Genomic DNA, 576,716 nt, shown 5'->3' with positions numbered 1-576,716 from the left:
CTAAAACTAAGTTCTAAAAGAAATCATAAAAAACCTTTGCAACCTTGGAATAGACAAAGATTTCTTAGAGACACCCCACAAAGCACTAATCATATAAAAATTCCTGAAAAATTACACTTCATCAAATTTAAAAACATGTCTTTGAAAGACACCATTAAGAACTTGAAAAGCAAAGCCACATACCAGGAGAAAATGCTTGCAGTGCAAAGGACTTAGGTCTAAAATACACAAAAAAATTCTCACAACTCAAAATAAGACAAACAATCTAATTTTTTAAATAGGGAAAAGATTTGGGAAAAAAATGCATTACATAAGAAGTTACATAAATGGCCAGTAAGTACATTAAAAGATACTCAATATCATTAGTTACTATGGAAATAAAGATGAAAACCATGAGATACTATTTTATATCTACTGAGACTAATATTAAAAAGACTGACAATACCAAATTTTGGCTAGGAAATGGAGCAACTGGAACTCTCATATTTTGCTGATGAAAGTCTAAACTTGTATAATCACTTTGAAAAGATGTTTGGCAGTTTCTTCTAAATTAAACATACACTTTTCATAGTACCCAGCCATTCCAACTAAGTGTTTACTTACAAAAAAAAAAAAAGTGTGCATGAATGTTCATAGAAACTCTATTCATAATATCAAAAAAACCTGAAACCCAAATGTTCATCAAATGCTGAATGAATAAACTAATTGTGGTACATCCGCATGATGGAATATTATGTAACAAACTTGTTACAAGCAACAACATGGAAGAATACAAAATCCTTATGGATGAATGAAAGAAGCCAGTTATAAAAGAGGGCATAGGGTTTGATTGCATATATGTGAAATTCTAAAACAGGGAAAACTAATTTATACTGACCAAAAGAAGATTACAGTTGCCTAGACCAAGGGGTGGGGAATTATCAACTGCAAAGGGACACAAGGGAACTTTTTAGGGTAATGGAAATGTTCTATATCTTGACTGTGATGTTGGTTACTCAAGTATATACATTCATCAAAACTTACTAAACTGTACACCAAAATGGGTATAATTTATTGTATTTAATTGTACTTCAATAAAGTTGCTTTAAAAAAAAAATCTGAGCCTTCCACCTCAGCAAAATTTTTAGAGTTCCAAGGTGAACAAGTTGCTCTCTTTGGCCCCTTTTATCACTAAGAAAGAAGTCTGCCCTGCTCAGTGCTTCAGGACTAGTTAGTGACTTAATTCTCTAATTCTCCAAGTCTCCCTTCTGGACCTTAATTTCCCCAGCTCCTCTCACAGGAAGTATGATTCCTATAATAAGTCCTTTATTTCGTAACACTCTTAGCTGCTCTGCTGCTCCAAATGGTTTCCTAGACCAAAACAATGCCCTTATTACACATGGGAAAATATACAAAAGAGTCAATGAGCTAGTCATTTGTGCTTCCAAGAATTAAACATCAAAACTCACAGACATGGGACTTTCCTGGCAGTCCAGTGGTTAAGACTCTGCACTTCTAATGCAGGGGGCGTGGGTTCCATCCCTGGTTGGGGAACTAAGATCCCACATGCCGTGCGGCGTGGCCAAAAAACTCACAAACATGGTCTAGGGAACCTTCAGTCACCCACTGTATTAGTTTTCTACTGCTGTGTACCAAATTGCCACAGACTTGGTGGCCTAAACCATTATAATTTACTAACTCACAGCTTATGTGGAGCAGGAGCCTGGCATGTTTTAGCTGGGTCTTCTGCTCAGAGTCTCATAAGGCTGAAATCAAGGTGTCTGCTGGGATCCTGATCTCTTCTGATAAATCAATAGGCCAGAATAAAAAGCCTGGAAATGGGTCTTCTGAGCTTACTGGTTGTTGGCAGAATTCAATTCCTTGTAGCTGCAGGACTGAGGTCCCCTCTTTCTTGCTGGCTGTCAGCTGGGCACTGCTCTCAGACCCTCAGTTTCTTGTCACTCAGCCCTCTCTACAACATGGCAGTTTGCTTCTTCAAGGCCAGCAGGTAGGCATTTCTCTTGCTTCAGATCTCTCAAGCCAGTTAAGGAGTCTTAATCCGTGTAACACTATCACAGGAATGACTATCCCATTACTTTTGAATATAATATAACTTAATCAAGGAAGTGACTTTCCCAAGATTTTCACAGATCCTGTCCACACTCACTCCATTATCTCAGCAGTTAGGGAATAACACAAAAGATATGGGCCTTGGAAGATGTATAGAATTCGGAGAGACAAAGAGGAAAGGGAAAAGAATTTCAAGCAAGGAAATGATGTAATGTCGTAGATGTATGCTGTGGGGCTGAGAGAAGGATGAAGTTGGCATATTAAAGCTACAAGCCAAGTGAAACAGGAGTTTTGTGCTAGAGATCTTGGGAATCAGAATAATTGGAGAATAGAGTCAGAATAATTGGAAAATACAGTCAATTTTTACCACTATACCGAGAAATGTGGGCTTCAACAGAAAGGCAGAAGGGAAATGATATGTGGAATTTTAGTAGGGAGAATGACACAACAAAGGGTACATTTTAGGATGATAAGAAAAGTGAATAAAACTGAGAAATTATCGGTATAGCTAGACATAATCTGATTCAGATATAAGGTGGTAAACCTTCAGCTAACTGTGGGAGTAGAAAGGAAAGAAGAAATCTGAGGCTGCTAAAGGAAATTCCATGACGCATTTGTCCCTTCTGTAGGTAGTCCTTCCCAAAACCCATTTCTTTGATTTTATAACCTTGCTTATATCCACTGTTAGCTTTATATCCTAAGAACCATTATCTGCTTATGCCATTGAGTTAGATAATTAGTGATAAAAATGCCTACCACTTATTGGGTGCCATTTAATTTTCACAACAACCGCATGAGATAGGTACTATGAGAAACAGAAGGGTAGAGAGGTTGAACAACTCACACAGCTAGTCAGTACCAAAGTTCTGAATAGAATTCAGGCCTTTCTCCCTGCTACGCACCATGATATACTGCCTCCATAAACTATTAAGTTTGCTAAGTTTGTGTGTGCAGAGTAGTTTAAAAACTGGTTTTACTTATGATAGCTACAATTTAATGTTTGTTTGTCTCAAGGAGTCTAATCCATAGAATGCCATGCAGAGGAGGATCAAAAGCATAAAGCTGTATCCACTTATTAAACTGAGACAGAAAATAGAGATAATTATCCTAATGATTTAAACGTACAATGTCTTAACTACATTATAGAAGTTTATGAGATGAGGTTCATAAAATACCTGACTCATGGCAATCACTCACGAAATGTCAGTTCCCCTTTCGCTTTTTTCCCTGTTTTTATTCTCTTCTACTAGTTACTCCTCTTCTACATTAATAAATTAAAATATAGGGGTCAGTTAGTTTAATGTTGTTTTACAGAAGACTACACATTTGCGGAGAAGGGTGAAGCAGTAAGTCCACCAAATTCACATGCCCCTAAGAGGCTGTGGGAAAGGAACCTCAAGCAGATTGTACATTTTTTTAGGAAAAGGGGGGGAACTTACAAAGATGAGGTTTGGGGCAACAGAAAGCTTATGGCAAGAAAAGGAAGTGCATGGGCTCACCATCAATAACCTTTCACGGTGACCTTGGAGGATGAAACACTCTGTGGTTTGATTTACGCAGATAATTACATTGGTTCTGCATTTGGGGTACCAGAGGACAGAAAGTTGCGGTTGTACTACAGATTGAACTGCCCTTTGGAAACTGATTTTTCTCCCTTCATGAACTTCACAGCAGCAGTTCAGCCCCAGCCTCAGCTGAAGGAGACCCCTCTGCTCTCCTGCTGGCTAACAAGTACAGACTTAGCCTCGGGGCCACATAAATCCAGGCGTGTATCAGTTCATCTCCAAACACCCAGCACGTCTGCTCCATCAATTAGAAAGCATCAGGCAAGCGAGCCATTAGAAAGTTTAGCATGATTAGTAGCTACTATGAATTTTCATATCCACTTTTAACATCTCCATTATTTCAACTAAGACCTCTGGTTATTAGTTTTATTAAAAGAGTGGGGGTGGGGCCGGGGGGAACGGAGAAGAAAAAGACCCAAACTTGCTTCCCAGGCCGGTTAATACAAGCTCTTCCTCAACTCTCTTATTCTTGATTTAAGGAACATTCTCAGAGAGAGAGCAAAGGAGTTTGGGGTTGTATGGAAAATTTGACTCAAACCAAAAACCCAGCTAACACCACAAAATGGATTGGAGTCAAATCAGATAAATAGAAAGAGAAAAGAATACAAAATATTTTTGAATGACAGTATCAAAAAGGTTAAAAAGCTTAACAAGGACCTGATTCAAAACGAACAGACCACGGGTTAGCTGTATCCTAACAAGGTGTTTTCAAGTATTGATTCAATGATGTTTCCTTCTCTATGCCCATAGAAATTTAATTAAATGTTCACAAACATATACACTCTTCTTGGGTTTGGTTTCTGTAACTACCAAAAATAATGTTTGAGAAATCACCAAAACCCCTCAGTGTATTATTCATGTAACCTAGATATCTCATGAAAACAAAATGTACAAGACTCTAGTGCCAGTTACCATGTGAAAATATCTGGCAACAGTCTGTTTTTACTTCTTTGATAAACTGTATTGTCTTTTTGTTATAATGGAAAAGGATTAGTAAGGCTTAACAAATAAACAGCAGCTTCCTTCGAGAAATTGACCCTTGTATTTTATAAAACCAAGAAATCAATGTTGAATAGAATATGGGGGGGTCTTTGACAGACTAATGGAGGGCAACCTTCAAGGTCTATAACCATGAAAAGATCTGGTTCAGATGAGGATTTGGGTTAGTGATACATTTTGATACTTTCTATTTTAAGCACCCCAAAATTTAGATGCTTATGCACAGATTATCCAATTTTTTCTGAAAATCTTTAGTCTGCAAAATTGTGTTCTACCAGGACTTTTTGCCTGTGTTTGGCCTGGAAATGATAATATTTATAATAATATATCTTGAAATGCAGAGGTGTGCCCAAAGGAAAAATAATAATTAAAAAAAAAGTGAACCAGACACTTTCAAACCTCAAAAAATGTTTGGTTTAGTGAGTGCTTTGAGTGAAGGCTCAGAGAGTAGGGGCAAGATACATTTTGAAAAGTCCAAACAAGTTTTTCTTATCCTTTGCCAAAACAAGGTTGGTATTTTTCAAACAAAATTTTTACTATATATTGAATAAGTAAAGAAAAGGGAACGAGATAAAAGCAAGCACAGTTTAGAATTTAACTTTTGGCGGGGGGAGCTTAAAGCACTTAAGTAGAATCTAGACGTTTTCAAATACATGTCAGCTCTTGTACTGTCTGAGGTTACATCACCTGTTTGATTTAAGATCAAGACCTGAATTACCAAATAGTATTGCCCTTTGCAGCCAAGTCCACATTTGAATCAGCTTTTCTGTATCACTCTGAGTAAATCTCTTTCTTGACCACTAAAGTCTGGTCTGAGCTCCTGAAATCAACATCCTGATACATTAATCCTGAAAACCTGTAATTGATGCCAACACAGGGTTATCATTAGGTGATAAGTCTTCAACTTTCTTTTCTTCCATCATTCATAATGAGGAAGCTCTTGCTTCCGAGGTAATTAAAGGTTGGCAGGTTTATAAGTAGGTTTGCTTTGCCACTTTTTTTCTTCATATGGTTTCTTTTCAGTTTCTCTTCCTTAATAACTAGCTTAACACCTTTATATAATAAAAAGGTCAGATGGGCTCCACACAAAGCACCCCTAATAGCTGGCAGACTATCCCCCTGCTATTAGCCATCATTTAGCTCAGCAGAAGTGTCAGAGCAAGTAGGAACAAAGAGAAAAAGGAGCATTTCTAGGGGCACATCAGTGAGAGAGCAGAGGAGGAAAGAGGGGCTGAAAGACAAGGCATGAGGGGAGACACACTGCCTGGAAACAGCGGCATGATTCCATTCCTTCTGAAGTAGGCAGCAGGCTTCCTTGCAATACCATAAGATTATCTTAAGAAATGAATGCTTTGGTAAGGGTACAGACATGCAATGACACAGGTGTAGACACATGTGAAGGACAGACCAGGACATGGCTTATCCATTTTCTCCCATTTTCAGGATCACAATCAATTCACTGCAGCCAAGTAAAGCCTGTAATAGTCCAATTAATTTCTAAGGAGACCAACATGAATGCAAAAAAACCTAGTTATTTGAAATGTATAGACATAGTCTAGTTACCTACAGATGTTTATTACATAATATTAGGTCAATCTGTAAGACATGGCTAATATTGACCATTTTTGACCTACCAAAAAGGCAATTTCATATGGTTCTAGCTATGTTTATAAATAGAATGGTGTAAAGATTTTCTTTGGACTTGAAAATCAGTCTAATCTTGTGGATTTCTCAGATTCAGTGCATTTAAAAGCCAAACACGAAGTCATTTGTGCTTCTTCTTTTCCTAGAGTATGTCTATCTCTTGCCCATTTTCATGGATATCAAGTGTTTAATAGATAGCTGGCCCTACAGGCCAAGTTGTGGGAAAACTTAACTGTCAACTGAGTATGAAATCAAGGACGCAGTTTCTGGTTAAGCCAGTAAACTCTGCACAGGAAATACTCCTTGTTCTACGGCCATATCCAGTATATCTTGTCCCAATTCGCCAGCAAATGTTAGTCCTCTTTCAAAGAAAGACTTGAGGGGGAAAAAAAAACTCTGTTCAGCTCTGAAAAAGCAATTACTAGTATCCTCCTGATGTCAGGAAAATTTTATTTATTCCCCAACATATTCTTACCAGGCAACAGAGAGAAGAGTGTGAGTCTCAGTCAGAAGACCTCACGCACGCTCTCTTGGCCTCAGCATCCTTAAGAGGGGTCAAGCCACATGAACATGAGCTCCCTTCTTGCTCTAAATTCTGCTTTTCACTCTCGTACTTATAATTGTTAATACTCATGAAATTCTTAGGGTGGCCTAATAAGTCAATCTAAGGCTTGCTATAATCTGCCTGAATTTGCCCCAAACCTTTAAAAACACACAAATATGAACCAATGAGCCTAAATTATAGCATCCTGTACATTTGCTGTAGGAAACTTCCTATTATCACTACCTTTATATACATGATTTCTCACCAAGTAAGTAGGAGACAAACCGCTTAATAATTTCCAGGCCGGTGAACTTTTGCCCAACTTCAAAATAAAGTTGTTATTCTCCTTCCAGCAAAAGTTGAAGAAGTATCAAGCCCAGCAAGAATGAGTTGCCCGAAATAAAAAAGTCCATGTCATCAATATGCTAACAGTGTCAGATCAAATTGTTCCAAGTGGTTTATTTCCTACTGTGTGCATTCATACAAATTAATCTCAGTGAATACTAGAGTTTGGGTGGCCAAAGAGCTACCATAAAGATGCTTCTCTTCTGAGATTGCATGGAGACTTTTTTAAGAATAAAGGATTTCATAGTAACTTTAAGGTAACATTCTCAGGGGAAAAGAAATTCCACATTTCTGTATTGTAAATTGCCAAGAACTGGGATCAAGTCCTGATGCCTCCACTGATATGCTCTGGAACTGAAAAACAAGTCAATTTCTCCCTTCCTCAAGGTCTTGAAATTAATGTTTTATCTGGATCTCCTGTGTCATAGTAATCAAGGTTTCCCAAGAATAAAGTAGAATTATATGGCATCTTAGATTCCTTCCAAAGGTGCTGTCACTGTTTCTTTCTCCTTAATTAGTTGATCATATTGCCAACTTTTCCCCAAGGCATTGTATTTATTCCAGCAAATTCTTATTCAGAAAGCTCACGTTACAATGATCCTGTACGCTTTATCTGGATTGGCAAATTTAAGCCCCCCTCCACTAATTTATGTTTTATTAAAACTGATTCAGTTGAGGGAGCATATCTGAAAGCACTGCAAGGAAATTGCTTGAAGGCAAACTGCAAATTAAAGTCTATATCAAATCCCATTTATAAAAGTAAACGTGTGTACGTGGATAAGTGAGTCTGGACACATTTGCGCAAAGGCAAGGAGGTAGCCATGGTGTGAATTAGGAATGCCCTCTATGGCCAGCGTGCTGATCAGGGCAACTTTATTCTAGAAGGATGTATTCAGTGATGGGCCCGGAGAGGCTGGTGAAGGTGAGGCTCATGCCAACACAGAACCGATTGTGCCGTTTCCTGTCTCAGTGACAGCCGGTTATAATGAGGCAGAGGAGAGCGTACCCCACCCTCTGTGGGTCTGGAAGATGCATTTAAATTCGCTAGAAGAGCCACCACCTGCAAGATAAAAGAATCAGGGAATCAGCTAAAAAGGTGGGCAAGCATTCTTAAAAAGGAAAAAGGATGATTGCGGAAAGGGAAGAAAGGAACATAAAGAGGGCGAAGGAGTGATATAAGGAAAATGCATGTGAGCGAAAACGAGAAGGGAAAGTGAAGTATTTATTAAGGAAAGAAGGCGATGATACAGGGAAATTTAATTGAATGAAGAAAATGATTCTACTTTCTAAGCCTGAAAATTGATGACAAATGGTCACTATATAGAGAAATTCTAAAAACCCTCAACAGCTCAAATTAGCTATTTCACCTCGTCATTTTTTTCATCATATCAAAAGAACAACTCATTCGGACCTAATTACTGACATTTTAGTGAGTGCCTGGATTAGTAGGTACTTTTACCCTTGTAAGACATGAACGTTACCCTTGATGAGCAATAGAGCATCTTCTAGAAACTTCTACACCTGGGAGCTCAGAAACAAAGTGCATCACTGTCACTCTCCAACATTTTGGCCTTGAATTCCAAGTTCTCCTTTGCCAAGAATGGTGGGACTCGCCCTATTTCAGGAATTGCCTTAAATCAGAATGTTTCCTTAATTAGCAACCAAGTGCAATGACTGAGAGCTAGCACCTTGTGGACCACCACCCCAAGCAGTGTGATTTAAAAACAAAAGGAAGTTCCACCTGCCAAAAGTATTCCTGAGTGGTTCTGCTATGATACTTAAAGGCACTGACAGCAAGAAAATCTTGTTGAAATAAGGCAAGAGAAGGGGAAACACATAAAGCCAATATTGTTCATAATTTCATTGGAACAGATTAGCTTAGAATCTTCTGGAAGAAGACTCTGCAGGGGTAAGACTGGAGCTGGCTATGTTTAATTGGAGAGAGAAGAGGGGAAGGCTCACACATGGTTGCTACTAGACAGCTTGTGGGCACAGAGAGAGGCAGAATGGGTGGTGGGTGGGCTGGGGCAGTGGGGAGGAGATGCAATGAGGGACTGAATGAAAGGCCATATTTGGTACGTGGTGAATGGAGTGAATGTGTGTGCGTGTGTGTGTGACATGCATGTGCATGTGTGCCCTCCCACCATGTGCGATGCAACCAAGAATCACATTTGCAGGCTGGGGAGAGGAGGAGACAGCATATGCCAGCCCAGACAAGCCTCCTCTCTGTGCTGAGTGCTTGTAAGTCTCATCTTTTTACCAAACAGCAAAGAGGCCAGTTTCATCACAATGCCAGTCTGTACTCTGAATACTGCTGCTTAATCCAGGATCTTTGACAGCAAAAACCTAGAGGCATTGTCCATTATCATCTCTTTCCGAGGTTGTTTTAAATAAACAGAGGTGAACAGTAAACCATTCTCTGTGAAACAGGGTCAGTGGTTCGCAGTAAAACTCATAAATGATCGACAGCCCTGATTGGATATTTATGATTGCTGTGCTTGGGTCTTTGCTGCCACTTTTCTAGCCGTTTCATAGATTATCTCTGTGATATAATTATTCCCATTTTACAGAGGAAGAAATTAAGGGGGAAAAGTAACTTGCCCAGACTACTCAGAAAGTTTCGGTCTTGAGTAGAAATCAGGGCTCCCCATGCAGAGCACTGAGTGCCACTTCTCACAGAGACTGTAGTGAATGCTGAAGAGCTTTTAATTTGACCCTGAACATCTTGATCTCACTCAAATTTCACAGAAACAAGGGTAATTATTAAGAGTTTATCTCTATGTATGAGTCTCCCATTTACCGACCCTGGAATGGTGAATTGAATCCAGCATATTGCCAAGAACCAACTGCCAGAGTTATCACTGTACTTGAGAAAATATGGAGTGAGGATGAGAAATGCCAAATGCTGATCGTTTGGACCCGGATGAGATAGAGCTGTCCCTTCTCTCAAGTGTTTTCAAGAAGAGAAATTGCTTCAGGAGAAAACTCATGGGAACTAAGTCAGGAGCCTTGCCTTATTTATTCAGTGTAAAGAAGTGAAGATCCAGAATGTCTGGGTGGTTGCATTTACCTGATATTTAGAAAGTTATCCCAATTGAATCCTAAATAATTTTTGGAATACACATCTCTAACGTGTCTAATTGTTGAAATCTTTACAAAGGGGTGTCATCTTAGAGAGAAAGCCAGGCTTCTGTACAACCTGTGCTAGATTTTCTTGATAGATAAACTTCTGTACTTTAAAGAACTACTGTACCTTAAGTCATTTGATCCATTAAAGGAAGAGAGTAAGACAATTGTTCCACGTAAGCTCATGGACTGTTTTGCAGCCTGCTATTGTATTTTAGTACCCGGATGGAACAAGTTCCTCTCTTTCTATTAGGAGTGCAGAAAATCTGATTACAGGATGGAGAGAAGGAAGAAATAGGAAATCAAAAAGATTAATAGAGATAAGGGAGCCAAAGGGTCAATGGTTGAAATATGCAGCAGGAACTTAGCAATGAGAATTGGAGACATGAAGAGAACAGAAGTAGGTGCACCTACTTTTAAGAGTAATGCAGATGTTCTTCAAATATATCCAGGTCGAGAAAGATAAAACCTGCAAAATGATTACAGATTAAAGGAGACTAAAGACACGGGACACTAAGTGCTGTATACATGATGCGGGACTGGATTCTGTATGGTAGGCAAAAATACTGTAAAGGATACTAACGGGACAATTAAAAATTGGAATATGGGTAGTAGATTAGATAAAAGTTTAATATTAATGTTAATTTTCCTGAACTTGATAACTGTATTATGATTATATAGGATATATTCTTCTTACACCCTGAAATAGTTAGGCTTAAAAAGGCATAATGCCTCCAACTTGCTTTCAAATAATTTAGGAAATAAATAAGGATAGGTGTAAATCAATAAATAAAATTATTCTCTCTCGCTCTCTCTCTGTGTATGTATGTGTATGTATTTTTTTCTCTGCATATAAACATATAAATACATACATACATGTAGAGAGAGGAAAGACACAGAGAGAATGATAAACCAAACAGGACAAAATATAAACAATCAGTGACTCTGGATAAGGGTCTATATGAGTTCCTTATACTATTTTTTGCAACTTTTATATAATTTTGAAATTATAACAAAGTAAAAGTTTAGAGAAACTTAACACAGAGTAGAGGAACTAACCAATTTCTTAAACACACAGCCTATTGTATGCTTAAACACTCCTGAATACCTTGACATCAAAGATTTCATCTACCCGTTAACAGGTTACATAGTGAAGAGAAACAGGAAAGCAAAGACTCTAGTGTATGCTCTCGAAGTTTCCTGTTGACTTTCAACAGCAATCGCGTGCCCTGTCATCACTTGAAGTTACCATTTCTATATCTTAAAAATCTTAAGATTCAAACAAAAATCCTTTGTTCCCAGTCCTAAGCAGCTTGACTCAAGGTATTGACAGCTGCTGAGGACCACAACACAAACGCCAAGGAGGAAGCAAGCCTAGTGCTCTCCAGATGGCTCTATGTACCCCCACTGCTAAAGAGCCAGGGGGGGTCCAGTGTTTTAGCCATCTATAGAAATTCTCATTCCTTAGTGGCACTGTAAGGCCTGATACTTGATGATTTCTCCTAGCAGTTTTGAGGGATTCTCCCAAGCCCTTAGGGACATGATGCTTAATTACCTTTCAGAAAGCGAGTAATAGTATTTTGTGATCATGGACAGATTACACACACAGGCACAGATACACATCGTCTCTGTGTTCTGAGGTTGCATGACTCACCGTATTCTATTCAGATAGGTAGCGTATTATGTTTGGCTGGGACACAAAACAGGTAGCTTAACTAGTTGCACGAGCATGTGGCCTTTGTCCATAGCCCAGAGGAGATCACCTGTTGGGCCCTCAGTGGAATTTTCACTCCCTGTCCAAGTCAAAAGCATAATTGAAAAAAGATGTTGTTGGTCTCCAGGTGTTTCTTTTGAGTTGGCCAACTTCCGCCTTCTATTGTGTTTCCCAGGGATGGGAGGTTTGAAATTGAGTGGTAGTTGGTGAGATTATTGCAAAGACAGCTGAGTAGGAAATGACACCCAACCAGTCAGACTGGAGATCTCTTTCTGAGGACATACAGATGTTCTCATTTCTCTTTTAAAAGAGTTGCTCCTTTTACAGAAGGCTCATGTCCTCATGAGTTAGAGTCAGGCTGGCTATAACTGATATGCCTACAACCTGCCCTGCCTTCCCACCCTCTCCAGGCTAATCCATACCTACTGGTGCCTTCCAAACTCTTTTACAATGTACATCTGGCAAGTCCTTACAGGTGAACTTCACTTCATTCTGTCTGCTCTCTTTATATCCCCTTAATACTTAAACATAAGTGGATTTTCCTCACAAAACATGTATTCTTAAAAAGTTGGGTGTAAATGTAATTTTCAAAACCTCAGTATGTATTAGTCAGGTCTTGGTTTCAAACAATAAAAATACATTCTGACTTAGTTAAGCAAGAAAGGAAATTACTGGAAGTATATATAATTTAGAGGCCACAATCAATAGAAAGGCTGGACAACAAAAGTTTGGGGGGGAAAGGCCAGAACCAAGGAAGTTAGAACCATGGAAACCCATGAAGCAATCCAGGTGAAGAATCTGTGTAAAACATCTCCACAGATACCTCCACCACGGCTACAGTTGGACACCACTACACTAGACAACAGCAACTACGGTCCCTGGGAATACTTTCTAAACTCTTTTTGGGTCTTTGCACCTCCCCTTCAAAATTCAGGGTCCCCATGGGGGATCCAGTGGCTGGGCCTCAGTCAGATGTTTCAACCCTCGAAATCTGCACCCTGACCAGAAGGGGTCTAGATTCTGAGGAACAAAAACAAATGCCAACACATTAAAAAACTTCAAGAGAACTAAAATTGAGAAATTCTATTTCTGATTCATTTGCAAGTTGAAAATAATCTTACTTTTAAACAATTGCCTCTTTGATTGAACTTTCTCATAAACTCATATTTTTGACACCCCAGATTTATTCACTCAGTTCCTCCCTCACCAATTTTTATAATATCTTTTATTCCCTTTTGAGTTCACTTGAAAATAGGAAGAGTTTTTTGGTCTTAGCTTACTAAAATATTTGTGAACTTTCTTCCATTTAGCATCATGTCAACGGGCTAAAGAGCAAGAATAAACATATCTAATTAGAAACTAAGTTAATTGATCTCTTCCTTTGCATTTTCCTGGCAGAGCGTACAGGATTATCAGGTTTTCTTATGCATCTCCTCCTCAGTCTAGTAGAGGTGGAAGCTGAAACTGTGGGCTGGTCCTTCTCCTGTAATTAAAGCTTAGGTCTTTATTAGTTAAAGGTTAATTAGAGTAGTCTTGAGGAGAAATGAAAAACTAATGTGTTCCATTTGAACCATTACTGAATATCTCTTTCACATACACAGAGATGAGGCTTCAAAATACCTTAGTCAGTTTTTAGTGTTAGTTTTCAAGTTACTAAATGAAGGCAAAGATTTTAGGATATTTCCTTTCCAATTATCTGCCCTCCTTAGGGAGGCATCATACAACCCAGGTATGTCTCCCCTGGGATCTGGAACACGCTTATAGCGTCAAAAAGAATGAACATATATTGAGTGCCTACAGCAGTCCAAGTTTTGTCATAGGTATTTCATGTGTATTATTGCATCTCATCCTTCTAATTATGCGAAGAAAGTAATAGTATGCTCTCTCTTCAGATGAGTACACTTAAGCTAAAATAACTGTTACCCAAAGTCACAGAGTGGTAAATAAGAAAGTCAGGGTTCAAACACATGCTCCCAGAAACCTTACTCTTTTCACTAACACCATAATGCCTTGGAAATGTACTTTATGTAGTCAGGTGTTATACTGTATCTGGTCTCAGGCATTTTTTCTACAACTTGGAGCTTCTATAAAATATAGCATTTTTTTCCTTTACTAAAATGGCTAGTGTGGCCATAGACCCTGACAGATTTGGAAGCCAGAACAATTGTCACAAATGCCAATTCAGGCCAATTGCTAAAGTGATCACATTTCTTGCTTTCATTCACAAGGCATGTTGTTTTACTTCCCTTCGATATAGCCGGATATGCTATTCAGGCCCTGAAAAAAGAGAATTAGGTCATGCCTTCCAAATGCCACATCCTATTTGAAATTCAAGGTGGAGTGGGTAATGTTTTCACTTTTTTTTCTGATTAGAAAAACACACCCATGATAAAACTAATTTAGAAAAGATAACGAAATATAAGAGTAAATTAAGTTATCCATAATTGACGGGATGGTTTTGATTTGGCAGATATATCTAAATACAAGAAAATCATGACTTTAGTTCTACACAAACGTTTCAGTACAGAATCAAACTCAGATTCTTCTGGGCTGTCTCTTCAAGCCAACCAAGGCAAGAGATTAGATGTGAGAGCTCATGAGAGCCCCATATCAGACACCTAATATTCACTTCACAACTGTTTGATTAATTACTCTCATGTAATTTGATCCCTGGCAAAAGAGGCAAGATGACAGTTTTCATGATGAAAGGCTGATATGAATCAAGCAGTGTTGGCAAGTAGTTATCTTTTCTGCAGCTGAAGAGGATGCCAGCGGAAGCCAGCCCATTCTCAAAATTGTCGCCAGGCCTCCCCCACATTTTTAAGAGATGTGTGACTGAGATGGGTTCATTCATCCACTCAACAAAGCATTTATTGAATGCCTAGTATATACCAGGGCCTGGCAAGTCTTCTGGGTGCTGGGGATTAAGCAGTGAGCAAGCCTGACAGTACCCTGCAGTCTTAAAAGAAAACAAATGAGAAATGTTCTTAAAAGACCAACATCCTTGTATCTGAAATTCCCATGAACTTCAAAGTCTTTTTGCCCCTTTATGCCAGGGATAGAGGAACAAACCACCCCACCATCATTTGCTGAAAGGTAGTGTCCAGTGAAATATTGTGTTGAGATAAGCAAGCAAGTTCAAATCAGAGTGGTATTTAGGTAAAAAGAGGCTCCAGGTTGGATGGTGGTTTAAACCCCCGATGCAAGGTAAAGGGTTGGTTGGTTGCTTTTTCCCTCTCACCCACTTATGGACTTGGATCTAAAAGATGCCATATCCAACTGAAGAGGAATATCAGAAAGTGTGGTTATTTCTTCCAACAGTCTTGGAGAACACTGTCGCTTTTCCTTGGAGATTCTCTTGATGTCTTTTATATGTGTGGGTGTCCTTAGGCATGTTTCAAGCTGATTTCTGGGTGTAGCAGGTTTCTCCCATCTTTGTCCAATGCAACACACCCAAATTACCACATAGAGTTCCTGGCTTCAAAATGTTGGATTTTTTTTTAAGATAGATTTTTTTGGCCTTCCAATACTTCAAAGTTAAGGAACTCAATGCCTTTTTTTATTTTTTCATGACTGCCCAACATGGACAAGTTAACAAAACTTTAATATGGGAAAATAACCTCACCAAGTCACTCCAGTGTATGTTCATAAATTATTTATCTCCCTACCTATTAAGTTGCTATTTATTTGTTTGTTTCAGAGATTGTTTGCATCTCTCTTGGGCCCTCCTTCTGTTTCCTGTTTGTGATCAGAGGCTGCAGGGTGGGACTTGATGCTCAGGTATGAAGACACTTGGTGACTGAGAATGTTGAAAGATACTGTGAGTTTTTGTCTGGTGTATACTTTCCCCAGCAGATCTTTCTGGTTGCTAACAAGGGACATGGAGAATTTTCTCTTTCATCGTCTCTTTCCTAGTTCCTCTCCCACACTTGTAGAATGACTGATTAGTCATTGTTCATTGGGGGGAATTTGTACGAAAGGAGGATGAAAGAAATGCAACCTCCTCCTTGCAATATATAATCCACTAATTTGAGCAACAAAGAGAAAGAAAAAGATGCAACAAAATAACCTAGTTTCCAATTCTAACACTGCTCTGCTAGATCAGTGATCCTCAATGTTTTTGCATATGAAGACCATTTTTTAATTTAAAAATCAGTCATGAACACACACTCCCTTCCCCGATGCACAGTTGTGGCTGTACTTTCAATGTGTGTTATTTAGGAAAATATACAATCAGACGCTACTACTAGGTATGAAGAAACATTTAAATGAATTTCTATTTTAACTAATCATAAAAACATCTATATACATTTGAAAAATAACAATGCGTATATGAGGAAGAGATTTTCAAGCCATAGGCATGTTTGGTACACCAATGGGTTCATAGATTCCTGATAATAGCACTAGGGTTTTCATAGATTTGGATCAACCCATAAGTTGAAAAGTTTAGAACAGGGGAAGAAACACTATACACCACTTGATTTGGACAGAACCAAGGTAGGCATCTGGGGACTTCAGGTTTGACTGTGTCTGTGCCAGGTAGCTACGTGAACTTGGGAATGTTGCTTAATCTCTTTGGAGTGCATCTTCTTTATCTATAAAGTGGTGATGATAAGGTAATGTTAATGTGTTTTTCAAATCAGATGAAAGCTATGAAGGGAAGGTGGCTCGATTACTAGAACCAAAGTTAGTTTTTCCCTTCCTGTTCCTTGCAACCCTGGCACTACAGCACATCGTAGCCAATGTGTACTTGCCTCTAAGGCTAGAAGTGAGAGACATGTCCAAAAGACTCAAGCCGTATGGGTAGTGACATTTACCCACCACTGGCTGTGCTGAATTTACACTGATGACCTATTCATGAAAGACTTGGTGACTGTTTTCCAAACTACAAAGTCATTTTCTAAACAGAAGTTCTGCTAATCCCTCAAGTCTCCTGATATGATGTGTAATGTTGCTCTCTTAAGAACTGGCCTTTCTATTTATTGTAATTCATACGAAGATTTGCAAAGAATACAAATTCACGACCGAAATGAACTAAGGAAGTACCACGCTTGTAGCTAAAATTTTAGTATTTCGAGTCCGTAAATAGCGCCCCTTGTGTAATCCATTATTCTCAGCAAGGATCCGTGGGCTCAAGTCTATTTATTTTAACTTAGTTTTTCTCCTGTCATCTGGTAAGGTTTAGCCATAACTGTAGCAGCTGCAGTCCAAATTACCATGCTGCTCGGAATAGGCTCAGCTTGTACTGCTCTATGATGACTATGTCTTTTTCCTCATAGTGAGCTTAAGAGTGTGGGTCCCATGCTAAGCGCACATTCATATCCCAGGAAGAGTGAGCAAGGCGGTGCGGGGACAGGTAGCATCCCACAGAGCACTGCTCTGTGTGCTGCGGCTACTCAGCCCTTACCCCAAGGGCAGCCAAAACATCCAGATCAAAGGAGCTCAGAAAGAACGAAAGCACAACTCTAATTCAATACAGGAAAATTGCCATGACTGTAGTGCTTAGTTCATTCTTCCAAGAAAACAACAACAAAAGAAGGAGAAAAAAGGTGGAAAAAAACCCCCCAAAAACCCTAAGATCAGGCTCTGGCACCAGGAATAAGTCTGCCAAGGCAGAAGGCGTACCAACTGGGGAAGGAGGCTCGTTTTCCTAGATTAATCAGAGTGCTTTGAGTCTGCTTTTATTTCCAAATGTACTACTGCCAACGTACAACATAAGCCACTTAATTCCTTCCCACAAACTGGAATTATTAGCTGCTATACAAGCTTAACAATTTTAATAAAACCCCAGGAAAACTGAAATCCATTTAGGTGGAAGAGTTACACCAGGAGATAGGTAATCAGAGGCTGGGATTTTTAACCTCATTAAAAGCCTAATATAAATCCATCCCATGGTGTTAATGAAAAGTAGTTACCTCAGTGGTTTTGTGTTGATACCTGTCCAATAATTTGGTTGACAAATCCATTTTGTGATGGACAGAAGGGCAAGGTATATCCACCAATGCTAGAGCTGAGAATGATGATGGCCAAAGGTCCCTCTACAGAATGACCACAGATACAAAAGGTCATTCCACTGTAGAAATTTCCTTTTCAGTCTGGTTTTGGGCAATAACAGGTCTAAAACCAAGCAAAAAAAGGTAGAAACATTTTATTTGAAGGCTTTTGATCCAAAATATCTCCCCACAGTGGCTGATACTCAGCACCCTTTCCCCACATCCATTAGTCACTTCCCAGAATTAAGTTTCTAGGAGGCTCATGTTACAATGCCAATATGGTTACCTGGGAGGATGACACATGAGCACCTGTGATCACATCAGTTTACCAGGTTGCTTGGTGAAAGCTCAAGGCTCTTGGCCTAAAGTAAGAGGAGTAGAGCCAGCAGCCTCCGCAAGAACAAGGCTGTTTCCAAGGTGGAAAGCACTGCTCCCTGGGACAGGGATTCCTGTGGGGAGTGCGCCAGGAGGAGCCCCTCCCACCCAAAGGAAGTGGGAGGGGTGGGGAACAGCATCTGGGCGGAGGCCACAGAGAGGGCACAGAGGACTCCAGGCAGGCTCAGGAATGGGCTTCCCTGGAATGAGCATGCAACAATTGAGGCCGCAGTTTTGTTCTAAGCCAGGACTCCTGTAAGTCTTGAATTGCCACCTGACATGGTTTTCATCGTGACATTAATAAGTTTGTTTGGAAGCACCACCAACACAGACCCAAATAGTTCATTTAAAAATAACAATCTTAACCAAAAAGATAATAGTGCACAGATTAAATCTTCCTTTAATATGATGTTTTAGACCAAGAGAAATGTATTTATAATCACATAGTAAAGCTCCTCTGAATTTACCTGGTTCTAGTCATTTCTAAAGCTGTGTTTTCTATATACCATGCATCTCTGTATACTATGCACACTGGTAAAATTGAAAGATATAACTTGGAGAAAAAAGTGAGGGTCTTTAGTTTTAAACTGGAGAGCTGCACAATTTGTTTCTAGTTTCACATTTGTCTACCTCTCGTTCAATGTTGAGTAAAATTAAATTAGGAAAATTTACTATGTTTGCTGGAGTTTTTTTCTATCTGTATTTAATCTGTTTTCATAGCTATTTACATTTCCTACCCCACTGGTGTAAATATGTTTCTTTTTATATAATTTCTAAATGGAGAAAAGTTGAAACAGGGAGTTGAAGTTCATTTTCACAATTTCTACGTGAACAAATCCATCAGTATTAGATGAGATGCCTTTCTTCACTAGCAAGGGTGCTCTGCATCAGAGCTGCATTGTCTTCTGTTCTGAAAGGACTGTGTGGTCTCCGTCAGCTCCTCTTCCTGTGAGAGATTACAGGCATTGTGTGTCTTGAGCCGAAAACAAATATCTACAATGACATCTCGTTGTGAATTCCTAGTCTTACTAGGGCAGAGAAAGGGTATGTGGAGAAGACAGATTCTTGAGGGTTTTCTCTATACATGTTAATTGGAAGAAAGGGAAGTTGGGATGAGAGAAAGAGGGAACTTGAAGGAGCTAAGGCCGCTGCTGACACCTCATGCTCAGAATTTCCAGGCTAGGCCCTGCACAGGTGAGACACAATAAGGCTTAAAAATAAGGTGCAATAAAGCTCATTGCTCAATCCTTCTACTTGACCAGCCCTTGCCCAAGGCTCCTGATACAAAAGTATCATCCTTAGAGCTAAAATCATCCCATTTTCTGGTAACCTGAAAAATGAACCAATTTCACTACCCAACAGAGCATTCAATTGTTATAAGCCTTTCTATTAATTTGCATAAAACAGTACAAACCTTTCCCTGAATTCATTAGTCATGTTACTTTTAAAGGACTCTATCTTTAAAAAGATCAGTGCCTTTTGATTGCATCAGAAAATAGGAAGGTGCAAAACGTTACAGAACAATGAGATTATTTCCAGTGGCTCTAAGAAAAGAGTTAGTTCTTCAGAAGCCAACTGAAGTCTTTAGTGTGGGGTGTAGAAGTGCCGTCTGATCCAAACTCCCACTCAATAGAGTGAAAGAATCTTCTACACGATGTCCACAACAGATGACTAGTTTCCACTTTAATATTTTCAGTGTACAACATATACAACCCTTATGTTTGAAGAATGGCTCCCTTCTGTTTTTCAACATACATTGTCTCCCTCTCTGTATTTTCATTCATCTGAGAGTTTCACGCTCCTACTCAAAACACTGATAACCCACTAGTGGCTTCAGGATAAATACAAATGGGTGAGCATGGCACGCTCAGAACCTTGCCATCTACATCTCATTTTTTCACTCAAATCTTATGTTTCCCTACTTCAACTATTTAGTCAACAAATATATTGAACCTCTATATATGTTGGGCACTGTAGTAAATGCTGCCACCACAAGGAGGAAAAAACACAGTCTCTCGAACTGTAAGAACCTCATAGGAGCTCTTTCCAAGTGTCCTGAGTGCTGGCAACACCAACCTGTTAACTGTTTCTCAAAGACGTCATCTATTCTCACAGTGCTGTAGACTGTTCTCCTTTCCTGCAATGCCCTTTCCTCTTTACCGCTGCCAAAAGAAATTCTACTTCTCAACATTACCTCCTATGGGAATCCTTCTCCAACCTCAAGGTCAGAATGGAGGACTCCCTTATCTGTACTCCCATAGCACTTAGCTTCTAGAAGGTAAGGACCAGGACCGTATCCCTCTGTTCACTAATATATCTCCTTTCCTAGCACAGGGCCTGGTGTCAAGTCAATGCTACACGATCATTTGCTGAATGATTGATTGTGATGAAGGAATGAGTAAACACATTTCCATGGTGGTACTTGCCAGAGTCTAATTTGTGTTACCATAGAATATGTGTGTATCTTCCCCATCAGAACGTAAGCTCCTTGTCCACAGGGACATGCTCTGCTCCTTTGTGTCCTTCATCCCTCGCGCAATGAGTACCCAAGTGATGGATTTGAGCTAATTCAATCAGTAAATGTTACCCAATGACTAATACACATGCAAGACACTGTTAGGCGCACATGTGTCTTCTACAACACTGAGGACTTACTCTAAAAGAGTTTATAATCTAATAGGAAGAATAAGACACTCACAAGTATAATAATTAATATGCCAAACTGGCTTTTATTATCTTGCACGTTAATTTTCTGATGAGTCATTAGAAGAGCATCGGTAACTTTCCCAAGGTCACACGCATATTAAGTTGCAGAAGCTGGGTTTGAACTCAGCCCATACACTTAACCATGTAGGCTGTCTTTTTGGCAAAAGAAACACACCTCGCCTTAGGTAACAGCCTCCTGATATTTAAAGAAGAAGTCACTGCTTTGGGGATTTGGAGCTATGTCTAGTTGCTAATTTTTCCAACTATATTAGGATACTTAACGTTAATATCTTCTGTATGAATAGCCTTGAGGATACTGGAACAGATTCTTAGAAAAGGGGACATCTAAATATACCAATGGAGGAAATCTAGCTAACATAAGCAAAGACAGAAATTTATTAGAAGGATAATGAATAACTCTGAGAATTAAAAGGGAAGCTGAAAAACCAGATCTCTGAATCAACAGGAACCAGGATAGTTCTTTGGCTCCGGGGAGCAGACACTAAAGGTGTTTTTCTGTTGGCCAGGAAGAATCAAAACTTTTTGTTTGATTATGTCAGCAAGGCTGAATCCAATGGGGGTGGGGCTGTTCTCTGAACCACAATGCATGTTCTATTACCAGGAAACAAAAAAGATGACATAGGACAGGGATGCAACAGATGCCCATTCCGGTAAATGTAGACACATGAGCCTAAAGCTGTAAGAGTTATCAAATTTGTAGAATAAAGTTGCTTAGAAATTCCTAGAATCCTGATTTTAATGTCCACAAATTAACACGTGGTAGATCCACAGTAGGATGCTGGCCCTATACTAGTTGAAGGAGGATCCGATAGTGTGTCTAGTTACTAGCAACCCTACCACGTGTCACTTCACTTAATCATCCCATCATGGCTGCCTGGCTGAGGGATCCTCTATAGACCGTCCATTCCATCCTCTGAAGGCAGGATGGCTGCCAAAAGAAGGGAAGAGAGCGAGGAAGGTTCTGTAAACTCACACAAAGTCACTGTGTTCTTGTCACCCTCCCACCCACCCTTCTTGTTAAAGTACTATCACCAACCCCTCCATTTTATACACCAAATTCCCGTCTTTCTCCCCCAGATTATTTTCCCTTCTGATCCAGAAATGGTCATGCATGTGACAGCTAAATGGCTTCATTCTTTTGCATATACAAAGTCCCAAATTTAGCCTCTCTTCAAAAACCCTTTCAAGCAAACCAGGTTGGGGGAGAGTAGATGAAAAAGGATGGGCTCTAAGACCGGAGGGATCAGGGCAGCAGGGTCTTCACTGGCAGTTCTGAAGCTGGAGCAGGGCAGCTGATGTGAGGACAAAACTCCCTCAAATGAGCAGCCCGATTCATAAAGTGGCTCACAGATGGGTTTTAATAACAAGGCTGAGCCATCTGGTAACTTCCTGTGTTAGCTAATTATTCATGTTTTAGCTAATTTAAAAGCTTGGTACTAAGTTTTTTAAATGGTTGCTTAAATTTTTTTGCCACCCTCCCTCTATATTTTGGTTTCTTGGGGTAAATCCCTGCCCCAGTTACTTTTCTGGGGGAAGCCTGGCTTGCCTACTATTCTTAGCAGAAAAGTCTCTAAGAAAACCTCAAAAATGCTTCCATTAGCACTCTGATTCTCTAAGTTTTTCTATCAAAATACACTACCATAAACGGCAGAGTTAATTACGTGTACACCCCAGGGGTCTAGTGTTGTAGTCCAAAGCAGCTCTCACTAGCAATCTTGTACTATACTTCAAAATTTCACACCAAACTTGCTTTCCCCCTCATTATTTTGGTGTCTTACTGGAATATTTTAAAAAGTGGTTCAATTATCATTGAGTAAACTTGAATCTCCAGGAAGAGATATCAAATGCCTTATGAATTTTACACCCTTCAGAACACTGCCACATGGCAAAAGCAGATTAAGGGAAATGAGTTTAGGAATTCAAGGAATAACAGAAGAAAGAGGCCCTAGTCAGGTGACGACGGTGGAAACAAAAATCAGATAAGTGAATCCCTGAAGAAATAAGGAAGGTAGTTTCTAGGAAGCAGCCTAGAATCCAAAACATCACTAGGAGATTATATCAATCCGAGGCCTTGGCCCCTAAGGTGTAGTCAGCCTTGCTCTTCACTCCATACACCTTGACTTTCATCTGTTCTCAGCCCCAGGCCCTGAGAGCCACCACCTCAGGCCACTCTTTTCCCAGCCCAGAAAAAAAGGAGATAAAGAGAATATGTGATCCAGATACTCCAAACTGTAACTGAATTCTTTGGAGAAGCATGACTTTCCAGAGCTTGACTCATCTTGATTCAAATCCCAGCTCTCCCCTGCAAAATCTGTGTCATCTGGGGCAAAATTACTTCAATTTCCTCCATGATAAAGGTATAATATTTATCTCATTAGGACTCTGCTAAAGATTAATTGAAGCTAATCACACATTTGCTTTTAAAATGATAAATGACTTAAAAATATATGAAAGGTATTGTACAAAGATATGCAAAGAAAACGAAGCTTCTTTATTTCCTCTGCCTAGTCTAATATCCCAGATGAGTTCCCACCCTGCTGGGGATGGGGTGGAACGAAGAAAAACGACTAGAACACATGTTCAAGGGACAGTAACTTTGTGCCTTCTAGGGGTCTTGCTTGGATCTGTGTCCAGCTCCGGCTTCCACGGCTCTCCATTGCAGAACTTCTGGGCGCGTCCCTGGAAGGGCCAGGTTGGATGGAGCCTGCCGAGCCTGAGGTCTGAACTCTCAGCTCAGCTGGCCCTGCGGGAGGACCAGTGGTGGCTGCCTTCCCTTGCGGCAGGCCACTCAGCATGGTTGTCTCCTTGCCGGCGCTCAAAATAAGTGGCATGAAAACAGCCTCCCTTCCTCTGGCTTCGCCTTCAATTCTTCTAAATGCCCCCGGGCTTTAACATCCTAGTCTAACAGCTTGCCTCCCTCCTGTCTGTCTCTCCTGCCCTGCATCCAGCCCTACCTGCAGCAGGATGGTGTCTCCTGCGGTACTCTGAGCTCACTCCAGCCCTGGCTTATCGTACCTTCAAGGTCTCACTCTTTGTAGAAGTGTGGCTATGTGATGAGTGGTTCAGAAATTTAAAAACGCTTCTTCTCAGGATAAATTCTAAATTTCAAGACCATAGTCTCAAAAATTCTATTCCAGTTGTCAGAAGCTGAATACAGACTCTTTGCATTGCTGCGGCAACAATCCTAACCCCCCTGATACAAATGGATACCTCTGGCAAATTGGAGAGAAATAGAAACGAGAAAAGCACGCTGATAGACTTAAAAATATATCTTATCCTCCTGACACTATTTCTTTTTCCATCAAGGCAGTGTTTTCGTTGGTTAGGAGTTTCATAGCGCTATACCATCAATACCATACTTTGTGCGATGGGAGTTAAACAGGGTTTTATGGGCTGGCCTCGGGATGTAACCATCATAAATAACATTATTTCTATGGGAAAATTTCTTGAAAGTCTCTAATAACTGACTTTCAAATGAATTTTTGGAATGTATCTGGTTTGTAAGTTGAGAATGGACAATATTCCATTTTAATACCAAAAACTTCCCCAAGTTACAAAAAGTGAAACCTAAGCAGGATGATGATCTTGGACTAGAAAAATTAATATTTCTAGTTTCTCTGTTTTTATAACTCACTTCCTTAGCTTTTTAGCACAAATATAATAGATCAGAGAGGCCAAATCTGAACTATAAACTCAAGGCTGTGGTGAATTAAATGTATTTGCTTTGTTCTGCAGATGTTAAACACAATTCCCACAAAATTTGAAAGGTGGAGTTAATTCTGACTTAGACGAATCTAATGAGCATCTGTTTTGATTTTTCCAACCATTGATCTGATTTTCTTTTAACTTGATACTGGTTGGTTTACACAAGTCCGTGTGATAATTGCAAATAGCCAAAGGTGAAATCATTCCAGAACCCCCAAAACAGCTTTTTTTTCTTAAAATGTCAAATGATTCTTTAAAGACATTTAACAATTTTGTGTGAGTGCAAAGTAAGTGATGCATAAATACATTTACATTTTATTTCTATAAATGTATCTACACACAAATACATGACTAAATAGAAATTGGGAAAGTTGTGTATTGCTTTCTGTGAAGGGAAGAAGTTTCTTTAACAAGAACGTAGAAGATCATGAAACTCCACGTTATGAACTAAATCGTGTCCCTCACAAAATTCACGTGATGTTGCCTCCGAATGTGATGGTAATTAGAGGCAGAGGCTTTGAAGAGGTGATCAAGTTAAAATGAAGTTTTTGGTATTAAAATGAAATCATTAGAGTGAGCCCTAATCCAGTATGACGGATGTCCCTACACGAAAAAGAAATTTGAACACAGATACTTGTACAGAAGGGAGAACGTGTGAACATGCAGGGAGAAGGCGGGTATCTACAAGCTGAGGACAAATGCCGCAAGAGAAAACAACCCCATCAATACCTTAATCTTGGACTTCTAGCTCCCGAATTGTGAGAAAATAAATTTCTGATGTTTAAGCCACCCAGTCTGTGGTACTTGGCTATGGCAGCCCTAACAAACGAATATACTCTATAACCTAAAATTATGTCTAGAGGTATAAAATATAATTTAGGTTATTTGATGGAATAGCCATTTTGTACTGTATTGACAGATCATGGGCTTTTTACTTAGGTTATATGGTGATATTTGGGGGTTCTGCAATTGCTTAATTTGAATTTTACTTTAAATTATATTTTAAATATTTTAACCTATAATAAAAATAATCAAATATATTAGGTATCAAAATTTGACCCTTGCAGACCTTCATTCCATAACTTGTGTTAATGTCATCACTGTGTAGTTCTCAGAACAAAGCTTCTCCTCATATCACTGTGCATGTATCTTAATTACCTGCAAATATTATCAGAAATGCTGCAGCTGCCGCATAGCACAGGGAGATCAGCTCGGTGCTTTGTGACCACCAAGGGGGTGGGATAGGGAGGATGGGAGGGAAGGAGATGCAAGAGGGAGGAGATACGGGGATGTATGTTTATGTATAGCTGATTCACTTTGTTATAAAGCAGAAACTAACACACCATTGTAAAGCAATTATACTCCAATAAAGATGTTAAAAGAAAATAAAGTGAATATCAATAAAATCAAGATTCCTTTAAAAGGAAAAAAAAGAAATGCTGCAGCTTTGTACTAGTCATTTTTTCTTAATGCAGTTCTGAATAAAATGTCTAAGTTTGGTAGTAATTTTTTAACTCTATCCCATTAAATACAGATTAGTAAACTCACCAAAAAAAAAAAAAAAAAAAGACATATTCTTATAAGAAAACTTGAAAAGCAGTAGGAAGAAAGAGTCTTTCTCACCCCATAATTACATTTGTGATTTCTCTATAGTTTCTTGTTCTATAATTATTTTTACATTATTAGAGTATTGAGACAGGCATATCTTGATAATTAAAAATGAATATGTAATTTCTGAGAGTAAAGTTGATATGTAATATGCTTATTGTGAAACATGTCAAAAATTCAGAAAATAATAGAGAATAAAAATCACCCAGAATCACCGACCACAAACACACACACAAAATGCAGTCCTGCATATGTCTGCTTACATACAATTGTGAGTGCAGTACTTTTGTACAGAGAGACCAGTACCCAGGTATGCCACGCTCAAATAAATGGCAAGTAAGGCTCCGGCACACCCATTCATTGTATGCCCTTGTCAGGGTGTATATAATAATGAATTGTATAAAAAGAAGTGACTACCATGATCCGTTGAGTCATGGTGACATCATGTGAGAGTTTTGACACATATTATAAGCTTTCTATATGACTTATGTATGCATCATAAGAAAAGCAAGCAGCTGATAGATATTATTAGCTGTTAAATTTTGAAATAAAAACGTCACATGAATCCTCTTCCAAACGTTTGCATCAGTTTAATTAAAGAGAATCCTCAGATTACAATCAGAATTGTTTTAAAAAACTAACACTACTTGCAACTCAGGATCTCCTCAACACAGAAGATAACTGGATACTGATGCAAGTTTGTGGCAATAATCTATAAGCCTCCATTTCAATTTTTTTTTGAGGGGGGGTTGTTTGTTGTTTATTTGTTTTAGGATCATCAAATATTTTTCTTTTTTTTTAAATTGAAGTATAGTTGATTTACAATGTTGTGTCAGTTTCAGGTGTACAGTGAAGTGATTCAGTTTTATATATATATAGTTTTTTATATATGTGGAGTATATGTTTTGGTTTTTAATGTGTAGTCCCTTTACTATCCCTAACTGACTCTATAGTAAGGAAACATTATAAATGTAAACGTATAAAATAATTATACACTGATTGAACTCATGAATGGTTTCACCCTTCATTTCAATGTAAGATTTCATTTGAAAAAATACGTGAAAACCACTGACATGGGGGAATAATTGAAGAAATGAGGATCTTTGGTCTGGAAAAGAAAAAGTTAAAGGGACACATTTATGCTGCCTTCATATATCTGAACCAGAAGTAGTTTATGTTGGTTGCTTCAGAAAGCAGGAGATAGAATTCATAACATTGCAGATGGACAAATCTCAACACAGTATTTGCCACAATATTGCCACAATTAGTTCTTTCTAAAAACAAAGTGTTACCTCTGGAACTCCCGATGACCGGGCGTGGAAGATATTCAGGCAAAGTGTGTGTCTTTAGGGATCTCTGTACAAGGGACTCCTCTTTTGGAAAAGGAAAGATTAACTCCAATTCAGAGTTCCGAATCCAAGGCGGAAGAGCACTCTGAGAAGTAAGCAAGCATCTTGGCCCTCTTCTTTCAGGGATTTGGGAGAAAACCCTGGAATTTTCTGCGCGCTTAATCACGTAAACCAGGAGATTAAAGTCACGTAGAGCCAGAATGCTCTGCTGTACCCAGCAGAGCTCTATAGCATTGGGCAACTTTAGAAAAGCTCCCTCCTTGTGTGGAGCTAAAGTGGTGCTTGGAAACGCTAAGCTTTAGGAATTGGGGTTTGTAAGGTAGGAAAAACAAGAGAAGGGATTCAAACAAAATTACACCCTGAAGAGAGAAAATAGTAATTTTGCGTTACTTACATAAGAGCATTTTACATGTTCAGGTTTATGCAACTAAAAAGAGAAGCAGGGAAGCCTGTCAATGAGCATGCTCCCAAGGTCACCCTAATATCAATGGCTTATTTCAGCTCTTGAATATTTACTTTGGGAAAAAGTCGAGGCACGCCCATTGCAAACTGACTTACTCTTGAACTCACCCAAGAGAGGTGAGAGTCAGCAGTGCACCCTCTGAAACCCAACTTCCTGGGTGCAGTTCTTGGCCATACCAAGAGTGAGACCAATCTGTCCTGATTTGCCAGAGACTTTTCTGATTTTAACACTGAAATTTCCATTTTTTGAGAGCACCCTCAGCCCCGGGAAAACCAGGACATTTGGTCACCCTAGATTGACAACTTGCCAGCTGGGAAGACGTGCAAAAGTTACCTAAATTCTGTGGGGCAATAAAGTGCCTACTTCAACAATGCTATGAAGATAATGTGAGTAGTAAATATAAAGCACAGTATGTTGATCAGTGTCTGCATGGTCACTCAGTAATCATGAGGGATTTTTATTATCTGTGATCAAGCTCTGCTCAGCCAGAAATGTGACCTTAGACATATTCGATCTATGTCCGTGCCTATTTGCAACCACTTAAAACAAGTTCCTCCCTGTTTACATCAGGGTCCTACCAATAGCTGAATTACTAGCCATACAAAAAATGGAGTTATCCATTTTGATATTAATCTATGGATCAATCATTTAAATCCAAAGATTTAATTCTGCATATAAACTGCACATACATTCTTCAAGCCCACAGCCCTTCAGGAAATTCACGCAAGTGCTTTCTCTGTAGAGGATACAATGGGTCTTAGAATTACCTAAAACAGTCCTGAGTGGGTTGTTGGAAAAATGGGGAAAAGAGACCAGAGACAGAACAGATTAATCAGCCAGTGGATCAGAGTAATGATGCAGATCTATGCAAATGCTGACAGCAATGAAGCACTAAGGAAAGGGTTTGAGTGCGATGCTTGTCATCATTTGTATAACTTTCTGATGTTCAACATGAAAAAAATGATTAAAAATGTAAAGTATATCCCCAAATGATCACATGAAGGTATAATTCACCAGAAAAGACTCTTTGTTCCTAAAAATATTTAAAGAAAATAGGCAGATACAGCTATAAACAAAAAAGAGTATAAATTGTTAAGTAGTACTGAGCAAGGACTTCCCTTTACTGAAAAGTGCCCTAATCATATTTAGGGTGAAAGATTGAAAGTGGGAGAGACCACATGTCCCAGAATCATCAAGAGCATCTCATCTACATCGAAGTGACATCACCAGACCCACTGCCATCATGCATTATTTCTACCTTAACAGAAGTGAACTGCATGATCTTTGAGCATCCTTCCAGAAAAAGGCGGAGGGGGGCAGGGAGGAGTTTGCTGATGCAGAGCTAAGTTAATAAGAATCACTAAAATGAAGCAGTTTAAGAAAGGTCAGTGAAGAGCCAAATGTGTGTGGACAGGATCGCACAAAGCACATTCGCTGGAGGACCGGATCCCGCCTTCTGCCTTGTAAGCAGCTGGTGTGGCCGTGAGGAGCAGGGCTGTCATGCCCCCAAGCCTCCCTCTCACTGTCAGTCCTTCTCGGGACAGGAAGTTTGCAAGTTGCTGGACTTTTAAAGTATTTTTTCTTGAGATTATCCAGAGGTAACAGACCACATGAATTCTGTTCATTCATGAAATGGTTAACGTTTATTCACCCTAGAGACTGATTTAGACAAAATAAAGCCTTAGTCAACTGGAGCCTAACTTGCTACAACCTTTAATTAACATTTTTCCTTTTCATTTGCTTTGATGAGAAATGAAGTGAATCACAAGAAAGTACTTTGATATGGGAGATTAATCTTTTTAGCCAACCAATCCCAAGGTGTAACCAGGTATTAGTAAAGATCTCATCTGGCTCATCTTGTCTATCTTTTATATGTATGGTCAGATAAAAAGTACGAATTTAGGCTCAGATCAATGATCCTTAAGCGAAGAGTGGTGTGGGATATTCAGGATGATTGCTACTAAAAGGTTTTTATTTAGTTTGCAATCAAAAAGAATACTAACCTTTCAGAATCTGAAGGTACTCCCAAGGCTGTCCACGCTTGGATAACAAACCATTTATTCACCATACTACATCATCTATCACAGTGACTTTCAAACAATTTTAGCAGCAGTATCTTTTTTTAAAACCAAACCTTACACAGAATTCTGATACATAGACAGGGTGACCAGCCATCCCACTTTGACCAGGACAATTGAGGAGTTTTAGGATGAAGGACATTCAGTGCTAAAACTGGGGCAGTCCCAGGCAAACCGAGACAGTGGTCACCTTACTGTAAAATAACAAAAGCTCTGTTTTGCCAGCATAAATGTTTTTTAATAAATACAAATTCATAACATTCATTTATCATTAAGCCAGTTGATTAAAAAATAAGGCCATTTCAATGACCCCAAAAAAGAAAAGATAATATTGAGAGTGAGAGTTGCATGCTTACACGAGCCTCAGAACCCAGTTTATTTCTGAGCTTGTTTTGGTTCCTCAGTACTGGGGAAATTCTGATTCGGATAAGTAAAGAGTTGTGAATGATAGTTTGTTGTTACTGGTATTGCAGTAGGCCTCCTGATAAGCTCAGGCTTCTTTCCAACTGATGCAGAAGCTTATAAGAAGAAAAGCAGAATGTGTTTGTTTTCATGTCAGATCACTAACTGTATCTAACACGTTGTTTTATGACAAACACAGAAGTCAGATCGGAAGCATCTAAAACACGTGAAGGGCATAAACTCTCCATCATACCATGTGGATTACCACGTGACCTGTCAGAGGTCCTCCTCCAGTTACTCATCTCCCGCGTCAGACACTGAAGCGCCTGGACCTTGCTGACCTTCTTGCCATTTAATTGAGGTTCTGGTATGTGTGCTACCACAGTGCAGTATGCTGGACAGTACCACACGGGGCCCATGTGCAGACCTGGATTTTAAGAAACACCAGCATTCCTCATCAATATTAATACAGTCACGAGATCTAGCAGGAGAAACGTTGTCCCAATGACTCCACAGAAAAAAGTTAAACAAGCAGCACAAATTGAAAGATTGTCATCGGAGCTACATGTGGACATGTCGCTTATTTTTGTTTGCATGTTATTTTTAATAATCAAACATATACTTTAGCATGATATTCAAATTATGTATTTGCAGAACTGGGTTCCAGAAAGCACAACAGTTACCATGATAGGGAACGTGTCTTTATAGAGAGTTTACTGTGTGCTAAACTCTCAATACTAACTCATTTACTCCTCCCAGCAGCCGGCTGAGATAGCCTGCATCCCTGCTTACTAAAACTGAGGCCCTGGGATAAGAGATTTGTGGAAGGTCGCAGAGCTGTGGGCGACAGCCAGACTTGAGCTCGGGAGGGCTGGTTCCGGAGTCTGTGTTCCTAGCCACCAAATTTTATACTACCAATCACCTCAGTTTTAAAAGACTGCTCCAATATATTATATAGACCCAGGAAACGTGCTCCTGAAAAAGTAAGGGATTAGGCCAAGCCGTGCAGTTTGTAAAGTGTAAAAGGTCTGGAACCTGCTTCCCTGAGGCCCCCTTCCGAATTTTCTCTGCCACACTTTGGCCTCCTGCAGAGACTCTAGGCCTGACCCAAGTCATACTCATAACAGATTACTGTGATACCTGATTCATGCCACTAGTTCAGGAAGACTTTCCTGGTTAGAGACGTATCACTTTATGACCATTTGCTCTGCAGGACACATCGCTGCACGCTACACAGCCTCGATGGGCAGTTAACAGAGGGAGCGAACAAGGTCCTGGTTCTATTATGAAGAATAAAGGCAGCCCCTTTCCTTGTACAGATTATCCCAGCTATAAAGGATCTAAGGATCTGTTTACAATTACACAAATATTGCCTGTTTTGTTCCTGGCAGGCTGCTTTAAAACATCATAAGCAAGCCTCAAAAGCCCAGAGGGTGGCCCCATTCCTCTTTGAGCATTAAACAACTCTGTTCACTTCTAGGGAGCTAGAGCGAGTCCTCTTTTCATCGATAGCTTCAGAGAAAGAATGACTATCAATTTGGTGCCATGTCACTGGGTTACCTGTCATACATACCAAACAAAGCAGACTAATGGAAAATCATAGCCATTTTAGCATATGCCTGCCATTCCCTACTTAATGTGTTACTAAAATCTGATTATAAAGTGGTTACTTTAATTTCTAATATCTTCCAAAGAAACAAACATTACAAATAGTGGTGAGATTCCCAGACTATCTCCTTTCTCAAACGTATTTGATCCCCACATGGCTGAAATACTCTATATCTGCAATCCAAAAGAGAAAATGATATGGTAGCATATATTGCCTTCAAAATGTTAGATGTGTATTTAAACCTCTACCTTATAGATATACTTTAAAAAGGTAAGTACACATAGGCATTTCGGGACATTTGTAACGAAACAATATTGAGAACGTAGTTAAGTAACTGGTCCTAGTTATCCTTAATTCTGGTGCCTGAGGAAAAACGGATCTTATAAGAGAAGACAAGATTGCAGGTGGCAATAATAATGCTGAAAGGAACTCCAGGGCACTTTCAAGGGCTTAAGACTAGAGGGTCTTTATCAAATTTTACTTCAGAACAGAGGCACTCCTTTTCCTTCCTGTCAGAGGTGCGACACTAATGACAGTCATTTACTGCCTTACTCTGCTTTCTTCTAGTGCATTTCCTCCCTCGCTGTGTCTCAAGTCCCCACAGACACCCAGTGAGGTCACCTGCTGACCCAGAGTCACTCAGGTTGGTGTGGCCTCACCCGACTCAGCTGGAGGCTGGCTGACCAGGATGGCTGGTCCTCCCACTCAGGGTCCTGTTCCAGCCACAGACACAGGGCGGCCTTGGCACCAGCTGGCCCCTCCTCCAGCTCACCCCTTAGGTTATATCCACAGCCAGTGAACGGAAACAGACCACCTTTAGATTCGCAGCATAAGGAGGGGGGTAATAAAGAACCCAGGCTCGATGAAAAGCAACTATCCTTGTTCCACGGAGGAAAAATATGAGAAAATGTGGGCTCTGGATGACAATTTCATAGATAGGAGAATGAGGGACAGATTCTAATGTCCATGGCTAGGACCCAGAGCAAATCCTCTGATTCAGGTGCTCAGTTTGACAATCGTTCTGTTAACGTGGCTTCCTCTGGGAACCCGCCCTGCCTTCTGCAACAGGGAAGGGGTCTTCTCAAGCTCTCACAGAGCACCTAATCAGAGCTCCCATCATGCCGTGTCATCTGTAGCCCCCAACCTGCTCACCTTCATTCCTCACTGGACGCTAGAATGTGCTGGTTAGAAGTGTGAACTTTGGACCCAGAATTATCTGAATTCTGGTCTTCCCTTTTCTAGCTATGTGCCCTTGGGCTAGTTCCTTAACCTGTCTAAATCTCAGCTGCTTTATTTATAGAATGAGGGTACTTCTACAACTTACTTTATAGATCGATTATTACTAACAAACACATATTACTGTAATTATTGAAGTTCCTTGAGGAAAGGTGTCCAGCCTTTTTACTGGTGTATCACCAGCCCCTCTCATGTTGTTCAGCCCAGAGGGTGTTCAATAAATGTTAATTAATGGAATCAATGAACAATGCTCAGCTACAGAATGAAAGAAAGGGCCAGATACGGAACAATGGTTTTCCACCAGGCAGCTGGTGCTAAGAATGAAGTTGCCCCAGAGGTTTTTTCAGAGCTTGATGCTTCTTCTGAGTTTAAGGATTATAATTGGTCTCAGCTATTTCAAGTGTTGAAGGGCATCCTTGCCCTATGAAGTGCTGCTTCACAAACGGGCCACCATCTGCCACAAAGATAAAAAAGTTTGGCACTGAATTTGCTGTGGTTGTCAGTATCGACATGCCTGATATTTAGAACACTTACTTTTTCATGGAGCTGATTTGGGAGCAAAGAAAGCTTCTGGGAATACTGCCCTACATAGCTGCCCTTTACAACCAGAACAGCTGTGCCACAGTTTTTACTGTTCTGGGGCTGAGAATAGGGAATTAAAGAATCCTAACAGCCAGGCTCCATTTCAGAGCCCTCCCAGGATGCTATTCCGGGGCTGTGCATACCCCAGTCTGCACCGAGCTTTCCAACTTTCTTTTCATTTTAGTTCTTAATGTGGCATGTCAGTTTAAGGGTTTTAAAGTTACTGTAATGGATATACTTCTCAATCCACAACCTCGATGAGCAAGGAAAATGTTTCATTTAGTTTTTTTCCTATAACAACTTCATTTCTATTTTGAGTTCCTATTTCCTAGGGGCTGCAGAAATTTAATTATTGGTTCAGCTAGAACTCGCTTTTCTCAATGGTTTTATGGGAGATCCAAGGGTTCACAGGCTATCAAGCTGGTGTGGGGTCTGGGGATGGACCCGGTTCTCTATGTGCTCTGTCTTTGCTGAGTAATCTATGGCCCTTCAAGCACTGATCCTCTGGCTCAGCCCTGAGACAGCCCTAGCTCCCGTCTCCAGGCCACTTCAGGTGCCACTCCTTGGAGCAGCACTCTTGTTCCGTGGCTTTCTTACCAGGGTAGAATGTGGGATTCTCTGTGGGGCTATGTCCCTGTTTGCCAAGACTCATTGCAAAGCCATTCCCTTCTAAGGCCACATGGCCTCAGGGGACTCTACCCAAATGTCCTCTTGGGCTTGACAGCTCACCAGTCAAGGAGGTTGTGAGGAGACGTGCTATCTGTGACCCAGTGCCTCACTATCCCCACCCCATCTCTCCCGGGGGGATTCAGGTGACAACATGAAGAATCCTAACATTCATCAGACTCTCAACAATCTGGATAATCCCATATTTTCGATCCCATTCCAGTCCTTTCCATTCCCCTCGGGGTGAAATAGGAAGATGCTCTTTTTTTTCTCTTCTTTGTGGTCTGCCACATTCTTGCCCCGAGGCAAAGAGCAGGGAGAGGGACAGAGAGGGGAAGATTATGATGGCAAGTGGGGGTGGACATCATCAATTAATGTTCTTTTAATTATCTTGCCACAGTGCATTCATTGTCTGCTTTGATTCTCACACTTCCGTGTGGTAAACAACCTCACTTTTCAGGTGAGGAAACAGATTTGGAAAGATGAAGTCATAGGTTCAGCATCCATCTCCCAGTTTGACACTGGTTTCGTCCTCATCCAGAAGGCCTGGGACCCAAACCCAGCCTGCACACCTCAGACCCACTGCTCTTTCCCCCACTCTCTGCTCCCAGGCAAACTGGACTCCTCGCCACCTTCCACTCATGGATTATTCCCATCATCTCCACACTTTTCTTCATGTTCTCCTCACCCTGTGGGATGTCTCCCCCACCATTTCAACCTGTCAGAATCCTCCCCATCACAAGGTCTCCACAAAGTCTTTTCTGATCAGTTTGGGTGGCAGTGACCTTCCCTCTCCAAATCCCAGGGATGGGGTCCTCCCTCACACTGCCTCTCCCATCCTGCTCTGCATCACTCTGCATGCCAGGTCTTAGCACCCACTACTAGACCACAAGCTCTTTGAGCCCAAGAACCCTGTCTTTGTTCCTTTAAAATAATGAATGAATGTACCAAGAAATGAAGGAATAGATAGGCGGGTGGAAGGCTATAGGTGCTCCAAGACTCCAAAAGGGGAGGAAGAGTCTTTGCAGCCCCACATCTAAAGTTGCAATGAGGAGGAGCAAAGAGGAGCACTCTGGAACTGTAACGGGAGATGGGTTGGCGAGTCTAGCAGAATGATGGGAGACTAGGTACGGAGAGGAAGAGAAGAAAGCAAAATCGTGCACGTTAAAAAAAGTCTGCACCCCAGACAGGGTAGTCATTCAGGGACGGGTTTCAATATGTCTCCTGCTTATTACTCTGAGATTCTCTGTCCACATAAATGCAGAAGTAACAGGCCATGATCATTAGCTGCTGTGAAACAATCCCAAGGGAGGATCTGAGAAAAGCATGGTAATAATATCATTAGAGTAGCTTTCATTTATTGGAGATCTATCGTGTACCATTCCTACGCCTAAGATTGTGAAAGAACTCTACCTATCAATGGCTAAAGATTTAAAAATAACGATCGGGGACTGCTTTAATAACTTTTAGCTGTCAACATGAAAGATGTTCCAAAGAACATGGGGGAAAATGAAAATTTCTGAGACTGGAGGAGTATTTTCTAAGTGGCCTGCACAAGGACTTTGGGGTTACCCAGTAGGAAGACTAAAATAAAAAATACGTGACCGCTAAGCACCATCTTTCCAACAGCATCATGCCACACTCAGTTACATCAGAGGAAACAAGATTCCTGCTTAGGAGCCATGGACCCATGGCTTCTCCAAGGGAGGTTCACCCCAGGAGCCTGGCATGTTAGGAATTTATTTAGCCAGCTTGTAGGAGGTTGATCAACACAAACTATGGTTACAATCAGGTGTATACAACCAGGTGCTACATCGTAAAAGATATTTGTCTTACCTTATTAATTATAATTCGATCTCTCTTTCCCTTAAATGCAGCGGCATCTAATAATTTTTAGAAAGAACACAAAACTCCTTCTCTTTTCCATAATCTAAAGATGGACTAGATTATGACAGTGAAAAAATTTTAGATAAACAACTGATGTGTGTAAATTTCCCCCATTTTTTTCATCCTTCTTCACACATGCTATCTGGCAGTCCCTCCCTCCTATAACAATGGTATGGAACAAGCTGCTGCCAATATTCTTCCACCTTTCATGAGTGTCATGCTTTGGTAATTGCTTTTCCCCTAGGGAAGAACAACAAAAACAACACTGTGTGAGCAGCTGATAAGTAAGAATCTCTCATACTTTCAGAACTAAGAAAAAGTTGTTAGCCACAGGGGTAAAGGTTTATGGAGAGAGATACCGTTGAAAACATGACAACACAAAAATCAGTAAGTAAGCTCCAGCCCTCCTGGTGCTAGGCAGCCTCTGAGATGGTCCCCATGATTTCCTCCTCCTGGTATTCAGGCCTTTGTGTGATTTTTTTCACCTTGAGTATGGGCTGAACCTAAAGACTCACTTCTAACAATAGAATAAATCAAAAATGGTGGGCTGTTACTTCCAAGATTAGATGACCAAAAGACTATAGCTTCTGTCTTGGGCATCCCCTCTCATTCTTTCACTGGCTCTGAGGGAAGCTAACTGCCACTTTGTGAGCTGCCCTATGGAGTGGTCCATATAACAAAGAACTGATGTCTCTGGCCATAAGCAGCAAGGATCTAACACCTGTGATCGTCACATGAGTGAATTTAGAAGTGTAACCTCCCCAGTCGAACCTTCAGATGACTGTAGCCCCAGCTGATATCTTAAGTGCAACCTGTGGGAAACCCTGAGCCATAATATCACCCAACTAAGCTGCACCCAGATTCCTGATCTATAAAAACTGAAATAATAGCTGTTTGTTGTTTTAAGCCACCACATTTTGGGATATCAATATGAAGCAATAGATAACAGGGGCAGGGAAATATTTATATTAACCAAAAGTAACGAGAACATGCATTGTCTCTATTATGTGTCAGAAACTAGACTAAATGTTTAACATGCATTATCTCATTTGTTTCTCACAATAACTCTGTGAGATAATATTATTATTCCCATTTTACAGATGAGAAAACTAAAACATAGAGAGGTCATCTGACTTGCTTAAGCCTACATTGCTAGGAGGAAGGACTCAAGCCCATGTCTGATTTAGAAGTCCTTCCTTTAAAGCCAATGAATACTGCCTCCCAGGCACAGGCCATGGGTTTCACACAACAGCAAAAGTATATAAAACCTCCAGAGGGGATCAAGGCAGAGAGTTAACAACGATGCTGAAGGTTTCAGAGAAGTTGTATTTATGTTGAGCCTACAAGGATAAGAACCTGATCAGGCCTCGAAAAATTGCAATTCCATTGCAGACAGAAAGACTAATGTGAAAAGGCATATAGGGTAGAAAAAGCTCTTCAAATTTGAGTGCTTCTGTTATAAATTTCTAAGCTGTGGGAGTTGAGGCTAGATAAATCAATAAGACCAGACTGCAAAAAGGTTTTCTTCTATTAACCAAAACACTTCCTTTATCTTTCATCTCTTAAATGTAAATAATAAGATGCCATTTCAAAGTCATGTCAAAAATAGAATTTAAATTTACAGACTATGGAAGTTAGACCTTGTAATTGCCCACAATTTTTGTTTCAGGTTTTAGACTCAGACTATAATAGTGAAAGTTCCAAGAAATATTTACCTTTTTCTGTAATGCTCTACGACAAGTGAATACACAATGAGCAGAGCTAAGTGTTTGTCGACATGAATAATTCCGTAAATATTATCTCAGCCCTTATGATTTCATTGATCTCACATCAAGGGTGAGGTTTCATCTTAAAAGGCAATTTCAACAAGCTGTATGTCTATTGTAGCCTACCTGGGGAATCTGTGATTTTAGGTAGTAAAAAGAAAATACCAGCGATGTTGAACTCTCATGCTTTGAGACAGATTTTATTGTACAAAAATTTGTATAAAAGTTCAATTGATATTTGCTGTGTCAAACATTAAAATTTTATATGCTCAAATAGATCCCAAATGGTTTAGAGATTTACATATAATCCTACAATAGAGTAACTATCAGAAACCCTAATATTTAACAAAACAGTAACTTACCCAACTTTAATTTTAAAATATAAAATTCTTAAACCGCGAATTGAAAATAGAAAAGCAACATGTAGGGGAGTTATTTCCACCAAATACGACATAGGGTTAACATGTGTAAAGAACTCCTGAATCTTACAAGGAGAACATCAATATTCCAATAAGCGATAATAGTTACTCCTAAAGCTCTTCCTATATTCCCGGCGCTTTATTCATTCTCTGATTTAATCTTTTCAACAATCATGCAAAGTTAAGAGCTGTTATTCTCATTTTGCTTTTGGGAAAACTGTAGTTTAGCAAGATTAAGTAATTTACCCCAGTTTATATCACTAATAAGTGGCAAAGCCATCTTACAAATGGGACTCCAATGTCTTATTTTTTTCCTGCCTTTCCCTGCCATGTAAGTGAAAGCTCGAAGACTATGAACAGAATCTACATATATACTATATTATCTTCAAATATAATCTAAGTAACCTAAAGCAAATTGAGACACAAATGTTTTTTAATTTAATGGTAACACAAATACCGGTAGAGGTTTGAAGATGTAGGAAAGAAGGAAACCTTTTACAATACCGATATTATGATTTGACAAAACCTATATGGAAAGAAATCTGGCAAGCACTTTTTTTTTTATTCTTAGGGACTGTCTAAATATTCACATTCTCTGTGAAACCTCCCCTGGCAGCTCCTTGCCCAGGCAGAGTAGCACACCTTTCCTCTGTGCTTGGAAAATACTGATCTCTGTGTCTCCAGTACACAGAGACTGACAGGCACACACAAAAACTTATCAATAAATATTTATTGACTGAATGAAGAAATAACTCATCAGAAGAGGAAAAAAATTATATACACGGAGGTATTCTTTACAATAGTAAAATATGAGAAACCAGGTCAATAAAACTGAAATGGTTAAGCAAGGGCATTATAAAAAACATGATTGACTATTTCACAGTCTAAAAAACAATAATATGCAGTCATCAGCGTAGCCTGAAAAACATTTAGCCATTATGGAAAAAAAAAGGAATACAAAATGCAGTATGATTGTCCTAATATTAAAATATGTTTGGGGAATTCCCTGGCGGTCCAGTGGTTAGGACCCAAGCTCTCACTGCCAAGGGCCCGGGTTCAATCCCTGGTTGGGGAACTAAGATCCTGCAAGCCGCATGGCATGGCCACAAAAAAAAAGTTTGCAAAAGACAAAACCTAGAAGTTAATGTGTTTTTTTCAAAAAGTAAAGTTAATGGTTCTGCGAGAGTGGCAGGATTAGATTTTCTTTAATCATATCTCACAATTTTCTTAAATGTACTTAATTATTGCTTATATTCATCTTAAAAAATGACCTACATTGCTCATAAGATTCTTTGGAGGACAAGAAAAATTTTTCCTAGTTACCAAAACTTCCTGTCTTGACCATTAAGAAGCTCAGAGCTGTGGTGACTTCCTTAGTCATTTGTTTCCAATATTATATAATTATTTCCCCCACCTCTACTACTATTAATACTTAGTTCTTACCTTTTACTCTTCTGTTACTGATTTGAGGGGCTCATTATATCTGTGCCTTTTGTTATAAGCTGTTTCAAATCCTTTTTGGAAGTAGAAGTCTTATAAATAAATAACAGTAGAGACTGCCATAGAATAAGGAAGCCATACATAATACTAAGGCGTTACTCAAAGAATTAGGCAGATTCCATCAGCCGCCTAGAAAAACCATCTGACGGCTAATTAAAGCTGACTCTTTACTCTTTCGATCTTCTACTTCCTTCCCTGCCCCCAAAAGAACTAACACCCTTCCACTGAACTCCACTGCATTACTTACCCATGATGTCTTTTTATTTTAAACTTGTAACAGCAGTAACTACCCTTAGCACAGGATGTACTGTAAGTATGAATGACCTGCTGAATCAAGTGGCATCATTTGCTTCCAGCTGGACATTACCCGCACCCATTCCCTTCCATGCCACCACCCCCTTCCTCCCTCACAACCATTTTTCTCTCAGGATATGACCTGTACTTTAATCCTTCTTGCTCCATTTTAATGCTTTGTATTTTTAGCTGTTTTGTCATTCACTAAAATCAAGACTCACATAACTCAGTTATTCATTTTATAAGCCATTCCACTCACAGGACCAAGTTGCTCATTTCAGCACAGCTCTTAAACTAATATAAAAATACATGTGAATTCATCACATCTGATTTTTTTCAAGGTTTATTAACACTGCTTTCCACGCAGTTTCCTTTAAAAGAAATGCCGTCTAAATAAAACCAGCCTGAAAATGTATAGGAGACTAGTTCAAGTTAGATATCAAAAGACTGATTATCTGAATGGACTGAGGCAGATACAATGACCTTGAACCCATAGGATTCTTATCAGCACTGCCTTCCGCCTTCCCCATTCATCCTACCACCGTTGGTATGAATTGATATTGAACAGAAAATTGAAAAAATCAATAGCATGTTATGCTCTTTCATATCAAAGGAGTTGAAAAAGTAAAACTCACACAATATTTATATAATTCAACTATGTCCCACTGTGTAATCTGAAGATCTTCCAGGGGCTTGAAAGATTAAATATTATTTTCAGTGTGCAAAGGAAATAACTTACTTGATACCTGGCAATTAAGCCTTTGCAAACTCACAGGTTGACATGTTATGTTTGATTTATACCAAACAGAGTCAAAGCTGAAAGAGTTGAAAGAATATATTTTGCAAAGTAAGTACAATTCTAAGCAAACCCAATCTTTTCTAAGTATCCAACAATATTTTCCCAACTGCCTCCATTAAGGGGGATGAATGAAGAGGAAGCCTGTACATTCTACATTGCATTTCAGGAGAGGGATTACATTTTTAATAGTGTTAAATAGAAAGTCTTGATAGTCATTTCAAAGGAACCACTAACACAAAAAAAATAAAACTGAGAGAATGCCTATTATGGGCATGTTCTTGCTTCTAGCGGGCTGACTAACAATAGAAACACCTTTGGGATGTTCCCATGAAATGAGCACCAACATGATTTTCCCTTAGCCATGTGCCTTTCCCATGGGTGAATCAAGTCATTTAGAGAAAGCAAGTGGCAAGTAATTATTGCTACCTGTGGCATAATAATATGATTAATAGCTACAGAATCAGAAATGTTAGTTCAACAAAGACCTTAGACTACTTCTAGTCTCCTACCTTTATTTTATAGGTGAGGAAACAAAGTGTCTTGCCCAGGGTCAAATAATTAGTAACAAGCAGCAGCGGGACTAAGATTCCTAATCCAGTGTTCTAGCTGCCATGCCATACTGTCTTTCATTCACCCTTCCATCTGTCCATCCACCCAGCCATCCATTCAGTTTATTCTACAGGCATTTGTGAAGCTTGACCACATGCCAGAAGCAATGTATGGCCCCAGTGAATCATTCCTGCCCATGTGTATGCTCCTGTGCAGTGTAAGTCTGCTGTTCCTCCCATCAGGAGATACAGCTTATTTCTCCACCCACTGAATCTGGCCTGACCTCGTCATTGCTTTGACTTTACAAAAATGTGGCAGAGGTGACATTATACGGTTTCAGAGACTAGACCTCAAGAGACTTTGCAGCTTCTTCTCCCCCTCTGGTTGCTCTGAGATTGCTGTACAAGGAAGCCTGGGTGAGCCATTAGAGGCGTGAAGTCACGTGGAGGAGAACCAAGGTACCTCAGCCAACAGCCCCGGTCAACTGCCAGACATGTACATGAAGCCAAAGAAGACCAGCCAGTCCCCAGCTGATATGCCAACTGACTGCAAATGCATGAATGAGCTCAGCCAATACCCCGTAGTGCAGAGACCAGACATCACAGATGAGCCCTGTACATGTTGCTGACCCACAGAATCACGAGCAAATAAAGAGCTGCTGTTTGTAGCCTCCACATTTCGGGGTGGTTTGTTAGGTAGCAATCGATAAGTGATCCACTGTGTTAAGAGCTAGAGTCTAGGGAAAGAGATAAACAAAGAAGGAGATGAGTAAGACAGTCTTTGTCATCAAGGAACTCACAGACTGGTGATGAATATAAACACAAAAGCCATCCTTTAAAAAATGGAATCATAAGTTTCATGTAAGTTTTCTAAGAGAGAAATTTAAAAAAGGCTCAATCGAGGTGTTGAAGGTAAATTCAACAGGGTTTGATGACTGAATAGGATGGTTGAAGAGGGAGTGTAGTGTGATGTCTAACTTGATTGATCCTGGTAACAGTAGGTTGCAGAAAGCCTGAGAAGGAGTAGGTAGAAGACAAAGGGGAAGAAGATGCGGAGTTCAGATGTGACGTGTTGACTTTGATGAAAAACTTGGAAGTTTGAAGATGAAGTTCAGGCCTATAGAACATCCAGGTTGAAAAGGATATTTAAGCCTGAAGTTCTGGGAGCAGATTAGGTTGGAGAACAACTTTGAGAATCAGATATTAATAGTAGCGTAGGCCACAGGCAGGGGTTACCCTGACCATGGAGAGTGCATCAAGTACACTAGAGTTGAGGAAGTGGAGATAGGCAGTGGACCATTCTTTCTAGAAATTTCTGAAGTCAAAAGGAGAGACATACTGGGACACTTTAGATCAAGGGCAACTTTATTTTGTGCCTCATGTCAGACTTGAAGTAAGATGCTGTACTTCTTCACCTTCTCCCCTTAAAGAAAAACCACTACATGGAGTACCAGCTCAACACACAAAATTTACTTAAGAATTTGGGATTGAGCATGGGTAGATACATCGCTCAGCACATAACATTTCTTTCCAAAGATCCTCATTAGGTGTCTTTTAAAGCCATTCATGAAGTCACAAGCTGCTGAGTCTCATTGTCTCTTCCTGGACACTTTCATATCCCTTACATCTTGCATGGCCCTTTCTTATCCAGTGCAACTGAGCTCTGAGCCTGTTTTCTCGGGGCATCAGTCTACCCACAGGCCCAGGAGGCCCAGCCTCTGAGTGGGCTCATCAAGGCATTCATCCCAAAAAACACTTCACGGGGGTACCACTAAAAGAAAAAAAATTAGATTTATTCTTCTTGGTACCTTCTGAAATGGGTTTCCAGAAGGCATAGTAGAAAAAAGAGAATAGATCAAGGAGAAGCAGCACGGTTCAGTATCAGGCTGTGCATTTAGAAGATAAATGATCAAAAGTTCTGTAGTTGGATCTTGGCCAAGGATGATAGGGATGAGAGGCACAATGGGATAAATTGGCCTCAAGCCTTTGAATTAGGCATTGTTGGTTCTTATTTAACTAACTCGACCTACTTTTTTTTTTCTAATTGAAATATGTTCCAGTTCCAAGAAGAGCTACAAATCAAAATGAGGAACTTCTTGTAATTTGAAATTTAACTTAGAAGCCATGAAAAATAACTGAAAATTAAAGTTTTTCTTCAAATTTTAATTGACATTGCACACCTACAAGGAAACCATATATATATTTATGTATAATACATAAATGAAATATATAATATATAATGAAATATATAATATATATTGTATATAATGAAATATATATTATATATACATGAAAAATAACTAAAAATTAAAGTTCTCCTTCAATTTTTAATTAACATTGCACACTTACAAGGAAACTATATATACACATATGAATGAGGCAATTTATTAACCCATTCTAGCTTTTTCATTAGCATTTCCTCTTACAGTGACAAATACAACTGCACAAATTTTTGAGAAAATTATTATCACTATTTTCTTTACTATACCATATTGGAATTTCCAAAGACCTCTGGTTCTATTTCCTATGCATTTTGTAAAGCAGAAATAACACTGGAATGAACTCTGAACTAGAAATTGCCCCTTACAGAATGAGAAAAGTCATTTCTGTTAAGGCAATTATCCTTGTTCAAAAAAATCTGCTGAGGTAAGAATTAATAGAACAGCCAAATTTTCCATCTTTTACTCAGAGGAATAAAAAATTATTCCAGTATGTATCCAGTGCATCTCAAGGGAAGTTTTGTGATGTTTTCATATTTTACCAAACCACTTAAGAGTTTTGTGATGCAAACGAAAATAATAATTTTAGCTGGCAATAAAAATAATTCTTCGACATTGGAAAAATTGTCTAATAATTATACTAATTAGGATTAAGAAGCTATGACACTTCAACAAGTATTTTAGAGTCTGGTATAATTATAAAAGTCACATTTTTCCAAAAAGTATTAATATAAGTTATTAAACAGTGGAGTGTGCACTGTTGTTAAATAGGCCTCATGCCTGTGCTCCTTTTCAGAGGCTCTGATGGATAGGGACACAAATATTCATAAACATTTGGATCCCAAGCAAGCTACTTATTTTTTGATGGTGGGATGAGATTTTTTTTAAAGATTTAGAAAGGAATTCAGATAACTTCAGAAGACCTGAAGACTCCTTTCCCCATATTTTTCACCCAATCTTTAAGCTTCATATTTTATTTCTTTAATTAATTAATTAATTAATATTTGGCTGCTTTGGGTCTTGGGTTGCTGCGTGCAGGCTTTCTTTAGCTGCGGTGAGCGGGGGCTCACTGCTTCATTGCGATGCATGGGCTTCTCATTGTGGTTGCTTCTCTCGTTGTGGAGCACAGACTCTAGGCACGCAGGCTTCAGTAGTTGTGGCATGCGGGCTCAGTAGTTGTGGCTCGCGGGCTTTAGAGTGTAGGCTAAGTAGCTGCGGTGCATGGGCTTAGTTGCTCCATGGCATGTGGGATCTTCCCGGACCAGGGATCGAACCCATGTCCCCTACATTGGCAGGTGGATTCTTAACCACTGTGCCACCAGGGTAGTCCCTAAGCTTCATATTTGCTGATACTGTTGCAATAAGGAGGCTTGGCCCATCACAGCCCCAGAAGACATCCTTATAGTTCTGAGAAGCTTCCGGTGCTCCACACCCTATAAGAACACCATATAGGTGACTGGAAGTATTAAAAAGTTTCTCTTTCTCCAAAATATCTTGCATCTTCATGTCACAGTAACTGAAATTTCACCATGAGAGAGTTTATTCTTTGATTTCAAAAAAGACTTTGTTCTCAGTGAACGAATATTTACTGAGCAATTGCTCAGTTACATGCTTAGGTGGGTGGCGTATGCCCTGCAAGTTATAGGAGAATATGAGAGAGGGTTGCTGCCATCCAGGAGAAACATGCAAGCTGGGGAAACATGGAGACTACAGAATCCAAAGCAAATGCCACTGTGTTGGTCTGTATGATCTCTTGGTATGTCTGTCAGAAGAGAAAAGACACCGCAGAATATAGGGAACTCTGTATAGCCAAGGGTGTGTAAAGCAATGTAGAGGATGCTCCAACAAATGTCTCTTGCACTACAATTCTGCCTAAGGCCAGAACTGCCACTGACCACAGCAGCCCAGCAGTCAGAATGAATCACCTGGGAGGATCACATCTCAACATACAGGTTTCTCTTTACTGAAAGATGTGCTGCCCGTGTCTCGCTGACCTCTGATCTTTCTCCATTACCTGCCACTACCCTCCACGCCCCGCACCTCCAAGTATACACACTTCTAGAAGTAGAGGGGAGAAGAGGATTCTGGTAAGGCAGGCCTTAGGAGAAAGAAGTGAATGTTTAGGTGGTCTCAAAGGACCCCGGGACAGAGCCAACGGTAGGAAAGTCTTGAATGGATCCAAATATTAGATTTCTTTTAGGATTTCCTGAACCACCCCAGGATCAAATGAGGTGCTCTTGATGGACTCTCTTCTTATATCTGTTGGAGTACAGAAGAAATATATTTCATTGCAACGAAGAAGGGAAAGGGGAAGAAAGGAAGTTGCTTGGGACAGGTGGGCATGCAGAGTAAGTTGGATGACAGTTGGGCAGACCGTCTCCATCCCTGGGCAGCCGTCAGTGACCCCCTTGTTTTCTGTGCCTGGGCAGGAAAGGCAGCGCTCTGGGATGGCTCACAAGTCTTTTTGGCTAAAGCTCAGTCCTGGGCTTGTAATGTAGTGTGAAAACAAATAAAACAACACCTTAGTCTGTAGAAATTTAATGTTGTGTGTATTTAAAGATAATATTAAAAATAAAAACAGTCCTCGTTGTGAGTACAGCTCTTCTCTTTTTAATGCTATAAACTTAAATAGAAAAGTGCTGCAAAATATGACATGGGGATAGTCAGAGAATCCTGTAAATATATTTTAAACTGTGTTTTGTTTCGTTTTATTTTTAAATAAAGTTTCTACTTTGAAGTTATTTATTCATTTATGTATTTGGCTATGCCACGCAGCTTGCGGGATCTTAGTTCTCTGACCAGAGATTGAACCCACTAAGTCCTAACCACTGGACCGCCAAGGAATTCCCTAAACAGTGTTTCTAAAATAGGATTATGGGTTTATTTTACCAAACTTCATTTTGCTGATTTACAGATCAGCTTTAAGCAAACCCCAGAACAGGCCTCAAACTTGGCTCTGCTTTCCCAAGGGTTGGGGCACCCGTAAGCAGGTGCTCACGGTTGGGGGGTGACAAGGGATGTGAGTAAAGACTCATTAGGGGAGTCGACATGGAGTGCAGATTGATAGTAAAAGTAGATCCCCAAATTAGACTTTTGAAAGCCCCAAATGATGGCTTCAAAGAAGGCTGATAAATGTATTCATTCATTTCCTTTGGCTGTGCAGACATAGGGGGCTTTCTGGTCAACATGCCAGGGATATTATGGAGCCTGGCCTCCATCTCTCCCATGGAATCAGTCAACATCTTCATTGTAATACCTTCCTTTGTAGATAGCATCTACATCCATCATTTCTTTCTCGAAATACTATCTATGTAGGACCAAAAGAGTGACTATTACAGAAGCTTATGAGAGAGTGACTGTTTTCCACTCTAAGTTAGGAACAGAAAATTGCCGAAAGGCTCAGCGATTCATATGCTCTTCACCTCCATCTCCTGCCCTGACCACAAAGGAAATACCTATCTCCCATCCCCTGAAGAGGACTAACAGTAGCTTTCCCCGTGGCCTTTGCTCTCTCCACATTTGAAATATCCTTCCTTTCCTCTGTTCAAATCTATTTTCCTCCCTCTGCTCAAAGCCTCACCCAACCCCCCCAGCCCAAAGTGAACACTTCCTCCTTCGAACCCTCATTCAGGATCACCTCTAGACCTACTTCTCATCTACCATATATTACTGAATATTGTCAGAGATGAGTCATTTTAAATGGATTTCTGGGCCTCTGAAACTTTAGTTTGGAAAAGATTCTCTCATGGAGTATGGTATAGATGTAGATGTCTGCAGATTTAGTATGGTGGAATCTAGGAATGCACATTTTTAATCAGTTTCTCTGGTGATTCTGGTGCATTTGGCCTAAGAATCAAGAATCATATTTTGAGAGGCACCGTCCTAGATACACACACACACACACAAGCACACAGAGAAACTGTCCTTGGAATTTTCTCACACCATTAGTAAACAAGTATACAAAAATGAAACACTTTCACAACATTCACTTAAAAAGAGGGGGAAAAGAAAGCCCACTACGGAGTCCAATATTTTAAAACATTTCCTTGTATCCTAATTTCCCAATTACCGGGGTAATAAACACCTCTAACAAAGAAGGCTTTAGTGTCTTCATCCACTTACCTCACTCAAATCAAGCTCTATTCACTCACCCTTGTTATTCTCTAACCTAACGCAGAGCATTCAAAATGGAACTTTTGCCTTCAGAAGGATAAAACAGAAGCTTCTCACTCTTTAGAGAGGAGAAAGATTTTCCCTACTCCCTGAGGACTGAAAAAAAAATTGGGAGATTAATATTCTGTTTACAGACTCTTTTCCATTCCTCAAAAATTATTATAGAAGTATAAGAAAGATCAATGGATTTAGTAAAAGACCACTACCATCCTGATGGGCCTGCAAAATGCAAGAATGTAAAGGGTTGGTACTCAGATTAAAAGGTGAGCCAATCTACCCTAAAACAAAAGTTATAAAACCCGCTGAGGGACAGGCTCATTTTGGCATCCTGTGATTGCAGATAGAGGGACCTTACTGGACACCATTCTTGACAGTTCTCGGCTACTCACTCACCCTCCTGCTCCTTTGGAGAAGACCTTGAGCATTTCTGTTGGGTTAGCCACTCACACACGCTGCGTGCCATGGGCTGAGTGGGGCAGGTCCCCCTACATGGGCAGCCTGCAGGGCTCCCAATTGTCCCACAGGGACCAGAGAGTTGGGTGCTTCAATCAGGAGAGTGTAGGAGCAAGGCCATTCAGCCACACATCTGAAGCCACTCCTCCCATCAGTATTAAGGCTTCATTTTATCTCTGTCTCTCAGTGTCATACGTCAGGTTTCTCAACCGGGGAAGGAAATAAAGAAGTGAGAAGGAAAAGACAATTAAGAGAGGTCATTTCCTTACTGCATTTACTACAAATAATAATGACTATTGTTTTCTGAAGCCCCAGGCTGGGTGGTGGTTGCTTTGTCTCTGACTTCTATGGCCTTATCTTACCTGATAAGTAATAGCAATTTCCTGGTTACATGTCTATTCTCCTGACTAAACTGTCAGTCCTTAAGGACGTGAACTGGATATTATTCATAATTGTATCCCCAAAAGTTAGATACAGTCAGGACCAGCTTCATGGGCCTGTGATCTGTGCTGTCACTCAGGGCCCTGAGTTTGGTTTAATGCTCTGTGGCACCATGTTGACTTTCCGATATTTTTTGACTAGGGGGTCCCACATTTTTATTTCGCAACAGGCCCTGAAAATTATGTATCCTGTCCTTGGGGTAGTAGGCACTCAGTGTTGCATGTTAAGATAAAAGACAAAAACAGGCTCAAGGACTGACTCCTGGCTCTGCTACTTGCTATTTATGTGACCTTGACAAAGTTATTTAACCTTCTTAAGCCTCAGTCTCTCACCCCTAAAGTGGGATTAATAATAATAACCATAGTTATAATGAAAATTGAATTCGTTACTCCAGGTTAAGCGCTTGCTACAGTGCCTAACACATAATAAAATCTCAGTAAGTGTTCAATACTCCACTTACTACTGCTACCAGCACTACTACTAGGACTGCTGCTACAACAATGTAAAAACCAACTGGATCCCAAGGAGAGGATATTGACATGGGCACAGAATGAACATCTTCAGGAATATTATCTGCTTGCGTGAGTTCTAGCTCACAAACTTCCCTCTGCTAGCTTTTAAGAAACCTCTGAGAGAATGGAAATTACTATTTCACGTTTTAGGAAACAAGAGACACCAAAGAGCATTTGCAATTCCCACCTCAAATAGTCATCACTAAACTAGATCTCTTAAAAGATTTCTGACGAGGAAGTAAGGAGATTGCCTGTCCATTATTCTGCATTCCTTGGGCCCATCCCACAGGTGAACAGTTGCGTTCTCCTCTCCTCTATCTCATCTAAGGAAAAAGGGGAAAAGAGAGTCTTTAGCGAGGCCCTCGTGTGGGAGATGGTGGCAATGAGAAAGCAAGCCTGGGAGGCAATATGCACCCCCATTATTTAGGGATGACTTTTTTTTTTGGTATTTTAGTCTTTTTCTTTAAATTTTTTCAATACATTTAACTCCCAGACAAATCATATGATTTGAAGTAGGTTTTCTTAGAATGTTCTCAACTGGTCACCTCACCGCTAATTCTTTTGTATTTTTCTGAACTTGTTGGAAAGTTCTGAATCTCTGTTTCTTCTTGACTAGTTGGGTCAGGTGGATTTCCAGGATGATTAGAATCAAGGTTTTTTCAGAAGTGGTGGGTCAAAAATCTTTGCTCTGCAACTCGTGAACTTTTCATTATTTCTCTCTCTTAGTTTTAGAAGAGGAAAGGATGTCAAAAGTATTTAAAAGTCTTTTGGGGGCTAACATTCAAGTAACTTTAGAGTTTATGTCTCACTCCTTCAAATCTTGGTTCGTAAATGTATTCTATCCTTAATATAGACTTAGTTTACCCACATGTCTCCCCAGCCCCATCGTAGCCGTCAATGACCTACGATGGTTACACAGAGCATAGATTTTTTTTTTTTTTGGTGGTTTTGTGTTCCAGTAATTTTTTTTTTAATTTTGAATTTTATTTTATTTATTTTTTTATACAGAAGATTCTTATTAGTCATCAATTTTATACACATCAGTGTATACATGTCAATCCCAATCACCCAGTTCATCACACCACCACCCCCAGCCCCCACTGGTTCCCCCCTTGGTGTCCATACGTTTGTTCTCTACATCTGTGTCTCAACTTCTGCCCTGTAAAACGGTTCATCTGTACCATTTTTCTAGGTTCCACATATATGCATTAATATACGATATTTGTTTTTCTCTTTCTGACTTACTTCATTCTGTATGACAGTCTCTAGATCCATCCACATCTCAACAAATGACCCAATTTCATTCCTTTTTATGACTGAGTAATATTCCATTGTATATATGTACCACATCTTCTTTATCCATTCATCTGTCGATGGGCATTTAGGTTGCTTACATGACCTGGCTATTGTAAATAGTGCTGCAGTGAACATTGGGGTGCATGTGTCTTTTTGAATTGTGGTTTTCTCTGGGTATATGCCCAGAAGTAGTATTGCTGGGTCGTATGGTAATTCTGTTCTTAGTTTTTTAAGGAACCTCCATACTGTTCTCCATAGTGGCTGTATCAATTTACATTCCCACCAACAGTGCAAGAGGGTTCCCTTTTCTCCACACCCTCTCCAGCATTTGTTGTTTGTACATTTTCTGATGATGCCCATTCTAACTGGTGTGAGGTGATACCTCATTGTAGCTTTGATTTGCATTTCTCTAATAATTAGTGATGTTGAGCAGCTTTTCATGTGCTTCTTGGCCATCTGCATGTCTTCTTTGGAAAAATGTCTATTTAGGTCTTCTGCCCATTTTTGGATTGAGTTGTTAGTTTTTTTACTATTGAGCTGCATGAGCTGTTTATATATTTTGGAGATGAATCCTTTGTCCGTTGATTCGTTTGCAAATATTTTCTCCCATTCTGAGGGTTGTCTTTTCGTCTTGTTTATGGTTTCCTTTGCTGTGCAAAAGCTTTGAAGTTTCATTAGGTCCCATTTGTTTATTTTTGCTTTTATTTGCATTACTCTAGGAGGTGGATCAAAAAAGATCTTGCTGTTATTTATGTCAAAGAGTGTTCTTCCTATGTTTTCCTCTAAGAGTTTTATAGTGTCTGGTCTTACATTTAGGTCTCTTATTCATTTTGAGTTTATCTTTGTGTATGGTGTTAGGGAGTATTCAATTTCATTTTTTACATGTAGCTGTCCACTTTTCCCAGCACCACTTATGGAAGAGACTGCCTTTTCTCCATTGTATATTCTTGCCTCCTTTGTCATAGATTAGTTGACCATAGGTGCGTGGGTTTATCTCTGGGCTTTCTATCTTGTTCCATTGATCTATGTTTCTGTTTTTGTGCCAGTACCATATTGTCTTGATTACTGTAGCTTTGTAGTATAGTCTGAAGACAGGGAGTCTGATTCCTCCAGCTCCGTTTTTTTCCCTCAAGACTGCTTTGGTTATTCGGGGTCTTTTGTGTCTCCATACAAATTTTAACATTTTTTTGTTCTAGTTCTGTAAAAAATGCCATTGGTAATTTAATAGGGATTGCATTGAATCAGTAGATTGCTTTGGGTAGTATAGTCATTTTCACAATATTGATTCTTCCAATCCAAGAACATGGTATGTCTCTGTATCTGTTAGTATCTTTAATTTCTTTCATCAGTGTCTTATAGTTTTATGCATTCAGGTCTTTTGTCTCCTTAGGTAGGTTTATTCCTAGGTATTCTATTCTTTTTGTTGCAATGGTAAATGGGAGAGTTTCCTTAAATTCTCTTTCAGATTTTTCATCATTAGTGTATAGGAATGCAAGAGATTTCTGTGCATTAATTTTGTATCCTGCAACTTTACCAGATTCATTGATTAGCTCTAGTAGTCTTCTGGTGGCAGTTTTAGGATTCTCTATGTATAGTATCATGTCATCTGCAAACAGTGAGAGTTTTACTTCTTCTTTTCCAATTTGTATTCCTTTTATTTCTTTTTCTTCTCTGATTGCCATGGCTAGGACTTCCAAAACTATGTTGAATAATAGTGGTGAGAGTGGACATCCTTGTCTCGCTCCTGATCTTAGAGGAAATGCTTTCAGTTTTTTACCATTAAGAATGATGTTTGCTGTGGATTTGTCATATATGGCCTTCATTATGTTGAGGTAGATTCCCTCTATGCCCACTTTCTGGAGAGTTTTTATCATAAATGGGTGTTGAATTTTGTCAAAAGGTTTTTCTGCATCTATTGAGATGATCATATGGTTTTTATTCTTCAGTTTGTTAATATGGTGTATCACATTGATTGATTTGCATATATTGAAGAATCCTTGCAGCCCTGGGATAAATCCCACTTGATCATGGTGTATGATCCTTTTAATGTGTTGTTGGATTCTGTTCGCTAGTATTTTGTTGAGGATTTTTGCATCTATATTCATCAGTGATATTGGTCTGTAATTTTCTTTTTTTGTAGTGTCTTTGTTTGGTTTTGGTATCAGGGTGATGGTGGCCTCATAGAATGAGTTTGGGGGTGTTCTTTCCTCTGTAGTTTTTTGGAAGAGTGTGAGAAGGATGGGTGTTAGCTCTTCTCTAAATGTTTGATAGAATTCACCTGTGAAGCCATCTGGTCCTGGACTTTTGTTTGTTGGATGATTTTTAATCACAGTTTTAATTTCATTACTTGTGATTGGTCTGTTCATATTTTCTATTTCTTCCTGGTTCAGTCTTGGAAGGTTATACCTTTCTAAGAATTTGTCCATTTCTTCCAGGTTGTCCATTATATTGGCATCAAGTTGCTTGTAGTAGTCTCTTAGGATGCTTTGTATTTCTGCTGTAACTTCTTTTTCATTTCTAATTTTATTGATTTGAGTCCTCTCCCTCTTTTCTGGATGAGTCTGGCTAATGGTTTATCAATTTCGTTTATCTTCTCAAAGAACCAGCTTTTAGTTTTATTGATCTTTGCTATTGTTTTCTTTGTTTCTATTTCATTTACTTCTGCTCTGATCTTTATGATTTCTTTCCTTCTGCTAACTTTGGGTTTTGTTTGTTCTTCTTTCTCTAGTTCCTTTAGGTGCAAGGTTGGATTGTTTATTTGAGATTTTTCTTGTTTCTTGAGGTAGGCTTGTATAGCTATAAACTTCCCTCTTAGAACTGCATTTGCTGCATCCCATAGGTTTTGGATCATCATGTTTCCATTGTCATTTGTCTCTAGGTATTTTTTGATTTCCTCTTTGATTTCTTCAGTGATCTCTTAGTTATTTAGTAACGTATGGTTTAGCCTCCATGTGTTTGTGTTTTTTACGTTTTTTTCCCTGTAATTCATTTCCAATCTCATAGCGTTGTGGTCAGAAAAGATGCTTGATATGATTTCAATTTTCTTAACTTTACTGAGGCTTGATGTGTGACCCAAGATGTGATCTATCCTGGAGAATGTTCCGTGCGCACTTGAGAAGAAAGTGTAATCTGCTGTTTTCAGATGGGATGTCCTATAAATATCAATTAAATCTATCTGGTCTATTGTGTCATTTAAAGCTTCTGTTTCCTTACTAATTTTCTGTTTGGATAATCTGTCCATTGGTGTAAGTGAGGTGTTAAAGTCCCCCACTATTATTGTGCTACTGTTGATTTCCTCTTTTATAGCTGTTAGTAGTTGCCTTATGTATTGAGGTGCTCCTATGTTGGGTGCATATATATTTATAATTGTTATGTCTTCTTCTTGGATTGATCCCTTGATCGTTATGTAGTGTCCTTCTTTGTCTCTTGTAGCATTCTTTATTTTAAAGTCTATTTTATCTGATATGAGTATTGCTACTCCAGATTTCTTTTGATTTCTATTTGCATGGAATATCTTTTTCCATCCCCTCACTTTCAGTCTGTATGTGTCCCTAGGTCTGAAGTGGGTCTCTTGTAGACAGCATATATATGGGTCTTGTTTTTGTATCCATTCAGCAAGCCTGTGTCTTTTGGTTGGAGCATTTAATCCATTCACGTTTAAGGTAATTATCGATATGTATGTTCCTATGACCATTTTCTTAAATGCTTTTGGTTTGTTTTTGTAGGTCCTTTTCCTCTCTTGTGTTTCCCACTTGGAGAAGTTCCTTTAGCATTTGTTGTAGAGCTGGTTTGGTGGTGCTGAATTCTCTTAGCTTTTGCTTGTCTGTAAAGCTTTTGATTTCTCCATCAAATCTGAATGAGATCCTTGCTGGGTGCAGTAATCTTGGTTGTAAGTTCTTCCCTTTCATTACTTTAAGTATATCATGCGACTCCCTCCTGGCTTGTAGAGTGTCTGCTGAGAAATCAGCTGTTAACCTTATGGGAGTTCCCTTGTATGTTATTTGTCATTTTTCCCTTGCTGCTTTCAATAATTTTTCTTTGTCTTTAATTTTTGCCAATTTTATTACTATGTATCTTGGCATGTTTCTCCTTGGGTTTATCCTGTATAGGACTCACTGCACTTCCTGGACTTGGGTGGCTATTACCTTTCCCATGTTAGGGAAGTTTTCAACTATAATCTCTTCAAATATTTTCTCTGGTCCTTTCTCTCTTTCTTCTCCTTCTGGGACCCTATAATGTGAATGTTGTTTCGTTTAATGTTGTCCCAGAGGTCTCTTAGGCTGTCATCATTTCTTTTCTTTCTTTTTTTTTTTATTCTGTTCCGCAGCAGTGAATTCCACCATTCTGTCTTCCAGGTCACTTATCCGTTCTTCTGCCTCAGTTATTCTGCTGTTGATTCCTTGTACTGTAGTTTTCATTTCAGTTATTGTATTGTTCATCTCTGTTTGTTTGTTCTTTAATTCTTCTAGGTCTTTGTTAAGCATTTCTTGCATCTTCTTGATCTTTGCCTGCATTCTTTTTCTGAGATCCTGGATCATCTTCACGATCATTATTCTGAATTCTTTTTCTGGAAGGTTGCCTATTTCCACTTCATTTAGTTGTTTTTTTGGGGTTTTATCTTGTTCCTTCATCTGGTACATAGTCCTCTGCCTTTTCATCTTGTCTATCTTTCCGTGAATGTGGTTTTTTTGTTCCACAGGCTGCAGGATTGTAGTTCTTCTTGCTTCTGCTGTCTGCCCTCTCAGAGCATAGATTTTATATACATATATGCAAAGGGCACTCACCTACACCCTGGGAATTCAGGCCCAATGATTCTTCCTTATGAGAAATCCATGAAAAAATTCTCATTTTCACACAGCTTCGATTTTCCTCCCTTCTCTCTCCAATAATTCTTAAAAATTAGGAAAGCAGCAGGGTACACTGCAGCCCTACAGAAAGATGATACTCTTCATGACTAGCACTTCTCTAGAGCACTAGTGACAATTATTAATTTCACCAAGCCTGCATTTCTCAGCATCATCTATATTTTAATTTCTCTCCTTCATTGACTACATGCAGAGACATCTGTCTTCCAATTTTTAGATGCTCTGAATCTCCTAGATGCTTAGTTACTTATAGTTAATTATAATGTGCAGTTGAAAACATTCAGAGGTTCTTTTTGTGACTTTAAGGCCTTCCTGAATAAAAATTTTTAAGGGTTAGAGGAGACTTTATTCTAAATACTGTTAAAAATATATGACCAAGTTACCAGGAGTCCAGAATATCTTTTGAATGGTGGTCATGAATCTCAGTTCACAATGTCAGCTGTGTAAGAGATGGAACTTCCTGTAGTTTTCATGACTGAACTTCATTTTAATTATAAGCCCTCATGCTTCAGGTAGGAGAAATTGAAGCCTGGTTAATTTAGGCCTGTCGTTCTCTCCTTGGAGGTGTGTCTAATTTCCAGGAAGTCATACGTGGTACCCAAGCCTGAGAGTGGTGTCATTTTATCAGAGTCTTCACCTGTGTGTGGTGACATCTGTCCAGGTGTCCTGTTTCTATCTGGTCTTTGACTCCATGTCCACATAGGTCACTGCTCAGTTGTTCTCTCTTCCTATCCACAGGGCTCCTCCATGTCTATGTGTTGAATCTTTCTGTTTGTCTGTATATATCTGTTTATATCTGTCTGTCTGTTTATGTCTCTCTCTGCTAATGTCCATGCTTCTCTCCTTCTGGTGCATGGGATCCTCCTGCTTCTCTTACAGAAGGGTGAGCTCCAGGAAACTCAATAGGACTATTGATAAGTGGTAATTGTGTCGGAGCTATTCTTGGGTGCATGAGGCTAACTATAAAGCTCTGGGGCATGTGGGAATTCTGTGAGGCCACCTCACGTCCATCAGCTTGGACACACTATAGAGCAGCTTTTCTACTTGCCACCTTCCTAAGCCCTTCTTGGAAAAAAGGGACCCAGGCCTCTACTGCTCTCAAAACCTCAGCCAACTTGAGTTTCAGTTGTCCTCTTACTCTGAACCTGAGAGAGAAAGAGAGGTAAGTGTCTTTTTTTCTCAAGAACGCACACTGTCTGTTCACTTTCTACTGCCCCTTAAATTTTCCCCCACTGCCTGGTCTAGGGATTCTTTGCTCATGTGCGTACTCTGGGGGAGAAGGCCACAGGATGCCTTCTTTTCACATCATAAGCTTTCTCTCCAGTCTATTTCACTTCCTCTGCATGAAGCTATCCTTTCCCCACAGCGACCTAGACTTTTGAAACTCAAAAGCCAGGATATGAAGTTCTTCTTCCTGGCTTTCTGGTTTTTCATGCCTTTCTTGTAGCAGTTTATATTATAGAGTCCCCAGCAACTTCCTGAATGGAAGTAGTAGAAACCTCTAGAGCTGTGCTGTCCAATATGGTAGCTACAAGCCACATGAGGCTATTGAGCACTTGGATGTGGCTAGTCCAAACTGAGATGTGAAAAATACATCCTGGATTTCCAAGACGTCTTAAAAAATGTAAACTATCTCATTAATTATCTTTTATGTTAATACCATGTTGAAATAATAATATTTTAGACACATTTGATTTAAAAAAAAAGACTATGAAAATTAATTTTACCTGTTTCTTTTTACTTTTTTAATGTGGCTACTAGAAAATTTTAAATTATATATGTGGCTTGCATCTGTGGCTTACATTATATTTATATTGGGCAGCACTGCTCTAGCAGAACAAGTAATGGGAACCAAAAATAAATAAGTCAATATTTTAAAACTATTATCACACATCTGCAGAATATCCTGCCCAAATTTGCTATTCAACAAACACTCTGAAATTCAACAACTATTGAAGATATGTTATGCACCACATTTACACAAGAAAATGGGGGAATAAAGATGAATAATACATTATCTTTTCCAGCAAGGAATTCACAACTTGGTAGGACAGACTCATGAGTATTTAACTAACAACCAAAAATGCCATGTGATAAGTTCAGAGCCCAGGCATTGTTTCTCCTTTGAGGGAAGAATAGGAAGAGCTAAGTTGCTATCTGGGACGCGTAGACCCTAGTGGGGAAAGGGCATTCCAGGTAGAGAGAACCACATAGGAGAGTCAGCATGGTCAGGAAACAGTGAAAAGCTTAGTGTGGCTGAGGACAAGCTGGCTCAAAAGAGAAGAGTCTAGAATCTTTGACTGGGACCAGATTATGAAAGACCTCTAGTGCCTAGATGAGGGGGTTGGACTTTATTTTCTAAGGGAATGGGGATCCATCGAAGAGTTTTAGGCTGAAAAATAGCATGGGTTAGATTGGAAGTTTAGAGAAGAGAACTGTGACAGAAGAGTGGAGGAGAGATTGAAATGGGGAGGGAAAAGAGGCTGGCGGGAGTTGGGGGGGTGTTGAAGTTCTTATCACTAGGTTTCCTCTGACTTTGGGAGAGGCTGATTCTATAGCAGATCTATATGGTTTAATCATTGTTCATACTTGAAAATAAACTTTAAAAGAGGTCTTCCCTGGTGGCTCAGTGGTTAAGAATCTGCCTGCCAATGCAGCAGACACGGGATCGAGCCCTGGTCCAGGAAGATCCCACGTGTCGCGGAGCAACAAAGCCCATGCGCCACAACTATTGAGCCTGTGCTCTAGAGCCTGTGAGCCACAACTCCTGAAGCCCGGGCGCCTAGAGCCCGTGCTCTGCAACAAGAGAAGCCACCGCAATGAGAAGCCCGCACACTGCAGCGAAGAGTAGCCCCGGCTCGCCACAGCTAGAGAAAGCCCTCACGGCCAACTTCTTGGGGAAGACCCAACGCAGCCAAAAATAAATAAATAAAATAAATAAATTTATTTAAAAAAAACAACTTTAAAAGACACTTTTTCCAAAATCCTAGTTAAAACACAACTTGTCTAGTCTTCTATTCAAGACTATTCTATTTCTGGTTGCTCAGCAATCAAATGTTCAGGAAAAAAGTGTCAGCGGACTGACCCTCAGTCCACTTATGGCTTCAATTGGTTATATGCAGTTAATTCTTGGCTTTTCTTAGTAACAGTTTCAGGGTTGATATGAAAAGCCATCGGTAAGGTGAGTCGTGTATGAAACTGACTCCCCTACCCACTCTGGGGAGGTGAGCAGGGTATGTGTTCTCTCGTAACTGGTCTAAAAGGGATCCAATCAGCTCATCTTCCCCCCGCCCCCGCAAAGACGGTTTCTTCTCAACACAAGGCACAATGAAGGGGCAAATGTCAGCGCCACTCCACCGCCTAGAGAAACAACAGCTGATCAATACAGCTAGAGGAGAAAAGAGAGCCTGGAACTGTTATTTAATAATCTCCACTTGCATCTTTGCATTTGTTGATTGACCATTTTATCAATTTCTAGATGAATCTGGGAGGATACACCAAGTTCTTGAAAAAAAAATAGCACCCTTTTTGAATATGTTGATGTATTTTGGGGGAGATATGTATTCTTTCTCTGGAGTTAACTGAAAGCACTATTGACAGTAGGATAAATCTGTCTGAAATAATGTTTAGAAATCACACACACACAAAAAATTTGACTCTTCCAATGTGAGATACTTCTTAGTATTCCTGAAGGTAAATAACATAAGTAATTATCCATCAGTCCTATACTGCATCACACTACTACTGTGAATAGTATGATGGCTTCAAAATGTACAATTTAAATGATGGGAAAGATTATGAGTTTGTACTTTTTTCCAGTAAATATTTCTGAAAAATTTATAGCATGAGTCAAGAGATTCTTGAGGTTAACCCTTGGATCCAGGTAAGACTGAGAATTACACCTGGTGTGCTCAAACCTGTGTTTAAAGGGGCATTTCCACCTAATTGCCTGCATTTAACCGGTAAGAGGAGTGGAAGGTTTTGGTCTCTTGGCTCTTAGGCTCAAAAAAGGCAGAAAATTGTTTAGAACAAAGTTGAGAAGAGGATATCAGTAAGGAGTAAATGATCACAAGAGTTAAATTTTTAAAATTGGTGCGACCAAAGTCCTAAAATTGGGTCCTATAGTTCCAGGTGAGGGTGCAATCACCAATAACAACTTATGTTTGCCTCACTGCTCCTCTGCGAAAGGAAATAAATACCTTGACATATTTTTTTTATTTTTATTTTTTTAACATCTTTATTGGAGTATAATTGCTTTACAATGGTGTGTTAGTTTCTGCTTTATAACAAAGTGAATCAGTTATACATATACATAGGTTCCCATATTTCTTCCTTCTTACGTCTCCCTCCCTCCCACCCTCCCTATCCCACCCCTCTAGGTGGTCACAAAGCACCGAGCTGATCTCCTTGTGCTATGCGGCTGCTTCCCACTAGCTATTTTACATTTGGTAGTGTATATATGTCCATGCCACTCTCTCACCCTGTCACATCTTACCCCTCCCCCTCCCCATATCCTCAAGTCCATTCTCTAGTAGGTCTGTGTCTTTATTCCCGTCTTGCCACTAGGTTCTTCATGACCATTTTTTTTTTCCTTAGATTCCATATATATGTGTTAGCATACTGTATCTGTTTTTCTCTTTCTGACTTACTTCACTCTGTATGACAGACTCTAACTCCATCCACCTCACTACAACTACCTCCATTTCATTTCTTTTTATGGCTGAGTAATAGTCCATTGTATATATGTGCCACATCTTCTTTATCCATTCATCCGATGATGGACACTTAGGTTGCTTCCATGTCCTGGCTATTGTAAATAGAGCTGCAATGAACATTTTGGTACATGACTCTTTTTGAATTATGGTTTTCTTAGGGTATATGCCCAGTAGTGGGATTGCTGGGTCGTATGGTAGTTCTATTTTTAGTTTTTTAAGGAACCTCCATACTGTTCTCCATAGTGGCTGTATCAATTTACATTCCCACCAACAGTGCAAGAGTGTTCCCTTTTCTCCACACCCTCTCCAGCATTTACTGTTTCTAGATTTTTTGATGATGGCCATTCTGACCGGTGTGAGATGATATCCCATTGTATATTTTGGAAGTAGCACATAAATCAAGAACAAGCTTGCTCAAGTTGACTTGGACTTAAGAACCTTTGCAATTACGTGGTATGACCAAGCCTGTAAAATGCTTAATTTTTACACAGTACCATAAGTGCCTTAAAAAATCTCACTTGGAGCAGTGTAACTGTAGTAACTATGCAAAATAGTCAGGTTTGTGAGCAATAGTACAGGCCTCTATGTGAATCAGAGAGAATAGCCAGGGATAGGCAAACCCAACAGCTTTTCAAACAAGCATCTTGACTGATTGAACTCTAAGCAGTTTTGCTTTCTTCTTTTGTTTTAAATGGAAGATAATTTATTAATCAAAGGAAATTTGCTTAATTGTTCTTTTTTAAAATGTTTTATTTATTTAATTTATTTATTTTTGGCTGGTGGGTCTTCCTTGCCTTGTGCGGGTGGTGGCTTCTTTTGTTACGGAGCCCGGGCTCTAAGCCTGCGGGCTTCAGTAGTTGTGGCTCACAGGGTCTGGAGCGCAGGCTCAGTAGTTGTGGCGCACGGGCTTAGTTGCCCCGCAGCATATGGGATCTTCCCGGACCAGGGCTCGAACCCATGTCCCCTGCATTGGCAGGCGATTTCTTAACCACTGTGCCACCAGGGAAGCCCTGCTTAATTATTCTTATTCCAAATATTGGTCTTTAATATATTTTAGGTGGCCAAAAAGATTTTAGAGTTTTTTTTAGAGTAAATATTGATATCTTTTTTATTTTAAAAACTAATACTTAGTTTAAATTCTGGGAAAAGTTCAGAGTCCCACGTTGGACCATTAACAAAAACAGACCCTGAATACAAGGCAATAAAGAACCTTCCTTTCTTTTCTACTTAAGCCATATTTGAGACAACCACTAACTATGTTCAAACAACATAGAATTAATCTGCATGAAATAAAACCCTTAATGTCAACAAAAATTCTAGTTCTTGATGGTACACATTTGGAAATCATTCCAGACTTTTGTTGCAGAATCTCCCACCCCTTTTGCAGGCATAGGATTTGCATATCTTCAGAATTAAAACTACTTCAAGCTTTGTAATCGGTAGATCATTGTTTTGCTAGGACATACCATGATGGTTTCATCAACCCGATCAAATCTTTGCCTTCAGGCGGACATCTGCAGTTGTTGGCCTCCAGGTGCTTGAGAGTCCCTGTACTTCAAGACACTCCTCATAAAGAAAAAAAAAGAGAACCTCCAGGAAGTCTGCAGGTGCAAGTGTGTTTTAGGGGAAATTAATGTTGGATTGCCCTTTTATGTTTTATATTCAAATATGTTTGCACTGATGTACTTCTGACCTTAAGTACACAGAACATGAACTCAGAGCCTTTTCTTGGTACTTGTGATGGAGTTCCCCTCTCTCTTGTCCAAAACATGTATCTTTAAGAGTACTGACTGAAATATTGAGGAAATGAGTTTTCTGGGGGAAAAAAAAAATCTAAAGAATCTCAGTAAAGGACCATTGATACCACAGAGAATAACTTTATGTATACAATTGCCCTCATCACTTTGGACATTCATCTGTGAGTGAGTCAACATTTACAGGGCTGTTTTGGTCCAGAAGCTGAAGACAACGTTAAGTAGATGGCTTATGCCCAAGACCCCAGATTCCCAAAGCCACTGATTACCACATGCTTCTTTGCAAGTTTTTGTTCTTTATCCTTTTGGTTAGTTTCTTCCTTCTGTGCTGGTTCAAGAATCTAAATTATTAGTAGACACTCTTATCCTTTAATCAGGGTACTCCTGATATTCTTGCTCCCAATAATTATTAGAAATAGGATTCATCCTCCAGACGTGGGGAAAGATGAAGTACCTACATTAAATCAAAGAAAAAGCCACTTGGTTATCACAGGATTTAAGTAGCATAAGGTACACATGGATTACGTTCCACTTAAGTAATTTTCTGTCTCAGTGTTTCTATGTTGCAGCCAAATAACGCCAGAGCCACTTTCACTCCAGAAGATTCCACAAATGATTATCCAACAGAAAAGAATCAGAAGGCCTGTCACTTGAGATAGCAAACACAATCACGACCAATTGAACAGTGGTACTAATCTGGATTCATCATATCCCTGAAAGACAATGGCCTATCCTTCCACTTAGACTGAAGAATGACCAGAAGGCGAGACTGATAGATGAAAAATGGACCTGCTGGCAGGCAGCTAGCTGGTGAGGAGGGCACTAAGAACGGAAACATAAATCACTACTTGCAAAACTGTGCAACTCACAAAACAGATGACATGACATGAAGATTAACTAACTAAGCTCAAACTCTCTTAACCCCAGCTCCTTCAGACCTAATTGCTCTAATAGTAATTCCACATCAACTCGTGTTCAAAGACCACTGAGTGTTCTAGTAACTCATCTAGTCTACAAATTCTTGAGCTATCCTTGCTAAGCCCTTCCTATGACTAACTCTTGCCCCCCAGACCCTTTAAGTACCCTTACTTGGTTTCCCCTTTTGAGGTTCCTCACTATTCCCCTGATGTGTGTTTCCCTTCCTGCCACAACTAAGGAAGACTAACTTTGACTAAGTTATGTTCCTTTAGTCAACGGACTTTAACCTAAGTACCCGTGGAAGGGAGTTCAGTATAGTATTATGGTTAAGAACATGGACTCTAGAAGCAAATTGCCTGGGTTTGAATCCCACTCTACCAATCACCAGCTGAGTGACCTTGGGCAAATTACTTAACTTCTCTATAACCCAGTTTCCTCATCTGTTAACTGGGGATAATAATCGGATCTACTACATAAGTTTTTCATGAAGATTAAATAGTTAATATATGTAAAGTACTTATAGATAATGCCTGGAACATATAAGTTGTCGTTGTTACCGCCAAAGGTAAATCAAGTATTTGGTAATTATCAGGGAAATGCAAATCAAAACCACAATGAAATATCACCTCATACCTGTTAGAATGGCTGGTACCAAAAAACTAGAAATATCAAGTGTTGCCAAGGATGTGGAGAAAAGGGAACCCTTGTGCACTGTTGGTAGGAATGTAAATTGGTGCAGCCACTGTGGAAAAGGGTATGGAGTTTCCTCAAAAAATTAAAATTAGAGCTACCATATGATACAGCAATTCCACTTCTGAGTATTTACCTGAAGGAAAAAAAAGCACTAACGTAAAAAGATATATGTACCCCCGTGTTCATTGAAGCATTATTTACTATAGCCAAGACATGGAAGCAACCTAAGTGTCCATAAATAGATGAATGGATACAGATAGATGAATGGATAGAGAAAATGTGATATATCTAGGTAGATATAGATATAAATAGATAGATAGATATGGATATAGGTAATAGAATATTATTCAGCCTTAAAAAGAAGAAAGAAATCTTGCCGTTTGCAACAATATAGATGAAACTAGAGGACATTATGCTAAGTGAAATAAGTCAGAGAAAGACAAATACTGTGTGATTTGCTTATATGCAGAATCTAAAAAAAAAGCAAACAAACAGAAAGTCCAAACTCATAGATACAGAGAAGAGATTGGTGGTTCACAGAGGCAGCGGATGGGGGGTGAGTGAAATGGGTGAAGGAAGTCAAAAGGTACAAACTTCCAGTTATAAAATAAATAAGTCCTGGCGACGTAACATACAGTCTGGGGACTATAGTTAATAATACTGTACTGTATATTAGAAAGTTGCTAAGAGAGTAGATCAAAAAGTTCTCATCACAAGAAAAGATTTGTAACTATGTGAAGTGATAAGGATGTTATCTAGGCTAATTGTGGTAGTCATTTCTCAATGTATACAAGTATTAAATCATGATGTTGTGCATCCGAAACTAGCAATATAATATATATGTCAATTATATCTCAATTTTTAAAAAAGACTTCAGAAGTGACAATCAGTCAATTGGTGAAAATTCTCTAGGCAAAGAAAAAAATAATCCTAGAAAAGCGTAGATTTAATGGAGCAGGAGAGGGTGAAAGTCTCCCTTTGGACATCATCTTGGGCTAAATCCTGTTTCCACAACAGGCATATGTGGCAGATGCTGTTCCTTGGCTACTTAAAGACCATTCTCAATCCCCTTCTCACTGGCCACCTCCCCCCCAGTATGGTCTGGAAAGCTCTCTACTCACATCCTCAGACTTTGTTGCAGCTAGGATAGAATGCCAAGTTCTGGCTGAGGAAAAACAAGATGTCTTCTGAGGGAACTCCTGGGAGAGATTTTTCTTTCTTTCTTGCCTTGAACATGAACGTGACACCTGAAGATGTGTGGGCTTTTATGCAAACAAAGTTACAAGCATGAGGAAGAAAGCAAGTGTATGAAGATGGTTGGAAGATAAATGTGGAAATAATCTGAATCCTTGAGCAGAGCTGCTGAACCAATGCCAGTAAACACCTAACTTCGGATTCCTCGTTATGAAAGAGGAAAAATCACCCGTTGTTTAATCTCCTGTTAATCAGATTTTTTTGTCTTTGCTTGCCCCAAAAGCATTTCTATCAGATACAGCATGTTATTCAGAGGTTTTATGTATATGCTTGTGGAGAATTAACATCAATGCTTGTTTTGTGTACCATCAGTTCTAATAATGAGTCCCTCACACTCCAGTGCTGCACAAAACTGAATACTTAGCAGAAACACCTGGAGATCTTTTAAGAAATAAAAATTACTAGAACTGTTACCCAGAAATATTGCTTCAGTAGATAAGAGGTGTGGTCTGATGTGGTACTCATAGTAAATCTACCCTAGCTTAAAAGGCAAGAGAAATATATCTTATTTTTGTGACATATTCCCTTTCTAAAAGAAGTTAGGAATTCTAATATCCATAGCTATCATCCAAGAATATTCAGTCAATCAAGAAAGGAACACACACTTTAGGACTTTGTTTCTCAACCTAGGGTCTTTGGAGCCCATCCCAGGACTACTGAAATGGATATTCTGAGGCTGGGAGCCAGGAATTGGTATTGTAAACAAACACCCAGCAGATGATGTTACAGACTACCATTCATTCCTTCAACAATATTTATTTTTTAATTTTTTAAATAAATTTATTTATTTTTATTTATTTATTTTTGGCTGCACTGGGTCTTCGTTGCTGCGCACAGGTTTTCTCTAGTTGCAGCGAGCAGGGCTACTCTTTGTTGTGGTGCACGTGCTTCTCACTGCGGTGGCTTCTCTTGTTGCGGAGCACGGGCTCTAGGTGCACAGGCTTCAGTAGTTGTGGCACGTGGGCTCAGTAGTTGTGGCTCAAGGGCTCTAAAGTGCAGGCTCAGTAGTTGTAGCTCATGGGTTTCGTTGCTCTGTGGCATGTGGGGTCTTCCCGTGTGCCCTGCATTGGCAGGCGGATTCTTAACCACTGTGCCACCAGGGAAGTCCCAACAACATCTATTGATCAATCACCATATATCAGGCATTGTCTCAGGCACTGGGCTAGCTGTGAACAAGGTAGACCAGGCCTTAACCCCTGTGTGGCCGCCATGGTGGTGGCGGTGGAGTGGGGAGATAGACAATTTAAAAGGAAAGGAATAAATCAATAGGAATTTCAGATTGTAAGTTCTATAAAGAAAACAAAACATGATGATGTAATAGAGAATATATATTTGGAATGGGATGGAGGAAGACAGGGAAATTCCCACAAAAGAGATGACATTGAAACGTAATCCTGAAAGGACAGAGAGAGCCAACCTTACAGTGAACTGGGAGAAGAGTCTGCATGGAAGCCACAAGGCAAAGGCCTTGAGCAGAAATGAGCTGTTATATGTGAGGAACATAAAGAAGGCATGTTTAGAGGGAGAGGTAAGAAAAGAGGTCGAAGTAGAAACGCAGGGTTTTTTGGCCAGTCTAAGAAGTCTGGAAGAAATATTATACTATTTTTATGGGAAGCTGGACAAAGGATTCTTTGGAACAGAGATAAGAGATACTATGCCATAAATTAGTTAGTGTGGAATTAGGTTTGATCGTACATAGATTATGCAGAAGATTGTGTCAATGAAGAATGGGGCAGTTAAACAATTAAATGTATTTTTTTCTAAGCCTGTGCTACTCAAATTGGGGTCCTTGGACCAGCAGCATCTACATCACCTGGGAACTTATTAGAAATGCAGAATTTAAGGCCTTACTTCAGACTTCCTAAATCAGAATCACATTTTAATAAAATCCCTAGGTGGCTCATGTACACATTAAAGCTTGAGAAGTACTGCTGTAAGCCAATGGTCATCAACTGTGGCTGCACATTGGAATTGCTTTGAAGTTTTAAAAACTCTGATGCCTGGGTCCCAACATTAGAGATCTGATTTGATTGGGGGTGCAGAGGTGGGAGGTGGAGGGGACATTGGGATGTTTATAAGTTCAGCAAGCATTAAGGCATGATTGTTAAACATTGCCGTGCAAAAGATCATCTGGGAAGCTCACACAAATGTGGATTCTTGGACTCTCCCCGAAGATTCTGATTCAGTAGGCCTGGGATGTGTTTCAGAAACCTGAATTTTTAATTACCACACCCAGTGGATTCTGGTGTAGGTTGCCCACTGACCACACTTTGAGAAACAATGCAATAAGGAACTGTTGAAAGAAACACTATGAAATGAGTATGCCAATTAATTTGCTTGCTGATTGATGTGTATCTCCTGATGAATCTACTTAGTAACTTCACATCCTCTGAAAGCATAATAAAACAATGTAAATTTCTGATGATTATCATCAACATCAGAGATATCCTCCTGTCAGAAATGATGCTGGCTGTGAAGATTCTACAAAAACTTTCTATAATCTAAAAAGAGCCAAGGTCATGCTCAAGCTTGTATCAAGGAAACCTGACATGTGGGGAGAAATTTCTTTCCAAGCTGGAGGAAGAATTCTGTTTTTAAACCACACACTGTCTAATAATTGACAACTGAATCAAGAAGGCCCTTACAGTTTTGGAGACCCTAAAAAGCAGGATGGTACCAATAGAGCAGCCATAGCAATTGCGATCGTTTCTCTCCTAACTCTCTGATGCCTCGCCTTTTCCAAGAAGATGTCATGGAGCGCTCACACCTCCAGGATCTTCCTCTTGTCTGAACTTCAGCTGGGTCTGAGACTACATATTACTTGGTTCTTGATTCATTACTGTTTCATTCCTTGCTAATTGTCTTGTTTGTGATAGCTTCATTTTCCTAACTAGATCGTTAAACTACTTAAAGAGAAGGATGATGTCCATCTAATACTTTTATTTCCCACAGTGCCTAGAATTTTGCTAAATACACAATAGAAGCTTAGCTAATAGTTGTTTGGCTAAATAATGGCAATAAACACTTCATACTGTCTTCCTAGATGGTTTCATTGATCATGATGAATGATCCTTAAAATGGCAAAGGCACAGTTATTACTAAGAGATTCTAAAATATAAGCCATCCATCAGTATTAAACAGTATTTAAAAATTGATAAGGATAGCAACCAAGTAGTTTTACTGCACTTTATAATTTTTAAAGATTCCATGGGAATTGTATCATTGAATCCCCAGAACAACCTTATGACAACGGTTGGAAAGATGGTTTTTGTTTTCGTTTATTATTATTATTATTAGTGTAGTAAGAACACAACATCAGATCCATACTCTTGACAAATTTTTAAGTGCACAATACAGTATTGTTAACTATAGGAACCAAGCTGTACAGCAGATCTCTGAAAATTATTCATCTTGCATAACTGAAACTATATACTTTTGAACAGCAACTCTCTACTACCCCCAACCCCTGACCCCTGGCAACTGCCTTTCTACTTTCTGTTTCTTTGACTATTTTAGATACCTTGTATGAATGGAATCATACAGTATTTGTTCTTCAATGACTGGCTTATTTCACTTAGCATAATGTCCTCTAGGTTCATCCGTATTGCTGCATATGGCAGGATTTCTTTCTTTTTTAAGGCTGAATAATATTCCATTTTATGTATATACCATGCTTTCTTTATCCATTCACCTGTAAATGAAAATTTAGGTTTTTTCCACATCTTGGCTATTGTGAATAATGCTGCAGTGAACGTGGGAATGCAGATATTTCTTCAAGATACTGATTTCAGTTATTTTGGATATATGCCCAGAAGTGGGATTGCTGGATTATATGGTAATTCTATTTTTATTTTTTTAAGGAAACTCTATACTGTTTTCCATACTGGTTGCAGTCTATTTTACATTCTCATCAACAGTGTACAAAAGTTTCAATTTCTCATATCCTTTGTCAACACTTGTTATCTTTTGTGGGTTTTTTTTGATAATAACCATACCAACAAGTGTGAGGTGATATCTCATTGTGGTTTTGATTTGCATTTCCCTGATGATTAGTTATGCTTAACATCTTGTCATATATCTGTTAGCCATTTGTATGTTTTCTTTGGAGAAATGTCTACTCAAGTACTTACCCATTTTTAATCAGGTTATTTATTTATTTATTTATTTAGGATATTGAGTTTAGGAGTTCCTTGTATATTCTGGATATTAATCCCGTATCAGATATTGGGTTTGCTAATATTTTCTTTCATTCTACAGTTTCCCTTTTTACTCCATTGATTGTTTCCTTGAGTTTGATGTAATATCACTTGTCTATTTTTGCTTTTGTTGCCTGTACTTTTGGTGTCATATCCAAAAATTCACTACCAAGAGCTATGTCATAAAGCTTTTCCCTTATGTTTTCATCTAGTAGCTTTATAGTTTCTGGTCTTATGTTTAAATCTTTAATTCATTTTGTGCTGATTTTTGTGTATGGTGTAAGACAAGGGTCCAGTTTCATTTTTTGCATGTGGATATCCAGTTTTCCCAACACCATTTGTTGAAGAGATTACCCTTTCCCCATTGTGTATTCTTGGGACCCTTGTCAAAGATCAGTTAGCTGTATTTGCATGGCCTTATTTCTGGTATCTCTGTTCTGTTCCATTGGTCTATATGTCTATCTTTAAGCCAGTACCACATCATTTTAATTACTGTAGCTTTGTAACATATTTTGAAATCAGGAGATGTGATGCCTCCAGGTTTGTTCTTCTTTTTCAAGATTACTTTGGCTATTCACAGTCTTTTGTGCTTCTATATGATTTTTTTTTTAATTTCTGTGAAAAATAACATTGGGGTTTTGATAAAGGATTGCATTGAATCTGTAGATCACTTTGAGTAGTATGGACAGTTTGACAATATGAAGTCTTCCAATCTATGAAGACATAATAACTTCCCACTTATTTGTGTCTTCTTTAATATATCAATGTTTTGTACTTTTTAGTATACAAGTCTTTCATCTCCTTGGTTTAAGTTTGTTTATTCCTAAGTATGTTATTCTTTTTAACATTATGGGATTATTTTCTTGGTTTCCCTTTCAGATAGTTTGTTGTTAGTATATGGAAATTATTTTTGTATGTTTATTTCATATCCAGCAATTTTACTGAATTCATTTATTAGTTCTAACAGTTTTATTTGCAAAGTTTTTAGGGTTTTCTACCTATAAGATCATCTCATCTTCAAGCAAAGATTATTTTACTTCTTCCTTTCCAAGTTAGATGAGTTTTATTTCTTTCCCTTCCTAATTGCTCTAGCTAGGACTTCTAGCACTATGTTGAAAAGAAGTGGTGACAGTGTGCACCCTTGCCTTGTTCCTGATCTTAGAGGAAAATCTTTCAGCTTTTCACCACTGAGTACGATGTTAGCTATGGGCTCTTCATATGTGGACTTATTATATTGAGATAAATTCCTTCTATGTCTAGCTTGTTTAAAGTTTTTGTCATAAAAGGGTATTGAATTGAGAGTTCCTTCTGCTCAGTTTTCAGTTGATGAAATTAGGACTCAGAGCTTTTAATCAGGATGCCACTGGCATATATGGTACCTTTGTATGAATTAGAGAAAAATGACCCTCCCTCTGGGGGGAAGCAGCTGGGATGCTGATCAGCTGAGTTGAGCGCACATTCTACCTAAACTAGGTAACCTTATGCAGAGCATACTTTCTAAAATTGTAGCAGAGGCTTTACTTGCAAGAACTCTCCCATTGCCTCTTGACACATCAAAATGAAAACAAAGGCTTAGTGCTCTTTTCACTACCTATGCTGGTTGGGTCAGGATATATTTATTTGAGTCTTTAAGGAGAAGGCAAGACAGCAAAATTTGCAATCTATAACCAGAGATAATTAATAAGCAAGGTGAACAGAGGGAAAACAACTTTGCATAGCATAGACCCTTGCAACTAGAAGATTATAAGGGAAGACATACCAGCCAGTCACTCTATCTTGAGAGAAAGTGATTGTAATAGGTTGCAAAAATGCTCACAGTACTTTGTAGCTCCTCCATCAAAAGGTGAAGTCTGTTTCCCTACCCCTTGAATGTGGGCTGCCCTTGTGACTTACCATGACTGATAAAATGTAGAGGAAATTAAAACATGAAAGTTTAGCACCTGAGCCTCCACAGGCCTGACAGCTTTCAGACTGTTGGATGGTGAGAGGTATGTGGCCTAGGCATCCCCATTTTTCTCACTAATAGGCATCCACCAGACACATGAGGGAGGCCATCTTCACTCACACACAGCCCCCAGCCAAGTCGCCAGGAGACCACAGACATTGGGGAGCCTAGCTACTCACATGTGTGCTTCAGATCTGCAGAAGCACCCAAATGACTTGTCACTCATGAGTAACAATAAATGGTTGTTGTTTTAAGCCACTAGATTTTAGGTGGTTTGTCTATCGCAAAAACTAACTGACACAATGAGTGAGCTTGGAAGCAAAAGAATCAGGCAGATCATGAAGCTAAGCTACCATTGCAAATAGCAGCAGCCATTGTGAGTAGCAGCAAAACTAAGGAATGAAAAGGTTCTCCATGGCATGTAGATTGCTAATCACACCAGCTTTCTGTGTTATAGTCTCAGAGCTGGTAGTTGCCATTAGTGGTATATTTAAAAAAGAAGAAAATGCACATAATAAATTTTATGTTTAGTGACTTGTTTTTGAAAGTACTAGCAGAAAAATCACAAATAGCTACAGAGGCATCAACTGCTTGATTTATTTATAACAAAAACCTTGTGATTCACTACCTCTCCCAGTGCATCCTTCATAGAGAGCTGAGCTGGTAATGAGAATATATGAGGCAGCTCTTCTTAAAATGACTGGACTCAGCTCTTTCAAGTTTGGCTACAACCCTTTACTTATATTCATTTCCCATTACAATGGAACTTCACTTACAGTTTTCATAGCATGAGATAAGAATTATGTTTTGAAGTCCAAGAGGAGAAAAAAACAAAGAAAAAAGGAATAGAATGTTATGTCAACACTCATTCAATATTGAAGACTGGCATGCTGGAGCACATGTCTTCCAACCTTTCTTCCAAACCTCAAACCACTTCAAATTCTCTTGCTAAAAGGAGGATAAAAAGATAGGGAAATGCATAAAGGATAGAACCCATATCCATACCAAATCCCACAATGATTATTTTAGAAAATAATCATATAATCTGAGCATTTTGTAAAGAAAGTTGTGCAGGAGCTGAGGTATCTAATTAAGTATGTACTTTTTGGCACCTTAGAAAATCTATTTGCATAGAAAAATTAAGTCTGAACACAGATCACTTCTAAATACCTAGAAGTATCCTTGAACAAATTCTGTCCTTCTGGGAGTATGCTGGAGACCATGGATTATTTAAGACTAAAGAAACCACAGCATCTTCCACTTCCCATGCTAATAATTCCATAAGGCCCCTGAAATACACACAAACTCCGAAGCCTGAAACCAAAGACCTTCCACTGTCAAGCTCCCATGTACCTTTCCTATAATCCCCGTAAATGTGCAATACTCTCCCATTTTCCCCAAACATAAGCAATGCTTTCCTGCCTCCATAGTAACTGTTCTGCTAAGAACATCTTCCCCACTCTTCTCTACTTGTTACAAGCAGCACATAACCTTTGACATCCATCTCAAATGTCATTTCTTTATTGAAGTATGACTATTTTCCTACAATCTGGGATATTCTCATGTCCTGAGTCTCATCTTCCCACAACAGAAATTAGAGATCACATCCTCAGATTTCTTTCTAGTTAGAAGAAGTCACGTGACTGAGTGTAGCCAATCAGGAGTACCCACTCGATGCATTGATTCAAAAAAGAACAACAAGAGAGGTGACTGTGCTCAGAGGAAGGAACCTTCTGACAAGTGCAGTAGAAGAAGTGTCTGGTTCTTCAGTGACAGTGCGATTTGACTGTCCAGGAACCATCTTTCATTGAATCTAAGATGTTATCAACATCATCATTTCATGCGCCTCTAAAATATTTTTAACTCTGCCAATAAACCTAGGATAGAATGTGTTCTTATAAGTTAGGATTTTTATTTTATACTTATTGAGAAATGTGTTAGACATACAGGCATATATGACGGGTTTTTTCATAAAATATATTGGTTAAGTTATTGACTGTCTAATAACTTTACCCATATATTTTATGAATGACTTTCTGAATAACTTTCAGACTCAGAATCAACCATGTCCATGTTTTGGCACACAATATCAACCCTTGCGTCATCTAGACTGTTCGTGATGCAGCATTTCTTAAGACAGTGCTCCACTATTGTCTCTAGGAATTTCTTCTAAGTCACTAGAGCCAATTCTACGAGTGTTGATGTGTGTGAACAAGCAATGACAGGCCACATCATGACTGCCACTTGGCTAAGAGCAATTGTGAAATGCAGTCCAATTTCAGAGATGTAAGTATGCTAGGGGAAACAATTGTGTTAGAAAAAATGAAGTATGTTCTCCCCACTGGTGATCCCAAGGTTGTTTGTCACTCTCCCTTGTTATGATATGTTATAGTCCGTCCAATGAAAAACTTGTTGGTAGTGCCAAAAACACCATAAAATAAAGCAGATACCTCTACCCCTGGCCACCTGTCCTACAGTTTCCACCAGCCTAACACATAAGACTATGACACGTATTCTAAGTAATTTACTGAGGGATTAAAATAAGCAGTCTCAGAAGGGAGGGGCAAAAGATGTAATTTTAGCTGATTTGGACTTTCATACAAAAAATATGAAAGCAGGGACTTTCTTCCCTAGTGAACATTAGGGAAGACACCTTAAAACTTAGATTCCCATGTCCGTCATGCCTCTCAAGTCTCCCAGACCAACTCCAACTTTTCCTTCAGGAAAACACTTCCAGAAGATAAAATCCGATATTTGGTTGCTTTCTGAGTTCTCTATCTCAAGGTGTACCCTGGGCTTCAATTAGATCAACACTGGCGTTCACCTCTGCTCAATCTCATGGTGTAAAAGATGGGCTTCGGGTATGGGCAAGGGTGAAAGTAGTTCTCCCAAACTAGAGAACACATAGTGTGAGCTATGGTTCCCTCAAACAGTGACTATATCTGTTAGAAATTTCTTAGCTGCAAATAACAGAAAACTCAACTCAGATTGGCTTGATATTTTAACATTTATTATCTCTCCTACACAAAGTTCTCTAGGTGTCACAAGAGTGACCTTGACTCTGCTCCTCTAAGACCCTCTTCGGTCTGCCTTCCTCTGTAGGTTAGCTTCATCCTGAGACTGAGAGCAAAATGGGTGACACAGATCAAGGTAACATATCCAGATGCAACCCGTGTCTACAGAAGGTAGAGATGACTCTCCCTGTTTCTCTTAGAAGCAAAGAAACTCTTTCCAGAATTTCCCAATGATCCTCACTCTATAGACTTTACTGAACAGAACTGGATCACATGCTTATACCTAACCAATCACTGGCAAAGGGATAGACCCACTACAATGGGTTTAGACCCACCAGGACGTATCCCTAGGCCCGGGTCAGGGCTGGGGCTTGCCCACCTTAAAGAATGTGGTCACACAGAGAGGGTTAAATGCCTGAATAAAATCAGGGACCTATAAGAAGAAGGAAGGATGTGTGAGAAAAGACATTAGGTAACCAATGGTATCTACTAAGTAAGTAATCTCTCTAAGATATTAATTTTTCATAGAAATGGTACACAGTAATCATGACTGATGAAAGAACACTCATAGCGACAGGACTCTGCCCTCCTCTTCAGGAATAAGCTTTATTGTGCTGCAGTACACTGGGCCTTTTTTTGGTCCATCAGAAGCCTGATGCCATCAAAAGGAAATGGAGGCTTTTGTATGTTCTTTCTTTCTTATTGGAGAAATGACACTGCATATGATTGAATTATTTTTATTCACGTTATTCCTCTGATAGAAAAGAAGTAAAAATGGAGGGCTTAAAGATTTTATACAGGCCTAATCCCTACACATACAAGTCTGTAAATCCCTCAGGGGAATAGATGGTGTCTTTTTTCATATTTATATCTCCTATAGAGCTAGCCTCATACGGTAGGAACTCAGTTCAATAAATAAATGATGAATTGAATTGTTAATCTCATTAATTCTTTCCAGGATTAACATAAGCCTTTATGACAACCAGAGTTAAGGCTCCAAGCTAGGTGGGGTCCATATCCATCTTGTGTGCATTAGCAGAGATCCTTTGGCTTTAGGATACTTTCTTCTCCATGACTCCAGCCACAAAGATCACCCAGAAGCAGGGACTTTCAAGCTGCAATTCTAACGCTCTTTATGGTTATGGTATGGGCTTCAGTGGGAAAAAAATTATACAGTTCCTAAATCAGGCAAGCACTCTCTGGAGAAATTCAGACTTTGATCAGACCTTACCAATCCATTTCGTTTCAGCTTTGCCCATCACCTAGATCTTCCTTACTAAGAATTAGTGAGTTGAAAATCCCCTGGGAGGGAATATCAGAACCTCAACAAGTTCAGACAGAGGTACACACAAATAGTAAGTTCAAATGAAATTCTCTAATGATTTGAGATTTTTCACTTTTTCTCCTTACCATCCTGCTACCTTATTTAATCTCCCCAGTTAAAAGATTTAGGTTTTTCCCCTTTTCTTGTAACACAGTGTATTTGCTGAATATACTGATTCCTGCCCTTTGGTTCTTATTCCTTGACTTCCAATTCTTATCTCTCTATTCTGACCCCAACCTGGAAGTTAGTTGTTATGTCTGAGAAGTCCTTAGATACCACGGTTACACAAGGGGTCAAACTGACTCTCCCCAAAACTGAACGTTGCTGATTCATGGGATGCCACAGGGATTGTAATAGCCACAGCTGAAATAGCTGTCCAAACAAAGATGATCAGATAACAGCAGCTATTGAAAAAGACCAACCCCTGTTACAAATCAATTAGCTACCCCTTATTTAAAAAAATATTCAGTATGGTATTCATGCTGGGAATTGAGGAGAGTGGTATTTCCTGAAATGATTTACACAACGCTAATATTTATCAGGTAAAGGACGGAAAATATTGAGAGAGTAAAAAGTCAAACAAAAACTCTCAATCTTAAAGCCATTTCCACTGTCTAATTGTCCTGATGTGTTATCAAATACTTATCTGAATGCCTGAGGAGGGAATAATTCAGATTAAGATCTATGTATTTCTGTATAGAATAATGGTCAAATGTAATATATGCATTTAATTAAATATCTCGATAAGGATTTAACTTTACCTGTATTATTTCATTTAATCATTATGACAGCCCTGTGAAGTATGTGCTAATGCTATCTACATTTCATAGGTGAATAAACTAACTCTGAGAGGTTCTGTGCCTTTTCTAAGTTTACAAGACTAGCTGGTGAAAGGAAGAGCCAGGACTAAATTCTAGGTCTTTGACTCACTTTTTCCACTGCCCATATTGCCAATATACATTCATGACAAATACAGATGAGTATAGCCCTCATTGCCTAAGCAAATGTAGCAAAAATTGGAAGCCAACAGATTGTAATTCAGAGCTCCTTCCTTTATATGGAGCCTGTGGCTTTGCCTTTGTCTGTTTCTCTTTGGTTTAATGTTAGATAACAATGAGGTTTCTTTGAGGAGCATTTAGGAGAATCTAATGAATGAGCAATATTCCCAAGGAGACTTGCACAGTACAATATGCTGAAGGCTGACTGAGTGACACCAAGGAACTTTCTCTTCTTGAAATTGCTATAGCACTCAACTTTTCCCCTGATTTTCAATATTTATACTTCAATGATGTTCTAATTATTTGAGCTTCATCCTTTAAATCAAGAATATGACACCTTATTAAACATAAGATCGTCTGATGTCTCTTTTAAAAGCAATACTTAAGGTCACGAGGTTCTATTATCTCCAGTTTATAATATGAAAGTAATTTCTACTATCCTTGGTTCTCTGCCAAAAATTTTGCCACCTTTTATTCTTTCAACAGCTTCTATTAGAGCTTGAGATAGGCCCCATTCAAACACTGTTCCTGCCAAGAACTCTAGGCCAAGATCTATGATGACTGAGCAAGACAGCAACTGTGATTTTCAAGTCCTATCCAATGATGTGTTTTTAACAGGCGATGTTGCTTGCATTTTAGGTTTTAACCTATTGGGCCATGCAGTAGCCTTTCTTGACGGGATTGAAAAATAACTCAATAATAAGGTTTCATGCATTCACAGATGTCTGAAACTCCAGTGAGAGGTAATATGTAGGATTATAAGAGATAGGATTTGTAGATCAGATTTATTTTAGGTTTTTAATATAATTCTTCATTCTACTGAATTAATGTAGCAAGTATATTAAGCTCAAAACTCCACGGTGAAGTGGAAGGCTATTGCTGAAAGCTATTGCAAGGAAAATGTAGCTCTTAAACCACAGCCATGACAGGTCATTTGAGGGGAAAATGTGGTTTTTAAAAATGACTGAAAAATGCATTCATAGGCATTATTATACAATTGGATGTGGCAGTCAGGGAAAGGAGTGGGGAACTGACTCAGGTATGATTCTAATCTGCCCAGCTCATCTGCCATGACAATAACATGTATTTACTTACTGTAGGAAAAAAAGACAAATTCAACATCCTTAAGGCTTTGGTTGATTAATGATTCAGCTATGATGGAACCACCTAAAGGACAATAGCCAGTCTTTCCCATTAGTAGGAATCCTTACTTGGGTGTGGTAAAACAACATTCTCCACTTTGGCTGCATGATCTGATGATAGAGACTATTCTAATTGTGTTATAGTTTGGGAGGTAAAATGAATGCACACAGAAATGAAAATAGGACCTGCCTTTGGTGGTAAAACTAATTCATTTCTGGGCAAGTCTAACTTATTATTACATAGGATATTTTAAAAGATTATTGTGTTTAAACTGACATTGTCTCCATTTATCAGTAATCCTTTAGTATATTGATATAAGATACTAATAAGTGTGTGGCAATGGAGAAGAAAATTGCCAACTCAGGGTAGAAATCTGTCTTATCAAAGAAATATGCATATATGTATATGTACCAGGATGTGTATTTAGGGGAAAAGTATTTGTACCTTTTAATCTTCATTTATTCTTTCACTCTTTGAAATATTTATTGACTTCTTACTACGTGCAAGCATTGCTCTAGATTCTGGAGGTACAACAAAAACAGACAAAGATCTTGGCCTTCACAGAGTTTGCATTTATTCCACTGGAAGAAGACAGACAATAAACAATGTGAGTAAAATATTTCCTATGTCAAAATTCAAAGATTTATAATAAAACTGTCAAATGTTTAGTAAACAAGAAGTAAGAGATTCACAGTTCTGAAGAGATTGCACATTCCATGTCATCAGTGTAACCCCAGCACCTAGCAAAGTGCCTGACCTAGTAGACATTTAAGAAATATTTATTGAATGACTGACTGAACAAATGAACAGACTTCATGTTCTCTGAAAATAGCCCTGACACTATATCTCAACTTTGTACTAGATTTTCTTTTTTACCTGCTTACTTCCAAAAAAGATTTGAAGTAACTTAGAACAAAAAGGGAAAGAAAGTAGCCCAAGCAATAGAGGAAGAAATGTAGTCATGGTGTATAGTTTTTTTAAAAAATACACGGCTTGGACATAGTAGGTGATAAATAGCTTAAATGAAAGTATATTTGATAGCAATTTCCCAAAAGATACATACATGTTTTTCACAGGACTTTCAAAAATATATATTATGCCCCTTAACAAAAGCTGAAATTGGCAGGTCCAAATATGATGTTGAAAGGAAAGGGAAAGAAATTATCTTGAATAAGGCAATTCTATGGGCACCAGAGCAATAATCCAATGCATGTGGCTTTCTTTAAAGTTCTAAGAATAGAACTTAGCATAAAGTAGAACCTCAGTAAATGTTTGCATAAGACCATCAGATAAGGTTGATTCTTGAACAATTTCTGTAGTGTGTAATAAGATCATGTAGTCAGCAGGGGTGGGGGGAAAGAATGCTCTTCTTTTCATTTTGGTCTGTAGAGTTAGAGCATCCTACAGTTTGCTTTCCAGTGAAGATGCTCAGTGTCTCAATAACCCTTGATGGAAAAATGGTCCTTCTCAACCTCTTCAAATAAGTGCATAGCTTTCAGGAACCTACATGGATGGGTGAGAGAAGATAACAGTTGCCTAGCCAGTCACATTAGCCAAATCAACCCTTATAGATCAGTGGATATGAGATGTGGCAGTCAGATCCTGTGTCATACTAGAGAGGCCCATAGTGTCAGTCAAAACCAAATTCAAATCTCAGTTCTAGTAATTATTTACCCTAGTTAAGAAAGGTAATTCTGCAATCTACTGTGAATGAAATAATGCTCTTTGAAGTCATCACAGTCCTAGGTATAGGAGCTCAATAATATTTGTAATTACTGTTATTGAATGTAGATAGCATCTAGGATTTTTTGGAGTCTTGATTTCTGGGATATCAGCAGGAAGGAAATTTAGGAAAATCATATGGTGAAGTGAAAAGAATAGGCTTCATGAGACTTTGGAATATGAACTAGATAGGATCTTTAGATAAAGTAGTCATCTCAAAAAGGGGATGGTGTTGCTTACACAGAGGAGAACCACTGGGAAGTTTTAGATGGTGAAAAAAAGATATTAGATAGGATAACTTATAAACTAGAGTCAAACTAGTCTACCCAAGTCCAGATCAGCAAGGACTAAGGCTCCTATGGCATCCTGCCCCTCCCTCACTAAGTGTGGGAAGGAGTCCAAGACATTGTTTTCAACCAGCATACAATACAGCTCCTTCCTTTCTTTGAAAAAGGTCTGAAAGTTAACATGGAAAGGAAGGAAAATACATTACCATGTCTATGGGCAATGGGAATATAATGGGGTGGGCATGGGTATTCTTATTGACCAAGAAGCCCTTCTTTAATTTCTTTCTTTCTTCCATTCTCCCCTTTCCTTCCTTTCCTTCCATCTTCCCTTCCTCTTCTTTCCATCTATTTTCTCTTTTCTTTCCTACCTGCTTCTACAAGGGTCTAAAACAGAGTGATTTCCTCATTGTTATTCACCACTGGATTCAGGATAAATCAGGTGCTAAAAGATGTTGTTCAGACTTCAGTTTGCTTGATTAGACCTGACATATTTTTCATTCTCCTTTTCCACATTCCCTAATGTAAAGAAGTGCAGCATTCAGATGAAAAATAGATGGGTCATCAAGACAAGTTCTCCCATTGGAGAACAGGAAACTAAACCTGTGATGACTGTGAATGAACTCTCTGAGAACCAGATGAAACTCACAAAAATAGAAACCAGATGTAAGCAATCATGAATCCAGGGCGCTACACTGCCTCCAGTTTATTTTTAGCAGAAATGTTATTAAAGTCTTTTTCAGTACCATAATTAATTTTCAAGGATCGCCACTAACCTCATAGTGTAAAATGGGACAAGAAAATTTTTGCATATAAGGTTTAGTGGAAAATGTTGATTTTTAAAGTAGTTTGCTGTGTGGTTGGTGGTGGTGGTGGGTTGCATATGGTTTTTAGTTTTCCCGGTTTGACCTAGGAATAAGGAATCTCTAACCAGAACGTAATTCATCTTTAGATAATAGTGTCTGTTTATATATTTAGCATGTGTCAACCTCCTCAAGGCTGGGAAGTATCATAGCCTAATATAATATTTGACTTTCAAGTTTTGGGTATGCAACAAGAGGACCAACAGTCTTGTTGGCTAAAATCAACCCAAAGTGTTAGAGTTTGGACATGAACTTGGCCTGCCCATGCCAGAAGGAATACAAGTACCTTCTTTCAGGCTCCGAATGAAATCATTAATTATGTCAACAGCTCCAGCGATAGACCTTGAGACACTTTGCCCCACTTAGCAAACAAGCTACCTTCTCAACTGTTTAGAAGTCTGGGGAAGGTCTTAAAGATTTGTACTCACTGTACTTACGCAGCCCTTTCTCCGCAAATCCTGACTCTCCTTGATCTGGAGTCTCTTTGGTTTCACCACACCGGGGTTGGAATGAGATGAGGGAAATATGTGGTTGTGATGCCCAGACTGTGTATTATAGACCTAAAAGTACATCCTGGTGCACCTCGACAATGAAACCCTTTTAAAACGTGGGGTTTTGGGAACCATATCAACCACACTTGAGTTGCTGCTGCATTTAAGGACATGTTAGGTCTTTTAAAGAGCAAGTTTAACTGCTAGAGGCATGTACACTTTTGCCTGCTAAAAACAGCTTTACAAAGAATGTGACCTGTGTTTATGGGACAAAAAAAAAAAAAAAAAAAATTATCCTTTCCACAAAAAGCAGCTTCCTTTTTTTTAACCGTGAAAAGTACCTTGGCAGTTCTATGTACAATTAACAGCTTAGCAGGATGAGAAGTAAAGGAGCAAAGTGCAACAAAATTCTGCTAAGGTCAGTTTAAATTTTCTTAACGTAAGTACTCCCACATAATAATTGATCTCAATATATTATGATGCATCATGAGTCCACATTTCCCTCCTCATTTACCAGTCTCTGGGAAGTGAAGCACAAATGAAATGAAGACAGAAGTATCTTCAGGAAAGCAATACCATGCACCAAACATTAAGGAAAGAGAGACTTTTGAGATAGAATAACACACGGGATGCCTCCCCCAAATCCACTGTGATTTTTAAAAGAAAATGCCTTACACAAAGTTTTCAGCTGCAGAGAAATGAGCTTTATGTATGAATTTTGGGAAGTAGATCTAAAATAATTTTTTAAATATGCTTTCATTTCTCAAAAGTGCAGGTAGAAAGAACTACAATTCAATTTGATTCCACAGATATCTTCAGAAGACCTCCTCTGGGCTCATAGCAGTGCTGAGCACATTGGGAGAGTAAGCAGAACACAAACAAGAGATCGATGGATTTTTTCTTTTTTCTTTTTTAGCTCATAAACAATTATACTGATTGAATACTTTCCTCTTGGAAGCAGAAAAAAATGTCTGGCAGTTTTAACAGAACTGCTGGTGGGAAGGATTGATATCCTCTCTAATAAATGGATAAAAGAATGAGATCTTTAAAATCTAACAAGCTGTTGGGGAAAGCTAATTTTTTAAAAAATAATGAAACTGAAAGAAATTGGACGAACTTTAAAGGGGAAACTCTCAATTGGTATCAATATGGGACAAAGGAAAATGCTAAGCTACCAATGGAGGTGGAGTTGGGGAGGATAGCTTCCTAAGTTATAGGAGCAGATAAAGAATAAAAGAATGAAGTCTATTTTTATCATTCTATTTTCTTCTCCTTTCATAGAACAGAGAGTAAAGGGATATATAGAGGAAGACTAGCTACCAAAGAATTCATAGAACAAAACTAAACTTCTAAACTGCAAAACAATAATAATAAAATATTATTAGTCGAGTGTATTTCATACTTTTCAAGGAACTAGGTACACATTCAAGCCTTATTTTATTAATTTTTATAAATAGAGAAAAGGAAAGTAAAATGTTAATATCAATTTTATTGATATAAAGAAATATCCCATTTTCCCTCACTAATTATCTTTATTTTATAAATGCAAAACTATGAAAATTATTGGATCATAATATTTTCTATTTTATATCAGGCATTCTCAGAGTTATTAATAAGCACACACACTCTTTTTTTTAAGTACCGCACTACGATAAGAAAGAAGGGTCAAAGCAGCAAGCAATGATGTGTTCCAATCTGATGTCTTGTTCAGAAACATAAAAGGTTCCATTATGTTCTAAATGTTAATTAAATATCCCCATAAGTAAAGGCACAAAACTCAAATAAGAGTTATAAATGTTTACAATCTTTTTCTTAACTTTTTGTAGTATTTAAAGAAGTTTGTCACTCAAATGGAGATGGGATCTCTAATAGAGATAAGTAGGGGGGAAATTGCCAAGAGAAATTAAAAGACAAAAAGGTAAACTGTGGTGATAATTAAAAAGGCAAAACATTCTCTGTCTTAAACATGTATAAGAGCTTAATTCAGTTCATAAAGATTTCTTCCTAAGACCAGGTCACAAGAACCAGGCAGAACTGTACTTCACAGAGAATGGACCTACAACATTGTAATATTACATGACAATTTCTTTGTTTCCTCCTTCCCTAAGAATGGCAATCAGACACTGCTCAGGGCTCTGGGGAATAATAAAGCAGTCGCTCCTCTGAACAATAATATTCTACAAAGGACCCCAACCACCCCTCGGAAAGGAACTGACCGAAATCCCTGAGACCCCTGACAGTCTCCCAGCGCCTTCGCCACTCAATAGAAGCGGCGAGCGTCACCCCAGCGATACCACACGGTCCCAAAGCGATGGTCAGCTCGTAGATGCTTTTAACCATTATGAGAAGCATAATAAGATCGGTGACTTGCTTCTCGCTCTTTTGAGACTAGAACCTTAGTGTAGGGAAGGGAGGTAGGCGCTGGCTGGACCGACGTTTCTTAAAGTGCGAGAAGTGCTGCCCGAGGGGGAAAGACACCTTCAGGAAGGAGCTAAAAGGAAACCCACAGTTTGGACTCAGGAGGTTTTTTCCGTCTATCTCTGGAATTATGCCCCTGCGAGAGCGCGTCCCAGAGTTGTGCACACGAACACGTCCCGCCGGTGCCCGGCGCACACCGGCTCGGTGGCCGGCAGGCTGCGGCTGGAGGTGTGGCGGCCCCCGGCGCGGGGGTCTGCGCCTCGCCCAGACGGCCCAGGACGCACGTCAAGGAGCCTTAAACACCATGGACAGCTCACTGGCTTCCCGGAGCCTGAGCCGCGCTGCTCCCGAACTCCGCGGGAGCCACCAGCTAGGTTGATTTCTAAGCGCTGGAAAGGTGCCACGTGTTCCACGGTCTGCACCCCCCGCGATCGCCAACAGCAACCACTGAGCAGCTATATATAGATAGAGCGGGCTTCAAGAATTAATAACCCGTCTCCTTGCCCTCACATCAGGCCTTTAAGGTGCCACCGGATTCTAAGAATCCGACGGAGAGACTTGGCAGAGAGAACTCCGTTCCACGTCCCTTCATTTCCTCCCTCGGGCCCGCGCCGCCCCTCACCCCGCCTTGGCTTTGCCGATCGTGTTAAATGAAATAAAGCAGACGGGCTCCGGGGCTCTGGCCGCGCCGAACTGGACAGACACGCGGGAGGCGGGCCCGAGGAGAGCGAGTCCCGGGGCCTCCAGGAGGAGAGGTTGAGCCTGCACAGCCCCCTGGAGACCGGACCTGGACCGGGACAGGCCGGGGGTGGGGTACAGCTGCGCCACCCCCACTGGGAACTTATTGTCACTGTCTGCCAGGGGCTGATGTCAAGTCTGAGTCATAGATTGCCCAGGAGGGAGAAGGGAGGAGAGAGCCCTGCTAGGAGGAATTTCGCTAGCGCCTCGGACCCTGTCCTCGGGTCACACTGTTCCCGAAGCTTCCTTTCCCCTGCAGCCAGAAGCAGGGCCCTTCTGGGAGGAGGGGGCGAGCTGCGCGGGCATCTCTGTACCGGGTGCGAAGCCAAGCAGTAAACCTAGCGGGAGGGGCGGAGCGCGAAGGCCTCAATTCTACCGCTGCGGACAGAAGGATTCTGTGCTGCAATCGGAGTCCAGATGCTGAGAAAGAGAAGCCCAAGAACCCAGGGAACGTAGCTAGACCCTCCGAGGGCCTCCCAGGCCTCTAAATTTTCCATCAAGTCTAAGGTCCCCGGGAACCAAGCCTCCTCGGGTACCGTATTCGCAAGGGCGACCTAAATCTGTAGTGGGAGAGGAGGGCTGATAAAGATGGTCCTGTCGTCTCACGCCTCTTCCAAGACCCGGGCCTCCTGCCAGTAGGAGACACACGCCTCCCCTTCCTGCGCCCAGAGCGCAACTACCAGGCCGGGAGACCCCAGAGAGGGAAGAGCGCGGCTTTCACGTTTGCTCTCCCCCGGCCTTATTTCTGACAGGAATCCCAGTAAGGGAAGGCAGGGCCCGAACACATCGTAATCACAAGCTCAACCTAAATACACACACCCCGGCGAAGTGTGGGTGTCTGGATGCCTTTCTGCCTGAGAGGATGGGTACCCTAGTCCGGTGCTGCCTTGTGCAGAGCTGAGAGCTGGCCCAGTTTGAAGGGGCGGGGGATGGTGTTAGGGATGTAAGCTGCTTCCGAGGTCCGCCTTCCAGACAACAGGGCTCAAATTTTAAGAAAGGACGACTCTGCTCACAGGAGAGCTGGGTCCCTGCCAGGAAGGCTGCGTGACATGCCCGAGATCAGTTTCAGATGGAGGGATTGTCGTCTGAGCCAGGTGGGACTTGGAACTCTCCCTGTGGTCTCGCACAAGTCCAGAGCTGCCTGCTTCAGGGAGCCAGGAACTGGGCCCGGCCAAGGGCATCCAGCGGGCATCAGTCCAGGAGATCAGGACTCTTGCACTACACAACCATTTTCTCTCTCTCTGTCACACACACACACACACACACACACACATACAGGGGCTCCATCCCTGGCCAGAAGACTCCTTCTCAGTCATGTTTTGATGTTCACAGGTTTGGGAGGTTACACCACTGCTTGACCTTGGACAACTTGTTGGAGACCCCCCTTTCTTAAAGACCTTCTCATCTCACATTGGCTTGGGCCCTCCAGGAAAACTGCCTTACCTGTGGGCTTTCTGGTCCTGTTTGGGGAAAGCTGAACATTGCCCAGAAAGTAGGGAAGGGTCAGGAGGGTATGAGACCCACTTTGCCAATAAAAGAATCCCCTCAGCTTGATGGTATCTAGGCGCTCCTCCCAGAGGCAGCCCCTCCACAGGTCAGCAGCCAGTCCTGTTCCTAGAGAAGACAGCCCCAGTTTGAGTCTTATCCTCATCTAACTATAAAGAGATTTAATAATGAAACACACCCTTTTCGTGCCCCTATGTGGGATTTAAAGGCATTACTTCCTTTTTTTTGCTACCTCGAGGTCAGCTCACAAGTCCCAATCCAGGCAATGGTTCAAAGTGATTTGAACAATGTTCTAATGTAATCAAACGATAACTTTACATGAGCTAATTATGCAAACAAAGAAAAAGATCGGAGAAGAGAAGAGATGAGTTTTGTTGCTTGGTCTCATGGGATTTTAGAGATAGAGCTTGGACCTACAGATTGGCAAATGTTAAATTTGGATGTTTATTTGTAATAAGATAAGGGAATTTCTGAGTCCAGGTGCACTGTTTAAAGAGTTGTAGGTGGTTTTTTTTCATTTGTATGCTTGCTTGCTTGTTGTTTGAGACAAGGAGGGGAAAAGGGAGAAAGATGAGGAAGTTAAACATAAATGCTAGGGTTTTTTGTTTTTTTTTTCCCTAAATTGCAAGAGGCGATATCCCTGGAGATAGACATCAACTGGTTATATAAACATGAATTTAAGAGTAAAAGTGTACTAAGAAATTTAGAACATCTCTTTTTAAAATTGGGATATAATTCTGTCATTGGGGATGGGAAGATGGAAGTCTGGGGCTTGCTCATGGGTTAGGCATTCGTGTAGGAGTAGATCTCACAATGCTAATCTGTCTTCACATGGCAAGACTTCAGATTAAAGGCAGGTCTTCAAATCCTCCTTTGCTAAGGTGCATTTATGTGATAGCAAGGCCTAAGCAAACATTCAGGCTCTGTTGGCACTTTTTCTATTCCTAAGCCTCAAAAAAAAAAGAAAAAAAAAAAGAAAAGAAAAGAAGAAAGCCTCCTAGTGTGGAGTCATCTCATTTGCAGTCCTGTGTCCTCAGCATTATCATAGAGGTTACTTAATTATATTGAGAACTAGATTATGATGTCAGAAAATATCCTTTTCAGAAAAGTATATATTGAGGGTATATTTGAGGAGAATTTCTACTGAAAGTAATAAACAGGGCGGCTTTAGAAGAGGGACCTGCTTTCTAATAATTGCCTTGGGTGGGAACAGAAGGCTCCTTACAGGAAATTTTTAATTCATTTAAGACTTAATTTTACTTTTTTGAAAAAAAAATTATTTCTGGAAGAGACTGCTGAGAAGATCTCCCTCCTTTGGCCAGAAGAGCAGAGAAGACTGTAAATCAAGGAAAAGGTGAAGTAATAAATTATGAGGAAAGCTTCAGTATTCCAAGTATATAAAGACTATTTATTTTTCCTGTGTCTATATTTTCTCTTTTTGTGGAGGAGAGGAAATTCTAAAAATATTTGATAGATGTTTTGCCATTAACATCAGAAAAGTGGGTGGGGGGAAGAAAGAAGGGAGGGAGAGGGGGTCAATTTTGTTTAATTAGTAGAAAAAGCAACATAAATCAAAGCAGTCTATTGAGGCCAGTCTTTAATTTATAATGTTCTGAGAATATAATGAACTTATTTACAGTGTAAGTGATTTAATATTTTCAATCTGCTTTTTGTTTTAACCTTTTATTGGGGGAGGGTTGACTTTCTAAAGCCTGGGTAGTTTGAAACTTGGCTAAGTACCTTTGGGTTTTTCATTGTGGAAGCAAATATTATCATTTTAATGTTAAACAACTTGCAAGTATTAAATGGCTCATTTGTGATTTACTTTTTTACAGATTCCCCCCTTCAGCTCTAACGATTACATTAAGGCTCCTGCGTCTTTTTGGAAAGAATTTATTATAAAGCAGAAAGTGTTAGAGGTTCAAAGATTGACATTTCTGAGTGCTGATACTTTGTCTTTTCATGCCATGCAAACAGGTCTAACATTTAGAGATTCTTAAACGTTCAAGAGAAGTTGTGGAAATTCCCAGATTTCTTTTTAAGTTGGAGGAAGCCAAGTTTTGGTTTTTGCTTACTTTTTTTTTTTTTTTAAGTGTGAAGTTTAAAGCAAGCAAATGAGGGAGATAGCAGCTTCTGAGAAGGGGTGACACCCACCCAAACTAAGCAGCAAACGTTAGCTAAAGCTAGTTAGCTAAGCAGCTAACAATGGGGAAAGGGAGCCGAGATGAGCGAGGGTCGGTGAGAGGGCGCTATTTCACCCAATCTTGGTAAAATCTGTGCAGCATCAGCCAGAAACCAGGCTGGATAAAGGTCAGGCTCCCTTAACCATCTCAGATCTCTAAATCACACTAGCCTTCTACAGAGTACTGAAACCTACCAGTGGGATTGTCTGTCTAGAAGACAAACATCTCTTGAATGGTTCCCAACCACCCGGGTTCATTTCCGAAAGATAGAGGAGTCCGTGGGGCGGGCGTTCACATCCGCTGCAAGCCCTCCCTAGACGATACTGCCCAGTAATTCAGAGCAGTCTTGCTTCCCCGCCCAACAGTTTTGGGAAAAACCCCCTGCTTTCCCTTCGCTTCTCCGAGGCAGAGCAGCTTAGAGCGATAGCTCCGCTGCTTCTGCAGGCTGAAGCGACAAGGATAGAGTCATCCTAGAATATGTAACAGGGGACGCGGGGTGGGGGTGGGGGGGCGGGGAACAGAGTAGGTTATCGGGGAAAAGAGTGGGTTAGACTCCTGTCTGTGGGCGGAAGGGCCGTGTGCGCTCCCCAGGAGTTTTCGGTCCCCCTCTGCAATTCAAAAGGGGGTCTCCATCCTGTGCGCGGGCTTTCTTGGACAGGCTCCAGATGTCCTCAGCTGTTCTGAGACAGCAAGAAATGCCATCTCGACCTGAAGTCTGAAACCGTTTTTACTCTTCTTTGCGAAGGATTCCCCCCTGCCTAGTCAACACTCCCCACTCAGCTTGTGCCAGGAAAGGGCCAGGGAGGCGGGTTCCCATCACGCTCCCGGAGCTCCCAAAGCGGGCTTAAGGCTCCTAAAAGGCACTAGCCAAAGGCCCGCGACCTCCCCGCCGAGGATGCCGGGCGCCCGGGCTCTCCGCCCCGGCTCCTCGGCCTCCTCCTTGCCGACCGCCCCCGGCGGCCTGGGCGCCCGCGCGTCCCGCGGGGCTCGGCTGCAGCTGCGCGACGGGGGTCGTGGCTGCTCCGGGCGGTCCGCACGCCCTCGGCACCTCGGCTCGCAGATCCGCGGAGCGGTCCGGGGCCGGAGGGACCCGGCGGGAACGTGCGGATCCGCCCACGCCCCCGGCCCCGGGCTGGCGCGGCGGGGCCAGCGCTCCGGGGTGGGGCTCGGGGGAGCTCCGGGCAGCGCCGGGGGCCGCGGGGAGGGAGGGGTGCTCCCCGTGGCCGGCGGGACGTTCCCGGCTCGGGGCTCCCCTCCGGTCGCTCCGGCCGCCCGTCGCCTCCCCCGCCCCCCGCGCGCCCGCGCCCTCGCTCGCCCCGCGCGCGTTCCTAGGGCGCCACCTCTTTGCGACTCGCTCACTTCTCCGGCAGGTTTGCCTGCGAGCGTGTGAACATTCCCCTGCTCGGCTTTCAACTCTCCTCCAACCTGCGCCGCCCGGCCAGCATGACTCCCCGGCCGTGAAGCGGGGCCGCTGCTGCCCTGCCGCTCGCTCAGGCCGCCGCCGCCCCTCCGCGCCGCTGTTAACCCGCCCTCGCCGCCACCTGGCCCTCCTGATCGACGACACACGCACTTGAAACTGGTTCCCAGGGTGTGTGGAATCAACTTTCCGGAAGCAACCAGCCCACCAGAGGAGGTAGACAGACAGCTAGGTATATATATGTGGGTCTCGCTGCAAGTGGCCCTGGAACAAGACGGCCTAGTTCGCAAAGAAGCAGACTTCGGAAGGGGAAACTTTCTCTTTTTTTTAACAAGGGGTTAGCCCTGCTCCCCGAACCCAAGATACTGCCGGCCAGATTAATTAGACATTGCTATGGGAGACGTGTAAACACGCTGCTCATCATAGATACGTATATAAACCCATTTCATTTTGGTTATTATTTCGGAGGAGGCGCCTCTGATTTTTCTCTTTTTTTCTTCCTCTTTTTGGTCCCTTTTTGCCTGTGTGGTTTGGAGAAAGCACAGTAGTTTGTTCCTAAATAAGTAAGTGCCGAGAGGCTCCAGAGAAAGTTTTTTTTCTTCCTCTTTGCAACTTGGGAGATGCCCTTGAAGAGGCCATTTGAGAGCAGGCTGACGGGGCGCAGCGGGGTAGTGCGGGGAGATGGAGATGCCGCACTGACACTTCGGGCCCCTTTGCTCTCCGTTGCAGGTCCCCAGAGAGAGAGGATACGATGCTGTGGAGGCTGGTTCAGCAGTGGAGCGTCGCGGTGTTCCTGCTGAGCTACTCGGTGCCCTCCTGCGGGCGCTCGGTGGAGGAGCTCGGCCGCCGACTGTAAGTGCCCGGTCGTCCCCAGGGCGCCGGGTGAGGGCTGGGGAGTCCAGGGGGAGAGGCCACCAGGCTGGGGCGCTGCCCAGGGCTCGCCGCGGTCACTGATGCTCCTCGCCCGGGTTAGAGAGCGGAGAGATCCGCTACCTGCCCGGGGCTGAGCCCGGCTCCTCAAACCCGGCGGGAGAACTGGTTGAACCTCAAGGGGAAACAGGCAAGAGACAAATTTTTTGTGTTTCCATGAGAGGGAGCGTTTTACAGAATCTCCTCCAGGCGAAATCTCCTTTAGTGAAAAAAAAAAAAAAAAGGGGGGGTTACTTTCAGGACCTGGGAAGATATTGAAACTGTGAGGATTGCAAGAGACTTAGATAACTCGGAGGAAGCTGAGGGATCCAGGCGACATATGTCTGTGTGCACTTGTATATATATACGTACATACTGCATGTGGGTGGCAGGTTTTGTGTGAAAAGCAAAAACTTTACATCTAATTTTATTATGAATGACTTAATTTTAAGCATATAAAATGGACCACATTACATAATGTAGGCATATTATATAATGAAGTAGTAACAACTTTGCAATGGCACAACTCCAACATTGGTATTGATACCGTTCAAGAACGCTAGAGTGCTTGATTCCAAAATGAATATTAGGTGTGGAAACTTTTTTTCCCCCTTGGAATTATTGCTAACAGCTCTTTAATCTGGAGTCAAATATTTGCACTGTAGACTGAAAACTTGTATCTTGGCATTTTCATTTGGTGATTCTTTGACTTTAAAATTCTTTGACTTTTCATTTGGTGATAATTTTGACTTTAAACTAATCATACCTCAAAGCACACCAGAGAAATAACACCATGTTGTGTGACTGAAAAGTTGGAAGAGTGGGCGAATACACTAGCTTAATAATCCGTTGGACCTAGCAGTTCATTAATGTGTGTAAGACCATCTTTGGGTGATCTTTAAGCTGCGCTCTCGGTGTTCAGGATGGGAAAACCATAAAGTTTGAGAACTGAGACAAGTTTGCCTCTGGTGAAGGAATTAAGGAGAACTTTTACACTAACAATAAAAATAGCAATATCTAATACTTACAATCAAGTTCCTGGTGCTTCCTTGGAAATTCCCAAGGGTGTACAAAAAGGCAACTTTTTATAATGTGTCCTTGGTCTATTATTATTAAAGCAGAAAATCCTTAAATGAAATTACTTTAGACATGTCTGAACCTTGGCACCAAAATGAAAATCTATTATGAATCTCCTAAGGCAAATTGTGTAGAACATTGTGCTGAAGATAAAGCTGCATTGTATTCTTCAAATCAACATTTTGCTGATGTATTTCTGGAAATTGTATTGACTTTTTGCTCATTTTGAAACTTGTATTTAATTCAGTTATGTAAAATCCATATATAAATATAGATGAAGACTAAATTTTTAAAAGCACACTTAAATACTGTATTTATTTGGTCAAAAAATACTGTCTTGGAACAGAGCCAATTTTTTTCTTTAAAGTTGCTTAAGAAATACCTGCTTTCTCTTTTGAGAAACAGTAAATGGGCCATGATTAAATCTACAGTTATGGCATAAAAATAGTGCTAAGTTAGTCCTAAAGGCTATTTTTAACTCCTTCCTTGTTGCACCTTGCAAAAGACACATCAGAAACCATTTAGCAGCCAGAGACTCTGTTATAGTTTTGTTTGTGGGTGAAATACAATATTGCAGTTAAACACTCACACTCAGCAGATGGTTATAAAACTACCACAGAACATTCTTATAGTTAATGGCTAATAGATCATCACATTACAGCCATGGTTTTTCATGGAGGCTGAAATCATCAGCAGATAAAAAGTTTCATCAAATTATTGCAGCCAAATGGAGTTTAAAAAAACAAGTCATTATTTTTGCATTATTGCCAAGTAACAGTAAATTTTGTATGCTAGACAAAACATTAGTCTACTATTGCGACAGATCAACCTAGCTTCTTGAAAGAAATTTTAACATGTAATCAAATCATATTACTCCCCGATTACTTTTCACACCAAGTATTAGGGAAACTGCTTTAGATGTTTTCTAGCTAAGGGCTAACTTTTAAGGGAGAGGAAATTACTACAACAATAACACTTCCCAGGCCATGGCAATGTAGGTTGTGAACCTTCTGGACCTGTGAGTCCAAAAAGACTTTACTTAATGAGTCTAGAGCGTGAGTAAGTTGGAGACCTGCGGACATTCTTGTCCAGATTTACGTGGCTTTCGGCAGGTGGCGGTCTTTGTGTTTAACTTAGAAAGAAAACCCCAGCAGATTCAGAAACCTAAAACATCATTGACTGATTTGCTTGGGAGCCAGACTGGGTCTATTCCACTTAGTGAAAAGCATAACTTTCGACTGAGTCATTTGGGTTGGAAGGGACTTCTGGTGAGTCACCTTAACTCGAACACCCTAACCCTGACTCTTCCATGTACCACAGAACTTTTCTTCTCAAACCCAGATGCCTTCCTTAGGAGCCTAGCATCAGCACGAGCACGCCATCTCTTCCTGTGCTGAAAACGGAATTCCCATCGCTCCAGCTATTCCCTATGCTCCATGAGAGCTCCTTAGAAATTTAATCTTCTTCCCTGAAAACTCCCTTGAGAGTGATTTTTTTTTTAAGGCAGAAGAGCTGTATTTTGACTGAATTCAGAGTTATCTGTGTTAAGCATTTCCTCCACATTTTTGCATTTTTTAATAATAATCGAAGGAGACCATGAACATAGCATACTTGTTTTTCCATGTTGGGTATGTAATAAATGTCATGTGAACCATTGTGCTATGCAATGTTTACAGACATATAAAGTAACAGACTGTTACTGAGGCCATATTTACAACTTAAGTAGTTCAGAATTATCTAAAGTGAAAGCCTCCCTAATTGGAACGTGTTGCCCACCACCCGTGTACATCTAGTTTGTACATGCTAGTCACTTCCCCTTGTCTCAGTTAATGTCTTATTTGGAAAATAAATAGAACACTCCATGGACCTTATTTCTTGTTGACAATAAAGATACTATTATATTCCTGATCCTCTAATGTAGTTGCTCAATCAGAAATTCATTCTTCACAATATTTTAAATGCAGACATCTTTGAGCTAGTAAGTAAATTATGTAACAGCATTTCCGATTTAACATTTAAGAAAATCTGTGTTTTCTAATATATTAATAATTACCCCTAAAAGGCAGAAAGAATCTTTGTACCCCATGAAAGATGTACTATTTTAATCTGGACAAAGTTGTGCCATATTGTAGGCTTTTTATAAAACAGAGGATAGAATGATCACTCCATTTCCCATGAGAACCATCCTGGGAAAGAGCAGTGCCTGAGTTAGGAAGGCACCATGACTCACAGTTGACAGGCTAGCCAGGATGACAGGCATATATGCCAGTCAGAGGAGGCATGAGCAACCGTGGCTTGATTAGAACAGACCAACTGTTAAAAGCTTTGACCCCGAGTTAAGCTAGAATAGGCTGTATTATACATTTGGAGAACAATACAGATGGGTGGCTATCTGCCAGGAATTGAGAAAGTAATAAAAGCTCCATATAGTATAATTGATCACGCCTAAGAACTTCGTTCTTTAACGTGACATTTTGCTAAAAGATACTTATTAAACTGCAATACTTATAATACTTGCAAGTATATCAGTCCTATTCTTTAAAAATGTTATTAGACAATATAAATCTGTTGCAGCAAAGACTCCAATTTGTAGGTTATTAAAAGTTTCCAGGATACTAACTACTGCCACAAAGTAAGTGAATTTTAATCTAGTCACATGTGGCACCTTCAAAAAGGAAGAGAGACTCCTTCATGCCTCATTTAAACCAGGTTCCTGTTAAATTCCTTTCCATTAAGTCATGTCTTTTTTGCACAAGCTTCATGGCTTAAAGTCAGTGCGCACGCTAAAATGCTGAAAGGAAGCTGGTATTCTGGCTATAAGGTCCGGAGAAATAATGACTGTGTTTTCATGCCTTACCCTTCTGGGACTCACAATATAACTAGACAATCTCTCATTCCCCCAGTGATAATCCAGACTCTAGGAATCCTGGTTCGTTATTCTGGTGATGAAAATGTACTTCTTGGGACAAGCTTGGTCTTCAAGGAAACTGATAAATTGCTGTCCATGTGCCCCTTGCCATGGGTCCTACCACAGGCTCTTTATGCCCTTCCTTTCTTGTTTCCTCAACATACACTTCAGCTCCAGCAAGAGAAAGGGTTGAGGAAGTCATAACACAATCTTGGTTTTAGAATCAAAAGACTTCGTCTTTGGAGACTGGTTCTGCCTGTTCTCATCATGTGAGCAAGTGTGAGGCCTTTAATCTCTCTGAACCTCACTTTCCACATCTGTAAAATGAGGAGAGTGCTATTTATTATAGTCATATTTCTCTGAGGAGTTAAAGTTGTATTAATGAAAATACTAAGAGACCAGATAAATCTATCGTAGTGTCAGGGGAATGACAATATGTGGGATGCAGCCCTGTGAAATACCTTCAGATACTTTTTTTTAATTTAATTTTTTTTAGTTTTTGGCTGCATTGGGTCTTCGTTGCTGCGCACGGGCTTTCTCTATTTGCGGCGAGCGGGGGCTACTCTTCATTGCAGTGCGCGGGCTTCTCATTGTGGTGGCTTCTCTTGTTGCGGAGCACGGGTTCTAGGCACACAGGCTCAGTAGTTGTGGCTCACGGGCTCTAGAGCGCAGGCTCAGTAGTTGTGGCGCACGGGCTTAGTTGCTACGCAGCATGTGGGATCTTCCCGGACCAGGGCTCGAACCCGTGTCCCCTGCATTGGCAGGCGAATTCTTAACCACTGCACCACCAGGGAAGGCCCCTTCAGATACTTTTGAAAATGAGCCACCTTGGAGAGTTGTTTCAGTGGTCGAAATTGGAGTTAGGTGCAGCATAGTTGTAGCAGACATAATATGACTGATTCATGTATGCAATACTTAGATTTGGTTAACAAATACACACAGAATAATACAAGAATACATGAATGGACATTTAAGCAAGAGTCGGGGTGTTATCTAAAAGAATTGATAGCGAATTAGTTTATTCTTTTTCACTATATTTTCATTAGAGTGTCGTTTAAATAGAAAAATCATATTTGTTTCTAGGGATATTTTTAAGACAAAGAACAAATAGAATAGTGAATTTCTCAGTTAAGTACTAAGGATATTACCCTCTGAAATTCTAAATTAAAAAAAAAAAAAGACGCACAGATGAAATAGAATGATCTCACTTAATTTAAACACTCAAAGTCATTTTAAAGAGACCACCCACTACTTTACAGAAAATTATGCATGCTCTCTCTGACAGCTGGCCTTCAAATATAGGTTCTTGGTAGCCCATAGTCTAATATCAATCATGTTCACATTCAGTCTGTTAGTCAGGTGGTTTCCTAGACAGGCTTCACAGCTCACTTCATCTTTCAGTCTTTGTTTGCTTTTACTAGTAGAGCTTGCTGTTCTTTGAGATTCAGTATTATTATTATTCTCTCAAGTGGGGAGCAGTGTGTGTGCATGCACGCCTGTTCATGCACAAGTATGCCTGGGGCGAGTACTCAGGTGAAATCAGCCACCTTTTTGTTTCCCAGACTAGGACACCTGGATTTATTTCCCCAACACAACTCTGAAAAATGTGGGGGAGAAAAGCCCAGAGGTTTCTGTCCATTTCTTTGAATAACTGAATCATAATATTTTAAATTGAGACGCCAGCATAGAAATCTCAGAATCTGATCCTTTCCTTTTAAACAGATGGGGCCCCTGAGGCCCAATAATGGTCATGTTCTCACCAAGGTCACAGACCTAGGGAGCCGCACAGCTGAGGCTGGAGCTGGAGCCTCCTAACGGCCGGCTCTTCCCTTCCGCTCTCGCCCCTTCCCTGCTCAGTCGGCTTGCAGCTCTTCCAGCTTAGTTTGTATCCTGTATCGGCTCAACTAGACAATTTAAAGGGCTTTCCTCGAGTCTTTGTGGTCTCCGCCATCTACTAAAATGTCATTGTTTCCTTCCCCTCCTGTTCTTTTTCCCTTAAAGCAAAAGGGCTGTGTCTGAACACCAGCTTCTCCATGACAAGGGGAAGTCCATCCAAGACTTACGGCGACGATTCTTCCTTCACCATCTGATCGCGGAAATCCACACAGCTGAAATCAGAGCTACCTCGGAGGTGTCCCCCAACTCCAAGCCCGCTCCCAATACCAAGAACCACCCCGTCCGATTTGGGACTGACGATGAGGGCAGATACTTGACTCAGGAAACCAACAAGGTGGAGACGTACAAAGAGCAGCCACTGAAGACACCCGGCAAGAAAAAGAAAAGCAAGCCTGGAAAACGCAAGGAGCAGGAAAAGAAGAAGCGGCGAACTCGATCGGCCTGGCTGAACTCGGGCGTGGCTGGGTGTTGGCTGGAAGGGGACCACCTGTCTGACATCTCCGCGACATCGCTGGAGCTCAATTCACGGTAACCGGCTCCCCCGGGGCCCCAGCCCCTCCTCCGTGCCCCCAGGTGGGGTGTGGAGCCTCTATTCTGCTTTGGCTTGCACAGACCTGGAATCTCCTCCCTATCTGTCCCTCCATCAATGGGTCCACAATTTAAAAGCTTACAAAACCAAGATGGCTCAGGATACGGCCTGCCTTAAAGCAGTGTGCTCCTGGCCCTTCAACACCCACGGGGGTTTAATCACCCTGCTTCTTTCTCCACCAACAAACCCCGACACCAATCCTTTAGTGCTCTACTAACCCCTTTCATTTTTTCACTCAAGCTTTAGAAGCTAGCGCACCTTCACCATTTGTTAGAGAAACGTATTTGTTTCCCCCACTCACACCAGGTCAAACTTTATGATTGTTTTTTCTTTCTTTCTCTCTTTTTTTCACTCCAAGGGAGAACGCAGAAGGCTTTGATATGACCTACAAACACTACAGAAAAATATCTTACCATAAACAGTTCTCAGCCGTCCACATTTTTAAATTTAAATTTAATTAAAATTTAAATATATTTTCATTTAATTAAATTTAAAATTTTAAACACAGACTTTAAATTTATTTAATTAAATTTAACTCTGGTTTCTACCAGTTCATGAAACAAAAATCATGATTTCTGAAAATTTTCAAGTATAGACTTGGTTATAAGATATAAGTTTTTCTCATGTATCTATCTGTCCACTGCAAGTTGAAATACTTCCTCTAGGGTATTATAGTAGGAATAATAAAACCACATCTATGTGGCTTGTTTATTCTTAGCTCACAGATGCTCATATGCACAGACTTTGGAGCCAAAACCCTTAGGTTCAAGTCTTGGGTCTAAACTTATTAAAGCTCATAACGTTGGGCAAGTTCCTTGGTCTTTCTAAGACTAACTCCCCTCTTCGGTGAAATAAAGATAGTACTTGTGCCAACCTCACTGGGTCAGGTGAAGATTAAGTGAGATTACATGGAATTATTATTTGGGTGCTTTTAGATTTCGTTCTGGTTGTACCAGCCATCTATCTATCTATCTATCTATCTATCTACCTATGTGTGTTTCTGTGAGGCAAAAACGGGGCAAGTATTAATCTCATTTTATAAAATAGAAAACGAAGGCTTTCCACAGTTAAGGCAACTGAGCAGACCTGGGAACTGGGATAGGTGGTCCTCAGAACTGCCTTTATTTCATTTCCTGACGCTTAGGCCAGCGCCGTGTTAGAGCTGCTCTTTACCCCTGCATTTCCGCTGATAGGCTCTTTTTTGGTTTTTACTTTTCAGTACAGCCCTTCTGTGGGGTTTGAAAGAAAGAGGAAAACAACACAAGAATGCATCATATGCAGTAATGATCTCATTATTTAAAGAGTCCCCCGTTACTTCTCCAATCCTTTCCCCTGACTGGTAGAGAAAGGATGACAGAGTGATGTTTCAAAGGGGATTTTGAACCTTTTTACCATCTCATCTCTCTTCGAGTTACGTTGACAAAACCCATCATTAAATAGCATATAAATAATAGTTATACTGGCTAAGTAGTACAGCTTCAGTAATCAATGGGCAGTGCCACTAGAGGAATCTTCAGTATAGTGAATGATCTATTCTGCAGATATCTAATGGATATATAAGGGGTAACAAACCCCATAAATCTTGGCTTAATGCACATATTCAGTGTATTTTAAGATATGATCCTAATTGTACGTATGTATAACTAATGCAAGGGTTTTACTTTATTGCCAGAACCTATTTTTGTCCATTATATATATATATATATATATATATATATATATATATATATATATATATATATATATATATATATAAATATATATATATAATATATATGTTATAAAAACAGAAGTAGAAATACTTTTTAATGAATTCTATTCATTTAAAATTTGCAATGCTCTTAAATATCTGGAGAATTGAAAACCAGCCCTCGTCAATTCTTATCCCAAAGGTGTCTCTAAGTTAAAGCAGATTTAGTAACCATATGCTAACGCACATATATGGAATTTAAAACAATGGTACTGAAGAACCTAGGGGCAGGACAGGAATAAAGACGCAGACGTAGAGAATGGACTTGAGGACACAAAGGGGAAGGGGAAGCTGGGGCGAAGTGAGAGAGTAGCACTGACATATATACACTACCAAATGTAAAATAGCTAGCTAGTGGGAAGCAGCTGCATAGCACAGTGAGATGCTTTGTGACCACCTAGAGGGGTGGGATAGGGAGGGTGGGAGGGAGGCTCAGGAGGGAGGGGATGTGGGGATACATGTATACATATAGCCGATTCCCTTTGTTGTACAGCAGAAACTAACACAACATTGTAAAGCAATTATACTCCAATAAAGATATTTTTAAAAATAGATTTAGTAAAAATTAGGCAGTGCCCTAATCAAATCCAGACCTAGGACTGAAACAAGTAGAATACTTCTGCTTTTGCTTTCTGTTCCCTGGTTCTGAGGGATGTTCATGGAAAGCACTGCTCATTTGGCAGCCAGATGTTGGCATTCTCCCAATACAACGCAATAGAGGTGTAGGGAAAAGTGGGGAAATTCAGGAGTGTACTGATGAGAACATATGGGGTCATGCAAATTTTGTAATCCAACTAGAATCTTTTCAGAATAACTATTTTAAAGATTTGTAAGCAACCAACCTTTTATTAATGTCCTCTCTTTAATCTCTTTGCATTATTATACGATGATCTAAGAGGCCTGATGATATGGCAAGCACGGACCTAATTCTAATATATAATAGTGGTGGTATTTCTTAAAAGAAACTGTTGTGCTAACACTGTCTGGATCCTCTCACGTGAACCATTCAGTGGAAAATACAGAGCTTTAAATTTTGGAAATTACATTTTGGAATTTTTGATGTTGCAAATGAGATGTCCAGTTACAGTAGAACTCATTTAATTGAGACCATATAATTTGCCTTGGTAAACACTGATTTAGAAATAATATAAAAGCTTTTCAGTACTCAGAAGAGCTAGAGGTCTAAAGTGTTGTCATACTCATATGTGTAATAAACATACATATACTTTTAGGTCATGGTATATATTTTACCTGACTGTTCCACTACATGCCTTTGTTAAAGGGAAATCAGAAGGAAAGATAGCAAGCAAACTGGCTGGGCAGGGTGAAACTTAATTAAAAGATCTTTTCCTTGGTCCTTTAATTTATTTCCTTTTTCTTTCCCTCTGAGGAAATAATTGTTCGAGACTATTCATTCCCTCCTTGCTTGTGTTACTCTGAAACTCAATTCACTAAATACCATTTAGTACCAAGACATTTAAAAATCAGTACAGTACACAAATTATTGACTTTGACAGTTTCCTTTTGGACTTTATTCATAGCATCCATCCATATCTGCCCACCATTTAAAATTTTAATCATAAACTATTTTTTTTCTGTGTAACTAGGAGCTATTTTATCATTCCAAACAAGACTCTTGGTGAAGAGGTCAATTCCTTAAGACATTAAAACGCCCTAAATGCTAAACTTGCTTTTCATTCTTCAAGCTGCACATAAAATTCCTAAATTGTCAAGAGTTTGCTTCTTGGTAGGTCTCACAACCATGCAGGTCTGCCATGTAAAACTCTGGCTGTTAATGCAGTGACACAGCCAATCAGATTCCATTCCGTAGTTGTTTCCTTGACACCAATATGTATTCCCTGAAATAGACCACACAGAGAGAAGAGAAAAGGAGAGAGAAAAGGAGAGGAAAAAGTCACTAGCCCATCTTAAAATACTGCCATTACAGTGTTTAGAAGGGTTCGAAAAGGTGTCAATCCCAAGTGGTAACTTATTCTGGGTAATAAAACAAACACAGTGATGTGAAATATTGTTATTTTATACTTTTAAATTAATTGATTCTTATTCTCTAATTTAAAATGGGCTTTCCCAATATCTAATGCAAGATTCAGTCAAAAAACTAGCAGCAATTCTATCCTAGTTTTGGCTTCAAAAACTAAAATCCAATGATAGTTTTATTCATTAGTGTTTAAGGACAGCTAAAGAAGGACAGATATCATCAAATCATCAACCAAACATACTTTGTTTAATTACACATCCTTCTAACCTTTACCCCAAATCACACACTCTACCCTCACAACAGCCCATTATCTTAGTGAGAGATTGGCCAAATGAGAACCTGAACAGAATAAGCAACCTTTGCATCACCTCTGTTGGGCATCACCGGGGAATAAACTTCTAAGCAAGGTGTATTTAATGATGTATTGCACAACCTGGCCTTATTTCTGAATTCTCAAGTTTGTCCCTTACCCATTTTCCTTTCTGCTCTACGCTGACCATTTGATCAGATTAAAGACCCGGCCTGTAGCAGAGTTCTAGAAAGTCAGGTGGATCCCACAATCACCTTCTGTAAAAGGTATTTACAAGCAGTCCCCTGAATCTCTTTCTATTGTGATTCTATGTTCCTTAACTTACATCCTTTATTTTATGTCTCTTCATTTGTAAAGAGAATTAACCTGTTTTCTCCTCTTCTTTCCCTTCTTTCTCTTTACAGGAGGCATTGAAATTTTCAGCAGAGACGTTCAGAAGACATATTGCAGGATTCTGTAATAATAAACATATGGAAAGTATTAGAAATATTTATTGTCTGTAAATACTGTAAATGCATTGGAATAAAACTGTCTCCCCCATTGCTCTATGAAACTGCACATTGGTCATTGTGAATTTTTTTTTTTTTGCCAAGGCTAATCCAATTATTATTATCACATTTACCATAATTTATTTTGTCAACTGATGTATTTATTTTGTAAATGTGTCTTGGTGCTGCTGAATTTCTATATTTTTTGTAACATAATGCACTTTAGATATACATATCAAGTATGTTGATAAATGACACAATTAAGTGTCTCTATATTGTGGTTGATTTTAATGAATGCCTAAATAATTATCCAAACTGATTTTCCTCTGCGCATGTAAAAATAGCAGTATTTTAAATTTGTAAAGAATGTCTAATAAAATATAATCTAAATTACACCATGACTCAGAAGGTGAATTTTATGTGTATATAAATATATCCTTTAAGATTTCTAGTAGAAGAAACATGATGTGACTTTTAACTGTATTTGAATATGGTCTTAAGTTTAATATGTTTATATTGGTACAAATTCCAACATTTTCACATTAGTTTAAAACCACTTAAAATGTATTTTGTCCGATATTTAAGTTCAATTCAGCAGAATGGCTGAATTATCTAGACATCATTTTATGAAGTACATCCAATTCAAAGTGAAGAGTGGAGAGTGCAGAAAAAAAGCAGAGAAAAGTCAGGAGAAAAAAAGTTAAAGAAACTTAGTCCAGAGAGTTAGCCAGAGTTGAAAAACAGGAAAAGAGGCAGATCAGGAACTTTAAGGCCAGGGGTAAGTTTAATCAATGTAAAGTTTAATTTGAGAGAGCTTGCCCCTATTGGTCACATAATAAGCGTAAAAGAGCTACTTGAGAATTTTACCTGTTAACATTTCCTACCAGAGAAAGGAGAGAGACTCAGGTTTGGGAGGTGTGTGGCAATTCAAAAAGCTGTCACCGGTGAAGATAGCTTTCGTGGGACATACCAGTTCCAGGGACCAAGTTTGCAAACAGCATGGATGTAATGCCACATGCAATCCCCTTTCCATTTTGCATATCATCCTGGTTGTTCCTACCTCTATGTTCAGATGAAAACACAAACATCTTCCTTCTACAGAATCTTTTTCTTTACAGCTGAGAACTCATCAGTAAAAATCCAACACAAGAAAACAAAGAGCCTATGAATCAAGCAAGCACATATTTCGGACGTATACTTTGTTTAGGCTCAGTGTCATGTTTGGAATCTGTTAGATGTTTGGAGGATGCACAGGAAGCAAACTTCTGTAAATGGGGACTTCCCTGGTGTTCCAGTGGTTAAGACACTATGCTTCCAATGCAGGAAACCCGGGTTCGATCCCTGGTCAGGGAACTAGATCCCACATGCATGCTGCAACTAAGAGTCCTCATGCCACAACGAAGATCCCATGTGCCGCAGCTAAGACCCGGCACAGGCAAATAAATAAATAAATTTTTTAAAAAAATTCTGTAAATGCCCTCAAGAGTATACATATATATACATGAAACAACTAAACGCTGTATTCAAGAAACTGAAATAATCCAAAATTCTATGAACATTTAAAAACGGGGGGGAAATCACATAGGGAGAGATTAGGCTGAGCTGGATGTGAGTAAGATAATGTTTCTGGGAGGAATATTCCAAGATTGAGCTTATTCATAGTTTCACTTAAGTCCCATAGCCTTCAAACAGCACCCATCTTACTATTTTGGGTAAGAATGTTGAATCTATTTTAGTAAGCAAACATGAGAATTTGTGCTTAGCTTCACTTGTGAATTTGTTGCATATGGTTTTTATATCTAAGGAATACGCAGAAGTTAAGACCAATACATTAAACCTGTATAAAACAACTAGCTTGGAGAGCCTTAAAACCAGATATAACCACATTTTGCAAAACTCCATCTGAAACTCTAAATCTTAAGACTGCACCAAATCCTTACGTGTTGTTCACATGAAAAGTGTTTTTTAAACACTAATGTGGTAAATACCTGGACATTACGGCAGGGAAGCATCAGATTCAAGTCATCTTTAGGCTTTTCTTCACAAATTGTCTACTCCTGAAATGAAAAGGGGGAATTTATAGTTATCAGTTCTGACCAAAACATTATTAATGCCATTATTACCTTCAGTCATATCCTTGGTCTTCAAGCAGCGATAGGAGTAAAATCATAGGATAAGGGATGGGATGGGAAGATGAAGGAAGCAAAAAACCGTTGGGGGAAAAAGTCATTTTTTCTGACATTGTTATTTTCTATGAAAGAAAAACTGAAATATATAATTTAAGATAATAAGTGTTTGAATGTAAATAAACTCTTAGCAAATTACAGTCTAAGTGAATACAGCTCATGCTTGACTTAAGTAATGTTTATAAAGCAGTAATGATTTAAATAGAGGCAAGTTGGACTAAGTATTCTGGAATTAAAAAATAAAACCTAATCTGCTAACTCACTATTGCCTTCCACAAATTTTATTCAGACAGAAATTTGGTATATAATTAGATACCTAAGACATATTTATGGACATTGGGAAGTCCAACTGCAAAAGACAAGGAGTGGTACTTATGTGTGAAGACCCTATTCCTTGCCTCTGTGTTTTCTTAGCCATCGTTGTAAAACAGGTGCAGGGCTACATTAGTGATGAACCCAGATCAGTGTTGACATTATTGGTCCTGAAAATACCTAAAATCAATATTGGCATCTCGCTTCCTTGTTACAAAAATTGGGAATGCAGGCAGCATCAATCTGAGAAATAAGGAGAAATTAAAGCTTTTCTTAGGAGATAGCATAATTATACACCTTGATGGTTAAGAATTTTGTTTTAATTTTCCATTACCTAACCTTAGTACCCGTTGAGCAAAGTAGTTATTTAACTTTCTATAACTACCATACAAGGACAAAGGGAGTCAATCTTTTTAAAATTCAAAAAGTTCTTTAATATACTATATATAATGGACCCAACAAGAAGAACAAAGTCAAGAATTACTTTGATTTTATCTTATAGTCAATTCATTAATAAATCCTGAAATATGGTTTAATAGATGCTCAAAGTACTTAAAGAACACAAGTTAATGCCTTTTGCAAGAAATTCTGATATACTTAAACCATCACAGAGCATTAACTTTAGGATAATCTAGGGTTTAATTCTAGAGTATCTTACAGTTTAACTGCTATTTTTCCCTTTGGCCACAAAGTTCATGGAAAAACAGAACAAGCTGGGGACAGAAACAATATGTTGAAGTTCAGAGGGTTCATCTTCTGTAACAGGGTGCACTTTTATTGAGAGTTCTAAGTGTTCCCAGGAGGTATTCCCAGTAGAGCCATCGTTCATTCCTTAAACAAAGGGTAAAAGACATCCCAAGCACAAATACTGGCCACTTCTTTTTATTTAATAACCCAGAAGGTGTTAACAGTAAGACTACTATCAAAGATTCTATCATACAGTTAGCAAAACATGGCCACATGCTAAGCTCCTCCTAAGGACTCAATCAAACAATTCAGAGGAGGTGTTAAATACTGGTAGCTACGAAGATTCCAAAGGCTGAAGGTATTACTTCACTGAAGTATATTATCATGTGTCCTGGGGCAACTCCTTAAGAGAAGTCCTGTTACTTCCAAGTTGCCAATGTTACTTCCCTAATTATTTTGTGAACTTATTGAGGGCAGGAACCTTGTCTTAGTCAATGTACATCATCCAACACTAGATAACAGCATTAGTACATAGCAGGTGCTCAAGAAATATTCATTGAACAGAACTTAAAAGTTCTTTCAGTTTCTGGATGAATGAACTGAAAAGCAGAGTTAAGCAAAAAGTCTGCTGGACGTAGGAGATGGATCAGAGTTTTGAGTATTTCAGCCTCCCGTGTCATGCCATTCTCTTATTCCAGTAACAAGAAGCTCAGAGAATGACTAACTGCTCCAAGTTATCAACCGTTCACCAGAGTGACCTTTGTTTTTCAGCTTCTGGTTTACTAGGAACTTTTCCAGCCCTGAAAGTACAAGAAGCAAGGGTTTGCGTTGAGTATACAGCAACCTCCCGGAGGAAGTGAGGAGAATTTAAAATATCAGGTTTCCATCCTATGAATATACTGCACAGACGTTACCCACAAGGTCCAGTTGTGCACAAAGGGGCACACTGCTATTTTGTCGGAAGATTAATAGACACAGTTCCCAACCAGAGCTACCCAACATCAGGATGAGAACATTCACATCTCTGTGCAAGTTCCTGATACGCTCATATTTACAAGTGCAAAGCACAAGGGATATGTTTTCAAGCTGCATTTTAATTAAACTTCAAAACATCTTCCAGAGAATTTCCTTACATTTTCCTCCAAACTGGAAGATGTTTACAAATGACAAAATGTGTCACCCCTGAAAACATGGATTGTTTTAATGGTGACCCCTACTCCTTGCCAAGTCTACTTTGCTTTGGGGCCTGGAAAGCAAAATCACCCATCCATCTTGCACTTGAGCTCACTGGCTTGTCACTGCAGAACTGCTGGGAGAGAGCTCTGCTGAGCTGCTCTATGTTCTACGAAATGAAAGCAAAACAATTCCAAACTGCGCCATGTTGGATTTAGTGATTCTGTATTCACATTACTCTTTCTTTCACTCATCGTGAGTTTTAGTAGAACACTTGAGTCAATGTAGAATACAAACAATACATTGAAGTGTTGTGTCATGGCTATCTATAGGTGAAAGAAACTAGAAAACAGGCATGTTGTCTTAAGGAGAATTTTTTTCTCTTCGGATGACAGAGTGAGAGGTTCTTAATTCCTCAAGAACTAGAAATTTTATTCCATAACAACATTTTATGACATTGTAACAACTAGTATGTCATAAAGAATAAGTTAGCCAAACACATTGCCTAATATAATAGAGCTAATACTTGTTTTCTACTAGCTTATTATGCCCAGGTTGCACTAACCTAATTTACACTCTAATCTTTCCAAGCATCTCATGAGGTAGAGGCTCGTTGTCTCCATTTCACAGGTGATGCAGTTTTGCCTGAGACGGATTAGACAACTTGCCCAAGAACAAGCAGAGGTCACAGGGCAGAGAAGGGACTCAAAGCCAGGGCCATCTGACTCCTGAGTCTGGACTCTGTGCGCCATTGCTACGGCGTTGCAGTAAAGCTTGGTCAGAACAAGCATCTTTGAGACAAAACTATTTTGGTCTTGCTTTCAGTGAGTTCAGTGAGATCATAGGTTTGAGATGATCCTATTTTCCTCCGCTCTCTACTGTCTGGGAGGGCACCCCTTACCAGCCTCTCTCCTCCTTTCCTCCTTGGCATCTTCTAAGGCTGACTGCAGCCTTCTATTTCACAAAGCTCATAAACTGCTCGCTCTCTCTCTCTCTCTCTGTCTCTCTCTCTCTCTCTCTCTCTCACACACACACACACACACACACACACACACAGGCAAGAAGCCCAGGTGTTTGCACAGTCCCATGAATGAGCAGCTGTTGCTTTAAAAGGAAGGTGGCGGAGGAGGCCAGGGAGCACTGGCTGGCAGGCGGTGTGTAAACTATACAGAGAGCCACTTTCTGTAAGGAGGCTAAAGCATATTTAAAATGGGACCACCTCAGAGATGAAATCTTCCCCCTCCTGTTACCTCTCAACCTGCTCCAACACTCCAATATTCAGTTTTTCCAAGTGTCCCTCCCCCTCCCCCTTCCCTGGAGTTTGCTGATTTTCTGTGTGAACGCTTGGCACATTGCAGAGCAGCTGCATTTAGGAGTCACAAACGATCGCCCAATCTCCGCAGTTAATTCTTTCCCCAGCTAAACAGATGCACGTGCCCAGCCTGCGTGCCCGGCAGTCCACTGCCCACACGGGGAGACAATAAGTGAGCCAGCATCCTTTCTTTCCATTCTTTTTTCATTACCTGGAAAAGAGGAAGGAAAAAGTTTCCATTGAGATCACCTTGGTTTAGGGAAGAAGAATGCCGTTGGTCGCGGGAGGGCGCTGTGAAGGAACAGAGCCCGGCGTGATTTGGGTTTCAGCTTCTTTCTATTGGAAATCAGCCTGGGGATGAAGGTGAAGATCACACACCAGCTCCTGGAGGTGCTGGCTTGACTTGGGTTCTAATACCCCAGCCTCTTGAAATCTCCCCACATTTCCTTCCGAGAGTCTGAAATTCCCTACCTTTTTTAGTCAAATTTATCCTTCTACTTTTATAGCTCTCGATCTAATTGTGAAGAATCCTGCCCTAATCAGAGCTGTCTTTCTATTTTACACTAAGTGAATCTTCTAAAGAGATACAACTAAATACATATTTTATTCCCAGAGGGACACACAAGTCTTAGGGTAATGGCTACACATACTTGATTAATTCACCGGTTAGGGGAAAAAAAACATATCTTTACCTTTTACTGTGTTGGACTATTAGACCGTGTCCCTCCAATTGGCTATAGCTCTCATGACAGACCTCCTCGTCCCACATTTTCCAAGAATCACATAGATTCATATGCCTGAGTGATGACAATGACAGCTATTCTGTGAACCTAAAGGCAGAGTCAATTCTGTCCTTTCCTAAGGAAAGGTTGAATTTCTGGTTGACTCTGTCCTGATATCACCTGCTCCTCTGGTGTCACGATCAAGAGGCAATTAGCTTGAAAAGTCAATGTCAAAACAGACTGTGTGAAACTGATTTGATTGTTGGGCCTGCAGCTCATAGACTACTTGGCCTTTCTGGATGCCATGCTGAATCTGCAATTGCTTATTTTATCTTTTCTTATACCAAATATGTTTTTAGCCATTATTTCCTATTGAGTTTATGCTTTTCTTTGAGGGTTGGCCTAGCAGCAGCCTATTGCCTAGTAAATACATATCTTGTTAGTTGGGAGTGACTGGGTCCCCTGGAAACATCTTTTTCATCAGGGTTGGAAGTTGCACTTCCTTGTATTCAACACAAACTGTAGCTTAATACAAATCCTGGACAGTTTCAATCATCTTTTACTGTAGTTACAATGGTGACAATAATAATAATCCCTTACAACTGTTTAGTGTTTCTGTAGTCAACCACCACAGAAATAACATCTACAGAGAACCAAGTCAACCTTGAGTAATCTATAATAAAAATTCAAACTTTGAGTGTTTTAAGTACATGCAATGTATTTTATAGTAATAAAATGATAGGGCTTTTCTGATAGGTGAGAAGAGCTCGAGAATGGTTCTAGGGTGCTTTTCTATTGTTCCAGAAGAAGTCCACTCAGCAGGTGCCCTCTTCAACATTCATTCCACACACTTAATAAACATTTCTCATGAGTTAGGCCCAGAGGACATAGAGACAACTGAGGCACAGTCCCTGTTTCAAGGACCCAATAGATTACCTACTGCAGTTGAACTCTGGTAAGCTTTCTGCTGGTACCACCTGGAATTAGGAGGAGAAATATTTCTGCTTCAAATACTGCATCCCTTGTTTAGTGAACACATGTTGTTTGTCTTCCCAGGGAAGGGAAAATATTTGTGCTTCCAGTTGAAAACTATGCAACTAGATTCTAGGCAAAACCTCTCTGGGTTATCTGATTCTGTGGGAGTTGTTTTATAATTCTCTGAATTGTAAGTGACCAGTAGCAAGACAAAATAATTCTTGTCTATAATTTTGTCCTGTAGAGGTTCAATTAACTTCTTCCCAACAGCCCCAGCCTTGGAAAAAATAGTTTTGCCTCCATTGGCACATTGATTTCAATCTTTTTTGAATGTGGTATAATCTGTCTTGCCCTCTCATTGATTAGTGTGTAGAATAAATCTGTAGCACATGTTCATTTACATATCTACACCAGACTTTTTTTTTTTTCTTTTTTTTAAATTATCTTGTAACAACAGTATCTTCCACTTGAGGGATCCACCCTTTCTCCATTCCATGTGTTTTGGAGGGCTGGAGGGTTAACACAACCTTCTAGTCGGCGGAGTGAGCAAATGACCCAAACTTTGTCAAATAGAGAACTCCATTATCCCTGATTGGCTTAGGGATGGGCACATGATCAAAAATAGCCAATCAGAGTTCCCTTGAACTTTTCTGCCGTGCATTATGGGAATTATGTTCTTGCTTCTTTTGCATTCTTGGGTTGTAAGAAAAATGTCTACATTTTTTTTGTGTTCGTCTTCCCCAGATGCATAAAAGAAGCTGTCCAGTACAGGAGGGAAAGAATCCAACTTACAAAGAAAATCAGAGACAAGAAATGAAAAAAGACAACGCTGACACCATGGTTTGTGCCTTGGATCCACCCATTCCTAAAGTTTTTAGTCATATGGTAAGGGGCTGTGGAGTGGGGGTGAGGAGGAGCAATCTCCTTTTTCTTAAACTAGTTTTGTTAGGTTCTGTCACTTGAATCTAAAGGGTTCTGAAAAACAAGCCTGACTTCTGACTTTCTTGATTTTTCCCTCTTTTCCAACAGCCTTATATCTACTGCAGAGAATGTCTTTGAGCAGCTAAGCTACAATAACAGATCATTTTAAGACCACAGAGGTAACTGAGATAAAGAAGGAGTAACACACTACTCATATTAAGACAGGCTTAAAGCAGTAGGCAGTCTTTTCTAGGGTTTCTTGTTGCCACACACCTTCCAAAGCTGCAATAACTTCCTCTGGTACCTGAGCCCTGAGTTCATAGTTCTTTTATTTTTTTCTAATCCCAGACCACCTACATGTTCAAGCACTGTCCACCTCTCTTCCCCAACCCAACAATATGGGGTACCTGTAGTAGTCTGGGCTCTCCAGAGAAACAGAACCAATAGGAGAGAGGGGGGAGAAAGAGAGAGAGGGAGAGAGAGATTGATTTACTACTATAAGAAACAGGCTTGTGTAATTATGGAGGCTAAGTTCAAGATCTGCAGTCAGCAGTCTAGGAACCCAAGAGTACTGATGGTATAGTTCCAGTTTAAGATCAAAGACCTAAGAACCAGGAGAGCCAATGGTGTAAGTTCCAGTCCAAGTCCAAAGGAAGGAGAAGACCAATATCCCAGGTTGAAAACAGGCAGAGAAAAAGGATTCTTATCAGCCTTTTATTCTATTCAGTCCTTCAACAGGTTGGATAAGGCCCACCCACACAGGAAGAGTAATCTGCTTTACCCAGTCTACTGACTCAAATGTTAGTCTCATCCAGAAACACTGTCACAGACACACTCAGAAATCATGTTGAACAGTATATGGACACCTCAGAGCCCAGTTGCATCGACACAGACAAGTAACCATCACAGTGGCCCACTTTCCTGCTAGAGCACACTGCAGAACAGAATCAAGACCAAGAAAATGAGCCAACAAGGAGTAACTCTTAAAATCAATAAATATTTAAAATATTTTTATAAAGGAGAAGCCATATGCTATGTGAGGGAAGAGTAGAGAGGGGAAAACTCTTGAGGTAGCCAGCAATTAGCCTCTCTTCTACTGCCCATCAACAGTTCCCCTGTAACATCAGATTTGCAATTCCCAGTTTAGCAAAAGGAAAGCTTTGAAGATAACCAGCCTCAGCCTCCTTAGAATGCAATTTAGTGATTCATTGTTGTTATTTAAGCATGCCCCTTGGGTGCCTCACTGACCCCACTCCAAGATGTTAATCAAAATAGTCCTTCAATCACAATCATAGTCCCCCAAGTTTTGGAAACACAACTTGCTCCATTCTGTACACATTCAGTGATGTTTTAACACACTGCACAGCTATCCACCCCTTCAGTCTAGCTCTGGCTCTCTGTATTTTTCCTACAGACATTCTTTTTACACTGTATTTTAATTGCCCAGCTACTTCTCTATATCCTGGTAGACTGTAAATTCCATGATGACTGTATCTTTTGTTCCATCACTAGTGTATGGCATAGCTTGGCCAATATTAGGTATTCAGTAAGAATTTGTTGAACAGGCATGAATACATTACCTCTACATGAGGATCTTATCTACCTTACCTCTTTTATTGTATATTTGCCAGAGCAGTGCCCGAAACACAGAAATATATGTGTGTGTATTATAGTTTATTATATTATTATTATTATTACTATTATTATTTCTCTTGACTTTCTCCCAGGAAGTCTGTGACAAACCACCCTCCTGATTATGGGCGCTTACCTTATGACTTGGGTTCTGTAAACTGAATTGCCCACCCACATCAGCATAACCATTTGTTTACTCACCATTCAACAAACATGGTTTACTTGCTTTCAAATAGAGTGTATAATAAATATTTACTGGTACATAAATTATGCTCATAGGGCTACAGTTTCTAAGGTCATTTCTTTTCTCTTTATGTTTTCCTTGTTCATCGTTTTGACCATATCCTCCAGTGAATTGCAGCCTTACCTTGATTTCCTATCACCCTTTAAGTCAAACACAAATTTCTGAGTGTTTCTTTCAAAGGCTTCTACTGGCTTGACCCACCCTCTGACTGTTTTCATCTCCTGCTCTAACCTTGTCTTCACCTTCCAGACTAACTAAATTTATTGTCATGTGGTTCCTTCCACTGGTTCTTCCTCTCCTGGCTGTGAGCCTTTGTTCAATTTTTTCCATATCTATGGAAAAACAACCAAACCACAAGTTTCTTCTCTTTAAATCACAGCTCAAGGACCAACTGCTCCAAGGAGTTTTTTCCCACCCATCTTCCAATCCATCAGCTCATCACTGACCCTGACTTCCACCACAGCATAACCTTGAAATGACTGAATTTATAAGTATGGTGTGGCTGTAGTCCAACTTTTGGCTTACGTCAATACTAATGGTTTAATCTCAGTATTAATCAATGTTAAATTTGGAAAGAACCAAAAGAAATGTTCAATAGTCATTAAATCAACACTGTAAAATTTAGCATTTTGTGGTGAAGACAGTTAGGTATATTTCATTTGAGTTTAATAAATCTATTCCCTGCCTTGTTCCATGGGATTTGAGATTACAACAACACATGGCAAACAATGACAATTAAAATTAAACATCAAGATCGAGGAAAATGTGGATAGAATAAAATAGCAAGATGACAGAGAAAACTGGAACATAAATAATCAGGCCATAGAGTCCTCCATGGTTAGTAAAGCTGAATTGCCCATTTAGCTCTGATTTTGGCACTCAGATTATTCATCAAGCCCTCTTTTTTTTTTTTACTTAATATTTAAAATTAATCCATCCTCTGAAAGACATGAAAATGATCAGGTTACTAGTACTTTTTGGAGTTGATGCTATAGTGTTTTCAAAAAAGTTTCATGTGAAACATAGTCCCAAAAGACCTGACATAAAAAGGGGGTGGGGGGCGTCTGTGTTCAATTTGGGAAGCTTTGAGTAATCCCACAGAAAATAACCTTATTTTATTTTGTAAAAACCCAGTACTTCCCAAACGAATTGGAACCCGATCTCCCAACTTTCTCCCCACATCACACTCCACAGAAGTAGCTTGCAAGTGACTCACTTGGGAAAAGGTGGTGTAACAATAACAAAGAAATCAGGACCAAAACACCTTAAGATGCTTCAATTGTATTTGTAATATTTTAATCATTAAGCTGGGTGGTGGGTATACAGGTATTCACAATACAATTCTATATACTTTTTGATGTGCTTGATATATTTCCTAATTACAAAAACAGAAACAAAAATAAAAAAATTATCCCCTTGATGGAAATCTAGCTTCCAGCAGCTTCTCCAAAACAAAGCAGTGAAAGGGTGTGACTTTAATGGTGGAATGGCCTCTACTTCACAGCTCGATTATTATTTGGAACAATGATAATTATAACAGTAACAATAACAGCAGCAGATCCTTACAGAGTACTTACTGTGTGTCGATCATTCTTTTCAGGGCTCTACTCCTATCAATTCGTTTAATCAACCCTCTGCATCAGCACTATTATTATTCACATCTTACACATGAGGAAATGGAAGCATAAAGAAATTAAGTAACTTGATGGAGGGAAGAGGCAGAGCTGGGATGCCGATCACAGCAGCCTGACTCCTGAATCTCTGTTTTACCAGTACCCTGTACTGCATAAGCCCCATTTTACGCAGTGTGGTCAAGGAAGACCTCCCCAGTATGGAGACATTTGAGCAAAGCCCTGAAGGAAGTAAGAGAGAGAGGCATGAGGGTTTCTGGAAGAATAGCACCCCAGGCAGAAGGAACATCAAACCATTGCCTATGAGGCAGGTGTGCTTGGCCAGTTTGAAGAACTCTACAACATATACGACCCCACACAATCAAAGCCCTGTGCATCTCCCCAGACTCCACTTTATGTTCATTTATCCATTATTATTTTTTTTAATTTATTTATTTGTTTATGGCTGTGTTGGGTCTTCGTTTCTGTGCGAGGGCTTTCTCTAGTTGCGGCGAGCGGGGGCCACCCTTCATCACGGTGCGCAGGCCTCTCACTATCGTGGCCTCTCTTGTTGCGGAGCACAGGCTCCAGACGCGCAGGTTCAGTAATTGTGGCTCACGGGCCTAGTTGCTCCGCGGCATGTGGGATCTTCCCAGACCAGGGCTCAAACCCGTGTCCCCTGAATTGGCAGGCAGATTCTCAACCACTGCGCCACCAGGGAAGCCCCATCCATTATTTTTAGTTCCTTCAGCATGGCTTTCATTCTCTCACCTCTAGAATTCTTCTTCTTTAGAACTACTCCTTCTCTCCCTCTCCCCAAGCCCCCTACCTTTATCAGACTAACTTTTTTGGGTCTTGCCTTATGTTGCCTCTTCTATTACTTCTTTGGCTCCCTCATAATTGGACTATTTCCCATATATCCCATTCCTCTGTCTTTCCTCCCAATAGCTAACATTTATTAGGTACTCCCCATGAGCCATGATTATGCTAAGATCTTGGCTGGAATCGTATCATGTAAATCTCATAACAACCCAAATGCAATGGGTTTTGTTCATGCCTCCATTTTATGGACAAGGAACTGAGGCTTAGAAAGATCAAGCAACTCACCCAAGGTTACACTGCAAGAACAGGATCCAGATGATGCCAAAACCCTTGCTCTAAGCCTTCGGCTATATTGCTGATCTAGCACTTATCACACTGTGCTGTAATTGCAAGGTCCCATAACTGTCACCCACCAAGCTCCTTGAGGCAAGAACAATGTCATGTTCCTTAATGTTTGGAGTGGTTTCTGCTACATAATAAGCTAAATAAGCATGTGTCAACTTGATGAGTGGAACATAGCCACTCTCTCCATAAGCAGGGCATCCCTGACTTCAGGAGCACCAAAGCTAGGTCAGAACACTTGGATGAGACAATTCTGATGTTTAGCAGAGTCACCATCCGGGTACTCTTTCTTCAGCCAAACCACACCATGTATATTTCAGATTCTGCATTTCTGCCCACTCCATCTCCCCTGCTTGGGTACTCTGACCTCCCTTCTCTATTTTTCAATGTCCAGCAGAGACATCTTCTTTTCTGTCCATCAAGCCTACTCTGACCAGCCTGACCCTTGGTCACAGTCTCACCCAGTTCCTGACAGTCCATAACAGTCTCTCCAACAATCCAGAACTTCACCAACATATTACCTTCCAGAACATTCCATAGATGACTTCCTCACTCTACTTCTGACTCTGAGCTGTTCTCTGCATGCCTCTGATTTTTGTGCTTAATTTGTACCATACATATTTTGACTTCTGGTACGTCACAGCATCAAAGATTCTTCAGTTGTTCTGTTTCCCCAGTTAAACAACAGGGTGAACAACAATCAATGCTTTAAGAAACCTTAAATGGCATTTAGAAGACTTATTAAAATAATTTTTAAATTTTAACCAAAAACCATGTTCTTGGATTGGAAGAATCAACATTGTGTAAATGACTATACTACCCAAAGCAATCTACAGATTCAATGCAATACCTATCAAACTACCAATGGCATTTTCCACAGAACTAGAACAAAAAATTTTACAATTTGTATGGAAACACAAAAGACCCTTAATAGCCAAAGCAATCTTGAGAAAGAAAAACAGAGTTGGAGGAACCAGTCTCCCTGACTTTAGACTACACTGCAAAGCTACAGTAATCAAGACAGTATGGTACTGGCACAAAAACAGAAATATAGATCAATGGAACAGGATAGAAAGCCCAGAGATAAACCCATGCACATATGGTCACCTCATCTTTGATAAAGGAGGCAAGAGTATACAATGGAGAAAAGACAGCCTCTTCAGTAAGTGGTGCTGGGAAAACTGGACAGCTACGTGTAAAAGAATGAAATTAGAACACAACCTAACACCATACACAAAAATAAACTCAAAATGGATTAAAGACCTAAATGTAAGGCCAGACACTATAAAACTCTTAGAGGAAAACATAGGCCGAACACTCCATGACATAAATCACAGCAAGATCCTTTTTGACCCACCTCCTAGAGAAATGGAAATAAAAACAAAAATAAAAAAATGGGACCTAATGAACCTTAAAAGCTTTTGCACAGCAAAGGAAACCATAAACAAGATGAAAAGACAACCCTCAGAATGGGAGAAAATATTTGCAAACGAAGCAACTGACAAAGGATTAATCTCCAAAATGTACAAGCAGATCACACAGCTCAATGTCAAAAAAAAACCAACCCAATCCAAAAGTGGGCAGAAGACCTAAATAGACATTTCTCCAAAGAAGATATACAGATTGCCAACAAACACATGAAAGGATGCTCAACATCACTAATCATTAGAGAAATGCAAATCAAAACTACAATGAGGTATCAGCTCACACCAGTCAGAATGGCCATCATCAAAAAATCTACAAACAATAAATGCTGGAGAGGATGTGGAGAAAAGGGAACCCTCTTGCACTGTTGGTGGGAATGTAAATTGATACAGCCACTATGGAGAACAGCATGGAGGTTCCTTAAAAAACTAAAAATAAAACTACCATACGACCCAGCAATCCCACTACTGGACATATACCCTAAGAAAACCATAATTCAAAAAGAGTCATGTACCACAATGTTCATTGCAGCACTATGTACAATAGCCAGGACATGGAAGCAACCTAAATGTCCATCGACAGATGAATGGATAAAGAAGATGTGGCACATATAAACAATGGAAATTACTCTGCCATAAAAAGAAACGAAATTGAGTTATTTGTAGTAAGGTGGATGCACCTAGAGTCTGTCATACAGAGTGAAGTAAGTCAGAAAGAGAAAAACAAATACTGTATGCTAACACATATATATGGAATCTAAAAGAAAACAAACAAACAAAAAATGGTTCTGAAGAACCTAGGGGCAAGACAGAGATAAAGACGCAGATGTAGAGAATGGATTTGAGGACACGGGGAGGGTGAAGGGTAAGCTGGGACGAAGTGAGAGAGTGGCATGGACATATATACACTACCAAATATAAAATAGATAGCTAGTGGGAAGCAGCCGCATAGCACAGGGAGATCAGCTCCGTGCTTTGTGACCACCTAGAGGGGTGTGATAGGGAGGGTGGGAGGGAGACACAAGAGGGAGGGGATATACGTATAGCTGATTCACTTTGTTATACAGCAGAAACTAACACAACAATGTAAAGCAATTATACTCCAATAAAGATGTTAGAAAAATTTTTTAACCAAAAATGCTTAATTCAAGTGTTATTAAAAAGGTATTTAACAAGCAGTGATATACAAGAGTAGTTTTAAATATTTTGGAGTAGGAATAAATTTATGTAGTATTTGAATTATTCTTACATCTTTTAAAGTAAAGCTTTACAACATGTCTTACTCTGGGTCAAGTTCATTTTCTCATTTCTATTCTGAACCCTCTGTACAGGATCGATGCCTAAGGAAGAACAGACCCTGATGTCCATATGTGATCATCATTTCTTCAAAATAAGAACTCCTAAAGAAAAGTTACTGGAGGCAGGTATCAATCATTCAACACACACACACACATACACACACACACACATAAACACACACAGAGTTTTTTATAAAATCACACCACTGATCTGGTGGGAAATATTTGAGAAATGAAGCTTTGATAATTATAGACTTATTTCACTAGCATAGATTATCTTCATTTGTAATAATGGTAGCTAAGATTATTTGAGCATTTCTTATGAACCTGGCACTATAAGTGCCTTGTATGCATTATTTCATTTACTCTTCAAAACCCTTATGAGTCGGTAGAGTTTTTAATCCCATTTTTCAGATGAGTACAGTTGGAGTCATTGGTCCAAGGAACGTGTACCTAGAAAGGTCATAGAATTGGAAGCAGGCAATCTGAGTCCAAAGCCCCTCTCTGTTTTTCATAAAAATATGGATTCAGTCATAAGCTGAGACATCATTTGGGAATTTACAAAGCAGAGAAGTTTGCTACATAGTCTTTACAATTGATAAACAGGAAAAAGGAGAAAAATGCAGATGCATAAGGTAAGATTTTGAAATATTTTACATTAATTTGATGTCTATTTTTTCTTCTGAAAAAAATTAACATTTCCCATTAATTACAAACTAGTTTTTAAATTATGGGATAATATCCTTATTTTATACTGTATTTACTTAAAAGTTATGAAGTAACAAGCACTGCAGATTTTCTTATATTAAAATATTACATTTTTTGAATCTCAAAATATAACATTTTTGGTCCCTGAGAATTATCTGATCATCTACTTTAAGAAGTTTCTTATTGCAAAGTAACAAATCTGCAAAAAAATATTAAATTTACCAACTTAAAAAATTTAGCCATGATATCTATGTCTAAAGACCATCACTCTTTTATAAAATCTCCAGTGTCTTTTCACCATTATTAAATTTGACATTTAAAAAAACCCAAACCAACATAATTATGCCATGTTAATATAAAATTTCCAGAGTTTCAGAAGTTTTTTTGTTTGTTTGTTTTTTCCCAATTAAAAACACATAAAGGAGACCTGGAAGAAATTTAAAGAGGTCACAAGGTTCATTCCCTAACCACTTGCGATCAAGACTAGTATCGAAGAGACATTTTAGGGTTATTTTCTAGAATAATTTCAACCCTATTCCTAGATTGTGCTATGATTATTTGACATGAAACAAAATGTTATTGGCATAATCTTGAATTCTGTTGACAGCCTGAGAGTTACCACTAGGTGGCAGCACAGGAGACACTCAGGCTTTGAACTGAACTTTATGCCAATTCATAACCAGAGGGGTAGGCCGGCCAGAGAAAGGTATAGAAGGAGATTAAACAAGCCTCTCCTTCTGTTATACATTTCAAATTTGTGGCTTTTCTGGTCACGCCCTTTATGAGTTAGAGAAGATAAGAATGAGAATTTTCTTACATTGGAAGAAAAAGTCACCTATTAGCTTATTTCCTTTAGTTTTTTTCCTTCATATGCATATTTTTGCATAGTTGTAGTGAACATACAATTTTATATTCATCTAGTCCATTTTCCACACTGTGGTGAGATCGATATTTTCAAAATGTGAACAGAATAAGTCTATATCCCTGCTTTAAAATTGTCAGTGGCTTCTTCTTTTTCCTTCCAAACGGCCCTGGATGGTCCATCTGGCCTTTACATCTCAGAGTCTCCCATCAGACTGCAGCACCAGCACAGTGAAAAGCACTCAGTTCATATTTATTATTCTCAAAAAAATTTTTTAAGTGTGGTAAAAAAAAAATAGCATAAACTTTACCATCTCAACAGTTTTAAGTGTACAGTTCAGTAAAGTATATTCACACTGTAGTGCCACAGAGCTCCAGAACTTTGTCACCCTGAAAAACTGAAACTCTGTACCCAATAAACAACTCCCTATTTCTCCCTTCCCTCAGCCCACAATTTTCCTTTCTGTTTCTATCAATTTGCCTACTTTAGATACTTCATATAAGTAGAATCATACAGTATTTGCCTTTTTGTGACTGGCTTTTTTCACTTACCATAATGTCCTCACATTTCATTCATGTTGTAGCATGTGACAGGATTTTCTTCCTTTTTAAAGCTGAATAATATTCTACTGTGTGTGTGTATATTATATATATATATATATAATATGTATATATGTTTATAACATTTTCTTTATCCATTCATCCACTGATGAACATTTAGGTTGTTTCCATGTCTTGGCAATCGTGAATAATGCTGCAACAAATATGGGGGTACCAACATCTCTTCAAGACCTTGCTTCCTGTTCTTTGGAATATATAACCAGAAATAGAATTGCTGGATCTTATGTGGGTTCTATTTTTAATTTTCTGAAGAACCTTCCTACTGTTTTCAATAACAGCTGTACAATTTTACATTCCCACCAACAGTGCACAAAGGTTCCAATTTCTCCACATCCTCGCCAGCACTTACCTCTTGTGTTTTTGATGATAGTCATTCTGGCAGATATAAACTCATATGTCATTGTGGTTTTTATTTGCATTTCCCCGATGATTAGCAATGTTGAGCATCTTTTCACAAGTTTGTTGGCCATCTGTATATCATCTTTGGAGAAATGTCTATTCCAATCCTTCGCCCATTTTTAAATCAGGTTATCTGTCTTTCTGTTGTTGTTGCGTTTTAGAGGTTCTTGATATATTCTGGAAATTAATCTTTTATCAGATACATGATTTTAAGTATTTTCTCCCATTCCATAGGTTACCTTTTCATTGTTGATTGTGTCCTTTGGTGAACAGAAGTATCAATTTTTTTTAAAAAGAAAGCTACGTAGTCTTCACAATTATCATTCTCTGTGGCAGCCATACCATCCTTTCACCCAGTGAATGGTAGCATCATAACTGACTTAACCATTCCTCTATTATGGGACATTATTTCCTGTTTTAGATAACGACATGAAAGTAGGTTTGTGCTTACAGTTTTTCCCCCTTTGTTCTTAGTGATTATTTCCCTAGAATTTATGTTGTCAGAAGTAAAATTAGTTGATAAATTAATATGAGCATAATATGATTCTTGATATTTGTTGCTAAATTTCTTTCTTATCAATTTACATGACCAACTGTAATGTTATAATAGTTATTGTTCTTATATGCCAAGCACTCAGCTGGATTCTTTGCACATATCATTAGTCCTCATATCAATGCTACAAGGTGGGAGTTATCACCGTTTTATGGTTAATAATATAGATTCAGAGATTGTATTAGTTACCGAAGATCACACAGCTTATAAGTGACAGAATTATCATTTGATGTTAATTCTGCCTTACTCCAAAACCAGGAGTGATATTTTCATGACACTACATTGTCTATGTTTGAGACTATATCACTTTCACTTTTCCTTCACACCATCTTCAAGAATTAAAATGTTTGCTAATTGGATAGAGGGAGAAAGGGTAATTGCTATTTTTTTTTGAATTTTATTTTATTTATTTTTTATACAGCAGGTTCTTATTAGTTATCTATTTTATACATATTAGTGTATATATGACAATCCCAATCTCCCAGTTCATCCCACCACCACCCCTCCCTCCACTTTCCCCCCTTGGTGTCCACACGTTTGTTCTCTACATCTGTGTCTCTATTTCTGCCTTGCAAACCAGTTCATCTGTACCATTTTTCTAGATTCCACATACATGCGTTAATATACGATATTTGTTTTTAAATTACACATCTTTGATTACACGCACGGATGAGTATTTTTCCACATTTTAATTACATTACCCCTTACTATTTCTTTCCTCCGAACTGAATGGATATTTCCTTTCTCTGCAGGCCATAGCATGTAACCTTTTTACAACAAACATTATTACACAACTTTTATCCTGCCTTGAATTGTGTGACTTTCTCTTTTGTGAGTTATTTGTTTGTATCCTCAGCTCTGTTTTTATTTTTATATCTTAACAAACTAATTTTTTCTGGAATAAAGGTACTAACCTTTGTTAGTCATATCTTTGCAATGTGTTCTTTGCTAATCTATTTCCCTTCCTATTAGTGTTTTTTAAATTTATATCATATAGTTCTTAATTTTTACATATTTATTTTTAATGTGGCCATTTTATGTTGAGCATTTAATTTGTGGTTTCTTCTGTTGTTTCTAAGTTTAGAAATTTATTTTATTTCCATGTATAAATACCTAATAAATATTTATTGCTACCTTCTTGTTTCACTTTTTCTATGATTTTATTTTAATATTTAAATCTTTAATCCCTCTGAAATTTACTTTGAAGAAGTGTAGATGTAAATTTGGTACTTTTTCAAAATTGTAGATAGTCTCAATACTATTTATTGAAACTCCTTTCCTTATTGTTCTGTAATGACTCAATTATATATTAAAGTCATTTATATAAACTAGTTAATTTTTAATAACAAGTTTATTGAGACATAATTCACACTAAAGTGCACAATTCAGTGGTTTTCGTGTATTCACAAAGTTGTGCAACTATCACCACCTAATTCCAGAACATTTTCATCAGCCCCAAAAGAAACCACCCACTTGTTAGCAGGACTGCTCATCCTCCCCTCCCCCAGCCTTGGGTAGCCACTAATCTACTTTCTGTCTCTATGAATTTTCTTATTCTGGACATTTCATGTAAATAGAATCATACAATATGTGGCCTTTTATGATTGATTTATTTCACTTGTTTTCAATGTTCATTCATGTTGTCACATGTACCAATATTACATTCTATTTTATGGCCAAATAATGTTCTAATGTATGGATATACCACATTTTGTTTAACCATTTATTGGTTGATGAACATTTGGGTTATTTCCACTTTTAGGCTATTATGAATAATGTAACTATGAACATTCATGTGCAAGTTTTTGTGTGGACATATATACATATTTTTTTCTCTTGGGTATATACCTAGGAGTGGAATGTCTGGGTCATGTGGTAACTCTGTTTAACTCTTCAACGAACTGCAAAACTGTGTACCAAAGCAACAGCACAATTTTGCATTCCCCCCAGCAATCTGTAAGAGTTCCAATTTCTCCACATCCTCATCAACACTTATTATGGTCTGTCATTTTTATTATACTCATGTAAGTGGGTGTGAAGTGGCATTTTATTGTGCTTTTGATTTGTACTTCTGTAATGACTAATGATGGTGAACATCTTTTAATGTGCTTATTGGCCATTTGTATATCTTCTTTGGAGAAATGTCTATGCAAATCCTTTACTTATTTTTCAGTTCGGTTATTTGTCTTTTTGTGTTTGAGTTAGAAGATTTACTTACATATTCTGTCTAAGTCCTTATTAGGTAAATGATTTGCCAGTATTTCCTCCCAGTTTATAGGTTGTTTTTTCACCTTCTTGATGGTGTTTTCTGAAGCACAAAAGGTTTTTTTGTTCTAATGAAAACAAATTTACCTATTTTTTTCTTTAATTGCTTGTGCTTTCGGTGTCATTTCTAAAAAACTATTGCCTAATCCAAGGTGACAAAGATTATGCCTATGTTTTCCTCTAAGAGTTCTATAGTTTTAGTCCTTTCATTTGGGTCTAAGTTTTTTGAGTTAATTTTTATATAGAGTGTGAGGTACCAGTCCTACTTCCTTCTTTTGCATGTTGATATCCAGTTGCCCCAGAACCATTGGCTAAAAAGACTATTTTTTCTCTATTGAACTGTGTTTGACTAATTTCTGGGCCATTTATTTGTTCCAGTGATTTGCATGTTCTTGAAGGTCCACAATGTCTTATGTTTGTTTTAAAATCTGTTTAACACTTGGAAGGGCTAGTCTTCCCTTATTAACCACCTCCATCACCTGTACTCCCCCTCCAACATACACACTCAGAATATTCCTTTTGATTCTCACCACCCACTTATCATCCTAGATCAGTAGTTTGCAAAGTTGCTTCTCCAGAGAACAAATTCAAAGTTTGTGGTTCATAGCTTGCATTTCTACCTCGTAACGGTTTCTTTCCTCCTTGAATTGCTGTTGTAAATGGTTTGTTTATTTTGCTCAATCCATTGTTCTCCTTGAATAAAATAGCTATTACCTCCATTTAAAGAAGTAAATAAAACTTAAAAACAGATAATATAGCATAAAGGAGTTAAATTTTGTGACGCAATAGTTCACCTGACTAGTAGTGGCAAAGACATTTGAATACCTCAATTTCTATGAAGTTTATTTCTGAGAAACTTTTCATTTAAATCTTAACGTTTTTGACCTAGCAATCTGGATTTTTAAGAAAAATTGAAACTTGTGTTAATCAATCTAACTGTACTTTTTTCTCCATACTAGCTTATTGTTGTATATCGCCCCATAGATTTGAACTTTGATACTCTTTGATCTGTCAAAGCAACTGTGACTTACAAAAAGCCATGAGCTGTTGACTGTGTCCAGTTGTTGTTTTACTTTTAACTTAGAAGAAGTATTACCAAAGAATGGATGACCCAAGGTGGTGAGAAGACATATGCTGTTTAGGATAAGTAATATTTTTATTGTTCTCCTAATGCATACTACAGTTAGCAAAGACCAGCAAAATCTTCAGGGTGGGGGAACACACCAAAGACAAAATGAAAAAAACATTGTAGTAGACATGTATTTACCCCTCTCTCAAAAAATAAATGTGACGACAACAACATTTTAGAGAATAATGTTGCATCTTTTTCTAACGCTAGGACTATATAAGCCAAAAAAAGTGTTATGTAAATGTATGTCATTTGCCAATGATTGGGCAACGCAACCTGTTGCCTTCCAAATATGTAGATCATTCTAGTGCCAAAAAGACTACCTACACACAGTCTAGATCATCACTGTATAGTAGAAATAAAATGTGAGACACATATAGAAATCTTTTAATTTAATTTCAACAGTAAGCAGAAACAGACAAAATTAATTTTAATATATATTATTTAACCCAATAGATCTCAAATATTATCATTTCAACACATAATCATTATAAAAATTATTAGCGAGATAGTTACCATTCTTTTTTCCTACTAAATCTTTGAAGTCTAGTGTACATTTCACACTGACAGCTTATCTCAAAGCAAACTAGCCATGTGTCCAGTGCTCTATAGCCACACGGTTGCTGTGGCTGCCATTCTGGACAGCACAGGTCTAGATAGAAGGAATCTCTCCAAACCAGAGAGCCACCGGTAGAAAGGGAAGCATGGGAAGGAAAGGAGAAAAGATGAAAACTGGTGAGAGGAAGAAAAATGGATATAAAGGAGGTGAAAGGAATGAGAAAATAAGAAAAAGATAAATGAAAGACAAGAAAGGGGGTCAACCTAGAGGGGTGGGAAAGGGAGGATGGGAGGGAGACACAAGAGGGAGGAGATACGGGGATATATGTATATGTATAGCTGATTCACTTTGTTATGCAGCAGAAACTAACACACCATTGTAAAGCAATTAAACTCCAATAGAGATGTTAAAAAAAAAGAAAGGGGGTCAACATTTTCTGAACACTTGCAGGGTGCCCACCGTTGAGTATTATGGGAAGTGCTCAAGTGCTCAGAAGCTACTTGGCAACAATCTTTAGCATCCTCTGTGTCCTTAAGTAAGAACATCACATATGAAGTGAAGTATTATTACTGGTGGTGACTCAGTAAATTAGAAAATTACTTTAACACGCAGTCGTGGGAAGATGTTATTCTGGTTCACACATTGATAGTATGGAGACGAATCTGCCTCTGGCGTGGAAAGTATACCACTGAGAGGGCTGCATCTGAGAGAAACTGTTTCTCACACTTCTTTTTCTCCTTCCCAAAACCAAGACACAATACCAGACATCTCCTCAGATTGAATCCAGGCTAATGAAATTGCTATGCAATGGGAATAAAAACGGAAGATGATGGAGAAGAAAGAAAAAAGAACTCTATCTATAATTTTAGGGAGTAAGGGGATTCTTGGGCCCACCCTGAATTTGTAGGTAAGAAACAGATGAAAATTGGGCATATATCAATACACAGAACTTTCATACAAACTACCTGTTTTAAGCATTGTGTAATGATGAAGCTTCTTCCCCTATTTGAGTTGGGGAGACAGGCCAGGCTTCTGCTTTAGATCTGGATCTGTGGGACTTTGGCTGATCTTGGGAGTAGGCAGAACTGACCCTCAGCTGCAAGGCACAAAGAATATGGTAACTGAAGAGTTTTCTCTAAGTGAAGATGGACCAGAAAGCAAAAGAAAATCCAAAGCATCAACACCAAGTTGGAGAGTAAGACAAGAATCTAAAACAGAGGTTGGCCAAAGTACTATGCAGGTGAGAAGGAGCAGACTCATACGGTGGAGTCTGGAGGCCGTTGTACACATGTGGAGAGACCTCTGGCTGAGCCTATAAGGGGAAAGACCTTGTAAAGGATATAATACCATGTCTCCATGGCAGTTTAGTGGATGATATGTGAATTACTGGCAAAAATATTATGTATTAGTATTTTATAAATAGATTTTATATATTCACCAAATAACTTAATAATAGTCCCAATACATCTGCCAGACACATACTTTAAATGCCCCACACAGATGAGTTGCAGTGAGTGGAACAGACCAAAATTTTCCATCCTAATTTAATTCAGGCCTGGCATCTGGGTAGCGTCTATATGTAGGATTAGCGCACTGTGAATCCATGTTGTTTTTGCCTGTTCCCTCAACTGGAGCTATGCTCCTTATACCCCCATCCAGCTTTGAAATGTGGAGGCCTTTTCCTTTCTCAGACCACCCCAATTCCAATGGAACAAGCTGAAGCACTCCAACCCAATGGAACCACTGCTTTTAAAAAATACTCGAGACACTATTCATAACAAGTATGAAGGGTTTTCTTTGGGGCACTCTATCCCTTTCTTTCAGAGTTATTTATATTTGCTCTTTTTACTTTTGTAAACCTTTCTAACTCACCTCTGTTTTCTACTTATTTAATCAAGTTTGAAATTTTTTCATGGAAGTCTTCAGATATTTGCTGCCTTTCTTCTTGGGGAGTAGCAAGGAACCCTTTCACTCTGGTTGCCACAGACCACCGATGGCCTGTAGTTGTCTTGCAATGCTGCTCTTGGGAAGGGCGAAGGCTTTAGAAACCAGCCCTCTAATAAAATGCAAGTTCTCCGCCATGCCTGAAATCTGCTTTGAGGATGCCCAAGAAATGCTGTCACTTAGACCTGCGCAAGACTTGGTGCAGACTACCTGAAGGAAAAGACTGGCTCTGCTCCCAAGCCATCATGAAACCAACACGTGTTTCCAAACACAGAAGAGTGAGAAAAAATAGTAATGTTCTGTGTGTTCTTAGAGTTTACTTTTTTTTGGTTGTTGTTTTTAAATGTTACCATTTTGTTTCTTTAATTACCTGATGGGAATGAAGGACTAGAGGTGGGGAGTGGGGTGGAGGGAAGAAAATGAAGAAGAGTCATGCAAAGCCAGGAAAGAAGCTAAAGAGAACATCTAAGGCAAGGCAGAATGGTGAGGGATTGAAAACATGGAATGAAGTCATGATTTCAAATCCTGGCTTTCACGTTCTCCAGCTGGGTGACTTGGACAAGCTACTCAATTCTTTAGGCTTGTTCCCTCAATTGTAAAGTGGGACTAATAATCAAATCTAGCTCATGAGATTGTTGGGTGAACTAATTTAAATAATGTGTGTTAAGCAATTAGCAAATGTCTGGTATATAGCAATCACTAAATGGTACCAATTATTGTCACAATTAGTAGTAGTGCTGCAGATGGAATTAAACAGAATGAAATAAAATCAATGCTTACTTCATTCTATTCATTCCATTTCTACAGTTTTACATGTTGATTTTCTCTCTTTGGTGTCCAGGGAGAGATGTGGCAGTGGAAATTGGATGGGTAGAAAATACTTTCAGAGAGCAAACTTACAAAGTCCTGCAACAAGTACCACGGAGCCACACCACAACTTCCAGGAATAGAACTTAGAAAAAAATAATTATTATTATTATAAGAACATATCTCTTGGCAATCACCCCTCTAAGATTTTGAACCAGGACTTTCATCTTCCTTTTTATAAAACAGAAGTAATAATAATTTACAGACCTGTTTTCCATTTGCCAAATCTCCATCCCTGACACTATCATCTCTCCCATCTTCAAGCTTATCGCTCTCAACAGCTGGGACTGGTTAGGGCCCAGGGTGACTATTCTGGAGGTAGATGAACTTCCATTAACCCTGACCTTGGCTGCCTCTACCTTGTGGTAAACTATCTGAACAAAACTGAACTAGGTAAGGATGGGAGGCAAGAAGGCTAAAAAAGAATCTTGATCCTTTTCCAGAAACTCTGCTTTTTCAAGCAAGAGCAAATCTGAATACAATTTATTCAGATATTAACAATTGAAGCAATGGTTTTCTGACCTTTGAGGAAGGGGTTGTATTGTTCCAGCTAAAGAAAAGTACTCTACCGCCTCCCACTCCGTGAGTCTGAGAGCAGTGAGCCTAGCTGGGTGTGAATGTCCTGTCCAAACTGACTGAAGCAGTTAATATCTTTTGCTTTGGTTACTTGGCCAAGTCCCAGCTCTTTTTTTAAGGTGTTCTTTTTCTGGCAGCACCAGTTATGTGTTGGAAAGCCTAAATGAATAGAGATAAAGCTAGATGAGACCAACTGCCAGGGAAGAGGCAGGCCAATCATCCACAAAAGTGCTCAATTAAATTTTTAATTCACACATCTACACACAAACATATGTAGTATGTGACCCACCAGAAGGTGCTCTTATGAACTTCTACCACATGTGAAAGTAACATAATAACTATCTTTACATAACAAAGTAAATATGTTTCTGTATATTATAATATGCACAGAATGATACGTATATGTGTGTATGTATATGTATATTTCATATATTACAGCAAATTCTGAAATATATTTAGAATATATCTAGAACGTAAGCTTCATGAAGCAAGCGTTTGTCCATTTCTTCATAGAAGATACTCAACAAATCTTGTAGAATGAGAGAATGCATATGTAATAAATTATTTCATTTGATCCTCTGGGCAACTCTATGAGTTAGGAATGAAAAGGAATATTACTGTCAGCATGTTGTAGTTGGAGGATTCCTAGTGGCTTGGCCAAGGTCACCAGCTAGAGAGCAGCAGAGTCAGATTGAAGCCAGGTTAAATGGCTTCTCCTCCCAAGCTTTACAGTGAATAGATCTAACTTCTGCTATGTGAGAAAACAAAAGTTGTTTGTTTTATCCTTTACCAAGTAATGGGCTAAATTCATTTCACCATCTATACCTTATTTTCTTGCATCAGGTTTATCTGGAGCCTGGGGTTGAGAGATTACTGTCCAGTTCCTGAAGCAGTTTTCATTCTTCTCCACTTCTGAGCCAATCCAGAACCCCCAGGACCCCCCACTGCTTTTCCTTTCCCCCTTCCACTGTCTTCCCCCCTTTCTTTGCTTTTGTTTCTCTGTCTTCCCTTCTCCTCCACTGACGCAAGCAGCTACTAAATAAGAGAAAGTAAACACATTCTCTTGGTGGGAAAGAACCACTTGGAATCCTTTCTGCTACTTCAAGCCCTGAGATATCTTCCTCATAAGCACAATGAAAAGAAATGAAAAGAAATGAAAAGTAGGGGCTTCCCTGGTGGCGCAGTGGTTAAGAATCCGCCTGCCAATGCAGGAGACACGGGTTCGAGCCCTGGTCCGTGAAGATCCCACATGCCGCGGAGCAACTAAGCCCGTGAGCCACAACTACTGAAGCCCGCGAGCCTAGAGCCCATGTTTCCAACAAGAGAAGCCACCGCATTGAGAAGCTTGCGCACCACAACGAAGAGTAGCCCCCGCTCGCCGCAACCAGAGAAAAGCCCGCGCGCAGCAACGAAGACCCATCGCAGTCAAAAATAAATAAATAAAATAAATTTATTTAAAAAAAAAAAAAAGAAATGAAAAGTAAAGCTCCATTTACAGGAAAGGAGGGAAAGCTTCGTTGACCAGTTGACCAGTCACTACAAACACACACACGTGCCCGCACGCGCACTCACACACACCCCTTAATCCTTAAAAAACCTTGATCTTGGAGAGAGATGTTTGGATTTTGAGTGAATCATTAGCCTCCTATTTTTTTCCTCTTTCCACCGAACATGAAGAACACTGGATAATGTGTCCAGTCAGTGGTTTTTTTTTATTAACCACTGGATATTGAAAAAAAATAAAATAAAGCCCATGAGGTGTATCAACATGCCCACTGGGGAGATAAAGAGATGATGGACAAGAATTGAGGATTTTCTTGAAAACATTTGTTATTTTAGGGGAATAAAATCACTGTCTCGGAAAATCACGGTGTTCGCGAGTATGAATGCCCACTTAGTATTTCGCGTGTTCAGTTTCTTGCTTCCAGGCCCTCCTGGCCAAATTTATTGCCCATGGCTGAAGAAAGGATTTTTTTTCCCCGTGAAACTTGTTTTGGCTTGAAGTAAAGTTCAAATAATATTTACCAAGATTATTAAAAAACTCTAAAACTTTTTTCTTCTTCAGCATTCGGGGATGGAATGTCAGAGAGTGTTGACATTAATTTTTAAATTAATATTTTTGGAAGACTGTTCTTTAATAAAAGATCAAATGATTACCACAATGCTGGAAATGGGCTGCTGATTGGTAACAATGCTTGTCAACAGCAAAGTGCAGAACCTAATGTAAGCTCTCCCATGGGTTTGCACACAATGGAAATACAAATTATTTTCTTAAATTAAATTTTTTGAATTTTTATTCTAGTTCATCTTCAGCTCTAAGGCTGAAATGCTGACCTCAAAAACATTTTTGCTCTTAGTAGGAGAAAGAGCATTTCTTAACTGAACCATATATTCTACATAAATTCTCCATCACCACATGCTAAAGAATTCTGTCACGGCCCACTAGACAATTAGAAAAGACTCCTAAATAACAGATTGTCTTATATTTTCCTGACTTCCTTTGTTTCAACATGAAGCTAAGGCAATAAAGTAGAGAATGAGCAATACAACATTAAAGATTTTTAATTATTAACTTTATAGAATGATGGTACAACAGACGGTAGTTTTGTTTTTAATGTCTTTTACTCTAAAATAAAAAGTTGGCACTTTAAAAAAAAAGAGAGAGAGAATGAGCTTTCTTCAAACAAACCTGGATTACAGTTGAAGGTCTACCACTCAGCAGTGTGACCTCAGGAAATTAACTCCTCTTGGCCTCAGTTTTCTCACTTGAAAAATTAATATAATAAGAATACCTTTCTCTCAGAGTGATTGTATCGGCACTTCCAATCCTCACATTTATTTTAACTTTTTATTTTATATTGGAGTATAGTTGATTAATAATGTTGTGTTAGTTGTACAGCAAAGTGATTCAATTATACATATACATGTATCTATTCTTTTTCAAATTCTTTTCCCATTTAGGTTGTTACATAATATTGAATTATAGCACAGAGTTCCGTGTGCTATACAGGAGGTCCTTGTTGGTTAGCCATTTTAAACATAGCAGTGTGTACATATCAATCCCAAACTCCCTAGCTATCCCAATCCTCACTTTTTAACTTTATTTTTCCCTATGAAAATTTGCATTGTATAAAATACTCTATATTAGTTACTTAGCTTGGTTAGTTGTCTATACATGCCCCCTCCCATTAGAATATAAGACCCAGGTGGGCAGTGACTTTGATTACTCACTGCTGTACCCTATCCAACCCACAGTAGAAACTCAGTAACTATTTATTGAATGTTGAATAAATGAAAGTCCCCAGCACAGTGGTGGTGTGTAAGACCCCTTTCCTCCAAGCATACCAATGAACCCACTCCTGTCATTGTGAGGATATGGGGAATTTAATCTGATGGAGACTTTCCAAGAGGACTGTGCTTGTTTTTCTTCCATCTTCCTCCCTCTCCTGCTTTTTGTCACAGCACACCTGGTGGAGAACACTCTCTTCTCTTCCTGCTTTCCTTAGCAGTCATGTCTCCCACACCTATAGACATGCCCTGGAAGATTCTCAATCAGGATTGAACCATCCTGGGAATAAAGGTGAGCTAATCTGGCAGCTTGGCAGATCAAGTGGCCTCATCTGACCTGAGCTTCCCTCTTTTTACTTTTAATTTACTTTGACTTTTTTTCTAAAAAACAATATTCTCAATTTCTCAAGATAAGATAAGGGTTTCCTTTGCCATTCTTAAAGCTGGGTCTTGTGTCCAGGTCTAGAGACCATCTGCCCTGATTTGATGCATTTGCCTGAACCCCACAAGCCAGGGACACCGATCCTCTAAGTGACCAGGCATCAGAAATATCCACAAAGTTTAACCTCCTAGGGAGGGGACCGGCTATCTCCTGTTTTTACTGGAGTAGAGCTGGGGTGACTGAGAACGGAAGTAAAGCAAAGAGAAACATCAGAGGAGGTACAGATCTCAAAATATTAATAAGTTTTAAAACCAAGGTCAAAATCTGTTCTCCATTCCTGAAATCAGTCATTTAAAAAAATTCTAAAGACCCAAGCTTTATCTCATGGTGGACAAAACCAGTACCCGAACTTCTCTCTCTCATTTCAAGATGAAAAGATAATACGCTTTGGGAATCTGGGTTGGAATCCTGACTTTCCACCTATGGGCATTTGTACAATCTTGAGAAAATTGCCATTTCCTCATGTAAAATGAGATAGTAACACCTATCTTTTAGGATTACTATAATAATTCAATGAGTTAAAGCTTGTGATGCATCAGTACCGTGCTTGGTACACAGTAAGCATTCTGTAAATGTTCATTTGTTTCCCCTTTTCTTACTTACCTGGGCCACCTCTCTTATTAATTATGTGAACCTAGTAATTTATTGAACTTCCCTAAGTCTCAGGTTCCTCAGTTCTAAGATGGGGGGTAATTCTTACTTCCCAGGTGACAGTAAATGAGAAAACATTACTGCTCCAGCTACAGAGTCTAGCATTTTTACAAGCACTAATACATGCAGCTACTCTTACTATGACCTGCCATTCATTAAGCACCTGTTTTGTGTCACAACCAAAGGACTTGTCCTCTAGGCACTTTAAATGCATGACCTTGTTTATCTAATCTTTAAAGCAAGTCTCACTGTGAGGCAGGCATTCTTATATTTATATCAGAGATGAAGAAACTAAGACCCAAAAAGTCAAGTAACTTGGTCAGGATTACACAGATAGTAAGTGTCAGAGCTGGTATTTGAACTCATGTCTTCTTGACTTCAAAGTCTGTGTTCTCCCCTATAACAATGTCGTAGTGACTACCATATTATTATTATTCATGTAATTATCAGTCTTTATTATCATCTATTCTTTCTCTCCATCTTTGCTAGATCTGACCTACTCTATCCAACACATCAGTCCCCAGGGTCCAAACACATCCCGTAAATAGTCGATGCCCTAATGGCTTGCAGGCCCTAGAATACCAAGTCCAAGTGCATCTGGGGCTGGAGAACAGGTTGCAGGCTACACTGTAACTGTTTGCTTCTTGGGTTTGCATCTTCCATGTAAATGCCCTTTCTTGATTTGGAAATACGTAACAGCAGAAGAACACGCAGAAGCCAAACAGTCATCTTCTAAATGCCTGCAGAAGCGTTAGAAATTCAGATAGCAGCAAAAATCTTTAGCAGGTAAGAGTAACATAAAGTTATGGCAAACTTCATTCAGGGAGCAAAGTATCAGCTAACTGGAGAAGGGGGTTGAGCGACAGAATACAGGCATCCCAGGTTGGCCAGGGGAGCCAGGTTAATGCTGGTAGGGAGCAGCATAGGCATGGCATGTAGTGGGTACTCAATAAATATTAGTTGGATAAATGGAGAAGAGAAACCATGTTTACTACATCAATTGATGAGCATTAATTCTTAAAATCACAAATATGGAACCTAAGCCCTTTGTGTGATGGTCAGATCCTGGATGTGTCCCATCCTGAACTCCCCTCATTCAGACATTATCAACCTTTCCCAGAGTCCTCAAAGTGGATAGTTGTGGCTCCTCTGTCCATGACCCCACTGTTAAAGGGACCTCAGCGAACATGCATCCTCATTTTTGGCTTCATGGTTAGTCTGTCCCAGAGTTTCTAGGTCATAAGTGGGGTTCAAATGACCAGGGTAACATGAGAGATGGCAGAGGAGGGACCAAGGCAGGGCCATGTCCATTAGGGATGGAATGCTTGACATTACTGACTGTCCTAAATAGTCCTAACAGGTTGTCACAGTACATCCAACTCTCATCCTTCAATGCTGCATAAGATCTAGAAAGAGGGGACGGGAAAGATTGCCTTCTCAGAGAGAGAGGCAGAATGCCAGAACCTTCCCTTGGCCGTAGCTATATCCTGGCCATCGAACCATGTCACCTCTTCACCCTGCTCCTACCTGCAGGCCCGGGCACACTGTTTCAGAGGCTGCATTTTGCCTTGGCAAGACGCATATAAAAGCCTGCCTGGCACAGGCAGTTGTCTTGGTTTCAAGGCATCCCTGATGCTGGTTCCTGCTGCCTTGTTCCTGACTCTCTCTCCCCACACCATTCAGCCTTCACCTCATGAACCCAGAGTTTCCTGGCTTCTGCCTAACTCCTGGCTCCAAGATCTCTCGTGCTTGCCAGAATCCGGGCACTCCCATATCCAGCCAACTGCCTTGTCTGGCCCTGAGCTTTCCTCCCAGGCTTCCCCTGGCTCTTCTGGTCTTGTTTCTCAATGTCTGGCTTACTACCTCTCAGTCCTTTATAGATCTGCTTTAATACCTGCTCACCCAGCAGCCGAGACTTTGCGTATGCCCCGCAGTGATGTTTTTTAAGAAAACTAGTGCAGATCTAGCACCATGACCTTCCTTACTATATATACCCAGGTGAGGATTAAACTAGAGGTGATGCTAAGAGCTTTCCTTGTGTTAAGGGGCCCAGGAGGAATATTTTGGGAAGCAGATCCCCAGACTTTGAGGTCTTTGTAGGGAAGGCCTCCCATCAACCCTCCCTCTTAAAGGAACTTCCATTTTAGAGCAACCAGGAAGAAAAATGTAGGACTAAATTCATTAGCACCATCTTTCAGACCTCCTGATTTTCTCACCACCACTCTCTGCAACAACCGTCAAAAATTTTAACATTTTAAATATTTCTCCCACTCTCTTGTTACATATTCATTAATTCTTTGATTCATTTAACATGCATTCTTTATGTTCTAAAACATGCAGTTTATGGCATAAAATCATTTGTTTAAAAGAACATTTCATGGAGGAACAACAGAAATTGTTACTGAATCAACATTTGATTGAGTTTGGGGAATTCTGATGTCAAGATACAGAGGCACATCCAGAGAGGGACACTTAGGGAGAAAAGTACACAATATATCCATTTTTACATGACAAGCCACAGCTTAGCCATCGCAGTGCTTCCTGAACTTTTAATGTCCTGGCACACCTAGAAAGTGGCAATACTATGAAGGACAGTGGGGTAAAGGGAAAAGGCTACTTACAGCATAATTGGACATAATTGCACAGGTCCTCTGCTGCCCCAGACCCTGGCCAGCTGCCTCAAGGGTGAGGGTGTCAATATCTCAGCACATCTGTAACCCACTGGTGGTACATCAGAGGGTTGTGTCACATTGATTGGTAAGCACTGACTTCCAATGAGGGTCATTCCTTTGCTCCTTCAAATTTTTTTTGAGTTCCTGTAACTATTTTGCGTGATTGTACCAGTCGATGTTCCAGGAACTTGGGATACACCAGTGAACCAAATAAAGAAAGATCCCTGTCCCCATGAGCTTTAATTCTAATGGAAGGAAACATAATAAGTATAATAAATAAATAGGTGCTATAGCTGTGAGAAGGGGTAAGTGCTGTAGAATAAAGGAGCAGGGCAAGGCGATTGGGAGTTGTGGGGACAGAGCAGTTGCTGAGTGAAATACAAGTTTCAGGGTGGGCCTTAATGAGAAAGTGGGCAAAGACTTGACAAGAGTGAGGTTATTAGCCGAGTGGATACCAAATGGGGCGGCAGCATTCCAGGCCGTGGAAACAGCCAGAGCAGAGGCCCTGAGGTGGGAGAGTGCCTATGGGTGTTCTAGAAACAGCAAGGAGGCTAGCCTGACTGGAGACAAGAAAGTGAGGGGAGAGACACTGGATCCAGGCCAGGGAGGAAATGAAAGGTCTCTGCTTTTATTTTTTATTTATTTGTGTGTGTGGGTGTGCACGTGTGTACATTGCAAATATCTTTCCCTAGTCTGTAGCTACCTATCTTTATTTGGTTTTTGTGTTTTTGTTTGACAGAAATTTTAAGTTTAATATAGTCAAATTTATCAGCTCTTCAGTTTTGGTGTGCAGTTTTTTGTGTCCCTTTTAAAGAAAGTCTTCTGAACAGAATGTTATATTTTATTTAAAAGCTTTAAAGTTTTGATTTTTCCCACTTAGATCTTAGTAAGCCTGAAACTGAGATTTTAATATGATAATAAGCAAAGGTTTTATGTTATTTTTTTTCCACAAGGATAAGCAATGGTTTCATTTTTCCTTATTGATTAGTCCATATCTCCCTCCATCGATTTTTAATGCTACCCTGTCATTTGTCTCTACTTTTTTTCTTTCCATTCTTTTTTATTTTATTGAAGTATAGTTGATTTACAATGTTGTGTTAATGTCTGCTGTACAGCAAAGTGATTCAGTTATACATATTTGTACATTTTTTAACTCTTTTCCATTATGGTTTCATAGGATACTGAATATAGTTCTCTGTGCTATACAGTTGGACCTTGTTGTTTATCCATTCTATATATAAAAGTTTACATCTGTTAACTCCAAATTCCCACTCCATCCCTCCCCTAACCCTCTCCCCCTTGGCAACCACCAGTCTGTTCTTTATGTCCGTAATTCTGTTTGCCTCGACTTTTAGATGAAAGATATTCTTGGTCTTACCCAGCAGGTCACCCAAAGGCAGAACATTGTCTGCCCTTGCCCTGCTGTCTTACCAATTAGGACACTGAAAGAAACTATGGTATTGGTGATTTTTTTATAGTAAAGGGGCAAGAAGAAAAGCAGTGAAGCATGAAGGGCTTGAAAACTGACCGAACCAAATTCATATAGTAAAGATGCTTTATGACGGGGCATTGCCTGTCTCAAGCATCAAGGGGAGGTGGCCAATCCCCTCGCCAACCCTGCAGATTGTTCTGTCTGCTGACATCCCACCCAGCCCTGTGACTGACCGCCTCTCACTGAGGGACCAAGTCCACTACAGAAGGAAGTCTTCTCGACATGACGGGGCAGGAGCAGGTGGACAGTTACATTACATATGGAAGTAAACAGAAAAGAAGGCTGCGGCATCCTGACCCACTGGGTGAAGATCCCACCCAGCAAACCATTATTTCCAAGTTTCTGCTCCCTTGCCTAAGCTCCTGATTCTTAAATAGAGTGACGTACCCCTCTAAGATGATGACTGAGAGTCAACAGTTTAATTTCTTGAAAGGTGGAAATGAACTTCCACTTTACACATTCTCCTATTGGTCCCTGCAGCGTCCTGTCCTGAGACTGAGGGCACATCCCCAGCTCAGTGGTCTCAGCCCCCAAAGCTCATGTTCCCCTCCACGAGAGCAAGGGAGCTCAAAAGGGCCCAGGAGATTTTTCTCCCCACGTGAAACCAACTGGTAGGGTCATGAAATCTGGTCAGGTTTCTGTCACTCAATTCAGAAAAGGCAAACAGCTCTGAGCAGAGGCGTGACGACAAGAATGCCACGTTCATTGGTGCCCCAGGCCCAGTGTTTGCCTGCCGGCAGTGTCTGGGAAGGAAGCACGATGCTTACGGCATTTATATTTTCCATGCTGTGGTGAGTTTGGAACCTTCACCCAGCTCAAGACAGAATAAATTTACTCCAGCACAAATCTCTTGATCATTTCTCCTTCAAATGTGGGAAAACAGCACTGAGAATGTGGAAAGTGTAGAGCACATCATAAATCCAGGGACACAGGAACTCAGAAGGCTGCAGGAGGCACATAAAGGAAGCACTGTGCTTTAATATGATTTTCTGTTTAAAATCGACATGTGTGGTTTCGGACAAAGGCCTTTTAGTGTGAAGGAGAGAAGGTTCAGTGTTTCTCTTTTTGAAAAGCAGAGGAGTGTCTGGGAGAGACAGTGAAGGGATGTGCTCTGGGGTGGAATCTGAAGGAAACTAAAAATAAAACGACCCATACTTTCGAATAACTGCCCTGAGGAAATAGGACCATGTAGCCGGCTTCCCAGGATGTGACCCTGTGTCTTCCTGTGCCAGCGACTTCTGTCCTGGTGCATTATATTTGAATGGAAACAGGTGTTTATTGATAAAATCCCCAAGTCGGGTCCACGCAGGCGGGATTATTGACTGTCATTTAAAATGTCCCTGTTCCCGTTGCTCCTTCCGTCCAACATAGGAAAGATGATCAGAGCTGCACATTTTCTGGAAGTATTTTGTTATTAAATTCTATTTTGTTATAGAAAGATTCTGAGGTAGACAGCATGGTGGATAAGAGCACAGACTGACCAACAATGCCTGGGCTTGAACCCTTATTCTGCTGCATATGGTACCAGCTGTGTAGTCTTGGGTAAGTTACTTAACTTCTCTGGGCCTCAGTTTCCTCCTTCATAAAACGGGATTGATAAGAATCCCACCTCTCTGGGTTGTTGTGGGAATTGATTTAGCAAATATATGGGAAGTACTTAGCATATACTGACTCATAGGGTTATATCATGTTTAATATTCTTAATCAATGAATCCTCTTTTTTTTGGAACATCTTTATTGGAGTATAATTGCTTTACAATGGTGTATTAGTTTCTGCTTTATAACAAAGTGAATCAGCTATACATATACATATGTCCCCCTATCCCCTCCCTCTTGCGTCTCCCTCCCACCCTCCCTATCCCACCCCTCTAGGTGGTCACAAAGCACCGAGCTGATCTCCCTGTGCTATGCAGCTGCTTCCCACTAGCTATTTTTTTTTTGAATTTTATTTTATTTATTTTTTTATACAGCAGGTTCTTATTAGTTATCCATTTTATACACATCAGTGTATACATGTCAATCCCAATCTCCCAATTCATCCCACCACCACCCCCCCACCGCCACTTTCCCCCCTTGGTGTCCATACGTTTGTTCTCTACATCTGTGCCTCAGTTTCTGCCCTGCAAACTGGTTCATCTGTACCATTTTTCTAGGTCCACATATATGCGTTAATATACGATATTTGTTTTTCTCTTTCTGACTTACTTCACTCTGTATGACAGTCTCTAGATCCATCCATGTCTCTACAAATGACCGAATGTCATTCCTTTTTATGGCTGAGTAATATTCCATTGAATATATGTGCCACATCTTCTTTATCCATTCATCTGTCGATGGACACTTAGGTTGCTTCCGTGTCCTGGCTATCGTAAATAGAGCTGCAGTGAACACTGTGGTACATGACTCTTTTTGAATTATGGTTTTTTCAGGGTATATGCCCAGTAGTAGGATTGCTGGGTCGTATGGTAGTTCTTTTTTTAGTCAGTGAATCCTCTTGATAGCCTAACCTTGAATACTGACTTTTTTGTATCTTGGCTTTCTGTGTTTTAAAAAAGGGGAGGGGAAGTGGCTACTCTCAACAGACAGAAAACGATAAATTTAAAAAAAGATTAAATCTACTTGTTCCCATTTGAATCAATTTATTTCTCAACTCTGCTGGCCCCTTGTGGGTTTTGCCCACTTTGCATCCTCTTCTTTTGAGCACAGCACCATGATCTTACTTCGAACTCTGGGCTCTTCTGGGTACCTACTGCTTGGGTTTTCTTTCAGAGGCCTAAATGCCCCGTTCCCGCCATTCCCACATCTCTCACCAGTGGAAGGGTGGGCCTGTGACCCAAGCTGGACCCATCATCCTCTCTTTCTCTGGCATTTGTGTCTTGAGCAGGGGGCGTCAAGGATTGGGGAATGGCTGACCATTGCATCAGGCTGCAGTGCCTCAAGGATCTTGGGCCTTAGTTCCTGCCACCTGGACCCCTAGAGCTGCCCCTATCCTTTCCCCTTTCATGACTCCTTTGTTTAGCTTTTCCTGGAGCTACTCCAGATCCTTCCAATAAACTCCTTTCCCCCATGTTAGCCAGAATGTCTCTTTTTTTCTCACAACCAAAGACCCTAACTGATGTCGCCTTCCTTCCTTTGCCGTGGTCTTTAAGTACCTGAGTGCATATATAATTTTACTGCAAGCTCACCACTTTGTTGTTGTTGTTGTTGCTGTTGATGATGGTTTTTCTGGCTCTAAGTAACAGAAAACAAGTTACAAGGAAATGAACGCTCCTGTTCCTTTTAGCCAGGCACACATTTTTAGAAGCTGACAGATATTAGGATTCATGAAGGTCAAAGAAAGACATGTTGAGAGGTGGGCTACCCTGTATTCTAGCAGTGGTGGCGGTATAAGCAAAGAACTAGCATGTTATGGGCAAAAATGAGAAGAAAGAACTAAGGAGGGTGAAGTGTGAAAATGGCAGCAATGGGGCAACTATTAAAATACCAGTCTCACTGGGGGAAGGAGGTGTTCTGCATCGTTATTTATGTCTCAGTATCTGCCTGAGTCCAGAAGCCCCTTCCCTTCCAGGAAGCTGTGATCAGAGGGAGGGCGAGGAAAGCATTTTTGACAATGAGGAGAGGTATGGACTAAAGGAGAAAAGGGCCCCAAGACGAATCCTTCAACTTCACACTCTGGTTTTGGGCAGCCTTTGTAGGTGAGTGAAGCACGGTGGGAAAAAGAACCATGTGACAAGAGAGAGTGGGTAAGAAACGATCATGAAAGAAGAAAATGGCAGAAAGAAGAGCCGAAGCAAAAAAAAAGATGGATGGGAATGGTGTGCGCACCAGCAAGAACCAGACAATGCCTGCTAACTCAGAACCTCCTGGCCCGTGTCTGGGTGAGGAGCCTGTCGGTAGTTTGGACCCTCTCCTCTCTGGGCCATGAAGAGAGAAAACATCCCCATTAATGAGTGACCCAGATATCTGTAATAATGGCAGTGAAATATTAGCAATGTTTGGTTTAGTGGAGATTTCTAGAGCATTAGCATTAATATTATGCTTTTACTCTACTTAGTACTGTCTAAAACCTTAAAGTTTCAGAAAACCCAGGAGACCTCTGGATTTTCTCCTGGCCTACCAATAGGTTCTCTCAACTTATCTTGGCATAACATCTGAGACAAGGACCCAAAGTGAAGGTTAGAAGAAAAGTAGCCATGCAAAGAGCAAGAAATATAGCAAGATTAATTAGAGGATGCAGGGCCCACATCCCATTTTGCTGGGAATCTGGTCCAAATAGAGTGGGCCAAATTAGGCCCCAGGGAGGCCAAAACTGCCAAGGAACAGATGTTCTTTTATCCTTTTAGTGTGAAGACAAGTCCTCCACATGGAATGGCATGAAGCATGGGCAATGTAGTATATTTTCTAATTATTAATGATGCACATGGCATACACAAACTCACCTTATCGTGCCATTGAAATAGTTACATGGGTTATAAGCTTAATTTAAGATTATTTTCCCCTAAATGCTTTTCAGTGTCTCTCTCTCTCTCTCTATCACACACACACACACACACACACACACACACACATACAGAGTCTTCCTGCTGAATCATAATTATAGAATAGAGCTCAAGGTAGCATTCTCTGCAGCTAGTCTGACCCACTTCTCTTGACAATGAGTGCAGGAACTAAAACAGAAATTAGAAACAGCACAGTCAGGAAATGTGCTATATGAAAGAATTTTCATTTTAAAAAAATGACATTCGCTGTTATTTTTAACCTAGCTTTATTTATCACGAGTTCTTAAACTAGATGTACAAATATTTCATTACCAAGAACAAAATTATCTTGTGTTCATTACACACATAAAAGTCATTTTTCCCTTTGAAGGGGAGAAATAATTACCATGTGTTGAAAGGGAAAAAAATACTCCACTACATTCTACAGCACAAAAGACAGTCAGAGGGCTGCAATGCCCCTGATTGCCTTCAGTCAGATTTCACGTAAGCCTTCTCAGAAGGATGTATATCTGTTCCACTCTTAAGATGCCCAAACTACTCTTTCCCAATAATATGATATTTAATAACTTTTTATTTCTTAGGGCATTTGTCCTTCATTCAAACCTAAATTCATCCTTCTCTCATTATTTTTTCTTACTATCTTCTCTGTGAAATTAAAACATAATAGAGATCTCTATCTACTTATGAACATTTTATATAAAGAATTATATTAAATGAACATTAATTATGTTCACAGAAATGTCATCTGTTATGCCATATGAACTGGCCTATTTGTTTTATAAATGATTTTTTAATTTAATTATCTTTTTACTTTTTTAATTATGGAAAAAGTCAAAATATACAAAAATGGAGAGAAGAGTATAATGATGCCCATATACCCATCACCAACTTCAACAAATTATCAACTCATGGATCATTTATATTCTCACAGCCCCTCACCCCCCAAATATTATTTTGGAGTGCATCCCATCTGTGATATCATTTCATTAGTAAATATTTTAGTCTCTATTTCTAAAAGATAAGGACTCATTTTAAAACATAATCATAATAAAAGCATTACACCTAAAAGAAGATTAAAAGTCATTTTCTAATTTCATCAAACCGCCAGCCAGCATCTGTAGTGGATGGTGCATGGTGCCACCCAGCTCTCCCTTCAGGGTCGAAGGCCTTATTCCTCCAGCTGCTGGGTGTGCTACCAGCTGACAACCCTCACTATTTTCACCCTTTTCCCTCAAAGTCATGCAGATTTCCCTGGGGCAGCCCACACCCCGTGACTGGTCAGTGCACGGTTAAAGGCCCACTTGCCTCGCCCCAACTTGGTCCTGCTCTGAGGAGCCATCCCAGCGGCAGTGTTCCCTGTGGGTATGGCAGAGGCCTTGCTGCAACTACATCTGAGCCCAGCTTCCTCTGTTCAGTCCTGCTGCTTTCCTTTCCCCTACAGGTGTTGGTCCCCGGAGTACTCCCCAGCCAATTCCCTGCTACTAATCTTTGTCTCAGAGTCTACCTTCCAGAGAACCACACCCGCAGGAGCATTCAAATTTCTGTTGTTTCATAATGTCATTAAAGATACAAATGAACAATCAGACAACGAGATGAATAGGGCAAGGGGGGAAGGGTGCAGAACTTCCATACCCTTCCTGGGCCTGCCATCCTCCCAATCTGGAAGCTCCCTTAGCCTCTTTCTTTCTCAGTTTTTATCTAAGTTTCATAACCTGGGCATGATTGATTGAATCATTAGCCTTTGGTGAATGAACTTGATCTCCAGCCACCTTCCTCCCCCTGGAGTTCAGAAGGAAGTGGGGCTGAAAGTTCAAACCCTCAAATCATGTGTTTGGTTCCTCTGTAACCAGCCCCCATCCTAATTCTACTTAGGGGCCACCAAGTACCACCTCTTTAGCATAAACTCAGATATCGTTGAAAGGTGTTTATTATGAATAACAAAACACACTGCTGTTACTCAGGAAATTGCAAAGGTTTTAATAGATCTGTGCCAGAAACTGGGGACAAATGTCATATAAATAAATATAAATATAAATATAAATATAAATATAAATATAAATATAAATATAAATATAAATATAAATTTTATACCACAGCTTCCTTCCTTTCTTTCTGATATGACAAGATGCTCTAGGCTCATTTTGTACATTGCCTACCCCAGACTTGGATTCAGACATTTCTACAAGGGGCTGAGGGTCCTTTTAGTGGGATATGGTATTTAGAAACCACAATCTGGACACAAAGAGGTTCATTGTTAATGGGTTAGCTACCGTTACTAGGCCTTTTAAGTGGACAAAACTGGGGAAGACTTTTAAGATAAAATTCCTCTTGGATTCAACTGATACTCCTAATTCAAATTTGGGAGGAGAGTATTTTTATTTGCCCTCTTGTATCTTTCAAGCTGAGAATCCTAGAATTTGATTTAGAATGTCATATAATTACTCATTTGCTTTGTCCCACAATACACATAGAACAGTCTCAGGTAAATATATGACTCCTGAAAACTGTTTATAAAAAGGTTTTCATTCTCCCTTCGGCTTAGGATATAAACTACTAGGGATATACTGTCCAATTACCAGGTTTTAAGTTACTCAGTACAGTTCTTTTCTGTCAACAACTGAATATACAGTAAGGTTGATTTTGTTTCATTTACTCTTCACTGTCTAGGGATTTTAAACTTAATTTTGTTTTATAATTATATAAAATATTTTCATAGTTTCAAAGTCAAATAAACAAAACAAGGATATTCTAAGAAACCTGGTTTGCATCCCTTTCTCCTCCACTATATTTTCTCCCATTCCTTATAGATAAAATTTTTTAAATTAGTTATACTCTCTGCTTTAAAATCTAAATATATATTAAATATATATATATATATCCCTTTCTATAAAAAATTTTACTCATCCTAATTATAAGAATTTCTAATTTACAGAATTTTGTGGTTTTGCCCTGCTGCAGTCCCCACTTTAGAAGGAAGAAGAGAGGAAGGGAGAACAGAAGGATGGTGGCGTTTATCAAACACTCATCACATACCAGACACATTCCCAGTATATTTAATCTTCACTATAACTCTTAGATGGAGGTATTATAATCCCTATTTTGTAAAGGAAGAAAGTGAGATATAGAGAGGGTTGTCCAAGGTTACTTGCTCAGCTAATTAGAGACAGAACTGATATTGGGATCCAAAATCTTTCTCACTCCAAAGACATGGTCGGTCAAATAAACTCTTTCTCTCAAATATCCCTGACCTTGATTTCTCCCCTTAAGGCTAAAGAATACCCTTTAACATTTATTTTCACTCCTCCTCCATTCTGAGTGTCCTATGAGATAGTGCATTTCATTTCTATTTCCATGCTCGTGGTTTATAGTTTCACATATTTCAGATTTTTTGTTGATAAATAAAAAACAGAGATGTAATACCAAAAAGATTTGAAAAGCCCTGCTGGCAAGTATCAGGAGTACCATACCCTTTAGCAGAAGCTTTCAGACTCAGGATAGAAAAGAAATTATGATGGAAGAACAATTCTATTTTTAATTTCAACATTTGAAATCAGTATTTCACAAGATTTTTCTATTTTTCAGGTTACTGATAATATCACGATAATATCATCAGTGTCATTTTAATGTAAAAGAAAAAAATAAACCCAGATTCTTCCCTGGAGGAATTCTTGGCAGTAACAAGAAGGAGAGGGGGGTGCAGTGGGTATGGGTAGCTCTACATATGAATTAGATTTGATCTACATTAGAGGAATACTGCCAAAAAAATTTCCAAATCTATCATTTCTATGTGTTTGTCTTTAGAGGAGCTTGCTAACAGGCCTTTAAAGATATACACACAGTTTGGCCCCAAACTGAGTTGTATGGTAGTAGGGACTTAAAGTTTTCAGATGGTACCTCAGAGAGAGTGGATGAGGACCTGGGACCTCAAAGCAGATAAAGGGATTGGGAAAATGATCTTGGTAGAGCAAGCACGCCTGACCAAAATGGAGGCAAAGAGGCCTAAGGAAAAGCCAACCCACAGGTGCTCTGCTGTGACCCCCGTCCTTGTCCCCCAGTTCTCAGCAGCTTTGCTGTATTGTGCTTTGGGGAAGGAGCGGGATGGAGCTGGAGGTAAAGCTGTATGAACAGAGAGAAGCCATCACAGAGGCAAAGCCATGGGCAGGGGTTGAATGTTCACACGGAGCAGGGATTGGGGGCCATTCATTCTCTCAGAGGGAGGGATCGGGTACCCCATTCCACAACTCCCCACCTCGGGCATCCTCAAGAACCCTAGGAAAGGTACTGATCATCTCACAGTACAGTTTACATGAATATTATAGGAAAGTCTCTCCAGCGAAGTCAGAGGGTGAGAACATTAAGACTATAATAAAAGTGGGAGACTGTGAAAAGTACTGTATCATGGGTTTTTTTTAATTGAAGATTAAAGCTATAATTATCTTTAAGATTATAATATCTATGATAAAAAAAAAACATTTGTTACTTTAAAAAAAGACCAATATTCATTTTCATAACTGGGAGCTACAACTGATTGCCTCTAAAATACTGTTGTGAAAAGCTACAAACTGATCAATCAAGAGAGACAGGGTCTGAGCACCATGCAAAGTTCTGGGATGAGGTGGTGGAAGAGGTGAAGACATATAAGAAGTAAATCAAGGCAGTAAATTACTGTATGTTAAGCTTAGTAATCATGCCTCTAAGTACTGAATACTTAAGTGAGACTGATCCCACCCTTTAAAAATAGAGTGGGCTACAAAGAGCTCAGAAGAAGACCTGCCATAGCTTTCATCCATATTGTCCTCCAAGGAGAGGGTTTGATTTTTTTCCTAGTGTATATTTCCTTATCAGAATCAAATGACTCTTAAGGACCCATGTATATATAGCACTGTACTAGATATTTTATTGATCTAGCAAAGAATAAAATAGATACTTCTTCACCAACTAATGGAGTTATTTCTAAGTATATCTTCAATTCTCAGAAATGTCTTATCAACTGCAACATGGATGGACATAGAGATTATCATACCAAGTGAAGTAAGTCAGACAGAGCAAGACAAATATCATATGATATCACTTATATGTGGAATCTTAAAAAATGATACAAATGAACTTATTTACAGAACAAAAACAGACTCGGAAACATAGAAAACAAACTTATGGTGGGGGGAGGGATAAATTAGGAGTTTGAGATTGTCATATACACACTACTATATATAAAATAGATAATCAACAAGGACCTACTGTATAGCACAGGGAACTCTACTCAGTATTCCGTAATAACCTATATGGGAAATGAATCTGAAAAAGAATAGATATATGTATATGCATAACTGAATCACTTTGGTGTACATCTCAAACTAATACAACATTGTAAATCAAGTATGCTCCAATATAAAATAAAAATTTTTTAAAAAGACATATTATTTTAAAAATATACCCTTGTGCCCTTAAAAACAAGTGTGGCTATTGGTTCATAGACAGGTCCTTTCATAATTCTAAGGTTTCCAACAGTGAAACAAATCGTTTGTTGTTGGTCATGAGGTAACTGCCATAATGTATTTTCTATTTTGCTTCATGACAGTTAAATTCGTATCATGACATATACATATATTATTATTTAGGCCATTCCAAGTCATCAGAGCCCTCTCTTCAAAGGGACTAATCATCTATTTTTATAACTACTCTTTAAAACATTTTTAATATATCTTGACAATATTTTTCTTCAGCTATCTAAGTCAAATTCCATCTTTGCCTCCTAGAATTGGACAACTAGGTTAATAGCATGAGTTAACATTCAAGGGATAAATAAATGGCATACTGTTTTGGCATAAGAATCTTTATTTGGCATGAAGAAGTGATAAATATAGTCTAAAACTGAAATTTTCCTCATGTAAAAATTAGCCTAAAAGTTTGAAGGGACATTATAAATCACTGAATATTATTCCTACTTAATGAAGGAACATTGTAAATAGTATGGATGGCAATTAATAAATGCTTTTATTCAACCATTCAACCATTTACTTGTTACACAAATATTTATTGATCACCTACTATGTGCTAAACATCATGCCATTTGCTGGGGTAAGATAATAATGAGCCAAAAAACACATGGTCCTTTCTTTTCTGGAGATTATAGTCTAGAGAGTAGAGAGACACAAAAATATAAGACTGTGACAAGTGCCGTAAAGGAAAGGTACCTGGTGCTGTGAAAACCTAGACTGAGGAGGTTTGATACAAAGAGGATGGAGAAGCTGACTCAGAAAATAGTGCTAGAGGGATGTCCCTGGTGGTGCAGTGGTTAAGAATCCGCCTGCCAATGCAGGGGACATGGGTTCAATCCCTGGTTCGGGAAGATCCCACATGCCGTGGAGCAACTAAGCCCATGCACCACAACTACTGAGCCTGCGCTCTAGAGCCCGCGAACCTCAACTACTGAGCCCACAAGCCACAACTACTGAAGCCCGTGAGCCTAGAGCCCATGCTCCACAACAAGAGAAGCCACCGCAATGAGAAGCTCACACACCGCAACGGGGAGTAGCCCCCGCTCAGCGCAACTAGAGAGAGCCTGAGCGCAGCAGTGAAGACCCAACACAGCCCAAATAAAAGAAAAGAAAAGAAAATGGTGCTAGAGGTGAAATCTGAAAAAAGAGTAGAAGCTGTCTATGGTAAAGATGGAAGGGGAAAGTATTCCAAGTAGAGGAAACTACACATGCAAAGACCCTATGGCAAATTTTTTTTTTGGGAGGGGGGTGGGAAATATCAGTGTGGTTGGTATGGAGAAAGCAAGTACATGAGCCGTGACTGAGAGGCTTTGCAGGACCTTCCATGCTGGGCGAGGGCCAAGAGGAGCCCCTGAGAAAGCTTAAGAAAGGATATGGTGGGACCAGATTAGCTTTTGAAAAACTCACTCTAGCTACTGTGTGGAGAATGAAAGGGAAGGAGACCACGGAGGGAGTATTAAACTAGTTAGGAGGCTAACACAGTGGTCCAGGGAAGAGGTGATTGTAACTTGGACTAAGGTGATGGTGGTAAAGATGGAGAAAAGTGAATAGATTTAAGAGGTATTTAGGAAGTAAAACTGACAGAGCTTACTGATGGAGTATCTATAACAAGGGGTCATCCGGGTATGCTGCACAAACCCCCAGGCCTGGATCAGTGGGGTAATCTGCTTTCTCCACTCTTTGACAACTGTGTGTACTGGAGAAATATGCAAAACTGGGTGACCACATACCTGTGCAAACAGATGGTCTCTCATCTCTGTAAAGCCTCCCCAGCACTTCTCGTTGAACTTTGCTCTGCCTTGATTTCTATTTCTTTCAGTGGCCAAACCCAATCTTTGCTGCTCTGCTCAACCCCCAAGACCAGCCTCCCTCTACCCAACCTTCTTCCTCTACCCAGGTAACTGCCTCCTGATTCGCCAAGAAAATAAGTCATCAGGATGAACTCCTTCATTTACCCCTACCACCATCCAACTCATCGACAGTGAGATCTACATCTTCCTTAACTCTCTCTTCCTTCTCAGGGAACAATGGGTCCCTCCTTCTTCATGTTCAAAAAAAACCTTCCACCTGGGAGACCAGTGACCAAGAGTTAAGAATATGAGCTCCAGAGTCAGAATGCCTGAGTGAATCCTGACTCTGACTCATTAGCTATGGACCCTTATACGTTTGGGTTACTTAATATCTCCAAACCTTAATTTTCTCGGTTGTTTGTGATGATTTAATAAATACTCCATCAGGACAACCTGCAGTCGAGTGAATGGGACGCACTGTGATCCCTGGGCAGTGGGGACACTTTGCGGGACCTCCAAGAGCATGGCCTGGTTCCGATCCTCCCGGTGTGCCTTTCTCTGCTCGGCACCGTGACCAGAGCCGGGGACTGCAAACCAGGGACCAGGGACCAGAGACCAGAGACCGGGGACACGGCAACATTTTTTTCTGGACGTCCCTGGGCGAGGTATGACTGCCAAGGAGGAGACAGTTTCCTCCCTCCACAGTGCACCCCCTGACCCATGCTGGGCTAGCTCCGGGCACCGGAATTCGCTTCGAAGTTTCACTGCAGGCCGGCCTCAGCGGGCGTGAGCACCTGGAGAAATGTTCGTCATCACCTTAGGGCAGTATCACACCCTTTGTGCAGCATGAAGAAAGTTTCCTTTTTTTTCCCTTGCTGCCGCCGCAATGAAGAAACATCCATAAATGAAACTAATAAAAACACAGTAATATTTAAAATTTTAAAAAGAAAATTAAATATTCCATCATTTGGCATATAGTAAATTCTCCGTAAGTATTGACTCTTGTTGTTATTAGCCTTATCTCCTCCAGGCCTCCATTCTGTTTCTGTTCTGTTAGTTATCCTTCGCTTCTCTCTATTGCCAATGTCTCCCATTCTAAATAAGACATACAATGGTGCTTTAGAAAGAAGATGGGCTTTGGAGTCATTGTTATGCCGATCTGGAAGACAGTTAGCCCAGGGTTCGGATCTTGGGTCCAGCGTCTCCGCATTGAGTGACCTCTGGACCTCATTTTCCTCCTACTGAGCAAAGGAAATAGATATTCCCAACTTGCATGGCTGTTGTGAAACTTAGGAAAAGGTTTCTAGCACCACACTTGTGATATAAAATGGTGACAAGGTACACTCACCTTCAGTAAATGGTGGTGTTAGCAGAGCTGGTGGTGATGGTGAAAGCAGTTTTGTTAGTTCCTTCCTCTTCATTCTCCCTTAGAAAAAGTCTTCCCTTTAGCCTTAGCCTCCCTAGAAGAACTACCCCACCTCTCCTCCTATTCTCCCCCAGGCCCCGACCTGTAAGTGTATTAATACCCTCTCTCTCCAACTCTCAGACGCTGTTCACTCGTCTACCACAAAACTGCAGTAAAGCTGTTCTTGCCAAGCGGGCAGGGCTCTCCTAATTTTCAATCCACTGGACACTGACAGTTCTTCCTCTGCTGCATTTGGCTCCATAAATGCCTCCTTAAAATGGGTCTCTCCCCTGGATTTGCTCCCTGTCTCCTTCTCTGACTCCTCTTGCTTCTCCTCCCTCTGTCTCTCAGAATTCCCAAACATTTATCCCTAGGCCACTCTCCTTCCACTCTACACACTCTCGCTGGGCAATCTTACCAGTCTCACCTTCCTCTATGCTGACGACACCCAAACAGAATACACATCTTTAGTTCTATTCTCACCCCAGATCGCTTCCTGTCTACCAGAAACATTTCAAAACATCACCTTTTCCTCCCCCAACTCCAACACACACACACACACACACACACACACACACACACACACACACACAAATCCTCCTTCATCCTTCTTTTATATTCTCCGTCTTGGTGAGTGAAATCATTTGCAGTAATTTTGTCAACAAATATGTATTGAGTGCTACCAAGTCGTTGTACTCATCTAGCCAATAATCAAAGCCAGAAACTTCAGGCATCCCAACTCCTCCCTCCTTTCATTCCCCAGATGCAGCTGTTCATCAGGTCCTTCCATTCTCTCCAGAAACACATTTCTGACAACTGACCCCTTTCTCTCTACGCGCTACTGCTACTGAATTAGTTCAAAGTCTCATTGTATTGCAACCACCTCCTAAATCGTATCCTGGTCATCAGTCTCCTCCACTGTGGTCCACGTTCCATACGGCCACCAGAGTTAGCCTGACCGTGTAACTTAATCTCATTACTTCCTTATAGAAAAACCTCCATAGACTCTCCATTGCTTAACAGAATCTACAGTATTGCTTCAAAAGGGTCTGGCAGTTGGAATCCAGCCTTATTTTGTTTCACTCTCCTACTTATAGAAACCTGAGTTGCTCCTCATCATTTTCTTTTTTTTTTTTTTTTTATCATTTCCTCTCCTCCTTCAGGTCTTTGCGTGAGTGTCACTTTTCCAAACCTCCTTCTCCAACACCCCCCCCGTTAAAAGCTGAAACTTCATATTTTTCTTTCCTGCTTTACCTTTCTCCCTAACCTAAAAATCATTTTAATTTTATTTTATTTTATTATTATTTTTTTAACATCTTTATTGGAGTATAATTGCTTTACAATGGTGTGTTAGTTTCTGCTTTATAACAAAGTGAATCAGTTATACATATACAGATGTTCCCATATCTCTTCCCTCTTGTGTCTCCCTCCCTCCCACTCTCCTTATCCCACCCCTCTAGGTAGTCACAAACCACCGAGCTGATCTCCCTGTGCTCTGTGGCTGCTTCCCACTAGCTATCTATTTTACGTTTGGTAGTGTATATATGTCAATTTTCCACACTACTCACATTATAACACTCACCTCCAGATCACCTTCTCTGGGAAATGTTCACCAAGACTTCAGGTAAACAAGTTCCTCTTTTCTTCCACTGTCCCAGAACTTTTTTTAAACTCATATTCTAGCACTTAAAAGGATTTGTCATAGTTAGTTATTTATACATTAATCTCTTCTACTGGACTAGGAGTTCCTACATACAGGGGCCTTGTTTACTTACCTTTGTACATCCAGTGCCTTAGCATAGGGTCTGGCATATTGTAGATGGTCAATAAACATTAGCTGAATAAATGAACCAATGAGTTAAAAAGTAATTGAAGGTAGAGAGAACAGCATGTCCAAGTCACAGAAAAGGCATATTGTGCTTTGGGAAAGTCTAGAGGCTCAGCATGGCTGGTGGTTATGACAGTTAAGAAAAGATGTAAGGAAAGAGTTTGGAAAAGTAGTTTGGGCCAAATTGTGAAGGAACTCATATATCAGGCTCAGTTTGGACTTTTCCCCATAGGTGATTGAAAGTCTTTGATGGATCAGCCTCCAATTTTTAGTTTGAAATTCTTACTGTATGATTTTTATGAGTTTGTAATTTGAGATTCCTATTGTATGATTTTTATTAGTTAGATTTTGGTAGCTGACACAGAAACCACTCTAACTCATGTAAGCAGAAAGGAATTTATACTTACAATATCAGGTAGTTCACAAAAATTTTGGAAGGGTTAGAGGAACAGCCTGGACAGGTAAAACTCCCAGGCCCAGAACCACAAGACTGCTGCCATAGTAAGCAATACTGCCTAGGCAAAAAGTCACCGAGTCAGGAAGTTTCTACTGTGACCTACCATGATCTGCACCAAAAAAAATGGATGCCTTGCTCAACTCAGATCTAAATTCAAGTTTCACACTTCATCTGATTGATGGAACCTAAATTGCATTTGAAATCTTAGCTGCAAGAGAATCTGGAAAATGTAATTGATAGCTTTCCCAGCCTCTACAATACTAGAATGAGGTTGAAATGGATGATGAATGAGGCAATCCACAGTTTTTACATTCCTAAGGATGTATTACTTTGGAGTCAAGGAGAACCCATTGCTCCCTATATTACAGATGTTATATTAGTCATCCATTGCTGCAGTAATGCCAGGTAACAAACAGCCCCAAATATCCCAGCGGCCTTAAAAACAGACATCTCTCTTCTTACTCTAAGGACTGAGACCAGCAGGGTGGCCCTGATTCAGGATGTGGTTGGAGTCTGGTCTGTTTCCTATGCCTTCATTTTGAGGCCCAGCTGAAAGGGCAACAGCACAAGGAGCATGCTCTTCCCGTGACAGCTCCCAGGAGTGTGAGAGGGAAAGCCAAACCTCACGAGAAAGATAGGAAGCTCCTGATCATAGATGAAGCAAAACAAGATTCGTTCCTGAATGCTAGAAAATCAACAGTGCCTCTCACATAGAAGTGAGAGAGGAACCAGAAAGCAAACACAAGCTGCCTCAGAGCCAGACCAGCCCTCGGAGGCTGGAGTGTGACAACTAAGATGAGATGCAGAGTCAAAGCCCAAGGCTCCTGCGAGAAAAGCAGCTGGGAGGAGATCTCTGGGGGAGTGTCATGCTGCCTATGTCATCCTTGTTTACTTCCCGTTGTTCTCCCTGTTCTTTCATGTAATAAGCAGGTACTGAGAACCGATGTGGACAAGGCCGTGGGCTGAATCCTGGGAGACCACAATAAGCAAGACAGATGTTCCCTGGAGCGACAGGTTGCGTGGCCATCACCACAGTGTGGTAGGTGCCAAAGGGTGGGGCACCCACTCAGACTGGAAGGGTGAGTGAGAATTAGCCAGAAAGAGGGAAGAGTATTCCAGGTGCCCAGGAAAGGTGGGGCAGTCAGGAGCACAGGAGAGAGGAGACTGAGGAGCTGAAGACACAGCTGAAAGTCCGCATCGCTGGACACAGGGAAGCTGGGCCCCATCAGGATTAAAGAGCTTTTGTTTGCCCCTCAGTACTTAGGAAGTTATCTTTTTTTTTTTTTTAATTTGGAAAAACAGTTTTAAACCAACTATAATCATATTTTTAAACCGATCTTATGATGTCACCTGTGGTATTCTACCAAAGATCTATGTTTTGACCATAAAATGATTAATATTTTTATGAATTTAAATTATCCATTATTAAATGAATATATGATTAACACTAATTAAATAATTCACATAAGTGAATAAAAGTTTTGTTAGTCTTACACGAGTTACCATCTATTTATGTAAATACTTTAACTTACACATAAAAAAATTCTTTTTTTATGGAAGTGTAGTTGATTTACAATGTTGTGTTGCTTTCTGGTGTACAGCAAAGTGATTCAGATATATATACACACACACACATATATATATTCATTTTCATATTCTTAGGAAGGTATCTTTGAATGAGGAGATTTGTCTGGTGTGAGTCAGAGTTTCAGTGAACCAAGTTGGGGGTCTCTCTCCTTCTAGAGCCTTAGAGCCATTGTTCTCAAAGGGAGCTGGGGGTAGAGTGTACCCGCTCCCTCCCTGCCTGTTAGGAGCTATGTCAAAATTGCACGCCGGTCATAGCAGTTTCACCACACACCTCCTCTCTCCCTTCTCCCCTCAGGCATCAGGCCTTGAGCAGGCCACTCCCCTCAGGCGCATCTAAGTAGAAAAACAGGTGGAGAAATGCTGCCAGAGAGGCTCTGTGCTTTATTAGATCAAGGGAAGCAGTAGAAGAACTTTAAGATGCATGTGTGTGCGTGCCAGCATGTGTGTGTTTGGGGGCAGAGTTGACTACACGGCTGGATATTTATTCTAGAAAACATCTCTGCTCCTTGGGACAAAAAACAGTAGGTTGATCGGCCAGCATGCCCGTGCAACTAACCCAAGTGAGACACGACGAGACCCATAATAAGGTAATGCCTGTAGGGATAGAAAAGGAGGCCATGTTGCACAGAGGTGACACGGAATCTGAGAGTAAGAGAAAGGGAGAAACTTAAGGAAGATCCCGAGGCATCTGGCTTGGGCTGGTGTAACCCAGATCCACACTTCCCTGCCATCTTCTCGGTGAAGGCTGTTGCCCTGCTTCTCTGAGCCCCAGGGTCCCCAGCTCCTCCTGTAACACTAGGGCCAAAACTGATCACCAACCTCTGAATTGCCCCTTCATCCCAATATTTAACAGGATAAATATTTTTAAATTATTTCAAAATAAGTTTTGAAACTCATCCACATAAATCTATATGGGCAACAGTCACTCATGTGCCCTGGGCTAAATCACCTTATCAGTGACTTTGAGGCAATGTAGATCTCTTAAACCACATATGTAGAGAGTCAAATAAGCATCTTACAACATGAAAGAGAGATCTACTTTACAATTTAGTGCCTAGAATAGGTCAGTCAAATTATTACTGGCTCCAATTATCACTCCCATAACTGTTCAATTCTTTACCTGCAGCAGAGTAGAACTCCAGAGGTGAGAAATTTTTTCCTGCCTTTGAAAACACCAAGGGGAAAAAACCAAAGGATTTACTTCCAGTATGAACCTTAGAAATCAAACCTACACTGTACATGAAGATGGGGCAGGCAAAGGGAAAAGCACCAGCAAATACGGAAAATAACTAATTGCAAAATCGTCTAATGTTGATTTTATTTAGAGATTACCTCCTACTGTGACTTGGGTTTATAAACTTGGAGGCTGTAGCACTCAAAAGTAACAAACAGTGAAAAGAAAAAAAAGAGTAAAAAGAAGTCAAGGATAGCCAGTCCCTGTAATATTTTTCCCTCATTCATGCTTAATTAAGATTTGAAGAGGGAAAGCTGAGTTGTCAATCAGACACATGAAGAAACATAATGAATAGAAGTGGGGAGATGGTATGGGAAGAAGGTAAGATCCTATAGAAGGGTCTCAATCAGAGAGAGAAGGCTGCTTCGATGAATATCTTTATCTTTCAAAGAAGAAAAATTAAGGTGGGCTCTGTAAAGGAAGAGAGAGCTTTCCCCACCTTTTCTGTGAATGACCCACCTTCCCACACACTTCTCCCTCTCCTAACAAACTCACTGTTTGAAATTTCCATTAGCAGTAATCTCATAGGAGGTATCAGCATTTTAACTAAGTCAAGAAAATATAAAGAGTTAACAGATTCCCTAGCTACCCAGAGAGCATTCATTTTCAGTCACCATCACGCATAGTCCTTCATAGGTTAAATCTGTTTTTAGTGTCAAGATTCTGACTTCTTTACCCTTTTGTTTTCCATGTCCCCTTATGCCTGCACTAGAGACTTAAAAGATGACTGGTGAATCATCAAACATGAAGAGAACTATTTGAAACATATTGAAAGCCAAGTCTCTGAGCTCACACCCCTATACTCCTGAAATGTGATGAAGACATTTCTCAGGAAATTTCAGCCTAGGCTGAAGCACAAAAAAGGAGAGGAGGCAAAGGAGAAAGGAGAAAATAAGAGAGAAAAAACCCTGAATGCACATTCATAATGGTAAAAATTAGAGGTGCATGTGGTTACATGATTCCAAGTCTCTATTAAATACTGAATGATTTTTAAACTCTGTGGATGTTCTAACAAGAGCCAAAGCCTCACCAACATGTGACAAACGACCTTTACTTTCTTTCCTGGTGTGTTTGTATTTCCACAAGGAGTTCAATTTTTTTCTATCCTGCAAGCATCTACAATATCTGTATAGAAACCAAATAGAGAATAATATTGGAAAAGATTAAATATGAAAATTGACACCCTGGGGGATTCTCTACTGAGGAAGGTGACAGTGTCATACACTGTGGTAGCAGATTGTCCTTGGAGGCCATGGCCACTAGCACAACAGACACAAAGGAATATCCCCATGCTGTTTGCCAAAGTCATCTGGGTCTGGGAAACACAAGTCAGTATGTGCCAGTTTAATATCTGGTTTTATATTTAGGGTTATAGTTAGGTCATTTCTTCTTCTAACTTTGCTGATTTTAGTGGGGGGGGGGAAGCCCTTATATCTATTGATTTGCCATGTAATTAAATTTACCATAATGATCTAAGATGTCTTCCATAATCGTGTTCCAGGACTTAAAATCCAGAAACTATGATAACTAACAAAAGTAATTGTATGTTCTTACTTCCATATCTCAAGACGGAATGAAATGTAACAGAATTCCTAATGCTAGATTTGAGATGTAACAGAGGGTGTCGGGCAGCCATGTTCTGGCTGTGTGTCCAGGACAGGGACGGAAAAGCTGCAGCATACAGACGGGGGCACAAAGAGAGCCAGTACAGTTCACAACAGGGGCTTGCGAGTCACAGGGCTTGATTCTGCCTTTTACTCACTGTATGGACTTGGGGAAACCGCCAAATCTTTCCAAAGGTCAGTTTCTTTATTTATCAAGGTTAAGGGAAGAGCATTGACCTTGTTTGGGCTTTGGAAATAATCAGATAATACATGTGGAAGTCATGTATTACCTGGGACGTGGTCTGTGCTCAGTATTAGTTATTATCTCTATGTCAGTATTCATCGTGATCACCATCATCATCAGACTTTTTGCAGGGTTCTGGCAGGAAACAGAGGGGCAATATGAAGAGAGTCCAATAAAAAGACTTCTTACAAAGGCAGTAGGGCAAGGTGTGGGGAGAGCATGGGGGGAGAGGGCAGTGTCTCAGAGCTCTCGTCATCCCTAAGCCCTAAACCTCAAGGGACCCACAGAGGGGCGGCTGTGTGCGCGAGGCTGCCTCGCAGGAGCTGTGATTCCCCCCCAGGAAGAAACAGGGGAATGAACGCCCAGCCTCACTCTCCTCCTGCCCCCCAGCCTCCTGCCAGTAGATTTCATTGGCCGGCACAATGGAAGGTCAGAGGATGAGAAAAACCCTTCCGCAGAGTCTATACAATTCGGCCTCCCAGGGCTCAGACCAGGATAAAGGAGGGTTGGGGGCAAATAGAAGGTTTCAGCAAAATTCATATCTGTGAGGATACAATGTTAAATGACCAAGCTCAGTCATTTACTGAGTGCTTAAGACAGTACCTAGCATTTGGTGGCTACTCAAGAAATATTTTTAAATGGTTGAATAAATTACCCTGTGAGGGCTTCCCTGGTGGCGCAGTGGTTGAGAATCTGCCTGCCAATGCAGGGGACACGGGTTCGAGCCCTGGTCTGGGAAGATCCCACATGCCGCGGAGCAGCTGGGCCCGTGAGCCACAATTACTGAGCCTGCGCGTCTGGAGCCTGTGCTCCACAACAAGAGAGGCCGCAATAGTGAGAGGCCCGCGCACCGCGATGAAGAGTGGCCCCCGCTTGCCACAACTAGAGAAAGCCCTCGCACAGAAACAAAGACTGAACACAGCCATAAATAAAAATAAAATAAATTTTTTTTAAAAAAGAAAATTACCCTGTGAATCAGATTCTGGTTCCTTTATATATGTACCGTACCTTTTCTAGAATAAGTTTGGCAGGTAAATCATTTATCATTTATTATTTAACTTAAGTTTAAACTTTAGTCTGAAAATAAGGTCCATTCCAAAGGGCACAGTAAGTCTGGAAGTCAGGCAACTGGGATTAGGAAGCAAAGTGTTTGGGTCCAGGGCTGTACAGAGAGGCAGATGATGAATCCTACACACACACACACACACACACACACACTTGGTTGACAATATGGACAATGCCTCGGTTGTGTTTTCAGTCTCTCAAGCCATAACATGTGTGGATGAAGAGTCATCATGGTTACGGCATCTGAGCAAGCGACTGAAAATCCAAGCCCACTCAGCTCACATTTTCCTTTGCTAGAACATGACGGGGGAATTTGCTGCTGACTTTGGAGTCAACGCTGACAGACGATTTCACATGAAAAAACAACACCCATGTAAAGCTATAGCTCGCTCTGCGGTGATGGAGTGAAAACGTCTTTCAAGAGGATACACAAGTGGGGTTCGTTTTACTAGGCACAGCCAGGGACCTGAACCAGTTAAAAGCAAAGCCCTACAGAAAGGAACCTACGCTTACTTTGAGATGTATTTGAATTCTACGTGTCCATGAATGCGAGATGTTTAAATGTTTTTAAAGTTTTTACATAGAGTAAAACTTTGGGAAGGGGGAGGGGTGGAGAGGAATGTGAAGAACACAACAACTGATCTTGTAAGTGGACCGTGCTTCCTGGTAACGTCCGTAGCCCAAACCCCAGCAACTCGGGGAGGGAGAACTGTCCCTGTAGCCCTAACCACTTCCTCACATCACCAGAGCCATCCAAAAGTCTCAAACTACAGGAAGGACTCTTTCTAAATTTTAGGGGGAGAAAAATGGAAAAAACACAATTTTAGATCTTATCAGTTATAAATCAGCTACAGGTATCTTCATCAATGTAATCTCTGCAAGCAAACAACTATTACAGAAGAAATCATATCTTTGAGTATCCCCAATCTCTATGCTTTAAAGACATAATACAAGACATGCAAAAGAATGAAACTGGACCACTATCTCATGCCAAACTCAAAAATTAACTCAAAATGGATTAAAAGCTTGAACATAAGACCTGAAACCATAAAACTCCTAGAAGGAAACATAGGCAGTACCCTCCTTGACAAAGGTCTTGATGATTTTTTTGGATCTGACACCAAAAGCCAAGGCAACAAAAGCAAAAATGAACAAGTGGGACTATGTCAAACTAAAAAGCTTCTGCACGGCAAAGGAAATAAACAAAATGAAAAGGCAATTTACCAAATGGGAGAAAATATTTTCAAATCACATATCTGATAAGACGTTAACATCCAAAATATATAAAGAACTCATACAACTTAATAACAAAAAAAAACAAACCAATTAAAAAATGGACAGAGGATATGAATAGGTGTTTTTCCAAAGAAGACCTACAGATGGCCAATAGGCACCTGAAAAGGTGGTCAGCATTACTAATCATCAGGCAAATGCAAATCAAAACCACAATGAGGGGCTTCCCTGGTGGCTCAGTGGTTAAGAATCTGCCTGCCAATGCAGGGGACACGGGTTCGAGCCCCGTTCCAGGAAGATCCCACATGCCGCGGAGCAACTAAGCCCACGAGCCACAAATACTGAGCCTGCGCTCCACAACTACTGAAGCCTGTGGGCCTAGAGCCAGTGATCCGCAACAGGAGAAGCCACCGCAATGAGAAGCCCACGCACCGCAATGAAGAGTAGTCCCTGCTCGCTGAAACTGGAGAAAGCCCCTCACGTGCAGCAATAAAGACCCAATGCAGCCAAAAATAAAAAGAAATTAATTAATTAGAAATAAAACCACAATGAGATATCACCTCACATCTGTTAGAATGGCTATCGTCAAAAAGTCTACAAATAACAAATGTTGGCGAGGATGTGGAGAAAAAGCAAACCCTGTGCACTGTTAGTGGGAATGTAAATTAGTGCAGCCATTGTAGAAAACAGTATGGATATTCCTCAAAAAACTAAAAATGGAACTACCATATGATCCAGCAATCCCACTTCTGGGTATTTATCCACAGGAAGTGAAAACACTAAATCAATAAGATAGATGCACCCCTATGTTCACTGTAGCATTATTTATAGTAGCCGAAACATGGAAGCTACCTAAGTGTTCATCAATAGATGAATAGATAAAGAAAATGTGATACACACACACACACACACACACACACACACACACAGGAATAGTATTCAGCCATAAAAAAGACAGAAATCTTGTCATTTGTGACAACATGGATGGACCTTGAGAGCATTATGCTCAGTGAAATAAGTCAGACAGAAAAACAAATACTGCATGATCTCCCTTACACATGGAATTGGAAAGAAGAAAACAAAACAAAAAACCAAACAAACAAACAAAAAACTGAACTCTTAGATTCAGAGAACAGATTGGTGGTTGCCAGAGGGGTGAGTGGGGCCTGGTGGGGGTGTGGGCTGGGAGGGGGAGTGGGCAAAATTCATGAAGGGGGTCAAAAGATACAAACATCTAGTTATAAAATAAATAAGCCCTGCGGATGGAATGCAGAGCATGGTGACTACAGTTAGTAATACTGTATTGTATATTTGAAAGTCACTAAGAGTATAAATCTTAAAAGTTCTCATCACAAGAAAAAACAAATTTGTAACTGGGTGTGGTGATATATGTTAACTAGACTTATCGTGGTGATCATTTCGCAATACATGGAAGTATGTTGCACATCTGAAACTAATATAATGTTATATGTCAATTTTATCTCAATTTAAAAAGATTAAAAATGGTCAACATTAAGAGGTACAAACTGCTATGAATAAAATAAATAAGCTACAAGGATATATCGTACAACACAGGCAATATAGCCAATGTTTTATAATAGCTTTAAATGGAGTATAATCTATAAAAATATTGAATCATTATGTTGTATACCTGAAAGTAATATAACATTGTAAATCAGCTATACTTCAATTTCAAAAAAAGAAAGCTTAAAAAAAAAGTTCAACATTGTGTTTACAGCACAAAACCTATTTGATGTAGGTTTTAAAGGCTCTCTCATCTCCAACACTACTGCCCAGACCGCATGCGACTGCACATGGGAGAGGAGAGGAGGAAAATAAACACTTTCAATATTTTCCTACTTAGTCCTACTTAGTCTCCCATTACTGGGCATCTTCACAGTCATCTAAAGTGCTTCCTCAGGAGGTTCCTAAAGCAAACCAAAAGTGAAGATTTTGCACTAATATTTCAATAAAGGACAAAAATTTATTGTTTAAATAAATTCTTAATTTTAGAATAGTTTTAGATTTACAGAAAAGTTGCAGATAGTACAGGCGGTTTCCTTAGATTCTTTTTTTTTTATATACAGCAGTTTCTTATTAGTTATCTATTTTATACATATTAGTGTATGTATGTCAATCCCATCTCCCAATTCATCCTACCATCCTACCATCCTACCATCACCACCACCCTCCATTCCCCCTCCCGGGTGTCCATTTCCTTAGATTCTGTGCCCAGTTTCCCTGTTGTTGAGATCTTACCTATGATACATTTGTCACAACTAATGAACAAATGTTGACATATTAACTAAAGTCCATGCTTTATTTGGATTTTAAGACTTATGTTTTAAAAGAAATTTTTCCACTGGAAATAGCATATTACAACTCTGGGGAAAAATATTTCACACTAATATGTATGGCTTTTGACTTCAACTGTTCATTTTATCTGATGCATTTTACTACTAATTCAGAATATCTCAAGGACGGTGGACCGGGGACAGAACACCCATCTGGGGAAGTGTGTTCACGGAGAAATGTGTTTTAGCCTTAACTTTGTTCTGCCTTAGAAAAATCACTCAAACTTTCTTTGAGCCTAAATTTTATTTCTTACAACATGAGACATTGAACTAAGTGATCTCTTAAACTCCTTCCGGCTTGAAATTCTACGATCCTGGAACAACTGAAAACATTTTAAAGTTTTCATAGCAAAGGTTCAGAACTTAGAGTATTGTAACTCTGGCTTTGTCACCAACTTTTAAACTAGTTTTTGTATTTCTCAATTTCTAAATTTGCCACGAGGATAATAGTACCAACAAGTGTGTTAATAAGCATCAGGTACATAAATATCTTCACTTACAAAATGTGGCTAAAATTTATAAAATTTACAATATCAGGAAATTAGCTGATAGTACAGAACACCAGGAAATCTCATTCAGTGTTGACTCAAACACTGTCTCCTTCTTGTAGGGTCCTCTACTGAAGATTTTTCATGTCACTTCACTCCTCATCATAATTAACCCAGAAGGAGATCTAATTTTCTTTTTCTTTAAATTGGAAAAGTAGACAGTAAATGCCAGTAAACAGGTTAGTTAAAATTGTTCAGCATTGATGAAATAATGCTAAAATATCACACCAGAATTTTACTTACAATATAAAAGCCAGCTTTTTTAATGCCTAACTGTGGACAAAATATTGTCTTACTGAGTTAAGAGTGAAGAACTGTTATAAAGAGAAGGCATGGGCTTCCCTGGTGGCGCAGTGGTTGAGAATCTGCCTGCCAATGCAGGGGACATAGGTTCAAGCCCTGGTTTGGGAAGATCCCACATGCCGCGGAGCAACTAGACCCGTGTGCCACAACTACTGAGCCTGCGCATCTGGAGCCTGTGCTCCGCAACAAGAGAGGCCGCGACAGTGAGAGGCCTGCGCACCGCTATGAAGAGTGGCCCCCGCTTGCCGCAACTAGAGAAAGCCCTTGCACAGAAACGAAGACCCAACACAGCCAAAAATAAATAAATAAATAAAATTGAAAATGTTTAAAAAAAAAAGAGAAGGCATACTTAGCATGCACAAGACTTAAAAAGAAAAAAAGCCGCCAGATTCTGTCATTCCAACACTAGAAAACTCAAGGGCAAAAAGAGGAGAAATAACATGTTCACTAATTTGAAGAAAAGATGTATACTGTTTTCATAAAAAATCAAATGAGCACATTTATGGAAATAAGGGTTACATAGGACGAACATAATTTCATAGTCCAAGGAAAAGGAGTTTGTGATAGCTGAAAGGAAAAAGCCCCAGCTCTTTCAAGGCCTCTCTTTTTCTTTTTTCTTTTTTTTTTTATTGTCAAGGCCTCTCTTTTGCCTTTAAGGGGAATTACACATTTGCAATACCCTAAGTAGCATTCACTGGCTGTGGAAATGAAAACGCTTTCTCTTTGAGTGAGCTCTTGAAGCATCCTCCTCTTCAAAAAAAAATTAAAATTAAATATATATATATATTTTAAAAGAAATTTACTCTAACTTGGAAAGATACATGCACCCCAATGTTCATAGCAGCAGTATTCACAATAGTCAAGACAAGAAAGCAACCTAAATGTCCATCAACAGATGAATGGATAAAGAAGATGTGGTACATATATACAATGGAATATTACTCCGCCACAAGAAAGAATGAAATAATGCCATTTGCAGCGACATGGATGGACCTAGACATTATCATACTAAGTGAAATAAGTCATAGAAAAACAAATATCATATGATATCACTAGTATGTGGAATCTAAAATACGACACAGATGAACTTCTTTACAAAACAGAAATAGACTCACAGACATAGAAAACAAACTTATGGTTACCAAAGAGGAAGGGGGCAGGGGAGGGATAAATTAGGAGTATGGGATTAATAGATATACACCACTATATATAAAATAGATAAACACAAGGATTTAGTGTATAGCACAGGGAACTATATTCAATATCTTGTAATAACCTATAATGGAAAAGAATCTGAAGCTGTACTCCTGAAACACAATATTATAAATCAACTACAGTTAAATCTAAAAAATTAAGTTATAACATGATGTGAAATATGAAAAAATAAAATAAAATGTTTCCTCTAGAAACAAGGTACAACCTTGAAACAAATGCTAAATATTTTATTTAGCTATAATTAGTATTTATTTAACTTGTACAATAGAAGCTGCAGATCAACAATTGCAAAGTAATAAGTTCTATGTTGAGTTAAATGTCTTCAGAGTTATAACTTTGAAACACTATACCTAAGGTCCTGAGGTTTTAAAAATAACTTTAAAAAGAATAAGAATTCAACCAACAATTAATTTTTCATGATGAAGGCATGAGATAGCATGAAAAATTGGAAACTACAGACATTCTGAAGGTTTTCCTTTTGTAAAATCTCCCCAAATAAACTTTTTAATAAAGTAACAAAAATAACTGATAAGAATACCACATTTTTAAGTGATAAGGAGTTTTGAAATGGTCAAAAGAAAAGGGGTAAAAAGTAAACAACCTAAACAATAACTAAGAAAATTAAATCATACAGAAGGATACAAAAAAGAATAAACAGATCTGAAATATTAACACCCAGAACTAACATTTTGGTGAATATCTTTCTATATGTCTCTCTAAATACATATATATGAGATCACACTCTTTATAACTTGTGATTTCCATGTAATATGTTTGGGACATTTTTGAGGTCAATAAATACAAATCTTTAACATTTTAACACTGCAGAGTACTTCACTATAGCTATTTTACATAATTTTATAACCAGTTCATTTTTGTTGCAGAGTTTTTAGTTTCTTTTCCTTTTTTTTTTTTTTTTTTTGCTATTAAAATAATGCTCCAGTTAACATATTTATGTGAACATCTTTTGGCATACAATTTCCTAGAAGATGGATTCCTAGGCCAAATGTTACACACATTTTAAATTTTAGTACATATTTCCAAAAGGGCTTGTAGAAAGCTTATATCAATTTAAACACTGGAGAAGAATTCAACCAACAGCCACATACAAGTATTTTTTAAAAAGTGCATTAGATTGTTGGTGTCTTAAGATGGAGAATGGAGTATAAGGTTTGACTTACCTACTTCTTAAGCACTCCTAAGATTAGGTCACATTAAATAACATTAAATAGATAAACAACAGCAAAAATGATTCAGTTGTATTTCTAGGACAAGTAACATAATGGGAGGTAATGATAAAAACAAAAAAAAACAACTTCCGGGACTTCCCTGGTAGTGCAGTGGTTAAGAATCTGCCTGCCAATGCAGGGGACACGGGTTCGGTCCCTGGTCCGGGAAGATCCCACATGCCGCGGAGCAACTAAGCCCGTGTGCCACAACTACTCAGCCTGTGCTCTAGAGCCCGCGAACCACAACTAATGAGCCCACGTGCCACAACTACTGAAGCCTGCGTGCCTAGAGCCCGTGCTCCGCAACACGAGAAGCCACCGCAATGAGAAGCCCACGCACTGCAACGAAGAGTAGTCCCCACTCGCCACAACTAGAGAAAGCCCGCACACAGCAATGAAGACCCAACACAACCCAAAATAAATAAATAAATAAATAAATTTATTTTTTAAAAAAACACTTCCATTTGGGTTGCACTTGACAGTTACAAAACACTGTCACCTTAATTATGTCATTTGATGTCTCAAAAATTCCGTAAGATGGGCCAGGCAAGAATAATTCACCTTCTTTTATAGGTAAAGAAACAGAAGCCAAGAGAGGTCACTTCCCAATATCACACAACCAGGAGGTTTTAGCTTTGGGCCCAGCCATGGTCTTCTGATTCTTTGGCCTCTCTTCTCCCCACTGGGCCATGTCTTTGGAGCCCTGCACTCTGGTTTTCACTTTTACATGGTAGGGGGGTTGGCAGGGTTCCCATGATGGAGGTGGTACCCAGGTATCAGTGTCAACTTGGACTCTATATCTACATCCCTTGAAAGACCTGGGTAGGTATTCCTCTTTCCCATTGTAGGAGCCAGTGTTGTGTATCACTGAAGTAACTGCATGTACCTTCCTCACAGTAATCCAGCCTCTCCTTCTGCCAGTGGGTTTTGGGTCTGCATACTGACTAGGTATAGAAATGGGACTAGGAATCATAGGTTTCCACTGGAGAGGAAGACTTCAGCTTTCTGTTCATCATTTCTTGAGTTCTTTTGATTACGTATGTATATTAAGCAATACCCTTCTTGGCTGCACAATAAGAAATACCACATTGCTGTCCTTATGAACACTCCATATTATTAGTCATCTCCATAGATCCCTGTGAATCAGTCCTCTTGGTTGCCATTCCATCCTTGCTGCCCATTATGGTCATCACTCCCATTTCTTTCTTTTTTCTAATTTTAATTTTTTTAATCTTTATTTTACATTGGAGTATAGTTGATTTACAACGTTGTTATGTTCAGGTGTACAGCAAAATGATTCAATTATACGTATACGTATATCTATTCTTTTTCAAATTCTTTTCCCATTTAGGTTATTACAGAATATTGAGCAGAGTTCCCTGTGGTATACAGTAGGTACTTGTTTATTTTTTTTTTTTTTCAGCTGCATTGGGTCTTCGTTGCTGCGTGCGGGCTTTGTTTGGTTGTGGCAAGCGGGGGCTACTCTTTATTGCGGTGTGCAGGCTTCTCATTGTGGTGGGTTCTCTTGTTGCAGAGCACAGGCTCTAGGTGCGCAAGCTTCAGTGGTTGCAGCAGGCGGGCTCAGTAGTTGTGGTTCACGGGCTCTAGAGCACAGGCTCAGTAGTTGTGGCACACGGGCTTAGTTACTCTACGGCATGTGGGATCTTCCTGAACCAGGGATCGAACCCGTGTTCCCTGCATTGGCAGGTGGATTCTTAGCCACTGCGCTACCAGGGAAGCCCCTGGTTATCTGTTTTAGATATAGTAGTGTGTATGTATCAATCCTAAACTCTCAATTTATCCCTCCCCCCAACTCCCATTTCTTTCTGAAAGTTAAGTGCAGCCACCTGCCTTCTGTTATTTTGAGACTCTATCACCCCCAGTGTTACTAGAGAGCAGCATCTCCTATCATCAGCCCAACCCTCAGAACACAGCGACCACTAAGCTTCTCAACAATGCTGGTGTCCCTCAGGTAGAAATTAGCTTCAGCCTTTCCCTTGGAAAGCCCTTGGACATGAATTCTACCATAGAGTGCCACCCTCCTCCCTGCAACCTTGAAGCAGGGATCAAAGCTTTATGATACACTACCAAATGTAAAATAGATAGCTGGTGGGAGGCAGCCGCATAGCACAGGGAGATCAGCTAGGTGCTTTGTGACCACCTAGAGGGGTGGGATAGGGAGGGTGGGAGGGAGGGAGATGCAAGAGGGAAGTGATATGGGGATATATGTATATGTATAGCTGATTCATTTTGTTATAAAGCAGAAACTAACACACCATTGTAAAGCAATTATACTCCAATAAAGATGTTTAAAAAAAAAAAAAGCTTTATGAAACCTCACTTATGTCAGTCTTACTCTATTCAAGCTGCTATAATGGAATACCACAAACTGGATGGCTTATAAACAACATAGACTTATTTCTCACAGGCTGGGAAGTCCAAGATCAAGACACCAGCATGGCTGGGTCCTGATGAGAGCCCACTTCCAGCCGTCTTTTTGCTGTGTCCTCACATGGCAGAAGGGAGTAAGGGAGCTCTCTGGGGTCTCCTTTACAAGGGCACTAATCCCATTTGTAAGGGCTCTGCCCTCATGATCTAATCATCTCCAAATACTATCACATAACTAATCCATTTATATAATTAAATAGAGAAAAAAATTACTCCTATAATATGCCACAAAAGTATTTGATAAAATTCAACATTCATCGCTGATAAAAAGTAACTTTTAAAAATATTTTTACAAAATAGCTTTCCCAACGAACCTGATTTATATATATATAATATATGTCTCAGAGGTTTAATTTTAAGGTTGCAGAATTAAGTTAGCATAATTTATTTTGCTCCTCCCCAAAAGGTTTTCTGTTCTTGCTTTGTTTTTTACATAAACCACCAATATGGTGTCTCAGCCAGTGATCCTTGGAAAACAGAGCCCAAGGCAAAGCTTACTAGCACATTATTGAGGGATATAATCCTTAAGTCACAAGAGTAAGCCAGGCAGGGAAGGGGGAAATAAATGCAAGATGATGCATTGCCAAACTGGTCACAGCTTCACAAGAAGGCACAACCAATTGCATCATCACATAGGACATATCGAGAGAGGACTGAGGGCACCACTGTTCCTAGGAACAGCTCTTCTTTCCCATCTTATGTCTCTCACTGGGTCCAAGTCAGCCACAAGAGCATTAATGTTCCTTCCCCCACCCACCCACATTTCTAGGCTCTGTTACCCAGCCCTGCCAGAACAGCAGCTGAGGAAGTGAGATCCTGTACTCTGAAGCCCTATATCTCCTCTGAATCAGGAGGAATAAGAACATCTCTGGATCAATGGCAGCAGGGACAAGGGTGATTGTGCCAAAGCCTGATCTTCATGCCAAAGCAGGCTTAGACAGTCGGCAGTGTTAGGAGACAAGGTGGCAGTGGGCAGGCACAAGGGCTCCCCATTGAGCAAATGGATGAAGCCCAGGTGGCAGGTGGAGATGAACAAATCTAGGGAGGTAAAAAAATTGGTACATAGGAAAAATAAAAAAGACCAAAAAATAAGTTAGAATCTGGAAACCAAATAGATTAATGGTATCTCACTTAGCAGACTAAAGATAGCCAAACCCTAAGTGGGAAATGTGGGAAGCTGAATAAACAAACCACTGGGTCAAATTGATACCCTGAGACACCTAGGAAAGATGTAGGCAATGCCCACCTCCTTTCCAGTGTGATTTTCCTGGCCACCCCATCACCTTCCTTGCTGTCATCAAGGGAGAAACCTCCTGAGAAACAATTTTATTCACAACACAGGGTTCTTTAAAAGCTCAAGAACTAATATCACTCATTCCTCCTGGAATTGGATTGAAAGTTAATGATGGGAAAGGAGGAGCAGCAAGGAGGATTGAGTGAAAATTCTTTGAAAAGCAATTAAATTCTTAAATCCCCTCTTCCACTCCAAGCTGTTGGATGAGTGTTCCATCCCCTTCTTAGAAGTCTTGAGATTTAGTCTCTGAAGAGGGTAAAATATAGCATTTCTCAGCTGGGGAGTACAGTTGAACAGTGAGCTATCGTACTAAAATTAGAGGGCTAAATTGACTTAAGCACATTGAATGCCAAATACTGACATTGCTGGTCCCTACCCCAGTCCCAACATGGTTTCCAGAAGGCTTGCAGCCTGTCCTCTACCTTCCAGGCAGGAGATTAAGATTCTTCCCTGGCAAACCTGGCAAAGTCCAAGATAACATCCAAGTTCCTCAACAATGGCCTGACTACCCTAATAGTGAAACTCAATGTCAATAAACCCCACCCATATGCTCAGAAGTTCTAAACAGTTTTTTAATCCCTCACTGTTAATCATGAATAGATAGGCTACTATTATGAAATATCTGACTTCTAACATTGAAAATAAAAACTAAGAGAAGAAAAAAATAAGTTGGGAAAAAGAGACTAAGAATTTTTTAATATTCAAAAATCTATCATTATTATCCCCAGAGAGATCAATGATCTTGCATCCATAATGAATGAAAAGGATAATCGTTAAAAAAAAAAAGAAAAAGAAAAAGAATATTCAGAAGGGAAAGAAATAGAGAAATTAAGGGAGAGGAAAATAACAATAAAATAATTAGAGAAAATTTCCCAGATGAGACAGACAAGAGTTTGCAGATTAAATGAATTCATTAAATGCCCAACAGAGTGGGCAAAATTGATCCACACCAAGGTACAGTGTGGTAAAATTTCTGAATATTGAGGACAAAAAGAAATTTCTAAACGATTCCAGAGATTTTTTTTAAAAGACAAACTACAAGGGATAAGAAATCAAAATGGCTTTGAATTCGTAGCAACAACACTGATACAATAAGACATGGAAGTAAGGCCTCCAAAATTCTGAAGGAAAATAATTTTAGCCCATACTTCTATACGCAGGTGAACTATCAATCAAATGGAAGCACGGAGTAAAGAATATTTTTTCAGATGTGAGAACTCAAAAATTTTACTTTTTCTCATAAGCTTTTTCAGGATGGTCTTCGAAATTGTGTTCTACCAAAATTAACAAAGAAAAGATATACATGGAGCACAGAAAACAGAAGAACCCATACTAGAAAGGCAAAGGAAACCTCTAGAATGGTGGTGAAGGTAAATCCCAGAATGAATGTTGTATGCTAGGGACAGCAGACAACCAGGACACATTAGGCTGGAAAACATGTGGCCAAGGAAAGGGCACACATGTATAGCTACTGTTTCTGCCAGACTGAAAAAAAAAAAAGTGACTTTCAATGGTACAATGACAACCACATGACTGAGACTAACTGATAAAACAATAAAGAATTATGTTCTAAAAAATGATTACACAGAAATCTCATATCTTTCTTTTAACTAACATTCTGGTAAATGCCTTATGGTCTCTATAGCCCACAATGTAGAAGAAAGAAAAGATCTGCTTGAATAAGAATTCTACTATCTGGGAAATTGTCTGGCAGTCCAGTGGTTAAGACTTGGTGCTTTCACTGCCATGGGCCCAGGTTCGATCCCTGGTCGGGGAACTAAGATCCCACAAGCCACAAAGTGTAGCCAAAAAAAAAAAAAAAGAATTCTATTATATTTACCTATGTATTTATATACGTATTTATAGATGCCTAGTATGACTCTGAGACAATATGAAAAAAGTTGTCTCTTTTTTCATAACAATGAAATGGCTGCCTCCAAAAGGAGAACTGCGTGGATGAGGGAAAGAGGTATTAAAAAGTGTTATTTTCACTATTTACTGTTTTGTTTTTCTGTACCATTGGCATGTGTTAACTTTTCAAAAAATGTTATAAGAAAAATTATTTACATATGTGTGTGGGTGCTTCAAATAAGGAGCCAGAATCATGCTTAAATAACCACTTAACTCTGGTGTTTCTCGAAAGTTCAGGAGAGAAAGGAGCAAACTGAAAAAGACGCTTGCCAGCCTACAGAGCTGGTGTCAAAAAAAGTCCTCCCCAAAAATCTGAAGATGCAGAACTTCTCAACTGTGTCATGGGACTGCCGTCTCCTCATCAGGAAACCTCAGCACCCTTTTCCCAGCTAAGAGCCAAACCTCGAATGCCAAACATGAGGCTGTCAGGCGGGTTGGTGGCAAAGTGTCCTCGCCTGTGGACACAGCAGGTGGCTTTCTATGCCGTGAACCCCGAGATGAAGTGCTGCCAGAAAGGAGCCTTGCCCAGTGGCCCCTCTGTTTTGTTTCCTTGTTTCTAACTACCATCTGGAGGGAGGCGTGTCTTCTACTGTGAGGCGGACCCTCTGTCTTTAGGGGTCCTCTAGGCTTGCTCCTGGACTTGAACTAAACTCCTTGGAAGGTGGGCACCTGAACTTGGACTAGACTCCTTGGAAGGTGGGCACCTGAACTTGGACTAAACTCCTTGGAAGGTGGGCACCTGAAGAGCTGTCAGGGATGCAGCATGCATTCCTTGGGGCCACAGATCCACAAGAAAGGTTTGGAATGAACCTGAGATGCGGATGGAGAAGGGAGGTCCTGTGAGAAATGGCCCAGAAGGGGACAGTACCTGGATGTTGCCATGATGATGGATGTGCTTGCAGAGGCGGGAAGAGGAGGCACCCAAAGCACGGCCGGCAGTCTCCTCCTGCCCACTGAGCCGGGCAAGTTCATAGCTCTGCCCTTGCCTTGGGCACGGCGGCAGCGCCTCTGTCCCTGGGACGTACCTGAGGGAGGGCTTCTAGAAAGGCTGCTGGTTTAGATGAAACCCAGAGGCTAAGTAAGGCTCAGGCTGTCCTCTGGAGACAGTGGGTGGGGGGCTCCTGTCTCGGCCCCGCCAGCCCCGCCTCAGCCCCCTGTATCCAGCCGGGCCAGTGGGATAACTGGGAAGGGGCCTGCCCCCTCTTCACTGTGGCTAATGTTTGCTAGGCCAGTTATGGTGAACCAATGATACAGTGTTTTCCCTCTTCGGTTTCCCACCCGGTTTCCCCTTTTCGGGGTTTTATGGAGGATTTTGTTGTTGTTGTTTTTCTTCCTCTCTCCTTCGCATTTGAGGATCGTGGTCAGCGGAACCCCGCCATTCCCCGGAGGGGCCCTGTAGTTTCTGTGCGAAGAGGCACCTGCTCCTGCTTTGATGAGGATGAAGGGCATCCGGTTGCTGTTAGTTATATTCATGCCCCTCCACCACCACGGGCGATGCTTTAAAGGTTCAACTGCTGTACAAAGAAGGATTTGCTGAGTTTGCAGCTGGGTGTCAGTATCCGGACCCATGGGGGGCCTCCCCACCCACGTGTCCCACCGGGACGGGCAGTGCGTCCAGGGCCATTCAGATGCCAAGCATCAGGAAATCATTTTGTACAACCACCCGAAGCAGAGATATTTTTTAAAAAGCATGAATTATTTTCAGTTGTTTTGTGACGATCCTACCTTTTTCTTTTCCCTGTAACTTCGTGTCGGTGATTCTTTCACATCAGGTAAATCTTGAGAAAGCCTTTGTGGCCCCTCCCTCCCAGGCCACGCTCAGTACCCATGCGTGTGCACCCCCAGCCTTTCTCAGTAGTTAAGACGTTCTAGGCAATACCATAGGCACAGCCGACTGTGTCTCTCTCTTTGAGTGCAAGAAACTCATCTTAAAAAAATACAAAAAAAAAAAAAATTTACACAAAAAACAAATACAAAAAAATATCTTTTTTAGTCCAGAGTTTTCTACAGGTATTAATGAATATTTTTCTTAATCCTTATAAGTTTTATGTGTTTAATATTTCTTAGAACCGGTAGCATTAATTTATACTTCTGTAGCAGCACCATATTTTTATAAATAGCCAGTGCTTTGGCTCAAGTCTCCACAAGGGGTTTATGCAGGGTTATCTTGGGACCCTGTGTACCATGTACTGTATTTTTTTAAAAAGTTACCTAATGTTACCCTTGCTGTGTTAATTAACAAAAGACATTGTTTGCGGTCTCCTGTGTCGTTGGTGTGGACCCAACAGTTCTCCAAGGAGTCACATTGCAGGGGGGTTGAGTTGACAGTTCTTGTGATATGTAAACGCCCGAGACCAAACTTGAGGGTTTATTTAGGCTTTTCCGTTTGTCCTTTGGATTTTTGGTTTCATTTCGTTTTGGTACCGTTTCTCCATTTACAGCCAAATCAGTTTTGTGGTGTTTAAAACTTTTACTAATGTCAAATGGAGGAAAGGAACAGAAAAAAGAAAAAAAAAAGATTTTTACAAAGTAATAAAATTTTAAACTGAGCTGTTTAAATGTTGCTGTTTTTACCTGTCTGTTCTTGTCCAAAAGTGGGGCAGTCCCAGGGAGAAGAGGAAGGTTCCACTTGGTTCCTTAAATTGCCAAAAGCCCCCGCCCAGAATTCAGCACCCCCTACCCCCCGAATTCTTGCAACATTATTTCCCAGTTGGTTGATGCCAAGGCAAAAAGACATCCTTTTAATGGTTAGAGAGGATCAGTTGCTTAAATGATTTCCTGTCAGTGTTGTATTTATGGTTTTCAATACAACGACCTTTAGGAAGATAAAAAAAAAAAAATAAGCATTTACTATCAAGTGAAAAATTGTCTATCATATTATTATTTAGCATTGTTTACTAAGTATTAACCATTCAATTTAAAAGATTTTCAACTTAAAAGATAAGAGGGATTATTTGCAGATGACATGACTCTAAATTTAGAAAGACCAAAAGAGGAACTCAAAATTTATTAGAAACTATGAGATAATTTAGTGAGAGTTATGTGTCAATTATGAATTTAATATATAGTAATCCATAACTTTATTAATAAGTGTATTTTATCATATCTACTTACTTTACAGAATTAATTAATATTCTCCTTTAAAAAGTTTTAAAACAAACAAGAATGTACCAGATAAAAATGTTCTTCTCCCTATGCCACCGACCTTCATACAATCTTATAACCTACATTCTAGTATAACTCCCATTTTATAGATAAGGATTTAAGTATAAATAATAAAACCATAAAGAATTAGATAAAAACATGATTAAATGGTCTTTAACTCTTGAGTAAAATAAGCACATCACAAATTTCAAAAGCCATAAAGAAAAAGAGTGATAAATTAGGAGTTTGGGATTAACATACACACACTACTATGTATAAAATAGATAAACAACAAGGACCTGCTATATAGCACAGGGAAGTATATTCAATGTCCTGTAAGAACCTATAATGGAAAAGAATCTAAAAAAGAATATATTCACATTCATTTGTTTATATATACATATATATGTGGAATCACTTTGCTGTACACCTGAAGATAACTCAACATTGTAAATTAACTATACTTCAATTTTTTAAAAAGTTTTTAAAAAGAAAAAAAGTGATAATTTTACTACCTAAAAAATAAATTTTTCATATAAAAATACTATAAATATAACCAAAAAATATTTGCAACATTTATAACAAAGTATTAATAATTGTATCCTTTATATATAAACAGCCCTTCTGAATCAAAAAACAGAAGGCAAAGAACCTAATAGAAAAATGGGCAAATAAATGGTCAGACAGATCTCTGAAGGAGATATAAAAGGACCAACAAACACAACAAAAATGCCCAATGCCCAACCATAATCACAATTCCAGGTTACAAATTAAATTAATAAAGTACTGTTTTTTTAATCCAATAGATTGGCAAAGATTAAGCATTTAATGATACCCAATGTTGGCAACAGTTGGGAAAAACTGACATTCTCTTTGCATTACTGGTTAGGTATAATTTGGTACAATGTTTTGGAGGGTAGTTTGGCAATATAAATAAAAATGTTATATACATATACTCTATAACACAGCAATCCTACTTCTAGGAATTTACCTTAAGGCAGCTATTACACTGCCTTAAAAGGTGTAAAGGTTCAAAAATATATGCACAAAGATGTTCATAGAGAAACTGTAAGAACAAAAACTCAAAATGAATGTTACTGGTTAAACATAGTATGCTATATCCATACAATAAAATATTTTATACTTTTTAAAATTTTAAGTATATCTCTATATATCACTATGCAAAGACGTCCAAGTTATATATTAAGGGAATAAAGCAAGTTATAGAACAATGCATGTAGTATTGTCCATAAGCAGTGAATATATATATACTTTTATGTTCACAAAATTTTCTAGAAGGACACAGCAAAAGTGTTAAGAATGACTACTACTGGGGGCGGAGTCAAGATGGCGGCAGGGGAGGATGCGGAGTTCACATCTCCCCACAACTAGGGCACCTGCCAGACGCTGGTGGGGGACCTTGACACCCAAGGAGACAGAAGGAACCCCCGAGCGACTGGGTAGGATGTGAGGAGAGTGAGGGGGGAGGAGCAGTGGAGGCCGGATGGGACCCACACCCGTGAAAAGTAGCTGGGAGGTGGGAGGGGTTCCCATGCCTGGAGGGACCCTGAGGGGCTTGGAGGATCGGGGGGAGTGCGTCTAGTCTTTCCCCTGCCCAATCGGCCCCGGGAAGCCTGCGGGGCTCCTGGCCAGGTCCTCCAACTTCCGAGGCCCCCTCTGGGCTGCGCTGTTCCTAGGGGCATAGGAGGGAGGTGGGGGGAAGAAGAGGAGAGGCAGGTGGGAGGGGCCCTTCAGGACGGAGGATCAGGGGAGGTGTGGAAGGCGTTTCCCCTGCCCACTCTGGCCCCAGGAAGCCGGCTGGGCTCCCAGGCCAGTTCTCCATTCTCCCGGGTCCTCTCCAGACTCCTGGGTCCTATGAGCATGGGAGGGAGGGAGACGGGGGGAAGAGGAGAGGTGGACGCGGCAGTGGGGGTGGGGGGACCCTCCAGGACAGGAGGATCAGGGAAGACATGGCTGGCATTCCCCCCATGCACCAGGTCCCAGGAACCCTGTTGGGCTTCGGGGTCCAGTCCCCTGCCTTCTGGGGCCCCTCGCCAGCCGCGTGGGTCCTAGGGGCATAGGAGGGAATGGGTGGTGGAGAAAAAGAGAGGCCAGTGGAGAGGGGCCCTGCAGGATAGGAGGATCGGGGGGGAGTGCCTAGTGTTTCCCCCACCCACTTGGGCCCAATGAGCCTGCTGGGGTCCTGGACTTGGTCCTCCTCCCTCCAAGGCCAGAGGCACTCCTGCTGCAACGAGCTTAAGCCCCACCCCCACCCATACCAGGGTCTTATCCATCCTTGTGGGTACTAATCACAGATACTGCCCACAACCTAAACCCCAACCCTGCCTAAGCCCCACCCCACACAGCCAAGGCTTTTTTTTTTTTCTCCTCTTTTTTACTATTGTGGTTCTGTTTTACCTTCCAGTTGTTGTTCCATCTATATTTTTAATTTTTTATTCTTCTAACATATCTGTTCGTTTTTTTATCTTATTTTATTTTTTTACTCTTTATTATTGTTCTGCTCCTTTTTTCCTTTTTTCATTTTTCTTTTTTGCTGCCCCATGTAGCTTGTGAGATCTTGGTTCATGAGCCAGGGATCAGGCCTGAGGTCCTGCAGTGGGAGCTCTGAGTCCGAACCACTGGACTAACAAAGAACCTCAGACCCCAGTGATTATTCATCAGAGTGAGGTATCCCGGAGGTCCTCATCTCAGCGCCAAGACCCAGCTCTACCAAACAGCCTACAAACTCCAGTGCAGGCCAAACAACCAGTAAGGCAGGAACACGATCCCACCCATCAAAAAAAAAAAAAAGAGATGACAAAAAAATATGTCACAGGTGAAGGAGCAAGGTAAAAACCTACAAGGCCAAATAAATGAAAAGGAAATAGGCAACCTACCTGAAAAAGAATTCAGATTAAAGATAGTAAAGATGATCCAGAATCTCAGAAATAGAATGGAGGCACGGACAGAGAAAATACAAGAAATGTCTACCAAAGCTCTAGAAGAACTAAAGAACAAACAAGCAGAGATGAACAACACAATAACTGAAATGAAAAATACACTAGAAGGAATCAATAACAGAATAACTGAGGCAGGAGAACGGACAAGTGAGCTGGAAGACAGAATGGTGGAAATAACTGCTGAGGAGCAGAATAAAGACAAAAGAATGAAAAGAATTGAAGACAATCTGAAAGACCTCTGGGACAACACTAAATGCACCAACATTCGAATTATAGGTGTCCCAGAAGAATAAGAGAGAAAGAAAGGGTCTGAGGAAATATTCAAAGAGATTATAGTGGAAAATTTCCCTAACATGGGAAAGGAAATAGTCACCCAAGTCCAGGAAGCACAGAGAGTCCCACTGAGGATAAACCCTAACAGAAACACACCAAGACACATATTAATGAAACTAACAAAAATTAAATTCAAAGAAACAATATTAAAAGCAGCAAGGAGAAAGCAAAAAATAACATACAAAGGAATCCCCATAAGGTTCTCAGCTGATTTTTCAGCAGAAACTTTGCAGGCCAGAAGGGAGTGGCAGGATATACTTAAAGATGAAAGAGAAAAACCTACAACCAAGACGTCATTCAGATTTGACAGAGAAATCAAAAGCTTTTCAGACAAGCAAAAGCTAAGAGAATTCAGCACCACCAAAGAAGCTTTACAACAAATGCTAAAGGAAATTCTCTAGGCGGGAAACACAAGAGAAGAAAAAGACCCACAAAAACAAACCCAAAACAATTAAGAAAATGGTAATAGGAACATACATGTCAATAATAACCTTGAATATAAATGGATTACATGCTCCAACCAAAAGACACAGACTGGCTGAATGGATACAAAAACAACACCCATATATATGATGTCTACAAGAGACTTACTTCAGACCTGGGACACCTGCAGACTGAAAGTGAAGGGATGGAAAAAGATATTCTATGCAAATGGAAATCAAAAGAAAGCTGGAGTAGCAACACTCATGTCAGATAAAATAGACTTTAAAATAAAGACTGTTACAAGAGATAAGGAAGAACACTACATAATGATCAAGGGATCAATCCAAGAAGAAGATATAACAATTATAAATATTTACGCACCCAACATAAGAGCATCTCAATACATAAGGCAAATGCTAACAACCATAAAAGGGGAAATTGACAGTAACACAATAGTAGGGGACTTTAACGTCACACATACACCAATGGACAGATCATCCAAACAGAAAAAAAATAAGGAAACACAAGCTTTAACTGACACAATAGACCACTTCTTAAGTGCACACAGAACATTCTCCAGGATGGATCACATCTTGGGTCGCAAATCAAGCCTCGGAAAATTTAAGAAAATTGAAATCGTATCAAGCATCTTTTGTGACCACAACGTTATGAGATTGGAAATCAATTACAGGAAAAAAAAAAAACTGTACAAAACACAAATACATGGAGGCTAAACAGTACACTACTAAATACCCAAGAGATCACTGAAGAAATCAAATAGGAAATTAAAAAATACATAGAAACAAATGACAATGAAAACACAATGACCCAAAACCTATGGGATGCAGCAAAAGCAGTTCTAAGAGGGAAGTTTATAGCAATTCAATCTTTTTTTTTAAAATTTATTTATTTTATTTATTTTTATTTTTGGCTGTGTTGGGTCTTCATTGTTGCATACGGGCTTTCTCTGGTTGTGGCAAGCAGGGGTTACTCTTCGTTGCAGTGTGAGGGCTTCTCATTGCGGTGGCGTCTCTTGCTGTGGAGCATGGGGTCTAGGCACGCGGGCTTCAGTAGTTGCAGCACACGGGCTCAGTAGTTGTGGCTCACGGGCTATAGAGCACAGGCTCAGTGGTTGTGGCGCGTGGGCTTGGTTGCCCTGTGGCATGTGGGATCTTCCCAGACCAGGGCTCAAACCTGAGTCCCCTGCATTGGCAGGCAGATTCTTAACCACTGTGCCACCAGGGAAGCCCCAATATAGCAATTCAATCTTATCTCAAGAAACAAGACAAATCTCAAATAAACAATCTAACCTTACACCTAAAGCAACTAGAAAAAGAAGAACAAAGAAAACCCAAAGTCAGTAGACGGAAAGAAATCAGAAAAATCAGAGCAGAAATAAGTGAAATAGAAATGAAGAAAATAGCAGAGATCAATAAAACTAAAAGTTGGTTCTTTGACAAGATAACAAAATTGATAAACCATTAGCCAGACTCATCAAGAAAAAAAGGGAGAGGACACAAATCATTAAAATTAGAAATGAAAAAGGAGAAATCACAACTGACACCACAGAAATACAAAGGACTATAAGAGACTACTACAAACAACTATATGCCAATAAAATAGACAACCACGAAGAAATGGACAAATGCTTATAAAGGTACAATTCTCCAAGACTAAACCAAGAAGAATTAGAAAATATAAAAAAACTTATCACAAATAATGAAATTGAAACTGTAGTTTAAAATCTTCCAACAAACAAAAGTCCAGGACCAGATGGCTTCACAGGTGAATTCTATCAAACTTTTAGACACTAGCTAATGCCAATCCTTCTCAAACTCTTCCAAAAAATTGCAGAGGGAGGAACACTCCACAATTTGTTCTATGAGGCCACCATCACCCTGATACCAAAACCAGACAAAGATATCACAAAAAAAGAAAATTACAAACCAATATCACTGATGAACATAGATGCAAAAAGCCTGAACAAAATACTAGCAAACAGAATCCAACAACACATTAAAAGGATCATACACTATGATCAAGGGGGATTTATCCCAGGAATGCAAGGATTCTTCATATATGATACACCATATTCACAAATTGAAGGATAAAAACCGATCATCTCAATAAATGCAGAAAAATCTTTTGACAAAATTCAACACCCATTTATGATAAAAACTCCCCAAAAAATGGGCATAGAAGGAACCTACCTCAACATAATAAAGGCCATATATGACAAACCCACAGCAAACATCATACTCAATGGTGAAAAACTGAAAACATTTCCACTAAGATCAGGAACAAGACAAGGATGCCCACTCTCGCCACTCTCATTCAACATAGTTTTGGAAGTCCTAGCCATGGCAATCAGAGAAGAAAAATATATAAAAGGAATACAAATTGGAAAAGAAGAAGTAAAACTCTCACTGTTTGCAGATGACATGATACTATACATAGAAAACTCTAAAGATGCCACCAGAAAACTACTAGAACTAATCAATGAATTTAGTAAGGATGCAGGATACAAAATTAATGCGCAGAAAGCTCTGGCATTCCTGTACACTAACAACGAAAAATCAGAAAGAGAAATTAAGGAAACAATCCCATTTTCCATCGCAACAAAAAGAATAAAATACCTAGGAATAAACCTACCTAACGAGACAAAAGACCTGTATTCAGAAAACCTTAAGACCCTGATGAAAGAAATCAAAGATGATACAAACAGATGGAAAGATGTGCCATGTCCTTGGATTGGAAAAATCAATATTGTGAAAATGACTATACTACCCAAGGCAATCTACAGATTCAATGCAATCCCTATCAAATTACCAATGGCATTTTTCACAGAACTAGAACAAAAAAATCTTAAAATTTGTAAGGAGTCACAAAAGACCCCAAATAGCCAAAGCAATCTTGAGAAAGAAAACAGAGCTGGAGGAATCAGGCTCCCTGACTTCAAATTACACTACAAAGCTACAGTAATCAAGACAGTATAGTACTGGCACAAAAACAGAAATATAGATCAATGGTACAGGATAGAAAGCCCAGAAATAAACCCACACACATATGCACCCCTAATTTATGACAAAGGAGGCAAGAACATATAATGGCAAATAGACAGGCTCTTAAATAAGCGGTGCTGGGAAAACTGGACAGCTACATGTAAAAGAATGAAATCAGAACACTCCTTAACACCATACACGAAAATAAACTCCAAATGGATAAAAGACCTAAATATAAGACTGTACGCTATAAAACTCTTAGAGAAAAACATAGGAAAAACACTCTTTGACATAAACCACAGCAAGATTTTTTTGACCCACCTCCTAGAGTAATGAAAATAAAAACAAAAATAAACAAATGGGCCCTAATTAAACTTAAAAGCTTTTGCACAGCTAAGGAAACGATAAACAAGATGAAAAGACAACCCTCAGAATGGGAGAAAATACTTGCAAACGAAACAATGGAAAAAGGATTAATCTCCAAGCCAGAGCAGTCTTGAGGGAAAAAAACGGAGCTGGAGGAATCAGACTCCCTTACTTCAGACTATAATACAAAGCTACAGGAAGCAAGACAGTATGGTACTGGCACAAAAACAGAAATATAGATCAATGGAACCAGATAGAAAGCCCAGAGATAAACCCACGTACCTATGGTCAACTAATCTATGACAAAGGAGGCAAGGATATACAATAGAGAAAAGACAGTCTCTTCAATAAGTGGTGCTGGGAAAACTGGACAACTACATGTAAAAGAATGAAATTAGAATACCCCTTAACACCATATGCAAAAATAAACTCAAAATGGATTAGAGACCTAAATGAAAGACCGGACACTATAATACTCTTAAAGGAAGACATAGGAAGAACAATCTTTAACATAAATCACAGCAAGAATTTTTGATCCACCTCCTAGAGTAATGGAAATAAAAACAAAAATAAATGGGACTTAATGAAACTTAAAAGCTTTTGCAAGACAAAGGAAACTACAAAACAAGACTAAAAGACAACCCTCAGAATGGGAGAAAATATTTGCAAATGAATCAATGGACAAAGGATTAATCTCCAAAATATATAAACAGCTCATGCAGCTCAATAGTAAAAAGAAAAAAAACCCAATCAAAAAATGGGCAGAAGACCTAAATAGACATTTCTCCAAAGAAGACATACAGATGGCCAAGAAGCACATGAAAAGCTGCTCAACATCACTAATTATGAGAGAAATGCAAATCAAAACTACAATGAGGTATCACCTCACACCAGTTAGAATGGGCATCATCAGAAAATCTACAAACAACAAATGCTGGAGAGGGTGTGAAGAAAAGGGAACCTTCTTGCACTGTTGGTGGGAATGTAAATTGATACAGCCACTATAGAGAACAGTATGGAGGTTCCTTAAAAAACTAAAAACAGAATTACCATATGACCCAGCAGTCCTACTACTGGGTGTATACCCTGAGAAAACCATAATTCAAAAGGACACATGTACCCCAATGTCCACTGCAGCACTATTTACAATAGCCAGGTCATGGAAGCAACCTACATGCCCATCGACAGAGGAATGGATAAAGAAGATGTGGTACATATATACAATGGAATATTACTCAGTCATAAAAAGGAACAAAATTGGGTCATTTGTAGAGATATGGATGGATCTAGAGACTGTCATACAGAGAGAAGTAAATCAGAAAGAGAAAAACAAATATCCTATATTAACGCATATATGTGGAACCTAGAAAAATGGTACAGATGAACCAGTTTGCAGGGTAGAAATAGAGACACAGATGTAGAGAACAAATGTATGGACACCAAGGGGGAAAGTGGTGGTTGGATGAATTGGGAGATTGAGATTGACATATATACACTAATATGTATGAAATAGATAACTAATAAGAACCTGTTGTATAAAAAATAAAATTAAATTTAAAAATTTTTTTAAAAAAAGGATTAATCTCCAAAATATACAAACAGCTCATGGAGCTCAGTATCAAAAAAACAAACAACCAAGTTAAAAAATGGGCAGAAGACTTAAACAGACATTTCACCATAGAAGACATACAGATGGCCAAGAAGCACATGAAAAGATGCTCATCATCACTAATTATTAGAGAAATACAAATCAAAACTACAGTGAGTTATCACCTCACACCGGTTAGAATGGCCAACATCAGAAAATCTACAAACAGTAATTGCTGGAGGGGATGTGGAGAAAAGAGAACCCTTTTGCACTGTTGGTAGGAATGTAAATTGATACAGCCACTATGGAGAACAGTATGGAGGTTCCTTAAAAAACTAAAAATAGAACTACCATATGATCCAGAAATCCCACTACTGGGCACATACCCTGAGAAAACCATAATTCAAAAGGACACATGTACCCCAATGTTCACTGCAGCACTATTTACAATAGCCAGGACATGGAAACAACCTAAATGCCCAATGATAGATGAATGGATAAAGAAGATGTGGTACATATATACAATGGAATATTACTCAGCCATAAAAAGGAACAAAATTGGGTCATTTGTAGAGACATGGATGGACCTAGAGACTGTCATACAGAGTGAAGTAAGCCAGAAAGAGAAAAACAAACATTGTATATTAATGCATACATGTGGAATCTAGAAAAATGGTACAGATGAATCTATTTGTAAGGCAGGAATAGAGATATAGACGTAGAGAACGGACATTTGGATACCAGGAGGGGAAGGGGAAGATGGAATGAATTGGGAGATTAGGTTTGACATAAATACATTACCATGTGTAAACTAGAAAGCTAGTGGGAACCTGCTGTATAGCACAGGGAGCTCAGCTCATTGCTCTGTGATGACCTAGATCCATGGGATTGAGGGGTGGTGGGAGGGAGGTCCGAGAGGGAGGGAATATGGGTAAACATATAGCTGATTCACTTCATTGTGCAGCGGAAGCTGGCACAACATTGTGAAGCAATTTTACTCCAATTGAAAAAAAAAAAAAGATGTAATACAAAGATCCCTTAGGCAAAAATCATCCATGGCCATACTGTCTAGAGATCAAGTTTCAAATTTTTTAATAAAATTTCCAAAGCAAGCCAAACATGCCTGATCAGAGGAGAACTTTTCAACCTCTTCCTTCCGTGGTCGTTTTGGGGTGGCCGAGTACACTGATAGGCTAGACAGCTAGGAAAGAGATGAAAAAACAGGCAGCAAGAACTAGCCCTGCCTTTTCGTACTCAGGAAACCAGACATTGCTTTAAGCAATTTGTGCTTGGAAACACTGTCTCTGCCTGACAGCTGGCTCAGGAGTAAAGGGACCATGAAAATGTGTGGCTTCACAATGTGTAATCAGTCAGAAAGAGGAAGTCCTGCTCCACTGGGACAATGGGGGAAACAGACAGGCATCTCCCAGGGCCGGCCGCAATCAGTGGGCCCAGCCACCCCCTTTTATGATGCTCAAAGCACTAGGAACCCAGTGTTTGCTTTGAAGAAGATGACTTGGTAACTGCTAACACTGGTTACCTTCAGGTCAGGGAACAGGGGACCAGAGGAGTAAAGAAGGGAATTCAAATTTCATTTTATCCCTTAAGGAACAGTGTGTATTTTTAACATGGCATATATTACTTACATTTAAAATAACTTTAAGAAAAAATATAAAAGAAATATGAAGCAAATCCTAGAAACAATGCTTTCTTTTTCAAAACTTAATATTCTAGGTAATAATTAGGAGCAAAATTTTATTTTTGTATCCTTGTATTAATTTGATTTTTCTGCCTATTTACCTGTATATATTTTTCTTAATTGGAGAATTTTTTATAAAGCCATGTTCCACCTGATTATTTTTTTAAATTTTGCTTTAAACATATTAAAATCCTTTAACTTGTTTTTAAAAAAAGTGACTTGCATTTGAGACTCTGCCTAGAAGCAAAGAATTAAAGTAGCAGAAGTAGCCTTCTGCAGGGCTCAGTTATCCCATCAACACATTGACAGCTTGGCCTCAGTGTCAGGCATTATCCCAGCATTCATGCCAGGATGTGAGGAAATCCCAGCATCACACTTTGCAACCAACTCTTGGGTCACCGATAACCCCAAATTACAATGAAATCCAAAACTCCCAATTGTCTGGGGTGAGTTGTCCCCAGTTGAACCACAATCTAGATAAACCACCCTCCTGAAAAGTAAGATTTTGACTTTGGCTGCTCCTTGTCCTGAATCTCTTCATTCATACTCAGAAACACACTGAGACACATAGTAATGAAATTGACAAAAATTAAAGACAAAGAAAAAAATATTAAAAGCAGCAAAGGAAAGGCAACAAATAACATACAAGGGAATTCCCATAAGGCTATCAGCTGGCTTCTCAGCAGAAACTATACAGGCCAGAAGGGAGTGGCATGATACATTTAAACTGATGAAAGGGAAGAACCTACAGCCAAGAATACTCTACCCAGAAGGCTCTCATTCAGATTCAATGGAGAAATCAAAAGCTTTAGAGACAAGCAAAATCTAGGAGAATTCAGCATGACCAGACCAGCTTTGCAACAAATGCTAAAGGAACTTCTCTAGGTGGAAAAGAAAAGGCCATAACTAAAAATAAGAAAATTACACATAGAAAAGCTCACCAGTAAAGGCAAACATACAGTAATGGTAGGAAATCATCTGCACACAAATATGATATCAAAATTAGCAATTGTGAGAAGAGGAGGGTACAAATGCAGGATATTGGAAATGCATTTGAAACTAAAAGACCAGCAACTTAAAACAATCTTGTTTATATATAGACTGCTATATCAATTTGCTCATGGTAACTGCAAACCAAAAATCTATAATAGACACACACACACAAAAAAGAAAAAACAACCCGAACACAACACTAAAGATGGTCATCAAACCACAAGAGAAGAGAACAAAAGAGGAAGGGAAGAAAAATGACCTACAAAAACAAATCCAAAACAACAAACAAAATGGCAATAAGAACATACATATCGATAATTACCTTAAATATAAATGGATTAAATGCTCCAACCAAAAGGCATAGACTGGCTGAATGGATACAAAAATGAGACCCATATATATGCTGTCTACAAGAGACCCACTTCGTGTCTAGGGACACATATAGATTGAAAGTAGGGGATGGAAAAAGGTATTCCATGCCAATGGAAATCAAAAGAAAGCTGGAGTAGCAATACTCAAATCAGAAAAAAATAGACTTTAAAATAAAGACTGTTATAAGACACAAAGAAGGACACTACATAATGATCAAGGGATCAATCCAAGAAAAAGATATAACAATTGTAAATATATATGTACCCAACAGAGAAGCACCTCAGTATATAAGATAAATACCAACAGCCACAAAAGGAGAAATCAATGGTAACACAATAATAGTGGGGAACTTACGCCACTTTCATCAATGGACAGATTATCCAGACAGAAAATCAATAAGGAAACACAGGCCTTAAGTGACACGTTAGACCAGATGGACTTAATTGATATTTATAGAGCATTCCATCCAAAAGCAGCAGAATACACATTCTTCTCAAGTGCACATGGAGCATTCACCAGGATTGATCATATGCTGACCACAAAGTGAGCTTCAGTAAATTTAAGAAAATTGAAATCATATCAAGAATCTTTTCTGACCATAATGCTATGAGATTAGAAATCAACTACAAGAAAAAAAACTGTAAAAAAACACAAACACATGGACGCTAAACAATATGCTACTAAACAACCAATGGATCACTGAAGAAATCAAAGAGGAAATTTTTAAAAACCTAGCGACAAATGAAAGCACAATGATCCAAAACCTATGGGATGCAGCAAAAGCAGTTATAAGAGGCAAGTTTATAGCAATACAATCTTACCTCAGGAAAAGAGAAAAATTTCAAATAAACACCCTAACCTTACACCTAAAGCAACTAGAGAAAGAAGAACAAACAAAACCCAAAGTTAGTAGAAGGAAAGAAATCATAAAGATCAGAGCAGAAATAAATAAAATACAGATGAAGAAAACAATATAAATGATCAATGAAACTAAAAGCTGTTTCTTTGAAAAGATAAACAAAATTGATAAAACTTTATCCAGACTCATCAAGATAAAAACAGAGAGGGCTCAAATCAATATAATTAGAAATGAAAAAGGAGAAGTTACACAGACACCACAGAAATACAAAGTATTATAAGAGACTACTACAAGCAACTCTGTGCCAATAAAGTGGACAACCTGGAAGAAAAGGAAAAATTCTTAGAAAAGAACAATCTCTGGGGCTTCCCTGGTGATGCAGTGGTTAAGAATCTGCCTGCCGATGCAGGGGACATGGATTCGAGCCCTGGTCCAGGAAGATCCCACGTGCCGTGGAGCAACTAAGCCCATGCGCCACAACTACTGAAGCCCGAGTGCCTAGAGCCCGTGCTCCGCAACAAGAGAAGCCACCACAATGAGAAGCCCACGCACTGCAACCAAGAGTAGCCTCCTGCTCGCCACAGCTAGAGAAAGCCTGCACACAGCAACGAGGACCCAACGCAGCCAGAAATAAATAAAGAAATTTATTTTAAAAAAAAAAGAAAAGAACAATCTCTGAAGAATGAACCAGGAAGAAATAGAAAATATGAACAGACTAATCACAAGTACTGAAATTGAAACTGTGATTTTAAAAATCCCAACAAACAGAAGTCCAGGACCAAATGGTTTCACATGAGAATTCTATCAAACATTTAGAGAAGAGTTTACACCTATTCCTTTTGAAATTATTCCAAGAAATTACAGAGGAAGGAACACTCCCAAGCTCATTCTATGAGGCCACCATCACCCTGGTACCAAAACCAGACAAAGATAGCACACAAAAAAAGAAAATTACAGACCAATATCACTGATGAACATAGATGCAAAAATCCTCAACAAAATACAAGCAAACTGAATCCAACAATACATTAGAAGTATCATACACCATCATCAAGTGAGATTTATCGCAGGGATGCAAGGACTTTTCAATATGTGCAAATCAATCAGTGTGATACATCACATCAACAAACTGAAGAATAAAAACCATATGATCGTCTCAATAGATGCAAAAAAAGTTTGGACAATATTCAACACCCGCTTATGGTTAAAAAAACAACAAAAAACCTCTCCAGAAAGTGAGCATAGAGTGAACCTACCTCAACATAATAAAGGCCATATATGACAAAGCTACAGCTAACATCATACTCAACGGTGAAAAGCTGAAAGCATTTCCTCTAAGATTAGGAACAAGACAAGGATGTCCACTCTCTCCACTTTTATTCAACATAGTTTTGGAAGACCTAGCTATGGCAATCAGAGAAGACAAAGAAATAAAAAGAACCCAAATTGGAAACGAAGAAGTAAAACTGTCACTGTTTGCAGATGACGTGATACCATACATAGAAAATCCTAAAGATGCTACCAGAAAACTACTAGAGCTCCTCAATGGATTTGGTAAAGTTGCAGGATACAAAATTAATACACAGAAATCTGTTGCATATCTATACACTAACAAAGAAAGATCAGAAAGAGAAATTAAAGAAACAATCCCATTTACCATCACATCAAAAAGAATAAAATACCTAGAAATAAACCTACCTAAGGAGGCAAAAGACCTGTACTCCAAAAACTATAAGACACTGATGAAAGAAATCGAAGATGACACAAAGAGATGGAAAGATGTACCATGTTCTTGGATTGGAAAAATCAATATTGTGAAAATGACTATACTACCCAAGGCAATCTAGAGATTCAATGCAATCCCTATCAAATTACCAATGGCATTTTTCACAGAACTAGAACAAAAAATCTTAAAATTTGTATGGAGACACAAAAGACCCTGAATAGCCAAAGCAATCTTGAGAAAGAAAAACGGAGCTGGAGGACTCAGGCTCCCTGACTTCAGGCTATACTATGAAGCTACCGTCAACAAAAGAGTATAGTACTGGCACTAAAACAGAAATATAGATCAATGGAACAACAGAAATCCCAGAAATAAACCCACACACCTATGGTCAATTAAGCTATGACAAAGGAGACAAGACTATACAATGGAGGAAAGATAGTCTCTTCAATAAATGATGTTGGGAAAACTGGACAGCCACAGGAAAAAAAATGAAATTAGAACATTCTTTAACACCATATACAAAAACAAACACAAAATGGATGAAAGACCTAAATGTGAGACCAGATGCTATAAAACTCTTAGAGGAAAACATAGGCAGAACACTCTCTGACATAAATCGCAGCAATATCTTTTTCTATCCACCTCCCAGAGTGATGGAAACAAAAACAAAAATAAACAAATGGGACTTAATTAAACTCAAAAGCTTCTGCACAGCAAAGGAAACCATAAACAAAACGAAAAGACAACCCACAGAATGGGAGAAAATATTTGTAAACGATGTGGCCAACAAGGGATTAATCTCCAAAATTTACAAACAGCTCATGTGACTCAATATCCAAAAAACAAACAGTCCAATCAAAAAATGGGCAGAATACCTAAATAGACATTTCTCCAAAGAAGCCACACAGATGGCCAAGAAGCACATGAAAAGATGCTCAACATCACTAATTATTAGAGAAATGCAAATCAAAACTACAATGAGGGACTTCCCTGGTGGTCCAGTGGTTGAGACCCTGCACTTCCACTGCAGGGGGCACGCATTCAGTCCCTGGTCAGAGAAGCTAACACAACATTGTAAAGCAATTATACTCCAATAAAGATGTTAAAAAAAAATCCCTCATCGGGGAACTAAGATCTCACATGCCACGCGGTATGGCCAAAAATTAAAAAAAAAAACAGCAATGAGCTATCACCTCACACCAATCAGAATGGCCATCATCAAAAAGTCTACAAACAGTAAATGCTGGAGAGGGTGTGGAGAAAAGGGATCCCTCTTGCACTGTTGGTGGGAATGTAAATTGGTACAGCCACTATGGAGAACAGTATGGAGGTTCCTTAAAAAACTAAAAATAGAACTACCATATGATCCAGCAATCCCACTCCTGGGCATATATCTGGAGAAAAACATGGTTCAAAAGGATACATGCACCCCAATGTTCATTGCAGTGCTGTTTACAATAGCCAAGATATGGAAGCAACCTAACTGTCCATCAACAGATGAATGGATAGAGAAGATGTGGTACGCATGTACAATGCAATATTATTCAGGCATTAAAAAGAATGAAATAATGTCACTTGCAGCAACATGGATGGACCTGGAGGTTATCATACTAAGTGAAGTCAGTCAGACAGAGAAAGGCAAATATCATATGATATCGCTTATATGCGGTATCTAATGATACAAATGAACATATTTACAAAACAGAAACAGACTCACAGACTTAGAGGAAGAACTTATGGTTACCGGGGGGAATGTTGTGGGTGGGGGGATAGATTGGGAGTTTGGAATTGACATGTACACACTGCTATATTTAAACTAGATAACAAACAAGGACCTCCTGTATAGCACAGGGAACTCTGTTCAATATTCTGTAATAACCTAAATGGGAAAAGAAGTTGAAAAAGTATAGATACATGTATATGCATAACTGAATCACTTTACTGTACACCTGAAACTAACACAACATTGTTAGTCAACTATACTCCAATATAGAATAAAAGTTAAAAAAACAAAACAACTTACTACAAAGCTATAGTAATCAAAACATTACGGTACTGGCATATAAATAAATATATAAACCAATGGAATAGAATAGAGATCCCCAAAATAAACCCTCACATATGTGATCAAATGATTTTTGACAAGGGTGCAAAGACTGTTCAATGGGGAAAGGCAGTCTTTTCAGTAAATTGTGCTGGGAAAACTGGACGCTCACATGCAAAAGAATGACATTGGACCATTACCTTACACCACATACCAAAAATTGAGCCAAAATACATGAAACAAAAAGTAAATCAAAATGGATCAAAGTAAATCAAAATGGATCAAAGACCTAAATGTAAGACATTTAGCTCACGCACCTCAACTAGAGAGCCTAAGTGCCAAAAACTACAGAGCCCACGCACTCTGGAGCCTGTGCGCCACAACTAGTGAAGAGAAAACCCTTACACCACAACTAGAGAGAAGACCGCACGCCCCCAACAAAAGATGCACGTGCCTCAACGAAGATCCTGCATGCCGCAACTAAGACCCGACGCAGCCAAAAATAAATTAAATAAATAAATAAATAAATAAGAAACTTCAGTCTTAAAAAAAACAATGAGCAAAGGATTTGAATAGACATGACTTCAAAAAGCTATATGAATGTCCAATAAGCACATGAAAAGATGCTCAACATCAACAGTCATTAGGGAAATGCAAATCAAAACCACAGTGAGATGCCGCCTCACACCCAATAGGATAGCTAATATCAAAACAGAAAATGACAGGTATTGGAAGGATGTAGAAAAATTAGAACGTCTGTACACAGCTGGTGGAAATGTAAAATGGTTAAGCTGCTATGGAAAACAGTGTGAAGATTCCTCAAAAAATTAAAATTCCCATATAATCCAGCAATTCAACTCTGGGTATATACCCAAAAGAATTGAAAGCAGAGACTCAAACACATACTTATACACTCACGTTCATAGTAGCACTGTTCACAATAGCCAAAGTGTGGAAGCAATCCAAGTGTCAATTGACAGATGAATAGATAAACAAAATGTGGTGTCTAAACACAACAAAATACTAGTCAGCCTTCAAAAGGGAGGAAATTCTGATACATGCTACAACGTGAATGAACCTTGAAGACACTGTGTTAAGGTAAATAAAGCCAACCCCAAAAGGAGAAATACTGTATGATTCCACTTATATGAGGTCAAATTGATAGGGACAGAATGTAGAATGGTAGTTGCCGGGGGCTGAGAGAAGGGAAAATGAGGATTTATTTAATAAATATGGAGTTTCATTTTTTCAAGATGAAAAGAGTTCTGTGACTGAATGGTGGTGATGGTTGTAGAACAATGTAAATGTAGTTAATGTCACTGTACACTTGAAAATGGTTAAAATGGTATATTTTATGTTACTGTTTTGTATATTTTACCACAATTTTTAAAAAACACGTTTTTGAGTACCCAAACGTTCCCAGCCCCATACAAGACTCTGGGAAACACAGATACCTTCAGATAACTCATGGTATAGTAAGAGAGGAAGAAAAATAAATTATCACAAAACAATAGGCACCCTAATGGAGGTATTCACAAATACTTTGGTAGCCCCAGGAAGAGAGCAGGCGTCAAGGACAGGACAAAATGTCTTTGTGCGCATTTTGTTTCACAAAACTAGCTATGACCTGAATATATTCAATGATTCATTCAAAAAATACTTATTGAGCAACTACTTTCAGTCAGATGCTCTTGCATGGAAATTACATTTCCTATGAGAAAAGTAACCAAGAGCCAGATCTACCCTGTGGACCAGAGAGTTCACTCCTTGTCCAGCTCTGGAAACAATAAAAGATATTCCAGAATCTAAGGCAAAGGCCATTTCTTACAGGACCCCCTGGAGGTAGGAGCAAGCTTCAAAAAATTCTTTTGGCAACGCTGGTTGCCTAGATTTCAAGATCCAACAAATAAAACTGACTGCTCTTTAACTTATAACCTTTTCTTCCCCTATAAACAGTCTATTTACTTTAAAGTTCACCTTTTTCACATCACACCAGTCAGCATTATAAACCAGGGTACCTTAAGCATGAACGTGCATTCAACGCATCTGGGGTTCTTAACGATTTGCTGATTCACTGGGTCCGTTCTGCTCTCCTGACAAGCTCCCAGGTGAGGCGGGTGCTGCTAGTTCCTAGACCACACTTGGAGCAGCAAGGTCACGGATAACAACTGCCCAAGATACGCAGCCCCTCCCATCTCTGCAATCACAGCTCAACACGTCTGCTCTTCAGGGCTGGTTAAAATTGGCGGTGCTCTACCTTACAGCAAGAACAAAATTTTACAGCTTTTGTCCAAGTAAAAATGTTTCCAGAAAAAGAAAAAAAAAAACCTTTTAAGTTTGGACAAACCTCTATTCCTTTTTTTTTTTTTAAGGCTCTTTTTTTTTTTTTTTAATTTACTTATTTTTTATTTTTGGCTGCACTGGGTCTCTGTTGCTGCACCTGGGCTTTTCTCTAGTTGAGGCGAACGGGGGCTACTCTTTGCTGCAGCGCACTGGCTTCTCACTGCAGTGGCCTCCCTTGTTGCGGAGCGCCGGCTCAATAGCTGTGGCGCACGGACTTAGTTGCTCCGTGGCATGTGGGATCTTCCCGGACCAGGGCTCGAAACCCACGTCCCCTGCATTGGCAGGCGGATTCTTAAGCACTGCGTCACCAGGGAAGCCCGAACCTCTTATTTCTAATTACAGGGCTTTCATAAAGGAAGACTTAAGGGGAAGATTAGCTTTTAAGTTCATCCACTGCTTTCACTCCAGGAAAATTAAGGGTTGCCTGAGTTTAACAGGTACTTAATTACACTGTAACAGAAAGAAGGCTGGATTTGCCCGAGTCCATTATAATTAAGTCCTTGCATATTCTTCAGCTTGTGAAAGGTCACGTGAGGAAGCTGAATTTTCAAGTGTTGGAGGCTTTTTTCCTTTTTTTTAAATTTAATTAAGAAAATGAATCAAATTGTTTTTTTTTGTTTGGAACCAAGCATATCAGCCCCACAAAGAGAAAAATCAATGGACAGGTACAAAAAAGGACTGGTTTTTATTTTTTTTCAAATTTTGTGATTCTTTTAATGACTTAGACATAGAAAGTGATACACAAACGTGAAAATAATTTACCAAATATTCTATCTAGAAATTTGATATTAGCAACTGACAAAATAATTTTCAAGAAAACATAGAAAATATCTGATGCCAACTGAGCTACTAATATTAACCATTCTCATTCTTTGATACAGAAAAAAAATTAGTCTCTGGAACTTAAATTTAGAGATAGTGGTGGGGAATCTGCAAAGAGTGAACACAATCACAAAGTGCAAAATAGTCCTTACACCCAATAAGAAATTTTTTTCATTAAACACAGATAATAGCTATAAAAAGGGGACTGCTTTTTAACTCTCATAATTTGTCACAGTGAAAACTGCATAATTTGCTATTTCTTGTTTGCCCCAACTTATTAAAGGAGCAGAAATTATTAAACCTTAACAGATTGACCTACCCTTGTCAAAACCCACATTGTGCAGCACAAGGCCATCCCAGAAAGAGATAACTCTTCCCTGGAAGGTTATTTAGCAGTTTCAAGAAAATGTTATACACTTCTAGGAATCAAAGACTGTCTGTAATCCATACAGTTTCGGTTGTTTTCTGATTGTAACTTTTAAATCTTTGCATCAAGGATTGCAATGAGTGAAAATGCATTCACAATTTTGCTCCCACAAGCTACAAAAAGGTCGTTAACCATTGTACTTAGTTTTTCCACTTTGAGGGGTGAACCAGAAATTCATAGGCTAATTCTCTATCATTAAGTTGTACCTTTTCTTCCCTTATTTCATAATATTTTGGTCAAGCTGTCATCAGAAGTGCCTTCCAATCTGACATAGGTTTAAATTCAGGCCTGCAGATGTAGCTGAGATCAAGGTATCAAGATTCCACAAGTGGCATTAATCCAGTCTCACATTTTCCGCTAAAACAAATCTAGTTCCAGAAAAGCCCACAAGATATGTAGCAAATTCCTGTGTGACCACAGATCTTCTCACTAACTCTTCTTGTTAATCCTTGAAAACTCTTTGGATGGCCGACCGGCAGAGATAGCACAATATACTCCCCCAGCTGGCAAATAGATGGCATAATTGTGATAATCTCTTATTTCTTTCTGTGATTTTAATTGAAATGGTACTTTTATTGAAGTCTGCCATTTCTTCCTGACCAGCCATGCAAATAATTATACTGTCCAGGATATTAAAGGAAACAGGCCAACCCAAAAGGAAATCAGGCAGAGGCTTGAAGGAATCGGACCAGGATTCTAAACATAATAACCACTGTCTCTCTTGCTGCCTTTCTCTCAGGTTTCTGTAAGAATCTGTCTTCCAGGTTTATTAGAACCCAAGAAAAAAGCAGAACAGGCAGCGAAAGGGACACAGGAAAATAGGACGGGGCAAATTATCTTTGGTGGCCCACAGAGCGAATGGACTATGGTATGTGACCCTGATTGCCCCTTGAGGAGACCACAGTTTTCCCATGCAAATCCCCTTAGTTCTACCTCTTCTTCCACTGGCTCTCCGAAGTGCCAGGAGCCGGGGCCATGGCATCAAGTTATAATGGAACAGGACCCTATGGGGCCTTCCCAGGACAGACCCCTCCCCCTTATCCTCTGCTTTAGCTCCTCTCTGAAGTACGTAGGTAATAGTATCTGGTGTACATTTCCTGAGTCGTTTTACAGATGCTAAAACCGCCACCAAGTGGAAGAAATTAACTACTTGATGACCCTGAGCACATAGCCCCCAGACCTACTGGAGCCTAAGGACTGGTGATGTGAACCCCTGTGACACCCCCCTGTTACCTCACCATCAACCAATCAGAGAATTGTGCACGAGCTGATCACATACCCTGGGACTCTCCTCCCTTACCTGGCCTTTAAAAATGCTTTCCTGCAACCCATCAGGGAGTTCGGGTGTTTTGAGCAATAGCTGCCTGGACTCCTTGCTTAGCGCCCTGCAATAAACACTGCTCTTTCCTTCACTACAACCCGGTGCTGGTAGATTGGCTTTACTGCATGCAGTGAGCAGACCCAAGTTTGGTTCGGTAACAGTGACATCACCAAAGGGCAGTCTTCTAACTTACTTAGGGCACCCTAAGAGCCACTTGCTTCCTAAAGGAAACTCAGCTGTTGACAGACTCTTCTCCAGTAGGCATGTAGCAGACCAGCAGCCTAGCCAGGAGCCTCTGGGTGGAACTCGACTGGAAGATCCCTCTTCTTACATACACAGACACTAACCATTTCTCAAAAGCAGTTGTTGTTTTCATAATTTATTAATGAAAACTGTAAAGTACAGCCCCAAGCTCCATCTCCCCAACTTTCCTAACACATTTTACTTCTTCATTTACCATCTAGGTATAGAACTTTTCAGAAATATTCTCCACCTCCCTCATAAAAGTCCAGGTTTTTCAAATAACAACCAGGATCTAGCTGTACACATCCTCTCTCTTCCAACAACCTAATAAATGTTATGATTCAACAAATGATCTCCTCCTAGTCTAGCATTTAAAATTCCTTAGTTTTACATTCATTATACTAATAAAGTCAATTAACAGTTTTCTTATTTGCAAGGTATAGCCTGAAAGATAGAGACCACCCTCCCTGGTAGAAAAGAGGGATTTTTCCATTTAAAAGTTATTTTCTTGAGCAGATTAACTAAGCATTAGACCCAGACTTTCCAGAGCCTTGGGTCTCTCAAGGCTCCCTCCTTCCCTCCTGCTGTCCAGAGCTGTACGTCAGTCACTGCCGTCCTCCTGCTGGCACAGGAGACTCCAACCTTGGCTTTCCCCCAAGCCTGTCAACACTGCTCCCAGTAACTGTCAGAGAAACCATATGGTCCCTCCACACCCTCCCCTTGGGGCCAAGCCTATTATCTCCCCAACCTACCCACAGCAGCAAGAGCAGGGAGGGAGAGGAAGAGCAAGCCTGGGGCCTGAGCTTGGGCTCTTCCTACTTTTCTACTATTGAATCACGGTCTAGAGAAGTAGGGGAGGGGGGGAGGAGAGAGAAGGAGGAAAGATGGAGAGAAAGACATAGAGAGGAGAGAGAGAAGTTGTATTTGAAGAACACTTGGCAAAAAGGCATACAGACTATGAATGAGGTTTAAAACTTATTTTTAATTCAGTTATTGGGTTAGATCAATTCAGTTCCAGAGTCTGATGTCAGATGTACCCAGGAAATGTCTTCTTATTCTAATAGTGTTGTCCTCAAAATAATTTATACACTTAGATGTTAAACAGCCTTTTAAGAGTCTTGTGCTCTCTTTATTAGCATCTTCACCTCAGAGGAAAAAGACTGCAGACAATTTGGAAGTATTTCTGGAAGCTGCTATTCAAAGGTGGTATGAAAAGGTAACTTTCTAAGTTAAAGAGAAAAATGTTACCTGGACAAAATGTTGCCAGAGTTTTAAAAATCTTTATGATTTTCATATTTCAAAAAAGAGTTCTGTATAATTTTTTAACCTTAAATATGACATTCAGCTCAGAGTCAGAAAGCAGGTTATTACAGGAACCAAACTCCATCTGAAAAACTACCATGGGATATCCACCCATCTAGTTACTTTTATTTTTATTAGAATGCATATTTAGTTGTGGTCCCTAGCTATCAAAATTTAATTTTGGAAAGAGATATTTATACCCTGTACTAAGAGACAAAATTGAAGGGTCAAAATTATTTTTATGAGAGAATAATCACATGAAAGTCTGGATGTCTGACCAGACTGCTGCTTTGGGATTTGACCTGGACTAATATTTCCACCCCCTACTCCTCATCACCCATCCCACTCAACACCTCATACACTGAGAAATCCCGTAAAAAACACCATGTTGAAGGGACTTTTCTAAAATGCCAAAAGACCACAAACTGTATCTGGTTGGCCTGTCTGTTCCCCATACTCGCCTGGCTTCATTATGAAAAGATGCCAGAAATAGCATTCCTACAGGATTTCCAGTACAGAAACCACAAGAATGCTCTTTCTCATGGTATGGCAACTGTGCAACAATATGGCGTCATCTGGAAAATTACAGTCTTGGAGACAAATATTTTTCCCCTCTCCACTGATTTAAAATAGACAGGGTGTCGCCCCAAAATTATGCTTTCCTTTCTCCAAGATGGAGGGCTCCTCTTGGAAAGCTCCCCCTGGGGGCAACAACCTTTGCTGTTGGAACCCCTGAAAGACAAACTCTCATACACAAAACTCCTTGGACAGCCCTCCAAGGATTTTGGAAACAAAGCATGCCTGCTGAAAAGGAAGGCATTTTCGGGTATACTACTAAATAAAAATTTCCTTTTTGACTTGACATGAAAGCAATTCACACTTATAATGAACATTCCATAGAGCTTAAATCTGCATATGATGAGAAGTATCAACATTATTGTGGCAGTTATTGTTTTTGGGTACACTGTGCACAAAAAGGAATAGTAGTCCTCAAAGAACTAGTAATCTAATTAGGAGACATTATACAGGGCATTTTTAAGGATTAAGAGCGGAAGAAAAATTTCCCGGGAGAATAGATAGTTCCATAAAGTTCTGTCTGACTGATTCATAGCTATATTCTCTGTACCTACTCAGGTTGGGCTCAGGATAGAAACTCAATAAACATTTGTGGAAAGAATAAAGAGAAGGGGGCAATGGAGCAGAGAAGGGCAAAGAAAGAATAAAGGGTGCCAGGGAACTGAGCTCAACGTGGCGGTAAATGAAGCTTCTTTATTAATTAGAAAAGTGTCTTAGTCATTTGCCTTCACTTGAAGGATCCACACCCTCCTCACCGAAATGGGGGTTGTTTTTCACTGTGATGGCAAATAAGCCTGCAGGCCCTCGGGAGAATCCAGCATCCATTCAGACGCTGACTCTCAGGATATTGTCTGGTTCTGTTTCTTCCTGGACGGCATCAAGTCACCTTACAATTACTTGCAATTGCCTAAAGACTACATATGGCACATGCTGGCTCTCAGCTTCCAGAGTCCTCTCTGATTTTGATTGTGTTTACCTGGGTTAAAGTTGTTAATGGTCATAAGTATAAATAATCCAAAGTGGGAGCTTTCTGTTTTGTTTTTCAGAAAGAGAGATTCTTATTCTAAATGAGTGAAAGTTCACGAGAAGGGACTTATCTCTCATTTTAGCCTCTTTGTTACCAATTGCTTCCTGTATTTCTTGGAACCCTCTAACTAATCTCAAGCCCCCATAGCTGAGGATTTACTGAGCTGCCACAAGCAAAAACACAGAAGCCAAACTGATTGGAACCACTGCAACACTAGCTTACCCACAAGGAGAGACAAGCGATCATACAGATAAGGCACTGGAGCCCAGTGCCTCTGCAGTGTGACACACACACACACACACACACACACACACACACAGTCCACAAAAGCCACTCGGGCTCCAGAAGGCTCTCCAGGTGGAAATTGCCTACTTGTCTTCAGAGTCAACACCCTGTTGGCAGTCTCCCCCCAAGGCCATCTGAACTCTCTGAGGGCATGACTAGACGGACAGCTCCGGAAGGGCATCATCTCAAACTTTTACCTTGACATCAACCGAGAGGGAAAAAAGGAAGTTGCTTTAATGACAGAGAACCAAAAAAAATCAAGTAACCTAAAACATATTTTCTGGCACCATTTGCCTTTTACAAAGCAGCAGGAGCATGATAACAGGGTGTGGAGAGATGGAATCAGCAGTTAAGTGGATATCCGTCTGTCACTTAACCTTCATTACAGAGCATTAGAGACCAGCGTCTGGCCAGCTTGGCACTCCGTTTTCCCACATCAGCCCACTGGCAAGACGGTTCCCCAGGTCCATGGCCTCCAGCCACACCACTTTGGCCTGCGGTTACATCACATCTTACAAACTGTAAAGGGGCCGGACAGTCCTTGGATGAGATCAGGGGTCCATTTGGACTGGATTCAGGCCCGGTTCAACAAGATTTTGCACGACTTGTCCCTCCATTTCCCTCTCCTTTTACTTCTTCACCTTTCTGGTCTTTGTATTTTGAGCAGCCCTCTCCCGTACTCCCCCCACCTCAGATCCAGATAAGCTTCTGTTTTCCTAAATTCTTCTCACCCTTACCATATCCCAATGTCTTCCTTCCTCTGTCTTTTCAATGTTTCCTCTCTTGCTGCATTTATATTTCTTTAAAACCAACATGAATTGGCTGCAAGCAAAATAAACAGATGCAACTAAGAGAATCATAAATCACCAAGTTGGAGAGGGGGATTCTTCCCAGTACAGGAAACCATCTCTCGGTTGGTTTCCGAGGAGATAGAGGAACAGAGCTTTGCTTTTATTTAAATGTCCTGTTCCCCTAACAAGTCCTCTGGGATTAAATAGGAAGTATGCTAGACAGATCGGATATTCAGACTGAGCTCACGTACAGTGAATCAAAGCCCTCTTCCCTGTGTGCACCTTACTTCATAGATATGGAAAACAAATGTAAGCGTTATACTTTCTGAAGCTGTGAAGAAATATTGAACGTGACCTCCATGTGTTTGGTTTCATTAGAGTCACACCCCAGGGCTCACTAAAGGCATTTTTCAGCAAAAGTGCATTGTGAACCTAACTTGCCTCATAAAGGTGGAGCTGCCCCGCCCACACACGCACACATACACACAAGCATGTGCACACACAGATGAATGCACGGACACACCATTCCAATCCCACAACACCCACACAGAAAGCAGCCCTCTCATCCACCCTGCTGTGCAAGCCACACCCATTGGCTCATCACCTTCCTAGCAGGTTGAGTGTACCTGCTAAAGAGTCCTCGTTTCTCTAGAACCTCTGCACTGCCACCACGCTTGGGTAGGCCAGGGGTGTTCAAACTCTTTCTGTAAAGGGCCAGATAGTAAACACTTGAGGCTTTGTGGGCCAAACTATCTCTGCTGCAACTACTCAACTCCACTGTCGTAGTGCAGACCAAGCCATAGAAATAAGCAAGCAAATGAGCGGGCAGGTGGGCCGGGTGTGGCCCACAGGCTGTAGCGTCTCTCATCTAAATGACCGCAACAACACCAGTCTAACTGGTCTCCTGTGTCCAGTTCGGCTCTCCTCTGACCCGTTTTCTACCCTGCAGTCAAAGATCCTTCAAAAACATAAATATCAGTGAGTCACTCTACTGTTAAAAAAACGCTCTTATAGCTTCCTGTTCCCTTTAAGGTAAAAGTAAAAATCTTTAACATGGCCCAGTGAGCCCTCCAGGACGAGGCCCCTCTTTACCTCTTCACACTCTGTGCTCCAGGCCCACTGAACCTCTGTACTTGTTTCTGTTCCTCAAACACACCTTAAACTGCTCTTGCCTCTGAGCCCTCATGCAGGCTGTTTCCTCTCTGAGTGGAACACCCTGTCTCCTGTATCCCACCCTCCGTGCCCTTTGTCCTTTTTTTTAATTGAAGTATAGTTGCTATACAATGTTATGTTAGTTTGAGGTATACAGCAAAGCGATTCAGATATACCAGATACTGAGTATAATTCCCTGTGCTATACAGTAGGTCCTTGTCATTTACTTATTTTATAATAAATATAGTAGTGTGTATATTTTAATCCTAAACTCCTGATTTATCCCTTTCCTACTTTCCCCTTTGGTAACCACAAGTTTGTTTCGTATGTCTGTGAGTCTGTTTCTGTTTTGTAAATAAGTTCCTTTGTATCATTATTTTAGATTCCACATATAAGTGATATCATATGATATTTGTCTTTCTCTGTCTGACTTACTTCACTCAGTATGACAATCTCTAGGTCCATCCATGTTGCTGTAAATGGCATTATTTTGTTCTTTTTTATGGCTGAGTAATATTCCATTGTATATATATACCACATCTTCTTTATCCATTCCTCTGTTGATGGACATTTAGGTTGCTTCCATGTCTTGGCTATTGTGAATAGTGCTGCTATAAACATTGGGGTGCATGTATGTTTTCGAATTAGAGTTTTTCTCTGGATATATGCCCAGGAGTGGAATCGCTGGATATTTGTCCTCTTGATAACCTCCTAAAAGTCATTCCCTCACAGATGTTCTCTGCCCACCGTCCTAGACCAGACAGGGACTCCTGCTAAATAGTCTCATAGCACCTTTTCCTTTCATCATAGTTTGCCATTAGACCTTGTTTCATTGTCTGTTTGCTGCTAGACTGTAAGCTCTGGGAGACAGGAAGCATGTCTGTCTTTTAAGCCACTGTTTCTTCAGCATCTAGAACAGTACCTGGGATATGACTCATGCAAAAGGATGTTTGTTGAATGAGTGAATAAATGAATGAATGAGAATCTAAAGTAGCAGAGTAAAATGTTCCAAACTGTTCTATAATACTGTGCATAGTTGATTTCCTGTAAGGACTATTCCTTACACTATTGAAAAGTACACTATTCAATAGGAATCAAAAAAAAAGTAAATACTTCCCAGTAAAGATGAATAAGTTAGTCTTTAAACATACTAGAGTTCGTTATATAACCCAGTGAATTGGTACAATATTCATAGTAGTTCATTAAAATTATTATTAAGCACTTCAATATGTGTACAGGTATAATCTGTACAAACTTTTCTTCCAATACATAACTCTCTGGCTGATCACTGCCCCCATATGTCAGCAATAAAACACGGAGACTTTACAACCTCATGAGAATCATGATGTTACTATTTTTGACTCCTTCCCACTTGCACAGGCAAAATAATGTCACTCCAAGCCTTTTTAACAGCCTCAGGTATAAGATTTGCAAACTTTCTAGGGTACTAGAAACCACTCATAAGTAAAATTTGATAAGAAAGGAAAAGTGTTCTCTAGAGCTGAGTAATTTTTAACTTGGTGCACTCATCAAGGACTCTTCTCAGTGCTTCTAGGGGGACAGAGCTATCTGCATTTTTAAACAGACTCTAAGTAACTCCCATATGAAACACCAGTTGAAAACTAGTTATGAATGGTGAGATCATGAGGGCAGCAGCTGTGTCCTGGTCCTTGTTTCATCCCACCTTAGCCCAGAGCCAGACAAGTAGTACATGCTCCATGGATATTTATTGATCTAAACTGCAACCATTGTTATCTTGGGTGGTGGTGATTAGCGAAAACTTTTAAATGTTTACACTTCTGTGTTATTTTTTTTAAATGAGCTTTTACATTTCTTTTCTAACCAGAAAAAAATAAATAGATTTTCATTCAAAGTTAAATAAATCTATATATGGAAACAGATTAAGGTAAAATATGTATTTTTTTAAGGCAGAGAATTAGATTCATATTAAAAGTATTGGTGAATAGGATAATTTGAAATCAATAAGCTAAGAACGAATAAAACACTATAAGTATAAAAACTTCTCATCATAGCAACCATGTAGCAACACATTTCTGGGCCGTGCTCTCAAGTCGTCATCAGTCACTGTAAATTAGATCAAGTGGTATTTAGGTCTATACCTGGTGTGGCCAGTATCTTGAGTAGAGTTCCTACTTAGTAATTTAGAGAAAAATAAAATAAAAATATAATAAAAATTGAAGTCTCTTACCTCTAGGGCAATGATTTACCTTCCTGCTGCTAATCCTGCTACGCCTTCCGAATAACCCAGGATTATGCCTTACACCTGTCCACAGTGGTAGGAGAATAGAAATTACTTATTCTGGACGCTTGATTGTACTCCAGCAAAATCACTCACATACTATGAGATGCCCTTATTCCAGTGGGATGAGCCACCTTCTTACTATAGTCTCTTTTATTTTCCCAGCTCTTTTGATCCTGCACATTGTTTCCATTTCCCCATAATTCTTAATTGATTTTCTAATCTGTTTTTCCCAGTAACAAGTTTAAGAAGTATTCACACCAAGTGAGGGCATTTAATGACTCTCTCCTGGGCCACACCCCACCCAAACCACAAAAAAAAAAAAAAAAAAAAAAAACATAAAAAACTGCTGCCATTACCTTCTCACCATTCAGGCTATTTCTCAACTTTGCCACTTATTCTCTCTTTTGGACTTTAGTTCTAGCCTACTCTCCCTGGTTTTCATCTCATTATTAGTGTGTACACAGATTTTCCCCCTGACTTCTCAGGCCCTTCAAATGGACAGCTCATTTGGAAAGTCAGCTTTGTCTTTGTCTTCTGTCTAAGATGTTTCATCTTGGATTAACCCCCTTGACTCCAGGTATACAAACTATGGTCAACAAATATTCTGGGCTCAGCCAGAATCCTCTGTAGGAACCCATCCTGGACCAAGGGAACCTTGATTCCCTCTTGTCTAGGAAGAATGATGAGATCATTTGGAAAAATTAATCTTCTAAAATGTTACTAAATTATTTCATCTGGGTTCAAATTTATCCTCATAAACCATGTTTTATCACTGAATCACCACTGTCACTACACTCAAGATTTTAATTTGACAAAAGAGTACTTACAATTAAAAAAATTTTAAGTGAACATAGAACAAGGCAGAGAATTCATACCCCCCAAACCCATCTTGTTCCAGGTCTACCTTGGAGATTAGATTTTGATCAGGGTTGGACCTGTGTGTCTAATCTTCTAAGAAATATTGAATGGCCTTGGGAAATAACATAAAGATTGAGTTGGGGTTTTTTCCCCTGGGAAGACCCATTCATCGTTCAAATCATTTTGGGATCCAGTATGTAAGTCAGTCAGTACTTGTTGGGTGTCTACTTCGTGTGAATTATAGTCCCAGATTGCTCTATGTTCACCTCTGATGGATATTAAGACAATGAGCCAGCCTGGACCAAAACTATATTCCTCAGGGATGTAGTCTATGAGCTAGGGAGAAGACAGGAGAGACACAAAGACAAAGCTTCAATGTGCCCTTGAATAATAAGGGCTTGTGAGAAGGGCCTGGAGGGTAGCAGCCTGACTCCCCATGAGATGTCCTGGTCTAAATCACCTTTGCGGGTTCCTCAGCCCCAACCCTTTCAATCTATCTGAGCTGCAGGTGGTCTTGGATTCTTTTCTACAAGGAGCTGGAAGGCAAATAAAGTAGAGACGGTTACCAGCACTTGAATGTTCAACACATAACTCCTTTTTAAGAAATAGAAGTTCAAAATCCGGGGCCTTCCAGCTGGGCTGAATACAGCTGTTGTACCCTGAGTCCGTGCCATCCCTTTGAAACAAAAAACAAAGCAGCAGCAATAAAAATAAAATTCATACTTTAAAAAAAAATGTTGGTCCCTTCCCACTCATGTTTATGTATAAACCAAACACCAGCAAAACAAACTGGTGGTTAAACTGGCATTTTAGTTATGACCCATTGCATTAACCAAACAAGCTATGGGACACCCACAGGCATCTCTTATTTTTATGGTGCTGGATGGCAGGAGGGTCCAGGTAGGTGTCCAGGTATTCTACTGCTCACGGAGAGGCCAGCATCCTTCACTGTTCCCACAGAAATCGATCTTAACAAAAATCATAAGAAGGTTTAGAATCTTCAGGAGGAGAAACTCCTTCTAGGCTCAGACATCAAAACTGTTGGGGAGAGAATGAAAAACTCCAAAGCATGACTTTTATGGTGGAGTTGATGCTATTTCAAATGACTGCTTCCCACTCTGGGCACTTAACCCAGTTAATTCTCTTCTTCCCAAACCAACCCTTCTTGCCTATGGGAGATACAGATGGGTCAAGGCCTATTAGAAAAACCGGTTCTTTCTGAATCAGAATTTGTTTTTGCAGGCCATTAGATGAGGGGATTTCCTAACTGACTTAGGAAAATGTAGCTCAAGCTGATGAAACCATGTTCTACTGATGATTATTAGGCCCAGAGTGTTGGAGAGAAAGTGGGACAACCTACACTGTCCACAGCTGGCCTTTGAAAAACAGTTTCTTGAAATTAAATACAGTGGCTGCAAGCGCCTGACCAGAGGCATTCTGGGAAGACACCTGTGCCGAGGCCTAGAGCAGGAAAGACGAAGGATGATGGCTTGGGGGAAGTGAATCTGTGGTTTTGACTGGCGTAACCAGTCCCATTTGGGTTAAGAAGTCAATGGAAAAATGATCATTCCTCAGTTACTTTTATTTTGTTTTTGTTAGAATTTCTTTTGGAAAAATTAAACATCTGGACTTCTTTATGGAAATAGTTGTTATGGTCACCGGGGAAAAAGATCATACATTTTTTTTCACAGAGTTTGAATCGATTCGGTCAGGGAAGACCTGGCGGTATAGAAAGCCCCAACGCAGGATGGCTGCTCCTCCAGCCTTAATTTAAACACTCTGAAAAGAAACTTTCAGCTGACTACATTAGGGGGCATTGGACTAACAAAGCATTTGTGCCACAGTCTTGAGAGGTAGCGTTGAACAGTTATCTCTAACAGGAAGGCCTGCCTATACCCAGCAAAGAGGGAGCTCTCCTCCCTAGGCAGGGAAATTCCTCTTGGGTTTGAGGTTGTTTGTGTTGTTAAGTTGCTGGCATAACATTTTCTTTTGCTGACGTCGACGTTTCATATTTGCGAGGGGGAGAGGAGAACAATGTATTTGTGCTATTTTTCAATCAATATCTTTCTTGGGTGGAGCACATTTTTTAAGGGAGGAATATTTGGGAAGGATGCTCTGTCCTCTCACCACCATTACTTTTGAAAAGAAGTTGTGGAAGGAAGTAGTTTTTTATGCTCTACTAGTATCACACTCGTTCTTCCTGAGTGTGGGGCTTAGGGAAAAGGAGATGCCTTTTAAAACCCTCCTAATTGGAAATAAGTATTTTCTAGAACTCAGGCAGATGTTCTGGATTCTGACCAGATCTGAGGTCCCTACCTCCTTTCTGCAGGCCAGTTTTGGAGCCCATTTTGAGAGCTCTTGTGCATTCTCCTCCCTCTGCTTCCATGAATGCCTGGTACACAGGAAATACTCAATAAAGCTTAATAAAATACATGTTTAACTCACTCTGGGTAATCAAATGTACAGAACTTTTTACATGGAATCTCGTCATTGTTTTGGGTTCCTTTTTTTTAAACTGTCTCTGAATCAGAAATGACTGGAGCTCCATGAACCTATGTTTTTTCCTCTTAAAAGTTACCCACCAGTCAGTTTGAGATCATATAGATTACCAAATGGATTAATACTATCCTTGAGCAAAAGTTCTTATTTGCCTATGATCCTGCTATTCAATTTTATTTCTTTGGATTTTTCCATTTGTAAATGTGTCCTATTAAAATGCAAATGTTTCTGGGGAAAATAACACCACAATAATAATATTAATAACCACCCCTTAAAGCTGAGATTGGTTGAACGATGGTTAAGAGCAAGTCACCATGGTGAGGAATGAGGTACAGGTGAAAACAGAAATGGGGAGGCAGGAAGGGGTCGGGTGCCAGCGTTGAAGGGAGCAGAGAAAAGGCCACTGGAAGGGAAAGTAGAATGGTTTCTCAAGCCCAATTTCATATAATTTACACTTCACATAATTCACAGCTGTGCTAGAAGCCAGTCCTGCTCTTACCCACAGGGGCTACACAAGGAACACTTTGAACTCCTTGGAAGGAAAGGTTCCAGTAAATACAAAATATGATTATCATTGCACCTGATTCCTAGAATAGATAAGGGACTTTCTATCCAGGTGTCTATTATCCCTTTGCGTCTTCTGGGTCAAGGAGGTTCATTTATAATCCATGTCTGTTTTCAGAGAGTAAAGACAGGCAGCACTGGGGGGAAGGTGGCAGAGGATGAGACAGAAAACACGGCAGCAGGTGAAGAAGGAAAGAAGCAGCTTATACATTTCAAATGTAATGGTTCATGCTCAGAAGACCAGGAAGAACAGAAAGCGGTCTTCGTTTGGATTCTCCCAGAAGCAGATCCTGAGACAGGGATTCGAGTTCAAGTAGTTTATTTGGGAGGTGATCCCAAGAAGTACCCGTGGGGAATGGGAAGATGCCAGGGAAGGGCCCAAAGTCAATAGTTACTGCATAATCGAGCTGTTTACCACCTGTGGGCAGCTGAGGGTCAGCCCTGCTGGGTAACTCCAGGACATGGGCTAGAATATGCCTCCCAGTCATTCCATACGGGTGTGAGGAATCTAGGATATTTATCTTCCAGTTCTCATCCTTCATGGCGAGGGCTGCTCTCAGAGACAGTAACGCCCTGCCACTTCTGGGCTCCCTTTTTATGGGAGGCAGGGTCACGGTGCTTGCGGGTGGTGTGTACTGGAATAGTGAGTGCCAGCGGAGGTGGGGGGATGGGCATCCAGAGGCAACTAGGGTTGCCACAAAAGTCGTGACAAGGCTCTGTGGGCACTTACATCATCACGTACAAAGTCATAACCAGTAAGTGGTTCTTATCAATTCAGGCTCTTCAAATTCATTTAAAAGTTCAGGGCTTCCCTGGTGGCGCAGTGGTTGAGAATCTGCCTGCCAATGCAGGGGACACGGGTTCGAGTCCTGGTCTGGGAAGATCCCACATGCCGCGGAGCAACTGGGCCCGTGAGCCACAACTACTGAGCCTGCGCGTCTGGAGCCCATGCTCTGCAACAAGAAAGGCCGCGATAGCGAGAGGCCCGCGCACCGCGATGAAGAGTGGCCCCCGCTCGCCGCAACTAGAGAAAGCCCTCGCACGGAAACGAAGACCCAACACACCCCCAAAATAAATTAATTAATTAATTAATTTTTTTTTAAAAAGTTCATATTTTTCTCTCTCCTTGAGAATCTCTTTTACTTACTTGGCTTCAACTAACACTACAACAGTGACTCCCAAATCTGCTTCTGCAGCCTGTTCTTCTCAGCTGAATCCTTGTTCCAGGTTTCTAGCTGCTTAATGGGCATCTCCACTTGGAAAAGAGCATCTCAAACTCAACATGCCTTAAATTCTCTTCTCCCCAAAACCCATTTCTCTTCCTGTCCTTCTAACTCAGTCCAAGGCACCACTGGCCATCTAGTTAGCCATCAGTTAGAAACTTTGAAGGCATCTTGAATCTTCACTCTCTTGTTCCCTACAAATCAAGCCATCAACCCCTGGACAGTCTTTCAAGTATATTTTAATCCATCCTACTCTCTTCATCTCCTCTACTACTGTGATTTTTCTGTGTCATCAGCATTTGTCACCTGAATTATTACAACATCCTCCTCACTGCTGCCCCACCTTCATTTTCTCCCTCTCTCCCGTCTATCAAAAAGATAATTTAAAAACCCTCATCTGATTACATTTATTTCTCTTTAAAATCTTTCAGTGAGTTTCCTTTGCCTTCAGGACAAAGCCCAAACTTCTTAATAATCATTCAAAGCTCCTGGCAATCTGATTCTAATCTACCTCTCCAGCTTCATCTGTTTTCTCTGCACTCCAGTCAAAATACACGTTCTTAAATACACGTAACATAAGCCAGCTCTAGATGATTTAAGAAGCAACATAATTTACTCAGAGAATATTGGGGAGCTCACTGTATCTCTGGGAAGGCTGGAGAACCCAGCTTAGAAGGCAAGCGGGATAAAAGGGGAGCCAGGCAGCCAGAAGCACAGCCAAAACCATGCTACCAAGCCAGTCCAGGGAGAACAGCTGCCTCTTCTGCAAATCCTAGACAGTGTAGCTGGCGCCCAAGACAACTGTGGGCAGGAGGCCCTGCTGCTGGTTCCTCTGCACTGTCACCTCCACCAACCGCTTGTTGCTGCATCACCGCTACCTCCAGAATAAACTCGCTGCCACCTTTTTCACTTGCATCACTTGGTCCAGATTCAATACCCTGTGAGTGAGTGTGACTGATTGGCTGCCATGTGAGGTCACATTACCGGGCCCTGACTTCTGGAGGAACAAGTAGGTGGCTTTCTCCACCTTTAAAGGGGAGGTAGACTCAGCTCCCCATCAAGCTTCATGAGAAAACAAAAAATAGATGTATATGGGGCTTCCCTGGTGGTGCAGTGGTTAACAGTCCGCCTGCCAATGCAGGGGACACGGGTTCGAGCCCTTGTCCGGGAAGATCCCACATGCCGCGGAGCAACTAAGCCCACGTGCCACAACTACTGAGCCTGCGCTCTAGAGCCTGCGAGCCACAACTACCGAGCCCGCGTGCTGCAACTACTGAAGGCCACGCGCCTAGAGCCCGTGCTCCGCAACAAGAGAAGCCACCACAATTAGAAGCCCGCGCACCGCAAGGAAGAGCAGCCCCCGCTTGCCGCAACTAGAGAAAGCCCGCGCTCAGCAACAAAGACCCAACACAGCCAAAAAATTGTTTAAAATTTTTTTAATTTAAAAAATAGATGTATATGCTGGGCAGCTGCTAAAAATGACAACTGTTGATGAAAATAGACCTTTCTTTCCATTTTTAAACAAAAAACAGAAACAAAAATAATGTTTCTACTTAACATAATTCAACTGTTCCTATGTATATATACACAAATATATTCAGACTCTCTGCAAAGAGAGACAGCCCCAAGTCATGTTGGTATTGTCTAATAGTGATGCGTCAGACTATGATGTGCATGGTCCACGGAGTATGCCGTGCTCAACCTGCCCAACCTGATGAAAGCATTCCTTCCTCGTGTGACAAAACTAAACCAGTAAAACTGACAGGTTCAAGGGGGAGATGAATAAATTTTTCAAGTTGGTCATTGGGTGTAAGAGTGAAAAACACCACACCAGTTCCATCTCTTAGTGTTCTGACCTGTGTGTCTTCAGGCTATGGGATAAGCAGCTCACGATGTAGATTACTGTGCGGTATGCCATGGTTAGGCCTGCAGAAGACCTGCTGAGGTTATAAGAAATAGAGTATGGACAGTGGCAACTATGGAGCATCAAGGAATTCTTTCATGGTAGCATGGCTGACCCTGGAGAGCTGGTGTGGCCCTTTCCTCGGGGATATGCTCCATTTACACGTGTACTTGATTTTATTCATACCCTTTGAGTCCATTGCTTGTTGGCTAGTATAGTGGTGAGCCAAAGTGAACGTTCCCTCACACTGAGTTTCAGTTGTCACTCTTTTCATATTCTGAACCCCAAGACTGGCCCAGTTGGCTCGGGACATATATTAAAGCCTGTGGAATATCACTCAACTCCACAAGGTGTTGTGTCCAAGCGCTGTGTAGGTGATGGGCTCCAGAATAAGACAAGTCATCCCGTTCTTCCTTCTCTCCCTGTTACTTTTGATTTACTATTTACTATCACGATTTTACTTTTGATTTACTATTTATCTAGTCTTTCCTATCAAAACAGCCACGGTGAGAACACTGCCTGATGTTAAGAATATCTACTTTAATGATTTACTCATGATCTGGGAAAATCAAAATCTGGGAGGTGATTCAGGGTCCAGCTAGACCTAACATTGGGCATATTCAGGCCCAGCTCCACTGTTCATCTGAGACCTATAAGATTGCACTCTGGCTCGTGCACCACGGTGAGGTTATAAGTCACATAAACTGGTGTTAGTTCAAAGCTAATGTCCAATCATCTCAAACAGCCTTGATATAACCACTTTCCCTGATTCACAATTACCTAGAAAATGGCAACAGTGTCCTTTAAAAAGAGATAGTTGGGAAAATTCACACTATGTCTTTTTCTTTCTTTTTAATATCTGCCTTCAAGAGCACCAGTCTCCTCTTTATTCAGGAGCTCTTGGTCTGTGGATTGACCCAGGACTGGGATTGGGAGAGACAGAATAGTCTCTACCAGGGTGGGCAGGTCAGATCTCTGTTGATCAGATGTGGAGTTCTTTTCTGCTGTATAAATCAAGCAGAATATTAGTGGGCAGCCCATCTATCTCAGGAATAGGGACCATCGGATCATTAGCCATCCTAAGGAACATTCTGGGGACCAGGTCCTCTGTAGTAAGTGCTTTGACTTAGCCTCTGCCATCTTGAGTTCCCCCCATTCTCAGTGAAACCCAGGAGTTCATTTTAAATGTAGAATCTCCCACCAGCGTTCCTGGCCTATGGAAAACATTCACTAAAGCACCTTTCAGAGTAAATACAATGTCGTATTAACTAAGGCCTTGGAGAAGAAGCATCTTCTGGGCTCTCTTGTAACAGATCAGTCACGTTTGATAAATCCATTCCAACTTTCCCTATCTTCCTAAACCTTAGGATTCCTTCCCCTATATTATACCAAGGAATTTATTTATGACATCTCCGTTTTATCCAAAATAGGACACTGAGTCCAAGATTTAGTCACCCAAGTAAATAATCAGTCAGAATTTACCCAGCTGTTCAAGCTGGCCAATTGAATTTTGACTCTCTGGGAACTGCATCCTCTTAAAAATTGTAGGCCGATTTAAAATTATACTCTTCTCTCCTTGGTTTAACCCCTTTAGAATCCACGCCCACGCATATTCTACAGATTTTTGCTGATATAATGTTTCAATCTTACTTTATGGGTGTGTAACACTCTCCTCCCAAGTGTGAGTTTATATTTTGCCTGGTTGGGATCTAACTTTGCTTACACATCTAAAGAAAACGAATGGTGGGTGAGGGGAACATAAGAATAAACTGTTTCTCTTTGCACATTAATCCCTTATGTGAAAGAGTTATGTGATCTAAAAAGCCAGCCTAGGCACTTCCCTGGTGACCCAGTGGTTAAGAATCCTCCTTCCAACGCAACGGACGTGGGCTTGATCCCCGGTCGGGGAACTAAGATCCCACGTGCCGTGGGGAAACTAAGCCCACGTGCCACAACTACTGAGACAACGTGCCTCAACTAGAGAGCCCGCGTGCCACAAACTACAGAGCCCGCGCACTCTGGAGCCTGCATGCCACAACTAAAGAGAAGCCCGTGCACCTCAACTAAGAACCCACGTGGCACAACAAAGAGCCCGTGTGCCACAACTAAAACCCGACGCAGCCAAAAATAAATTAATGAATTAATTAAATATATTTTTTAAAAATTTTTTAAATAAAAATAAATAAAAGGGCAGCCTTATCAGAAAATGGACAAGGAACTTGTTTGCGTGGTATATTTTCTATTGTCACTGTAACAAATTATCAAAAACTTAGCGGTTTAATCCAACACAAATTTATTATCTTACAGTTCTGTAGGAGGGAAGTTTGACATGGGTCTCACTGAGGTAAAATCAAGGTGTCAGCAGGGCTGCATTCTCTTCTAGTAGCCCTGGGGAAAAAATTGTTTTCTTGCTCTTTTCAGTTTCTAGAGGCCGCCTACATTCTTTAGTTTGTGGTCCTCTTCCTCCATCTTCAAAGTCCGCACTGTTCCATCTCTCTTTGACCTTTCTTCCATGGTCATGTATCCCTCTGACCACAAGCTGGGAAAGGTTCTTCACTTTTAAGGGTTCCTGTGATTTGATTGAACCCACCTGGATAATCCATAATCATCTCTTCATCTCAAGGCCCTTAACCTTAATCGCATCTGCAAAATCTTTTTTGCTCTGTAAAGTAACATATTCACATGTTCCAGAGATTAGGATATGGACAACTTTGGAATTATTCTATCTATCACAACAGGCAAATGGAATTTACTTGAGGTTAAATGTTCAACGTACCCTGAATTCTCCTTTCAGACCTCTGGATGCCATTCTTTCCCAAAGCACATCTTTATTATTAAATAAAAGACCTGGTAAAGTTGCTAATTCAACTGATGTTGTAATTTGGCAATGCCCAGGTTAAACTCTGTTTAGTCTGTAGCAATCTCAGCTCTGTAGCTGAAATAGATAATGAATTATTTTAGCACGATCTTAGAAATTCCCTGAATTTTAGGCCTGAATTATTTTAATATAATTATATAAATTCCCTGAAACTCCCTGAATTAAAGCCAATAATTTAGGGTCTTGAACTTCACATTGTCCTTTTTGTCGCTGTTCAGGGATACTACAAGGGGCCCTCTAACCCCATGGCTGTTGAAGTTCTCATGCCCTTCATCCTGGTCTGTGGCAGTGACCTTCAATGCACACTTTATCACAGACTACTATAAACCATAACTTAGTTATTTCTTTGCTGTATTTCATGAGCTAAAGTTTACCATCCCTTAAATATTGCTGGATTTTTCACTGCTTTTAGTCCAACAAGACCCAAATTCCCCTGCACTAATTTCCCTGACACTTTGTGGCCTGTCTTTTTGCAATGTTAGCCAGGGTGCTTCATTGTAAGCAACAGAAAGCAAGTGTGATTAAAGCCAAAAATAAAATATATTCAGAGATAAGAGGTTGCTCCCAGAATTGCTGGAGGGTCTTGAGAACAAATTCAGTAACTTAGCATGAACCAAGAAAGCCAGAATCAGCCAAAATTACCCAACAAGACCAGTCTGATAATGAAGATAGTGGTATAGCAGCCACCCCAGCACTGGCCACTGGATGCTGCCACTGACGTTCTTACCACTGCAATAATCCTGCCCAGAATGAATCCCTTGCTTCCTAGCTTCTTTGCTTCACTAGATCAAGATCCCAAGTCCTGAGAAGAGGCATCTGACTGGCTAAACCTACACAACATTCCTGTGTCCTGGTTCCTTGGAAGAACAGACAGCAAGGATCTGGCCTCTTTGGATCAACATGGTGAAGTATTCATACTTCTTCTTCACACTGCTAAATGGAGTTCTCATCATACTGTACTTTAATAACATAGATGTTCATCTTCTCCACTAGACTGACACTAAAGGATAGGAACCATATCTTTAACTTGGTGTTCCCGGAAGCTACCACAGTACCTGGTACACAGTAGGCGCTCAGTAAATGAAATATTAAGAAGGTAAATTTATTCCAGGGTTTTCTTATAATCTTTTAAAAAAAGAACTGACCAGGAAAATGAGGAATCAAGGATGGAGGGTATGAATGGTAACAGAAAGAAGCAAGTCTGTTCGATGGGGGCTGAGAAGATAAGGGCATGGGATACGTGTGTGTGTGTGTGTGTGTGTGTGTGTGTGTGTAGGTATTAGGTTGGTGTGCTATAGAGATGGACAGAGGAAGAGACAAATAAAACAAGAGAAAGTAAGAAACTGAAACGAGCAAATGAGCACTAGACTTAGCCAGCATGCAGTGTTTTAACACAGCTCCAAAAGCCCAAGTGACCTGGAAAAAAATTACCCCAAAACTAAAAGGAATTATTATGTAGGTAATTAATCACAGCCCATAGCACTGATATACTTAGGGGGACTATTAAATCCCAATATTCTCAGAATATTTTCCCTAGAACAATAGTTTCATCATGTAATTCCCCACTCAGAAACGTTCAATGGCTCCCCAATGTCAGAGATTAAAATCCACATTCCTTAATACAGTATTCAAGGCCCTACCTAACCAATCTTCCAAAATGAAGAGTCAACTCTCTTCTCCAGAAATGCCTTCCTTGTTCCTATCTCTATCCTTGTTCCTATTTCTTAAGCTGTTTCTGTCCCCCATTCTGAAAAGACCTTCCTTGCCTCTTCACCTATACAAATCTAATTATCCTTCAAGATTCCAATTAAGACTTTCCTTCTCCTTCCCCAAGTCTTCCAACCCTCTCTCATTTTAGAACTGAAGTAATAATCTCTAGCACCACCATTTTTCCCTGAATCGTATAGATCCTCAGCACTGTAGGGTTATTCAACTTTGGGGTTATGCATGTTACCATCGCACTAAGATGAGAAAATCGAATTGCCAGACCATGACTTCTTCTTGGTATTCTCATGTGTTGACAATGTTAAAAATTAGCTTAAATAAATGACAGTATTAATACAATTTTTCTCATATACATGAAAAAGAGAGAAAAAATTATTCACATGGGAAGATGATTTAAACCTACGTACAAAACTTCAGTAGGTATAGATCACACAGTTTAGGAGATGATGAATTCTTCCAACCTGGGCTGAAATTCCAATTCTCCCAGAAGAACTTTCCTAGAAGCCTCAGCAAACCTCTCCTCACATTACCTTTGCATCTGGACCTAAAGATGGGGTCAGTATACAGATGAGAGAATAAATGAGCAAAATTTAGTTCCTATTTGGAAAGAGAAAGAGGGGAATGTATGCTTGGTGAGTAACTAAGAATGTCTGCAAACCCTCCCCACCTCACCACTGTGACTGATTCTTTTGAACCTTTAAGTTTGAGTTCCAGACATTATTTCCATTCATAAGTAGTCTATGTCTTAAAACATTGTTCTTAATGTTTAATGAAATGCTTACTAATTTTAAAAAAATCAGAATTTCAAATAAAACAACTATTCTTTATTTTTATTGAATTATAATGGACGTATAGTATGCTAATTTCAGGTATATGACATAGTGATTCAATATTTCTGTACATTATGAAATGATCACCACGATAAGTCTAGTTACCATCTGTCACCAACAAAGTTATGACAATATTATTGACTATATTCCCTATGCTGTACATTATACCCCCATGACACCGCTTTTCATTTTTAACCAACAAGCCTTGCAGTAATAAATTGTGACTCTGAGAGGCCACTGCCCAGCCCTGGAGTGCTCCTTTCTTTAATGTTAGTAATACTCCTGGACTTGACATAATGCTTTACAAGTTTACATTATCACATCTGATTCTGTAAAAATAAAATTTACTGATAAAGAAATTGATACTACACTGTTGAGAGATTTGCCTAGCATCCGGTGACTAATAACTACCGGGTCCAAAGCTAGAATCCAGATCTTCTGATAGAAGGTGAGGTAGAGTGGAAGGAAATGGGGTTTGGAGGCCACCAGACCTGGGTTCAAATCCCAGTTTTGGACTTAAACTGTGTAACCTTCAGAAGTGACTTACCTCGAGAGCCTCGGTTTTCTCTGTAAAAGGACGTAACGCAGGGGTCCTCTACCCAGTGATGGAATGAAGATGGAGAGAGTGTGTGAAAATTGCCTGGTGTTCGGGGGTCTTGGATTAAAAGACAGATTTTTTTTTTTTCCCGACCTTGTTATCTCTTTCCAAAGTCCATTTCTTTCCAAAGTGCAGCCGATCACAGAAGGACCATGTAGGGTGATGACCCAGAGAGGTCTTCCGAACGGGGAGAGACATCGCTTAGCCTGGCAGCTGTAAATGGTCAAAAAGCAAGACCATACTGGCCTCCCCTCCAACGGTAACGACATCGGAGGGAACTCTAGGTTTTGGCTTCCTGGATGGTTTACTAGGGCCGTTGAAGGACTTCAAGATGATTCTCATAAAAGCTGTTTTCCTTGTGATTAAGTTGTGTTTGCCTGTTAACTATGTGGTAAACAAACCCTCAGCTCCCGCCTCCTGGTTCTAGTGCAGCCGCGTGTTAATTGGGACCCGGAGGGTAGCGGGTTGGCAAGGCTGCCGGGGACGGGACGCCAAGGAGCCCCATTTGGTTATCAGTTCTGTTGACATGAGCTGAGCTGTATGTGGTTGTGTGGCGTGTCCAGCAGGTCTAGCAGGGGTTTTCCCGGCTATGAAAGGCCTGCTGTTTGAAACGCTTGGCCTGCAGTCAAATGAGGGCTTGAGATCAGGATTCCCACTGCCGTCAGCCCATCAGCTCCACCAGCGCCTCTCCCGCTCGGCCAGGGGGAAGGGCCGACCAAACATGTCTGGTCTCATCCTTCGGTCAGGGCTGAGGAGAGAAGGAAAGGCAGGAGTGAAGCAGGCTGCACCTGGAGCTCATCTGCTCTTCTTAGCACCCACCACCGCCCCAAGCCAGACAGAAAAATATCCCTTTCCCAGCGCTGAAATCCTTTCCCTCTGTGTCGCTTATCGGGACTGAACTCAGACACACTCAATCCCTGAAAAAAGGCTGCCAGGGAATCAAATGGGTGGGAGAGGCTTGCTGGGAAATTCCTCCCAGCCAGTGGATACATGACTGCAGAAGAAATTGGGGCAGTTCCCAGTGTAACTTGCTACCCCTCCCCCAGGGGCAATCACTGTCAAAGATGATTTATTTTAAACATTTTGTAATTATTTTAGCCAATGGAGTGTGTGTGTGTGTGTATCTGTGTGTGTTACAGAGACAGAGTGTGTGTGTGTGTGTGTGTGTACGTTTGATCATTTGCGGTTAGGTCTGTGTTCACAAGCGCCTTTGAGTTCAGTAGAGTCCAACCGCCAAACCCACACCCAAATATTTTGTAGATAACAGAAGAGTCATTGCCGGTGATGCTTGTACGTACACAGACAAGCTTTGTGGTAGTGCGGTGAGGACCCTGAAGTGGGACGAGGGCCGTGAGGACTTTGCAATAAGAGCTACAGCAAGTCATTCCACTGCATCTAGAGAAACATGTTTAGAAACCTCCATGAAAACCATTCCTTCTGCTTCTTAGTAAATTAATATAATTAAGTACATAAAGGGTACTGTTATTGAGTGAAGCGCTGCAGAACAGGGTGAGCATTTACTATTAGGTTTAGGTTTGTTCTTATACTACATCTTAAATACTCACAACCCTGGAAGCAATTATGCCAAGATGTGAACTGTGGTTAATTCTGAGTGGTGGGAATGTGAGTGAGTGGTACTTTCTCCTTGTATTTTTCTACAGTTTAGACATTTCTACAAACACATAATTTTAAATGCTTACTGGATGAGTGAATGAATGAATGAGTGAGTGAATGAATGAACTCAGGTAGGTCTACTTGAAAATAGGCCCAGCTCCTGTTTTTAAACTGCTTCTGTTCCTAAAGAGATAGGATAGATAACAACATTACCAAACATCTGTTTTATGGGCTTTTTGTGTGTGTGTGTTTGTTTGTTCACCTTCTATTTTCTTTTCTTTTTTAGGGTATTTGAAGAATGGAAAACAAGAGGCAATGTACACATTGGGATAGCATAGAGTCAGTGGGGGGAGGTTGAAACGTTGTGGAAAGAGATGAAAGCCAGATGATAATCATTCAGTTTTAATGAAGGGCTTCCTCTGAGGAAGTTGGAAGGTTGCAGACAGACAACAGAGGCTGCCGGCTGGTTATATTCACGGGTAAAAAGGAAGACACCACATCAGACAACATTCACCAGAAGGTAAGCTCCACGAGGGCAGAGACTATTCGTCTGTGAATTCCCTGAGCCTAGAGCAGTGCCTGGTACATGGAGCGTGCGCAAAAAATAAAGTTTTAAATTATGAGTGAGGGGGAGGACCTTCAAGATGGCAGAGGAGTAAGATGCGGAGATCACCTTCCTCCCCACAAATACATCAAAAATACATCTACATGTGGAACAGCTCCTACAGAACATCTACTGAATGCTGGCAGAAGACCTCAGACTTCCCAAAAGGAAAGAAACTCCTCACGTAGCTGGGTAGGGCAAAAGGAAAAACAGAGACAAAAGAATAGGGACAGGACCTGAACCTCTGGGAGGGAGCTGTGAAGGAGGAAAAGTTTCCACACACTAGGAAGCCCCTTCACTGGCGGAGACGGGGGGTGTGGCTGGGGGAAAGCTTCGGAGCCACGGAGGAGAGCGCAGCAACAGGGGTGCGGAGGGCAAAGGGGAGAGATTCCTGCACAGAGGATCAGTGCCGACCAGCACTCACCAGCCTGAGAGGCTTGTCTGCTCACCTGCTGGAACGGGTGGGGGCTGGGAGCTGAGGCTCTGGCTTTGGAGGTCAGATCCCAGGGAGAGGACTGGGGTTGGTTGCATGAACACAGCATGAAGGGGGCTAGTGCACCACAGCTAGCTGGAAGGGAGTCCGGGAAAAAGTCTGGACCTGCCTAAGAGGCAAGAGACAATTGTTCCGGGGTGTGTGAGAAGAGGGGATTCAGAGCACCACCTAAACGAGCTCCATAGACGGACACGAGCCACAGCTATCAGGGAAATTTCTCTGTGGAGCCTCAGGAGCAGCAGATTAAATCTCCACAATCAACTTGATGTACCCTGCATCTGTGGAATACATGAATAGACAATGAATCTTCCCAATATTGAGGCCACGGACTTTGGGAGCAACTGTAGACTTGGGGTTTGCTGTATGCAACAGATTAGTTTCTGATTTTTATGTTTATCTTAGTATAGTTTTTAGAACTTGTTATCATTGGTGGATTTGTTATTGGTTTGGTTGCTCTCTTCTTTATTTTTTTCTTTTTATTACTTATTTAAATTATAATAATTTTTTTTATTTTTTGTTTTAATACCTTTATTTTATTTTTTTCTTGTTTCTTTTTTTTCTCCCTTTTCTTCTGAGCCGTGTGGCTGACAGGGTTTCAGTGCTCTGGCCGGGTGTCAGGCCTGAGCCTCTGAGGTGGGAGAGCCAAGTTCAGGACATTGGACCACCAGAGACCTCTTGGCCCCACGTAATATCAATCAGTGAGAGCTCTCCCAGAGATCTCCTTCTCAATGCTAAGACCCAGCCCCACTCAATGACCAGCAGGCTCCAGTGCTGGACACCCCATGCCAAACAACTAGCAAGACAGGAACACAACCCCACCCATTAGCAGAGACACTGCCTAAAATCATAAGTTCACAGACACCCCAAAACACACCACCGGATGCAGTCCTGCCCAGCAGAAAGACAAGATCCAGTCTCATCCACCAGAACACAGGAACCAGTCCCCTCCACCAGGAAGCCTACACAACCCACTGAACCAACCTTACCCACTGGGGGCAGACATCAAAAACAATGGGAAATATGAACATGAAGCCTGAGAAAGGGAGACCCCAAACACAGTAAGTTAAGCAAAATGAGACGACAGAGAAATACTCAGCAGATGAAGGAGCAAAGTAAAAACCCACCAGACCAAACAAATGATGAGGAAATAGGCAGTCTACCTGAAAAAGAATTCAGAGTAATGATAGTAAAGATAACCAAAATCTTGGAAATAGAATGGAGAAAATACAAGAAATGTTTAGCAAGGACCTAGAAAAACTAAAGAGCAAACAAACAATGATGAACAACACAATAAATGAAATGAAAAATTCTGTAGAAGGAATCAATAGCAGAATAACTGAAGTAGAAGAACAGATAAGTGACCTGGAACATAAAATAGTGGAAATAACGACTGCAGAGCAGAATAAAGAAAAAAGAATGAAAAGAATTGAAGACAATCTCAGAGACCTCTGGGACAACATTAAATGCACCAACATTTGAATTATAGCGGTCCCAGAGGAAGAAGAGAAAAAAGAAAGGTTCTGAGAAAATATTTGAAGAGATTATAGTTGAAAACTTCCCTAATATGGGAAAGGAAATAATCAGTCAAGTCCAGGAAGCACAGAGAGTCCCATACACGATAAATCCAAGAAGAAACATAACAAGACACATATTAATCAAACTATCAAAAATTAAATATAAAGAAAAATATATTAAAAGCAGCCAGGGAAAAGCAACAAATAACATACAAGGGAATCTCCATAAGGTTAACAGCTGACCTTTCAGCAGAAACTCTGCAAGTCAGAAGGGAGTGGCAGGACATATTTAAAGTGATGAAAGGGAAAAAGGTACAACCAAGATTACTCTACCCAGCAAGGATCTCAATCACATTTGACAGAGAAATTAAAATCCTTACAGACAAGCAAAAGCTAAGAGAATTCAGCACCACCAAACCAGCTTTACAACAAATGCTAAAGGATCTTCTCTAGGCAGGAAACACAAGAGAAGGAAAAGACATACAATAATAAACCCAAAACAATTAAGAAAATGGTAATAGGAACATACATATTGATAATTACCTTAAATGTAAATGGATTAAATGCTCCAACCAAAAGACACAGCCTGGCTGAATGGATACAAAAACAAGACCCATATATATGCTGTCTACAAGAGACCCACTTCAGACCTAGGGACACATACAGACTGAAAGTGAGGGGATGGAAAAAGATATTTCATTCAAATGGAAATCAAAAGAAAGCTGGATTAGCAATTCTCATATCAGACAAAATAGACTTTAAAATAAAGACTATTACAGGAGACAAAGAAGGACACTACATAATGATCAAGGGATCAACCCAAGAAGAAGATATTAACAATTGTAAATATTTATGCACCCAACAGAGGAGCACCTCAATACATAAGGCAAATGCTAACAGCCACAAAAGGAGAAATCGATGGTAACATAATAATAGTAGGGGAGACAGCCTCATCCACCAGAGGGCAGGCAGCAGAAGCAAGAAGGACTACAATCCTGCAGCCTGTGGAACAAAAACCACATTCACAGAAAGATAGACAAGATGAAAAGGCAGAGAGCTATGTACCAGATGAAGGAACAAGTTAAAATCCAAGAAAAACAACTAAATGAAGTGGAGATAGGCAACCTTCCAGAAAAAGAATTCAGAATAATGATAGTGAAGATGTTCCAGGACCTCAGAAAAAGAATGGAGGCAAAGATCAGGAAGATGCAAGAAATGTTTAACAAAGACCTGGAAGAATTAAAGAACAAACACCTAGAAGAATTAAAGAACAAACAAAAAGGGATGAACAATACAATAACTGAAATGTAAAATACACTAGAAGGAATCAATAGCAGAATAACTGAGGCAGAAGAACGGATACGTGACCTGGAAGACAGAATGGTGGAATTCTCTGCCACAGAACAGAATAAAGAAAAAAGAATAAAAAGAAATGAAGACAGCCTAAGAGACCTCTGGAACAACATTAAACACAACAACATTCGCATTATAGGGGTCACAGAAGGAGAAGAGATAGAGAAAGGACCTGAGAAAATATTTGAAGAGATTAGAGTCGAAAACTTCCCTAACATGGGAAAGGAAATAGCCACCCAATTCCAGGAAGTGCAGAGAATCCCAGGAAAGATAAATCCAAGGAGAAACACACAGAGACACACAGTAATCAAATTGGAAAAATTAAAGACAAAGAAAAATTATTGAAAGCAACAAGGGAAAACAACAAATAACATACAAGGGAACTCCCATAAGGTTAACAGCTGATTTCTCAGCAGAAACTCTACAGGCCAGAAGGGAGTGGCATGATATATTTAAAGTGATGAAAGGGAAGAACCTACAACCAAGATTACTCTACCTGGCAAGGATCTCATTCAGATTCAGTGGAGAAATCAAAAGCTTTACAGACAAGCAAAAGCTAAGAGAATTCAGCACCACCAAACCAGGTCTACAACAAATGCTAAAGGAACTTCTCTAAGTGGGAAACACAGAGAAGAAAAGGACCTACAAAAACAAACCCATAACAATTAAGAAAATGGGAACAGGAAGATACATATCGATAATTACCTTAAACGTGAATGGATTAAATGCTCCAACCAAAAGACACAGGCTTGCTGAATGGATGCAAAAACAAGACCCATATATATGCTGTCTACAAGAGACCCACTTCAGACCTAGGGACACATACAGACTGAAAGTGAGGGGATGGAAAAAGATATTCCATGCAAATGGAAATCAAAAGAAAGTTGGAGTAGCAACACTCATATCAGATAAAATAGACTTTAAATAAAGAATGTTACAAGAGACAAGGAAGGACACTACATAATGATCAAGGGATCAATCCAAGAAGAAGATATAACAATTACAAATATATATGCACCCAACATAGGAGCACCTCAATACATAAGGCAACTGCTAACACTATCAAAGAGGAAATCGACAGTAACACAATAATTACGGGGGACTTTAACAACTCACTTACACCAATGGACAGATCATCCAAACAGAAAATTAGTAAGCAAACAGAAGCTTTAAATGACATAATAGACCAGATAGAGTTCATTGATATTTATAGGACATTCCATCCAAAAACAGCAGATTACACTTTCTTCTCAAGCGCACAAGGAACATTCTACAGGGTAGATCACATCTTGGGTCACAAATCAAGCCTCAGTAAATTTAAGAAAATTGAAATCATATCAAGCATCTTTTCTGACCACAACGCTATGAGATTAGAAATGAATTACAGGGAAAAAAACGTAAAAAAACACAAACACATAGAGACTAAACAATACATTACTAAATAACCAGGAGATCACTGAAGAAATCAAAGAGGAAATCAAATAATACCTAGAGATAAATGACAATGAAAACATGATGATTCAAAACCTATGGGATGCAACAAAAGCAGTTCTAAGAGGGAAGTTTATAGCGATACAAGCCTACCTCAAGAAACAAGAAAAATCTCAAATAAACAATCTAACCTTACACCTAAAGGAACTAGAGAAAGAAGAACAAACAAAACCCAAAGTTAGTAGAAAGAAAGACATCATAAAGATCAGACGAGAAATAAATGAAATAGAAACAAAGAAAACAATATCAAAGATCAATAAAACTAAAAGCAGGTTCCTTGAGAAGATAAACAAAACTGATAAAACATTAGCCAGACTCATCAAGAAAAAGAGGGAGCGGACTCAAATCAATAAAATTAGAAATGAAAAAGGAGAAGTTACAACAGACACCACAGAAATACAAAGCATCCTAAGAGACGACTACAAGCAACTCTATGCCAATAAAATGGACAACCTGGAAGAAACTGATAATTTTTAGAAAAGCACAACTTTCCGAGACTGAACCAGGAAGAAATAGAAAATATAAACAGACCAATCACAAGCACTGAAACTGAAAGTGTGATTAAAAATCTTCCAACAAACAAAAGCCCAGGACCAGATGGCTTCACAGGTGAATTCTATCCAACAGTTAGAGAAGAGATAACACCTATCCTTCTCAAACTCTTCCAAAATATAGCAGAGGGAGGAACACTCCCAAACTCATTCTATGAGGCCACCATCACCCTGATACCAAAACCAGACAAAGATGTCACAAAAAAAGGAAAACTACAGGCGAATATCACTGATGAACGTAGATGCAAAAATCCTCAACAAAATACTAGCAAACAGAATCCAACAGCACATTAAAAGGATCATACGTCACGGTCAAGTGGGGTTTATCCCAGGAATGCAAGGATTCTTCAATGTATGCAAATCAATCAATGTGATAAACCATACTAACAAACTGAAGGAGAAAAACCATATGATCATCTGAATAGATGCAGAAAAAGCTTTCGACAAAATTCAACACATATTTATGATAAAAACCCTCCAGAAAGTAGGCATAGAGGGAACTTAACTCAACATAATAAAGGCCATATAAGGCAAACCCACAGCCAACACCGTTCTCAATGGTGAAAAAATGAAACCATTTCCTTTAAGATCAGGAATAAGACAAGGTTGCCCACTCTCACCACTATTATTCAACATAGTTTTGGAAGTTTTAGCCACAGCAATCAGAGAAGAAAAGGAAATAAAAGGAATCCAAATTGGAAAAGAAGTAAAACTGTCACTGTTTGCAGATGACATGATACTATACGTAGAGAATCCTAAAGATGCTACCAGAAAACTACTAGAGCTAATCAATGAATTTGGTAAAGTAGCAGGATACAAAATTAATGCACAGAAATCTCTTGAATTCCTATACAGTAATGATGAAAAATCTGAAAGAGAAATTAAGGAAACACTGCCATTTACCATTGCAACAAAAAGAATAAAATACCTAGGAATAAACCTACCTAGGGAGACAAAAGACCTGTATTCAGAAAACTATAAGACACTGATGAAAGAAATTAAAGATGATACAAACAGATGGAGAGATATACCATGTTCTTGGATTGGAAGAATCAATGCTGTGAAAATGACTATACTACCCACAGCAATCTACAGATTCAATGCAATCTCTATCAAACTACCACTGGCATTTTTCACAGAACTAGAACAAAAAATTTCACAATTTGTATGGAAACACAAAAGACCCCAAATAGCCAAAGCAATCTTGAGAAAGAAAAACAGAGTTGGAGGAATCAGGCTCCCTGACTTCAGACTATACTACAGAGCTACAGTAATCAAGAAAGTATGGTACTGGCACAAAAACAGAAATATAGATCAATGCAACAGGATAGAAAGCCCAGAGATAACCCACGCACATATGGTCACCTTATCTTTGATAAAGGAGGCAAGAATATACAATGGAGAAAAGACAGCCTCTTCAATAAGTGGTCCTGGGAAAACTGGACAGCTACATGTAAAAGAATGAAATTAGAACACTCCCTAACACCATACACAAAAATAAACTCAAAATGGATTAAAGACCTAAATGTAAGGCCAGACACTATCAAACTCTTAGAGGAAAACATAGGCAGAACACTCTATGACATAAATCACAGCAAGATCCTTTTTGACCCACCTCCTAGAGAAATGGAAATTAAAAAAAATAAATAAACAAATGGGACCTAATGACACTTAAAAGCTTTTGCACAGCAAAGGAAACCATAAACAAGATGAAAAGACAACCCTCAGAGTGGGAGAAAATATTTGCAAACGAAACAACTGACAAAGGATTAATCTCCAAAATATACAAGCAATTCATGCAGCTCAATATGAAAAAAACAAACAACCCAATCCAAAAATGGGCAGAAGACCTAAACTGACATTTCTCCAAAGAAGATATATAGATTGCCAACAAACACATAAAAGGATGCTCAACATCACTAATCATTAGAGAAATGCAAATCAAAGCTACAATGAGGTATCACCTCTCACTGATCAGAATGGCCATCATCAAAAAATCTACAAACAATAAATGCTGGAGAGGGTATGGAGAAAAGGGAACCCTCTTGCACTGTTGGTGGGAATGTAAATTGATACAGCCACTATGGAGAACAGTATGGAGGTTCCTTAAAAAACTAAAAATAGAACTACCATACGACCCAGCAATCCCACTACTGGGCATATACCCTGAGAAAACCATAATTCAAAAAGAGTCATGTACCACAATGTTCATTGCAGCACTATGTACAATAGCCAGGACATGGAAGCAACCTAAGTGTCCATCGACAGATGAATGGATAAAGAAGATGTGGCACATATATACAATGGAATATTACTCAGCCATAAAAAGAAAGGAAATTGAGTTATTTGTAGTGAGATGGATGGACCTAGAGTCTGTCATACAGAGTGAAGTAAGTCAGAAAGAGAAAAGCAAATACCGTATGCTAACACATATATATGGAATCTAAAGCAAAAAAAAAAAGGTTCTGAAGAAACTAGGGGCAGGACAGGAATAAAGACGCAGATGTAGAGAATGGATTTGAGGGTAAGGGGAGGGGGAGAAGGGTAAGCTGGGAAGAAGTGAGAGAGTGGCATCGACATATTAACACTACCAAATATAAAACAGATAGCTAGTGGGAAGCAGCCGCATAGCACAGGGAGATCAGCTCGGTGCTTTGTGACCACCTAGAGGGGTGGGATAGGGAGGGTGAGAGGGAGACGCAAGTGGGAGGGCATACGGGGATATATGTATACGTATAACTGATTCACTTTGTTTTACAGAAGAAACTAACACAACATTGTAAAGCAATTATACTCCAATAGAGATGTTAAAAGAAATAAAAATTTAAAAAAATAAATTATGAGTGAATCCATTTCCTTTGAAATCTAAAGAAAGGGGAAAATGGCTTTTGACTTGTAAGATTTAGAAAATGTGGATAGAAAATATTACTAACTGTGAATATTTTGAAACATTATCAAGGGTATCAGTGTAAGCTGTGGGATTTCTAACCCCTAGAGCTTTATAAGAAAAGAGAGTGTCTAAAAACTGTTAATGAGAGTGGCGGTAAGATTAGAAACGTCTACGTACAAGCCAAATAGACTTCTATATTCCATTCTTTGCTCTTATTTGGCTTAAAAGTGGTGCTAGGGCTTCCTGGCTGTTGCCCAAAGACTGGGGCAATAGCTGACAAGTTGCAAATTGCTCCTTCCCTCAGCCCATACTTTGCAAATGGCTCCAAATTAAATCTTTATCTTAATGAACTTGACAGAACTATTTCAACACTAAACAAGCTAGATACGACCATGTAAGGCTTTATGCTCTCTTTAGTCAGTCGAAATTGGTCAGTTATAAGTAAATGTAAAACTATTCAAGGCTAAGCTGTCAGGAATATAACTTAAAGATTTAAAAGAAAGGCACATGGGCCCATGGTTTCCCAGATCATGGGACACACAAAGACACTCTGCAGACTCCCTCTTACTTAAATGCTCTTGCCTGAGCAGTTCAATTTTGGGGGGCCTTATACAATGGACGTGAGGCCTGCTGTTATATCTTTAATAAGTCCCCAGGACCTCACTTTGAAGTGATGACTCACAGAGGATATTTTGTCAGGCCAACTAGCCATAAAAATATTAAGTGTGGTTTTAAGTAGTAAAGGTTTTTACTATCCTGCTCACTTCCTGTCATGAAGCATTGCATTAAGTACTTTAAAGGGATTAATGACCTGCTTGCTATGTTTCACAAGAAATTCATTCTTATAAAGATTCTAGGGCTTCCCTGGTGGCACAGTGGTTAAGAATCTGCCTGCCAATGCAAGGCACCCGGGTTCGAGCCCTGGTGCGGGAAGATCCCACATGCCGCGGAGCAACTAAGCCCGTGCACCACAACTAATGAGCCTAAGCTCTAGAGCCCACAAGCCACAACTACTGAGCCCGTGTGCCACAACTACGGAAGCCCGGGTGCCTAGAGCCCATGCTCCACAACAAGAGAAGCCACCGCAATGAGAAGCCCGCGCACTGCAACGAAGAGTAGCCCCTGCTCTCCACAACTAGAGAAAGCCTGCGTGCAGCAACGAAGACCCAACCCAGCCAAAAATAAATTAAATAAATAAATTTTTTTTAAAAAAAGTTTCTAGAAGCGTTGATATTAACACTAGGGTTAGTAAAAAAAAAAATTGGAGGTGCTCAAAAAATATTCATGGAACTGAATCAGGACATGGTAAACATAAAAGCACAATACTGTTGGGGTGAAATTTCATTTCAATTTGTTTTTATCCAGAAGTTGTTAGGCTTCATCCTGTCATCATGGAATTGTTCAAATACCTTGCTTAGCATTTCTTATACCTCGGAGGGCAAGGTACTTTGTTCCAGCTGGTTGTAACCTTCAGGCATTTTCACCCCTCCTTTGGGCCACTTAGCTGATGAGATTGACCAAACCCCCTTTCAATGTCATTGTCTTTTTAAGTCCAGCAAGGAAAAAAAAAATCACTTCTTATCTTTGTTATAATTGTGAGACTTACAATTTGCTGAGTCATCTCCCCAGTGATCACCCTACTTCTGTGCTTTGCTGAATTCAGTCTGCTGCTTTCAGGCCACGTTATCTTTAGCCATTTCTGTCTTCTAAGGCCCCACTTTTACCTTCAGTGGAAACAACAAATGGAAGTTATTTGAGTGTCTGCCTGGTCCCTTCCTTAGAGTCAATACTTGTCTCTCTCTCCCTTGCTTGTTCAGTTTCCTCTTCCAGAAAATGAGGATGAATCTATGGATGGCTTGCACTAAGATAAATGACGTTTTACAGCCATGTGCTAGCAGCCAAGTCTTTTGAAAACAGCTCAGCTAGCCAGTGTGTATCACAATTTTCAGGCCCTAACTTTGGCAGTATTTCAATATCACGTGATATTTCTATTCATATTGCAACTTCTAGTTGGCTGAAACATGTTCATTTGATTGGCGAAGTTTAGAAAAAGACCTGTTACCTATATATTCCTCATTAAATTCATATTGTATTATTACACCTCCCTGCAGAAAAGATATTTAATAGTACTTCCAGAAGAGGGCAATGTTCCTGAGGTTAACTTTGCTAACAAATTTTCCAAACGCCAAAAATTCACACTAACTGCAGATTATTTATTCAAAAGCACTCTCATACTGAAGTCTGAGAAATGATGACTTTAGGAAAACATTGGATTTGTACAGATTCCCCTTATAAATATTACTGTAATTTTCCTTTTCTCAAGAAATCTGAAACTATTCTATCTGTTTGACATAACTCTTCTCTGGGGCCTAAAGTTTCTGGGAAATGTCTTTGGGCTATGCCAGAGTCTTGGCTTAATTATGCTGACAATTCACAAACTTGTGAGACTGGTTTGCCCCTTGAGACTGAAATATTGATGTTATTTTAGATAGGTGCTTGGCTACGAAGATTACCATTTGATCTGCAAAGACAAGAACTTAGGAGAACATATTTGATTGTTCTTCCTTCTCTCAATTGCTTGAGTGAAGCTGACTTGTGAAGCGATGGGTCATAAATCACTCTGTTGACTGCCCTGCAAATTTGAGATGTATGGCCCTGCGTCCTCAGGGGAACCTGGAGTAAAGAACTAAACTTTCTCCCCACTGAAAACTGCATGATTATGTAAGGGACTCTTCCTAGAGAGGAACTGTTTGAATTTGAGTGAAAAAATAAATAAATAAATCACTTATTCCTAGAAAGATTCCTGAATTCCACTCCAAAGAATTCTAGCCCAAAACATCCTATAGAAAGCCTTTCAAGAGAGTCCTACTGAAGAGAATTCAGATGAATTTTTGGTGGCAAGTGTACTCTGCCTCTCCTAAGTGGACAGCCTGTACCAGCAAGCACATTGTAATAAAAAGTGACCTGCCAGTGACCTGGCACATCCCAAGGAGAATTTTTGCCTGAAAGATCTCAAAAAAAGCAAAACCAGCTTCCATTAACCTCTCCAACCCTATAAAATTATCACCTGGGTGGACCTCTATTTATTTATTTGCTTTGTTTTGCCTGCCAACATTCCTTCCCCTTTCTTTTGGCTAAGAATTCTTAAGAAATGGGCATCTGATCCCAGTTTGGACAATCATATTTTTTCTGCTTGGAATTTGACTCTTGAGTGAAGTGATGAAAGAACAGGAATGGAGATGTGCAATCCTCTCAAAACAGCCCAGTGAAGAGACTGCCCATTAGTTCCGGCTACTTAGATGCTTAGAGCTTCCCTAGGCTCTATCCCAGCTAAGACCTGGCCACTCAGCCTGTCCTTGGATTTTGTGAGCTTAAGGTAACCAGACGTGGTCTCTTTTGTTTGCTACCAAAGAGCCCTAACCAAAACATCTCCTGAATGTAAAGGAACTCTATGAATCCCTATGGGTGAAAGACCACTGGACCATTAGACCACAGACTGCTGGCCAGAAAATAAAAGCAGAGCCTTCTAAAAAATCCATAAAAGGCATCCAGTTTTAAGTTGGAAGAGCAAAGACAGGTCAAATCCCCTCTCAAAAGTTACCTCAAAACAAGGAAAATAGGAAACAAACCATGCCATATATTTTTGATGAAAATCAAATCATCTATAGCCCTGAATCAAAATGGTAAAGGTAAGCAGGAGAACTGTGAATCATTTAGTTGAGAGGAGAAAGGTCAAACTCAGTGCCTGAAAAGGTAAGGTGAGGGGACTTGAGGGGAGATACGGCTTTGAGGAGCAAACCCTGGAAAACTCCAGAATTCAAGGTGCCTGTTAGAGATGAGGCCAAGGCACTGAAAAGAGAAGACCTGTCTGAAAGTCTGTATGAGGAACACTTGGGCCCTGGGTCCTGCTCCCACCCTACACTGTCACTCCCTCTCCAACCCCCGTGATAGAAGACAAGGGTTTTCTCTCCGGCAATGTTTCCGTTGGAGAAACTGAATCAGGGAGATTCCAGACATGAAGCACAGAGAAAGGCAAGGGTGATGTTCCACATAGTAAACAGACGATGCCTTCACATCCTTCCCTTCCCCAAAGGTGGGTGTGAGAGGAAAGGAAGGAAGAAAGTACCCGACAGCTTCAACTGTGCAGCCAAACATAGTAATAAGCTTGTTATGAAGCTGTTGGAAGGGGTGGGGAGGCTTCATCCCATGTTCTTAGAAAACTAAACAGATGAAGAAATGAAGTCACTATAGTAATATTACCTCCAGGTAGAAGAAAAAGTTGTACAAAAAGAAAAATAACCAATAGCATACTACTTGGCTTAGTGGATAACTATTAACATAGTCATAACAATGAAAAGATAGAATATTGTATTTGAGCAGAAATTGAGGAAGACAATGAATATAATATATAAAATTTATAAATCAAAAGATTGAAAGGCTAATGCCAAAAAATACATATAAAAGAGTTCAAAATTATTACTTCTGGAGATCAGGATAGAGGTAGAGATGAAACACAAGCAACTACTGTTTTGTCACAAGCCATTTAACATTATTTGGTTTTTAAACTATTGTAGATAATACTTCGATAAAAATTTAAATTAACTTTTTCAATTCACTAGAATTAGATGGAAGATTAATAGTGTCATAAAAACTAGTGAATTTTCATGAAGCCTGCAACTGTAAATTGTTAAACTATACCAATAACTACATAAACGTGGCCATTAGTATCACAGACACAGCCCACATCGCTCAGTTTCCATGTCTGTAATATGGTGATAGTAAAAATTCTTTGAAAATATTGTACTAACAGGTATCTTTTTAAACATTTTTAAATTTTTTTTTAAGTTTTTATTGAATTTGTTACAATATTGCTTCTGTTTTATGTTTTGGTTTTTTGGCCACGAGGCACGTGGGATCTTTGCTCCTCAACCAGGGATAGAAACCTGCACCCTCTGCGTTGGAAGGCAAAGTCTTAACCACTGGACCACCAGGGAAGTCCCTAAACTTTGAATTTAAATTGTTTGAGTAGTGGATTAGGCATGAAATACTTTAGGAGTCCAAAGCCCTTTTAAAAACTAAAATTAGCAGATTTCTGAGTAGAAACTGATGTTGATTATAGCAGGACAAAATGACAATACTGTACTTGTACTTATTTCACTTAACACTTAAAGTGTTTTAAATTTTTTAATTTAATTTATTTCATATAAAATGTCAGTGAAACTAAATATATCATACATTCCAATACAACATTTACAAACTAAAATCATCTCCAGGAAAAATTTATTTATATAAATGTAAACATTAAATACACATTGTCAGCCTAAAATAAAGTACTCATAAATAAGATTAATAAAAATAAGTGTTCAAGAACAAAGTCACTGACATGAAAGAGAAAATATGTAAGGAATAGAAAAAGGTTAATAAGGAATATTACTTAACAGTTTTAAATGCTGTCTTTCAGAAGAAGCAGTGTGTCATTTTTAAATAACACACAAATTTTCACAAGAAATTTTCCAGCTGTTGACAAAAGCTTTTTCTGACTCTAACAGTCTGAAAACCAGTGAGGAGATAATTACGAGCCAACGTCAAATATTTCCCTCTGTTTCTTATAGCTTCAAATAATATCATCTCTTTGTGAATATTTTTAAGGAGATCTTTTTGAACTTTTTTTAATTGCAAACGCTGTCTTTTATTGATAGCAACCTATAGCTCTTGTTTCAAAGAATGCATTTATGGCTTGTTTCATCTTCTTTATCACATTTAGAGGTCAGTACTATTGTGTTCATATTCTGCTGGTTTGAAAAACCTTTGAACAAGAATAAGAAATATTCTTGCATTGGAAGCTTGCAATAGCACAATCCAGTTGCTTTTTGCATCTTGCACATTGCAGATCTGTCTAGACTTGTAGCCTGTGCATCAGATTGTCTTTTCATTTCAGTTGAAAATTTGAGTCATTGCTCTTGATCTTGAGACATAATTGACTCAAGTTTCAGATATTTTAAATAATAACAGTACTACACCAAGTAAAATGTGATGATTTGGTAGTTAAAAATAGTACAGTATGCCAGACCACTGGAATACTGAAAACCAATAATGCTATCCCTAGTAGAAAGAAAATTTAAAGTGTTCTGTACACTGATTTTCAGTTTATAGAAAAATGTTGAACTAGTTACCTTTATCTATAATGCAATACTTTTTCAACTGCTAAGTTATATCAGTTTGTATCAGATATAAATATCCAACATAATCAGATATTCTCCGAATAAATACAAATTTTGGAGAAAGGAATATTTGGTTATTACTTGATTGTAATTTCTTAGGGAAAACAGTAATTCAGTAATTCAAAATTCTTGTAACCATGGTGGGAGTGTAGAGATGTGGTTTTGCCAGCGATCACTCGGTATTAATTTGCCAGCATATCACTGAAAGGCTTCATCCAAGAGAGTCTGAGGTCTACTTCCTGGAAATCACCAAGTATATGTTAAGGTTAAAGAACAGAAAGAGATTAGCTTAAAAACTAGTGATGGTTTCTAGTCTTTCCTTTCAGTTTCCCTAAAATCTGTTCCTCAATTTCCTACATGCTAAACAGTCAGGAACTTCTCAACCTATTCTCTACCTTTATGTCACACTGAAGATTAAAATATATGAAGCTCTTTGAGTAGGCTGGTAGAAGAATGATCTGAATGAACAGTTCCCTAGTGGATTCTAGGGTTTGCTGTAAAGGCTGCTTTCAGACAACCTGTTAGTCAAATGCCACAAGAATCAAAGTCCGTCATTAGACATCACTTCTGGAGTTAAGCACCAACCTCTGCACTCAATACTCTTTCTGCCTCTGAAGCCCCTGAGGAAAAAGGTACTTCCAATCATTGTCATGTTAGTGTAGACTTGTGTTTCAGAAGATGGCAGGACAGAGGCAGAGCACAGAACTGCCCTCAGTGTGAGAAAAACAGGCAGAAAGCAGGGATCAAGAGACCAAATACCATCTCTCCTGGCTCTCAGGTTTTTCCCTGGGCCCAACTTTATCTCTAACGTCCTGAGTTCAGTGCTGCTCTCTGTGTTAATTCTCAGCTCTATTTATTCTAGGTTGATCTCCAGTCTATATTAGGAAGGATCAACTACCCACTCCTAACTTTTTTTTTTTATATATTTATTTGTTTATTTATTTTTGGCTGCGTTGGGTCTTCGTTGCTGTGCGCCGGCTTTCTCTAGTTCTGGTGAGTGGGGGCTACTCTTCGTTGCGGTGCGCAGGCTTCTCATCACGGTGGCTTCTCTTGTTGCGGAGCACGGGCTCTAGGTGAGCAGGCTTCAGTAGTTGTGGCACGTGGGCTCAGTAGTTGTGGCTCGCGGGCTCTAGAGCACAGGCCCAGTAGTTGTGGCGCACGGGCTTAGTTGCTCCACGGCATGTGGGATCTTCCGGAACCAGGGCTCGGACCCGTGTCCCCTGCATTGGCAGGTGGATTCTTAAGCACTGCGCCACCAGGGAAGTCCCCCACTCCTAACTTTGAACCAATGAAACCCTGAAGTTAATGAGGTTGCTTCGCAAATCACAACAGGAAAGAGAAACCACTTTGAATACAGAAACTGACAAGGCTGAGTAGGAAAGGAAAGGACTACAGAATGAATGAATGTGCAGAGCAATGAATTAATGGTTTGATGCTACATGCTTGAAGTTAAAAATACTTCTCCTGGATGTGCCCAAGCTTCCAGTCTGTCTCAGTGCTTTCTGTTTTAAATATTTAGCCTTTGGCGCACAATAGTTGGACTTCTTCTTAAAGAGCTCTGGAAACTGGGATGTATTTCATTTAACCCTCTCCAGTTTAAACACCCAATCCAGCCTAGTAAGTTACACCACTGCACAGAGTTCACAGCTGTGGACTGGCCTTAAAGACAAAAAGGAGTCTCATGAACTGGTCCTAATTTCCATTAAGGTCAAAAGGGTGGCAAAAAATCATCCGTATAATTACTTTTTGTAAAGGTAATTTTGCATAGCAGACAAATCCGTGAGGAACAACACCTCCATCTGTGATGTGCACACATCTCTCTGGGGATCATCCGGGTGGCTGTTCATTATACACACACAGTCATATAACTTGAACTTGAAATGCTCAAACACAACTCAGTGAGATAAATCTGGCCTCTGTTTATTTCATTCCATTTCATTATTTCCAGTTCTAGAGATAATCACCGGAACATTTTACTAAAACCTTCCTAAGGGAATATGTGAATAAGAGGGTTGGGAGGGAAACCACGGCAACATGAAGTGTCAGGAAAGGCATTTAACCCAGGGGGTTGGTCGGGAAATACTCAGAAGAACTGCAGACCCCTTGATGATGTGGAGTAATCTTATCTAAAGCTGGTCAAATTCAGAGTCAAAGAATTATTCTTATTTCAATTCTCTGGGGGAAAAAAAAAAAGAAATCCAAACATAAACTATTAGGCAAGTGTTCAGTTATCCTGTGGGTAGTTCAATGCTATCACCATCTGCCAAGGGAGTCTCTCTAGACCCTGAAGGGGACACTGAATCACCCAGAACCCCTTTCAAAATGAAGACATCAGAGTGACAAGAATAAGACCTAGAGTCCCATATACCAAATGTGGTGCAGGTATCCTAACCTAAATTACATAAGGGCTTCTCATCACCAGACCCAGCTACATGTATAAATCAGACAGCTGAGCCCCACTTAATGATGCAAAACCAGTTTCCAACAAATCTGATTTTCTCTTGTCCTTTTTTCCTTTTTCCTTTACTTTCTTTCTTCCTTCCTTTCTTCCTTTCTTTTTCTCTCTCTCTCCCTCCCTCCCTCCCTCCCTCTCTCTCTCTCTCTCTTTCTTTCTTTCTTTCTCTTGTTATTGTTAATCAGGCTTATTACTTTAAGAATAATCAAAACGAAATGAAAACTGGGTGGTCATGAGATATTTAAAATCCTTGCTCCAAGTTCCCAACCAGTGTCTTTTTGAGAGCTCTCAAGGCTGTGCCCTAAATGTTGCATTTCATCAACATCACTCCTTCCAGACCCAAGCTCTGAATTTACACACCAGGCAGAAGTGTTTCTTCGCCTGGGGATTCTCAGAATGCCAGGCTCAGCCAAATGGGAGCAGCTTTCCTTCTAGACCACAGTCTTGCGGCCCACCTTGGAGGCTGAAATAAAGCTACTGTACTCAGCCTCCCAACCTCACCCAATGCCCACTAATAACATCTGCTTTATAGCCGTCATTCCTGCAACCTGCTCTCTCCTGGCTCTCTCGCCCTCTCGGAGAGGATGTGCTCTACTATGCGGCAGGTCTGGTGGAAAGTTGACAGTCTCCAAGCCAAGAGCAAAACCAGCCAGCGGACTTGAAGTGCTTTCTCAAGGGACCCTTTCCAGGTACAGGAGCGCTTCTTAACCAGATTTGGCCTGTGCTGGCAGACAGCCTTGTTCAGGAGCACATTAAAAATCAAAATACAGACACCGTTTGGAAAGCATAGAAAGCTTGACTCTAACATCTTATGTATTAAAACACTGTTACATAAAAATGACCGCAAAGCTCCAAATTCATACTTTCCTACCTTGTGAGACCAGTTGCCACCAGGAATAAACCCGGGAAAAGTGTGAGGCCTACTGTGGAGCCTCAAGAGGCCTGGGGAGAAGGCTGGAGCCACATTCCAAGCCTTGGGGGCAAGATCAATGCCCTGGCCCTTGAGGGCTGCCTTCATCTCACCACACGAGTCTGGGGGCGAACACCCACCCGAGCCACGGTGGAACCGATAGTCTCTTCCGAGGCCCCCTTTCATTTACCGTATAAAGCCCCAGACAAACTGGCACAGCTCACAGTTTTTAATGAAGCTCCGGCTCCAGGCTGGAGCCAAAGGGGCATTGCAGACTCAGAATGAGGTTCTTTCATACCCTCTGAGATGGTGATACAGAAGGCCAGACTTCTGCAACAACTTTCTGCTGCAGAACTCAGTACTGGTCATGTAATCCATTTCATTTTTCCTCATCAAGTCTTGGTGGCATCCAGAATGGAACATTTCCATCTTTGTTGTGAAGCAGACCTGAAGCAGGTCCTTGAGTAGTTGAGGTGACCAGCCAGTACTAGGGCTAGGGCGCAAATCTCTTGAGTACTGACCTTGTGAGGACATTTATGGAAAGCTTACAGAAGGCCAGGCACTGCTAAGCTTTACATGCCTTGACTCATTCAATCACAGCAATATCCCTATGGGAAACCTACCATTTTTCTTTTTTATGGATGAGGAGCCCCAAGTACAGAGAATGTAAGGACATACAGTTAGTTCCATTTTGTCCCTCCTTCGTAAACATGGTGTCTTTCACATCGTTCAAATACGAATGAATAAGGCGTGATGTGCATGGTTGGACACTTGGAGGATAAAGTATTTTGAAGTCAGTTGACCCTTGTTTAAATCTTGACTCTAATGCTTCTCAGTTTCTTCATTTATAAAGTGAGGCCATCTATAGACTCAGGGTCTCTGCACTGGACAATACAAAACAATAGAATACAATCTAAATGGGGCCACTTAGAACCACGTAATTTGATGTTCCTGTCAAGACTTCAGCAACTCCAAATTATTTATAAATTGTTTGCCTTTTTGCCTCCAGAGAGAGCATGGTATTGGGGGGGTGGGGGAGGGAAGGGTGATGCACTTTGATTATTCTTAGGTTTGAGTCATGATTCATCCACATACTGGCTGTGTGACCTTGGGCAAGTCACAACCCCTTGAGTTTTCATATCCCAGTCTGGAATTGGGAATAAACGTTTTCATCTGGAATAATTGTTATAAAGATTTTGTTACCTGGCAGTGGAGTACCATAACAAAAACCTAAAACGTGAGAAGAGCTTTGGAACAAAGCAGTGGGTGGAAACTGGAAAAGCTGTAAGGATTCTGAGGAGTGTTTGTGAAACATTAAGGAGCCTTGAATACACTGTTTATATAATTCTGGACTTTGAGGAAACCGCTAGGGGAGGACTTAAAGGAGATTGAGGAAAATCTTACTGGAAACTAGATGAAAGGAGATCCTTGTTATGAAGTGGCAGAAAGTTTAGCAACACCATCACCTGCAGCTATAGGAGAAAGTAGAAAATAAATATATCCAATGAACTCGGTGATCCAGCTGATGATATTTCCAGCCAGAGTGTTAAAGTGGTACCTGGTTTCTTCTTGCTGCTTATAGGAAATAAGGCTATCACATGAAAAACTGTTAAATTGAACATGCCAGGAAACCATTAAAACCACTAAAAAACAATGGTTTTGAACATTTTCAGCCCTTCCAAGTGACAAACAACGATAAATTTTAGAAAGGGCTTTCAAGCAGAGATCAAATACAGGACACTTCCAGGAAAACATTGTCCCTCAGAGTACTATTCATTTAGATTAAGGCCCTGTAAAGATTTTAGGAGTTTTACTCATGTTCAAACAATGGGACTTTTAAGATGTTTAGGGACATTGTCCCTTAATAGAAGCTTAAGCCTTTAGGAGGGCCTCTCTCAAAGAGATTTATGGGTTTTTATCTAATGGAGTAAACCCCAAAAGGATTAACAGAAAGTCCATAAATTTTTTTAAAGAATTATTTCAGCTTTGACTGAAAGTTGCAGAGTAAAGGATAAAATGAAAAGACGCCATTGGGTCCCAAAAACTCTACTGACAAGAAGCAGGTTGAGAAAAATACTCAGCTGCAAACACATGCTAATTTTCATGAAAGAGTAAGGATGACCCAGGGGACAGAAGCAGGAGTCCAGAAGACAGAGCCAAGAGTGATGTAGAATAACTCCTAGTCAGGAGTATGACCGAGTCCTAATCAAGGAACTTCCATGTTTGCCCATTTGGAGTTCAGAACAGCTAAGGATTCCTGTGTGCCTCTTAATTTCCCCATTTTTGAGCAGAAATATCTATGATGGTTATCCCATGCCTACCTAAACATTGCTTGTTGAGTGTGAGTGTCTTTTTGTACACAGGTCTACAGAGGGAGAGGAGCCATACTCAAGGTAACTACACCTGACAAGCCTCATCTGCACCTAGACCTAATTTAGATGACAATATTCTAGACTTTGAGCTGATGGTCTAATGGGATGAGATTTGGGGGACTTTGAGAAAGGGATGAGTGTATTTTGCATGTGGAAGGGAGATGAATCATTAGGACCCAGAGAATGGACTGCTGTAGCCAGCTTCCAAGATGGCACCCTATCATTCACACCCATGTATTACCCTTCTACATTGCACCAGAATTCTTCTGTGTAATAGAATATGGTAGAAGTGGTGTTATATCACTTCTGAGATTAGTTTAGAAAGGACACTGTGGCCTCTGTCTTGTTCTCTTTCTCTTGGATCCCTCACTCTGGGGAAAGCCAACTGCCCTGTTGTGGGTAGCTCTATGGAGACACCCACGTGGTAAAAAACTGAAACCTCCAGCCAAGAGCCATGTGAACGAGCTTGGGATTGGATTCTCCAGCCCAGTCAAGTTCTCAAAGACAACTAAAGCCCCAGCCAACATCATGATGGAAACCTCATGAGAAATTCTGAGCCAAAATTGCCCAGCTAAGTTGCTCCTGGATTCCTGAACCTCAGAAAATGTGTGAATAATAATGTTATTTTAAGCTGTTTTAGAGTAATTTGTCATGCAGCAATAGATAGCTAACACAGGAAAACTTCTTTAAAGTGTTGCATTAATGTGGTTAAAAACAACAAAGGTCGGAAACAACCTAAATATCCATCAACAGATGAATGGATACAGAAGATGTGGAATGGAATGGATGTACAATGGAATACTACTCAGCCATAAAAAAGAACAATATAATGCCATCTGCAGCAACATGGATGGACCTAGAGATTATCATACTAAGTGAAGTAAGTCAGACAAAGAAAGACAAATATTATATAATATCGCTTACGTGTGGAATCTAAAGTATGACACAAATGAACTTATCTACAAAACATAAACAGACGCACAGACATAGAGAACAGACTTGTGGTTGCCAAGGGGAAGGGGGTGGGGGAGGAATGGATTGGGAGTTTGGGATCAGCAGATGCAAACTATCATATATAAAATGGATAAACAACAAGGTCCTACTGTATAGCACAGGGAACTATATTCAGTATCCTGTGATAAACCATAATGCAAAAGAATACGAAAAAGAATATATATATATGTATAACTGAATCACTTTGCTGTACAGCAGAAATTAATGCAACATTGTAGATTAACTATACCTCAATAAAATAAATTTTGAAAAAACAAATGTCTGTGTGGTTAAAAAGATTTATTACCTAAAGATGCATTTTACTAAAAGACATGGAATATAATCATTAAGACCCATTTGCTACATGTCACTCTGTGTATGTAAAGAACATGAACATAAAGAAATGCTTTCTGGAGTCAAGGTGTCATCTCTGGAGAAAGGAGCGCAGACCTATAACCTATGAGTCTTCAGGTTGGTAAAAATCCTTTGCTTTTACCAATGTGCCAAGAATGTCTTCTGCATAAACTCCTATTGATATACTTTTGGCGCCAGAATGGCTCGATAATTGAAAAAAAATGCTAGTGTTTACTAATCTGCATGCTCCCCACCTGGGGATTTGAGGGGGACTGGATTTTAATCCACTCAAAAGGGCTCAAGAAGACATAGGCTTGGGTGGGAGCAGGGGCTGGGCATTCCAATTACCACAGCACAAACTCTGGATCCCTACCCAATCTCAGGAAAGGGTTTGCAAATCCAGTGTGACAGACAGTCAGGGTGGAGCCTGCAAGGAGAGACAGGGGGCTGGAAAGGCCTAAAGAGAGTAAATTCTGTGAACCAGAAGTTTCCATCCTATTGAGGATAACGGAGGCATCTCCCTAGCGCCTGACTGTGACAAAACAAGCTGGAACTGGTTGTCACTAAATAAAGCAACAGGAAAGGGAGGACATTCTTGTCAGCGGTCCCCAGTTTCAGCGGGATGTTTTGACTACAGAACAGCACTCGTCACTGCGAACTGACAGCAGCTAATCTTCTACATGTCAAAATACATCTCCTTGGGTTCTTTTCTTTCAGAAACCTCCATCTCCTGCCTTCTTCCGACCACATGAAAACCTGGGATCATAGGACCAAATTTGTTTTTGAACCTATCCATGGAGCCCTTTAGATGCCTTTCTCTTTCATTACTCTCTTTCTCTCTTTCTTTTCCATGTGAGTTGAGTGCCAGTGAGAGAAACCAGATGGAAACTAAAGCTCTCTGTTGATGACTGAACAGGTACACCACAAACAGCAGTGTAAATGTTCCAGCCCGCCGTCTCCCACACACCCAGACTGCCCCAAACCCCACCTGGAAGGACCAGTTTCTAGCAGAGGGATGATGGTTCCATTTCTATGCTTATTGAGCCTGGTAATATTTGCTTAAGAACAACATTTGAATAGAGGCCCCTCAGAAAACTCACATTTCCACATTTACTGGGGGATTTTTGTTTATTACAAATGAGGTTCAGAAACCATTCTGTATACTTGCTAAGTGAAAATAAGCAGCCTACAAAGGAGCAGGCCAGGAATCATAATATTAATAACCCTTCGTGAGCATTTACTATACATCAGGACCTGTGGTGGGCACATCAGGTCCGTATAGATGAATGTATGTGAGATGAGTTCAACATGCCCATTTCACAGATGAGAGACTAAGGTGCAAAAAAGGCGAAGGAACCGATCCGACTGAAGATGACTACCCCTGGGGAGGAGGGTAGAGGTGCGGTGGGAGAAATCTTGTACTCCTGTCTACTCTTAGAAATTATTTACCATTTTTATCATTTGATGCCTTTTAAGTGACAAGAAAATAATTTCATTTTTTTAAAAAAAGCATTTGCTGAAACTCACAGAGCTGGTAAGCGACCCAGGAACTCCAGAGCCAGTTTATCGGCCCCCCAGCACATAGGCTCTTTATCGCTCTGCCATGTGACCCTACGGTTGCAAAAAGGAATCTGTAGACACTGACCACCGTATGCACGGTATTGCCCTCTGGGAGGGAGCAGTAGGATAGAGTGATCACAGAAGCTATTTTTCCAAAGGAATACTTGAGAGTGAAAAGAGGTACTAGCTGGACTGGGTCTGTCCTGGGGGCACTAGTATGTGTGGTCTAACTGGGGGCGATCACAGTTTTCATTATGCTCCACACATACCAAACGTTCTGTCTTGAGCCTGGATCATTTTAATAAGTAGAGGGAAAGTGTTGTGCACCCGTTTTTGAAACAAAGACACTTCTAGTTCTGACTCTTGTGGATATACAATTTTTTCTTTCGAATCACAAAACTCACATAATTCAGATTATTCACCACCACAATCCCAGAGCAACGGGATCAGCCACCACAGCCATACACAGCCATCAGTGTGGCAGTCGTTATGATTGAAAGGCTAATATTTAATCAAAGGGCTTGGGAACGTCTTCCGGAAGGCAACCCTCACCAGCAACAGGGCAGCAACCCTGGTATAATGGCTTCCGCAGTACAGGTGGCCAACCCAGAGGTTCTGGAGCACCTCCCAGAGGTCGCCGTGCAAGTTAGTCAGCCCTGCTCCACCTAGCACCAACTTCCGCTGTGCCTCTGAGCTGGAAGACAGTTTCCAGTTCTCTGCGGCTATTCATAACTTTCTCCAAAGAAATAAAAGCCAGCTTTGGAAGAACATATGTGTTACCTTGGCCACATCATGCACCAATACACAAACACCCTTTCCATCTAGCCAAGACTATCAGTAAATAATGTCATTTGACTCAAAACAGGGCATGAACGTTTCTCAGTAGGGGCAGCCTCGTCTGGACCAGTGCAGATGACTAAGGAACCTCAGGAAGTGGAACCATGAATCAGAAAGCGACCTCCTTTCCTCTGACTCAATGCTGAGCTCATGAGCCCAGGTGGTGCTGGCGGTACTGTGCTCCTGGAGGTGCTAACTCCTTGCAAACATCCAAAAACCAAGGAAAAACTTATGACCTTCACAGCTGCTCCCTAAACTAGGCTCTAAGATCACACTGCACTAAGTGCGGAACATGTATTATTTAATCTCATAACAGTATATGGTCCCTATTATTTTCCCATTTTAAAGACGGAGAAACAGTTGCCGAGAGCTTGCCAAAGTCTTCCAACCAAGTTTGTGCCTTACCAGTGGTCTTTCTGTTCTATTACACTGCCTCACAATAAGAAGCAATAAGCAAGAATTAAAATGGTGTAAAACATTCTGCGAGCCTCTTACTCGTAATTTTGACTGTGATCTTTGTCACTTCAATTTTGATAAGCTCTATCAGTAGTAACATAGTTTAAATACTTATGTCATTTCTTCCATTCTATTCACAAACTTGGGAAAGTCCTACTTAACTTTGCGTGCGGTTATGAGAATTAGAGCATTGCCTATTTTTCTCTCATATACCAAGAGGTCTAACATGTATTAATAAATTCTTAAGAAGGAAATAAGCAGTGAACTTTTCCAGGAGGTATGAGCACCAGCCTCAAAGGCAGTGCATGAGTTGCCCACACTTTTGGGGGGTCCACTGAACCCCCCTAGGAATGACAGAGCCACAACTGACCTCACGTGGGCCCTGTGGTTACAGAGCCTGGGTTTTGTGGGGCTAACCCCTCAAAAGCAGTTTGAAGCCTCTCAACGAATGCACAATGCTTGCAATTCAGATTTTTCCCACTAGGTGGACGGTAGTGCTTTGTATACTTATTAATGGTTTTGCTGAATAACTAGTAAGCTTTCCCCAGGACCTGATAAACATTAAGTTTATAAAATCAGTTATACCAACTTTAGTTAAAGACAGTGAGCTCCACTGAAAAACAAGATTTTATCGTTTAAAAGGGGCGAGAGAACAATAAAACCATGTGGTATAAAAAAATCTCATCTATAATACCAAATCCCACTTAATTATGCTATTTTGTAAAAATAACCTTTCTTAAATAAGCATGAGAACTAATTAACCTGATTTGGGACAAAGAGAAGTCTTCAAATTGCTATAATTTGGTGCTTATCTCACTAAAATTCAGTTACTGCTAATTATTGCTGAATCTAATTTTGGTTTTACTTTTTCTATTTTTTTAATAAATTTATTTATTTTTATTTTTGGCTGCATTGGCGCTTTGTTGCTGCACGCGGGCTTTCTCTAGCTGCAGTGAGCAGGGGCTACTCTTCGTTGCGGTGCGCGGGCTTCTCACTGCGGTGGCTTCTCTCGTTGCGGAGCATGGGCTCTAGGCGCTCAGGCTTCAGTAGTTGTGGCACACGGGCTCAGTAGTTGTGGCTCGTGAGTTCTAGAGCACAGTAGTTATGGTGCACGGGCTTAGTTGCTCCGTGGCATGTGGGATCTTCCCGAACCAGGGCTCGAACCCGTGTCCCCTGCATTGGCAGGCGGATTCTTAACCACTGTGCCACCAGAGAAGTCCTCTCTATTTTTTTTTTTAAAGGAATGCCTCACCACCACACCTTATTTTTTTTTAGCATTTATTTATTTATTTATTTATTTATTTATATTTATTTGGCTGCTCCCAGTCTTAGTTGCAGCACGTGGGGTCTTCATTGCCTAGTTCATGTGGGATCTAGTTCCCTGACCAGTGATCAAACCCAGGCCTCCTGCATTGGGAGCACAGAGTCTTAAATACTGGACCATCAGGGAAGTCCCTACTTTTTCTATTTTTAAGAAGACAACTTTAACTTTTTTTTCCCATATGTGGAGCCTCAGTTGTCAGAGAGTCTCAGGCTGCAAATACAACTGAGGTTAGAAGCTACTACAGCTTCTCGTGTTGCAGCTAATCCACATCGTAAAAACTCCTCGAAAGATATTACTTCCCAGGCCCTCCTCAGTCTAGTTTTCACACAAGACTTAAGGAAGACATAGGTGGCTCTTTGATTTGTTCCATTTCCTGGTGACTATCCCCATGACTGTCCTTTATAGGAAAGACTTAACTTCTCCAAGAAACTCCTTTCCATTTTAATTCCTAGATCTTTGAATCCTAGAGTCAGCATTAAACTATGATAGTGATACTAATAATAAATATAATAGTTAATGCTTAGGTTGTGCTTAAAATAGACCAGTCACTATAAAAGCATTTTATACATTTTAACTCATTTTAAGCTATGACACATCAAATATTAAAGATTATCTATAAAACACTCCTAAAGAGCTCCATACCTCCTTTTTAAATGTTTATGCCAAATGTCTATTGAATGATGCCATTTTTAAACAGAGATAAACAGAGTTTATATGTTCATATAAATCTTATACATTCATATACCTAGGTACGTAATCACATATATGCACCTCTTCTCACCGCTTCCTGTAGCTTACTTTCCCAGGTGGTTTGTGGATCTCTAAAAGGTACTCTTCCCTTCTGACCCCACCTGTCATTCCTCCACTCTACCTTTCTACTCAAGAGCATGGTTCTCTGATCAGCAACATCTGCATTTACTAGGAGCTTGTGAGAAAAACAGAACCTCAGGCTCAATCTCAAATTACTGAATCAGAATCTGCATTTTTAAAAGCTTCCCCAGGTGGATTGTAAAGCAGAATCTGCATTCTTTTTTTTAGTTTTTATTTTATATTGGAGTATAGTTGATTTACAATGTTGTGTTAGTTTCAGGTGCACAGCAAAGTGACTCTGCTATACATATACATATACCTATTCTTTTTCAGGTTCTTTTCCCATATAGGTTATTACAGAATATTGAGTAGAGTTCCCTGTGCTGTACAGTAGGTCCTTACTGAGAATCTGCGTTTTCAGAAGATGCCCAGGTGAACTGAAAACACATGCCCGTTCAGAAGCACTGCCCTTCACAATACATCTGAATAGGAAGATGATCGCACGATGAAGAAGTTAGGCATTAGGAGGGACTTCAGGGACAAGGCCAGAAGTTAATAAGTGATGCAGGAGTGCCAACTTAGCAGTCTAAAATGTTCCTAGTGCACTAAAAAGGAATCATACTTCACAGAGAATAGTAAGTGGTGCACTTACTATTTTTTTTTTTTTTTGGTCTGGGGGGTAAAGCAAATCTCCTTGCCCCAGTGCAAATGAAAGCATAAAATTAATAGCCGAAAACAAGTATTTTCCTCAAATATTTGATCCTGTGGACAAAATATTACATGTTAGCAATTTACCTCTTTTCAAAGATGTCTAATCAAAGTTATTCAATTGTCTCCCCTTTTCAGATCCATTCATAACTACATGAAGCAGGAACCATCCATAAGTAATCACGTATCATGAGTGGCGTTTGCTTCTGTGAAGGCCCCCATGGGCACCCTATGCTTAAATCTGAAAATGTGGAACATGGGGCTGGGCACTGGAGAGGGTCACTCAGGTTCTGGGCTCTGTCTCATCGGCAACCTCAGCAAACTGCTTCAATATTTGAGAGTTAATTAAAATTGAGGAACACGCAAAAGCATTCTTTAGATGCCAAGGAGTGATGAGTGTTTCTAGCAGCTGTGGAACTATGGGTTTGTGAAATTAAGACTTGGAGGAGGGGGTGATTTGCAAGAGGTTACAGCTGCTGCACCCCAGCTCCTGCAACCCTCTCCCCAGAGCTGCTGCAAAGTTAGGGCTGACGGCTTTAAACTTCAGGAGATAGGAAGGAATCATGGGGAATTAGAGGGTGAGAGAGAAGGGGTGAAGCGAAAGGGAATGTGCAGCTAGTTCCAGCCCCACCTTAGGTTAAGAATAGCAGCCTGTGGGTCTCCAATACTTTGCTGAGGGAATATCTCTCTGGAATTCCTGTTTGATGTTCTGTCTTTTATTACTTTTTTTTTTTAACTTTTTTTTAAAATTTATTTATTTATTTATTTATTTATTTTTGGCTGTGTTGGGTCTTCGTTTCTGTGCGAGGGCTTTCTCTAGTTGTGGCAAGTGGGGGCCAGTCCTCATCGCGGTGCGCAGGCCTCCCACCATCGCGGCCTCTCTTGTTGCGGAGCACAGGCTGCAGACGCGCAGGCTCAGTAATTGTGGCTCACGGGCCTAGTCGCTCCGCGGCATGTGGGATCTTCCCAGACCAGGGCTCGAACCCGTGTCCCCTGCATTGGCAGGCGGACTCTCAACCACTGCGCCACCAGGGAAGCCCCTGATGTTCTGTCTTAAAATAATTAAACATATATAAGAAAGTTAATGACAGGAATTAAATATATGTTTTTGATATTCTCAATTCTTGTTCAAGGAAGGAGAAGAAATTAAGTGGGTGAGAGACATCTGCAACAAATACCTTTGCCTTCTTGACTTTGTGTATGTGTGCGATTGGATTTTAAACAATAAGCTTGCATTGTTATTATTATTTTGAATTTTTTTAAGAATTTTTTTTGGCGGCGGCGTGAGACAGGCTTTCACTTGGCAGTGAAAGCGCCGAGTCCTAACCGCTGAACCGCCAGGGAATTCCCTAAAGAATGTTTTTTAAATCAAGTCCTTGAGGTTGCTACCAAGGACTCAACTTTTGAAGGAGCAAACTATCTTCCAAGCTATGATCCTTTGTCTCTTCTTCTTGGCCAGCTGACCTGCACATCCACTGCCCCCAGTTTTCCAGAAATTGAGAGGTGTCCATACAACATGGTTAGTGCCGTCTGAGATCCTAGTTCCACTGCTTTTTTTTACCACAAAACCACTGAGCACTGAGTAAACCGGAGTTCTCCCTGGGGTTAGAACTGCCCCCTGCGGGGCATTTTGGAAACTGGCATGGCATTTTGGTGGTTATATTTCCTACATTTAGTGCACAGTATTTCCAGTGTTATATATTCTGCAATAAATGGAACAGTCCTATGCAATGAATTATCCAGCATTCCATGCAACGTTTGTGTGGCCCAAAGACATTCAGAAAATTCTGTTTATAATTTTCTTACCTAGAACCCAAGTCCATTTTATATACAGGCATCAACTACTTCTTGCATAGTATGACTATATGCTGAATTTTCCAGAAATACAACTGCTGTGTAAATCAAGAGCTGCTTGTCTTGATTTTTGAATTTTGCCAAGAGAGGTTTACTATTGTGGAAATCCACATCACCCATGGCAAGGCCACAGCAGGTACTTGAATCACTGGTACAACACAGCTTTATCAGTCTACATTTGTAGCTGTCACCTGCACAATGATTCCTTGAAGGTACAAGTATCTGACTACTTCATTGTCTCTTTTAGTATAATTGTGCCCAAACATGTACATATTGGTAAACATATTATTCATTTATACATTATTTTCCTTTTATTTCTCCTTTCACCATCAGAGCATCATGTTGATTTGTAATGAAGTGTGTAGGGAGGCTACATTATTTATAAACTACATCTCAAAGTAGAAGAGGGAACATTATAAAATACAATAAAAAGGAAGGGTTGAGTCTAATAGGGTTGAGGCATTGGATAAGCAATTTTCTTGGAACCTAAGATCCAAAAGGAGAGCAAAAGACCAAAGAGCTGTCCAGCAGAAATGCAAGAAGGAGGACTTGAAAATTAGGAGGTGTTTCTGTTCTATGGACTGATGGCTCTTGACTTCTCAGATTCTCCTTCAGTGCCCTCTTCTCCTGCCTGCTTCTTGAACCTAGGTGCTCCCAATGTTCCCTCTGTTGCCCTGTTTTCTCACTCTGATGCTCATCCTTGGAACATGTGTCCACTCACAAAGCTTCAGTCACCACTCTACACAGCTGATTCCAAACGTACACACCAGGTCGGCCAGATCTGAGCATCTAACACAGGCAACAATTTTGTTTTTGGATGAGACACATCATGTTGTGTTATACCCCAAATTCATGTAGCAAATCACATTCATCATCTTTTCCCCAAAACTTAGTCTCCCACTGATGTTTCCACTATTGGCTATAACAACATCCTTATCCTCCAAGTCACCCAGAGTTACAACTTTTGATAAGAAACTTCAGGAACATCTTTAACAATTTTTCAACCCCACACCCGCCGCAACCAATCATCAAGGCCTGTCATTTCTACCCAGATGTCTCTCTAAAATCTTTCTCAGTGGTGTGCTAGTAAAATGACATCAAAAAAAGTGAGGGAATTCTCTGGCCTTCCAGTGGTTAAGACCCAGCCCTTTCACTGCCATGGGCCCGGGTTCAATCCCTGGTTGGGGAACTAAGAGCCTGCAAGCCTCATGGCGTGGCCAAAAAATAATAATAATAATAATAATAAAGTGAGATTTTTTTAAAGCCCTAATTTGTAGTGTTTGCCAATTTCTGTGGTGTAAATATTCCCACTATGACCAATTTAAAATTACCAAAAGTTTAACATCTGGCTCGTAAAATTCCTGAAATGTACAGTTAACTCTTGAGAGCTGGTGCTCTTTTCTATTTCTATTGCTGCCACCCTGGTTCAGTTATTTGTTATTTATTTTCTGAACTGTTTAGAAGCTTATAAGTTAGTCTGCCTACCTCTCACTACAATTACATGTGTGCATAAAGTACCTTCATATTTTTTCGTTTTATTTCAAAGCTCTGAAATTGATGTGACTCAGCTTCCAACACCCTTTTCTTGTGTCTCTCAGTTTAAATGCTAAAGAGAATCTGACTGGCCCAGTTTTGGTCAAGAGTTCACTCCATGTCCAACCAACTATGACCAGAGCCAAAGTCACAGACCAAAATTCTCAGTCAGAGAACAGAGATCTCAGCCTTCGTGGATATCTTCAAAATTGTCTACTTTAGTCAAAAACATAATTACTCAGGGCTGAGGGCAGAAAAATCATGGCCAGTTGTATTAGTTAGGAATGCTGTGGGCTGCAAGTAACAAAAAACAGGGTACAGTGGCTTAAACAAATGAAAATGAATTATTCTGACATCCCAAGAAGTTCAGCTATAGGCATCACTAGCCTTAAGGCTGGTGCTCTATGATTCTTTTGGCCTCCCCTTCGTGGCCCTGTGCTGTTGTAGTTCCAGTTATCATAGACTCATTTGAAACTTAAAAGGAGAAAGAGTGGTACCATCTGTAACCATTCCTGTTTATCAGGGGAGCCCAAAAGATTTCCCTGGACCTCCCAGGAGACTGTTGCTTAGTTGCCACTGCCACACCTGATTCATATGACCACTCTTCACAGGAAGAGAGGTCAGAAAATCAGGAAACAGTATCACAGTTAGCTTAGATCAACTATGATCTAGAACTAGCCACACAGAGGCCCCCAAACAAAATTGAGGTCAAGTATGAGAAACAGACTCCAGAGTGACCCCCACTTTCTGGTTTTCACACTCTTGTTCAATTCATTTTCCTTCAGTGTGGGAGGAGGGACCTGTGACTTGCTTCTAGCCAACAGCATATGGCAAAAATGATGGAATGCCACTTCCATGATTATGTAATATTATATACAATTCTGTTTTGCTAAGACTCATTCTAGAGACTCTCTCTCCCTAGCTGGCTTTGAAGAAAGACATGGCCACATTGGGAGGCCCACATGACAAGGAGCTGTGGATGGCCTCTAAGAGCTGAGCTAGCAAGAAGCCAGGAGTCTCAGTCCTATAACCATAGGGACATGAATTCTGCTAGCAACTTGAGTGACCTTAGAAGTGGGTTCTTCCCCAGTCAAGTCTTCAGATAAGAATGCAGCTCAGATAATACTTTGACTGCAGCTTTGTGAGACCCTAAATGAAAGATCCAGCTAAGTCATACCCAGACTCCTGATCTACAAAAATTGTTGGATAATAAATGTGTATTGCTTTAAGCTACAACGTTTATGGAAATTTGTTATACAGCAATAGATAACTAATATATCAAGGGAGAATTGGGAAAGGTATATGGTAAGGTAACCAAGAGTTTCTCCCATATCAGTCAAGTTATGTTTGATTTCATTGTTTTTGTATATAAACCTTTTTTTTTTTTTTGCCTTCTTCCATGTTTTATTATCATTCTTAGGTCTAATCTGTAGGCCTGAAACTTAAATCAACAGAGATCACAAATTCCATCTTCTTCCACATCACTCCCCTCAGAAATTCCTTTCTTGACCTTGTTGATATTTCACTGTCCTTGTTTCTTTCAACTTCTCCTCTAACTGTGGGTGTCCCTGAGGTTCACTCCTTGACCTGAGGCTCTTCTCTCTAGCTACATTTACCCAGTTCTTCTTGATCTTCTGTAGTCACTCTAAACTCAAAATGGCTGAAACCCACTATTCCTTCTCTCCCTGCCCCACAAACCAGCTTCCCTCCCAAGCCCTCCTTCTCTGTTAGTCACACTAGAGTACTTTTAATCTTTCAGAATCAAAATCTTGAAATAATTCCCCCTACTTTCACCCCTCACCAAATCCTGGAGATCTTCTCCCATATTGTCTCTAAAAAGCTTCCATTTCCACTGCTACCATCCTGTTTCAGGACTTCAGAACCTCCTGTGTATTTTACCACAATTGCCTGCTAATTGTTCTTCCTGTGTCCACTTCCTTATACCTTAATCAATTACACATACCAGTACCTTGGGAAAATCAAAAATAATTGTATCATCTCCAAATAACATCTCCCTTCCTTAACTACGTCACACTTACTGCCGGTGTAGGGTAGTGGACATTTGTAGTTATCACTCACATTCTAGTTCCTTTTCCTTCTCCCAACAGCTCCTTCCTGCCCCAGTCCCCTAGCTACACACACACACACACACACACACACACACACACACACACACACACACAGATACATCTGTATATCCTTTCTCTCATGTGGGGATCCAAGAAAGCTGATTTCAGCTCTGGCCCCAGGGGGAGAGCAGTGACCTTTGCTATAGCAATCAGCTCATTCCATACTCCTCAATTCCCCCAAACACAATGTCAGTTCACTGTTACCTAAGCCAGTTCAATCAGAATGAATCTCAGAACTAACACAGGAAATGCTGTAACAAAGATGATCTTTTCCCCACTGGATGTGCCATCTTGAAACTGCAAAAGCAGACAGCCTCATGAGGACACTGAGGAAACCTCATACATGGTGATATAGTTAAACTGCTGGATCAAAACTTGACTAAAGTCTGTGCTATCCTTAGATTTCTCATTTATCTTCTATCTAATGATTTCCTTAATTGTTTAGGCCAATTCATTTTGAGTTTTCTCTTACTCGCAGTCCAAAACATCCTGGTAAATTCAGCCAGCACCCAAGTAACATACTGTTCTAGGCTCTACTGCACTCATTTCTGGGTCAATGTATAATGTGACTATATGAACACCCTCTTTTCTCTAATTGCATTAATGTCCACATCTATCCCTGAACTAGACTTCTTCAAGTTCCTGTTAGGACAAAGTTTTTATTTATTTTGTATTCCAATGGCAGCCATGCTAGTATTTGCTTAATAAATATCTGTTGATTAAGAATTTACCAAGTTCGGGCTTCCCTGGTGGCCCAGTGGTTAAGAATCTGCCTGCCAATGCAAGGGACACGGGTTCGAGCCCTGGTCCGGGAAGATCCCACATGCCGCAGAGCAACTAAGCCCGTGTGCCACAACTACAGAGCCTGTGCTCTAGAGCCCACAAGCCATAGCTACTGAGCCCGCAGGCCTAGAGCCCATGCTCCACAACAATAGAAGCCACTGCAATGAGAAGCCCGTGCACTGCAATGAAGAGTAGTCCCCGCTTGCCACAACTAGAGAAAGACTGCACGCAGCAACGAAGACCCAACACAGCGAAAAATAAATAAATTAAATAAAATTTTAAAAATGAATTTACCAAGTTCAACTTAGCACAAAATATGCTAGAATTTAGGACACTGACAGCTTTAAAACAATTAAGTGTCTAAGGGAAAAAGAGCCAATTTCTTCACCACACTGGCAGAATTCAGTTCCTTGTGGTTGTAGGACTGAGATTCTCATTTCCTTGTTGGGTGTTAGCAGGGGTTCACTTTCAGCTCCTAGAGGCTTCCTGCCTTCCTTGCCACAGGGCTACCTCTATCTTCAAGCCAACAATGGCACACTGAATCTTTCTCATGCTTCTAATCTCTAGCTTTCTCCATTTCTGACCTCTAGACTTGGATTTAAAGGGCTTTTGTGATTAGGTCAGGCATATACAGAAAATCTCCCTATCTTAAAGTTAATTAATTTGGGACTTCCCTGGTGGCACAGTGGTTAAGAATCCGCCTCCCAACACAGGGGACACAGGTTTGATCCCTGGTCAGGGAACTAGATCCCACATGCACGCTGCAACTAAGAGTTTGCATGCCACAACAAAGGAGCCCACAAGCTGCAACTAAAGAGCACACGTGCTGCGACTAAAGGAGCCCGCCTGCAGCAACTAAGACCTGGCGCAACCAAAATGCATAAATTAAATAAAATAAATTAAAAAGAAAGTCACCCATGCCATTAAAAAAAAAATTAATTTGAGATATAGCATAATCACAGGAGTGCTATCTCTTCATATTTGCAAGTCCATATTCAAGGGGAGGAGATTATACAAGGGTAAAGAGCACAGGGATATCTTAGAGCTCTGTTTACCACAGACCCCTACCTTTTAGCTTGACAGATGGATCCCCAAATACAGACTACATCTCCCAGGCTCCCTTACAGTTAGGTACAGCCATGTCCCTAGTGCAGGCCAAAGAAATGTTGTTTAGCAGCTTTCCAGAAACGTCCTCAAGATACTGCTGGTGCCCAATATTTGTCCCCTTGTTTTTGGATTCCTTCTTGCCATCTGGAATATGTAATTCAATGTCTGGAACTTTTTCAGCAATTGTGGACATGAATGACCATAAGAATGGGAACCACGTACAAGGATGATGGAGCGGTAGGATAGAAAAAGCCTGGGTCCCTAATTCTGTAGAGAGCTATACCCAGAGGTGTGCTGTTAAATGTTAAACAACAGGCTCTTTGGAAAGCAAAACCCTGACTTGTAGCGTTTGCCAATTTCTGTGACGTGACTACTCCACCATGGCCAATTTTGAGTTACCAATGTGACATCAGTGAACATAGAGTTGGGAAGAGATGTTAACAACTGGTTCTCACGAGCTGGAACAAGCCAGCCCAGCACACCATGGGCTGTACCAGCTCCACGCTGCCTGCCTCCAGGCTTCTGTTTCATCAGAGAAAATTAACTTCTCTTGTATTTAAGGTATGTTACTTTAGGGTTTCTGTCCCATGCAAATACACCTAGTCCTACGGTAATTTTCTCTAGTTCTCTCTCAACATTGAAATGTTCTTCACTTGGAATTTTGTCTATATTGACGTGTCCATCTCCAAGCAGGAGAGTGTATGGGCCCAGGGTTTACTCTACACAGCATTCACAGGAGCTGCCGTTTCATCCAGCCTCCTCTTAGTAAGATTGACCCCACTACTTACACAGTAGAGCTTGAATAACTACAAAGCTCAGAAGGAAACAGGAGGGTGATTGTGTCAGAGAAGCAATCACTGTGCTTGACAGAGACCCCTGGGCAGGCACCATGATGGGAAACATTCTGAAGCCATGCAACAAGCCACGAGTATGTGACATCGAAATGCCACTTTACAAAGCTGCTTTTGAAGATTGGTGATTTTCAAGACCCACAACAGAGCAGAAAAGACTTCAGAACAAATAAACATCAGCACTACTAGAAAACACCTATTCACCTCTTGGAAAACAGAGCTGGGAAAAGACACAAACATGCCTTTTCTTTAGGTTTTAGCGGCACAGAATCACCGTGCGTGAATCTGCCCCGGCGCAGAGGCTGGCCATTTACCTCCAGCCCAGAGGTGATAGCTAGCATCTCCTCTCCACAACAGGAATTTGTACCAGGGGCACTGGCTACTCTGTTGCAGGACACCTTGGTGTCCCTACCTGAACCCTCACTCAGCAATGGCACCAACAATCCCGGGAAACACAGGGTGGTCTCTTTTACTCCAGTTCCCTTCATTCCAGCACATCTTCCAAATAAGTGTGGATGTGGATTTCCTCCCCTACTTCTTTGGTATAAGCTGTTTTTGAGTAATGGATTTCCTTATTCAATTTCCACAATAAACCCATCGAGTGGATACTGCTGTTACCCTTCTTTACAGATAAAGCAACTGAGGTCCAGGGAGATGCAGTAACCTGACCAAGGCTATACAGCTAGAAAGTGGCAGGACTGGGAAGCAAACTCAGCCAGTCTTGCTCTGTAGCCCATGCTCTTAGCCCTCCTGCCTGCAGCCAGGCAGCCACAGAGGGTCACACAATATGTGCCTTGCAGAACTGCAAGAGCCAGAGTCTGTTTCAACCAAAGGTGCATGAACAAAACAGTCAGACTGGGTTCTTGGAGGAGGCAAAGAAATAAGGTGGGAATTGTATCCCCAAACCCCTCCTGCCACATAGAGGCAACCATTTCTACTAAAGCAGCATTCCCTGGGATGTAGTGTGCAAGGGCAGAACCCTACTGCCTCAGGTTGTCCCAAAGCTGAGGAAGAGATTGGAGCCATCAAGCTGAGGGTGAAGGGTGGAGACAGAAATCACAAAGGTGGGCTCCAAGTTCAAGGAGCTGGGCTCCATTAGCTCTGGGCCACTGGCCCACAGAGTTGCCAGAGATCAGATGTACCAGCATCCAATTGGGTTTTTAAAGGGTTTTGTTGCCAAGGAAATGTTATGGCCTGCAGACAGGGGCCTGGGATTCCACAGTGCCTATAGCGGGTCTCAGGCTTCCTCCCCACAGCTCCCATAACCCTGCCAACAGGAACGTGGCCGCCACCTGGGCACACCCATTCACGCATGGCCATTGAACACCCTGCTGCAGAGCAGAATCATGGGCTCCCAGATTGCCCAGAAACCCACTCCACCACCAGGGCCCTTGCCAGCCGCTACCTGCAGGAAAATGTATGCCATTCGGACAAGTGACTGTTGCATGCCATTTTGCCTTCTGCCTTTTCCCAAATGGCAATTTGTGACCTGCAGTGCCTCAGTTTCCTCAACTGTAAAGGGCGGTAATATTCATATTTACCACATGGGATTGCTGTGAGGATTAAATAAGTTAAATAGAAAAATGCCTAGATTTCCTGGCACAGAGTAAGTGCTCTGTTAGTGTGGGGTGTGTACGAAATAGTTAAGTTCTTCATTAGTTTACAGACTGCCAGAAATGGGTGGTCACCCATGGGCTTCGGAGGGATGGATAATCCCTGACAACCCTGGACTTGGGACTCAGTGAGCTGTGATGTCACCTTTGGATACAGTAGCTGGATCTGATTTTTGATTGTTTCCCTTGGGGAAAAGACGAGTGTGTCTTTGATTTTTAATGGGGTAGTAGTAGTAGTTTAAGTTGGGTCATTCTTAAAATTGTATGTATAAGAAGGGCATGTGCGTGCACACGTGTTCCCACAGGCAGGGCAATCAAAGGATAGAAGATGGACATGGGCGACTTCCCTGGTGGTCCAGTGGTTAGCACTCTGCGTTTCCACTACAGGGGTCCTGGGTTCAATCCCTGGTCAGGGAACTAAGATCCCGCTAGCCGTGGGGTGCAGCCACAAAAAAAAAATGAAGAAGAAGATGGACATCCGTGGGCCATCATCTAGTAACTGAACCCCATTTTGTTTTCTGTTTTGTTTTGTTTTTATAAATTTATTTATTTATGTATTATTTATTGGCTGCGTTGGGTCTTCGTTGCTGCACACGGGCTTTCTCTAGTTGCGGCACGCGGGCTTTCTCTAGTTGCGGCGAGCGGGGGCTACTCTTCGTTGTGGTGCACGGGCTTCTCATTGCAGTGGCTTCTCTTGTTGCAGAGCAGGGGCTCTAGGTGCGTGGGCTTCAGTAGTTGCGGCACGCGGGCTCAGTAGTTGTGGCTCACGGACTCTCGAGCGCAGGCTCAGTAGTTGTGGCGCACGGGCTTCGTTGCGCCGCGGCATGTGGGATCTTCCCGGACCGAGGCTCGAACCCGTGTCCCCTGCGTTGGCAGGTGGATTCTTAACCGCTGCGCCACCAGGGAAGTCCCTGAACCCCATTTTGTGACACTGACCCCCAACCTCTCTCAGCCTCGCAGACAGTGAGTGTCATAACTAACAGAATAGAACAGGAGTTGTGTGTTTCAGTTTTCCTGGAGTGAGGGGCGCTTACAACAGTGGGAAATGGTAGAAAACATAGATTGTGGAGGGCCACAGCTGCTAAACTGTGAGATTTAGACTTTGTTCTTTAATTCAAAATTATAAGGACTCAGAGACCCTCCTCCCCGATCCCTCTTCTCCCAACACTAGCAGCTCTCGTGAGACGCCCCACGTGACTCCTCCTCCAGCCCAAATGCCACCTCTCTAACTGGCTCACGTGTCCATCTGGCCTTCCAGGCAATCAGGCGCTCCCACGGCAGGGACCTGTCTCACGCATGGTCTGCCTCCTCCCAGCCCTGAGTCCACAGCGCATACTTAAAGGACAACATACACTGATTCAGAACTATTTTATTTGAAGAGATTTTCTTCTGTAGTTCTAAACACAAAGGAGTGCTGTTTGAATAAGTGCTTCATAGGCATCATTGTACTGAAATGAATCATGTGATGTGTTCACATTTTAAGCCACACTTGAAATTGAAGACTCAGTACAACCTTTTTAACAAACAATCAGTCATAACAAAACATAACTATTCATTCTACGGATTATCATTTTGCCTAAAATGACCACTAGATATGAAAACATTGCAGAGACATCTAAAGAGCCCCCATTAAGTATTTTTTTAGAAAAATGACACAAGAATGCAAATGACATTTTCTTTCTCTTTACTAGTAAGAGACTACGACACCCATTTGACAAAGCACCAGCCAACTCTATCAAGGTCATTTCAGCACCCTTTGCAACTCAAAATTGACCGTCTTTTACATTTAATCTGTCTCCTACAGGAATGGATAAAAATGGTTACGTCAAGTGCAGAAGTCAGCCTGTGTCAATTGGTGTGTATTTTGTATCGTGTTCCTAAGTTAACACCAGAAAATGAAAAATAAATACTCTCATGTGAATGAAACATACCCTTTGACAGTTATCACAAAGGCAAAAAATCAACTGACTTTCAGTCAGGACTAGTGTCTCAATGTCCATTTCTTTATTAATACTTTTTATGGAAGTGTGTTAAAGGCATAGGTACAAACGCACACGTGAACAGCTTGCTTCTCTCCCAATACCTGCTTCCCTGGCTTCGCTCCTCCTTTTCCTGGGATCAAGCTGCTGAGCTCTCAGCTCCATAAGCTGTGGAGCCTTGTAAGTATTTTTCATAAAGCAGATCTCATATCATTCTTTTCTGAAAAATGAAGTACAGAGAAGACTACGGAAAGTAGTGAGAAAAGAGCATACTGTGAAAAACAGAAACCATAGGACGTGATGTTCAAATCTAGAGAAAAGCTGGTTCATGATGATTGCTAGTCAACCATAAAGTAGGGGACAGATTGGAACCAGGACTGAAGAGGCAGGAAGGCCAAGGAGCCCCAGTGCGCTTGACAAAAGTGGGCATCTTCCAGACGAACAAGTCTAGTTACGACCGTCACGGCAAACATTTTCACAAGGCTGTAAGCTCTTCAAGGCCAGGGATAGTGGCTTACTTACGTCTGTATCCCCACTTCTTAGCACTTTCTTGCACATGATAGATATTTAATACATATTTCTGGGAACCAGGGAACTGAGCTGAATCAGCTCACTGCTTTCAAAGCCATTTTGGGTGGTGTCTACTCACGTAATTCATTCACTCCTCTGCCTAAGGCAGGGATGACAAATAGACTTCATCTCACTCTGATAGACTGGCAGTGGATGCCTGGAAGCATTAATGACACAGATTTTAAGACCAATTCCTGTCCGGGAGGAGAGGAGTGCCGCTCATTCACAATGCCTCCAGGAAAGAATGGTGGCACAGACGTTCTGTATTCCCACCCCTGGTACAGGAGAAAGGCATCCAACAACTCACCCATATTCCCTTTCTGTTGCTATGCTGTCTCTCGAGTGCTCTGCATTAAGCCACTGCTTATCAAATGTTGGTCGACCAGGAAGGCCAAAGCCTTTCCACCTGACTTACCTGTGCAGCCAAACAGGGAGAGTCATGAATTTACCTGGAAATCTGAAAACACGGCATCCACACTGCTCAGTAATGGTTTATTGAAAGAGAACAGGCATTTACTTGCTTACTCTCTCTGTAGAGAAAGAGCTTTGCCCATCTCAGTACAACTTTAATTGATATCTAAGGCATTTGGAATTACTTGGGATTTGGGTTCAAAAAAAATGGCAGAGTGAAATTCTCTTTGGTATTCATGCTTAATCTACATCTACTTGCTTCTTACTAGTATCCATAACCTTCTCAGTACTTCATTGTTAAGATTTAACAAATACGGTTGAAATAGTCAACTCCTACACATTCATCAGAAAAACAAAGGGAGAGGCCTCTGAAACTAAGGGTGCAGAAGAGAAAGCCAGAAAGAATGACAGGAAGAACCAACAACCTTCCTCTAACAATTCACACTCAGGACTCATTCTGCCATTCAGACCATTCTCAGTGAAATAGGCCGCTTCTGGCAGGGTGGCCACCACAGGGGTCGTCCCAGTAACTCCCCTCCCCACAGAGAGGTCAGCACCCCTCAGAAGCATCTCTGAAAAGAAGGAGAACACGTATAGAGAAAGAGAGGAAACAAAGGGAGACTTTCAAAGCAACATTGCCTTCATCACAGGTACAGCCTTTAGTATAACATTGGCACCAGTGAGAGAACAGGGCTAAATTAAAATTACCCTCAAAATGCCAACATAGCTGATGTGTACAGCAGGAAGGATAATGTCCCAAATCCACAGATCTGTCCTACTGCACTTTCCACTTTGCCTAAGTACCACTGGCAGCCCCAAGGAACAGTCTTGTTAGGAGTCTGCGTATCTTAGAGAGAGCTTAATATGCCAGATGCGTGCAAATGCAAACACACACACACACACACACACACACACAGATGCACATACACACACACATCAAACCTGGTTTATAAAAAGAGCTTTGTGGATCAGAGTATGCCTTCACTTGGTCCAAGCATCTAATTGTCAGCATTTGGAAAATGGACCCAAAGAATGTAATGAGGAAGAGAACTGGTTGGCAGGAATAATACTGTATTTTTTACAATGTGGGTATTTACGAGCTAATCTCCAATTGTTTGTCCAGAATTAATTCAACTGGCTAGAATCTTATGAATATATACGTTTAAGCCTTAAAGACGTTAAGATCTATAGTAACAAAAGTTAATGCTAGCTAAAATAAATTAGATTTTTAAATATATGTAATGAAATTCTTGGTCACTGGAAATTCAATTCTATAATGAATATAAATTAATATAAATCTAATATTAAAGTACCATTTCCAGGAAGATTTCAGTTCAGAGTTGTTGGTTTTTTTAAAAAGAAAAAAAAGGCTAAGTATTTGAGAACAAATGGATATGGCTTAGGAACCCTTAAATAGTGTTGTAAGGAGAGTGCTGATAAGATCTGGTGACAAGATGCAAACATCTGTCTCCAGGTCCGCAATAAAGACACCTCATTTTACCTAACAGAAGTATTCCTGAAAAGTTATGCAACTAGAATTTTTACAAGTAGACCCTAATTTTAAATATACCATAATATATGTAAAGGTGGCCACAGCTGCCCGGAAACCCTGTGGCGACTCCTTGGGTAAACTGAAGCCTGTCAAGGTTACTGCCTCCTCTGTGACAGCTGCATGGTGAATGCATACTAGAGGCGCTCAGCACGTGTGCTGAGTGCATGAATTTGCTGCAACAGTTTTTCTTTTTCTACGGGAGTTTCTTAAAGCGAGGCATGCTGAAACTGGAATGTTAGGACAGAAAGATAGGGTCCAGCTCACAGTTTAAACTTATTCCATCACAGAAAATAGGAGAATCTCAGAAAGTGTTTTTCAATGAAAATAAAATTTCTTTACATGCGTGTATACAGGCATATCTTGTTTCATTGTGCTTCACTTGATTGCACTTCGAAGATAATGCGTTTTTTACAAATTGAAGATTTGTGGCAACCCCACCTTGTCAGGTATAAGGGTTGGCATTTTTTAGCAATAGAGCATTTTTAAAGTAAGGTATGTACATTGTTTTCCTAGATATAGTACTATTGCACACTTAACAGACTACAGTATAGTGTAAATATAACCGTTATACATGCTGGGAAACCCAAAAATTCTTGCAACTTGCTTTATTTGCTTTATTGCAGTGGTCTGGAACTGAACTATCTCCGAGATATGCCTGTATATTTTTAAAGAAATGCTGATCTGTGACTGGCAGAAGATTGTATTCATTTGTTAACTGACTTCCTGCAAACAACTCCTTGAGCTGGGTTCCACTTGATTTAACAACCAAGGCAAGCAGAGCACCTTACCGGATTCCAGAAATCCTACCAGATGCCATTCCATCTCTGTAGGGGCTTCTTCCCCTCTCTCCAGCACAAACGTTTCAAAGCCACCCTCACCTTACCCCACAAAAGCAAAGCATGAATTAAAAAGCCGAGATTAAATTAGAAAGGTGCCTGACCGAAATATAAAGTTACTGTTTCAAACTTTAAAAAAAGAACTAAGTCAAATACAGTCAATAAAAGTAACTCTCAAAGGCATTTTTTTCCCCTTATTCGGTGCTTCCTTCCCTTCCCACTTAAATTTAAGACTCGATTTTAAAAACATAGAGATCTGTCCTTTTAAAAGAACAGAATGAAACAATATATCCTCTCTTTTAAGAAATACAGAACGCCTAGCAATACTACCTATCTGACCACATAAATCTGCAATCTGCTACATAAATGAAATAAGAGGTTATACCTTCCTATTTACTCAGCATTCATAACTGTAAAAAAAGACTGGAAAAACAGCTGAGAATGTTTTTATGCAGGTTTTGGCGAGGACTGGGTGCTGGGTTCCACTGGTGTAAGTTTCCTGGAAAGTCGTGTGCAAATAAAATATACGAACATAGAACCTATTTTAAACACACTGTAATACATGCGGGTGTGACCGGGGGAGAAAGACAGTGTTAATATGTTTGTCAAGTAAATTAATAACCAAAAAAATAATCTCTCACTTAAGGTATCAGTGATATTTCAAGTGACCTAAATAAAACTGATTTTAAAATCATCTTTACCATTCATGCCAATGATTGACTTTGGCCCTTTGACCAAAGCAGGCACAATGAATCTTCTTTTTGAGGATCAGTTTCAGTCATTGGCCCAAGGGTATCACACCTGTATGAAAACATCATCATGGATTTGCTCCCATAACTTAAAAATCAATAATTAAAAAAATAATAAAGTTGGTCTCTTTTTTCCACAAGTTTTCAAGTAATTAGTTCAAGTAAGCGTATTTACAGCTTTTGTATAAACGACCTAAAACCCACATTTTCCCTTTAAAAATCAGTCTCTCTCGAAATTGGACATTGTTTTTTTGTTTTTTGGTCTTGAACCAGGTTTCTTTTAAATATGAAGTCAATTCAGTCATGTCTCTGCTTTATTGGGCAGATAAAGTGAGGAGACCAGCAAGTTGTGTCCGAAGGCTGGGAAACGCCTAAAGGCTTCCCAGCTATCCGAAAAGATGTTGTACTTGAGGAAGACTCGGTGTTCCAAGCTGGTGGACAGGGTCACGTCTCTGCTCATGATGTAGATGCCGTCATTGTGAAGCGCGCACGTCAAGTTGAGGCCCGACTTGGACGTGTTCTCCTTGAGGTAGAGCCACTGGCGGGTGACAGTGTTGTAGGACTGCACGGTGAGCATATCCTCGCTCTGGCTGCCCCTCCGGGTGGGCCCCAGCTCGTGGAGACAGCCCCCCACGATGTAGATGGTCTCCTCCACGGACACCATCTGCTGCTTGCGGATGTGGACGTCGCACGTTTCAAAGAGCGTCCAGGTGTCAGCGGAGGGGCAGTACTGCAAGATGTTCAGGTTCCGGTCTGAAAGGCAGGAAGAAGCCGCATGATGACACAGCGACCGGGAGCAAGGCCGGCTGCCTGGACTGGACACACACGCCTACCTCCACCTGGGTGATTGGCTAACACAGAGGCAAAACTATTTCAGGAAAGTCGAGGTCGGGGAAATAGTTTTCGAAATGGCTGGGAGGAGATCCGTGCAGAATCATCCCCACTGGCCTGTCGTTCAGGTACGTCCCCTGCCTGGGAGGCGGTCAGAGTCGGTCAGGCCAGGCCAGGGAGATGAGCCGCTGTGACGGAGGACCCCCTCCTCCCTGGGACCCTTGCGCCTTTGAGAACCACCAGGCCAGCGTACAAAGAATCCGAGCCTCGGAACCCTCATCAGTATCTACAGAATGACTGCCTGCTTAACGCAGACGAAGGGCAGAGCCCCAAGAGGATCTATCCTTGACAACAGGTTCTACAAAACAAGCCAAGCGAGCCGAGCAGGATCTCTGGAGCTGTCTAAAGGAAAGGACGCAGAGCTGCAAGTCAGGAGAGATGCAAGAAAATCTCACCTCTGGCCTTCAAGCCACAGAATCATTGGCAATTCTGTTTCCCAACTGTAACACCAGAGACACACTGGCAAAGGCCGTTCCCCCTTCCCCACCCCCGTTTCACAAGAGATGGTTAATTATTGTGTGGATAAAATTGGAGGGTAGATGAAAGACTACCCTGACATCATTTTGAATAGCTTTTTCAAGGAAATATTGCCTACTCTCCTTCTGAAAAATGCTTGTGAAATTTAAAATATCTAGTTTCATTTTTCTTTTTTTTTTAATTGTTCTTTATTTTCCCCCCTTTTCTCCTCAAGGAAAGAATAAATGGAATATTTTAGACTCAGAAAAAAATATTAAAAATGCTCTGAATTAGCCAAAATAATGAACTTTCTGTTTGCTGTTGTTTTTTAAACAACAAAATCAGTGTAAGAGACAGCCCAGCCTGGGAACTGATGTCCAACTAAAGCTCACAGCCTTTTGATGGATGCAGAAGCTAGAAGGAGTACTTCCTCCTGAGACAGAAGGACCCACCCACAGTGGGCAGTAATTAGAGCTCCACTGTGCTCTCTGCTACCAAGTCAAGTGTCTCCTAAGAGGGCACAGAGGGAAGGGAAAGGAGTCCAGATCCTGTGTGTGCACCGTCCGGAGCCTGCAGAAATGTCAGAATTGTTACAGCTTCTGTTTTCCACCAACACTATGACCTCCCGCTCTTTCTTTTCTTTGTAGCGATTGTGATAGGGCTCATCCTAGGAGTCAGCCCTAGGGAGTTTGGTTACTGATCTATCCAACTAGTGCTCCTTAGTAACCTGGCTCCCCACCCCACGAATAAAGGACTTATTCTAGCAAAGCTTCAATGTATTTATTTCTCAGGTCCAGGTCTGAAGGTCCTTCCAGGTCTTCTGTAAATGTTTTCTCTCCTCACCCAACAAGGGCTCAGACCATGATGAGGTCATTTGAGTTGGCGGAATGATCTTTCTGCTTTTACATTTAGAGTTGATTCTGACATTTAACAAATCACCTTTCTTCCCTTTAGTGGTTACTACTACTTTCTATCGAATTTCATTTCTTCAGTGCCGGCCAAAGAATTAAAATAATCAAACAGCTATCATAAAAATCACAAACTATTCCTTACTAAATTTTAAAAGCCTCACCTAACGTAAGAAGTCGGCAGGCTACGAAGCCAACTTTAAGTCCTGAATTTTTTTTTTTTTCATGACAATTATGACTCTTCTTGTTTTAAAGACAAGGAACTATTAGGAAGTGCTGGGAAGAGCCCAAGCAGAGGAGGAGGGGGGCTTCAGAGGACGAGGAACTGTCCTGCCCTCCCATTGTAGAAAACTCGTTTTCAGTCCTTACACAAACAGTCATCCATCCGCATCACCTAACCATCCCATCGTGGGGATTTGGCTCGGGGAAGCCGGGACAGGAATCACAGTGTGTGGCCCAAGTGAAGGAGGCACATTAGTAGTGGCTTGTGAAACTAGAAAACACACAAGCAAGGGTTTTCCAGGTCAAATCTAAGGAACGTTTGCTCAGCCAGGGTCATGGAAACACAAGGAAATCTACCAGCTGCACCGTCTTCAGGTCACAGTGCTGCCTGTCTGTGCTTGCCAGCTCCAGGTTAGAAGAGAAGCCAAGGGATATGTGTGCACTGGGTCAGCCCACAGGGCGCATCCTGTGTCACAAAATCTAGGGAGGAATCAGAATTCTTAGAAATGTGCAAAAGCAAATAACTGTATTTACTTTCCTAGGAGAGAAGGCACACAGATACACATAGAGGTACATATGCATGCACAGGAATTCTCCCGGGTCTATGGTTTAGTTAAGTCTATAAAGTTGGCCACTGTAACCTGAACACCAATGTTGAAGGTGAAAGAAATGACTGCTAGGTCTCATTTTCTTTCAATTATCCGTAAAGGAAAAGCTGGCAATTATCTTATCATCAGTGGAGAGTCACTAGGACAAGTAATGAAAACTTAGAGTGAAAAAGAAAAACCCTCACTGTTCTCTTCCCATTTCACCGCCTCTTCTTAAATGCATAAATAAACATACCACCTGTAGAAAGCTGAACGGTGACCCCTTGAAACATATGTTCATCTTCTAACCCCCAGAACCTTTGAATGTGACTTTTTTTGGAAAAAGGGTCTTTGCGGATGTAATTTAGTTAAGAGTCTCAAGACGAGGTCATCCTGGATTACCCAGCTGGGCTCTAAATCCAATGAGGTGTGTGTCTTTATAAGAGACAGAAGAGGAAGACATGGATACACACAGAGGAGACAGAGGCAGGGATTGGAATCATGCAGCCTCTAGCCAAGGAACACCTGGCACCATCAGAGCTGGGAAGAGGCAAGGAAGGTTTCTGCCCTAGAGCCTTCAGGGGGAGCGTGGTCCTCCTGACACCTTGACTTCAGACTCCTGGTCTCCAGAACTGTGAGAGAATACATTTCTGTTGCTTTAGGCCACCAAGTTTGTGGTCATTTGTTAAGTCAGCCACAGGAAACTAAAACACCGCCTACCACCCTCCCCACCAATCAACTGTTTAGAGGTACTCTAAGAAGTGTTCATCAAAATCTTTTGCTGTCACCAAAAAAAAAAAAAAGTAAATCAGATGCTCATAAAATACCTTACATTTAACTTCTTCCTCAAACATATATCCCCAAAACAAGACACATCTGGTTATGTTGAAAATAATTTTTGGCACCTACTTCATATTATTATTACGTGGATTTCTGTTCTTTGCAAAGTTATAAATGGTCACATGCAGCTTCCTGGGGCCATCAGCAGCACGCCTGTTATCAGCCAGGGCTGGAGAGCTCTGTCCTGCCCATATCACACCATACAGGGGTGACAGGTTATTTCACTATGTCAAATATAATGGTAACTCTACTACTTCAATGTGGCTAAGAGTCCAGTTATGCCTTTTCTAAAAGTTCTGGGCATTATACAGTCAGACAGACCAAAAGAAGAAATAACCTGCCTTGGCCATGAGATAACTTGGAAACAACTGCTTTAAGGGAAGGAAGGAGATAACAGGAAAGACACACCTCTTCTTGGTGGTCCACCATTGCCTTTCTTACTGTTAATAACAGAAAACCAAGTAACAGAAAGCCAAGCTGTGAGATGCTTCCTACCAAGACCAGCAGTATAAAACCTCTGGAGAAACTTTTTATTTCCACATCATTAACTATAAAATGCCCACCCAAAAAAGTGAAAAACACATATGTACGGTTTAATACACAGCACAACCCCCTCCCATCACTGGTCAGGAAAGAATTCTCTTTATGTACTTGCTCCTTCTATGATATGGGAACAACCGCCTGGAGCTGAATTTCTGGAATCTGTATCTGATATGCTTGTGCCCAAACACAAGGGAGAAAGTGAAAACAAAGATCTGCAAGAATGCTGTGGCACTAAATTCCATAGTGTTGGACGGGGCAGATTCAGTGTGCATTTGGGAGAAGGATGGGAGTTACCCGGCCAAGTCACAGGATGGCTGACCACAAGGTAGGGTTTCCAAAGCAGGAAGAAAATACATTTTGTTCACAGCTCCCCCTCCCCCTTTCAATTTTCATGCTCACACAAAGGCATCAAAGGCCCCTCCTGTCCAAACTGCCCCTGTCATACAGGATGCTCTTTTTTCCAGATATGTAAATATATACTATGTAATACATAAAATCACACTAGAGGGTTTCCTCCAGCCCCTCCTGCCCTTTCCCAGGCTGCCAAAGCTCACGTGTAGGAGGACCACTTACTAGGCCCCTTTACTTACCTCTCGTAGTATATCCTCCAATGACATAAATTCTCCCCTTGCACTCACACGCAGAAAACTCAGCCAGAGGGTTTGGTAAGGGTGCCACAAAATTCCAGGCATCCTGCTCAGGGCTGTAACATTCAACGTTAGAAACGGCCTGCCCACCAATGGCATAGAGTTTTGAATTAACAGCCACGAGTTTGAAGTTAGACCTGAAAGAGAGACACAAAGGCCCACAAAGTCAGTTCTTCTGATCATTCAGAAGACAGGGACTTCCCTGGTGGTCCAGTGGTAAAGAATCCACCTTACAATGCAGGGGACGCAGGTTCGATCCCTGGTCAGGGAACTAAGATCCCACGTGCCTCGGGGCAACTAAACCCACGCGCCACAACTACTGAGTTCACACATCTCAACGAGAGAGCCCGCATGCCACGAACTACAGAGCCCACGCGCCCTGGAACCCGCGCACCACAACTAGAGAGAAAACCCACACGCCACAACTAGAGAGAAGCCCACGCGTCACAACGAAGAGTCCGTGTGCCGCAACTAAGACCCGCAGACAAAAAAGTAAAATAAATAAATAAATAAATGATAATTTAAAAAAAGAAGTAAGACAAAAGGGACTTTCCCAGTCCAGTGGTTAAGACTCCGCACTTCCAATGGAGTGGGCACGGGTTTGATACCTGATTGGGGAACTAAGATCCCGCAAGCTGCACGGCGCAGCCAAAAATAAAATGTACAGCTTTTGAAAGCAAAAAATTAAGACAATATAAACAAGAAAAAAGAAGTAAGACAATGGCATGATCTGCTAAAGCAGCGTGAGGAATCTGCTGGATATCCGAAGGAAATGAGCTCTCCAATTTGGGTGCTATTCTGCCTGGGGACAAAGGAATGACTGAACGGCATCTCAAATTTCACTCTTATCCCCAAGAATCCACAAGTTCGGTGCATTCTCCAAACTTTAGCTATTGAAGATAAGCAATTCAATATAACAAGGACTAATCTTGCTTTGCTTAGACCAAGAACCACTTTGTATACGCTAAACGCAATACCTCTATACTTCAATAAAAATAAATTTAAAAATATACTTCAATAGAAAATAGAAAAAAACCCCACAACATTGTAAATCAACTATACTTCAATAGTAAATAAATAATAAATAAAATAAACTCAATACCTCTTTCAGGAATGGGAGCAAGTACCCACCCCATTCCCTCGCCTCTCTCTATTCCCAGTGGGTGGGCTTCCTCCTAGGTACACACCAGTGCTGCTTACACAGACAGGCACATGCAAAGGCTGTTTGCTACAGGGTGGTCCAGACACCCCTCTACCATGAGTTCACCTAAGCACATCACTCACCCATCCTCCTCGATATAAGGGCATCTTCTATATTGCTTCACAACGTATAGGTAGGGGGAGGTAAGCACTGAACTAGTTAAAAATATTTTGATCAGACGTTCTTAGGGTATTCACACATGTTAACTCAACAAATACCTCTATCAACAAATGATCACCTACAACAAGAGTAAATAATTTTAAAAAGAGAAATGCATTGGTTTTAAGGCCCATATTCAGTAATACAATTAAACTCTGCTTATCGGCTTCAGATACTAAATAAAAGCCTCATGACTTCTGAATTGAAAAGAAAAAAATTAATTTCTTTCAATGTAGTACATAAAGATTAATGGACTCCTTGAAGGCCAGGAAGGATAAGCATTTGGAAGTGCTGGGTCAGCCGACTGTGACACGTGCAACCATCTCAAGTTTACAATAATACGAGCAGCAGCACAAAGCAGGAGACCTGCTTCTAGACCCGCTCTGCTGATAACCAGCTATCTGACCTTTGTCTCTAGCGTGGGGACCATACCCATCACAGGGTGGTCGAGACAACTACACCACACAGCTTATCAGAAAGTACTACACAGAGAAAAGATACCGTCTCTCAGTTTTCTAGTGTTTGAAATAAAGAAGCTAGACCCGGTGAATTGAGAGGCCTCATCTAATGCCAACACAATGAGTTCTTCAAAAGTAACAACATCCTAAGAAAGAATGGGGGATAGAGGCTCCAAATGGAAAAAGCATGTAAGAGGGTAGATTAAAAAGCAGCAGTGAACAAGTAGCCATGCCTGATCCCCTGACAGATGTTTAATAAACAATGGTGCATTATGATCTAGAACATATGTTAGTCACCTACTAAAAAATTAAGCTTTTTTTTCAAAGGTCCCTGTAATGTTTACATTAAAAATGAGTTTTAGCTTATTTTTGTTTTTCAAATCAGACAGTAAATAGAGTACTCTTCATCAAGAACCTCATATTGTCCACTAAACTCAGCCAGCCACTCAGTTTTTCAAGCCAATAGACTTCACCGGGGTGGCAGTTACTGGGGGGTCCTTGGTTCATGTTGCTTACCTTTCCTGCTGCCAATGGTCCTTAAAATCTGACCATGATGCCCTCTCCGTGTGTGCAAATTTGGGATCCGAAGGAAATAAAGCTTAAAATTTTACCAGCCCACAATCTGTGGTTGCTTCCCAAAGGTACACAGATAGTAAATTGTGTAAGATCAAAACAGTTTTTGATATTCCTCCAGCATAATCATTTGTTCTAAGCAATATGTAAGGGGCTTCTTTCTGAGGCTGAACGAACAGGCAGTTAAAAGTAAACAACTCTGTCTCTCCAGACCCCAACATGCTCAAATTCACTTGAAAAGAGAAACACTTTTCCAATATTGAATTTGTTTTATGATGCAATTGCCTCCCCAAAACAGGCCACTTGATGAAGAGGCAGACTGCCAAGGATTATGAACCCAGGCTTGTACAGGGAAGTCTCAGCTCCCCTACTCAACAGCTCTGTGAGCTTGAACAAGTCATTAAATCTCAGTTGATCTGAGTCTCAGTAGGGAAAAGAAAAGCACGTTGTAAAAGTTGAAAAGGGTAACTTGCAGAAAGAGGTCACTAGAGGGAATGCTTGCCTGCATGTCACCGTCTACGTTTCTTAACCTCAGGAGGATGGGTTTCTCATTTGTCAACTGCAATAGTCACTGGCTGTAATGGACAAAGTGCTGGACTTCTGTACAAAGTGCTCTCGTTTCCATAAATTCTTGCCTTTTCCCATTTTCTGAAAATAACTTTTCCACTCTTCACAGTCTGAAGGGTAAAGGTATGAATCCAAGCTATCACTTATTTTTAAAAAGTATCACCTCTACAGTGTTTTCTTTTTTTTTTTTTTTCTATAAATTTATGTATTTATTTTTGGCTGCGTTGGGTCTTCGTTACTACACGCGGGCTTTCTCTAGTTGCGGTGAGCGGGGGCTACTCTTCTCATTGCGGTGGCTTCTCTTCCTGCGGAGCACAGGCTTTAGGCGTGCGGGCTTCAGTAGTTGTGGCACACAGGCTCAGTAGTTGTGGCTCATGAACTCTAGAGCGCAGCCTCAGTGGTTGTGGCACACGGGCTTAGTTGCTCCGCGGCATGTGGGATCTTCCTGGACCAGGGCTCGAACCCATGTCCCCTGCACTGGCAGGCAGATTCCTAACCACTGCGCCACCAGGGAATTCCCTACAGTGTTTTCTTAATATTGATCCCTGACACACTCCATTCAGGAGGCAAGAAGAATTTTAAATCAAATAACAATTTGTTGTAGCTACATACTTGACTTACAGTAAATAGAAATGAAAGTGAGAAAACTGAGATGACGTTCTAATTTCTACTTCACTTAGAAGAAGTAAAAAGCTTTTGAAATCCTTAAAAGCTGAGTAACACGAACCAAGCCAACCACCAGCACAAAGGTATCAAAGACTAACAAGAGCTATTATAACCATCGGAAGGGCAGGATGATTCGGGGTCTGAGCGGCTTAGAGTGCAGGCCCTGTGATATGTGCAAGTTAATGAAACTCACTGAGCCTCAGTTTCCCCTTTGGGAAAATGGGGCCAATGATAATGCCCACCTCAGAGAGAGGCTGTGAGCAGGACACAGGGAGGACATCTAAAGTAGTGACCACAACATGCAGCCCTGAGTGAGAGCTCAAGAAATGTAAACCACTGTTAGGACTTGCTGCTTAGAAAAGTTGTTACCATTAGGGTAAAACTTAGAATAAAAGGCAAGCTCCTTTCCCTAGCCCTTTCTCCAGCTCTCCGGGGAGGACTGTGCAGCCTGTGGACCATCACGGCCTTTTGTCTCCTCTTTCCCCTCTGCCACTTCCCCCAAGCATTACCCTCCCCTAGGGACCAGGGAGGGGAGAAGGGAAGGTTAGGAGACAGAAAGAGTCATGGTTGCTCCCTACTACCTACCACCTCTGAGAAAACCTAATGCACAAAGCAGTTTAAACTGCTGGCCAAAATTATACTGGGGGGGAGGTGAATAGACATATAGTTTTCTTTACTTCATGCTATCCTTGGGCTCCACTGCAATTAACCACAGAGGACAAAATCTCTCGCAGATTTCATGACTCTAGAAATGCTCTAAAATACTAAACTTTGGCTCAGAGGAAAGGGGACAGCCAAACCTGACAACTGTAGTTCCTTCTCTGCCGGGAGACTTGTTTGTTAGGTTTCTCTCCCAACGTTGCTGTGTTCACACACAGAACAGGATGGCACAACCCGACTCCGATTTCAGAGCAAGGGTGCAAGGCAACAGAAGATACTAGAGATAACTCTAGAAATAGAGAAATTAATGAACTGATGGCTGCAACAGTACCAGTTCCTGCAAGTTATTGCTAATTAAAGTGAGGGAGGGAAGCAAGCAATTCTGTGGGCACACAAGCCTTTACACATAAAAAGTTATGTCCTGACAACTCCTGAGATCAAATTCACGTTCAGACCGCCGGGCAGTGTTGTGTACTTGGACTTCAAAGCAGCCTCTCCAACAGTGCTGTGTACTCACACTGCCGTTTTCAAGTAGTGAGCACAGCATTAAACGTTTCTTTGTGTTTTTTGTTTGTTTTTGTTTTTGCACCATTTTCTCCAGGGTGCAAAGGGCTTTATAAAATCTCCCAGTCCCAGGGTTCCTGCCTATCTCTTGTTATTTAAGATTCTCGGTCACTGCACTGTTCAGTCCCTGGGGAAAGCGGGCTGCTCTGCCTTTGACCCCTTTGTCAACCATCCAGATATACCGCAAAGGCAGTGAAATGCGGTAGATGTGAAACGCTGTGTAACCAGAGGCCTAAAGGTGCCCTTTGTACTCAAGGTTCTAAGTTTTCTCCAGTGTTTTCGGAACCTGTGTTGGACGCATTATCCAGGGATAATCCCACTCTAGGTTTCATTTTTATTTGTCTCATCATCCAAACTCAACTATAAACTCCTTCTGGGCAGGAGCCATATCATCTTTGTTGTTTACTCAATAGTGACTAGAATAATGCTGGCACAGAGGCTGAGGTGAGGCTGAGTCACACACAATGAAATTCTGAAAAGCAATGCAGTAGCATGAAATATCTGTGCTCCACTTCTTGGAAGAAAATCATTTTTAAAAGGAAAAGTTAAAGGTCTGCATGAAGATGGTCACTGTCAGTCATTAAGCCAAAACTTATAAACTCTCTAAACGATTATATCTAGTCAACGGATATTTACATTTCGGTTACTCTACTTTTTACACACCTTGAGCAATTTACTTTCTGTGCCTCAGTCTCTGCCTCTGTAAAATGGGAACCTGACTAATATAATCCTTGTGAAGAATAAGTGAGAGGATACATGCAAAGCAGTAGGAACAGCACCTAGTACAGAGTAAATGTTTAATTAAATGTTACTATTATTTTTCAGCTATTCTAAATAACTATAATGACTGTTACAAGATAAAAATATTCACTGTAATGTTACATTTTAAAAGAACAAAACATATATATATATATATATATATACATGTTCACTTTTATTACAATAATGTAAAATATAGTCCACGATTCAAAAGAGCCAAGCATTTTTAAGCATCCATTATTTATTGGACACCATGTTAGCAGTGTGAATATACACAAGCACTGAATAAGCAATAGGTCCCAACTGGAAGGGAGAGAAACAAACACAAACAGAAGATTTCAATTCAAGGTGAAGAGTGTGCTAGAAAAGCATGAAGTTTGATCATTTGGCCCAACTGAGGGTTCAGGAAGGGACTCCTGGTTGAGACCATGTCAGATCTGAGTCAAAGTATGAAGGAGATAAAGAAGGGTACAAATTCCGATATGGAACCCAATTTAAAAAAATATAATGAAAAAAAACGTAGGGGAAAAAAAAGAACAATAATAACTAGAAAATACCTAAGAATAATTCTAACAAAAATTACACAGACCATGCAAAGTTAATGAAAGAAACCTTTTCTGAAGGACCAAAAGACCCAAATAAATACATGGAAAAACAAGCCATTTTTCCAGCTGCAAAGTATCAGAAATCTGTGAATCCTCCTCCAGATTAACCTATGATACAATGTAATTCCAATCAAAATTCCAACAGGACTTGACAAGGTGATTTTAAAGTACATCTGAAGGAGAAAATGTATGAAGAATAACCAAGAGAATTAAAATAAAACAAAACAGAACAAATGGCTGTCTGTTCTACCAGACAATAGATTCCCAAGCTACAAAAATTTAAAAATGTGTCATTGGTAGAGGAATGGCCAATCTACCAATTTGAAAACAGGAAAATTAGCATAGGATAATTGATTTAGCAAATCACAGTGAAAAATTAAGGCTATTGGAACATTCAGAGAACATGTTATAACCTTATAGTGTACCTTAAATGAAAATAAATCCCAAGCGGATTCAGATGTCAAGGTAAAGTGACAAAACTATAAAAGTAATAGAGCACGAGATAGATGAGTATTTAGTCTTGGCTTGTAGAAGCCTTTCCTATGCAAAATAAAAAGCTCATAGGACCCACGTGACCAATCTGACTACAAAATATTTAAAATCTCTTCCTATTAGAATACCCTATAAACCTGAAGTCCGAAACTGGAGGCTCACAAGGCCAGTTGTGGCCTACACTTTGTTTTGTCTACAAGGTTTGTGTTGTTGTTGACTTGTTTGCTTTTTAAATGGAGTAAGTTGCCAACATTTAAAAATCAGGATATCTGGATGTCTGGCAACACCATTCCTCACGCCTTTGCGGAAGTAACCAGCTGTGGCCAAGAGGTGGAGCCCTCTTGCGGTGGGTCAGTAGCTCTCTGGTTCATCATAACTCTCACCCAACCCTCTACTCACTGACTTTACCGCCTGGTCACTTAAGGCATTTCACTTTTGAGCCTTCTGATAAAGTAAAGGCAGGGGAAAAACATGTGCAATATTACCTACGAGACAAGAGACTAACATCTATATACATGAAGAGAACTTCTAAAATGAATACAAAAAAGATAAGCCAATTTTTAAAAAACCGGCAAAGGCCATTTATAAAAGATATACAAATGGCCAATAAACATATGAAACAAACAATCTCTCTTCCAAGCAGAGACATTCGCACCAGTGTTTTTGCCCATTAGATTGGTAAAAATTTAAAAATGATGATAATGTCTTATCTTGGCAAGAGTATAGGGAACTGGCAAGCTCAAACACTGTTGACAGGAGAGGAAACTAGAACAATTCTTTGATGGGCAATTTGGCAGGAGCTACCAAAATTTTAAATGCACGTATGCTTTGCCCCACCTATCCAGGGATTCTGGGCATTTGCCATATAGAACTAACTCACATATGCCTACTAAGCTAGGCACACGTATACCAAGATGTTCAACACGGCATTGTTTATTAATGGCAAATGGAAACAACCTAAATGCTCATGAATAAGGGAAGAACTCATTACAGTACTGTGCATCCACAGGCTGGAACACTGCACGGCCATTAACAAGAGTGAGGTGGATCTACATTTGCTGATACAGAAAAAACTCTCAGAGTGGAAATATCAAGGGCCATAATAATCAGCATAAGCTAATCAATTTTAGAGTAAAAATATGTATAAGATGCATAGACACCCCAACATGTACATACATATACATGTATACATTTTTCCCTGTTAACCACTATCACCATATTTATAAATATACCTTTATAATGTATAAATATAAATGTTTATATACTTATATAACATGTCTACAGATACACATTTTTTTACTCCATGGTTTTTCATGTCATTTACAATTTTTCTAAGCATGTATTCATGCATTACTCAAATAATTTTTTTTTTTCCCTAAAGAGGACAGTAAGGGCATTCCTGAGGGCGGGGGGAAAGGACTACCAAGGATTTGTGGAGAAAAGAGAATCCCATGAGGTGCCGTGTTAGAGTTGTGGAGCTAGGGGTGGCGTGTTGAGCACCAAATGTACAGCAGGAGACACATGTGTAGAGGTGACAACCTGCTGGGTCTTGTACCCCTAATCTGAGCACCGCCCATCACCACTGCATGTTCCTTTGTTGCTTCAACTAAAGCTCTTGGAATCTGTTTAAAAATAACACTCTGATATCAAATTTTGAATACATCATCCTAATGGTGTAAATAATGCACTAAAGAAGGGCTGGAAGAAAATAAGCCAACCTGTAGACGGTTATCACCTCCAGAACAGAGGGAGTGGGAGTGACAGTCTTTCTGCTTCTTCATTCTTTGACATTTTCCCAGTTTTCTAGGATAACTATGTATTTTTTATCATCAGAAAAAAACACTTTCCAAATTGAATTTTATATTATAGTAGAAATAACGCCAGTGGACCCTCCCCCCCTTAGGCTGGGGGGGGAACCTTGAGTCAAGTAAATATGTGTAATGACCTTCCTATTCCTGTTAAGAGTTTTGTGGGGTTTTTTTTTTTGCCTGGCTGTGAGTCCCCCAGCTCCTCGTTCCACACTTCAGAGCAGGAACCATGGTGGGGCTTGAGATGGGTACAGGCGGACAAGAAGAAAAGGTATTCCTGTCCTTTCTTGGGTTACATTGATTCTTCTTCCCACTTCTGAATGGCTCTGGGCCATCTTGGGCCCTACCATCTTTTCTTCCCCTACCACTTCTTCCTATTATGCTCTTTGCTCTTCTTTTCCAATACTTTTCCTGGCTCTGTTCCCTCCTCCTCCCCCCAATCTCCTCCTTTTCTCTTCCTTTCTTCAAGTCACCCAAGTGCATGTTGGGAGGGATTTGCAGGATGGGAAGGGAGAAGGCTGGGGTGGATGGTAATGTTCTAATTCTGCAGGTGACCAATGCCAGGCTCAAGTCTTGGGTCCATAATGAAGACTGTCTGGGAAGAAAAGTGATATGCAAAAGAGAGGATAAAAAGTAAGAAAGGTAATCCTGTATAGCTAATATTAACACAAGTCCAATGATTATTTTCCGATCATAGACTGGTGCCTCAGTACGGAAAGCTTCAAAGTCATTAACAACAAGATCCTCCAAAGTCAGTGTTACAGGTTACTGCCCGTGTGTCATTATAATCAGGATTAGTTCCTAAAAAACAAAAAAAAGGTAAAAATACAAGCAAAATTAAAGAAAGCTTTCTTTGAAAGTATCCTTCTAGGAAACCACAGACATCTTTTTTTTCCACTGAGACGCCAAAAAAAGGCAATTTGTCTAACGGCGCAATACCTGCAAAGAAACTACTCAGCTAGCGGACCTCACTAGGGGCTCTGCTTCCTAGCAACCTCTTAGTTCGTCGCGAACTTTGCCAGAGTCAAGGCCAGCAACACTCCCAAGGATGTCATTCCCACCTCAGCATAACCTCCTGTGACTGCCCGGTAAACACGCGGGAACGGAGTCCCGAACAGGTGGATGCGTGGGAAAGCAGCAGAGCGGCTGGGTGCTTACCTCTTCTGGTTCATGGAGGCCACCTGGAGCCACTCGTTGGTGCTGGGGTTATAGGAATGCGCCGCGGAGATCTCCTGGCTGGTGATCCTGTAGCCGCCCACGATGAAGAGGTAGTTGTCCAGGATGGCGGACCCGTACCCCCTGACATTCACCAGGTCGGGAGGAAGGTTGTTGGCCAGCGGGAACCAGCGCTCAGTCATCTCCTCGTACCTGAGCATGGACGGGGGCTCCCCTTGGTAGGGGTGAGGGGCCAGGGGTCCCCCCAGGAAATCCCCCAGTGCCACGAGGACAGGAGTCCCGGTCATCCGGGCCTCTCTCAGCCTCTGCTTCAGGCTGACATCCCCGGGGGCTTGAGGAGAAGAGCCCAGGAGGTGGAACTGGGGCTTGCACAGCACCTCGTGGAAGTGGACGGCCATGAAGCGCAGGCAGGCCTCCTGCAGGTCGGGCAGCCCGTACACCTGCGCCAGGCGGTACAGCTCCAGGCAGTTGGTGAGCCGCACCTGGGACAGCAGCAGCTGCAGCAGGGACGTGACCTGCAGGAACGAGGCCGCCTCCACCAGCTCGGACAGCAGGCTCACCTCGTCCATGTCCTCCTCCCCCTCCCCGACACCGCCCGGCTCCCCGCGCCGGCCCAGGAGCCAGCCTTCGCGGGCGCCGCCGGCGTTGATAAAGTCCAGCACCAGGCGCAGGCCCGGAGCGCTGAGGCCGCGCAGCTGCTGCACCTCGGGGCCGCCGGCCTCCGGGCTCCGGGCCTCGCGCATGCCGGAGCGGTAGAGGGCGCGGAAGTAGTCGCTCTGCTCGATGAGCTTCCTCTTGCTCACCGGGTAGCAGCGGTCCTCCAGGCGGATCTGCACCATCTCCTCGGCCGACATGGCCGGGGGCCCGGGGGCGGCCGGGGCTCCCGCCAGCTCTGAGCGCCCGCCTCCCGCCCCCGAGCGCTCGCCAGGTTCCGGGGCGGCCGCCGAGCGCCGGCGCCGGGAGGAGGCGGCGGAGGCGGAGGCGGCGGCGGCGCAGGGCGGCCCGCGCCCGCCCGCACCCGCCCAGCCTCTCCGGGCCGAGGCGGCCACTCCTCCCGGTCCCGGGGGCGGCGGCTCGGCCTCGCCCCCCGGGACCGGCGGCCCAGCCCCTCCGGCCTCCGTCCGCGCCAAAAAAGGCCCGGACGGCGATCGCTCCCCGCTCGGGTCGTCCCGGGCCGTCGGCCGGGAGGGGATCCCAGCCCCCAGCCCCCAGCCGGCAGCCTCCTCCCACGCCTGGCTTCTCACTTCCGCCCGCAGGACCCCCGCCGCCCGGCTCCGGCTTTCGGGGAGGGTAGGAGGTGGCGGGCCTCGGCTGCGGGCCTCGGGCAGGCGCGTCCCCGCCGCCGCCCCCGCGCGCCGGGCGCCGCGACCCTGCAGCCCGCCGGATCTGCGGCGATGCTCCGGGCGCGCGGAAGGCGGGATGAAGCCGGTTGCCTCTTCTTCCAAGGCGCCTTACCAGCGGGAAGGGAAAAGGAAAAGAAACGGGCGTGGGAGGAAGGGGATGAAACAAGTCGGGGTCCGGGAGTCAAAAAGACATCACATCTGGGATCGCCAGTCCTGTCGAGTCCTGCATCGTGTCCCGGGGTGCCGAGGCACACGGGCCGTCTCTGAGCGTGTAGGTGGCACCTCGAGCTGATTCTTCGGGATGGTCATCGCGTAGGAGCCATCTTGCAGGAAGAAGGGCCAGCCAGATGGCAGCAGGTTCTGCAGGTCTCGGCGCACCGGGTGCTCCCGATAGAAAGGGCTGGGAAGCAGAGGAGCTTGTATTTGCTGCTGCGGCCTGTTCTCTTTATGCTATTAAAGGAAAGAAGTACAACTCAACTAAATAAATTTAGATCACGTGCCTTCTTTTAAATATTTTCTAACAGCCATTGCATTCCCAATTTCAGTTTGTTTGGACTAGCCATCACGGAATGTTACCTCTGGGCAAAAAGGTCTGGCCGCTTTTGCTCGTATTTGCCTGCAGAGGTGGCTCTTCTCGCCACCCTCTTACCCCTCCCTTACCCCTGCCCTTACAGTCTGAGGACTTCATAAGGAAGGATACTTCTTCCCCATCTTCTTACACCGAACATTGCAAGTAGAAAGCTCACCCCAAGTAATAAGGATCTTGTGCTGCTCCTGAGCTATAAATTAATCCTCAGAAGGGGGAGTAGGCGGTAATTGTTAGGTTACCTTTGAGTAGAAGGGATAGTATTGGGAGGGAGGTGTGTGTGTGTGTGTGTGTGTGTGTGTGTGTGTGTTTTCACCCTTATCTTAACCAAAAACCGCTTGGAAACTTTCTCAGACCAGAGACTGAGAACCAAATAGTAGTCCTCTACTTGGGGAGAGAATATGTATTTGGACTTTTTTTTTTTTTTTTTTTTTAACAAGTTTTAGCTTTCTTCATGAATGACAAGTTGTTAAATAGTAACTTCTTCATAAGTACATTGCCCCCTCTTTCAAACAAAAGATACCTCCTACAAAGCTAATTAACATTTTATGTTAGGAAGGGGAAGGGTTAAAAAACAGAGAAGAAAGTCGCATCGTAAAACATGAAATTCTTTCAACACATTGTTCGGTTACATTTGCACTTCTTCCTGTGTAATTAACAGCTTCATAGTGAGGTGTTGTCATCCCTTATTTTCTTTATAATACACCATGAACAAGAAACTAAAATTTTGAAGACATAGAAAAAAATTCTAGTAGATTCTGGCCTCCCTGGGAAAAGTGAAGGAAACAAAGATGGACCTATGACTTGCCTCTTTCAAGATATTTTCTTGGATCCTGGGAAAAACGTCTAGCTTTCACCTTGTTTCACCTGGCCTTTAAATCCTTACTGATAAAACTCAGTTCTCACCTGGCCCTTTCGCACTTCTGTTCTCAATGAGCGTGTAGTGGAGACATCTAAGGTTTTTTGGGGGTAGGTTGTCATGAATTTAGCATCCTCTAATGTTCCACGTCCAGTATTAGGCATTTAACTGGGGAAATTTTGCCGGAAGTTGCCCCCTGTGTCAGAGTCTTGGACCTGGGATTTATTTGTCCCTCCATCAGCAACAGTGCCAGATTCAGTGAGGCAGCAAAGAACAGGCTCTTGGTCTCTCCTCGGTCCCTTTAGAATCTTTCACCAGTGGATGCTTTTGTTTCCCAGCCATCACAGATATGCCTCAGACTGGTATTTTCTTGCTTTTTAAAAACAGACCAAAAAAAAAAAAAAAATCACGTGCATTAGAAAGGCAATTCACGGACAGTAATATTATCGGAGCAGATCTTGGGCAGGTAATCTGGGGTGTCAGCTTGACAGTACTGGGCACTGATCCTGTAAGCTTTCTGGCCCCTGACATAAGGTCATTTAGAATTGAAAGCCTCTTAAAGATCAAGTCATTTGAATAACTCACAAAGTAAGTTTTCTGTTAAGCTAGAAATGCAAAGTCAAAGCAAGAGAAACTTTATTTACAAAAGACCTAAAATTATTTTTAAGCTTCATGAAAATATTGCTTGTCTGTAACTGGAGGTATACTTTTATAGTTATCCACTGATTAATGAATAATAAAGAGTGGCCTTTGTGGCACCATGATTCACTTCAAACACATCATGATCTGTTTTACAAAAGCCTAAAGTAATGGTCAAACACAGAGTTAGGCTATTGCTTCAAGAATTTTTATGGAAGGTATACCTTTTGACCTAGAATGGAAAAAAATCAAAGTACAAGATGTTTGTCACAGTGTTGCTTTGAATAATAAATTGAAAAACAATGTATAATGTTAGGAGTAGCTAACATTTATTGAAAGTTTATTACATGTTGTAAGTGCTCTTTGTGGATTATAATCTATTTTAATACTCTTTTACAGCTAAGGCTCAGAGTAAATTTTGGTACATGGGTAGAATGAAATACCATAGAGCTATTACAATTTTAGATGTAGAGCTTTCTTTAGAGACACTGAACATGTAATTTTACACTGGATTTTTAAAAAACAGTTTCTGAAACAGTGTGAATCCATTTTTGTAAAATTGTATATAAGTATCTATTTTTTGAATGGAGATGTTTAGAAGGATGTTTACCAAAATGTTAACATTGTAAGATCTTGAATGGTTATTATTTGTTATTGTACTGTTCGGTATGGTTTGGGTTTTTTTAAGTGAATGCATGTCAATTTAATAATTAATGATATATTCTAATTTCTCAGGCCCCATTTTACAAAATGATTTCCACCAATTTTATGAACTGATGAAATGAAAATGTTAAGTAAATACTACAATTAGCATCTTTAAAATAAGGATGACATATTGACTTTTTGTTTTTTAATCTTTTGAATTTAGGAAACCTATGCTATTACTTCACTGCCACTTAAAAATTGTTTACCTCTATTTTTTAGTCCCTCCAATACTTCTAAATCAACTTTGTTTCTTTTTTGTTCTTTTAATAAGCAAAACTGAAATATATTGCTTTCATTAAAGCATAGGGGGCAATTTAAATGAGTTTAAAGTAGCACAGTTCTTAAAATGATTCTATTTAATCCAGGCTGAGCACTTCATGTAGGCAAAACTTTCACTTATTTCAGTCACCTATTTCAGTGTTTTCCAAACATCTTAGGAAATCACCTGAGATACTTTTTATAAAAATAAGAATTCTGGTTCCCACACCAGAGCTACTGAATCAGGCTCATGGGGGGATGTTTCTGCTCCACATCTCAGTTGGTTGAAGTTTCCTCCCTCTGTCCCTGCTGTTCAGTTTTTAATCTCTCCTTTTCAAAATACCCAGCTCCAAGAAGTTATCTGTTTCCAGACTCAATGTTCATCAATCACCCCAAAATTTATTTTTAAAATTTTAGAGCCTGCTTTTACATTGGAACTTGTAGCTTCTTTAAAATGCAACTTTGGTCTCCCCTTGAACATCATCTGACAGCAAAAGGATTAAACAACTGTGGATTGTTCCATTATCCCTGCAGGGAACATGAGAACTTCAAGGAATTATATATCACAGGAAAGAAACCACATTTAATGGGACTGAAAGATGTGGAGGTTAGAAGGTTAGAAAGTTGACTTTACGGTTTATGTCCCCAGGGCATGAACTAATCAAAATAGCTATGGAACCTCATGGTAAAACAGGGAGTACTCTTTTGTTCCTCATCTGTCTCCTGTTTTGCCTTTAGGAAACCTCTCTTCCCTCTTTCCTGTGAACAGATGAAACAGTCAGATTGCTTGCAGGTAAGCAACTGAAACTTGCTTTCTAAGAGAAGTTCATTAGAATAAAATATTTTTTATTTTTAGTGCATTTTATGTGGCTTATGGAAGGTTAGGTGTTAGTCCATGATATAATTTTTGCTCAGCAGAAAGTGAAATTTTTTTTAAGCTATTCAGTCTTTTGACTGTCATCCTCTTTATTATCAATCGTTAATACTGTGCTTCTAAAAATCAAAAGATGATTATTAAACTTATTAGTAGACAGGTGAAGAGATGAAAGTTCAAAGAATGTTAACATTTTTGTGTCAAGTAAGTGAGTGAGTGTGCAAAAAAGTATAAGAGAAACAGATCACAAGAGAGAAAAAGTTTCATTTTTTTTTTTTTTAAAAGAGCAGTATGGTACTTTATGCCCCGAACTAATTACCACTAATGCTTTGTATAAAAATGGATACAAAAAAGCAACAGTTCCATGCTTTGAACTAATTTCATCTTGGAATGTATGGGATATGGAACACACAGTCTTCACAAAGGAAGCCATTTTCACTGTCTTTAATATTTTTTTCAAATATTTTGGCATTGCAGTGGAAGTAACTTTATTAATATGTAGAAATTTAAAACTATTATTTCCCTAATGCATATTTCTTGTAACCACATCTGCTTCAGAGATGCCTTTATGTATGTGCTTCCCAAAGACTTCTTTGTAACTTGAAAACATAAATATCAGAAAACAGATTAGGCAACTTCATCACAATTTTCAATTATGCTTTTGAACTTCATCACAATTTTCAATTACGCTTTTTAGTCTTGACTGAACAAAATACACTTTAATGGGTATTGTGCTCCATCTACATTATAAGGATATTCTTTTGGCTGGATCTTTAATCTTCTTTTTAAAACGCTTGTGGCCGGCCTTTGCAAAAAATGCCTGGCACCAAGAAGTGACCAGGATTCATATTCAGTGTTTTCAAAATCACTGCAAAATTTAAATTTTTGATTTCATTTTCAGTCTTCATTTACTTTCGATTTTTTTTTTTTTGCAAAAACAAAGAATTTAAACCCATGCTCAAACTAGTTTTCTAGTGAACCTGAATGTTAGTACGTCAAATCAAAGAAAAGAAGATAATTGAAAAAAACAAAACCCTGCAGTCACAAGTTTCTTAAAAAACCTTATAGAAGTGTCCTGACAAAATGATGTCTTGTTTCTGGTGAAATGGATCCTTCCTTTATCTGACATCAAGTGACTAAACTATTGTTTTCCTCAGAAAGACTCTTGGCTAGGATTTCAACTTGCCTTTATATTTACTTAGTAAAAGGTGTCTGTGACTTCACTTTCACAGAAAGAATAAAAGCAGAGGAAAGAATCTACGTCTTCCAAAGGCTAAAGGACAGAGTATTGAAATGGCCTGGAAAGTGTTCAGCATTAACAGCATCAAGTCAAATGTTCACCTGGGGTGCAACTGGGAAGAAACAAAAGAAAAATCAACGTGCAGTCAAAGAGCCGCTTCATTTTTCTAGAAAGTGACCCTTCACAGAGTTCCAAGGGAGCCTTCTCCCTTAGCAACAGCGCTGAAGTTCCAGAAACCATTCTAAACCCTGATGGTCAGCTTCAGCGTCTGTCTGGTCATCAGACTTATTGCCGAGTCTTCATCCCAGGGAGATGCATGTGGCGGTCGTGGCAGCAGACGTGATTTTGCTCTTAAGCATGGGGTGGACCTCAGACTCTCTCTGCTCACCCACTGTGTTTTACAGAGACTGCTGGATCCGACGCTTCCCAGGTCTCCTAGTTGACCTGGAGGAGTCTCAGAAGCTGGGGGCCCAGTTCTTGAAGTATTATTCCGAAAGCACTGGTCAGAAGTGCAGTCAGAGCTGCTGTCTTAGGAAGGATGGTAAGTGTCAATGATAGACCTGAGCAAAGATCAGGGGAAACTTCCAAAATGAGGACCTAAGAAGGGACCCTTAGGCAGAGGGTGCAGTGAACAGCTGACGAGAACTAGAGAAGATGCCCTGGGATGAGGGAGTGGGCAGAGACGGAGAGACACTGAGACTGATTTTGCAGCTGGGGCCAGTGCAGGCTCCATTTACAAATCTAGTAATGACCCGGGAGGCTATGAACCTACGGGTAACAGGGAACCTCTTCTCTTCACTAAAGTGCTAAATGAAAATATTGCCTTGAGGGCTGGCTAACAATAGTTCTATAGCCCAGAATATAGCATATATGATTTCAAAAATATTTCCTTTTCAAGGTTCTTTTGGTGATATTGGTATCGTATCACACTTTTGAAATGTGCTTGCTTGGGTTGACCAAGTGTGGGGATGTATTGAACAGGAATTTAGATTGTGGTTCATGTTTTGAAAGAAATAGGGAAATATATGTCAACTAGAAAAAGAGGAAAAGAAAGGAAAGGAGGGGGAGAGAGAGAGAGAAAGAAAGAGAGAGAGAGAAAGTTAGTTTTCAAAATATCCTAACAGAATTTTTTTTTTTTTTTGGTCTGAAATCTGGATTCAGGGTTAAATATCATTCATATAATATAATCAAGGCCTGTAATTAGGAAAACATTTCATTGTTGCAGAATTTCAAGTTACATTTGATTAAAGACTTCATTTATTTTTCATTTTTCCAAGATTTGAAAGCTACTTGGAAAGAAGCAACAAAAGCAACACAGTACTTTAAAATAATTCTCTTGTTGTTCCACACTTTCTTCCCGTGTTTTCTTACCGACATTAATTGTCAATGCCTCCTATCCAATTATCCATGTAAGATTTCTGGGATGCAAATTAGAGCTCCTTGGAAAATCTAAACCGACGGTCAAGAGACCACAGTGTGAGACGTTGTCACAGGCTTAGCCCTCAAAAGTTAATCAGGCACAGAAGAGAGCAATTAATTTATTAAAGGGAAATTTTGGAAAAGGTAGCAAATCTAGATATTCTGCTTTCAGATGCTTATAACCCCAGAAGCCTTCACCGAGAGGAGATGAGGGAGGGTTGATACCTTTTCAGCATTTTCCCATGGCATGAATTTACCTGACTCTCCACACCAGGGAAGCTGTGGCCTCTGGACTTCCGGGGATACTAAAAGCATCCAGTAGAATTCCAGGATTTCAGAGCCTCTGTGGCTTCCAAGTTGTGGCTTTCTTTCTCCAGAAGAAGAAGAGGCATGAACACACATCCCAGTTTTTACCTAGAAGCCAGAACTTTAAAATGCACAATCCTACAATAGCTAACCTACTCAGAGCTGGGACTCTGAAATATGCATGAAGAATGTAAAAGATCTTGAAAAATTGCTCCCTACAGCATCCACTACTTTCTTATCAGAAATTTAGATGTCTAAATTTGAATATTCTTTGTTCCTTTTCCTTAAACTTTACAGCACAGTCCTCAGGGAATGTATTTGTAATCTATAATGTATTAGCAATGTATTACTAATTGACTTTTGTCCTATTCTTTCTCCTTCTGGAAAAATACAGTGTGTAGAAACACGGGGTGTCCCAGAAGTAATAGGGGAGACGTAACCCCCGCAGTTAACCTTACACAGAAGCAGAGCAGGTTCTGCCAGCAATTCCACAGCAGCTGTAGGCACACTCGGAGGTCTGGTAATCGTACACTCTCCCTCCGTAATCTCATTTTATTAAAGAAGCTGATACCTTTGGGCCAATGAGTATTTCCCATCACATGGTTCCTACTACACTACAGCAGGAGGAAAATCTGTGCTGCACTTAAAGGAGGACAGACTGAAGATTTGCATTCAACAAATCTGACCTTCCAGAAATAACACGGTATCGTTTATGGAGCAAATCTACTTAGAAAAGGGGAGCCAGCAAGAGCAAGTGATGAGCCCCTCCCCACTAGAATCCCAAATGCTAACCACCTGGTCTGTCTACTCCCTTCCTCTCTGAATGACACCGATTAGCTTCTCACTGGACGTGGCTTTGCAGCATGGGGCTAGCACACACCTGCAGTCGGGGTCAAGGTAATGTTCACCCAGCCTGCTGCCTTTACGCCACCTGGGCCTCTCCCAACAACACGGGTCATTACTGTGTTTGCCCTTCCTATGACTCCCCCTTCTGTTACAGGCTTTGTCTTATTTTTTTCCTCTTTTCTCTCTCTGGTGAACTTCAGTGCCTTAGTATTCTGAGAGGGTATTGCATCTAGAAATCTGATCTATATAAATCCCCAGAGGTTTTTGTAGCCAGTTGGATTTTCCTGAACATAAAATACTGGGACCGGGAAATGATTCCAGGTAATCTGTGTAGCATGGGATGTGTGAAAGATGACTGAGAATATTGGTAGCTATTTTCTTCTGAAGAGGCCTTTTCCCATATTCACAGAAGCATTTGCGATAGTTCATAATGTTCTGTAAGATGTCTGAACATAGCCCTGCAACGTACTGTTAATCCAGTGTTCTTGAAAGAAATGTAAGCTACTCAGAGCTCATCAAGCTGCAGAAATCAAGACCATCTGCAGATGTACTTTGCCTGCTTCCTTTTCAGTTTCCTGTAACTTGGCTGTCTTCTTCCACGATCCTATTCATGACGATGTCAACTGCCTCCATATTCACTGCCCAACCCTGGAGAGCTGCATATTGGAGCCCGGAACCAGCGCCATTTTATACAACATAACAGACGGTAATGATTTATGTCCTTTGTATGTATTTTGAAGAATGTCAGTAATATTTTAGTAGAGGCATATAACCTAGAAATTGGTTGGCAGTAGCCATGTATGAATCTAAATCATTATTTCCCAGTGAACTCTGTCTGGAAAAGTTTGGGGCTTCCAAGGCAGAAAACTAAAAGGAAATTCCCATTAATTTGGCATGTTCGGCAAGGATGAGTTCATCCCAGATAACAAATCATATGTGACTGAACAAGAGCATTGTATTTCATTTATTCCAAGAGCCTTCAGCAAGAACCAAAACAGGTATTTCTACTATAGTGGTTAAGGATACCACTAGGAAATAAAGAAAATGCTAAATGCCAGTTTTGAGGTTTGCTGATGCTGTATACAAGGATTCTACAAAGATGGGTGTCAGGGATGGGGAAATGCACTTACTGCCACACATTAGCATAGCATTGGTCCCAAGAAAACGACTACATTTTCCTTTAGAAAAATACATATTTAAGTGTCCTTTCCCGTGTATATAATCTCAGGGTACAAATCAGTAAACATCAAAGAATAGATTTTTGCCAACACGATACAAAGGAGGTAAATTTCTTGATCAATCTGTACTTATTGAACACATAATGCCCCATGCTGTGCTCCACATTGCAGGAGATCACAGCCATGTCTCTGCCCTCGAGCTCCTTCTAATCTCGTTGATGCAACAAGTCTTACAATTAGTGTAAGACATACAACTAAATACAAAAATGTGTGATACCGCCTCAAGTACAAAGGCTCAAAAGAAGGGGAGACTAAAGAAAGCTCAATTATTCAGAGGAGGCTTCATGGAAGAGGCCAGGTAGAGGCAAGATAAGGAGCTCCGTATCACACCCCAGGAAAGCACAAACACTGGTGTGGCTCCAATAGGGGCACGTTTGGGGCTGCAATGGAAATATGGGTAGGATAGGGCAGGCCAGGTAACAAAAGGACAGAGGAGAGTTTTGGTTTGACTTTGTCAGAAATATGGAACGAACAAAGGTATTTCATGAGAAAACACTATCATTAAAGTGATGTCTGGTTATCTTAGTCCAGGAAAATTACATGTAGGATGCAGATTAGAAAATGCAGTCAGGATAATGTTATATCTGGACAAGGTGACTGTAGTTGCAACGAAGAGGAGGGATGGTTGCTAGCATATTGGGAAGGGCTTGGATAGCACTTCGTTACTTTTTGGATAAAGAAGAAGAGAACTGAGGAGTCAAAAATCCCGTCGCAGTGCAGAGTCCAGCATGGGCGATAGAAGAATGATGATGCCGCTGAAAAAGACAAAGAGGCAGACCAGATGACGGTTTTGAGAATGCCAGCGGTGATGTGAGATGTTTAGGTGGGAACCTCCAGTAGAGCACAGGAGAAATGAGATCAGAGCTCAAGAAAGAGGAAAAAATTGGGGATGTGGATTTCAGGGCCATCAATGTAGTGGTGACAGTTGATGAGGATAATCTCTTGGTGGCCGGGGGTGGGAGGGTGGTTGGTATGGGATGACGAGAAATACAGCAGAAAACCAAGGACTAAAGACTAAAGATTATAGGACAATCAGTGAGGACCAAGGAGGGAACCAGCAAAGGAAGGGAAAAATGAGAGGCAGGCAGCCTGAGATAAAGTGCCAAAGGAATTTGGGGTCCAGGGAGTCACGGGAGAAGAATGCAAGGAGAGGTGGCCATCAGTATCAAGAACAAGAGAGAAGCCAAAGCAATGAGATACAGTGACCAGGAAACAGGGAAAGTACTGATCACCCCAGAAGCAGAATTGGCAGAATAGTGAGGATGGAAACAAAATGACAGAAGGCACAAAACGAAGTCAGAAAGGAAAGGAAGGGAGTAGGTGGTGGTGTGTTGAGAGAGCGAGCACGCTCGAGAGACTGAAAGGGAAACAGTGTGACAACTGTAAAGCTGTTGAGAGTTTTTGAAGCCAAAGGGAAAGGAGTTTTACAAGAAGAGAGAGAACACTGAAGGCCCTTAGGCAGTGGACCCTCAGGCACTGGGAAGGGATGAGATTTAGGGCTCTGCTAATAATTTTGAATAGTTACACTTCTCAGGCCCCATTTTGTTTGACTTTAATATGTCACACATATCAAATGGTTACTGTTTCTGCAGCTCTTGCCCAATACTGCTATTATTGCGCAAAAGCCCTGGCAGTTTTCTCCAGGATGTGATGTAGCCAAGTTCATTTGCAACAGAAAGTGTCTTAGAAAGTTAAGAAAAATTCAAACGTGGCTAGTATGTTTCTAAGCCTTTCAGAAGTATGCAGTGGTGGAACTTGAAATTAGCTTAGTTCAATAACTTACAGTGGCAAAATCCAAGACTTCTCCAAACTGTACTTTATAAGGTCCTGTCTTCTAAATTAAAAATAAAATTTAAGTGATGCCTCATTTATATTTCAGGTGTAGATCCAGATTTGCTGGTTTTTGAACAATCACTGCCCACATATCTAAATACCCGTTCTTCATCTAACATACGGGAGAGACTAAGGATTCTAAAAGCTATGTATTTAGATAAACAACAAACGACCATGATAAACCAAATGCTACCATCAGTAGAGGCTCCATCATCAATCACATATCAAGATTTGTTTGCAACCACAAATAATACTAGGTATTCCAAGGAATTAACCACAGACTCTTGGGCAAGATTCATTTCTCTGAATGACTCCATTACCACAAACGTAAATATGGTGTCAGCCAGTACTGAGTTCATCAACAATCCAGACAACAAGACTATTTCTCCTTTCTTTGTGCCTATAGGCACAAAACTTTCTCATATGCCTATTCCATCCCAACTCAACAGTAGCAAACAATTACTGAACAAAACCAAAGGGTACAACAGCAGAAACCGTACATCTGAGAATGAAGACACAACACCTGATGGGGCACCTGTGACTTCCAAGACGTGGTTGGTTCCTGTGGCCCTCTGCACCTCTGTCATCTTTCTCTGCTGTTGTGTAGTCATCCTGGCATCTGGATGCTGTCGAAAGCACCAGGGCCAGTATAAACTAGGACAGAGAAAGTCAGGATCCAAGCAAATTAAAAAATGTACCATTCTGAAGGAGCGCTCTTAATGGTAAAAGATGTGAGCATTGTAAGCTTTTAAGAGAATCATTTTTAGTTTTCTGTAAGACGAGGGCAGTTTGATTAAAAACAAATAAATAAAAAGCACAGATACCCATTCTTACCAATCTCTAAAGAATGCCAATGTTTGATAAACATAATTGCTTTTTTGATTATTTCCATTTTTGAACAGTGTACCTTTTGCTGAAGTTCCAAAATTCTGATCTCTGCAGTTATTCAGAACCATGTAAGAGATAGCTTTAAGTGCTGTACATGTATTAGCTTGTTGATTCCTTGAACTCTGTGAGATAAGTATGCTACTGTTAACTATTATACTGTTCTTATCACATTTTACAGATGAGGAAACTGAGGAAAGAGAGGCTAAGTATCTTGCCTAAAGTCACACAGCTAGTATGTAGCAAAGCCTGACTTAATAGGCAACATGGTTCAAAAGTCCATGCTCAAAATCACTGTTGGACTACAAGCCTCCATTTTCTCAATGAGTGTGGAAAAAAGATACAGGGAGGAAAACACCATAACATCATATTTGGTTCCTGTCAAGGTCATATTATTGTCACATATTTTAATGAAATCTTTTAGTGGCTTGAGCAAAAAAGCACTATAAACGATTACAGTTACTAACCCATGAGCAAAAGCTTCCTGATTTTTATATAATATTTTATGTTCAATTGATTAATCTTTCTCAAGCTTAACCCATCATCTTCTTTTTCTAAAACTGACATGACTCTCAATAATTATGGCACTAAGATCTTTGAGTTTTCTGTTGACTTCTGTTGAATAAATCTTGGGAGTTTTAGTTTATGTCCCTCAGTTGTATAAATTGTTTTCCCAGGTGCAAATATTAGCTCTAGGTATTTCAAGCTCTGTCCACTTACACCAGATTCACCCCCTAAATCTTATACTCTGACTCTTAAGTGTAGAAAACTGTAATTCAAGTCTCTAATGATCTTAAACTTTAGGCCCTTAATCTCATCTCTGAAAATATTTTTTAATGTGAGAACAGACATTAAAAGACAGCCATTAAGCATAATGAATAAAGAGGAAATCCTATTATAAGATTAATAAAATAGTATTCTTCCCTCAGAATATTAACCACAAATGAAAGTCTGAATTTTTAAAATGTAATCGATTTACATTCATTTGCTATTCATAATAAGTATCATAAATGTTATCAATTTCTTTCTTAATACATTAGGGGAAAAAACTCAGGCAATTTAGGGGGGGATATCAAGATTTAAATTACCTTAAAATATTTAAGTTATTCAGGAAGCTGTCTTTAAAAATTATTTGTATATACATTCTTTTAAAAGGTTATTTAATTTTCTTTCAAATATATACAAACTGTTTGAAGGTTTTCCAACTAGGGCTGCCAAAAAAAAAGTTTTTTCTTCCTTGGGATTTCTCAGAATTTTATTTGTTCCCTAAAATTGCTAATTGTTTTATAGAAATTACCATAATTTGGGAAAAGCATATTTACCTTTGTAAGAAAACAAACACACTCCTACTCTTCTTCAGCCCCTACCTTTGACCATCAGATAAACTGAGTAAACTTAGACTATAGAGGCGACCTGAACAGTCAGCCAAGACAAAAACGACTGGGCCTACAAACCATGTCCTTATTGGAAGCCAAAGGGACCAAAGAGAACTTCTGAATAGAATTTAAAACTTTAAGAAACAAAGATCACAGGGCCTAGTCAACAACTAAGGCTAAGGTTGTTACCACCATTTACGAAATAACCATGATATCGAAATTTTTCCAGCACTGAAACTAGCCAGACCTTTGGGGAAAAAAATCTGTAATAGTCAAGTATTATGACATATTTACCAATTTTGGAAAGAAAATATGCAAAGAAAAAAACTAAAGCTCCCTACAATTAAGAAAACAGGTTTGTTCTATTTCTTAGTTGCCTATGTGTTTAAGCACCTTCTGAGCTATGAAATTTAAGAGTTTGAAGTCAGAAGTGATTGCATATCATCAGTACAGCAAAAAGTGTCCCCTAGAATCCTCATTGTAAGGATGAATATGATGTTCATTGTATACATTAGATCAATTAGAGCTTAAGGACAAGAGTCTAAATAATGACAAAAAATGCTGTTTAATTATTGCTAACATTACAATGACAGCAACGGCTACCCTTTTGAGGCAGTTTTGTATTAATCTTACAGCTCTAAGATTTTGCCATTAGGTGTCAATGCCACAGCCTTAGAGTCTTCAGGTCTTTGCTCGGAGTTAGCCAAACTGCAAAGGTCAAAAGGGCACAGTTGGGCTTCCCTGGTGGCGCAGTGGTTGAGAATCTGCCTGCTAATGCAGGGGACACGGGTTCGAGCCCTGGTCTGGGAAGATCCCACATGCCGCGGAGCAACTGGGCCCGTGAGCCACAACTACTGAGCCTGCGCGTCTGGAGCCTGTGGTCCGCAACAAGAGAGGCCACGATAGTGAGAGGCCAGCGCACCACGATGAAGAGTGGCCCCCGCTTGCCGCAACTAGAGAAAGCCCTCGCACAGAAACGAAGACCCAACACAGCCAAAAATTAATTAAAAAAAAAAAAATCTTTGCCGAATAAAACATAACTCAATTAAACAAAAAAAAAAAAGGCACAGTCTTCTACAAGACCACCCTTACTTGTGACACCAACTATAAGTTCGGGGGATGGGGAGTCCCCAAACCACTCTCAGGTTCGATAATTCACTAGAGGAATTCACAGAACCCAATGAAAGCTATTATACTCACAGTTACGGTTTATTGCAGGGAAAGGATACAGATTAAAATCAGCCAAGGGAAGAAGCACCTAGGATGAAGTTCAGGAGTGTTCCAAACTCACAGGTTTTGGTGTCCTCTCCCCGTGGAAGCAGGATGCATTACTCTCCCAGTAAAAGTGTGTGACCATATGTCCAGAGTATCGCCAACCAGGGAAACTTACCGGAGCCTCAGTGTTCTAAATTTTTATTGAGGCTCCATCATATAGGTATGACTGACTGATCAATTACCTGGGCAGTTGATCTCAGCTGCTGGGTGGACTGATGTACCAAGAGACTCAAAGCCCACCAACCCTAAACACATGGTTGGTTTTCCTGGCATGCCTAGGACTATCAGGTGTAGCGAGCCCCACCTAAAATCCATTGTGACTGACTCCTGCCCTAACCAAAGACACTTCTATGAGGTATGACAGATTACCTCCCAGAAGCTGAGGGGAGAGGCCAGATTCTCTGTGAGCAAGGTCAAATTCTTTACTACGTATCATTACTCCATCTGCTTCCATCTTCACTGTATTATTACTACAGGATTGAGGACCCTAATCTACCACCTCTTTACATGTTCCCAAATGACAACCTCTCCTCAGCTTCCACTGTTTTCAAATGTGTCCTTCTTCAATCCTGTTTCCACATCTGAGATTTCCTCAACTCTGACTCTCTAAGAAATGTAACACTTCAATACACTTATGTATGCTTTAAACCTGATCTAGAAATTCAGTTGTATCTACTTTGTTTTTTATTCGCTATTTCCATCCAGTGGAATGGATGGAACTCAAGGCCCTATTGTTGTCCTTTATAACCTACGGACTCTTGGCCTTGCTAATACTAAATCATATCTTCAATTTATATAAATCTTTTGAGCAATTGTTCTGAAATTCCTTTCGGCATTTTATGTTCTCAAATTCTGTCAAGCAAAATAAGTTTTAGGCAAATAACAGCCTCCATAATTCCTTTATTTCAATTTTAAATTAGTCACTTGTCGACAACTTTAAGTGGTAAGAAATGACTTACAGATATACTTAAAAGTACTGAATTGACAGCTAAATTGAATGAAATGTTTCTTAGGGCAGTTATTTTGTCATTTACTCCAATTAAATTCAGGGTCTTTATACCTCATCTCTTTCCTGAGATGTGGAAGTTCTAGCAGGGGCATCCAGAGAGATGAATACCAGCTAATCTCCATTTCCACTTTTCTGCAAGCTTGGGGTTGGAGAAATGAGCCAAAGAAAATGGAAAGCAGGATGCTAAACAGAACTGAATCAACATAAAGTGACCCCAAAATAGAGGAATGGAACAAACTTTTTAGGTTAGAAAATACTGCCAAGGACCTGTTTCTAATCAGAATCATCATGTGCAAAAAACTCACTAGGCAGACAGCAGTTATGTAGACAAAACACTGAACTTCAGTCAGGGGACTGGGTTCTGGGCCTAGCTTCCCAAATAACCAAAATCATTATTCAAAAGCAACCAATAAGTACTAATTTGTAGGGAAAGAAATGGAGCAGGTGACAAAACAACAACATTGTATATATATGAACACTAAAGTTGTTATGGTAGAAATAAAATCCAAACACTTTAGAACCAGAAGAAATCACAGAGAGCGAATTAGTCTGATTGCCCCAGTGCATAAGTAAGAAAACTTTTGAATAATCACTGCCTTTGTACATTAGGATGAAAGGAATAATTTTAACTCTGATGTAATAAAACAATGGTTTTTTAACATGTTCAACTGTATATCAAATTAGATAATGATTACATATATATCATAAAATTAATAAATCAAGGCAATTTTTCTATATAATTCACGTCAAATTTAATAGTCTCTTCACTGATTCTTTGTACTGAGAAAGGGTATTTTCATTGTCCCCCTCATTCTTAAGACTAACAACAGACTTTCTGTACTCTTCAACTTCTTTAGTACCAAGGAGCTCTTCTTTACTTAATTCCAGATTTTTCTCAGCAGCTTTAATTTGGAGAAGGGTTTCCAGGATGTTTTTTTCTGAGGAGCTGTCTTTCCATACATACTCTTCCATGTCTGCTTCAGTCTTCTTTTTCTCCCATTCTTCAGTTTTCTGAAAGGAAAAAACAAGTTCTGATTTCTGAAAATTATGACTCGAAGTCTGGTCCACACTCGGTGCGTGCGCCTTGACTGCCCTCCCGGACCTAGCACTGCTGTCCGCCGGCACCAGCAGCTTCGGGCTGCACACTCCGTCACAGGAGCACCTCGTTACCACTCACTAATTCTACCCACAAAATTTACACTTTATCTGCCCTGCGAATTGCACTTACACAGCAATACTGCTTCCCGAAAGATGCAGAAAACTCACTCCCTGCAACTTTCCAGTCCCGAAACTCTAACACATCAAACATTTCAAATTTCTGAGGTTCCAAATATGAGAGTTGAAAGGAGACTGTATTTATCTCTGTAACATGCCTCTGGGAATGACAGGGAAGACCAATCATTAAAATAAATTTAAAATATAAAGTTCGTGTGATTTTGTCATAATGACTTGATATATTCTGGAATTTTGTCTTATTATCTTTATTTTCTGTTCCTATAATGGAAACAATGTTCATTACTACTTACTTTTTCTTACAAAAATTATTACCATGTTATTTTAGGGAACACCGGTAGGTTTTAGATTAATACAATTCAGATTCATGATTTAAATGAAGATGTAACACTGTGAAGAAAATCAAGCAACGCAGCTGACATGTAACATGCCCCGGTTCAGAGAAGTGCTGAAGAGCAGACACACTCTTTCCAAATTAACACGTAACAATATTCTGAGCCACAGGCTGTTATGGAATGACCCACTAGTCTTACAGCTTTTGAAGGTGGTAAACCCTTCCAAATTATAAAGTTTTTAAAGTACTAAAAGTGAGGCAGATTTGTAAGGCTGTCAGAAATAATATTCTAACTCTGAAAACTCCTCTTGAAACAGACCACAGCTTGAGCAGACAGAGCTCCCAGGCTCCTCAGAGCCAAGTGAGCACCAAGAAGGAGGCAAACAGTTTCCAGCCATGCCACCCTCCCATCCCCACTCCCGCTCCAAAAGCTCACGAAAAGAGAAAAGCACTAGAAATCTGCCCCTCAAAGGATAAAGAGGAGCCCCACCAAAGGCAAACAAGCCACTGGGGATGCCACCGACTCGGCAAACCCCATTCGGATCACTGCAGCCCAGGAAAGAAGCTCCTCCACCACAGAGACCCACAAGAAGAAGAAACCCTCCTTTAATCCTTTAAACTGTGTACTCTTTCCTCTAAGAGAAACAAGCAGATGTAGGGTGTTTCCTCGGATCCCAGACTCCTGAACCCAAGTGGGTCTCTGTACTCGCAGCTCCTCTACGTCTGCCCCGCCTCCCTATGCCGAATTTGTGGCGGAGGACAATGTTCCAACCTACGTTCTAGAAACATCTTATCTGGTTGAGAATCTGCTCTGCACCCTCTTTTTAGCTGGTAGGGAGGCTTTCGCTTGGCAGAGGGGCAGGGATAATATGAAATAACTTCCTGTTGTGCCCCGCCCCCAGAGCCCTGTTGCAAATAACTCCTAACAGCCAAACTCTGAATTTGTACATTTAAAAAAAATAACTGACAAAATTACCCCACCATACCCAATTTTTACTGTAATATATGAGGAAGGAATAAATGTCAGCCCCTTAAAAAAAAAATGTCCGAAATTAAATATATCACCGGCCTATCCACTCTTGCCAATGCTTTAAATGTTCAAGACAATGTCATAGTTTCTTCATAATTCTAACTTACAAGTGAAATAAACTTAATTTAAGAGGTCAACAAACACATTTTGTAAAGCATTAAGTAAAACAGTCACTCCATCTCATTCTGAACTGTTAGAAGACAAGAATCAAGAGACTTAACTGTTCAAAAAATTACGTTTCACCTAGGTGTTTCTGGATTTTAACTGACTAGAAATAGATGCTTAATCAGAGGAGATAACCAAAGTAAATCCACTAACAATTTTCAGCATTTTTTATCTTCCCCTTATATGCGGCATGTACAATTCCACACTGGTTTGCCAAGGCGTGTTCACAGGTATGCCATGACGCTGACTCCCCGAGCACTCAGGCGCCACGCGAGCCTGCTGCAGCAGGGGCAGCCACAAGCATCCCCCTCCCTTATTCATCTCAGTAGAGAACTTTTCTGTGTGCGCAGTGACATGAAAAAGGTTAGGAAATCCTAAACTACAGGATAGTGTACATTTATACTTACTGCTGTTCTAAATAGTCCTTGGTAAGGGAAAGTCACTTATATTCTGTGAAGGGCATGGCTTCCTACTAATCCTGTACAGATACAATGCAGTGCTGGGCTTCAGCTACAAGCTAAACAAAACTCTAGTTTTCCACATATTCTAGCTTTAGGATCCAAACTCTGCACAACTAAATATAAATTCCAAGATAATAATACTAACAATCCCCCAAACTGAATACTTACTATGTACCAGGTACTTTAATACTTACATGTATGTATTAATTAATATAATTCATATTAAGACATACTGGGTTAGATCTTGACATCTCTACAGATAAGAAAACTAAGTATTACAGAAGTTAAATAGAGGGGCACAGTCACCTGGGAATGTTTCAGATTTCAGAATTTTTGTATTTTAACTTGTAAAGTTAATGCAGCACGCACACAGTAAATTTTGTAACATCTCCAGAGGAGGTCTACGGCAGCACCCCCTAATCAAACATATTACTACTTTTCTAGCGACATGTATGAATATTCGCACTAAATGGGATTAACAAAGGCTATAAATAGCTTCTCATCCATTCAGAGTTCATTTTGCCACCAAATAAGTTATGAAAAGACTAGCAATTTCCAAAGCTTTTTTCATTTCAGAATTACAGGTAGAGGGCTTTATATCTGTGATTCCCTCAAGGTCACACAGGGAGGGGTATGGCACAGTATTTACCATGGGCTTTGGTGTTTTATAGAACTGAGTTTAAATCCTACCTTCATCACTTACCACTGTGATAGGCTTGCATTTCTATAAGAACTGACTCCCCAGAACTGTCCTGAGGATTAAAAGAAGTAAGGAATAGCTACATACTTAGAGTACCTGGCTCACAGTAAACACTAAATAACCATCTACTACTAATATCACAACTTATTAAGAAGAAGAATAAAGAAGAGTAGGATTCAAACCCTTGCTGGCACACCTCCAAAATCTATGTTCCCATGGCAAGGGCACCACTACCACCATCAAGCAGTGAAGCGAAACTTTAAAGGTAAATATAAACACAAGAAGTGTCCAAATGTTTTGCCATCATTATTCCCACTCACAAAATCACATGACTGATATTTATCAAATGTAGATTAAAAAAATACAGAAACAAAAGGTCTTTATTTATCACTGATAGAAAGGTAGTATTTTTCATGATGCTTATTACTTCTTGTCTTCTTGATAAATGTTATCACTGATTAGATTTAATTTTCTCAGTTAATAGCCTGTTCTTAAAAATAACTGAATTATCTCCAGTTTTCCAGCAGTCTCCTTTGGGTGAAGGCTTTTTATGTCTAACCAAATGTAGAAAACACAGAAACACACACAGAGAGAATTTACCTCTTATAAAGACCTGTCTCAAGAAAAAGAAAGCTAATTTTCTGAAGTCCTATGTTACATGTATCAATAAAAAAGATCTTCAGAATTTCTGTTTTTCAAGCAGGAAAAATAAAGAGTAATTGTTATCACTATATTTACCTTTTGAGGGAAATCTTTTCTAGTCATTAATACATAAGTTTTCACAGATGGCTGCCATCCAAATGGGGCTTATCAGTGAAGAAAGAACAGAGCTAAATGGAAGAGCTGTTGGTTTAAATGATATATTAAGAAGCAATCCCAATGGACGTCTCATAGGGACCCCTTGAATTCTGGCTCCTGGTTCGGTTTGGCTAATGGGAGGCACCAGCAAGAGACCTAGAGAATGATGGAGAGTGAGGTCAGGGTTCTCCTTCCCAACTCTCTCCCTGATGGAGGGCATGTCCCACAGTTCCTGTCAGGTGGCCCATCCATACAGCTCTCTCTCTGGTTCTGCAGCACCTCCCTCCCCTGCCTTCAGATATGCGGTGTGATGGCACCCCACTCTCAGCACCCCAGAGAACTGCACCCTCACTTGTTTCTGTTACTGAACCTTTGTAAAATGTCTCCTTAATAAAATATCCTGAAAATGAAGAAAAACAAAAAAGCAATTCCAAAATCATCTTCTAGTAATGATAAAAAGGTAATAACATTTTATATAATGCTTGTCACTTCAGAATATTTTTCATATAAGAGGTATAAATATAAAATCCTTGAGGGAAAAAAACCTCCAAATTTCTTTCTTTTAATTTTACATTATGATTTCCACTTTCAAATAGGATGTAACAGGTCACAGGATGCCGCTGCTTTGGCTACAACTGGAAAAAAGCCAGGTAATCAATACACCAGAGAGTTTTATAGATAGATAGATAGATAGATAGATAGATAGATAGATAGATAGATAGTTGTGTTGGGTCTTCGTTGCTGTGCACGGGCTTTCTCTAGTTGTGGCAAGTGGGAGCTACTCTTCGTTGCAGTGCGCAGGCTTCTCATTGCGGTGGCTTCTCTTGTTGTGGAGCATGGGCTCTAGGTACCCAGGCTTCAGTAGTTGTGGCACGCAGGCTCAGCAGATGTGACACACGGGCTTAGCTGCTCCACGGCACGTGGGAGCTTCCCGGACCAGGGCTCGAACCCGTGTCCCCTGCATTGGCAGGTAGATTCTTAACCACTGCACCACCAGGGAAGTCCCACCAGAGAGTTTTAGAATCAATTAGGACTAGATGAATGTGAACTCCAGGCTGCAAGCATATGGGGAGCATCCTTCTGAAAATCCCTAGCCATTTTCTTCCCTGAGGCCATTTTCCAATTCTGTATCATCAGACTGGCCCTCGGCCCACGCAGAAGGACTCTACTCGGGAAAAGAGAAATGAGCAAGGTTTGAGCTGTTACCCAGGGCTTGTATGACAGATTGGAATTGAAGAGCCCCAAACATGACTGGTTTTAGTTCTAGGGCTACTTATGGGAAGCTGAGGAGGCTGAATCAAGCTTCTGAAGAGCAAATCTCCTATAATCTCATAGTGTTTAGGAGACAAAGTCCTACTAGAGGGAGGAAGTCCTGTTTCACACAACCAATCTCCCTCTCAAGACATCTTCCAGATTCTGCTGCAAGGGCTAGAAGTTAAGCTCAAAACTTCTGAAGAGCACAAGTGACTCTTAAGCAGACTTTGAGATGTGGAAGCGGACTCACCAAGTTCCCAATCAAAATGCCTGAGAAGAGAAAAAGGTGAACTAAATCTTAAAGAACTGTAACCCAGCCCTGCTCCAACTCAATTCTGATTGGATTAAAAAGATAAGCCCCTGACCCTCTGTGCCCAAGAGAAAAAAGAGGAAATTCTTTCTGATGGATGACATCAATTGGAGCTTCTATGGGTCTTTTACATACAATGTCTGGCATGCAATAAACAATTACCAGACACTTGAGACATTTGAAGAAAAGAAAATCAATCAATACTTGTGATATTTGCTGTGTGCCCTTCTAAATTCGTTTTTTTTTTAAAGCACAGCTATGATTACATTTCATTTATAATTTCGTACCCTGACTTGTAATTCACTGCCAAATTTTTATAGCTTCTGAAATTATACCCAGGACTGAAGTGGGCAGTTGTTTAAGAGTTTCTTTTTTTGAAGTGTAGTTGACATGTATTAATTTTAAAGCATAAACAATAACATATTCAAATTACTGGGGGGGGGCAATTAAAAATACCAATGTAAGCTCAAATTGATCACCATTCAGGCAGTTTGATTAGTTTGTAGACTTCAATTTTAATAACTTAATTATTAAACATTTACAATTTCACTATTTAACTTATGTATGTATACAACAAATATACATATATACAGTCTCCTTTCTTCCCTGCCTACCATGAGAGAACCTGCTCTGACTACAGCCCTAGAGGAAGGAACCTTCCATTCCACATGATCCTGTTCTCTTTTCTACACAGCTGGCTCAATTATTTACTCACTCATTCGTTCACTCAGTACATATTTATTACACAACTACTGTCCCAGGCACTGTCTTGCCCTGGAACTGCCAATCCAGTAGGAAACCTAGAGTTGAGGAGGAACCGGGCAGATGAAGACTGTGATCTCAGTAGAGGAAAGAGCATCCATAAAGGCTGGAGGCAGGAACGAGCTTAGGACATTCAGGCCTGAATGAAGGCCAAGGTGAGGAAAGTGGCACGGGATGAGTAAGCACCTTACGTATATTAATTCATTTAACTTTCATAACAACCCTATGAGGCAGTACTATCACTATCTGTTTTACAAATCAGGAAATTGAAGCCCAGAGCAATTAAATAATCTGCCCCAAATCATACTGCTTCTTAGTGGTAGAACGTGTTCCAAGGAACATAGAAACACGGAAAAAAGAACAAAAGAATAACTTAATTTGACCCTATCTCTTTTTTCTCCTTGTAAAGCATGAATTCAATACAAAGAAAAGCACAATAGCTACTTCATGAAACGGTCAGTGAACTCCAATCTAATAGAAAGCAAAGAAGTATCTGTTCCACTAAATACACAAATGTGTCACCTTCTACCATCTTATTTATAACTCCCTTTGCCTAGACCATGAATCACAGTAATATTCCACTTCTCATGATTACAAGTACGGCATTGTGCTAGATGAGGAAAAACAGTTTTACCAATTAAAAAAATTCAAGTTACTTGAAAATCATAAAAAATAGAAGAAGTAAATATCCACAATGGATTAAAAAGCTACTGCCAATACTTTTAGTTATCAAAGCTAAATTTTTAACTGAGTATGTCAAGGAATTCAATTCAAATCAGATCAGTTTTTTAAAAATTTACTGAATGCTGATATGCCAGACATTGTACTAGATGCTGGGAATATAAAGATGAATGAAATACACAGTCCTGTCCTCAGTGACCTCACAGTCTAATGGAGCTGGGCAGACATGTATACAGGCAATTACCATAAAAGCAATAAAAGGAATGCTAACTGACAGAGGGAGAAGGGAAAAAGGATGGGAAGAAACATCTGAGACAGGTTACATCTGAGGTGTATTAAAGGATTCCTATGAATTTGCAAGTCTGATCAATTTGAAAAGGGATTATAAGCAAAGAAAACAGCATATGCAAAGTTATGAAAGAACACATTATGTTCATTATGGTACAGGATACATAACCTACAATTCCTGAGTAGCTGGTAATGAAGTGGTAAATTTCTGTGAATAGACATACTAAGTAGTTTAGATTTTATGCTAGGTAATGGGGAACCACTGAAGGATTTTATAAAGGGATATGATACAGCAGACTTGCTTTTTAGAATAATTACTTTAACAGCAATCTGGAAGATGGATGAGACAGGAAAATCAAGGCTATTATAGTTATTCAGGTAAAAAATGATAAAGACCCATATCAGGATAGTAGCACTAGGGATAAAGAGGAGAAAATAGTTTTAACAGGTATTTAAAAGCTAAAACTGAAAAGACCTGGTGACTTATTAGATATCAGGGGAGAGGGGGAGGGAAGAAAACAGTATAACTTTCAAGGTTCATGACTTCAGCCACTGGGTGGAAATTTTTCTTAATGGCCTTTAAGTATATGATAGGCTCCTGAGCATCAGATATAAAATGAAGTCTTACCTGAAGGCAAATATATATAAGAAGTGTTACTTTACTGTATCATCAACCCGCTCAAGAACAGCTGCCTACTGCCTACCACGTCAAGTCAAAAAAAATCTGTTAGTGTATAGGAATGCAAGAGATTTCTGTGCGTTAATTTTGTACCCTGCTACTTTACCAAATTCATTGATTAGCTCTAGTAGTTTTCTGGTGGCATTCCTATACACTAACAATGAAAAATCAGAAGGAGAAATCAAGGAAACACTCCCATTTACCACTGCAACAAAAAGAATAAAATACCTAGGAATAAACCTACCTAAGGAGGCAAAAGACCTGTATGCAGAAAACTGTAAGACACTGATAAAAGAAATCAAAGATGATACAAACAGATGGAAAGATATACCGTGTTCTTGGAATGGAAGAATCAACATTGTGAAAATGACTATACTATCCAAAGCAATCTACAGATTCAATGCAATCCCCATCAAATTACCAATGGCATTTTTCACAGAACTAGAACAAAAAATTTTACAGGTTGTATGGAGACACCAAAGACCCCGAATAGCCAAAACAATTTTGAGACAGAAAAAAGGAGCTGGAGGAATCAGGCTCCCTGACTTCAGGCTATATTACAAAGCTACAGTAATCAAGACAGTATGGTACTGGCACAAAAACAGAAATATAGATCAATGGAACAGGATAGAGAGCCCAGAGGTAAACCCAAACACATATGGTCACCTCATCTTTTACAAAAGAGGCAAGAATATACAATGGAGAGAAGACAGCCTCTTCAATAAGTGGAGCTTGGAAAACTGGACAGCTACGTGTAAAATGATGAAATTAGCACACTCCCTAACACCATACACAAAAATAAACTCAAAATGGATTAAAGACCTAAATGTAAGGCCAGACACTACAAAACTCTTAGAGGAAACAGACAGAACACTCTTTGACATAAATCACAGCAAGATCCTTTTTGATCCACCTCCTAGAGCAATGGAAATAAAATCAAAAATAAACAAATGGGGCCTAATGAAACTTAAAAGCTTTTGCACAGCAAAGGAAACCATAAACAAGACGAAAAGACAACCCTCAGAATGGGAGAAAATATTTGCAAATGAAGCAACTGACAAAGGATTAATCTCCAAAATGTACAAGCAGCTCATGCAGCTCAATATGAAAAAAACAAACAACCCAATCCAAAAATGGGTGGAAGACCTAAATAGACATTTCTCCAAAGAAGACATACAGATTGCCAACAAACACATGAAAAGATGCTCAACATCACTAATCATTAGAGAAATGCAAATCAAAACCACAATGAGGTATCACCTCACACTGGTCAGAATGGCCATCATCAAAAAATCTACAAACATGGACTTCCCTGGTGGCGCAGTGGTTAAGAATCTGCCTGCCGAGGCAGGGGACATGGGTTCAAGCCCTGGTCTGGGAAGATCCCACATGCCACAGAGCAACGAAGCCCGTGTGCCACAACTCCAGAGCCTGCGAGCCACAACTGCTGAGCCCACGTGCCACAACTATTGAAGCCCACATGCCTAGATCCTGTGCTCCATGACAAGAGAAGCCACTGCAATGAAGAGTAGCCCCCGCTCGCTGCAACTAGAGACAGCCTGCACGCAGCAATGAAGACCCAACACAGCCAAAAAAAAGAAAAAAGAAAAAAATCTACAAACAATAAATGCTGGAGAGGGTGTGGAGAAAAGGGAACCCTTTTGCACTGTTGGTGGGAATGTAAATTGATACAGCCACTATGGAGAACAGTATGGAGGTTCCTTAAAAAACTAAAAATAGAACTACCATGTGACCCAGCAATCCCACTGCTGGGCATATACCCTGAGAAAACCATAATTCAAAAAGATACATGTACCACAATGTTCACTGCAGCACTATTTACATTTGCCAGGACATGGAAGCAATCTAAATGTCCGTCAACAGATGAATGGATAAAGAAGATGTGGCACATATATACAATGAAATATTACTCAGCCATAAAAAGGAATGAAATTGAGTTATTTGTAATGAGGTGGATGGACCCAGAGCCTGTCATACAGAGTGAAGTAAGTCAGAAAGAGAAAAACAAATACTGTATGCTAATGCACATGTATGGAATCTAAAAAAAATGGTACTGATGAACCTAGTGGCAGGGCAGAGATAAAGACACAGATGTAGAGAATGGACTTGAGGACACAGTGGGGGAAGGGGAAGCTGGGACAAAGTAAGAGAGTAGCACTGACATATATACACTACCAAATGTAAAATGGATGGCTAGTGGGAAGCAGCCGCATAGCACAGGGAGATTAGCGCGGTGCTTTGTGACCACCTAGAGGGGCGGGATAGGGAGGATGGGAGGGAGGCTCAAGAGGGAGGAGATATGGGGATATATGTATACTTATAGCTGATTCACTTTGTTGTACAACAGAAACTAACACAACATTGTAAAGCAATTGTACTCCAACAGAGATACTAAAAATAAAAAAGAATAAGTTAAAAAAAAAACCTATGCATGTATGATACACAAATCCTTCCTTTTTCTTGCCCTTTTCATTCTAATTCCCATACCACACCCTCAGTGCTGACGCTAGGTACATGTACAAAAACTGTCTTAAAAGAGATATACCAACCTTCTAATCAGTTTCTTTATTAACAATACTCAAAGACTAGGGAAATTATTCACAATCAAGAGCTCAGCAACAGAGCCTTTAGACTAAAATATGTCTGGGTCTCACCTCTAGAGATTTTGATTCTGCAGGGAATCAAATTTCTAAGCATCTGTAGCTAAGAAAAGCTTCACAGGTGAGTCTCATGCAAGCCCCAGCTGAAAACCGGTTATGGAGACAGATAAATTTTCAGTTAATAGTTAAGTCTGAGAACTAGCAGCTAAAGTTCGGGTTTGATTTCATCTCTTTTATTTCCTAATATTTTATCATGGAAGTCAAAGTTGAATAAAACTAAGTAATATGATACCATGGAAAGCATATGAAACTGTGAAGCTGCAGTTCAGGTCTGAGTTCCTTAGGTTCACAGACTCTGTGGCCTTGTGCAAAATGCTTGATCTCTCCTCTAAGTCTTAATTTCTCAGTGAAAATAATGAAGAGGTTGTAACAGGTAAATTTTTTGATTCCTGATCTTTAAAGTTAGCACTAATTTAAAATGGGTGGCCATGCTAAATGCTTCTGTTGTTAAAAAAAAGACACAGTATTTTAAAGCACTTTAAAAAAATGGAACAACTCCTCCTTCACCCCCACCCCCTTTTTGGTTTCCTTTTTGTATTCATCCAAGGTGATCATTTGAAACAGCACAGAGGTGAAAAAAGAGTCAGAGACAGAGACACAGTTGACTCTCCAAGCAACACCACAGATCCACTTTTAAAACAAAGACCGGATGTTCTATTTGTCTGGAATCAAGTGAAAGGTAACATGCAAACACTCTTTACTGGTACTGGTCTATCATGAATGCTCAGACTCTTCATGGTAGCTCAATTAATATGTTTAACTAGTTGTTTTTCTTTAATGAAGACTGTAATATTAGTTTATGCATAATTAGTTAATATGTAAGTTTATGCATAAGTACCTTTCACCTTAAAGAGATGTATCTTGCTAGGAGTAGCCAATATTATCCTACAGATTCCATTAACATATTAACATTGTCAAATATAAATTAGCATCATGAATTAAACTCATAGAAGCAAATGTCTGTAGAGAACTTCCAAAATGATATAGCATTAGAACACTTTTCCTTTAAATATTTGAAAAAACACATAATCAAATGAAAAACAAACCTGATCTACATATAGCCCAAATCATACATCCATGAAAATTAAGTATCTCAAACTGTTGCAAAGATATTTCTTAAAATTTGGGCATAATTATTGATTACTGATTATTAATAATTTTATTAATAGATCATTAAAAAGCTATACCAGTAAGCTAATTATTGCTAACATCTAACAAGTATGCTACATTTTATATTACTGGAAAGGGAGTTTATTTGTTACTCTGTCACTTTACTTTTTAAGTTGAAAACCTACTTCAAAAGTCTATTTTTGGATCTCCAAAAGAATAGACAATGTTTCAACAGCTGTTATTAAACACTTAGTTTAATATTATTAAATGTTATTAAACATGTAGTTACCTAGCACTGACCCAGATATTCTGAAGAACAAAATACAGTAAGATCAGATGCATGTTAATGAGAGTCTTACCAGATTAGTTAAAAGGACAAAACATACAGGGAAAACAACCCATGGAACATGGACTAAGGCAACTTTTGTAGTCAAGAAAATAAGATAGTATAATTTGCTATCTAGGCAAAGTAGGAGTCAAAGAATAAGAGGCTCAAATATATCTGATAAAGGACTAATATCCAAAATATATAAAGAACTCATACAACCCAATAGCAAAAAAAAAAAAAAAAGAAAGAAAGAAAAGAAACAACCTGATTAAAAAATGGGCAGAGGATCTGAATAGACATTTTTCCAAGAAAGACATACAGATGGCCAAAAGGCACCTGAAAAGGTGCTTAACATCACTAATCATCAGGCAAATGCAAATCAAAACCACAATGATACCACCTCTCACCTATTAGAATGGCTATTACCAAAAAGACAAGAAATAACAAGTGTTGGTGAGGATGTGGAAAGAGAACCTTTGTGCACCGTTGGTGGGAATGTAAAGTGGTGCAGCCACTATGGAAAACAGTACGGAGGTTCCTCAAAAAACTAAAAATAGAGTTATCATATGATCTAGCAATTCCACTTCTGGGTATTTATCTGAAGGAAATGAAAAGTCCAACTCAAAAAGATATCTACACCCCCATGTTCACATAAGCATTATTTATAATAGCCAAGACATGGAAACAACCTAAGTGTCCATGAATGGATGAATGGATAAAGAGTAAGTGGTGCATATATATGCAATGGAATATCATCCAGCCATAAAAAAAGAAGGAAATTCTGCCATTTGCGACAACAGGGATGAACCCTGAGGGCATTATGCTAAGTGAAATAAGTCAGACAGAGAAAGACAAACACTGTTATGATCTCACTTATGTGTGGAATCTAAAAGAACAAAAAAGAAACAAAAAATCCCTGAACTCACAGAAGCAGAGAACAACTGGTGGCTGCCAGAGGCTGGGGGTGGGAGGTGGGCAAAATGGGTGAAGGTGATCAAAAGGTACAAACTTCCAGTTATAAAATAAGTAAGTCACGGGGATATAATGTACAGCCTGGTGACTACAGTCAAGAATGCTGTATTGTATACCTGGAAGTTGCTAAGAGAGTAAATCTTAAAAGTTGTCATCACAGGAAAAAAATTTTTATTAACTTTGTGTGGTAATGGATGTTAAGCTGACATATTGTGGTGATCATTTTGTGTTTTATATATACACACACACACACACATACACACAAAATCATTATGTTGTATACCTGAAAATAAGATATTACATGTCAATAATATCTCAGTTAAAAAAAAGAGGTTCAAGTGGGTATCAAAGCCTTGAAGGATATATAAGAAATAAATAAGTAGAGAAAAATAAAAAATTAAATAGTAAATTATATAACCTTTATAACATTTTTAATAATATTTATTAGTAAACCAACTTGCTTCTACTAGTGTTCCTCAATAGAAGAGACAGTGTTTTCTCCTTAGGTATTAATCTCCATATCCAACACCACCAAGCAAATAAGAGGCAACCAGTAAACATTTGCTCATCAATCAATAAACAGTTCATTTTAATGAAAGCACACGTAATATTTGCCATGAGAATGGTTTACTCTTTCATAAACACTGGAACACTGAAAGAGATGCCTTTTCACACATCTAGTAAAATGCTACTACATCATTTCAATATTGCCCTCTGGATACAAATCTACATTCTGTATGTAAATAAGCTCTACAACCTGTTCACAGCCTGGCTCTGAATTATTTTTCAGTCTCATCTCCTACCTCTGCCCTGTTGGTCGTGTACCCTGGCCACACCAAACTTCTGCCTGCTCTCTAAACCCACCAGGCCTAGAGTCCTTCACCTACTGCACACTCCTACTCATCTTCCAAAACCAGTCACCACTTCCATGATGCTGCAAGGGAGAATTAATCCTTGTATGCGCCTCTCACAGCACTATGTTCCAACCTCCCTTACCTAGTGAAACAGACTATATTATAACCGGCAAATCCCTCTAGGAATAAAGGTGCCTAAAACAGAGGCTCATTCATTTTGATAATCCCACCGATACCTATCACTGTACCTTGTAAATAACAAAATCATTGATGAATGCTAAGAAGAGAAAATAAATGTCATTCAAGCATTCTCTGATATAACCTGGAAATCTATGTGTATGTGAGCATACACAAAAGATCACTATGAACTCATAAACCACTAGACTAAATGGCAATTATGGCTCTGCAAAAGGATTCATCATTTTTATCAGAAATACTTGCAATAAGGTCCCCTTTAAAAATAAACTCTGAGTATAAAATTATCCCTTTTATCCATTTTGTTACATGACTTTTCAGAACCACTTTAATACAAACCTAGATATATTTCTGACTGGCAACAAGACTATCATGAAGTCCAAATAAGACAGCCAAAAATTCAAATTTTAAAAAGCAACCATTAGTAATTAAATATCAAAATCACCCAAGAACCCTTTGAATCTGATTTCAGATCTCTACATTTTCTAAAGCAAGTGTTTATTTTCTTTCCCCCACCACTGTCTGTGTTTTTGGTTTTTTTTAGTTATTTCTGAGATACATATTTTAAAGTAATAACTAGGATTATGACTTACAACATTATACCAGAACATATAAGATTTTTAGAAATTTCATGTAATGTCTGAAACATTTATATTAACATATTTCCATACAAATAACCCAATGAAAGTTTAGTATTAGTTGTTTTGTTTGTTTTTTTATACTGCAGGTTCTTATTAGGCATCAATTTTATACACATTAGTGTATACATGTCAATCCCAATCGCCCAATTCAGCACACCACCATCCGCACCCCACCGCAGTTTTCCCCCCTTGGTGTCCATATGTCTGTTCTCTACATCTGTGTCTCAACTTCTGCCCTGCAAACCGGCTCATCTGTACCATTTTTCTAGGTTCCACATACATGCGTTAATATACGATATTTGTTTTTCTCTTTCTGACTTACTTCACTCTGTATGACAGTCTCTAGATCCATCCACGTCTCAACAAATGACTCAATTTCGTTCCTTTTTATGGCTGAGTAATATTCCATTGTATATATGTACCACAACTTCTTTATCCATTCGTCTGTTGATGGGCATTTAGGTTGCTTCCATGACCTGGCTATTGTAAATAGTGCCACAATGAACATAAGGGTGCATGTGTCTTTTTGAATTACGGTTTTCTCTGGGTATATGCCCAGTAGTGGGATTGCTGGGTCATATGGTAATTCTAGTTTTTTAAGGAACCTCCATATTGTTCTCCATAGTGGCTGTATCAATTTACATTCCCACCAACAGTGCAAGAGGGTTCCCTTTTCTCCACACCCTCTCCAGCATTTGTTTGTAGATTTTCTGATGATGCCCATTCTAACTGGTGTGAGGTGATATCTCATTGTAGTTTTGATTTGCATTTCTCTAATAATGAGTGATGTTGAGCATCTTTTCATGTGCTTCGTGGCCGTCTGTATGTCTTCTGTGGAGAAATGTCTATTTAGGTCTTCTGCCCATTTTTGGATTGGGGTGTTTGTTTCTTTAATATTGAGCTGAATGAGCTGTTTATATATTTTGGAGATTAATCCTTTGTTCATTGATTCGTTTGCAAATATTTTCTCCCATTCTGAGGGTTGCCTTTTCGTCTTGTTTATGGTTTCCTTTGCTGTGCAAAAGCTTTGAAGTTTCATTAGGTCCCATTTGTTTAGTTTTGTTTGTATTTCCATTACTCTAGGAGGTGGATCAAAAAAGATCTTGCTGTGATTTATGTCAAAGCGTGTTCTTCCTATGTTTTCCTCTAAGAGTTTTATAGTGTCCGGTCTTACATTTAGGTCTCTAATCCATCTTGAGTTTATTTTTGTGTATGGTGTTAGGGAGTATTCTAGTTTCATTCTTTTACATGTAGCTGTCCAGTTTTCCCAGCACCACTTACTGAAGAGACTGTCTTTTCTCCATTGTATATCTTTGCCTCCTTTGTCATAGATTAGTTGACCATAGGTGCGTGGGTTTATCTCTGGGCTTTCTATCCTGTTCCATTGATCTATGTTTCTGTTTTTGTGCCAGTACCATATTGTCTTGATTACTGTAGCTTTGTAGTATAGTCTGAAGTCAGGGAGTCTGATTCCTCCAGTTCCGTTTTTTTCCCTCAAGACTGCTTTGGCTATGCGGGGTCTTTTGTGTCTCCATACAAATTTTAAGATGATTTGTTCTAGCTCCATAAAAAATGCCATTGGTAATTTGATAGGGATTGCATTGAATCTGTAGATTGCTTTGGGTAGTATAGTCATTTTCACAATGTTGATTCTTCCAATCCAAGAACATGGTATATCTCTCCATCTGTTGGTATCATCTTTAATTTCTTTCATCAGTGTCTTATAGTTTTCTGCATATAGGTCTTTTGTCTCCCTAGGTAGGTTTATTCCTAGGTATTTTATTCTTTTTGTTGCAATGGTAAATGGGAGTGTTTCCATAATTTCTCTTTCAGATTTTTCATCATTAGTGTATAGGAATGCAAGAGATTTCTGTGCATTAATTTTGTATCCTGCTACTTTACCATATTCATTAATTAGCTCTAGCAGTTTTCTGGTGGCAGTTTTAGGATTCTCTATGTATAGTATCATGTCATCTGCAAATAGTGACAGTTTTACTTCTTCTTTTCCAATTTGTATTCCTTTTATTTCTTTTTCTTCTCTGATTGCCGTGGCTAGGACTTCCAAAACTATGTTGAATAATAGTGGTGAGAGTGGACATCCTTGTCTCGTTCCTGATCTTAGAGGAAATGCTTTCAGTTTTTCACCATTGAGAATGATGTTTGCTGTGGGTTTGTCATGTATGGCCTTTATTATGTTGAGGTAGGTTCCCTCTATGCCCACTTTCAGGAGGGTTTTTATCATAAACGGGTGTTGAATTTTGTCAAAAGCTTTTTCTGCATCTATTGAGATGATCATATGGTTTTTATTCTTCAATTTGTTAATATGGTGTATCACATTGATCGATTTGCGTATATTGAAGAATCCTTGCATCCCTGGGATAAATCCCACTTGATTGTGGGGTATGATCCTTTTAATGTGTTGTTGGATTCTGTTTGCTAGTATTTTGTTGAGGATTTTTGCATCTATATTCATCAGTGATATTGGTCTGTAATTTTCTTTTTTTGTAGTGTCTTTGTCTGGTTTTGGTATCAGGGTGATGGTGGCCTCATAGAATGAGTTTGGGAGTGTTCCTTCCTCTGTAGTTTTTTGGAAGAGTTTGAGAAGGATAGCTGTTAGCTCTTCTCTAAATGTTTGATAGAATTCACCTGTGAAGCCATCTGGTCCTGTACTTTTGTTTGTTGGAAGATTTTTCATCACAGTTTCAATTTCATTACTTGTGATTGGTCTGTTCATATTTTCTGTTTCTTCCTGGTTCAGTCTTGGAAGGTTATACCTTTCTAAGAATTTGTCCATTTCTTCCAGGTTGTCCATTTTATTGGCATAAAGTTGCTTGTAGTAGTCTCTTAGGATGCTTTGTATTTCTGCGGTGTCTGTTGTAACTTCTCCTTTTTCATTTCTGATTTACTGATTTGAGTCCTCTCCCTCTTTTTCTTGATGAGTCTGGCTAATGGCTTATCAATTTTGTTTATCTTCTCAAAGAACCAGCTTTTAGTTTTATTGATCTTTGCTATTGTTTTCTTTGTTTCTGTTTCATTTATTTCTGCTCTCATCTTTATGATTTCTTTCCTTCTGCTAACTTTGGGTTTTGTTTGTTCTTCTTTCTCTAGTTTCTTTAGGTGTAAGGTTATATTGTTTACTTGAGATTTTTCTTGTTTCTTTAGGTAGGCTTGTATACCTATAAACTTCCCTCTTAGAACTGCTTTTGCTGCATCCCATAGGTTTTGGGTCATCGTGTTTTCATTGTCATTTGTCTCTAGGTATTTTTTGATTTCCTCTTTGATTTCTTCAGTGATCTCTTGGTTATTTAGTAACGTATCGTTTAGCCTCCATGTGTTTGTGTTTTTTACGTTTTTTTCCCTGTAATTCATTTCTAATCTCATAGCGTTGTGGTCAGAAAAGATGCTTGATATGATTTCAATTTTCTTAAATTTACTGAGGCTTGATTTGTGACCCAAGATGTGATCTATCCTGGAGAATGTTCCGTGCGCACTTGAGAAGAACGTGTAATCTGCTGTTTTTGGATGGAATGTCCTATAAATATCAATTAAATCTATCTGGTCTGTTGTGTCATTTAAAGCTTCTGTTTCCTTATTTATTTTCATTTTGGATGATCTGTCCCTGTCTGTGATTCAGTCTATCTTTTGTGCAAGTCACTTTGTAAAATGCTTCATTCAATCATCTCTTAACCAAATCACTTGTGGAAGGTTTAAAGAACAACATGCAACAAAGTTAACATTTATTTTCAGTTGTGTCAGAATGTGAGTCAGATACACGTTGTAAAAATTCAAATACAACAGGGCACAGAGCTGACTTGATCTGTATAAAGTCTTTGTCAAGTTAAATGTGAGCTATACACAGAAATTGGAAATAAATGAATTTGAAATTCTAAGATAAATCTTTGTTTTAGTAGTTAACAACGTTAATAGCCACCATTTAATGAGCACCCACTATTCACCAGACATTTCACATAAGTTCTCCCTGATCTATCCAAAAGCCCTTAGAAGAAATCTGAGCCTGACATTAAATGGATGGCCAAGGTTACACAGGTAACAAGTAGTGGGATTCAAATCCAAATCTGAATGGTTCCAAAGATTAAAACCTAATTCACTTCTATGCTAACATTGTGTAATACTGAAATATTAAACCAAATTTCTACACGTCTCTTTGCTTCTTTGAACAGCTGAAGAATAAATGGTTTAATGTATATCTGTTTCTCATTACCTTCTTAGCACTGCAATAATCATTCTTTGAAGCATTACTAAGACTCTATGCCTGAAGTCTGTGCTTTGTGAAGTCTATGCCTTTTGAATACGAAAAACAATAAAGGACACCTCAATTAAAGTTAGAGTTGGGAATGGCCTGTAGAGGGAGCTCTCATGCATTCTCACACTCCATTATTTGCATGCACTGACCTTCACTTACATGCCCCACTGGAAGAAGCACACCCTGCACTCTCAAACAGAAAGTGCAACTACTTTACAATCCCAAAGGAAGAATTTCTCCTTGCTCAGCAACAGCCCAGGCAATGAGAAACATCTCTGCTCCGGAAATGAAGTCATCACCACCCTAAACTCCTACTTTCCTCCCTTGAACTTTCGTTTAGAACAGCCCCTCCCAACTCCCTCCTCTTCCCTATAAACGCAGGCTCCCTATTCTTTGTTCTCTGGACTTACCTACAGTGCACCATAAATTGCATGTCCCAAATAGCAATTCTTTGCTGTTCCCGAATAAACCCATTTTATTGTTTTAGAAGTCAACAACTTCTACTTTGATAATTCTATATAGTTAAACTGTTTTGAATAGCACACAACAGTAACTTTCTTATACTTAAGTCTAAACGCATACCTTTTCAGAGAAGTTTCAGTATTATGTTACATAAAACTACCAACTACTTTCTCTCAATGCTACTTACAGGTAACCTCCACAGAGCTTAGCTTTTAGGTATTAAATGCTCTGAAACTAGCCTTAAAAATAAAGGAATGAATTAAAAGGGGCTCTTTAAATATTTGATTAAATACCAGGTGGTAACATCAATTTCAAGTATGAATTCCATGCTGGTGAAGGAAAAAAGAGTTTCAATTCAATAAAAATTCTGTTCCACCAGCTCTGCAAAATTTCACAACTCATCTGCATTCTCTTAAAGCTTCTTCACTGATGGTACTTGTTTAGAAAGGATCAAGAGCCAAGTTTAATATAGGAATTATTTAATTATGTTTAGGACAGTTGTATGTGGCTACTTACTCTGGCATCAAAGTAATTAGCATTAAGATCAAAAGCTTCTTGCATGAATCCAGAATACAAACTTGTTTGGATTTTATGTCAGGGAACCACAGAAAGAATCCAGTAAGTCAACTTTCACTGAATTTATTTATGCCTGTCATTTCCTTTGGGGCAAATTCATTTTACAGGCTGCTGGCAAAATAAGAGACTCAAAACTGGTTGGCTTTTATTGTTTGGTATTAACTCTTTAAGCAGCAGCCAGAGAGCTGAAGCTAATTCAGCCATGTTGCTGGTTCAAAAGGGAACTTAATGACCTCAAGCCAAAGGCATTTATAAAATCAGTTGACAGGAAAGAGATTAACTGCTATTATGATGTTGCTCCTAAAGCTAGGAACTAGAAAATCGGGATGAATTATGATAATTAGAATACCTCAAAAGCAGAGAAGAGCTACCAGCTACTTTCTGTTCTTTACTAACCTCGCAACAAAGTTTTATTTTTTAAAAAATTTTCCACTCATCCCCTTGTGCTACAACTGTTTTATTATTAACATCAATGAAATCTGTAAGACCAGCTGTACGTGTTCACAGAATGTCTTAGGGATGAAAGGAGATTCCAAAGATCATCTAATGCAACTAACTAACATCCAAAGAGTACGTTCCTTTTGTCATATCCCCACTAAGTAGCCAATGGATGGACCATCTTCTACCTATTAAAGCAGCCCACTCCATCTTTAGGTGAATCTTGTAGAGAGATTTTATTCAGTAAATAAATCTGTCTCACTATTGCTTCTATTTTGTTGTACCCTTAAAAGTCATGAAAAACAAATCTAACTCTTCTTTCATATGAAGTCCTTTGAGCATCTAAAGAGAGTGACTCTTTCTCCAGCTACCCCCATTCCTTCCAATGTTCCCAACATGAAATGCTATTAAATCCCATGTCTATGTTGAGCAAGCTTCAAAAATTTTAATTTGTGTGCATATCTAAAATTATTTTAATTTTTAAAAATATTATATAAAACTGTGAGTTACCAAAACATATTAGTTTTCAACTTTCAATGAGTTGATGCTCATTCACAGCAAAATCTTCCTCATAAATGTGTATACTTATACTAAAACTCAATAAATTCAGTCAGACACAAGACTATTTTTATACTATTTAAATAATTAATTGCCCTTAATTGTCTCTAATGTATACCAGTGAAATGTTCACATGAAAGGCTATTTGTTAACTAAGATTTTAATAAACATTTAAAATAACTTTCTACAAAGTTTGGGAGCTTTGTTCTATAGTTTATTTGAATAACAGGATGAATTATATAGTTCAAGTAATATAGATGATCTCCCTTCCATAACATTGACAACTTTCACCTAAAGTCATACAAACAAACAAAAAGTTAAAAATTCTGAATTTTTTAGCCTAAGTCAGAAACTCTGAATTTTAAAGGCATTTTAGTCATCTGATTTCTGAAGGTCCTCAGATGGACTGAATTATCTATTTCAAGATCCTCACTTTCAATGTCGGTAGGAGTTATCTATAACATTTCACATGTCCTTAGCTTAAATAGTGGTTCATTAAACACTCATCTGAGTGCTGGCTACACAGACTGTTTTGAAAGGTTAACATCATCCAAATTACAATGACAAAGTTATTAAACATTCATACACAATCACTTACCCAAGACTCATGGTATAAAACTGTTAGTAGATACATTGCATAATCATAATTCTGTCTCTTTAAGGGGCACCTTTAAAAGACAGAGAGGGAGGAAGTCAAAATTCTAAAAATTCAGTACATGGAAAAATTTGCAAAGTATACAAATACTAAATACAAAGGATAACTTATATTCAGGAATTCCCTATGTGACTTAGGAAAATTCTGTTCTTGGAATAAAAATGATCTATGTAGTTTATGACTTAAGGATATTGAACACTGATGTTATTTTTACTTTTATTTAGAGGATATCTTTGCTTTCATCACTAACAAAGTTATTTATATCTGATAATAGCTTTACACTATTTTTAATATGAATGTGTCCAATCCAAGTGTCCTTCACGATCTCAGGGCTAAGAGTCTGCGATGGTGTGAACATACCTGCTGAGTTCATTTAAAGAATACAGAGAGACTGATGCTAATCTAAATGTTCACCCTGATTTCCCCAGAGCTGATTCTTTTAAAAATGAGCTACACTACACAATGCTATATTTTTTTTGCGATTATATTTAAAATGAAACTAATGACCTAATATTAGATTAAATTTCTACATAAATAAGAGCTGGCATTAACTTTTAGGCTAATAAAATAATACAGAAAAGGAAATAATTACTTCTAATTTCTTTAAATATAAAATTATCATATGACAATTGACTTTAACTGGACTCTGTTTATTCTGTACTTAGGTTTAATAGTCCTCTATTCTACAAAGTTTTTACCATAAAATATACGCACACACACACACACAGACACTTACAAACTTAGCAAAAAAAAAATGATCAGAAACTTACAGAATTTCTAACAATAACATTTTAAAAGTACTTTTAAAAATTGCACAAACTAAAAACACAGCATTATTTTACATTCTCTAAAGCTAAAGCTAGCAAAAAGATATTATTCATAAATTTCAAATTTATTTCTCCTATATGGTAATAATCTAAAATCACGGTTCCCAAGCTTTTCCCACCTCCACACTGTTGCCATCTCTGTATGTATGTCATGCTACTTCTTTATACCACTAAGAAGCAAAACATAAAACTTAATTGATATTGACACCTCCAAATGCTTTGAAATTAGGATAAGGAGGGAGAGAGGATATCTGCCCACTTGTTTTTCTTTATATTTTGACATAATTTAGAAACAACCAAAGAATAATTCTAGAAATAAAATAACCATTTAGCAAAAACATACCAATAGCCTTTCTTTACCTCAAATGACCTAATTTATAAATTCATATACAATAAATTTAATACTGCTTTTACAAACTTCTATGCTAGCACTGAAATTCTGCTTATTTACAAAAATGCCTTGATAAATTAATTTCCATATTTAATTTAATAACTTTGATTTTGAAATATAAGATTTCTATACTTTGACTTTGCAGAAACCTGTTTAAGTATTACTCACTGGCAAGTCATCCTTTCGTTTCCGTCTAACATCTTCCCTGAGTTTTACATACACAAATATATTAAAAATAACACTTTAACTCAGCTAGGCAAGCCTCTCCATGCACATAAAGATCACAGCAACAGGAGGCTAGTGTGAGGATATTAAAAATATGAATGAGACAACTTCTCTGACCTAACAGGTTAATACAAGGACTGCCAGGGGACTGGGGGACAATAAAGCAACACATGTGACAGATCTGCTGCACTTTTCTTCCTTTACCTATCTGTCTTGATGGTAAGCACATCTGTGCTCTTGCAGTATCGATCTCCTACAAGTTTAATAAGTTTCTTCTTTGCATGATCATCTAAATTCAAACTGGAAAGTTTAACCTTAAAAATAGAAGAAAAAAAAAATTTTTAATTACTTTATATACTTTGCATAATGAGAAAACAGTGGCAAAATTATTTACGCTAACATTAAAAAAGAAACCAAAAGAAACTTTTTCAAACTCCTTCCTTTACAGAATTAGTAATTCACAAGTATCATGAAGCCTGATCTTACTCATGGAAAAAAAAAAATAGCGGGAGCAAAGTGTTTGGAGTTCTTTGAAAGTTCTGGGCATTAGTACCTTTCCTAAAAGAATCAATGACACGTCTCTTAAATAAATGAAATTACAGTGCTTACGAGTATTACTAACTAGTAGAATTCAACTCAATTAGTGTCAGTGAAGCTGTTTATAAAAATAAATGGATGAAACATAGGGGCTTTAAGAATTTCTACCATGCAATTATGAGACCCATTTCACTGCAACAGTTTAGGGGCTTTCATTTTATTTTATTTTATTTTATTTATTTTCTTTATTCTTGGCTGCACTGGGTCTTCGTTGCTGCGTGCGGGCCTTCTCTAGTGGCAGCAAGTGGGAGCTACTCTTCGCTGCAGTGCGCAGGCTTCGCACTGTGGTGGCTTCTCTTGTTGTGGAGCACAGGCTCTAGGCACGCGCGCTTCAGAAGTTGTGGCATGCAGGCTCAGTAGTTGTGGCATGCGGGCTCAGTAGTTGTGGCTCATGGGCTCTAGAGCACAGGCTCAGTAGTTGTGGCGCATGGGCTTAGTTGCTCCGCATATGGGATCTTCCCCATCCAGGGATCAAACCCATGTCCCCTGCACTGGTAGGCAGATTCTTAGCCACTGTGCCACCAGGAAAGTCCCAGGAGCAATTATTTTAAAAGCTACAGATGTCTCGTGGAAGCCAGAATACAGCATCCATGAAGGGTCAAAACATTTGAAATAATTCAGCTCAACGTTTCTCAAAATGTTAATACTAGTCCCACAGGCTGCTAAAAAGAATGATTTCTTTAAAAAGGCTGTTTCTATTGAGTCCATTTAGGAAATGTCGAGTTAAACTGGGTTCTTCACAGCAGGATTTCTTAGAGGAGGCAACATGTTAAAGAGCATGCTGAATTTCAAGATGAGCACTGTTATGTAATAATTCCAAAACTTATTTAACCTCAGATTCCACTTTTCAAGGGACAATTCATGAAATTAGTCTTCCTTAAAACATATTTTGGAAAATGCTGGAATAAATGAACATACTTTTTAATTTGCAGAGAATTATGGCTTGGGCTGAAAGTATTATCTAGAGATGAATAGGCTTGATCCAGGAAAACAGGTTAGAGACTACAGTGCAGGTAAATAAGGTAAACAACAGACTAGTTTTCCATGGAGAGCATTAAGAATAAGCAAAAATCAGAACTGTATGAAAAGGCTAAATAAGATTTTGAAATCCCACCTATTTCTTCCCTCTAGCTTCAATAACCCTGCATTTCACTCAAGACAACCATAGCATAAGAGCTTATTTATTTTTCCACTAGACTGCAAACCCTCGAGAGTAAGAACAATAACTGTCTTGTTCCTGGCAATGACCTAGCACCTAAAAAGCATGCAACATATATTGGCTGAATGCATACATAAATTTAAAAAAGGGAGGATATGTTGTTTCTTTTTTAAGCACAGTGAATTTTTTTTATTTGGATAGAAAAAATAGGAAATAAAAAAATAAATATAAATGCACTCCAAGAATATTAGTAAGAACACTGACTATTAAATATCAATCCCAAAGAATGGTCATATGTTGTAGGCAATGTGAAATTACCACAGTCCCCTGAAAAGAATTTATGTCAACAACCAGGTTATTAGCTTGATGGATAAAATAAGCAGTTTTATGGTGACTCTGATTGTTAGCAATATGGAGAATTACCTATAAGAAAATCATAAAACGTACCTACATTATGATTATAATTATGAAAATGTATGTATATCTGCATGCATACAGATACAGTACAGAAAAAGAAATCGATTTTACATTCAGATACTGAGCAGGTAGTGATTTTCCCTTTTAAAACTCCTTCAATAAAATCATGATGTTTAACAATACATTTAAAAATTTACCATTTAAAAAATTTGTGTTCTAGTTTTTTATGTAAGAAGCAGTCAAAAACATGTGGCAGCAATGCTGATCATTACTGTGACGACTGTTTTAAAACTCATTGTTCACATTAATATTTTAATGGTCAAAAATTATATAGTCTTATGCCAGAAGCTCATAAATATTGCAGAAACAGCTGTGCAGTGCACTCACGCCACCTGCTAGCACTCAAAGGCACTGCAAAATTGTAGTCTTTAACCTGGACTAGTATTCTTAGGTTGAAGTTGAGTGACATTTATTTGTCCTTAGACTTTTCTTTTTCCAAGTTACTGTATTTTAAAGAGTCAACATTGTACTATTAACATTATCCCCCAAACAATGTTCACATTTCAAATCATAGTTATAGGTTTATCTTCAAATGTCTCATTTAAAAGAACTACATAAATTGAAAAATGTCTAAATGTGTAAAATATTTTCTTCATTTACAAGAATATGCAGTTAATTAAAGAACTATGGTATTACACATAAGACAAGAATTGGGCTTGATGTCTAGATTTGCTACCTATCAGATAAGTGACCTTAAACAAATCATGTGATCTTCCTGTCTGTTTCCTCATTTATAAAATAGAAAGGATTCACAGAATTTTTGTCAGGAATAAAAGAGATTAAATAGAAGAAAGCACTTTTTTTTTCATATTTTCTCATCTTTTATTTTCTTATTTTATTTTATTTTTAACATCTTTACTGGAGTATAATTGCTTTACAATGGCATGTTAGTTTCTGCTTGATAACAAAGTGAATCAGCTATACATATACATATATCCCCATATCTCCTCCCTCTTGCGTCTCCCTCCCACCCTCCCTATCCCACCCCTCTTAAAATCCTATACAAATATGTTATTTTTAATTCTGAACTACTTTTATGACTATCAAAAAAATATGATACCAACTTTCCTTCTCTAAATTTAAAAATTTGAGTATCTCTGAATATTATTTTATAATATTTGATTACCTTCACAGTACTGCATAAACTCATGCTGGACTACACATGGTTTATTTAGTCTTACTGTTTTACCTACTTTTACCCTTGAACCACATGACACCAGTCTGGACACCACCCCTGAGCCTCAACCATCAGCAGGTAGAGTGAAGAGTCCAGAAGGGGCAACAGGAGTCAGGCAGAAGGGATAAAAGGGATCGAGGAAGGTATGGCATGGTGGCATTAGACAAAAAGGAGACAAGCGGGGATGGCAGCATGATATAGTAAGTGGTAACTGGTGGCATACTTCAAATAAAAAGTGAGATTATTTTTATATGAAACAAAATAAGCAAATTTAGAACAGGTAAGGACTTTATATGTCTATTCTGGTACTGAAGACAAAGGCCCACAAAAATTAAGACCAAAAACATGAATTAGAATCTAGGATTCCTGGGAATTCCCTGGTCGTCCAGTGGTTAGGACTCGGTGCTTTCACTGCCTTGGGCCTGGGTTCAATCCCTGGTCGGGAACTAAGATCCCGCAAGCCGCACAGCACAGCCAAAAAAAAAAAAAAAAATCTAGGTTTTCTAACTCTGAGTTCAGAGAGTTTTTTTTGGTCATAAAACAGAGCTCAACTGTCGTTTGTTGTTGTTACCATTATTATTAAAAAGAGGTAACATTTATTAGGTTCTTAACAATGTATCAGGTATTATTATTTTATAATAGGGACACTCTATTAACCTGTGGAATGATATCAGCAAAGTAGAATTTTAAGTTCTTTTTCTGTTTTCCTTTTGTTGATCTATATTTTATGAAATGTATACAGTAAATCTGTATTATCTTTTGTGATTTTAAAATATTTTCAATGTCTCTAAATACATAAATATATTGCTATGGTATTTAAACTGTCCTATGGAATTGAAAAAAACACTGGAAAGCTTCATAAATTCATTTCATAAAGATGGTACAACCCTGATACCAAAACCCAAAGAAAGAAAATTACAAATCAATTATGGCTATATCACTGAAAATATTTCTAAAGGTTCAAGTTTGTCTATTTGTTAGCATATAATGCAAAGATGGTTGCAGAGATTTTCCACGTATTTTTGCAGCACACTTGGAATGTTCCAATTTAAAATACAGATTACATGGAGTACGAAAATGAACTTTTTGTACTGGAAGGCCCCTCAGAAAGGTGGGCAGTCATCCTCCAGGATAGGTGAATCAGAAGTACATTAGTCAGGGCTCCCTGGAGAAATGTCTGATTCTGGGAATGGTACAAGGAATATATAAAATGAGCTAGGAGCATTCTCTGGTGCCAAAAAATAAGGAAGTGTTTAAAAAACAAATGATGGGGCATGACAAAGGAGCAGAGGGGCCAGCTGAAAGAGTGCCCAACTGCCAAAGACGAAACAATTTGAGCAACAAAATAAAGTATTATTGGACCATAATCCAAAGGATAAAGTAAAAATCCATGAATCCACACGGATACAAGTAAGTGACTGAGTAAATAAATGAATGGAGGAGAATAGACAAATACCCCACATAGAAGAATTCCAAATAATCTATATTTCTCCCTTGAGGCGATGGAGCATAACTTCCGTAAGTGTGGGCTGTGCACAGTGACTTCCTTCTAAAGAGTACACTATGGAAAGGAAGAAAAAAAAGAGTAATTTTATAGTGGAGAAAACTGGCCAACACTACCTCAGCCAGGTGATCTAAGCTGCATTATCAGCGATAAGTCACGTGAGGAGCCTATACCCTTGCTATGGCACTTAACTTCTGAGGTTTTCCTCCCCAAAACACCTAACAATCTAACCATGAGAAAAACATCAAACAAATCGAAACTGAAGGACATTCCGCAAAATACATAACTGGTACTTCTCGAAACTGTCGAAGTCATCGAAAACAAGGAAATTCTGAGAAACAATCACAGCCAAGAAAAGCCTAAAGAGACACGATGACTAAATGTAATGTGGTACCCTGGATGGGATTCTGAACAAAAAAAGGACATTAGGTAAAAACTAAGGATCTGAATAAAGTATGAACTTTAATTAATAATGTATCAATATTGATTCATTCATTAGTTATAATGTACCACAGTACCATAAGATGTTAACAACAGGAGAAATTTGGTGTGAATATGGCAAACTCTGTACTATCCTTGAAGCTTCTCTGTAAATCTAAAACTACATTAAAAGTGAAAGTTTAATTTAAAAAAATGTTCATCGGGTAAAGCTGCCCATAACTGCTGTGTGAAAAAAGACACGTGATGTGCATCAAGACTCCTTTAACAAAGGTTTCCAATACTAACTTAGGAGTTAGTTACTAGGGCACATGTGCAATGGCATGTGGCATGTTCCTGGTAAGTGAGAGGAGGGATTTGAAATTTCTCCAAAGCAACATGAGATTAGGACAAATAATCCTAAATAGAACACTATCACAGCAAATCAGTCAGTGGTAAAGTAAAAGAATAATGTACCATAAACTGATCAGGGCTCAGAAATGGTTCAGTAATTGAAAATCAATTAATATAATTCATTACTTTAAAAATTCAAAGGAGATCCTTTCAAAAATGCTAGTAAACTAGGAACAGGATACATCGTTAACACAGTTGGGATTATTATCTCTAAACTGAAATCCAATCTCAGAGGCTAAATACTAGAGGCATACCCATTAAAGTAGAGAACAGCACAAGGGACTATATAAACATTTTAGAAACTCTAACGCAAAAGACAAAAAGAAAAAACAAGCTATAGATATTTAAAAAGGAGAACTAAAACTACCATTAATTATCATTTATTTCTTGAGAAATCACCCAAAGAATCAACCGAAAAGTCCTAGCATCCCAATTTTGGTCTCCAAACACCAATGTTCACTAAAAGGTATCAGAGCTCCTGGAGAAATAGCTAATTCCAGGTCTGGGATAAGGAATATTCTATATAGTAAGCCTGGTCCATCTTGTGCCAGAAGGCAAGGAAATTTTCCAATGCTAATGGGCTTGTAATAAAAGGACATAGGAATCAGTTTAGAAGAGATCCTACTGGCCAAAGTTAGGACGTAACTTTGAACATCAAAAAGAATATGATTTTACTTGATCAAAATTTGCTGAATATACCCATCTACACATTACCTGTTCAAGGGAAAAGCAAAAAATGACAACCCATAACCTCACAATGGAAAGATCGGGTTGTCAGCCTCTTAACCAAGTGATCAATCTCAGCATACTAAGAATGAGGCAACCAGACTTTACGTGCCCTCTCATATAATGCAATATAAAATACATAGCAACATCTATCAAGTATTCTTGTCAAAATAGTTTACTGTAATCTAATCAGTCCTTTAAATCTAACTTCCACTTTACAGGAAATACAGGAGATAGAGACATAAGGTAAATGACACCAGGATGCATGGAGACAAATTCAGAAGGTAGGAAGTGCTGCAGGATAAAATTTCTGTCTCTTTACCATGTCTGTGTCATGATGGGGGTTGCAGCTTGGGGGAGCGGGAAGAGGAGTGGTGAGGTCCTTTGCTGTTCTAGATTTTAAAAGACCTAAGTGACATTATAAGCAAATGTAACAGTGCTTGACTGGATCCTGGTTTAAACAAAAAAGCTATTTAAACATTTTGGTGAGACAACTGGGGAAATCTGAGCATGGAGTACACATTTTAGATGATATTAAAAAATTACTGAAAATTTTATTAGCTGTATTAACTATATTGGAATTACATAGGAAAATTTCATTAATTTTTAGAGATAACACACTAACGTATTTTAGTATGAAAAGTCAGATATTAGTAATTTTAAAGTAAACACTTAAACCAAAAACACACAAATAAACACACAAGAGTGTGCATGTGTATAAGTGTATCAAGCACTCAATATTTTGAATTTGTCAAAATATTAATTACTATTGATATAACAATGTGCCATGTGTATGGGTATTTATTATACTACTCTCTTTACTCTATAAATTTGGAATTTTTGATAAGAAAGGTTAAAAAACACAATTTGGTAAAGTAGCCAAGTAAAAAATTTAAAAATAACTATACCATTTTTGACAAGGGTGTCAAAACAATTCAATGGGGGGAAAATAGTCTTTTCAACAAATAGTGCTGAGACAGATGAATATCCACGTGCAAAATAAAGTTGGTTCCCTACCTTACACCATATATAAAAATTAACTGAAAATGAATCACAGACCTAAATGTAAGAGACAAAACTCTCAGAAGAAAACATACGAATAAATCTTCATGACCTAGAATTAGACAACGGTTTCTTACATATGGCACCAAAAGCACAAGAAACAAAGAAAAAAACTGCATAAATCTGACTTCATCAAAATTAAAATTTTTGTGCTTAAAAGAACACCATCAAGAAAGTGAGATGAGGGCTTCCCTGGTGGTGCAGTGGTTGAGAGTCCGCCTGCCAGTGCAGAGGACGCGGGTTCGAGCCCTGGTCTGGGAGGATCCCACATGCCGCGGAGCAACTAGGCCCATGAGCCACAACTACTGAGCCTGCGCGCCTGGAGCCTGTGCTCCACAACAAGAGAGGCCGCGATAGTGAGAGGCCCGCGCACCGTGATGAAGAGTGGCCCTTGCTTGCCACAACTAGAGAAAGCCCTCGCACAGAAACGAAGACCCAACACAGCCAAAAATATAAATAAATAAATAAATAAAATGGTGAAGTGAAGCTAGATTTAAAAAAAAAAAAAAGTGAGATGACAATGCATGGAATGGGAGAAAATATTTGCAAGTCATATATCTGATAAGCAACTGGTATGAAGAATAAATAAAAAACACAACTGAAAAACAAAAAGTCAAATTACTCAAAAGATGGGCGAAGAATTTAAAGACATTTCCCCAAAGAAGGTATACAAATGGTCAATAAGCACACGAAAAATTGCTCAACATCATTAGTCATTAGAGAAATGTAAACCAAAACCACAATGAGATACTTCACACCCATCAGAATGGTGAAAACTATAAAGACTGACAACAATCATTAGGAAGGATGTGGAGAAATTGAAACCCTCAGACACTGCTTATGAAATAGTGCAGTCACTTTGTAAAACAGCTTGGTAGTTCCTCAAAATGTTACACATGGAGTTACCATACGACCCAACAATTCCACTTCTAGGTATATAGCCAACAGAACTAAAAACCTATGTCCACACAAAAACCTGTGCACAAAGGTTCACAGCAGCATTATTCATAACAGCCAAAAAGTGGAAACAACTCAGATGTCTACTGACTGAAAAGTGGATAAATAAAACACGGTATATCCATAAAAAGAAACATTATTTGGCAATAAAAAAAATGAAGAACTGATACATGCTATAACAGATGAAACTCTGAAAGCATTATACTAAGCAAAAGTATACATATTGTATGATTCATTTATAGGAAATATCAATAGGCAAATCCACAGAGAAAGATAGAAAGAAAGTAGATTAGTTGTTGACAGGAGCTACAGGGGTAGTGAAGAGCAGGGTAGAATGGGGATTGACTGATAATGGGTATGGGATTTCTTTTTATGGTGATGAAAATTTCTGGAGTCAGGTAGTGGTGATGGTTGCACAACTCTGTAATATACTAAAAACCACTGAGTTGTAAACCTTAAAAGGATGAATTCTACAGTATGTGAATTATATCTCAATAAAGCTGTTATTAAAAAGAAAAAAAGAAGTATATAAGAAATCAATATACCATCAAAATGCACAAAGGAGCAAAAAAAAAAAAGCACTTTACAAAGGAATACATTCTCACCTTCATTTGAATTCAAAGGCATACATATTTTAAATACAAGATATATTTTACCTATCAAGCTGATAGGTAATAATAACATCTAGGCTGGTGAGAGTATAGGAAAACACGCTTTCTCACAATCTGCTGGTGTTGTATTTGTTACATTGCCTGCAGGAATTTTATAATATATAATCAAAAACCTTTCACAATATATATCAAAAATCTTCAAAAGATCTATATCCTTTGACCTAACTTCTCATTTTAGTAAGTCATCCTAGGAACATATACAAATACTAATCTCAAGAATATTCATTATATTTTTCTAATAAAGAAAACTGTTAGAAAGCCTAAATGTCCCATGATATGGGTAATTTAAATAAATTATGGTAGATCTATGCAACAGAATTATTTGTTTGTCTCTCCCACTTCAGTCTCAGAAAAGGACTATGTCTGAATTGATCAGTGTTGCATCCCTAGCCTCAAACATTGTCCTGGCACATTAACAGACCCTCATTTACACACTATTCATTAAATAGTGTTTAATAACACTATTAACATTAAACAGTGTTTAATAATATTGAAAATTTTAAATTCACATTGTTAAACAAAATTTGAGCAGACAACTAATCAAATATAGTATCATCCCATTAATATACACAAAGGCTGACTATATATATACTAAAATGAGCTCCTGTAGTCAACAGTGGTTATTTGAGTGGTGGAATTACAGGCAATTTTATTTTATACTTTAAAAAACTTTTATATTCTCCAAATTTCTATGATAAATATGTATCAGTTTTATAATCACACATACAAAATACTATTATAAAATCATATGTTCCAATAATTCTTATTTTTTAAAAATTAACTCTTACCCTTAATGTCACTACTCGTGCTTTGGGGTTTCGAATAGATGGTCCCGCTGATACATAAGCAGCTGTGTCAATTTCAATTGGAAAATGCTTCCTGCATTTCTCATCACTGTCTAATGCAGCTGGCCACTCGGTGCAAAAATCTGAGAATTAAAAAAAATTATCTCATTTACAGTTTTGTAAGTAAATTCTCCTGATAATGTATGCTACCCGACAAAATCAAATTATTGAGGGAGATCACCTTTCAAGATACATGAAATGAAACATGAAATGAAAGAACAGATTCTCTTCTGCACTTACATATACATCATCATCCTGCATGCGTCCCTTTTCTTCCTAAGTGAATCCTAATTAGGGAATTTAATTAAGGGAATGATTTGGATAGTTCAGGTTTGGTGGGGAGCAGTTAAAAGGGAGCTATGACTTGATGGAAGTTTATTATAGCTTTGCACATATCTGTTATGAGACAGTTTATTTCCTCGCCAACTAAAACCAAGCAGTTCATAGTGCCCTGAGAATTATTGTTTTTGAAAAGGCAACAAATAATATTAATTCACACCCAAATGAAGGTTACTAAAAATCAGCTGAAGGGAAGTGAAAGAAGCTCTGAAAAAACTCTAAGAGGGAATTCCCTGGAGGTCCAGTGGTTAGGACCCGGCATTTTCCCTGCTGTGGCCTGGGTTCAATCCCTGGTCAGGGAACTAAGATCCAGCAAGCCTCGCGGCACAGCCACAAAAAATAAAAAAGCTCTACTGAGATGTGGTCAACCTTCTTTCAGAAACTGAGTTCAATAGGGCCTCTAACTATAACAGGTACAAAAGCCTCGGTCACCTTTAAAGGATCCTTCCAGTAATTCATGTTTCTTCGATGTGACTTCTGAGCCACTGGGGCTCAAGGGAAAAAGGAACAGACTTGTCCTCACCTTCAGGCAAGACAGCGAGCCTAGAGAGGAGTGGGTCTGGCTCTGAGACCTGGGCTACAACCGCAAGTTCCAAGCACTGAGAACACTGCTCACAGCACAGACGTGTAAACTCAGGCCTCAAATGAAAAACAAATCTTTAAAGGACAAGAGAGAACTCCCAGCCTCCCGCAGCTATCAGTACTACTAGTATTGAGGAACTTCATAGGTGGGCAGCTGATTTTATTTTGCCCTATTCCTATCAAGTTAGCGTGGTACAGGGCTCTCAGCTGGGGATGAAAACTTCTGGCGTTATCAGGTTCCCCTCAATAGAAACCTCATTTCCTAAATAGCCTCATTCTAAGAAAAAGTAATCGGTTTCTTAGGTCAAACACATTAGACCCCATGGATCCGTGCTTTCTCCAATAACATTTTCCCTCAGCTAACAACTTTCTTATAATAAGCACTATATTTAGCTCCCATTTAGGCTTTAATATCAGTCAGCAAAATGTCACTCTGGATTACAGAGACTTCCCAATATCTGGGACTAAATATACGTTAGCAAATTAAGTATAGCTCACAGCGTTCCCTAAAAACTGTGTTTAAGAGATCAATACTCACACACTTTGAGGGGAAAGAAATATCTTTGCCATTAAGAACATTTTGACATTTAAATAAAATGAACAGAGCAAAATTACTGAGGTTAAATTTCATTCCCATTATGAACTAATTCCAGTTTCCTGTACTGTAAGATGCAACACTGCCAGGCACTTTATAAGACAGACTAGTTTGGGGAATTTTATGAGTTACTGGATTTGTACCGACTTTTTTTTTTTTTTTTTAAACTTTGGGTAAGTCATTTCAATCACCAGATGATAATTACAGCTTTTAAATTAAATTACCTGATTATATGTTCAAGAAAACACAGCCAACTGAAAAGTACATAATAGACCCCTATTAGCCTTTTATTCATCTGATAGGTAGAGCAACAGACTAGACTTCAGAAGACCTTTGTTTTTACTTAACTTCTGCCACGATTATTAAAGTTTTGGTAAATTACCTAACTCTCCTGTGCTTCAAATTTTCCATTTGCAAGTTAGATACAAAATTTGAACTGACCTACTTGAAAGAAAACTGAGAAGAAATATTTGAAAAGCCTCTGAGTTATTTGGAAGATACAAACTAAATCTAGAAGCTGGCAAAAGTGTAATTAAGGAAAGATTAAAACATTCACTTAAATACTGTAAAATATAATGCTACTCTTCTAAATATGTTGTATGAAAGCGTTTCATTTGAAAATTATTAAGTATTTTAGAACTACCTCATTACAATGACCAGTTTCTAAATTATAAATGCACATTTTAAAATACTGTTTAAAAAGGAAAAAAACTGAATTTATCACAGGGTAATGCATTTGTTAACTGGCTTTACAAAGGATCAAAAAATGATACATGATTTGTGTCATATGGGGCACAAATGTGCAACGGTGATCTGTGTCAGTCTAATATCAGGCTAATATCAACAAATATAGAAACATACAAAGGGACAGAAATGCATCCTAATGTCCCAAAACAAAAGACCACATAAATGAATGAAAATAGCAAGAGATTTTTCTTCCCTCATTTCAAGAGTAAGGTTATTATTCCTACTTTTTAGCCCTCCTTTTAAAACCTCTTTATTTTCTCTTCTTCCTCATAATTTTCAATGGAAGGCCCTCCCAGAAGCTCAAATTTCATCATAATCATGTTCACTAACTTATTTCTCCTTTTAGCATAATCAGGCTATCTGTGAAGTTTCTAGGTTTCATTTTCTTTCCTGAAAAGCCTTAACAAGTATACTGAGCATGTATACATCACCTTTAAATCAGCATAAATTTAAGACTTCAAAGGTACTAACTCTTGCATTGAACTACATAATCAATAAGTAATAGCTACAAACCTAAAACAACTCAAATTTGCTTACCTATATATAGTCCAATACAACTAGAACAGAAATTGAATTGGAATATTGTATATATTATATTATGAACCATGAACAAAAAGTGCTCTTTGCCTTTACCTCCATACATGTGGAAAGAAGAAAGATGGTAGTACAGGTGAGTAAAATCTCTATACAACTAGCAATCAACAGATATTGTTGAAATTTAATAAGTCTAGAAATGGAGGTATAATCATATTCAGGTGATTAGTTCCATTTTATATATATCAAACTATACATATAATTTACATGTATATATACTATGTATAGAGTATATATAACATATATTCTTTATGTATGTGTTTAAAGAATATATAAAATTATACACACACACACACACACACACACACACACAAATAATAAGACCTAACTAATGATGAAAAGAGAACACGTCTGGAATGAGGGGCCAGGGATGGAAAGGAGAAGCAAGAGACTATTACTTTTCACCATCAGCTCTTGTACTATTTAATTTTACCATAGGTATATATCACTTCTAATTTCTTTAAAATTTTGAACAATTTCTTCAAGATAACCCTTTTCTGCAAAGTATCCCATTACTGGCCCCACTGACTATTCAGCTACTCAGCATCCTTCTACACTACCTTCAGTTTGGACCATACTGATTTGCATCTGTTAACACTCTACAATATTTTCTTCAGCCTTTTTATGTATATGCTTTCTATAATTCAACAATAAGTCCCTATCCTACCTGAGCCAGGATTATGGTTTCTGATCCCCAGAACTTATTCAGCAGATAACTGCAAGTTTGTACTCTTTGAAGATCTCCAGTTTCCCTCCACTCCTCAGTCCCTGGTAACCACCACCCTACCCTATTTCTATGACCTCAGATTTTTCAGATTTCAAATATAAGTGATAATTATACAGTATTTGTCATGCTGTCTGACATATTCCACTTAGCATAATGCCCTCAAGGTCCATCCACATCGTCACAAATGGCAGGATGTCCTTCTTTCTTGTGACTGAATAATATTCCATTGTTCGTGCATGCATGTGTGTGCGTGTGCGTGTGCGTGTATACACCACATCATCTTTATCCATTCCTCCATCCACCGATGAACACTTAGGTTGTTTCCATATCTTGACTGTTGTGAATAATGTTGCAGTGAACATGGGAGTTGAGATATCTCTTCAATATTCTGTCTTCATTTCCTTTGGATACATACCAAGAAGTGGGATTGCTGGATCATACAGCAGTTCTATTTTTAATTTTTTGAGGACCCTTCATACTGTTCTCCACAGTGGCTGCAACAATTTGCATTCCTACCAACAGTGCACGAGGGTCCCCTTTTCTCCACGTCCCCATCAACACTTGTTATCTCATCTTCCTGATGACAGTCATTTTAACAGGTACTGTGGTTTTGATTTTTTTTTTTTTTTTTTTTGATTTTGGTTTCCCTGATGATTAGTGAAGTTGAGAATCTCTTCATGTACTCACTGGCCATTTGTATGTCTTCTTTGGAAAAATGTCTATTTGATTCTTCTGCCCATTTTAAAATCAGATTGTTTTTTTACTATTCAGTTATATGAGTTCTTTATGTATTTTAGATATTAACCCTTATCAGATATATGATTTGCAAATATTTTCTGCCATTCCACAGATTGTCTTTTCATTTCACTGATGGTTTCCTTTGCTGTGCAGAAGCTTTTTAGTTTGGGGTAGTCCCACTTGCTACCTATTTTTGCTTCTGCTGCCTTTGCTTTAGGTGTCAAATTCCAAAAAATCATTGCCAAGATGAATGTCAAGAAGCTTACACCCAATGTTTTCCTCTAGGAGTTTTATGATCTCAGGTCTTATGTCCAAGTTTTTAATTCACGTCAAGTTGATTTTTGTGTATAGTGTTAAAGATGTGGTCCAGTTTCATTCTTCTACATGTGTCTGTCCAGTTTTCCCAACATTTATTGAAGAAACTATCCTTTCCTGCTTAAATATTTTTGGCTCTTTTGTCATAAATTAATTAACCAAATATACATGAGTTTATTTTGGAGCTCTCTGTTCTGTTCCACTGATCTATGTGTCTGTTTCATGACAATAACATACTGTTTTGATTACTACTATCACTTTGTAATATAGTTTGAAATCAGGATGTGTGATGCCTCCAGCTTTGTTCTTCTTTCTCAATATTGCTTTGGCTATTTGAGGTCTTTTGTGGTTCTGTACAAATCTTAGGAGTTTGTTCCATTTCTGTGAAAAACACCATTGGAATTTTGACAGGGATTACACTGAATCTGTAGATTGCTTTGGGTTTTATGGACATTTTAACAATATTAATTCTTCCAATCCATATCTTACACTTATTTGTGTCTTCTTCAATTTCTTTCATCAATATTTTACAGTTTTCAGTGTACAGATCTTTCACCCCCTTGGTTAAAAGTATACTCTTATTTTGCGTTCATGTATTTTGTTTTTATTTTATTTCTTCCAGTTTTACTGAGATATAATTGGCACACAGCACTATATAAGTTTAAGGTGTACAGCATCATGATCTGACTTGCATAAACCATGAAATGATGATCACAAGGAAGTCAGTGAACATCCATCAACTCATAGATACAAAATTAAACAAATAGAAAAAAAATTTGTTTTCCTTGTTATAAGTACTCTTAGGATTTATTCTCTTAACGACTTTCATACAGAACATATAGCAGTATTAATTATAATTATTATGTTGTACCTTATATCCCTAGTATTTAGTTACCTTATAACTGGAAGTCTGTACCTTTTGACTGCTTTCATTCAATTCCCCCTCCCCTGACCCAGTATTTTATTCTCTTTGATGCTACTGTAAATAAAAGTATTTTCTTGCGCATGGGCTTTCTTTTTGTTGTGGTGCGCGGGCTTCTCATTGCGGTGGCTTCTCTTGTTGTGGCGCACGGGCTCTAGGCACACGGGCTTCAGTAGTTGTGGCGCACGGGCTTAGTTGCTCTATAGCATGTGGGATCTTCCCGGACCAGGGCTCGAACCCGTGTCCCCTGCATTGGCAGGCGGATTCTTAACCACTGTGCCACCAGGGAAGCCCAAAAGTATTTTCTTAATTTCTCTTTTAAGAAAAAGAGAAATTTAATTTACAAATTTAAAATTAAATTACATTAAAATTCAAAATTAAATTACATTTAAATTTTAAATTAAATTAAATTACAAATTTAAAAAATCTCTCTTTCTGAACTCCCATGTTCACCGCAGAAAATGCAACTGATTTTTGATACCGACTTTGTATCCTGCAACCTTACTGAATTCGTTTATTAATTTTAATAGTTTTTTGGGAGCCTTTCAGATTTTCTATGTATAAGATAATGTCCTCAGCAAGTAAAGACAATTTTACTTCTTCCTTTCCAATGTGAATGCCTTTTATTTCTTTTTCTTGCCTAACTGCTCTGGCTAGAACTTCCAGTACTATGTTGAATAAAAGTGGTGACAGTGGGAATCCCTGTCTTGTCCTGATCTTAGAGGAAAAGCCTTTAGCTTTTCATTGTTGTAATATGATATGAGTAGTGGACTTGTTACATGTGGCCTTTATTATGTTGAAGTTTGTTCCCCCTATACCCACTGTGTTGAGAGTTTTCTCATGAAAGGATGCTAAATTCTATCAAATGCTTTTTCTGCATCTACTGAGATGATCATATGATTTTCATCCTTCATTTTGTTAATGTGGTGTATCACGTTGATTTACTTGCAGGTGTAGGACCACCTTGCATCTCTGGAATAAATCCTTCTTGATCATGGTGTATGATCCTTTTAATGTACTGTTGAATTTGGTTTGCTAGTATTTTGTTGAGGATTTCTGATCTATGCTCATCAGGGATATTGGCCTGTAATTTGTCCTTGTCTGGTTTTGGTATCAGGGTAATGCTAGATTTATAAAATGAGTGTGGGTGTTCCCTCCTCTTCTACTGTTTAGAAGAGTTTGAGAACGATTGGTAATTCTTTAAATGTTTAGTAGAATTCACCAGTGAATTAGGAGTTTGGGATTAATATATACACACGAATATATATAAAATAGATAACCAACAAGGACCTACTGTATAGCACAGGGTCCTATACTCAATATTTTGTAATAACCTATAAGGGAAAAGAATCTGAAAAAGAATATGTATATATTTATATATAAATGTATAACTGAATCACTTTGCTATACACCTGAAACTAACAAAACACTGTAAATCAACAATTCAATTAAAAAAAAAAAAAAAGAATCCACCAGTGAAGCCATCTGGTCCTGGACTTTTCTTGGTGGGAGGTTTTTGATTCAATCTCCTGACTAGTAACTGGTCTGTTCAGATTTTCTATTTCTTCATGATTCAGTCTTGGTACATTTTATGTTTCTAGAAATGTATCCATTTCTTCTAGGTTGCCCAATTTGTTGGCATAAAAATGTTCACAGTAGTCTCTTAGATCCTTTGTACCAATATTTCTGTGATAACAGTTGTAATGTCTCCTATTTCATTTCTAATTTTGAGGCCTCTCTTTTTCTTGGTGAGTCTAGTTAAAGGTTTGTCTACGTTGTTTACCTTTTCAAAAAACAAGCCCTCAGTTTCACTGATCTTTACTACTGTCCTTTTAGTCTCAATTTATTTCCACTCCAACCATTATTTCCTTCCTTCTACTAACTTTGGGCTAAGTTTGTTCTTCTTTTTCTAGTTTCTTGGGATCTAAAGTTAGGTGGTTTATTTAACATTTTTCTTGATTCTTAATGTAGGCATATATTGCTATAAACTTTCCTCTTGGAACTGCTTTGGGGATATCCCATATCTTAAGATATCTTTTTGATTTCTCTTTGACTGCTTCATTGAATCAATATGCGTTTAGGGGCATGCTATTTAATCTCCACGTATTTGTTAATCTTCTAGTTTTCTTCTTGTAATAGATTTCTAGTTTCATATCATTGTGGTTGGAAAAAATGCTTGATATGATTTCAATCTCTTTAAGTTTATTATGACTTATTTTGTGGCCTAACATATGATCTATCCTGAAAAATGTTTCATGTGTACTTGAGAAGAATGTGTATACTACTGCTGTTGGATGGAATGTTCTGTAAATGTCTGTTAAATTCACTTGATCTAACATGTAAGTCTAAATCCAATGTTTCCTTACTGACTTTCTGTCTGGATGATCTACCCATTGTTGAAAGTGGAGTACTGAAGCTCCCTACTATTACTGTATTGCTCTCTATTTCTTCCTTGAATTCTGTAAATATTTTCTGTATATTAAGTGCTCCTACTTTGGGCACACAAATATTTACAAATATTATATCCTCTTGATAAACTGACCCCTTTATCATTAGAAATGAGATTCCTGTGAAACTAATAAAACATTAAGGTCATATTACAAAACAACCACATACCTTTAAGAGCTTCACAGTGCTTTTTAATTGCTACAGGAGTCAAATGCAGAAAATTGGGAATCTAAAATAGAGAATTTTAAAGGATAAATTAGCTAAGTGTCTTTGTGTGTGTGTGTGTGTGTGTTTGGGGGGCCATGCCGCGCGCGCGGCTTGCAGAATCTTAGTTCCCCAACCAGGGATTGAACCTGGGCCCCAGCAGTGAAAGCGCCGAGTCCTAACCACTGGACAGCCAGGGAATTCCTGCCTAAGTGTCTTAAAAACATGAAACAGACAATTTTCTCATAAAACTAAATCATAACGCCCACAAACCTTGTAATAAATAAAATCTGGGGTTTTTTTTAAGCAATACTGATTCCATGTCACAGGTGTTGTAAATTCAAGAAATGAATTTCCTAAAATAAAGATTCAGTACCAAGTATCTTATGAGAATGATGGTGGAGAAGAAACATTATTTTTATAGTATTATTCTTGCGACGAACCTACAGGAGTATATATTTCCCTTATAAAACTGAAAGCACTTTAGGACACAGACCATTGTTTAATAATCCTAATTCCCCTGGAATACATATCACTGAGATACATTTTCTACTTTATACTTAACAGACATTTTATGAATTGAATGGATGAATAAATGAAGCGAGCAGATCTTAAATGAAGTTGGGAATATCTTTATGATACACTGAGAGGTTCTCTAAACATTTATAGGGCCAATGGAAATTTAGGTAAGGTCAGAGATTTGATTCCGTCAAATAAATAATGAACATTTCCTAGTATATTTCTTACATAATGTTAAGCATCTAAAGAGAAAATTTAAAGAAACTCACTTGGAAAGAAACTTTGAACAAACAGAAAGTTACTCTAAACATTATGTCTGGAATCTTACGTGCTAATCAGAAAACGATTATTTTAATCAAGAGAAAACAGGCAACAAATATTGGGATTATGAGGTGGGTGACTTCATTTTCTATACTTTTATTTTACTTGTTTATTTATTCTATACTTTTATTTTTGAAACATGATTCAAAATCATAAAAGGAAAAAAATAATAGCTAATGCTTACACAGCATTTATATTGGCACTGCTCTATGAACACTGTACGTATTACCTCAGTTTACAAGCTTATTCAAATATGGCACTTACTAGGAACAGATCGTATCATCGGACTAAGCATTAAGGTGATTCTTAAAAGGGATGGCATGCATTAAATGTTTGGATTTGTATGTTTATTAAAATTCCATTCACAACCATCATTACAAATATATTGCTATTCTCGCTCACCAAGTGATATTTTCCAAAGACCTTTTCTTTAAACTAAGTTCAATTCCTCTCTTCATTTGAAGAAAAGATTAGTTTTATAGGTGTTTGTTTTCTTGTATCTTGAAATGTTCCCATTTCCAAATTTCATCTGCCTATCTCCAGCAGCAAACAAACCTCTTTTCATATTACGATCTCATTTTTTACCAGCAACTTTTAGCCAATTTTTGTTTTACACAAAGACTCTCATTTAGCAGAAAATACAATTCCTTGATAATTTCATTGTATGTAAAAGGAAACCATCTAAGATATGCATTCCCAGGCTACGCATATTTGTATTTTCTTTAAGAAGTCTGTTTTTCAGAAATCATTATAGATGCTACCAACTCATTACAGATGCTATCAACTGAAGCATTTAACATGACCAATTTTTCTTCAAGAAATAAAGAAGTTTAAGGACTATAACAATAATACTAAATAATTTTCTGTAGAAGTTTTAAATCTCTTTTTCAAAAGTAAAAACTTCACCTCCCAGTTCTCAAACTCAAATTAGGTCATTTCACTTTTCTTAGTTCTGCTTGAAAGACACAATATAGAAAAGATAAAATAGAAATGAAAAAGCCAAAAGGAAGCCATAGGACCAATCAATTACATTCTTAAATGCCTAGGGTTCTTTGAGCCTTCTTTGCCGAGGATAACCAAAACATAATATCCATTATTACCCGGAAAAAGATTGAATTAAAATACAGTAAGCTGCTATGCACTGGACCTTGAAGTGCTGGGGGAGAGGGTAGGTGTCAGAGGGAGATCAGCATTTATTTAGATATAAGTTTTAGTCAATGAACCAGCAACTTATCTTACCTTTAAAAGTTCCAGATTTCCCTCCTTAGCCATGGGCACCCCTCTTTTTACTGGATAACCCATTCGAACAGGAAGAGGTACTGCTGAGGGTTTAAATGGTGCTGCAACAGGGTAAACACTAGGCCAGTCCTGGTCAACAGCCATTTTCTCTGTCCTAGGAGGTAGTGCCTGAGGAATGTAAAATAGTTTAATATTTTAAATATAAACATATTCTTTAATTTTAAAGCAAAAAAGCTGCAATTAAGAGAAACATAAGAGGACTTACAATCTACATAAAATCTGACCTCCCACAGCTAATGCCGCTGAAATGAAAAAACACTAAACGTACCTAAGTATCTCTGGCACAGTTTCCTTAAACCCAGTAGCAAGGATCCCCTTTAACAGCAGATTTCCTTCGCAAAAAAATTTCTCTATCTTATTTATTTACTTAAGACTTTTAGCAAACTTTCTACATATTGTTTATGAAGGGGTAAGTAATGATATATTTTGAATAATTTTTAAAACTTTGATGAAAGTCAGTACATGAGGTGACAATGAGACAAACTTGGAAATAAAGGAAATAAGAAAAAGGAACATAAAGAATAAGAACTCAGAAATAAATAAATTAGGATTAAACTAAATGAATAGATACATAATGAGAAATAATACGTTTCCTAGGCCCAGAGAATAACTACATGATATTTTAGTCAATCACATTAACATATTTATTTTTTAAACTGTATTTGATAGACAGAGATGGCCAGCATTCCCTTTAAACCCAAAACGAAGGTTTGAAGAGGCAAAACTAGGCAACACCCATCTAAGTAATATACATGCAGTATATGTCCTGGAAGCAGTTAATATTCCTGTGAAAATGACTACTCTATACGATTATAATTGGTGCCATTTAACTTCCAGCTAATGCGCCTTTGTTCTGACTCCATGCTTCCTAGGTGACCGTATAATTTGGATTCCTCCATAGAGACGCCTACAGGGTGAGACCAAACTGGTTAGATTAACACATACATCCCAGGCTGCATGACTGTTCAAGGCATCATCAAAAATAATTCTTTATTCTGGTTTATATACCTATTTCCTGGGAGTATGTGAGTGAGTCCACCTCTCAAAGATGATCCATTCTCAGGGAACTGACAAAAAGCAGTGGAAGACTAGAGCCAGGGCTGTGGTAGTCACCCAGCCAACAGCCCCTTGGGAAGAAGCCTTCTCGTGCAGCGCCCTTCTGCCTCATAATGAGTATCTGCCTCACTTTAGAATTCCAGAAACCAGTAAGACAGCCTATACTAGAGTACATTAGCTGCTTACCTTTCTTCTCAGTGGTCTTTCATATCTGGATGTTCTTTCTGTTGTAGCTAAAAGACAACACAACAGTTACAGAGAATTTTATAACACAGAGCTGTTCAACACTGTTCATGATCCCACAATTCTCACATAATTAAAGTATTCAGTAATATAAAAATGAAACAATAATCCATTTTCTGTAAGTTCAGGGACTAAATCATTTTAATGAAAATGAAAATTCAGAAATAGGTAAGAAAATCCAAGAGTTACTTGAATATAAAATATATTGTGACTGACGATATGGTGAACTCATCAACTAGAGCAATATTTTCAGTAACTTTTAAGGTTCATCATCAGATAAGCTTACTTTCCCAAGATAAAATATCTAATTAGAAATAAGTATTTTGCATCTTTAAAAGTAACTGGCTTGAAATATTCTAGTATATACTTGCTCATATTTGGAATTATTCTGTTCTTTACGAACACACAGACACAAAACAACTTTCAGTTTTCCTTCTCTACTGTTTATTAGCACTGCCAATGCTACAATAATACCAATAATAACAAAAATCATAGCTATTCCTAATAAATCACATAACTGTACAAGGGGGTAAATTACTTACATACAGTATCTACCTTTTAAAATATTAACTTATGTCTCCCTAAATTAATGTTTTGCTATACTAAAATAATATATAATAACTGTATTTATTCAGCACTTTCACATGTCCAGACGCTGTGCTAAATGCTTTTCATTATCTCATTTAATCTTATTCTTCACAATAACTGTAAGTACTATTATTATCCTTATTTAGAGGTCTTTTAGCCAAGAAAACTAAAGACCAAGCAGTTAGGGTGATGACAGCATAGCACAAAAGACCTCACATTCTGAACCACTATCTCTAGCTTCACAAGGCCCCATAACTACACTGAACTTCCAGTACCAGGTCCCTGAGTTTTTCTCTGAACTTTCTGTTCTGTCTGTCTACAATGTGCCTCCCTTTCATCTGCCTGCCTTCTGTCCCCTACTCCCTCTCCACTTCACCTCTTCATCTGACAAATTCTTATTCATCCCTCAACAGTAATTCATTGATTCATTAAAAAATTGTTTGAGTGATACTGTGTACCAGCAACTCAAAAGGCAGCAAAGAACAACAGAAACACAGTCCTTGCTCTCACTGAATGCAGAGTCTGTCAAATAAGATAACTATTTAGCAAGTAATTTCAATAAACAGCTATAAATATTAATGAAGCATACAGCAGGGGACCCAACCTAGTCAATTAGTTGGGGAAAATATCCCTGAAGAAGTGGACTTCAAGCAAAAACCTTAAAGATGAGCAGGAAGTAGCCATGGGAACAGGCAAGTAGAAAAAGTGTTCTAGAGTGAGAGAGAAGACGGAAAATCAAAGTAAACAAGTTCAATATGGCTGAAATTTAAGAGTAGGGCATAAGGAGCACTAAGAAAAGTGGTATTTAATAGGTCAGAGATATATTTAATAGGCGTCTCAACTAAAACACATCATAGTCAGAGCTCTTGATTTCCTTCTTCCAGTCTTGCCAGGCCCTCTAAATGGTATCACCATTCATCCAAGTTCTCAGGATAAAAATCTAACATGCTTCCTTGAGACTTTTCCTCAAGCTCCATATCAAATCCATCAGTAAGTCCTGTTAGCAGTACTTTCAGACTATATACCAAATCCAACCACACCAGCTCCACTATTATTTCAATCCAAGTCACTATCATCTCCTTTGGAGTACTACATCAGCTCCCAACTGGTCTCCTGGCTTCCACTCTTAGCCCTGGCTCTCCACACAGCAGCCAGTGATCTTTAAAAAGTATAAATCATATTATATCACTCCCTGTTCCAAACCTACCAATGTGATCCCAAACTTATAACAAAATCCAAGCCAAATGCCCATAAGCCTTTACCAGATGAGGTCATTACGTATTTTTCTGATATCTTATACTTCCACTCTTCTCTTTACTCACTTAGCTCCAGCCACGCTGGCCTTCTTTCTGTTCCTTGGTCACACCCCTAAGCTTGTTCTCACTTTTGAGCTTTTGCACTTGCAATTCCCTATGCCAACAATGCTCTTCCCTCAGATCTGCTCAAATGTCACTCCCCCGGGAGTTCTTTCCTGACTACCCTATCTTATCTTATCCTACAGCCACTATTCATCCAATCCATCATTCTCAAGACCCTGCTTTATTTTTCTTCATAGCACCTAACATTGTACTGACACTGTTTCCCTGTTTATGATCTGATTTCCCCCCAAGAATGTAAACTTCATGAGATGAAGGGCCCTGCTGTATCCCAGTATCTAGAACACCACCTAGCACACAGTAGGAGTTAAGTATTTGTAGAATGAATAGATGAATGAAAGATTAAAAAGAAAGAGTGTTAAGACTAAAAAGAGCTACTATGCATTAAGGAATTTACCATTTATCTCAAAGCAATGAAAAACCATTTGTAGATTTTGAACACGGGAGTGGCAAGTTAAGATTTACTTTTTGCACACCTCACTCTGGCTGTTGTGAGAATTCAAGGTAGGAGAACAAGAGCAGAGAGACCAGTGAAGAAACTATCGTAGAAGTGAGAGATAGTGGCCTAAACTGGACAGTTAGTAGTATGAACATTAGACATATTACAGAAAATATCACCAGGATAGGACCTGGTGAATGACTGGACGCGACCCCTCGACTGAGCTTTTCCTAACTCTTGCGGGCTGCTCCTCGGGGCCCCCCGCCCCCTTACTGTATTCACGCTTCTATTACAGCACCTCACACTGCACAGCACTTCTACGAGTCTGTGCACAACTAGACTTTTCCACTAGATTCCTCCAGGGCAAGAACGGTATCGGGCATCCCTAAAATCTCTCTTGAATGAAGGTCACCTCAATAATGCCTACTGAATGAAGGTCAACCCCATGCTGTAGTTTATTCTAGGACACTTGTACGCTTCTCTTAAATTTCGGAAAAATCCGTGGTTCAACACTGCCCAACAAACACTACGAGCACCAGCAACCAGAGAGAGACCTGTGCCGGTGGCCCTAGGAGGGAGCACCTGAAAGCGCAGGTCACGCAGAAGGGAGGGAGAAAGCTCGCGGCGCCCAAGGACCCGGAAACAGAAATTGGCTGCCAAGAACCAGGCGACACTCCGCACAGAGGGCAGACCCACATCCGCGGCTTTCCTACTAGGCGAGCCAGCGACAGACAGGCAGAGGACGTACCGGCCTCCCTGGGGTGGCTCTGGCTCCGCCACCGCGGCGGCCATCATGGGCCTGTATTCCACCCTCTCACCTCCCCCAAAGCCCGGAAGCGACGGGACAGACACTCACACGGACTTGGTCTCGGAGAGCGAGTGACCGGAGACACAGAGGTGGAAAAGGCTCGAAGGGTTCTGGCCCGCGGCTGCAGGACCAGGCGTGCAGGGAGCCGGGCGGCCGCCATGGCTGCGAAGACGGCAAGCGGCAGGGGACAAGCGCGCTACCGGGTCAAGGGGCGGGTCTGAGGCCCTATTGCGCAGGCTCGCCGCGTCTTGCCCCGCCCCTAGGGGGAGAAACAGGAAACACGTGGGCCTGCGAATTCAGAGCCCTAGTGAAATGTGCAAGAAAGTACCCCCAGCGTAGAAAAAGTAATGAAAAGAAAGTAAAAAGATTAAAAAAAAAAAAAAAAAAAGAAAATCGAAGCAGGGCTTCCCTGGTGGCGCAGTGGTTGAGAGTCTGCCTGCCGATGCAGGGGACACGAGTTCGAGCCCTGGTCCGGGAAGATCCCAAGTGCCGCGGAGCAACTGGGCCCGTGAGCCACAACTACTGAGCCTGCGCGTCTGGAACCGTGCTGCGCAACGAGAGGCCGCGACAGTGAGAGGCCCGCGCACCGCGATGAAGAGTGGCCCCCGCTCGCCGCAACTAGAGTAAGCCCTCGCACAGAAACGAAGACCCAACACAGCAAAAATAAATAAATTAATTAATTTTTAAAAAATCGAAGCAGTCAGTCCAAAGACAATTGTAAATAAGGACCATAGGGATGGGGGAGATGTGGCTTACAGAGGGCAGGTGAGGGCAGAACCTCAGATGGCCCAAGAGTCAGGTAGTCTACCCTAAGCCCCTTCTTCGCAATTGCTGCTTTTCTGCACTTTCTTGAATTAAAGGAAGTCTTCAGCTAGTTTAAGTGATATGCTTTGAGGAGAGAGGCAGTATCCGATAGTAATAAAAGGATGGCCTCTTGAACCAGACTAGTACTTGAGTTTAAAACTTGACTTCACCATCTTTTTTTTTTTTTTAACATCTTTATTGGAGTATAATTGCTTTACAATGGTGTGTTAGTTTCTGCTTTATAACAAAGTGAATCAGTTATACATATACATATGTTCCCATACCTCTTCCCTCTTGCGTCTCCCTCCCTCCCACCCTCCCTATCCCACCCCTCTAGGTGGTCACAAACCACCTAGCTGATCTCCCTGGACTTCACCATCTTTAGGATGTGTGGTCCTAATCAATCAAACGTCTGGGTACAATACTAGCATACGCTGAGCACCCCGTGCGCATAGGCTGTAACTGCTATCAATGATTTGGTTAGCTTGTTTGTAGATCAGGTTAGAATTACAAAAAGGCAGAACTCATCAGGACCTAGAAAATAATGGTTATCCTTTAATGAGCGCTCTTATTTTCTAGCATAGGATGGATTAACATACAACTCTTAATAAAATTATCCTCTCTTCTTTTCAATCGGTATGTATAATACTCAAAGTACAAAAGTATGATAACAAGAACAACTGGGAACAAACACAACTGTCTCTTGGTAAGCATACCAAGTAGAGCAGAGGTGTGCAGGTGTCCCAGGGTATTCTACCTGTGAACATCCAGTGTGCCATGGGCATCAATCAGTATGCAGCATGATAAGGACAAATATATGTAATAATCACCATCCTCATCTTTTCTGACCTCTTATTATCCCATTATTGCTTCAAAGCAGAAGTATGGTGTATTAGGTATGTATTTGTTTGCTAGGGCTGCTGTAATAAAGTACCAGAAACCGGGTAACGTAAAACAACAGAAGTTTATTCTCTCACAGTTCTAGAAGCTAGAAGTCCAAAATCCAGGTGTTGGCAAGGGATGGTTCATTCTGGATGTTTTGAGGGAGAATCTGTTTATGCCTCTCTCCTGGTTTCTGATGGTTGCTGGTAGTTTTTGGCTTTCTTTGGCTTGTAGACACATCACTCCAATCTCTACCTCCATCTTCACATGGTATTATCCCCTGTCCTCCATTTTTAAGATTAAAAACATGGCCTTTAAATCAGATGGATGTGGGATTTGAATCCAGGCTCTGTTTCTTTGTGATCTTGGGCAAGTCCACCTAACCTCTCTGAACTTCAGTGTCAGAGAAAATGGGAACAATATTATCCTCTTGAGGACCACAGTGATTAGGTGAGTAATGTTTCAGAAGGCATAATATAAAGGTGGCCATTAGAATTAAGCTCAGGGTCAATGCAGCAGCCTCTTTTTCTCTCAATTTTGTATAATTTTAGTAGGATAAAGTACAAGGCCTATCCCATAGAAATTTAGGGACAAATGAGTATGAATCCTTATAGAATTAGTTCATATCCAGAGACTTCTCAATTTCTGAGCAAGATGTTAAGAGACTTAGTTCCTCGTTCAAACTGCTTATGCTTTCTTTTGTTTTACTCTCTCCCTAAGACTGAAGTAGATCGATATGATTGGAATTAGAAGAGCCAGGAAAATACTTATTGTTTTCCCTGATATCAAGTACTATGAAGTTCGTTCTATATTGAAAGTTAAAAACTCACCTGTAACGCTATCAACGGGCAATAATGCTATCTGTTTCATGCAGTGTATAGAGTGAAGCATGTACTGTCATGTACATAGGAGTTAGTAAGAGTAACATAATTGTTCAGTTAGAAAAGATCTTAGAGGTGCAATCACTCAATCGTGATAGAAATCTTTTCTTTAGCCTTAGTGACCAAATAACCCAACATACTGTAGAAGCTAGGCTGGTTTCATGGGCTTGTGACTTACACTTAGAGGAGCCCTGTGCTTGGCTTAATGCTCTGCTGTCCCTGTCTTGAAATTTTTAATAGTTTTTAAACAAAGGGCTCCATATTTTCAGTTTGCACTGGGCCCCACAAATTATGTAGTCAGTTCCGTGTAGATCAATTTTAAATATTAAGATTTTTAATAATTGGTTTTTACTGTATTTGAAAACTGCATTAATCCAATGACTTTGTCAGAGAGCTATTTTTAATCAAAACTAACTTTATAAAAAGTGAGTGAACCAAACTGCCAGTTATAAGATAAATAAGTACTAATGATGTAATGTACAGCATGATGACTATAGTTAACACTGCTGGATGGTATATTTGAAAGTTGCTAAAAGAGTAGCTCCTAAAGGTTCTCATCACATGGAAAACTTTTTTTCTTTTTTTTTTTGCATCTATATGAGATGATGGATGTTAACTAAACTTATTGTGGTTATCATTTCATAATATATATAAGATATATATAAGTCAAATCATTATGCTGTATAAACTAATACAGTGCTGCATGTCAATTATATCTCAATAAAACTGGAAAACACTAACTCGAAAATAAATAAATATGCACTTACAAAAAAAAGTGAGTGAACAAAGTATGTCTATAACAAGCATGGTAAATTGACAATATGCAAATATCCAGGTATGCAACTCAAATATCCATCAAAACAGTATAGATTAAATACATTATGGTGTATACATACAACATAGCATACTACTTAGACACTTACATCTTAATCCCTCATAGCATACTACTTAGACACTTACATCTTAATCCCAGTTGAACATTAGAATTATCAATACATTAGGAGGTTAAAAAAAACTGTCTAGGCCTCTCTCTGAGATGCTAGTCAGTTGGTCTAGGTGTGTTTGCAAACTTGGTGGGTTTTTTTGCTTTTGTTTTAAGTTTCCCAAGTCAATCTAATATGCAGGCAGGACTGAGAACCACTGATGTCAGCCTTAAAAAGGATGAAGTGGATATAAATGTATTAGCATGGAAATTTATCCACAATATATAGTTTTTTAAAATGCAGGTTACAAGACACTTGATATAGATATAATTCCATTTGTGTAAAATACTTTCAGTATGCACTACACATTCCTGAAGGGTAAACAGTAAACTGGTATGGGGTGTTGGTGAGACTCCTGAAGACTTATCTTTCTATACTTCTGTACTTAAATTTTTACATCAAAATGCAGATTTAAAAAAATGAGAATACAGTATTTTTAAAATCAGCCAATGCTTCACAACTTTATTTTCATTTAAAAAAACATGGTCCCTGGTGGCGCAGTGGTTAAGAATCCACCTACGAATTGAGGGGACACAGGTTCGATCCCTGGTCCGGGAAGATCCCACATGCCGCAGAGCAACTAAGCCCGTGCGCCACAACACTAAGCCTGCGCTCTAGAGCCCGTGAGCCACAACTACTGAGCCTGTGTGCCACAACTACTGAAGCCCGCGTGCCTAGAGCTGGTGCTCTGCAAGAGAAGCCACGGCAATGAGAAGCCCGCACAATGAAGAGTAGTCCCGCAACTAGAGAAAGCCCGTGCACGGCAATGAAGACCCAACACAGCCAAAAAAACAAAAACAAAAAAAAAACCATGGTGAGTCTTTGACTTATATCTTCCAGCTATTTATTTTTTTTAATTTATTTTTTAAAATTTATTTATTTTTGGCTGTGTTGGGTCTTCGTTGCTGCGTGCGGGCTTTCTCTAGTTGCGGCGAGCGGGGGCTACTCTTCGTTGCGGTGCGCGGGCTTCTCATTGCAGTGGCTTCTCCTGTTGCGGAGCGTGGGCTCTAGGCGCATGGGCTTCAGTAGTTGTGGCTCACGGGCTCTAGAGCGCAGGCTCAGTAGTTATGGCGCATGGGCTTAGTTGCTCCACGGCATGTGGGATCTTCCTGGACCAGGGCTCGAACCCGTGTCCCCTGCATTGGCAGGCAGATTCTTAACTACTGCGCCACCAGGGAAGTCCCTCTTTCACCTATTTATAACACGAATGTCTACAATTTGTATTAGACTTTTCAAAATTTTGGTAGGCTTACACTTCAGTATAGAAAATGTTGTCACAGGCATTGTCTCCTTTGAATTAGTTGAAGTCAGTCACGTTTTACATATAAGAGAACGAAGAATTAAACCACTAGACTCTGCTCTTAAGAGAACTGGGACTCAAACCCACATCTGATTCCAGGTTGAAAACTCTTCTTACTCTATTACACCACCTTCTCGATGGCTTACGCTACACAGCTTTGCTGCAGACAGGGGTCACTATACACAAGGAAACATAAGTTGACTGAGCACTATAACCTGCCAGGTGCATTCCAAGTAAGAATAGTTCTTGCTTAACAACTTGAAGAGATGTCTCTCGCACCTATTTGTCCCTGCTTATCGAAGACAGAGGGCTAAAATGCTTTCCTTGAACTTTTGGTTTCCTGGAATGAAGGAGTGTCATATTTAAGAAGTTTGGAAATCAGCGTTCTACTGGTGATTATATTTCATCCAATCATTAGCAAATGACGTAAGCTTTACCGTCAACTCCTCCTAATCTGACCTCTTCACCCCTTCTCCTCTGCCACTTTGGTCCAGGCTACTCTTTTCTCTCCTCTGAATTATTGTAAGTTTCTTAGCTGCCCCCACCCCAGGCTCTGCCACTCTTTCCTCCCTGCAATCTAGCTTCCACCCAGCAATCAAGTGAGGTTTTTAGTGTGTAGGTCAGATCAAGGCATGTCTGTCCCCATACCACTCAGAGTAAAATCCAGAGTCCTTACAAATATGATCTGCTTCTCCTGTTTGCTGGCTCCTTCTCCGACCTCATCTCCTAACAATCTCCTTCCGGGTCACTCTGGTCCATCCACACATCCTCTGTTGCTATGCCTCAAACACATCAACTCCACTCCCGTGTCAGGCCCTTGGTACCTGCAGTTCCCTATGCCTAGAACACTCTTTCCCAGTTACCTGCACGGATGCTCTCTCTCTCTATTCAGATCGCTGGTAAACTGCCCCCTTCTCTCTGAGGCTTCCCTTAACCACCTCATATAAAATAGCATCTCCTTCACTCTCTCTCCCCTTACCCATACTTAATTTTCCTTTATACCACCCCTGACATTTATTTAAATATGCATTTAAAAATATATGTGCATGTATTTGTTTATTGTCTATCTTCCACCATTAAGAGGAAAACTCCCTGAGAGTGTAAATATGCATTTAAAATATATGTGCATGTATTTGTTTACTGTCTATCTTCCACCATTAAGAGGAAAACTCCCTGAGAGTGGGGACTTTGTTCTTTTTAGTGCTGGACTGGCAGGGAACGGAACAGGGCCTACCAAGTACTAGGCATTTAATAATCATGTGGAATGAATTGATCTTCCATGTACACTTTTAAGCATTTTTTGTTTTTGTTTTTTTGCTTCCGTCCTCTAGAAGCATAGAGGGGAAACTATGTTTCCTTCCCTATAGTGCTGTTATAATCCCACCCAGGCTTTTAAGTAAAGATGTTTTTTATACGTGAATACACTTTCCTTACTGCAAATGCTAAACAGACATTCATCATTATCACAAGGGATAGTTAAATGGGTCACTGTGTTTAAATCATAGGTAAAGCTAACACTTGAGTCCCAGAGGGATCCCACCAAGGTCCTCTCTGTGCAGAGGAAGCAGCTTGGGATGAGGTGGGATCAGGGTAGAGAGGAAGAGAGCCAGGGTAGGTTTTGCTTAGGAGTCCTGAAACGAAACCAGTTTTGGAAATGTAATTAAACCTGTTCTGTAGTCTGATGTGCCACCTCGCCCTACCCACGTCCCACCCACAGAAGTCAAAACACACTTTACACTTTCAAATGCTAGACTTACCCTATCAAACACACAATTTATTTTTCAAATCGAACTTTAAAGGTGACTTTATTATCCTCTCTTCCCACTTTAATTGTTGAATAATAAATAAAAGATTAAGCTAAATTGTTACATTTTCCCTGAAATACAGGCAGGTTTTTTTCTGTCCATAATCATGATACTAAGATGTTTTGACCCAGGTGATGGTTTTCATTCAATGTGGGGTCGGGGGAGGGGAGAAAAAAGAAATCCCATGAGGGGATGATGCAAGAGGATGAACTTGCTTATTAAAATATTTTTTTCCTTTTTATCTTACAGGCCAGTCTCATCTCACATAGGCAGTTCAGAGGATGCTAATATAAACCTTGCCCACCTCTCTCAGCCCGTCTTTCTTACTCAGACAGTTTCCAAGCAGTTCCCTGATGGAGACACAATCTTCAGTTTCCAGGATGAATCGTGCCACGGCCGTCCCTCCCGGCAGATGGCCCCTCACTGTCTCACGTTTGATACTGTCCAGGACAACTCCTCTGATGTCTTTAGGCTTTCCTGGCACACCAAAGATGATAAACAGGCCCAGACAATCCTCTCCTATCAAGTTACAGAATTCTTCCAGCTTATCAAACCTACTTCTCTTGCTGAAAGACCCCTCTGCCCTGGGTTCTGGATTGGAGGGGTCACAAGGCTCAGATTCCACGGGAGGAAGAGAAGACATCTGTAGAGCCTGTACTGCCAGCTGGAGCCTTATTTGCTTATCGGATCCCCAAAAGGTCCAAATCCAGTCCGCCCCGAACAGTAAGGCTTGGTGCTTGGTCATCTTGGTGGTAGTAAGCCAGTTGTCAACGCCTTTTTCTTGGCAGAAAGTGACGAAGTGGATTAAGAAGATCTCATTGAGAGTGTTTGGAGCTGGGCATAGATTGCTCAGCGTGTCTTCAAATCCAAGATACTCCTTCAGTTTCTGGGCTGCACGGACTATGGCTCCACTGACCACCTCACAGATGCCGAGAACCTCTTTGCCGTCCTTTAGAGCCAACGGCTGTGATGGTTTTTGCCCCATTTTCCCTGCACCCACTCAGCACTACTTCCGCATATCAAACAGGCGAACTGTCCTTTCTCAGAGTAAGAGTTTTGCAGTGAAGTCACATCTGCTAACATGGTCCCAGTTTTCTAACTCTTCAGGGAAGCATGTATACACACAGCTAAACAAACATGTAGGTCTTCCTGTTTGCCAGCTGGGTGTGTTGTACTCATACAGATTCCTGCTGGTTTACGAAGTTAGAGATATTAACTTTCACAAAAAAACCATCTGTCTTTTACTTGTATTCACTCTACTTTTAATATTTGGTAACCTCTTCCAAGACATGTTTCCTTTTTTCCAAATTTTAGTTTACTTAAAAATAGCACTTAGTTCTTTAAAGAACCATACATATAGAACTCACTTCTTTCTACAACTAACTTCTCCAAACCTGTAGGCAAGTCATTTCCCTTTGCTTTTCTGATATCCCTCTGCCATGACTCCTCATCCCCCAGCTCAGCTGCCTGTGTTTCCTTTCATGCAGAAGTTTCTCAGGCAAAGGCCTCAAAGTTCTATGTGTTGATACATGCTATAAATCCTACTCAAACAAATTTATGGGAGTTTGTGAACTGTTAAGAGTTGGTGTTACTATTCTCTATAGCAGAAATAAAGGCTACTGGTTATTCCAAGCAAAGGAAAAGAAAGTAACAGACGATAAAAATATGAGGCAATTATCAATTGACTTTATTTCTTTTCATATGGTAATACCAGCAGTGCATAATATTTTGTAAATAAAATATATATCATCAAAAAAATTTAACCATATCACATATCATCAGTGATGTTACATTGTCCTGAATAAAGAATACTTGGCATCTATAACAGTCTCCTGGTATTTTTAACCAGGTTTGAATAACAAATTGTTTTTCAAATGGTGACACATATTCACATTAAAGCGAAACACAAATACGGTAAGAGTCCAATTCAGTTACCAAATAATGAATGATAGGGAGCAAAAGATTATTGTTAGCATTGAACTATTTTAGTTATGAATAAATAGTAATTTAGTATCACAGGTTCCTTGATGAAAAGCTTGGTAACTTGTTAGCTTGAAAGATCATACCACTGACATTCAAATACAGTTTATTAAGCAAGTCCACTGACATATACTGAACTACCCACCCTATGCCAATTTGTGAAAACCTGTCTTTACCACCATTGGCTATCATGAGTAATGATGAAGTACTGAATAAAAAATAGAATATTTTTTCTAATGCCTCTAGAAAATAATAAACACAATAGCAGTTTTTGTTGCAGCTTTTTATTTTCTTTATAAAGAATATCTGGGACCTGTGCTACAGAAAAACATGAACTGCATTTTATCATCACGATATAGCCATTATGAAACTAATTTTGCAGCCTTTGTGTTACTGAACTCTGACTGAGACAAAATATTCAGACAAGTATTCAGCTTTTAAAAAAATATCCCATTCACTGACAGCCTGAGAAATGTACAATGAATAACATTAGGAAGACTGTTAGTATTTTGATGTAATGATATATTTAGCAAAGAGGAAGATAAGAAGCTTAATACTGTAAAGGGCTTTGTTTTGTTTTGTTTGTTTCTTCAGAAATTATCTCTATAAAATTTGGGAGAGTTTCTGAATGCATTCAAGTTAATAGTATTTAAATGTCCCTCAAGTTCTCCCTTATGAGGTAAGAGGACCCAAGATTAAGGTTGAAATTCTTAAAAAGCTATTCAACAATTTTGTGATGTATCATCAAAGAAGGGGTATTTCATATATGCTAATTTAGTCTGCATGATCAACATCATTAAATTCAGTTTTGGAGAAAGAAAGATCATTTATCACCTCTCCAAGAACCAGCTGGTACACGAAAATTTTGATCACTGTATTTTTTTTTAATGTGATCTTTTTACCATCTTCCTTATGTCACAAAATAAAAGTTCTATTTTCTATGTACTAAGTATATACACATATTTAGAAAAATATATAAAAATGGGACAATATGTGGAGGCAAGTGGAGGTGTGGCTGGCATTTAGTGGGCACACTGAATGCTTAAAGAAATTCCACATGTTGATTTTGAAAGCATATAACGTCCTGCTTCAAGGGCTGCAGTGCTGTCAAAAATCATTCCCTCACTGGTTACTGCTTCCCAAATCCTCCACGCTGTGAATGTAGATGGAAACACTATGGCAAAATACTCATATTAAATGCGACACTTTAAATATAATATATCACAGATTTTTTTTCTTTACATTAAATAGAGGAAAAACAATTATACTCTCATTCACCAGTGTCTTATTTGTCATGGCAACTTTAGAATCGGCACCTATTCCCTGCTTTCCATTTCCACTTCTAAATGAGAAGTGGGGACGATGAACAATATACAATCTGTTGCCTATTGTAGATACTGTGACTGTTTGAGAAATAAAGTGGAGCAAAGATGAAGGGCTCCCCGTGCTCATGCAGGTGCTGCGGTCAGACATTTGAGTCTTCATCGGTGATGCTGGCGCTGGGGGAACGGGCAGCAAAATCTCTAAACATGTCGTCTTCCTTTAACATGTGCTGGAAGACAAGGAGGTGGGAGTCACACACACCGAGTGCCACCAGCTCTGCACCACCCGCTCTCCACTACACGTGCAGTCCTTTGGGGTCATTGTCAAACTTATTTTTAGAAGAATGTTTGAAATTCGTTTTACAACTTACGGTTAGATTGTTGATGCCCTCAGAGAATGCACCTATCTGTCTCACTGTCCCTTCTGAGTCTTCCATCTGCAATGAACATACCGTGACATGACTACTCGTTTGCAATAATTTCAAGGAAAGTACAGCAAAATGAACACAAATCTAAGAAGAAATAGTGCAAGTGGTACTGAACGGGATAGGAGCAACAGAACACCTCTGTCGCATCTCCTCCCACTAATGCAACTGGATGTTAAAAATGAGAAGAAACACTTTACTGGCACATGTAGCCTAATGCTCTGATGTTGACAATGGCACCAGCAGACTGTTAATTAGAAGGCAATATTCAGATGCATGCCCTCATACTGAAAAGGCTAAGGAGTATGAGCTGTCCATTCCTGACTTGTTTTAATACATAGATTTCCTTAATACCGAGACGGTATAACACAGGCAAATAGCACAGGCTTTGAAACCAGCCGGGCAGGTTGGAATCCCAGCGATTCTACCAGCTCTTCTATCTTGTGTAAGTCACCTGACCGTTCTGTGCCTCAGTTTCCTTGTCTCTAAAATGAGGATAACAATACTCCCCATGTATTAGGATTACCCTGGACATTAACACGTTACATGCTTAGGGTGGTGCCTGGGCTGTAGTAAGCAATCTGTAAGTGCTCGCTTTTACCTTATTATTATCTTTATTTGTAGGCATTTAAGGAAAATGTCTTTGGTTAGTAGACACAGTGCACAAAGTTTTCATGTAGTGTTTCAATACTGGAAGAACTTTAAAACAGGTATATAGGGTCACGTTTACCTGCTCTAACCGGTCCAAGTCGTCCTCATCATACAGGTGCATGTCCAAACCAGGCTTAAATCCTTTCTTAGATGTACCTCCTGAGGCCTGTCCCAATTCCATTGGACAAATATATTCCTCCCCATCTTCCTGTTTCTTCTTTCTCAGATTACCAAAATTGCTGAAGGTAAGTTTCTTTGGCTTTAAAAGAAAAGCAAACAAAAACATCCAGGGACTTGACAAAATTCATATGACAAAGGACCAATAACATGTATATTTAATTATTCACACTACAGAGAAAAGCAATTGGATGATTAAGTGGGTATAAGAAAAAGGCATCCTAGGCATATGATTGACATCCAAATGTGATAAAGGATCCTTATTATGACTCTCAGAAGATTAAGCTTGTCCTCCTTATTCATACCAACTAGCTGGGTAGTCACTGTGAAAAGCAAAATATGCCAAGAGCCTTAGTTTTGATAGACAGACCTTAATGCAATGAGATTCCTCAGGGCTGAATTCAATTTTGCAAGGTTTTCTAATCTAAGATCAGCAAAAGAAAATGGCCATTACTGTATTTTCTTTTTGGGTAAGGCTATGATTATCCTGTATGCCTGTTATGCTTCCACAACAGGACTGGTAACTGCTGAAAAGAAACCCGCTCTGCTGGAGAGAGAATTTCCAGTGAGAGAAGAGAAACTCCATCTTTTCACTGTATAGTCCCTGAGACTATATGTTAAGGAGATGGTGATCAGGCTGATGCTGAGAATTTAAGTAGAACAGAATCTCTCAGAGGTTTCAAATCTGGTACATCTTTTAAGGGAGAAAGGGAGCTAAAGAGGAAGTGTCGGGTAGGTAAAAGTGGTTTAAAAAAAAAAAAAAAGTTTGTGGAGGAGCCACATTTGTGGAGGAACCAAACCCTATCTCTACATTCCGTTAGTTGAGATAACGGACTCAGAAGAGCTCACGGAAGAGTGATTTAAAGAAGAAAAAGTGATCTGAATTTGGTATGATCCATGAATCCAAGTAAATCTGGAGATACCGATTCTCTGCTGGTCTACTGTGGATCATTTCTTAATTATCTTTTCCTAGCTTGCAAGGCTGGTTAATGATAAGTATGAGAAGAAATCCTCCTCTTAGGCTTGATTTATCCATGGGATAACTGTAATCAATACTGGGCCCAAGTCATGGGCTTCCTGCATTGGCAAAACATTAATTATAGAAGCCAACATCAGGTTCCTTATATTGTTAACTCTAATAAAATAAATGATTTGAGCAAAGAGTCCCCCCAGAAGGAAACCTTCAAAAATGCATTTTCCTAATTACTCTTAAAGATGCATTTACCTTCAACCCATCCACAAAACTTAGTAAACCTCAGAAAATGGGATAGCCAGGTAACAGTCAAAACTGAGCCTTTGCTAAAGGCAACTATTAAACGGTAGGAGCTTGAACCAACCTTCACTTTGGCAGTAGCTGTTAGAAGTACGTAATCTGGTAACTCCATGGCACCCCGTTTCTGGTGTTGGGCCTCAGCACCGATCAGAAGGTTGAAATGAGTGGCCAAATGTCTTCGCAGCAGGGTCTTGCTTGGTGGGATGTTCAATAACTGAGCCATTGTTTCCACATTAAAACGAGGTTCTAGAACCTACAGGAAAAATTAAGATTCTTTAAGACACCAGGTATCATACATGTCTGCATTGTGCTTTATAATCTGCAAAGCTCTTTCATTTAGTTATCTCCAATGGCCCTCTCAACAGCCCAGTGAGATAGACTATGGACTTTTGATCTTCAACTTAAATATCTTTTCTTTGTTTTGCCTAAGCTAGTGAGAAGTAGAGCTGGTCCTGACACCCAGGCATTACAAAGTCGGGGCTTCTGCCTCTCTGAAGTGGTACCTTTGGGAGGCAACTCCTTACGCAACATCAACGTGCAGAAATATAGTCTGTATCTTTGCAGGGATTTTAAAACATGATCATATGAGAGCCAGTGGCCAGATGTTATCCAACATGAAAGAGGATAATAAAAGAGAAATGGGTTTAAATCCAATCTAGAGTTATATGATATAAATAAAAAATATGGGACAGAATACTCTGAAAGTAAAGATTCACTAGAAATGTTGCAGGAGAGTTCAGTTAGATGACTTTAGGATCATGACCAGCAAAAGTAATAGCCTACTCATTAGACTAATGGAAACACAATGATAAGAAGTCGGTTTTAAACGAAAACAGTTTTACCATGAGCCCACCATGGACACCACTGCCTCTGAGATTGGGGGCATATTCCGCCAAGTCCACGGAGCGCAGCCACTCCATCACGCGATGATTGGTCCACTGCTGAACCTCTGATGGGGTGACGCTATTCTGTGGGAACAAACCACCACCCAGAGCTTCAGTCACTGACTATGGGGTTCCAAATATCAAACCTGCATGCTCATTCTGAAGAGCCTGCCTCCTGGAGCGGAGTTGTTCGACATCCCAGTAAATGTTGATAGAGAAAAAGGTAAAAAGGTGTTTGCTAGTTTGAATTCTCTTTTAAGGAATCTGTGTCCCAGAGTTTTAAGTTTCTTGCACACTAATAAAGCAGGGCTTTAGGAAAGGTAGTCTTCACAGTGATACTTAACTTTGGGGCTTAAGGAGGCAGGAAAATAAAATACACCCAAGAAAGGAGGAAGGAAAACTAAAACACAATCCTTGGCTTCAGTTATACAGGTAGAACCATCACGGGGGGAAAGGAAGGAATATAGGAAGACAAAGCCTGAGAAGTAAATGAGGCTGGATTTGAGGCTCTGAGGGAACCAGACGCTTTCCTTCCCTGAAGGCTCCAAGAGGAAATGGGTCTTAGTGTCTCCACACGGGCAGTCACAGGCACGGAATGTGTATGCTGTGTAAACCTCAACCTCAGATGCTACCTCGTCAGAGGGTCGCCTCCGCAGACAGTTTGGTTCAAAGTTATTGGTCCTCAGGACCTGGATGGCCCTCTTGATACTGAGATGATGGAGCACGCTTATGACCTTCAAAGACAGTAAGTCATCCTGCAAAACAAAACAAAAAGAGGCGCGCACCGAGCAGACCTAGAGCAGGAGAACCTTCTCAGGGAAACCTCAGAAAACTCAAGTAAAAGTAGAAGTGCACCTCTAACAACAGGCCTCAAGGGCCTGTCAGGATCTTCGAAGCGTTTATGTAGTAACAGAGCTCTTTTTCCTGTGCTGAACAAAATTTTCTCTAGGACCCCAGTAGACGATAGAAGAGAACCAAAATTCACGTTGTCCCAACTGAAGCTGACTGCTACCTGTTTCTCTCTCTTCCACTGAGATAAGATTGCACAGTTCTGGGACTGCACAGTTCTGAAAAACACAGTTTGAAAAGCACTCGCTAGGCCACTACAAAAGGTGACCTGCTTTGATTTGATTTGATAAAGCAGATAACTGAGAGCAAGGAATGTTCACCGATGACCAAGAGCTGGTTTTCTGAGCTAAGGCACACATCACAGTTTGGGGGAAAACCAGAAGAGTGCTCCTATTACACTATCCCCCCAGCCTCAAGAAATCTCTGGTTCTAGAATATTGTGCTTTATCTAGCAGACGCTGTGGACAGTTTCGGAAAAATTATATGTTAATCAATGCAAAGCTTCTGGTGAGAAGCAAGAGAGAAGAGAAATGAAGAAGTTATATGTAGCAACATATATCACCAAGTGATTCCTTTAAGGAATAACTTGCACCAGTCTGTGGCTACTGGGAACTTTTCAAACACACCAAAACAAATTATCTTAGAAGAAGGTGATTTGCGGGGTGGGGGTGGGGGGGGGCAGTGTCAAGGTAAGCACCAATCTACTTCCAAACACACCCAGAAAATAAACAAGGAAAACATCCATTTTAGGCACACCTTACGGAGAACACATTTCTTATACAGGAAAAAAATTAACCTATTACAGAGATATTTTAAAAATAAAATTATAAAACAGTTTAAATCCTTAAGGCTACTTACTGAGCAACAATTATTTCCTGATTTTTTTTCTAGATTAATGGCTTAAAAACAGTGCCTGATGATAAGTTAGAAAGGGCATTTAACATATTTTAATCTAAAATTGAGACACCCATTCAAAACATTTTCACGTGGGTTATGCATAATGTTTACAATGTAAATAAAATGTTCATTATTTTAGTTTAAGGGATTTTAAAAGTAGGGATTTCTTTTAAATCAAGACATGCCTTTTTGAGGGGGGGATTTAAAAAAATCTTTTAAGTAATTTTAGATTTACAGAAGAGTTGCCAAAGATAGTACAGAGTCCCACAGACCCTTCACCCAGCTTCTTCTAATGTTAACACCTTATATAACCACGATATTCAGCAAAACTAAGAAATTAACATGGACAATAATAAAATTCAATTAAACCCAGGTTTTATTCAGATTTCACCAGTTTTTCTACTAGGTCCTTTTCCTGACCCAGGATCCAATCCAGGATACCAATTTCAAACAGACTTTTTGTGACTTAGGATTTCTGGGGTCAAATTTTCTACGGTAATTTATTCTTTTATAGCCACAAAAGTTATACATTTGCCTTTTGTGATTTTCAGCCTCAATTTTCTCACATTCCCACAGGAACATACCCATACCTAGATAGGCAGGCAAACAGGCACAAATGCTCTATGACTTTCTACTACTTTCTAACAGTGGAAACTTGGTTAAGTTACCCAATTTCTCAATTCTTTTGTTTCCTCATCTGAAAGCTGGGGATAACAGAGTGCTAAGTCAAGGACTGCTGAGAACTGAGTATTAATTATGAGTAAAGTGTCTGAAAGAGTGTCTGGCACACAGTAAGTATGCAACATGTCACACGTTGGTGTTATTTTACCTTCAGTTTACAGGATGTGCCCACCACGGTTCAGACTTTGGTTCAGGGTTGGAGAAGAAAATGAGCTGAACCCCACATTTCTTTGATATTGAAAAATTCCTAAATAAGTTAAGTTAGCTGTTTGAAACTTTCAACTTATTTTAAAAAGATACTTGTGGTAGTTGAATCCACAAAAGCCCGTTTAAATAAAAGCATCTTAAGCAGAACACTCCTAGTACCACGGAGTCTAGAAGAAGTTCTCCTGGAACCCATCTCTCCCCACTGTTGTAAAGTAGAGAAAAGTCTACTTTCTACCCATTGGACAGAAGGCTAAAAATATGAAACAGTAATGAAGGAATGAGAGTGAAGGCCTATCTCTTCTTTACTCTGGTAACTCCAGCAGAACTGGGTTGAAGTGAGACGGGCTAGGGAGTTTCAGGAAACAGTGCTCAAAAGTGGAAGGGAAGGGAAAAGAAAGTCCCAGTGGATGACAAGTCTCAGCCTTTTGAGTGGTCACTGCTTATAGGAATATATCCCTTAGGAAACTGCCAGGGCTGCAAAACTCTACATTCTCTCATTTTCAACATTCTTATGACATATAATTCACATACCATAAACTTCACCCATTCAAAGTGTACACTTCAATGTCTACGTTATTGAATATATACAAAATCAACTTTTCGGATAGCTTAGTTTCAATTAGGTTTCATGTAGCTCAAATTTCCCAAGGATTTCAAAATTTCCCAAGGCTACTGCAATCACCAAATCCTACAACTTCAACTTAGAAAAATATGCCTGCCCCTCTCCTCAAGTTAAAACAATCCCTTCAAACTCCAGCGGAATCATTGTGAAAACACTGTATTTTGCTCATTCTATTTCTGTGTTTTTCAGAGAAAAACAGTTTTAGCCCCCCAAACCCCAGGAGTGAGTTACTTACAACAGTCATGTAATGAAGCATTCGACCATCTACCCGTCCTTCATCAAACTGGGTCTTGTATTGGGGGAGACCAATATCATCCAACCATCCTAAGGATAGAAATGAGTGTCATTAATGAGCCACAGAACACCCATTCTTGTGATGAAAAAGAGAAAACCATAATTCAAAAAGAGTCATGTACCACAATGTTCACTGCAGCACTATTTACAATAGCCAGGACATGGAACCAACCTAAATGTCCATCCACAGATGAATGGATAAAGAAGATTTGGCACATACATACAATGGAATATTACTCAGCCATAAAAGGAAATGAAATTGAGTTATCTGTAGTGAGGTGGATGGACCTAGAGTCTGTCATACAGAGTAAGTAAGTCAGAAAGAGAAAAACAAATACCGTCTGCTAACGCAGATATATGGAATCTAAAAAAAAAAAAAAAAATGGTACTGATGAACCTAGTTGCAGGGCAGGAATAAAGAGGCAGACATAGAGAATGGACTTGAGGACATGGGGTGGGAGGGGGAAGCTGGGGCGAAGTGAGAGTAGCATCGACATATATACACTACCGAATGCAAAAGAGTTGGCTGGTGGGAAGCAGCAGCATAGCACAGGGAGATTGGCTCGGTACTTTGCGATGACCTAGAGGGGTGGGATAAGGAGGATGGGAGGGAGACTCAAGAGGGAGGGATATGGGGACATGTGTAAGCATATGGCTGATTCGCTTTGTTGTGCAACAGAAACTAACACAGTATTGTGAAGCAATTATATTCCAATAAAGATCTATTCAAAAAACAAAAAAAACAAAACAAAAAAAAGAAAAAGCAGCTATGTGTGTGTGTGTGTGTGTGTGTGTGTGTATAAAATTCATTCATTCACTCATTCATGAATTTAAAACCTCTTACTAGTGACCCAGTTGAAATCCAGCTTCCCATGATTGGTTTCTTCTTCGGATCCCAGGGCTTGCAGTGCCAGCTGGAGTTTCTTTCGATGAAGTGAATGCTTGATTCCAAGTTCCTGAATTAATAAAAAGAAACACTGGCATTACAACTCTGTCAACGTGGGCTGGATGCCACTGGCAAAGGATGCAAATTGCTCGAAAATCAAGCCAGCATCGAAGACCCAATAATTACATTAAATCAGAATATTAACCCAGGCTGTAAAGTGTTGCTGAACAAAAGACCCCTGGAAAGTCAAGACCACTGCAGTTGTTTTAGTGGTGTGTTAGGTATTCGCCACTAGGTTCCTTCCTTTGCAAGACAGGAACTGTAGCATGCATAACAGGAATTCTACCCCTATTTTGTACTAAATGTTAAATAATTGGGAAGAAATGTTAAATAGCTGGACATTAAGTGTAGGGCTCTTTTTTTCCCTTTTGCAAAGTGAAATTGAATTGCATATATTACACTGAGAAGACGGACCAATGATAAAGCCATAGAATGGTTTTGAGAAATATGAACTGAAACTTTATTATTATGTCTATATAATTATTTTTTCATTAAAATGCCCAGTGGCTTAAGTGTTTCATAAGGAATCATTAAGACCAGGTCCTCCCTTTAAGTCCATGAGATAAAATAAGCATGAAGCAGGAAACTCAAACTTTTTCCAGAATACTTACTAGCTCTACCCACTCCCCTTTGTGGAATATAAAACAAATCTACATTCATATTCCTCTCTCTCTCTCTTTCCATTGTGCAAACAAAATAGAGAAGCATTCACCTTCTCTAGATCTTGTTGAGAAGCCTGCAAAAGTGTTTGGCCAGATGCAATCCAGCGCTTGCCAGAGTTCAGGTAGGACCCCAAGCCCTGTTCCACAAGCCAATTGCAAACCTGTTCCTTGGTCCACTTGGCAAATGGCATATCCAAGTCACTACAGGAAAATGAACAATCGCATGAAAAACAATTAAAAGTCAGTCCACTAAGTTACCATCAGGGCTGAACAACTGGCATATCCAGGTCACTACAGGAAAATGAACAATCGCATGAAAAACAATTAAAAGCCAATCCGCTAAGTTACCATCAGGGCTGAACAACTGCATATTCAGTAGACATGGAGATTCCCTGGTGATACACTTTTGACTATGGGAAGCCTAATTTTTAGTACATATTTGGTGGAGTAAGTGATACTGGAGATGAAAGCTCCCTTGTAAGACCATAGTCTTCATGTCAAACAAAACCACAAAAGATTCATCATGATTTAACATGTTTTATAGAAGACGACTGAGTTAAACCAACAGCTCAAGTTATTATACTACTTTCAACTAATGTTGTTTAAAGATTGAATTTACAAACAGAAAATACTAGGCCAGACTGAAAGAAACTCAAGTCTAACTTGAATTAACTTTGGTAGAATTATGGTTTCTCTCCAGATGGTATTCAATGAGAAGAGGGCAATATGCCATCACTGAGTATGAGAAAGTACAATCAAAGCAAATTTCTGCTTTCTTTTACTATTTTTTTCATTAATTTTTTTTTTTCTATCGAAGTATAGTTGACTTACAATGTTGTGTTAGTTTCTTTTACTGTTTTTACAAGTAGTATTCCTGTTTGGAAAAAAAATGTGGCAATGAACAAAATTTTTTTTTTTAAACAGCACAAGCAAGTCCTCTACTGTGTACAAAGAGAACATATGGCAAATGAGACTGTTTGGTATTTGAAGAAGGCCAAAGAGAGTTTCCTCCTTGATGAAACTTGTGCCCAGCATTCTGCTTGCGTGGGAAGGACCATGTGTAAAAGGTTTCTAGCCCATTATCATCTTAAAAGATTTAGTATCAATGATTTGTGCTATATATTTGCCAACTCCACCCTTTTTTATGTTGAGCAAATCAGCATAGCAGTTCCAAACCAGCCCTAAACTGTGATAAGGGTGTAGGAAAAGTTCTTAGAGTCTTAATAGATAAAAACATTACACAGTCCTGATAAATTGAAGAATTTGGATAGAATGTATGTCTTTTAAGTGTTTTTACAGACTCTATCAATTACTAATGTTTACTGAACAGTTATTATTTGCCAGATACTTAACACACGTTAACTCATTTAATCGTCACAATCATCTTTTGGGGTAAGTACTAATTCATACTATGGGAAACAGAGGCTCAGAGCATGGAAGTAATTGCTCAAGGTCACTCAGCTTGTAGGAAGCGGTGAAGCCAGAAATCAGGTCCAAGCAGTCTGTCTCTAGAATCTATTCTTTTTTTTTTTTAAAGTACAGCTGAGTCACAGTGTTGTGTTAATTTCCAGTGTACAGCAAAGTAATTCAGGTATACATATATATCTATATATATATTTCTTTTTCATATTCGTTTCCATTCTGGTTTATTACAGCCTGTTGAATATAGTTCCCTGTGCTACACTGTAGGACCTTGTTGTTTATCCATTCTATATATAATGGTTTGCATCTGCTAATCCCAAACCCCCAATCCATCCCTCCCCCGCCTCCCCTCCCCCTTGGCAACCACAAGTCTGTAGAACCTATTCTTAACCACTATGCTATCCCATCTTTCCAGAGCTATGCTTTAGAGTACTAATAATTGTTTTCTATGTAAAATTTAAGTCCAAGAGCCATTCTAGTACAGATGCTGCTGATACTTTAGCTCTGGGTCCTCACCTAGCTCACAGAGCCCTCATCTTCTGTACAGTTTTTCACCAACCACAGCCGAATTGCACTGCTCTAAAGATGATGGACCCTTCCACAAGGCACAGCAGTAAGCAATGGATTTGACTGTCTAACCCAGGGTCAATACTAACACCACAGTTGCTCACGAGACCTTGATGCTCGGGCAGAGATGCAAAAGACCATTCGTTTGACTGTTCTTACCTGTTAGATTGTCCCAAATCTCGAGACCAACCCAATCGGGGTCCTGCAGTTGCCCTTGTCCCTCCTCTTTTGAATTCAGGCTCAGACATGTCATCTGGGTTAAATGTAGTTGATTGACTTCTCCTAAGTCTGAAAAGAAGACACAACACATTAGACCTGAGGAAGCCTTCGACTTTAATCAGAACATTTTAAACTGATGCTTATGTATGGTTAGAATAGACATTTGGATTTAAACTTTAGCTGAGATTCAATGAGTTAATGAATCCCAAATCCCAATCTCCATCCATAAAAGGATCACAAAAGCCTTACAATTTCGTAACTATTTTCAGCCAATTTTCCATTATTCCTACATTTGAGCCACATATAAGACAAAGCTCCGTTACTTACTTTCCAAAGAGTCTCATGATACCCCTAGATTTCTTTTTGGAATCCGGCGATGGTGGCGATATCTGGAAGGGACTGCTCCCCTGTGAATCTTTTGGCTGAGACGATACACCAGCCAGATCTAAGTGCTCGGGTGTCTCCTTCTCTGTTTCAGCTATTCCAAGAACAGAATACAAACTTGGTGAATTTTAAAATATGGAATGAACATGACTAGATGTTAACCTCCTTGGTTTAAGCAAATGTTAAGAATTCTTCTTCTGTTGGTCTATAAACCAGTGACTTACAAAGAACACCCTGCAAATATTAAAAAATGGAACACAAATCTATGTTCTACTCTACAGCCTACTCTATTGTGTACCAAGTTCGTTAACTTACAAATTATAACTTCTTCGAGATTCAAAGGTGGGATAGGATTACCATATTCTTTCCTTGACTGATTTGAATTCATAATGAAATTATACTCAATCTTGCTATAGCACTTGGTACTGTTGACTACCTCCTCCAAAACTGTCATCTCCTTTAGCTTCCTGACATGACATGCTCCTAGATCTGTCATCTGAAAGTTTCTTTGCTGTAGCACTGTTTTCTCTTCTTCTTCCACTCCAAGATTCTGTCCTGGGTTCCCTCTGCAGGATCTTTTGACAAGCTCATGTACTCTATGCTCAGCACGAAATGATGGCTTTGCTCATTTATAAGCAGCTGTTATCAGAATCTCTGAGCCTAATAATCTCTCTCCCCAGCTTCAGTATCTGAATGTCTGTGGATATTCCCAATTTGATGTGCCAGGGGTATCTTGGACTCAACAAATCCATCCAATATTCCTGAGAGTCTTCTCCTACATTTTTGTATTTCATATTTCATTAATACTAGTTAATTTTCTCCCTGTTACTCCAGTCCAAACTCTTTGTCATTTTCTTTTCATTCCCTCCTTTCCTTTGGCATTTACATCAAATTGTTTACCAAGTTCTGGCAATTCTTTGTACAAGAAATGTATTCCTACTTATCATGTAATGTCTCAGACACTGAGAGAAGAATGAACTGGGTCTTCATAAATTTTTCATTTGATATAAATCCATGCCAGTTGATTCTACCATAAAACAATAACATCCAAATCTGCTACTCTCAGACCTCCTAGCACCAACTATCCTAGTTCTTTTAGCCGTCTTTTAACAGACGATCCCACACTAGCAAACACAAGGAATGCTGTTTCCTCAATGTGAGAATGTGCACTTTCATACAGCTAAGTAAAAGTTGTACAAAAACCACAGGGACAGTGTTTCAGCAAGATCTAAAAGTTGCAGCGGCTGACTTTTCTATGAAGCAGAGCTGTGATTATAGGTTATGGTAAGCAGCATTTGCCTCTTAGCATTGACAATGTATTTCTTCTAAGAAAGATGCAAAAACATTTGAAAATAGTTGTCTGAATAGATCATTTTTATTCACCCTGTGTTCATTCTGGACATTTAAGGCTGCAAAGAGAGAGGTCACCTTTGCTGATCTACATGAATACCTCTGTGGATATCTATACAAGGTAATAGGACCTACTGGGAAAACCCAAAAGAACATTTCCATTCAAATCCTACAGCCATGACGGTTACGGGTGTCCCTGAAAATGTTGCCCAGCCCACCTTTATTTTAAAAGCATCCTGTTTTTATTTTTATTTTGAGGATTTTTCCCCTACTGTATTCTGCCCTTTAAAGAGGAAAACTGAGCTTCCCCTCTCCTAAAATCGCTTTGGGGGTAACTCCTCAGATATCGCATAAAGTTACCTCTGCTGTCACTAAATGTCACCCGCATCTTCAAAGCAATAATGTGTCAGAAGAATGTTCCCCTAAGAGAAGTCAGTCTAAAATGAACGTTTTCAATGTCTTCCACAGACCTGTTTGGCTAAAAACATTTCTTTCTGGAGGCTGGGGAAATGTAACCATGGAGAAGGAGTTGCAAGGCCCTGCGAGTTAGTGTGATGTGATATGTGCTTCAGGGTGAAGGAGCTGGATTTATGACACCAGGGCACTCCTGCCCTGCACTCGGATGGCCACTGGGCGCATCTAGGTCCTCGCAGAGCTGCTCGCAAGGTGTCATTAGCATGGGTTACAGCAGCATTTAGGCTTGGAAGCAAAGGCTCTACAGAGAGTCCTTTTGAGCGGAAGGAGGAAGGAACACTCTGGAGTAGAGGACTCCGTTTTCTGATGCTGCCAGCTCACTTTCTAGAGATTACAGACGCCAAAGAGCAGGGATTAGCTCGGCTGGGAGCGAGGCGCTGGCGAAGGAGGCATGCAGGGGTACGGTACCTAAGGTGGGTGCACTGGCACTTCGTTTACGATCTTCAGAAATCCCAACAATGCACACAATCACACGCGGACCAATGGAGAGAACACAGGGGAATGACAAAATGAAACACAGATCAAACTCCGACTCACAAAATACACACAGTGGGAGGGAAGGCGGGCACCGCCCTGTGCTTCCGACGCTACACACAGACTCCATCAGCAGTGTCAATATGGGGTTAATTTTATCCTCTTTCGGAATAGATGGGAAACTGCTTATAATGACGCCAGAGAGAATCACGGTTTTGGGTCTTTCCTCTAAGTTTACACCCAGAACAGAGAGCAGGGTGAGAGAGTCCACACCGAGCTATCTTCACCTCTGAATTAAGCCCACGGAAGCATTTTTTGCTAACTTTTCCCCCAAGTCATTCACCGTCATTTCTGAGAAAGAGAAATGTACAAATAGATGAATAAGGGAAAAGATTGATCTTTTCCTCATTCTGGAAGAATTAAGGCAAAGGCATTTTGGCCACACATACCCAAGTTTGGCGCACTTGCTGTCCTCTTGTTACTTTTGATTTTAAAAAAGCCACGACCAAAGGAAGATCTGGTTTTTCGAGTGCCAAAGGGATTGTCATCCACAGAGGCATCATGTCGCGGAGCTTTGTGCGGGAGGCTCCCAAATGCGCTGCTTTCTACCAGAGCTTTAGCCTGAGAGAGAAGTGATAATGAATGTGACACAGCACGAACGTGCATCATTATTAGTACATGCCCGGCACAGTACTAAATACGTTACACACATGATTTTATTTAAAAGAATAACTGAACTAACAAATTGATTACGAATGTCAAATGCCTTGTTAGAAGCTTAAAAAGGTCAGTTCTGAAAGCTACTTAAGGAACAACAATAAAGACATGTTCATCACTAATCTTAATCCATGTGTTTAGGGCTTTAAGTATTTAGGATAGATTTAGACATTCTCAAATTTTATTTTAATTTTATTTGTCTCATTCCCTCAAAGACATGGAGATAAAATATTATGTAACTAGAAGAGCAGTAGATTTCCTACTTTTCTATCACTTATGACAAAGATTTCGCTATGATATAGTTCTCAGTCTTTATAACTACATCGGTAGAAGCCCAATATAATGTAATTATTCTATAAAGTACGCATTAGTCCCAAGCTTCTATACAAGCAGTATAAAGAGTTTCTACTCCAGTTATTTTAAATATTCCTCTCAAAGAATTAATAATAAAATGAAAGCAAAACCAGCAACTGTTTAAAATATATATTTTTTGAAACAGGATTCTGGGTTATATTCACATCTTGCCTGTGAGTTACCAAACACGGATCACCAGCTTTCAAAGACTGTGATACGTTCAGATACGCTTAACTAAACCCACAAAAATTAAATTTTTCTTGATTGATTCAGAAGCCACTTCAGATCTTTACAATATCTCAGGATCTTTTTCAAGAACTTCAATTGTGATTTTTAAATACAGGTATACCTCATTTTATTGCATCTCGCTTTATTGTGCCTCGCAGATAATGTGTTTTTACAAACTGAAAGTTTGTGGCAACCCTGCATTGGTGCCATTTTTCCAAGAGCATTTGCTCATTTTGTGTCCCTATGTCACATTTTGGTAATTCTCACAATATTTCAAACTTTTTCATTACTATTATATGGAGATCTGTGACGTGACTTTTGATGTTACTATTGCAAAAAGATTACAACTTGCTGAAGGCTCAGATGAGAGTTAGCATTTTTCAGCAATAAAGCACTTTTTAATGAAGGTATGTACATTGTTTTTTTTTACACATACTGCTACCGCAGATGTAATAGACTACAGTATAGTGTAAACATAACTTTTATATGCACTGGGAAACAAAAAATTTGTGTGACTCACTTTATTGCAACATTTATTTTATTGCAATATTTGCAGTATTATGGTGGCCTGGACCTGCACCTGCAATATCTCCGAGGTATGCCTGTAGCTAATTTTTGAGCTTTTTGGTTATTTGAATTGGCAGTTATAGTAACATGGTCTCTTATATTGTTTTAGTATTATCCAAGGATTCTTTTGTTTGCATGTTCTCATTTCTTGAACATCTCTTGTCCTCTCTTTCTTTTTTGCAGAAGTGGAGAGAAGGGTGAGGGGATACAGGCTTTTAAGGTGGTTATTTTCCTCTATATATCTACCATTCATAGTAACTAAAAATGTACAAATGCCACAATGTAGTGGTACTGTTATTTATGTCTTAATGCTGATGCCAAAATCATTTCACACCACTTATTGAATTAGCAAGACAAAAAGAACAATGGCTTGAATTACAGCTGTGTTCACTGTCTGTGTTTTGTCAGTTATACCTGTATCACAACTCAAGGCACTAAGAGCCAACAGTCAAGGGACTGCCTCTGGAGATAGTATGTCTACCGGACTATGACCTGTGCAAGGTTAATGACCGAAAATCAGACGAAAGAAGAACCAGAGCCCATGCTGATGATGCCTTTAAAAATACCAGAATGTTAGCTGCAGATGGACAGTGGTTATATAAAATAAACAGCTGGTGATCTTTCTAAGAAGGGCTTTTTGTGAAGCCTAAGGAAGGCCGGGTATGGTTATTATGATCACCAAATAGCGTGAATGAGAGTTTGGGGCTTTGTTTTTGTTTTTTTCAATAACTTATTGAGGTGAAAGTCATATAACATAAAAGTAACTATTTTAAAGTGAGCAATTCTGTGGCATTTATCACATTCACAGTGTTGTGCAACCAACACCTCTCTCTAGTTCCAAAACATTTCCATCATTCTAAAGTAAAACTCCTTACTCACTAAGCAGTCTCTCCCCATTCCTCTCGCCAACCTCTGGCAACCATCAGTCTGTGTTCTATCTCTATGGATTTACTTATTCTGGTATTTCACATAGATGGATTCATGTCATATGTGATCTTTTGTGTTGGGCTTCATTCATTTGGCATGTTTTGCAGATTCTGAGAGTTTTGGTTTATTGGAGACATTTAAGCAGTCTTACGTATTACGTATTAAGCAGTCTTATGTATTATGTATTAAGAAGTCTACTATGTATATTAGAACTCCCAAACATTTTTACATTGTAATCTGGACATAAAAATTACCTCTGAAGGCTTCGGAATAGACTCCTTTTCCTGTTCAAAACAACAATAGTATTTAAGATTGTTATAGGAATCCTTTATCTAGTCAGAATTTCTCACATATATATATAATTCAACAAATTAAAATAAATTTACATCTATTCCTAAGCTACAAAATCTCACCTTCATTTATTTCCTACAATGTTTTATTAAAGTCTCCACTTTGGGCTTTACTTTCAATCTTTTATACTCATATTTCTTAATATTTATCATTAACTATGGTATCTAATAATTTTCCATTATTGAAACCACAAACGGGAAAAGATGAAGATCCCTAAATGTTTTCTTCTCAGGGTAACAGACAGAAGAAACACAGGACCAACCCCGTCTGATGACTCTTTCTTCAGATTGCCCAGGCTGCTAGACTTTTGCAGACTTGAAGTTCTAAAAATAACAATAACAACAATTATGATTAATAATAAGTGGCTCTGGTGTCACTGTTTCTAAGTAGAATGCCTTGGAAAGAAACTAAGATTGTATGTGAGTGGAAACCTGGAAATAAAAGAAAATCTGGATTTAGGCAGTCACTTATGTGCTTAACTAAATTATAATGTTCAGTTCTTTTAAAAGCAGGGGTGGTTAACGGCCCTGCCAATAACTCTAAATGTTCTGCACATGTCAGAATAGCTGGAAAAACACTTAGGACTATCCTGTGATGTCAATATTTGAAAATAAACCAGTGTTTTCCATGGATTAGTGGCGTATCCTTTGCAAATACACATACACACCGGGGACTTTTAAAATACTCATGTACTTTTTATGTATAATCATCCTAATGAAAATACAGGACAAAAGTTTTACTTTCCAATTTACAAAGGAATCAATTTTCTGAGTCTGGCACAGCACTTCATTTTACAGTTCTAATCAAGCATAATAGAGGAATCCCTATTGTTGCCTATAATAACTCATGTACAATCCTAGTAAAGGCAGAGTGACAGTGTGAACATCTGGAGAGCCTTTCTCTTTCACATAAGTAGCATTCAATTATACGGAGCTGGTGTTACTCAAAAACTGAAGGCAGGAGTATGTGACCAGTTTAAAAACAGAGCGAAAAAAAGTAACATCTTTGCTCTAAGACACAGAATAATATACTACACCAACAAAACCTTTAAAAGGCATTTCTCATGTATTTATGTGTAAATAAGTTGCTAGAAATGTTGACTACCAAATACAGTAAAAGATAACAGAGAGCAAAGAAAAGATCTCATCTTTGAGTACTGCTCTGAAAATAGATTTTCCTAATGTAATCCAGACATTAACTTGGATAAACTTAGCTATTAGGTCAGCTTATTAAGTTGAAAGTGCAAAAAACCACGGCAGCCTTGCCAGCCATCACATCATTCTCTGCGATGCTTTTCTGATACACTTATATCCAGAATATAAGTCAGTACAAAAATGAAATTAAAAGCACTGAGCTTCAAATGAAAACTGATGAAGAAAGGCTAGGATGGCAGAAACCTGGCATGAGATAATGGTAAAAGAGCGAGTGTTGATGTGTTACTTTACAAACCCCACTCCACCCCCCCCCCAACCCAATCATTATGGCTGCATTAGTTCATTCATGCCTCAGAGTCATTTGTTTTTAATACTAAGTCATTGTTAGTGTAACAGAAGCTTCCTCTTTCCCAAGCATCAATCATATTTTTTTACATTTGATAAAATAGAACTTACGAAAGACTATCACACAGTTGAGTTTCAACAGCAGAACCAAGGATTAGTTTTCCATCACTAAAATATTAAAGAAAAAAGGTATTTATGAGCTTCATGAAAAAAAAAAGACCATATATATTCCAGCTGAACAGAATTGTCAAAAACAAAAAACTGTGCAAGGACAGTTATTTCTCTCTCTCTTTTTTGATATTCTATTTAATTTTACTTGATCTAATTGTAAGATTAGGCAATTAATTTGGGAAGATGGTCCCCCCAAATTCTATTTGCCTACAGAGGAACTACTATATCCCTCTCCTGTCTCCTTCACAGCGTCTTCCAAACAGCCTCAGGCACATACATGACTGCCACTAGTCTGCTTGCAATCCTTTGATGGCCACCTATGACCTAGGATATAAAATCCAAGTTCCCTAAAATCCCTCTCTAACCTAATCAGCACACCTCCCCAGCCTCATCTCCAGTTACTTCCTACTTCACACCTTTTATTTTAATAGTACAGAACTGCATGGGGTTCCCTGGCACAGGTCTTGCTATTTCTTGCTTCTCTGGGTAAAAGATTATGTCTGAAAATAGCACCCCTGCTTTTGGTGGATCTACTTTTCTGGTTATTTATATTGCAGTTAGATCATAAATGACATATACTTCTCCTCAAGTGACATCTCTGGCTTAGGAGGCAATTTCACTTTTTCAGACGTTTCCAAGCCTTTAGATGCTGGCAATAATGAAGGGATTGAAACTTGCAAGACGCTGGTGTGGAACTGTAATATAATAATAAAAGGCCAAATATCAATCCAACAAACAAACAAAACACAAGCCACAGAGTAACAAAAAATAAATAAGACAATTAAGTGGTCTATTTATGGCTAAAATTTCATACACCTGTGTTTAGAACTCTATTCTTATATTTATAAAATGGTTTCAGGATATAAACATCTGTAAGTGTTAATCAGAGAAAACATTCTGGAAGAAAGTAATTTTTGAACTTGCTTCTGAAGAAGACACCGAATATTGAGAATAAGACATAAAACATATCATTAAGTAAGTTAATAGTAAAATCTAACAACTTTAAGCCCCGGTTGAAATCTTGGCCCTGACACACTTGCCTAAGTGACCTTGACCATAGGCAATCACTTAACTGCCTTAAACTTAGGCAAGTCAGTTTTCTCCTCTGTAAAATGACAATGGCAATGCCTACCTTACAGGGTTGCAATGATTTTAGATGAGATTTGGTTAAAGAGCTTCGTAAACAAAGCACGATTTCCATTTTAATTTCTACCGTTAGTCTAATATAGAACATTGGTCAAGCCAGTTAATTATTATTCTATATGTGAACAAGCTGACTAACTTCGATGAACAGAATTGACAAAAAGTGTAATTAAAACAAATTATAATAGACTTTGTGGCTACACTACTTAAACCATGTTGATTAATAGTAACAATATTATAGCAAAAACAACAAAAAAACATAATACATTTCCCCCCAAAAATGCTTTGTATATCCTAAGGATGGATTTGGTCAAAGGATTTCTAAACACTGGTTTTCAGTAATTTCTGACAACCAGAGAGGGGTTAGAATTTGAGCCACTCCATGAAGCAATAAATGAAACACTTCAAAAAATATTCCAGTAAAAAAATGAGTGAACTCACTTCTGCAAGTCAACCAATCTGAGACAGCTCTTGGCTTCTGCGAGTCAGCTAGTCAGGCAGGGACTCACACCAGGAACACACTTCTGAATGCCAGCCAGTCAACAACAGTCTCGCCTTCACAACCACACACAGCTGACGTCAACTCACTCCTGCCGCTGAGAGCCCAACCCCTAAGCTCCTGGCATCCTAAAAACCCTCCATATGATCCACTCAAAGAGAATGTCCTTGACCAGCAAAGTTCACTTACTTAAATAAGCAATAAATTCAGCTTGGTGATTTTTGTTTCAGTTACTGAGTGGTATTCTCACTCTGTGATACTATAAAAGGTTATAAAATGTGGAGTCTGTTAAAGTAACCAGACTGGGCACAAGACGGAGTCACTCATGCTAAGCCCCATGTTAGCAAGCCTGAAAATAACTAAATTTTCTCTGCTTGGCTCTCCCAGAAAAGGAAGGCCTAGGTCAACCAGTCAGCACTTCCTGCTCAGCACAAGTTACCTGGCTGGGCCCCAAGACCACTCTTTGCTCCATGTAAGGAAATAACCCTGCTTTAAGCAATCAGCAAATGCCAAGTAAGACTTCTCTGTTCCTGCTCCCTTCCACCTGTAAAAGTCAAGGGGATGTTGCTGGATTCATGAATCACTGAATAAAGCCAACAAGATCTTTAAAATTTACTCAGTTGAATTTTGTTCCTTAACAAGTCGTATTACTATAAAATAGGAGATTACTTCACTATCATTTTTTTCAGTTTGAATCTTTACGATTCATCCTGGGCAATTTATTTAGCCACCATCCCCGTTTCCTGAAGTGCATGTACTTCCTTGGGTTCCTAATCACAGGGAAAAATAGCTACACTAGCAGACTGACCCATTCTCTTGATTTCCTTTCAAACTTTAGAGCTTTCACTCCATGCTCAAATCACCCTCCTGGCTTTTCTTTTAAAATGAGGCTGAACACCCTCAATCCTCCTCAAATCATTCTTATTCCAAACTAAAAATCTGTGATTAAACTACAATTCACATAGCAAAGACTTCTTTTGGTAAGGATATGAGATTCTCTAGGTGTATCCTCTGTAAAAGCAGCCTCTTTCTATAAATGTAGCACATGCCTTGGCTACCATACGTTCTTTTTTTCTTTCAGTATAAATATTTAACAATTAGGGGATTTTTGACGGTGAGCCACAGCCACCCCCTGCCTCTGCAGGAGACCCTCCAGCGCTAGCAGATAAAGAAACAGAAGCCAAAGACCTGTTAGCAGGAAAGTCAGCACTGGAACTCAGGACTTTTGATTGCAGAGACCACCCACACACTTCCACGTCTTCTGTCTCTCTCAAGGCCCAGCCCTGTCTTCTGAAGAGAGACCATGTGGCTGATAGGCTCTTGGTGCTCTGGCCTGGTGTCAGGCCTGAGCCTCTGAGGTGGGAGAGCCGAGTTCAGGACATTGGTCCACCAGAGACCTCCCAGCCCCATGTAATATCAAGCAGCAAAAGCTCTCCCAGAGATCTCCATCTCAACACGAAGACCCAGCTCCACGCAACGAACAGCAAGCTCCAGTACTGGACACCCAATGCCAAACAACTAGAAAGACAGAACACAACCCCACCCATTAGCAGAGCAGCTGCCTAAAATCATACTAAGTTCAAAGACACCCCAAAACACACCACCAGATGTGGTCCTGCCCACCAGAAAGACAAGATCCAGCCTCATCCACCAGAACACAGGCACCAGTCCCCTCCACCAGGAAGCCTACACAACCCACTGAACCAACCTTACCCACTGGGAGCAGACATCAAAAACAACGGGAACTACAAACATGCAGCCTGTGAAACGGAGACCCCAAACACAGTAAGTTAAGCAAGATGAGAAGACAGAGAAATACACAGCAGATGAAGGAGCAAAGTAAAAACTCACCAGACCAAACAAATGAAGAGGAAATAGGCAGTCTACCTGAAAAAGAATTCAGAGTAATGGTAGTAAAGATGATCCAAAATCTTGGAAACAGAATGGAGAAAATACAAGAAACGTTTAACAAGGACCTAGAAGAACTAAAGAGCAAACAAACAATGATGAACAACACAATAAATGAAATTAAAAATTCTTTAAAAGGAATCAATAGCAGAATAACTGAGGCAGAAGAATGAATGGATAAGTGACCTGGAAGATAAAATAATGGAAATAACTACCGCAGAGCAGAAAAAAGACAAAAGATTGAAAAGAATTGAGGACAATCTCAGAGACCTCTGGGACAACATTAAATGCACCAACATTCGAAATACAGGAGTCCCAGAAAAAGAAGAGAAAAAAAAAGGGACTGAGAAAATATTTGAAGAGATTATAGTTGAAAACTTCCCTAATATGGGTAAAGAAATAGTCAATCAAGTCCAGGAAGCGCAGAGAGTACCATACAGGATAAATCCAAGGAGAAACATGCCAAGACACATATTAATCAAACTATCAAAAATTAAATATAAGGAAAAAATATTAACAGCAGCAAGGGAAAAGCAACAATTAACACACAAGGGAATCCCCATAAGGTTAACAGCTGACCTTTCAGCAGAAACTCTTCAAGACAGAGGAAGTGGCAGGACATATTTAAAGTGATGAAAAGGAAAAACCTACAACCAAGATTACTCTACCCAGCAAGGACCTCATTCAGATTAGATGAAGAAATCAAAACCTTTACAGATAAGCAAAAGCTAACAGGATTCAGCACCACCAAACCAGCTCTACAACAAATGTTAAAGGAACTTCTCTAGACAGGAAACACAAGAGAAAGAAAAGACTTACGATAACAAACCCCAAACAATTAAGAAAATGGTAATAGGAACATACATATTGATAACTACCTTAAATGTAAATGGATTAAATGCTCCCACCAAAAGACATAGACTGGCTGTATGGATACAAAAACAAGACCTGTACATATGCTATCTACAAGAGATCCACTTCAGACCTAGGGACACATACAGACTGAAAGTGAGGGGATAGAAAAAGATATTCCATGCAAATGGAAATCAAAAGAAAGCTGGAGTAGTAATTCTCATATCAGGCAAAACAGACTTTAAAATAAAGACTATTACAAGAGACAAAGGACACTACATAATGATCAAGGGATCAATCCAAGAAAAAGAGATAACAATTGTAAATATTTAAGCACCCAACATAGGAGCACCTCAATACATAAGGCAAATGCTAACAGCCATAAAAGGGGAAATCGACAGTAACAAAACAATAGTAGGGGACTTTAACACCCCACTTTCACCAATGGACAGATCATCCAGGCAGAAAATAAATAAGCAAATACAAGCTTCCAATGATACATTAAACAAGATGGACTTAATTGATATTTATAGGATATTCCATCCAAAAACAGCAGATTACACTTTCTTCTCAAGTGCTCATCGAACATTCTCGAGGACAGATCATATCTTGGATCACAAATCAAGGCTTGGTAAATTTAAGAAAATTGAAATCGTATCAAGTATCTTTTCTGACCACAGTGCTATGAGACTAGATATCAATTACAGGAAAAAATCTGTAAGTACAAACACATGGAGGCTAAACAATACACTACTAAATAACCAAGAGATCACTGAAGAAATCAAAGAGGAAATCAAAAAATACCGAGAAACAAATGACAATGAAAACACGATGACCCAAAACCTGTGGGATGCAGCAAAAGCAGTTCTAAGAGGGAAGTTTATAGCAATACAATCCTACCTCAAGAAACAAGAAACAACTCAAATAAACAACCTAACCTTACACCTAAAGCAATTCAAGAAAGAAGAACCAAAAAAATCCCAAAGTTAGCAGAAGGAAAGAAGTCATAAAGATCAGATCAGAAATAAATGAAAAAGAAATGAAGGAAACGATAGCAAAGATCAATAAAGCTAAAAGCTGGTTCTTTGAGAAGATAAACAAAATTGATAAATCATTAGCCAGACTCATCAAGAAAAAAAGGGAGAAGACTCAAATCAATAGAATTCAAAATGAAAAGGAGAAGTAACAACTGACACTGCAGAAATACAAAGGATCATGAGAGATTACTGCAAGCAACTATATGCCAATAAAAGGGACAACCTGGAAGAAATGGACAAATCCTTAGAAAAGCACAACCTTCCGAGATTGAACCAGGAAGAAATAGAAAATTTAAACAAACCAATCACAAGCGCTGAAATTGAAACTGTGATTAAAAATCTTCCAACAAACAAAAGCCCAGGACCAGATGGCTTCATAGGCGAATTCTATCAAACACTTAGAGAAGAGCTAACACCTATCCTTCTCAAACTCTTCCAAAATATAGCAGAGGGAGGAACACTCCCAAACTCATTCCACGAGACCACCATCACCCTGATACCAAAACCAGACAAAGATGTCACAAAGAAAGAAAACTACAGGCCAATATCACTGATGAACATAGATGCAAAAATCCTCAACAAAATACTAGCAACCAGAATCCAACAGCACATTAAAAGAATCATACAACATGATCAAGTGGGGTTTATCCCAGGAATGCAAGGATTCTTCAATATACACAAATCAATCAATGTGATAAACCATATTAACACACTGAAGGAAAAAAACCATATGATCATCTCAATAGATGCAGAAAAAGCTTTCGACAAAATTCAACACACATTTATGATAAAAACTCTCCAGAAAGCAGGCATAGAGGGAACTTACCTCAACATAATAAAGGCCATATATGACAAACCCACAGCTAACATCGTACTCAATGGTGAAAAACTGAAACCATTTCCACTAAGATCAGGAACAAGACAAGGTTGCCCACTCTCACCAATATTATTCAACATAGCTTTGGAAGTTTTAGTCACAGCAATCAGAGAAGAAAAAGAAATAAAAGGAATACAAACTGGAAAAGAAGAAGTAAAACTGTCACTGTTTGCAGATGACACGATACTATACATAGAGAATCCTAAAGATACCACCAGAAACTACTAGAGCTAATCAATGAATTTGGTAAAGTAGCAGGATACAAAATTAATGCACAGAAATCTCTTGCATTCCCATACACTAATGATGAAAAAGCTGAAAGAAAAGTTAAGGAAACACTCCCATTTACCACTGCAACAAAAAGAATAAAATACCTAGGAATAAACCTACCAAAGGAGACAAAAGACCTGTATGCAAAAAACTATAAGACACTGATGAAAGATATTAAAGATGATACAAATAGATGGAGAGATATACCATGTTCTTGGATTGGAAGAATCAACATTGTGAAAATGACTCTACTACCCAAAGCAATCTACAGATTCAATGCAATCCCTATCAAATTACCAATGGCATTTTTCACAGAACTAGAACAAAAAATTTCACAATTTGTAGGGAAACACAAAAGACCCCGACTAGCCAAAGCAATCTTGAGAAAGAAAAACGGAGCTGGAGGAATCAGGCTCCATGACTTCAGACTATACTACAAAGCTACAGTAATCAAGACAGTATGGTACTGGCACAAAAACAGAAATATAGATCAATGGAACAGGATAGTAAGCCCAGAGACAAACCCATGCACATATGGTCACCTTATTTTTGATAAAGGAGGCAAGAATATACAATGGAGAAAAGACAGCCTCTTCAATAAGTGGTGCTGGGAAAACTGGGCAACTACATGTAAAAGAATGAAATTAGAACACTCCCTAACACCATACACAAAAATAAACTCAAAATGGATTAAAGACCTAAATGTAAGGCCAGAGAGTATAAAACTCTTAGAGGAAAACATAGGCAGAACACTCCATGACATAAATCACAGCAAGATCCTTTCTGACCCACCTCCTAGAAAAATGGAAATAAAAACAAAAATAAACAAATGGGACCTAATGAAACTTAAAAGCTTTTGCACAGCAAAGGAAAACATAAACGAGACGAAAAGACAACCCTCAGAATGGGAGAAAATAGTTGCAAATGAAGCAACCGACAAAGGATTAATCTCTAAAACATATAAGCAGCTCATGCAGCTCAATATCAAAAAACAAACAACCCAATCCAAAAATGGGCAGAAGACCTAAACAGACATTTCTCCAAAGAAGATATACAGATTGCCAACAAACACATGAAAGGATGCTCAACATCACTAATCATTAGAGAAATGCAAATCAAAAGTACAATGAGGTATCACCTTACACCGGTCAGAATGGCCATCATCAAAAAATCTACAAACAATAAATGCTGGAGAGGGTGTGGAGAAAAGGGAACCCTCTTGCACTGTTGGTGGGAATGTAAATTGATACAGCCACTATGGAGAGCAGTATGGAGGGTCCTCAAAAAACTAAAAATAGAACTACCATATGACCCAGCAATCCCACTACTGGGCATATACCCTGAGAAAACCATAAGTCAAAAAGAGTCGTGTACCACAGTGTTCAGTGCAGCTCTATTTACGATAGCCAGGACATGGAAGCAACCTAAGTGTCCACTGACAGATGAATGGATAAAGAAGATGTGGCACATATATGCAGTGGAATATTACTCAGCCATAAAAAGAAATGAAATTGAGTTATTTGTAGTGAGGTGGATGGACCTAGAGTCTGTCATACAGAGTGAAGTAAGTCAGAGAGAGAAAAACAAATACCGTATGCTAACACATATATATGGAATCTTAAAAAGAAAAAAGTTTCTGAAGAACTTAGCTGTAGGACAGGAATAAAGACACAGACGTAGAGAATGGACTTGAGGACACGGGGAGTGAAGAGGGTAAGCTGGGACAAAGTGAGAGAGCAGCATTGACATATATACACTACCAAATGTAAAACAGATAGCTAGTGAGAAGCAGCCGCATAGCACAGGGAGATCAGCTTGGTGCTTTGTGTCCACCTAGAGGGGTGGGATAGGGAAGGTGGGAGGCAGACGCAAGAGGGAGGAGATATGGGGATGTATGTATATGTATAGCTGATTCACTTTGTTATACAGCAGAAACTAACACACCATTGTAAAGCAATTATACTCCAATAAAGATGTTAAAAAAAAAAAATTAGGGGACTTTTCCCTCTAAAATAGCTCTTATTCCTTAACTGATTCCTTGGGTTTTTTTCCTTTCCGTTTTATTGAGATGTAATTGACATATAGCCACCGTATAAGTTTTAGGTGTACAGGATAACGACTTGACATACCTACACTGTGATATGATTATCACAGCTGAGTTTAGTTAAACTAACATCTATCACCTCATATAGATACCAGAAAAAAAAAACATTTTTCCTCGTCATGAGAACTTTTAGGATCTACTCTCTTAGCAGCAGCTTTCAAATATACAATATAGCAATGTTAACTGTAGTCACCATGCTGTACTTTACATCCTCAGTACTTAGTTATAGCCAGAAGTTCATACTTTTTGACTATCTTCATCCAATTCCCCTTCCCGCTAATTCCTTGTAACGGCATATTTTAGCTCTCTCTTACATTTAAAAAAGAAATGCTGTTTTCTCCCTGAATTCAGTTTCATTCAATTCAAATTTCATATTCTCATTACATAATTATGAGCAGCAGATATAAAAAGTAAAGATGCCATTTGATTTCTTCTCGCTACTTACAATAAAATGTTAGAAGAGAGGTGACCAAAGAAGCAACTGTTAAATATAAAGGAGCCAAGATTATTTACTTGAAAAATTAAACTGTTTCTCATTCCTAGTCTCCCTAGACGGAACATTACTTATTAAAATTAAGAAATGGTTTCAGGGCAAAGATCAAGCACAGGTGCTGTCAGGAAAACAGTCTTAAGATGAAGCCACAGGTGTGGCTTTGTGAAGACAGGAAAATTCAAGGTGGTGCTGTCTCATTGAACCTTTCACAAAGATCAAAAACTCTAAAAACAAAGGAATATCCCATAGTGGCCTTACAGGGAACCTAAGGCAGTAAAGGGCTTTTTGTGAAGATATTTGCGGATATGCTTTTAACAAATGGAGTGGATTAGGCTCAGTAGTTGTGGCGCACGGGCTTAGCTGCTCCGCGGCATGTGGGATCTTCCCGGACCAGGGCTCGAACCCGTGTCCCCTGTGCTGGCAGGCGGATTCTTAACCACTGCGCCACCAGGGAAGTCCCTCTAGTTGCTTTTTTCAAGTTTAACAAAGTCAGGGGGAAATTTTCTTCCATGATCTTTTTTTAAAAAAAACTGAAAGCAGTCACTGTTTATTAACTGACCAGATTACAAAAATAAACATGGTAGACATCTTAGTTCATCCTTCTAATAGACGTGTTGATCTGGTCTACCCTATTGCCAACATCTCTACCTTCTAAAAAGTGGGTGGTCTTTTTCTTCACTCCACCTCATGAAGATAATTTGACGGGCCATAGGAAGGCGTTTGCTTCTTTGAAGCATTTTTCAACACTACAGATCCCGTAAATCAGATCCTCCATGCAGATGACTCCATATTTACCAAGAAATCAATCAATCAATGTGTTATCTGTCAGGGCAATTTGCTTCTTATTGTTTTGCCATAACTACGCTTGTAGATCAGTTCACCTGCTGACTTCAGGTTTGGGTACCCCCAGGCAATACATGGCTCCACAATCCCCAGCATGTTAACTGAAGTCCATCATCTTTCACAGTTACCACCACAAGTGACTAAAATAAATTTACATAATCTCACTTTACTTATTCCCTACTTATTCTTTAGGAAGTAGATTATAATCTAGTACTGAAGATGACATCCATCTCCAAGGGATTCATATGTCTTTCCTGAATTACATAAGCGGTTTTGACACTGCCCAAGTGTTTATTTATTAATAAAGAGAGGGAAAAAACACACATTTCAAATAAAGACCAGGAGGTCACAATAATTGCCAGGACAAAGCAAGTCAGTAACCCAACTGAGAAAAGAACCCATGTCTTTGATGTTATCAATGGCACTTTAACTTTCAATGACAGAGTCTCTTTAACATGAAGAAACTATTGAGTCTATAAATACCTCTTCTGGAGCACTTGTGTTAAATGGGTCATGACTGGGAGATCCCATTACCGGCGTAGATGACAGGTTTTTCTCCAGATCACTAAAGCCCTGTGCGTCCAGCAAAGTGGAGAAGGAACTGGAAGGGAGCAGGTCTTCAAAGTCGCCATCTTGGCCTAAGCAACGACAAAGCGGAAAGTGGACACCAGCAACTCTTCATTTTTTACTTTCGGAGGAAGATAAGAATCCCAATTATCTTGAATATAAAAAATTTTCTGATCCTTAAAAATCAGAGAGTCAACTCCTGGCATCACTTGAAGAACAAAAACGTGGGACCTAGGAAACAACATCTTAAACTGTGGGCACCTAAGGCCCAGGGACTCTTGGGCCACATGAGTATCCAGTAGTGGTATTAGTAGAGGTATTAATTACTAGTGGTTTAATAGGCACAATCATAGACCCACAGCATTGATGTTAAAAGTTAACTTAGTCCAACAACCCTCCTGTAATTCTGTGTCAACATTTGGGGCTTTATAAATTTTAGTTCAGAAATAACCCAGTTGAGGAATACCAGTGGTACAACAAAACTGATTCTGAACAGCAACAAAGTCACCATTTAGACAACTCCATTTTCATTGCTACTGTGCTCTTGAAAAAACGTAGACAGGAAAAAAGGAAAAGAAGAAAAAATAGATGACCCTTTGATCCCTCTTAAGAGGATCCTTTTTTGCCATTCATTTCATTTTAAAGTAGAAAGAATGGCCTAATGGAGAGAAGGAACCACGTAACCAGCAAACCAGCAACTCTGAGAATTTTTTTACATCTCTAGAAATGAAAAGGATTAAGTGCTGAACAAAAGTGCCAGATATTCTTTTTTTACAAACAGAATGGTCCTTCCAACTATTCTCTGAATAATACAAAATGGCAAATCATATACTTGTTTAAAGATACTAACTAGACATAGCTTCTTAATTTAGGTTTTTATTAGATTTTTACTCTAATTTTATTAGAATTTAGGTGTTCTTAAAATTGCCTGAGGATTACCTAAATAAATATAAATCCTAGTGAGAAATCACTGTTTACATAACTCTTCAATAGAACAGGACATAATTTTCAATGGTTTATAAAAATCTATCCTGCTGTACATGGTTAAAAGCTATCTCTTTTAATTATGTATTTATATGCGTAGAAAAAAAAGGCCAGAAAGAATTACATGAAAATGCCAGCAATGATCATGCCAGTGCAATTTTGAGTGATTTTTTTACCCTTTTTATCTGTTTTCCAAGTGTCTTACAATGTAGTCTAATTACAGAAATCAATCTGCTCTTCCTTGATTTTTAAATATTAGAATTATAGTGTTGAGATTCTATAAAATCAAACAATGTTTTAAATGCTATGACTATGTAAAAATTAATTACTTGAGAATTTGCAATATTCCTTAGGAGACTCCTGTGAAGGTTTAGAAAATGGTGAGTGGTAAGAATTGTCATAAGTCTACACTGATAATTAGAGGTTCATTTGCTCATTCAGATATTTATAAAGTCTTAATAATAGGCCTTCTGGACAAAAAGATGAAGATCCATTTTTTTCAAAGATCCTGGTCTAAAGCAGAATTTTCTTGCTTTGTGAACCAACACATCAAGATTAAAATTTCAAAATCCAAGTGTCCCATGAGTACCTTCCAAAAGACTTATTTATTTCCAGCACTTACTTTTTTTTTTTTTTAATAGCTACTGATATGTGTAATTCTAGGTAATTTCTTTTTTTTTTTTTAACATCTTTATTGGAGTATAATTGCTTTACAATGGTGTGTTAGTTTCTGCTTTATAACAAAGTGAATCAGTTATACACATACATATATCCCCATATCTCTTCCCTCTTGCATCTCCCTCCCTCCCACCCTCCCTATCCCACCCCTCTAGGTAGTCACAAAGAATCGAGTTGAACTCCCAGTGCTATGCGGCTGCTTCCCACTAGCTATCTATTTTATATTTGGTAGCCAGCACTTAACTTTCAAAGCAAATAACCCCAACTAGGCAGTGCTAATGAACAAGAGAACTTTCAAAGTTCTTCACATTTTTGCATGTTTTGAATGACCCCCAAAGCTTTGCCACATTTGTGGATGGCCAACTGGCCCATCAGCAGATAAAATAATAATAAATACAACAAAATGCATACTATCTTTACCTAGATGTTTTACAGATTTTTTAAAAACACATTAAAAGCTGAACACAATCCCCCTCAACCACTTCCATGTTCCTTCTCTAGGCTTCCCCCTCTTGGTAAATGGAACCATCAACTGCTAGTTGCTTTAGTCAGAAATGTTGATCTTTCTTGATGCCTTCTTCTTCTTCACTCTCCTAATCTAATTCATCACACTATCGAGTTGATTCTAACACCAAAATACATTTCCAATCAGCACCATCAGATCTTCCCACTGCAATACTGCAAGGGTCTCTTGATTGACTTCCCTTCCTTCCAACACTGCTGGAATAGTCCGAGAGGTCCATAGTCCATGATGGTCCATTTGTCACAAAGATCATGCGGTTGACTTGTTCAGACCATTCAGTGGATCCCTCTGGGCTCGAATAAGAGCTGAACCTCTCACCTTGCATGACCTGGCCGTGCTCACCTCTATTATCTCATCTTGTCTCACTCTCCCCCCTGCTCACTACCTTCCAGGTACACTGGTCTCCTTTTGTTTTTTAATAAACACACCAAGGTCTTCTTTCCCCGAGGATCTTGCAAGTGCTGTCCTTCTTTCTCTCTGCAGTGTTACCTAATCAACTCCGTGGAGAGGCTCTCTCTGGGCAACCAACCAACAGTGTACTCATCAGCCGACACACTTTCTGGCAGAGAACAGATGCCTAATAACATCACTGAATGAATGAAATGAGCCACCTAACTTGAAATAATGGATATACTTCATGAAAGAAATTGAGGCCAAATGTAAAAAAGTTCATAGCCACTTAAAAATCAAGTAAAGCAGAAAAGTCTTTAGAGCTACACTACCTTTTTTACCTTGGGCCAGTACCACTGTATCTTGCATTTTCTTGTACCTGTTCAGGCACTGTCGAAGATCTTCTATTTTCCGATCCTATTAATAAATAAATTATCATCTTTAATACTATGATTTTAAAACAACAAAAGTAATTGTGACACAAAGAATAAGTAGACATGAATTATTTACATTATTCAAAGAATACTTCTAAACTTTAGTAAAACTGGTAATGTCCAGAATATTTTGCCTATGTACATCAGAGACATAGAAAAAGTACCTCTAAATTTAGAGATCCTATCCTTCAGCTGCCATCTTTAAAAAACAAAAACAAAACAAGGTAATAAGATACAAAAGGAAACAAAAAAAACAAGAAAAAAATCAACTTCATTTACTCTCCTCTCTAACATAAGTCAGAGCTTGGAAGAAAGATCTACACCTGCTATCTTTACCAGCTGCCATTAATCACCATCTGGCTTTTCCCTCCTCAAAACACTCCACCAAAGCTGCTTCAATTAGTGATCAGTGACCTTCTTTACTAAAAACAACAGACACTTTTCATCCTTTTTCTAATTTGACTTCTAGATGGCACTTGATTGACCCCCACTCTTTCCTTCTTTCACTTTTCTCTCCACTCTTTCTTTTCTTCTGTTTTGATTTGTTAATTCCTTGACCAGATAAACATTCTACTTCCATAACCCCCACTATCTTCTCAACCCAGAATATAAAATGTTAGAGCTTCAACGTGTTGTCCTTTACCCTCTTCTCTCTTCCCAGGCCCTCAGTGTGGTAAATTATAAAAATGGGCTCCCTAGCTCCCCCCACATGGATTTGGGGCATGGCCATGTGACTTACTTTGGCCAATGAAATATAACAAATGTGGTTCAAAGCAAAGGCTTGAAAACTATTTGCACATTGGGGCTTGCCCTCTCTTGCTGCCCTAGGGAACCCTGAGGCCACTACATGAAGAAGCATAGGCTAGGGCTTCCCTGGTGGCGCAGTGGTTGAGAATCTGCCTGCCAATGCAGGGGACACGGGTTCGAGCCCTGGTCTGGGAAGATCCCAAATGCCGCGGAGCAACTAGGCCCGTGAGCCACAACTACTGAGTCTGCGCGTCTGGAGCCTGTGCTCCCAACAAGAGAGGCCGCGACAGTGAGAGGCCCGCGCACCGCGATGAAGAGTGGCCCCCGCTTGCTGCAACTAGAGAAAGCCCTCGCACAGAAACAAAGACCCAACACAGCTAAAAATAAAAATAAATAAATTAATTAATTAATTAATTAAAGGGCTTTCCATAAAAAAAAAAAAAAAAGAAGCATAGGCTAGTCTACTGGAGGATGAGAGACCATTTGGAGAAGAGACAACCCAGCTGGGGTCAACCTAGACCAGTCAATCACCAGACATGTGAGTTACACCATCTTAAACCATCCAGCCCCATTCCAGCCACTGGCTAATGGTAGAGATCAGCAAAGCCAGACCAGACTAGAAGAGCAATCTAGCCCACCTACAAAAGTATGAGAAATAATAAATGTGATTTATCATGGAGCAAAAGCAAACTGACACATGAACTATAGTTTTGTCCCCACCAATCTATATATTTCAACTCTACATTTCTCCTAAAATTGATGGGGTTCACTCCCCACCAATCTATAATCCTACATTAATCCTAAAATTTAGATTGATTTTCCAATTTTCTATGAGAAATCTCCTTGTAATGTCCCATGAACATATCAAATTGAGTACATCTAAAATGAAGCTCATTATTTGCCTCCAGTATCTTGGTCTCTGCTTGGATTCCCTTAACTCTTTTATGGGCACCATCATTCACCCCACTGCTCAACCCAGAAACTTACTCCCAAATCCAAAGATTTAAAAATCTTGTCGACCTGTAAATTTCTCTGAAATCCCTTCCCTCCTTACCACTTCACTGCCATTGCCTTACTTCAGCCCGTCTTCATTTCTCACTTATTTTAACAGCTTCTTAATTCTTTTGTCTTCATTCTCCCTCCCTTATCCTTGCTTCCATTCTGCCACTGGAGTTAGCTTTCTAACATGGCAATTTAATTATCTCACTGTCCAAGGTCTAAAGCTGAGAACCCAAATCATGAAATCATTAGCCTCACCATAGCACTCTCTCATACACCCAACTCCTCCACCTGTATCTCCTGCTCCAGAACATTCCCAGCACGCACTGGCTGTTTCAAGCCTTGGTTCTGAGACATATTTTCACTCATGGATCCTTTGCCCAGAATCCTTCATTTTCCTGATGAATGACTCTTTGCTCTCCCTCAGAATTTGCCCAAATATGTCCTCTTTGAAGACTTCTTGGAACCACCAAGAAGTTATGTCACTCTTGCTGCTCCTAGAGAAGTCTGAGCATCTAGTAAGCCCTCATTCAACACTAGGATTTTCGTTTGTTATTGTTGCTTTTTGAGGGAGAGAAATTAAAACAAAATGAATTTTAGTGATTTTTTTTTTCAAATTAAATCTATGTGGGCAGCTTGCTAATGACTTTTCTTTTTATTTGATGTGGGGAAGACTAGCAAAAAGAAACCTATATATGGGTAGGTGGGTAGGAGAAAGAGCTTATTTCCATTGAATAAAGAACGAAAAGAATGAAAGGCAATAAATAAATAAATAAATAAATATGCAAACAGAGTAGGCAAGAAAGAATTAGAGAAAGAAGCTTATGATGAGACAAAAAGATCAAGACAAAGTTCTTTGGCATTTGCTTGGTTTTTATTTCCTTGAAATTACTCTTTTCGTGGGAAAATGTCTCCTTGTTCTATTCATTAAACGACACGAGGGGAGAGCAGTTCTGATGACAGGAGCTGAACCTGCCTGCTGGGTATATGGCTGGTCAGGGAAGCCAAGAAGAAGCATGTTTCCTTAGTAGGGTCCCTGCATCTTAGCAGGATGAAGTAAGGAGAAGCAACAGCTGGAGGAAAGACCCTCTTGGAGACCTTGGCATTAGGCCAGCATAGCTAAAACAAAGCCGACTGCCATCCTTGATTACATGGTGCCTGTGCTTGTTTCCTGGTATCTCACCATCAGGAGAGCAGAGACAATCCCAGATGTGAAAGAGGCCAGGAGTGTGAAGGAAATAACATGTTCCTAGAGAAGAAAATCAACATGATCATGAAGCTAAAGTTGCCATGGCTACCTCCTTCAGAGTTCATAGGGCAGTCCAGAATTTCCAGGGACCACAGAAAGGATGTACTATGGCCTGTATCCTTTGTCTCATTTGTCACCTGAATATAAAGAGCTGATCTGTTAACTTGAATATTTTCTAAATTCAAGGGGGTGGGCGGGAGGGGTGGATTCTCAGTGGAGCCAGGGCTGCTGGTCTCCATTCCTGTCTGTGCAGCACAAGTACGTCTATGACCCGCCCCCCGAGAGCAGGCCCACTTGGGCAGGAAGGGAGAATGCTTGCCCCTTAATGTGAGCTGTGTTTAGGCGATGTTCTTTCAAACTGGGATATCTGATGAGAATGCATGGAATGATCAAAATGATGTTATTACACATCCAAATAAACACTTAAATTTCATCTAGTTACCTTTTCTTCATTTGCTGCCATCAAAGACTCCACAGCCTTTTTCATTTTTTGTACTTCAATATCTGAAATATCACAACATCAAATCAGAAGTCTGTTTAGTTAACTTGTGTGACAATAACAAGAAGCTACTGACTCTTCAGATTGAAATGTTGCAAGGTAAAGATGTTAATAATTTGTTCCACTTTCTTTTTTTTTTTTAAAGGCACATTTACCATTCATATTCTCTTTTAGGGAAAACCTGAAAAATGAACACTTTCTAACTCACCTTAATAGTCATCATTCCAGAGAGAAAACAACTACCCTCTCTCAAAGCAAGAACAAAATCCTCATAAGAACACTGAAGATGAAATTTCAGTGCTATAACAATAAAAATACAGAGTTTTCGAAGAAGAAACTTATAAAGCAGGTGAAAGCAATGAATGGTGTATATATGACAAAAGCAGAGAAAATGATGTTCGGTTATAACCAAGATGGAGACACAAATGGTAAGAGCCTGAAGGAACGTGATATTTACATGAGTATCATGCTAAGAAGCTGGCTGTAGGTTCCATACAGAAGGATAACAAGTACTTTGCTTCATCTATAAACTTCATTTCCAGTACTATTTTAAAACGTTTTTAAACAATACTATTTTAAAAGGCCAAAGTAAGTGATTCTCCTTAAAATGTGATATTCAAATACAAAAGCATGTTACTTTAGTAATAAAAAACCAAACATTTTAAATATGGAAAGTCAACCCCAAATGAATTCACAAATTAAAACAATTGAAACAGAGGAAAAAGTTCAGCTAAAGTTGTCTGCTTTTGAGGACAAAAAAATACTACTGAAGGTAAATTTTAAAACAGTGGTGCATCATTCAGCTCTGATATAATACTTTCAATTAAGGTATACTGTTTAGGAACTGCTTTTTTTTTTTTTTTTTTTTTTTAATGGCAAATTCCCTTAAGAACTTAATGTCTGGAGGAAAGTCCACTAAGGCTTTATCTTTACACTGCATTAAATCTAGTCTCTGTTAGTCAGCCTGGGTACAATTTCTTTTGTAACACAAGAGAATATGTTTATAGAAGCCCTCAATATAGATCTCAGTGAAAAAGTGGGCTACAAAACATTGGAAAACAAAAGCAAAGTTCAAAACAATCTTCAACTGTGGTAAACCGTAAAAACAGTAGGTTTTCATAGGAGTATAAACATTATTTTCTCCTCTGACCCTGTATCTCCTGGGCCACAGAGAAAACGCTTCCTCACCTCCACCACTCTGGGTGCTCTGCTATATCGTGCAGAGCAAAAGGGCTGAATCAGGAACAATAAGCAAAATGGTCTTTTACTCCTTGTTTTATTGTTTGTTTATTTGCCCTCTATTTCGTGTACTCCGAAGAAATGGGGAGCTTATTGATGAAGCAATTTTACATCTTTGGGGAGAGAAATGTTTTAAAAACACATGCAAAGAACAGTCCAAGTAGTACTTTTGGTGAATGTAAAGGCTGATGGAAATACACCAAAAACCTTACTTTTGTCTTTGAGCTTCTTTTTAAAATTTTCATCTGTGCAGGAAAACCCATCGAATTGGAAGTTAGCATACATTACAACAATAAGTAATATTTTAAAAGCACTATTATTTGGTCTCCTTTTACCTAAAATAAAGAGACTCTAACCTCATAAAGACTGAATATTAACCATTATTTTATGACTTTAGGACTGATACTACAATATAATATGCCCTCTGTGAGGTTAGAAAGAGAACCTAATGAAGTTAATCAGAAGATGCAAATCTGAGTTACTACCTCTGTTACTTCATCTTTCTGAACCTTGATTTTCTTGTATTAAAATTGGGCCTTCGGAGTACAAGTGCTTCTTACACTAACTGTGATGAAAAACCAGCTAATGTTGCATTGGTTGTTTTTTACACTTGCATTACAGTCTGATATGTGACCCTCCTGAATGTGATTAGGACACAGCTTATGTCATATTCATCTCACTGCTCAAGTTCAACAACACTGAAGTGGTCCATCTCCTGTTCACCAAGATGAGTCCACTGATCACGCAGGTAGATGTTATATCAACATCAGATTCCATGAAGTTTCTAAACACTTGCTCTTAATGCCTGGCTGTGTACTGCTAACAGGTGGTTCACAGACCAGTGCTACTCCTCAGATCCGACTTTGGGTAGCATTACTCTAACATAGCCAACACAGCCTCTAGCCCACATAGCCTCTATGATTCCATTTTTTTCCTTAGAATCTTGAAAGCATGACCTGTCTGTGAGTGTCCTTGAAGAACATACATTCTACACATGCCAAAATAGAGGGGAAAAATCCGTTTCCCTCAATGTTGGATGAATTGAGTTTTCTGATGGACAGGGGATTGTGATACCTACAGGTAAATAAAACCAGGGTATTCTAGAGCCAAGAAGACTTTGGAGGTAACCTAATTCAAGCCCCTCATTGTACAGACAATAGTAGATAAAATAGACAAAATAGATAAAGCAATAGATAAAAATGTACCAAATCTACGCTAACTGGAATTTGTTCTGTTTTGAATGAGTCAGAAGTTGCTTTTGCCATATCATTTGTTATAACAAAGAAAGGTTAAATTTGACCGAGTGTTGTCAGATGTTACAGGCATATATATTTCCAAATATAATTTTTAAAAAGCCCACATTTCATTCAAGTTATTTTCTAGCAGGTATAACCTACATTATGAAAAATTACAGTCCATATAATATCCAGGACAAACCTCCTCAATTTATGAGAACAATTTTTTGGATAAATTCATACAGTTTTCCCAAAACAGAATTAACCTATTTTGCTTTCTAGAAGGTTGAGGGCTCAACGTATGATAAGAAATGTTCATTAACTTTCCAAAGATACAGAGCCTTCCCTCTCTCCTCTCAAAAAGGCAGGCAAGTTTCCTAAATGCTTTACTTTATGTTGTCTCAAGTTCAGTTCAGAGGGGAATAATCTTGGGACATAGTTTTGGTTCCTTTTAATTCTTTTTGACACATAGTTTTGGTTCCTTTTAATTCTTTTTGACACTTCCTTGTATTGCAATTTGGACATGATGGGAATTTACCATGTAGTAATCTAAAATTAAGTCCCACTAAAGTACAGAGGTGCCCTTCTCAGCTGCCCAAGAGGAAGTTAATAGATGCCCAAGCACAGTAAAGAGGCTTGGAGGAGTTCCTGCAGTCCTGGGCCCAGATGGCTTCTGCTACTCCTCTCTCTCTTAGATGCTAATGGTACACATCATCTAACATCAGTTTCTATTATAGATCTTGGACGACTTTAACAAAATAAGAGAACAAATGTTACATACATATTCTTACCTCGATCAAGAATTTCAATCCCTTCTCCTTTCATCTTGCAAACCAATTTTTCTTGTAGTCTTCTTACTTCAGATTCCTTCTCTTCCAGCTGTTCTTTTAGAGACGCCAGTTCCTCCTACAATGATAAATTCATTTAAAAAGAGTAGATTATGACTAAAAGGGAATACTCAGAGAGTCTGTTAACTCTTAAGTCAATAATTAGTTTTTGTGAATGAAACAAAAAACTACAAGAATTTAGACGCAAACTTCAGAAATCAGACAGTGGCAATGATAAGCAGGAAGCAAGACAATTAATAAAAGTACAACTTATAATAATTATGGTATAATTGTTTCAAGTTTCCTTGTGACCAAATTAAAAATAAATCTTTTAAAGTGTGATTAGGACTAGGGCAGCCCTAAGGTTTAAATCTTATGTTAAGTAAAAAATCTCACCAAGTTAATCAAGGAAGATAATCAAATTAGATGCTTAGTGTCATACAAGCAAAACAAAATGCAAATTGGAAAATAATATATTAGACTTGCTTGACATTTATTCAGCATTTCAAGATGGCACTCATGTTCCCTGGACAAGATAGAGCTTAATTAGTGGGTAAGGTAGCACGCGATGAACAACTTTAGCCAAATCATGGAACTAAATTATTCATCCTCATCACTAAGGTAAAAGAATAGAATCTCCTACAACAATGGAAAAAAAAGAGATTTAGAAAACAGATTTTAAGTCTTTTTTTTTTTTTAAACTACACAACTATTTAAGACCCCAAATCCAATGTTCTATCTATTTACTAATGTTTGTTTCCGTTTCATTTTGGTAAAGAATTAGCTTTGACAAATTTAAGTTTTGCTGGCTGTATTTAACACAGGAAATAAAGCTATGCAATGCTAATAAGTGCACCTTTCTTTTTCTTAACATAGTTTCAGTCTCTAAAGATACGTAGTATGTTTAGTATTATGAGAAGATGTAGCTCTCCAATGGAGCTAAGAAGTTGGCCCTACAGTTTTTATTTATGGTAGGAATGGACACCAAATACAAGGAATTTTCAGTAGCACCGGCAAGAAGTGCTGCCCACTCTCACTGTGCTTCTAAGCAGTAACTTCTACTCACTGCCATGACAGAGTTAACCGATGTACACATTTATCGTCAAGAAGGAAGAAAACAGTGTCTACTATCGATACCAGAGTTCTTTCACAGGTGAATTGCTGCAATTATTTTACCATGCTTGAATCTCAGATAGTCCAAGAGAGTGAGATTTAATTTATAAACGAATACTTTTATTTTACCTTATTGTTTTTCACTATTTCATATGTTTCTGAAAACAATATTAGGGATCGCATTGTCCCTCTAATCAGTTTTAAATATATTTTTAAAGAACAGGTGACACACACACAAAATGAATGCACACACCACTAAAAACACCATCACAGCAAAACAACACAAGCCAGAAAGCAACAGGCCATGGACCCCATTACCCAAGGTCTACTACACCTTCAGGGACTCCCACTTTTGTTCCATCCGCTGCTTTTCATACTGCATCTGACCCACCTTGATTTTCATGCTAGAAAGTTTGGCCATTAAAGACTGGTAGAGAGACAGGAGTGAAAGAAAACTACAGATAGAAAAAGACAAGCTAAGTAACCAAGAAAACAGTATCAGTTTATAAAGGAGGTTAGATAATTAAGAGAAATGACAGGTTATGTTCTATCAGATTAGTTAAACCCTGATTCTTATTCAGAACAGTAGTGTTTAAATTCAAGATGGTCTCCAGCTTGGGGAAAAACTTCATTCCCTTGTAAAATGCCTTCTTAATCATATACTAAGTAGAAAATGTATTTTATTTATATTATTGATTGTAGATAGTGAGCCATTTATATAAAAATTTTTGCCACTGTGAGAACTTACTTTGGTAGCTTTCAGCTTTTCTTCATTCTGAAGTCTTTCATTGTCCATTTCACTGACTCTTAACCTCAAATCATTGATCTCTTGCATTAGCCCCTGTCCAAAAAGCGACAAGGAAATATATTAGGAAAGCAGTAACACACTTATCTACCAAAATAGCAGCTTGGAAATCTTCAGTCAATAGCTCCTGAGTTAAAGCTGGATGAATGAGATCAGACAAATGAAAATGAATGTGTCCCCTTGAGAATTAAAGCATCTTTCCACTGAAAACATTGCCTCTGCCCTAAAATGATGCGATTGATTATGAAAATGAAAGGTGACTAAAATTTTAAGAAGTGTAGCTGATCACTTACTATCATTGAGCAAATATTTCTAGACTAAAAATCACTATATGAACTCTTATCTTTTAAAATAAACCAGAGAAATTTTCTTTAGTAAAGTCATTTACTTTTAGAGACTTTTCAGTGATATATGGATATTTATAAAAATACTTTTATAATTTCTTAATTTTTCTACAAAAAAATAGATTGTTCATCAGCCCAATCTTGGAGAATCAAATGAAATTTAAACACTTTAGACCAAGGATTCACAACTTGAGGGTAGATGAGGGCCCTATCATTTACAAATATATTCAGTATCATAATAATTTTATATTTGGAAAATGAAGAAGAAAGCAATCCTAATGTTTTCATAATACAAATACATTCATACAACTTTTCTACTTTTATTTAAAAAAAACTAATTTGCTTATAAAATTTGTCTAAATATTCTGAGCAATAGTGACATATCTTTGTCCAGAGCCCAGAGAATTGGAAAAGGAAATTAGAATGTGAAACAATACCAACTTATCCAAAGAAGGGCTCAAATACCCTGTGAAAACTTTTTTTTTTTTTTAACCACAAGGCACGAAGACCCCACCAATGGTTAACGTGTTTTTGTTCCTTTCTTTTCAAGACATTTATTCCTGAGCCACAGATTCATAGACGGAAAAGAATTACACAAGAATGCTGTAAAAAACAAATAGAACAATGCAATAAGAAGTAAAACTTTTTTACTGAGGGATTATTCTGAACTTCTAAGTGTAAGAATTCAATCTCACAGGGGCTAGAAAAAAGAATGCTGTCGTGAAATACACTTCTCAGAAAACCTACAAGCTTTTAAATTGTAGTTTCTTGTAAAAGGTGGAAAAGTACTACCTAGTATTATATAATAATTACTTATTAATATTAATTATAATTACTATTAATACAATGTTTCAATAAGAGGAAGTCTATTTTCTCCTTTTATGAATGAGGTAAATAACTGTTTGACATCATTTAATAACATTTTAGTTGTGAGTCCTTATCTACAAGTCCAGAATTCAAGTTCAAGGAAAAAGTCAGTTTCTCCCATTTATTTATCTCCCATTTATTAACCATCTTTGCATAATATGAATTCTTAGTAGCCTTCCTTAATCAATCTGGTCTTTCTTATATATATTTTCCCACTTTCTTATTGGTAAAAAACAGCTTTGAATTCTATTGGATTGTTGTATTTTACCACTTCCTTTAGAAACAGTGGCAATTTGTAAAGAAGAAGAAACAAATGAAGAAAATAGAATTATAAATTGAGGTCATTTTTCTACTAAAAAAAAACCCTACCCAATTATCCTTTGTGGCAACACTATAAATATGAACATAAATTTCTAATCTGAAAGAAGCCCTACCTTCCCATGAAAAGTCAAGCTGGAAAATCTGGAAGTACGTCCTTAACATGAAACTTTTAAAAATGTAATACAAATTATTTCCAACTAACTTCTTATCAGAAGTTCAGCACTGTTTTAAAAAGAAAATCCCTGTTATCTTTTCCTTTTCAGAAAACTCTTCAGGGCTCCACAGAAACTCATTTCTGATATCTGTATTCTTACCACAAGGGGGCAGCATTGAACGATGCCAAACATCTATCAGCAATTCCTGGGACAGGCAAGCCCTCAATCTTCCAAAGTTTCAAGACTTTTACCCCCAGTCTTTTGGAAGTATCTATACTTCTTCCCCTACTCCAATGTTTTCTTAGAAATTAATCTCCAAATAATCTAAAATTCTAAGACAATGAGCATTCTATGCTCATTCTAAGAAAATGAGCATATTCAATTTTAATTTTTTTAGATTTAATTTTGAAGACTACTTTATTTTCGTGTTTAACAAAGTTAATAATATATCCCATAATCTCTGAGTATGTGCATGCTACACTTTAACAATAGTGTTGAATGTTTATTAGAAAATTATCAGGGATTACTACAAGTTTGATAACAAGATCACCTTGCATATGATTGAGAGAATGCACGAGTGAAGCAAGGAAACACCAAAAAAAGGATTTATAAAAAATGCAGACAAACTCAAGAGATGTAAATATTGCTCTGGGGTCTTACCAAAAAAAAAAAAAAAAAATCCTAAAAATCCTAAAACAGTTACTTCAATTTAGTCCCAATATTTGGTTAACATCTCGTACCCAAATTAACCACAGTTGTGCCGGTTAAGACTTTCCCTAAACTTTGTGTGTATAATAAGGCCACCTCTTAGTGCCCCCAAACTATAAACTTCTTTCCTGACACCAGAGTTAGCTCCAGTGCCATGTTATCCATCTGTTGACTGAATTCTACCAATGTGTTCTGTAGCAGCTGTGGAGTCAGGGAAAGACAGAAGGGAAAAGAGGAAATATCCAAACAGATTTTTAAAGAAAGCACCAAAGCTAGAATTTTAATGAAAGTAGGTAACTTCCTAAGTTTTGTTTTAAGAGCCCCAGTCTCAATTAAATGAAAAACATACTTATATAGGTGATTGACAAAGAGCTTTAAGATTAAAACATGAGCTAAGTTGGGGATTTCCTTTTGCTACTGAGCAAGTAATACATATACCAAGACTTTCCATTATAGTTACATCTTTGACAGACAATTTAATTTTAAAAATAGCAATGGAGTAAACCTTATTATTCAGCTCTACGAAGGACTTTCACACAGTGGATAACATATGTGGATAATATATATCATATCGTGATGGCATGTAGTCAGCACAAAACAAATATTTGAAATGAAGATAGAGGGGGAAAGTAAGTAAATGATTTCTCCTCTCTCCTTCTTGGTACCCATTTTCTAATTCAGTATGACATCTCTCCATACCCCAACTGAGGAAACAAAATAAAGAGAAAGGAAGAGATGGTCCTAGGAGAGAAAAAATTTCTACAGTGCTTTATATTTATTTTCAAATGAATAGGTTTCATATGGATATGCTCTGAACTCCCCCCTTGACAAAAAAGCAATTAACAAATTAGAAAACCTGGATTAACAATAAACTAGGTCAAACAAATAAGAAAGCATGTTTAGCCAGGTAAATGGGTATTTCAAGTTGTAGAATCTACCCTGAATTTCACAAAAGTATACTGAGCTGTATTTATTTGGAATGATTTACATGTGGATTAGACCAAAAGTAGAAGGCCAAATTAAATGACCTCTAAAAATCTGTGATTTTTATGATTACACAATGAAAGCATGTTTGCTATGCACATTTAAAAACCTACTTATTATAGAGTAAGTAATCAGTGTGCTTAAATAAGAACTACTAGTAAAATCATGCACTTGAACCCATTATTTCCACAATGAAGAGAATCAGTATGGATGAACAGATGGACAGATGGATGCATGGATGGCTAGATAGACAGAAGCTCCAAATGTCCGAAAGTCAAAAGTATCTCTAAAGGCAAGTGGAAGGATTAATATTTCATATCAAAAGTCTCAAAATAAAAATTACCACTATCATTTAGTGATAAAAAGTCAGTGTAAGTTTATTCTTAAAAAGAAGCATGGATAATGAGGGAACATAGTAATTAACTGCCTCTCTTTCACAACTCCAAGGAATTTCAACTTGTTCTAGGAATACGTGTGTGCGAGATATATAAGTATGCATATATATGTGCATACATATGTATATGTATATAAAGAGAGAGGAAGGGTATCACTTACCTCTGTGTCTCTGAATCTATCTTCGTAATCCAATCTGTCCTTCTCTACAGCTGTCAGTTTTAACTTCAAGTTAGATATTTCGGCCATCAGGTCCAACTTCTGAGTTTCTAAGGATGTCCTGCTCAGAAGCTCCTATTAGAATTTAAGAGATACATCCAAAAGTTGTTTTATTATAAACAGCCACATGTGGATGTGTCTCACTTATGACTGCAAAGCAGCAACTCTTAAGCAGAGGATGTGAAGATTAATTACTAAATAGATACATCTGGAAAAAATTATTTGCTTTAGTTACCCTTCAAAGAGCCGAACTAATGCTCAATAAGCATTATATTGATACACACATATATAAACGTATATATTCTTAAGCCTGATGATAACACTGATGATGCTATCATGTTTGCTATGTGCCAGGCACTGTTCTTACAGGTATTCAGTGGTTCAGTCCTCGAAACAACCTTATGAGATAGAAACTCATAAGGATAACTCATGAATTATTCTTATCCAACAGACGAGGAAGCTAAGGAACAGAGAGGTTAAGAACTTGCAGAAAGTCATACAGCAAGGAAAAGGCAAAGCAGGGACTCACCCTTAACAGTCTCGCTCCAGTGTGTGTTCTACCTGCTGTGTATTCTACCTCTCACAGACGAGCACCATATGTGTGTGTACCCACATACATTATACAATTTTTCCAATAAGTCATATAAGGTACTTATCTTTTTTCTTAATCATAAAATACACATTCATGGTTGGAAATTAGGAAACCATATGAAAGCATAAAGGAGAAATTTTAAATTATCTACAATCCTATTAATATTTTATTCCAGACTCTAATTGCAGTGAACACTTTCTACTGTGTGTATGTGTTTAGAGACCTGTTACTCTAGGTTTTTTTGCTTAAAATAAGCCAGGGGACTTCCCTGGTGGTCCAGTGGTTAAGACTCCACGCTTCCACTGTAGGGGGCGTGGGTTTGATCCCTGGTCGGGGAACTAAGATCCCACATGCCGAGCGGCGCAGCCAAAAAGAAAAAGAGTAAAATAAACCAGGCTGAGTGAATCACGAAATTCACCCCTGCATCAGAGCAAACACAACATATAAATGTAGCATCTCAAATGGTCCAGCAGGAAAACCCCACCTCGGTACCGGCTTCTGAACATACCTGTTGTAGCATTTCTTCTGTGGCATTCAACTTCTCTCTGTGCTCTTCAAGGCAAAACTCCAAATCGCGAATCTTTTCTCCCTGAGCCTCTACCTGGTCTGTTAACACACTTACCTGTATTTAGAGCAAAATATTGTAATGGATTAGGAAGAATTTGGGTCCCACTGCCAACTTTATTTCTCTACATAGAACAAAAACTGGGATGATGTTACCACTCATTTGGCTGTAAAAAAAAGAAATCTGAGAATTAATAAGAAACCAGACCTTCACACTCTTATTTATGTGCTGCTTATTGGTCTGAGGACTCCTATGCAATTTTCAAGGAAGTTAGGGCTGATTGGGGATGTGCAACACTTTACAGAGAAAGAGCACATACAGAAATTATCTTTTTTGAGGGATGGTGGGGGTAGGAGGTGGTATTAGAGATTAAGAGAGGAAATGAAGTTAACGTTTGAAAGAGAAGTCATCAAGGACTATTTAAATCTGACGCTTGACAAATAAAGAGTCCAGGGAATCCAAATTCCATGAGATCTTTCATGATCACACGGTCCACGAATGTGTTCAAAAGCCAGGGTGTAGCTCAGAGGTCCAAGAGGAGCCACTGGCTTAGTCCTTCATCCTCAGTGCTTATTGCAAACCTGAGTTTTCCTCCCAACGATCACCAGCCTGGTAAATATGCTTCAGTTCTTTTAGCTCAACATACCAAAGTAAAACTACGCGCCAAGGATTTAAAAGATTATGAAGGAGAGGAAAACTCTAATTTAGCCTACAAACAGGACTCCACCACCCACTTTGTGTTTTGTTTGGTCCATGGTATCATTTTTAAAATTGAAAAATTAAATATACATTCAGATTCAGAAATACTTATTCATACTTATGGAATAGATGTATGAATATATAGACACACATATATAGTATAAAAGTCAGAATTTCTGCTATATATTAAAAAAAAAAACAGATCACATCAGAAAATCAGATGCCACTGTGCCTGTCATCAGACTGGCCCTTGAAGAGCAGAGGCCGAGAAGTGCTGTTCACACGTATGCTTGTTCTGCCACAGTCCTCACGGCTCCTGAACGTGCACAGATGGCCTACTGCACTTATTTCTATTAGCAGTCTGGCTCCTGAGAGCATCTGAACTTGCCATCCCAAGTTAAAATGGTCTTTGTAAGTTAAGTCATGAGGGAAAAACAGCATTTAGAAATCACTTGCCTGAAGAACGAGAGATTCTTTATCATTTTCTAAACGTGCCAGCCTTTCTTGATACACATCTCCATTCCCGGGGAGGTGTCCATTTGCCTGAAAAAGGAAGTGATATGGGTAAGCCTGACCCTCTTTAAAACTGAACTACTGTGAGGGACTTCCCTGGTGGCGCAGTGGTTAAGACTCACGCTCCCAATGCAAGGGGCCCGGGTTCAATCCCTGGCCAGGGAACTAGATCCCACATGCATGCTGCAACTAAGAGTTCACATGCCACAACTAAGGAGCCGGCTAGCCGCAACTAAGGAGCCTGCCTGCCTCAACTAAAGACCTGGCGCTACCAAAAAAAAAAAAAGAAGAGTAAAAATTGAACTACTGTGGGTAAATAACAATTGCATATGTTTTTAATCCAAGGAACCTGAATTGAATTCAGCACAGCTGTTACTGCCCTTAGTAGAAAATATGAGAAGGAAACACGGTTCATATACAAAACAACAACAAGAACAAAAAACCCATCAAGAAGAAAATAATGACCCAAAAGGAACAGTGGCTACTGATAGTCACTGACAGTGGATGCCCACCTGGGCACACAAAGCTCTGTGAGCATGTGGGTGGGCACAAAATCGCTCTTTCCCCCTGAATGCCTCTATCAGCGGGAATAACCTGGGAGGTCCTTCCATTCCTGCCCTCTCCTCCCAAAGTCCCAAATCCAGGACTACCAATGCCGGCCTTTACACGGGAGACAGCAGGGGCAACTTACACCACCGGCCTCTTCCTGCTGCTCAAGTCTTCAAATCACAGGACAAATCTTCCCTTCCCCTTTGAAGCCTTTCTCTTTTCCCCCACGAGCTTAAGCACTGAGTCCACAATGACCTCCCCTTGCAGCACTGACTAGCCATGCTCATCGGTGATTTACCACGTTCCGTTCTGAATTCATTAACTTCTCGTGGGTTTGCTTGTTCACCTACTATTACTCTAAGCTTCCAGGCAGAGCCTGCAAACTGGTATCATCTTGTAACTTCCACAGCATCCAGGCCAGTGCTCTACTTAGACTAGTGCTTACTCTTTTTTCTCCTCCCTTCTGCCCCCTTTTTTATCAGATTTGGGCGTATTTATGGATGGCACAAATGCCAATGGAAGTACAGATTGGGAAAGGAAGTGCAGATTTTTTTCCTCAGCTGTCTTGTACTGCAATATATACAAGTGATTAAGGAGACAGATTGAAAAGGCTCACAGAGCGCAGACAACATAAAAATGTCATTTTGAAATAGAGTAGTACATGTGCTGTGTCTCTTGGTATCTCATTTAAATAGTTCCTAATCACATAATGTGTAATCCCAATAGAATTTCCTGATTCCTCATTCAAATACAACAGAAATAAAAGCCAGTGGAGTCCAAAATGGTTAGATGGGGCCGCCCAGAATGGTTAGCTGGGGCCGCCAAGAGTTCAACTGAAAAAGCAAATAAACAACCTCAGACTTCAAGAAAATACACACTGTACATGCTTACTGCCCAGAACACGGCTGATGTGACAGCAATTATTTTTCCAGAATTAAGTGCTTTTACCATTCTGCCTTTCCAATTAATGCACTTTTTAAGTATAAATTCTGAGAATAACAAAAGTTATGTGTTGGGAGGGAAACAAAAAGAAACAGATCAAAAAAGAAACAAAAAAGAAAATTGCAGGATGTTTCTTCCCAAAACATCGGTGCACTGGATGTATTTCCCATGAGGCCACAAGAGAATCTGAAACTAATTTAGTAAGCACGCGCTGTGTGGATACAATTTTTAACATCACCTGCTTGACCACATACCTGCACAATTATCACAGCATAATTCTATTTATGTTGTAAACTGAAGTGCCCGGAATTAAATTACAAGTATTAGGAGGAGTCTGACGGAGTGGCCGGGATGACTTCCACCCCTGGGGACTACCAGGAAAATGAAATTTATGTTAACTTCTTGAGGACAGGTTTTTGGAAAAGAGCCAGGATGTGTAATGTATGTTCTCCATCTAAGAAAGTGCTGAGACCGGCCCTATACAGCTTTAAATTCCTCATGTTGATTATGAACATTAGCAGGCATCTGCTTTTAAAACTACATAAGCAATGTTTTATAAACAGATCCATTTCATTGGGTAGAAAAAAAAAGCTTTCTGCTCAGTGAAGACAAAAAACAAAAATCCTCTTTCTCCTGACTGAAGGAAATTAGAGCAAGATTAGAAGTGTTTCTAGGGCAAGTTCTAGAAGTGTTTCATGAAACCACTGCCTATGATATGGAAATAAGTTGTTTCAAAACCAGTTCTACAAAATTATCCATTTAAAAATACTAAAAATTGACCACAATGAGCATACTCACGTTTCTTAACACTGTATTGATATTTACAAGCACTCATAACACTCAAGAGTAGTTTATTTTTTTATTTTTTTTTAGATTTTTAAAAATTTTATTTATTTATTTTTGGCTGTATTGGGTCTTGGTTGCTGCTCGCGGGCTTCCTCTAGTTGCGGCGAACGGGGGCTACTCTTCGTTTTGGTGCGTGGGCGTCTCATTGCGGTGGCTTCTCTTTGCTGCGGAGCACGGGTTCTAGGCGCGCAGGCTTGGTAGTTGTGGCTCTCGGGTTCAGTAGTTGTGGCTCACGGAATCTAGCGCGCAGGATCAGTAGTTGTGGCGCACGGGCTTAGCTGCTCTGCGACATGTGGGATCTTCCCAGACCAGGGCTCGAACCCGTGTCCCCTGCATTGGCAGGCGGATTCTCAACCACTGCGCCACCAGGGAAGTCCAAGAGTAGTTTATTTTTAAACACTAAAATCACTATAGGAACATAAAGCAAAAGAGCCACCACTGGAATGGTTACATGCTTTCAAAGCACTGTGTTGACTTACTCAAGCAGGTAAAGGTCTATTCTATTCACGTTTATTTCTGTTTCTGCTAATTTTGTTACCTTTGCCTCAAAAATGTTAGCAAGCGGTAAATTCCATTAGGCAAATACCCTACCGCCCCTATTCTTCCTCCATCTCCTGTGCTCTACCCCCCACACCACCCCAAGCCTCCCCAAACCCGGCATGCTCTCTCACACACCAATTCTATTCCCTCTGCATAGACTGCATTTCCTACCCTTTCCTCCTTGTTCCTCATTCCTTAAGGTCCACCTCAAATGGGGCTTGGTCTGGAAAGTCTTCCTTGAATTGCCTGTTCACTTACATGCCAGTTACAGCATCCGGATGAACCTTCACTACAGCAGGCATCACACTGAAAGGACTAGGTTAGACCTGGCTACCTATGCGTCTCTCTCTTCCAACAGACTCTGCGTTCTCTGTCGGTTCCTCTTTCCATCTGACGCGCAGTGAAGGACTGTTGCTAACTGACTGCTGAATGAAGGAACAATGATAGGTGTTCAATAAACATCAGACAAATAAAAGATGAATGAATGTTTGGTTTTATCCTGGCCTTCTTCCTTCTCAGTAAGACTTTTATTCACATTTCCTCTACCACCTGGTACACACACTCCATGATCACTAGCTCCTTTCCCCTCAAGCCTGTACCCCCCTCTTCCTACCACATTTAAGAGGTGACCTCAGAGCCTTTTTAACGGACAGTAATTGAGGTCCTCTTGCATGAACTCCCTCATATACTTCCTTCTTCAACGCACATTACGTACTGCCTCTTACGTCTTCCCTGTCTTCCTTCCTGCCAGTCTCAGGGGAACTGAGCCTTAACTCCTTCCTAAAAGCTTATCATTCCTCTACTTTGGAACCTTGATTTCCTGTTTCCCTGTGAATTGACCTACAATTATTGCCTCTTTCCTCCTCCTCATAAATTTCTTCCTCTCAATGAACTTTCGTCCATTCTCCTTTCCAACATCTACTCCAAGGTTTTGTGCCCACCCTTGAACCCCCTCCCACTCCTCTCTGCCTGTATCTTTCATAGAAATCCATCTTTCATAGCCAGTTCCCACCTCCTTATACTGTGCCATTCTCTTCTCCTCTACTGACTTCTCTTCTGTGTCTTGTCTTGAACTTCACAATTAACTTTTCATCATATTCCACCAGGGAGGGCTTACTAGTGATTTTACGCGAGTTGGTCACTTATTCCTCCCAACAGTACCTCAGTACGAAACTCTCTTACATTTCTTTTGATTCTCCCATGATGCTTACAAAACCCTAAGCTCATAATTAGAAACATATTTGGTATAGACTCTTGTTGAGTCAATTTAACATCCAAAACATTGAACACCAGCCCATATTACTTTACTCAAAATTCCAGAGATGCCTTCAGAATAACTCTTTCTAGTTCAACTCATGACGCAACCCTACGTTGACCATGTTCAGTCCAGCTGAAAGTTTAAGTCAAAATTGGAATCAACTGGAGGATTTCAACAACGTAATCGTCAACTAACGGTGTGTGGAAGGGCGGGACTGTAGCACATCAGGGAGGGCAGGGCAGGAGATGCAGCTGGGCTATAACAGTGATACTTTCATTTAATTAAGGAACCCATGGTGTTTGCCAGATTTTCCTGGCATAATGGAGGAAAAATGTCTACAAAGCTTGATTCCTCATAGAATTATAGAATCCTAGGGCTAGTCAGAAACCACACCCAAGAATGTGAACTGCCTGACCTCACGTGGCAGGTGCTACACGTAATATCAAGCACCACCTACTTTAGCCTTTGCCATCTAAGTAGAAGCTCTTCTTTTCATATTAACTTCCCCTTAATCATCAAATATAAATACACAATCAAGTAAAAAGATGTAATAAATGTTAACATCTTGCCTTATGTGGGTCTCTTTTTTAAAATGTTTTTTTACAGAAAATTTCAAATATATATAAAAGTAAAGACTATAATGATGAAACCCTTTGTACTCATCACCCAGTTTCAATAGTTATTAATTCATGGTAGGTGGGAGTCTTTTGTCTGTTATTTTTGCTGAAAGTATCATGCTGTGTTTTCCTCTGATTTTCTTAGTTCTGTTGGTTTGCATTAGCCTACACTTGGCCCTCTTTTGTCCCCAACCTTCATTTTTGGTTTGTTGTTCTTTCCTGAGTTCTGTTGTCCTGTTAAAATCCAAGATCAACATACAAGCAGTGATTTGCCACAATTAAACTTATTTATAACACAGAACTCATTTTGAATATAACATTCCCAAATCAGAATGGTGAGTAACTAAATTAAAATAGGGAAAAGAAAATCAGTCCAATTTTATAAGGACAACAAATGTTAAGAAATAGTTGGACTAGTGCTATCTCACACACACACACACACACACACACACACACACACACACACACACACACCCCTCCTCATTCTCTCTCTCTCTCTCCACCCAGTAAATATATATAGTTTTAAAAACTGCCATGCCCTTTTGATTTCATGATTCTATTTCTTAAAATTCAGTATCAACAAAGGAAAGGGAGGGGGGGAGTTCCCTGGTGGCCTAGTGGTTAGGATTCCGGGCTTTCACTGCCGTGGCCCGGGTTCAATCCCTGGTTGAGGAACTGAGATCCCGCAAGCCACACTGTGCGGCCAATAAAAGAGAAAGAAAGAAAGAAAAGGGAAGGTGCAGTTCACTCAAGCTCCGTTAATTAAATGTTATCTTTAGCTACCAAAAGACATATCTAATACAGGGTCTTTCATGTCCTAATCACAGTATTGTATCTCTACCACCTCATGCAAACATTTATTGCCTGCTCTCCTAGGAGAGACTAAGGAGGAGGAGAGAGTGAGGTAAGACTTGAATCTTTCAGCCACAAATTTCACAGTCATATTTCATTTGGGTCCAACACCGCAATAAGGCATCTCATACTCTTCTGCCCTAAGAGTTAGAGAACACTACACCAATAACGTTGGAAATCAAGCCACCAGGCGGAGGCGGTGCTCTGCTGCCCTGTCCTCGCACTTGCTGTGGTGTAATTAGGGTGGGGAGGCCTACCTTTGTGCTGTAAACAATCATCTCAGGGCAACACCGCTACCATTTGGGGCCAGTGGAGCATCCCCTCCAACCGGCCAGTGCCCCTGTGTACTACAGTACCTCTGACTCTGGGTCAGTCTTGCAAACAGCCCACTTATTTTTCCTTCCAAAATTTCTATTGCAGTTCAGAAGAACAACGTCTTCAGGAAGCCCTCCGTTTATTCCAAAATCTCAGCATCTCTGCTCAGAAAGAAAACCAAAAGGGGAAATAAACCTCACACACATTTCATCCCATCCCAAAAGCCCAATCATGACCGTCTCTTAGAAAGACATCAGTTTATTCAGTGTTGTCAGAAAGTACATCAAAGACTGAAACTCAGAATGAGCCTGAATATATTCTGTACTTTCCAAGTCAAGATTACGATGTGGTCAAAATTAGACTACAGCCTTGAGGTTTTGTTTTTCTGGGTTTTAATTTTCACGGTGCTTGTTTCCCAGAGACAGAAAGAATCTTCTTAACTAAACAGTGCTCTGGAGCGAGAGAAACCACAGCAGTAGGCCAGCCTCTAAGGTTCACTACTCCAAAAATGTAACTACATCTGAAATGCTGGGGAGAGCAGCAGATGCCAAGTGCTTTCATCTGCCAGTCTTATTAGAAATACAGTGAGAGAGCTTCCCTTGGGGTATTTGTGCCAAATTAAAATATTAATTGCCAAGATACAATGGCTATCCTGTTACACAGCTAGGGCAGGCCAGCACCTCTCATTCGTGCATCCACAGCCAATCAGGGTGAGGAGATAGACTGCTTTAGTGTCTCCTAAAGGGTTCTTTTAGACACTTTTCTTGAGGAGAGAAGATGGGCTGTACCCCTCCTCGCCTTATTTTCATGCATATCACCATGCTCCCGAAGCTTCTGTAGCAGGGAGGGGGTACACGTTGAGCCTGCAACATTATCCCGGTCACAGGTATACTCCAAAGTCCCCTGAGTTCCAGAAGGATGGAGAACATAAGGTCCCCTAGAAACTAAGGCTCAGCTCCTATTCTAGGAGTGCACCATATTCATTCATTCACCCATTATTCATTCCTTTATTCATATTTATTAAAATCTAGCTATGTGACAGGATGCAGAGCTAGCAAAAGAACCTCTTCTACTTTGGGAAGGGGAACTTGAGATCAAGAAAAAATGCTGTCCCTATTTTTCTTGCCACTTATTCTTTCTTAACTCACTTTCATAAAAGAATAGAGGAATCTTTCTATTCAATCCCAACAACTACTGGTAGCCTGGGATTCCACTGAAAGCGCCTCTCTCACTGTTCACACAGCACTGGCCTCTCTTGATGGAGAATTCTGCTGACTTGGTCCATTTGCTTTCCTGTTTCTGTGGACCCTTTCCATGTGAGTTTTCCAGAAGCCTAAGGGAAAAACAGGTTTAACTTCAACCAGGATGTCTCAGTGAGACGTGGCATAACTCAGATAATTGTGACCACATATGGGATACAATCTTAGGATGTACCTTGTTTGCCAAGGCTTGAAAAAACATTCCCTGGAGGCACACAGGAAAAGAGAAGCTGGCCAGAGGGCAGCAGGGATCAGAGGACGGTGGGATGCGGATGGATTGTGTGGCTGAGGGTCAGGGACTCAGGAAGAACAGCCAGCAGCCCTGGAGAGAACATACCCCGTGTCTGAACTCTTTAAATAAATTATGAGTATTGTTATTTTTACAGAAACATTTGAACGAGGTACATTTAGGATTAATATTATCTTTTTTTTAACATAGAGAAAAGGTAGAAACGCATTATAATGATTCAACAGGTCAGAAGCCAGTCAAGAACACTTCATTTCCCCCATTTTATATGCTACTTATCTCATGGTTTATGGTGCCTGACTTGCAGTTTTTACCATCAGTATTTTCACTCACTTTGTTGAAAACTGCCTTTTTGTAATTTCTGGTGATTTTGAGACTGCTTCACAATTAAAAATGCCAAATGATCAGACACTTTGGCGTTTCAGGATCTGGTCAAGGTCATGAACCTCAGCTCCATCTACTGGAAAAAGCATTGTAAGAATGTTCTAGGGCAATTCATCGAGTTAGCTCTAAAGTAAGCAAAAACTTGCTTGGCTCAAACAATTAGACATATTTTTCTGTTTGCTCTCTTAGACTTTGAGCTTGATAAAGCACATAATTCTCCATTATTAATATTTGTGTTAACACACCACATTTCACAATCAAAACAGAGAATTATACCTCAGTTATTGAACAAATATGTTGCATTCAATTGACTTTTTTTTTAACCACAGGAGACAAACTTCCAAGTCCTAAAAGAAACTTATTCATTCCTAGAAGGCTATAGGTATAGCTACCTGATTAAAACAAATTCATTCTTGTAGATTTAATACCCTTCACTCTAACAGGCTACTAGTGTTACTATTTTCTTTTTTCTTATCCAGTTTTTGATCATATGAAACAATTGAACAGGCAGCAGAAATCAGTAGTGAAGGAATAACCTGCACCCTACAGGAAACCAGGGGATCTTCATGGCTTGGGTAAAATAATAGTTAGAAATTCAAATGCCCAGTTGCACTAATGAGTAGATTAGCATCAGTCAGTCAAGTACATGGACTCTCAAGTTGGCCATCATTAAACATGAATGAAATCTTAATTACGTAACTAGTATCACTAATAAGTTTTTCTAAAATATTGTGGAAGCTTCCCCGTTGTCTGGGAAATGTCTGTACTCTTTTATCAAAGAAGTAAACTGTAGAAATAATTTGTAACCTAACCCCCCTTGTAACTGGACTCAACCCTTTCTTTCCCTCATTGCAAAGGGTCCTGTTAAACATTTCCCTCTGCTCTCTACAATCCACACTTCAGTATTACCTGTTTGACTAACCCTCCACCAGGCTCACTGACAAACACGCAACATACATTAGCTTGTGGGATCCTCATAACCCTGTGTGGCAGAAACTATCACTCCCATTTTACAGATGAGGAAACTGAGACAAAGAGCTTAGGAAAATTTCCCCAAATCCTACAAGCTTCTAAGAGTCAAAGCCAACATTTAAAGCCAACCTGTCTCCGTAGCCAGCGTTTGTAACTGCCAATTTACAGCCCTGCCTTCTTTATTATCATTCACAGCTTTCTTACGGCAGGATCTCCTTTATTCGTTATTTTGATGATTATCCCATGTACAATACAATTTGTAGGATTCTGTGTTCCTCCAATTCTAAGCTGCCATTAAATTTTATCAAATTATTAATTTTAAAATTTTTGATGAGAGTAAAGCACACATAAAAATTTACCATTTTAACCATGTTTACGTAGACAGTTCAGTGGCATTAAGTGCATTCACATTGTTGTGCAATCATCACCACCATCCATCTATAGAACTCTTTTCATCTTGCAAAACTGAAGCTGTGTACCCATTAAATATTAACTTCTCATTCCTCCCTACCCCAGCCCATGGCAACCACTATTCTATTTTCTGTCTCCATGAATTTATTTGACTACTCTAGGTTCCTTATTATTTAAAAAAAGAAAAAAGAAACAATCCCAGCTAAAACGTGTATAATGGATACCTCTTTTAAGATCGTAAGACACATCACAACTTCTGACATATTAAAATGGGAGAAAGCTATACTATCAGCAAATCATTAAATTGCAAGCCTTAAGACCCTCTACCTATTGGATCTAAAATTAAAGTCTGCTACACAGGGTAAGCTCTGACTATTCATGTCACACCTATGCCTTTATTATTCCAAACACTCATTCCCACTCTTCCCTTCTTGCTTTGGGCTTTGCCCTTTGCCATCTTTCTTCTTTTATTTTTTCATTTTCTACGTGCTTGAGAAAACACAAGTAATTTGGAAGGATTGGGGTCCACGTGAGGGGACAGATATAAATCAGTTGGACAAATATAAATAAGTTTAACCCTCCAAAAACTTACCTCCCTGGACTCGCATCTAGTTTTTTTATTATCATTTTTTGGGTGAAAACTGAATCTTTGTAAGGTATGTAAAGTATGTGTCATTTTGTGGCTACTTAACTTTAAAATGTCAAATATTAAGATAAGAGAGCAACCAAAAACACAAATTAACAAGCCATGATGCATCCAAAGAATAAATTTGACACAATAAATAACCTCAGTTCATCCAAAGGTATATGCCATTTTATCATTCATCACAAATATAATTACTGACCACCTACTAAATGCCAAGCATTGTTCTAGGCAACATCGATACACTTTTGGCTTGTTTTAAACATAGGCAAAAATCTTTGATTCATGATGCTTCCATTCCAGTTGGAGAGATAGAAAATACATATAAAAATGGCAAATACATATTACGTAAGAAAGTGGTGAGTTTTAGAAAAAAATGAAGCAGGGAGATGTACTATGAAGAATAAATATGTGAAATTTTAGATAGGGCGGCCAGGAAAGGCCTCACTGAGAGCGCAACTTTTAAAGGAGAATGCAAGAAAGCTAGCCATATAGATATCCGAGGAAAGCACTTTCCAGGCAGAGTGAACAGCCAGTGCAAAGGCCCTGAGGCCAGTTTCCCCAGCATGTTGGAGAATCAGTGAGGAATCCCATGTGCCTGAAGTGGAGTGAAAGAGGGGAAGTGCAATGAGACACTAGGTCAGAAAGCAGTGAGGAGCAAGTCCTAAAGGCCTTGCAATCCAGCAAGTACTTTGGCTTCTCTCAGTGAGCTGTGACTGTCACTGGAAGTTTCTGAAAAAGGTATGAATGACATGATTTAGGTTCAGATACCACCATCACCACTTTCAATCTTTTCCGGAAATACTGTAACAGAACAGACTGAGCACATATTAATGGAAATGTTTTGGACACAAGTGAACAATTCAACCGCAGTACTCTCAAGCTATGGCTGCCATTGGCTGCCTCTGGATGCTGGCTGGGAATGGGTTCCTCTACCAGCATAAGTTCCTTTCCTATTACGTGCTGAATGGTCAGGAAAACATGGAGCAAAGAAGGGGTGAGAGAGGAAGTAGAAATAGCCTAAGGAATATGCTAGGAAATGTCTGGTCTCAGAGCCATGAAGCAATTCCCCAAAGAAATCAGCAAACCTGGATACTTAAATCTCTAGAGGAGAAACTTACAGAGCAATTATAAAGTACAATAATGAGGCACTGTGTATTATAGTAAAGTAAAATATCTCTAACTATCAAGGTGGCATAGCTGCACCACCACTAAAAGATGGATCGTACTGTTTGTGCTTGAAATGGGAAGGTACAATATACTGGCCGGAAAGGTAAGAAGGTCCAGCATGGGACATGGTGGGAGCACCGGTATTTGTGTCACATCACATGAAAATGCTTTAGTCGTAGGATGTACTACTATTAAGGTTCCCAAAGCAAACAGCTTACATTTCCACCGCAGACCAAAAACAGATCTTGATTCTTTCATACAATTTTCATTAGCTTTTATATAAATATTGATACAATTAACTTCTAGGCTTATTCATGCATCTTCCTAAAAATTGAATATCCTCTAAATACTTACAAAATAAACACCTTTTCTACTTTCTCCTCTGAATATTTTTGTGATATTCTTTACATTTTACGTGTTTAACGCATACTAAAACCACGGTATTTACCACTGTGTCCCGGGAAAGGGCAGATCTGCCGGATGCCTAGAAAGAGGCTCATTGTTCAGTGAATAAGAACACCATTTAAAGCCCAATCCACAGCCTAACTCACGCACTGGAACTGAAATGACTGTCACAACCACTAGATGGCACTTGACATCAACTACTGCTACCGACCTCCCTTGTTATTAGAAGTATCTATTCACTGCACTCCCTATTTTAAATTGCTACTGGGTCCTTTTACAGTAAACTTCCCAGTATTACCAGGAAAGCATCTATTAAGTGCCAGGTTCTTTCCCTCACAGGACTATTTATTTTTAAGCCACAGCAGGTCATTCAAGCACAATTGAAAAGCTAGTCCACTTTTATGGGTAAAATCAGGTGACCAGCTGGCACTCATGAAATGTATACTAAGAGCACTTTAAAAAAAACTATCCTGGGACTTCCCTGGTGGCACAGTGGTTAAGAATCCGCCTGCCAATGCAGGGGACACGGGTTTGAGCCCTGGTCCGGAAAGATCCCACATGCCGCAGAGCAACTGAGCCCGTGCGCCACAACTACTGAGCCTGCGCTCTAGAGCCCACGAGCCACAACTACTGAGCCTGCGCACCTAGAGCCCATGATCTGCAACACGAGAAGCCACCGCAAGTAGAAGCCCGCACACCCCAACAAAGAGTAGCCCCCGCTTGCCGCAACTAGAGAAAGTCCGCACACAGCAACGAAGGCCCAATGCAGCCAAAAATAAAATTTAAAAAAAAAAACAAAAAAAACTATCCTTAGAGTCAAAAGGGAATCGGAATCTCTTAAGGGATAAAATCAGGGCAAACCTATTGCCCTATAACTGTTTTTTCCTGTTCTGATCAGCTATTCTATGTTCTAAATTTTGGAATAAGCAACAGAAGATTCACGGTGCGGGACCTGTAACAAGCAGACATCTACCATTTGACTCTGCAGCCACTCGATGAGCGTTTCCGCCGTGGAGTCTGGGATCTGGCACCTCAAGCCTTCCTTCTCATCCGCTTCCATCATCTCTAACAACCCGCGCAGGTCCTCCACAAGGTGCAGAGCTCGCAAGCTTCCCATGAACGGGGAGGTGGGAGACTGGCAATCAAAAATCCCATTGGAATATTCCAGGGCCTTAGAACCTAGGTTTAAAAAAAAAAAAAAAAATCACGGAGAGAGCAATTTATGTTGGATGATATACCAAAGCTGAAGGTGGCAAGCAAGTTTAGTCACAGTGAGGAATGACCAAACAAGGGACAGGGAAAAGAGAATTCAATCACGTAAACCTCTCCAAGGCATAGTCATTTGGTGAAATAATAAAAACCATGCAATTGATGATACATACCAATGACCAAATATCTAACAGGGGGGCCAGCTGTGTGGAGTAGTAAGAGTATGGTAGGCTTTGGGGTAAGATGTGCTGACCTCAAGGAAACAAGGGCTAAGAAGGTAGTAGATCAGGTTGGGTGGAGCCATGTATTCCCCAAAATACAAATTTTAGAAACCATAAACTCTAAATGCCCTGTAAATAAGTTGCACATTGAGGTGGAAATTGCATAGCATAATTTCAAAGGTAAGAGGGCCAGCTCCCAGTTAACTGACCAGAATTTAACCTCTGAAGAACTTCAGTAACTTGCATGTGTACATTTGTATATGTATGTGCATGTGTGTATAAACGTTCCCCCCCCCCCCCACGATTTTGTTTGCAGCCTAGTATCAAATGCTCTTGATAACATCAGCTTGAAAACATAGTTTTACAGCCCTTTTTGTCCTCTTTTACTTATTAGAGAAAACATTCTACTACTTAAATCCATACAACTGACTCACAGCCCCTTCTGAAAGCACCCATATACACCTCTTCATCTCTTTGATTTTTATTTTCTGGTCTATCAAATATACATACCATCAAATATACATACTAACTTTCTACTTAAATTTCAACAGCTATGATATTTAGGCCATCACCTCACACATCTGAAGGTCTTACAATTGATGAGACTGGTGAGCCAATGTGTAAGTTCTCTCTCCAGTTGGCCAGTTCTCACAATGGGGAAAGGAATTCTCTTTCAGCTGGTTCATTCCATTGATATTCCTAATACTGGACCACAAGATTTGAACCAAACATCTACCAAATTGTGTTGATGGTGACCACTGATATGCACAGTGGAGAACGCTAGTGGAGCCACATAACTGTCTCAATCAACCCCCGCAGGAAACCCTGTAAAGTTGAGGTGAGAACTCAGAAAAAAGAGGAGAGTATGTCAGGAGGAAGGAAGAACAGAAAAGCATCAAAACCCAGACAGACTATAATGTCCTATTCCAGCAGTTTTAAGTATTAGGATCATCTGATGATATCATTAAAAAACACACGAGCCCACGGTCACCCTCTATTCTGTTCGGTCTCCATCACAAAACAAGGTGGGGAGAGGGGAGAGATATGTATTCAGAAAAATTCCCCAAATGTTTGTAGTCAGTTCTCCTCCTCTCCCTCTTACCTCAGTTGGAGAAATACTGATGGGAATTTGAAAATATAAATCCAGGTCCTACCCACAAAGCTTTGACTGACTCAGTTTGAGGTGGGGGCTGGGGAATCTTGACTTTCTTAATAACTCTAATGTTGGTCCTGAAGGCCTGCCAGGGCTGAGGAACAAATACACCAATCTAGTGGAATATGTAAAATGTAATCCCTCAACTACTGTTCCGGAAATACCACTTTCCTTGACTAGAGGTTCACTAAAAGTGTACGGTTACATGCAACCTCTGGTAAGAGCCTAGAATTGGTTCTAGTTGTTATATTTTCTGAAATTGTGACAGAGTAAATGGTTGAATAGTCCTTCAACTATTTAAAAGCATATATCATATAAAACAGATAAACAACAAGGACCTACTGTATAGCACGGGGAACTATATTCCATATCCTGTAATAATTGTAATGAAAATGAATCTGAAAAAAGAATATATATATATATGTATAACTGAATCACTTTGCTGCACACCTGAAACTAACACTGTAAATCAACTGTATTTCAATGTTTAAAAAGGAAGTTAAGACATAAAAAAATTTTTTAAATTAAAAAAAAAAAAAAAAAAATAGCATCTATTGGGTTGGCCAAAAAGTTCGTTCGGGTTTTCCGTACGATGGCTCTAATAGCGCTTAGTTGTCTTTAACTTCATTCGAAACAATTTCGTTAGATTGCATGTGACAGCTGTCATATCAGCATGCATTGAATAAAAACATCAAAATCAGTGAATTTTTGTGTAGCCATTGAAGATGGAAGGAAGAAAGTAACATTTTCGGCATATTATGCTTTATTATTTCAAGAAAGGTAAAAACACAACTGAAAGGCAAAAAAAAAAGATTTGTGCAGTGTATGGAGAAGGTGCCGTGACTGTTCGAAGGTGTCAAAAGTGGTTTCCGAAGTTTCGTGCTGGAGATTTCTTGCTGGACGATGCTCCACGGTCGGGCAGACCAGTTGAAGTTGACAGCGATCAAATCGAGACGTCAGTTGAGAACAACCAACGTTATACCACGTGGGAGATAGCCGACATACGCAAAATATCCAAATCAAGCACTGAAAATCATTTGCACCAGCTCGGTTATGTGAACCGCTTTGATGTTTGGGTTCCACATAAGTTAAGCAAAAAAAACCTTCTTGACCATATTTCCACATGCGATTCTCTACTTAAACATAACGGAAACGTTCTGCTTTTGAAACAAATTGTGATGGGCGATGAAAAGTGGATACTGTAAAACAATGTGGAACGGAAGAGATCGCGGGGCAAGGGAAATGAACCACCACCAACCACACCAAAGGCCAGTCTTCATCCAAAGAAGGTGATGTTGTGTATATGGTGGGATTGGAAGGGACTCCTCTATTATGAGCTCCCTCCGGAAAACCAAACGATTAATTCCAACAAGTACGGCTCCAATTAGACCAAGTGAAAGCAGCACTCGACGAAAAGCATCCGGAATTAGTCAACAGAAAACGCATCATCTTCCATCAGGATAATGCAAGACCGCATATTTCTTTGATGACCAGGCAAAAACTGTTACAGCTTGGCTGGGAAGTTCTGATTCATCTGCCATATTCACCAGACATTGCACCTTCAGATTTCCATTTATTTTGGTCTTTACAAAATTCTCTTAATGGAAAAAATTTCAATTCCCTGGCAGACTGTAAAAGGCACCTGGAACAGTTCTTTGCTCAAAATGATAAAAAGTTTTGGGAAGACAGAATTATGGAGTTGCCTGAAAAATGGCAGAAGGTAGTGCAACAAAAGGGTGAATATGTTGTTCAATAAAATTCTTGGTGAAAATGAAAAATGTGTCTTTTATTTTTACTTAAAAACTGAAGGAACATTTTGGCCAACCCAATGTCACGCCCTGAGCAAGAATACACTTTTCTAGGTTAAACATAACCAGTTCCTTAGTTTGTTAAACTCTTCAGCTTCATGCTTACCTTCTCTAGGTAAGTTTTAGTTTGCCAATGACACTTTGAAAATAATATTCTAAGAATCGAATACAGTACTCAAGGTGTGGTCTAATCTACAAAAGAGGTCCAATTGAAGTTGGGTCTCCAGGACATAGAAGTATAACAAAGGAGGTCAAACCACGCATGACACTTCCCTGAAGAGAAGAACCTTCTGAAGAGGAAAATACCTTTGGTTTCTTCAAACCACCAAAGCAGAGTAGAGTCCAATTTGTGACCAGAAAAGCGAAGGAGCTGGGGCCAGGACAACTATATCCTGACCCTGGTAGCTGGTAGAGACCAACTGTACCCTGACCCTGACCACCAGGTGTGTGCATGACAAGCCCACCCGAAGCCCATTCAGACAGCTCCTCGTTGTAATTGGTTCCTAAATACATGGAAGTCCTCCTCTTGCGACAAAACACAAAATATGACATGAGACCTTAGGTAGCCAACACTCCTGGGGAATGCGAGGGAGTGAAAAGGGCTCATCCACTAGTCAGTCCCCTCAGTTATGATGAGAAAACAAGGAGATGATAGTCGACTGCTTTTGCTCAGCTTCTATAATAGAGAATTGCTGAAGATTTTTTAAAAAGAAGATGATCAGATTGGCATTTTGGAAAAAAAGATTCTGGTGGTCTGGAAAAGGATGGACTAGAGCAGGAAAGCCAGAGTGTCAGGGACATCAAGTGAGAGGGTTATTTAGATAAAGCAAGACGATGGTAGCACAGACAGGACAGATTTTAGAGAGGAGGGAACGGCAGAATTTGGTAGGAGGTAGAATTGATAGAATTTGATTAACTAAGTGGGGGAACATGTAGGAAGTGTCTAGCATGACTTAAACTTCTGCTTTAGGAAACTGTACGGATGGAGGACTATGAAATTAGCCAAGACAAAGACAACTAGAGGGGCTTCTGAGGAAAGATAATGAGCTCAATGGGTTTTTTAGTTGTTGTTTGTTTTAATTTTTTATTGGAGTATAGTTGATTTACAATGTTGTGTTAGTTTCAGGTGTACGGCAAAGCGAATCAGTTATACATATACACATAATGAGCTTAATGTTTTAAATGATGCCACTGATGTGTCTACAGGACATTTCAGGGGAGTATCTGGTTGGCTGGTAGAGATAGGGACCTGAAGAATAGCAAAGAATTGGAAGAATAAATAGATGTGAGAGTCATTGGTGGAAAAGTGAATGTGGAATTCAAGGGAAAAGATCAAAACACTCCTGGATACTGGGTAGAGCAGTATCCCTCCAAGTGCAGTCCACAGACTATCTGGACCAGAATCACCTTTATCCTGGATCAGAAGCCCAGGATGGTACTAGAATTTTTGACATTTAAGAATAATTCTGGCAAAAACTGGAGAACAGGGACAAAGATGAAACCATGGGGAACCTAAAGGCATTGGAGAGAGACAATAAATGAAAATATGAAAGTGGAGAGGTAATAAAAGAGTTGTAATAAAAAAGCCAAGAGAGCAAAGTAAATGTCATGATTGCATCTTTTAGAGGATGCAGATTACCTGCTATAATACCGTCCATCTGCTCCAACGCCGCAGCCAACATGTCACTTGCATCACTCATCATTTTGCTATTTGTCAAGGGCAAATTCCAACCTAGATCTGAAAAAATAATGATGTTATCATTACATCCTTAAATGACACATGCTTCCTGGCAGGTTTAATAATTCAACATCAAATTATAACTCCACCTAGCAGTCAAATACAGAGAATTTGTGACATATTAGAGCTGAATTAAATGAATCATTTAACAAACTATGACCAATCATCTGCCTACTGTACTGCAGGACCACATGCTATAACTGATCAATTAATAAAATAAGTACAATGCAGTTCTTGCACCCAGGGTGTTTAAACTCCAGTAGGATGGTTTCCATGCTGTACTCTGTAGAGCTCTAGGTCTCTGTGAGAGCATCAGAGGTGGCTGTGGAACTTTGCTCAGGGCCATGAGGGATGCTGTGTAGATAAGACTTGTTCTTTCTGCACCAGCCCCACCTAATCTCTGCTCTCTCAATTTTGCCTTTAATTTTTTTTTTTTTTTTTTTTTTTTTGCAATAGGGAATTACCGTAAGATTTGTCTAAGAAAACGGTTCAGGAACATATATAATAAGCACATACACATCTACTGGTATTTTGCAACATAACAATCGCTATCATGTATTGAGTGAGTGCCTACAGTGGTTCTGACACATTAATATAAACTATCCATAATCCTTAATCATGAGAGGAACCCTAAAAAATGCATAAATTCCTCATTTTATAAACGAGATCAAAGATGTTTGTTGATCTTTGCCAGTAAAGACAGCAAGTAAGTATAACAAAAACCAGTTTACAAAGACCAGTTTTTAAACTAGGTCTGTCTGATTTCCACTATAATATTAAATTTTTGTTTCTCTGATCCTATCTCACAGATAGGTTTAGGCTGAAATTGTGTCACAATCTACTCACTCTTTTACCAGTTAAAAAATAAATTGAAATTATCCTTGCAAAAAATTTGGTCATTAACAGGAAAAAGGCAAATTATGTGATTTTCAATATTAATTAATACATTTCAGGTACCAGCTAAGCACACATATAAATTCTCCCAACAGGCCTAAGTAAGGCTCTTGCTACTTTGCAGATACTATGGTGTAGCAAACACCTGGGAAATAAAGGATATGTTGCTTAAAAGAAACCTTTGCCCTCTGTTTCCAAGTAACCAGGTCTTACCACTTTATTTTTACGAACATATTTACAGTTCTGATAAACAGCTGCTTAGATCAGTTCTCTATTGTGCATTCACTCTAATAAAATGCCATTTAATCATTGTGAAATCTTACTTTGATTTTATAGTATTCATAGATTTCATCTAAGAATTTCCCAGAACTTTACTCCCTTCAGAAGGTATAAAATATCACTACAATTTTATGTAGAAATACTACAGCACAAAAATACCCAAGGCATGCGTTTACAGTCACCCAGAAATCAGGGGGTTAATAAGCTAGGTTATGAACCTAGGAGTTCTCAAAAATCTACTTGCACATTTAGCTAGTGCACAGTCCAGAGAGATGGGGCACAAATTTAATGATCACACTTCAGGCTGGAAACCTCAAAACATGAAAATTGAGAACACAAAGGATTAAGCCAAAGAGTGTATGGTCCTTGAATTTTATATCATTAAGTGGCTTACATTCCCTTTCATTTTAAAAGATGAACTTCAAAGAGCTCTAGATAGTATCTAGATAGATACTATCTATATATATATATAAAAGAGAGACAGACAGACACATGCCAGGCTCAGCTATAAACATGGGGAATGCTGATAAAATAAAATAATGCTCACGTTAGAAAAGCTCTCATCACCTCACTAACTTAGAAAAACAAATATTCATCTTTTTTGGCAACTATAATATGTGTAGAGCATGAACACTTTTCCAAGAAAGACAGATAGTTATCTATTTCTTCTCTATTCTGTTAAATGTACCTTTCAAATTCTATGATGTGGAGGTATGAGAACTTAGGCCATGCTTTTCAAAATGGTGGTGAAGAACTAATTTTTTAAAAAATGTCCAGTTTGTTAGAGACTAAGTCTTTGTTTAATATAATAAAATATGACAATATTAAAGTGTTATAAAAGTTTATAAATGCTTACTCTCAATCTCTATGCTTATCACATAGCAGCCTACATGTAACAGTAAGGACAAGACAGACAGTAAACACAATTAATAAATATGTATATAATATGGCAAAGATGGTAGGTGCTAAAGAAGAAAAATCGAGCAGTTATCCTCAGGAGATCAGAGGGTCAGGAATTTGGAGAGGTTTGCAAATTAAACAGGGTGGTCAGGAAGAATGACAGATTCAAAGGTCAAAGACTTCTTTAATAAATTAAAATTAGTTAAATATAGGTGGTAGTTCAGTGGTATTCCAAGTGTAGAATTCTTACAAATTGATTAAAAAAATGGGAGAGGTGAAGTCACGAACAGACATATAACAGAAGAGGAAACACTTTCAACCAATAAAAATCTGAAGAGATGCTTAATGTTATTAATAGTCAAGAAACTTAAGATAACAATGTGATACCATTTTACACCCAGTCAGCTGGCAAAAAAATTGGAGAGTACCAAGTACTATAAAAGGATGTGAATGCACAGAATCTCTTATAGAATGGTAATGGGAATGTAAAATGGGCTAAAATTAAACATTTACATTCATTTTCAATCTAGCAATATTTACCCCAAGGTATATAACCATGAGCAATACACAAATGTTCATAGTAGGACTTGTCACAAGGACAAAAACGTGAAAACAACCCAAATGTCCATCAATGTGAGAGGAGATGAATAAACTGGTATATTTACACAATGTAATTGCATACAGTTTTCAAAATAAACTAAAACAATGCATGTGTAGTTTGGACAAATCTATGCAATATAAAAGCAAATAAAAAAGTAAGTCTCTGGTAAATTCAGCAAGACTTTTTACAAAGTTAAAAACAATTAAATACAAATATATAAATACACACACATATATTAGAAATACATATAGATTCAATATTACTATACAAAAAGAAAAGAGGGAACGATAATACACAATTCAGGATGATGGCTGCCTTAAGCCAGGGACGTAGAGGGACAGAATGGGAAAAAGGGTTATAAAGTTAAATGAAGGTTACTGTCAAGTTTTTGAATTAGGGATGGACTCAAAAGTTATTATTACACTATTAAAAATGACAAAATGGAAAACAACTAATACTAAACTTTCATTGGGTTATTTGTATGGAAATATGTTAATATAAATGTTTCAGACATTACATGAAATTTCTAAAAATCTTATATTTGTATTTGTATGGAAATATGTATGGAAATATGTTAATATAAATGTTTCAGACATTACATGAAATTTCTAAAAATCTTATATTTGTATGGAAATATGTATGGAAATATGTTAATATAAATGTTTCAGACATTACATGAAATTTCTAAAAATCTTATATGTTCTGGTATAATGTTATAAGTAATAATCCTAGTTATTACTTTAAAATGTATATCTCAGAAATAATTAATTTTCTTGTCAACTGCATTATTATGAACTTTCATCAAATCTTTAACCGTGGTCATTTTTAAGTCTTTTGTCATTTACAGACAGTTCTGGGTGTACTCTGATGATTTTGCAAATATGTTCCTATAAAAGGGTTCCATCTTCAAGAAATTCATGGAAAAGACTCTGACAAGTACAGGTTTCTGGTAACTGACTGTATTGCTGAACTGAATGAATAAGCATTTTCAGAACTCTAATGAAAAACTGATGAACTCATAAAAGTGCTAACAAAAGATCAAGATGAAAAAAAAAATTAATTACATGGGACTGAGTGAACTGATGAGGATGAGTATAATTTTTGTGACTTTCTGTCTGAATTTAAAAAAAAAAAAATCCCACAAGGACTCAGAGGCAAAGAATATACAAATCAATTTTCACTGCAAAGTAAAGGAGCTGTTACAGTGGAGGATTACTGGACTGAATGTCAATATTATGACATAGTATGAGTGTGTTTCATGTTTGGTAAGTGCAATCATCGTTGCTTTTGTTGTGGTCATCCATGTACAATGCTTGGTGTCAGTCTATTTATCTCTTGTAAAAATAAAATACAGTGTGTGTGTGTGGAAAAAAAAAAAAAGGAAAAAAATAAAAAATAAAAAATAAAAATGACAAAATGGGAATTCCAGTTCTAATAACAGTGGAATAGATTGTATTGGACTTACTGTCCCACAAATAGCAATACAAAACACTGGATGACATATAAAACAATTTTAAAGAAATTGGAGAGTGACCAAAAGCAGGTAGAAACTATGGGAAATTCAGCTCTTGAGTAAAGGGAACCATAATGAGTGAGATTCACATTTATACATCTTTTCACTTGTGGGCACTTCCCCAGCCACATGATGCAGAGTGGTTAGGGCCTATGAAAAAAATCACAGTCTTAATGGCTCAGTGGATAGAAGGGGGTAAAGTTCTTACATTATGCACAAAGATGTTTAACACTAATTCATAGCAGGCTGTAATAAGAATATATAATATAATCCATTAAAACTATAAAATAAAAAGACGAAGTAAAAAGCCAATTGAGTTGATGAAATAGACTACTAATAAAATCCTCAGTTAATCCAAAAGAAGGCAGTAAAGGTGGAACAATGAACAGACGGGAGAAAAAGAAATCAAATGGCGAATGGTAGACAAACTCAATCATATAATTTATCATTACATTAAATATAAATTGAATAAACATTAATAAAAGCCAGAGATTGTCAGACTGGTTAAATCCAAAGACACAGTAAGCCTGGGAAAGGAGGAGTGGCTATATTAATATAAGAAAAATGACTTCCAATCAAGAAGTATTACTAGAAAGAAAGAGGGGTATTTTATAATGATAAGAGTCAATTCATCAGGAAGCCCTAACAATCACAAATGTTTTTGCAACAATAACAGAGCTTCAAATGACATGAGGCAAAATCTGACACAATTAAGGGAGAATTACACAAATTCTGTCCATTTATATTTAACATAATTGTTGATATGGTTGGATTTAAGTCTACTGCCCTGCCATTTTTTTTTCTGTTTGTCCCATCTTTCATTTGTTCCTCCTTTTCAACCTTCTTTTAGAATGACACACAAGGTAGGAAAAAATTCAGGTAATAATATAGATGTTAGCAACACTATCAACCGTCTTGACCTAATTGAATTTATAGAACAAAACATCCAAATGCACGGACTTCCCCAGTGGTCCAGTGGTTAAGAATCCGCCTTCCAATGCAGGGGATACGGTGCCACAGGGCAACTAAGCCCGCGCTCTAGAGCCTGCAAGCCACAACTAGAGAGAAGCCCGCGTGCTGCAACTAAGACACAACGCAGCTAAATAAATAAACAAATATTAAAAAAAAAAAATCCAAATGCAGAACATACATTCTTTTCAATCCACTTGTTATATTCACCAGGACAGGCCATGCATGTATGTAAGGCCACAAAATAAGTCTCAATAAATTCGAAATGGGCATTAAAGGACTATATAGAAGAATAAGAACAGCAACCTGAAATGGTAAAGCACTAAAGCTAAGAATAGAGCTTCCATATTTATTAAAAGTCTGACTTGCCCATGGCTTAAGCGACTTTAGAGGCAGCCTCACTTCACGGGCATCTGTGTTAATAAGGCAACATCAATTTTCATGCCTGGGTCAAAAGGGTTCAGAAAATCCCATGCTCTATAAAGATGCTCCTATATCCTCAGAAACATTTCTGAGAGGAAGATTCCCCTGGGCATTCTCACATACTTAATATTGATACAATGGAATAGTACTCCACAATGAAAAAGACTGATACATATAACATTACGTTGAGCCAAAGAAGTCAGACCTAAATGACTACGTACTATATGATTCCTTTCATGTGAAATCCAAAAATAGGTAAACTATGGTGACAGAAAGTAGGAATTACTTGCAGGAAGTGGTGAATGATTGAAGGAGATACTGGGGGCTTTCTGTGCAATATCTTGATGGAGGTGTTGGTTATACAAGTTATTACATTTGTCAAAACTCATCAAATACACTTAAGATGTGTTCATTTCACTGTATGTAAGTTTCACCTCAAATTTTAAAAATTAGGATTCAAAATGGTTGTTAGAAATTAGAAATAAAACAATATTTTTAAAGGAACCAAATAAAAAAATGGATGAATATAAGTAGGCTATGCATGGCCTTATAATGATAATATATCATGAATAAAGGATAATGAATAATCCAATTATATGCACCTAAGATCCAAAATAAAACTCAGAATATCCAGTTTCTTCTGTTCTAATTCTTTGCTTACCCAGAAAGCTGCTGATTACAACTTCATCTTTTAGGTGGTCAAAACCATTTAGAAAGTAAAAACTTTATCATCCGATAATTCTCACACGATACCAGATTCATTTCTGGATTGTAAATAGCTAATACATACTTCTTTGAACGACTTGCTGAAGGAAAAGGCACCAGAAAATACAACTACCAACAACAACAAAGGAGTGGGGTTTGCAAGGTTGTAGTTCAAACTGGAGAAACCCCTGATTTGTTTCAGACATCAGCTCTGCTTGCAAGAGTCCTCAGTTTAGTGGTTTCCTATTCCGATGGTTTAAGAAAAAGAAGTTGAGAAAAGTCTTGGAAAAGCAGTCTCCTGGAGGTAACATCCATATTTTATAGTATGGGTTTAAAAAAAAATGTAAAAGCATATTTTGGGTATACTTCAAGCTTGGCCAGGATCCATTTAGAGCAGATTTGAATAAGGTAAAATATCAGGGAATGTTTCAGCAATGGGTGTGGTGGCTAAAGCATTGACAGAAAACCATACTTTTTTACAGGGTTGCTGACTAACTGATGTTTTAGGCCAGGCCAGCTGCCCAGTCTCTCTGGAAGGAAGGGAAGGGAAGGGAAGGGAAGGGAAGGGAAGGGAAGGGAAGGGAAGGGAAGGGAAGGGAAGGGAAGGGAAGGGAAGGGAAGGGAAGGAAGGGAGGGAGGGAGGGAGGGAGGGAGGGAGGGAGGAAGGAAGGAAAGGAAGGAAGGGAAGGAAGGAAGGAAGGAAGGAAGGAAGGAAGGAAGGAAGGAAGGAAGGAAGGAAGGAAGGAAGGGAGGGAGGGAGGGAGGGAGGAAGGAAGGAAATGTAAATCCTTGGGCCAAGATCTACTGAGTCAGAAAGTCTAGAGGCAGGGTTTGCGTGAGCTGCCACGTGATTCTGACATGCGCTCGGTCACTGTGCTAGAGCACAAGAGGCCCTCTTTCCCCTCGGGACAGCGAGCCCCACCCAGAGGAGTTGAGAACTGGCTACCAAGGTAAACAAGGACACAGCTCTTCTCCCCAGCTCCTGCTTCTACTTTTGATCTAAAAATAACAGCTCTGAAGAAGCAGTTCAGGTTTTAACCTGAAAAAATCTCTCCCTTTAAACTTCAACTACTCAGTCATTATGTCTGGAACTTCTTAAGATTCTTATGCAATCCTCCTTGTTTTCTGGTTCTCTGCTATGTATCTGTCATCACGTATTTCCTCCTCCACACTGTATTAGCCCAAATCCTTTCACCTGCAGTCTTCTCTAACATCCCTAGAAAATTAATTCAGAATCACTTGAAAAGGGCAACATGGTAAGACATGGGGGTCGAGGGGGCAGGGGAAGTGTTGAAAAGAGTGGGGATGTTGGCAGCAGGGGTGACATCTAATGTTACAACACACATGTAAAAAGTTTGTCAAGCTGTAAAAATAAGTATAATATTGATGATATAACTGGAAATTTGAACACCATGTATTTGACAATATTAAGGAATTATTTTAATGTTTATGTAATAATAGAGAGGAGCAAATATTAATGGATGAAACGGTATGACATCTGGAATTTGCTTTAAAATAATAAAGGAGAAGGGAATAAGAGTAAAGATATAGATGAAACAAGATTAGCCATGATTTGATAATTGTTGAGATGAGTGATAAGTACATAGGGTAACACTATACTAGTCTGTCTACATTTTTATACATTTGAGATTTTCCATAATAAAATATTTAAACTTCTTCATCCATATCTTCAGACAATAGGATTTTCAAACACCCTTGACCCTGATATAATTGGCTTAAATATTTTATTTTTCTATCATAACCTCAAGCATACCAAGGGCTCACCAAATATTTACAAACCAAATAAGAAAGTACTTGTTATTTTAACCACCTGCATAAACAAAAACATACGCTCAGAAAATGGAAGAGCCTCTCACAGAGAGATGTAAGGCAGAGCATAAAAGAGGGCATATTAATGACTGTGTATTAGAAAGAGTTACTTCTCCTGCTCCCAAAAATGAAGAACCACAAAACATGATTAAATATTCAAATAAATGAAGCAGCAAGGAAAATAGGGCAAAATAAAAGGAAAGGAACCTTTTGGCTCTATGCTACTGTTATGTAGGAATGATAACAAGAAGGGAGTTGATTTTAAAAGTTCATTACAATAAGCCAAGATCTTTCACTTCTTGAATAAAAGGATGTTGCTGCTATTTGAAAAACTGATGTGTATTAAATGTCAGTAAGTCTGAAGATCTAGCGATAAACGGAAAGGATGGCCCATATCCCTCTACCTATTATTAGCTATTATGATGACTGCACAAAATTATGGATTTGCCCAAGGTCACTCAAGAAGTAAGATTTCAGTCCAAAACCCAAGTATGCCTCTCACTCATTCAACAGGTATTTATCAAAACAGCTATTATGCCCTGGCTAGGACCACCAACTTTGACCAGGACCACCTATCTCATATGCTTCTAGTCCAAAACTATACACCACCTCCAGGACACCCACCCCCGCCTGCCTCTCACACTGCACAGCATACCCTTCTCTGAACACACCCTGCTCTCTTACCTCTGTGTTGTCACTTCTCTCCTTGCACCACCCATTCTAAGCCCGGGGACACATACTTTCAAGACAGCTCAGGCATCCTTTCCATCCATCCACACACTTTCAAGACAGTTCAGGCATCCTTGGGCCCTCCCGGAGCATCCTGGGTATGACTTCATGAGACCCCTAATTTTACAGTATCTGTCTCCTTGACTGCGCTGTGAGCTCCTTGATAATAGAGACTGTATTTCTGATCTCTGCATCCCCAGTGTCTCATGTGGTGGACATCAAATGCTTGCAGCACAAATGCATATGCCCCGGGAGCTCCTCAAACATGCACACTGGCATGTCATAACTATTCTTGCTCCTATACTCCCTGTTTTGGCAAATAGTGTGAGCTTCCTCTTAGCTGCACAGGCCAGAAACCTATCTTCTCACCTTAACTTTTAAGATAAATTTGATCACTGCTATCACCCTTGCTAGCTACAATCTCATAAAATGAATTTTCATGCTCTTCAAGAGGCAGGTAAACCAAATTCATTGTGCTACTCTGGAATGATGTTATTACTCCTGTGAGTTTGCAAACTTAGTTCCTGATATGATGGAGAAGTATGAGGGGGCCTGAGCAGGTTTCAACTTCTGATTTTTCTAACCTACTCTAACCTCTTCTTTTTAGGTCTTATAACCTGAGGACTCATCTCTCTCCTGTTTTCCCACCCAGGTCTACCAACCTAGTCTTCGTTGGCTAAGAGATAAGCAGTTCTGGGATATGTGAGACCCAGAATTGCACCGCTAAGGAGGGCAGGGCTGGGTAACAGCTCCACGAAGCTCTGGAAGGGAGGGAATGGGCAAGGTGCCTACATATAAGCACCCTCTAAAGGAGTATGTTATAAACCCCTAAGATTAAAAGGTAGTGAAAAAGTTTAGTAGACTATAATCAACATTTATTTTAATAAAATAGAAGACATCAGAACGTCTCACAAGAAATAAAAGTATTATTTTGTGAAACTTTTGATTTGGTTTTACGTATATATCTGCCTGCAACAAATACTGACTGAAGGCCTACCATGTGCCAGGTCCTGGAGGCAGAACAGTGGAAAAGACAAGCAAAAAAGACAAATCACTCTGCCTTTAGGGAGCTGACATTCCAGTGGTTTCAGCGCACACGTGTGCACACGCGTGTGTGTGTGTGTGTGTGTGTGTGTCTGTAGGGACATGCATGCATATGTACTGCATCATGATGTAAGAAAGTGTATCTTACACTGGATCAGAAACATCTGAAAATTACTTCTTTCTCTAAAGTGGTGCTATTTAAAACATGGTCTATGAACTGGTGCTAGTTCACCAACTGTTACTGGTCTACTATGAGATAAGTATAGAAACTGAGCATAAGTATTCAGGAAATTTTATAGCAACTTGACCTTGCTGTGATAGCCAATTACGTGATAATTTTGCTGCCAAACCCAATTATTTTAAAATTGAATTTTACAAGAAAGAATCCATGATGGATTGGAATAAGAAAAAAAAACAAAAAAAACCAAAAACCCTAGTCCTTCACCAGAGATGGTTGGAGAAGCACTGCTCTGGAGGACACACTGGGTGGGGTTCTGGGGAATAGGTGTGTACCTGGTACTTTAATTGGGAACTGCAGCCACGGAGCACAGACAGAAGGGGTGACACATGCGCAAGAGAACCCCAACAAGTGGGGAGTACAGTTCAGGTTTATTCTCTTTCCATACATGTCAAATAATGAAAATAATTAAATGGAAAGTAGAAAAGTGTTAGCACTGACAGTGATGATATATGGCTAAATTCAGAAGAAGTGAAACAAAAAGCATTTGTATTAAATTAACATCAGTGGCAGTCACACATAGGCATACCTCGTTTTAATTTGCTTCACTTTACTGTGCTTCACAGATAGCAGTAGCTTTGTATTTTTTTTTTTTTTACAAATTGAAGGTTTGTGGCACCCCAGTGTCGAGCAAGTCTATCAACACCATCTTTCCAACGGCATTTGCTCACTTCATGTTTCTGTGTAACATTTTGGTAATTCTAGCAATATTTCAAAACTTTTCTAATTATTGTTCTATTTGTTATGGTGATCTGTGATCAGTGATCTCTGATGTTACTACTGCAATTGCTGTGCGGCACCACGAACAGCATCCGTATAAGATGGAGAACTTAACTGATAAATGTTGTGCGTGTTCTGATTGCTCCACTGACTGGCCTTTCCCTCGTCTCTCTCTCCTCCTTGGGCCTCCCTATTTCCTGAGACACAACAATATTGGAATCAGGCCAGTTAATAACCCTACAGAGACCTCTAAGTGTTCATGAAAAGAAGAGTTGCACATCTCTCACTTTAAATCAAAAGCTAGAAATGAGCTCAGTGAGGAAGGCATGTTGAAAGCGGAGGTAGACTGAAAGCTAGGCCTCTTGTGCCAAACAGTTAGCCAAGTTGCGAATGCAAAGGAAAACTTCCTAAAGGAAATTAAAAGTGCTACTCCAGTGAACACATGATGATAAGAAAGTGAAACAGCCTTATTGCTGATATGGAGAAAGTTGCAGTGGTCTGGATAGAAGATCAAACCAGCCACAACATTCCCTTAAGCCAAAGCCTAATCCAGAGCATGGCCCTAACTCTATTCAGTTCTATGAAGGCTGAGAGAGGTGAGGAAGCTGCAGAATTTCAGTTTGAAGTTAGCGGAGGTTGAAGGAAAGAAGCCCTCTCTATAACATAACAGCGCAAGGTGAAGCAGCAAGTGCTGATGTAGAAGCTGCAGCAAGTTATCCAGAAGATCTAGCTCAGATAATTCATGAAGGTGGCTACACAAAACAACAGATTTTCAATGTAGATGAAACAGCTTTCTATTAGAAAAAGATGCCATATACAACTTCCATAGCTAGAGAGAAGAAGTCAATGCCTGGCTTCAAAGCTTCAAATAACAGACTGACTCTCTTTTTAGGTGCTAAAGCAGTTGGTGACTTTAAGTGGAAGCTAATGTCCATCTACCATTCTGAAAATCCTAGGGTCCCTCAGAATTACGCTAATACCAACTCTGCCTGGGCTCTATCAATGAAACAACAAAGTCTGTGACAGCACATCTACATATGGCATAGTTTACTGAATATTCTAAGCTCACTCTTGAGATCTACTGCTCAGAAAAAAAGATTCCTTTCGAAATATTACTGTTCATTGACAGTGCACCTGGTCACCCAAGAACTCCGATGGAGATGTACAATGATGTACAACATTAATGAGATTAATGTTGCTTTCATGTCTGCTAACACAGCATCCATTCTGCAGCCCATGGATCAAGGAGTCATTTTGACTTTCAAGTCTTATTATTTAAGAAATACATTTCATAAGGCTATAGCTGCCATAGATAGTGATTCCTCTGGTGGATCTGGGCAAATTAAATTGAAAACCTTCTGGAAATTATTCACCATTCAAGATGCCATTAAGAACATTTGTGATTCGTGGAAAGAGATCAAAATGTCAACATTCAGAGGAGTTTGGAAGAATTTGATTTCAACCCTCCTGGATGACTTTGAGGGATTCAGGACTTCAGTGGAGGAAGTCACTGCAGATGTGGTGGAAACAGCAAGAGAACCAGAATTAGGAGTGGAGCCTGAAGATGTGACCGAATTGCTGCAATCTCATGAGAAAATTTGAAGGGATGAGGAGTTGCTTCTTATGAATGAGCAAATAAGTGGCTTCTTGAGATGGAATCTGCTCCTGGTGAAGATGTTGTGAATATTGTTGAAATGACAACAAAGAATTCAGAATATTACATAACCTGAGTTGACAAAGCGGTGGCAGCGTTTGGGAGAATTAACTCCAGTTTCAAAAAAAAGTTCTACTGTGGGTAAAATGCTATCAAACAGCACTGCATGCTACAGAGAAATCACTTATGAAAGGAAGAGACAATTGATGTGGCAAACTTCACTGCTGTCTTATTTTCAGAAACTGCCACGGCCGCCCAGCCTTCAGCAATCACCGCCCTGATCAGTCAGCAGCCACCAGCATCTCACTGAGGCAAGAGCCTCCACCAGTACAAACATTACGACTCCCTGAAGGCTCAGATGACAGCATTTTTTAGCAATAAAGTGTTTTTTAATGAAGGTATGTACATTGGTTTTTTTAAGACATAATACTATTGCACACTTGACAGACTATTGTCTACTACACTATACCATAGTGTAAACATAACTCTTATATGCACTGGGAAACCAAAAAATTCCTGTGACTCACCTTTTTTTCAATATCTGCTTTAATGCAGTGGTCTGGAACTGAACTTGCAATATCTCAAATGTATACCTGTAAGGAACTACTTACATGTCTAACTGCAATGCATCGCAGCAGCAAAGCATGTATAATTTCTGATCTTCTCTGTTTTAATACAGCACTAAAAGCTATTATATTTTGCACTAAAATTTCATAGTTTGTCATTCACACACCATGACCCAAAGCACACTGTATTTTAAAATGGAAGAATATTACCAGCATACCACACTGACTGGGAAGAGTGGTAAAAATTGTGGGCTAGGGAAGAGTTTTGTACAGAAATAAGACTAGAATAATTTTAAAGACTAAACTGTTTGTCTAGTAGGTAATTTCTATTGGTTTCTATTTCAACTGAGTGTCAGTTACACTCTTGGCTGTACAGTAAGTGGAATGTCAACATTTTTTTTCTTTTATAGCATACATGCCTCTGGCCATAATCAGCAGTACAGATATGTCTTCAGCTGTTGCAGAAAAAAAGAATGAAAACCAGACCCCTGAAATTATACAGTTGAAAGTACAAAATATATTCTTAACATTGTTTTTCACTATTAAGATATTAAAAGACATATGGAAACTTTGTACAGTTAATGAGGACTGAGCCAAGTAATAATAGGTAATATAATGCTTTTCAAGTTATTACTATTTCAGGTCTGTGTGACTAGCACTAATTGCTGCCGTGGGAGATGTGCTCAAGGGAAGGATAATGAGAATCAGGAAAGCAAGGCCAAAATTTATTTCCCAGCCCAAGGGTTGGCAAACTACAGCCCATAAGCCAAATCTGGCCCGCTGCCTGTTTTTGTAAATAAAGTTTCACTGGAACACAGTCACACGCATTTGTTTATGTAATCATCTAAGCAGCTTTCATGCTACAGCAGCAGATTTGAACGGTTACAACCACAAAGCCTCAAATATTTACTATCTGGCCCTTTGCAGGAAAAGTTTGCCAACCTCTGCCCCAAACCCTTTCCGATTTGCTCATTTTCCCATTGATTGAACAATATTTACTGAGAACCTATAACATATCGGGCACTATTCTAAGTGATGAGGGTATAGCAGTAAAGAAAAAGAAAGAAAATGGAAAAGGAAAAAAAGTAAATAAGAAGTTGTTGCTCTGATGAAGCATACATTCTAATGGCAAGAAACCATAAACAAATAAATATTTTAAATATATAGTAAATCAGATGGTGAGAAATAATTTAGGAAAAACAAAGCAGGGAAAGGGGATAAAGATAACATTAGCTTACTATGCATCAGGCACTGTTTTAAGTGCTTTTCGTGTATTAATTCATTAAATCTTCACAGTAACCCTACTGACATGATATTAGGTGATAAAACCGAGGCACAGAAAGGGCACCCGAGTCATACAGCTCTAGAAAATGGATTTGAAACCAGAGCCCATGATCTTAATTGTACATTCTGTTGGCTCTTTGTGCAAAAAGGGAATGACAGGGAGTTACCGTTTTAATATGATCATCAGCGAAGGCCCCACTGAAAAAATGACATTGAACAAAGCCCTGAAAAAAGGTGAGAGAGAAAATCATGTGACTATACAGGAAGAACTTCCAGGTAGCAACAATAGCCAGTGCAAAGGCCCTGAGGAAGGAGAGTTGCATGTATTTGGTATTTGAGGCCCAGGTGGGGAGAGGGAGACTGAGAAGGGGAATTTACATAGAGTGAAATGCACAGGGCTTAACTATATGGTTTGATGAGTTCTGACGAATGCACATACCTATGTAACACACCCCCTAACAAGATATCAACGTTCCTATCACCTTGTCTATATTTTGATGGAAAAGCTAACAGAATTTGATACAGTGTTTAGGAAAAAGAAAGGACTCCAGCCCGTGGCCTAATCAATAGAAAGATGGAGTGGCCATTTACTGAGGCGACCAACCGTCCACTCCCAACCCAAGCATGACAAGCACTCCTTCCACCCACCAAAGGAAGGAAGAAGAACTATAAAATTATCATCCACTGAGAGTCATCCCCACCATCCTTTACGCTAAAGCCTAATGAAGTACCTTGTATCTTGTACATGAAAGCTGTATGTCATGGCAGACTACCCACGGAAAATCCACAACCACAGCATCAAGTACTCCCATAGCACTTTTTTTTTAAACCTCTGTTACCAGGTACCATATGGAACCATTGGTTATCTCTACTAGACGCTATATTTAGCTAAAGAAAAGGGATGTCTCTGGCAGGTATGCTCACTTGACTAGGTCCATGGAATGTTGTCTCTACCAGACTAAGCTTTTTAAAGAATTAAGGTCCCGCTCTTAATGATTTCTATACCAAGCTTAGCTCAGGACATATACTCAGTACAGGTTTGATGAACAGATGAATAACCATTTGCTTGTATCCATTCAACACAAAATTATTCATTAATCACCACCAAATGTGCTATAGAGTATTGCATGTTAAAGAACAGTACACTAATGGACTTGTTTGGCTCTTTTATGTCTTAGATCATCAACTTAGATTTTTGTTTTCATTTTAATAAAAGTTCTGGCAACCCACAGCTTTCAGGAGAAAGGGAATGGGGGAGGCAGAGAAGAAAAGTGGAGCAAGTAAAATATGTTCAATTGTCTTAACAGGAATTTGAAAGCTTGCTTTCACCATAGCTATATGTTGAATGCCTAGTGTTGGGCTACCAATAACCAATTTAATCAGGATTTTCCATACTTTATCTGGTAGGACTAGTGCTTCAAAATGACATGGCTAATCCATACATTCATTCGTACACACATATACATGTTTATTCAAAGGATATTTATCATTCACCCACCATATGCCAGTAAATATTCTAGGCACTGAGGAACTTTCATTCAAGTGACCATCCCCAATTTCTACCCTTGCTTTCCAATAAAGTCCATCTCATGGACCTGGTTAGGTGAGCCTACCTGCCAGAGACATACCTTTTCCCTAGCCAACTTCAGCATCAGTCTTATTTTCAAGTGGCAACCCCAAACTTGGATATTCTAAGTGATTGAGGTACACATTCTACTTAACGTAGTGTTTGCTTGAGCTTAAAAACAAGGCAAAAGGGGACTTCCCTGGTGGTCCAGTGGTTAAGAATCCGCCTTCAATACGGGAGGCACAGGTTCGACCCCTGGTCGGGGAATGAAGATCCCACATGCTGTGCAGCACAGCCAAAAAAAAAAAAAACAAGGCAAAGCAATAATATACTTGTACAAACATAAAAAATATACTTTTTTACTATGTACTCATCAAAATATACTATTTTTACATAATATATTGATAAAAATAAAAATACATATAGCATTTATATATTTGTATAAGTATGAAACTATACTTTTTTACTATGTAAAAGTATACTTTTTACATTTTTGCTGTTTATACCATGTGTATTGAATGTCTTGGAATTATCTTAATCTCAGGATGCCTTCAAGTCCTGCCTTCTGTCAAATAGTAATACAGCATTAAAAATGTATTTCTCCTTATGAAACTCCTTGCTGTGTCTTGATTTCGTTGTACCGAGCACTGCTAGAGGAAGCTGGGTTGGCTCCACTTCAAATGCCTGCTATCTAATCTCGAATGGGCACTTAATGTTACTCAACAATCCTTTTATTCATCTTTATTTCCCTCCCTATCACATTCCTCATAATGGCTGTCTCTAAAAATTCCTACTAAACTCTCCCCTAATCTATTCCTATTCCTGCCCACCCTTAATCTCAGTAGATTACGTCATACCCTACCTTACTGAGAATCCCAGGGAACTCTCCTCTATCTAAAATTTCTGTATATACTTACTTGCCTGTTCCCGGCTCTTAGCCTTCTGTCATGGGAAAACTCTCCACTGTGTTCTTGATACCATCCCAACCTTTTCCATATTCACCCCCTCATTCTCTCATACCTTCAGTCTTTTCTATTCATCTGTTTCCTTCCACTCCACCAATAAACATGTTAAAAACCTTCTAGACCTAAAAGTCCCACCCAAAAAACAAACAAACAACTCTCAAATTCTTTCCGTCACCCTTCATAAGTTGCAGATCTAGCTCTGACTCTTCACAATTGTCCCAGGCCTTCCTCTGCTTAGACAGTCAACAGCTCAAGTTTCTGTAAATAAAAAGAAACCAGCCAGAGACAGAACTTCTGGGGTAGAAATCTATGTTTTAAAGGAAAGCTGAGATGGTTGATAGCCTTACTGATATATTTATTTCTTATTTAGTAGAAATTTTATAATATTCCACTTCATCTTAATAGTAAAGATTACTAGGCCCATTCACACACAGTCAGAAAGGGCCTTTGACCTTGGTCTCCTTCCACATTGCTACGGGCTCATAGACATACAGATGATCATGATGCCATGCAGTATCTAAACGGCCCTAAATTCTGCTTCTTGCAGGGATGGGTAGTTTTATTAGCAGATTGCTGATATTATAGAATATGCCTGAGAAGAGACAAAGCCTGACTCATTTAGTAGAGAGAGGAGAAAAGCTCCCATTCATCCTGGTCTCCTAGGCTAGGAGAAATGAAAAATAGGTTGTGTCTCAATGCCCAGAAGCCTAAGAAGGTACACACCAGTGACATTAACATATAACATGCTTGGGAACGGGGGGAGGAGCAAATTAAAAAATACAGATAGGGGCATACAAGTGTGACAGGAGCCAGGGGTCTACAGAGGGAGAGGCTTGGCAGATACCTCCATCTTCCAGAAACTGGGAAACGCCCTGAGGAGAAAAGGAAGACATCCTTCAGCTCAAGAACCTACATCCCCAAAGGAATCACTGGGTAGTGTCAGAATGACCTGCCAGAAAATTCAGCTGTAAACTCCTGGAATAAACAGTCAGCCCAAAGCACTGGAGAGCTGTGAGTGTCAAAACCACTCAGCTAAACAAGGCTTATGTGGCAAATAAAGGCTGTGTATGAGTGGTGTAACCAAAACAAGTGTCAAGTAAAAAGACACTACAGATCAACATGTTACAGGATTTTAAATCCTCCGAACGTGGAATGGGTTAGATGTTTTACAGGTCATGGACTTGGGTGGAAAGGGCGTGGCCAAAGCCCCCTTATTAAAGGTGCTGCTCTCATATCTATTTTCATTTACCTAACACTTTCTGGCCTAATGACTCATGGAATATGAATGAGAGAGTGCATTGTTAACTGCAGAAGCAACACTGCCGACACTAAGGTGCTCTGTTGGGTACCGAAAAAGGGTGAAAATTCAGCTAATTTACAGACTGTCTTTGGTGATTTAAGGAAGATTCCAAAATAAGTATAGCTAGATTTCTGAGGCTCATTTGTATCGAAGCTCAACTATAAGTGGTGGGATGGGTTGAACTGTGTCTCCCCCCAGATTCATATGTTGAAGTCCTAAGAACATGACCTCATTTAGAGAGGGGGTCTTTACAGACATAACGAAGTTAAAATGGGATCATTCAGGTGGGCCCTATTCCGTTCTGACCGGCATCCTCATACAAAGGCGAAATTTGGATAGACAGATGTGCACAGATGGAAGATGATGTGAAAACACAAGGAGAAGACGGTCATCTACAAGCCAAGGAGAGAAGCCTGGAACAGATCCTCTCCTCAGAAGCCTCCAACCCTGCCAAACTCTGATTTTGGACTTTCAGCCTGCAGAACTGTGAGAATAAATTTCTGCTGTTTAAGTCATCCAGTTTGGGGTACTCTGTCATGGCAGCCCTAGTGAACTATCACAAGTGATGAGACCTGGCATGAGATGCTGGGCTGTGGCAGCAGCAGATTGACTGCCCGCCAGGGATAAGAGGACCCATGATTACAAAGGTACAGGGCACCCTAGGAGGCAGAGTTTAGAGCTCAGCTGGCCTGAAAAGCCCAGCTACAGCTCTGTATAGAAGACTGAGTTTTCTAAGGCCGTGATGTGCTGGCCATGTTATGCTCTTTTCAGTAACAACATTCAACAACTGCCTTTATGACCCAGTAATGAACATGATACACTAATTCAATTAGATACAGCATATTCAGCAATTGCAATGTCATAACAAACAATTACAAAATGATTGCTTGTTCCCAGATTCAAATTCTATTCCTACTGAGAGACCCAGCAATGACCTGCAGGGAGCGTCCGTCCATTAGTCATTTGAAATTACAAAGGTATCAAGTATGCATGGTTGTCTTTCATACTTTCTTATACTCCTCCCCAGATAAGATTTAGGCACTGCCATACATCTGAAAAAAGACAAAGACCCCCTGAATATTCAACACTGACTTTAAAAACAAGAAACAAAACAGCCCCCAAATCAAAAGCAAAATTATCATAATACGTAATATGTCTTCAGTGTTTGTTCAGGGAGAGGTCTATGCTAGGATCCTGGCAGAGGACACGTGGATATATAACATGTACATCAAAGCAACCTAGGATTGAGGAATAGTTCTGTACCAACAATGAAACTGCTTAATAAAACGTTCACTTTAGATTTGTATTAAGATGACTCATGCCCAGCAAGAATTAGGTCTCCTCCCATCTCTTCTGCTGCCAGCTCTCAAATACTTCAAGTCATTTTCACAAGAGCAAACACATCGTACGAAAGAATGCCATGCCTCTCTGATGAACTGGAGGCCCTCCTCCACATAGGAAAACCACAGTAGTCTTGGGGCTTTACATGTTCAGTTTCAAACTTAGACGCAAGCTGATAGCGACATTCTAGATTGTAAATCACTCCTGATCTTCAACTATGAGATGAGGCTTCGGATCAGGCAGCAGAGATGTAACCATGCTGGCTTAGAAAGACATGTACATGTTATCCTGGTCACGCAAAGAACAGTTTCTATAGCTCCATGGTAAAAGCCTTTTCATATTTACAATTATTATTAAGTCACTGGGCTATCAGGAATTTCCAGAAGTTGTCCAATATTCTGCTTCTAAATAGGACAAGCAGACCTATTTTAATTTGGAGGTGAACCAACTGACATCTTCAAGTCAGGGTCATCATTCTGGCTGTGCAGGTTGTGTCCTGTACAGGATGCCCTGCCCTGGTGAGTGGAGGCTGAAATCCAGCCTGTTCCAGCCCAGGTGCTGCATCTCCCTGGAGGGCCACCATTTTCTAATTGCACAAAAGCTCTCTAAGGGCCAGTGCCACATTCACCTTCTCTGTGGATACCCTTGGGATACAGGTCTATAATCACCTCAGCAAAGAGCAGTGGTTTTATGTTCAGTTCAGGAAGTGACATAGTCAGTGGGACTGGAGTTTAAAGAATAAAGGGGAGTGGCTCAAAATGAGGAGACGCTGGCTGGGGCCATGTCACGCAGAGGGATGACATTGAAGGGTCTTAAGCATAGCGATGACCTGATACAATTTGTGTTTCTAAAAAAAAATCTCTCTGGCTTCTGTGTAGATAGTGAATCAGAGGGAGCCAGAGAAGGTGTGGGAAGGTCCAGGTGAGAACTGGTGGATGGATCACGTGATGACAGTGAAGTGGACAAGCTATACTGGGAGATGGAATTGATGGGACTTTGTGAATGATTAGATGCAGGCTTAAGTGTGAGACAGAAGGAATAATGTCCCAGATCATGTCCAGCCTATGACACAAAAAACTGGGCAGAGGATGATGTCATTTATAAAGAACACTGCAGGAAGAGCAAGTTTGAGGGGTTAAGGTCACGAGTTCAGTTGTAGAGTTGAGATTTCTATGAAGCAGTGGGTGAATAGTCTGGTAAATGCTGGTCCTCAAATATGATACAATTTCAATCAGGGTTTTGGAAGTACTCTGGGCATATGATGAATGTACGTTTATAGTTCTCAAATTATTCTTTATGACCACATTCCTGACCCCACCCCCAGGGTATTTTTGGTTTGATCAGTTGCTCTGAGTGTAAAGAAATCTCAGAAGAAAAAGGGGAAAAGACAGCCCATGTGGAAGGCATTCTAGGCCACATAACATGTTGCCGGCCATCTCCTTCTCCGTCCTGCCCCCGGGACTTGTTCCAGTCCTCATCCGTGGATCCTTCATAAATCAAGACACCAAATTCATTAACAGCAGTGAGCCTCGGGGTGTGGTTCCCAGCCCAGGCAGCATCAGAACTTGGGAACTTAAATGAAAATTCTCAGGCCCCAGCCCAGACCCATGAAATCAGAAACCCTGAGAGTGGGCCTCGGCAACCTATACCTTAACAAATCCTCCAGGTGATTCTAATGCACATTCAAGTTTAAGGACCACTGACAAGAATCAATCAGGTTTCTTTCATGTGTTGCTTCCTTATTTTCATAATTCTTTTTTCCTGTTAAAATTTCCTTGGCGCTCCAAAATCATAGTCAACATCTAAGTAAAGCTCCTTCCCCAGGTGATGCCATCTCCCTTTTGGGTTGCACACTATCTCCCTCAAGGTGCCTGGACACCCAGTTTTGTCTCCACTAACCTGAATCCTACCCACGTCCTTGAGTCAACTGTTGGTGGCACTGCCCTCCCGCTCTGAGCTCCCTCACTTCATTCCAGCTGGACCACGTGGAATGCGGCCTTGTGTTATAAGCTATGTTAGCACCTTCCCAACGGGATCCTACCTTTTATGTGAATTCACCATAGTGTGTCTAATATATAGAGAAAATCCAATCAAATCTAAATGGCTGTTTTGGATCAGTGTTTCTCAAGGTGGAGTCTACTGGCAAGTGTATGTTGAGAGGACAGATTCTAAGCCCCAACTCTAGTCTATTAAACTAGAAACTTCTGAGGACAGGGATCTGCATCTTCAATGCACGTTGAATTTCCATCACCCCTGCTGTAGATGAGATTCATCTTGTTAACTACAAACTTAGATGAATTGCTTCCTGAACACAAATCACTTAACTAAGACCTGAACTAAAATAAAACAAAATGACAAGAGCTTATCTTGTTCCTAACCTGTGGTCTACATCTTAAATGTATTCTGCAGACTGTAAAGTTTTAAAACAATGGTATCACACTTTGCCCTCTACAAATACTGTGGGATAATTTCTTATCAGGGTGTCTTCCCCAGCCTACACTTATGGAATTGACTTTTCAGCCCCAATGAATTTTATCTTTTTATTGTCAGTCCAGATACCCAGGCCATTTAGAAGATATCCTTTTCATCTCTTTCTCTTAGAAGTATTCATTTGTAAATTGTTAATGTTTACCTTAGCTTCAACAGAATGTAAACATGGAATTTTAGGTGTAAAAAGAAAATACCAAAATAGCTGCCAAAAGGCAAATGACATTATTTATAATTAGTGACACATCTTTCCACAGCCTGGCTTTAGTTATGAAAAGTTAAACTTACTCTCCCACAACCAGCTGCCCCACCAACCTCCTCCCTCAAGTGGGTACATGAGCTCCATCCTTGTCCCCACCAACACACCCCCAAAATGCCTGCAGACAGACAGATCCACTGTCAAAATAGTTACTACAAAGCAGGTTATATAACAGAAGCAGAAGAAAGAGAGAAGTGATTTTTAATACCATTGCAAGAGAAGTAGCCATGAAACAGAATAGAAAATGACAAGCTCTTTCCTAGAATTAGCACTGGGCCTTTCTCAAAACAATTTGTCTTCATCTTTATTTTGTCAAATACATCTAAGTCCTTTTTTAAAAATTGCACTAATTCAATTTTCACCAGCCCTTTCTAAACTGAGCTGTGTAATGGAAAAACAGACACACACACACCACCACCCCCCACATACATATACATCTGAAGTCTACAAAAATTACTAGCCTTGGGTAGTTCTAATGTATGCTTTTATAACTTTCGTTTTCAAAAAATTGCCAAATTCCATTTCTGAGATGCATTTTAAGAGGATAATTTTAATAGATGTTCATGGAAGGAACCTAGATTGGCTCATTCTGGCTAGCAGGAAAATGGTTTTTTTTAATTGATATATAATTTAAATAAAGCAAAAGTCATCCTTTTTAGGTATACAATTCAATGAGTTTTTTTAAAATTTTCATAATCATTAACTTTTTAAATTTTTTTTATTGAAGTATAGTTGATTTACAATGCTTCAGGTGTACAGCAAACTGATTCAGCTATATATATATATATATATATATATATATATATATATGTATTTGTTTTCAGATTCTTTTCCATTATTAAAAAATACTGAATATAGTTCCCTGTGCTATACAGTAGGACCCTGTTGTTTTTCTATTTTATATATATCATATGTTGTTTTTCTATTATATATATATATTAGTGTGTATCTATTAATCCCAAACTCCTAATTTATCCCTCCTTCACCCCCTTTCCCCTTTAGTAACCATGGGTTTGTTTTCTGTGTCTGTGAGTCTATTTCTGTTTTGTAAATAAGTTCCTTTGTATCATTTTTTTAGATTCAACATATAAGTGATATCATAGGCTATTTGTCTTTGTCTGTCTTGCTTCACTTTAGTATGATAATCTCTAGGTCCATCCATGTTGCTACAAATGGCATTATTTCATTCTTTTTAATGGCTGAATAATAGTCCATTGTATATATGTACCACATCTTCTTTACCCATTCATCTGTCGATGGGCATTTAGGTTGCTTCCATGTCTTGGCTATTGTAAATAGTGCTGCTATGAACATCGGGGTGCATGTATTTTTTCGCAATTCAATGAGTTTTGATAAATGTACACAATCGTGTAATTACCACCAAAACAATGTTGAGTTGTGCTGCCTAGTGCTACTGAGCCCTTGAAATGTGGCTGGTCCAAGATCAGATGTGCCGAGGTGTAAAATACACACCAGAATTCAAAGACTTGGTTTAAAAAATGCAAAAGATCTAGGGACTTCCCTAGCGGTCCAGTGGTTAAGACTTCGCCTTCCAGTGTAGGAGATGTGGGTTAAGTCACTGGTCAGGGAGCTAAAATCCCACATGCCTTGCGGCCAAAACACCAAAACATAAAACAGAAGCGATACTGTAACAAATTCAATAAAGACTTTAAAAATGTTCCACATCAAAAAACAAAATCTTAAAAAAAAATGTAAAAATCTTATTAACATATGGTGTAATTATAATATTTTCCATATATTGGGTTAAATATAATACAGATTAAATCATTCTAGCTGGGGCTTCCCTGGTGGCGCAGTGGTTGAGAATCTGCCTGCTAATGCAGGGGACACGGGTTCGAGCCCTGGTCTGGGAAGATCCCACATGCCACGGAGCAACTAGGCCCATGAGCCACAACTACTGAGCCTGCGCGTCTGGAGCCTGTGCTCCGCAACAAGAGAGGCCACGATAGTGAGAGGCCCGTGCACCGCGATGAAGAGTGGCCCCTGCTTGCCGCAACTAGAGAAAGCCCTCGCACAGAAACGAAGACCCAACACAGCCAAAAATACATAAATAAATAAATAAACAAATAAATTAAAAAAAAAAAAAAAAAAAGAAGGAAGGGCCCTGCCCCTTGTCCCCCAGGGGTGGGGCCCTGGGGTTTAAAGTCATAATAATAATAATAATTCTAGCTGTTTCTTTTTCCTTTTTTAATGTACCTATTCGAAAATTAAAAGTTAAAAGTTACTGGCTTGCATTTCTGGCTCAAATTACATTTTTGTTGGATAATGCTGATACAGATTATTTCTATCCCCCAAAGAGCACCCTCTGGTCCCTTTACAACAGATACCATTTCCCTGCTCCCAGCTTCTGGCAACCACTGCTCTGATTTCCATCCCTAAAGTTTTGCTTTTAAAAGTATTTCCTCTCTTTGTCTTGTATCTTCTAATTTTCCATAATCATCTTGTACTGTTTTTATAGTTCTTTTAAAAAGCTATTTTTAACATTAAAAGATTTGAAGAAGTCTTGCCTGATCATTTCCTACAATTTTCATTAACCAATGTCATTTTCATTAACCAATGTCATTTTCATTAACCAGTTCCAAAGCTGGTAGGCCACCACAAGTGCATTCTGGGTAACAAACTGCCTTCCAGAAGGAGATGTGCACAAGTGGTTCATAACTAAATGGAGACCATTGTGCAGACATACAACAGTATCCATTCACAGATGCTGCCGGAGACTGAGCCAGAGGTGGGGAACCTCCCCCACAGCTTAATTGTATTCAGCCTCAGGGGAGTGGAGGGAAAGCTTTATCTGTGCTAAGAAAAGGTTGGACAGAAATATAAGGCACTGAATGGTAAACCCTTTAAAGGCGAGAGGGCGAGCAGGACGGGAGGCTTTGGCCGCAGGCAGTATCTACTGGTGGGGACTCTGTGGTGGCTGGTGATAATGGCCAGAGAGATGCAGACAGACATCCAGTCTACATCCCGCCCCACCCCAGGCTCACCTGTTCCCATTCTGCTTTTCTTCTGATCCCCTTCTAACTACACTGAAGTTAACTATTATAATTGGCATTCACATTTCCTGTTCCTATTCACATTCACGCTTCATTCACACTTCAGACACTATACACCATCTTTCTGATTTTCCAGAATATAAGAACAACACTGGAGGCCAGCTCCTATCTGCCTCTGAACTCTTCTCCAGTCCTTCTAGATAATCAACCTTGAACTCATCTCCTCAGATTTCCATCCCTGGCTCCCACCTCCACCCCTTTCCTTTGCAATCCCCTAGAGAATGTGAAGACAGGTCTTTGCATTTTGAGCATTTTATGGCTAGTCCTTTAAGGAAAGGTAGTAAAATGCTAACGAGGTAACTAAAAGCACCTGTGGAGTCTACATCCTCCCCATCCTTTCCCAAAAATTTCTTCCACCAAGGAAACCATCTACCCAATTTAGAATGGTATCAAAGGGAGAACAACTGTTGGCCTCAACAATTTGCATCTATGTCATCTGAACATCCAGATGGGATGACACTCATTTCACCAATGCTTAGCCCCAAAAAGATCCCTTCTGGGTATTTCCACCCCAACTGGAAAATACACTAGAAGTGGAAAAGTTTCCAGTGTGGCTCCCATGTTAGTTACACACTGGGAAAGGGTGGTTCCCTATGACCACCAGAATCCCAGACAGGTTCGCGGATCTGGCACCCTGCTGGAGGATGCAGACACTACCTAGAATGACAGGGACCAGCCTTGCTCTTCTGGAGGCTTCAACCAGTGAGGGGAGACATTCAGATAACCATACAAACGCAAGTATAGTTATTAAATGCACACATGATTTTAATACACGATCAGAGTTGGCAACGGGTCTATTTTTTAAATTTTAAAATAAAATAAAAACATTTTTCCCAGAGGGGCAATGCCAGTGAAAGAAGAAGATGTTGCAGATTCTTCAATGATGCAATGAAAATAAACCATCTGCCATGCATCCCACATATATAATCTCTAATCATTACAAAAACTCTGCAAGGAAGACGTTATTATCGCTATTTTATGGGTGAAGCAAAGTTAGGTTGAAAATGACTTTGCTGCTGCTAGAAGTGGCCTGGAACTTGATAGAGCACTCAAATGGAAAGCACGCAGTTGTTTATTTTAAAAAACTGAAAAATACAGGACATATTTTAACAGAGAGATAGGAAAGGATTATAGGTTCTCTGTATTTGGTGTTGCACGAGGCACTATCAGTCTTGGCCTGAAGTAGGTATGAGCCTTGACATTAAGAAATAAAACAAGAAAAGTTATATGCCTATGTTTGGCAATTGTACAAATGATTTGCACTGAGTTCTCACTCAATGAAAAAAGCAACTGATTCCATCATGTAAGAGCCTGGCCACAGGACCTTGGGGAATTCAATCAAGCCCCAAATGAGGTTAATACCTGCCATGCCTACTGCAAAGGGATGTTGTAAAGACTGAATGAGACAATCTATACAAAGGCTATTATACTGTCTGCGATTTTTCAAATTACTTCAACATGAACAAGTTAGCAAAGGTGATAATTATTTTTAACCTGTACTCTGGGGCAGTCAGCATTTGAATGACTAATCAAAAGCTCATATAAACAGAAAATCCAGTCAACTATGTTTCTCACAGCATAATGGCTGCCGCACATGATTTTTCATTGATCAAATGATGTTCACAATGGGCTCTAAGTATTGTACAAATATTCCCTCTCTTGCATAAACTGAATATAAGACTCTATCCAACCCAGTTGTCTAAACCTTTCAAAGTGGTACCCTCAGCTAAAGATTCCCACTAGCCCTGTTTCTAGACACTTTGGAGGAAATTTTGTCACCTGATCCTGACATGAAAGTTAGCTAAATCCTGATAGATTAGCTAGAGGATTGTTCCATCTGCCTCTAACAAAACTTTTCTTTCAGAGTACTATCCAAATGCACAAGAGGACAGACCACAGGACCTTCCAGAGCAGCTCTGTCCAACAGAACTTTTACAGTGATGGAAATGTTTTGTCTGCCCTGCGCAATAAGGTAGCCACTAGTTACAGGTAGTCACTTAGCACTTGAAATGTGGTGAGAATGACTGAAGAACCATTTTTTAAAATTTAATTTTAATTGTCGCATGTGGCTAGTGGCTACCCTGCCAGGCAGCACAATTCTGGAGCTTACAAAATAACACTATAATGTATTTATGCTTGTTTGCCATTACATGCTGTGTGTGTGGCAGAATTCAACCTGTGAGCTTCTTTCATGGCAATGAAATCTATAGTTCTATAGTTCTCATCTACTGCTGGTTCCCAACAGCAGCAACCTAGCTCCAGAGGGCCTCTGGACTCTGGAGGCAGATCTGGGTAATATGAACTGCACAAGTTAAGACTGGGGTGAAAACACACAACTCAGAGGACTGTCATGAAAATTAAATGACCGAACATGTGAAAGCACCATTTAACTTTGCTCACACCAAAACACTATTTTCACCGCCATCCTCCTTTAATTAAGTACATGAGCTTTGATAAGGCTTTGTCTGTTTGGGAATGAACATATAAATAGAGCATAGGAAATTATACTTGTCCTCTCCCTAATCCCCAAGATAAACACTGCAAATATTTCAGCTACGAATTTGGTTTGGAAAAAGGATGTCTTTGTCACAATAATTGTTACAAAGCAAAATAAACCACGGGGACTTCCTCTTTTCTAAAGAGTATCACCTGTAGTCCATTTACCATGTTTTTTTCCCTCAAATTTCTTTCACTTTGGCAAAATTCACATAACACAAAATTTACCATCTTAATAATTTTTAAGTGTGCAGTTCAGTGGTATTAAGTAAATTTATATTTATATTGGTTTTTGTCTCCAAAGGTAAAACAATATATTAATATGTAAAACCATATTATAGCAGCACAAGATAAATAAACATCAAATTCAGGATCGTAATCATGGGAGAGGCGGGGAAAAAAGGGGATCAGGGAAGGGATATAAAGGGACTTAAGATTTATCTAAAATGTTTTATTTCTTTTCAAAAAAATAATGGATCAAATATGGCAAAATTTAAGACTTGACCAAACTGAGTTATAAGTATATAGGTGTTTGTTACATCATTTACTACACTTTTAAAATTTTTTAAATTTTAAATTTTTTTATTTTTATTTTTTTATTTTATTTTTATTTTTTATTTTTTATTTTTAAATTTTTTTATTTTGACCTAATTTTAGACTTACAGAGAAGTCACAAACACATTATCCATATATTTTCACCCCACTCCCCCTAATGTTAATATCTTATGCAACCATACTACAATAATCAGACCAGAAAATTAACTTTGGTATAATACCATTAACTAAAATAAAGAACATAGTGAAGTCTCCCTAGGTTTTCCACTAATGTCCTTTTCCTATTCTTATAATCCTATCTAGAATCCCACAGTGCATTTAGTTGTTATTTCTCTTTAGTCTTCTGCAGTTTGTGACAGTTACTGTCTCATTATTAGGCTGTGATTATACATTTTGGGCAAGACCACCATAAAAATGACGTTGTGTCCTCAGTGTATCATATGACAGGGTTCATGACGTCTTTTTATATTGTTAAAATATTTCATAATTTCAAAAAATGAAAAATAAGTAGCTATATTAGTCTGGGTTCACCAGAGAAACAGAACCAATAGTACACATATGAATGTGTGTATATACATATACACACACATACACACACACACACACACACACATATACAAAAATGAATGAGAAAAGAGGCTTACTGTAAGGAACTGGCTCATGCAATTACAGAGGCTGAAAAGTCCCAAGATCTGCCCTCTGCAAGCTGGCGACGCAGGAGAGCCAATGGTCTAGTTCCAATCCAAGTCCAATGGCCTGAGAACCAGGAGAACTGATGATGTAAGTTCCAGTCTGAGTCCAAAGGCAGGAGAAAACCAGTGCCCCAGCTCAAAGACAGGCAGGCAAGATAGAGCAAATTCTCCCTTACTCAGCTTTTTGTTCTATTCAGGTTTCAAAGGATTGGAGGAGGAGACCCTCCCACACCAGGGAGGGCAATCTGCCTTAGTCAGTCCACCAATTCAAATGTTAATTTCATCTAGAAGCATCCTCACAGACACCCAGAATAATGTTGAACCAAATATCTGGGTACCCTGTGGCCTAGTCAAGTTAACACACAAAATTAACCATAACAGTAGCTTAATTTCTAAGTTAGAAACGTCCCACTCTATTTATTTAGGCTCCAAATCCCATCAAGTCAAATGGATTTGAGGAAGTGTTCCAGTTTTCAAAACTGCCATTACTACTGGCTTCAGTTCTAAAACGTTGTAAATTCACAACGTACTATCATTTTTGAAACCTCAAGGGCTTTATTATAGATGATTTTGCTTCAAGAGAAGACGTAATGATGAGCAGCTGTACTATTTAGATAATATACCTGTGATGCAAGAAAAGCTAGCCCACCAAGTCAAAATAAGGCCCTCGGAAGGAAATTAACACAAGGGGTATTGTTAATGAGGACCTCAAATCCCCTGATCCGTTATTAGATGTAAAAGCTAAGTTATCTTTTAGAATTGAATGCGCCCCTCAGCATGGCATCCTAAAGATGGCGTGTGTTTTTGCTATTTCAATGTTGCTTTAGGAAAAAAATATCTGAACAAATTATGTAATATATATCAAACAATTAACAGTGATTATCCTTTTTCTGGGGCAGGAGAAAAGGTGAGTTTCAGGGACTTTCACTACTTGAGTTGTATTTAAAATGAAATATATATGTATACATATGTACATACATATACATACACACACACACACACACACACACACACACACACACAGAGTGAATATACAGAGAAACGGCAGTATGGTACAAATAAATAAAATCTGAAGTTTTCTCTGAGGCTTCCCCTGTGTGAAGCTCTTTTACCTTCAGGATCACTCTAAACTTTAGAAGTTTAGGCTGAGAAATAGTTCTTTCCTACTTAAATATTTATGTTTAGTCCCATTTCCATGGGTAACGGTATGGCACACAGCTTCCCTCTGACCTTCACTACAGCTGCGTGGGAAGAAAGCTACTCATGAATCCTTTTCTAGGTTCCCACTGCTCTGGGAGGAGGTCACAGAGTTTTCATGAAAAGCCAGAGCACAGGGATCCAGATCTCATCATGCCAAAGAGGAAGCTGAATATTTACTTTAAATCTAGCCTGCCCCAGATGTGGACGCTATTGTTTTGGGCCGGTTCTACGGACCACTTACTTAGAACACACTGTTCCACTCAAAGGAGTTTCTTTAAAGGAACCAGAATACAGGTTTGATTTTGGCCTAAGTCAACTCTCCTAAGAATCTTTCAGGGAGGAGGTGGGCGGTCATCCTCCCGAGTGACAGGAGCGTGGAGAGGGTAAGAGTATGGGCTCTGGAGCCAGACTGCCTGTGTTTGAATCCAGGTTCTAGGGTTTACGGTTTGGGGATGTGGGAGGGGTATATAACTGCTCATGCCTTGGTTCCTTTGTCTGTAAAACAGAGCAACTAACGATACGTAACTGATTGGGTTGCTGTGAAGATTAAACAATAAGCACATATAAAGTGCTTAAAATAGGACCTGGCATGTAGTAAGTGGCCAATAAATGCTAGGGAGCATAGCATGTTGCTCCTGACCTGCACCCTCTGGGATTAATCTAGAACCCCAATCACTCGTGGGATTTGTGGCAGTCTGTGGCCACTTGCCAGGTGGCCTCTGTTGGGTACAGATGGTGTCTCCCCAACTCCAACTCTGCCTATTTCTTACATCAGGACATCATAACTGCTGAAACAGACTCACCTAAAACAATCTTATTTAACAGAACCTAGAAATTTAACTGGTACAACAGCAAAAAACCTGAGAGTCGTAGAAAACTTTAAATGTAATCTTGTTAAATGGAAACAAAGACAGAAAAATATTTGAAAAAGATCTTTACGCAACTGACAGATTCCAATGAGTTGAGGTTCTTTTAAGTCGGACCAGTGTTTCTTGGCTTTTTTCCTTTCTGGGTGTGTGTGTTTGTGTGTGTGTTGAAATCCATGCTTCTTTTTGGATAAATATAAAAACCATATGGTTTCTTTTAATACTGTTTGAAACTTGAAATTTTTAAAAAAGTGACCAAAAGCATATCTAAGCAATGTTAATTTAAGAACATGCTTTTCCAACATTGTAAATCAACTACACTCCAATGAAAAAAAATTTTTTAAAAAAAGAACATGCTTTTTCCAAGTACACACACACTTCATTCCTTGGAAACTCTGAGTGGAAGCCCTACTCCCTTCCTGAGAATCACTGAATTGACCAAAAAACAGTACCCCATAGCCCCACAGTTTAGACCAGGCTGGCAGTTGCTGTCACTACATCTGCCAAGATGATTTTGCTCTTAGAAAAGGTTATTTTTTGTTTAGCCTCTGCAACTGACAGCCTTCAATCCTACACGACCCACATTTGTCCTCAGAATTTGCACATTTGGAAACAGACAATGAACGATTTACTTCCCCACCTACAAAGTACCCACTGAGACCTGATCAATCCCACATAATTCCACGATGCCATTGGGAAGGGAAGGGTAGACTGGGAGGTGGGAGGACTTGGTGAGCAGCAGAGGCGCCTAGAGGAAGACGGCAAGGAAAAGCAAAGCTCTAATTCTAGAAAAACCAAGGCAGCTCATGTTACTGAAGAGGCCGTCAAAGGAGATAACACTGGGAACAAGGAAACAAGGACAACGAGGACAGAGATCCAGGTAACAGAACTGGTGTAAAACAGGGCAGACGATCTCAGGAATAAGGCGGAAGCTTAGCTGGGACACTCGAAGAAGAAAACAGAGGTCCTCAACGATGCATTCCTCCAAACTTGTCCACAACCGTCTTCACTTTTTTCCTTCTAATACCAGGAAATAACACACTCCTTTTATTACTACCGAGCCCCCTGTCCATGCCATGGATCCCACCCTTACTCTCTCCAAAAGCAGCAGCCAACCGTTTAGGTTTTGAAACTCTCCCCCTGTACTGACTATGCACCGTTTTTGTATTTGGGGGGTGGGTGCGGAAACTAACCTTGCCTCTGCCTCCCCCTCTCACCTTCTCATCCAGACACTGCTGAAGTATGGTCTAGGTTCACTGTTCCCACCTCGTCTCCTCCCATCCGTTCCTCAACCCAGTGCAAACCAACTGACTCCGTTCTCATGAAAGCCAACTGATAACATTCATGCTGCCAAGTGCACTGGAAGTTCTGTTTTGTTTGCTTGTTTTAATCATGTCGAGTATCCAATATACTTTGAATTACCTGGAAGAATGCCTGACAAATGAAACTTCCATCCAAGTACAGGCTTACAGGATAAAAACCAAGTTCCCTAACAGGGGTGGAAGACCTTCCACCATCTCACTGACCCCGTTTACCTCCTCATGTTTGATCTCCCCACACACCTGGTTGTTTCTCACCTGGGGGATCCTTGCTCACGTGTCCCCTCTGCCTGAAAGGTCCTCTCCCCCAACCCCTCCCCCCTTCCACCTCACTAACTTCCACACCCCCCTAAATACTGAGATCAGAGGGAATCCTCTCTTGGAGGCTTTTCAGACCCCCCCTCCCCCATCTCTGCCCGGCTGCACAAGGCGCCTTCTTCCATTCTCCCATGACATTATTTTTAAGTTCTGTTGCTGCACTTACCATTCTGTCCTATAAGAGGCTGTTTATGTCCGTTTCCCCAAATAGGCTCTAAATTCCCTCTAGACAGGAACTATCCTGGACACCCACATGACAAGAGGGAAGTAACCGCCATGGCATTTGTCCTTCTGCCCTCGAGAGGGATCCTCATCAGCAGGGATAATGTGGATACAGGATATTTTGGGAGCAAGGCACTGGCTACTGTAGCTTTCTATCCCTTTTTTCTCTCTTCCCACATTTTTGACTGTAACTTGGGTCCTTGTGTTGCCATGGTAACCAACAGTCCCAGAATACAGACTTCTGGCAGTTGGACTTTTAGCCACTGAGACTCAGGATCTGAAGGATATTTCACCTCCCCGGTTTATGGCTCAGGCGTTGGCAGCACCTCTTTCACGTGGGCAGCCACGAGAGCAGAGCATTACAGAGACTACAACATGTGCGTGCATGCATGTGAGTGTGTGTGTATTCTTACCCTCCGCCCCAGTTACTTACTGGGGCATCATAGAAAAAGCTGCACTAAAAAGTGCCATCAGATGGTGGGAGGATGGGCATCTAAATGGCTATAACCTTTCTGGGAAGCAATTTGGTAACAACTATTAAGGAGCCTTTAATACATTTGTGACCTTTGATCCATTAAACCCACATTTAAGAATATAAAGAGAGACAAAGATTAACAAGGGGGTTTACTGCAGATTTATCTATTAAGAACAATAACTACCAATGGTCATTAACAAGAAAGTGGTAAAAAGTGACAGAATAGCCATATATATGTTTATTGTAGGTTGTGCCATAAAATATAATAATCTCAGTTTCAACTGATGTGACTTTCGTATCTACATATATATGTGACTGTATATATATATATATATATATATATATATATATATATATATATATATACACACACACACATACATATAAGTACATATAAAGAAAAAGAAGAGATTATAAGGGAGTCCACCAAAATGTTTTCTTGATGATTATCATTATCTCTGGACAGGGGGAATTGCAGGCATATTTATTTTGATCTTTATACTTTTTTATATTTTTCAAATTTTATACCATGATGATTTTTTTCTTTTATGATACAAGTTCTTTCAACTGTAGTAACAGATGATGTGAGGCATCCGGTGAAGATGCTTAGTAGAGAGGGTCGTATAGAACAGGTTTTGAAAGAGAGAGGGCTGCCTCTTTCATTCTTCACTGCAGATTGCAAAACAGGGTGAACTTCTATCAGAATGCGATAGCTCCAAACAGAAAAAGGAATGCATAACGTTATTGCGTACGTACCGTATTACCTTCTTCTTTTCCCCAATCCCACTTATTTTTTCTTTCTTTTGAAGATCCCTGGGATGAGGGAGACCTGAGATTTGCGCCTTTGAACTCCACGGCGCACTCATTCTCCAGCAGCTCCGAATCAAACCTGAGTCTCTCTGTGGGCTATTTCCCCTGTGAGGACACCTTTTCCTATGAGAATATCATCTCTGAAGACACATCTTCTGAAGGTCCTTCGATCCACTTTGTCCCTCCTATCCAAGGGACATGGCAGACTGAAAACATAGGGAGACTCCTGGGGAGATGAGACCAAATACAGGATGACCCAGAGCAGTTTTGCAAACTAAGCATCACCCTGGCCTGGGATGTTGACATGGCCTCTAAGAATTCAGACTCGATGGCTAATTGGGACCTAAGTGGAGACAACCAGTGGATAGACAAGTATCCCAAAGAGAAGACACAACTGACTCTCAGCAAACTGGATGGTCTTGTGCAAAAGCTTGAGAAATTTCTAGAGAACCAGAAAGACGATGAAGGTGAGGACTCTGTGTTCCATGAATCTGTTCAGGAGGAAGACTCTCAGCTGTCTAGCAGCTCCCCTCCAGGTAAGGCTCAGGTCAGTCATCAAGAACATGAGAGCTGTCAAGACTTGGCCAAGTTCAACCCGTCAGAAAATGAAGATGTCATCCAGTTTCCACAGATTCCTCCAAGGCTTCAGAAACATGAGCTTGCTGAGGTGAGCACAGAGGTGCCTCACAGGCAAGCAGGGGACAGGCCTGGCGGAGGGGCCAGGCGGGAATGCACAGAGAATTACTACCTGCTATAAAAGGGTCAGAGTGGAGTTGAAGGGAAAATACTGAGGAGCACCAAGGCAGAGAAGAGGGTAGGAACGTAAAGAAAAAGCCAACAATTATGACCAAAATAGGTGTGCCTATTGTGTGTGTGTGTGTGTAAGTATTAATGAGTACTGAAACTGTGCATGTACAGTTGGGTTATTTTTGGTTAAAGGATTTGAGCTCCATAAATGGATAAATATTGACCCCACTGTTGTCTAGGTTACACAATATCTAAAACTCATTTTCTTGGCAGATAATAAGCCAGGGCACTGGCAGCCAAAGGACAAGTATTGCAGAGACCTCCTCAATCTCATCAGGTCCGCAAGAGAAGGAGGACACTCGCTCCAGCACACAAGCCCTCTCCTGTCTGAATTTTGGATGGATCTCCCGCTGGCTAAGGCACCAAGTCCTCTCTTCATTTTGGGGGAGAGAGCACCCCGAGAAGGCCACTGAGAGCCCCCATCAGCTAGCACAAAAGAAACGACTCTCTCACAGAAGCAAGAGAATCCAACCTCAAGAATCCCTCGAATTAGGACACCCCATATTGCCAGATTTTTAAACTTTTTGATAGCCCCTATTCTACAATCCCCATGAGCTATTTTTTTCCCAATAAACAAAATACATATTTTTGTTATCCATGTCTTCCGCTCCCAGCTCAAGATGTTGGCTCAGGCTGAAAGTTTATATGTTGGCCCGAAGACGGCAATATATTCTCTGGGAAGTTTCAGTATTATCATCCTTCCTAACTTGAAGGCATTCTTCTTCCCTCCTCTCCCCACTTCTTACTGTATTTCACCCTATTTCACTTTATACATTTTAACCTGTTTTATCATTAATCCAAATCCCCGCTTTCAGAAGGCAGCAGTACAACCCATCAAATTCCCAACATGGCAGGATGGCTTTGGTTGAACCTGCAGGACTCAAGCAAGTGGCAGAGGATACCAAGTCCCTCAGGAAGCTAAGTTCAACTGGCAGTTTCAGGCGTTCAAGGCGGCGGATCTGATGTTCCCAGAAGACCTGACTGGTTCTAGTACACCTTGCCTTGGCTAGAATAAGTAGCCCACTTAGGAGGAATGCAAGGATTGGGAATGCCTAACTTTCCTTATTCATAAGATGGGGAAGGTAATAATACAGACTTCATAAGGTTGTTGTGAGAATTAATGAGATAATGCAAGCACTTGAATAACATCATTACTAATGTTATTGCTATTATTCATTCTCCTGAGGATACCCCCAGAAGCCCTGATCCAAGGAACATCCAAGAGTGAGAGTTTAAGAGTCAATTCTCATTGAAATATTTCCCACACAGAAGCAATATTTACAAAAAGTTATGGGTTTCAGCAGATCTTGACTCAACCAAGTTCCCTCCCAGTCCATTCCCCACTGTGCCCTCTGAAATTCCTTTACAATGGTCACTAAACTTTCCAATAAATGTCAACTTCTTTGAGGAAGGCTGTAATCACACTTTTAGCCCCTATTAGTGTTATCACGTCACCTCCCGGGTACCACCACCATCCTCCCTATTCACCTTCAGGTTTATTCAAGAGCCCTCCTTCAGCTTTTGCTACCACCCTATAGGACCTTCAGAGTTCATATGATTCTTTGGTTTCAAATTCCTTCCTTTCCACAATTTTAATTTCTTTATCTCTTCTTTCCTCTCTTTTTTCCTTCCTTCCACAAATATTTAGCACATAGGAGCACAAGATAATTTTCTAGCTTACAAAAAACAAAGCAAAAACAAATTCAGTCTTTGAGCTCCAGCTGTCTTATTATTTAAGAGATAAAGCCATGTAACCATATGACTAATAAAGGGTTATGGCTGGTAATACAATAGTTTGTACACGGTCCATACTGACTACTAAACAATAATCAATTCAACATGGGGAGGTTGATTTTACAAGGTTTCGTATATGAGGTTGCTTGAGTCACAAATGTGGTTAGTTTGGCATGGAGTTAAGGTGTGCAATCCTGGATGGTTATACATGAGAGACACTGGGGAGGATATTGTCCCAGGAAAGACAGTACCATGGGAGGGAAGGAATCAAACAGCAGGGCCTTCTTAGCAGTATATGCTCATGGTCACACCCTGAATCTCTGCACAGCCAGACTCCTCACTTTATCCACCTCTCTGAGAATATTTCCCATTCAACTAGCTCACGTGAATGCCCTCCTCCACCTCCAGCTGCTCTTTGACTTCACCAAGACTTTGAGTCACATTACCCTTCCCGTTCCATGACTTTCATGCACCTCCTTCCAGATGCAACCTTTGCCCCTCCTTCCCAAGCCATGGCATATCCACCACATCTACTAGCATTCACAATGCCTGCCCTTTTCTTCTCCCAGCTCTTCTTTTAATCTATACTCTCCAAATTCCCCAACAGAACAACTGTCTTGCTTCTCATAAGAGCCAATACACAAACATAGGAATTGCCTTCTCCATTCCCTGGAGAATTCCCCCAATGCCTTCTCAAGTCCACATCGCCTGGGGCACTCATCCTTAAAGACCCTGCTCTAGGGCTGTTATGAGGCCAAGACTGATTCTTCCAGTTGACATGGTCAACTTTACTTAAGCTGTCCCCCAGTCCCTACCCTCACACCATGACTTGTACTTTTCAGCTCTCTTGATATGACTATTTTACCTACAGACTCCGACCTCTTGAGGGCAAGCACCAGGTCTCGGTTCCTTTTCACTGCAAGATCTTAACACAGTGTCTGGTACAGAGTGATCTCTCTGTCTCTATATAATCTTTTTAATGATTTGAATATGCCCTACTTCTCTTTTTTCCTACACAATTTTCTTGAAAAATGAAATACAACAGCTTAGTGTTGCTATTCCTTAAGTCAAAAGTCACTGGCCAGCAGGGTTAAGAGCAGGAAAGGAGAGTGGGGGGGGAGACAGGAAGACAAAATGGCAATCTGTGAAAAGTCAAGTGAGGTGGCTTGACCTTGATTGAGAAACCTAAGACCAGAGGAATTTAGCAACTAACTTGAAAATTTAATTCAACAAATATACATGGAGCCTTACTGTTGCTTTAACCAGACACCATGATACGCCTAAAAGAAAGATGACACCTCCTACCGTCATGGCGCTTGTAACCAGTTTTGTTGCTTGCTCAATTACTTCTCTAGTAATTAAGTCAACCTCTAAGAAAAACTCACCCAAAAACTCACTTTAAGATTGCCCACACTGAATAAGAAGCCCTGTTCATTTGTAAGATTTCTGACATACTTGTGTTTATTTTTCAGTGTTGTATAAACCTCTTTGACAAGTATGAACCCACCTCTACGATTCAAGCGATGCACTTTACAAGCCTTTGTAATAAATATTCTTTATAAAGAATTGGAATGCTAAATATTCCTTGGGGTTGTTGTGCTACATCTTAGAAAGTGAGTCAAAGTGTTTAAAAATAGGAACTATTTCAGTACCTCCTCATTTATTACAGCGTCAAATATGCTATGAAGCTCTTAGCTACATGCCACCCTAGGACCAGGTTCTCTGCTCTGTGTCGTGTCCAAAGGGCTGGTGGAGGCGACTACACACCAAGAGGACTGACAGCAAACTGGGCGTGGCCATGGAGAGACTCTAGCTTTGCAGAAACCTCAAGATTCTAGGTGAATGACTGCGCTTGCCGGGCACATGCCAATCTAATTCCTTCAAGTGAATTGCTCAATCTTGAGACCCATAAAGTTCAGATGCTTGAATTAGCGAGGTTTTGCCTTAAATATTCATATTCTGGAATCTATAACAACACCATAATATAAGCCAGCATGCAGGGTAAGAAATTATCAAACAAATGCAAGGAGTATTCAGCTGTCTCCAAACACAGAATTGGGATAGGTTAATGTAAATTTTATAGACCATCTCATGCCACACCAATTTCTCACTCAGCAAGATCTCAATGAGAGAAAAAAGTGTGTGATCATACTATACCAGCAAAATACGGGCAAGTCATTTTTCCAGACTTAAAGAACATAATGTGAAAATTCATGGCTCAAAAGGATGCAGGGGTCCAAGGTCTACCTGGTCACAAAAATAGTGTCCAAGATCCTCTTACAAAACAATGAAAAGAAAAATAAAGCAAATTATAAATGAATTCATAGAGAGTGCTGATAATTACCCCTATATTTAAGAATAGTTTTGTTTAGGCAGGAGGGATAGTTACATGCTTCAAAAATAGGTCTTTTCATTATAAACTGCAAGCAGGAGAACTGATAATTGCATGCAGGGTACTCTCTAATCTCAAGATGGATGGGGGGGGGGGTTTCAATTGCACTGCCCAGAGTCAATCTTTTCCTGCTACCCCTTACTACCGCAACAAAGAGAACAACACTCTGCTTTCAAAAGTGAAATAAGATCCTCATCAGATAACACTGAGTCACTGAGTGAGTCAGTCATGAGCAAGGCAGGTATAAAAGCCTTAGGATAAATCTTCAAAGAATTATAAGCCTAGATCAAGAAACCCCCCTACTAAACAATTTCTGTTTACTATCCCACCTTTCATAGGAATTTCATGGTTTTGATGCCCATTTGATTTCAATCTAACATGCTTTATAAAGAACCATTGAGTGTTTTCAAATGGGAGGGCAAACATCAATATCTTTTCAGATTGTGGCTGGGTTGAATGAAAATTCGTCTCATTATTATTGAATTCTCTCAGTCTAGAAGGAAATCAGAATGGCAATTTACTTTGTTTTTCCTCATCTGCATCATAAATCCTTAATAAATCTTAAGGATTCATTATTTTAAGGGCAAATCCCTGAAACTAAAAGACACACTCTCTCTCTCTCTCTCCTAGAACTTTTCCTCTACACCCACTCACAAAGAAAACACTTCAGACATTTAAAATATTAATATATTTTTGGATAGTTGCTTACAAGTTTCCCTTTCGTCAACTCCTCTGCCATCTGTCTTTGGGGCCTAGATTTTTCCCAAATAGGGATGGGAATGAGAAGGAGAATTTTTCTCCAGTAAAGTGACTTTCAAAAATGCAGTTAGTACCATACTGCAACCACCAACGTAGTAACTGATTCACATAAGGATCAAAGATGAATGCGAAAACCATTGGGTGAATAACTGACTGTCGGGGAACAAGATATGCACATGGTCCCCAAGAATAACCCCACAGATGACTTATTAGTGACTAAGGGGATTAGGTACCTTTACAATGGAGAGGTCCAGTGAACACCAACTTAATCCAATGATTAAATTTAGCCTAACCACCATCTTGTACCTTCTAAAGAGAAGCAGTATATTCTTGCTAGCAATGTTTAATCTAAATCTAATCATTAGGAAACCAATGGATGAACTCAGATTGAAAGACATACTTCTAGACAACTATTTTAGACTTTCCAAACATGGTAATGTCATGAAATGAAAAATAAGAGAAAACAAAAAAAGCAGGGAGACAAGATAGTTCAAAAAAGAGACTAAAGAGACATGACAACCAATTGCTATTTACCATCCTTATTGAATCCTTCAAATCTACAAAACTACCATAAAAGATATTTTTTAACATTTGGACAAGTCTGAATGGGGACTGTATATTAAGCCCTTTGAAACAGTCCAAGAAAAAAACACAAAATAGAGAGAAAACGAGAAAACAAAGATGGGAAAAATGTTAAGAAAAACTCCAGTAAGTAGGGAATCCAGATCTCTGTTACTAAAATAAAGTATTGTATTTGCTATTCTTGTGTGATAGTAACGTCTTAAAGATGTACATATTTAAAGCATTAAAATTTTTCCTCTAAACAAAACTTAGGTATTAATCTGGTTTCTCAAGTGGAATAAACTGGGCAATTCTTTAATCTGGATTCATTCATCCTGGCACCTGCCTTTGGATTTACCACCGGGTTTAAGGAATTTTCAGTCTCATGGGTTAATAAATATTCATCCCCTAAGTCCCCCTAACTGTAAAAAGACAAATTAGTGCAGTTGAAAGAAGATTAGCATCTAGGCACTTTTAAAAAACATTTCAAATTTCAGGAGCTTATTTAGCTTTTGTAAGAGTAATTTTGCCCAATGCAGAGCCAGGGTCTCTGCCCTCAAACTATCCACAGTTTTCAAGGCCTGGATATCTCATGTTGACTTTCAAAAGAACTTCTTGGGCATTTTCTATGTTTCTCACAAATCAAGAACAGTTTGCCACTTACAATACTAACAATTCCTACAGATTGTTTTGACATTTCCTTTTATTTTGAGTGGTGCTAGATTGTTCTGCTTCTTCCAATCTAAGAAGTAGCATAAGCCTAAAGTCACCATATAATGCACTGAATATCCTGAGGGACTTTTGAGAGAAGAGGGTGCTACCATAGTCCTTATTAACCTTTTATGGAGCATGCCTTTTATATGATTAAAGCTATAGATTTTCTCTTAAACAAATGCACACATTCATATATACTAAACACTTTGCAAACAATTCAGAAAGTTCAGAGACTCTCTGAATCCTATGCTTTAATCCCAGGTTCAAAACCCAAGTTCTTAAATAAAACTTCCTGGCTTCAAATCCCAGGTCCACTGCTTATTTGCAGTGGATCCTGGGGAAGTTGCTTAAGCTCTCTGGGCTTTCCATTTGATCTTTAAAATGTGATGCTATTGGGTTGGCCAAAAAGTGCCTTCGGTTTTTAAGTAAAAATAAAAGACACATTTTTCATTTTCACCAAGAACTTTTATTTATTTATTTATTTTTCGTAGAATAGAGGTTTTTTTAAAAAAACTTTTAAAATTTTTATTTATTTATTTAGTTTTGGTTGCATTGGGTCTTTGTTGCTGCGCTAGGGCTTTCTCTAGTTGCGGTGAGCAGGGGCTACTCTTCATTGAGGTGCGCAGGCTTCTCACTGCAGTGGCTTCTCTTGTTGCAGAGCACGGGCTGTAGGCACGTGGGCTCAGTAGTTGTGGCTCACGGGTTCTAGAACACAGGCTCAGTAGTTGTGGCTCACAGGCTTAGTTGCTCCGTAGCATGTGGGATCTTCCCAGACTAGGGATTGAACCTGTGTCCCCTGCATCGGCAAGCGGATTCTTAACCGCTGCGCCACCAGGGAAGTCCCACCAAGAACTTTACTGAATAACATATTCACCCTTTTGTTCTACTACCTTCTTCCATTTTTCAGGTAACTCCATAATTCCATCTTCCCAAAACTTTTTATCTTTTTGAGCAAAGAATTGTTCCAGGTGCCTTTTACAGTCTTCGAGAGAATTGAAATTTTTTCCATTAAGAGAATTTTGTACAGACCTAAATAAATGGAAATCCAAAGGTGCAAAGTCTGGTGAATATGGCGGATGAATCAGAACTTCCCAGCCAAGCTGTAACAGTTTTTGCCCGGTCATCAAAGAAACATGCGGTCTTGCATTATCCTGAAGGAAGATTATGCGTTTTCTGTTGACTAATTCCAGATGTTTTTCATCAAGTGCTGCTTGCAGTTGGTCTAATTGGGAGCAGTACTTGTTGGAATTAATCGTTTGGTTTTCCGGAAGGAGCTCATAATAGAGGATTCCCTTCCAATCCCACCATATACACAATATCACCTTCTTTGGACGAAGACCGGTCTTTGGTGTTGGTTGGTGGTGGTTCATTTCGCTTGCCCCACGACCTCTTCCATTCCACATTATTGTACAGTATCCACTTTTCATCACCCGTCACAATTTCTTTTAAAAATGGAGGGACTTCCCTGGTAGTCCAGTGGTAAAGAATCAACCTTCCAATGTAGGGGATGCGGGTTCGATCCCTGGTTGGGGAACTAAGATCCCATATGCCGCGGAGCAACTAGGCCCATGTGCCACAACTACTGAGCGTGGGCGCCTCAACTAGAGAGCCTGTGTGCCAAAAACTACAAGCCCGTGCACCCTGGAGCCCGCATGCCACAACTAGAGAAAAGCCTGCGCGCCACAACTAAAGAGAAGCCCACACGCTACGACGAAAGATCCCCCATGCCACAACTAAGACCCGACGCAGCCAAATATAAAAAATAAATAAATAAGTGTAAAATGAAATAAAAATACAAATGGAACGTTTCTGTTACGTTTAAATAGAGAATCGCATGCGGAAATGTGGTCAAGAAGGTTTTTTTCACTTAACTTATGTGGAACCCACACATCAAAGAGAAGAACATAACCAAGCTGGTGCAAATGATTTTCACCGCTTGATTTGGATATTTTCAGTATGTCAGCTATCTCCCACGTGGTGCAACGCTGATTGTTCTCAATTAATGTCTCCATTTGATCGCTATCAACGTCAACTGGTCTACCCAACCACGGAGCATTGTCCAGCGAGAAATCTCCAGCACAAAACTTCACAAACCACTTTTGACCCGTTCGATCAGTCACAGAACCTTCACACACTGCACAAATCTTATTTTTTGCATTTCAGTTGCGTTTTTACCTTTCTTGAAATAATAAAGCATAATATGCCGAAAATGTTGCTTTTTTCCTTCCATCTTCAATATTAAAATGGCTACACAAAAATTCACCAATTTTGATGTCTCTTTTTATTTTTATTTTTTATTTTTTATTTATTTATTTTTAACATCTTTATTGGAGTACAACTGCTTTACAACGGTGTGTTAGTTTCTGCTTTATAACAAAGTGAATCAGTTATACATATACATATGTTCCCATATCTCTTCCCTCTTGCATCTCCCTCCCTCCCACCCTCCCTATCCCACCCCTCTAGGTGGTCACAAAACACCACGCTGATCTCCCTGTGCTATACGGCTGCTTCCCACTAGCTATCTATTTTACGTTTGGTGGTGTATATATGTCCATGCCACTCTCACTTTGTCACAGCTTACCCTTACCCCTCCCCATATCCTCAAGTCCATTCTTTAGTAGGTCTGTGTCTTTATTCCCGTCTTGCCCCTAGGTTCTTCATGACCTTTTTTTTTTTTTCTTAGATTCCATATATATGTGTTAGCATACAGTATTTGTTTTTGTCTTTCTGACTTACTTCAGTCTGTCATACAGAGTGAAGTAAGATAAGTCTTTTTTTAAATGCACGCTGATATGACAGCTGTCACATACAATCTAACAAAATTGTTTCTAATGAAGTTAAAGACAACTAAGTTCTTCTAGAGCCATCTTACAGAAAAAAGCGGACGAACCTTTTGGCCAACCCAGTAATAGTACGAACCTCAAATTGCTACAGTGAGGATTTAGTAAAAGTGTCTGACACCTAGTAAAAGCTTGTAAATTTTAGCCACTGCCCTTGCTGTCATATACCTCCTTTGTTTTGAAATTTTGCATGGCTCCTAATGACCACAGAATTAATTCCAAGCAAACTGCCATTACTTTTCCCTCCATCAGGTTATGATGTGCCTTCCCAATCTTATTTAACAATGCTCCACCCTCGCCCCCATGCTCGCTGCAGTACTTGTCCCCTGCTGTCGCTCCCTGTACTTTCCTGCCTCAGTGCCTTTGCTTATACTGTTCCCGCCCCTTGGAACTGCCCTAACCATGCTACTACTCCTTCCATCTACCTTGCCACCTACCTACTCCCAAATGCACCCTTCAACGCTCAGGTTAGATCCAAGCTCTTCTATGGAACTGAGCAGGTTGGAAATAAGTTTCTCCTTCCTTTGTGCTAACCATGGCTCTACCTGCAGTAAGTGTACATTTTATCCTGTTTTACAGAAATGCGTTTCCACGACTTTCTCTCCCACTAGACAAAAGCCCCTGTGTTCTGCTTATCTTTTCACGCTCCAAAGCCCCTGGCCCAGTTTCTTGTACATAGTAGCTCCACGATAAATACTTGGTGAAATGAATCGTTAATCTGCAGGAAATAATTGAAACAGATAATATCTGAAATTGAATGTCATTTCCTCTCACATAAAATTTCACTAGCTTCTACTTTAATTAAGTCTAGTCCCTGGATGTTTATATTGGGGGCCAGGGAGTGTGGCACAGTGTAGGTGTTTCCTGAGTGGAAAAGCTCAGTTTTGTACAACAGACAAAGCTACCTAACAAAAGGGCAGCCACAGCTTTCTACTTGCCTTAGTAGAAACTGATAGTCTATCCTCTCTTTTTTGTTTAAAAAGACGTTTTAAGCCTTCCTATTTCCTCTAGATAATGTTTAGATGCATTCACTCATTCAAATACGTTTACTGAACATTAACATGCTAGAGGCTGTGCACAAAGGTGAGTATCACAGACCCTTCCTCTGCAGAGCTCACACTTGGGGAGAGACAGGCATCTTGCCAGACGTAGCACGGGGGCTGTAATTTGAGCTAGAGCTGAAAGGAAGAGCTGGGCGAAGGGGCAGACAACACTGGCAGAGGGGACAGTCTATGCAATGGCCACAAGTCCTAAAAGGCATGCTTGGGATCCAGTGATGAGTCCAGTTTAGCTTGAGCACAGGGTGAACTTCAGTGCGACGGTTAAGAGATTGAAGTCTGAGGTGCAGGGATGGAGCCAGGTCATTAAGGAGCTTTGAATTGTTTCTTATGGGGAGAATGGAGTTTTTGAAGCAAGAGGTTGAGATGAACAAATCCATGTTCTAGAGAGAAGTTTCTAATAACAGCAGTGTGGGAGTGGGGCTGAAGTGGAGAGAAGCTGGTATCAGGAATGTTAGAGAAAAAAATCCTGCCAGCCAGGTTCCATGGTGAGATGGAAGAAAGAGTCCAGTGCAGTTCCAGCCCTTAAGTAGTTTTCTCAATACGTTTGGTGGTCCTCCTGTTTCATCCTCAGGCCCAGCTGCAATACCCTCCATGCTACACCAGCTCTGACATTACTCTCTCTGACAGTTAGTAAGCATTTACATGAGCTAATTTAATGAACACAGTGGAAATTATCTAAATTGAAAAGATACATCAGATTCATATCGTGCCCTCAAGTGCCCAGGCACCATGGAGCAGATTTCTCCTGGCTCATTCTGTCATTCATTTATTTATTATTCATTCACTTGCTGAGGTCCCACTATGTGTTGGCCATTATTACCCTTCATACCAAGGACATGGGGATACACAAGATGTTGTTCCTATTCTACAGATGTTCAAAGTGAGGGCAGAAGTGTTAACTGTCATTTATTCAACAAAAGGAATTACTAATTGGCCTTCATCTTATATGAAGCTGTCTAAAAATGTGTTCTGGATATTGGTCACAATACTAACTTGTAACTCACTTTTACCTTAAATGATTGGCTTTCTACATGAACTGTATAGCTGGGCTGAGGAGGGTTCCTGCTACAATGTCTGGGATTACTTTGCTTATATTATACAGTAGATGTCTGTGAATCTGCCCACTCACTAAAATTTATTCGTAACCCCAAAATCAGTATCAGTGGCACTTTTGCAGTTGTTCATGGCCATGTACAGAGTGGCAAAAAATTTGAGTGCCCGTGTGCATGGTCCCAGCTGAGGTCAAACAAGGCAATGCTTTGCCTTCTCGTTTCAGCTTAGCTCTCCTACTATAAATAAGTGTCCTTTTCATGGTCTATCCTGTGCCATGTTTTTCATATTTTTGTGCTTCTGGTTGGTGATTTCAGTGTTTAAAATGGTCCCCAAGCATGAGGCTGAAGTGCTGTTTAGTGTTTCTAAATTCAAGAAGGCTGTGAGGTGCCTTGTGGAGAAAATGCATGTGTTAGGTAAGCTTAGTTCAAGCATGAGTTATAGTGTTGTTCATCGGGAATTCAATGTTAATGTATCAGCACCATTAAATAAGGTCCCTTTAAATGGAAGCAAGGTTATGTATTGGTCAGTTGTGAAGACACTGTGACAGAAGCTCACAGGAACCTAAGCCTGTGAATCCCCTAGGAGCAATGGTTCAGTAGGCACTAATTCAGCATTTTGGTGACTTTACAGAATGTCACTACTACAACAAACAAGAATCAGCTGCATTCTGTCAGGTCAAGAGTGCAGAGAACACACTGATTTTTTCTCAGCTCTACCTCCTGAGGATTCAGGAAGGCCACAGAGGGAGGAAACAGAAATCACTTTCTGCTAAGTGAAATAAGTCAGACAGAGAAAGACAAATACCGCATGATCTCACTTACATGTCCAACCTAAAAAACAAACAAACAAAACAAAATGAAAACAGATTCATAGATACAGAGAACAAATAGGTGGTTGCCAGAAGGGAAGGTGATGTGGAGGTGGGCGAAATAGGTGAAGGGGATTAAGAGGTACAAACCTCCAGTTATATAACAAACAAGTCATGGGGAATATGGTCAATATTATACAGCATAATATATACAGCATAAGGAATATGGTCAATATTATTATAATAACTTTGTACAGGGATCGATGGTTATTAGGCTTATGATGGTGATCATTTCATAACATATGCAAATGTCAAACCATTTTGTAATATACCTGAAACTAACATAATATTGTACGTCAAATGTGTTTCAATTTTTTTAAAAGAAGACAAAAAAATAAAAAAACAAATTACTTTCTGGGTCCTGTAACACTTCAGTAGAATTAGTTGGTATTTCCTGTCCCTGTAAAGTCACTTAGATAGTCTCACAAAGAAGGTCAACGTAAATGGGTGTTTTGGTATCACCGTTTTCTCTTGGGTGAAAACTTTATGCTTAAAGTCTGATACTCCTTGAAGACCACTTATTTCCTGCTTGATACTTAGTTTTTTGACAACTCCAACAATCTGGGTAAAAGGCCTCTGAAAGGGGTGTTCTGTGCCAGACCTCAGACAAGATCAATTTAGACTCTGAAGAACCAAAAAGCCCACTTTTCTAACCAAATAATCCATTCTTTAATTTCTAAAAATTTATAAACAATAAGACTATTTAAGTCTCACCAAATTATCCAAAACTTTTGAGAATGCCCCAGAATCCCATGTTTCCCTTTGTAATCTCAAACAGGAAACAACTCCCGGACATCAGTGTACTAAGAAGCCAGCTTCCCTACTCCAGGAATTCCATGCCTTTGAACCAGAAGCATTAATGGAGAATTCCATCCTGTCTTCTTGACTCTTTCCCAAGGTTGAGATAGTGTTTATTTGTTAAACAAAACAGTCATCCAAACACAGATCTGTTGAAATGCTTCCAAGCAAGATGAGAGGCCAAGGCAAGGAGGAGGAACAGCTAATCAGAAACCAAGGGCAAGAAAAGCTGGGTCCAAAATAAATAGAGTACAAAATGCCCAGAATAGCCCAGAAAGACAGCTGATGACCTTTTCTTCTAAAATCTCTTAATATCACAGAATCAAATGGTCCAAATATTCAAAGCCAAGCATATAACTACTACCATGAAGGTAAAGGAATAAAGTAAAAACAAACATACAAACAAGAAAAGATGATGGTACAACAACAACTTGTGTTTTGAAATACAAACTAAAACACAGACGGCAAATACAATTTATTTTACCTCATTTAGGAGTTGGTCGTCGGCCAGGGTTACACCTCAGTTCAAGGTAATGGTCACAGGAAGCTGTCAAGGCTATTTCAAACTTTGAAAGCAACCGTAATATTTCTAAGGAGATAGCATATATTATTTTTTGCCTGAAGCCTAAATGAATCCTGCTACAATGCCTGTGAATTGCCACACCCCTAATTTAAGTCTCCTCTTGGTTGGAGCAGCTCTGGGCCGTGTTCTGACAAGGAGAGGCTAGCATTATGGTACGCAAGGAACATTGAACACACCCTGGGAATCCAACCTCATTTCTTTGATTATAAGGCACAAAGCCTTGAGCTACTGCTAAACAATGGATTTAAGAATGACTGAAAACCCTTCTCCCACTTCTTTACCCTCAAAGCGATGGAGACCCTGGCTAACTGAAATTCTGGTGCCAGAGCCCAGATTTCCCCAGAATACCACAATATTAAACCACAGATCCAGTAAGCGGGAGTCAGAATTCCCGCAACCCTCTTCCTCCTTAAAACACTGCTGAGACTACATACCTAAGTGCCGTTAGAGATGCTAAGCCCTCCTCATTAACTGTGGAAATGCATGGCAACTTGAGAGAAACACACACCACCTGTGCAGCTACAGAGCCAGCGTGTATGTATGCCCGCATGTACACATGCTCCCTACATATTTTGATTATTTAGACGTGTAAACATTTCCTGCTCTCTGTCAGCAGTTACACTCTTGCATATCTATACTAAGGAGAAAAAAAGTCAAAGGCACTGACTACCAGTTTCCCAAGAGGTAAGGAGAAAAGAAAACATCCGAGAATAAAAAGATGGCCATGACTTTGGTAAGTTAAGCAAAGAGCTTCAAGCAGCCCTCAAACTCCATCCACACGCTCACACACATGGAAGCGTCTGCTTGAAGGAAGAGTTCTAACAGCCCAACTAAATCTCCATTTGATTGTAAAGGTGATCTTAGACATTTGGTGAGAGAGAGAGAGACAACTAGAGGGAAGAAAAATAAAAAGGAAAAGGTTTCGTAAATTTCATGAAGAAAAGAAATTCACTTATGTATTTTCTCAGGTTATGATGAATCAATGAAGCACAAGACAAAACCACATATGTGACACATGATTCCAAACAAGATAGCCATCCCCAAGCAGTATTTTCAGAATGTTTAGTTCAAATTGCCTAGAATAAAGAATGTTTGGGCTTCCCTGGCGGCGCAGTGGTTGAGAATCCGCCTGCCAATGCAGGGGACACGGGTTCGAGCCCTGGTCTGGGAAGATCCCACATGCCGCGGAGCAACTAGGCCCGTGAGCCACAACTACTGAGCCTACGCGTCTGGAGCCTGTGCTCTACAACAAGAGAGGCCGCGATAGGGAGAGGCCCGCGCACCGCGATGAAGAGTGGCCCCCGCTTGCCGCAACTAGAGAAAGCCCTCGCACAGAAACGGAGACCCAACACCGCCAAAAAAATAAATATATATATATATATATATATATATAAAAAGAATGTTTGGTCCAAGACACATAGTCAGGAGATAGAAAACTTCAAACCCCATGTAATAATGAAAGTGATAGAGACTGCACGAAGGGTATGGACAAAGGGCGCAAAGGGACAGAGCTGGGGTGGATGTCGCTCTTTGGGGATGATGCTATCTCAGTGGCTACAAATCGCCTGCTTAGAAGCCACTGCACGACCAGGTGGAGTGATCACGTGGGCGGGGCCGAGTAACGTCCTGCACATTCCCATGGCCTTCCTTGGCCTGATGAAGAGGAGGCCGCACTGAGGTCCCACTTCATTCCTGTGCCTGGGTCCATTCCGCCTCAAGGTGGTATAACCAGACAGCTTTCACCACCGTCACCCATGATCTCAAGAACCACTACCACATGGGAGAGACCAGGGCGTTGCCTGCACTCTAGGCAAATGATATTTCTTCTACTTGTCAGCTGCCAGAACATCTAAATGTCTCAAAGTACAAACATTCCAAAGTTCTCAGTTTACTTTAAATCTTTCCTACATGTCCTCCTACACCAGCTTCATGCAGATACCCCTGGGTACAAGAGGACAGAGGTAAGAACTTAAAAGTAATTATTAAGTGATAACACTATTTAGTAATCTTATTATATTAAGTCAGTTGAATCCATTGAATCATTTCAATGCTAGTTTTTAGATATCATTTTTAATAAATAATTTCTTCAACATCTGGAACTACAGAACGTATCCAAATTTTGTGATACTCCCAACTGTGGGACTGTAACATGAGAACTGAGAATTTAAATAGAGACATGAGATAAGGCCAAAGGCAGCTTTCATAATCCAGCTATGCCATATATTTAAATTCAATGTCTTGAATATTTATTTACGTAGTTTAACAGAAATATAAACATCCTTTGATGAACAAAGCAAGTGTTTGAGAGCTGGTTAAAGTAAATGTCAGTGTGAAAATGAATTTATATATACTTAGCTTACATGGCCTGCACAACAGTCTGGTCATTTGTTTTTTATTTGCTGTGACGTTCACTATTTTGTGAACTTAGGTCATATCTTAAAACTGCTCCTTCCCCTACTATCATAAATGCCAAAATCTGCTGTCACGGAACTTCTGACCTGGGGCAAACCCATGAAAGAATATAGCATTCAGAAAAATACAGCTACACCCCAAACTTGATATTATTACATTTAGAGAATTCACAGAATCTTCCTCTGCCTCAAAGTCTCAGTCTAACTTTCTGATTGTACAGATGAGAAAACTGAGACCCAGGATTAATAATACACCTGAAGTCCCACAGCTAATTTGTAGAGAAGTCAGAACTAGAATTTCAGAGTCTTGCGTCAAATGTTGTCTTTGACTCAACTCACTCTAAAAGTTTCCTTTTTAGAACACTAGATTATTCATTTGTTAGATCATAATCACACTGAGGGCAAAATCAAGCTTTATCTACACCATTTGCCCCAATATCTAGTCCAGAATTCACCAACAAGTGGAAAGATGTCCCCAACCACAGCCAGTTGGAATGGACACACTATACCAGCTGTGGTCTGTACTGAATCACCCACAAGAGACTCTCACCAAAGCTCCTTGGTATATAAGGACACCTGTTTGCAAAATGCCTCACAAGAATTGACAGTGTAATATATAAAATTATGAATTTCCTTTGTGTAAAATAACCCAGCTTTCCTGTGGATCTCAGCTCCCTTGGTCTCTTCCTGAACTAACGGAGTAAAACAGTTCCAACCACCAAGAGTGTCTTCACTGACACACCCTGGAGAGGAACCTGCCAAGGACACACAGACAAATGTTTCCCTTCATCTTCCCTCTGAGTTTCAGTTTAAGGCGGGACAAGTCGGAAAATATTTTTGTTAGTGTTCACCATACTTAAAAAAAAAACCACTAAGTTAATCTCATATTTTAAAAAAATAATCTGAAAACTTCTACAAAGTATCAGATACAGAGTCAAATGGGTAATATCAGTAATAATAACAATCAGAAAAAATAAGAATATTGGTTATTATTTTTAGTACCAGTGCAATGCACCCAGCAGCACACTCCTGACACTATCGAAGTAAATTGTCACAGGAAACCTATAAGGTAGGTGTGTCCATATCCCCATTTTTACAGATAAGGAAGCTGGCACAGAGAGATCACAGGGAAAGAAAGTAGAGCTGTGATCTGAACACGAAACAGTCTCCCGGCAAAGCCCACATGCTCACATCCTGTATTTGTTTGAAAAATACATTTATTCTTAGTTTGGTAACTTTATTAAGTTCATTCTTGACTCAAGATTCATACTTTAGGGACTGTTTTTTCAAAGCTTCCTTAAAACAAAAGTTAGACTTAATAAAGTTGTTCAAAAAATGCTTTGAGAGCTCCAGCCTGCCTGCCCAGATCAATTTTTATTTCTCTGTTCATCTCCTAGACTCTTCAGGTCTCCGAAGCTGATTCTTCCTCTGGGTTGTCACTTGTCCAGGCTCTTGATCTGGCTGGTGACATATCCTAACCGTTTTGAGGGGAGCCCAGACACATCTGTCTTCCAGATCTATTTTCTCTCCTTGTCTGTAATCCCTTCCTGAACCCAACCGAAGCCCTCCTCAGTCAGGGGAGCAAAAGCTTACCACATCACACACAATATAAGAGGGCACTTCCAGCCAGCCACACCCCCAAGAGTAATCTATGTTCCCGACCAGCATGCTTAGAACATCACGCTGAAGCAGACATATCACCTGTCTACCTCAAATCAACTTGTCTGCTTGTAAAGATGTTTACTTCAACATTATTTCACAGCGCTGCTGAATCCAAATTACTGAGTTGTCCCTGACCAAAATATGATCATCACCAAAAGATATGCACAAAAATACTCACTGGAGCACTATTTATAATACATCCAAACTGGAAACTACCGAATGGCCAGCAACTATAAAATAAACATACAATTGAATACCATGATAGTAAGGAAAATGAAAAAAATAAACTATACACAGTATCCTAGAGGAATTTCACAAACATAATAAGCAAAATAAGCCAGACACAAAAGAATATAAACTATATGATTCTATTTATATCAACTTTAAAAACAGGCAAAACTGTATCAGTGGCATTAGAAATCAGGAAATTGGTTACTCTAGGGAGCATCAGGGGGAGGAGAGTTCTGGGGTGCTGGTAATTTTCTGCTATCTTGCGATGCTTACACAGATGTGTCCACTTTGTGACAATCATTCCATCAAGCCATCCACTTATGATTTGTGCACTTTGCTCTGTGTGTAAGGTACTTCAATAAAAAGCTGACTGAAAGACGCCCTGGAGAACATCTGGTCTGCTCTCCTTAGATGGCATAAGAGTAACTGTTTCCCGTAGAAGTTAAATATCTCAAAGGCACACAGGAAATCCGTGGAAAGGCTGTTCTAGACATTAGATCTCTTAAATCACTCTCCAGGTACCAAAGCTACCTTTCAAATTTGGGCGGATGTTTCTCTAACTTCCTTCCTTATTGTGACGACAGCAAAGGTTCAGAAGGATTAGGATCACATTCCTGTTAAGAACACAACCCAGAAGGTTCCGGGCTCTAGCAACAACTGTGCCAAGGATGAGCGTTTAAACACTACTTAGAATATGGCAAATCAGCAAAGTCAGACAGCATGGGGTTCACACCCTACGCTCTTCCCCTCTTCCAAGCTGTGTGATCGTCTGCATGCTCCTTACCTCCCTCTCAGCCTCAGTATCCCCATCTGGATCACCATCACTGAAATATTAACTCCTACTTTACAAGGCTGCCACGAGGATAACACAAGGTAGTAGTGTCAGAGTAGTGCAGTGCCTAGCACGTGGCAAGCACTCAGAAAAGGTATTCGTTGAATGAGTATTGATTGAATTGAATTAGTCAAGTGCTTGTCACTTAATAGAAGTTCAATAAATAGTTAAGTATCGTTATGATTCCTGAGCAAAAGAAACAGGGAGGAAAGGAGTAAGTGAGCTTATACGGAAACACCGCACTTCTCTAAGCCCGTGGGGTCATTAATGGGTCGACCAACAATTCTCACTGACTTACATGGGACACTAAAACGACCCGTGGGATAAAGAGCAATAAAGGATTTGAGAAAAGGGCAGTGCTTTTTATGTGTTACCAGGTCTGTGTTTTCCTTCTCCACGCCAAATAAAGATTTGCTCACTGACTGTCACAACATGTCTAAGTTCTACAACCACCTTTGTTAGTCATATCGCTTTTAGAATTTAAAAAATTTTAAAGGGGGTGGTAGGTCATAAATTCTCATAGACTTAACGAGTAGACTACATAGTCAACTAACTTTACTCCTGGGAAAAAATTTACACACTGCATGTACTGACAGGTTTTAAAGATGTCACAAATGAACAATAATGAGGAGGGAGTTTACTTACATTTAAAAAAACAAGTTTAACACTGTTTCTTCCTTCAGCTCTTCAAATCTTCCATGTACTGATTAGCAATCTGATCCATAAAGTTCTCTTATACTGAAAAGAAACAAATATAAAGAAGATAAATTAAAACTAACTTCAAACTATAACACACCATAATAATTTACCATATAATTTACCTAAATTATTATGTAAGCAAATGACATCAAACTAGATAACACGTGTGCAATTAAAAACAATACAATGTGTTAAGGACCAATAGATTTAACTGACTTCCTTCCATCCGTCCTTCTGCTGTTCCTTCCTCGCCCTTCCTTTCTCTTCCTTCCTCCCTTCCAGCGTTCTTTTTTCCTTACTTCCTCAGTTACTGGACAACCTCAAATATTCCTTGAAGCCTGACCTTCAGCAGAAACCCACCATAATTAATTTTTATAGCACAAAGTACCTGGCACATGTTAGGTACTTTATAAATGTTTGCTGAGTAAATGAATGAACCATAGTTTCCCAATACTTAGTTGTTAAGGTTTAAAAAAAATGAGGAAATTTACCATTTTCTTGTCCAACAGGAATACATAAACAATATATACAAACATATACACTGTTTTCTAGACTTGTCTGATTCCTGCTTCTTTTTTTTTTTTTTTGGCTGCGATGGGTCTTCGTTGCTGCACGCAGGCTTTCTCTAGTTGCGGTGAGCGGGGGCTACTCTTCGTTGTGGTGTGCAGGCTTCTCATTGCAGTGGCTTCTCTGGTTGCAGAGAACGGGCTTCAGTAGTTGTGGCACATGGGCTCAGTAGTTGTGGCTCGCAGGCTCTAAAGCACAGGCTCAGTAGTTGTGGCTTGCGTGCTCGAGAGCGCAGGCTCAGTAGTTGTGGCGCACGGGCTTAGTTGCTCCACAGCATGTGGGATCTTCCCAGACCAGGGATTGAACCTGTGTCCCCTGTGTTAGCAGGTGGATTCCTATCCACTGCACCGCCACGGAAGTCCCCCTCATATCTCTTTTATTTTATTTTATTTTTTGTTGTGTTTTTAAAATAAATTTATTTATTTGTTTTTATTTTTGGTTGTGTTGGGTCTTCCTTGCTGTGCACAGGCTTTCTCTAGTTGTGGCTAGCAGGGGCTACTCTTGATTGTGGTGCATGGGCTGCTCGTTGTCGTGGCTTCTCTTGTTGCAGAGCACGGGCTCTAGGCGTGTGGGATTCAGTAGTTGTGGCACACGGGCTCAGTAGTCGTGGCTCGCGGGCTCTAGAGCACAGGCTCAGTAGTTGTGGCGCACGGGCTTACTTGCTCCACGGCATGTGGGATCTTCCTGGGCCAGATATCAAACCCGTGTCCCCTGCATTGGCAGGCGGATTCTTAACCACTGTGCCATCAGGGAAGCCCCTGTATTTCTTTTAAATAATGTATACTTAGAAAAAATTCCCAGTAGTATATATTTGGGCATGAATATCCTCACCATTACAGTACTACCATATATTTTGGTCGTGAAGGAATGCTTAGGAATAGTAAAAGTTCCAATACCTCATAACTACCTCCATCCAAATGAGAAAGCTGAGTGTCTCCAAGTTAAATACTAGAGACATTACCTCACATGTGCTTTTCAAATGTATATATGATCAGGGCCAGTTCTAGACAAAATTATGAGGTAGGAGTGTAGCTGTTTCTTTCTCTCTGCCCTTTTGAGGAGCCAGTGACCTCACATGTTTAATTAAGCAGGGAAGCGACAGGATCAGCTCCAAAATTCCAACAGCTTAATGGATATGGTTCTTGAGAACATTTTCATTTAAAAAAAAAAAAAGAGAGCTTCAGAAGAGGCAGGTGCTTAACATTGAAATAAAATGTGTTACTAAAATAGAATTTGGGCACGAATGGTGGATAGAGGTTGTCTTGAAGGAATTTCTCAGCTCAAGTAAGATTCTGTCCATTCAGCCTCCCCTAAAGCTGACTTCATATATGACCCTATATACACACCAACCCGGGTAAATTTTAAGCAGTTAATAATGCATACATAAGCAAGCCTGATTTTAAGACTAGTGTGTGCTTCAACCGTAAACAGGTATATTAATCAGCAGTTTTCGAAGTGAGTGTCTAGGAACCCTGCCCCACAGGTGCTTCTGAGAACAGAGGCGGGGCTGAGTGGATGTGTGGTAGCAGGCAGAGCAATTTCACCTTTACCTGTTTTATACTTTGATCCAAGATTTAGTTGGAGAATTGGTTCCTTGAGCTGCTTATAAAAGGGTGCAAACTAAACAGTGATTACATTAAAAAAGCTAGGGCAGAAATCCCAGTGAGCTTATAACGTAGCTGATCTAGAAACATAATCACACCAAAATCCAACCACCATCTCTAACAGAGCCTTTATGGGAAAATGTGAGTTCCAGCCTGGGTCCCAGAGCACAGGTCAGCCTGTGTCTGAGCAGGCATGAGCCAGGCCTTCTCTTCCTTGCCAGCCAGTGCCCTGGAACAAAGGACAGAAGGAGGGCCCCTACACTGTGACAAGGACTGAACCCACAGTGAGGGCATGAGACTAGGGTGGGGAGGGTCTGTGAATACTGCAGAGGTGGGGAGACAGGGGGCTCCAGCGGGGAGCCAGACGCAGAGATTTCTGTGAGTCAGTCACTTCTCCAGGCCCTGCCCCATCCCCATCAGCGTCCTTGCTAGAAATAAGTACACGTGCAAAGTTTAGATGCTTTATATATGCCAGGGCCTTGAATAGGAATGAGGAAGGAGAAAAAACAGTTTAAGGAGAAGAAAAACATATACCTATGTTCTATAAGGCCCACTTCAAAGCAACATGTAAAATTAGAAAACAATTTTTTTTTAAGCGTATTATAAGAAAGTATTGCCTGGACTTGCTCCAGAGGAATTCAGGTTCACTAAGAGGCAACGGGTATATTCAATCCCTGCCTCAGCACAGAACTCCGATTATTTGGCCTAACCAGGACTGAATACATAAAAACACTTATAAACATGAACCACTAGATTTTTTGAGTTTCCATTGTGAGCCTTGTTTAAATAAGTCAAAGATATCCTTTGTGATACAGTTTTGATCGAATTCAAGAGACTTTAGTCATTTCCTTAGAAACGGACATAAGCTATAAATACGAACTAACCAACAGTCAGCCACTCACAAAAAGGCTCACTGACAAGTTTAATTTAAAAACAAGAACACATTATTAAACTGAAAAGTAAGCCATAAAAAAATCTGAACCCATGCAAACAACATTTCCAGCAGAAAAACCCTTAGTGTAATGACAAGGATAATTACAAACAACTTTTTATATGACTCACAAACCTTTCCTATACAGAGGTTACAAAAAACAAAAAAACAAAACCCAGCCTGTATTTGCATCCATTTAATAAAACAAACCCTTAACATCCTTCCCAAATCTCAGATTTCAAATACCAAGAAAATTCTCCAAACCACTAAATAAGTGACTTCTATATATCCCTTTGAGATGGAAAACACATTTATTACTACTATTTATTTTTTAAATCCCTTTGATTTTGTAAAGCATGACCATCATAACTGAGAGTAACATGTTAGACTAATAATCGTTGGGAAGTGAAGTTACTGTTTACTATAATAATGCCATATTTCATATTTTAAAACTAAATGGGGCTTCCCTGGTGGCGCAGTGGTTGAGAATCTGCCTGCCACTGCAGGGGACACGGGTTCGAGCCCTGGTCTGGGAAGATCCCACATGCCGCAGAGCAACTAGGCCCGTGAGCCACAACTACTGAGCCTGCGCGTCTGGAGCCTGTGCTCCGCAACGAGAGAGGCCGCGATAATGAGAGGCCCGCGCACCGCGATGAAGAGTGGCCCCCGCTTGCCACAACTAGAGGAAGCCCTCGCACAGAAAGGAAGACCCAACACAGCCAAAAAAAATAAATAAATAAATAAATAAATAAATAAATAATTAAAGGTGCTAATAATTAAAAAAAAAAAAAGATGAAACTTACAACCTTTAAAAAAAAAAAAAAAACTAAATGGAATCCAAAGTTTCTATTCAGGTTAGACTTAAGTGTCTAAAAGCAGGAGTCTGTATGCAGGGCAAATACGGTCTGCCACCTGTTTTTATAAAGTTTTATTGGAACACATCCAGGCCCATTTGTTTACATGTCATCTATGGCTGCTTTTGCAAGACACAGTGACAGAGTTGAGTAGTCGCAACAGAGACGGTAAGGTCTGCAGAGTATAAAACATTTGTTATCTGATCTGGCCCTTTAAGAAAAAGTTTGCTGACCTCTGGTCTAGGAAACAGCTATTTCAGTGGACTAAATCCTGAAATGAGAAACACTAATCCTGGTGTAGTCATCTCGCTGGGTAACTACCTAAGTCACTTCACCTCTGACTGCTTTTTCTCATTTACAACACAACAAGTCATACGTATTGGGAACTTGTGAACCAGACACTGTTCTAACGGCTTTACTTTTAGCAAATGAACAACAAATTCATTCATTTAATTCTGGCAAAAACAGAGGGAAGTGAATGATTATCCCCATGAAACAGATGAGGAAACTGGGGGAGAGGGGTTAAATTAACTTGCCCAAGGTCACATTTCTGTTACATGGAAAAACTGGGATCAGAACTCAGGCAACCTGGGTCCCGTGCTGGTGTTATTACTCTCTGTGCTGTATTGATAATAATTTTAATTTCATAAAAGTCACAGATAATAAAAGGAAATCTCAAAAGGTTTGTTAGAAATGTTAGGTAAGTACAGTAAAGTATACCTCTGCATGGTTTAGGATAAGATACCTAAAATAATAATATAACTGGAGTTCCATAGACTCTTAAGACCCTTCCGATTCTAAGATTAGAGCTAATCTTAGGGTATTGGGAATATAAAAGCCTACAATACTCTATTTTTTACCAGGAGTAATCAAAGACTCAAACAAACTGACCAATGTCTATCTTTCCCTTGGTAAACAAGGCCTCTCCAGAAAGGGCAGTTCAGGCCCTTCAGAAAGCCTTCAGGATAAAGACTTAACCAGCGGGACCCTAAGACTTCCAAATCTGTTCCCATTGCTTCTTATCCTCCACCATTTTTTTCAAAATAAATTTATTTATTTATTTTTCGCTGCGTTGGGTCTTCGTTGCTGCGCACGGGCTTTCTCTAGTTGTGGCGATCGGAGGCTAATCTTTGTTGCGGTGCGCGGGCTTCTCATTGCAGTGGCTTTTCTTGGTGGGCAGCACGGGCTCTAGGCGTGCAGGCTTCAGTAGTTGTGGCACGCAGGCTCAGTAGTTGTGGCTTGCGGGCTCTAGAGCGCAGGCTCAGTAGTTGTGGCACATGGGCTTAGCTGCTCCGCGGCATGTGGGATCTTCCCAGACCAGGGCTCGAACCCGTGTCCCCTGCATTGGCAGGTGGATTCTTAACCACTGTGCCACCAGGGAAGTCCCGCCACCATTTTTCCATTTCGGAAAAGGCTGAGGGAGCATCAACAGAAATTATGGAATGACTACTCTTCATATCTGCAGCAAGAGAGCTCTAGCCAGATTATCAGCTGAGTCATCCCCACCACATCCAGAAATTCTCCAGGATGCCTGGGGGAAACGTGTCACCTAAATGTGAGCCAGTGCTCTTTTGTACTGAAAGATAGGTTTATATGATCTAAATATACCACTAAATTACTCATCACCAACTTCATACTTAGATAGAGATGATCATAGCCATCTTCTTAGGCTAGTTTTTGATTGGTTCCCATATCTGCAAAGTCCAAATCCTTGAGTTTGACATTTAAGACCCTCCTCATTTTATCCCTTACTTACTTTTCCAATCTTACTCCTGTTTTTGTTCTTTCATGTAAACTGGATGGCCTGTTCTTTCTCCAACAAATCATGTCTACTCATGCTTCATCCCATCTACTCCTGCTTCTGAGGCCATACTCAATCCAGACTCCCCTTTTTTCACTTCTCCTGCCAACATCGCATCCAGTGTACAGGCCAAATCTCTGTGTTAAATATTGTGGAATATAATTTCTATTTCCTATGAGGGTTGGATCTTCACAATCCAGGAGGGGAAACAAGTACATAATGGACTAAACTAAAGATGTATATTAAAGGTTCAAAGTGCTACAGGACCCAGATCAGGGGATCTAAAAAGATGTTAAGAGGGCTTCCCTGGTGGCATAGTGGTTGAGAATCCGCCTGCCAATGCAGGGGACACGGGTTCAGGCCCCGGTCCAGGAAGATCCCACATGCCGCAGAGCAACTAAGCCCATGCGCCACAATTACTGAGCCTGCGCTCGAGAGCCCACGAGCCACAACTACTGAAGCCCGCGTGCCCAGAGCCCGTGCTCCGCAACAAGAGAAGCCACCGCAGTGAGAAGCCTGCGCGCTGCAACGAAGAGAAGCCCCCGCTCGCTGCAACCAGAGAAAGCCCATGTGCAGCAACAAAGACCCAACGCGGCCAAAAATAAATAAAATAAATTAACCCCCCCCCAAAAAAAATAAATAAAAGGAAAAATATTAAAAAAAAAAAAAAAGATGTTAGAGAGAGGCCATCACTGAGTCGGACCTTGAAGGAAGGGGGGAACCTTATAGAGTGGCTGAGTGCATAAAGTTGTAGGGGTAACCATATAGGATAAAGGTTTATATCGTAAACTTCAAAGCCAGATAGTCCTGGGTCCAGAATCCTGGCTCCCTTTGACCGGAAATAGGGTGTGTAGGAGTTACAATCAAATAAATCAGGTTGATGCCTAACCATGCCCCAAACCATATTTGTAGCCAGTTCTCAGGTCTTGTTCAAATAATAAAGCCTTTCATATTATGCCCCCATGTAGTCTTCCCATCTCTCACTGCCAACAGCGTTTCATGTTTCGACCCATTCATTCATTTGGGCATCTAATCACACATTGATTTCCACTGTTTAAATATTCCCAAAGTATGTTTTGCCTCCTCAATGAGATTTTGTTATCAAAGAATAGACTCTTTCAAATAGACCCTTGGCATTTTCAAAGTGTAGGTTCAAGGTCCCTGACAAGTAAGGCTAGTTTAGCCGAGAAGCAAATTTAAATTAAAAACTTGGGCTGTTTGGCTAGTGACATGGGGCCCAGCCAACCATAAACATCTGTATTCCAACACGGCTTTGTTTTCTGCCCATCCAGTAACTCATATGAACAGACTGAAAATTTATTTCTTTGTGGGATGGTCAGACAAAAAGCTAACGGCTAGGACTAGTGATAGAAGTAAAGATCAAGTGAAGCAGTACAAGAAAGTGATGACTCTTAGCCAAAAAAAAAAAAAAAAACAAAACAGAGGTTAAAGAGTTGAAGAAATTATACATTATGTATATTTGAAAATCTGAGGCTGGACAAAGGGCTTCGGACTAATCCCTTCAGTGTTAAAAAGGTTAAGTGTCCAGTTTTTTGTGTGTTCTCACAGTACTAAGCACCATGCTGTAAACACCAGCTGAATGAACAACCTGATAATCTCCGAGGTCCCAAAGTACTCAGTGATCCCACTTTCCATGTCAAAATCAAATTCAATAGTCAAATTTCCCTCGAGGTTGCAAAATTTTAGTATTCACAATGTCTACTGACATATTACATCAAATAAGGGCCACATGTTTTTATTTATTTATTTTTAACATCTTCATTGGAGTATAATTGCTTTACAATGGTGTGTTAGTTTCTGCTGTATAACAAAGTGAATCAGTTATACATATACATATGTCCCCATATCTCTTCCCTCTTGCATCTCCCTCCCTCCCACCCTCCCTATCCCACCCCTCTAGGTGGTCACAAAGCACTGAGCTGATCTCCCTGTGCTATGCAGCTGCTTCCCACTAGCTATCTATTTTACATTTGGTAGTGTATATATGTCTATGCCACTGTCTCAGTTCGTCCCAGCTTACCCTTCCGCCTCCCCGTGTCCTCAAGTCCATTCTCTATGTCTGCGTCTTTATTCCTGTCCTGCCCCTAGGTTCTTCAGAACCATTTTTTTTTTTAGATTCCATATATGCGTTAGCATACGGTATTCATTTTTCTCTTTCTGACTTACTTCACTCTGTATGACAGACTCTACGTCCATCCACCTCACTACAAATAATTCAATTTTGTTTCTTTTTATGGCTGAGTAATATTCCATTGTATATATGTGCCACATCTTCTTTATCCATTCATCTGTCAAAGGGCCACATGTTTTTAAATTAACATGTTTCACAATCATATTTGTGTTGTTTAGTAACAGCTTGCCTTTTTTTAAATTCTAAAGTTTTATGCCCAGCTTTGCCAATATTGGCAAATTATTTTTTATTTCCTAAAAAGATTCTAATTCAAAGATCCTAAGAAAATTTGGAATTCAAAAGTTGTTATTCTTTGCACTTTTTACTGAATTGATTGAAGTGATTAAAGTCTGCCATAAAGTTTTAAGTAAAAATAAATATATGCACGACTGCACGTGTTGTGGGGCAGTACTCTGGGAGTGGAGGTGAGAGAATGAACAGAGCTCAGCTTCCGGGCACACCGGTTTTCCTTTGTAACAAATACTTTAAACTTCATTTTTTTGTGACAAATATCATGGACCACAGTGAAAATCTTACATAACAACATATTAAAACTTCATATGAAAAATATCACGAACCATAATGTAAAATTTACCTCTTATATTTAAACAGTGGATTTCAATTCATTTGGGGGCAAGAATTTTAGAGTAGATGTTCCCATTATTTGCACACTTCTTGAAGCATAGGGGTAGTTTGGTAGAAATCAGAGACTGCTGACTACAGTCAGTCATGTCCTCAGAGGGAAAAATATTCTATAAATGTTCTGTCCCTTATGAAAATATAGGAAAAACAACTGCACTACCCCTAAAACTCTGGTCTCCATACCCAAGAAATCCTATAGATTCAAGTCCTTCCTCCTCTATCATTAATTAATGTGTTACTGCAAATATCACTCAAAAAATATGAGATCAAACCACTTGGATCCCACAGCATTCTGAAAGAGCATTCTGAACTAGTGTTAAATTTGTATAGTGATTGTTTGAATAAAAACAATGACTTCAGCTCACTGGTATATAACACTTTATCATGCCAGTAGAACTCTGTGAACCAACATACCCAGTGAGGTCATCATAGCTCTGGAAAGTGGGCTGACCCATTATGAACTCTATCACTGCTGACTCAGCAGTAAGGACTCTTCCCGTTAAACTGCCCCACATGGAATAGGTGTGTTCTCATCGTCAGACTAGGCCCATGATCTCTGCATCATGTGTGTTTAGAAAGAAATGGATTGGTGGGTTCACTGACTTATTTCCTAAGAATTACACTCCTGAAATATAAGGAATTGAATATATATATAGGCTTATATATATACATTCAAAATACAAAACCATCTTATAATAAAGAAGTGTCCCAGTATATCCAAAGCTGAGAGTTTCCTGCCTAAGATAGGTCCAACTCAGCTACCTCCCGTTAAAAATCCTGTCAACCAGCATAAGACCTGGAGCTTTATAGACTTATTTAAACTAGAATAAGATGTATTCATTTAGAAAAACAGCAGTTAAAATACCTATTTGATTTTCCGTTTTCATATTCAGAAAGACACAATGACCTATAAATTTTCTAAATCTCAAAAGAGAATCCATAGCAATTATAAAAAAGGATACAGGATGAAACATTTAATGTTCCATTCCTCATGTACCCCTAACCTTCAATAAGAAAAAAAAATACAAGGGACAAAATGCAGCTCACCTCTATCATGAAAGGTTCTATCCCAAAAAAGGCAACGCCATTTCTTTCAAATCATACCATCCAAGGCTGACACCCTAGCTTTTCTTATCCTCTTCGTGCTATCAAGAAATTGTTTGCTCTCTTTCTTTTCCTCCCCTTTCCTCTTTCTCGTTTTAATGGGGGCCAAATTGGTAGATGGCTTTTTCAAGGGTATCCTGGCAACTGGCCCTGGTTATCATAAGCCCTAAAAATGTAATAGCCTTTGACCCAGCACTCCACATTAACTAAGCTAAACTAAATGCTTGGAGAAGTGGGCAAGGATTTTTGTACCTAATTTTCACAATGTTATTTACAAGGAAAAATAGAAACAATCTAATTGTGTCTAGCAATAGCTACACTGAAGCACACGCATTAGACAGAATATTAAGCAGGCCAAGGTTTAGAAGGGTGTGGTTACCAATGGTTAATGACACAGAAGGATGTTCATGATATATTAATTGATTTTTGTAAATATACATGTACATAAGGTAAAAAATCAGGAAGGATAACCATCTATGGTTTTCAATACTTTCTTCTTCCTCTTCATCACTGACCCTGCAGAAGTCTACTACCAGTCACATATCTTTCAATAGAGAGAAATGGGCAGGGGGGGCAGGTGACGTGGCAAATGAACGGACAAGTGTACCCATGTTTTTTCAAAACCTCTCCTACTCCCAGGGTCTGTCTGTGATAGTCTTCTTTCCTCCTCTGAGATATGCTATCATAGACCAGCATGCTGACAGTGGTAGAATTTCAAATGAATGTGATTTTATTTTCCTTTTTGCTTATCTGTATTTTATAATTTTACATTAAAGATCATGTATTATTTCTGTCAAAGAGAGCAGAGCATGATGACTGAAAGTGTAGAATTTGGAATAGATCAGCCTGGGTTTTAATTTAATTCCAGGTCCATAGCTTTTCACGTATATGATTTTGGTCAAGTTATTTAACCTAAGCCTCAAGTTTCCTCATCCAACAAATGGGCAGAATAATATTACAGGTATCCTTTTATTAGAGATGCTAATAGAAATGCCATACTGGATAAAGGAAATGATTACTACAGAGTATATAAAATACAACTTTATTTAAGTGTTTATACTTCTAAGGAAAATAAACCTAAGCCCCAATCTCCTAGGAGAAAAATATTATATAAATTAAAACATGGGGAAATTGTCATTCAAAATGGTAACCAAAAATGTATATTAAGCAGCCCTGAGTTACCATTTTACTTATACCAAAACAAAAAATCCTAACATTCATAGTTTCAATGTTGTAGTGAAATTGCTGGTCATTCACGGCTAGTGGCAATGGATTTAATTCTTTCATACTTGAGGAAAGCATTAATGCTCTACTGCAGTAAGACTTAGTAATTCCACTCCAATGCATTGATCTTAGGAAATAATTTGCCTAAAACAAAATTTAATATACACAAAGGTGTTCAATACAGAATTCTAAATAATAAGTAACTGGAAATACCTGAATATCTATTTTTAGAGGGATAGTAAATGGTTTAATTAATATTGGCATGTCAAAATAATAAAATTAAGAAACCACTCAGGTTGTCATAATGAAGACCATGAAGAAACAAAACAGTGTGATATACTTTTAACTGAAGACAACAGGACCCGAGATATTTACCCTCTGTCGCTATGTAAAATGTATATAATATACACTGGAATAACTGAAGTGAGGAGGAGCATGTGGGGCCTGGGGAGAGCAGTGAGTACAAAAGCAGAGGCGTGGACCAGCATGTGCACCCTCAGCAGCTGGACCAGATGACACGGTCGGCCACGGCAACTATTTCTGTTGCGAGGGAGACCAAAGTTTACTTACATTTCATGAATGGATTGCTACTGGCACTCTATCTCAGTACAGATAGATGCCAGCTGGTCACACAGGATGCAAGAGGTCTCTGAAGGAAGACCGGGAGTTCCACAGCCACGAGGAGTCCTCATTCCTTGGGTCCTTCTGAGGACTGCAAGGTATTACAGTTTGCACGCACCCAGGTAAGTGTACGGATGGATGGACGATGTTATCGCTATAATTTAACCATAAAATGGACAAATGGCTTAAAGTAACCATGGGTGGATAATAATACCAATAACACAAGCACAAGTGACACAAGAAACTGGCGAATTGGACACAACTTGTTCAAATCACACAACCCATAAAGGGTCCCTAGTCCCTCTAATGTAAAGATGACATTCTCACAGCGAGAAAAGTTTCTGAAAGGAACATGTATTTTGAAAACAGAAGTTTGAAAATATTTCCATTATGTTTTCTTTTTGCCCAAATAATGTCACATCCATAAAACCTGTCCTATCTGTACTCTCTAAAAACGTGAACACAGAATTTTCTAATCGGCATTAAAATGTACAAAATTAAGAGTTTTAATTTTTGAAGCCCTATTAAAAACAGGAAACTGTGGCATGTTCCCATTATTTTTTTTAAAGAATTCATTAACATTAAAGAAGAAAATAATAGCTACCATTTATTGAGGGCTTACTGTTTATGGATCAGGCCCTGTTCTCAGTGCTTGATGTCTGTTAATCATTCAATCTTCAACACTATCCCTGATGGAGAGACTACTATTACCTCATTTCACAGATACAAAAACTGAGACACAGATTAGCAAATTATCTAATCTAGTAAGTAGTCAAGACAGGATTCTAACCTAGGCTTCAACCCTAGAAGGTCTGTTCTTAACCCCTCAGAATACTACACTAGATTGCAATTGACTGGCTGATTTCAATCAAACTTTTCTGGAGCTGGTGGATTAAAAATGAACAAGTAGTAAGCACTGCATGTCTCCCATTTGGATCTATATGTACCTTATAAATTAACTTTTTCAATAATGACAAAAAGCCAAAAATTTTTAAAGCTGAGAGCATTTATTTTCTTGTACCATTGATAAATATAAAATTATTTTTAAAACATTTATATCCTTTTAATTCCTACTTTTGTGTGTTTACAATATCTAAAATATTCATGCAATAATGTATATATTATTTTATAATAAATATACATAGACTGGAGGAGATGCTCACAAATTTAGTGACAGCAGTACCCTAACGGAAAGTTTTAGAGACAATTGCAGAAGGTTTAAAACAGGAGAAAAACAATCAAATTTCACTTTTGTTTTTTTTTAAGTTTTTTTTTTGATGCGGACCTTTTTTTTTTTTTTCAAGTCTTTACTGAATTTGTTACAATATTGCTTCTGTATTATGTTTTGGTTTTCTGGCCGGGAAGCATGTGGGATCTTAGCTCCCCGACCAGGGATTGAACCTGTACCCCCTGCATTGGAAGGTGAAGTCTTAACCACTGAACCACCAGGAAGTCCCCAAATTTCACTTTTAAAAGATCCCTCTGGAGATAATATCAAATTTGGAAGCAAGGGATGCAATTATGGTTTCTAAAAGTATGAGCTAGCAGAGAGAACGGAGGCGAGAGGGAGGCTGAGAAAAGCTTTAGATTTATCAAGGCACAAAGGAGCGGAAGCCAGTGATGGCTCTATGGTTTCTGACTTGCGGTGACAGAATTCAGAAGAGAATATAAAACAAAGTGTGTGCATGTATATGTGTGTGTGTTTATGCGTATGTGTGAGATGGGGGGTGAAAATTAAATTTTGATCGCACTGAGGTTGCAATGCCCATGGAACCACAGGGTGAATGCATACGATGTAGTTGGGAAAACAGGTCTGGAGAGTTCAGGAGAGAGCCCTGGGCTCATCAGTGATTGAGCTTCATCAGTTTGTAAGTGGCCACTGACAAGATGGGTTTTGATAAGTGCCAGGGGAGAAGACCTAAAGACAAAAGGGTGCCAGCATTGAAAGAACCAGTCATGATAACAAAAGCCACTGAAGAACTTTAGGAAGGAAGGGCCTGGGAGATGGGAGGGGTCCTGGAGAGGGAGGAATGAGAATGAGAGGCTAGGAACCATGCACGGGACACTGAAGGCTGGCTCCGGGAGGCTGCGTAACCCACCACACCCAGAACCTTTCTATGACCCAGAAAACATGAAAAAATAACTTCTGATCCTACTCTTGCTACATGTGCTTAGCTGCCTGACCAGCCATAACTGATTCCTCTTTCCCATCAGACCCTAATGCCTCTCCCTCAGGATGTGAGGATGGGCTTTGGCTTTTTGAAGCAACTACAGATCCGTTCAGTGTCCTCTCTTAAGAATAAACAGAAGTTACATGAAAGGCAAATTTCACTATTTTTCCAATGCCCTTAAATTTTTTTAAATCTGGAATTTCTCCATAATGATAAAGAGACATAAACTTTATCTTGGGTTTGAATCAGTGCCTGATTCTACTTGGTCTGAATATTGAGTCAGGATAAAACCTCATGAAGGCTAAACAACCCTCTTAGACTTAGAAATAATACCATAAGTTGAATTTACCAGCTCACTTTCCCCTCAAGTCTTTATTACAGAAAATTTCAAAGATATACAACCGTTAAGTAGATTAATACGAGTGCCATGCACCCATCACCAGCCTCAACAATCACAACCCATGGCCAATCCTATTCCATCTACACTCCTCCCACACATACTCCCATATTACCTTGAAGCAAGTCCCGGAAATGCTAACATTTCTTCCATGAATATTACAGTATATCTCTCTAAAAGATACTATAACTATAAAACTATTATCACACCCCCCAAAATTAGCAATAACTCTTATTGTTAGGAAGAGGAATTTCTATTTCAAGCCCACCACATTTCCAGTCAATCACATTTCCAATTGTCTCATAAAAGTCATATTTTAAAAAAAAATTGTTTTTCTTTGTTTGCATTAGGATCGCCTCAGGGTCCACCATGGAGGTTGGTTGATAGGTTTGTTAAGAATTTTTTTTTTTGGCCTCATTTTTTTAAAGACTATTTTTTAAGAGCCATTTTAGGTTTATAACAAAACTGAGAGAAGGTACAGAGATTTCCTATGAAATTTTCCTAAGAATTTTTAATCTACAGTTTCCCGCCTTCATCTCTGTTCTTTCTCCTTGCAAGCTATTTATTGAAGAAACTGGGTTGTTTGTCCCGTAGGGTATTCCACAGTCTGACTGCATTCCCAGGTGCAACTTAACATGTTCCAGCTCACTTCTAAAATTCAGGTTGGTTAATTTTTTTCCTGTCCCTTGTTGATAGATAGAGGGGGAAATAGAGATATCACGTGGTATACTGAACAAAACCAGAGTGCTTGTCCATTCTGGTGACATTCGGTAATGTGGAAAACAAACTGAGGGCCAATTTTTAAGGATGCTATAACATTATCTTTGGAGCAGGAACAGAAGTTGAGCCCTGGGCTTATAAAGTAGTATTCAGATCACAAGGATAGGAAACAAATGTTCCAGACTGAGGTTTTCCTTCTCTCCCCAACTCCCTCTGCTAGTATGAGAGAGGTTGGGGGGAGGGGGCTCTAGAGCAAGCAGCTGAGCTGAATCCCAGCTGTGTGCCTTTAACCAGCTTACTTAACTTCTCTGGGCTTCAGGGTCCTTATCTGTAAAATGGAGACAATACTTCACACCTACTGTGGGAGAATTCATTGAGATCATTCAGAAAAAGAGCTTGGCACACAGTAAGCTCTCAAAAAAAAAAGTTATTATTATCTTTTAAAAGTCACAATTATCCCTAATTAAAAGTGAAAGTCTTTTCAAAACTAAAGCTCAACCTTGAAGTGCCCCCATATTTCTTCCCCAACTAAGTGACTAAATTGTTGAGTTCTTGCCAATTTCTGTCTATAGCGGTACTTCTGAACAAAAACCACCCCTGCCGTGTGATAATGTATCTTCTATATTTTGCAAACAGCAGGCAGACTCAGCTGTCCTTGAACTGCCACAGAACTAATCTTCTTGCCTGTTTAGGAAGCATTCAAGTGAGGGACAGCAATTTTTGTTTCCTTTGACTAAGGGCCTGCCATGTGTCAAGCCTGATGTTTAGCATAGACACTTCACGAATTCTTATCTGCTGGCTTTCAGGGCGGGGGAGGAAATCCAGTGGCCTATGTTTTAATTATTAATAACCCCAAAGTTCTCATTTAAAACATGTATTCCGTACCTACCACTGGGCTACGTGCTGCAGGGAGTGAAAATTTAACAATAAGGCACAGTCTGTAAAAAAGTTTATAGCCCATTAGGAGGAAAGAGAGGTATACTAATGATCCGGAACGTAATGGAGCATAATATAACATGAGGGGGGAAAGGAAATGGTAGGGAAAAAAATCAGGTGGGAAAAATAAAGTTAAGGGTCGTTATGGGGGGGGCTACTTAAAAAAAAGAGATGATGTGTAAGATGAAAGTTTAAACAATGTATAGAAGTTCAATAGACCACAGGAAGGGTTGGAAGAAACAAGGAGAAAGAGAGTTTCAGACAGAGGAAACGGGAGCATGGGGGCTGAAGTGTGGAGGGTGTTCAGAGAATGGCAGTAGTTCTGGTTGGATGGAGTGCAACGTGTGAAGGGAAAGAGAGAGAGGTGGCTAGATCCCAAAAGCCTTTGACGAGTGGCGGTCAGGAGACTGGACTAGGTTGGGTAAGTAACTGAGAGGTGTTGAGGTTTTCTGAGCCACTGAGTGGCATGGTCAGAGCTGTGTTTCATATAAATTCATATGGACACAAGGAGGTGGGAAGAGACCACCTGTACCCAAATTCTCAGTCAAGTCAAAGAAAGGAAGGCGCAAACACCAGCTATATTTTGCATGGAGAAAATATATTGTAATATAATATGAGAGAAGAGGTGAAGGAGAACTCAAAGACAGCTCCAAAGTTTTGAACCTAAATGCCTGGGAAAAATAGCAGTGCCATTAACACCGATGTAAGTCAGTTCAAAGAGCTGGGAGTGGGAGAAAGGTGATGTAATAAATCCCACTGGAACGTGCTGAATTTGATGGACCGGGAGATCACACACAGTGGGCCACCAGGACCAAGGGGAAAAGTGGAGAGAGAGGGCCAGTAAGAAAACCTCAGAGAAATAATATGTTTAGGATGTAGCAAGGTGGGCAAGTGAAAACAGATGGAGAAGTAGTGTTCAGAGAAGAATATTCAGGTTAGTACAAATCGCAGGATCCAAGGAATGAAAGAGCTTCAGAGGAGTCGTGAAGACAAAGGACAGATGGGAAAAGTTAAAGGAGTGAGTGAGGAAGTAAAGGCAATGAATATAGTCCCCTTGTTCAACAAACTCAATATAAAAGAATAAAGAAAGGATGAGATATAGGCAAGAGCACTGAAGAATTATTTGTTCTTCAGGAAAGGGGACCTTCTGAAGGTCTTTATGCAGATCAAAGGTGATGGGGAGGAAACGACTGAACACCCAAGACAGAAAGAAAACGAGTGACCCTGGAGACAAAGAAAAGGAGGTAAATGAAAAGACAGAAATATGTTAAGATGAAAAAAGAAAACAAAGCTTAAAAGTCAAGATGACCAGCTGTCAGATCTGTTTTGCCGGCCTCTGTAGAGTTTCAAAAAAATATGACTTAAACTTGTAGAGATTTCACCTAGAAAACCAGACATTTGATTTTTCTAGAGAAAAGAGAAGATGGGCAACACCGGGCCAGGCTTCCACAGGACAACTGCTGCCGTCCCCTCCTGCGACACGGCTGTCACCTGCGCATCTCCTCTTTCATTTCAGTAATTTCGATGGCCCCTGTGGGCAGTTTAGTTTGTGACCCCTGACCTAGATCTTTTCAATTAAAAAAGGAGATGATGTCATCCTTAGAGACTGAGTGAGGACTCTGGACTGAGACTTGAAAACTGTGAAAAACCATTGTAATAGTCATCGAAGGAAATGGGTTAGGAAGTCAAACAGGATATGAATAATGAAAGGGTTGTTGTCTATCTGTCCGCTGAAGAGAGCAGGGATTCATCATTTTGCCTGCCAGTGCCCTACAGCCTGAAAGCGGAGGTCACAGGACAGTTGTGGCATAAGACAGGAAGACAAAGGGTTCTAGGGTGATAGGGGGACCTCAGTGAGAAGACCTACCCTTGATGGGGGGTCCGAAGAGATTGCTGTCCTGGGAGAATGAAGAAGAGACATCGTGGGAACAAAGATCAGATCAGGAGGAGGGAGGGAGCTGAGAGAGACCTGCAAGGCAAGATAAAAAGGGTCTTCCTGGAATTTTTCTGGCAGGAACGTGAAAGTATCATCCATACAAAAATATTAGAGGACAGACACACATCAAAGGCTAAGTGGAAGAACTGGGAGACTTTGGGAGGAAAGCAAAAACAAGTATGATTAGTACAAAAGGGAAAAGTTAGTCCTGCAAAAATTTACCTTTAGTGTATCTTCATCTCCCTGCTATTCAACTCCTAGAAATCAACTAGAAAAAGTGAAAATATAACCAGGCTTGGTAAATCATGATAAATTAAGTTCAGAGAATTATATTTTTGTGAAATGAGCCATGTGAATGTTAGAGATTTTTCAACTACACACTTGACTTCCTTTCAAATATCCTTAAATATGATTTTGGAGGTAAAAGTATATTCATTCTTTGTTCTTATATGCAGAGGACTGTATATATTATCTCAAGTTTTGAAGAAGAAAGGAGATCAAAAGTTCGAAGTTCAGTAAGTTCTCAATGTCCCACACAGCACACACACGTACACAGGGAAGGGACCCAGCGTTCACACCCGCTGGTCCAGTGCCTAAACCTTTGGGGTCTACATATTCCGTAAGTACCTTTATGTTTAAAAGAAACATGCACAAAAAACAAAATGACATATTAAATGCAGAGAGTAATTCTACAAGGTTACACTCCAACTGGCAGCCTGGCAGCTCTGGGGAGAACAGCAAGGGTGGCAGCACCACAAAGGAGCAGGGATGGGGGAGATTAAGGCTTTATCTTCAATGTTTGAGTTATTTGTTTTTACAGTGAGAATGTATTCATAATTTTAAATAAAAATTTTTAATTAAAATTCAATAAAATGAAGCTAAAGCATCCTTTCCAATTATCAAAGAAATATACATTAAAAAAAAGACCCTTTATTTCAAATAGTACTAAAAAGACTGGCGAGGCACAATACCTGTAAGGTGTGGGACAAGAGGAAATCCAATAATGTGGCTGCTGTTGTTTTTCTCTGAATAGATGATGCATGCCCATAGCACAAAATTTTAAAGGTACAAAAGGACCTGTTCTAAAAATTTAGTCTCCATCCCTCTCTCCTCTGCCCCAGATACCAGTTCCTCTCCTTAGAATCCACAACTATCAACTTTCTTGGGTGTCCTTCAAAGAGTCTATTAAATCATGGGTGGGAGTATAAATCAATACACTTTATTGAAGAAGGCTTAGCAGCATCTATCAACACTTTAAATATATATACCAGTCATTAGAGAAATGCAAATCAAAACTACCATGAGGTATCACCTCACACCAGTCAGAATGGCCATCATCAAAAAATCTACAAACAATAAATGCTGGAGAGGGTGTGGAGAAAAGGGAACTCTCTTGCACTGTTGGTGGGAATGTAAATTGATGCAGCCACTATGGAGAACAGTATGGAGGTTCCTTAAAAAACTAAAAATAGAACTACTATACAACCCAGCAATCCCACTACTGGGCATATACCCTGAGAAAACCATAATTCAAAAAGAGTCATGTACCACTGTGTTCGCTGCAGCTCCATTTACAATAGCCAGGACAAGGAAGCAACATAAGTGTCCATCGACAGATGAATGGATAAAGAAGATGTGGCACACATATACAATGGAATATTACTCAGCCATAAAAGGAAACGAAATTAAGTTATTTGTAGTGAGGTGGATGGACCTAGAGTCTGTCATACAGAGTGAAGTAAGTCAGAAAGAGAAAAACAAATACCGTATGCTAGCACATATATATGGAATCTTAAAAAAAAAAAAAAAAAAAAAAGGTTCTGAAGAACCTAGGGGCAGGACAGGAATAAAGACGCAGACGTAGAGAATGGACTTGAGGACCTGGGGAGGGGGAAGGGTAAGCTGGGACGAACTGAGACAGTGGCACAGACATATAAATACTACCAAATGTAAAATAGATAGCCAGTAGGAAGCAACTGCATAGCACAGGGAGATCAGCTCGGTACTTTGTGACCACCTAGAGGGGTGGGATAGGGAGGGTGGGAGGGAGACGCAAGAGGGAGGGGATATGGGGATGTATGTATACGTATAGCTGATTCACTTTGTTATACAGCAGAAACTAATACAACATTGTAAAGCAATTATACTCCAATAAAGATGCTTAATAAATAAATAAACAAACAAACAAACATACCTTGTTACCTCACAACACATAAGACTCTATAAAAAATGATCTATGTACCTACATGCGCATTGCAACATCTCAGAGATAATGAATTGGAAAACATGTAAATATAAAAAATATAGCATATCTGTCCAACAGAACACTGCACAGTCATTATTAAAACATGAGAGAGCTACATACAGTTGACCCTTGAGCAACACGGACATAGGGGAGGTTAGGGGTACTAATCCTCGGCGCATTTAAAAATCTGCATATAGCTTACATTCAGCCCTCAGTATCTGCAGTTCTGCATCCAAGGATTCAACCAATGGTGCACCGTATAATAGTGTAGTATTTAGTGAAAAAAATTCACGTATAAGTGGACCTGTGCAGTTCAAACCCATGTTGTTCAAGGGTCAACTGTATACAGATACGGAAAGATGTTTCATGACACACTGGACAAAGAAAAAGGAAGCTGCTAAGTAAAACGACAGTATGATAGCGTTTTTGTAAGCCAATAAAACATTCCGGATATGCATACCTATGTGTATGAACGTTGTATATGTCTGGGAGGATATTCAAACAATTTTTAATTGTGTTAATTACAGAAGATTAGGAATGGGAAAGCAGTGGAGAAAAGAATAGGGGAAGGTTTCCATTTTTTAATACTATGATATTATTTGCATGTTACAATGAGCACATATTGCTTTTGTAACTTAAGAGTTTCAAAAATTAAGGTAAAAAAATAAAGCTGACAGAAATCAGTAATACATGGATGAAAATAACCATCTGTAAAAATATTTTGCATGCATGTTATGAAAAAGACTAAGATATGACAGATGCGGATTTAACATCCAAGAGCTGCCCCAGAGGCTCAGGCATGAACTAACGCATGATTATACTGAAGGATGAATAAGAATCATGCATTCTGAGGGCTGCTAGACACAGAGTCCCTAAGCTAGGGAGGGAAGCCAGAAGGGCCCAGCCATCCACAAAAATGCAAGTTTCTTTCTCTTCTTGTAGACCCAAACTCAGTAACTTTCAAAAAGTGACTGAAAATACTAGGGGTGGACAAAGAAAGGTAATGGACATGGAAAGAAGGAGTGCTAAGAAAATAAAGGTATTACAAAATCTGGAAATGCCAGAAGATCTCCAGGAATAGTCCTAAGGTCCACTTTCTAAATTACAGCCAGAAGCCAAAACTTCCTTTCTGAAAAGATGGGCATCAACTGAATTTAAACTTTTATCCAAGAACATATAGTACATTTGTCATGAGGAAGTATTGTGACGAAAAAGTTGAGGAAAAAGGACAGTCAGACTATTAGAATGCATGAGTTTCCCTCTGAGGAAAAAGGACAGTCAGACTATTAGAATGCATGAGTTTCCCTCTGAGGAAAAAGGACAGTCAGACTATTAGAATGCATGAGTATCCCTCTATCTCCAGTGCTGATTTGAGGGAAAGGATGCATTCACTGATTCCATGGAAGTTTCTCAGTCTTTCCAGCAGATAAACCTCCAGAAAGGAGAAAACTCTGTGAGGCAATGTTCATTCAGAAATGCTGCAGATAAAGATCATAGCAGCTATGTCCAAACATCCTTCCAATACTGGCGTTATTTCTCAAACTCACAGTATTAAGTTTTCTATTGCTGCCACAACAAATGACTACAAATTTAGCAGCCTGAAACAATACCTATTTTTTATCTCACAGTTTCTGTGCATCAGAAGTCTGGCACAGCATGGCTCAACTGGGTGTCTGCTCCAGGTTTCACGGGCAGAAGTCACTGTAGTGACAGGGCTGTGTTCCTTTCTGGAATCTCTATGGATGAGCTCATTCTGATTGTGGGCAGAATTCATTCTGTGTGGCTGTAGGACTGAGGTCCCCATTTCCTTCCTGGCTGTCGGCCAGGGATTGTTCTCAACTTCTAGAGACCACTTGGCTGGTAGCCTCCTTCAAAGTCAGCAGTGGCGGGTCAAGTTCCTCTCAGCTGTCCTCCTGCCTCCCTCTTCTGCCCCATCTCTCTGACTGAGTCTTCAGTTTTTAAAGGCTTATGCAATTACTTAAAGTTTGCCCACCTGGAATATAAATTGGTGCAGCCACTATGGAGAACAGTATGGAGGTTCCTTAAAAAAACTAAAAATAGAGTTACCATATGATCCAGCAATCCCACTAATGGGCATATATCCAGAAAAGACGAAAACTCTAATTCAAAAAGGTACATACACCTCAATGTTCATAACAGCATTAGTTACAACAGCCAAGACATGGAAGCAACCTAATGTCCATCGACAGATGAGTGGATAAAGAAGATGTGGTATATATACACAATGGAATATTACTCAGACATAAAAATGAATGAAATAATGCCATTTGCAGCAACATGGATGGACCTAGAGATTATCATACTAAGTGAATTAAGCCAGACAGAGAAAGACAAATATCATATGGTACCACTTATATGTGGAATCTAAAAAAATGAAACAAAGGAACTTATTTACAAAACAGAAACAGACTCACAGACATAGAAAACAAACTTATGGTTACCAAAAGGGAAAGGGGGGGGGGGGAGGATAAATTAGGGATTTGGGATCAACAGATCCACATTACTACATATAAAATAGATAAACAATAAGGACCTACTGTATAGCACAGGGAACTATATTCAATATCTTGTAATAACCTATAATGGAAAAGCATCTGAAAAAGAATATACATATGTACATATATGTATAACTGAGTCACTTTGCTGTACACCTGAAACTAACACAATATTGTAAATCAACTATACTTCAATTTAAAAAAAAGAATATTTACTGTGGAAAAAAGAATTTGCCCACCTGGACAATCAAGGCTACTCTCTATATCTTAAAGTCCACTGATAACTAACTGTAATTTGATCAGCAGAGTTCCTTCACAGCAGTACTTGGGTTACTGTTTGACTGAACAACCAGATGACAGGCATCCTGGGAGGGCATCTTTATAATTACACCTACCACATTCATTTATATTCTGAGGTTAAAAAAAAAAACCCGATGACACAGGTATTCCAATCTACCTGGATTTTTCAGCGTATAATAATGAACTGGCACTGCTCTTACATGAGTTAATTCGATTAAACCTGTAAATAACTCTGCTAAATAAATATTATCATAACCATCTTTATAATCAACAAAACTATGGCTCAGAAGTTAACTCGCCTGAGGACACAGGAACTGGAAGTGAGAAAAGTAAGAATTAAACCTGATGTTAGCAGTCTAAAAAGCCCATTTCCTCTAAGATTTCTGAAAACATGGCACAACTATGACTTTAAAAAAAAAATGGCTTAGTTAATAGTAATGGGAATAAGGAATAGTGATGTTTAAAGTGGAGGGGAAGGAAACCCAACAGGAGTTAGCAACTAATTAGTTCTGTAAATTAAAGGTAAGGAAAAAATAAAATCAAAGCCAACTACCATTTGAAGGACAAACTGAGGTTAACAAACCATGTAGGTCCAAAGAAACCTGAGTAATTTCTACCAAGAGGATGTAGAAGACAATTTACACATTTACATTATCAAAAGTCCTAATAATTTTGAAAATTACAAACTAGCCATATAATGGAATACTAGTCCTAATGCTAAGCAGGCTACAAAATACCATGCATAAGATTGTGCATGTGTACATATTCACACACTTTCACTTATTTTATTCAACAAATATTTCTGGAGCATCTCTTGTGTCCCAGACACTTATCTAGTGGCTGGGGATATAGCAATAAACAAAAAACAAAGTCCCTGCCTAGAAACAGCAAATACATAAACAAGTGAAAATATAAGAGAGAGTGATAACACCATGGAGAGAATAAAGCAGAGTAAGGAAACAGGGAGCTCAGAGAGAAGGGTTGTTATGTTGTATGAGATGGTCAGGGAAGGTGACCCTGATAGGATGACAGCAGAACACAGCACTGAAGGAAATGAGTGAGCCACGCAGTTCTCTGGGGGGAAGCTTGCAATAAGCAGCGGGAAGAGCAAGAGCAAGTGCAAGTGCCCTGGGGTAGGAGTGCACTTGGAGAACTAGAGGAACGGAGAGGAGGGAGTTGTGGCTGCAGCGAAGTAAACAAGGTAGGAAGAAGCAGGGGGAAAGGTCAGAGGAGTTAGAGAGGTTGGGGGCGGGAGATGACAAAGGACTTCTGTGCCATTTTAAAGACTTTGGAAATGAGAAGCCATCAGAGGGTTCTGTATACAAGAAAAATCATATATAGTTTATCCATAAATAAAGAACTGAAGTTCAAAACACCAAATCTAGCAATAATTACCTCCTCATGATGAGATGATTACTTATGAACTTTTGTTTGCCAGTATTACTTATGATTTAAAATAAAAGTTTCGGTGCATGGAATGTCAAGTTAGTTTTCAAGTGCACAGAAGTGAACCACCAGTGGTGCTCGGGGGACAGCGGTTAGGCTCCCGGGCTCTGGATCAGGAGGGCTGGATTTAGTTTGCTCACTTTGTGTCCATTCGATTTGCCCAACATGTGTTAACCTCAGTCCACTCAGCTTAAAATGAAGGTAATAATACCAATCTCTTCTGGCTGTTCTGAAGGAGGAAAGCACTCGCATAGTATTGAGCCCATGGAAGAGTCCCCAGAGCTGTATCTGTTAGTATCACCTCCAAGCACAGATTCAGCCAGGCCTGCTTTATGCACCAGCTAAAGTGTGCCAGTCATCTGCAGCATGCATGGGATGCAGATCATGTGTTAACCTAACCTGGGCTTCCTCCCTGCGTCTCCCTCTGAATACCAGTCCAATCTAAAAGATAGCACCAGTCCAATTTAAATTAATTTCCAAAACCCAAACGGAGAGAATCCATGAGGTTCTGCAGCAAAGGATGCCAAATCTAAACCATGGAAACAAATGAACTTATTTTGCATTTAATTCATTCCTGAGGTTTTGTGAACTCATCTCTCAGGCAAATCTGTAATCCTTTATTTCTTTATTCTTTATTTTTCAGTCAAGATCTAAGCCAGCCAATAATTTATATTTATATTTTAAATTTATATTTAGAATGCAGGATTACTGACTGCTGCTTGAGAATAAAAGAAAAACTTGGATTTTCACAGATTAAAAAAGCAATAATATATATTACACAAAGACAAATTTCTGGGTGCAAATTTTGAAAACATTCAAATGTGTAAAGTTTTCCATGTGTAATTTTTACCTGTCAACACAAATTCTCTCCACAGATGAAGAACTATTACAAAGACTTCGTTTTATCATTAAGAAAAGCCTCAGCCACTTGCATTCGACATTCTAGTCTAAATGACAATTACAGTGTTTTTGTCTTCTGACGGGGAGGAATAAACAACTTTACCATCTCCTAGTCTGTGTGTCTTCTCTAGAATGTCAGCTTGGCCCAATTACATTTATTTTTCATGTAGGGAAAATAGCAGGGTTTGTTCCACATGGGTGCTGGGTATGTGCATAGAAATTTCACCATTTAATTTTTGTGTCTGGAAGGAAAGGAGATTATAATTATGCCATGAGGTATAACTATAATTAGGTTTTCAAATATCATAGGTATCCCTATGAACCAATTGTAAAATAACAGAGAGTTCTGGTACTGTGTTACTGGGTTGGCTTTTTTTCCCCCTTGAACCATCACATTCCTCTAACCTCAGGAAGAATGAGAAAATCTTACAGTTAAAAAGGTTTTTTTTCTTTAAAGATAAAGAAACTAGGCTACTACAAACTGTTACTAGTATTTAGCACTGATGAGACTTTCATATGTACTTGTTGGTGCTTAAAAAATCATTATGGTGGCTATGAGTTATATCCAGCAAAACAGGTTAATGGCAAGTTTAGGTAAGTACATTTAACCTCGTTACCTCTGGTGATGCTAATAAGACTTTGCAATGACGTAACTTCCTAACTGAGGTCGTACAGTACACTTTACACATGATCCTTTATGATTATTTTACAGAAGATAAAACACATGTACAATTTACAGGTATTACACAAGTCTAAGCAGCATGTCTGTGTGTGTGTGCGTGTGTGTGTGTGGGATTTTTGTGTGTGGGGGTGGGAGGCAAGGGGAGTATATACTGAAACGATTTTCCCCAGTTGTCCCCCCAAATGAGTAAGATATTTCTTGACCCATACAGAATAGTGTGCATGACATATAACATATAATATCCTGTATAATTACGCATATTCCCACTTTTCTGTACTGCTTCCATCCTGGGAAAGAAAAAGACAAAACGAAAATAAGCATCTTCAATTCTTGGTTGTATGATCTAATTACTGAAAGTAGCCCTGTTCGTTTAAAAATCACAGTTACGGGCTCTAAACACCAAATAATCTTGGAAAGACCAGGAAAGTCTTTAGGGAAAAGGCAAAGGTATAGGAAACAGAGTATGTGGACATGCTAATAAAGCATCTGTAGAATATAAAATGCCTAATAATTGTATTCCAAAATATTTCAAGAGCCAACTTCCACTCAAACATACCCACTCATTACTAAAATCCTATGAGTGTATAAAGTGTACACAAATACCCAAAGTCAAATGCAGCATCGTGGGGCTATGCTGAAGCAATGAACGGACTCCAGGAAATAAAGAAATAGAGCTTCAAACACAATAAGATCCTCTAAACAACTGAGCGATTCTCAGCATCCAGAATTACCAGAAAACAAACAAAATTAGAGAATCTACTTAGAAATCTATAGGGAAGAGAGAACTTTCCTGAATACTTGGAAATATAAGAAAGCAGTTCACATTCTAGTAGTTCCAGGTTTGTCCCCAGTGAATCTGCATCACTCATTTCTCATATAAAACCTATTACGGGGAGGGGTGATTTAGCACTTAGACAAAATATAATATGCCTACAGTGTTGGAGACTTTTTACGAACTACCTAGTGGTAAAAATAACATAAGTATAGGAGCTGACAGAGTTCTTGTCGGTAGCAAATGTAGCCATGTAAACATTTATATGGATTATCATTCTACAGACTTTCAGGTACTTGATAAACATCTTCACATTTTTATTTTTACAGAGTATTCCCTTTCCTTGTGGAAAAGTATTGTTACCATGATGTTACTCCTAAGAACTTTAGTTTGATACAAAAAAGCTCAGCATGAGGAGAAAAATTTTTCCTTCATTAATTTAAAAATAACTCAAGCTCCACGAGATTTCTAAAGCAGATTCCCTCTTATTTTTCCCAAAATACATATGAAGCCAGTAGCAGAGAATTATCAAAGAGGACTCAATGAAATTTCAGATTTTGAAATTAAACAAAATCCAAGCCACCTGGACAAGTCAGTAAGGCCTGTCTCAAAATGGGTTTTTGCGGGGGGCGGGGGAGGGCGTGTAAAAGGGGGGTCCTTTGACATTTTAAGACCCTTAATCCCCCTCTCTCCCCCTTCCTCCAAGTATATATGCCTGAGCAAATGTAAAATAATCAATCTTCTTAGAACTGCAGGCTTATGTAGGTTAAATTATTAGCCTCCAACAATGCAACAATTCCAAGAAGTAAGAGGTTAAATGATTTATTAGCAATTCTGCAAGCCATTCTTCCAACGTGCCTTCTCCTGGTCAGTGCTGGATGTCAGGGCTGTGTTTGCCTAAAAGTAGCCTGCAAGAAGAAAACTCTTCTAAACCAAGACAAGTTCAGACTGCCAACAGCAGAGCACAACAGATGCTTCCTGTTCCTTCAGTAAATGACAACAATCCTAATGTGGATGACATTCCTGATTCTTGAGAGAAAGAAACAATAAACATGAGACTCCATGTTGAATTCCTAACTCCTGTAAACCTAACCTCCTATCAAATCTTTCACAAAATCTGTAAAACTAGTAATGCAAGCTAAGCCCTCAACAGCTAGTCTTTTATCAGTTGGGGGGTAATACCATGATAGCTTCTGTTTAATGATACCCCAAAACCGGTTTTTCATTCGGTGATAATGTTAATCACTGGCAAAGAATGGAAACCTTGATAAAGACGCAAGTCTCATGCAGTATTTCTTTCTTTCAGTATTTATGTGTTTCATTAAAATACAGAAATGAATGTTAATGGCCATGGGAATGGCCATATTAGCCATCTGTATGTCAGAAACCTTACAGTCAGGCATACAGAAAATCAAGAACCTACATCGAAACTTTGATTTCTCCAGCAGATCTTGGAACTAGCGTATCAACCACAACAAGATGACTCAAAACCAGCATGTTATTATGCCAAAAAATGCTTTCCTCCAAAAGCAACAGATGTATTCAGGCAGTAGTTTTATTCTGTGGGCTAACTGCTAATTTCAAAATATTCTGTATTCATTACTCATAACTCAACTTAAGTTTCACAATTTAAGTTTTAAACACTGAATGAAAGATTAAGATTGACAAATAAATAATTGGGGTTTCTTTCCAATGCACAGCCTCTCTCAACCATAAGACTATGATTTAAGCTATTCATAATTTTATGTAAAATGGTGCCCAGCATGCTTATAAGAATAAACATACTTGATAATAGGATCAGGACCATTAACATAAAACAGAGGCTTTTTTCCCCCAAAATAATATTTCTTAAAAGGATTTGAGCCAATGGAAATACAAGCTTGCTAATAGTAAAAGGCTTTAATGCTTTAATTCTGTTTTGCAGTGCTGTTTCATAGCCAAGTTACTGTCACTCCTTCCAGAAAGGGGGAAAGTTGGGTTAAAATATTTTTTGCCTTCAACCCTGATTTATGATTTCCTCTAAAGAAAAGCACAATTTCTGCCAAGAAGAGGAAAGCAAGGCTTAGCTTTCACATCAGGAAGGAAAAAACCAAACAAACTGGTAGCAACCTTTTTTGCATATAATAATCACTATTATTTAGCCCACTCAAGTGAAACACAAAACCAAAGAAAGGAATAAGGAATCTCGAGTCTTAACAGGATCTGCGGAAAATAAGGAACGAGAAAAGCCACGTTTAGAGAAATTTCCAGAGGTTTTCCGGCTCTCATCAGAAACAAGCAGTTATTGTACTTTCCATGACCTGTGCCACAGGAAAGAGATGCCTTTCTTCCACCATGCTAGCTCTCTGAATAAAATAATTTTTGAGAAGAATCAGGAGGAGCTGGCTCTGTGATTTTTACAAAATCACAGAACCTTATTGTTGAAGGGGACCTGAGCCAACATCTACATTCAAGCGCCCACTCAAAGCCTGAATGTTTTCTGATGCATCTGGATGAATCCTGCCACCTCCTCTAAATGGCTAGACTCACTCGGTTACCGGAAGGGCCTGCCTTCCCTGAGTCAGACTGCCCACCCTACCCCAGCCAGTTCAGGACTATCCTCAGGGGTCAAACAGTACAAGCCTATTCCCTCTTCTGCTTGACAAGCAAACAAGTTTTATAACAGCAGCCCTGTCTCCCTTAACGTCCTAGGACATCAAGGCCCAGTTCTCCAAACCACTCTTAACAGGACACGATTTCCAGACCCTGGTCACACTGTCTCTACACCCCACCACTGGAAACCTTCCGATTGAGCAACACTCCTCTTAAAATGGAATGTATGGAGTCCAGCACTAGAATCTCTGACCTGGAGCACAGAAGGACCATTATCTCCAAGAAGCTGATCACTAACTTGCATTACATCTGCTAAACATAGTTAGCTTACCTTTCCTTAACTTTCTACTAGCAGAGCATCACAATGCATGCACTTGAAAACAACCCCTGGAAAGCTTTTGTCAAACCAAGTTATGGCCACTTTTAATTTTTTAAGATGTAAATTCACAACATGACATATAACCCTGTTAATTAAGATACTACCAGCTTCTCTTTACCATGTCACGTACAGATTATTTTCTGGATTTTGACTGTCATCAGTTGTCTCTCCCAGCTATGTTTCAACCACAATTCCCAGCCACTGATGAAAATGCTGAATAAGAACCCTGTGGTGAGCTAAACTCCAAATCATTTCCTCCTAACACACATTTTTTTTTTTTTTTTACCAGAGAAAATACAAATTTTCATAGAGCAGTCGTTTTAAATAGAATAATCAGCTTCACCAGGCTGAGAGATCTGCTGAATGGCAACATGTAAGGAATAACTGATTAAAAACAGTTTTGTTGGCCCGAGTGTGGTAGCTAGCTACACCAGCACCGGCACTGTCTTGATTACTCTTGGCTATGCACTATCTCCAGAACTTAGGACTCTGGACAGGACTGCCGGCTAATGTCTACAAGGTGCCAGTTTTAAGGCATTTACCATAATACATATCTAAGCACTCAGTGTTAACCAGATGGGTATTGTTAAGTAGCCGTGGTATCAAATTAAATTTTGTTGAAACACTGGCATTCCCCAAAGTCGCCTTTTTGTGCCCTGCTCAATTTGTGAGACAGCAGGTTTATCCAAGGCACTTAGCAAGGCACCTATAAACTGCCTCTATAGTTATTTAAATAGTGCACATAATTCAGAAAGCATCCTAGTTATTCAGTCTGGGAGACCTGGAAAAGGGAAAAAATAGTAGGAACCCTTTAATCATTGGCCACAGCCAGTTCCATCTCCCTGTTCTAACAGAGGACACTCGAAAATGGTCTCAAAGGTACAGGGAATTACTAAGGGAATCGGATGAGGGGCAGGGATAAAAATGATGTGAATGGCACCCCCGGTGCATGCTGGGTCCCTGAGCTAAGGCCCAAAGTGACCAAGGAGCGTTCTTAGGGGCCTTTTCCTATCATCTCATTGCAGATAAACTCTGTAGACCAGAATTGTTTTCCATTCAATTCATAGGTCACCAATTCATAGGCAATCAGTGACCCCCTAGAGAGTTAGCCACATAACTCGAAGGCTGCTGACTGAGAACTCATCAAGCACGGGGACTTTTCCATCACACGTCATACAGAATATCAGCCCCATAATATGCCGGGTGCTTTGGCTTCTGCAGGGCAATTTATGAAGTCAGTTCATACATGGTAGACGGGTTGGTTATCCAGCAGGGCAACCAAAGGCCTCCAGCCTCCGGACAGTTAAGAGGGCAGTGGGGGCAACCTATCTGTAAGCCAGAAAGGGCTGCAGGAAAACCCAACACAGCAGGGCACAAAACAGCATTCACACAGTGCCCTGGTGAGCACAATCCCCAAGCCAGCTGGACGGAGCCACGATAGTGGCAGCATTGTTGAGGGCCCGCAGGAGAGATCAGACTTGTCAGTCACCAACTTGAAGAAGTTTTGCCTGAGTTATCTTTATTTTCAGTCGTCCCCTGCCACCCAACCCAGGGCAGTGACCAGGGTCATGCCAAAGTTTATTAAGTTCAGTGTCACCAGACAGCCTTGAACCAGAGAAGGGGAGAAGAACCTTTCCCCCGTGAGACACAGACTTGGAATCACACGCTGCTGCAGTGGGCTGAAGACGGATGCATTTTCCTCCCCCATCCTCCGCCCCATTTGTCCCTTCATCCCGACCTCCAGGTTCCATTACCCAGCTGGGCCTCTCTCAAAGCTACCCAAACAGTTGTTCTCTGCTCCCACCATCCCTCCTCTAAGCCTACCCACAGTGTCAGCGTTCCTGACCGCAGTTTAGGGCAGCTCAGCGAGACACTGGCTCTGGGGTTGACTGTCAGGGATTATTGCAGCAAAAGGGCATCTTGACGCCGAAACCTATCGCAGCTCAATTCTCTTCATTAACAATGAGTCTCTCTATTCAGAAGATGTGGAAGAAAAATGTCCACAATACTTTCCCTTTGAAATGCAGTCTGCAGGTGATCGAAATTTAAAACATAGCATCCATTTCAATTCACTGACTATACAACTCAGAGACGAACTCAACATTTGGCGTTAGGCAGGCACCCTGGTGAATCAGAACAAAAGCCGTGTTAGAATTGATTAGAAATGTTTGAATCAAAAGATTTTAGAGCCTGAGAAGTTTGGGAATACCTAACGCACCCCCCTTGTTTTAAAGGTAAGGAAACCGGGGGTCAGGGGTTCCTGAGGGACAAAAATAAACCTGGAATGCAGGTTGCGAATCAGAAATCAGGACTCCATGTTCTGCAGGCTCTTTCAGTATCTTTAAATATCTCTGTCTACTTATGGACCAGAGTCTGTCAAAATTTATTTTTAAATGACAGAAAATCTGTCCAATTAAATATATTCTGCTTTATTTCTAGATGGCAGCTTGACTCACAATCTTCACAGCCTTTAACAACACATCAACTTGAGATAAAAATCATTAATTCCATAAAAGGAATAGGAGAAAAATGAAACGCTAAGTACCAGCTGAGTTGCCACAGAGACTTTGGTCAGTCAGCGCTGTGAGCACACGGGGTTCTCCAGGGGCCTGAGAAGGCAGGACATAACATAAAAGCTGTCAAAAGATGACTCGGCCAGTCATCTGCAGGTAACTTAAATTACACAATGTCATCAAGTGTTTTGGTTTTATTTTCCTATTTTGGCGATTTCCAAGACCTTCCATGCAGTCATCCCTCTAGTTCTCTAACAACTTCCTAATTTACAATGTTCCTTTTAAACTATGTCACTTGCTCTTTGGACATGGAAAGGATATAAATTATAAATAAAGTCAGTCCCTTCTAGTTAATGCCAGGTTTGGAAAGATGGGACTAGCAGAGGTCTGTAACCTAGGGTAACCACGATTATTTTTAGCATCATAGGGGCAAGGGATGGAGAGGTGGACATTCCTATCTTAGCTGAGGTGCCACCCCCTTGGGAATTCTTCCTGACCCAGGCCTGGGTTAGGTGCACCCAGAGGGCAATGAGCACCCCTCTATCAGATCACAGTCTTCTGGAACCTTAACCAGATCTGTCACGATTATAAATGAACTTGAACTCGTAAGTACCATGTTACAGAATTTACTTTTAGTACGAGCTATGTGACCTCAGGAAGTTTTCCGTGTCAGTTTTCTCACGTGAAAATGGGAATAAGAGTACCTATCTCAGTCTCCTTGTTTGTAAAAAAGAATATACAGTATCCACCTCAGAGTGATTGTAAAGATTAAAATGCTCTTATGAATTATAGCACAGAAAAGCATTGCAACATCATAGGTAGTCAATAAACAGCAACTATTGTCATACTGCTGCCCTTACAAGTCCTAACTAATACATTAGTTGTCCTCTTCTCTGTGCTTCTTTTAATCTTCACCAGCTAGATAGATAAGCCCTTGCGTGTGATGGGGAAAAACCCCCCCGCAAGATTTGAAATCAGACAGGCATGGGGTAGTATCCAGACTCCGCTATTCACTACATTTCATTAATTAAAAAGATATACTTTTTCACATTTTAGCATCACAGAAACTGAAATGCGTCTTAACAGTCAGGGAAATTGGACATTATCTCTGATCTTGAGCAAGTTATTTAATCTCTGTAAAACTAGTGATATTGCCTTCCTCTCCTAGGGTTGCAGGAAGGCACAAATAACATAATCATGCAACCCCCTAACACACGACAGGCGGCCCCAATTTGCACCTCTATGGGTCCAGTGTCTTGTATATAAAAGACGCTTAGGAGGTGAATCAATATTTACGTATATAGAACGGAGCATCCCATTATCCCTGGAAATTTTAAAAAATAGGACCCAGACCCATTCCAAGCTAATGTGTGTGCAGTCCCTGCAGGAGCGGCCTACAGAAAAGGTCAGGGCCTTTCAGAACAGGAACTCTGAGGAGGGGCCGTGGACGGACACCCAGAGCCCCGTGCAAGGACCTGTGGCTGCTTCCAACAACCTACCCCGAGCCTCGGATTACCGTCCAGGCCCCATGCGGGGCCACTGACGGCGTCCAAATCCCTGCCGAGACCCAGGTCGGGTTCAAAGTTCCTACGGGGAGGCCAGAAAGTACAGGAAGGTGCTTTCTCCAAATCCAGTTATAATTCCTGACACATAACAACAGTTACCTAGCGTGGAGCATTTACTTCATTAAGCCCCACTTCACTCTTCACAATAACCCTGTGAAACATAACCAACTGCATCAGGATTCCTGTTTGCTGAGGCCCAGTGTTTAAGTCATACCTCTTATTAAGGGGCAGAAATCCACCTGGTTCCCAAGCCTGTGTCCTTCACCACCGCGTCTTCTCTCTGGGAGGTTATGAACATCAGCTGGAGAAGGAGGCGAGGTTCTCCCAAACTTTGAGGTCTCGCTTTCAAAACAGCCCGAAAGCATCCTTCCCACGAGGGTGTCAGGCCCTCCTGCTCCAGGTGGATAGAGGCAGATGGGGTAGACGGGTGGGGCAGTTCTGTGTGGAGTGAGTTTCAGTGGATCTCCAAGCCCAGTTGGTGCTGCCTCTGTCCTGGGCCCTGGCCAGCCCTAACAGGTGGTGGTTTTCATTTGACCTTTTCCCGCGTCACTCGTTCATGATTTATTTCCCATAGCTCCAAGTAGCACCCTGCAGCTCACCTCTGGCCCTTCCTTTCCTTGATAGGCTTCCTCCATCTTTTTCTTTTCCCTTTTTTAAAACTTCTGGTTCTTTGAAAGTTTCTCTCCTAGTGACAGTTATTTCTCTCTACACAGGACTGCATTTCCTGGCCAAGAAACTTTTCTCTATTCATCCTTTGCAGATGTGTCACAATGAAAAGTCATAGTTGGAGATTCCTCATCTGAACTTTCCAGAACGCCAAGGATAAATGCACACGTGCAGGCATGTTTAGAAAGATGGAGAAGCCAGAGGAAGACATGCACAACGTGACAACTTTCCTTGCCCCCAATTAGGATGTCTGCTCCTTGCACTATCAGATCTCCTGAGACCCCAGGGATCACATGGAGAAAGATCACCCAAGTGGAGGGTTCGAGAAGATACACTGCACGCATTTGACAGTGTCCCCTTCAGCCTTTCCTCTACGGCAATCACTACGCTGCCTTAATCTCCTTCTCAGCTGAGGAAACCTGGAGAGCTTTTTATTTCGTGCCGTCTCCCATTTCTAGGCAATACACTAAAGCAGCTGGTAAATCATGCAATTACCAAATCATCACATCCCTCCAAGAGGTTCAGAGATGTGTGTTTTTAATACAGAAGCTAAGGCCAAGAACAGCTGCATAACAGACAGTGACCTATTTATCTCTCCACTCCACCCATGGTGGAAACAGGTTGGGAATACCTCCCATGACTTGGCGTTACAGAGTTCCTGGGTGATAATGCAGACTGAGGCAAAGAATACAAGGGCTACTTCACTGCTGAGGGGGACTCACTGGAAGTGAGGTCCATCGGTCAGGACACACAGACTCTATCACCTTTGCTGGTGCCAGGCCCGAATCATCCACAACACACCCAAACTATTAAGATGATGGGTCGGCCGAACCCACCACCTCCTTCACTTACTAAAAGATAGAAAATGCTGGGGAACAGTGCTCATTTTTGCAATATGGCTTGATCTGCAGTTGGAAAGATATTACGTACAACTTTGGCCTTGTTTACTCATCCCACTCACCCCACAAACTATGCCAGACAGTTTCAGACGCTTGCAGAGCACAACTGGCTTTTGGAAATGCCAGAAAACTGATTCGTTTTTTCAAAGTACATTAACTTATCCCTTGAAAATGTGACTCCTAAACCATTATCCTCAACCATGACTAAAATACTGTATCAGGTAACTTCAACAGACGCTATACGCCCTCACGTTTGCCCTCCATCCGTAGGGTCCCCTGGAATGTTCTGAGTTTCATGGTCTGTGTGCTTTACCTGCCTTTTGTGGTGGTGACCCACCAATCCTATAAATTCAACATGAATTAAATACCCCAGAAACAACTGCCTTCATGTACACATATGATGAATATTCCAAACATGCTGTAATTCATGCTTGGGAAAAAGTACTTAATTACGTGTCAGCCGTTTCACAAATATAGAAGCTGTCAGCCGTTTCACAAATATAGAACCTGATATACCATAACCAGGTGTAAATATTATCCAAGTGTCTCAAACTTCGGAGAGGCTAGAGATCTGTTTGATTTATCATTAACGGAGGGGTATGACCTCTTCCTTCAGTTTTGCTAACGGATGCAAACTCTCTAACTTTGCAGATAAAGGGACTTACCATACTGCTGGGATTTTGGTGCTACATATTTTGTCTGTTTCTCTCTTAAGGGATTAGATTCTTTGGGACAGGGTAGTGGTCACTACTGTGCTCCAACCAGACCCCATTTTTAGGGCCAGTGCACCCATGCCCAGCTGCTGCCGGCTCACAGGGAAGGTCCTCAGCCAGTGGCAGGACACAGCTTCACCCAAAGTAATGCCCCCAGAAGGGGTGGCCAGGTGCCTACCACTGGCTGATTCAGGGATACATAGGTCCAGCAGCCGGGGCCTCAGTTACACCCACACTGCCAGTCAGCTTGTCCTCTGCCCAACCCTGCTGCCTTCTTTTCCTCACCCCTAAACTCCTTCAGCATCCAACTCCTGGTGTGCTTCCAGCCAATCCAAAAAGAGACAAGCTGTTTTCTAAGTGTAGAAAGTTATTTTTTAAATCATACTGAGGAAGTTACAGGCCCTAGAGGGACATGTTCTATCAAAGGTCCTATGAAGGCTGAAGACAGTCTTTGAAAAATACTTGTGATTCCGTTTAAAAGTTACACAGTTTGATAATCAACTCAGACCACTTTCTGAACACCAACCCAATGCAGTCAACAGGGACAGGAGTTTAAATAATGCCCAGGAGTATCACAGTTTCACAAGTAAGGGAGGTGAGACATCGCCAGGCGAGTGATCTGTGCATCACAACATCACATCACGTGGTACTGGAAACTGACACCAGACCACAGGGTGCCGAGCTACGGTTTTTACCCTTGCCCATTCGAGTATACCCCCTCCCCACATAAGACACACATGCTTTATAACCTACATCAGAGGAAATCTTTACTCTAAAGCCACTTGAAGAGAACAGTGCTACACAGATGTATGACAATGAGTCCTCAACACTTTATTCCCAACATTCCAAACTTTTAATAACAGGGAACAATTCCTGGAGCGGAACGATTATCGATGACTTTGTACTCTTTACTGCATCCCCGAGAAAGCAGGTGGCAGACAGGCCTGCGTAGGAATCAAGAGCTACTACTACCACGTTGCCCAGGAGGCAGCACACCATCTCCCAGATAAACCTCAAGGAACTACCTAGTCATCATCCAGGCTCTAGTCCAGGTTAGGGTCCAGGGATGGAGTTAGGGATGTCACAGGAGTAGAAATCAGAGGAAAAGCAGGTGCTTGCACAGTGCCTGTATCTTATTACCAGAGGTTTGGATTCAAAATGTTAAAAATGTAGATAATGTATTCTCTATAAAAAACTCAACTTAAAATCATACTACTGCTTAATGTTTTATAGCTTTTCACACGCTGTCTCATCTGACATTCACAGCTCTCCCTGCAAGGGCTGGGCTGGTATTTTTAATCTCAACTTTATGCCTGGTTAAGTGACTTGCCCAGGATGACACAGCTGATCAATGTTGGGATCAGACTGCCAGATTCTTGGTTCCAAGGTCCTTTCATATAAAATTCTGCCAATTTGCAATTTGTCTACATATTTCTCCAGGCTTGTGTACAAAGCCCCAAAACCCTGCCTCCCTCCTTCTGCCTTTATGGCCCCCACCTTCATACTACAGACCTATATTTCATGGGAACAAGGACTACTGATGGCATGGGGTCCTGAACAGGGTCACAAATCACCACCAAAGGTCTCTCTGTCTCTCAGTGACTCCAAACACTCCAGACTCTTTGTTGATACAGACCACAGCTTCTGGAATACGGCTGACAAGAGACTAGGGGATCAAGTTATACGACTACCAGTGTAACCTGCTTCATTTCAGTCACATACACAAGAGGGGAAAAAAGAAGAAAAAGCTTTAAACAGCTCACCAATTTCCTAGACACAGTAATTGTTCTTAGGAAAGCCTTCCTACCCTCGTCAATAGGTTTTGCTACTGTTATCTGAGGCACTTGGTGGATTTTACTCTTGCCAAGTTGGCATTCTGTTTCTGCAATACAAAAATGCTGGGACTAAAGAGATCAGGTGGGGATGTTATGGTTTCAGGATGAGAAGCAAGCATCTCTGTGAGGCAGGTGGATGCATTATGGCTTGTGGGCATGCTAATGAGAGCTAATTACTCTACCGACGCCACAAAAGCCAACCAGTAGCAACAAGAAATGCCTGGTAAAACTTGCTGGGTTCTCAGGCTTTGTTCGAAGGGCTGGTGCCAAAATGATCTGGCTGAAGTGATGGGCACAGGGCTGAACTGGATTGTTATCTCAGGATCACAAAGCCTAGTCTTTAGTCCTTTGTATCCTGTAAATCAGTAGTCAGGTCAGCACCAATTTTATTCTTCCAGATTTAACCTACTCTCTTAACCCTTAACATCGCTACCCACTCTGCCCCCAAATGTCCACTTTGGCTGCAAATTAAGAAATCAAACAATGGGCCTGGAATTTTAGGAAAACAATTGCCTACTGACCTTTAAAATTGGGTGTGGCATTTTATAATGTACTGCACTCCGTTTGCAACATTCGCAAGATTTGGCCAACAGTTCACTCACTTTAATCCTCGAACTCAAGACATAAAAGGGAACTGAGAAATCATGTAAATTTCACTTAATCACTGATACTTAACTATATCCATGTTTCTCGGAAAGCATATACACACGGTATGAATTATATAAAAGCACAACTCTAATTTATGAATTTATATAAATTACATTTTTAAAAGGCTTTCCCATCCTTGTCTCTCTATTGCTACTAAAGAGAGGGCAGGGAATGGAAAAACCACAAGGCTACAGATCTAAATTTCTCAGAATAGGAATGAGAGCATTAGTTATTAACCCAATAAAGCCCCATCCTCATTAACTTTTCCCCATTCCAATACTAGGTTGATGTATTGTTGAAAATGCAATCATGGCTTCAGGGACAAAAAAACAAGAAGGTCCAAGGCATATCTTAAAGAAGACTCCTACAGGGTGTTATCTCTAACTAACTCCATAGAAACAAGACTGCACTGGATTATAATATAATTCTACGATAACATTTATAAATACTTGGCTCAATTTATTAAAATGGAAAAGTCTGAATAAACATACAGTAGAAGTTAAATGGTAAGACAACCCTCATGTTGAGATTCTTTAGTCAGAAGTAACAATAATATTAGCAAAGTTTTTTTTTTAAAGTGCTTAACAAGGTCTAGCATAAGGACCAGTCAGATCTAACCCAACTTTTATATGGTATGAAAAAATGAAGATTTATTTAACAACTCTTCTCCTAAGTTATTTAACAACTTTGTATTTTCTTGTGATTTTCTATAACTTTCTTTAACGCTGCTCTGGTACCTGAATGTTTATGATACATGGACAAGTAACAACTCCATGAATAATGTCAAAATTCTCAACTATGTGTAAAGGAATGCCTGAGTTATCGCCCTTCTAGAGAGCTGTCTGTGCTTTGTACATAAACACATAGACAAAGCATGTTTTATTTTGGCTGTGAGTATAGTCCTAAACTGGGGGTTCATCAGGAAATTCTCCAAGCAGAAGGATTTCAGAGAAGTAGGCAACTTAGCCACACCCGAAAAGAAAATCTACTGTACAGGAAAATAAGTAGGGCAGATAAAGAAATGCTTCTTGCACTTAAATATAAATAACATTTACTAAAATTTCACAAGTCTGAGCAGGTTTACCAGCTATTCTGAAATTTTTAAACAAAAAAGAACAAAGGCATTTTCAGCATTGAGACTAGGAAACAATCGTTACTGAGCTTCCACAATGAATGGGCCAGGTACTGTGCTGGGCATCTCGCATGTACTATCTCAATTTAACATTCCTACAAGGTAGACACTGTTGTTCCCATTTTAGAGACGCAAAAACCAATTCAATATGCTAAGACATGACTATCTTAGGGTTCCATCCAAGATATATCTGACTCGAAAACCTAAAACAGTTGCTGTTACCCTCTGCCCAATAGCATCACCAAGAAATTACACCAAGAAATTACAGTGATGGAATTGTTTCATAAGCTCCAGATTTTAATTATGCTTTTATTGAGTGGTGGTTTCCTCCAAATTAACGGCGATGAAAATAGTGTATAACCTCATAAAGTTGAGGTGAGAAGCATTTAAAAAGCCCGAGTGAAACGAATGTGCAGAACAGGTGAGCGCTGGCTGCTACTGCTACCTCCCTCTTCGGGCTTTGGCTAATGCAGCTGGTGACCTGCAGGTGAGCAGGGCTGTGGGCTCCCGCGAGTCCACTGCAGGGCAGGGAGCCACCTCCAGAGGCCGAGCAGCACACAGCCTGGAGCCTGAGAGAATGGACCTTGATGGCGAGGAGTAGAGAGGCCCCGTCTCGGCTCAGCCTATCTTCTCCTGCACTAAACAAACGAGTCGTTGTGGGCCAACGCTGTGCCAGGCACAGCCACAGGTGGCTCAGCCAGCTGCTGGTCCCAGGCACTCAGCCACTTGGGAATCTCTGGAAGGCCCCCTGCCTGCAAAAGCTCACTCCCACCCTGAGAGAAAGGAAATTTAAAACAAAACCGAATGGGCGGGGTCCCAACAAGAGGCTCATCCTTTCTAATCAACTTTCCCTATTTCTCTCTCTCTCTCTCTCTCTCTCTCACTCACACACACACACACACACACACACACACACACAGACATACACACTCACACTGATGTGAAGGGTTTCCATGGTACATAGTGGGTGCCCATATTAGACCAAGCACTTTTATCCTCATTAGGAAACTCGATAGCAGTCTACTTTGGGACAGAATTTTAAACACTGATGACTCAGTATGGTGACTTCCAGAGCAGAAAGGGTTCATCTGAATATAGATAAAGGAAGGTTTAAGATCCCCAGTGGAAAAGAAAATCAACAGATTTGACTACATAAAATTTTTAAACTTCTATATCACTAAAAACAAAAATTTTTTAATCAGAAAAATTAGGGAAAAAAACTAGGTGAAAATATTTGCAATAACTATGAGAAAGGGTTAATAAGGGTAAGTAAATGAAATACATAAACTGGAGTTTATGACAAATGAGAATAACACTAATTCCCAACTGATAAAATGGGGAAAGTATATAAACAGTTTGTTAAACAGGAAATACGGCCAACAGTCATATACATGTTTGACCTCATAAACAGCAAATAAATAAAAGAGAAAAATGAAATACCTTTTCTACTAGAAAGTTATCAAATGTTATTAAAATGAGAATATCACTGCTAATGGCAGCAAAAATTAGTAGAAATTTTTTGGCAACTGATATCAACATGGATCAAGATATCCAGGCACTGTGACCCACACCCTTTGGTTCTACTTTTGGTCATCTCTTGTAAAGATGGGAATGATCTGAAATACAGAAAGATGCTCAGCAAACATTGAAAACAGGCTGTATGTGCTGGATGGGATTAAGTAAATCATGAAACACCCATAGATGGAACATCTCACAGTCCTCAGAAATAATATTTAGAGATATTATAGTAGTGTGGGGACATGCAAATAAAACAATGTTAAAGGGAATTCCCCGGCAGTCCAGTGGTTAGGACTCCATGCTTTCACTGCCGTAGGCCTGGGTTCAATCCCTGGGCAGAGAACTAAGATCCCGTAAGCCACACGGTGTGCCCAAATAAATAAATAAATAAAAATTAAGTAAGTAAAAATAAAGTGGGACACAAAATTACACACTCAGAATATTTCAAATATGGAAAAAAATACATGAATGAAGAAAATGGAAGGAAACACACCAAAGGTAGTTGTACTTTTGTGTGGCAGGAATACTAAGGAGTATTTTTTTTTAATTGCGTCTTCTTTATGTTTTTTCTATACTAACCAAATCTTCTAGAAGGCGCATATATTACTTTTATAATTACAAAAAATTTTAATAACAGCCTCAACTTCAAATCCACAAAAAAAAAAAAAAAAAAAAACAGATGGAAATCCAAAAGCTCTCCAAGCCTACAAACACCAAAACACTGTGCAGTAGACAGGTAAGGCAGTAAGCAGGGGGAAAGTGGCTTTGTTTTAAACTTAGGGCTACAAAAACAATGGGCTTCTTGATGTGGAAACAAAAACTTTTCATGTCCCACTTATCAAAACACATTTTGGAAATTCACTAACCAAAACATTTTCCATCAGAGGATTTAAACCCACATACCAAAATTATCTCCACAGAACTAACCAGTTAAGCAAGCAGGAAGTTTATCAGGAACACCCTAAAAATTAATAATTGTTTTTACAGCTTTGATAAATCCACGCCAGCTCACGTTAGTACACGGTGTAACACACACAATCTCCAGTGAGTCTGTCACTTCTAAACAAGACAGCATGAAATCCTTTAACACACACAATCTCCAGTGAGTCTGTCACTTCTAAACAAGACAGCATGAAGTCCTTAGCGTAAGGCTTCTCCTCAGTAAGAATCACAGATATTCTGAAATTAATCTTTTTGGGGTTCACCCTCCCAAAAGCTGATTTTGCAGTCTTTGAGACAGTTTTCTTAGAGTAACAGTTAACTATGTCAAGCTCTTTGTATTCATTATCTTGTTTCATCTTCAGGAGCCTACAAGGCAGGGTTTCTCAGCCTCAGCACTACTGACATTGGGGGCTATTTCTTCGTTGTGGGAAGGGGCCTGTCCTGTGCATTGTAGGATGTTTAACAGCATCCCTGGACGTGACTTACTGAAGGTCAGTCTTCCCTCCACCCCTAGTTGTGACACAAGACATGTTCCCTGACATTGCCAAATGATTACTACGGGGCACAATCACCCCAGTTTAAAACCACTGCTACAAACTATGTACTATTGTTGCCCCCATTTTACAAATGAAGAAACTGAGACACAGCTATAGGTTCATCTAAATCCACAGCCCAAGATCAAAAACTATCCTGTCTTTGTGCACAGGGAGGAGGTCTATCTTACAATATAACTGATACTACTTGAGTCTCCTTTGCGTCCCCATGGAGCCTTGTCTAGGCCCCAATGCATATTGGCCGAATGAACCATTACTTTCATCACTTAAACATTCACTGAGTCCCTGCTGGGTAGCAGGGCCTGGCAACAAAGGCACAGTCATGGCCTTCAACAAGTATATAATCTATTTGAAGAATTAAGATATAACCAGAGATAAGTAAGCCATTTGGAGCATCAGTTTTGGGGAAAGCTTTCAGTTTCCTCATCTGTATGATGGAGATCATGCTAGTGTCGCCCTCATATTTAAGTGAAATGGAGCAAGCAAAGTTCCTAGCACAAAGAATAACTTCAAAAAACAACTAGATACCAAGTGCATGGTAATATACAGGCACAGGCATTGGCAGAATCATGGCATCTCAAAATCACTGGGCTGGAAGGAACCTTCACAAACAACCTGAACTCATCACCCACTTGGTACTTTAGCATTTAGAGCTCTAAAAATTTAATTACCTGCTTCCAGCAGAGTTTGCAGTCTGAGCTCAGACTGAGGCTCTCAGCAAGGGTCTCCCAGTGAACTACTTTAAGGGGTCCTAGAGGAAAGAGGAGGGTTTAAGCAAAGAGAAAAACAATAGGAAATGTAGAAGGTTGAACGGACTTAAAGCACTCCAGGGGTGCAGAGCCTGGGTCTGAGCACAGGGGAGCACGAAGACAAGCTTGGAGAAACAGGTCAAGATCAGGTGAGGTCACAAAGTGACACAGTGGTGACACTGACCAGGTGAGACCTAGTAAATTTTTCCCCTAAAAAAGCAACCAAGGGCCAAAAAAAACAAAAAAAAAAACATAAAAAAAAACAAGGGCTGCTACAAAGCATACACCCAACTTACATTATAAAGTTGGAGAAGTTAACTTCTCAAATTAAAAGATCAGCATTCCAATTGCTTCACAGCATTCCCTGAGAACAACAGGCAAATACATGCTCTAGATCTACGAAAGTGAAGGTTTTGCCAGAACAAAGAGTCAATTTTCCTCCCCGTGTCCACAGGTCCTCCTGTTCTCTAGGGCACCAGCATAGCCCAAGGAAACAAGAGCCCAGAGCAGCCAGATCTTCTCTTTGTTAAATCTGAATTTCAATAAGTGAAATCTCCAAAAAATTTAAGTACTGGCGTAAATTTCTTAAAATACTGCGTAGGTCAAACCAAACCTGTCTGCTGGCAGTCTTCATCCCAGGCCCACCAGTGTGAGAACTCTGCTGCAAGCCAGAGCCTGCAGGAGATCAAAGCAAGGACCAGGCAGGGCAGGGTGTCCTTGTACCAAAGGTTTATTTGGAAGATGTGTCTGGCGATGAGGTGCAGAATACAGGGAAGAGACTAACTGCAGGGTCTATGTCAGAGTCGATGGGGATGTAAACCAAGGCATTGGCGGAAGGAATGGAGAGTGATTCGGAAAACACTTGAAAGGCAAAACTGACAGTGCTGATGGCCAGGAGGGGGGTCTCTAGGATACCACACGCAAACCTGACCCACTGTAAACTTTGATAATGAAGCTGAGACTTTAAGAGCAGAATGTAGCTCAGGCTCAAAACTGAGCTCTTTGACTTCCAAGAACCAGGGCAAGCTTCATGGACTTGTAACCTGTAGTCACACACAGAACCCCAGGCTCAGAAACGCCCCACACCTGGTTTAATGCTCTGCTGTCATCATCAAGATTCCTAATAATGTAAACTTTGAACTTGTGTTTTGTAAATGAGGTCAAGATTCCTAATGAACTTTGAACTTGTGTTCTGTAAATGAGGTCTGATGGCACAGTGGACCGTGCATGTGAGCAGAGGAGATCTGTTTAATACGTGTGGCCACCATTCCTTGCTGCCCTATTCATAATAGCGTTTGCAGGGCCCCATAAGCACAGAATTTCGGTGGACTCACGATGCATGGACTTCAATAAGCCTCAAAGCGAGTTCAAGGTAAATGTGTTACAAATGCAGCTGAGTAAGCAGGTGGGTGGGTGCTGACAGCAGTAAGAGGCCATGCTTTCTATTCAATCCAGAACTTGCTGTACATGTAGAAACAAGGCAGTGTCTTTCTAAGAAACACTAACAACCAAAGAATCCTTGCATATCCTCTCTTACTCCTGTTACTCCCCTGTATTAACCAACCACTTGACGCTGAAGATGACGGCACAGAAGAAGGAAAGATAGAGCAACCCATGGTTCTTTTTCCTTTCAGTCCTTCCTTCTATAAGCCAAAGATTGATAGACTGTGCAAATGGAGACGTGAAATAAGGGTAGTCAGTTTTGTGCAGTGTTTCCTGTGTTCTGGTAGGAAGAATATACAAATGCATTTACAAACTACAAAATACTACGAAGTGTGTGACTTCAGTAATTCTGCATATGTGTTAAACACTCTTATATTTGCATTTAATACTGGCATTGCATAATATAAAGATGAACAATGAAATTCATGTTGATAGTTTTTACTTTTAATTTTCCTTCACTTAGAATGACATTAAATAGCAAATAAACACCATGATGAGTAAAGAGAGAGACTATGGGAGAAAAGGAAAAGCTTTTTATGTTAGTACCTTTAACAGCACTTTTTCCTGCTTTTTGAACAAGGGGCCACATATTTTCATCTTACACTGGGCTCCACTAATTATGTATCTGGTCCCACTCAGAACCACTGAACTCAAGAATATTATGCCCATCTAAATATGCTGCCCACGCCTGGATACGTTTTTACTGACATCATTCAAAGCAACCCCCAAAGGACCCACCTATGGATTGATGGGAGTGGTGCTGATTTTTAGTACCACACTCTTAATTATTAGATTGCTTCAGTCCTTTTCTCATCCCACTCATGTCATTGCAACAACAAATCTGCTGAAACAGTGCAACCCAATGTCTTTTGGCCAAAGATCTTTCTAGAAATAATCAGTTAAACTGAAGATTAAAGACCTTACCAGGAGCAGCATGTAATGCAGAGGTCTCTCTGCTGGACAACTCCCCCTTATAGAGTATTCCCTGGTGCTCTGGTGGTTCAGTGTTAACCAAACCCAGGCTGCGGTTCCAGAACCCGGCTGCTTCCCATCACTCAGGACACTCAGGTTTCCCCTGAGAAGTTGTTCTGCGAACCATTCAGTCTGGTGTCTAAAAATTCCTCCTTCAAATACAGTCAAGTTTTCCTTTGTCTCATTTCATTCTCCTCTTCTTTTCTGTGCCACTACTTTCCACTTCAATAAATTAATTTCCTGCCTGGAGACACATCCTGGCAAATGTGTCAGTTTGCATTGTTTAGATGAGAGACTTCTGTCATTCTTTCAAATTTCCTCTGTCCCAATAATCCTGGAGAGCCAGGCTCTCTGGAGCCTGAGTTACCTGTCTATGAATTTCCTCCCACTGTCTCCTATTAGACTGAAGAAAAAAAAAAAAAAAAAAAAAGTGCAGACTGCCTGGGGTGAACTCACTCAGCTCTTATCTCTTCCAATCACATTTTTTCCCCAGTTTCCCCCATCCTTTCTTCCATTCCATCTGAAGGAGCATTCTTACAGATTTCAAAGCTAACCCGCACTCTCCGCCTAATTTCCATCTATCCCTCTCCTTCTCCCCTCTTGTTTGCTGCTTTCATATCACCCTCTCTGCCTGGACCTTCCTCAAACCCACGCTGTCAGAGCACGAATCTCCTTGTTCAACTCCTTGAAAGGCTGGGCAAACGGGACAGCCTGAGGTTCATCACCTCCCATGTACTCCTCAATCTCCTGCATTCTGGATTCCACGTCTACTGTGCTGAAACTGCTCTCCCAGCTCACGAACAGCCAGAGGGCGGGACCGGGGGCCGTTTCTCAGACCCGTCCTTGTAACGGGTCTGCGGCAGTGTATGGCGTGGACGGTCCACTTGTGTTGCGTGTGCTTCATTCCCTTGCCACCATCAACCTCCACCTCTCTGGGCATTCCTGCTCTATCACCTTTAATAACTTTTCTTTGGCCTGACCATGTCTAAATGTCAAGAATTCCCTGAAGGTTGTGTACTTGCTTCTTTTTTTATTCTGCATCCTCTTCTTTGGCGAGTTCACCTACTCTCGCTCTTTAGGCAGCAGCCCTATGGAGATGGTCCATCACTCGAGGGACTAAACTCCAAACCTGAATTTCTAAATTCTTGCTTAACATCCTCATGTGAATAAAATCAACTAACAATTCTTAATAGCTTTTCACATGCCATGTACAAGTGGTTGAGGATACTGACCCTGAAGACTGTACCTATCTGCATTTAAATCCTGAGTCCAGTGACTTCCCTGGTGGCGCAGTGGTTAAGAATCCGCCTGTCAATGCAGGGGACGTGGCCTGGGAAGATCCCACATGCCGCGGAGCAATTCAGCCCGTGCGCCACAACTACTGAGTCTGCGCTCTAGGGCCCGTGAGCCACAACTACTGAGCCCACGTGCCACAACTACTGAAGCCTGCATGCCTAGAGCCCGTGTTCCACAACAAGAGAAGCCACCGCAATGAGAAGCCCGCGCGCTGCAACAAAGAGTAGCCCCCGCTCACCACAACTAGAGAAAGCCTGCGCACAGCAATGAAGACCCAGCGCAGCCAAAATTAAATAAATAAATTTATTAAATAAATAAATAGATAAATAAATAAATCCTGAGTCCAACACACACAATCTGTGTGACCTTGGGAAATTCACTTAGCCTCTCTGTGTCTCAGATTTCTCATCTTGAATAAGAACAGTACCTTTTCTCAGGGCTGATGTAGGGATTAAATCTAAGTTAAAATATGTAAGACACTTAGAACAGTGCTTGGTACATGCCAAGTGCTATGCAAGCATTAGCTATTATTATTGTTGTGGTGGTTTTTCTCTTAAAAACCCAATAAGACAGGTTCTATGATTTTACGTGTTTACACAATGAGAAAATGAAGGTAGGTTATTGTGGGTCATGATGGAATCTCAAACTCCAGATGATCAAATCTTAATTCACCATATTTCCCATTAAAATTTAACTTTCGCTGTGTGCCTTTCTTCAGGTTATTCTATCCCTCCCCCCTCCCCTTGCCCCTCCTAATACCCCTCCTAACACTCAACATACTATTCCAAGAGTCATTTTTATAAAGTAATAGTTCTCAGATCCCTCCCCAACTTACACACTAAAAAAATCTCATCTTAAAGCATTATGTCACTCTTTTTAAACCCTCTGAGATCTGGCTGTCGTATATCTTACCTCTCTTAACAATATTGATCTTTCCATCTTATCTTTCTCTAAAACTAATCTAATTACATTCTACATTTTGCTCCAAATCCAAGCATGCTCATTCCCCGCACTGCCTCCTCAAAAATTCCTACTCATCCTTCAAGGCCCATTCAAATCCTACCGCCTCTAGTGGGATCCCACTAAACCCAATCCTTTGCTCAAGTTCATAGCCCAATGTGCTCTCTCACAGCACAATCTTCCACCACCTACCTTCAAGAGGCCCAACAAATTGATTTTTTAAACTTTAATACTTTTTACATTTCAAGAGTAATGCATGAGTGTTGTAAAATAAACATTAATATGCTATAAAAAAAAATTAGGGGCTTCCCTGGTGGCGCAGTGGTTGAGAATCTGCCTGCCAATGCAGGAGACACGGGTTCGAGCCCTGGTCTGGGAAGATCCCACATGCCGCAGAGCGACTGGGCCCGTGAGCCACAACTACTGAGCCTGCGCATCTGGAGCCTGTGCTCCGCAACAAGAGAGGCCGTGATAGTGAGAGGCCCGCGCACCGCGATGAAGAGTGGCCCCCGCTTGCCACAACTAGAGAAAGCCCTCGCACAGAAACGAAGACCCAACACAGTCAAAAATTTAAAAAAAAAAAAAAAAAAATCCACTTAAAGAAAAGCAGTTCCTAGGATTACCTATTTCTAAAAAAAAAAAAAAAAAAAAAAAAAAAAAAATTAAAGGTCCCTCAACTTCCCTGCCATCCTCATCCCATCCTCCACAAACCACCCCATTTAGCAATTTTTCTCCTGCATTGACAAATATAACTTATACATGTATGCTTGGTGGCTTTTTTTCTTAAAATACATATCACAGACATCTGTTTTAAGTCAGTATATTTTTCCCCAATTTTTTAACAAATAAATAGTTTTCTAAATCTGTTTTTTACTATGGTTATGTGTAAGGAGGGTCACCCCATTTCTGCCCCCATCTCCTGTATATGCATATTCTTAAGGATAAAGACCATGTTTTATTTGTCCTTATATCTCCAAGAGTACCAAGGCCAAGAATTGCTTAACAAATGTTCAATGAAATAGTAAAAATATCCGTCATCAATCCAGTGTCCACTGTGTGCCAGGACCACAGCTGTTGATGCTTCACATATATTGTATGTAATCCTCATTACCTACCCAGTTATTCCCATTTCACAGAAGACAAGATCACACAGCTCAGAAGGACAGGAGATTCTAATCTATAATACATTTGTCTGACTCGGGAGCCCACCCCCTTCATCTCCACGCTTACAGGTAATAGAACTGTCATAAGAATACCCTTTGCTTTTTCAACCAAAGTTGGAGAACAGAAAAGCTCCAAGTATTCTGGTGTAGGCAGGTGGGACTGAGGATAAGAGATGGGTGTTGTTTTGGAATGAATGTTAAGTAGATGGAGGCAAGTGGTTGCAGCCATAAAGCTAATCTACCATTCAGCCGTTCAATCCATGTTTACTGAGAACCTACTGGAAGTTGAATTACTCGCCTCTCCTTCTTAAGGCTCCTCACTACACTCTCCTTCAGTAATAGCTGCCACCATTTGTTGAAAATCTATGTACCAAATTTGTCATTATTATTTCTATTAATAATTTCCAATACTGATGAAAATTCTATGAGACAAACATCAGTCCCACATCTTACAGAGAGGAAACCTGAGACCCGAAGAAGTTAAATTTCTTGCCAAGATTAGACTGTAATGAATAGCCAAGCCAAGATTCAACTTGAGGGTCTGTAGGGCTCCAAAGTCCGAACCCTTTTTTTGTTATCCAGGATGCTGCCTTTTAATTCTGAGAGAAAAGATGAACTATGACTTCTTTAAAATTTAAACTGTCAGGATCACATTTGGCTTCAAGTAACAGACCCAACTTCTGTGGTTGAACCAAATGGAGACTTATTTTTCTCAAAATAAATCAAGAGGTGGGCAGACCAGGTCTGGTACAGCCGTTCCAGAAGGCCATCAACTTGCCAACCTGCTTACCCCTCAAGCTTCTCGTCTTTGGTCACAAGATGGCTTCTCCGCTTAGAAAACAGCATCCCTGCTCCTGGGAGAAAGGAGAAGTACAAAGAGCAATAGCCTCACGGGGCGAGCTCACAGAGGCCGTCCCCTTATAAGAGTGTGAGGGAGAGCCCCTCCCAGTTACTTGCATCTCACTGGCCAGGACTATGTCACTTAGACGCCACCCAGCTGCAAGGGATTCTGGGAAATCAAACTTTTTTTTTTTTTTTTTTAAACTATCATGGTGAATTAAAATGGTTCAGCTGTAAGGAAAAAGTGGGCAGGATGGATATGATCGGGCATCTATCTGTGTCTGCTCCACAGGGTAATGTAGAATGCAAGTCACCCTAGAGAATCAAGGTACCCTGAGAAGAAAGCAATAGAAGAACCTTAAATCTGTGTTTAAAAGCCCTCTTCGTTGTGCAAAGTCACCCACTGATGGGGGTGGAGGCTGGAAGAATGTGAAAGTTTTACAGAAGCATCCAAGCAGCTGATCCAGAGGAAAAACACCGAGACCCAGGTGACTTCACACAAACCGTCCTGGCTGACTCGCACGTTCAATCAGTGTTTCCTCTGCGTTGTCGCTGTTTCCCTTCCTCCAACTCACTCACTTGCCAGAGTTATGTTAGACGAGAACCTACAGGCTCATTTGACTCTTCCATCATTCATACGAAAAAGTAGAGCGAGTTCAAATCCCAATTCAAGCAAAATAAAATCCTCGACCATGTGTTGTTATGAGAAGCATTATCTTTAGAAAAAGATAATGGTTGCAGGGATATTATTTATGCAACTGCAGCCACACTATCAAGTTAAGTAGACCATAGAGTTTTAGCCTGTTTTCATTTTTTTTCAAATAAAGTAAGTTCAATAAACTTTCCTCATAAAAACCTCATACAGTTCTGTGATGGCGAGATTATATTTGTGAAAAGTACTATATATGGAGAGAAGGGTGACAGAAAGCCAGCAAAAGGACTTCTGTGAGCTATATCCTAGGCTCACAGGAAATACAAGATGACATAGCCATATTCAATGATATGGTTCATAGTTACATTCATAGCATGGAAGAGGTAAAACAGTTTCAGATGGGCCCACCTACTTCTTCCCAAGAACTACCTTGCTTGCCTAAAGAATTTGGCCACTTACTTATGAATGGACTTGCCACTGAAAACAGCATCTTTAGTCTCTCTCACCAGGTAAACTTAAGTTTTCCTTTGTTAACCCACACACAACACGAGGAATCAGCACACCTGCTCCCTTGAACTTGCATCTGCTTTTTTTGGACAAATGCTTAATTTCTCTAAGTTAAAGGAGAGGTGAAAATACCTAGCCTTATTCGAGTTCAAAGGGTGTCCATAAAATCTGTGGCCAGCCCTAAAAGTTATGGTACTTGATCTTCTTCCTCCACGGTCCACATTTGAGGCATGAGCCTTTACCAGAATGACTGAGAGTCAATGCAATCTGAGTTTGTACAATTCCTTCAGTCATGGGCATTTTTAGGTGCACCTCTATACAGAAACCACTCCACGATCTTTCTATTCTGAACTCATTACATTTGCCAACAGAAACAAGGATGTGAATGTGGGCCAGTCAAAATGTGAGTCACACCAAGTTCTAGGGAGACACGCAACCAAAGTTCAGTAGCAAACTGAGACAACACACCCACCTGGATCACTCAGAGTCCAAACCCACATTTCAAAAATAGAAGCTCTTCAAGGAGTACAGGCTAGTAGAGGTTTCACTCAAACCCTCCTCTCCTTCAAAAACTGCCTAACAAGTGTGCAAACTGAAAACTGCTGGCAGGGCCCACTTTTCCATCTAAAATCCAGTTGTTTGGTGTTTTAGATCCTTAAAAGTGGGAAAAAGTATTGAAGGGAAAGAAACCCTCACCACTTGGCTTTTTGAAACATTATCAACCAATGCCAAACTGGCATCAATAATTACTATATTTAAAATAAAGAGAGTAAAAGAAATAGAAGAGTCTTTGTATTTTCTAGGGTGGGTTAGTTCAGTTTCGGTTTTTTAATCCATTAGCTCCATTTAATAAAGCATCGGTCTTGACGGTGGTGATATATGTGACAAAAGCTGTAGGCTTTTGGCTAGGAAAATGGTTCTGACATGCACTGCTATGAATCTGAGAAACAAAGGACATAACACACTACAGATGCAAAGAACTGCACAAGCCCAGAGTGGTTTTTGGATAGTGTCGATTTGGGGTCAGTTTGATGACTAACTGTGAAATTATCAACCTTTAGGTGAAGGGAAATGCTGGCCAGAGGACAAACACTTTGTTCCCTTTGTCCCCAAACAACACCCAGTGTCACTAACCTTAACAGCTTTGACTCTCATACTTAAACCCATCTGTTCCACCATGGTTAAAAAACAATAATAAAATCATGGCTCCCTGAAATATTTCACAGTTGGCTGCTCAACTGGGATTTTTTTCTTAATTTGAAAACTAATATGACTTTCTAGGGAAATCTCTGGGAATAAAGAAGTCATCATTGTACACTGTCTCTTGCCTATGTTTTCGCCTTGAAGGAACGTTTCTTTAATAAAGAATCAAGACACAGACCCAAATATGAATAGATATTCATACATTTCATTCACTCATTCATTCATTGTTTTGAACAGGTAATTCAAATCAAGTCAGAAACATGTAATAAAAGACAGAATGATGAATGAGGTCCTCTTTGAGTTAAGTTGGAAAAATGTGCTATTTGGGATATACATATTTTTAAAAATGGGAGCTAAAAACCTCAAAAAGTTACTTTTAATGTAACAAATTACCAACATAATCTAAATTAACTATAAAAATACAAATAGTTCATGAATATGAACAACAGGTTTTAAAAAGAAGTCAGCTAGTCAGTAACTTAAGGGGAAAAAAATGACCTTGTTCTGATTTATCTCATGCTGGCACAGTGAGTGACAAAAAGACTACATAAACAGTTAATGAACTCTCTCTCACTGAACTTGTTTCCAAAAAATGTCTACAATGCCCTTGAAATTAGGCACTATTGATCTGCAACAACAGTGTGCCCTGAATTTCAAGTCAACATCTGCCCACAAAGGCCAGATTATCCTTTTTTTTAAAGTAGCTATCGTAACTATGAGAGTTGCTGGTCAAAGAATTTAACCAAAACCTGATCCTACCTTTCTCAATAACTCAAACGTCTTTCAAGTTTTGTCCTTTAAAAGCACCATGTTTTACTATACCACATCTGCCTCCTACACACAGATGGAGGAAGAGAAATATTGGTTAAAACTAAGTATGTAAAATTACTGTTACTCCACAAACTGTGAATACAATTTAAAGCTTTGATATATTCAAGTCCCTAAGCCAGGACTCGTTTCTTGGAAAGAAGTATAAATCTGAATTTGGCACATCAGGATAACATCCTAAAGATACTACTTGACTGATTTTTGCAGCTTTGTCTTTGGGTATCACAAACAGCAGCCTGAATACTCCAACAGCCAAGGCTCCAGTGAGCTCACACCAGCCCACAGGAATTCCACCTCACCTCCTGCTCTTTCCTGCTGAAAAAGTACATTGGAAAATACCACATGTTTTATGTACTTCCTACAGAACATAAACAGAAAAGACTTGGTCACCATTATTTCAGTGACATTAGGCAACTTCTGTTTCTTAGTCCAAAACACAAACCAAAATTAAAGTTTTCTGGTCTTTCCAGTCAAGCATACCTTGCCTTTGCAAAAAGCCTACTTTTAATCTACCCTGTGCTAATTAAATTTTTCAAGAGCAATACAGATCCAGGTGTTTTATAAACAACAGCAAACAAAACACTTCTTTTTTTGCCCTGACACCTAAATGTCATCTGGCTAGAAAGAGGGAGAACCCCATCGACGAAGTCCTGTATCTCCACACTTCCCGACTTGGGTTTATTAGATGCAGTGATGTGGCTTCTTTCTTTCCTCCTCTCCCGGAAATGCCCTTACGTACAGGCACCTGGGATGCAGCTTTTGACTCACAAAGAAGTCCACGCCCGTTTCCTCCCGACCTGGCAAGAGAAGTATCCTCACTGCTGAAGCACTCTGGTGAAAGAAAAGGGAAACTTGCCTCAGAAGTCTCAGCCCAGACACTTTCTTTCCTTCTCCAAAAGAAAAAGCCTTCAGCACTGAGAAGGGAGGGTTCTGAGTAAGCTTATGACTCCATAATTTTTTCCCCAGAAAGTTAATCATACTCGGTTAGTGACCCAGGCACACAAAATCTCTAAACAAGAAATAGAAAGGATTTGAAACAGGAAATAAACACAAAATCAGAATTCTATACTTCCACTTATCAAAATACCCTTTTGCTCCCGACAGGCAATTGCTTCCCCCTAAATACCAAACTGGGGCACTAAATCAAGTTCTCCTTCTATTGCTCTCTGCACTTCTTATTGAAAGGAAGGATTTGTTTTGGTCCCACATGTTGAAAAATTCATGTTCCTCTAATTAAGAGTTGTATGCCGCGCCTTCTGCCACATTTCCCTGTTAAAACTCGCTTCTCTAAAATAGATCCATGAAAACAACTACCAGCCCTCATCCTTCTCTCAAACAGCCACAGAAGACAGATCTGAAGATTCTCAGCAGCCTTCCTAAACCCTCCAGAACACAAAGTTGGCAACCAGAGGAATTCTCCGTTAAAATATGAGTGAAAAAGAGCTGGCGTTGAAATATGCCCCCAAGAGACCGGTTTTCCCACAAGCTCATAATTAATACACCCCATATGAATTTCTCACAACCTGACTGGACTGTATAAAAGGATTTTTTATATTCCTATATAAGAATATATAAGAATAACAATGACAGACTTTCATTTAAATCAACATGGCCACAGGGGAGCCAAAAAAAAATACAAAACTTTTGTTCTCTCTCCAAGAGCATAATTTTTGAGTCGATATTCCATAAACTTTTTGTGACATTTTAAAATAACACCCCTCCTACACACACACACACACACACACACACACACACACACACACTCCACGTCTCCGACTGGGGGTCTCAAGTATTGCTAGGAGACTGGGGTGTGGAGGGTTTAAGTACCCAGACAAGATCTTACAGGTCCTATCCTGGAGGTATTTTTCACACATAAGCTAGTTGGGAGCCCCAGGAGTTAAGCCCTTACCCCACCCCCAAAAAAGTGCCCGTTCCCACTGGGAAACAGGAGGGAGCTGGAAAAGGAAATCGAGCGGCGAGAAGGAGGAGCAGCTGCAACCGCACAACGGTGCCACTGCCCTCCGGTCCCAGAGAGGAGCCGAACTCCCTTACCTGCCTGAGGGAAGAGAGCCGCCTGCACGACTTGCAAAAGTTCTGGTTCACCTTCGCCCGGAGTTCAAAGCGCCGGCACTCTGGCCCCGCCACAGGCTGGCTACCCCGAGTCCTCTCCCGCCCCGCTCCCGCCTTCCCCACCCTCTCGGCCCTACACCATGTCAGGAATCCGGGCAGGCACCGAGCTGGGAGCTGACATCACTCCCAGTCCCAGGTACCTCCCCTCCCTCGCGCCCTCCCTCCTCCCCGCCGCAGGAATGAGCCAAAGAGAGTGCGCGGGGGGGGGGGGGGGGGGGGGGGCGTCGGCGCGCCCCGCCTCGCGCTGATTGGGCCCGCGGGCTGTCACTCAGAGGAGCCCACTAATTTTACACATTCCTCGCGGAGCCCGGCGAGGGCTGGAAGTGGGTGTTGCTGGAAAAAAAATGCTGCCTTTCCTGCTCTCTCTAAGGGAAGGAGCATAATGGTATGGGGCAGATCCTTGCGGGTCCTGTTTTAAACTTCTCTTGGCTCATTTACCACCTCCCGGGTCAGAAACGAAACTAACCCACCCAAGACCCCTTTTGAAGGAAAAACAATCGCCTCTGTGTCACGGGGCAAGTCCGAGTCCGGCGGCGCGTGGAGCAGAAAATGGCTAGCTTGAAGTCAGGCAAATAAAAGAAACCGCCAGCTCGCTCTGCTACCCTTTTATCTTGGGACTGCTGGGCGTTCCCTTAGAAGGGAAATTTAGAACTTCAAAAGCACCTCGGGAAGATATGGAGGAGAATCCTCTGGATCGTTAACCAGGGGAGTTATCGATCGTGTGGTTGCTTTTGCTTTTAGCGACGAAAATCACAGCACGCGAGCTTCCAGGCAAATAAAATTGAACCTCCAAAGTAAGAAAAATAACTGTTTACCTTTCTAAAGACCCTAAGTCTGCTGTTTTCATGCACAACTGAAAAGGGGGGAAAAAAATCTCACAACTGAGTTCAACAAGCCACATGAGAATAATTACTGTTGAATGAAACCAATTGCAGTGGCTGAGCTATCAATTAAGAATTAACTAACGTTTAACCCTGGCGTGTATCAGGCAGTGTAATACCCCTGGCTAACAGAACAGAAAGATTCTCCAGAAATGGGTCTTTCAATTTGCCTAATAACTACTCCAAGGCAGAGCTGAATGGTGAAACGTGGCCCTCTTTATATGAGATATAGATATATTATCCGTCATCTTCTGGAATTACAATGAACTAATCATTGACTTTCTGTTGGTTTTTATTGTTTGTTTTTTGATGGATGACAACATGTCATACATTTCACCATTCTGCCAAAGATTGTAGAAGGGATGTACAGAGTCCACCACTGTGTCTCATTTAATCCCCATAACCATCCTGTAAGGTGAGCGTCATTAGCCCCATTTTAACATAAAGGAATCAAAGGCTCCGCCAGGTTACATAAGTAAATTGCTCCAGAACGCCCAGAACTGCAGTTGAAACCAAAGTTCATTTGATTCCGAAGCTATTTCTTCTCTTTAGAGTAGGGATTGCCCACAGTCTACACACACTCAGACACTGTAATGCTAAAAATAATCCACGGACCCAGGCCAGTGCTCTCACAGACCAACTTCTATACTATTACCATCGTGCTGTTTGTCAGACCTACACTATTCCAAGCTCCTAACATATTTCTGAATCCATTTTTCCCCCGCACTAAGTCTTTCTGTGCACCACTTCCAAATGAATTTGCTAAAACAGTTTGGTTTTGCTATCAACATCTTCCTCTAAATCAGGCCCCCCTTTCCCTGCAGTTCTTAGCTGGCCATTTAAAACTCTCCCTGATCTGGCCTCTATGTACCTTTCCCACCTTATCTCCCACTTCACTCCTGGGAAACATTCCACTACAAACTGGTCTACTTTCATCTCACCTTCTGTCCTACCTGGAATCCCCACTCTCTTCTGTGTGTGAGAGCTCTGTGGGGTTTTTTGTTTTGTTTTGTTTTTGAGAAGTTTTAAGATCTACTCTCTTAGCAACTTTCAAAGACGTAATACGGTATGATTAACTATAGTCACCATGTTGTACATTACATCCCTGTGACTTACTTATTTTATAACTGGAAGTTTGTTCCTTTTGACCCCCTTCTTCTGTGTGTTAAGTCCCGCCCTTCTCTCAAAGCCTAACGTCCTTGTCCTTGCTGTGCCCTACAGAGGACAGAAAAAGTGGTCCGTTGTCCAGTTCTGAAACTTACTTGCTGTGTAACTTTGACCAAGTCATTAAAACATCCATCAGAAACCTAATCACCTCCTTCATAAAATGGGGCTGATAAGACTCAGATCAAAGGTTATTGTAAGCCTTATTGATATTGTACAGATGTGTAAACATATGGTTATATATGTCTAGTTATATATATTTCCTATCTTCTCAAACTCTGAAGAGGATGCTGCATGCCTAATACCTCTTTGTATTCCTTACACTCAATTCAAGGAAAACACTCAATAAAAATATAGGATGGAAAATAGATCAGCAGATCATCTCTAACCACCCTCCATTCCTTAAATGCACCCAAACCCCAAACGATCTCATAGCCAGAAACCATAACTGCTTAGCTATCTCCTCTCTCTCTCTCTCTCTCTCTCTCTCTCTCTCTCTCAATGCTTTGCCCACAGTCCTTCTGTCTTCCTGCCCTCCCACCATTCATGCAACAACCCTTAACCCCCTCAGGTATTTTCTGCACCAACCACTTAACCTGCCTCTTAGCCACTCATCCCTCCTTCTCAGTCAGTCAGGGACCCACTTGTCTGTCATGCCTGTTGCCTGCCTTGCTCTCCCAAATGCCTTCCAACAGTGGCCGGGTGGCTACCGTCATTCTTCCAGCCCCAGTCATAGGAAGCCTGCCAGGGTTCACATTCTACAACCAGCAGCAGGAGATGGGGGAGGGAATGTCCCACCCCCAAAAGGATGGCAGGATAGAATAACAGGAAGTTGCCTCCCATCCCCTCTGCAGCTGGAGTGATGACAGCTGCCATCCAAGTCCAGAAAACAAAAGACTCAAGAGGAAAACTGAAAACAGGCCAAAGCTGGGGCAGTAGTGTTCAGACCAGGGGTTCCAGAGTAGGTGAGGAAGGAACCAAGGGGTCAGATTTCAGCCTCCTTCTCCCCTCTCTTCTTCCCCTTCCCCTTAATCAGAGTTACAGCTCTTATATGTTCTACGTTTAGGCTTCACCGTAATGCTTCATTTTACAAACAGACCTAACACTTCAATGAATAGATTGAAACCGGTGGCCTCTGGGTATCTTGGGGAAGCCCCAAAGAATCAGGACATTGCAGGAAGCAAATTAGGATGCCTGAGGAGCAGGTACCCAGAGTCCACCCACTAACCTGGATCTTAGCTGATTTAATGGAAAAGTCCATTTACAACTCCTGTGGTTTCAACACTGAGTAACTCTGAAGGTCTAGATACCTATTTTCTGCCTAGTTATTCCTATGATCAGCCTGACCTGTAGTACCTATGAGTTTTGCCAGATAATATCACTATGGGGTAGAGGTAGGGAAGAGGACAGCGTGAAAGCAGGAAAAAACCTGCAGAGAATAACAACAGTAGAACTTGAAATGGACCCTAAAGGTCATCTGATGTAACGACCTACAAGTGGTCCTGACAAGTACCCGTCTAGCCCCTGCCTGAATTTATCTGGCAACAAGGGGCACACGAGCTGGGAGAACATCCCACCACTGAAATTCTTTCTCCTGGGAACCCATATCCTGCTTTTCTGACTAGTCCCCCAAAGACCTCTGTCTCGTGTCTCATTTAATCCCCACAACCATCCTGTAAGGTAAGTGTCATTAGCCCCATTTTAACATAAGGAATTAAAGGCTCAGCACGGTTGCGTAAGTAAATTGCTACAGAACACCCAGAACTGGGATGGAAACCAAGGTCTCTTTGACTGCAAGCCATCTTTTCTTTATCTATCCAAAGCACTGACTGTTCACAATCTACTCTCTTTCACCTCCGTGCTCTGGAGTAACAGAGAGCTGGCTTTTTTTTGTTCCTCCCACCCCCAAGCCTGTGCAGGCGCAAGGATACATCCTTTACTTTGTTTGGTTAGATGCAGATACCAGGAGAGGCTCACCCCTCTCATCAAGGTTATATCCTTTGCTGACAGGTCTTTATAGGCCTCCAGCTGCAGCTCTCCAAGGCACAGTCATAATCACTCTTGACTACGTTCAAAACACTTGACCGTCTCCCCTTTACCGAGGAACAAAGCCCAAACTCCCCTCTGGCGTCCAAAGATCCTTATATCCCGGCCCTCAATCTACCTTTCTGAACTTCACGTCCACTCTGCTTCATACTTGCACACTCCACAAATGAATGACTTTGCACCCATATTCTCTAATAATGTTTCCTCAGTTAAGGAAGATTTTTGCCCATTTCTACTAAAATCTACCGCCCAGGGTTGTTTCGATGATCTGATGTCATATGCAAGGTAACAGAGCACATTGCCTGACACATAATGAGTCATCAGTAAACATATTTTCCTTTTTCTTATGACAGAAAACAATTGTACTATTATTTTTAATATATGGCTTATGGCTCTCACTGACTGTAAGTTCCTTATGGTCCTTGAGGACAGGATGCCAATTTGTTTCATCTTTACATTCTTTATGGAATTTAGAACCATGCATTGCCCTATGGACATTCGATAAAAATTCACTGAATGAATGAATGAATGAATGCTGCCTTTTGCTTAAGACTTCTAACCTGCTGTAGGCTGTGCCTTTAGAAATTCAGGAAGAACTCCACCAGCATGATCTTAAAGGATCTGGGTGCCTCAGATTGTTCTTATCCCAGTCACATCAACAAACACAGGGCGGGTTGAACACATGGTATAAATCCTGAACCCAAATTCAAATGAAACAAGCTTAGCTTTAGAATTCCTTCTAGAGGAAATTGCTGCTTATTCTGTCTGATTCTAAGCGTGGCATGGGTGATAACCCAGATACCATTTTAATATCCTTCAGCTGAATACTGAGCCACTACTCAGCTATCACCACTGACATCATTTATGAACCCAGCACTCCTCCCCATTCCCTGCCTGCACATGGAAACAGGTTAGAAATAGGCCCAATATCTCGTTCCAAGCAGAGTCTTATTTTAATCACTCTTTCCTTGCAACCCAGGTTGTGCTGGTTATTCTCTGGTTACCTGCCAGAGAAATCCAAACAACTAGTTACATTCGACTTCCCCATTTTATTATTCTATTTATAAAAGGAAATTTTACAGCTAAAAATAGAAACTATCTCTTTTCATGGTGTTTGATTAATGTTCAATTAATGACTCAAACAAATTAAATTCCTTTAAACAATTCATTCCCTTTACAAATGCAGTTAATTCAGTTTCTTAAAAGTGTGTCTGATTCCTATTCTCTGAGAGAGGTCAAGAGGATAGAGAGCCCTTTCAACACATAGCAGCAGTTCTTATTTTCCATTCCATGCAGATGGTCTGCATAGCATTCTTCCCAAGCAGGCGGAGCATTTCTGCAGGCTGTCAGGCCTCTCCTGAGGTGACAGGCCACTGCCATTTCTTCCTACCAACACGCACTGTGCACAGACCTCTTCAGAGGTCGTGCGAACATGCTCAATCAACAGCAGAGCATTACTCATAACCAGTAATTCCCACCTTGATTTTCACCTGCCACAATATTAAGTAAGGCTCACTTTTCAAATAATATATCGTGGCTCACTACCATCAAAATGTATCCAGGTTGACATGGTGGTGCACCCCATTCTCTGGACTCGTGCCACCTACAACTCCCAGGCCTCCAACTGATCCATTAATTCCTACTCACTCACCTTTTCACCTGGACAATCATTAATTTACTGTTGCTTTATTCAGTCTCTCCTAATCCTTAACTAGAATTCTTCTACTTAACTAGAATTTACATTTTAAAATGGCATGTCAGACTTCACTCCAGAAACCTCTGTCTATAAGGACTAAGAGGGATAACTTTTAGCTGAAACAGATGTAAGACGAGGATGGGACAACTGGTTTAAATAAATGTTTTCATTAAAGGAACTTTCTTGCAAGTTGAAACAAGTTACTGATAAACTAATCTTCAGGCTAGAGCATCTTATCACCCAAATTCTATAAAAAATGTGTTTCTCTGCTGCTTTCCCTTGTTCTTCCAGATTCTATCTCCAGATGAGCCTTTCCACTGATGAATGCTGATTGTGTAAGATCTGAATTGCCAGATAATTGGTACTGTGGTTTGTTAAACTAGCCAAAGTATTTTTTTTTAATTTATTTTTATTTATTTATTTTTGGCTGTGTTGGGTCTTCATTTCTGTGCGAGGGCTTTCTCTAGTTGCAGCAAGTGGGGGCCACTCTTCATCACGGTGCGCGGGCCTCTCACTATCGCGGCCTCTCTTGTTGCGGAGCACAGGCTCCAGATGCGCAGGCTCAGTAGTTGTGGCTCATGGGCCCAGTTGCTCCGCAGCATGTGGGATGCTCCCAGACCAGGGCTCGAACCTGTGTCCCCTGCATTAGCAGGCAGATTCTCAACCACTGCGCCACCAGGGAAGCCCCCTAGCCAAGGTATTAAGGAAGCAAAGAGAAAGTGTCACAACTATCACTTTTGTATGTCTGTCTTTTAAATGCTTTAAATCTCTTCCCTCTTGTTTTACCTTAGATAATTCCCATTTGACCCTACATTGTTTGAATTCTGAATTAGATATAATGTAATAGCCATAGAAAAATGACCTTTTACATTGCAAGATGCCATTTCTGAAAAAGATCATCACCCATTCTTGAATAAAAGGAAGTATAAGAAATAGCACCTCTTCTTTGGTAAAATTAAATAAAGCACTTCATGTATTCTGAGTTATAAGACCTAGGATCACTTTACGTTTTTGAGTTTTGGTTTTTCATCTATAAATGGGATGGCAATAATGCTAAAGAAAGAGTGCATTGGGGTGGAGCCATGAACCCTGGATGTTGCTACCCTCCTTCCGGCAGAGTCTAGTATGGTTCCCTACACACAGGATGCTCAGTTAATATCCTGAGACCCTTGCCACCTTGAACAGTACAGATCGGACCATGGATGCCCTCCTGTATCAAAACAGTCCAGTATAAACTTGGCAGCAGCCTGGGGCAAACAAGCATAAGGACACTTCAGCAGAGCTCCATACTGAATTTTCCCTAAGTGGCCCTATCAAAACCTCTCTCAAGACATTGAATGTGAGACACATAGAAAACAGACGATAGAGCAGAGCAGAAAAACAAAAAGGAGCATACAGAATGAAGGCAAGAAACACGGGTTTCTTGAAGCATGAGTAAGTAGAAGCATGAGGTGTAGAAAATGCGATCAGAAGAAAGTCAGTCAAGTAAAACATAAAGCAGAAAGGGATGGATGCTGAGAGTCACATGTAAAAAAGGTGGTGAGAGAGTCACACATAGAAAAGGTAGTAATAAGAACTATGAAGCAGTAGACACCATGAGGGTAGTGGACAGTAGCTGCAGAAGTAATTAAAAATATAACAACAGTAATAAAAATGATAATGATAATAGGACATACCAACTTCTGCATGCCTCGTTCTATTTTAAATGCTTTACATATATTAACTTCAACCCTGTGAGGCCTGTTTCCATTTCACAGATGTGGAAACTAAGCCACAGAGAGTTTAAGTAACTTACCCAAGGTCACATGGTAGAAAGTAGCATGACTCAACCCACTTTGGCCTCAGAGTCTGTGCTGAGAGAAAAGCTGAGTTACAAGAATGATAGACACGTAGAGTTCCGGTTAAATCTTCAACCACGTGCAGGCTTGGTGGTCCAGTGATTCCCTGCATTTCCTTCATTCCCCAGGTACTCACCCTAAATCTCCATCACCTGAAGTAACCTGAACACTCTTTTAACTCCTTATTACTTGAAAGAGCCTAACTAATACCGTGATTTCAAGTGAGGTAATAAATGAGAAAGCATTTTACCTTCCCTGAAATAAATGGGACAAAGGGAAGTGTTTTTATTCTGAAAGAGGTAAAAGTTCTGAAGACGTGGTCTGCTGGTCAAGACTGTCTCTAAATCAAGTTCCTTTCATACATCACTTTGGGCCAGCCTCTGTTTGTCTTGGTGGTATATTTTGCCACACACTTTGGGAATTTCAGAATGTATTTGTTTTCAACGTGTAATTATCATTACATATCAATTAAATATAATTATATTAATTACATGACCCTGTTCTACCTCATTCCTTCTCTAAGCAACTAGAATGAAGAGCCTATGATTATGGGGACAATGAATAAAAGCCAACGGAAAAGGAGCTTGAATATTGTTTTATGTTTCTACCACCTCTCACAGCAGCAGCCAGAACTTTTAGGGTCTTAAAGGAGTTTAGATTTATTCTAATTATAATGAGAATAAAGTCAGGACATATCTTACTACCATATTCTTGTTTCACTAAAAACAAAACCTTCTCTCAGTCAACCCCAATTTGCTTTTATTGAATACATTTGTGAGAGTGACCACTGGTCCAAGGACAGGTGCTGCTTTCTTGTAGGATTCATTTACAAGAGTCTAAACTTTGCTATCAAAAGGGCAATCAGGGAGGGAGGGAGATGCAAGAGGGAAGAGATATGGGAACATATGTATATGTATAACTGATTCACTTTGTTGTAAAGCAGAAACTAACACACAATTGTAAAGCAATTATACTCCAATAAAGATGTTAAAAAAAAAAAAGAAAATAAAGGGCAATCAGTGGGTATTATGAATCAGTGATTCCAGCATAATGTTAAGAAGAAAAGTGTTGGAGCCTAGATTCAACCCTGCCTTAGGAAAGGTTGTATTACCAAAAATTAAAATCTGTTGAAATACTTCAGAAGATTAAGAACTTTATGTCTTGTACCAAAGATTATTTCCATATGATATTATTGTTTGAAAAATTATTAGTGTTGGGCATTTTACTTTAATCCATTCAAACCACTGGCTTTCAGAAGGTAATAAATATGTCAAAGAAAATATTTCCCCCTTCCCAGATGCCACTCAAAATCCCCTGACTTTCTTTACCTCTTAATGAGGATTAAATTTATAAGGGTCAGCTTTATTTGTCTTGTCCTATTTTAGACATCAGGGTTGTGTTCAGTTGCCTTCTAAAGCTTTATTTATTTATAGAATAAAAGAGTCACACGTGTGGAAATAATAACACTTTTGTCAGAAAGTCAGGCAGCAACACGGAAGCTCCAGGGGTCCATATGCCACTCTCGGGGGAGCATACTTCCTCAGGCGCAGGGAAGAGAGAGGGAGGGGGAGAAAGAAATTTCATGCCCTGCATCAGAGACCCTAAGCCCATAAGTAAGCAAATTATTAAATAAGCCGCACTGTTCACCCCAGCAGCGTCTCTCAGCTCTGAGATGTCCCTGTCCCCTCCCCGCCCAACTGTCCCTCCCCAACACACACACACACACTCTCCCCTCCCCCTAACTAATGGCTCATTGGCCATAAATAAAGAAAACAAACCATTCTTGTGATCCTGGGACTCAACCCAGGCAAGACATTTAATGTGAAACTTTGCACACCTTTCTTGGTCACCCCTTCATGTTCTCTGAGAGCTTAGCCCTAGAATCTGATTTAATCTTCTCAGCAAACCTAAAAGTAAGTGCAATTATGATCACTGCTTTCCAGACAGGGAAACTGAAGTCTAGAATCAGAACCGGCTTCGCGGGTGGGAAATATGTTCCATGGCACTTAGAGGGACGCCGCACTTGGTTTAATGCTCCATTGTTGCCGTCTTGAAATACTTAATAATTTTTTAACGACAGGCCCTACATTTTCATTTTGCACTGGGCGCCACAAACTACGTAACTTTCCTAAGGCCCCTGTATTAGTTTGCTAGGGCTGCCATAACAAAGTTTCTGGGTGCCTTGGGCAGCAGAAATTTATTTTCTCACAATTTTGGAGGCTAGAAGTCTGAGATCAAGCTATTGGCAGGATTGCTTTCTTCTGAAGCCTCTCTTTTTGCCTTGTAGATGGCTGTCTTCTGTGTCTTCACATGGTCTTTGGGATTAGGGCCCACCCTAACGATCTCATTTTAACTTAATTACCTCTTTAAAGATGCTACCTCCAAATTCCCTCACATTCTGAGGTATGGTTAGGACTTTGGCACATGAACAGGGGAGGGAGCACACAATTCAGCCCATAACAGTCCCATAACAATGAGTAAGTAGAAGAACCACTAAGATTTGTTTCATTCACTCTGCTCTATTTGTCTTCACAAATACCTGTATAAATATTTATACTTGTATAAATATGTAAGAGTGGCTCTTCTCACCACCAATAGGAAAAGCAGAGGCACAGAAAGATCAGTGCTTGCTATGGTGAAACAACATGGCAGTACAGGAACTATATTAGTATAATGATAGCACTGGGTCCAAACCTCAGCCCTCCTGGCACTGAATCTACTGCTGGGCCCATACTGCGTTTTACAACCTGCACACACAGACACCACTGCCAGAAAAGACTGTCCCTCTCTACAATTATAGGTTCTTGGATGGTCTGCCTTTGGTAGATTTCAAAATAGCCCAGTTGACTCCGATTCTAGCCAAGGGAAAAAAAATCATTACTCTTCGGCTCACAAGTTATACAAAGGCACCTCTGTGGAGTGCATCCAGCATGCCGGGGTGTAGCCTCTTTATCTCATTCTTTTGCTGGCTCCAAGCTGTAAGCAGCGAGCAGTGAGAGGTGAGTTTGTTGAGATAACCAGGGAGTAAGGTAACCCATTTAAATGATAAAACAGGTTAGCCATTTCCAGTTTGGACATGGATAGTGTTTTAACGTGAACAGATCTGGAGTCTGGACGGGAGACCTGGGAGAATTATAATACAGAGTGGCAAGGAGGGGAGACAGCAGATTTCTTCTTTCGAAGAAAAGGGTTCTTTGGTGACGGATGGGCAGGGAAAGCCTTTGTTGTGCTTTGCTTCGCAGGTACAATGGGGGGTCGGGGCGCGGGGGCGGGTGGTGGTGGCAGGTCAGAGACAGAGTATACTCTGGCCTTAGATACTAACATTGGACAAGTTACTTTACCTCTTCAGACCTCAGTTTCTTCCCTGCAACGTGATGCTTTAAAGTCCCATTCTATGTCTCAAATTCAGTAACTCTTGTTGCGGGTGTAATGACTGTTCTTTGTACAAATGAGAGCATGACATATAATTTTTTATTAAATTCAGTTTCCAGTTATTAAAATATGAAAAAATTCATGCATCAGTGGGGAAACCAGACAACATCTTAACCAACTGATGAACTTTATATGCCTCCAGATATGATGCTCTGAGAAGGACGCAACACCACTTAGGTAACATTCTGGCCTAAAATGCATAATCTGAATCTAACCATGAGGAAACATCAAACAAACACAAACTGAGGACATGATGTAAAATAATTGGCCTTCTCTTAAAAAATGTCAGTGGCATGAAAACAAAGAAAATTGAGAAAGCTGTCCAGATGAACAAATAAGACAAGTAATATCTGATCCTGGACTAGATCCTTCCTGGAAAAGAATTTCTATAAAGGACAGTTGACAAGATAAGAATATGGGTAGTAGATTAAAGTAATGTGTCAATGTTAAGTTTCCTAAATTTTTTCACCATACTGTTATAAAAAAACAGTTCTGAAAGAGAACATTTTTGTTCTTAGGGTATATACATTCAAATATTATAGAGTAAAAAAAATGATATATGCAGACTTTCAAATGGTTCAGAAAATATATAGAGAAAGAGAAATTAAGAAAGCAAATGGTGGCAAAATGTTAAATATTGGTGATTCTGGGTAAAGGATATATGGGCATTACGCATTCTAGCAAATTTTCTATAAGTTTGAAATTATTTTAAAATGAAACCTTTTTAGAAAAGGTAATACATTCTCATTGCATAAAATTTTCTGAAGAAGAAAAATCACTTACAATCCCTCTACCCAGAGGTAACTGTTAACCTTTTGTGTATACTGGATTTCTATTGAAGAAATTCACTGGTGACAGCTGGGCAGGGTAAGTGTTTGTTGTGCTCACAAGAACAAGGGAGGGGGGAGGGTGGCAGATCAGGACCAGTAATTGGTTTGTTGGGGCCTGTGATCTGGTCTGGCCAAGCATTTCCCAAGACGATGTCCGCTGGGAGTTTCTCGGAAAGATTTTTTCCTCTGTTGTTTTCTTCTGTTGCACGTTGTATCATGGGAAGATGTTTGAAGTAGCCATCTCGGGATCGTAAGGCGAAAGCCAAGAAAATATAAGATAAGGTGACTCAAAACACATCAATGAGCTTAACTAACCACCCTAGCTGCAGATATTTCATCACATGAGGTAATAAATGTCCTTATTCTTTAAGCCAATATTATTTAGGTATACTATTGAAGACAAAAACGTCCCAACTGTTAAACCTCTACTATTAAATAAGACTATGCAACCATTTGCTTTGCTCCTTTTTCAATCACCTGTAGCAAAAGCTCTTCCAAATGAAAAGAAGTCATGGGACCAAATCTGAATTTTGGGTGTGTGGCAAGTTCACCAGCCAGAAGCTAAAGGGAACACAGGCAGATTGAGACAGGCACTGTGGGCTTCATGCCCAGAAAGAAAGAAAAAGGGAGGTCCAGCCCTACTCTCTGGTGCAGAGTGGCCCTGAGTATTAGAAAAAATTACTGGACTTTAGACTTGCTTTGGCTTCCTGAAGGGGATTCAATGTGGGGAGTAGACAGTGGAGGAAGCAGAAAAGTTTGTAGTCCCTGGAGTAGCTCAGTAACTGTGCCTCACAGACAGGCTGGGTGAAGAGCGGGCCATTGGCCATTCCAAGACTATGTCAACGACCTTTGCATCAGCGTGGCTCCTGGAAGTAGTGATGAGTGGTGGAGATGATGCCAGAGAGCGGCAACATGGCAGGTGGTATGTGAAAGCTTCAGCACTGGTGGAAGCTGTACTTGACACAACAAATGTTAATTCCTTGATTCATTACTAAACATTTATTGAGCACTTGCTGTCTTGTAAGTAATCTACTAGATGCTAAATGCACAGGGCTTAACATGGCATTGTTCCTGCTCTTACAGAGCTTACAATCCAGTTTTGAGGGGCTGTGTGTCACATGAAGACGATGCAGGTATTGTAGCCAGACAGGTCTAGATTCAAATCCTGACTCTACCATTTACCATGGGACTGTAAACAAGCTACTTATCCTCTCTGTGCCTCAATTACTCCCTGTATAAAAATGAGGGTAACAACAATACCTGACTTGTGAAGTAATTGTGAGGATTAAATAATAAAATGTATATGAAGTGCTTAATATATAGTACACGGAGCATAGGAACCATTCAGTAAACAACATAACTGCTATTATTACTGCTATTTTTTTTTTATATATGTTTACCTACTTTTCTTTTTTTTTTAAATTTTTATTTTTTGGCTGTGTTGGGTCTTCGTTTCTGTGCGAGGGCTTTCTCTAGTTGCGGCGAGCGGGGGCCACTCTTCATCGCGGTGCGCGGGCCTCTCACTGTCGCTGCCTCTCTTGCTGCGGAGCACAGGCTCCAGACGCGCGGGCTCAGTAGTTGTGGCTCACGGGCCTAGTTGCTCCGCGGCATGCGGGATCTTCCCAGACCAGGGCTCGAACCCGTGTCCCCTGCATTGGCAGGCAGATTCTCAACCACTTCGCCACCAGGGAAGCCCATTACTGCTGTTTTTATATTATTATATGTGTTGTTATATTATTAGTTACAATAATTGTTACTGTTGTTATTCATATTATTATTATTTATATTTGTGCTCTTGTACTAAAGAGGATGGAATTTTGCTGAAATTAATCTGCCCTAAAACGGAATGCAGCCTTTTCTGCCAAATCTCCGAAGGAGATTTGGGTTGGGTTCATGCTCTCATAAAGCTGTAGTCAGAGGGCACTCACTACTCTCTTTTCCTCAACACCATTCACAGAAGCACATGAAAGCTTGAGTATCAGAGGCCATGAAGGTATCAGGAGCCACATGACTATTCTCCCCTCCAATCAGCCATAATCTCTCCTGGAGAGATTACCTCAATCTGAGAGGTAAGAATGCACCTTTCCAAATGTGAAGAAAACATCACTCACTTTTGGAAGGGATTTGTATCATTAAAAGTCCCCAAAAGCCAGAGGACTTTCAGAAAAGACTTTTCTCTTTCCCCCTAGTGCCTCACAGACCATATCTCAAGGAAGAAATTATGAAAATGAGAAACAAATCATTTCTGTATCCACACATAAGAACATTAACTGTGCAGTTTGGTCAGAATATCACATTTGGTATTGTTTTGAAAAGACCTGGATCTCATCAAGTACAATCAGTAGGACATTTAGCCTTGGATGGGACTGCTTATTAGTCAAATGCTCTTCATTCAGTAAACTCACATGTCACAGTAGACGCTACTTCTTGTTCTTATTCTGGAAAGCAAAACGACCGCACGAACAACACAGGCATTCGGTAAAGCAGTAGTTCAATCACTAAAAGAACTCCCTTAACTCATGCACACCTAGCTTCATCCTCTACCTAGGCCCAACTTCCACTCAAGTACACTTAATTATGTACTTGATAACAGACCCATTAAAACTTTGATTTGCTGCCATTTAACTTCAAGATAGCAGCTACCCACAAATTAAACTTAAGATTTCTCTGGATTCACTTACTAAAGAGAATAAAAATCACTCAACTTATTTTCTAAATCATATACATAACACGGTTAAAAAAAATCAAACTGAACTTTGAAAAGTAATGATCTCATCCACCCCTGCCCCCACCTCCTCAGTTCCCCTCCTCAGATCTGAATCTAAGAGGCTTGAACAATAAGAATATACATAGGACTGTAGACTGGGTTACTTCAGATGTTACTGAGCAACCAGACTGTTTCTCTCTCTCTCTCTCTCTCTCTCTCTCTCTCTCTCTCTCTCTCTCTCTGTGGTATCTACTGGCCTTGACCTAATGGTTGCAAGCCCAAACTCGATTGTACATTTCTCTTGTGGTTGTAAGATGACCTAAAGAATTTCAAGCATCAAACCCGCACACAGTAAAGAAAAAAAAGAAAAGAAAAGAAAAAAAAGATCTTTTCTTCCTACTGTCTCTTTTTAAGATGAAACTTTTGCCCAGAAACATTCCTTCCCCTCCCCCACCCCCCAGTAGATAAACCTTTAAATCTCATTGGTCAAAATTGAATCACATGTTTACATCTAAACCAGTCACTGGCGAGCCCATCAGGGGCCACTATGATTGCCTTAGGCCAATTAGGATGTGATCCAGAGTCACACAGGGCAAGAGTGGATACCTGAACAGTAAGAAGAGGAAGTGGGGAATGGTGACTGGATAGGCTCTGCTAGATTATTCTGCACCTTGCCCTATTGAGCAACATCACTTGCAGATTAGTCAATATTAATAAAATCAGTCAGTTACAAATTAAGAGAAATAAAGAAAAAAACCATCCTCCTAAGCAGTCAAATTGAAACAAAAACCATGTGTCACTTGGTTAGTAACTATTCTGTGACATTCAATATTGAGTCTCCTAAAAACCATGTAGAAGAAGAAATTCAAAAACTGAAATTAAAAAAAAATAAACCTAAATATTAAAACTTAAATGGTTTCACACTTCATGAAGTTATGCCAAAATTGAAGCTAATCATCTAGGTAACTAACAGGCCTCCCTCACACACACCATCCCCTATTGCAAACTAATTGTCCTGTGGACAATTTCTACCTTTCCCCAGTTCTGCTTGGCCATAGACCTGGGGACCCTTAATTTGAAGATACTGTCTCATTGAGTCTCAAACCAAGGTGAGCAGTAGAACCTTAGGCTAAATTTCACCAGCCAATGAATTTCATTTTGCTTCCTTGGGACCCAGTAAGTACTGGACATCTTACTACATTTGTTCAGTCTGCTCTCTCCTCTCTAGCCTAGCATAGTTACAGGGTCTATATGAATGACTTTAGTCAGCATAACTGGGAAACCCACTTGCCATACATGGAACATGTTTTCCTCTTTTCCTTTTAATCCTTTATTTGGTACAAGCCTCCCAGAGATCCAGCCCTTTTCCTCCCTCATGATTTCCTACTCCTTTTAAACTTTGACTCTCTCACCCACGATATAGCTTATTCCTCTTCAGCCTTTCAACATTCAGAGCAAAGTAATCATTCTCAGGAAATTTTTCTTAGTGCTAGTATCCCCATGTTCAAATGGACATATTTTCTGATATTACACATATAGATAATGTGGTCTATGAAGTCCCAGTTTAGCCCCTGCTCTTGTGGAAGTTACATTTCAATGGGAAGAGACAGATAAACAATAAACCTAATAAATGAATAAATTCTATATTATGTTAGAAGTCATGGCAAAAGATAGAACAGAGAAGAGCAACTGGGAGGGATGGAGTGGGGATGGGAGGACTGCAATTTTAAACAAGACTGTCATAGGTCTCATAGGTCATAGGTCTCACTAAGAGGATGACATTTTAAAAAATTGAGGTATAATTCATATAGCATAAAATTCACCATTTTAAAGTGTACAATTCAGTGGTTTTTGGTGTATTCACAAGGTTATGCAACCATCACCACTATCAAATTCCAAAATATTTCTTCACTGTAGAAAAGTCGTGTACTCATTAGTAGTCATTCCTCACCCCCAGCCATTCATCTACCTTGTCTCTATGGATTTGCCTATTCTGGACATTTCATATAAATGGAATCGTACAGTAGGTGACATTTTGCTTCTGGCTTCTCCCACTTAGCATAATTTTTTAAGGGTCATCCATGTTGTAACATGTATCAGTACTTCCTTTGTTTTTGTGGTTGAATAATACTCCATTGTATGGATATACCACGTTTTGTTTACCTGTTCATCAGTTGATGGATATTTGAGTTGTTTCCACTTTTTAGCTGTTCTCAAATGCTGCTATGAACATTCATATACAGGTTTTTGTGTGGACGTATGTTTTCAATTCTTTTGGATATAACCTAGAAGTGAAATTACTACGTCATATGGTTAACTCTATGTTAATTCTATGTTAACTTTTGGGGGAACCATTTTCCTAAGTGGCTGTATCATTTTACATTACCATCAGTAATATGTCAGGGTTCCAATTTCTTCACATCCTCACCAAAAACTTATTATCTGTCTTTTTGATTATAGCCAAGAAGATGACATTTGAGCTAAGATTTGAAGGCACTGTAGGAGTTAGCCATTCGGATATTCAGGGGAAGAGACTGCCGGGCAGAGGGGCCAGCCAGGGCAAAACCCTGGAGGCGAGTGTGCCTGATGTGCTCCAGGAATAGCGAGATGGACAGTGAAACTGGAGTGGTGTGATCAAGTGGGCAAGGAGAACAGGGTGAGGTGAGGGAGCTAATGGAAGGCCAAACACAGGTCATTGAAGGCCATCATAAGGACTTGGGCTTTTACTCCGAAAGAAATGGGAAGCCATTGAAGGGTTTTGGAGCAGAGGGGTGATGTGATTTGACCTACATTATAACCATATCACTCTGACTGCTGAATTATATGTGGGCAAGGGTAGAATCTGGGACACTCAAGGAGACAATTGGTGGATGTTTGCAATAATGGTGGCTTGCAGGGTAGTTGGTATCAGGGAGGTGGTGAGAAGTGGTTGAATTCTGTATATGTTTTAAGGTAGAGTCAACAAGATGTTCTGCCAGAGTGTGAGCAAAACATGAAAAAGAAAGGAGTCAAAATTTGTGTTTTTTTCATTTTTACTTCAGGATATAGTATATCAGGAAGTATATTCAAATTCATTTCTTCCCTATTAGATCAGACTCCAAATTCTTAATTAGGTAATCTCACGTGTTTAAAAATATTGTCTATGATAATAATAATTAATAATAATAATAATAATTACACCCTACAACCTAATAAACATCAGGGGCTTCCCTGGTGGCTCAATGGCTAAGAATCTGCCTGCCAACGCAGGCGACATAGGTTTGAGCCCTGATCCGGGAAGATCCCACATGCCACGGAACAACTAAGCCCATGTGCCACAACTGCTGAGCCTGTGTTCTAGAGCCCACAAGCCACAACTACTGAGCCCACGTGCCACAACTACTGAAGCCTGTGCGCCTAGAGCCCGTGCTACGCAACAAGAGAAGCCACCGCAATGAGAAGCCCACGCACCGCAACAAAGAGTAGCCCCCGCTCACCACAACTAGAGAAAAGCCCGCGCGCAGCAACAAAGACCCAACGCAGCCAAAAAAAAAAAAAAAATCAGGTCCTTTAATCCAACTATCTCATGGGGCAGATATTATTTTCCTCAACTTATACATGTGTAAACAAAGATGTGGTTAATAACTGACAGCTTCCCTAATTTTTGGCCCCCTTCTTAACTTAGGACCAACCGGAGAAAGTCAAACACGCACCCCTAACCATTATAGGATGCCCCGCTTCCGGTCAGCCCACCTGCATCTTCCTCAGGCCAACAGCCTTCAGTTAGGGCGGGGGTCCCACACCCCCGGGCCACGGACCGGTACCAGTCCATGGCCTGTTAGGAACCGGGCCGCACAGCAGGAGGTGAGTGGCGGCCGAGCTAGCGAAGCTTCATCTGTATTTACAGCTGCTCCTCATCGCTCGCATTACCACCTGCGCTCCGCCTCCTGTCAGATCAGCTGCGGCATTAGATTCTCATAGGAGCTCGAACCCTACTGTGAACTGCGCATGCGAGGGATCTAGGTTGCGCGCTCCTTATGAGAATCTAATGCCTGGTGATCTGAGGGGGAGCTGAGGCGGTGATGCTAGCGCTGGGGAGCGGCTGCAAATACAGATCATCATTAGCAGAGAGGTCTGACTGCACAGAGACCATAATAAATCAATTGTACGCAAACTCGTATCAAAACCCTCAGTGAGTGGCAAGTGAAAACAAGCTCGGGGCTCACACTGATTCTGCATGATGGTGAGTTGTATAATTATTTCATTATATATTACAATGTAATAATAATAGAAATAAAGTGCACGATAAATGTAACACGCTTGAGTCATCCCGAAACCATCCCCCACCTGCCGGTCCATGGAAAAATTGTCTTCCATGAAACCGGTCCCTGGTGCCAAAAAGGTTGGGGACCGCTGAGTTACGGCACACCTGAAGCCTTCCTCTTTTTCCAATATAAAGCTTTCCCACTCCTCTGCCTTCCTGAGTCTCTGTTGAAACACACGTGTTGGCGGTTGACTCCCTTGCTTTCTTTAGGAAGCTCTGAGTAAATAGCCTTTGTTTGCCCTCATTTGGTTAGTCTTCATTTCCACAGGTATCTTCAGTCAAGTTTCCCTGAAGTGGACCTTGAAATGAAGACCTGAGTTTAGGTTTATTGGAGAATACTCTCAAGATCATCACATTTCAAGGGGATGGTGGGAACAGGACTGGAGAGAGGGAGAAATCGAACTGCTGTACGGTTACACTAGAGACCTTAACCGATCCTATGGGGAGCTCTGAGTCTGGGATGGCCCTTCGGAAATGTACCCTGGCCTGGATCAGTCACTGGATGCAAGAAAGGAGAGGAACCTTAGGTGAAGCAGGTCTCTTTGACCAAAGGTAATTGCAAGGGAAGATCCTAGCTGTGAGCTCTCAGCATCCAGCGCTCTGGGCAGCTGGGGAACAGTGCTTGGATCCCGTTTGGGGTGCCGCTGTGAGGGTGTGAGAAAGGTGGAGATTGGCATACAGTTGACAGCAGGTCATGACTGTAACTCAACCTTGAATCCAAGTTTAAAGCTTTTTTCACTACAGCATAGCTGTCTTCACTCAAAAAAACATGACAAGTAGAGATTCTGTGACCACTCATTTTCTTTCCTCCTACCCCCAAATCAAGACCATGTTGTAAAGTGATTCCAACATTTTTTGAAAGTGATCTTGAGCAAAGCAGTTGGCTCAGTTGAATATAGCATTTTAAAGATCTGAAATAAAACACCAACCAAAGCAGTGAACTGAATTACCACACGTAGACATTTATATCATCTTAATATTATGGTACTTTACAAAGTGTTTCCCTCTCTCAGTAGAGAACATTGTGACATCCTGCTTTCCAGCTTGAGATGCTGACATATTGAAAATAAATTGATGTGAAATAGCACCACTTCCACTTTAAGGGTATTCATCCCCCAGGGAAAATGATTCCCTCTTAGTGAAAATCCTAATAAAGTGTATCTTGGAAGTTAGTAAAATATTAATTTATTCTTCAAAATAATCTAGTTCCCCTACCTTACTTCATCACTAGTGTCATATGATTCTTGCAAGACTTTTAGCTTTATTTGAGCTACTTAAACTCAATGCTTCTATTTTTGGTTTTACAAATAAATCAGCTGATACTGTATCCAGCAATGATAATTTACCTAAAGGTTATAAAAAACATACGCCAAGTTCTGTCTACAAATTGGCCTGAGCAGTCTTTTTATCTGTAAACAAGTCTGTGACTTTTTTTAATCTGTCAGCATATTCTCTCACTATCACAAGACCTTTTAAATACATTACGCATTGTTCCCAGAGCTTTTGGCTTTTTTCCTTTCCGTGTATCCTGGAAATTCCCTCCCCCATCCCCTGATTCCCCCTGCCTGCCCCCAAAAGTTACTAGCCTCTTGTTTAACCTTGTATGGGATCTCAGCCAAACTGTAATTCCAGGTAACTTTTGCCCATGGCATAGCACGGTAGTTCTTAAACTTTGAGCCCCACGAAATGCTAGGGGAAATGATTAAAATAGAAAATATTAGAGATTCACCCTAGATCTAAAGATTCAGAATTTCTGGAGGTGATGCTCAGACAAATGTAGAATTAAAAGTCTCTTTGTGGAATCCTGGTAAGTATCACAGCTTTAGAGTCACTCACAAGCAAATTTCACATTTCTGGCTACCGATGTAGCTTGCTGGCTGTAGACTATCAGGATAAAAGTGGCATTTGGAGTCTATTCTTTTCTAAGGTTGGTGAATAATAGCAGCTTATGGAAGTGGAAACAATAGGCTGGCTTTTCCCAGCAATAATCCATTTGTATGATAAGACCTATCAGAATGGAAACATTATGAATGCAAAGAACAGGGGCTGATCTGAGAAAATTTTCTGTAGAAGAATTGGAAGGGCCTGGTGATTCCTGGAATGTTAAAACAAAAAATAGTAAAGGACCTGATGGTTACTTCAAGGGTGTGAGAAGATGTGGGGACACTGGGAAAATGGCTATGATGAAAATTTTTGAACAAATATTGAATGTAGCACTAAATGAGGTGCTAGGGAGGCCACAAAGATAAGAGCACCTAATTTAATTTACTTCAACAGGTATTTACTGAGTAACTACTCTGTGCACAGCATTGTCATAAGGTGTACCATGGCATGGTTCCCAAATTTGGCATCTGTATTAGATTCAGCTGGAGAGATTTTTAAAAATAAAGTTCCAGGCCCCGTATTAGCTCTGCTGAATCTAAATATCTGGGGGCAGGGTTGGAAATCTCTATTGTATAAAGCTCTCCAAGTGATTTTGATGCATCCAGTCGATGGACCAGAATGATCATGAAATGAACAAGGTCGAGTGTTTGTTTTAAAGGAATGTACAAACTATACTGTTGGTGGGAATGTAAATTGGTGCTGCCACTGTGGAAAACAGTGTGGAGGTTTCTCAAAAAACTAAAAACAGAACTACCGTATGACCCAGAAATTCCACTCCTGGGTATGTACCCCCCAAAAACACTAATTCAAAGAGATACATGCACCCCAATGTTCATAGCAGCATTATTTACAATTGCCAAGATACGGAAGCAACCTAAGTGTCCATCAATAGATGAATGGATAAAGAAGATGTGGTATATGTATACAATGGAATACTACTCAGCCATAAAAAAATGAAATTTTGCCATTTGCAGCAACATGGATGGACTTGGAGGGCATTATGCTAAGTGAATAAGTCAGACAGAGAAAGACAAATCAGTATTTGTATGATATTGCTTATATGTAGAATATTAAAACTACAACAGGGGGCTTCCCTGGTGGCGGCAGTGGTTGAGAATCTGCCTGCCAATACAGGGGACACGGGTTCGAGCCCTGGTCTGGGAAGATCCCACATGCCGTGGAGCAACTAGGCCCGTGAGCCACAACTACTGAGCCTGCGCGTCTGGAGCCTGTGCTCCCAGCAAGAGAGGCCACAACAGTGAGAGGCCCGCGCACCACGATGAAGAGTGGCCCCCACTCGCCCCAACTAGAGAAAGCCTTCACACAGAAACGAAGACCCAACACAGCCAAAAAAAAAAAGTAAAAAAAAATACAACAAACTAGTAAATATAGCAAAAAAGAAGCAGACTCAGATATAGAAAACAAAGTAGTGGTTACGAGTGTGTGGGGGAGGGCACTATGGGGGTGGGAAAGTGGGAGGCACAAACTACTGGGTGTAAGATAGGCTCAGGGATGTATTATACAACACAGGGAATATAGCCAATATTTTGTAGTAACTGTAAATGGAAAGTAACCTTTAAAAATTGTATAAATTTTTTTTTGGCCACGCCACACAGGTTGTGGGATCTTAGTTCCTCGACCAGGGATCAAACCCCTGCCCCCTGCAGTGGAAGAGCAGAGCCCTAATCACTGGACTGCCAGGGAATTCCCAAATTTTTTTTTAATTAAAGAAAAAAAGGAACATACAAACTGGTTTGTTGAGCAATTTGCTCAACCAAGTTTCTTGATTCTGCCTCTGTCCAGGGCTCAGATTTTACTCATGCTGTTACTTTCTCTGAAATGCCTTTTCCTCAATCTATTCCATGAAAATAGTAGCTATCCTTCAAGACCTGTTCAATGTGAGGAGAACTGAACTGCATTCCACACCTCCATTTGTCAGCATCCTTCCAACCCCACATCCATCACGCAAGCAAATATCATAAAATCCACCCTTACAATATCTACCTCTCCCATCATCTCCTTTTTATCCCCATTCCCACCTCTTTAGCTCACCTGAACCACTGGATGGCCGTTTAACTGATCTCTCACAGACTATCTGCCCACCTACTCCAGTTCATTCTTCATGGTTCTACTAATCTTGCACAGTTCAATTATAACTATTTTTCATATTGCAAATAATGTTCACTATTTCCCCATTACCTACAAAGCTAGGGATAAAAATGCTCCAGTCTGGTTTTCAAAACTACTGTATCAATTAGACTTCCTTTTTAAATACGCAACAGAACCAACTCTGGCTACCTTAAGCAGAAAAAGACATGGGCTAGTTCACAAAATTGAAGTTCCCATCATTTTCCTTTTTTGTATGATTGTTCTCAAAATTTTTATTCTTAGAGAATGTCTGATTCAGCATATCCCCAACTCTTGCTAATAGGAAGACAGGGAACATTCCTTCTTCTTGTTAATAGGAAGACAGGAACAGAGAACAACAGGAAGACTGAAAAGCCACCTGTAACTATGCCCACTGAGAAAAGAAAGTTCTTTCAAAGCAAAATCAGGGTGCTGTTACCAAAAGGAGAAATGAATGGTAGGGAGCAAGACCAAAGAATGTCCACTACATTCAAAATATGGACCCAATTTGGGCTTCCTTGGTGGCGCAGTGGTTGGGAATCCGCCTGCCAATGCAGGGGACACGGGTTCGAGCCCTGGTCCGGGAAGATTCCACATGCTGTGGAGCAACTGGGCCCGTGTGCCACAACTGCTGAGCCTGTGCTCTAGAGCCCGCGAGCCACAACTGCTGAGCCCACGTGCCACAACTACTGAAGCCCGCGTGCCTAGAGCCCATGCTCCACAACAAGAGAAGCCACCGCAAGAGAAGCCCATGCACCGCAACGGAGAGTAGCCCCCGCTCGCCGCAACTAGAGAAAGACTGCGCCCAGCAACGAAGACCCAACACAGCCAAAAAGTAAATAAATAAACTTATAAAAAAAAAATATGGACCCAATTTGACTGAAGTAAAAATGGGGAGGAATTCTGTGCTTTCTTTTCTGAGACATCAGAGGTCAAAATGGGGGAAATAACCACCCATGAAAGCTAATGCCTGATAGTCTCAGTGTCCTTGGGGGTGGGGGAGACGAGAGGCTAGTGGTTTGAAGCAAATGTTTCTAAAAATGCATGCAAAGATTCAAGATGTCATTGTGAGTCATGAGGATAAAGATAAATTGTTTTCATTTTTTCTGTTATCAACCAATTTCCACATAACTACAATGTCCTTTGCAAAACACCCTATAGTGTTTTTTAAAAAATAAGTTTACCACTGTAATATAAGAACAGCCAGAATTTTATTAGGAAGAAAGTCAGTAGGGTAACAGTATCTTTAGGAGGGTAACAAGTCTTCCACTTCCAAATTCAAGAAAGGGGCAATAATCTCCCGCAGTTCCCACATTCTGCGGCACCCAAGCATTGCAGGGAGCACCTTTTCAAAGATAAACGTAGCATCAAAAAATAGTATGTAACATGAAAGTCCAGTGAAGGTGAGGACATAAACATGATGAAAATCCTCAGTGCACATTTCCTAGAAGGAAAGAAAAACATCTTAACAGAATGTGTTAAGAACATTCTGAAGGATATAGAGAACAAACTAGTGGTTACCAGTGGGGAGAGGGAAGGGGGAAAGGGCAAGATAGGGATAGAGATTAAGAGACACAAACTATTATGTATAAAATGAATAAGCAACAAGGATATATTGTATAGTACAGGGAAATATAGCCATTATTTTGTAATAAATTTTAATGCAGTATAATCTATAAAAGTATTGAATCACTATATTGTACACCTGAAACTAATATAATATTATATATCAGCTATACATCAATCGACAGATAAGTAAACAAACAAACAAATAAAAAAAAAACGTTCCAAAGAAAACCACACTGATGTGACTCTTGGTTCCTCCACCCATGTAGCTCTATAAATTCAAGTAAGTAACAATTTCTCTTAAACACTGTTGACATCTGCAAAAGAAGGAACTTGGAGTAGATGGACCTAAGTCCATCCTAGGGCTGGCACTGGAATTCTAAGATTCTAAAGCCATGAAACAATGAATCCCTGGGTTACTGTGGGGCTCTTTCCTTTGAAATGCTCTTCTCACACTCTAGTAGTTATTGCCATCTCTACCTCACTTGTGAGGTATAGGATGCCTATTTGGGGGGAAATAAAGGCACGGGCAGTTAGATTTTCCTCAGGGTACAAAATACCATGTGACAAGTGGAATTCAGCTCTATCAGGGTACAAAATACCATGTGACAAGTGGAATTCAGCTCTCTCTATCAACAGTTTTATCCCAGCACCAGACATGCCCCTTTTGTATTTTATTTATTTGCTTTGAAGTCCTTGCATTATTATTTTCTAATTATAAATGCAATACATGATTGGGGTAGAAGATCTGGAAAATCCAGAAGAACACAAAGAACAAAAGAAATGTCACAGATAATCCAGTTGCTTGGATATAATTACCTTCTATAATAGATTTCAGAAGAGCAAGTCTAGAGCACAGTTAAAGCTAGCTATGGATCTGTTTTGTGACCCAACTCAGTGGATTCCATGAACCTGAGCCAAGTTTCTTGGCATTATTGCCACTGGCTATCTCTTGGCAGTTACACAAATCATTGCTTCTACTTCACATATTTATTAAAGAGCCAATGTTCTTAAAATACTCTATTATGAAGAGACTTTGATGGCTGCTAAGGTGAAGCAAAGATGTCCTGTCCTCAGGGAGCACTAAATCTAGATTTGTTCTTTCTTATGAAAAGAAAAATGACTCACTACCAAAACATATCTAGTAAATAGATACTATCTTCCTAAATTCCAAAATTAATCATCTTCAGAAATATTAAGCTGGAACATTCTCAAGGAAACACATTTTAACATTAATTAAAAAATTTTTTTTTTTATTTGGCTGTGCCAGGTCTTAGTTGCGGCATGTGGGATCTAGTTCCCTGACCAGGGATCAAACCCAGGCCCCCTGCATTGGGAGTACAGAGTCTTAGCCACTGGACCACCAGGGAAGTCCTAACATTAATTTTTTAAAGAGAAAAATAGTTTTTTTCTAAATTACAGATAACTTGGAAAACAGAGAAATGAAAAAACTATAATCCCATCACTTTAATATAATCAGCTAAGTTTTCTTTTTTCTTTCTTACCTTTCCTCCTTTCATTTATTCACTCTTTCTATTTTATTTTAATTTTATGTTTTTTCTTTTATTTTGTTTTTCTTTGGTTTGTTTTTCTTTTGGTTTAGAATGTGTCCTTCTAGTTTTCCCTTTCATTCAATGAACACTCCAGGTATGGATGGATTCAGATCTATTTCTTGATACTACTGAATTACTTGATTTTTATTCACAAGTCTATATGATATAACTTAAAGTTAAAAATTTGTTTTCTATTATTAAGCAAATAAAAGAACATGTATAATATTTATTTTAAAAGGTTCAGACATTTTTCTTTGGAAAACATCATAGCTACTAAATCAAAATAAGTTTTTTCATGATATCACCTGTATAAAAACCAAAGGTCAGTGTTATTAATAGTATTATTCATTTTGAATTTATCTTCTGTAAAGAATAAAAACATTCTTTTGACTTTTGAATACTATTTATTTTTCAAAACTTGCCATGCATAACAACATTGTAAATCAATTATACTTCAATTAAAAAAAAAACTTGTCATGCATAAAACCTTTAATCTTTTTTCCAAAATGTTCACATTATTTGTGGTCAACACATAGGGGAAGACTATAAGGGAACTGAGGGATTGGGGATAATACCAGAAAGAGGCCACCTTCTGAAGCTAAAAACAGCAAAACTGATACAGAATGATTGACTTAGTCTGTAAGATAAACCTCCTCAAAAAAGATAATGTATAAATATACTTAAATGGAACCAGCATGTTACCAGTTCTCTGACAAGAGACTGGACAAGGTCTCAGGCAATCTTAACTAGGATGTAACGATGTGATGAAAGTTGGCCAACTCAACTGGATTAACTGCCCATATAACACAATTAAGTGATCGTCAAAACGCATTCACTTATTTACTTATTTGTCTGTTTGTTTTTGAGCTATAATTCACATGCCATAATATTTACCTTTTAAAGTGTACAATTCAGTGGCTTTTGGTTTATTCACAAGGTTGTACAACCATCACCACTATCTAATTCCAGGAAATTTTCATCAAAATTCCCCAAAAGAACAGTTACTCCCAATTTCCCACAATCCGTAGGCCTGGCAACCACTAATCTATTTTCTATCTACCTGGATTTTCCTATTTTGAATACTTCATATGAATAGAATCATATAACATGTGGCTTTTTGGGTCTGACTTATTTCACTTAGTGTAATGTTTTCAAGGGTCATTCATTTTGCAGCATGTATAGGTAACTTTATTCTTTTTTGTGGCTGAATAATACTCCATTGTGTGGATATACCATATTTTGTTCACCTATTTAATCAGTTTAACCTATTACAATCCCACTAGTAATGTCTGAGGATTCTGATTTCTCCACATCCTCTCCAATGCTTGTCATTGTCTGTCTTTTTAATTATAGTTATCTTAGTGGTGTAAGGTGATATCTTATGATTTATGATTTCTTTTTTTTTGTCCATGCCGCGCTGCTTGCGGGATCTTAGTTCCTTGACCAGGGATCTAACCCAGGCCCTGGCAGTGAAAGCACCAAGTCCTAACCACTGGACCACCAGGGAATTCCCAATATCTCATGATTTTGATTTGCATTTACCCAATGACCAATAATGTTTTCATTGTGTTTTTTCACTGAAAATCTTTTCATGTGCTTTTTGGCCATTTGTGTATCTTCTGTAAAGAAATGTCTATTCAAGTTTTTTGCTCATATTAAAAATTAGGCTGTTTGTCCTTTTGTTGTTGAGTTCTAAGAGTTCTTTATAGAGTCTGGATACTAAATCCTTAATTTCCAGAATTCTGAAAAAGTTGATTCTGACAATTTTTTCCAGCTCTCTCATTGATTTTATGGAGGAGGAGATTTTCTGGGGTCTTTACTCCACCACTGACATTACTCTTCACTTATTAATTTAATTAATAAATTAATTAATTTAATATTTGTTGAGCATGATGAACATATTTTATATTTCATATCCCCCAGTGATCCAGATCTTGCCTTCAAGTAGCCCATGGAGTATTAAGAGAAGACTACAATGGAAATAATTTAATTGCAATAATATGCCGTGGGTACTTTGTCAGGATTATGTGTCAGGTACAGTGTGTACACTCAAAAGAGAGAGCCGGGGGCTTCCCTGGTGGCGCAGTGGTTGAGAGTCTGCCTGCCAGTGTAGGGGACACGGGTTCGAGCCCTGGTCTGGGAGGATCCCACGTGCCGTGGAGCGGCTGGGCCCGTGAGCCACAACTACTGAGCCTGCGCGTCTGGAGCCTGTGCTCCGCAACGAGAGGCCGCAAAAAAAAAAGAAAAAAAAAAAAAAAAAAAGAGAGAGCCGAAGACTCTGCTTGGGTTGGTGGTTGGGGATTAAAGAATCAAAAAAGCTTTCTTAAGGGATAAAATGGGGGGGCTTCCCTGGTGTGCAGTGGTTGAGAATCTGCCTGCCAATGCAGGGGACACGGGTTCAAGCCCTGGTCTGGGAAGATCCCACATGCCGGGGAGCAACTAAGCCCGTGAGCCACAACTACTGAGCCTGCGCGTCTGGAGCCTGTGCTCCGCAACAAGAGAGGCCGCGACAGTGAGAGGCCCGCGCACCGCGATGAAGAGTGGCCCCCGCTTACCCCAACCAGAGAAAGCCCTCGCACAGAAACGAAGACCCAACACAGCCAATAAATAAATAAACAAATAAAATAAAATTTTTAAAAAAAGAGATAAAATGGTTTTTATACCATTTTCATTACATTTTTATAAAATTGATTTAACTCAGTATCTGTGCACGTATATGTTTGCGTGTGAAAACATAGCCAGATTCTACTTAACTTTCACATCTTCTCTAATGAAAGAATAAAGCAAAATAAAAAGCTAAAAAAAAAAGCTTTCTTAGAGGAGAGTACTACTCAGGGCATATATGATAGTGTGACATCTCCAGAAAGAGATCCAAAGAGTCCGAATTTGACAGTCTGTACGTCTTCAATATCGTACAAGGGAGAGGCATCCTGTCTAGTAAACAAAGGTTTTCAAATCTGCTTAGAAGGTACATTCTTTCAGTGGAGGTGACTGCATTATAACTTGCAGCCACCATCCTTTAAGATTTATGTATATATAGTTATCTAAAACAATAAGAAAGAAATATCTATTATCTATATATCTAATGCAATAGGTATATGTCTTGGGAATTCCCCGGAAGTCCAGTGGTTAGGACTTGGTGCTTTCACTGCCAGGTCCCGGGTTTGATCCCTGGTTGGGGAACTAAGATCCCACAAGCCGTGCAATGGGGTCAATAAATAAATAAATAAGTAAGTAAAAGAAAATACTGATTGAGAATTTTGAAAATAAGAAGAAAAATACTATGGCTTAATAAACAAATAGACTTTTAAAGAACAATAATAAATATTTATAAAAATATATATATATAAATTCTTAGTCAACCCTTGAGGAAATTCAATCTTACTATAGTCCATTCATTTTGGGGACTCTGTCAGCCCCCAGAGGTCCCTATCTCTAACTTATCACATTGTAATGCAGGGAGGAGAGTTCTGCCCTAAGTGGGGTGGTGAAGCCTGAGGAAGCAGGGGCTCCCTTTCTTCCATGCCCATTTCTTCAGGACTCTGAGAGTCTGTTTTCCCTTCTTGCATCTGGTACATCCCCAACTTTGTATTCAGCAGAGTCATGTCCTTGCAAAAGTTCTGGGAAAAAAAGAGCAATCATTAAAGAAAAATTGGAGATGATGCAGAGTGCCTTTCCTCTGGAACACTTCAGGGGCCCACATTGCAATCACATATGAATCACGTGAGGAGGTCACTGGCAGGTGCATACTCACCTAAGAAAGTTACACATTCACAGGGTGAGGTAGCACCATGGTAGAAAATTAAATGAAACCCACCTGCTAATTCTTAACTACTGGATTATTCAGATGGAAAGATAATTATCCTTTTATTGAATTCATCTATTCAATTTGTTCATCTATGCAAAACATATTTATTGACTGACTCCTACCAGGCACAATTTTAGGATACAGCAGATAAAAAAATAGACAAGGAATGGGCATTCTGTTGCACATGTGTTTTTTAACAAAATGGGCAAAGAATTACATGTGCGTTTACAGGGGTGGGGTGACAAGCAATAAACAACTAAACACATATATACATTAGATATTATAGACTAAAATACATGCTAAAGAGAAAGTAAATAATGTGATGACACAGTAGCTGAGGTTTGGTGGTGGGAACATCTACTCTATCTAGATAGGTGGGATGATTAGGCACCTCTGAACAAGTGACAGGTTGATTCATTCGTTCACTGTTTCATTCAGCCATTCACATTTACCTCCATATATAAAATCTTGCAGGAGGAGTTCCAAGATGGAGTCATTTTTCTGGCTAGGGGAGATTAAGGGGGGTCTGGGAGGTGAGAGGACATTTGAGCTGAGCCTTGAAGAGTGGATAATATGTAGACATGGAGGATAAGCTCCAGATAGAGGAACTGTAGAAGCAGCCCAGGGGTATGAGAGCCTGGAAGTACACCACACCTGTGAGATCTTCTGTCGGCCCAAAGCAGAACGTCAGGAGGGGAGAAGAGGTGAAAAGGCTACAAAGAGACCTGTATGTGGCACACTCTCAACTTCTAGGGAAAGAATTAGCTCTCTATGTAGATTTAAATCATTTTATTTTATCATTATTTGAACTTGTGTAACCGTGAAATCTTACCTCTATTCTTGAGTTTTTCCTTTAATTCATGAGCTTCATTACAAGCATCTTCCTGAAAAGACACCCACAATTTTGGGTAAAATAGAAGTTATATTTTTTGGTTTATACAATAAAACCTTACTCATTCTGATACCTCTTAGTTGTAAACAGGCTTCATTGAAATTTACTTTTATTCAGTAAAATCCTTCCTCTTAGAACAAATTCACGGTGCAATCATGATAAATTGCAGGAGGTATCACCAAAAGATTAATAAATTATCTTCAATACTTTAAAATACGAATTTACACAATAGCAGCTTATTATAAATCATCTTTTTCTCTATCCATTACTCTCTTATTATAAATCATCTTTTTCTCTATCCATTACTCTCTCCTTACTCCTTAAACTTCTACCAGGACACTAGTTGGAGAAACATAGTATGTTTCTGAGAAAAAGAGAAAACTATATTTCTTCTAAATATTTTAAATTTATAATATATAAATGTAAGTCTTCATTATGTTAGTTTGAATACCTGGGCCTTATGGTTTAGCAAAAGAGCTGTCCGCAAAAAGTGTCCGGTTCCTCCTTTCTTCCCATGTTTCCTTTTAAGTTGTCAGTTAGAGAGAACAGGTGGTTTAGGTTGGTTTCTATCAGTAAGATCAAGACATGGGCTGAAAGCAAACCACCCTCTTCTAAGATGTGAATGCCAACTGTACATATGTCCTGAGTAAATAATGCTTTGAAAGGTTTTTAATTAATCATTCCATAATTGACTTGCAGGATATGTTGAAAAGCAAAGCCAGAGCAGAAAAAAAAGAGTGTTCTGGGATTCAAGAAAGATGGGTTCTGGAGGTGCCATTTCTAGAAACTGATTCTTAAATAAGTACTTGCAAAAGCAAGAAAAGATATGGATTTCTGAGGCATAGTTTGTGATGGTAAACATTGATTATAAAGCCCCAAATAGCTAACAAAATAAATTTAATAAACCCCCAAATCAAATCCTACATCACATAAACAGTGAAAAAGTAAAATGACACCTAGTGGCCTAGCAAGTTGTTGAAGAAAAAAATGCTAAGTGAAAAAAAGCAAGTTGCAAAACAATGTATATAATATAATCCCATTAAAATAATAATAATATGATAACATATGTATAGAAAAATTTAGAAGAATATAAATATACTAAAATGTTCACTTTATTTTTGAGGGAGTGGGATTATTTTTCTTTTTTATATGAACTAGTTCTATAATGTTTTAATTATTAAAATAAGCATGCATTACTTTTGCTAGAAGAAAAACCTATTTTTTAATGGGGGAGCAAGGGTAAGACTGGTTCTTTTCATGTGGAAATATGAACAAGTCACTTCATGTTTTTGAGTTACGCTTTTCTCTTCTGAAAATAAGGGCGTAGACTAAATAATAGTAAGTTCCCGTCTAGGTCTAAAATTCTGAGTCTCTTCCATTGAATTTTGGATTCCATTCACTAAAATTTGAGATTTCTTTGAAGAACTGTTTTTCTTCCTTAGTTATAAAGACATTTTATCATTACCTGGACAAATTTGTTTTTCGTTTCTCCTAATTGCTTTTTAATTTCCATGATCTTCTCCTTTAAAACTAAAGGATATAGAACAAAAGTTGTAATGAATGATGTGTGGAATTGAAACAGAACAAATGACGATTTTTAGAAGAATGCTCATTCATGATCAAATAGTTTGAGATTTAATAGAAGCTACTTTTTTTGCATACTGTTCTGGGTGCTGATCTCCAAAATCAACATTAAATCAAATCAACAAGACATCATTGGCCACGTCCTATGTAAGTGGCCACTGAGCTAGGCATTGTGCTTGTTGTGAATGTTTACCCTCAAACTGCTTATAGAGGATGTATAATCGACACCCTTTTTTTTTTTTTTAACAAGTTCATTCATCACCAGCCCCAGAGTTGTGTGATTTAATTATTTAGAAAGGAGCTGTGAGATACTAATCACGTTTTACATGGTGCCCTAGCTTATTTACATAGTAAATATCTTGACACAATACTTATCAAAGAAAATTGTACCAAAGATAACTGAGATAGGAGTCAGTCTCAGGATGAAAGTTATATTCATATGGAGATTTCAGAAAGCTTCGTGGACTTGGGGGCTCAATATCAAGCAACACCCAAAGGCCACTTCAAAGTCCTTTCCTCAGCTTAAAGGTCTCTTAAATTTGTTTCTGGTGTGTGTGTGTGTATGTGTGTGTGTGTGTTTGTGCGTGTTTAAATACTTTCACCAATCTTCCCCTCCTCTCTCTTTCATGCTTTTCTGAGTCATTCTATTTACTCATGAAAAATAAATGAGTCAATACATGTGATATTACTTTATTATTATTATTAACTTACTTCTCCTTTAATTTTCCCACTCTTTGTTTGCCATTCCTATATTTATTTCTAACAGTCTTCACTTTTCCCTCCACCAGAGTAAACCTAGAGCCATTCCTACTGACTTTGCTTCTGTAACAATTATATTTAACATTTCTTACTTATTATATTACTGTATTTGTTTTTACGCAGCCTTTCCCATCAGCCTTTAGTCTTAGGACAGAACTTGTGTCAGTTTTTTAAAGTCGGGACTTCCCTGGTGGTCCAGTGTTTAAGAATCTGCCTTCCAATGCAGGGCATGAGGGTTTGATCCCTGGTCAGGGAACTAAGATCCTGTATGCCGCAGAGCAACTAAGCCCGCACGCCACAACTAGAGAGCCTGCGTGCAACAACTAAGACCCGACGCAGCCAAAAATAAATAAATAAATATTTTTTAAAAATTGAAAACAGTTAAAAAAAAATTTTTTTAAGTCACAGTTATTGAGGTATAATTTACATAGAGTAAAACTCACCTTTTAAAAGTGCACAGTGCTATGAATTTTGACATATGCACACTGTCACTGGCATGTAATCACCACTACAACAAGATGTGGAATATTTCCATCACACCCAAAATTTCCTTGTGTCCCTCTGTCAATCTCCTCCTCCCTTTCCCCACTGGACTCCAGTGACCACTAATCTATTTTTCATTCCTATGGTTCTGCCTTTTTCAGAATGGTACAGAAGTGGAATCATGAGTCTAATCTTCCAAGTCTAGCTTCTTTCACTTAGCATAATGCATTTGAGATTCATTTATGTTGTTGGATGATTAAGAAATACGTTCCTTTTTATCGCTGAGTAGCATTCCATCATGTAGCATATACCACAGTTTATCCACTTACCAGTTGATGAATATTTGGGCTGTTTCTAGTTTTCAAGTCTGTGCCCGTTTTTTTAGAGTGTATACAAAGCTGTATATTTCCAGGATAGAGAATCCCATACATAGTTGTGATGCCTTCCCTTTTCATATTTCTTTTGCATTTGCAAAATATGTCTGTTTATATTTATTTATTTATTTATATTTTTTAATTTAATTTTTTATTTTATATTGGAGTATAATTGGTTTACAATGTTGTGTTAGTTTCAGGTGTACAGCAAAGTGATTCAGTTATACATATACATATATCCATTCTTTTTCAGATTCTTTTCCCTTTTCGTATTATCCAAGCCTTGTTGGTTTGTTATTTAACCTCACCTTCATTTGTCTCTGTGCTCTTCTATCTTACTCTCTTCATTCTTTTTTTTTTTTTTTAATTATTTATTTATTTATTTATGGCTGTGTTGGGTCTTCGTTTCTGTGCGAGGGCTTTCTCTAGTTGCAGCAAGTGGGGGCCACTCTTCATCGCGGTGCGCGGGCCTCTCACTGTCGCGGCCTCTCGTTGCGGAGCACAGGCTCCAGACGCGCAGGCTCAGTACTTGTGGCTCACGGGCCCATTTGCTCCGCAGCATGTGGGATCTTCCCAGACCAGGGCGCGAACCCGTGTTCCCTGCATTGGCAGGCAGATTCTCAACCACTGCGCCACCAGGGCAGCCCTCTTCATTCTTTTGATATCCATCCCTCCCCATCCCTTCCTCCTGCTGAAATCTACATTCCTGTAATACTGCTGACTTTTGGAGGACATTTTTTAAAGCAGAATATTTCTTGGCCCTTGTCCTCTTCCCTTTCTTCATAGTTTGCAATTCCCAAAGCCCTAGATAGTGGGAAAACTCTTGACTTTTCAACTAGCACAAAATGAGGTTGCTCTGTCAAAATGTTGCACTAAATCTTAGTTAAAAGTAGTTTTTTTTCCTCAGTGAAAAATCTGTGCTTATCTGTAGATGGCTTTTAATATGGGAGGGGTCTAAATAAATATTACCTTCCAACAATAAAAGAGGCATTTTTCTCCTTTACTTCTTTCAAAATCCACTTAATTTAAATTTGGCTTGAGCTAAAGCAGAGGCTGGCAATAAAAAGAGGTAGTTAGACACAGACTTTTTCCATTTTTATAGGCTTTTCTTCAAATGCCTGAAGTTTATTAGAGAAGAAAAACTACGAGCCAGGGCTCTGAAGTCCAATTCTTATCCAAAGTTGATCACTACTTTTCTAACATTCTATGACTCTTTTAAAAAGGGAAAATTAAACCTTTCTCAGAAAAGAGTCTCTAAGAAATGCAAGGACACAAAACAACAGGAAAACTTTGGAGACGGTGAAAACTAACACAAGAACTCTTCATGAAGGCATCAAAGACAAACACAAATATATCTCTTACATTCTAAGGATGCAGTTCTTCACAAATATGTATTTCCTGCATGTTTTCTCTGTACTGTTAGGTGCTGGGATACAAATATTCAGAGAAGTTTTCCCTTAAGGAACTCATCATTATCTTAAATGGCATCGAGATATAAACCTGCCAAATTTGACTGAGTTTCTAGGTAGAACAGAAAAATCTAGACTTTTAGTGTTGTTAGAGAATAGAAGTTGGTGGTTCCCAGATGAAATGTGCTCAGAACTGACCACCAGAGAGCTCTCCTCCTTGTGACAGAAGATGGGTTTTAATTCTTGTTATGACCTGTTAAACAATAAATGGGATGGGAAGAGGTGGTAGAGTCCCCACAACCTCCCAAATTTTCTTCCAGGCCTCCAGCTTACCTCGATGTTTGCCCCCTGATCAGAGTCAAGGTCCTGGTGTGACTTCAGCTTTTCAATTTGGTCCTCCAGGGACATCAGCTCACTTAATAAGCTGCAAACAGACCAAGAGATGGACTAAGTCCTGTGGCTGAAGAAAAATCCCCAATGGATCATCTTTTTTGATCTTGAAAGATCATTTTTGACCTTTCAAAAATGAAATCCTACTCCTATATAAGAGGACTCTTGGGTAGTAATTGTGTTGGAATGGGAAGTCACAAATGCAATTCAAGAAAGTAAAAAACATTCTAAGTAATCTAGATAATAGTAAAGAAGTGTAGTCCTAACTGGATATAGGAGCAGAAATGTAAAATGACTAAAATGGAAGCTCAGTTAAATTTCTAGGAAAAAAAAAAACCCACAGAAAATCTTTGGGACCTAGGACTAGGCAAAGAGTTCTTAGTCTTGACACCAAGGGCGCTACCCATAAGAGGGAACGTTGATAAACTGGACCTCATCAAAATTTAAAACTTTTGCTTGGCCAAAAACTCTCTTTAATGGATTTACATGTCACATATCCAGCAAAGGTCTTATATCTAGAATATATGAAGAGCTCTCAAAACTCAACATTAAAAAAAACCTTGCAATTAGAAAATGAACAAAAGACATCACAGACTTTTCACCAAGAAGATATGTAGATGGCAAATAAACACATGAAATGATGTTCAACACTATTAGTTATTAGAGAAATACAAATTTAAACTACGAGATGTCACGGTAAACTTACCAGAATGGCTAAGGTGAAAAATAGTGATAACACTAAATGTTAGTAAGGATGTGGAGAAATTGGATCACTCATACATTGGTGGTGGGAACATAAAATGGTATAGCCACTCTGAAAAATAATTTGGCAGTTTCTGTCAAAACTAAAAACAAACTTACCATATGACCCAGCAATTTCACTCTTGGGCAATTATCCCAGAGAAATTAAGACCTGTTTTCACACAGGAAGCTGTACATGAATGTTCAAAATAGCTATATTCATAATAGCCAAAAACTAGACAGAATATATATATGAACCATAGCATGGAATACTACTCAGTGATGGAAAGGAAGGGACTGTTGATACATGCGACAATCTGGATGAACCTGAGGGAAATTATGCTGACTGTAAAAAAAAGTCTCAAAAAGATACATAACTGCATGATTTGATTTATGTAACATTCATGAAATAACATAATTATAAACACATGGAACAGATTTGTCTTGCCAGGGGTTAGGGATGGGTGGGAGAGAACGAGTGTGACTATAAAGGGGTAACACAAAGGAGTCTTGTACAATGACACAGGTTAGAATCTTGATTGTGGTGGTGGTTATGCAAGGCTACACTTCTGATAAAATTGCATAGAACTATGCACACACACACACACACACACACATAAATGAGTGCACTTGTAACTAGTGAAGTCTGGATAAGCTTGGTCGATAATACCGATATCAGTTTCTTGGTTTTGATGGCATATTAGAGTTAGACAAGATGTTACCATTTGGAAGGCTGAGAAAAGGGTGCATGGGACTATCCTGTATATTTCTTTGAAAACTCCTGTGAATCTATAATTATTTCAAAATATTAATTATAACAAGAGAATGTTATTAATATTTTTAGGCCAATACATTTGACAATTTAGATGAAATGGGCAAATTCCTTGAGAGATACAATCTACCACTAAAATATACTCAAGAGCTAGATAGCCTGAGTAGCACTATAACCCTATATATCAGTAAAGAAATTAAATCTGTAGTTAAAAATCTTACCACAATAAGATCTCCAGGCAATATGGCTTCACTGGTGAATCCAACCAAACATTTAAGAAAGAAATTATGCCAGTTTTACACAGACTCATCCAGAAAATAGAAAATGTGCGAAAACGTCCCAATTTTTTCTATGAGGCAAGCATTACTCTGATACTAACACTAGGACATTACAAGAAAGAAAGACAGAGGTCAATATCTCTCATTAACGTACATGTAAAAGTTCCATTTTAGTAAGCTGAATCCAACAACATATAAAAAGGATAATATATTATGACCAAGGAGGATTTATTCTGGGAACTCAAGGCTGGTTCAGCATTCAAAAATCAATCACTATAATTCACCATATCAAGAGACTTATAAACAAACAAAAAACATGATCATTCATAGATGCAGCAAAAGCTATTGAAAAAATTCAGTATCATTTCTGATTTTAAAAACAACTCAGTAAACTAGGAATAGAAGAAACTTTCTCAATCTGAGAAAGGGCATCTTTAAAAACAAACAAACAAAAACCCAGATAATATCACACTTAATTCTTTTCCTGTAAGATTGAGAACAAAGTAAGTAGGTCTGCTATCTGCTGTCACCCCTCCTATTCAACATCGTATTAGAAGTTCTAGCCAATATAATAAGGCAAAAAAAAAGAAGTAAAAAGAATACAGATTGGAAAGGAAGATAGAAAGCTCTCTCTAATTGCAGATGACATAATTATCTATGTGGAAAATCCCAAATAACCTATAAAAACTACTGGAACTAATAAATGAGTTTAGCAAGGTCACAACACAAAGTCAGTATACAAAAGTCAACTGTATTTCTAGATACTAGCTATTAACAATAAGAAATTGAAAAATTTTAAGTACCATTTATAATAAAACCAAAAACATGAAATACTTAGGTGTAAATCTAACAAAACGTGAAATATCTGTACACCAAACATTATACAACTCTGATGGAAGGAATCAAGACCTAAATAGACGGAAATACTGTGTTCATGAATCAGAAGAGTTGATGTTGCTAAACTGTTAATTCTTCCCAAATTTATCTATAGATTAATGGTAGTTCCAACCAAAATCACGGCAAAATTGACAGGCTGATTGTAAAATCTACATGGAAAAGCAGAAAAAAAAGTTAGAATAGCCAAAACAATTTTGAAAAATTAGAACAAAAATCAAGGACCTACTATATAGCACAGGGAACTCTGCTCAATATTCTGTAATAACTTAAATGGGAAAAGAATTTGAGAAAGAATAGATACATGTGTATGTATAACTGAATCACTTTGCTGTACACCTAAAACTAACACAACATTGTAAATCAACTATACTCGAATATAAAATAAAATTTTTTTTTAATTTTTAAAAAAAGAAAAGAAAAAGAAAAAAATTATCAGATAATAAAAATTAGTATTTGACTTAGAAAAAAAATGGAACAAAATTGAATAATGCTCACTACCTAATTTCAAGACTTAATATAAAGCTACAGTAATCAAGGTAGTGTGGTATTACTGAAAGTATAAACATATAGATTATTGGAACAGAATAAAGAATCCAGAAATAGATTCACGCATATATGATCCACTGATTTTCAACAATGATGTAAGGTAATTCCATAGGAAAAGTAAAACTCTTTTCAATAAATGTTGCTGTAACAACTGGATATGCATATGCCAAAAAAGAAAGGGATCTTGGGATATACACATGCAAAAAAAAAAAAAAAAAAAAAGGAACTTTGATCTCTACCTGGTATGGACTGCATGTTTGTGCCTCCTCAAAATTTATATTTTGAAACCCCAATGGCCCAATGGGATGGTATTGGGAGGTGGGATCTTAGGGAGGGAGGGAGGTTTAGATATAGTCATAAGGGTGCAGCCCTCATAATGGGATTAATATCCTTATAAGAAGAGGAAGACTAGAACTCTCTCTCCCCACTGCAGGAGAAAACAGCAAGAAAGTAGTCATCATGCAAAATATCATAGTCATTTTCAGTTTGTCAGATTTTTACAAGTATAAACATACACCTATTGGGACTTCCCTGGTGGTCCAGTGGGTCAAACTCCGCACTTCCAATGCAGGGGGCCTGGGTTCGATCCCTAGTTGGGGAACTAGATCCCACATGCATGCCGCAACTAAGAGTTCACGTGCTGCAGCTTAGAAGGCTGCACATCGCAACCAAAATATCCCGAGTGCGCAACTGAGACCCAGCGCAGCCAAAACAAACAAACAAACAAAAACAAAAAACAAAAAAACCCCATACACTTATTATAGGACCCAGCATTCCAACTTCTGATTATTTACCCGAGGAAAATAAAAACGTGTGTTCACACAAAAAACTACATGTGAATGTTTACAGTGTCTCTATTCATGATTGCTAAAAGAATCTAAATGTGCCTCAATTAATGAATGGATAAACTGTGGTATATTTATATAATGGAATAAAAGATATAATTTTACTGTATGTGAATTTTACACTAGTTTCAAAAATGGAAAGAAATTTTAATGTGCAGAATTTGAATTAATAAAAACACAGAATCTTTTAAAATCCAAATATTATTCATGCTCTGGAAGAAAACAAAAGGCCATTTTGAATAGGATAGTCAGGATAAGGCTGATGTAAAGAGATGTTTAGCTGTAAGGTATGGTGATGTTTAACTGAATGTAAAGAAGATATTTAACTGAAAGGTAAAGAAACATCTAGAAGAGTAGCCCTGTATTAGGAAAGAGTTTTGAATGTGGCAGGATGGTTCAGAAGGCCAGAGGAATTTATTTCTAAAAATAGCTTCCATTTATTAATTGTTTATTATGTACCAGACTCTGTATTAAATGCTTTACATATGGCATTTTATTTAATACCCACAGTAAACCAATGAGGTGGCTGTCATTACTCCCTTTTTATAGAAGAGGGAAAGTCAAGCCTTAAAAAAGGTTGATTAACCTATCCAAGAAATGTCAATGTCAGGATTCAAACCTGGGTCCCTCTGACTCCAAAGCCCACTCTCTTTATACCAGTGACAGGACAAATAATTTCGTTTCTGTTTCATCTTGAAACTTTCCACTTAAATTCAGATATGCATTAACAAATAAACTTTAATAGTTTTTTCATGCCATACTGGTTGGATCCCTTTGGACAATACTGGATAAAACTCAAGGATCATTGGGAACTTCAGCACGTCCTTTTGATAACTATTAATGTGGCTTCAAGGAGAGAGCCTCTGAGGGAAGTCCTTCCCTTGGGAGAAGAGAGAGCAAAGATGTAGATAACTTATTATCCTAAAGACTTTACCACCTTAAACCCAGAATTTCTTAAGTTTCTGAAGCTATGAAACTTTTCATTATTTTCTGACCAACCCTGACACCCTACAATTACCTCTTCACTGTGTTTTCTGTTAGGTTTATTTTTTGTATAATATTTTTAATTTTTTCCATCCAGCCTATGTGATCAGCTCCAAGTTCTTTCACTTGTGGACCCATCTGTGTATTCCAGTGGTTTAGCTGGAAGAACATGTTCTCCTGACTCCTACAGAAATAGTATTACAATCAGTTTTAAGGTAGAAAATGGGAAAGCCTGAAACCCTCTTTCTCTGGATGGCAAATTGGTTTGCTTATTCATTTTCTGTCACCAAAACGGGCCAGGTAGGCACTTAGGCTTCAAGAAAGGAGTTTGGACATTTATTTAATATCCATTTTAACAGATCTTCATAAGGCTGGAGAAAATAAAGCATGTTTTACATTCATTAAAAAATATAGATATATTTTTAATTTCCCTGCATGGAATGAATGTTAAATATTTCAGGATGGTGGTTGCATCTTGGTGAAGGAGAAGAAGTTATACAATAGGGAAAGGGTCCATAAGGATTTAACGGTACATTTTTAATAGTAATTATAATAATTTTCATCTCTGGAAAATTATCTGAGAGTGATAAGACGTGTGTTAATCCCAGGCTCCGAAGAAAAGTGTGTAAAGAGAACTCCACGGCTTTTCCTATATCCCTAGAAATGTCCTTCTTCTGCATTCTTGCTGGAACATGTAGGTAGTTACTTGTGCACATGAGTTCTTCATGGTTCAAGACATGTATGGATTTTAAATCTTCTAGGCTGTCCCTAAGTTCTCTGCTAAATTTCATTTTCCCCTCCACAAAACATTATTAAATGTTCCCTCTTGCACGCTCCAGGGCTTACCATTCAGGGATGTTCTCCTTTGAAAACTGCAAAGATGCGGACGCCTGGGGATCTTCTTGTTGAACGTGATCTCTTCCTTGCTCATCCTGTTCACTCTGCAGGTCCTGGTCATGCCCAGCCTCCAGCTCCAACATATCCTGATAAAGATCATGAAGAAAGCAAAACAGAACAAAAGGGTTATCACAAGAAGTGGTGGCCCCTCTATGGTACCCATGCCCCCTTCTCTGGGGGCAAGCACATAGCCCCCCTCCGAGGCTGGAGTCTTCTGATGCATCTGTGAGATAGGCTGACATGCCCTCCTGCTCTGTGACAGAGGAAGGCTGGGGCAGGGACGTGGAGAGTAGAGAGAACAGATCAGTTTCTTATTGAAATATCTGTTGAAATCACTGACCAAGTCAACAGGAATAACATTCACATACCTCTACAAATAGCCTTCATGTACATCATTTCTTTTAATTCTCATGATAGCCCTGAGGTGGATAAAGGTAGGTACTGAAATCCCCTAGGCCATTCCTATTTAGTGATTTGGTCAAGGTCATATGGTGTAGTGAGTTAAATGATGACCCCAAAAAGATATGTCCATGTCCTAATACGAGGGGCCTGACAATGTGACATTATTTGGAAAAAAAAAGAAAAAGTGAGTGGTTTTTGCTGAGGTAATTAAGTTAATAATCTTGAGATGAGATTATCTTGGATTACCTGGGTGGGTCCTAAATCCAATGACAAGTGTCCTAATGAGAAACAGAAGAGGAAAAGACACAGAGAAACTCGTGAAGACGGAGGCAGACTGGAGTTTATGCAGCTACAAACTAAGGAATGTCTGGAGCCAGCAAAACCTGGAAGAGGCAAGGAAAGATTCTCCCCAAGAGCCTTCAGAGGGAGCGTGGGCTCGCTGACCCCTTGATTTTGGAATTCTGGCCTCCAGAACTAAGAGAGAATACATTTGTGTGTGTGTGTGGTTTTAAACCACCAAGCCTAATTTGCTATAGCTGCCACAGGAAACCAGTCGACATGGCTGGTAAGTATATGGACCAGAACTTGAACTAGGTTTTCTGATTCCAAAACCATGGAATTGTATTTAGGACTTGGGTTCAGATTAAAGAATACCTAGTCCCTACCACTGGCACTCTCACAACCCAGTGCCACCTCACCAGTGATGTAGGTTTATTATCACATTTACAGATGAAGAAACCAAGGCTAGATTTTCCAAGTATTATGTGACTCCACTATCTCTTATCTACCTCTTCATAAATAAAAAGCATCCACAATTTCAATTTCTTTCCACCAAGTCTTTGACCAGGATATTCAAAAGCAGCAGAAACACTGTGATGTAGAGAAAGATACCACATTGGGAACCAGAGGACCAGAGGTCTAAGTCTTGTTCTACTGCTGTGGATGTTGAACAAGTCACTTAACCACTGTAAAGCTCAGCTTCCTGGCCTGTAGTAAGAAAATGGGGCCAGATCATCTCTAGAGTTCTATGTCCAATAATCGATGGTGATATTTCTTATCTTTATCAGTCATTTCACGGTAATGGTTAATATACTGCAAAAGAGTCAAAAGGCAGAAGTAGAAACAAAAAGAGTTTTTAAAATCTGCAGGACTGAACACATAAAGAAATGTGTGTGTTTTTTAAATAACAGACTAAACGTGTATTTGCACGAAATACGCAGTCTAAGGGCATTATTTTCCATTTACATGCAGCTCTTTGAAGAGCTCACATGTCTCCTTTTGGATGTTTCCTAGGCACCACAAACTCAGAAAGTAAAAAAATGGAACTCATCATATTTCCCCTCTACCTTGTTCGGGTTCCCCACCCTTGCAAATGGTCTCCCTATCCATCCAGATGCCTCTGCCAGAAACCTGAAAGAAGTTCTTGAATTGCCACGGGAGACATTCTTTTCCCTCTTCATTACCTATGTTATATCCACTTTGTGCATACCCACTAATACCTGTCATTTAAATCGGTGTACTTTTTTCCCATCCCCCCAGCATCACTGCTCATGGCAGCCCAGACAGGGCCCTACTTTGAGTCCTCATCAGTTCTTGACTCCTGTTGATGTCCTGGCTTCCTGTCTGCATCCTGCTCTATCCCTACCTCAGTGTCCTGCCTGCCTGCTTGCCTGTCATGCCTTTTCCTGCACCCTTCCTCTCTCACAACACAGTTTCTCTTTGGCTTCATTATCTTTGCATGTGTTGCTCCTTCTTTCTGAAACGCTTTTCTTCCATCCAGCTCATCCTTCAAACCTCAGTTGTCATATCGCCAGTCTTCTCCCTGTACAGCCCTCCCTCCCTTGTACCTCATGGCTCATCTGCTACTTCTAGGATGGATCTTACACAGCCACGTTCCTGTCTGAGTCCCTCCTAGCGTGTGAGCTCACTGAGGGGAAAGGATTTTATATATATGTACCTTAGCACATAGGGGATCCTCAGTAAGTGCTTTTAGAATAAATAGGCTTCAGAAACAGTCAAATACATTCTGCTTGTGAGAGATGCAAACAAAAGCAGGAAATAGGAAAGTCTGTTCACTGACCTGGCATCCGAAATCGACACTGTATGTAGCAGTGCCAGGGATAAGCAATGTGAAACCAGAGCAAAATATTCATTTCTAAGTATTTTAGGGGGCTTTGATGGTTAGACATGGCAGCTTTGGCAGTCTGGCTAAAGAGCCTATTTTGTTAATTAAACCAACAATTTTTTCTTTACTCCTCTTAATTCTTTGTCCATTTTCTGAACCTGTCCTTTAAATCTTTCTCTTATAAAAGACGAAGATAAGATTATGCAAAGTAGAGACCTCCTGGTTTGTTTTCAGAGAATAAGAGAATAAGGTTTCTTCCTCAAGAAGTCATATATTTGTCCTTTTGTTAGCAGATAACCACATTTTTAAATAATTATTTGTTAATTATGTGACTGCCTATGATTTATTTTTATGTAATTATAGCATTTTCCATATAAACAGACATAAAGAAATACAATCATAAATTTAAAAAAATATTTTGTTAAACCGTTATGCCCTGATTTGAAGTTTGTAAGAAATAGTCTATAACAATGCCTTATACTCTGAGAGTGTGTACTATCTGATAAACTCTTACAGAGTGAATAATTTTATTATCTAATTAGACTTATTCTGTTCTAGGCCAACAAGTGATGATATCACCATTCACTGACTAAGAGGATTGAGCAGGGTTCACTGAACCACAAGTACAGGGAAGTTGTCCTGGAAAAGTAGTTCTAATGGTAGCAGCTCTTACCTGGAGTCCAGGGACAAGGCCCCTGCAAAGAATCAGATGATGCTATTTATAGAGTTATACCTTCAATTCATGTGTTCCCTAAGATCATCCCTACGATCACCTCAATTTCCCTATTTTCTGTTCCCATCCTAAGACTACTCTTCTAATTCAGTTCCTATTATTCTTTTTTTTATAACAAGTATCTGTTTGTCTGTTTCTTTCCACTTTTTGTCTGTCTTATTATTATCTATACTCCACACGTCTAATTCCATTCCTTCACACCTTCTATCCCCTTCTATTTCTTTTGTTTCTTTTTTTCCTTACTGCAGAGTCCTTGAAGGTTAAGTCCAGTTTGGGATATTCTTTGAGGACCTTTCCTTCTATGGATTGTAGAGTTAGCCATCCTCAAATCCAAAATGTATTCAAAAGAGAAGTAGACAAAGAGATGAATCCTGAGCTTCCATAGGGGGCTGGATAAGCCTAGGAGTAGGAAATACCCACTCTATCATTTCTGTATGTTTTTCTGACTGGTTGAAACCACCTTCCTCTATAGCCAATAGCCTGGGGAATCTATAGAGAGATCTGCTCATCAATAATAAAAGGGGTCTTGGCCATGCATTTGTTTTCAACTAAAGGAAAGCATAAACCCTCTCCAGGAAAATCTCAGGCATTTTGTCCAAATTTCTCCATTCCATGTCATCTGGGTGACTGAATTTCAGACTGAGAGAGGTTCAGACTGAATTAAGAGTAAATGGGTGCTCACTTCAGCAGCACATATACTAAAATTGGAACAATATAGGGATTATCATGGCCCCTGCACAAGGGTGACATTCAAATTCGTGAAATGTTCCATATTTTTTGTGAAAGTAAAAAAAATCCCATTTTAAACTTCATCAAAAAGAATAAAACACCTAGGAATAAACTTAACTAAGAAGGTGAAAGACCTATGCTCTGAAAACTATAAAAAAATTAATGAAAGAAATTGAAGATGATATAAGGAAATGGAAAGATATCGCATGCTCTTGGATTGGAAGAATTAATATTATTAAAATGGCCATACTACTCAAAGCAATCTATAGATCTAATGCAATCTCTATTATTTAAAATATCCAGGACATTTTCCACATAACTAAAACAAATAATCCTAAAATTTATATGGAACCACAAAAGAACCTGAATTGCCAGAGCAATCCTGAGAAAAAAAGAACAAAGCTGGAGGTATCACCCTCCCAGATTTCAGACTTTACTACAAAGCTACAGTAATCAAAACAGCATGGTACTGGCACAAAAACAGACACACAGATCAATGGAACAGAATAGAGAGCCCAGAAATAAACCCACACATCTATGGTCAATTAATCCATGACAAAGGAGGCAAGAATATACAATGGAGAAAGAACAGTCTCTTCAGTAAGTGGTGCTGGGAAAATTGGACAGCTACATGTAAAGCAATGAGATTAGAACATTCCCTCACACCATATACAAAAATAAATTCAAAATAGTTTAAAGACCTAAATGTAAGAATGGAAACCATAAAATTTCTAGAAGAGAACATAGGCAGAACACTCTTTGACATAAATTGTAGCAATATTTTTTTTGGATCTGTCTCCTAAGGCAGAAGAAATAAAGGCAAAAATAAACAAATGGGACCTAATTAAACTTAAAAGTTTTTGCACAGCAAAGGAAATCATCAACAAAACGAAAAGACAACCTACTGAATGGAAGAAAATATTTGCAAATGATATGATCGATAAAGGATTAATATCCAAAATATATAAGCAACTCAATATCAAAACAAACAAACAACCCAATCCAAAAACAGGCATAAGACCTGAATAGACATTTTTCCAAAGAAGACATACAGATGGCCAACAGGAACATGAAAAGATACTCAACATTGCTAAATTATTAGAGAAATGCAAATCAAAACAACGAGATATCACCTCACAACTGTCAGAATGGCTATTATCAAAAAGTCTACAAATAACAAATGTTGGTGAGGATATGGAGAAAAGGGAACCCTTGTACATAGTTGGTGAGAATGTAAATTAGTGCAGCCACTATGAAGAACAGCATGGAGGTTCCTCAAAAAACTAAAAATAGAACTACCATACAATCCAGCAATTCCACTCCTGGGTATATATCCAGAAAAAATGAAAACACTAATTCAAAAACATACATGCACCTCAATATTCATAGCAACACTATTTATAATAGTTAAGATATGGAAGCAACCTAAATGTCCATCAGCATGAATGGATAAAGAAGATGTTGTGTGTATATATATATATATATATATATATATATATATATATATATATATATACACACACACACACACACAATGGAGTACTACTCAGTCATAAAAAGAATGAAATTCTGCCATCTAAAGCAACATGAATGGGTCTACAGAATATTATGTTTAGTGAAATAAGTCAGAGAGAGAAAGGCAAATACTGTATGATATCACATGTGGAATTTAATAAACAATACAAACAAATGTATATAGCAAAACAAAAACAGACTCACAGATGTAGAAAACAAACTAGTGATTAACTAAAGGGGGGAGGTACAAAATAAGGGATTAAGAGATACAAACTACTATGTATAAAATAGATAAGCAACAAGGATATATTGTATAGCACAGGGAATTATAGCCAATATCTTATAATAACTTTTAATGCAGTATAATCTGTAAAAATACTAAATCACTATACTGTACATCTGAAACTAATATAATATTCTGAATCAGCCATACTTCAATTAAAAATGAGTAAATGGATCTCTCTAATGCATCTATTGGAAGACAATCTGCAATCCAGGGGGCAATTCTACATACAGTAATTTGCTCTGAGGTAAAAAATGTCACAGTTATTTCACAAATCCCAAGGACAAAAATAAGGTAATGTGCAATTCTTTGTATGGGAATACTAGTAAGTCCCTTGTGTAATAACAGCAGCCTTCAGAGGAGAGAATGCCTCCATCTTGATTTTTAAGCCCTGAACATCTCACACCTATTATGAGGAAAACTTGAGATAATATCCTTGCTGCTTTGAGATATGAAATATGAAGTTCCTCTCTTCACCCACTGTGACATTTAAGTCTGTCCCTTACCCATTTTTTAGTCTCCAAATCATGAAGGAAGTCAGTTTGAGAGTTTTCAGAGAAAATGTCCTCATCATCTGATCTGTCCAAGATGCGGTCCCTTTTGGTAAATTCCCTTAGTAAACTGTAAGTCACACAACTGAAAAAGATACTGTTATTATGTCTTCGGTCTATAGTTTAGGCCTGCCCTAAACTTCTCTAGAGGGGGAACACTGGATCTTTCCGGCCCCAAAGAGCACCTGCTATTCTTGTACTGATTTCATTCTGTGTGAATAATGTCTAGTGTAGTGCATTACATGAGATAGGAATAGAGAGGCTGGATAAATATTTGTTGACTGAATCAATAAATGATTCAAAGTGAGATTCTGATTTCTGAAGCCATTGCAGCTCTTTGTGTGTATATGCAAATGTGTGTGTAAAATAAACAAATAATAAATAAATATCCTTCTTTAAAAAGTAGAGTTAAAAAAGTATCATATGGTTCAAAGGAAAGGAGTAAGTCTGTGCTACCATCATGATTTCTAGACCCAAGACGTCCTCCTCCCAACATTTACTAGTTTCTTCTTTATTCTTCCACAGAGATTCTATGCCTAAATAAGCAGTTATGTTTATGTAAATATATACATGTCTTTTTTAATACAAATGAGAGGATATTATCTTGGAGTCCATTTCATATTAGTACCTATAGAGCTGCCTCTTTTAAAAAATTGTTATATGATATTCCATCATGAGGCTATATCATAATTTGCTAATCAGTTCTTTATTAATGTTTATGGACACTGTTTCTAATCAATTGCTACTGCAAACAATGCTGCAGTGAATATCCCTACATATCTATGTGTATACGTACAAGAGTATCCATTGGATAACCCTAAAAATAGAATTGCTGGGTCAATAGATACATATATTTTAAATTTTTGATAGATTTTACCAAATTATGCTTTGAAGAGGTTAAATCCATTTACACTTTCAGCAAAAATGATGAGAGTGCCTGTTTTCCCACTCCTTTTCTAAAACCATGTGTTAGAAAAGTTTTTGATCTTCGCCAATCTGGTATGTTTAAACTGGTATCTCACTGTAGTTTTAATCTCTTTTTATGAGTAAGGTTGAGCATCTTTGCCTGTACGTATAAAACTCATTTGTACTTCCTTTGCTATGATAATCCCTTGTCCATCCCCTACTGGACTATTGTTATTTTGCTGGGCTGCATATATGTGTATAGATGTGCACACACACACTCACACACTCAAGTATACTTTTGAATGAATTGCAACATACTTGTGATGGAGGCCTAAGGCAGTGGTTTCCTATCTGTGGGTCTTGAACCCTGAGTTGGGGGGCATTCTATACCTACCCTGATAGAAAGTGGTCCTGGAATGTATATACATTTCTATAGATTCAGTAAATACTGCTGAATGTTTCCAAATGTATATGCTACTGTTATTAATAAATTATAAATGGATTTTAAAACATCCTTGATATCATAGTAGCATTTTTGACATATGAGGGGTTCTGGAAAATCTTTTCCTTTAGAAAAGTTCTTCCAATTTAAAAAGGTTGTTAACCATTGGTTTATATTAGTATACATTTTTTTTTTTTTAATTTTATAGCTACTTTTATTTTTATTTATTTATTTATTTTTGGCTGTGCTGGGTCTTCGGTTCGTGCGAGGGCTTTCTCTAGTTGTGGCAAGTGGGGGCCACTCTTCACCGCGGTGCGGGGACCGCTCTTCATCGCGGTGCGCGGGCCTTTCACTATCGCGGCCCCTCCCGTTGCGGGGCACAGGCTCCAGTCGCGCAGGCTCAGTAGTTGTGGCTCACGGGCCCAGCCGCTCCGTGGCATGTGGGATCTTCCCAGACCAGGGCTCGAACCCGTGTCCCCTGCATTAGCAGGCAGATTCTCAACCACTGCGCCACCAGGGAAGCCTAGTATACATTTTTATCATGTATAAATATTTAACAAATATTTATATGAATGTGTGCTTCCTCTACTCTAGAAACCATATTAAATGGTTTATATCTTTAGCAGGTGAAGATGATGAAGGCACCAAACAATCAACATTTTTTCACAAATTGAGACTAGAATCTTGACCATTCCTATTCAACTGATGTCTGCCTAGTTTATGACCATAGGTCCCTTTACTATCTCACAGGACCTACCACAGTAGATATTCGCGAGATCAAAATTAGAAGAATTATAGAGAAGAATGTCAACCCCAACCCTGAACTTGGAAATCCCGTCATTCGGTCCTACCAGGCTGACGAAGTCTCCAGACAGGACCCCAGAAACTGCCCCCTGGGAGCTCAGCCCTGACTTACTTCTGCATTGCGCCTTCAGCCACATGGATGTTTTGGAGAAAGCCATTGTTTTTCTCTGTCAACTCTTGCTCCTTCCCAACTGGCTTCATCTGCAGAAGCATCTTGACACTTAGCTTCGTGAGAGCCATTTCTTCAGCACTGCAGGGGCAATGGTATATTTCTTTCTATTTGTAAATTGATGTTTGTTTTACTCTTTTCCTATCGTTGACAATTATTTCTAATTTTTCACTGCTGTAAACAATACAGTAGTGAATACATTTGTTTAGGAATTTTCAGTGCATTTCAGTGCATTCAGTGTATTACTCACTTAGAATACTTCCCTAGAAGTGTAACACCTGGTAATATGATATACTGATTTTTAAGGATTTAGAAAAATATTCCCAAATTACTTTCCTAAAGGTTCAACCAATATATATCACTGGCAGCTGTGTGTGAGAAGAGGAACCCTCATTTCAGCCTGATAGGCAAGTGTTAGCTGGAGAGCAGAGAATTGAATTGTTAAGAGTATTTAAGTACTGTAGTGAGAAAAATAATAGTAAAAGGAAATAGGAAAGAAGGTAGAAAAGGGTGAGACAGGATCTAGGAAGCTCATATGAAAAGTCATAATAAAGGGTCCATGCGAAACGTAACTTGTAGTAACTAGCAGAGATCAGAGGGTGGTACCCAGCCATAAACAGAAAAACGTTTTCCTTTGTGCACTCAACTGAGTAACTATAGTAAATTGTCACGGGAGGGTGGTCTGCTCCCCAGGACCCTGTGGGACAGAATCCCTGAGGGACAGAGGGACGGTAGACTGACAGGAATGGAAGTGATTAGCAGGGATGGTCCTAGAAGAGTGATTATGGCTGCGATTAGAAACAGAGAGAAGGAGAGGTACTGGGAACCACAGAGATACTGGAATAGTCCGGGCAACCAAGGGCCTGGCCTATCACTCTGTAGCAAAATTGAGCTTTATCTCTGACCTCTGTGGGGATCCACAGTGGATGTTGTTCAAAGGGGACCCCTGTAAAGTTGAAGCAGCAGGAAAAGGCCAGAACCTTGAGTGCAACAAAGAAGAATAAACCTTTGATCTCTTTCAGGAAGGACACTGTGACCTGCCTGATCTCATCACAGCTCCCAACCAGACAGTCTGTCTGTATCCTGAAGGTGGCAAGCATTACTAACACAATTCCAAGCTCTGAAAGACAATGACCACTGAGATCTACCTAGTCTCTTTCCTGTCCGAAAATTAGAATCCTGTACAAATAATAAGGTTTCCTTATTTTGGTAACTCTTTGACATCCTAATGGCTTCCATTGGGTGATTTAAAAGGAAAATCTGTTCTTCTCAATTCAGGTAGCTACACAAATTCTGCCTCCATACATTTCCTCACATTTCAAATAACAGAGTCCTAATGATGGCTTATGTTTGTGCGGCTCCTAATAAATTACAAAGTGTTTCTCACGTATGTCCTTATTCAGTTCCCACGACAACACAGTGGGGAAGGTATTAGCCCCATTTTCTGTGCACATTGACCAAGGTTCTGGGAATTCGCATGATGTACTTAGAGTCATAGAGCAAAGCCAGGACTCAGAACTTCCATATCCTCACAGCTACTCATAAGGGATTTCTCCCCCATCCTAAAGATGATCTAGATGAAGGCTCTCCAATAAAACTTTCTGTGATGATGGAGATGTTTTCTACACTGTTCATTTCAGTAGCACCAGCCAC

At 39.7% G+C, this 576,716-nt stretch overlaps 8 protein-coding genes and 1 non-coding gene across 18 annotated transcripts; 4 read left to right on the top strand and 5 right to left on the bottom strand.

The window, feature by feature from the left end:
- Positions 1-90,278: 90,278 nt before the first annotated feature.
- Positions 90,279-98,190, top strand: PTHLH (parathyroid hormone like hormone). The gene is given in 4 exon segments (XM_068561192.1): positions 90,279-90,379; positions 96,423-96,845; positions 98,126-98,146; positions 98,148-98,190. Coding segments are annotated over 4 exon segments (588 nt in total).
- A 157,611-nt stretch (positions 98,191-255,801) lies between these two features.
- On the bottom strand, positions 255,802-276,226 carry KLHL42 (kelch like family member 42). The gene is made up of 3 exons (XM_068560244.1): positions 275,267-276,226; positions 265,540-265,733; positions 255,802-261,255 (listed from the first exon to the last, which is right to left on the bottom strand). Exons 1-3 carry the CDS (start codon positions 276,136-276,138, stop codon positions 260,804-260,806), a joined length of 1,518 nt encoding a protein of 505 aa, XP_068416345.1. The 5' UTR covers positions 276,139-276,226; the 3' UTR covers positions 255,802-260,803.
- Positions 276,227-276,781: 555 nt separating this feature from the next.
- Positions 276,782-288,363, top strand: MANSC4 (MANSC domain containing 4). Of its 2 annotated transcripts, none has more exons than XM_068560764.1 (5): positions 276,782-276,898; positions 280,413-280,467; positions 281,781-282,329; positions 284,931-285,065; positions 287,477-288,363. In XM_068560764.1, the coding sequence occupies exons 3-5, from the start codon at positions 282,101-282,103 to the stop codon at positions 288,148-288,150; spliced, it is 1,038 nt and encodes a 345-aa protein (XP_068416865.1). In that variant the 5' UTR covers positions 276,782-276,898; positions 280,413-280,467; positions 281,781-282,100; the 3' UTR covers positions 288,151-288,363. The 2 variants fall into 2 exon arrangements, with proteins under 2 accessions (XP_068416865.1, XP_068416866.1); XM_068560765.1 differs by lacking the exon at positions 276,782-276,898 and adding an exon at positions 276,932-276,993.
- Positions 288,364-292,702: 4,339 nt separating this feature from the next.
- Positions 292,703-340,902, bottom strand: MRPS35 (mitochondrial ribosomal protein S35). Of its 2 annotated transcripts, XM_068561303.1 has the most exons (8): positions 340,762-340,902; positions 337,446-337,492; positions 336,144-336,311; positions 334,029-334,089; positions 325,797-325,936; positions 316,052-316,161; positions 314,348-314,417; positions 292,703-292,986 (listed from the first exon to the last, which is right to left on the bottom strand). In XM_068561303.1, exons 1-8 carry the CDS (start codon positions 340,871-340,873, stop codon positions 292,717-292,719), a joined length of 978 nt encoding a protein of 325 aa, XP_068417404.1. In that variant the 5' UTR covers positions 340,874-340,902; the 3' UTR covers positions 292,703-292,716. The 2 variants fall into 2 exon arrangements, with proteins under 2 accessions (XP_068417404.1, XP_068417405.1); XM_068561304.1 differs by lacking the exons at positions 314,348-314,417; positions 316,052-316,161.
- Positions 340,903-347,622: 6,720 nt separating this feature from the next.
- REP15 (RAB15 effector protein) lies at positions 347,623-348,353 on the bottom strand. Its single transcript, XM_068561800.1, has one exon. It carries the CDS (start codon positions 348,351-348,353, stop codon positions 347,643-347,645), a length of 711 nt encoding a protein of 236 aa, XP_068417901.1. The 3' UTR covers positions 347,623-347,642.
- A 710-nt stretch (positions 348,354-349,063) lies between these two features.
- Positions 349,064-524,781, bottom strand: PPFIBP1 (PPFIA binding protein 1). 8 transcript variants are annotated; one of them, XM_068561792.1, is made up of 31 exons: positions 524,641-524,780; positions 512,647-512,726; positions 469,406-469,498; positions 415,058-415,156; positions 410,001-410,206; positions 397,561-397,647; positions 396,349-396,462; positions 395,192-395,323; positions 391,201-391,293; positions 389,304-389,418; positions 387,490-387,522; positions 385,982-386,043; positions 382,443-382,527; positions 379,452-379,606; positions 369,522-369,637; positions 368,883-368,939; positions 367,535-367,595; positions 367,176-367,205; positions 364,578-364,749; positions 364,063-364,095; positions 361,774-361,924; positions 361,387-361,515; positions 359,289-359,439; positions 358,475-358,586; positions 357,572-357,660; positions 354,713-354,835; positions 354,039-354,164; positions 353,261-353,449; positions 351,826-352,005; positions 351,042-351,107; positions 349,065-350,900 (listed from the first exon to the last, which is right to left on the bottom strand). In XM_068561792.1, exons 4-31 carry the CDS (start codon positions 415,119-415,121, stop codon positions 350,814-350,816), a joined length of 3,018 nt encoding a protein of 1,005 aa, XP_068417893.1. In that variant the 5' UTR covers positions 415,122-415,156; positions 469,406-469,498; positions 512,647-512,726; positions 524,641-524,780; the 3' UTR covers positions 349,065-350,813. The 8 variants fall into 8 exon arrangements, with proteins under 8 accessions (XP_068417895.1, XP_068417898.1, XP_068417900.1 ...); XM_068561794.1 differs by lacking the exon at positions 512,647-512,726 and having other exon boundaries at positions 349,064-350,900; positions 382,452-382,527; positions 524,641-524,781; XM_068561791.1 differs by lacking the exon at positions 512,647-512,726.
- C13H12orf71 (chromosome 13 C12orf71 homolog) lies at positions 436,101-450,777 on the top strand. The gene is given in 4 exon segments (XM_068561930.1): positions 436,101-436,200; positions 448,391-448,543; positions 449,451-450,118; positions 450,472-450,777. Coding segments are annotated over 4 exon segments (1,227 nt in total).
- A 24,091-nt stretch (positions 524,782-548,872) lies between the features above and the next one.
- SMCO2 (single-pass membrane protein with coiled-coil domains 2) lies at positions 548,873-575,134 on the bottom strand. The gene is given in 8 exon segments (XM_068561929.1): positions 548,873-549,039; positions 549,042-549,071; positions 554,191-554,365; positions 560,388-560,478; positions 565,542-565,688; positions 566,354-566,490; positions 572,698-572,812; positions 575,007-575,134. Coding segments are annotated over 8 exon segments (990 nt in total).
- On the top strand, positions 570,339-570,442 carry LOC137775957 (U6 spliceosomal RNA). Its single transcript, XR_011076089.1, has one exon. It is a non-coding gene; the product is annotated as a U6 spliceosomal RNA (small nuclear RNA).
- Positions 575,135-576,716: the final 1,582 nt, after the last annotated feature.

This window comes from Eschrichtius robustus, chromosome 13, assembly GCF_028021215.1.
Source record: "Eschrichtius robustus isolate mEscRob2 chromosome 13, mEscRob2.pri, whole genome shotgun sequence".
Taxonomy (NCBI): Eukaryota; Metazoa; Chordata; class Mammalia; order Artiodactyla; family Eschrichtiidae; genus Eschrichtius; species Eschrichtius robustus.
This window is presented reverse-complemented; position numbering and strand designations above follow the sequence as displayed.

What these genes read in the sequence shown, in the direction of transcription:
- KLHL42 (XM_068560244.1), bottom strand. Translation starts at nt 276,138, where the DNA reads ATGTCGGCCGAGGAGATGGTGCAGATCCGCCTGGAGGACCGCTGCTAC. An exon ending in GCCTCCATGAACCAGAAGAG is followed by an intron (nt 265,734 to 275,266) that starts GTAAGCACCCAG and finishes TCTCTCTTTCAG; the next exon opens with GTCTAACTTCAAACTCGTGG. An exon ending in TGGAGGATATACTACGAGAG is followed by an intron (nt 261,256 to 265,539) that starts GTAAGTAAAGGG and finishes CCTGCCTTTCAG; the next exon opens with ACCGGAACCTGAACATCTTG.
- MANSC4 (XM_068560764.1), top strand. Translation starts at nt 282,101, where the DNA reads ATGCATGTGGCGGTCGTGGCAGCAGACGTGATTTTGCTCTTAAGCATG. An exon ending in CTGCTGTCTTAGGAAGGATG is followed by an intron (nt 282,330 to 284,930) that starts GTAAGTGTCAAT and finishes CTTCCTTTTCAG; the next exon opens with TTTCCTGTAACTTGGCTGTC. An exon ending in TTTATACAACATAACAGACG is followed by an intron (nt 285,066 to 287,476) that starts GTAATGATTTAT and finishes TTTATATTTCAG; the next exon opens with GTGTAGATCCAGATTTGCTG.
- MRPS35 (XM_068561303.1), bottom strand. Translation starts at nt 340,873, where the DNA reads ATGGCGGCCGCCCGGCTCCCTGCACGCCTGGTCCTGCAGCCGCGGGCC. An exon ending in GCACTGTGAAGCTCTTAAAG is followed by an intron (nt 325,937 to 334,028) that starts GTATGTGGTTGT and finishes TTTAATTCTCAG; the next exon opens with ATTTTTGCACCGAGTGGCCA. An exon ending in TTTTATACCATGAGTCTTGG is followed by an intron (nt 292,987 to 314,347) that starts GTAAGTGATTGT and finishes TTTTCCTTTCAG; the next exon opens with AAAACTGAAGAATGGGAGAA.
- REP15 (XM_068561800.1), bottom strand. Translation starts at nt 348,353, where the DNA reads ATGGGGCAAAAACCATCACAGCCGTTGGCTCTAAAGGACGGCAAAGAG.
- PPFIBP1 (XM_068561792.1), bottom strand. Translation starts at nt 415,121, where the DNA reads ATGATGAGTGATGCAAGTGACATGTTGGCTGCGGCGTTGGAGCAGATG. An exon ending in ACTGGCCCAAGGTAAAAAAG is followed by an intron (nt 379,607 to 382,442) that starts GTAGTGTAGCTC and finishes GTCGTTGCTTAG; the next exon opens with GCCAAGATGGCGACTTTGAA. An exon ending in GTGTCCATGGTGGGCTCATG is followed by an intron (nt 353,450 to 354,038) that starts GTAAAACTGTTT and finishes TTTTTCCTGTAG; the next exon opens with GTTCTAGAACCTCGTTTTAA.